This window comes from Dendropsophus ebraccatus, chromosome 8 (genome assembly GCF_027789765.1).
Source record: "Dendropsophus ebraccatus isolate aDenEbr1 chromosome 8, aDenEbr1.pat, whole genome shotgun sequence".
Classification (NCBI taxonomy): Eukaryota; Metazoa; Chordata; class Amphibia; order Anura; family Hylidae; genus Dendropsophus; species Dendropsophus ebraccatus.
The window spans coordinates 31,361,897-31,861,896 of record NC_091461.1 but is presented as its reverse complement, the minus strand read 5'-3'; the positions used below and the strand labels follow the sequence as shown (position 1 = coordinate 31,861,896).

At 42.7% G+C, this 500,000-nt stretch overlaps 5 protein-coding genes, 1 long non-coding RNA gene and 1 pseudogene across 13 annotated transcripts in view; 5 read left to right on the top strand and 2 right to left on the bottom strand.

Moving 5' to 3' along the window:
* The first annotated feature begins 336 nt into the window (after window positions 1–336).
* On the top strand, window positions 337–19,208 carry HHEX (hematopoietically expressed homeobox). Its single transcript, XM_069978998.1, has 4 exons — window positions 337–858; window positions 12,468–12,646; window positions 14,081–14,131; window positions 17,625–19,208. Exons 1-4 carry the CDS (start codon window positions 471–473, stop codon window positions 17,856–17,858), a joined length of 852 nt encoding a protein of 283 aa, XP_069835099.1. The 5' UTR covers window positions 337–470; the 3' UTR covers window positions 17,859–19,208.
* Window positions 19,209–19,898: 690 nt separating this feature from the next.
* LOC138800226 (U2 spliceosomal RNA) lies at window positions 19,899–20,077 on the top strand (annotated as a pseudogene).
* Window positions 20,078–127,772: 107,695 nt separating this feature from the next.
* Window positions 127,773–340,922, top strand: EXOC6 (exocyst complex component 6). Of its 6 annotated transcripts, XM_069980107.1 has the most exons (24): window positions 127,773–127,918; window positions 144,236–144,355; window positions 215,476–215,647; window positions 220,851–220,898; window positions 221,000–221,090; window positions 223,332–223,377; window positions 232,629–232,833; window positions 233,065–233,220; window positions 233,851–233,919; window positions 241,170–241,253; window positions 241,351–241,397; window positions 242,222–242,342; window positions 246,269–246,340; window positions 249,135–249,232; window positions 251,321–251,426; window positions 254,063–254,172; window positions 262,124–262,235; window positions 264,408–264,542; window positions 268,684–268,863; window positions 278,648–278,677; window positions 295,367–295,508; window positions 310,693–310,766; window positions 339,119–339,231; window positions 340,302–340,922. In XM_069980107.1, exons 2-24 carry the CDS (start codon window positions 144,240–144,242, stop codon window positions 340,432–340,434), a joined length of 2,460 nt encoding a protein of 819 aa, XP_069836208.1. In that variant the 5' UTR covers window positions 127,773–127,918; window positions 144,236–144,239; the 3' UTR covers window positions 340,435–340,922. The 6 variants fall into 6 exon arrangements, with proteins under 6 accessions (XP_069836208.1, XP_069836213.1, XP_069836210.1 ...); XM_069980112.1 differs by lacking the exon at window positions 144,236–144,355 and having other exon boundaries at window positions 127,777–127,918; XM_069980111.1 differs by lacking the exons at window positions 127,773–127,918; window positions 144,236–144,355 and adding an exon at window positions 163,895–164,095.
* LOC138799221 (uncharacterized) lies at window positions 321,025–339,104 on the bottom strand. The gene is made up of 3 exons (XR_011364229.1): window positions 339,084–339,104; window positions 327,234–327,457; window positions 321,025–321,486 (listed from the first exon to the last, which is right to left on the bottom strand). It is a non-coding gene; the product is annotated as an uncharacterized lncRNA (long non-coding RNA).
* A 6,426-nt stretch (window positions 340,923–347,348) lies between the features above and the next one.
* CYP26C1 (cytochrome P450 family 26 subfamily C member 1) lies at window positions 347,349–361,739 on the top strand. Of its 3 annotated transcripts, XM_069978996.1 has the most exons (8): window positions 347,349–347,406; window positions 348,186–348,311; window positions 348,852–349,281; window positions 350,371–350,595; window positions 350,959–351,234; window positions 354,014–354,169; window positions 358,534–359,115; window positions 360,625–361,739. In XM_069978996.1, the coding sequence occupies exons 3-8, from the start codon at window positions 349,075–349,077 to the stop codon at window positions 360,994–360,996; spliced, it is 1,818 nt and encodes a 605-aa protein (XP_069835097.1). In that variant the 5' UTR covers window positions 347,349–347,406; window positions 348,186–348,311; window positions 348,852–349,074; the 3' UTR covers window positions 360,997–361,739. The 3 variants fall into 3 exon arrangements, with proteins under 3 accessions (XP_069835097.1, XP_069835098.1, XP_069835095.1); XM_069978997.1 differs by lacking the exon at window positions 348,186–348,311 and having other exon boundaries at window positions 347,387–347,406; XM_069978994.1 differs by lacking the exon at window positions 347,349–347,406 and having other exon boundaries at window positions 348,028–348,311.
* Window positions 361,740–383,376: 21,637 nt separating this feature from the next.
* On the top strand, window positions 383,377–386,885 carry CYP26A1 (cytochrome P450 family 26 subfamily A member 1). Its single transcript, XM_069978993.1, has 7 exons — window positions 383,377–383,582; window positions 383,831–384,055; window positions 384,509–384,793; window positions 384,892–385,038; window positions 385,220–385,354; window positions 385,467–385,622; window positions 386,252–386,885. Exons 1-7 carry the CDS (start codon window positions 383,394–383,396, stop codon window positions 386,591–386,593), a joined length of 1,479 nt encoding a protein of 492 aa, XP_069835094.1. The 5' UTR covers window positions 383,377–383,393; the 3' UTR covers window positions 386,594–386,885.
* Window positions 386,886–488,105: 101,220 nt separating this feature from the next.
* The window catches only part of MYOF (myoferlin), a 70,541-nt gene continuing 58,646 nt past the window's right edge, over window positions 488,106–500,000 (bottom strand). Inside the window, exons 43-51 of the mRNA XM_069980105.1 lie at window positions 498,940–499,079; window positions 497,728–497,816; window positions 496,990–497,085; window positions 495,297–495,438; window positions 494,094–494,193; window positions 491,282–491,457; window positions 489,413–489,522; window positions 488,972–489,119; window positions 488,106–488,618 (exon numbers count right to left, since the gene is read on the bottom strand). Coding sequence (XP_069836206.1) covers window positions 488,580–488,618; window positions 488,972–489,119; window positions 489,413–489,522; window positions 491,282–491,457; window positions 494,094–494,193; window positions 495,297–495,438; window positions 496,990–497,085; window positions 497,728–497,816; window positions 498,940–499,079 — 1,040 coding nt within the window. The 3' untranslated portion in view covers window positions 488,106–488,579. The remainder of the gene's footprint in view (window positions 488,619–488,971; window positions 489,120–489,412; window positions 489,523–491,281; window positions 491,458–494,093; window positions 494,194–495,296; window positions 495,439–496,989; window positions 497,086–497,727; window positions 497,817–498,939; window positions 499,080–500,000) is intronic.

The following is a 500,000-nucleotide window of genomic DNA, read 5'->3' as shown; positions in this document are numbered from 1 at the left end:
TCTCTTATACATAGCAGCTTATTACTAATATTGGCCTATACATATATACAGATCTATATCCATTGTATTAGAGTGCATGGTGGCTGTATACACTAGGTGAGCCAGGAGCATTGATGTCGCCTGCAGCCTGAGATTCTTACAGCTAGTTCCCAGCCTGTGATTGGCCCCCGGCCTGTGATTGGCCCCCCCATGGGGTCTCCTTACAGGGTGAGTATGTGTCAGGGCGGGGCGTCCTCCACTCTCTCCTCCAATCAGAAGCAGGAAGGGAGAGGGCAGGAAGTGTGAGGCCGCACACTGGCCCCGCCCTCTGCCATCAGTCTCCCGTGTTTGGCTGATATGGGGCCGGCTGGATGTCACTGTGCAGGACACTCGCGGACTGTGCCATTCCCACGCAGCCTGGCTTGCTAGGAGGGCAGCACCTCTGTGGATTAGCCCTCAGCCAGGGATTGTAGCAGCAGTGGGGAGCCGTCATGCAGTACCAGCAGCACTCAGCCTCCTCTGGCATGGGACTGGCCTCCTCTGGCATGGGGCTCAGTGTGCCCCTCTATGCCCCCACCCCACTGCAGCCCGTCCACCCGACACCTTTCTACATCGATGATATCCTGGGCAGGAATGCAGCTCCTCCGGGCACCCCAGCCGTGCCCACCCCGACTCTGCCATCTCCGAACTCCTCATTCACCAGCCTGGTGACCACTTACCGGACTCCGGTCTACGAGCCCACCCCGATCCACGCGGCATTTACCCACCCAGCAGCCCTGGCAGCCTCCTATGGCACTGGCAGCTTCCAGAGCCCCCTCTACCACTTCTCCAGACCGATGAGTGAATATGCCCATGCCCTGATCCGACACGACTCCCTGGGTAAGTTACTGGGTGGCAGCAGGCATGTGATTGTCATGGATCAGATGTTCTGGGCACTCTATTACTCTCTGTTATCAGCCAGACTGGTAAATAGAATGGGTAGACCTGTTCTTCGAGGTTGGTGCCAGGAATTCCATATATCTCTATCTAGTTGTGACTGGCACCTCCACCTCTGTGCATTGGTATTGGGAACCTCCACCTCTGTGCACTGGTATTGGGAACCTCCACCTCTGTGCACTGCTGTTGGGAACCTCCACCTCTGTGCACTGGTATTGGGAACCTCCACCTCTGTGCACTGGTATTAGGAACCTCCACCTCTGTGCACTGCTGTTGGGCACCTCCACCCCTGTGCACTGGTATTGGGAACCTCCACCTCTGTGCACTGGTATTAGGAACCTCCACCTCTGTGCATTGGTATTGGGAACCTCCACCTCTGTGCACTGGTATAGGGAACCTCCACCTCTGTGCACTGGTGTTGGGAACCTTTACCCCTGTGCACTGCTGTTGTGCACCTCCACCCTTGTACACTGGTATTGGGCACCTCCACCCCTGTGCACTGGTATTGAACACCTCCACCCCTGTGCACTGCTGTTGGGCACCTCCACCCCTGTGCACTGGTATTGGGCACCTCCACCCCTGTGCACTGGTATTGGGCACCTCCACCCCTGTACACTGATATTTGGCACCTCCACCCCTGTACACTAGTATTGGGCACCTCCACCCCTGTACACTGGTATTGGGCACCTCCACCCTTGTACAGTGGTATTGGGCACCACCCTTGTACAGTGGGCACCTCCACCCCTGTACACTGGTATTGGGCACCTCCACCCTTGTACACTAGTATTGGGCACCTCCACCCCTGTGCACTGGTATTGGGCACCTCCACCCCTGTGCACTGGTATTGGGCACCTCCACCCCTGTACACTGGTATTGGGCACCTCCACCCCTGTGCACTGGTATTGGGCACCTCCACCCCTGTACACTGGTATTGGGCACCTCCACCCCTGTACACTGGTATTGGGCACCTCCACCCCTGTACACTGGTATTGGGCACCTCCACCCTTGTACAGTGGTATTGGGCACCTCCACCCCTGTACACTGGTATTGGGCACCTCCACCCCTATAATACCATGCTTTGCACACAGCTACTGCTGCTCTGTTCTCTTCTTCCTCCTGATGTTTCTCCCTTGAAGCTTTGTTCTTGTATATCTGCAGTAGAAAGAATCGAAATCTTTTTGCGGCTGTCGTGATTGTCTGACTGTCTCAGACCTAGTTTGAAGTCAAAGTAACCGCAGAGCTTCACGGGAATAAGAGACAGCAAATAAACCAGATTCACCCTGAGAGGGAGGAAGACATCTGACATACTATTAAATGCAGCCGCTGCCCCTTTAAGTGACAGTTGGGCAATCGTTACCGATCATGATTGTGCGAATTTTACAACGGAAACGGCTGTTTAGAATTTAACGGTCTGTTTATTCAGAATTTATTTGAAAATACGTTAGATTCGTTATCGATCTGCGACAAATATCCTTAATCTATTATAATCGAAACAAAGAATATAACAATGGGCATTGTTCCGATTATTTCTGAATATTTTTGGCATCTTTCTCTTTTCCTGTAAATGAAACCGCTTGATAATCAAACATTATTACAGTGTCCCCCAACCCATAGCTCTCTAACGAGAGACAAGCTACTCCCATCATGCAGAGTGCAGGGTGCATGATGGGAGTTATAGTTTTGCAGCAGCTGAAAGTCGCAGGTCAGGTAACACTGGATGAGGGGAGGATTGTTATATTCTCATCTGGCTGCTGAGGAGATCTATCTAGATGATTATTGCTGATAATTAATGGATGATCGATGTGTATAGGTCAATGTCTTGCGATGTATGCCACATTAATGCCCATTCTGTGGGTGGCACACCTGACTCTTGTATAGCCGCTTTATAGGCTGGAAACTAATAGGCAGCTTGTCATATAATATCAGGTGGAGTTTTTATGCCGTTATTCAGACAAGATTTCCAGGAAAATGTACAAATCCTGATATTTCCCATTTATTTGGAATCTACTCCTGGATTTGGCTCAGAAACTGCTCTGTGCAATGAGGGATTCCAAACAGTGCACATTCTATCTATCTATCTATATCTCCTATCTATCTATCTATCTATCTATCTATCTATCTATCTATCTATCTATCTATACAATTATCTATCTATTATCTGTTTATTTATTTATTATCTATCTATTATATATATATATATATATATATATATATATATATATATATATATTATATATCTATTATCTGTCATTTATCTATCTCCTATCTTTGCTATCTATTTATTATCTATCTATCTATTATCTATTTATCCATTTATTTATTTATTTATTTATTTATCATCTATCTATCTATCTATCTATCATCTATCTATCTATCTATCTATCTATCTATCTATCTATCTCCTATCTATCTATCTATCTATCTATCTATCTATCTATCTATCTATCATCTATCTATCTATCTCCTATCTATCTATCTATCTATCTATCTATCTATCTATCTATGGCAATATGAGCAGCACCAATAGTAGAACTGAGAGGTGGGTGCCAGCAGACAAGTCCCAGACCAAGGACCAGAGTCAGCTATAGGAAAAATACTCTGCAGCACTCGAACGTATGTGAAAAAAACGTCAGGCAATTTATTACATAAAGTGATAATTCACAGCAACAAGGTGAAAAAAACACGACGTTTCGGCGTACCTTACGCCATTGCACTTAAAAATGGCGTAAGGTACGCCGAAACGTCGTGTTTTTTTCACCTTGTTGCTGTGAATTATCACTTTATGAAATAAATTTCCTCACGTTTTTTTCACATACGTTCGAGTGCTGCTGAGTATTTTTCCTATATCTATCTATGTCCTATCTATCTATCTATCTATCTATCTATCTATCTATCTATCTATCATCTATCTATCTATCTATCTATCTATCTATCTATCTATCTCCTATCTATCTATCTATCTATCTATCTATCTATCTATCTCCTATCTATCTCCTATCTATCTCCTATCTATCTATCTATCTATCTATCTATCTATCTATCTCCTATCTATCTATCTATCTATCTATCTATCTATCTATCTATCATCTATCTATCTATCTATCTATCTATCTATCTATCTCCTATCTATCTATCTATCTATCTATCTGTCTGTCTGTCTGTCTGTCTGTCTGTCTATCTATCTATCTCCTATCTATCTATCTCCTATCTATCTATCTATCTATCTATCTATCTATCTATCTATCTATCTATCTATCTATCTATCTCCTATCTATCTATCATCTATCTATCTCCTATCTATCTATCTATCTATCTATCTATCTATCTATCTATCTATCTATCTATCTCCTATCTATCTATCTATCTATCTATCTATCTCCTATCTATCTATCTATCTATCTATCTCCTATCTATCTATCTATCTATCTATCTATCTATCTATCTATCTATCTATCTATCTATCTATCTATCCATCCATCCATCCATCCATCCATCCATCCATCCATCCATCCATCCATCCATCTATCTATCTATCTATCTATCTATCTATCTGTCTATCGTTGTGTCTACCATTTTTTCATCTCTCCATCTATTTTTATATTTTCTATCTATTTCTTCCTCGTATGCACCATATAATTTCCCTATCATATGTACCAGATACTCCCAATAATCCGAATTACTGGAACAATCACTGATTCGTCTGTGGTGACAAACTGATTGTTACATCACAACCAGGCAGTATATCCCCAGGGCAAAGGTGTACCAGACCTGCTGCAGAGGGGTGTCCAGCCGTCACCCATACAGTCCTAGTATATAACAGTCCTAGTATATTACAGCCATAGTATATTACAGCCATAGTATATAACAGTCATAGTATATTACAGCCATAGTATATAACAGTCCTAGTATATAACAGTCATAGTATATTACAGTCATAGTATATTACAGTCATAGTATATAACAGTCCTAGTATATAACAGTCATAGTATATTACAGCCATAGTATATAACAGCCATAGTATATTACAGCCATAGTATATAACAGTCCTAGTATATAACAGTCATAGTATATTACAGCCATAGTATATAACAGCCATAGTATATTACAGCCATAGTATATAACAATCCTAGTATATAACAGTCCTAGTATATTACAGCCATAGTATATTACAGCCATAGTATATAACAGTCATAGTATATTACAGCCATAGTATATAACAGTCCTAGTATATAACAGTCATAGTATATTACAGCCATAGTATATAACAGCCATAGTATATTACAGCCATAGTATATTACAGCCATAGTATATAACAATCCTAGTATATAACAGTCCTAGTATATTACAGCCATAGTATATTACAGCCATAGTATATAACAGTCATAGTATATTACAGCCATAGTATATAACAGTCCTAGTATATAACAGTCATAGTATATTACAGCCATAGTATATAACAGTCCTAGTGTATAACAGCCATAGTATATTACAGCCATAGTATATTACAGCCATAGTATATAACAGTCCTAGTATATTACAGCCATAGTATATTACAGCCATAGTATATAACAGTCATAGTATATTACAGCCATAGTATATAACAGTCCTAGTATATAACAGTCATAGTATATTACAGCCATAGTATATAACAGTCCTAGTGTATAACAGCCATAGTATATTACAGCCATAGTATATTACAGCCATAGTATATAACAGTCCTAGTATATAACAGTCCTAGTATATTACAGCCATAGTATATTACAGCCATAGTATATAACAGTCATAGTATATTACAGCCATAGTATATAACAGTCCTAGTGTATAACAGCCATAGTATATAACAGTCCTAGTGTATAACAGCCATAGTATATTACAGCCATAGTATATAAGTCATAGTATATTACAGTAAAGTATATAACAGCCATAGTATATTACAGCCATAGTATATAAGTCATAGTATATTACAGTAAAGTATATAACAGCCATAGTATATAATAATAAGTCATAGTATATAAAGTTATAGTACAATACAGTAAAGTAGATAACAGCTATAGTATATAACAGAAAAGTATCTCATATTAATGAGTATTAATGCAGTGTCTGGCAGCGGTGGCAGGGGATGCTGGTGTATAGTGTCCGGTCCCTGGGGAGGAGGGGGTCCCTGCAGTGTCTGGCAGGGGTGCTGGTGTATAGTGTCCGGTCCCTGGGGAGGAGGGGGTCCCTGCAGTGTCTGGCAGGGGGTGCTGGTGTATAGTGTCCGGTCCCTGGGGGGGGTCCCTGCAGTGTCTGGCAGGGGTGCTGGTGTATAGTGTCCGGTCCCTGGGGGGGTCCCTGCAGTGTCTGGCAGGGGATGCTGGTGTATAGTGTCCGGTCCCTGGGGGGGTCCCTGCAGTGTCTGGCAGGGGGTGCTGGTGTATAGTGTCCGGTCCCTGGGGGGGTCCCTGCAGTGTCTGGCAGGGGGTGCTGGTGTATAGTGTCCGGTCCCTGGGGGGGTCCCTGCAGTGTCTGGCAGGGGATGCTGGTGTATAGTGTCCGGTCCCTGGGGGGGTCCCTGCAGTGTCTGGCAGGGGATGCTGGTGTATAGTGTCCGGTCCCTGGGGAGGAGGGGGTCCCTGCAGTGTCTGGCAGGGGTGCTGGTGTATAGTGTCCGGTCCCTGGGGGGGGTCCCTGCAGTGTCTGGCAGGGGTGCTGGTGTATAGTGTCCGGTCCCTGGGGGGGTCCCTGCAGTGTCTGGCAGCTGTGGCAGGGGATGCTGGTGTATAGTGTCCGGTCCCTGGGGGGGTCCCTGCAGTGTCTGGCAGGGGGTGCTGGTGTATAGTGTCCGGTCCCTGGGGGGGTCCCTGCAGTGTCTGGCAGGGGGTGCTGGTGTATAGTGTCCGGTCCCTGGGGGGTCCCTGCAGTGTCTGGCAGGGGGTTCTGGTGTATAGTGTCCGGTCCCTGGGGAGGAGGGGGTCCCTGCAGTGTCTGGCAGGGGTGCTGGTGTATAGTGTCCGGTCCCTGGGGGGGTCCCTGCAGTGTCTGGCAGGGGATGCTGGTGTATAGTGTCCGGTCCCTGGGGGGGTCCCTGCAGTGTCTGGCAGGGGGTGCTGGTGTATAGTGTCCGGTCCCTGGGGGGGTCCCTGCAGTGTCTGGCAGGGGGTGCTGGTGTATAGTGTCCGGTCCCTGGGGGGTCCCTGCAGTGTCTGGCAGGGGGTTCTGGTGTATAGTGTCCGGTCCCTGGGGAGGAGGGGGTCCCTGCAGTGTCTGGCAGGGGTGCTGGTGTATAGTGTCCGGTCCCTGGGGGGGTCCCTGCAGTGTCTGGCAGGGGGTGCTGGTGTATAGTGTCCGGTCCCTGGGGGGGTCCCTGCAGTGTCTGGCAGGGGTGCTGGTGTATAGTGTCCGGTCCCTGGGGAGGAGGGGGTCCCTGCAGTGTCTGGCAGGGGGTTCTGGTGTATAGTGTCCGGTCCCTGGGGAGGAGGGGGTCCCTGCAGTGTCTGGCAGGGGTGCTGGTGTATAGTGTCCGGTCCCCGGGGGGTCCCTGCAGTGTCTGGCAGGGGTGCTGGTGTATAGTGTCCGGTCCCCGGGGGGTCCCTGCAGTGTCTGGCAGGGGGTGCTGGTGTATAGTGTCCGGTCCCTGGGGAGGAGGGGGTCCCTGCAGTGTCTGGCAGGGGTGCTGGTGTATAGTGTCCGGTCCCTGGGGAGGAGGGGGTCCCTGCAGTGTCTGGCAGGGGGTGCTGGTGTATAGTGTCCGGTCCCTGGGGGGGTCCCTGCAGTGTCTGGCAGGGGTGCTGGTGTATAGTGTCCGGTCCCCGGGGGGTCCCTGCAGTGTCTGGCAGCTGCCCCTTCCTCCATACAGGAAGCCTTGAGCTCTGGATAGCAGTAAATCTGGCCCCGGAGCTGTTAGCGTTTTCCTGCCTCCTCTTCCTCGGAATTGTGCGCACTGGTGATTATTTTATCGACATCCTCAATACAGACGTATTCAGGAAACACTCGGCCTCTGATAACCAGGATCCGTTTTTCTGATATTGTTCATTTCCTCTGTGTGGGATGAGACTCTGCAGGGGCTAAAATAACCACCGGCTTCCTATTATTCTAAGGGCAGAGCACTAACTGACGCAAGCAGAGCATTGCACCACAGAGGGCAGGCTAGGGCTAGGCTGCAGAGCATCTCACCACAGAGGGCTGGCTGTGGGTTAGGCTGCAGAGCATTGCACCACAGAGGGCAGGCTAGGGCTAGGCTGCAGAGCCTTGCACCACAGAGGGAAGGCTAGGGGTACGCTGCAGAGCACTGCACTACAGAGGGCAGGCTAGGGCTAGGCTGCAGAGCATTGCATCACAGAGGGCTGGCTAGGGGTAGACTGCAGAGAATTGCACCATAGAGGGCAGGCTAGGGGTAGACTACAGAGCATTGCACCACAGAGGGCTGGCTAGAGGTAGACTGCAGAGCATTGCACCACATAGGGCTGGCTAGGGGTAGACTGCAGAGCATTGCATCACAGAGGGCAGGCTAGGGCTAGGCTGCAGAGCATTGCATCATAGAGGGCAGGCTAGGGGTAGACTGCAGAGCATTGCACCACATCGGGCTGGCTAGGGGTAGACTGCAGAGCATTGCATCACAGAGGGCAGGCTAGGGGTAGACTGCAGAGCATTGCACCACATCGGGCTGGCTAGGGGTAGACTTCAGAGCATTGCATCACAGAGGGCTGGCTAGGGGTAGACTGCAGAGCATTGCACCACATAGGGCTGGCTAGGGGTAGACTGCAGAGCATTGCATCACAGAGGGCAGGCTAGGGCTAGGCTGCAGAGCATTGCACCACAAAAGGCTGGCTAAAGGCCCTATTACACCAACAGATTATCTGACAGACATTTGTAAGCCAACGCCAGGAATGGACAAGGAATCTCAGTCTTTCCTTTGTTACCTGTTTATCTGTTTATTGTCGATTCCTGGCTTTGGCTCCAAAAAAATCTGTCAGATAATCTGTTGGTGTAATAGGGCCCTTAGGGTAAGCTGCAGAGCATTGCACCACAGAGGGCAGGCTAGGGCTAGGCTGCAGAGCATTGCACCACAGAGGGCAGTTTAGGGGTAGACTGCAGAGCATTGCCCCACAACAATAAACAGAGCCAAACAGAGCAAGCTAGGGATGTCCTTTTGAAAGACCATTGCATCAGGGCAGCTACAGCTCCACATGGTTCAAGCAAGGGTTATCCTGTAGGGATAGCATTACACCACTATAGTCACATTGTACATGAAAGACGTCTGGATAGAGCAGGGGTAGGGAACAATGGCCCTCCAGCTGTTGCAAAACTACAACTCCCATCATGCCTGAGCAGCCAAAGCTTTAGCCAAGGTTCCCTACCCCTGGGATAGAGCATTGCACTATAATACTGAGCAGTGCTACACAGTGCAAGCAATGGTTATCCTATGGGTAAAGCCTATATTATATAGTGTCACATAGGAAAGGAAACATATCACTTATGGAATACTAAACATAGGCACATAAGGAAGGCATGGGCTATTCTTTTCACACAGTCAATGGTTATCATATACACAGAACATTAAACAGTGCCACATAGTACATGCAATAGGTCACCTAGAGACAGAGCATTGCACCCCACCATTAATCAGTGCCATCCAGTACATGCAATAGGTCACCTAGAGACAGAGCATTGCACCCCACCATTGATCAGTGTTATCCAGTACATGCAATAGGTCACCTAGAGACAGAGCATTGCACCCCACCATTAATCAGTGCCATACAGTATATACAATAGGTCACCTAGAGACAGAGCATTACACCCCACCATTGATCAGTGCCATCCAGTACATACAATAGGTCACCTAGAGACAGAGCATTGCACCCCACCATTAATCAGTGCCATACAGTATATACAATAGGTCACCTAGAGACAGAGCATTGCACCCCACCATTAATCAGTGCCATACAGTATATACAATAGGTCACCTAGAGACAGAGCATTGCACCCCACCATTAATCAGTGCCATACAGTATATACAATAGGTCACCTAGAGACAGAGCATTGCACCCCACCATTAATCAGTGCCATCCAGTACATACAATAGGTCACCTATAGACAGAGCATCGCACCCCACCATTGATGGCCATGGTTTCAGGCATTAGATGTGCATGTATTTTGGAATGATGAAGGAAGCTGCGGTTATTGATGTGACCTGAATGCAGTCTGACATATTCATAGCTGTTCTCATCACTCCTCTTCTCATATGTAAGAGTGATGAAACATCTGCTTACTGCTGGTCTCTGTAGATGAGGAGGAGGAAGGCAGCAGAGCCTGGTATATAGAGATACAACCAAAGAGGAAGCACAGGAAGTGTGGACATCCCCATCATATACACTGACCTGCAGCTACTCAGGGTTACACACACTGTATACCCCCCACTAATACAGATAGGTTACATAGGGGACTGGGCACACACTGTATACACCCCAGTAATACAGATAGGTTACATAGGGGACTGGGCACACACTGTATACCCCCCACTAATACAGATAGGTTACATAGGGGACTGGGCACACACTGTATACCCCCCAGTAATACAGATAGGTTACATAGGGGACTGGGCACACACTGTATACCCCCCACTAATACAGATAGGTTACATAGGGGACTGGGCACACACTGTATACCCCTACTAATACAGATAGGTTACATAGGGGACTGGGCACACACTGTATACCCCCCAGTAATACAGATAGGTTACATAGGGGACTGGGCACACACTGTATACCCCCCACTAATACAGATAGGTTACATAGGGGACTGGGCACACACTGTAAACCCCCCACTAATACAGATAGGTTACATAGGGGACTGGGCACACACTGTATACCCCCCACTAATACAGATAGGTTACATAGGGGACTGGGCACACACTGTATACCCCCCACTAATACAGATAGGTTACATAGGGGACTGGGCACACACTGTATACCCCCTACTAATACAGATAGGTTACATAGGGGACTGGGCACACACTGTATACCCCCTACTAATACAGATAGGTTACATAGGGGACTGGGCACACACTGTATACCCCCCACTAATACAGATAGGTTACATAGGGGACTGGGCACACACTGTATACCCCCCACTAATACAGATAGGTTACATAGGGGACTGGGCACACACTGTATACCCCCCACTAATACAGATAGGTTACATAGGGGACTGGGCACACACTGTATACCCCCTACTAATACAGATAGGTTACATAGGGGACTGGGCACACACTGTATACCCCCTACTAATACAGATAGGTTACATAGGGGACTGGGCACACACTGTATACCACCTACTAATACAGATAGGTTACATAAGGGACTAGGCACACACTGTATACCCCCCACTAATACAGATAGGTTACATAGGGGACTGGGCACACACTGTATACCCCCTACTAATACAGATAGGTTACATAGGGGACTGGGCATACACTGTATATCCCCCACTAATAGAGATAGGTTACATAGGGGACTGGGCACACACTGTATACCCCTACTAATACAGATAGGTTACATAGGGGACTGGGCACACACTGTATACCCCCCACTAATAGAGATAGGTTACATAGGGGACTGGGCACACACTGTATACCCCTACTAATACAGATAGGTTACATAAGGGACTGGGCACACACTGTATACCCCCTACTAATACAGATAGGTTACATAAGGGACTGGGCACACACTGTATACCCCCCCCACTAATACAGATAGGTTACATAAGGGACTGGGCACACACTGTATACCCCCCCCACTAATACAGATAGGTTACATAAGGGACTGGGCACACACTGTATACCCCCCCCACTAATACAGATAGGTTACATAGGGGACTGGGCACACACTGTATACCCCCCACTAATACAGATAGGTTACATAGGGGACTGGGCACACACTGTATACCCCCCACTAATACAGATAGGTTACATAGGGGACTGGGCACACACTGTATACCCCCCCAGTAATACAGATAGGTTACATAGGGGACTGGGCACACACTATATACCCCTACTAATTCACAGACCCTGGGCTAGTCTGCAGGAAATAGGGGACAAGTTATATCCAGTATATATTCTATACAGAATCCCATCACTCATAGATGAAATATAACAATCACATCTTCATGCATCCAACTATCTATCTATCTCCTATCTATCTATCTCCTATCTATTATCTATCTCCTATCTATCTATCTATCTATCTATCTATCTATCTATCTATCTCCTATCTATCTATCTCCTATCTATCCTTCTATCTATCTATCTATCTATCTATCTATCTATCTATCTATCTATCTATCTATCTATCATCTATCTATCTCCTATCTATTATCTATCTATCTATCTATCTATCTATCTATCATCTACCTTTTCATATAATCTATCAGTATGTCTTTATATTAGAATTATCTATAAATCAACCAATAAATCAATCAATCAATCATCTATCTATCTATCTATCTATCTATCTATCTATCCATCTCTCTCCCTATCTCCTATATAATCTTTAGTATGTGTATTATGTGTCTTGCAGGGAAACCTCTCCTTTGGAGCCCATTCATACAGCGACCCCTTCACAAAAGGAAAGGGGGGCAAGTGCGGTTCTCGAACGATCAGACAATTGAGTTGGAGAAAAAGTTCGAGACGCAGAAATATTTATCTCCCCCAGAAAGGAAAAGACTGGCCAAGATGCTGCAGCTGAGCGAGAGACAGGTGAGTGCTCCAAGGGATCCTGTCCAGTCTTACTAACCTGACAAGCTGCAGGGATTACAGAACAATACAAAGTTATCACTGGAAACTATCGCAGAACATTCATGGTCAGCGATACTAGTACACATGCTGCGTTATCTGCAATAGGTCCTCATAATCATCATGTTACTATATTCATTATTACTATAATAAAGAATTTATCCTGAGAACCATCAATATTATATTATTAGTAGAAATTAAAATGTGTCACTTAAAAATGACAATGAAACTATTAACACCAATTACAAAGTAGGACAGAATACAAGAATGGTAATAGTAACCATAGAAGTAGATTTAATACTACTGATCCTATTCCTAAGAATAAGGATAATAAACATGAAAAACTGATAACTATAACACAATACTAACTAATAATAGCTAAAACAACTGATATACTACTTGTAGTAACAATAACAATAATAATAATAATAATAATAATAATAATAATAATAACTAAACAACTGATATACTACTTGTAGTAGTAGTAATAATAATAATAATAATACAATAATTCTTGTTGTTGTTATTATTATTATTATTATTATATCATCATCATTATCGTATAAATATTATTAAAATTACTATGTAATAATTTAGTATTACTAATGATACTAATATATAGGTAATAATAATAATAATAATAATAATAATACATTGCATATTGATAAATAAATAAACATGACATCATAATGGCCATTATATAAATAATAATAATCATAATAGAAATGATATACTACTTCTGATTAAATAAATCCTAATAATAATAATAATGATTGATGATGATGATGATGATGATGATGATGATGATGATAATAATAATAATAGAAATGGTATACTACTTCTGATGAAATAAATCCTAATAATAATAACAATAATAGAAATGATATACTACTTCTGATGAAATAAATCCTAATACTAATGATGATGATGATGATGATGATAATAACAATAATATTAAAAGAAATTATATACTACTTCTGAAATAATAATAATAATAATAATACATTGCATATTGATAAATAAATAAACATGACATCATAATGACCATTATATAAATAATAATATTCATAATAGAAATGATATACTACTTCTGATTAAATAAATCCTAATAATAATAATAATGATTGATGATGATGATGATGATGATGATGATGATAATAATAATAATAATAGAAATGGTATACTACTTCTGATTAAATAAATCCTAATACTAATGATGATGATGATGATGATGATATTAACAATAATATTAAAAGAAATCATATACTATTTCTGAAATAATAATAATAATAATAATAATAATAATAATAATAATAATAATAATAATAATAATAATAATAATAATAATAATGGTGTGTCTATGTGGTGAGTGACACTATGCTGCTTTCTCATGTACAGGTGAAAACTTGGTTTCAGAACAGAAGAGCCAAATGGCGCCGGCTGAAGCAGGTAAATGCTTGTGTCTCCATGGAGCGGCTGATGGTAATGCGGTTATCTGCTAATGTGATCAGGGCCATTTAGCTGCTGTGTGCCCAAGTCATTTGTGTGATGTGTAAGCTCTCCAGGATGATTAGGAAGGTAAATACAGGGGGCGCTCAGGCGGCTGCAATACTAGAAGCCTGGAGAGAGGAGCAGAGATAGCGCAGAGCACGGCCACAGCCTGTCATTGTTATGTACAGCTCCTGCCAGTCACCCCGTGCACGCTAATCCTCTATTACTGGCCTGCACAGGAACCCTGCTGGGACTGGCAACACTCAATATAGACTGTATATGTACTGTGCTAATAGCCTGTCTAGACCCTGGGGGATTACTCATGGCTATTGAACTAGAAGCCCCAGCATTCCCTATTTATCTCTCTCTCTCTCTCTCTCTCTCTGTCATATCTCAATATCTATCTATCTATCTATCTATCTATCTATCTCCCTCCTATCTATCTATCTATCTATCTATCTATCTATCTATCTATCTATCTATCTATCTCCCTCCTATCTATCTATCTATCTCCTATCTATCTATCTATCTATCTATCTATCTATCTATCTATCTTCTATCTATCAATCTATCAATCTATCTATCTATCTCCTATCTATCTATCTATCTATCTATCTATCTATCTCCTATCTATTATCTATCTATCTATCTTCTATCTATCTATCTATCTATCTATCTATCTATCTATCTATCTATCTATCTCCTATCTATTATCTATCTATCTTCTATCTATCTATCTATCTATCTATCTATCTATCTATCTTCTATCTATCTATCTATCTATCTATCTATCTATCTATCTTCTATCTATCTCCTATCTATCTATCTATCTATCTATCTATCTATCTATCTATCAATCAATCAATCAATTATCTATCTATCTCCTATCTATCTATCTATCTATCTATCTATCTATCTATTATCTATCTATCTATATATCTTCTATCTATCTATCTATCTATCTATCTATCTATCTATCTCCTATCTATCTATCTATCTATCTATCTATCTATCTATCTATCTATATATCTTCTATCTATCTATCTATCTATCTATCTATATATGGTTCGTTTATATCTTATCTGTCAATATGTCTACAAATTATTTATCAATATCTATCATCTATGTATCTATCTCCTATCTATCTATCTATCTATCTATCTATCTATCTATCTATCTATCTATCTATTATCTATCTATCTATCTATCTATCTATTATCTATCTATATATCTTCTATCTATCTATCTATCTATCTATCTATCTATCTATCTATCTCCTATCTATCTCCTATCTATCTATCTATCTATTTATCTATCTATCTATCTATCTATCTATCTATCTATCTATCTATCGTCTATCTATCTATCTATCTATCTATCTATCTATCTATCTATCTATTATCTATCTATATATCTTCTATCTATCTATCTATCTATCTCCTATCTATCTATCTATCTATTATCTATCTATCTATCTATCTATCTATCTATCTATCTATCTATCTATTATCTATCTATCTATCTATCTATATATCTTCTATCTATCTATCTATCTATCTATCGCTCTCTCTCTCTCTCCTTCTCTCTCTCTCTCTCTCTCTATCTTTCTCTCCTTCTCTCTCTCTCCTGCAGTCTACAAAAAGTATGATGATATTTTTGCTCATCCATTCAAACTAAACATAGTTCTTCAAAATGTGTTGAAACAATTACTGTATACTTCCGAGAATGGTTATAACTATATTTATTGACTCCAGAACCTTTTTATAATTACTTAGTACTTTTTACCTATATTCACATTGTGGGAAAAAAATCTTCAGTTTCTTACTAAAAAATAAGCATTTGTCTAGCTGAACATTCCCCTCTGTTGTATCCAATGTAGTAGGATTTGTTTTCCATTGTGGACTGTCTGGAGACTCATGTTTTGTGCATCAGATGATGGTTGTGATATCATGTGGATTGTAAATAGCAGCTGTATGTAATATATGACATGTACCCCTATAGAGCAAGGCTTCTAGGGGACTAGTCCTTTGTGCTAGGGAAAGCTATAATTTTTTTTTATTATGGGAAATCTAAAAAAAAACAAAAACCTAAATCAGATGATGGGAATTATTATGTCTATTATCTTACCTAGGGTGCGGTTTATAATCCAGTCCAAAAAAATAACATCCCAGTGTGTCATCCATTAGATTTCATTACCCTTCCCCTTCCTTCTTCAGTGTAGTAGAACAACATAATGGGCTCATATATAAGTATATTGTTACACCAGACAACACCATCAATGACAATAACATGATCCTCCTGGTGCACCCTATGTCACTGACCATGATAGTCACTGAGGATGCTTCCAACCTGTATGACAGTGCTCCTATATTGGTTGTGAACTATTCTCACACATAACAGGGTGTAGAACATCTGTTGCAAAACTACAATTCCCATCATGCCTAGACAACCAAAACCAGAGCCGTAGAGCGACTCTAACCAGTAAGAGTACAGGAACATTTATGCAGAAACTCCCTGCAAAATCTGTAGGGAAATCCGGGTGATACCTACCAGGGATCTAATCCTAATATGTTCTAGTACTGCTATGACATCCTTGGTGCCACTAGTGCCACTGGTGCCCAATAATTTCTCACCATGTTGAGAACCGTATGCAGAGGAGACATATGTGACTCCAGAGCCAGTGATTGGCATATATATATATATATATATATATATATATATATGGGGCACTATCATACTTGCCTTACTCACCTGGCTCTGGCATCCACCCGATTAGCAGGCACCTAGATGCGTAGAAGTATAAGCCAATAAGGTTTGTTCAGGTGGGGTAGATACACATCAGCTTTGTGTGCAGAAATCTTGTTGACATGCTGAATAGAATATTGTCACAAAGTCGACACGTAAATTGTCCCGTGATGCGGATTTTAAGTCTTCATGTTATATTATACAGTGGAACTGTTACTATGTAGCAAGTATTTTTCCAATTAACTTCAATAGGGAAGTTAATTGCAGAAACAGTCTGCAACTTTGGATATCAGTAGATGTGAGTGAACTTTGAGTATGTTCGGGTTCGCTTCTAAATTCGCTTCTTTTTAAATTAGTACTAAATAAAATGATGGTTGTATTGTCTTCTATATATACATTATACAAGTATGCAACATATTTATATTGGTGTGCCTTCAGACTTCTCCTATATAGCATTGCTGCTCCCATATGTGGCCCTAGAATCTGTAGGGGCCCGGTTCTCAGTGCCATCTCCCCATCCCCCATGACTCCTCTGGTACATAAATAACTATGATCTTCAGACAGTTGTGCAATGTGATGAATGACTGTGATAATAATATGGCTACAGCATGTTCCACTATCACAACACTGCTGTTCGGGGGCTTGTATGGTTTCAGGTAGTGGAAGCTGCAGTTTAGTAAAATACTAACTGACTTTTCTATTTTAGGAGAACCCCCAGGGAAATAAGAAAGAAGAAACCGAAAGTCTAGAAAACGACTGCGAGGAGGGTCAGGAAAACTGCTTAAGTCTTGAGCAGAAAAATAAAGACTCTTCTCTGGACGGGTCTCAGTGTTCGCCCTCCCCCAATTCCCAGGAGAATATGGACACGGACATCTCAGATGATTCTGACGAAGAAGTGGACATCGAAGGGGACAAAGGGTTCTACAAGTGTTCCCATTGACGTCCCGTAAGGAAGGACCTTGTTCTGCTCAGCTTGCACTTTAACAGAAGCCGGACTCTGTAGGCTCAAGTCTTACCATAGTGTAAGAACCAGGGTGCAGTGCCATAGACGGTGCCTTAGCTGCAGTGTACAGACTGATTTCTTATGTTACGGACGCTGTTCCTGGACAGATTGAGCCTTTAACTAAAGATTGTAATATATATGATCTGTAAATATCCATCAAGTGCCTACAGACTCCTGCATAATAGTAAAACAAAGGAACTGATGCCATGACTAATCCTATTGTTCTCACTACCAGTTGACATGTTGAACTGGTCCAGGACCCAGATGGGGGAACACGTCCATTTTTCTATCTGGCTCAAAACTTTTTTGCATTACTTGCAGCATCGGTTAAAGGAGAAGTTCAGCGTTTTTTAAAATGTGGCAGCCGGCAGGGGGTAAATTGATTACAAGTACTAACTTACCTCTCCCCGTGCCCGCAGGGGCTGTGAGCAGCGGGGCCGGCTGTGGAACCCTTGCCCAGGCCTGTCTGGCCAATCACCGTGGGCCCCTGCCGAATTTTAAAAATGACTTCTCTTTTAAGGTCAGTTTTTGCATTAAAAACTTATCATTATGAAACTTATATATATGAACCCAGCCTTAGGCCTCCTGCATGGGGCCACATAACTTGTACAGATGCAGCCATAACAACTGCACATGATCCAGTATCTCCATATGCTTCTGATTTCATATGGGAGTACCATAGAGTGCCTACAGCTCACATAGGGGCCTTGTGTGTATGAGGCCTTAGATAACTATACATAGTATAGAGCACAGGTGTCAAACTGCTAAAGCTTTGGCTACAGGCATGATGGGCATTGTACAGAGTGACACCCCTGCTATAGACCCTAGGTTCATCTCTTGTAAGAAACCTACAATAAACTTACAATAGTGTAACCAGGTAATACTATGCTATTGCCAGATATCAGGTAAGGGGCATGCTTTGGGTTGAGTGCTGGGAAACTATACGGCCCAGCATGCCCCAGCATACATTACTGCACAACTTCCCTGAGACCCTTTGTATTTCTATTCCCAAACATTTTCCGAAACTCTCATCGTTACTTGTACAAAGTTCTGATTCTAAAATGACGATGGAGCCGAGATGTTTACTGCTGTTTTGTATTGTATATAATGTATGTAATTTATATATATATATATGTTTTGTAAATGTTAAGAGACTGCATACCTCAGATTGTTTATACTGTATGACTTGTACATAGGTTTTTTTTCCCCTAAAACATCAAAAATATATTTAATTATTTTTGTGGATGAACCCGTGGAATAAAAAAAAATGAAATTGTGTAGAATAACGTGTCATTTTCGTGTACGTGTTCCTGTGCAGTTTTAATGTAATCGTGTCTCTGGTAAGGCCATTTGGAGGACTGCACCGCTCTCAGAGTGCCGATCCATATAGTTCACCTTTAAAACATTTTTTAAGGATTTCTGTGATTTTTATTTTTCATGTTTCTATTTAAAAAAAAATACTTAAAAGGGGTTATCCAGGATTAGTAAAAAAACACAGCTACTTTCTTGCAAAAACAGCGCCACCCCTGTCCTCAGCACTCCCACTATTACTGATGGCACATGTATTGTGAGAGCACAAAGTGAAAGTGCTAGAGCTTGGGCATCCTCCACCCTTCACTGTCAGTGACTGCTCACAATGCATTGAAGTCAATGGGAAGACGGACGTCCAATGCACACAATGTATTGAATAACGGATGTCTTTACCGCGGAAGTCAAAATAATGAACGTGATCATTATTTTCGGACGTCTTTTGCAAACAAAGGACGCTTTTTGTTAGTTGTTTACACAGTTTTTCTTTTGTCACCGTTCCTTCTCTGTTTTTACTATTAAATTCAATGAACTTTTCAATTAAGCCGCATCCAAAGTCCAATTAGTAACCAAACTAGAATAATGTGACAACAGCCGTCATTGCACATTGCAAGGGGAGGCCAGACAGCTAAATGACGTCCGTTATTTTAGACTCAAAATAACGGACGTATCGCTTCTCGGCCTTTTGGCTAAGATCAAGTGTATTATCTGTTCTTATCAGTTTAATATCTGATACGACCCCTATCTGGGGACCATATATTAAATGGATTTTGAGAACAGGGAGATGGAAAAAAAGCTTGCTCTGTCCTCTCCAGGCAGGGGCGTAGCTAACGTCTCCTGGGCCCTGGTGCAAGAGGTCAACTTGGCCCCCCCCCCCTTTCACGACCAAGTGATGCTACTGGTAGGTGTATGTGTGTGTATGTAAATATATATATATATATATATATATATACACACTCCAAGACAGATATTACCAATAACACCAGCATCTAGGAAGTGAAAATATTATCACCATATATATTACCGCCATACTGTTACTGTATACTGAGACCAATATTGCCAATAATACAAGTATACAAGGGACAAATATTAACGCCACACCACAACCATCACCACCATATTGTTACTGACCAAAACCAGTATACTGAGACCAATAAAACACAGTACCAGATAACAAGTAACAAATATTACCACCACATACCGACTAACACCGCCACATACCGACTAACACCGCCACATACTGACTAACACCACTGCTGCTACTGAATAAGATCCACTGTACACAGATCACTATCACCTCATCCAGTCATATAGAGGTGGAAGCAGCTCCACACAGGTTGTATACACCATATACATTACAGCGCAGATATATCAGGTGACTCACAGGGGACGTCTTCTCTGATCGGATTTCTTTCCTTTTCATCTTCTTCTCCATCTGCCCTGGGCCGTTATGAGAATTTCTCCGAGCCACAAATCCACAGAATCTGCCAGACAGACATATTAGTCTCCTCACTCTGACACCACCCTCATCTCTATACACACTGCACATCTGTATTGGCCCCTTTACACCCTCATTTAGTAGGTATAGTATATATAGATGGCCCCCACTGCATGTTGCACCCCCCTTCCCTTATAGATGGCCCCCTCTCCCCCTCCCCTTATAGATGACCCCCTCCCCTTATAGATGACCCCCTCTACCCCCATTATAGATGCCCCCTCTCCCCCCCATTATAGATGCCCCCCTCCCCTTATAGATGACCCCCTCTACCCCCATTATAGATGCCCCCCTCCCCTTATAGATGGCCCCCACTCCCCCCCCCTTGAAGATGGCCCCCTCTTCTCCCCCCTTTATAGATACCCCCTCCCCTTATAGATGGCCACCTCTCCCCCCCTTGAAGATGGCCCCTCTTCTCCCCCCCTTATAGATGCCCCCCTCTCCCCCCATTATAGATGCCCCCTCTCCCCCCATTATAGATGCCCCCCTCTCCCCCCCTTGAAGATGGCCCCTCTTCTCCCCCCATTATAGATGCCCCCCTCTCCCCCGTTATAGATGCCCCCTCTTCTCTTCCCCCCTTATAGATGCCCCCCTCTCCCCCATTATAGATACCCCCCTCCCCCATTATAGATGTCCCCCTGTTCTCTTTCCCCCCTTATAGATGCCCCCTCTCCCCCATTATAGATGCCCCCCTCTCCCCCATTATAGATGCCCCCCTGTTCTCTTTCCCTCCTTATAGATGTCCCCCTCTCCCCCATTATAGATGCCCCCCTCTCCCCCCATTATAGATGCCCCCCTGTTCTCTTTCCCCCATTATAGATGTCCCCCTCTCCCCCATTATAGATGCCCCCTCTCCCCCCATTATAGGTGCCCCCCTGTTCTCTTTCCCCCCTTAAAGATTTCCCCCTCTCCCCATTATAGATGCCCCCCTCTCCCCCCATTATAGATGCCCCCCTGTTCTCTTTCCCCCATTATAGATGCCCCCCTTCTCTTCCCCCCCATTACAGATGCCCCCCCTTCTCTTCCCCCCATTATAGATGCTCCCCCCATTATAGATGCCCCCTGTCCTCTTTCCCCCCTTATAGATGACCCCCCTCTCCCCCATTATAGATGCCCCCCCTCTCCCCCCATTATAGATGCCCCCCTGTTCTCTTTCCCCCATTATAGATGCCCCCCCTTCTCTCCCCCCCATTATAGATGCCCCCCCTTCTCTTCCCCCCATTATAGATGCCCCCCTTCTCTTCCCCCCATTATAGATGCCCCCCCTTCTCTTCCCCCCATTATAAATGCCCCCCCCCCTTTCCTCTATGCTAAGCAGTATTTAAAAACAAACAAACACACAAACTCACCTGACAATCCGCTCCCCCGGCGATCCTCTTCTTCTTCAGGCGCTGTCCCCAGCTGATGCGCGGCTGCCGGGGGTGTCCCGTCCTATCCCCGGCAGCGCGGCGCATCAGTGAGCTCCCTGTACGCCAGGGATGGGACTTCTGACACAGGAAGCGTCTCTGACGTGCGCTTCCTGTGCCGGAAGTCAGGGCCCCAAGCAGCTCACTGATGCGCCGCGCTGCTGGGGATAGGACGGGACACCCCCGGCAGCCGCGCATCAGCTGGGGGCCCGGACGAGCACGCTCTTGTGACTGCAAGCAAATGAATGCTTGCGGTCACAAGAGTAATTTAAGGGGTGAGCAGTGCAGTGGCAAGGGGGGGCCCTCGCGGGCCCCCCCTCGTAGCGGGCCGGGTCGCAGTGGCGACCGCTGCGACCCTGGTAGCTACGCCACTGTCTCCAGGCATTGACCTGGAATTGCAGTGCCTCCAGGTTCAGTGCACAAAAAAAAATAAAATAAAAAATAACGGACGTAATTTTAAATGGAGCTAAAAAAACGTGTGAACATAGCCTATTAAAGTATGAGTATTTAAAAATGTTTTTCTTTCAAATCAACTGGTGTCAGAAAGTGCCAGAGATTTGTAATTTACTTCTATTAAGAAATCTCTAGTCTTCTAGTACTTATCAGATGCTGTATGTCCTGCAAACCTATGTCTATGTCTATGACATACCGCCGCTGAAAAGTACTGAAAGACTTGAGATATTTTAATAAAGTAAATTACTAATCTCTGGCACCAGTTGATTTTAAAGAAAGAAAAAATTGCTGGAATTGCCCTTTAAATATGAAGAAGAACTCAAATTCTTCCAAAGAAAAGTACAAAAGTCATCTTAGGTATTCAGGCACATCGCAACACAGGAATAATTTCAGACTCTTTTGCCTGTTGGTCTCCTAAATAAAGTGGGATTTTATATTAACATTATACTGATCACTGATCATATTGGTTTTTTTTTCTTCATACGTGATCTTATATGAACTGTCTTTGGTTCAAATCCAAGTGAATGTATAAATTGCTTTAAGCTATGTCCACAAAATTAAAATACAACTGTAATTTGTGAAAACTCCAGCTCCATTTTTTTAAATGTTATAATGTGTTCCATTGAAGTTTATGGGGAATTAGCCATCAGTGTCCACACACTAGAGAAGAATGTCCTTAATTCAGTGTAGGCATTAAAACTATGAACATTCTCCTTATTTACGTCCTGTCTTGTTTTTTTTTTAACCTGTTCAAACATGCTTTTATTTTGTAAGCCGTAAAACAACAACAACAACAAAAAACAGCCGCATTTCTAACAGATCACAGTAACACAGTTACAGAAATAAATTGCTCCTTCACAAAGATGAATCACTGGATGGAAAGTAACAAACTAAAAATAAGGCAAAAATACATCCATAATTTAAAACCGACCGCTAAAATAGTTGAAAGAACTGCTGTAAAAAATCATAAATTACAGCTGTTTTTTTGCAGTTATATAATACTGCCATCATAACTGTATGTAAACATAGTGCAAAGTGTGAACTGGGCCCTTGTGGGCTTCTTTTTAGGATCATGATTTTAACTTAAAGGGAACAGCTGACTTTGTTAGATAGCTGTTGGGTTAAGGAGACACATGGTACCTTTCATATATCCATCTGTGCTTCCAGGATGTAGAATTTTTTTTCCCTGTCTGGTACAAGGAGACAATTGTATGTAAAATGCATGCTTTATATCAGGGATGGGGAACCTTCGCCACCCCAGCTTTTGCAAAACTACAATTCCCATATGCCTCGGCTGTCAAGGCACGATTGTAGAATTGTAGTTTTGCAACAGCTGGAGGGCCGAAGGTTTTGCCTGTTTTATATTAATTTTTACTACTTAAGAAAAGAAGCCAGTCTGTAATTGGATGTTCCATAAGAATAGACTAGACTGATCTGCCATTACCAGTTACCCTGATATAATTAAAAAAAAAAAAAAGTAATTTGCTACAAAGAAGATAAAAAAAGAAAAGAAAAACACATTAAACCATGACATGAAACACTAAATGGCCTTGTGAGTAGGAAATATTAGAAACAATAAACTGATGATGTCAACAGCCTCTGATGATACTGAAAATACCATAATGTGACAATAAGGTAACAATAAACTCAGAGTCACTGATGGATAAGGATGTGATGTATATTTAACATCCAAAACGTTCAGTCATTGACCTCTCTGTGGGTAATAGAGGTTATCTTATTTCCCTGAAATGACTCGTCTTCTGGGAACCAGGTAAAATACAGAATACAAAAAAACAAAAAAATCCCCTGCAAATGTTTCTCCTTTATAAATCCTGGATTATTAGTGGTGATGTTACACAATAATATACATGTACTGGTAGAGTAGCAGAATAAGGTTTATTTCTCCAAATGAGGAAGTGTATCGTCAGCTTATGTCTTATTAATCACTAATGTTCTTTCAAGATGATAAGTTCACTGCACAGTGCTCTTGTACATGACTACACGCAACAGTTATGTCTATAGGGCCCCCACTATTCCTCTAAATGTCTCCAATTCAGTATCGTAGCTACCATGATGGCAGACCACACAGCTGCTATGGGGCCCAGGCAGTAAGTTCTGCCCTAATAGTAAGCCACTCTCAGAGTCCCCTCCCGTTTGCAGCAGCACCACCTCTGGAGGTGACAACAACCCCCTGATCGACATAACACCTAACCGCCCCATCTGTCCGGAGGGGGGTATTGTCGGGGGCATTTCTGAACCCCATACTAACCTGCAGTGCGTTCCTGCATTCTCTTTACCTGTCAGAGCAATAGAATTTTGGGCCTAGTGAGCAGTGAGTATGGGCTTCAGGGATGGCACGTCACCGACAGCAATTCCCCCTTCCCGGGACGCACCAGATTCCTTGGGCCCTATCCATTATTTTTTGTTATGGGGCCCCATAATTTCTAGCTACGCCCCTGCTCCAATTTCATACAAAACCTTTGCATGCTTCATTGCATGCTGTATTATGGAGGTGTATCTGTCTAAAAGTATCTTCATAATATGGCATCATATGAAGCACCTTACACTAAATAGTCTTAGGCTATGTTCACACTGCGTATGAGTCCGGCCGTAGTGCGAACTGCGAATATACGCACATAGTTTTGAGGTTGATGCGTTCGCTTGAAAGTACGATATACGGCCGCACAATGCACACTACGTATGAGCTTACGTCCGGATCGTATGCGGCGCCGTGAAAATGAACAAGACAATTGTTTGAGGACGGAAATGTTCCAACTCACGGCCGTGGATTTCCATGCGGTCCCGTACGGAGTACTTATTTCAGCCAAATTAAACTTGATTTTTCGATCCAAAAGGTTCTGTGAGTTTTATTGGGCTGGGAGAAGATTTCCAAGTAAATGACCTGCCTCAGATCGCTTCGAAACAAGCTAGGGAAGCATAACTCTACTACGGGCGTATGTTCGCGGTTCGTACGCATCCGGCCGCATGTCGATTTTTCCCACGCCCGTAGTTTCAGCCGCACATGTACGGCGGCGTACGTAATGCGGCCGGACTCATACGCAGTGTGAACATAGCCTTAATATGTATTGCTCTGCTCCATGCATCACGCTTATAGCATATGTCTATGGGGCCTACTGTACCTCCATATGCCTCCAATTTCATATAAAATCTTATGGTGCTTTATTGAATGCTGTTCTATGGAGGTACCCCCATCTAGCAGTATTTCTATAATATGGTACATGGACACAAAGAGTGCATACAACTCAAAACAGTGTCCGAGCATGTTGCTCTTCTCCATGCATCTCCATGTGCTGCCATACTCAGTGGCCAGTGGTCTAGAATCGGCCATTTGTGGTTAGCATGGGGATAGTAGATAAGTCTTGAAGGGGTCATCTAGGATTAGAAAAAGACGGCTGTTTTCTTCTAAAAACAGCACCACTCTTGGTTGTGTGTGATATTACAACTCAGCTCCATTCACTTTAACGCTATGTTCACAGTAAGTAAAACTAAGAAAATAGGCGCCCGCTTTCTTTTCTTTTCCTTTAAAAATTTTTTAAATTATAATTGAAGTTAATGGAATGACTTTTATATTTTTTTTTCATTGTTCACACACTTCCCCCCCCCCCCCCCCACTGTCCTTTCACCAGCTTTACGACTAAACTTAATGGACCTTTAAAAAAGAAACTAACCCACAAGGGCCTGAACTAGAATAATGTACCAAAAGCCGTCATTGTGATGATGGGCGCCTAAAAAGCGAAAATGACGGGGGGGAACCCCCCCCCCCCCCAGAAAAAAGTCATGTGAACATAGCCTAAAAATGCTGTTCCATCTGGAAGAAGCTACCACTAACTATGGTTTATCCAGACATAACTTGATTGTAGGATGATAGAGTGGGCACCAATGAGAAGCTTGCTGCTTCTCCCACCAATGACCTAATACTTTGCACCTAGAAATTTAAAGGGGTTGATCAGGATTAAAAAAAGGATGAAAAAGAACCCCACTTGTCCATGGGCTTTGCCAAGCTTGGCCCTGTTTGAATGAAGTAGATGGACACACAATGTACAACCCCTTCTAGTTCTAGAAAACTCCTCGAATACGACAAGGTGACCCGCACTTCGATAAACAGGCCGTATTGTCTATTTCTTATTTATTTGCTAGCAGAATATTTCATGTCAAATCAACAGGTATAACCTTTTCCAGAACAACCCGGGTCTTGTTGATTCGCTCATTCATCGAGGGATTAAACTTGAACACGGTTATCATTTAGCAGAAAGACAAACAGAAAGACACATTTTTGTTAATGATTGGAAGAAGTTCACCAATTTCGACATAACATTGGGTGATCAATCTCCTGCTTTATGTACCTGTATTTTTAGTCATTGGGTTCACTGGCCTTTGAAGTGAAAAGGTCCAACGAAATAACACATCGATTTTCTGCTTTTCGCCATGTACTTTGACTTTTAAAATAACATTTTCCATCTGCAAGTTAAACAGTTTTGCAATAGATACCGACAATGATACACGTATAACATTGTTCTTTGTCTAAAAAAATTTTGTCTAAAAAAATTACAAGCCTGTCATTCAAGGTTAGTATTGGTTTATTATTATTATTAATTATTAACCCATTGAAATATTGTAATTGGGGCCAAATTTTACATTCACACAACGTTAAAAATATTAAAAAGGCAGCCGATTTTCATATTTAAAATAACGTCCATTTTTGCCGAGATTTAACTGACTGCAATCCAATGCATTGAAGTCAATGGGAAGACAGACGTCCAATGCACACAGACGTTTTTGTCGCGGGCGTCAAAATAATGAACATGATCATTATTTTCGGATGTCTTTTGAAAACAGCGGACGTTTTTTATTTGTAGTTCACACAGTTTTCCTTTTGTCACTGTTCTTTCTCCGTTTTTACTATTAAATTCAATAGACTTTTCAATTAATCCGCATCCAAAGTCCAATTAGTAACTAATACTAGTATAATGTACAAACACCCGTCAGTGCACCAAGGGGAGGTCAGGCTGCTAAATAACGTCCGTTATCTTAGACTCAAAATGACGGACGTCATTTTAAACAGAGATGAAAAGACCTTGTGTGAACATAGCCATATTGTTAGAATTTAGAATTTAGATCTGAACCTAAAATTATCGTTAATCGTTCGCTAATTATTCGCTTTAATTCCACGTTCATTCGCTCAAATTCCGCATTTTTTCACTAATCGTTCAGTGTAATTGCTCAATGTTTATTGTTTTGCTGAGATCAGAAGGAATAAACGATCATAGTAACAATCGCAATAACGATCATAGTAACGATCGTAACTACCGCCTATCGTTCTGTGTAATATAGTGAACGATTTCAGGTTAATGATAAACAATCTTGTTTGCGATCGTTGGTCGTTAATCGCTAAAAAATGCTCCGTGTAATAGGACCCTAAAATGCTGGGTTTACACGGAGCGATAATTCGCCCGATCGTACGATTAACTATTTTTAAGTAACGATTTTTCTTTTATAATGATCAGCGTTTAGATGGAACGATATATCGTACAGAAAATTCGTTTTGCGATAATCGCTTAATCCTATGTCGCACATAGGTAAAATCAGTGAACGACTGTTTACACGGAACGATCGGCGAATTTTTTGCGAACAGCGAACGACGATTTAAGAACAAGTTAAAAGATCAAAATGAACGATTTCTCGCTCGTCGTTCGATCGTTCGCTGCGTTTACATGTACGATTATCATTCGAATTCGATTGTTATCGTGCACATTCGCACGATAATCGTTCCGTGTAAACCCAGCATGAGACTCCCTATAGCTGCATCCAATTCTATAGCTACCGGCATTCAAATGCTGAATGACCGGACTCGAGCATGCTCAACTTGTGCTCATCTGTAATGCTGACGTGTACTGCGGTGTACTGTTAGACGGTCCATTGGGTTTAATGGACCGAACGCAATCAGTTAGAGACTATGTTCGGTCCATTTACTTTCTGAGACTCTAAGGGCCTTATTACATGGAGCGATAATCGGCCAAATCGGGATTATCACTCCGTGTAATAGAGACAACGATCAGCTGATGAAACGATAATCGGCTGATTGTTTCTTTAGGCCCGGATCTAAAATCATCGGCCACTGGGCCACTCTGAAGCTACAGCGTGCGGTGCCAGGACACATACAGAGCGCAGGAGAAGACCGGAAACGTGGACAGGTAAAGTATTAACTGTTTGGGCAAGAACTGCACGGACATCGCTAACAATGATAATAATGATTATCAAGCCGTGTAATAGGCCCAGTAAACGAGCACCGATCTAGCTTGTTTACAATATTAATTGGGCCTTTATTGGTCCATGTAATGGTGCGTTTACATGAAACGATAATTGGCCCGATCGTACGATTAACGATGTCGGAGTAACAATTTTTTTTCATAACGATCAGCGTTTATACGGTACGATATATCGTGCGGAAAATTCTTTTGTGATCGTTTTGCGAACGCTTAAGCCTATCTCACACATTGGTCAAATCGGCGAACGACTGTTCACACGGAACGATTTGCGAATTTTTTCCGAACGACGATTTGATAACATGTTGAAAGATCAAAATGAGCGATGTATCGTTCGTCGTTTGATCGTTCGCTGCGTTTACACATACGATTATTGTTCGAATTCGATCGTTATCGCGCAAATTCGCACTATAATCGTTACATGTAAACGCACCATAATAGTACCCTAAGGTTAGGTTCACTCCATGTAAAATTGTTGGCTGTATTTCATAATAACGGCCATCATTGTGCAAATAACGTGTTATTTAATAAATAACAGTTATTTGTGCAATAATGGTAGGTATTATGAAATACAGCCGTCAATTTTACATGGTGTGAACCTAACCTAAAAGGCCGCAGACCAAACTTTAGAGCCCTGCAAAGAAAAGATATACCTGCTGGAAATCTTTTTAAAACACTTTTTTGCCCTATGGATTTCTACACTAGTAGTGTTAGATTGTGCAAAATGTTACAAGTAATAAATGTTTTTCAAAGTTTACTTCAGCTAAAAAAGTTAATAAGAGCAAAATAGATCACAATGCTTAAAGAGGTGCTCCGGAGAAAGAAAATTGTAATCAATTGGTGTCAGAAAGTTATACAAATTTGTACATAACTCCTATTTAAAAAGATTAAGTCCAGTACTTATTAGCTGCTGTATGTCCTGCAGGAAGTGGTGTGTTCTTTGCTGTCAACTCTGTCCACGTCAGGAACTGTCCAGAACAGGAGACGCTTTCTATGGGGATTTTCTAGTGATCTGGATACTTCCTGACATGGACAGAGGTGGCAGCAGAGAGCACTGTGTCAGACTGGAAAGAAAACATTACTTCCTGCAGGACATACAGCAACTGATACGTACTGGAAGATTGTTTTTAAATAGAAGTCAAATAGAAGTAAATTACAAATGTGTACAACTTTTTGGCACTAGCTGATTTAAAAACAATTTTTTTTCTCCAGAGTACCCCTTTAGGGGAATCAAAAGAGTGCAAATAAATATTAAATATAGTCAGGAAAAAAATGGTGCAAGTTATGTTAAAATATAGGTCTAAGACCCACGCTGGTTTTACACAGTATAATAAAGGTATGTTCAGCATTGTTTGCAGTAAAAAAAACAAACAAACAAAAAAAACCAATATATAATTATAGCAAGATGTGTTTTTTTTTTTTTTTTATTTAGTTCTGTTCGCTATACCCTCACTCCTGATCCCCCTTTAAATGGGCACTCTCACAATAAAAAAAATTGATGTTATATAGACAGATTAAATATTTTCATCAGTTCGGGTCTGAGAGTTCAGACGAGGAGAACGAAATGTGAGAAATCTGTGCTGAACGTGTTCCCTATGTGTCATGTGACCAATGTAAGTTTATGGACACCAATTCCGCTGATCAGTCGCAGTGTGAACCCTCAGATCCTGACAGATAAAAACATTTGATGCCTTACTGTGACACGTCAAAAGTTTATTTTTTGGGTACTGTTTAAGCCCGTTTATAGAGCAGCATTAAAATAACTGACTTACACGCTTCCCAGGGATGTTCGATTTCTAGTTTCGGTCCTGCAACTGTACAGTCAAGTTCAGATTTGACAATTTTCGCCAACTGCTACAATCTGAAACCTCTGTGGTTATGTTCTGTTGCTCTCAATGAAAGACCAGCTGAGCGCTACGATTTGTGCAGAGTCCGTACCATTGGATGCTGTGTATTCTACGATAGAGGTCCTCCCCACATACGGCGTCTATTGGAATACGCCAGGATTGTTTCTCCTGCATAATCAGATAATTGTGGAGATACAGAAAGGGCCCAATCTCATCCCTATTATATGGCAGTGATACAACCATGTGTATTAGTTCACATTTGTAAGATTGCATATACTACTACTGCAGTGTTCCAAAGCGGGTGTCCACTACTTTACAGCATGTATAGGTCGGTACTATGTGTTATAGGTTCTAGGGGTGAAGGCCGTAGAAAGCTGCTCCTGCCACCAGGTGTCACTGTGATTTGCACCTTACGTTTGCACGGCTGAAGGAAAAACTACAAAAGGGTTAACTGATGTCGCCATTGTTTATATGACTTATGCCACTGTCTGCTGGTTCTTTGCCTTGACCAATCCCTGAGCTAGCTACCTTAGAGGATAATGACCTATCAACAGGGGTTGTCCGATCCCCTTGTCCAATTATAATTTCCCCGCTGAAAAGCCTTATACATATAATTAAATCCCACTGGGAGAATGCGGGGCTATAGACTCTAATGGTAAGTACAGCAGATTGGCTGCGATATGCACAGCGTGAAATCAGCTGCGAACTTGTTACATGTGAACATACTCTGACAGGGTAAAAAAACTATGATGGATGGATCTGTTTTTTTTTTCAGACAAATTTTTACAATTCCTCATGGGATTCAACTGACCTCTCTTGGATCTATCAAGGTTTAGATCAGGGATGTCAAACTGCGGCCCTCCAGCTGTTGCAAAACTAGCTTTAGCTTTGGCTGTCCAGGCATGATGGGAATTGTAGTTTTAAAACAGCAGGAGAGTAGAGTTTGACATGTCTGGTTTAGATCATGCTTAATTAATATTTTTTTTTTCTTTTTTTGACATAGGTACTGCTGTCAAAGATAACTGGAAGCCTGAGGGAAGTGAGGCTAGGAGCCCTGGGTGCCAGGGGAGGGCACCAGCAAGCATCTGGACCAGCTGGACCACTGATATGGCAGTATTGGTCAGGTCTGGTGTGGCGGTGTTATCCAGTCACAGTATGGTGGTATTGGTCAGGTCTGGTGTGGCGGTGTTATCAGTCACAGTATGGCGGTATTGGTCAGGTTTGGTATGGCAGTGTTATCAGTCACAGTATGGCAGTATTGGTAAGGTCTGGTGTGGCGGTGTTATCCAGTCACAGTAAGGTGGTATTGGTCAGGTCTAGTATGGTGGTGTTATCCAGTCACAGTATCGCGGTATTGTTCAGGTCTGGTATGGCGGTGTTATCCAGTCACAGTATGGAGGTATTGTTCAGGTCTGGTATGGCGGTGTTATCCAGTCACAGTATGGCGGTATTGTTCAGGTCTGATATGGCGGTGTTATCCAGTCACAGTGTGGCGGTGTTGTTCAGCTCTGGTGTGGCGTTGTTAAATTGACGCCTGGAGCTATTACCTACCAATCTCCCAATCCTGATGCTAATCGGTGAGTAAAGATGGGGCGTCTTCAGGTTTAGCGCCTAGGGCAGCAGCAGCTGTTAATACGGCTGCCCTGGATATCACCCAAGAAGAAGCAGTAAATATATGGCCTGCCTTTTGAAGCTTTTATGTTTTTTTTTGTTCTGTAAGTAAATTAAAGGATTGTTGGGTGCAATGTCTGCTTCCATTCTGCAGCACTATAGCCCCAGCGAGAGAGACCTGACAAGTTCACACCATGCAGTTTTTGAGTACAGAGGGACACAGTAGTGCCATCTATCCTCTTCTGTACAGAACATAGACAAGCTGTATTCTGACATCCTATAGTGCTCTGTGGCTGTATCCTATCAGGGACAGTGATTATAGAGCTTGATACGGTATACAGGGAGAGTGATCTCTATCCTTACCCAAGGTGAAGCCTAGCGACAACTCCGTCCTCTATGTAGCCGAGCATTCTGTTATTGGCCATTGAGGCAGAAAGATAACTAAAATTGTGGAAATGGTTTTCTGAACACATGTTATAAATCTAATTGGATTACAAATATTGAACTTGTGCAGGCGGCTGACCGGGAAGGCCATGTTCCCTAGCTGCTCCTGGAATGTGCATTACTACATACTTTCCTTATTTGACAATCACACCCGTGCAATTGACTAAATCATTTTTAAAGCAGCCTTGTGAGTGCTGCTGTGGAGGCACAGAAGTGGTTTCTTAGACAACTGCTTCCTGCTAATGACCCGGGGGTGCGGAGCGGCAGGCGCTGACAGCTCAGGCACAAAGCTGTCCATTGCTTAATTGAATGTAAATTTTGTTAGTCCGATGGTTAATTACCCGATCTTCCCCGTCCTGCCAAATCAATAATCTGTGATTGTCACAACAGCGCGGCCCTATCAATGGATATTGTCTCACCTATTAGGGAAGATAGATTTGTTCATGGGACGAATAGTCACTGCAAATATTTGGTTCTCTGCCCTGAGTTCCATTATGTTTAGTGTAATCGGCCTTTATTACATTACCGGTGATGGTAGCTAGTGTAATAGCCAACATATTGATAAACCACAATATATCAGGGATAAAGGACAGGTTATTTCTATGTTTTTTTTTTTTTACCAGGACCAAAATGGACCAGATGAAACAAACATTTATTATGGGGTACTTAGACTTTGTCATATATCAATGAAACATCAAGGGGGATATTTATCAAACTGGTGTAAAGTGGAACTGGCTCAGTTGCCCCTAGCAACCAATCAGATTCCACCTTTCATTCCTCACAGACTCTTTGGAAAATGAAAGGTGGAATCTGATTGGTTGCTAGGGGCAACTAAGACAATTTTACTTTACACCATGGAGGAGATTTATCAAACATGGTGTAAAGTGAAACTGGCTCAGTTGCCCCTAGCAACCAATCAGATTCCACCTTTCATTTTCCAAAGAGTCTGTGAGGAAGGAAAGGTGGGAATCTGATTGGTTGCCGGGGGCAAGTGAGCCAGTTTAACTTTACAACCAATGTTTGATAAATCTCCCCATAGTGTTCCGGAGCTATGATAAAGATTGTATAGGGTCCTACTACCTCTGTTCTTTGCATGGGGTCAACTCATGGCCAGTACAGAATATATTATTTAAACAATACTTAGCTTTTTACATAGATTAATTTTACACATACTATGTAAAAGAGAGTTCAAAGTTGAATATACCGTGTGTGCTTTATGGCTGTAATAAGATAGTTCATAGTCAAAAAGATAAAAAAAATGGCAACAATGGCAACAGACTTTAGGAGATATCAATTGGTGTTAGAAAGTTATACAACTTTGTAAATAACTTATATTTAAAAATCTCAAGTCTTTCAGTACTTATCAGCTTCTGTATGCCCTGCATGAAGTGGTGCATTCTTTCCAGTCTGACACAGTGCTCTCTGCTGGCCACCTCTGGTCATGTCAAAAACTGTCCAGAGAGCAGCAAATCCCCATAGAAAACCTCTCCTGCTCTGGACAGTTCCTGACATAGACAGTGTGTCAGAGTGGGAAGAACGCACCACTTCCTGCAGGACCTACAGCAGCTGATAAGTACTAAAAGACTTAAGGGTTTTTTTTTAACTAAAACTATATATAATATAGAAAGAGCATGCTATGGGTTTTGTTAAAACCTTATTTACTAGTATTATACATTACTTATTGCTGGATCTCTGCAGTTTGCAGTACAATAGAGCTGTCATTAAATCACTCACCCCCCCCCCCCCAAATAATAATGACATGAATGTCTCAGTCTACACAGCAAAGCTGCCAAATGAGCTTTAAACACAGGAAACGTCAGTGTGAAGCCAGAAACATCTAAATCTTGTTTAGTCACATAAGGACACCACCAAATTGTGTGAATCATATGTTTATAATAGAGATGGAATTATTTCCTAATAGCACATTCTCTTTACATTTAAACACATTAAAGGGATCAGGAAACAGGTTCTGCTTTATAGGCGGGAACTGTACCAGAGTTGTTCATAGAATTTTAGCTCATCCCCAATTTATTTACTTGATCTGCAATTCCAGACACATCCCTTGGAAAGATGTTGCCCTATTTCTAGGCATTTTACAGTACAGTACAGTACAGTACTGGACAATCCCTTTAAATTTTCATTGCTGTTTTTTCATTGCTCCTTTTGGCTCAGAATACTGTGGTAAGTAAGGCACAATAAGGCATTTACCAGGGGCGTAACTACGACTATAGCAGCCACATCAGGAGCGCCCCATTGCCCACTCCTGCAATACACTGGGGCCCTTGAACTGTCATCATTTACAGCACCAGGTGGACAGTTTGGGTCAGCCAGGAAGGAAGGGGGGCCCAATCAAAAGTTTGCTATGGGGCCCAGCCATTTCTATTTATGCCCCTGGCATGTATGGTGCCTTGAAAAAGTATTCTTACTGTTGTGTTCCAGTGTCACACTGGGGGATGAAGTTGCCTTTAGCACTTTTACCACTTGATGTCTCACTCTTCCCTATCCTTTCTTTACATGGCCCCACCAATAGGAGGTTAGCAGGGGCCGGCCTTTGGGGTGTGCGACCTGTGCGGTTGCACAGGGCGCATCACTCCCGGCCAGCAGGGGGGCGCTCAGGCAGAAGAGACAGCAGCACATATAGCTATAAAAATGTTTGCTGTTTCTGTCTGCAGGAGCGACGGAACACTATAGGAGGAGGGCGATCAACCATAGAGGCGCCCGGGCAGAGAGAGGCAGCTCTGTATACATACTTATCTTTGGTGTAGAGAGGAACGCTGTATGTCCTGCAGGAGCGCCGTTAGAAACCACTGTAGGAGCAGGGTGCCGGGCGGCCAGCTGGGGGAGCGATCGGGGCGGACAGACATACACAGCATGCATTATGTGACAGTGTCGTGCTGTGTATGTTTTTCCGCCCCGATCGCTCCCCCAGCTGGCCGCCCGACACCCTGCTCCTATAGTGGTTTCTAACGGCGCTCCTGCATACATACAGCGTTCCTCTCTACACCAAAGATAAGTATGTATGCAGAGCTGCCTCTATGGTTGATCGCCAGCGTCCCGACGGCCGAGTGACGTCACTGGAGCGACGTCCGCCGAGCTGAGGAGAGGAGACGCATGGCGGGGAGCCTGGTGAGTTAAAGTGTCTGTTTTTTTTGTATGTGTGTTTGTCAGTGACTACATCGGGGGAGGAGAGGGGAGGGGAGGGGGTGGCAACTACCTACCCACAGCTACCTACAATTATCTACAGATATCTACAACTACCTACCTACAGTATAAGTACCTTCGTACATCTACCCACAACTACCTACCTACAACTACCTACAGCTATCTACTTACACCTACCTACAGCTATCTACAGCTATTTACTTACAGCTACATATAACTACTTACCTACAGCTATCCACTTACACCTACCTATAACTACCTACAGCTACCTATAACTACCTTCCTACAGCTACCTACAGCTACCTACTTACACCTACCTATATCTACCTACAGCTACCTAAAACTACCTTCCTACAGCTATCTACTTACACCTACCTACAGCTACCTATAACTAACTTCCTACAGCTACCTACTTACACCTACCTATATCTACCTATATCTACCTATAACTACCTACCTACAGCTACCTACTTACACCTACCTATATCTACCTACAGCTACCTATAACTACCTTCCTACAGCTACCTACAGCTATCTACTTACACCTACCTACAGCTACCTACTTACACCTACCTACAGCTATCTACTTACACCTACCTATATCTACCTACAGCTACCTATAACTACCTTCCTACAGCTATCTACAGCTATTTACCTACAGCTACCTATAACTACCTACCTACAGCTATCTACTTACACTTACCTATAACTACCTACAGCTACCTATAAATACCTTCCTACAGTTATCTACTTACACCTACCTATAACTACCTTCCTACAGCTACCTACAGCTACCTACTTACACCTACCTATATCTACCTACAGCTACCTATAACTACCTTCCTACAGCTACCTACTTACACCTACCTATATCTACCTACAGCTACCTATAACTACCTTCCTACAGCTACCTACAGCTACCTACTTACACCTACCTATATCTACCTACAGCTACCTATAACTACCTTCCTACAGCTATCTACTTACACCTACCTATATCTACCTACAGCTACCTATAACTACCTTCCTACAGCTATCTACTTACACCTACCTACAGCTATCTACTTACACCTACCTATATCTACCTACAGCTACCTATAACTACCTTCCTACAGCTACCTACAGCTATCTACTTACACCTACCTACAGCTATCTACTTACACCTACCTATATCTACCTACAGCTACCTATAACTACCTTACTACAGCTACCTACAGCTATCTACTTACACCTACCTATATCTACCTACAGCTACCTATAACTACCTTCCTACAGCTATCTACTTACACCATACCTACAGCTATCTACAGCTATTTACTTACAGCTACCTATAACTACCTACCTACAGCTATCTACTTACACCTACCTATAACTACCCACAGCTACCTATAACTACCTTCCTACAGCTATCTACTTACACCTACCTACAGCTATCTACAGCTATTTACTTACAGCTACCTATACTAACCTACCTACAGCTATCTACTTACACCTACCTATAACTACCTACAGCTACCTATAACTACCTTCCTACAGCTATCTACTTACACCTACCTACAGCTACCTATAACTACCTTTCTACAGCTACCTATAACTACCTTATAGAGCCCTTGTAAGGGCCAAAGACACAGATTTTTTCCCCAAAGAAAAAGACTCTACATGAAGATGCAGTGCTAAACCCACAGGGGGGGGTTAACTGTCCTCTAGGGTAACCTTGTCTACGCCAGGGATTGCTTCACTTCTTAGTCAGGACAGTCTACAAGAGTCAAGAAACTGATCCCCAGTAGGACAAAGAGCCTAAGTTGATGTATCCTATTGATCTTCACATGGCTACCTTGAGTGGTCTCAAGGAGTTTGCTACACCCAGTTGTATAGGCCTGGGGCTTGTACTACCCAACCTGGCCTTCACTGATCTGGTTGGGCAACAGTCTTCTATGGATGGTGCTTTTTAACCGTTATAACGTGTATTCTCTTCAACACTAAGTATTGCTTTTAACAAAATCCCAACAGAGTACATTTTTTACATTAGACAAGGCCCCCAAGATGGTCCCTATACCTTCCTCTCAGTCAAGCTATACTTTTCCTAAGCTCAACCACACCTTTCCAAGCTAAGCTACACTTTTTCTACTTACTACCTCTTCAAGTATTTACAAAATGGACAACAACCCAGAACTTTAAAGATGGTCTAAGGTGAGAAGGAAGTCTTGATTTACCTTTAAAGGAACAATGTGGATCATCCTCAGGCAGACAAACTGGATTATATTGCAGGTACATTTAGAGCTCTCTCCCTCTCTCTCCTGCACATAGTACTTGGTAAACCCAATGTCCATATCCTGTAATTTGTCCCAATCTAGCTGTTACTGGAGACAGATATTCCCTGTCAACCGGAAGTGGACAGCAGATTGCACAGAAGTGAAACACCTAGTGTCCAAGAGCAATTTTTACCGAGCAAGGAATAATTTTTGCCTATGGCTATATCCATGTTTTCTAGGACTCCATAGGGCTGCATCCAACTTCTTCAGCCTCCAGTAATTAAATGCTGAATGATTTCACGAATGTTAAAAGAATCATGTAGCAGCTATAACGTGGTGACACACCATGGAAGAGCAACTGATGATCAGACATTAACAGTTTTGTGTCTGTCTAAAATTGCTACACCCAAAGTACCAAAAAACAACACAAAACAAAAAAACACCTGTCAATTTAAGTACTTTTACTAAAATTACCCAAAATATGCAACAGAATGTTATTAAGCGTCATATTATAAGCAATAAAAGCCCTCTCATTATATGAGACACTTAAGGCGAGTTACCCCACTTAGCGGCAGTAATCACCTCTTCCTGAATCTAATCAGACTGTTTACGTAAAATTTCACGGATCCTATCATTTCCCTGGGAGGACAATTAGCCGCTAACAGCCGCGGCTGTAAAAGAAATAAATGAGCGGCTACTGCAAATGGACTAAATGGAAAGGGCACACAGGTTTGTGTGTCGTCTGTGTCTGTTTGCTGATACATTTACCATGTTAAACACGGATCTCCTAGCTGAGCATCCATTATGGCTGAGCGCTGGGGCGTGAAATCTAGCCGATATTTAGAGGCTTTTAACAAACGGAAACTTCACGAGCGCCCGCTTCATGCCGTTTTAATGCACTGCTAAATGTTTGAACCTATTGCACACTATTAAGTTAGGAAGTGTTTGTCATCTTTTTTTAAAAGTGGTTATTTTATGCTTCATTTAATAAAATGTCTGCAAATAAGAAGAGGCTGAAGTGCAAACTGTCCGCTCATCGCTTTATGATTTGTTCTCGGCTTAAAAGGGATGGGTGATCTGAGCAAACGTGGTATAAGGTATACACTATAGTGTAAAAGGACAATCTATAGGATTGCTGTTGTCTGGGAGAGATCACGGGCTTCGTATACTCGCATGGCCACTAAATGTAGTGGCACGGGATAAAATTATACTGACCATATTCAATTACTGAATGAGGTCCTCTTAGAGGGGTACTCCAGAGAAAATACAATGGTACCTTGGTTTAAGAGTAACTTGGTTTAAGAGCGTTTTGGTTTAAGAGATCACAGTTTTTCAAAATTGTGACTTGGTTTAAGAGCATTGCTTTGGTTTAAGAGCTCTCTGTACTGGGTGGGAGCGCGAGTGGAGGAGGGGTATGGCCTGTATAGCAGGGTCTACAGCATTGTACTCTGTTTTTATAGTAAAAAAAGAAGTTAAAAAATTTCTTATAATTGTGTTTCATTGTTGTCAAGATAAGAACGACCATTAGTGCAGACATGAGTCCATTTCCCTGAATTAATATTGCTAGAAATGCTGCAATATAATATGGCTAGAAAATTGGCAGCAAAGAGTGATGCATTATTTAACCCCTTGCCTCTTCAGCCTGTTTTGGCCTTAATGCCCAGGGCTTATTTTTCAAATCTGACCTGTCTCTTTTTATGTAGTATTAACTCTGCGATGCTTTTAACTATTGCGGTTATTCTGAGATTGTTTTTTCGTGACATATCCCTCTTTATGTGTGTGGTATACTTTGGTTGATACACTCAGTAGTTTTTTGTAAAATAAACCCAACAACATTCACGGAAAAAATTTAAAAAATTTAAATTTCTTTATATAGAAAATTCTCTTTTCCTAAGAAACTTATTATTACTGCAACATCTACAACATGTCTGCTTTATGGTGAGATCATTTAATGAACTTCCTTTTACTTGTTAGGATGTTAGAGGACTTCGAAATTTTGCAGCGATTTTTCAAATTTTCATGAAAATGTAAATTCTGATTTTATTAGGGACCAGTTCAGTTCTGAAGTGGATTTGTGGGGCCTGTATGTTAGTTATTAGAGATGAGCGAACTGGGTTCGGGTTCAAATCTATCCGAACCCTAACAATCGGCTTTTGATTAGCTGGGGCTGCTGAAGTTGGATAAAGCTCTAAGGTTGTCTGGAAAACATGGATACAGCCAATGACTATATCCATGTTTTCCACATAGCCTTAGGGCTTTATCCAAGTTCAGCAGCCACCGCTAATCAAATGCCGAACGTTCGGGTTCGGATGGACTCGAGCATGCTCCATGTTCGCTCATCTCTATTAGTTATCCCCATAAATCCCTCCACTATAAAAACTGCACCCCTCAAAGTATTCAAAGTAACATTTCATAAGTTTATTAACCCTTTAGGTGTTTTGCAGAAATTTAAGCAAGTTGGAGGGAAAATTTTAAAAATTCATTTTTTAATCTATGCTAATGTATGCACAGGCAAATTTCCACCGAAATTTCTATATTTTGGTGCAGATTTAAAGCTGTGAAAAATTCCAATAGATTCCCCTGCAAAATATGCAGTACTTCTGCCATGTGTGGCTGTACCCCAACGTGGTTTTCTTGGCTATAAGATAGGCCATCACTGTTGGCTTCTGACGCCCCTACCGATTACCTGAAGTGTGGTATGATAAAGGAATCCATGAGTGAGTTTGAGTCGAGAATTCACTCACCTGGTTGTGCTATTGTACACCAAAGACATACACAACCCGCAGCTCCTGGAGACACGCCAACATAAAGATCCGTGTAGGGACTTGAAGTCTAGCTAACCTGTACCAGTATCATTAATTCAGGTAGCATTAAGCAACAGCTGTTCACGGCAGAAGGGCCGTTGTTTGTACAGCATATGAACATAGCCTAATAATGTATGAAAAGTCTTCTTACTTATTTTAAAGGGGTTATCCAGCGCTACAAAAACATGGCCACTTCCTGTCTCCAGTTTGGGTGCAGGTTTTGTAACTCATTTCCATTGAAGTGAATGGAGCTTAATTGCAAACCGCACCTGAACGATAGACAAGAGTGGTGCTGTCTCTAGAAGAAAGCAGCCATGTTTTTGTAGCGCTGGAAAACCCATTTAACATAAATAAGTGTAGTGACTGAAGAGTGGGCCCTCCATTAATCCACTCTGACACTGACCACCACTATCATAAACAGATACACGAAATTCATTTGCATTGACACAGTATGATAGAAGAAGCTGTCTTGTTTTACAATGTATTTAGTAACCCGTCCACAAATACTTTGTTCAAGACACCTTATCAACACAGGTCGTTGTGCCGCACGTCAGTCATGTAGATCCATATGATACACAGTAGCCAGAAAAGTCTTAAGAAAGCCAGTTGGCCTTCAATATTGACAGGTAAACATTCCCTTTCAGTCATTTATCAAGCTAACTCGATAGAATGGCCATAGGTTACCCCGGGTCAACAACCTGCAAACTCACATTCCTTAGTTGTGTGAACTGGTCGGGTACATTAAGAAATGACGATCGGGAATCTGTTGATAAATTGCTCTAATATGTTTTCCCTTGTGATGCTTTGCACTGTAATAACCGTTTTATTCCTGGGGGTACAGTCTATAGTAACGGCCATAACCTATTTATCTTCATTCATCTATGGAGAAAATCCATCGAGGCTACTGTAACCAGGCACTTGACCATAGCCGATTAATCATTAACCGCATGCTTTCCTTTTATGCGTCTTGTTCTTGCCATTATATGGAGAGACGGCAGAATCAAAGCGGACTGGAGATGTTATCTGGGCAATTGTTTAAACTCAATTGTTTTCATTGATTTGGGGGAAATGCAGGTTTACTTAGTCTTTTTTAGTCTGTTATACCTTAGAAAAAATGTCTGTGCTGTTTTAACCGGCACGGTTTTGAGATGCGTAGAAAATTTACGGCTCTATTACATGGGACGATAAAAATTGCTTCATCTAATAGGGCCTTTAGGCTGCTGGTCTCCTGACCATGGTGGTCCAGCTGTTATAGGTGACTACTGGAAAACTGAGTCTGACTCTAAAAATGAGAACGCAAGCTGGAATATCTCATGAAGACTACCTCTAATCACAAAGAAGCCTGCCGGCACTGAGCTACTCACTGGAAAATTTTCCCCCAAACCAGACAAACTCATAATTTTTGTCCAAAAAGTGCGCGTGTTGTGGGTCTCACTTGGTTGCGAGTTTTGGAACATAAATAGGGAAATACCAGGGGGGCCCCTTTTGCATCAAAGTCTGAGGGATATCTGGCAATTCCCGTGTTTTGAGACTCGTTACTGAGGTTCCACGGACCCTTTTTTACATATTAAAATTTTTTAGGGGTGATGTATCAGTGGAGACTCTTGAGGGAGTACTCCATTGGATTTTTTGACGCTGATCTCCTTGAGTTCAGTGATTGTTGTGTTTTGTTGGTCTATTTTTCATTGCCCCTGGTAGCCAGAATCATGCTCCACACTGATGAGGGGCAAATACCCTCCCATGTTTTGAGACTTGTAACTGAAGCTCCACGGACCCTTTTTTGCATATTTAAATTTATAGGGGGCAATGTATCAGTGGAGACTCTTGAGGGAGTACTCCATTGGAGTTTTTGTTGCGGATCTCCTTGAGCTCAGTGATTGCTGTGTTTTGTTAGACACTGGGGGAGGCCTGAGGACACCAGGGAACAAGGTAACATGAGTTTATACTTTCTTATTTTACACTAAAGGCAAGGACTGCACGGACATTGTTAATGATGTCCGTGCAGCCCTTACTGCCCGATAGTCGGCCTGTGTAATTGCTCATTTACAGTTTATGATCGGGCAGTGTAATAGGACCCTTACTTGCTAACCATGCATTTGCTCTGTAGACACGAGTAACAAAAGGGGAGGCATAAACCAGGTCTTTATTTCACAGTCCTCATAGCAGCTGCATGGTCTGCACCAATAGTATAAATGGACTTGGTACAAAAGAATAATTACTTTTAAATGACCTTTGATCAATCTCCTAATAGTTGCTCATGACTAGCAGAATAACATTCATTCTATATTTAGGCCCCTGATGTAAATTCATGTTAAATAATTCCTTCTGAGCGGGGCGGACAGTTTCCCCTTTGGTTTCACAACCAGTAAAATAGCACACACAATGTGAATTCCTGACACTTGAAGACAATTGACAAATTAACACATTTTAAGGGCACGAAAAACTTGGTCAGCAAAACCTTGTTCCTTGTTCTTTCTAAACCGGCATAGTATTAGATTGTAGAGAAGAACATATTATGTGTCTTAAGATTAAATGAGGAAGTCATTTTCTGTAATAAGGCATGTTTCTCCTTTAGGTGATTAAAGGGGTTATCCAGGATCAGAGAAACATAGCTGCTTACTTCCAGATAAAAACAAGCACAAACTGAGGACAGGTGTGGTGCTGTTTTATTATCCAAGGCACTTTGTCTCCTCACTTATCTTCCAACCTAAGGATAGATCCTCAGCAGACAAGCTTGGGCCTACCAACTCTTTAAAGCGACTCTGTACCCACAACTGCCCCCTATAAACTGCTTGTACTGTCAGATAGCTGCTTTTAATCCAAGATCTGTCCTGAGGTCTGTTCGGCAGGTGATGCAATTATTGTGCTAAAAAACTACTTTTAAACTTGCAGCCCTGTGTCAAATTGGCGTGGCCTAGAGTGTCTGTGCCCTAGGCTTGCGACTCCTCTCCATCCCCCTCCCTGCCCTCTTCATCATTAGGAATGCTCCCAGGCAGGATTTCTCCTATTCATCACTTGTCTGAACACTGCACAAGTGCTGGATCATTAAGGCACATGTGCAGTGTTCAGACAGGCGATGAATAGGAGAAACGCTGCCCAGCTATCTGATGGTACGGTACATCAGTGTGAGGCTCCTCTTGGGTCTACACTGATGCAACGCTTCCTGATGCAAGATGGTGATTAAAAGAATTAAAGGAAGACATTTCTTGCAGGGCATTGTGGTGTTCCTGGGTCCCGTGGTCCAAGAGCCCATACTGCTTGGTACACAAGGGGCACCGAATTACACAGTACATGTATAACAATATATACATACTTGATATAAACAACTAGCAATATTTTTCTCAAAGTGCATGGGTGAGGGCGATATTGTTTACCATCTTAAAAAGATTGTAACATTCCCAGAGATATAGTCATTATGGTTTATAAAACAATAATCTAAATCAATCGGTTAATTTCGCAGCCCTCCAGCTGTTAACATAGTTAACAAGGTTGAAAAAAGACAAGAGTCCATCAACCTACGGAAACCCTACTGTGGTGAAGGCAAAACCCCCTATGAGGCAGATGACAATTGCCCCATTACAGGGAGAAAATTCCTTCCAGACTCCAATGGCGATCAGAATAAAATCAGAATAATTCCTGGATCAACGTATCATCGGAAATCTAATGCCCATAACTAGTAATATTATATTTTACAAGAAAAGCATCCAGGCCTCCCTTAAACATATTTTTGAATCGGCCATTACAACATCATGTGGCAGAGAGTTCCACAGTCTTACCGCTCGTACAGTAAAGAACCCACGTCGATGCTGGTGGTGAAATCTTCTTTCCTCTAGACGTAGAGGATGCCCCCTTGTCATGGTTACAGACCTAGGAGTAAAAAGACCACTACAAAGATCTCTGTACTGTCCATTCATATATTTGTACATTGTGATCAGATCGCCCCTAAGATGTCTTTTGTCTAGCGTAAATAACCCCAAGCTTGATAACCTGTCCTGGTACTGTAACCCACCCATTCCCTTAATGACCTTTGTCGCCCTCCTCTGCACCCGCTCCAGTTCAGCTGTGTCCTTCTTGTATACCGGTGCCCAAAACTGTACACAGTATTCCATGTGTGGTCTGACCAGTGATTTATAAAGAGGCAAAACTACAGTATGTTCTCATCTTTAGCATCTCGGCCTCTTTTGATGCATCCCATTATCTTATTAGCCTTGGCAGCTGCTGCCTGGCACTGATCACCAATACCCCCAGGTCCTTTTCGGAAGTAGTTTTACCCAGTGTTTTATTATTTAGCATTTAGCAGATAACTGTAATCAAGTGCATAACCTTACATTTATCCACATAAAAGTGAATATACCACAAGGTACTCTGCTTTGTGTTTTTTCCAATGCCTAGACCGGCGCGGGGATCCTGGTGCCATGGTCCTTTTTTTGAACCGCCACCCGGTTCCCATGCACAGTGCCGGTCTATTCAAGAGCACCGGCCTGGCATGCAGCAATGGGGACGGGTCCGCCGGCCCCCAGTGTGACGAAACCCCCTCCCCTCTGTGACCGACCACAATGGGAATTGTTTTAACAGCTGGAGGGTGGCGAATCTGAGGCCTGTGATCTAGATGTTATTGTTATTCTGTATTTTATAACAGTTACCTAATAGTATTATAATTTAATTTAAATTGTTAACTCCGCCTTTACAGCATTGTAATAAAATCCTGCCAGTGGAGAAAGTGCTTTGGGATTCCCATCTGAGCTTGGAAGTGACCAGGACTCAAAGTATTTCATGAAATATTTCAGGAAGTTATTCTTTTAGTATATTTCCACACACAAGCTATCAGAAGAAAGGGGCATTACAAATACAGCTATTCTCTTCGGTTTCCTCTCTACCAGTGCCCACGTCTGAAATAACAAAGATGAAAAAGGAGGCTGACGCCCTTAATAGCTACCTGAATGGCTTGATGCACAAAGTCAAAAGGAAACTCTCTATAAAGAACGATCTACAGGAAATAACACAGCTATAAATTATTATGATATGGAAGAGAAAAAAAAAACACTATTATTTTGGGAAAACTCTGGAGACCGCCAGGACTTTATTGAACGGTCTGAATATTTTACAGGATTATGAAGTCAGAAATAACAGGAACAAGGCTGAACTGCAATAGCAGACACAGTCCATGGAGAAGAGTGACGCTGTCTCTTATTCTTAGAGCATTTAAAGCGGGTGTACCATCAAGTGCATCAATTTTGTTTTTAACATTCTATATTGTACTTTTAAAAAAAAAATAAAAAATTACCCTGTCGGCAGCGGCACAGTGATCCCGGTGACAGATAGCATACTAGCAGCAAACTCATATGTGGATGCATGTGAGCACACAGGGCAGAGTAACACAGGAGACACCACGTTTTCTTATTGCACACTTTTTGTAATTCAGATCCAAGATATTTAAAGGACATTATAAAAAGGGAATCTGTCACTTGGTTTATACCGCCTTAAATGAGGGCAGCATAAACCAGTGACAAATGCTGAACAGATCGACGTATTACTTACTTCATTCGGTTCAGTCAATCTCCTTATATGCAGAAAAATAGGATTTTTGCCACACACACTCCCCTTGCTGTCCAGGTGCTGATTGACAGTTGGCTGCCTATACATAGCATGGATAGATAACAGCCAATCAGCAGCTAGAAGGTGGAGTTTGCCGTGACTCATGAATATCCAGGACTACTGGGCTCACACACAAAATGGAGAGGACTACTTATTTGATTCTAGGGGCCCACATACATACACTAGATATAACCAACACACCACCTTTCACATTACTGAAGTGATTTTGCACAGAGCTGTGTGTGTGACCAGCAAAGCTAGCTCACTGCTTCTCACCCCTGTCACTCCCTGTCTCTATATAATAAGATAGAACGCCAGGGTACTATATAGAGGCAGTGAATGACCAGTTGACAGACGTTATCCGCAATGCTGATGGATTAAATGTCATTCTAGAGCTGCTAAACAGGGCGGCCCACCTCCTGCTCAAGGGGTAGGGCCCAACAGGAGCAAGTCCGAGCCTGCACATGTATATATGTGGTTGATTTAAACCTTCTGATTTGATTGTACTTTATATTCATAGACTCCTAGATAAAGGTGTCACCACCGAAACGTCGGAACATTTTGTCTCGGAATGCACTTTACGGAATAAATTATGCACAAGAGCACTTGCATTTGAAAACCGTAGTCTCCATTCGTTTATTACTGGCAGAAAGTGGATTATCTACAAATATGTTTGCCACTAACTAAAAGTCAGAACAATTCTTACTAAATAATAAAACACAAACATATAATACAAGTAATAACCCCCACTCCCCCGAAATGCAGATACTGATAATACAAGAAAACAACCCAAATACAAATATTTATTGAATGATAATTTGTTATTTGTGAGTAGAACATTAAGACAATAAAAAATGTTGGATTCCGACCAGTTACATGAGTAGAATGAGTTCTCTGCTTTTATTTGATCTATTTCCGTCATGAATAGTCTTTTGATCTTACCCTGGCACGCTATTTTTGTCTCTATGTGAATCCATCCTAGGAGGGGGTGGGATTTATTTCTGCTAATAGCCTTATACCAAAACCCTCTTTTATTGTTTGATTTGTGTCATTACGTAGGTGTTCCCGATTGGCGCGTATTCCCAAGTGCCACTGGAGGATCAGGTAAGCATGGATACGTCCCTGCTGGGTGAGTTCTATGCCTAAGAGTCCTATTACACGCAACAATTTTTTTTTTTGTTATCGATTAACAACTAACGAAGATTTTTTTATCGTTAACCGGAAATCGTTCACCATATTACACAGAACGATGGTCGTTAGATACGATCGTTATTGCGATCGTTACTATGATCGTTTACTCCTTCTGATCCCAGAAAAACAATGAACAATGTGCAATTACACTGAACGATTAGGGAAAAAATGCGGAACTTGAGCGAACGAATGTGAAATTACAGCGATCGATTAACGATAATTTTAGGTCCAGATCTAAATCAATGATCAACGACATACGAACTATTTTTCGATCGTTGCCTGCAATTCCACAGAACTATTATCGTTTACATTCGAACGATATAACGATTTTTTGCACGATAAGCGACCCGTGTAATAGGGCCCTAACACACAATAACAGATTTATTAGCTGTCTACCTTTCAGATAAAGTATACCTAGGATAGACAAACAGGCTAAACATGGCAACTCTTTAGACTGGGATTAGGTTTGGAACAACTGTACTAGTTGGCCTACTTTGCAACAAAATATTCTACCATATTTAGTTTGCAATTTTTGGTGCACAATCTTGCCCCTAAGCCATACATACCCTTCGGCTCAAAAAGGCTCAAAAGTGTCTAAAACATGCCATAAACGCATAATAAATTAATGTCATTGTAAGACACTACCATCATTTTTCCTAGGATTCACAATATATTTTATGATTTTTAAGTACAATTGGCCCAACAAAAAACAAACCAAAACAAGGTTCTGTAGATGGAAAAATGAAAGAATTGTGGCAAGTCTTCAAGTACTTATCAGCTGCTGGATGTCCTGCAGGAAGTGGTGTAATCTTTCCAGTCTGACACAGTTCTCTCTGCTACCACCTCTGTCTGTGAAAGGAACTGTCCAGAGCAGGAACGTTTTTTTTTTTGTTTTTTTTAAGATATTTTATTAAAGGTTTTTTTGGGTTTTAACTGTACAAGCATCAATTCGGTACATTCTATGGGGATTTGCTTCTGCTCTGAACAGTTCCTGTCACGGACAGAGGTGGCAGGAGAGAGCACTGTGTCAGACAGGAAAGAGAACACCACTTTCTTGTAGGGCATACAAGTATGGGAAGACTTAATTATTTTTAAAATTAGAAGTAATTTACAAATGTGTATAACTTTCTGGAACCAGTTGAATTGGACACGTTTTTTTCTGGAGTACTCCTTTAAAGGGTTAAGATCTGTTTCCAGTTCAGGTGTGGTTTGCAATTAAGCTGCATTCGCTTCAATGGAACTGAGTTGCAAAACCCCATTAAAACTGGAGACAAGAGTGGTGCTGTCTCTGTAAGAAAGTGGCCATGCTTTTCCACTGCTAAATAGCCCCTTTAATGTGCAGTTCCCGATTAATATAGACTATCACTGATAAATTCTGGCTTTGGTATTATATATACTGCGCATACGCACCTGGTAAACCATGCTGGCAGGTCTTCACACAAATATGGGAAATATTGCCGTACAGTCAAAAATGACTGAATAGAATAATTTTATCTGTGAATACAATCAGTTCTATTCTTATTATTACTCTGTCATTGAGTAACATTTCATAGTTTCTGCTCATTCATGTGAATAACCTCTTATTGCTGTGTGCTTAAAAGGAAGCTGCACATTTATTTGATGTATTTCCTGTAACTTATATAGCACCAATATACTCTGCAGCATTGTACACATTCATATCAATGATCAGTGGGGCACTGAAGCCTATTTCTTTATCATTGTCCTTCGCAATGAATAGGGTCACCAGTGAGGCCATCAACCAATGGGTCCTTATTGTACTATTGAGTGGTGGTCTGTAGATTCTTGGTTTTAAAAGTAGACAACTTCAACCAATAAAATTTACAAATACATTTACATTACCGAACTTTGCAGCATAAAGTTAGAACAATCCAGACTATTACTATGCTTAACCCTTAGAGGACGGAGCCAATTTCAATTTTTGCGTTTTCGTTTTTTCCTCCTTGTGCTTAAAAGGCCATAGCAGTTCCATTTTTTCACCTAGAAACCCACATGAGCCCTTATTTTTTGCGCCACTAATTGTACTTTGCAATGACAGGATGAATTTTTGCATCAAGTACACTGCAAAACCAGAAAAAAAATCAATGTGTGGTGAAATTGAAAAAAAAACAACACATTTTTTGTTTTTGTTTTTACGCCATTCACCCTGGGGTAAAACTGTCTTGTTATATATGTTCCTCAAGCCGTTATGATTACAACGATATGTAACATGTATAACTTCTATTTTATTTGATGGCTTTTAAAAAACTTCAAACCATTGTTAACAAATATATGTTCCTATAAATCGCTCCATTCCCAGGCTTATAGCGCTTTTATCCTTTGGTCTATGGGGCTGTGTCAGGTGTCATTTTTTGCGCCATGATGTTTACTTACTATCGGTACCTTGATTGCGCATATGCAACTTTTTGATCGCTTTTTATTACAATTTTTCTGGATTTGATGCAATTAAAAATGCGCAATTTTGCACTTTGGGATTTTTTGGCGCTTACGCCGTTTACTGTGCGAGATCAGGAATGTGATTAATTAATAGTTTGGGCAATTACACACGCGGCGATACAAAACATGTATATTTATTTATTTTTATTTATAACATGGGAAAAGGGGGGGTGATTCAAACTTTTATTAGGGGAGGGGGTTTTTTATTAATTATAACACTTTTTTTTCTTTTACACTTGTACTAGAAGCCCCCCTGGGGTTAGGGTTATTCCCCCTGGGGTTAGGGTTATTCCCCTGAGGCTAGGGTTATTCCCCATGGGGGACTTCTAGTATAAGTACACTGATCTCTCATTGAGATCTATGCAGTATTGTAAAGCTGCAGCCGAAAGCAATAGAGTGCCGAGTCGTGATCAGCGCCATTACGTCGCAGACCCCGGCCCAGCTCAGAAGCAGGGATTGCCCCTCCGCGGTCACGTTGCGGGGGGGGGGGCGATCCACCCACTAGACACCAGGGAATAGGCTGCAGTTAGTATTCAGATGCAGCTGTCAACTTTGACAGCTGCATCTAAATACTCAATTAGTGGGCATGGCGATCGGACCGTGCCTGCTAATAGCCGCGGTCCCGGGCTACAAGTGGCACCCGGGAACGTGGTGGTTCTGCGTGGCGGCCCCGCTCTGAACTACCCTAGCGACGCCAGGACGTACGGGTACGCCCTGGGTCATCTAGGGGTTAAAGTGAATTTACCCACAAGATACATTGCTTTGTGTTTTTTACATGAACAGACCAGCACCAAACGGGGATGCCAGTGCCGCTGTCCTTTTGTTTGAAAAGCTGCCCAGTTTCGGCACCAGTGTATTCTGGTGCATGAAGCACCTGGGGGGGCGGGGGCGAGTGGTCGTCATATTTTTATTTTAGGTGGTTGCTACATGGGTGACACACTCACTCATGCTTCTTTGGCAGGACCAGCCGTCACTGCTCTATCTGTTTCTTTATAAGATGCTGTATGCATTTTTTTTTATAACCTCAGATGCCCTAAGTTCAGTGATGCTTTTGCTTTCTTGTCGTAACCCCTGTTCCTGAGATATAAAGGTTTTACCATCTGGTTGACCTCTGTACGTTTCACTTAACACAGATGGGTGGGAACCCTACTGCATGTGGTGTAAATGCTAGGCTGATGGACTGTGAATATGAGGCTAAGGGGTGTGAATTTCAGGTTTAGGGGATGTGATTATGAAACTCTTCTTTAGCCTAACAATTACACACGATCTCACGAGTTCCCTCCAATCTTACTATCCATTTAAAGTATGTTTTAGGGTGCCTTCACAGGGTGTTAAACTCGCCTGTAAAAATCATGTGCAAATCAAAACTCGCATGTAAAAATCGCACCAAACTTGCATGTAAAAATCGCACTAAACACGCATACATTGACTTGATAGCAATCAGTATCACTGTGGATTTATGTGCGAGAAACTCGCAGCGATAAAAACGCAGCGATATGGTACATGTGAAGGCACCCTAAAGGTGCTATCCAGTGATAGAAAAACATGGCGACAACAGTTCTATTGAAGTGAATAGAGCTTAATTGCAAACCACACCTGAACTGGAGATAACCCTTTAAAAACGTCTTCTTATGGTCCGTTTACACAAAGTGATAATTCGCCCAAACAATCATTTAACGATTTTGGAGCAACAATTTGGTTTTTATAACGATCAGCGTTTAGACGAATAAAAGACGTTAAAAAAACTTGTTTTTAAGATCACTTAAGCCCATCTCACACATAGGGTGAATCTTTGAAAGACTGTTTACCTGACGCAATCTGCGAATTTTTAGCGAACGACCAACAATGATTTGAGAACATGTTGAAAGATCATAGCGAACGATTTTTCGCTCGTCGCTTGAACGTTCGATGTGTTTACACGAGCCGATTATTGCTCAAATGCAATCGTTATTGTGAAAATTCGAACGTTAATTGTTCCGTGTAAACGCACTTCAAGGGGGCTAGGTTCACACTATGTAACTGTGCGGCTGTATTTTATGCGGCTGTAAATGTGCGGATGAAACTCCGGCCGTGGGAAAAAATAGACATGCGGCTCAAAACATACGGTCATTTACTTTGAAATCTGGTTCAACTAAAAATAACAAATAAAATCTTAAGAAAGTGATGCAAACACCTCTGGATGCAACTGGGAAAGCAGAGAAACAGTTTACATGAATTGCTATTACCAGGGTTTGCGATCCTCTGCAGTTTTCCGATGTCTCTCATGGTTAATCTATTAAAATAATAAAACACATTTTCGTTGTAATAAAGTGCCTTTCGTTGTTCAATAATTTAATTTAAACGAATCCATCATTTTGCAATTAAATATACTGTTAAAATAAATAGATATATAAATAAATGTATATTTATATATATATTTATTTTTTGACAGTATATTTAATTGCAAAATGATGGATTCGTTAGAATTAAATTATTGAACAACGAAACTGAATTTATTTAATGGAAAATGTGTTTTATTAATTAAATATTAATTAGTACAGGAAGCTCCATAAGCCGTTAATTCATATTGCCGGCAAAAGAGCATTCTGTACTAATCATCACTTTACTTTAATGAAAACATCAAATGTTTCTTCTAATTATGTTATCACAATAGCATTATTAGAAGAAACATTTAGAATTATATGTGCGCTCAGCTGATTGGCTGATCGGCTCAGCGCACATATAATGAGCCGGTCCGCAGTACAGTGACTTCATTGTGCTGCGGACCAGCGAAGAGGACACATCGGGGTGAGTATAGAGCTCTCCCCACCCCCTCCCCAGCACTGCACCCCTCCTAGCAAGGAAGGGGGGTCACTTAACCCATTCCTTGCTGGGATGGGTGCAGTCTGACATCAGTCTGGCCCCCAAGGGGTTAAGGGGGATGCAATACATCCTCCCTTAACCCCTTGGGGGCCAGACTGTAAGCAGCGATCTGTAAAGATGCTGCATACTGTAAGGTGCACAACACCGCTCACAATGCTGTTGAAAAAGGGGCCAAGAAGGCTCCGAAACGCGTCCAGCTGGAATAATGCATCTATGATCCACCTATTAATACTCACCGGATCCACCAAAACCCGCTACAAACTTTGAAAACAAGAAATTTGAAATTTAGCGCCATTTCAACACGTGGTCTCGCGGGCAACAACAGCTACCACGCATGCGCGGGGCCACAAATCCGCCTTACACTGAGTGGACCTCAGCGCCAAAGCGCCTGTCATCATCCCTGCCGGAGTGAGCCATACGCGGCAACCATCCCTACCTGTATTCACGGTCCAGCGCCACAGACCTGAGACTGCACGCTACACGGTGGAGCGGTGAGCGGTGTATTTACACCATTGAACTTATATATTACTACCAATACCAAATAGTGGATCAATAGACATTAATCTAAAGCGCCACACTCGTCACACTCAGCAGTGCTGCAAGCGCTACTTTGGCTGTTTACAGCAGAGATCGCTACAGTGTACCATACAAAATACACTGCAAGAGCGATCCACATAACAGCCAACAGAGAACACTATTAATTTCAACACGTTTGCCAATCCAGTGCATAACGCTATTTAAATCTGTGTATACCAATAACTTTATGATTATATGATGATTACTGCACAAAACATTTGATTATTTTCGAATTGAGCTTTTTATTTATCATTATTTATTATTTTTTATCCATATACCTTTTATCTATTTTTTTCATTTTTTTCATTTTCATTTACATATTTTTCCACTTTTTACTTTTGCATTTTTTTTTTTTTTGGATCCTTAGATGCATCTCTAATTTTAACTATATTTCCTAAAATATCGATTGTACGTATTTATTATTTATATTAAATCCTTTTTAACCTTATCCTTGTACATTTCTAACTCGAGGACCTATACATTCTTTCTCTGTTGTGCTCCTGTTTGTGTGTTTTTTGTGTGTTTCTCCCTTTTTGTTTTTCAGATATCGGTATCCTGGGGATTCCGTCGGATTCCGTGGACTACGTCGATGACCAGCGTTTTTTTATTTAATTTTTTTAATAAAATGGTCAATGAGGGGTGTGGGGGTGTTTTTATTTGAATAAAAATTTTTTTTAACTTGTGTCTTGTCTTTATTTCTTTACTTTATAGACTTAGTAGTGGAAGCCGTCTAATAGACGGAATCCATTACTAAGTTGGGGCCTAGTGTTAGCCGGTATAAAATGGCTAACACTAACCCCCTATTATTACCCCAGTACCCAATGCCACCAGGGGTACTGGGAAGAGCCGGGTGCCACTGGTCCCGGAGCGTCAAAATTGGCGCTCCTGGACCGGGCGGCAGCAGGCTGGTAAGATTTAGGCTGGGGAGGGCCTAAACCAATGGCTCTTCCCACCCTGGTGTTACCAGGCTGCTGTCGTTTGGTTTTTAACCCAGGTGGTTATAAAAATAGGGGGGACCCTATGCGTTTTTTTTAAATTCTTTATTTATTTAAAAAAAAACAACGCATAGGGTCCCCCCTATTTTTATAACCAGCCGGGTTAAAAACCAAACGACAGCAGCCTGGTAACACCAGGGTGGGAAGAGCCATTGGTTTAGGCCCTCCCCAACCTAAATCTTACCAGCCTGCTGCCGCCCGGTCCAGGAGCGCCAATTTTGACGCTCCGGGACCACTGGCACCCGGCTCTTCCCAGTACCCCTGGTGGCATTGGGTACTGGGGTAATAATAGGGGGTTAGTGTTAGCCATTTTATGCCGGCTAACACTAGGCCCCAACTTAGTAATGGATTCCGTCTATTAGACGGCTTCCACTACTAAGTCTATAAAGTAAAGAAATAAAGACAAGACACAAGTTAAAAATTTTTTTTATTAAAAAAATAAAATAAAAAAACGCTGGTCATCGACGTAGTCCACGGAATCCGACGTAATCCCCAGGATACCGATATCTGAAAAACAAAAAAGGAGAAACACACAAAAAACACACAAACAGGAGCACAACACCCATCATTGTAAGCGGTGTTGTGCTCCTTACAGTATGCAGCATCTTTACAGATCGCTGCTTACAGTCTGGCCCCCAAGGGGTTAAGGGAGGAAGTATTGCATTCCACTTAACCCCTTGGGGGCCAGACTGATGTCAGACTGCACCCATCCCAGCAAGGAAGGGGTTAACTGACCCCTCTTCCTTGCTGGGAGGGGTGCAGTGCTGGGGAGGGGGTGGGGAGAGCTCTATACTCACCCCGATGTGTCCTCTTCGCTGGTCCGCAGCACAATGAAGTCACTGTACTGCGGACCGGCTCATTATATGTGCGCTGAGCCGATCAGCCAATCAGCTGAGCGCACATATAATTCTAAATGTTTCTTCTAATAATGCTATTGTGATAACATAATTAGAAGAAACATTTGATGTTTTCATTAAAGTAAAGTGATGATTAGTACAGAATGCTCTATTGCCGCATATGAATTACCGGCTTATGGAGCTTCCTGTACTAATTAATATTTAATTAATAAAACACATTTTCCATGAAATAAATTCAGTTTCGTTGTTCAATAATTTAATTCTAACGAATCCATCATTGTGCAATTAAATATACTGTCAAAAAATAAATATAGATATAAATATACATTTATTTATATATATATATATATATATATATATATATATTTATTTTAACAGTATATTTAATTGCAAAATGATGGATTTGTTAGAATTAAATTATTGACCAACGAAAGGGACTTTATTACAAAGAAAATGTGTTTTATTAATTTAATATATTAACTATTAGAGGCATCGGCATTCGGCATCATTGCCGGCTATTTTTGAAGTACTCCATGACTGTGGGTCATATGTGACCCTGGTCATCTGTGAGTCCATCTAAGTGAGCCATTTTAAGTGTGAAAAATGAATTAATACCAGAATTGAAACCAGAATTAAACCAAAGGTAACACTCCGCCCTATTCTCATCTCCTCTCCCTCTCTTTGCTCAAAATGTTTATTTTGGCTTTCATCTTTGCTTCCGTTATCCTCAAACTCTGTGTTAACCCTCCTCTCCCCACACTAAGTAACAATCTCTTTATTTCTCCAGCTCTTTTACCCGCTGATCTCACACCTCCTTTTATCCTCTTTCCATACACTAAAACCTTTACCTACAAATGCTCTCAATGTCTGCGCCCTCTTACCTACTCACACCTACTGTCTCTGTCTCTGCTACTTCTCACTGCTGGAGACATTTCACCAAACCCTGGCCCTCCCCACCTGAACTCATATACTCCACTGCCCTCCTCTCGTCCACATTCTTCTAGATCACGGCGGCGCCCCTCTAACACCATACGCATCCGTCCTGACCCCCCTCCCCCTGTCCCTTTCTCTGCTGCTCTCTGGAACGCACGCTCTGTCTGCAATAAACCTACATTCATACACGATCTCTTTCTTTACCACAACTTCTTCTTCCTAGGCATAACTGAAACATGGCTGTCCCCTACTGACACTGCTTCCCCTGCTGCACTTTCCTACGGTGGGCTCCAGTTTACTCACACCCCTCGCCCTGGCAATAAGCCGGGTGGCGGGGTTGGCCTGCTGCTAATGGACAACTGCTCCTTTACGCCAAGCCCTCCTCTCCCTGCTCTGACCCTCAACTCCTTTGAAGTACACTCTATCCGTATCTATTCCCCCTCTAACCTCCAAGTGGCCGTCATCTACCGACCACCAGGCTCCGCAACCACCTTCCTTGACCAGTTCAACACTTGGCTGTTGCATTTCCTTTCAACAGATATTCCCACCATCATCATGGGCGACTTCAACATCCCCATCGACACAACCAAATCACCCGCCTCTAAACTCCTATCACTAGCCTCCTCCTTTGGCCTTACACAGTGGTCCTCCATGGCAACTCACAAAAAGGGCCACACACTGGACCTCATCTTCTCCCGCCTCTGCCCCATATTTGATCTCACCAGCACATCCCTCCACATCTCTGACCACAACCTCCTAACTTTCTCGTTTCTCCTCTCTTCATCTGCCCCCCCAGTCCAGAAACTTGCCCACCCTCGCAGGAACCTCAGAAACCTCAACACTCAAACACTCTCTGACTCCCTTCTGCCTCTCTCCACCATACACTCTCTGAACGACACTGACACAGACGCAACCTTCTACAATTCCACAATAACCTCAGCCCTCGACTCTGTTGCCCCTCTCACGAAAAAGAAAACACGAAGCACGAACAGACAGCCCTGGCACACCGACCTAACCAAACAACTAAGGCGAGTGTCCAGAGCTGCTGAACGGCGCTGGAGGAAGACTGACTCTGAGGAACACTTCCAAACATACAGGAGAGAACTCCTTGAGTTCAAATCTGCCCTCACCTCTGCTAAACAGGACTACTTTTCTTCCCTCATATCTTCCTTATCTCATAACCCTAGGCAACTGTTTAACACCTTCAACTCTCTTCTCCGCCCCCCCACTGCCACCCCCCACATCTCTCATCTCTGCTGAGGACTTCGCCACATTCTTCAAGCAGAAAATCGATGACATCAGAGGAAGCTTCAACTCACAGTCCCCTCAGCCCCCCCTAATGCCTGTCTACTGCCCGTCCCCACTAACTCACCTCTCCACCATCACAGAAGAACATCTCTCCAAACTACTCTCCACATCGCACCTCACCACCTGCGCACTTGACCCTATTCCATCCCACCTTATCCCCAACCTCTCCTCAGCACTTGTCCCAGCACTTACCCATCTCTTCAATCTATCACTAACTTCTGGCATCTTCCCATCTCCATATAAACATGCAACCATCACACCCATCCTCAAAAAGCCATCCCTTGACCCTACCTCCTTATCCAGCTACCGCCCCATCTCGCTTCTCCCCTTTGCCTCAAAACTCCTGGAACAACATGTCTACCATGAACTTTCCTCACATTTTTCATCCAACTCGTTTTTTGACTCCCTGCAATCCGGCTCCCGCCCCCACCACTCCACAGAAACTGCCCTCACCAAAGTGGCTAATGACCTGCTGACTGCCAAAACCTCGCGCCACTACTCTGTGCTCCTTCTCCTTGACCTATCTTCTGCCTTCGACACAGTTGACCATTTTCTCCTCTTACAAATCCTCTCATCCCTTGGTGTCACTAGCCTAGCTCTCTCCTGGATCTCCTCTTACCTCTCCAACCGCACTTTTAGTGTCTCCCACTCCCACACCACCTCCTCTCCTCGTCCCCCTTACTGTTGGTGTTCCCCAAGGCTCTGTACTCGGGCCTCTTCTCTTCTCCATCTACACCTCTGGCTTGGGACATATCATAGAATCCCATGGCTTCAGGTACCATCTTTATGCCGATGACACTCAGATCTACCTCTCTGGTCCGGATGTCACCTCTTTGCTATCCAGGATTCCAGAGTGTCTATCGGCCATATGCTCCTTCTTCTCCTCCCGCTTTCTAAAACTCAACATGGACAAAACAGAACTTATCATCTTTCCCCCATCTCGCTCCACCCCGCCTTCTAATCTGTCAATCACTATCAATGGCTGTACTCTGTCCCCTGTCCCCCAAGTCCGCTGCCTTGGCGTCACCTTTGACTCTGCCCTGTCCTTTAAACCACATATTCAGGCCCTGACCACCTCCTGCCGCCTTCACCTCAAAAACATTTCCAGAATCCGCTCTTTCCTCACCCCTGACTCCACCAAACTGCTGGTCCATGCTCTCATTATCTCCCGCTTGGACTACTGTAACATCCTCCTCTCTGGCCTTCCAACTAACTCCCTTGATCCCCTCCAGTCTATCCTTAACTCTGCTGCCCGACTAATCCACCTTTCCCCTCGCTTTGCCTCAGCCTCTCCCCTCTGCCAATCCCTCCACTGGCTCCCCATTGCCCAACGTATTGACTTTAAATTGTTGACCATGACATACAAGGCAATCCACAACCTGTCCCCTCCGTACATCTCTGACCTGATATCCCGCTACCGTCCCTCACGCAACTTTCGATCCTCCAGTGACCTCCGTCTCCGCTCCCCCCTTGTTCGTACCTCGCACAACCGCCTCCAAGACTTTGCCCGAGCCTCCCCCATACTCTGGAACTCGCTACCCCGACACATCCGTCTCTCATTTACCATCAAGTCCTTCAAAAGTAACCTGAAAACCCATCTCTTCAAACAAGGCTACAACCTACAATAACTCTGCATCACACTTGAATGGCTGCACTTTACCTCCTGTTTCTCTCCCTATACCCCATAGATTGTGAGCCCTCGCGGGCAGGGTCCTCTTCCCCATGTACCAGTCTGTCTTTTGCCTTCATGTAATGTTTTCTGATCTTGTATTGTTCCTGCCTGTTGCCTATCTATTGTATAGCGCTCTGGAACTAAGGGCGCTTTATAAATAAATAATAATAATAATAATAATACTCCGTACGGACCACCTGTCAATCCACGGCCGCATGTCCAGCCGCAAACAATGGTCTTGTTCATTTTTTACGGGTCCGTTTACGATCGGGCCGTAGATTCATACATAGTGTGCACTGTGCAGCCGTATATCCTATACTTTCCAGCGTACGCATGAACCACCAAAAATACCGCCGCACAATTACAGCCGCAAATACAGCCGCACAGTTACATAGTCTGAACCTGGCCTTACACTGCACTATTCTCAGTCGTGTACGGCTGCAAATAAGTGCTGATCAGCAAGATCAGCGCTCACATGGTGTAATTTTACAAGGCTAGATTAATTATGCTTCTGAGCCACACAAAGGTTTGCTGTGTTCAGCCCGTAACAATGACTTTTACGTCTGCACCAAAGATCCAATCAGCCAATGAGCGGACATATACTTGCTCATAGACTGATCTCTGCCTTTTTTTACACGGGCTGATTTTTGGCTAATTAAGCGTTTCCAGGAACACTCATTGCTGATAATTGGCCGTGTAAAAGGGTCAACCTAATAGTAAACCCCCCCTATATCTTGCAAAAGGGACAGCGGGAACAAACACGGTTGGAATCAGGACACCCAATGCTATAAAATCATACACAAAACAAAATTTTCACACTGACCACAGGTCCTCTTTAACAAGTCCATAATATATTATAGCCTCATAAATAAACTAATTTGACTATTTAAGCTTCCTTTGACTTATCTGTATTTGTTCAGAACTCTCTCAGCAATTGGGGACATCTGGAAGGAGGAAGTATTTTCTTACGACATCTATTATGTAAGGTAAAGTAAAAGTCAGTGTTTTGGAAAATTTTTAGTCCAATTCCCATCACTTCTGATGATTGGCAGTTATGTTCTGTGAAGCAGAGACATATGTTGCGGTTACTTCATGGGTGAGTAATTCCCCCAGAATTAAGTTTTGTTATTATATAAAAGTTTCATTTGAATTAAAGATTTTACATACATTTTGTGCTTCTTCAGTAGATAATCTTTGAAAGACTGTTTACACTAAGCGATCTGTGAATTTTTAGCGAATGATCAACAACCATTTGAGAACATGTTGAAAGATCACAATGAACGATTTCTCGCTTTTTGCTTGATCGTTCCCTGTGTTTACACAAGCCGATTATCGCGAAAATTCGAACGATAATCTGAGTGTAAACACACTATTTGTTCATTCAACTATGTCTGGTTTGTGCACAACATTGCATGTTTTAACTTAATTATGTCACTCACATGTACTTGTCATCAAGGTCATTAACATATGATGCTATTGTCTTTTGTCACTAATTTGGATTGTCAGTAATAAATTGTTATTCTATGTTATTTACAGCCATGACTAAGGGGGAATAAGCCCTTTTAGAACATTCTACAAATACAGAATTGAATTTTAGAGAGCTGGAGAGATTGGTTTGTTTATCTTCCCTATGGGATTACTCTTACGCACTCCTAGAGTGGCATACAGCAAGAAAAAAACTGTACTGTATCGAGTTCTGACCACCTACTGCTTCTTGGTTTAACAATGTGAGTAGGCTGCTGGCTTCTATATTTAATGTCATGTGCTAAACAGGCCATAGCCAGTGTGAATTGTGCAACAAGTGTGCAAGTAGCGTTTCATAAGAAAGCAAGAACAGTCAAAAATAGCCACTTGCAATAGAAAATGTATGGGGTAGGAACCAGCATTTAGAGTTGGTGCAACAACCTAAGGCGTGCCAAACATAAGCTACATATGAAGAAGAAGAGAACATTGCATGCCTATATAAACAGGGGTGCACGCAACCATTTAAAAAACAATGCTCTTTAGTTAGATACAGATTCAAAACATGAATATCACAAGTACACGAATAAAACAAGTAAAGTACCAACATATCCTACCTCCATGTCTCCAACACAGGAAAATCAAATCTTTAGCAGCACCTACAGTACTAAGAAAGAGTAATATACAAAGTAGAAACAGTTTTCTATTGTACAGTTCTAGACTAATGACTAATGATAAATATAAAGTGCAAAAAGTCCCCCATAGTATGAGGGTAGGAGGATGGGGTCTAACCCTATCTTTCTATACTCGTACTATGGGTGATATTTACAGCATTCCATATTCATTGTCACATTTCTGGAATTGCACTTTTGCACTTTATATCTACCAAACCCTTTGCAGAGTTGAACTTTCTTTGAATTATTTATATACTTTTAGGCTATGTTCACACTACGTAAAACTACGGCCGTAGTTCTCGCCGCAGAACTACGGCCGTAGTTTTGCGGGGTGGAACATAGCCTTATTGTCAGTGGGATCCCGGCCAGAGCGTACACACATCGTATACGCTCCGGCCAGGATCCTGGCAGTGAATTCCGGCCGCAGAAAGACCTGTCAGGGGGGGCGTGGTTTGGCTGCTGAGGAGAGCGGACGCATGCTGGCTGAGCTCCTGCTCTAACTACTTCCTACAGCAGTTCTACTTCACGGATTTTCTTCATTTGTGGATTCGGAGGTCCCCTTACCTGCTTACTACTAACAGGAATGAAGCAAACATCCAGGAGAGCGACGGCTGCGGCAAGAAGGAAGATGGAAGCTTCTCTCCCCTCGGCGCAAGCACAACAACATGGCGCAGCTGCCTCAGCAGCCCTTCCTTCCTCATGCTTACACACTGGCAACGGAGTGGGGTGGCAGACTCCTCCGTCACCTACTGCCGCATCGGGGGCTCTGAAAGGACCCCTCCGCAGCCCGCACTGCTCTCTCGCCGCGAAAAGGTAACGACCGGAGCAGGACAACAGGCACATATCGCTTCCCCCGGACCCTTGTCGGACGCGGATGAACGGCATCAATCACCCGCCTCTCCAGTATTGCCCTGGTCTCCTCATCCCCTCAGAGACCACACGAACGGCAGAGCCCCGGTTCCTTCCTCAGTCAAACGCACCACAGGGCCTGAGTGCTTGTGCCACCATCGTTTATTCCATTATCAACCACAACTACACGGCTATCTCAGAAAGACCCCTTTGATAGCCTTAACAATCCCAGAGACTCAGCTGACCACCACTCTGCTTAGAGAGATGATGTTTGCTTTCCGTGACTCTATTCAAAATGAGACTGGATTATACCATCGCGGCTCTTCGTGACTCAGTTCTAACAGCGGAAAACGGATAGTGGCAGTGGAAGAAAAAAATTGTCGACATGGTGAAAGTATTCAATGATCTCGTTGACTCTCACTGGCAACTTAGTGAGGAGGTAACTCAACTACGTGCAACGCTGACCACAGTGGATGATAAGTCCCGTGCCCACAACCTGAAGCTTCGGGGAATACCTGACTCTATACCATCTGCTGACCTGGCTAAATATACTTGTGAGTTCATTAAGGCTACGCTACCTGACTGCCACCCGAATGATATAGCGGTAGATTGGGCACACGCTGCCTGCCGCGGCCGATTCACCTGCCTTCAGACACCCCGAGGGACACATTGGTGCGTGTCCGTCACTTCCATGTCAAATCAGCTCCTGTAACAGCTGTATTACAAGCACACGGAATCCTGTATCGTTGGAGAGGCTCCTTAGGCGTGGTGGCTTTTAAAGGCTCGGACTGTGTAGTGATTCGGGAACCTGAGGAGGGAATACAGCAGCTGCAATGTTGGGATCTCCCCTGTCCTTTAATGAACAACCCTCAACGACGGCAATCTCTGTCCTCACCACCTTCTACAAGCTCCATTTCTGTTTGAGCGAGCCTTCATTGCGATAATCTGTGAGATAATAACGACTACCATGCTGTGTGATGGACCTTGCCAGTAGCGCATTCTTTCTTCTCTTCAGCTAATTCAAACTGGACTATGTGCCCCCCACCTAGCCCACAGACATGGGTCACTACCTGTTGACCTATGCCCTTAGCGGCTCCTGTGTTATTCTGTCCGCATCTCTGTATGTCTATCCTTGTTACCCCTGTTAGTCTTGTGTCTCTCCCTCCATGTTTGTCTGTCAGCCACATTTGGGTTAGCAGCTATGTCTACTTCAGGCGGACCCTTTCATGCTTCGCCTTCCACCCTCTCACGTTTGATAGACATTGTTGGACGATACTACTTACAAGAGGTTGTCGCGAACTGGTCATACTCATTTTGCATGCTCTATAACACCTATACTTCTACCTTAATGCTCCCTTCTTACATCTTAAGTTACTTTATTGCTACCAGTTATGTGTTACTATATGGATGTTCCTATGCTACTGTTACATGGTTATATTGCCACATATCTCACTACAATTATACGGATTGATCACATATACTACTTTGACTTAGGCGAATGTGTGTCACCCACCTTCTCGTTTTGTCCCCCCCCCTTATATGCTTCCTCCCTTTTCTTCCCCCCCCTCCCCTCCCCTCCCCCTTTTCTCCCTTCCCACAACGTCCTTCTTACCCCTTCCTCTCCCTTCCCCTTCCCCCCTTCTTTACCTGCTCTCTCCCTCACCTTCCTTTCTCCCCTCCTCCCCCCCCCTTTTTTTTCTTTCCCACCTCCCCCCCGCCTCTTTCTTCCCTCATCCCCAGACCCTCTTCCCCCATTAATATGGTAACTAGCCACTACATTCGTTGCCAATTGTTATTCCTACAACTGTTGTTCTGTGTAAAAATTGAAAAATCCTGTTAATAAAAAACTATTGAAACAGAAAGACCTGTCAGTTCACACAGTGAAGCAAGCGGCTCTGGCCGCTTGCTTCACTGTGGGCTATGGGAAGCTCTGATGCGGGGCGCGCGCTGATGCGGCCGGAAAGATCATCCGGGCTAAGACCGGCCGTTCTGTGACCCAGCTGGGGTCACGGAACGGCCGGGTGTTCACGTAATGTGAACATAGTCTTATACTCTATAGAACAAACTTATCTTCAGCTCTGCCAGGGTTATATTGGGTATATATGTTAAAGCATTTATTTTTTGGTTTTTCTGTTCTAATCCATTTAAAATAAAACATGAAGCAACTTTGCAGATAGTGTTGACTTGAAATCTTCTTGGTTTTAGAAATATGTATCGCCATGGTAACAGACTACAAAAACTGTGTAGTCTGATACTGTAGTCATACTTACTTCCATCTTTCTCCAACTTCTTGCTAACAAATTTTCAGTAGGTTAGAAGAATTACAGGGCAGACTAAGGAGAATATGTCTACAAGGCTTGTTTGTAGCCAAACAGTTTTACTTTCACATACAAGTATTCTTTGTAATGATTCCACTTGCATCTACAACATAGTGTCATCCTTCTGGCATCACATCCATACGGCCATTTGTGTCACATAACTACAGTGTCCAGTAGTTACAGCAGAAGAAAAGAAAAACTTACAATTTTGTTTGTGTGCTTGTTTTAGTTTTCTGCTCGGTAAACTATAGTAAACTGTGGCAGATATCTTCCAGATGTCCACTGCCCACGATGAGCAAACATTTCACAACATCTGTCTGAAAGAAGTGTCTTTTGAAATAATTTCTTAGTGTTTGAAAATCCTTTTGACCATCGCTGTTATGGTACATTTTTAGTCCATAGTCCATGGAGTAATAGTAATAGTCCATATTATAGTCTACAGCTACAGTCAGCATTAATCAGGCTTCAGAGCTGAAATCTCATAGTCAGAACATGCTCCAGTCCTTTACCAGTCACTGTATACCGTGTTTCACCGAAAGAAGACATACTCCTAAAATAAGACACTCCACTAGTCTACCTACTAGCTCAAAGTAAGGCATCCCCCCTAAAGTAAGGCACCACCACCCTAAACTAAGGCACCCCCCCAAAGTAAGGCCGCTCGCCACCACCTCACCTAATTTCCTCGTGGACCTTAACAGCCGGCAGGCTTGCTGGTCCATGGCCCCCATGTCCTGCTACTCATCCAGACGCACACGGGAGGTCACATGATCAGTGTCCCTTTGCATGCTGCTGGTCACACTGAGGACGTTGGTGAGTATTCGGGAAGGGGGGGGGGGTATTGGGGAGAGAGAAATTCCCCCGAAAATAAGACATAGTGCTTCTTTGGGTGCAAAAATTACTATAAGGCACTGTCTTATTTTCGGGGAAACACGGTAGTATAAAATACTGCTGCATTAGCCCAGGAAGTTCCCTGCTAGGGATGAGCAAACCTTGAGCACATTCTTCAAACATGGATACAGCCATAGACCATATCCATGTTTTCCAGGACTCCCTAGGGCTGTATCCAACTTCTCTAGCCCCCGTTTATCAAATGCCACATGCTCGAGGTTCCCTTATCTGTATTCCCGGCTATGTTTCTTGTAGAATCCCACTTTGGGTGAATCTGCACCTCTCGCATTTCCACCTGTTACCTGGTGCTTCCCATTGGAATAAGCATAGAGTAAATTTCCTCTCATTTGGGAAATTTCTGGAGAGATATGATATCCCTCGGCTGGTGTTCTTCCTATACTTGCAGCTTAGGCAAGCTACGAAAGCTCCATTCTGGACTCTGACTGTGCACCTTCATTTTACCACAGACCCACCTATACCACCACACAAGTCTACGTAGGTGAATTTCTTCATTTGACAAAGCTCCCCTATCCGGATGGCTTAAGTTGATTAATAAGTATATCCCATGTGACACAAAGTGGCTACTTATGCTGATTCTACTGTGGATGTATAAACTGCATATTCTCCTGTGCAGTACAGAGATCTGAGGAGGCAGGGTACTATGGGTATGAGTGTGTGGTGTGCAGGGATGATTCTAGGTTTTCTATTGCCTGAGGCAAAACCTGAAATGCCCCCCCCCTCGTGCCCACACAGCCCCATCATCCCCTACCCTAAGCTTATTAAAAATCATAAGTTAAGGCCCTATTACGCGAAGCAATTATTGGCCATACTTGGCCGATTACCGACCGTTCCAGACGATAATTGCTTGGTGTATTAGGGCTTGATGAAAGTCACGATCAGCTGACATACACGATGGTGGCTGATCGTGATCTTTGAACAAGCTAAAAAAAAAAAAAAGATCAGCACAGAGACCGCCACTCTCTGCTATAGGCCTCTCCTATGGGCTTATTGCGGCCCCCCGCTCTTCTCTGCTCAATGTCTGTGCCTGCAATAGCACAGACAGCAAGCGGGAAATAAGGAGGAAACTAACTCTGATCTGACAGGTCAGCACTCGCTTCCTTCTCAACACCGGTCCATGTAATAAGGCCTTAACCCTTTAAGGACATGGCCCATTTTCGTTTTTACGTTTTCGGTTTTTCCTCCTTGTGTTTAAAAGGTCATAGCACTTGCATTTTTCCACCTAGAAACCCACATGAGCCCTTATTTTTTGCGTCACTAATTGTACTTTGCAATGACAGGCTGAATTGTTGCATAAAGTACACTGCGAAACCAGAAAAAAATTCGAATTGTGGTGAAATTGAAAAAAAAAACGCATTTCTTTTATTTGGGGGAAATGTGTTTTTACGCCATTCACCCTGGGGTAAAACTGACTTGTTATGCATGTTCCTCAAGTCGTTACGATTAAAACGATATATAACATGTATAACTTATATTGTATCTGATGGCCTGTAAAAAATTCAAACCGTTGTTAACCAATATACGTTCCTTAAAATCGCTCCATTCCCAGGCTTATAGCGCTTTTATCCTTTGGTCTATGGGGCTGTGCGAGGTGTCATTTTTGCGCCATGATGTTTACTTTCTATCGGTACCTTGATTGCCCATATACGTCTTTTTGATCGCTTTTTATTACATTTTTTCTGGATTTGATGCGACCAAAAATGCGCAATTTTGCACTTTGGGATTTTTTTGCGCTGACGCCGTTTACCGTACGAGATCAGGAATGTGATTATTAATAGTTCGGGCGATTACGCACGCGGCAATAGCAAACATGTTTATTTATTTATTTATTTGTTTACTTTTATTTAAAACCTGGAAAAGGGGGGTGATTCTGACTTTTATTAGGGGAGGGGGCTTTTACTATTAACAACACTTTTTTTTTTTTTCACACATATACTAGAAGCCCCCATGGGGGACTTCTAGTATATACACTTGGATCTCTCATTGAGATCTCTGCAGCATAGATATGCTGCAGAGATCCATGAGATCGGCACTCGTTTGCTTTCGGCTGCTGCAGCCGGAAGTAAACGAGTGCCGAGCCGAGGACGGCGCCATCTTGGACGCATCCCCGGCCGCATCAGTAACGATCTCCCTCACTAGACAACCAGGGAAACGTTGCCTCCGGTAATCGGAGGCAGCTGTCAACTTTGACAGCTGCCTCCGATTAGCTAATTAGCGGGCACGGCGATCAGACCGTGCCCGCTAATAGCGGCGGTCCCGGGCTACACGCGGCACCCGGGATCGCGGCACTTCAAAGCGGGGCCGCCGCGCGGCCCCGCTTTGAAGTGCAAGTGAGGACATAGGACGTACCGGTACGTCCTATGTCCTTAGAGGTTAAAGGCGTTGTCCGGCGATTTTTTTTCTTCAAATCAACTGGTGTAAGAAAGTTATATAGATTGTAATTTACTTTTATAAAAAAAATCTCAAGTCTTCCCGTACGTATTAGCTGATGTATATCATGCAGGAAATGTTGTTTTATTTTCAGTCTGACACAGTGCTCTCTGCTGACATCTCTGGCCAAGACAGGAACTGTTCAGAGCAGGAGAGGGTTTTCTATGGGGATTCATAGAAAACCGAGACAGAGTTCCTGTCTCCGCCAGAGATGTCAGCAGAGAGCACTGTGTCAGACTGAAAATAAAACAACATTTCCTGCACGACATTTAGTAGCTAATAAGTACAGGAAGACTGGAGATTTTTTAATAGAAGTAAATTACAAATCTATATAACTTTCTGATATCAGTTGATTTGAAAGAAAAAGATTTTCGATGGACAACCCCTTTAATGTGTCTGTGCAGAATATATAATATATATAATAATAAGTGCATACACAATCCAGCTCCACCATGAATTGCCTGGTTCAAGCACTACCTTCCATCCTTGGTGAGGACAAGACAAAAAAAAATTCTAATTTCACGAGTGTGTAACCAATTCTTCTATCTTTATTTCTTCTCCAAGAATACAAGCACCTGACCTATACAAGAGGCAATGCATTGTGACTACTCCTGGTGATCTTATTTATGGTCATACTACCATTACACCTCGTGCTCCACATAAAGAGGTAGTGATCACTTTTTCTGTATGAAACATATAACAATATCTACAGGGTTTGCAGTCCTGACTTCCCTGCATTCTACGTCAGTGTACAGCTATCATCTGCAGGTCATGGGGTCAATGAAGCCAGTGGTGTGTAGCAGACAGTATAATTTATGGGCACTTCATAAAACATGCCGCCCCTCAGAGACTCTACGAATCTGCCCGCCTGAGCAATAAACTCATTTTGCCTCACAGCAGAAACGGCCCTGGTGGTGTGTGTTCAGGCACTTTTCATAGGTTCCTCAGCTTTATGGCTGGTGTATATGGTTGACAATACTGTTAGAGACACCCATTGAGATATAACTGGCAGGCCCATAGGTCTTGTTGTTGTACAGAATATGGAAATTATTGTGTGCAAAAAACTAATGTTGCCTGTCTGATGTTTTTGTGTTCTAAAATTAAAAAATGCAAAAAATAAAAATGTAAAAAATATAAATACTATTGAATTATAAGAATGTAGCTGAAGTGTGAAAGGAAATCTACTGGCATTATAAAGCCTGTTCTATGAACTACATTTAATTTTGAAGGCAGATTTTTTTCCCTTTCAGTTCTATAAACATTATGTCATTATATAAAAATAAAATCTTGATGTTTTGTATTTTTCATGGTAGAAAATGTGCTTTTATTAACAGCGTGGCTCGGGCCGTGTAATATGCCCTTTAGACAGTACAAATTTAGACTAAAAAAAATCACCAGATTTATCACAGTGGCTGGGATGTTGTTTGATATATCCGGCATGTCTTTAGACTGTCTAGAGTAACTATTAGTGGGCAATAATGCCATAATAAATTTGTGTCCCTATGCTTTCTTATTTCAATTTCTTATTAATTAAAATGTCCATCTCTCAATGATATGGTATTACATAGTCAAAGGCATAGCTAGGATTCATGGGGCCCCATAGCAAGAAATTGTACAGGGCCCCATGAATCCTGTACGTCCCCTCCCCCCCCAATGCACATACTCACATGACCTGGCAGCCAGGGACGACCAGGGACTGCGACGGCCTCCAGGTCATGTGAGTGTGCATCAGGGGAAGGAGGGAGGATGGGCTCTTGTTACTGGATGTGCAATGTTGCCATCTGACCACAAGAGAGGCTGTCCAGGGCTTCCCCATCGGCTACACCGGCACCATAGCAGTTGCGTGGTCTGCCTCCATGGTAGCTACACCAATGAATGAAGTGTTTAAAAATATAGGTGGCCCATTCAGTATTTCTCCTGCTCAGTGGGCTCTCATATCTGAGGATTGTGAGGACCCCAGCAGTCAGACGCCCCCTATAAATAGGCATTTTTGCTTCAATCAACTTCTCTACATTTTGTAGCCAATGTGATTTCTAATAAATTTGTAAAATCGCTTTATTTAACAAAAATGCTTGCTTACCCCATAAAGAAAAATTCTCTACAGTCCATTCTACAAATCAGTACAGAACACAGGAAGTGTGGTGAGGCTGTGCAGGAGAGAACAGGAGACAGCCTGAGAACACCTGGGCTGTGGAGCTGCAAGCTGAGCCGTCTGCCTGCTAAAGATGATCCACACTGTGTCTGAAAAGTAAATCAAGAAGAGCTCGCACAAGTGGAGGCCCACCTGTACTATGGTATATGGGGAGTGATACAGCTTCTATAGAGTAGAGGTAGAGCTCAAACTTATCATGCTTCCAACCTCTTGGGGTCAGGTTCAATTCTGCTGCAACTTTGAATCTTTTATTGAATTTTAAGCGATCCTACTGCTTATAGCTTAATATTTACAGTACTATTTGTTGTATTGTATAAAATATCTGTAATTTAATTGTTGCAATTACTGAATGAGATAGTGTCGGTCAGTGAGAAGGCCTCCTGGGTACTTTCAAATCTTAATTGATGATCCCACGGTCTTCTTATTTTTACTATAAATGTATTCATGATATGGTTCTTTTGTATGTACTTTATAAAGAGAGAACACCCTCGAAACTTGTTGTCCGAATAAACCCTTGTTTGCTGGTACTACATCTCACATCATTGCTGAAGCTACAATAGGCAATCCTGCAGATCAGCGCCTATCACTCCCCTTATCATAGCACAGGTGGACCTCCACTTACGCGATTTCTTCTTGGATCCTTTACCGGCAACCCATGAAAGGGCAGCAAGTGGCTGAGTTACTCCCCTTATGCAACATGCGCTGTGCTCAAAGCATGACCACCTAAGGTAAACAGTATAATATTCAACACATTTTTGAGTTTCAGCTGCAGTATTGCGCTATGTATGCCATCTGGTGCTTTTGTAATCTGTTTTAGTGTATTAAAAGGTAAATCAAGGCTTTCTTCTCATGTCTCGCCACCTATAAGGCTCATGTAGCTGTGCATTGTGTAAATACCAGGGGATTACCTATATGGGAGTAGCTAAATTGGGGCATACTATCTACTGGGGGGCTAACTACCAGGAGAATTACCTACAGTCGGATGCTATAGGAAGTGGAATGGCTATGGGGCATGGCACATTTAATTAATCTCAGTAAAAGTTGGGAGGTATGACGACCTGTCCAGCCCAGTGTACTTTCGCAAGTATTTTGACATAGCACAGAAAAAAAAAGTATGTGCTGGAATGTGATAGGTCAGAGAAGTAAGGGAAAGGAAAACCCTGTATGTGTAGCTACTGAAACCAGCCCAGCTCTTGGTGTAACAGGATCACCAAATATAATGCTTCATTTATGGTACTGGTCATCTCCTTAAGTGAACCCTCTGTGCCCCCTATAGTTATGCCCATGCTCTGAATGGTTCAATTGACAAAACCATGCAGGTTTTTAGATTTTTTTTAAATCACAGGCTCTCTTTAGGGAAGGAAAGGTGTATCTGTGCAGTGTTTCCTCACTTCCTTGAGTGGAAAACCCCTACTTGCTAACTATTGCTATTACTTCCATGGTTATAATTATGACAATAAGAATAACTATTTATTCCCACTGGTCTGTCCATATGCTGAATGTCACACAATTTAACAAACCTATGTTAAAGTCTTTCTGAATATCTGGAACAATGTATTGTTCTTGAAATCATTGAAATTACAATAGAAAAGTCCCCGTGAGTCATTTTGTTTATTATCCAGACCTTGTGGTGTGTCATTTAGCATTTTAACGTTAAGATTACTGTAGGGTGTGACCAACTCCTGCCAACAAGATGCACATCCTGACCTCAGATACTGTAACTTGTGGCAATTATAACACTTTCCTGTTTATTGTTTCAGTTTATTTCAGGCCCATTGAGCTTAGGCACAGAGACTCTTCAAATAACACGATTTCGGATATTAAAGAGGATGTACCATCAGGTACATCCTTTTTAATCTGACCCAGGGATAGAACGCTGGTGCCTTGGTCCATTTTTTGAACTGCGACCCGGTTCCAGTGTACAGCGCCGTTCTATCCACGGGCACCTGGCCGGGGCTGAAGCACGGGAGGCAGGCCAGCCCGCCCCCAGTGGGCGGAATCCCCCACCCCTGTATGACGCGGCTCCATTGATTCCATTGATTGCACTGGGGGCGGGCTGGCCCGCCTCCTGTGCTTCAGCCCCGGCCCGATACCCGTGGATAGAACGGCGCCGTACACGGGAACCGGACCACAGTTTCAAAAAACGGACAGTGCCACCGGCTTGCCCATGACGGTGCCGTTCTATCCCTGGGTCAGATTAAAGAGGATGTACCTGATGGTACATTCTCTTTAAGAATTGGCTATATGAACCTGGTCAAACACCAGCTGACAGCTGTCTCTTTGATTCCCCTTACATTTCATTGAAAAGATGGGGTAAACCACTGCCAGACACCTCTGACCACAGCTTATACCTCTGAGAACAAAAGGGTGGGGCACATTAAAATTCATCCGCCCAATCACTCTTTCATTGATATATTTTGTTGGGGAACAACAACAATGTCCAATTTAATTCTGGCCTTAAAGGGGAACTCCGTTGAAAATAATTTTCTTTAAAATCAACTGGATTCAGAAAGTTACATACATTTGTAAATTAATTCTAACTAACTTGTAACTATATTTGGTCCATTTCCCAAACCTATACTTATTTTTTGTGGTCTTAACTGGTTTCAGAAAGTTATATAGATTTGTACTTTACTTCTATTTGAAAATCTCAAGTCTTCCCATCCATATCAGCTGCTATATGTCCTGCAGGAAGTGGTGTATTCTTTCCAGTCTGACACAGTGCTCTTTGCTGACCTCTCTGACCGAGACAGAAACTGTCCACAGCAGTGGCAAATCACCATAGAAAACCTCTCCTGCTCCAGACAGTTCATGTCTTGGACAGAGATGTCAGCAGAGAGCACTGTGTCAGACAGGAAAGAATACACCACTTCCTGCAGGACATACGGCAGCTAATAAGGATTAGAAGACTTGAGATTTTTAAATAGAAGTAAATTACAAATCTATATAACTTTCTGAAACCAGTTGATTTAAAAGAAAAATATTTTTGTCGCAGTACCTCTTTAAGACAATCATTTTACTGTAGTTACAGTCAAATGGTATTTGTATGGCTAGTACTTGAAAGCACAGAAGATCACAAAAAATAAGTATAGGTTTGGGAAATGGACCAAATATAGTTATCCTTTGTAGTTTCATGATCTTGGAATGGTCTACTGCACATTGTTTTTTTTATTTAGCTTTCCCCCCTTTTATTTCCCTAATATTTAATTTTTAGTACTCTTGTACTGTTAAAAAAAAAAGAATTTTATTATAGATTCAACAGATGACGTCTGCTAAAATGTATTTAACCGATAACCCCTGTGCACTCTATAGGGGAGATTTATCAAACATGGTGTAAAGTGAAACTGGCCCAGTCACCCCTAGCAACCAATCAGATTCCACCTTTCATTCCTTACAGACTCTTTGGAAAATAAAAGGTGGAATCTGATTGGTTGCTAGGGGCAACTGAGCCAGTTTCACTTTACACCATGTTTGATAAATTTCCCCCTATATTCTTATATATACAAGGCTACCCGGCTATCACCACACGAACTCAGCGATCATATAAAGCAGCCTCTTCTCCCATGTACTGTATTTAAATATATACAGTACATGGGGAAATCTGGACCTCTGCTTTCTTATTTTTCCATTGACATAGCTGCATCAGGGGTTGTCTTTTGTATTTTTAATGGTCTCATTTTTTTAACCCCTTAATGAACACAATACGTCTTATCTCATTGCGGCAAAAGTAGCCTGGCACTCATGCAGAATATCACAGGAACTTGAAAGTTGCATGACAGCAGGGGCACTGATCTAACTATCAAGAGCAGAGAAACCTTTGATCTTTGTCGTTTAACCCCTTAGATGTTGGAGTCAAATTGTGATTGTGGCATTTCAGCTGTTTCTGGACTTTTGATACTCCATCAGCACCAATATGAATTTCTATAGCAGCAGGGGACTAATGAATTCTCCCAAAATTTCTGCTTACAAAATACATTTTATATAAAACATAAAAAATAAAAAATATACATGTTTCATAACAGAGCATCTGTAATGACCTAAACTACAATATTATGTGGCTGCTATAAAAATAAAAACAAACAAAATACAGCAAGTCTGGTGTCGTTTTTTTCATTTGCTTCTGAAAAAAGGGAAAAGAAAGCAATTAAAATGTCATATACGTAATTGATGGAGCCAATAGAAAAAAAAAACTTGTCCCTCAAAAGCCCTCATATAGGTATGTGGACTGAAAAAAATAAAAAGGTTATGGCACTTTTTGGGGATTTGATTCAGAGTATTCAATGTGTGAAAAATACACTTCATTACTTTTGAATTTTTAACATAATTAGTTTTTATGTTTCCACATTTCCCAACGCCATAACATTTAATTTTAGCACTGACACAGCTATGTGGGTTGTAGTCTTCATTGGTTCCCTTTTGGGGTACATAAAACTTTTTGATCAACTTCTCTTCCATTTTGGTAGGTGGGATAGAAAAAAAACTACAGATCTGCCATATTTGGTATTTTTGATGATGTTTTTTTAACTTTCCATTTTATCTATACCTTTAAATAATCAGAAGTCATGCAGTGGTCGTTGTGCCCACCAAGCCTGATATTAGGATGACAACTCCTGTTCTGTTTACAAAATTGTAAAGCTATCCCCTGACTATCATCGCAGACAGGATTACAGTGAAAGGTAACACCAGTATAGAAATAAGACAGGAACATGGCATTCACAATATGGTACAAAAAATGAATTAAAAAAATTTACAAACAGAAAAAAGAAAGAGATTAGAAAAAAGATCACGTTCCAGTATCAAACTCTAGTCAGTAAAAATTTACTTAAAGGGGAAGTCCGGCAAAATAATTTTAAGATATGTTATTGCCCAACAAAAGTAATGAAAATTGCTTTCAGACACTTATAATGTGAAATGCTTCTGTAGTGCATTTTCCCTTCACTTCATAACTTTTGTTGGGCAATAACATAGCTTAAAATAATTTTACCTGGACTCCCCCTTTAATATATTTATATATATATTAATGTCAATGTGTTACCTAAATATGCATGAGATCAATGAACCTTGAGCACGGCTGGGTACATCCAAACCCAAGTGTGCAACATTTCATTACCGGTGGCTAAAGAAGTTGGATGCAGCCCTGATGCTGCCTGGAAAACATGGATACAACCATAGGCCATAGACTGTATCCATGTTTTCCAGGACTCCCTAGGGCTGCATCCAACTTCTGCAGCCACTGCTAATCAAATACTGCACACTTGGGTTTGGACGAACCCAACCGTGCTTGAGATTCGCTCATCTCTGGCAAATATCTTTCTGTTTTCTGATTGTATTTTTTTTCTATCATTGTTACTACATTATTATAGGGATTAATCATCTGTTTTCAACAGCATTTAAAGATATTCACTAGCATGGAAGCATTCTCTAGGCACGCTCTGTAAAGAGGTTCTTCCACAGGAGTGGTAGACTGAACTCTGAACATCACCTATTGTGAACAGTGTCTTATTTATGAATTGGTGTATACATTTACAGTACTCCTGCCTGTGATGATAAGGAGCGAGCTGGAAACTGATCTGTATAGAACATTAAGTTTTAGCTATTTATTAGGGATAGTTGCCATGGGGATAGTTGATTTTAGAATTAGGTTATACTTCGGATAGTAAAATGGAAAATAAAAATAAAAAAAACACCAATAATCTTAAAAAAAGTTTAATATAAAATCATCCAAATTTTGCTAATTATGTGTCGGTTCGGCCTCCTCAATATAGCAATGCCCTATGCAATGTAACAGTATAATAGACACATCATGTACATCCATGGCAGCCCTTACCAGCTCCACACAAAGCAGAGCCATCTTATAACTGCGGGAAAGAGCCCTTAGGGGTCATTCACATGTTCTGTGATTATAGTCCGTGCATGGAAGTAGTGTCACGGACCGCAATCATGGAACTCGGATTTGTCAGTACTGTAGCAAGAAGATTTACACTGACGCAATGTCAGGAGCCGGCCATCACGTTTGACTCCTGGCACTGCTGCCTCCTGCAGGTTGCAGGGAGTGCGCCAGCGGCATCTCTGATGACCGCTCCGGCAAGTTGCTGGGGGCACTGGCAAAGGCATTCTTTGTTCTTGCCGCGGTGGGGGCTTCACTGTTCCTGGCCGATCGACACGGGTGTCCAGTATAATGTTATGCTGACTGGTGGCCGACACTGCCAGTCAGCTCTATGTATTGTTGGGGGCTGGAGTCTCTTCCCCAATCACGCCCTGGGGCTGGAACTCCAGCCTCAATAAAACTATCATCCCTATTATGTCTCATTGCCTGCAACAGAGACTGTTTAGAGTGTGGCTAAGCTAGCGTTGTATCCTGATTGCTCATTCCCTGGTTTCCTCATTTTGGCTTGACTTTCTGACTACTCCTCCCAACTTCTGGTTCTGTACATCGACGACCGATAGTTACCGACCGGCTAGTTAACCCTGCAATTATTGTGTTTGTTTTGTCTTGTCTTTGTCTAGTATTTTCACTTATAGTAGCATAGCGGTCACTCTGGTTGGGGCCAGCCTGCTAAAGAGCCAGCGTTAAGGCATCACATGTCCTCTGTCCTTGGGTCCCAGCCTGACACATGATGTCGGAAACTCCAAAATGTTTTTTTGTAGTACATAGACCGTGCGCAGAATGTGGAAATGAGGCCTTATTCTTTACTTGGCCATCAAACCAAAAAAGGTGACCGCCTTTGCCGCTTGATTTCATGAACAAACAATTCTATATACCAACCCTACACATTTTTCTTTTGCAAGCTTAGTAAATCTATTTTTATAATGCAATAAACACAAACCATACAGTAAATAGCAAAGAAAACAAGAAGTGAAACTTTCCAAGCTACACAAGGCAATAGAAGCAATTACTGTCATGTGAACAGCTTCAACTCTGGATAAACTTTCCAGAACTGAAGGGGTAAAAAGCATCAGAACCGCTTGGCCATAGACTTTATTTTACTCCATGACTGCACATGCAGTCAAGTGATACCAGGTCCTTAGGGTCCACTCCTTTGATGCGCTATATACACAAGAACCTACTGTTTTGATGCAATCTGAACTCTTATGTTGAAGTTCTAGACGCACTGTGACTGAGGGGAAGTGATAAACATAACTTCCTGCCCCAAAAAGCTGCTTGAGATAACACTTTCCACAGGCTGGAAAAGGGCACATGATGGTTTGTAGAGTACTAAAAGGGAACTGCTTGTGGTTGACAAATATGCTTTTTGATTTTCTTTTTGCAAGCATGGCGAAACTCTCCAGGACTACTGTGTGATAATGGTTATTAAGGGCCATTGTAAAGACTCCTACTTCCCTATATTTGCATCTTCTTAGTAAGAGACATAGTACGTTCTGCTTGGATTTCCACATACCGGTCTAACAAGACGTTATGCTGATAGAAGGGATATAGGTGCGGTATATAGCTCAGTCTACGGGCACAGGTTTTTGCCCCTCTTTAAGGTGGTAGTCAACTTTTACAATTTAATGATGCTAATAGAGTTCTTTGATAATAAGACGATCACAAGGTGCCCTGTGGCTCAGACCTGAAGTCATCAGATAGGATGGGGAAACCAGCAACAAGTGCTCAGTTCCTCTGTAATAATACCACAGGGGAAATGAAGAATTACACAGTGCACATTGAAATAAATAGGCTTTCATTTAATGTATTAACATGGCAACCCTTTAACTCCACATTGGAGCCACATAACAGAGCAGCGGGTAAGATTTTACATTCCTACAAGAAATAAGTGAATCTTAAGTCCATCAGGTTTGTCCAAACCGGAGTGGCAGCACTTGATTGCCGATGACTGCAGAAGTTGGATGAAGTCCTAGGGAGTCCTGGAAACATGGATATAGCCATGGGCCTGTGCCTGTATCCATGTTTTCAAAGCAGCTACAGGGCTGCATCCAACTTCTTCAGCCATCGGTAATCAAATGCTGCACATTTGGGTTTGGACGAACCCGAGTGTGCTAGAGATTCGCCTATCTTAAATTCCCACAAGAGTAAAAGTGAGTGTATCACCTAACTTTTTTTTTTAAAGTGATTCTGTCACCCCCTTACTCTACGTGCAGTTCTGAGCACCACAAGCTTAGATGCTGCACATTCAATATATACCTGTATAACACTTGTCTGTGTCTTCTTTCTGCCCTAAGATAACTTAGTTTCATTGGTGGACAGGGTCACCTAGGCGGGGGCTTCAAGGCAGTTGGGCCTCCTCTCCCCAGCAGATTTAACAATCGAAAAACATGATGGAAAACTGTACAAGTTGGGTACCCTTGTAATCATACGAACCTAAGAAATATAGATAACATCAATTTTAGAAGTGAATGGTATAGAAACTAAACCCACCTAAATTTGCAAATAAATTAGGCCATCAGCCTGTACTTGTACATGTACTTCAGCATGTCTGAAGATAAATTCTTACCCTCCCTACCATCAAGATTCTACAAACAAGGTGACATTTTTCCAATCATGGTCTGTCCATTTTGGGAAACCTACGCTCAGTGTAGCCAAAGTGTCCCCCTCTTATGCTGCATTTACACGGAACGATTATCGTTCAAATTTTCACAATAACGATTGCATTTGAGCAATAATCGTTCCGTGTAAACACAGCAAATGATCAAGCGACGAGCAAAACATCGTTCATTTTGATCTTTCAACATGTTCTTAAATCGTTGTTGGTCGTTCGCTAAAAATTCCCAGATCGCTTTGTGTAAACAGTCTTTCAACGATTAACCCAATGTAAAATATGGGCTAAGGGCCCTATTCCACTGGGCGATTATCGTTCGCATAATCGTTAATGATTACCGATCTCAAACGACCGCTATGGCGAAATACCTGAAAACGTTAACTCATTTCCATGGAACGATAATCGTTACTTATGATCGTATTTGCGATCGTTTTCTTCTTCGCTATTGCGTTCGTATCTACTGCGAATGACCGAACGATGTCTTGTTCAATGCGAACGATTTGCGAACGTTTTGCGAACGAGCAACGATAAAAATAGGTCCAGGTCTTATAAAGCGATCAACGATTTCTCGTTCAGTTGATAATCGTTAACTGCTATTCAAACGAACGATTATCATTTAGATTCGAACTATTTAACGATAATCTGAACGATAATCGTCCAGTTGAATAGGGCCCTAAAGCGATCTTAAAAACGATCGCAATAACGATTTTTCTTACAAATTTTCTAATGATTTTTCTAACGATTTATTTGTCTAAATGCTGATCGTTATAAAAACCAAATCGTTGCTTCAAAATCGTTAAACGATCGATTGGGCAAATTATCGCTCCGTGTAAACGCAGCATTAGGGTCCTATTACACAGAGCGATTTTTAACGATTAACGATAAAGGATCGCAAACGAGATTGTTTATCGTTAACCTGAAATCGTTCACCATATTACACAGAACAATAGTCGTTAGATACGATTGTTACTACGATCGTTATTGCGATCGTTGCTATGATCGTTTATTCCTTCTGATCCCAGCAAAACAATAGACAATGTGCAATTACACTGAACGATTAGTGGAAAAATGCAGAACTTGAGCGAACAAATGTGGAATTACAGCGAACGATTAACGATAATTTTAGGTTCAGATCTAAATCAAAGTTCAACGACATACGAACGATTTTTCGATTGTTGCCTGTAATTACACTGAACGATTGTCGATTAAATTTGAACGATATAATGATTTTTCGCACGATAATCGTCCCGTGTAATAGGGCCCTTAGTAGACATGAGTTTAACTTGTTGTGCTGTGCATGTTGTATAACAACGCAGTTAACAAACTGTTCTCATATTAGTGCAATAGTGTAGCATGGGTGCAAAAACACATTCATCCGACACGCTTCCAGTTCTTTTAACCTATGTGAGATCAAAAGATAAGTTTTAACGTTGGACACTACTTGAGAGTGCTGGACTTTCTATTTCTTCTTCATCAACTTATGCTACATTTGCCAGCTTCTCAGCTTTATTCATTATGGTCATTGTGTCATGAATAGAGATGAGCGTGCTCAAGTCCGAATATTCAGCATTTGATTACCCGTGGCTGAAGAAGTTAGATGCAGCCCTAGGGAGTCTGGGAAAACATGGATATAGCCTATGGCATTCAAGTTCAAATGCCAAACCATTGGAATCGAGTATACTTGAGTTACGCGCATCTCTAGTCACGAATTAGACATTCGGGCCATAGGAAAGGCATTAGAAATTTAGATAATACTTTGGCATGAAGATTCTACAAGAGCAAGAGCTTCTGACGCCTTATGAGGAGATAGGTCTCCTGGACAACAATGTTCCTCCACCTATCATTTTATACAGTTCAGAATTTCAGCAATACTGCCATATCATCATCATCATATAGTGCCAAGATACTGCTGTCATATACAACCTATATACAATCCATTATATGTGCCGAATAATACTCCATCAAAGAGCCTAATGCTGCGTTTACACGTAACGATTATCGTGCGAATTTGCGCGATAACGGTCGAATTCGAACGATAATCGTACGTGTAAACGCAGCGAACGATCGAACGACGCACGATAAATCGTACATTTTGATCTTTTATCAGGTCATCAAATCGTCGTTCATCGTACGCAAAAAATTCGCAAATCGTTCCGTGTGAACAGTCGTTCGCCGATTTAACCAATGTGTGAGATAGGCTTAAACGATCGCAAAACGATCGCAGTGCGAATTTTCGTACGATATATCGTACCATCTAAACGCTGATCGTTATAAAAAAAAAAATCGTAAATCCGACATCGCTAATCGTACGATCGGGCCAATAATCGTTACGTGTAAACGCAGCATAAGTCATGCTGCCATATATATCTCTGAGTAATATGACTATATACAACTAAACAATACTGGTTAGTTCTAGTTCAGTAATTTGTAATCTCTACATGACCCTACTGGATATAATAGAGTCTACTAAATGAATATATACATCATATCTAAACTTGATACAGTCGGATAGGAGTTTTGATATCAGATGTTATAATCCTAATGTCACTTTCATTATGTTTACAGACAGCTACAAATTGATATTAAGGAGTAGTTCACCCCCCCCAAAAAATTGTTCTTTCAAAGCGACTGTTGACAGAAAGTGACAGAGATTTGTAATTAACTTCTAAAAAAAAAACAAAAAAAAATCTCAAGTCTTTCAGTACTTATCGGCTGCTGTATATGCTGCAGGAAGTGGTGTATTTTGTCCAGTCTGACACAGTGCTCTCTGCTGCCACCTCTGTCCATGTCAGGAACTGTTGAGAGCAGTAGCAAATTCCCATAGAAAACCTCCCCTGGAAAAACTGGAAAGAATACAGCACATCCTGCATGACATACAGCAACTGAGTTTTTTTTAAAATAAAAGTAAATTACAAATCTCTAGCACTTTCTGGCACCAGATGATTTGAAATAATTTTTTTTTTGTGAACTTTCCCTTTAACCTATTGTCTGCAGGAAATTGGCGCCTCTCGGCCATCTCGGCTGAGCTGATGATGATGCGGCAGAGGGGGGCCGGCATGAGGGACGGATGGAGCAGTTTGGTCGGCCTCCCGAAGACGACGTCATTGTCCAAAGATGGCGGACGGGGGTCGACACGAGATGCGGTAACTTTGAGATAACTTTTAGAGTATCGAAAAAGGAATTGAGACTTGTTGTGTAATTCCATCTCAGACCCCACTGATCTGACCGAGAAGGAAATAACATGAAGTTACTATAAGCGATAAGACTTCAACAAGAAATGTGTGCACTGGACTGAACCTCAAGCATCTCAAGTGAAGAAGAGAGGGGCTCTTCTGCATGCTTCTGACCACCATACTCTGATCAGGATGCAAACCCGCCAACTTGGCCACAGTTGGCTGCTCAGATGTCAGAAGACACTTGTAATTGTTTCCAGTCTTGTTAGACTGGCGACTCAGATGTGGCATTTGCAGCTTGTAGATCACGGGTGAAGACACGTCTCAGAATGGTGACAATGTTCAGACATGGAAAAGCAGATTTGGTTCTCTAAAGTAAAAATAGAAAATGTTTTTCGCATTGAGCCTGCGGCAGATAAACTCTTTGATTCTGAAGCAGGAGCGTTGACCACAGTATGACCAATGGTTTTAACTTCTTCCTGACGAGCTTGAATTTCTTCTTATTCCATCCTCATGGTTTCCTGTGTATCTGGTCAGTTACCTCACTGTGATCTATTGAGAATTACAGTGCGAACCAACCTTCTATGCTTCTACATGGGAGGTTTGTGCATACAGTTGAATTACGTTTGGGGTAGGCCCCTGGAGAAAATTATGTTGGTAAGTCCATCCCAAGTCTCCGACCAAGAACCATCCTTACCCCCTCTTCACCCACTGACAATAAAAACCAGGATAATAAGCACCCTAAAATTTGTTACGTCATTTTAGTGTGGTGGTACCCAAAATGTGACCATAAACTGGCCATTACCATTGCCTGTAAATGGGGGTGTCAATACACAGTTTGACACTGTCCATCTGATACTGGGAATGCTAACACCCAGTTGTCAATTTATTCATGTATGGCCTGAAGGAATAACACAACGCAGGGTTCTAAGTAACATAGGGTATTGAAATGTGCTAATCCATAGGAGTAGTATTTGCTAAAACACCATCAGCGCTTCCAATACTAGTAGCTGTGCCATTCTTAAAGGGACTTTGTCATCTCCAAAACACCCCCTAAACTGAATCTGCCATTTTATTCTATCTACGTACTTGCATTCCTTTGCTATAAGCCCACAAAAGAAGGAGTCTAAGTAGTCCTCTCTAAAAATGAGCGAACCTTGCGCACGCTTGGATTATTCCGATCCCAAGCATGTGGCATTTTATTACCGTCGGTTGAAGAAGTTGGATGCAGCCCTAGGGAGTCCTGGAAAACTTGGATACAGCCTATGGCCTATGGCTCTTTCCATGCTTTCCAAGCAGCCTTGGGGTGCATCCAACTTCTTCAGCCGCTGGTAATCAAATACCACATGCTTGGGATCGGAATAATCCCAGAGTGCGCAAGGTTTGCTCATTTCAATATATTCTTGAGCGAAGTAGTCCCCTCTATGCAGTAACATGCTCAGTTTGTAGGTTTACAGGGGAAAAATACAAAAGAGTAGAAAGTTAAAAATGTTATCCTCTTTACAGATGGTTTTAATTTAGGGGTGGAGTCGGGTGAGGAAGAAGTCCCTTTAAGCTCTGTTCACATGTACACTGGAGGCTTCAGGGCACATTTTCGCATTCTACCTGCCAAGTTAACAAATATCACAATGGAACCCATCAGATCTCAATATAAGTTACTGTGGTCCATTGGGCACCATTGGTGATTGATGGAAGATAAGTGGAAAGCACTAATTCTAGTATCTAGAGCAGAACCAGAGTCTAGACACAATTTGGAGGAGATTTGTCAAACATGGTATAAAGTGAAACTGGCTCAGTTGCCCCTAGCAACCAATCAGATTCCACCTTTCATTCCTCACAGACCCTTTGGAAAATGAAAGGTGGAATCTGATTGGTTGCTAGGGGCAACTGAGCCAGTTTCACTTTACACCATATTTGATAAATCGAGCTGAGATACATCGTAATTTGGCAATACATTTAAGGTATACGTCTAGTCAAAAGGCATTCTGGCATATACCATGGCATACTGGTATCAGGTCCATTAGGTTTAATGTACTGAACTTAGTCACCTGTTGACCACTTTCCATTAATTTCACACCCGTGTACATTTCCCATGTTTCTGTGCCCCCCAAAGTGTACATGTGTGAGAAATGTAGTCACTAGATACCTACTGCATAGTCACATGGACAAAGGTATATGCTCTAGCCCTCCATATAACGCAGTCAGGTTGTACAGTTGGTTGATGATGGGGAGGGTGGTGCTCTTGTAGAGAAAACCATTTGAGGTTGAATGTTACTCGTGTGGGTAATGCCCACGCTGCCAATAGCAGAATGAGCTGTGAATTTAATATTAGCCTTACTTTTTTTTTTTCTTCTGAACCCACATTATATGTTTCCGCCACTTAAATATTAACACTGACAAGAAACAAAATTGTTATGATCACTGTATACCACATCAAAGACTGACACTTATCAAAAGCATATAGCGAATTAATGTATGCCAACCGCACAATACATGTTCCTCACATTTCTTAAAGGGGAAATCAAGCATTGGGCTTTTTTTTTTTTTTTAAAGAGCTGGCTGAACATAATTGCATGTACCTACCTCCCCGGCTCCAACACAGGGGCCCGCGGTCTCCCACTCCGGTTTCTGGCCCCTGGCCACTTCCTGGTCTGGCAAAATTTCGTTTAGTTAAAGTATTGTACACTTATTACGGGAAATGCTTATAAGGTGCTTTTTTCCCCTGCACTTACTACTGCATCAAGGCTTCACTTCCTAGATAAAATGGTGATGTCACTCAGTAGCGGTCTTTGGCACCAAGCACCCCAAGCAATCGCTTGGGGCCCCCAACATCCAGGGGGCCCCCATGCCCCGCTCTTCTCTTGTGCTCAAGACTGCTAGACAGGGCCGCTGCCCCGCTCGCTGCTGTGATCTGAACTGTAACTATGAGCACTCGTAATGAGCACTCACAGTTACATGTAGCAGCAGCACTGACAGGGCGGGAGCCATTGGCTCCCTTCCTGTCAGTCACTCTTGTGGCCGCAGGAAGTGTCCGCTCTGTCCTTGTGGTGTCGGTGCTCCAGTGACATCACTGGAGCATCTGCACCAGGACAAGGGGAGCGCAGCCTCTTGTGATCGCAGGGAAAACCCTTGCGGCCACAAGAGTGAAGAGAAGAGGCGACGCCCGGACCCAGGTGAGTATAAGCGTTTTATTGTGTTATATACTATATGGAGGGGGAGCACACAGGGGCCTGTGTAACTGGGGGAGCGCACAGGGGGGTCTATATAAATGGGGGGAGCACACAGTGGGGCTATATAACGGGGAAGAGACAGGGGGGCTATATATAACTGGGGGAGCACAGAAGGGGGCTATAGACTACTGGGGCTTCACAGAGGGGTCTATATACTACTTGGGTTAGCACACAGGGGTCTATATACTACTTGGTGCAGCAGAATGGGGTCTATATACAACTGGGGAGCACACAGGGGGGCTATATACTACTGGGGGAGCACACAGGGGGTCTATATACTATTGGGGTAGCACACAGGGGGTCTATATACTACTGGGGTAGCACACAGGGGTCTAACTACTACTGGTGGGGCACACAGGGGGTCTATATACTACTGGGGGAACACACAGGGGTCTATATACTACTGGTCGGGCACACAGGGGGTCTATATAGTACTGGGGGAACACACAGGAGTCTATATACTACTGGTGGGGCACACAGGGGGTCTATATATTGCTGAGGCAGCAGACAGGGGGTCTATATACTACTGGAGGAGCACACAGAGGTCTATATACTACTGGTGGGGCACACAGGTGGTCTATATACTACTGGGGGCAGCACACAGGGGGTCTATGTATAACGGGGAGCACACAGGGGGTCTATATATAAATGGGGGAGCACACAGGAGGTCTATATCCAAGTGGAGGAGCACACAGGGGGTCTATATAACTGGGGGCAGCACACAAGGGGTCTATATACTGCTGGAGGAGCACACAGTGGTCTATATACTACTGGGGGAGCACACAGGGATCTATATAATACTGGTGGAGCACACAGGGGGTCTATATACTACTGGGGGAACCACACAGGGGGTTTATATACTACTGGAGGAGCACACAGGGGTCTTTATCCAAGTGGGGGAGCACACAGGAGGTCTATATGCAAGTGGGGGAGCACAAAGAGGGGCTATATACCACTGATGGAGCACACAGGGGAGCTATATACAAATGGGGGTGCACACAGGGGGTCTATATACTAGTAGGGGAGCACACAGGGGGTATATGTAACTGGGGGCAGCAACCAGGGTATATACGACTGGGGGCAGCACACAGGGGGTCTATATATTGCTGAGACAGCACACAGGGGGTCTATATACTTTTGGTGGAGCACACGGGGGGGCTATATATAACTAGGGGAACACACAGGTGTCTATACACTACTGGGGGAAGCACACAAGGGGTATATACTACTGAGGGGAAGCACACAAGGGGTATATACTCCTGGCGGCTGCGCACAAGGGGTATATACGACTGGGGGCAGCACACAGCGGTCTATTGTTGTGGAGTGCGTGTCGAGGGGGTGCCCAGACATAACTTTGCTTGGGGCCCCAGAAATGCCAAGACCGCCCCTGATGTCACTTCCTGGATAACATGGTGATGTCACTCCCTGGATAACATGGTGATGTCACGACCCGACTCCCAGAGCTGTGCGGGCTGTGGCTGCTGGAGAGGATTATGGCAGGGGGACACTGATGGACACAGGGCACTGGGGGGACACTGAGCATCCCTTTGTCATCATCCTCTCCAGCAGCCACAGCCCGCACAGCTCTGGGAGTCGGGTCGTGACATCACCCTGTTATCCAGGAAGTGACATCACCATGTTATCCAGGAAGTGGCATCACCATTTTATCTAGGAAGTGACATCACCATGTTATCCAGGAAGTGACATCACCATGTTATCCAGAACGTGAAGCCTTGATGCAGTTTTTAAGTGCAGGGAAAAAAGCACTTTAAGCAATATAATACTTTAATGAAAATTTTCACCAGACTTCTCCTTTAATATGCAGTACACTGTGCCAAAATATTGGTGTGCATGATTAGTCTAAAGAGAGAAAACCAACAGGTTGTATAAAGTGGCAATTGTTTTATGAAAAAAAATGCATTTTCCTGTCTCTTGACTGTTACTCAAATATTAACACCTACAAAACACAAAAGTGTTATGAACACGATATACCACATTAAACACACGAAGAAAAAAACGCATTCAGACCACACAATCTGTGCAACATAATGTATTCTTTCAGAAAGGAAAATAAATGAACTTCCTCCTGTCCCTCCAGGACCAGTAATACTGGGAGGGTTAATCAGAGATCAAGTTGCTTATGAACTTAATGTGATTAATCCTCCCAGCATTACAAAGTTGCAGATACAGCCTGCAATGGACTTGTTTACATCAGCCGTCTCAGAAGGGAGGGGGGAGGAGGGGGAGACGGAGGGAAAAGCTCACACACAGATTTTAGGCAATCATGTTGTGACGTTGCAGCTAGCAGAGCTGCATGACCCCGGCACGGTGGATGGATGAGTTAACTTGTTAGTTACTTTCTCACCCACCCCTGCAGATTTCAAAGTTGGTGGGAGTTCTCCTTTAAGACTAATACTTATATAACACATGCCAATGGAGAAGGTGCGAGTACATCAGTAATCACCAATAACAGAATATGCTCCATCTCTAGAGACATAGATTCAATCAAAGTCGATGGGAAAGGGAGGGATCAGTTTCTGAGATTGACTTCCAGGAAGAATAGAGGGACAGAGAGGAAGGACCTGGTGCGTGACCACATGACAGTAAAGTAAGCCCCAGGAGAACCGATATGACTGAACGCCTGTGACTTTGTGCTTCCTGTATCAGAAATGGAAGACATGAGAAGGTGGGGCAAAAACAACTTCTATTTACTTAAGTAACTTTTTCTCTATTTTAACCCTTTTAAGACCAGGCCCAAAATGACCCAGTGGACCGCACAAATTTTCATTTTTGTGTTTTCGTTTTTTCCTCCTCCCCTTCTAAGAGCTCTAGCACTTTCAGTTTTCTATCTACAGGGCCATGTAGGGGCTTGCTTTTTTCAGGAATAGTTGTACTTTGTAATGGCGTCTTTCATTTTACCATAACATGTATGATGGAACCCCAAAAATATAATTTATGAAAATATAAATTGGTAAAATCGTAAAAAAGAATGCAACATGGTAACTTTTGGGGGGTTCCTGTGTTTACGTAATACACTATATGGTAAAAGCGACATGATACCATTATTCTATAGGTCAGTCTGAACACAACCATATGCAAGTTTACACAGATTCTCTCATGTTACATATATTTTTTTTTTAGTTAAATTCTTTTTTTTTGCAATTAATTATTAATAAAATGGGCCTATTGTGACGCTTATAACGGTTTTAGTTTTTCACCTACAGGGCTGTATGGGGTGTCATTTTTTGCGCCATGATCTCTTCTTTTTTTAATACAATATTTGTGTAGCTCGGACATTTTAATCACTTTTTATTATTATTTTTTTTAATATATAATGTAACAAAAAAAAGGTCAATCCTGGCACTTTTCCCCCTCTTTCCGTTTATGCCGTTCGCAACGACGATTGTTATATTTTAAAAGATCGGACAATTACGCACGCTACAATATATAATATGTTTATTTATTTTTATATGTTTTATTTATATAATGGGAAAGGGAGGCGATTTTAACTTTTATTGGGGGAGGGGCTTTGGGGTGTTTTTAAAAACCTTTTTATTTTTTTTTTACACATTTTAAGTCCCCCTGGGAGACTTTTACCTGCAATCAATAGATTGCTGCACTGTACAATAGGCATAGCATTTATCAGTGTTATAAATGCTCTGCTGATTGAGCCTGCCTGTGGCAGATTTAAGCAACAAAGCGCTGATCGGACCGCACGGAGGAAGGTAAGAGACCTCCGGCGGTCCATTAAAATGAGCGGGACCCCCGTTCGGTAGGTGACAGGGAACTGCCGGAGCGCGCTGCATAGCGGGATAAACACCCTGGACGTACAGTTACGCCCAGAGTTGTCTGGTAAAATACTCCCTGGGTGTAACTGTACATCAAGGGTCGTCTAGGGGTTAAATGTTTGGGTACAAATATTTTTAAAAAATGTTAAATATTTTTTTTTTCCACGGACACTAGGAAAAGGTTTGCTTATTTTTATGGCCCGTTCAGGAATGGTTGTCAGGCTTAAAACATGTCCGTTTCAACATACGTCATGCCTTGCAATGTATTACACCTTTAAGTAAAGTGATATCTTATTACTTTGCTGTTGTAATACGATTACAGAGGGATGTTCTGAAATGTTCTTGGTAATATGTCTCATGTGCTCCAGGCTTCCTGATTCTATACATTTACCATGTAAGCTTACAGTTCTGTTATAGACGGTGTCAGGCTTTTCCTGTTGACTTTGTGACCTGTAATGTTCCACAATATTAAAGATCAAGGAAGCAAACTGTGCTGACCTCACACACCATGGCAATCCAGGGTCCTGTCCTGGTAGTAGGTGTCAGGCAATCTTCAAGCACCACTTTTTTACTTTTTTTTTGAGTCACAAAGAATGGACCTTCTTCAGGCAAATAAATGCCAAAAAATACCATAAGTTTTTAGCCTTCTTTTTGCATTTGGAGCTTCTTAAGTCCATTTAAAGCTTTCATTTTGGCAGCAACTTTAGCTGTTTGTTCATAGCTCCCAACTGTCCCGGATTCCGCGGGACAGTCCCGTTTTCGGGGGGCTGTCCTGCGGTCCCGGAACGGCACCCAGTGTCCCGCATTATATGTGGCCCCACCGAAAAAAACAATAAACCAGTAACTCACCTATCCGCCGGTCCCAGCAGCTTCTCTCCCGGCAGAGCGTGCACTCCCGTCATCCTCCAGGGCGGGCAGCGGGAGCGGAGCTGCTGGGACCGGCGGACAGGTGAGTTACTGGTTTATTGTTTTTCTGGTCGGGCCACACAAATGGGAGGATTGGCTACTATGTGGGGCGCTATATGGGGGATTGGCTACTATATGGGGGATTGGCTACTATATGGGGGGATTGGCTACTATGTGGGCACTATATGGGGGATTGGATAATATGTGGGGCACTATATGGGGGATTGGCTACTATGTGGGGCGCTATATGGGGATTGGCTACTATATGGGGGGATTGGCTACTATGTGGGCACTATATGGGGGATTGGATACTATGTGGGCACTATATGGGGGATTGGCTACTATGTGGGGCACTATATGGGGGCATTGGATAGTATGTGGGTACTATATGGGGGATTGGCTACTATGTGGGGCACTATATGGGGGCATTGGCTACTATGTGGGGCACTATATGGGGGCATAGGCTACTATATGGGGCACTATATGGGGCATTGGATACTATGTGGGGCACTATATGGGGGCATTGGATACTATGTGGGGCACTATGTGGGGGATTGGATACTATATAGGGCATTTTGGGGGGGATTGGATACTGTATAGGGCACTATTCAATCAGCAGCATGTGGTGACTGTAGGGGAGTGGCTATGGAGGGTTGCTATGGGGATGTGGCTATGGAGGGTCGCTATGGGGGCGTGGCTATGGGGACCGCGGTGCACATGTCCCTCTTTGCAAAAGTTGGGAGGTATGGTTTGTTGGCTACAGCAAAAACTATGTTGTGTTCCAAATACATCCCAAATTAAAGGGATATTAAAACATTTCAAGTCTTCCAGTACCTATCAGATGCTGTATGTCCTGCAGTAAGTGTTTTCTTTTCAGTGTGACACAGCGCTCTCTGCTGCCACCTTTGTCAGTGACAGCAACTGTCCAGAGCAAGAGAGGTTTTCTATGGGGATTTTCTCCTGCTCTGGACAGTTCCTGTCTCAAACAGAGGTGGCAGCAGAGAACACTGTGTCAGACTAAAAGGAAACAGCACTTCCTGCAGCACATATAGCAGCTGATAAGTACTGAAGGGCTTGTGATTTTTAAATCGAATGTCAAATCTATCTAATTTTCTGAAACCAGAATACCCACTAATATACTTGCCAAAATAAGGCTTGACGCTTAAGGCCCTATTACACCAAAAGATGTCTGACTGATTATCTTACAGATTTTTTCAGCCAAAGACAGGAATGGATTTGAAAAGAGGAGCTTTGGCTGAAAAAATCTGTTAGACATCTTTTGGTGTAATAGGGCCCTTAATCAGCCAAAAAAAAAATCTTAGATGTGTAAAGAAGACCTATAGCCAACCGCCTCCCCCGCCAAAAAAAAAAAGGGTGTTACTATAATAAAAGGATGATATGTCCTTCTGTTCTTCAGATATGTGGGTTTATAATTTGTCTGACAAGTCAGTTGATAGTCAGATGGGCGTGAACTTAATTTTATTAATGAGAGTGGCTATCAGGTGATGGGAGGGATTATACAGTCAGGGTGTGTGTATATTTTTCTAATATACACCCCTTGACTGTAAAACCCTGCCCATCACCTGATAGCCACTCCCATTATTAAAATTAAGTTCATGCCCCTCTGACTATTAAACTATGAAACTATAAACTCACATATCTAGAGAACGGAATGTCGTATCAAGAAACTGTAAAAGGTTGTGTGATCAAGACATCCTATGCTATTTAATGATTACATTACCATGTTACATTGCTTTTTTTTCCGGTTGACTACTGGTCCTCTTTAACTACAGTTGTAAATTTAAATGTGCCTGAAGAGAGAGCCATTTTTTACTTTGGATTCAATAGATTCCAAAGAGTAAAATACAGCTCGTTTGAGGGTGTATTTTAAATCAGAACATGACAGAACATGTCTTTGGGTTCTTTTACAACCAAAAAAGTCCCCAAAACTGTGTTAAAGAGTGTCTAAAACACATAATAAATTTGCCACATGCCATATCCTCAATTTTTGCTGCAATTTTTGACTAACTTAAAGGGAACCTGTCACCAAAGCAATGCCATCTAATCTATCACCATCATGTTATAGAGCAGGAAGAACTGAGCAGATTGATATATATCTTTGTGGGAAAAGATTTTGTATAACTTGTAACATGCTGATTGAAATCCCTGATCATTCTGTGATAAAGAGTCTCGTGGGTGGTGTCACTCAGTGGACTGGACTCTTTAGCATGGAAACATCAGAAATTTCAATTAATATATTATAAGTTATAATGAATCTTTTCCCATAAAGATATATATCAATCTGATCAGTTCTTCCTGTTCTATAACCTGATGCTGATAGCTTTTTTTTTTTTTTAATTTCAATAATTTTTTATTTAGCAAATATACACAATTAACAAAGGTATATAAGACAATAATAAAAAAAAAACACACAAAAAGAAAAAAAGAGTTAAGAACATTGTGACACTGATTAAATAGAAATGAACATATCATTTTGAGTATACATTTAAGTTGTATATTAGAGACACCTGACAAATCCAAAAGCATATCCCCTATTCTATATCATAGAACTACAGTGCATTCCTAGCTTAGATATGAACTTTATATCCAACAATATATCTTTCCTAAGACAAAAGAAGCCCCCACCCTCCCCAATCCCACCCTCACCCACCCTACCCTGGAGCCGGGCCGATGCCACGAGAGAAAAAAGAAGAAGAGGGAAAAAAAAAGGAAATATAATAAATATAAAAAAATAAAAAAATTCAATAATTTTAACTCTAATCCAGGATTCGTAAAATGTCAAGCATTAATCTCTTTTACTCCATCTTCCCCAAGTCCTATGATGGTTCTTCTTCCCTTTACTTGTCTGAGAATAGTAGATCCTATCAAACCATTCTTCTATCCTCGGTCTATCCTCAGATATCCAGTGTCTCATTACCACTACCCGGGCAGCCAATTACAACTTAAGAAGAGTAAATTGCTGAGAGATAATCTCCAAAGTACATCCCAAAGTTATGCAAGCTGGCGTATAGGGAATGCTTAGGGTACTATTACACGGAACGATAATCAGCCGAATCGGCCCGATTCGACCGATTATCGCTCCATGTAATAAATACAACGATCAGCCGATGACAACGATCATCGACTGATCATTGATATAGGTTTGGATCTATTTTCGTCGGGCGCCGGCCGGTGACTGATGACATACATTACCTATCCACGTTCCAGGGCTGCTGCTGCGGTCTTCTTCTCCCCGGGTTCCGCTGCGCTCTAGCTTCAGAGTGGCTCTAGCTTCTCCCTGGGGCCTGCGACGGTCCCGGCCTGTGATTGGCTGAGCGGCCTGTCAGCTGACAGGCCACTGTGAAGTTAGAGCGCGGGACCCGTGGAGAAGCGGACCGCAGCAGCAGCCCTGGAGCGTGGATAGGTAATGTATATAGTTAAGCAAGGGCTGCAAGGACATCAGTAATGATGTCCCTGCAGCCCTTGTTTAACGATTATCAGGCGGTGTAATCGGTCCAGTTAACGAGCGACGATCTAGCAGATCGCTGCTCGTTTACAGGTATTATTGGGCCCCCATCGGCCCGTGTAATACCACCTTTACTCTCAGTCTCCCTTTGATGTAAGTTACCACTTCATCCCAAAATAACTGACTTCCTCTACCTATTTTCACAATTACCCGATACATCATCCCAACTTCCCCCCATTTATTCCCACTCAAACCCTCCATATAGTCCAAAAGTGCATGTTCTTGTATATCAAAAATTTCTTTATTAGGGGTAGACCCTACCACGTGAGCTAATTTCATATAATGAAAAAATTGTCGCCCCTGTACTGCAAAGGTACGACTGATTATGTAGAAACTATCAAGCTTTCCCGATGTGAATATTTGTGCAAGTTGCCTAATATTCTTCCTTACCCAGAATTCCCTATCATCTAGTTTATTTAACTTTGTTAAATTCGTACTAGCCCATAATGGAGTGTATCGTGTACTTTTATCTATATTACACAGTTGTTTAACCTTCTTCCATACCCTAACGCATAAACCATAAAAAGAAATATTCCCCACCTCTAGTCTTCCTGACTCTAGGACACTAATAAGATTTCCAAAGAGGAGACCTTCCTGACCCCCTCTGACTGTGTGTCCCAGTCCAGTTTGCTGGTTCCTCTGTATGTTCTGAAGTTGCAAAGTAGAAATAAAATGTAAAATCTGGGATAGAAAAGACATTCCTGAACAGTAAAGTATCTATATTTTATCCGGACACGACCCCTGCCCCAGATTAGCCTATTAAGTTCAGATTAAATTGCACGGAACCATTTATCTGGGATCCACATCGGAGTTACCTGCGGCTGTATAATCATACGAATTAATGCGATCCGATCAGCTTGTGAAAGCGGGAGTCTCATCCATATATCTATCTTTTGTCGGACCTTATTTACCAGTGGTCTAAAATTTAGCTGATAGCTTAGGTAATATTTCTCACGGTGACGGGTTCCCTTTAATTTTCCCAAATGGCAATAAAGATTTAGAGGTGCATTTTATTATTAAAGTATATTGGGAAAACTGATTAACCCCTTAGTGACCAGGACAATTTGGCCTTTACACCCCATGGCTTTATAAGTACATTGAGTAAGTGCAGGAAGTCAATGGAGGGTCACTGGGACACTAAGGGCCCTATTCCACCGGACGATTATCGTTCAGATTATCGTTAAATCGTTCGAATCTAAACGATAATCGTTCGGTTGAAATGCAGTTAACGACTGACGACCGAACGAGAAATCGTTGATCGTTTTATAAGACCTGGACCTATTTTTATCGTTGCTCATTCGCAAAACATTCGCAAATCGCTCGCATTGAATAAGACATCGTTCGGTCGTTCGCAATAGATACAAACGCAATAGCGAATAAATAGCGAAGAAAAAACTATCGCAATTACGATGATAAGTAACGATTATCATTCCATGGAAATGAGTGAACGTTTTCAGGTCTTTCGCAATAGCGGTCGTTTGAGATCGTTAAGCGTTAACGATTATGCAAATGATAACCGTCCGTTGGAATAGGGCCCTAACTCCAGTATGTAGAAAGTGTATTTAAGCTAATAGCGGGGCTGGGCGGCTGTAATAGCAGTCGCTTTGGCACACTAAGGGTGCCTTCACACCTACCGGATCCACAGCGGATCTCACTTCTGCGGATTCGAAGCGAGAACCGCTGCGGATCCGGTACCATTTACCCCTATGATAGCACATATTCGCAGCGGGATTAACATCCCGCTGTGAATATGTGCTTTAACCCCTCGCTGTCCGCAGCCCCGCCGCCGCATTAGCCCATTCTCGGCCGCATCCCCAATCTCCGGACACATCCCCCCATCCCCCGCCGCATCCAGCAGCCCGCATCCCCTATCCCCGGCCGCATCCTGCAGACCGCCGCCGAAAGCATAAAGTACCTGCTCGGCGGCGCGGCTGCAGTGAGGCTCCCGGCTCCAGTCCCGCTCATTAGCGGGACCGGAGCCGGGAGCCTCACTGCAGCCGTGCCGCCGAGCAGGTGCTTTATGCTCTCGGCGGCGGGCTGCAGGATGCGGTCGGGGATGCGGGCTGCTGGATGCGGCCGGAGATGGGGGATGCGGCCGAGGATGGGCTAATGCGGCGGCGGGGCTGCGGACAGCGAGGGGTTAAAGCACATATTCACAGCGGGATGTTAATCCCGCTGCGAATATGTGCTATCATAGGGGTGAATGGTACCGGATCCGCAGCGGTTCTCGCTTCGAATCCGCAGAAGTGAGATCCGCTGTGGATCCGGTAGGTGTGAAGGCACCCTAAACCTGAGATCTGTAAACACATGCTGGTAGTTTAGAGTCCCAAAACTAGCTGACAGATTTTTTTAAAGTATAGCAGACCCTTCAGGTGACTCAAGGATGTGCAGCACTGTTTCTGGCCTTTCTATCATTAGTATATGGCATTAAACCAAGATGAGAATATCCTGTTAGTACAGCAATATCTGGTATTGTGATATGATGAACTAGTCACTTCGGTGGAAGGTGTGAGCCAACCAGGCATTGTCCTCTGTACGACTGTCACAGAAGGGAATATCGATCGGCTCCTCTGGTATGAAAGTCAGACAAAGTTTACTTTTAGATTATAATGAGTCATTTTACTGTGCTAATGTTTAAGCTGGGGAGTCAGATGTTAAAGTGAGCTGTCTCCAGATAACAAGGGTGGACCTTTAACTTTTTACATGCTGGAACCAAATTGGGTAAATGTTCTATTATGAGAAGCAACACTTCCCGTTTTCTTGTGTAAGTGACATCTTCAGATCTTACAGAGCAATGGAGGATCCACAAGCCTCATCACTACTTCCGTTCCCTCTTTCCGCCAGTACTATTACACGGGCCGATGAAGGCCTGATCAATATTGTAAACGAGTGCCGATCTGGCAGATTGGTGGTTGTTTACTGGGTCCAGGGGCGGATTAACTTTACTATGGGCCCCGGGCTGTTCACAAAGCTTTGGCCCCCAACCCATTGTAACTATGGCGGCACTAGCTATAGTCTTTTACCTCCATAATGCAGCCTGTAAAGGACCTGTGGTGACATCATTGTCACATGATAAGGCCCTTCAGTATGTTCTCTAATGTTACTGCATTGTCTCCTGGCTGCAGCTTTGCCCTGATTGGTGTAAAATTGCGGTAAAAAGCAGCGATTTTTATGCAAATCATGAAAGAACTGTAGCCTGGAGATAACACACCACTGAAAGTATAAGTCTGTTTGGGTGGCCATGGGCCCCCCTGGAGCTCAGGGCCCTGGGCTACCACCCGAAATGGGCCTATTATAATCCGCTACTGACTGGGTCTATTACACGGTTGATTCGCAAACTGTATCTAAAATGGAACATAGAAGGGTTCTTTTTAAACAATCTAGATCGGAGTTCATTTGCAGAGCCTTTAAAAGGCCGTATCAATCATGCTGCATGAACGATTGCTGGATTGTTTACTGTCAGCTAATATAGCTATACTTGTAGAGCTCATCATGTTCAATATTTTTGCAAATACATTAATTTACCAAACTTGTCTCTTTCTTCTGATAGGCTGCTCTTTCCCTCTTATAGTTGACAGCTCGTTTTCTAGGTTACAGACCACCACTCTGCTCTAAAAACAGTGGTCTGGCTGGTGTACATAGATTTACTTAGTGATAATGTATATGTATACAGATATTCTGTATATACAGTGTATAATATATATAAGTACATATGCTATAGCAATGTATATGCCAGCCTGCTTTTAGAGCAGAGTGGTGGTCGGAACATAGAAAGCGAGTTGTCAATGGGAGCAAAAGAGCAGCACATCAGAAGTAGGCAAGTTTGCTATATGAATGTTCCTGCAAAAAAATTTAACTGTTTTAGTAAAGTTAATTTATATTTGAATATTCGATCACATATTTGATCGAACTCAAATCTTTCGAATATTGCAGTATTCGATCGAATAGCTATTTGATTGAATACTATTCGCTCATCTCTATTTGTAAACAGAAGTAAATTACAATTCTATATAGCTTTCTGAAACCAGTTGATTTGAAAGAAAGATATTCCCGCTGGAGTATCCCTTTAACAGTTAGAAGTTCAATGTCTTTCTTCAACAAGAAAAGAAAATACATTCACATTGATGGAGAGATGTAAAAACATAATTTGCCAAATCATCTAAGTTGATGTTATGTTTCATGCACTGAGTATTTTTGGGCCTGTTTTGTGCAATCTCAGTGGTGTATATCATGTGGTTACCATGCTGGCACGTGGCAGCTAAAGTGATGAGCTCCTCATTACACACAGCTGGAGATGGGAACAGTGTAAATAGCTTTTTACAATTGTTTTTGCACTAATATTACTCAATAGTGCTTGTCTGTAATGTCCAGTTGCCCAATACATTATAGTTACCCGGCCTTATCATAAGCAAGGAATACAATCTGAATGTGTATATTGCTGAAATTATATCTGGCTATGAATATGCTATAAAGAAAAGCTTAAAGGGAATGTGTATCGTACTTTTTTTTACTGGTTAGAGCCAGATACTGAAACATGTTTTTTGTCATCTATTTTTATTTTCTGACTATAATTTTTTTTATTTCATTTTTTTGAAGTCATATTGCCTGAATTTTTTTCTCTGCTCTGTTTCACCGTTAAGATATACGCTTAACAGCAGCTACATGTACATAGGAAGCAATAGACTGGAAGGGGCTCACTGACTTTAATGGAGTGGTTTCTAGGCATGACCTGTGCAGAGGTCATTTTTGGGTGCGGGGTGGAGCTGTGACCACTGTGAGTGGGGGGAGGAGCTGTGACCATCACTTACATACAGCAGCTGATAAGTACTGGAAGACTTGAGTTTCTTTATTTTTTAACACAAGTAATTTACAAACCTGTATAACATTCTGACACCAGTTGATTTGTATTTTTCCCACTGGAGTGCTCATTTAGGTTGTGTGCTCAATACCATAATATAAAACACTAAACCTCTCTAAATCCACAAAATAAATACATTTTATTATTAAGGGTGCCTTCACACGTAACGGATCTGCAGTGGATTTCTCGCTGCAAATTCGCAGCGAGATCCACTGCGGATCCCTGCCTTGTAATCCCTATGGGCAGATAGATCTCTATGGGCAGAAAGATCTCTATGGATATCCCGCTGTATGTCAGCAGCCCGCCCCGTTAACCCCCTGCTGTCGGAGCGTATACTTCACCTTCTTTCCACTCCAGCTTGCTTTGGGGCTCCCTGCACGTCCCGTTCGGCCAATCAGAGCACTGCCCTGCCACAGCACACTGATTGGCTGAGCAGGACGTGAAGACGCCGGGAGCCCCGAAGCAAGCCAGAGTGGGAAGAAGGTCATGTATTTGCTCCGGCGGCTGTGGGTTATTGGGGCGGGCTGCTGACATACTCACAGCGGGATGTCTACAGGGCAGGGATCTGCAGCAGATCCCGCTGTGAATTTGCAGCGAGAAATCCACTGCGGATCCCTAACTTGTGAAGGCACCCTAAAAGCACATTATTATAACAACTCATATGAAACAATCAATCACAACTGAAAAAAAAAGGTTTAAAAAAGCGAACATACAAGAGGTGAAGATGTGTGTTCGACTGACTTGTTTCCGGACAGGTGCTAGACTCTGTGGAACTGTGTCGGGAAGGACTGTGTGGGTTAACCTGCTGTTCTTTGCATTTGGCAAGCTGCATTGTGAAGTAGATTTCTAGGCTATGTTCACACATAGAAATCATAGTTAGAAATTGGCTTGGTATCTGGCTGGGCCCTGAGTCACCAGAGCTCTCCCAGCCCCTGCTAGGCTTGACCGATACATCTATCACTATAGGTAAATCCATCAATCAAGCTCAACATGGCAGTAAAAGCTGGTGGGGAATGTGTCAGTGACTCAAAGCATGGTTGTATTATGGTTAAAGGAGAATTCTGGCCATAACAAACTTATGTCAGGCGGCAGCGGAGATGATGACAATCATGGATTGCCTTCTTCTACAGGCCTGCGATGTGCCTCCTCGGGACCCTCACAAGAAGGCATTTTCCTTCGAGTTGTGATGTCATCACAACACAAATGCCTGGTACAGCTGATGCACAGCCCGCTCAGCCAATCAGTGACTGCAGCTGTGTCCCGCTCCCTCACTGACAGGATGAGCCGTCTGGCAATCAGATGGGTTGTGATGTCGTCTGAGAAGAAGATCCCGCAGCCTGGTAGGGGTCCTGGAGCCATGATCCATTGCTGGAGAGGCATGGGGAAAGGTGAGTTACCATTGTTTATTATGTTCCCATGCCCTTCTGTTTAGGAAAAATGCTTGTGGCCAAGCATTTCATATATCGAACCATAGACACTTATAAAAAAGCCAGCCTCGCCCTGTTTCACACTGTCCATAGATCGGGCAGCATATAACCGATGATCAGTTCTCTTTAAACTGGAATTCGACTCACATTGACCATGACATTACCGGCCATTGTCTCTTTTTGTTCCATCTGTGACATGAACAGCTGCCTTCCCTCCCTGTACATATGTATAGTAATGTCGTAACATAAATCATATGATAAGACTTTGCTCGATGTCAACAATTCCTGTACTTGTGAACATGTTATTGAGGTGTTTAGCAGTACAGCCCGACTTTACAAGCTCACTATATGTCTGATATTTACTATACTGCAGGCGCCAGACACTGTACAGACTATTGATTTGGCCCCTTAGAAACCAGCACTGATCTATGTGATATAATAAGAAAGCTAGATAATATTCTATAGTAGAAATGGTCATACAATTGACTCCATCTTTTATTACATGAACACAGGTTCAAAACCATTGAAAACAATAAATCTTTTAATAGAGTGGCGGTCGGCACGTGTGCTGACTCTCCATTCAATGTCTATGGAGATAGCCATGTATAATACTCAGTTACTTTTGGCGGCTCCCATACATTATACTTGTATCGGAGAGTACTAATATCCTTATGATATATGATGTCATTTGATTACTTGTGTAAACCAGAGTGCTTTTCCTTTTGAGAACAAATAGAGGTGACTTCTCAGTTGACAGTCAAGGAATCACTATATTCATGAACATATTAGACACTGAAGCTATTGCTACCTATAGCTAAACTAAGGCCCATTTTACACAGGCCGATTATCAATAATGAGCAATGCTAGAAACACTTATTTGGCAGATAATTGGCCCGTGTAAAAGTACCAGCGATCATCCAAGGAGCGGGAAAATGTCTGATCCGCGGCTGATCGCATCTTTTGTGCCACCCTCAGTAGCGAAATTTGGTGGGGGGCAAGGGGGGCGGTTGCCCCCGGGCCCACTCAGACAGGGGCCCACTGAGGTCTTAGACAGTTAATGCTGTCTGCAAAAGCTTTAACTTTTCAGTAGTGGCCGGAACTGTATGCGCTCGCACTCCTAATGAGCGCATACAGTTCCGACTGGGCCAGGATGTGATTGACACAGCATCAGGAGCCATTGGCTCCTGGCTGTGTCAATCATTCTTGTGGCCGGAGGCAGCGTTATGCCTCCAGCCACAAGAGGCTGCGCTCCGCATCCGCACACGCCCCCCGAACCGCCGAGCCCACCCCCTCCTTTATGCCTCTCTTGCGACCGCAAGCACGGTCTTGCTTGCGGCCGCAAGAGGCAATCTTGCCCCTGTCTGATGCGTCGCTCCCTGGGGGATTCCCAGGGAGCGCACGTATCAGGAACCTTAGTGCGCGTCGCTGGGACTTCCTGTACCAGAAGTCCCGGCCTGGGCGCACACTCAGCTTCCGGATGTGTGCGCTGCCCGGGAATCCCCCAGGGAGGGACGCATCAGCTGGGGGCAGAAGAGAGGACAGCAGCGACGGGGGAGCGCTTGTTAGGTGAGTTGTGTGTTTGTTTTTTTTAATCTGCTGTGCAGGGGGCAAACTATAAGGGGGGATACAGGGGGGGGAGCCATCTACAAGGGGGGAATACAGGGGAGGGAAGCCATCTATAAGGGGGGATACAGGGGGGGAGCCATCTATAAGGGGGGGATACAGGGGAGGGGAGCCATCTATAAGGGGGGATACAGGGGGGGAGCCATCTATAAGGGAGGGATACAGGGGAGGGGAGCCATCTATAAGGGAGGGATACAGGGGAGGGGAGCCATCTATAAGGGGGGGGGATACAGGGGGGGAGCCATCTATAAGGGGGTAATACAGGGGGGACATCTATAAGGGGGCAATACAGGGGGGGAGCCATCTATAAGGGGGGAATACAGGGGGGGCATCTATAAGGGGGCAATACAGGGGGGAGCCATCTATAAGAGTCAGCCTACCCACTAAACAAGGGTGTAAAGGGGCCAATACAGATGTGCAGTGTGTATATAGATGAGGATGGTGCCAGAGTGTGGAGCCTAATATGTCTGTCTGGCAGATTCTGTGGATTCGTGGCTCGGAGAAGTTCTCATAACGGCCCAGGACAGATGGAGAAGAAGATGAAAAGGGAAGAACTCTGATCAGAGAAGACGTCACCTGTGAGTCACTAAATATATCTGCACTGTAATGTATATGGTGTATAGAGCCTGTGTAGAGCTGGGGCTACTGCTAAATGACTTGAAGAGGTGATATTGCTCTGTGTACAGTGGATTATTCAGTTGCAGCAGTGGTGTTAGTCAGTATGTGCTGGTATTAGTCGGTATGTGGTGGTATTAGTCAGTATGTGCTGGTATTAGTCGGTATGTGCTGGTATTAGTCGGTATGTGCTGGTATTAGTCGGTATGTGCTGGTATTAGTCGGTATGTGCTGGTATTAGTCGGTATGTGCTGGTATTAGTCAGTAAGTAGTGGTGTTATTTGTTACTTGTAATCTGGTACTGTGTTTTATTGGATTTAGTATAGAGGATTTAGTCAGTAACAATATGGTGGTGATGGTAGTGGTTGTGGCGATATTTCCCCCTTGTATACTGGTATTATTGGTAATACCATATATATATACCAGTAGCATGCACTTGGTCGAGGAAGGGGGGCTCCAGGTTGACAGTCTGCAGCCCTCAGGGTATGCTGGGAGTTGTAGTACAGTAGTACAATCCTCCGATACCTGCCGCTGTAGACAGATGTATTGCTGGAACTTCAGGGCTGATGGTTGTCACCCACAGGTTGCAGCCACCAGGAGAATCAAACTGAGGACAAGAGTGGTGCTGTCTGTGGAAGAAGGCAGCTATATTTTTCTAATGTTAAGCCCTTTTACTTTTTTTGTGGTTCTATATTCCAGATGTAGAAGCCTCTTACACGGCTCTGTATCCTTATTCACTATAAGAAAAATGTAGAAGAATATTCCCTTTATTATTCAAAAAAATCCTTGTCACCTGCTGGAGTTCCCTATGGGTAACGTTGGTTGGGGGCCCACTCAGCCTCACTCGCCCCCCCTAGGCTGAACCCCTAGCTACGCCCCTGGCCACCCTATAAATCATTGCTTAGCAATGTATCTAAATGGCCGCACAAATAATACAGAGATAGTTTGTGCGGCCTGTCTGCTCCATTAAATGCGTGGTGTAAAAGGTAAGTAGCTAGGTAAACGTGGGGTGGGGGGGAAATATTTCTGGAAAGTGCAGGACACAGGTTGGACTTTGGCTGAGAAGTCCTTGTTCCACGACAAGTTGAGAGATTTTTCTGGGCTTAAAGAGGTTGTCCGGTAAAAATGAACTTTTCCCATATCTGACCTCCATATCCCCCCGCTGGGCCCCCAACTTCTTTGTTATGAATAGGGTACAGCACATGACCCGCGGCTCAATTCATTCCTATGGAGGTGCCAGAAAGAGCCGAGTAAGTTCACTTCACTCTCACACTCTAGAGGTCTGGGGCTGGGACTCCTCCCTTGCCTGCGATAGAGCCTCAGTACCTGACTGTCCCTTGACATAGCATTTATCCTGATTGGATTCCTGGTTCCCCGTTTTTTTGGCTTCCCGATGATCCCTCTGACTTGAGACTTTGTACCGCACCAACCATCTGTTTACTGACCTTGCTTCCTGACCCTGAGTTATTGTGTTTGTTCGTCCGCGTTTTGTGTTACACCTGTTCAGGCTTGGGACTGTTGTACAGTTATCCACTACCACTTAGGGCAGTTGCAGTAAGCTGGCAGGGACAGTGGGCGGGTGCCAGTGCTAGGGCCACACCTATCTCGTGTCCTCCAGTGTTCTATACCTGACATATAGTATTTAAAGATAGGCCATCAATATCCAAGAACCCTGTAACATTATAAATGAATGTGGGACACAGGCTTTTATTTTATTTAATCAGAAAATATTGTCCATTAAACCAATTATTGCCATTACTGTAAAAATTTTCTTTGGTAGCCACAACAAAGTATCTTTATCTGGTGTACGGTATCAGCAGTGCAACTTTTTGTAACAAAGAACGCACATATCAAGCAATTGTACAAGGCCGCCTTCCTGTTTAATTCCATGTCACACCAATCTATCTCTGTTTAGATGATTACATCCTTCCTCACTCCACTACGACACCGTACGGGGGGTTTTGCGAGGCCGTCTCAATTGTTCATTGAGCTCAGTGATAACATTTCTCCAAAAAATTAACCAACGGTGACAAATCTTGGCAGCTACTCAAGAATGGTTTCAGGCTGGTGATTCATTAGTTTGTGTAAAAATAGCTAACCGTGTTTATAGGTAAATCTCCCAGCCTCAAAGAGACGACTTTTAGCTGGAGCGTAGATGAAACAGCTTTACCAGGACATTGAGCTAATCATCTATATAGCGTATCTGTCAGATGTGGAGCAATTGGCAATAAAATGCAATTGTAGAGCCCATAACCCAGGATATTCACTGAAAGGAGACATTTAAGAAGCCAATAAATTTCCTTTTGATGGCCGAAGTAAAAACCACAGTTAAATATTTGTGTTAGTAGCTCCCGTGTTTAACAGACTGATTAAAAAGACGGAATTTGTCTGATTGTATCTCTAAAAGGGCAGTTGGCTTAATCCCTTTATGACGGTGGAAAGAAAAGCATTTTTCCCTCAATAAGGGCTTCTTGGGCTTTCCATAAATCGCTGGGCTGAAGACGTAAATGTGGCTCAAGTGCTCTTCATAATTCTCTTTATGTGTATTGTCAAGGCGAGGTTCCATTAACTTCTTTGTGATGTAGGGATCTGTACTTGTGTCGCTATCAATGTTTTTAAAAGTGAAGGTCAAGGTGAGATCAATGTTTCCATTTTTCCTTATATCCTATAGACCAGTGATGACGAACCTTTTAGAGACTGAGCGACCAAACTGCAACCCAAAACTAGATAATTTATTGCAAAGTGCCAACACGGCAATATAACCTTAATGGTGCGTTCACACCTACAGGATCTGCAGCTGATTTTCTGCAGCAGATTTCAGTTAAATAACTGAACACAGCATCAGATTTGATGCTGTGTTCAGTTATTTAACTGAAATCTGCTGCAGAAAATCAGCTGCAGATCCTGTAGGTGTGAACGCACCCTGAGGCTGGGTTCACACTACGTATATTTGAGGCTGTATGTTTGAGGCTGTATAGCAACCAAAACAAGGAGTGGATTGAAAACACAGAAAGGCTATGTTCACATAATGTTGTAATTGAGTGGATGGCCGTCATTTAATGGCAAATATTTGCTGTTATTTTAAAACAACGGCTGTGGTATTGAAATAATGGAAGTTATTTACCGTTATATGGCGGCCATCCACTCAATTTCAACATTGTGTGAACAGATCCTTTCTGGGTTTTCAATCCACTCCTGGTTTTGGTTGCTATGAGGACCTGACATGAGGACCAAATACAGCCTGAAATATACATAGTGTGAACCCAGCCTTAGGGTATATTCACACGAACGGACTCGCAGCGAGATTCTCGCTGCGAGTCCGGAAGGTCCTGGCAGTTCCCACACACTATATACTCGCTGCGGTCGTTCAGTATGTAATTCTACCGCCCTTAACCCCTTCTGCTCCCGCCCGGCTCCCCCGCTGTAAGCATACATTACCTCTCCTCGCTGCACGGATCTGGTGTCCTGCTCTCCCGTCCGGCCAATCAGTGTGTTGCCCAGCCGCAGCCACTGATTGGCCGGAAGGGAGAGCAGGACACTAGATCCGTGCAGCGAGGAGAGGTAATGTATGCTTACAGCGGGGGAGCCGGGCGGGAGCAGAAGGGGTCAAGGGCGGTAGAATTACATACTCGCTGCGGTCGTTCAGACCTTTTTGTACCATTTTGTTGCTGTATACCTGACTTAAGGCCCTATTACACTGATCATTTATCGGGCTTACTTGGCCGATAACTGACCGTTCAGGCTGATTATTGTTCAGTGTAATAGCACGTGTTGAAAGGTAACAATCAGCCAACATGCACAATGTCAGCTGAACATGGTCTTTCAGCATGTTGAATGATCAGCGATAGTCTGCAGTGCGTCGCTCCGCATAATAGGAGCAGTGACAGCAGACAGCCGCTGACTTCAGTGGGCCACCCGGACGATCTATGGATTGTTCAGGCAGCCCCTCCTGCTGCTTCCTGCTTGTTGTCAGTGCGTGTAATAGCACAGGTAAAATATTGGTGAAATATTGGGAGGTGTAGGGCCCTTAAGGTACATGCACACTTTTGCAGGCCTAATCCACCACTCACTATAGGATCGCTTGTCAGTACAGAGTGTATGGGGCTCTCGTGACCTGCACCGAAACTTGGTGTTGGTGGAGATAGGGATTGGGCAGTCAGATTCAGTCTGACTGCAGCTTAAGGGCAGTATTTACTGAGAAGCAAGTGAACGCCGACCTGTCCGATCAGCATTGGCTTGCGCCTCATTTCACGCTCACTGTCTGTGCTTTTACACACACAGACATTGCATAGACAGAGCGAGCGAGGGTCATGGGGAACTGCGTGAGGGGCAGCCTGTATGATCTGGCTGGCCCATAGATCTGCTGCTCCTATTACACAGAGTGACCGCCTGCAGACTGTTGCGATCATTGTGATAGGTCATGTTTTAAGACAACGATCAGCCGACATTGTGCATGATTGTTGCCTTTTAACATGACCTAACGATTATCATCCAGAATAGCAGGTAATCAGCCAAGAACGGCCGCCTATCGTTTGGTGTAATAGAGCCCAACCTTCCGACCCTCATAGAAAACACTGGAGCACTCGTCCATGCCAAACGTTCCTGTGAATGGGGATGAAGGAGATAACACTCAGCCGTTGTTAATAGTGTATTGCCACCTATAGCGTCCTTTTACACAGGCCAATTATTGTCAGGCAATAACCCACACTGCTGATAATAGGCCTGTGTAAAAGTGATCAGCCAACCAATGAGAACTCTCTAAAATCATCAGTAGTCCATGAGCATCTTCCTGTGCAAGCATGAATGAACAATGCAGCAATGATGCACACATCAGAGGGACCTTAAAGGGGTCCTTAAAGGGGTATTCCCTTATCAACATTAACATAAATATTTGATTGCAATGGCTGGAATGGCTACATTTTACTTAAAGGGGTTGTCCGGCGATAAAAAATTATTCACAGAATAACACACATTACAAAGTTATACAACTTTGTAATGTATGTTATGTCTGTGAATGGCCCCCTTCCCCGTGTCCCACCACCCCCACCCGTGTACCCGGAAGTGTGGTGCATTATACTCACCGCATCTCGTGTCGTCCACGGTCTCCGATCGTCAGCAGTGACGTCTTCTTCGGGAGGCCGGCGGATCTTCCCGAGTGCCGGCCACCCTCTGCAGCGTCATCCGAAGCTCAGCCGCGATTGGCTGAGCATAACTGTGCTCAGCCGCGATTGGCTGAGCACAGTTATGCTCAGCCAATCGCGGCTGAGCTTCGGATGACGCTGCAGAGGGCGGCCAGCACTCGGGAAGATCCGCTGGCCTCCCGAAGAAGACGTCACTGCTGAGGATCGGAGACCGTGGTCGGCACGTGACAGGTAATGTATAGCGCACCACACTTCCGGGTACACGGGTGGGGGTGGTGGGACACGGGGAAGGGGGCCATTCACAGACATAACATACATTACAAAGTTGTATAACTTTGTAATGTGTGTTATTCTGTGAATAATTTTTTATCGCCGGACAACCCCTTTAACTTCCATAGAGATTAATGGACATTACATTAACAATATAGACCTGAGTTATGGAAACACTGTACATGTATTTATCTAATTCTCAATAACTTCTATAGGAGTTACATAAAGTGGGTGAAGGCCAGGCTGGTCTGGGGGCCCTCATTCTTCAGATAGGTGCTGGTCCCAAAGGAGGACATATGGTAGTCATGTGATAAATGGTGAGATGGGAATACTGTGTATATGTGGATAGAATAAGCAGTTGTGTTTCCATCGGTAACAATACAGGGGATACTATTATACAATAATATTATAATAATATTATACAATATACAGTGGTGCCTTGGATTACGAGCATAATTCGTTCCAGTACTGTGCTTGTAATCCAAATCCACTCTTAAACCAAAGCAAATTTTCCCATAAGAAATCATTGAAATGCAGGCAATTGGTTTCACACCCCAAAAATAATGATTTATTATTCTGAATAACATGTAAAACAAATGAAACAAACATTAAGAAACAGCAGAATATGTGATGATATAAGTTACTGTACAGTAATGGAGAGGATGGGAAACACAAGGGCGGCCAGAGACTGCAGGGAGCATGAAGAAATGAGCAGGGCAGATGTGGGCACATACATGCAGCGCTCTCTGTCCAGGGAGAGAGGGTTTACAGCTATGAAGAGATTACCTCCACAGTCCTGTCCCCTGATGTAAGCCCCAGCCTGAAGTGGATCTGCTATGATTTGGAAGGTGAGGGAGACTTTCTTGGTAACAGTACAGGACTGTAGACCCCGCTATGCAGACCATGCCCCTCCTCCACTCACGCTCCCACCCAATAAAGGGAGCTCTTAAACCAAAGCAATGCTCTTAAACCAAGTAAACATTTTGAAAAACTGTGATCTCTTAAACCAAAACGCTCTTAAACCAAGTTACTCTTAAACCAAGGCACCAATGTATTATATAATACATGTTGGTGAGGGAAGTCAATCAATGAATCATTTGCATTATGGAAGTATAATAGAAAGGCATAAATGTGGCCTAAAGTGAAAAAGCTAAAGTTGAAAGCTTATATAAAACATGGTGGCGTAACCCTATTCACCCTATTCTAAGAATATTGCAGCTAGCCTCTCCCAGTCTGAAATAGCTGATAACAGGGAAGAATAGTCTGCTTAGAGGTGCACATCATATAGAGATAAGATAAACCTTGTGCTCAGTCCTTTGGGTATTGATGAGACCTATTGATTTGCATTGAATTTAAGTGCATGGTATATAGTAAACCACAACATCTAATCAGCATTTAGTTTCTTAAAGTGTAACTGTCATTTTAATGTCACTTTTCAGAAATTAATAAATATCAATAGTACAAGCGATTTTAAGAAACTCTGTAATAGGTTTTATTAAGCAAAAGAGTTTCCTTCTGTACTGAGAAAGCTGTTTTGCAGCCTCCCCCTCACTTTAGAAGAAGAAGCATTTGTGTCCATTATGCTCTATGGAAAGGGGAGGGGTCGAGGGGGTGAGTGTGGATAGAGAGGAGAAAAGGCAGCCCTACAAAACAACATCCTGCAATCTTCTCTCACCAAGTTCCCAGATAAGCACTGACCTTTCTGACCCGTGAATGCAGCATTTTATGTGCCAAACGTCAGGGCTGTTTCTCTCCTCTCCCTTCTCACTCATCCCCCTTAGTCCTTCCCTCCTCCGTAGGTTATAATGGACTCAGCTAACCCATCTTCACTTTGCTTCCCTGTAATAAACACGGCTTTGCCTAATAATGCACCGACAAGAGGGGGGCGCTGTAAAACAGCTTTTTGAGTTTTTTGCCTAATAAAACCTATTATAGAGTTTCCTAATATCGCTTGTACTATTGATTTCTGCAAAATAATTTTTAATAAACACTTTAAGTTAAGCTGCCTATACACCTTCAATGACTGTCGACCAAAGGATCGTTCAGCTGACAGTTGTCTCTCCAATCCTTCCTATACACAAGGACATTTGGCATGGATGAACATGCACAATTTCCATATAGGGAGGGGAAAGCCAGACAGCTTAGCTCTAGCAATGGCTTATCTCTCAAAGAACAAAGGGGTCTGGCACTAAAAAATCCATGGCCAGCCCCTCTCTCCACATAAATCATCTGCAGGTTGAAACTTAGCCTTAAAGGGGTAGTGCGGCGGTAAACAATTATTGACAGAATAACACACATTACAAAGTTATACAACTTTGTAATGTATGTTATGTCTGTGAATGGCCCCCTTCCCCGTGTCCCACCACCCCCACCCGTGTACCTGGAAGTGTGGAGCGCTATACTCACCTGTGAGGTGCCGACTCGTCTCCGATCTTCAGTCTGCGATGTCGTCTTCGGGCCTCCGAGCGTCCTGAGTGCCGGCCGCCCTCTTCAGCGTCATCAGATGCTCAGTCGCAATTGGCTGAGCACAGTTATGCCGATGACGCGGCAGAGGGCGGCCGGCACTCAGGACGCTCGGAGGGATTCGGCCCGGCCGCCCGAAGACGTCATCGCAGACTGAAGATCGGAGACGAGTCGGCATGTGACAGGTATGTATAGCGCACCACACTTCCGGGTACACGGGTGGGGGTGGTGGGACACTTTGTAATGTGTGTTATTCTGTCAATAATTCTTTACCGCCGCACTACCCCTTTAAGTGTATATAAAAGCTCATGCACACGGCTGTATTATGGCTTTATTTTGTATGGAGCCATAATAAGGCGTCCATACAGATGCACAACCCTCGACTATACCTCCACATCCCTCCAATTTTATATGTTGCTATACTGCTATATTACATGCCATATCATGAGATATTCTTAGAGATTTGTAATTTACTTCTATTAAAAAATCTCAAGTCTTCCAGTACTTATCAGCTGTTGTATGTCCTGCAGGAAGTGGTGTATTCTTTCCAATCTGACACAGTGCTCCCTGCTGCCATCTTTGTCCACGAGAAGAACTGTCCAGAGCAGAAGCAAATCCCCATAGAAATATCTTTCCTGTTGTTCTTATATGTATGTATCTGCCCTGTTTTTCATGTTTTGTTGAATGGGGAGGTTTGATGGGCATGTTGCTGTTTCACCTCCATTTGTCCAAAATAAAAGAATTAAAAAAAAAATCCCCATAGAAAACCTCTCCTGCTCTTTAGACTGTAAAGAATACTGCTCCCTGCAGGGCATACAGCAGCTGATAAGTACTGAAAGACTTGAGATTTTTTAACAGAAGTAAATTACAAATTTCTGTCATTTTATTTTTTTTTTCTCCTTGAACTACCCCTTTAATCCTTATATCCTTTGTCATTTTTAGGTACAAATAACTGTTCCTAATTTCTTAGTGTATTTTTAAAATGATGTAGCATCAGATTTTCTGATACAGAGCACCAAATCCTCTGCATCAGCATTGATTCCAGCCATTCTGAATGATTTAACTGATGGGAAACTACAACTCCCAGCATATCACGAGCCGGAGAGTCATAGGTTGGAGACTACTTCTATTTACAAGACTGTTCTTTTTGGACATGCACATTGTAAGCTGGTGACAAAGGGAGTGAGACTGGATAAAGAAGTCATCATTACATTGTTCAATTACCTCCCCCCAGTGATAATGTGTTAATATCGCCTCGCTTTGTTTTAGGAGGGATTATACCATTATCACAATTCTTCGGACATTAGAAACTGTGGGAGGTTATATACATTATCTGGAGATAAAGCTGTAAAGATAAGGGGAGAACATGTATTATGACAACAGGGCGTTTGCACTTGGGGAAATAACATTTACTTTAACAATTACTGACATGTAGGGGGCGCTATAGAGAGAGAATACCTCTGGCTTTAGGGAACCTTAGGGGATGCTTACTAGTAGCAGATTTGATATATACATGTCAGGGGCTAAAATCATCACCTGAATTGGTTTGATTCTGTAACATAGAGATGAGCACAAATCAAGCATGCTCCAGTCCGATAGTTCAGCATTTGAATACCGGTGGCTGAAGAAGTTGGATGCAGCCCTAGGGAGTCCTGGAAAACATTGATACAGCCATAGGCTGTGTGTGATATTGCAATTCAGCGCCATTGAAGTCAATTTGGCTAAGCCTTTGTTCACACTACATTTAACAGTGTCCGTTGTATAGCAACGGATGCCATTAGACTGACCGGCTGCATTTGGAATGTTTACAGAGGTATGGACTGCAGGAACGTTCTATTTTTACAATTGACTTGCGGCACCATCGAATGCGCCTGCAAGTCAATTAGCCATTCACTTCAATGTACAGTGCGGCCGCCGCTGCACTTTACATTGTGTGAACAGCTATTATTTCCAGATGCTGTTTACTGAATGGATTGGATTGCAAATGGATTGCAAAAAAGTAGTGTGAACCTAGCCTAAGCTGTAATACCGCACAAAAAAATGGGTCTGTTCCTGTGATAGGGCCCGTTCACACTACAGATTCCGCCGGGAACCTCCACCCGCAGACTCTGCGCCAAATCCCTCCTGCTATATCTTTGAATGGGAGGGCTCGTGCACCTCCGCTCTCCACACCTCTCTTCTCAAAGAATTGACATTTCAATTCTTTGAGCGGAGAGCGGAGGCACGCGAGCCCTCCCATTCAAAGACATAGCAGGAGGGATTTGGCGCAGAGTCTGCGGACTGAGGTTCCTGACGGAATCTGTGCACCGAATTCGTAGTGTGAACGGGTCCTTAAATGTAAGAAATGAGATGCTATTGCTTGGGAAACATGGACATAACAGAACCAATAAAAAAGGTGAGAAATATTTATTCTAAACATTCAGGCTGTGTTCACATGATGCCGTTTTAGTTGCGGTACCATCACGGTACTGTGTGCTGTTAAAATGGTGCAGTTTACTGTGATCATGCAATATACATAAAAGCCATACAGTTTTTACACCAATTTTGGTCATTTACAGAAACAAACCAGACAGTACTGAGACAGTACCACAAGGCCGCCCACTTTCCATGTCTGAATTCCAACAATCCCAATGGCCTTCAATGGCCGTGTTGATTTCCTCATTAATCCTCATTACCAATTGTTTATCCAGCCACAATTATCCTCTGTCTATCTAAATCAATGCAAAAAGATTGTCTTGTTTAGTGAATGTTTCCACAATGATCAGAATGCTTTCCACTGTACTAAACCCTTTAACTGCTTAATCAATCGTCCCCGAGATACACGTCCCATGTAAATCTTATCAAACGGCAGATATAATGGGCTTTTTGTTTGCAGGGTGTCGATTGAGCTTACAGGCTTTGATAATTCTCCTAGACGGTCAATAAATAGAGAGTCACTTACATGGCCAGTAGGAGCCTAACTAAACTATTTAATCTCCAAAATGACAGGCAAAACAATGAACTCTGAACTTAATCCTCTCTAGAAAATCAAGGCTCGGAGTGCTGCTCAAACAGCTTCTTAGTGCACACTCCTCGTATCTTGCTGACATCTCCAATACTACCAATGTGCAAGATTCCTAGTTGTCCGAGTCCTTCAAAGGCTTTTTACAGCAAAACAAGAATATGGAGATAACCTCCTTCCATATGCTTAGAAGGCCGATCGCTGGGAATTACCTTTATGAGTCACACAGTCTTAGAATAATCACCGGCACTACTCCCACAGTTACCATAAGACTTGGGACTCGGTCGAGGGCTTGCAATCAAACCGTGCCGGGGTGCACCTCGTAAATCAGACGCAATTCATACACATGGGTAAAGTAGAAAGCTGAGGGCACTCACCGGATCGTTGCGGTATTCCTTTATTTCAACACAAATAAAACTTGATGTAGATACATTTCATGGGACGTCAGACGCCAGGTCCTACTTGCTCAACACACACATGACGGCCATTTTGTGCGCATGCGCTCTTCAACTGATCTGATCTGATGAAGCGTGCATCAGATGAAGCGCAAATATTTTTTTGTATGGGAATGCCGGGAGACATAATGGTCAGCCGAACAAACCGTTGCTCGTGTATGACCTTTGAAAGTGTATGACCACCATTACTCTCGTGGCCCAAATCCCTTTAAATGGGGGTATTCCCACCTGGGGTAGTTAGGTTATGTCCACAGTATGCACAGGATAGGGCGTAACTAAAGGCCCTACTACACAAAGCAATTATCGGCAATAATAGGCCAATATCGGCTGTTACGGCCAACAATCGATTTGTGTAATAGAAGACAACAATCAGCCAACATGCACAATGTCGGCTGATCGTTGTCTTTCAAAAGGCTGAAACACAAACGATCAGCCTTGCAATGATCTGCTGCCATTGCTCCGTGTAATACAAGCGGCGGCAGGAGACTGCTGCTATCTTCGCCTGGGCAGCCCCCCCTGCTCTTACCTGCTTGCTGTTGACGTGTGTAATAGCGCTGGCATTGAGGGGGGGGGGGGGGGGGGGGGAGAAGCAAGCGAGTGCTGACCTTACAGGTTGACACTTACTTGCTCCTCTGAATCGCCCCATATAGTAGCTGCTTTTGTAGGTGAGGTCAACAGAACTGGACACAGTATTCCAGATGTGGCCTCACGAGAGCTCTATACAGCGGGATCACAATCTCCCTCTTCCCACTGGTTATACCTCTAGCTATACACCCCAGCATACGATTGCTTTCTCCACCGCCTGGTTGCATTGGTGACTTATTTTAAGGCTGTCAGAAATCACTGCCCCTAAATCCTTCTCTTCTGAAGTCTTTTGCCAACACAGAACTGCCTATTTGATACTTGGCTAGAGGATTCCTCCTTCCCAGCTAGATTTTTTTTATGACTGTACTTGGGCCTTACTGAAACATTGCATAAGGAACCACAACTATAGACACAGATTAGCTGTAGCCACCAACTATGCCTCATGAGGCTTCCCCCATAAACATTCATACATGGATCGGCTAAACATATTCCAGAAAAGAGAGGGAAATAATTTGCTATGTAGAAAAAAACCTTGACTCAGAAAGTCCAACAGATCCAATCCTTGCTTGTTTGTATGACAACTACAGTATATCTTCTGGTACCCCCTGAACAAGCACTCTTTGGTTGGCCATGATGGCACATTTTTTGTTAAGGAGAATAGGTCGTCAACATTTCTGACAGTGTATTATCTCTTAAAAACCAGTGGATTTGTCTTAGGGTCCTTTTATGTGGGTCGAAAGGAGTCTGTGAGGAATGAAAAGTGGAATCTGATTGGTTGCTAGGGGCAACTAAGACAGTTCTACCTCACACAGTTTGATAAATCTCCCCCTATGTGACTTATCTAATGTGCTACATCTTGCGTTAACCTTGCTTCACGGCCCACGCCACCAGTGAAGTAATACTCCCACTACCTGGGACCATTCAACCATGCAAAAGTAGCAACCTATAAGAACTATATAGGATCTTTATATGTGGGGTCATCACCTTTCCTGTGATATTTCCAGCTCTTCCTCAGAGGATCGCTTCAAGCATACACGTTATTCCACGTACTGGACCCCGCATTAATTCCTTCCCAATTCTTTCGAGACATGACTTTTATCATTGATCTTCTCCTTCATTATGGCGACTCGGTGAATCATGACAATAATTGGCCAATGGATAGTCCTTTAAATGACTAATTAACCATTATGAAAGTAACATTTATAAAGATTTCCAGATAAAAGTCTCACCACAGTGACAGAACTATCACATCGGATGAGGCACACTGATGTACACTCTGTCTACCCTGTCATAGCCCATGGCACCATGTTGTAGATTAAGAAGGGGTGACTTGTACTATCACATCATGTACTACGCTTATTCTTTGAAAGAGCTGATTATTCTAAGACCTAGAATTAATGCGGAGTTCTCCCTGCCCGCTTGTAGGTCAAAGATTGTAAAGATATTCGTCACTTAACAAAGAGAAAACCTTGTGTTACGTCAATTGGTTGGGTGATGGGGATGATAATGTAACTGCTGGCATAATCTTATCCTGCTAATTGAAATTTCCACATTCTGATTATTATCAAGCGTAAAAGGTAGACTGTTCATAGGCTCGGACTGGTGTATAGAGTACATGTGTAATGGCTAGTGTATAGAGTACATGTGTAATGGCTAGTGTATAGAGTACATGTGTAATGAATAGTGTATGCAGTACATGTGTAATGACTGGTGTATAGAGTACATGTGTAATGACTAGTATATAGAGTACATGTGTAATGACTAGTGTATAGAGTACATGTGTAATGACTAGTGTATAGAGTACACATGTAATGGCTAGTGTATAGAGTATATGTGTAATGAATAGTGTATAGAGTACATGTATAATGACTAGTGTATAGAGTACATGTGTAATGACTAGTGTATACAGTACATGTGTAATGACTAGTGTATAGAGTACATGTGTAATGACTAGTGTATAGAGTATATGTGTAATGAATAGTGTATAGAGTACATGTGTAATGACTAGTGTATAGAGTACATGTGTAATGGCTAGTGTATAGAGTATATGTGTAATGAATAGTGTATAGAGTACATGTGTAATGGCTAGTGTATAGAGTATATGTGTAATGAATAGTGTATAGAGTACATGTGTAATGACTAGTGTATAGAGTATATGTGTAATGAATAGTGTATGCAGTACATGTGTAATGACTAGTATATAGAGTATACCTACAAAAAAATACTGTACCCAGATATAATATAATCACGAATGAATTTTTATTGATAACACAGACATATAACAATATATATCATAAAAACACAAACTGAATCAGAACGGATGATGACTAAAAACATTGTTTTGCTGTCATAGCACCCAGTAGATTATCCCCACATATTTTATAGTCTGCACTTGCTTGTTATACCTCTGGGGTAGAGTATCAGCTTGTACATTTTTGTTTAGTATATAGAGTATATGTGTAATGACTAGTGTATAGAGTACATGGGTAATGACTAGTGTATAGAGTATATGTGTAATGAATAGTGTATGCAGTACATGTGTAATGACTAGTGTATAGAGTATATGTGTAATGAATAGTGTATGCAGTACATGTGTAATGACTAGTGTATAGAGTACATGTGTAATGACTAGTATATAAAGTATATGTGTAATGAATAGTGTATGCAGTACATGTGTAATGACTAGTGTATAGAGTACATGTGTAATGACTAGTGTATAGAGTACATGGGTAATGACTAGTATATAGAGTATATGTGTAATGAATAGTGTATGCAGTACATGTGTAATGACTAGAGTATAGAGTATATGTGTAATGAATAGTGTATGCAGTACATGTGTAATGACTAGAGTATAGAGTATATGTGTAATGAATAGTGTATGCAGTACATGTGTAATGACTAGTATATAGAGTATATGTGTAATGAATAGTGTATGCAGTACATGTGTAATGACTAGTATATAGAGTATATGTGTAATGAATAGTGTATGCAGTACATGTGTAATGACTAGTGTATAGAGTACATGTGTAATGGCTAGTGTATAGAGTACATGTGTAATGGCTAGTGTATAGAGTATATGTGTAATGAATAGTGTATAGAGTACATGTGTAATGGCTAGTGTATAGAGTACATGTGTAATGGCTAGTGTATAGAGTATATGTGTAATGAATAGTGTATAGAGTACATGTATAATGACTAGTGTATAGAGTATATGTGTAATGACTAGTATATGCAGTACATGTGTAATGACTAGTATATAGAGTATATGTTTAATGAATAGTGTATGCAGTACATGTGTAATGACTGGTGTATAGAGTACATGTGTAATGACTAGTATATAGAGTACATGTGTAATGACTAGTGTATAGAGTACATGTGTAATGACTAGTGTGTAGAGTACATGTGTAATGGCTAGTGTATAGAGTATATATGTAATGAATAGTGTATGCAGTACATGTGTAATGACTGGTGTATAGAGTACATGTGTAATGACTAGTATATAGAGTACATGTGTAATGACTAGTGTATAGAGTACATGTGTAATGGCTAGTGTATAGAGTACATGTGTAATGGCTAGTGTATAGAGTATATGTGTAATGAATAGTGTATAGAGTACATGTGTAATGGCTAGTGTATAGAGTACATGTGTAATGGCTAGTGTATAGAGTATATGTGTAATGAATAGTGTATAGAGTACATGTATAATGACTAGTGTATAGAGTATATGTGTAATGAATAGTGTATGCAGTACATGTGTAATGACTAGTATATAGAGTATATGTTTAATGAATAGTGTATGCAGTACATGTGTAATGACTGGTGTATAGAGTACATGTGTAATGACTAGTATATAGAGTACATGTGTAATGACTAGTGTATAGAGTACATGTGTAATGACTAGTGTGTAGAGTACATGTGTAATGGCTAGTGTATAGAGTATATATGTAATGAATAGTGTATGCAGTACATGTGTAATGACTGGTGTATAGAGTACATGTGTAATGACTAGTATATAGAGTACATGTGTAATGACTAGTGTATAGAGTACATGTGTAATGGCTAGTGTATAGAGTACATGTGTAATGGCTAGTGTATAGAGTATATGTGTAATGAATAGTGTATAGAGTACATGTATAATGACTAGTGTATAGAGTATATGTGTAATGACTAGTGTATAGAGTATATGTGTAATGAATAGTGTATGCAGTACATGTGTAATGACTAGTGTATAGAGTATATGTGTAATGAATAGTGTATAGAGTATATGTGCAATGACTAGTGTATAGAGTATATGTGTAATGAATAGTGTACAGAGTACATGTGTAATTGCACTGGAAGGACTCTACAGTCTTACAATTAACAGTGGACACAAGTTGCAATAAGGTATTATGTAACACCATCGTCATAGCTGTCCTGTATGTAGGCTGTAATTACATTACATTACATTAATAGGTAGTACATGACTTATCATACCAGATAATTACTTTGCAGTGAGGACTATTAGATATGGAGTGCTTTATATATATTTACATATAGAGCACATACAATGGCCTCAGACCAAGGTAGTGGTCAAAAAGTATCCTTTTTTAAAGGAGAAGTCTGGGCAAAACCTATTTGTAATTATGTTATAGCCCAACAAATATACAATAATTATGGGAAAGGCACATATAATGCTTTTCTCCCCCTTTTTAATAAAGTATTAATTTCCTACCAAAAATTACCAAAAGTGATGTTTTTTTTTTTAACCAATATTTTTATTCGATTTTCACAAAAGAAAAATTAACAATACAATGTAAAAAAGGACGCAATAGTAAATAGCAACAATACAAAGGATATACAGGGGAGATATGATAAGAGACACCTCCATCATACAGGGAGTACGCGCACAGCTTCCAAAGACTAAGACAAACATAGTAACAAGAAAAAGGTACTTTCAGAGAGCATCAGGGGACAAAGAAGTCCTGTAATGAGATGACTATTGAGGTAACTGTAAGGCACCCAACGTGCCTTTCAAAGATTCAACACAATACCACTTGGTTAATTGAAATGGTCGGACAATGTCATATATTGCCGCCGCATCATAATGTGTCAGAATAAAAGGTCGCCATTTCTTAAAGAACCTCTTTGTTCCCGCGTCCTTGTGTCTCTCTGTATCCAGTCTATCTACTCCAAGAAAAATTTTTAACTGCGCAATTATCATGTCGATATCTGGCACATCTGGTAACAACCAGTTAGTAAATAGGCACCGTAAAGCTACTAATAAGGTGATGTGTACCAACTGGGGTATGGATCTAACCTCATCCACCAATTCAGGGGGCCGCAACTGGTGGAATAAGATCACCTTTGGAGACAGTGTTAGTTTAAGTTTGTATCGGGAATGGATATAGGATATGATCATATTCCAATAGGAAATCGTAGCTCGACAAGTCCAAATCCCATGCCATAAGTTAGTAAGGGGGGTCTGACACTTGGGGCATGCTGTAATCCTATCTGGGAAGGCCGGAGAAGGAAGAATGTTAAATCCATACAGTGCAAAGTGTGAGAGTTTAAAGTATGTCTCCCTCCACCTCTCATTGATGACACATTTTCTGACTGTCGCCCACCCCGATAATATCACTTCTGTGATGTCGTCGTCCCCCGTCAAAGCTGCCCATCTATGGAAGAGTTTCTTGGGGTCTATTTTAAGGAAATCATTGCGTAAGGCACTGTATAAGATGGAAATGGATGCTCTATTATTATCATCTCCAATTATGCCATCGAGTGTGTGGTGTTGAGACTCCTTCTTAACATCTTTGAGCCGAGAGGTACAAAAAGCATGCACCTGATTAATGTAAATGTTGTGAGATTGCGGCAGGTGAAATTTTTGTTGTATTTCAGAGGGTGTGAGCCAGCGGCGTGAACTGGAATCCATTAAGTCCCCCACCCGTCTAAATCCATTTTCCACCCACAATTTTAACCATTCCCTATTGTGGCCATTTAAAAACTCCGGATGCCGATCCAGTGGCATGTGCTTAGATATCAAGAAGGGAAGCCCTAACATCTTACGAATTATTTTCCAAGAGACTATGGTGTCACGCAGGAGACAGGATTGCTTTATGTCTGCCGGTAGTTTGGAATAGTTTGTGTGTAAAAGGCATTTGGGATCCCATGGGTAAGCTAAAGCTCGTTCCAAAAGTAAGTTGGAGAAATTGGAAGAATTATGTAGCCAGTCCATAATGTGGCGAAAGATGCTCACCAAATTGTATCCCCGCAGGTTAGGGAAATTCACTCCCCCCTCCGCTTTGCAGAGCATTAATTTAGTTAACGATATTCTGGGGCGCTTGCCATTCCAGATAAATTTAGAGAAAGCCGACTGTACCGTCGTAATGTCCGTATGCTTTATCAGAAGTGGCAGGGTTTGTAGGGGGTATAGTAGACGGGCAAAGCTTATCATTTTTATGAGGTGACACCTCCCCATCAATGATAGTGGGAGATTCCTCCAGGAGTGCAATTCAGTGATTATCTTCCGAATGATTGGTGTATAGTTAAGAGAGTATAATAAATTGGTCGACCTTCCTATTTTAATTCCTAAGTAGGTTATGAAGGAGGAGGCTACAACCAAGCCCAGAGAACCCGCCACCAACTGCAACTGCCGGGTAGACGTTCCCAAGGGTAGTATTACCAAAAGTGATGTTAAGACCCACTGTCTAACATACAGAGGTGCGGGCTGTGCTGCAGCGGGGACGGGAGTGTGAAGCAGGGTAAGCGTCGGTGCAGAATGGGAGAGAGATCACTGGGGTGATGTGACATGTGAATTATCTTCCCGGTGGTCTGTCTCCTCTCCCTGCAGCGGAGCTGTCATCATCCGGTAAGGGGATATAAGGGGCTGCGCTGAGCTGGGCACATTGTGCAGGACACTGGTGAGCAGAGACTGGGTACCAACTGGGCTGCACTCACTTCAGTGGGACTAAACTGCAATACCACACATGCAGGTGTTCCCTGTTTCTGGATAAAAACAGTCATGTTTTTCTAATCCTGGAAAATCCCTTTCACTATGCAATATGTAATACTAAATTTGCCCTGAAGGGGTGCTGCAGTAAATTTAAATGCTTAGGGACAAATTTACAGATTATAACTGATCACAGGGTTTTTAATCAGCAGGACACTCTGTGACCCTACCAACAATACTAAAATGTTGAAAGTGAACACTCCAATAAAGGAGAAGTCCGCCAAAAATTTTATATAAGTATTGTATTGCCCCAAAAGTTATACAAATCACCAATATACACTTAAAAAAATAGTTTTTAAAATCATTCTTCAATCAACTGTTGTTAGTAATTTATACAGATTTGTAAATTACTTCTATTTAAGAACCTCAAGTTTTCAAGTACTTATCAGCTGCTGTATGTCCTATAGGAATCCTGTTTTCTTCCCAGTCTGACACAGTGCTCTCTGCTGACACCTCTGTCCGTGTCAGGAACTGTCCAGAGTAGCAGCAAATCCCCATAGAAATCCTCTCCTGTTCTGGACAGTTCCTGTTACAGACAGTGGTGGCAGCAGAGAGCACTGTGTCAGACTGGAGAGAATACACCACTTCCTGCAGGACATACAGCAGCTTATAAGTACCGGATGACTTTTAAATAGAAGTACATTATACATTTGTACATTTTTTTTTTTTACTCCCCTTTAAATCTTGGTTTCAGCTTATTAGAAAGTGATTTATTTGAACAGCCATGAACATGTCAGGGGGCAGAGTTATGAGAATGCAGACAATGAAACATATCTGTTTTTTTCTTTTACTCGAATCGCTTACGTAATGACAGCGCCTTCCCGTATTATATTTTTTCCTGATTAATTTAGGATGTTGTTATTGTATAAAATAAAAATGAATGCAGCTGAATTTTCTGGCTGGATTGTCCCACTTGTTACATTTCCTTTGCATTCATATATTTCCATAGTTACATCCTGATTACTTCCTGAATAACAAAGAAGTTAAAAATGTATTCTTTAAAAAAGGAAACATACAGGTGAACTGCTGAACCCTGGTCGCACTGTGATCATTCTCCACCAGAATTGTTCATTTTCCTTAATCTTTCAGACTTGGAAAATGAAAAGACGGAAATGACTAAAATCTATCAGTAACAGCCACACATCCATAAAGCTAGCTCTCATTAGATGTCTGTCTATTATTCCCAGGCACTATTATGTGTGCCTGTGTCACCTCTTAAAAGGCACCAAATAGCCACACCCAAGACGAGCAGCAATAATGGGATTCAAGATGGAATTCCTAAAGGGAATCCCCTGTTACAGCACCAAAATCTGTGCTGATTTTTTTTAATATATATCTTTATAGGGCTTCAAATCTACTGCATAAACATAGATATAAAAAATAAGAGTCTGGTTTCCTGTAGCCACCTCTAGAGGGAGCTGCAGTTGTCATTTAGGCACTTACAATAGCCTACTGTTATACTAGCTTTATTCTTCCTTTGAGCTTATTATGGCAAAAAAAAAAACATTTTCCATAGGTCTTTATTAAACATTTTGTTTACTTTTGCCTTTATACGCTCCACAGTTTGCTGTGTAAACTCTATCTTCTCTGTATACTGTACCCAACCTATATCACTGTCCCCTTCAGGCTATGTTCACAAGGAAAATTACGGCTGCAATTTTGGGATAAAAATACGTTCATGTTTTAAATACAATAAATTGAACTCAATGGAAAATTGGCCGTCACTGCGCACACTCTATAGAATAATGGCTATAATTTATTTAGACCGTCCAAATAATGAACATGCTTATTATTTACAACCTGCTTTTGCAAAACATTTCTATTCAAAATACATTTGTATTTAGCTTTTATTTTATTGAACCTAGCCCTAAACTGCTTTTGTGTGCTTCTCTCTCTTCTTCAGCCTGTGTGAGCTGCCCTCCAAGGATTCTCTTACCTCCATCCACTCTTTGAGCTGGTGTGTAAGCCGGCTCCCCATTCCAATTGCCATCTTCAACTATGAGGGCGTAGATAATCTGTCTGATGAATTTAAGTTGCAACTAAATGGTTAGAATTTTTTTTTTAAAATAAAGACTAATTAGAAATTGCTTTAGTTTGTATTTGGGAAACAAATCAACAATAAAAAATCAGTTCAAAGGTGAAATAAAAAGAAGGTATTAAATACTTTTAAAACTTTTTTTTATTATAAAATGAATTTAATTAATTAATGTTAACTCCTGGGTGTAATTTATCAGTGTCTAGAGGTTACATGGTTGAAATCTGTGTTATCTCTGATCCTAGCCACTGCAGTTGGGAATATTGGGAAGTGGTTAATATACATCTTTTACATAAAAAGTATATGTCATGGTCGTAGACTGCTAGGATTACATAGCATATAAATGTGTTTTGTATAGTCTATTTTTACTACCTGGCCCAACACTCTCTGCAAACGAGCACTGATCTTGTAGGTTGGCGCTCATTTACTGAACCTACTGTAAGCTTCGACTATTGTGCTAGGAGGAGCACCCAATCATTAGTTGGTTGCACATATTCTACTACATGGGGAACTTCATAGCCAATGGATGGAAATTTTTAAGCATGGCAAAACCAAGTGATCAGCTGATGAATATTTGCTTGTCCATTGGCTGATCACTGCCTATATTACACAAGGTGATATTAGCCTTCCGGTTGGCAATCACTCCATGTAACTCTTTATATCTGTATTATTTCTACATATAGGCTACGTTCACACAGAGCAAAAGGAGCGGATTACGCAAGGAAATATTTCCGCCTGAAATCAACTGACGCTGAATTCCGAGCAGAATATAAGCAGAATGCAAGCAGAATCCCTGCGTATTCTGCTAGGAAAGTGTTCAGCTCGTAATCAGCTCTTGACAAATTCAGTGCGGAATACTCGAGGAATCCGCGCTGAATCCGCATGCATTCAGCGCTGAAATTCAGCGAGTATTTGGTGAGTAAACTAGACTATACCAGAACATATACTAGAATCCTCCTCCCCCCCTTTTCCCCATTTCCGCGCTGATTCAGCGAGTAATTTCCGCTTGTATTACGCTTGTATTCCGCGCTGAATCCGCGCTGAATTCGCGCTGAAACAGAAAATCAGAGCCCCATTGACTTGTATAGGCTTCCGCTAGCGGAAGAATGAACATGTTCATTCTTCTGGCGGAAAGCGGATTAGTTCAGTGCGGAAATTCCACTGTGTGAACTGCAGAGCAGAATTTCCATTCAACACAATGGAAATTAGCTCTGCACCTATTTTAACGGCTGAAATTTCAGCGCTGATTCAGCGCAGAAATTCAGCTGCTTTTGCTCAGTGGGAACGAGCCCATAGACGGTGCCATCTAGAATCCGTTATGTATCTCTGGATGTATCTAGCCTGGTTTAGCATGCCGTAATATGAAACCCTAGATAACCAGCTGCAGCCCAGATAATGTTTATTGTTACATATCACTTACGCAGGAGCATATCCTGTACGTTGTTTCATAAGGTTAATGCGTAAAGTCACACCAAACTCTACAAAAAAAGAAATCACAATATATATTCTCCAAAATAGAGATGAACGAATTAGCTTCCAGTACAATCGGATACATTCTGGTTTATCCGAACCACCACACCTGACAACCACCTAAAAAATCCAACATGGCAGCTCCACTTTTCCACAGATATCTGCTGTTGTCCAATGTCCGACAAAAAAAAACAAACGTTGTGTTTATGGCCAAAGTTAGTAAAATATTGTCTAAAATCTCCTTAACACCCTAGAATAGGGTCAACTTTAGATTCAACGTGAAGAATCGTAGAAACTCCCCTTAATCTCTCCACCATAGCTTTGTCAATATAAGATAACAAGGACTGCAGGCAGATAAAATATCTTTAGGAAATGGAGCCTCTTCTTCTTTCTTTATCTCGGCTTATCCAGATAGTATTCTATGTTATAAATGGAATCTATTTCTATGTGTTTGTCTGTGATATGCTGCTTACATAGGCAGTGATGTGTTCAGTGATACCAGCCAATTGACATGTTATCGTATGTGTGTCTTCCCAAATTCACCCTCATTCCTTAGTAAGTCAATCACAATTATACAAGGAGACAAGGAGGCGACTACAGGTGACCGGTATTGTCCTGGCATCTTGGTTCTAAAGATCTCCATACTTTTTATACTTTTTACTACTTTTAGCCGAACTATTATAATAACTAGAGATGAGCGAACCTCAAGCATGCTCAAGTCGATCCAAACCCGAACTTTCGGCATTTGATTAGCGGTGGCTGCTGAAGTTGGATAAAGCCCTAAGGCTATGTGGAAAACATGGATATAGTCATTGGCTGTATCCATGTTTTCCAGACAACCTTAGAGCTTTATCCAAGTTCAGCAGACCCCGCTAATCAAATGCCAAACGTTCGGGTTCGGATGGTCTCGAACCCGAACCCGGTTCGCTCATCTCTAATAATAAACTGTTGTCTCTTCTTACTTGGTGTAGATGTGAGACTGTAAGTTGGGTATCGGTGTGATTGTACTGACCCACAAAATAAAGATAACTTGTCGATTTTACCGTAAAGTGCACTATTTAGTAACAATTTCACTGAACAATTTATAGTAAAATGTCAATACTAAGTACAATTAACCCTGCAAAAAACAAGCCCTCATATGGCTTCATTGATGGGAAAATAAAAGAGTAATAGCTTTTTAGAAAACAAGGAGGAAAAAACTAAAATTTAAATAAATACATAAAATAAAGTGAATTACAGTCATGAAAGGGTTAAAGAAAAAAAATGGTGAAAAGTAGGAGGTCGTGGGAAAGAGCCAAGTACAGTGCTCTTCCAGAGTACTCAGCTCTTTCCATCGCTCCATAGGAATGAATGGCTCTATTCGTAATAGAGGCGGCAGGGCCCTATATAGAGATTGGTGGGGGTTAAGAGGTCGGACCTTCCCCCTCTGATCTCCTTTTTCCCTATCCTGTGGATAAGGGAAAACAATTTTTTTTTCCTCTTTAAAGGGAAACTATCAGCAGTTTAGAAAAATCTATAGTCCCTATAGTGCTGAGGATAAAGGTAAATTTATTCCTTATGCTAATGATGTGTTTTGGTGCACTGGGGGCGGGACCCCGGCAAGCCCCGCCTAATGATCATCAGCAGAGTGCCATGGCCGCCACCAGTGCACCAAGACACTTCATTAACATAGGGAATAAACTGTTAATATCATGGAAACAGCACCGAGGATGGAAGTAAGAAACTTACCTTCATCTTAAGCGTCCCGTGCGCTATAGGGACATAGGGACTGGTTAGTTCTTTTCAACCTGCTGACAGTTTCCCTTTAAGTATATCATATGTTTCCATACACCACTGTTTCTGTCATCCTCAGTAACTCCGTTTCCTAATAGCATAACAGAAGATGGTCATTTATGTGAATTATATCCCTTTCCACAATCAATCTCAGACCACGTAAAATTTAAAGGGGTATTCCATCCTCACTTAAGAAAGCACATTCATTGGACAATGAACAGTAATTCCATAAAATAAAATAAAATAAAAAGACTTCACAAAATATGTAGGATCTCTGCCTGCTCTCATTGAATGTGAACCAACCCTTAAAGTCCTGGTCATGTGATGTTCACACAGGTGCACAGTTTACACACTCTATTGCAGAGCTTGGCACCTGTGTGTCCATCACGACCCAGGCCGATTTTAATATTCCAGACATAAACAATGAAGGGTCCATTAAACGCCCTCAGGCAGAAGTCTTTATAGCCATGAGGAATCGATAGAGAAAGTATATTATAAATTGCATAATTTTTTTAAAGATATACAATGAATAAACTTTATTTACTGGAAGGGGAAATCCCCTTTTAGAAGACTAATATATAATATCGTATAACTTGTTGGTGTATCAGAACATTTTTAGACCTTTTTGCAGAATTTTACTGATGTCCGCATAGACTCTTCCTTCCTGTGAGTGTTTCAGACCTCGTCCACTACGATATACAAGAAGCTGAAAGTGTTTGCCACTAGTCGGTTATTAAATAACATTGTATGGAGGAAATTAGCCTATAAATAAAAGTATAATAAAGATATTAACTGTGACCTCTCAGTTTGGGCCAAGTTACACCTGCTGCGCTGCATTGCCGAGCACCTGGAGTAAAACATGAAGGCAAGATGGAATTTCCATTATTTCAGCCTTGTCCTTTTACTTTTTTCTACTTTTTAAGTCTTTGTGCATTGATCCCGGATACATGGTATCTAAGCAGCAGAATAATAGTGTGAGATGGAAGCTGGTTGTACACTAGGGATACTAGATGGCTGTTTTCTGGGAAACTTGTCATTCATGGTTGGTCAAAGATGGATCATCTGCCTTTGCAAAATATTGGTTTATCTCTGATAGTAGACTCACAATTAGAGATGAACAAACTTACAGTAAGTTTAGCCAAACCCGAATCGGATGGGATGTCCATTAATTGCTTTAGTCTGCCGCCTGAAAAAGTCCAGAATGAGAGTAATAGGCCTCCGAGGGCTGTATCATCTATCTTTCCAGGCAGCAATAATCGACGGCCTCGCCATCCAGTTCCGGTTCAGCCAAACTTACTGTTCACTCTTCTCTACTCATGTGAACATAACGTTTTTTGTGATAGGGCTGTTTTTTTTTTCTGGACAGTGGGACCCTTTTGTATCTATTCTTGTGCCAGAGCCTATGTCCACTACTCCAGTCTGGCATGATCACAGGGCAGCTGTCAATCCAGTGCATCAGACCCACCATCGGACTGAGACAGTAATATCAATGGAAAAATGCAGCTGTATTATGCTCATTATTATTACTATTATTATTGCCCTGATATGGGTGGTACCTTGGCAAATAAATTATATCAACCAAAATAGCTGAAACTGTGTAATAACTGCTTACAGTGGTTGCCTGGGAATCTAAAAAAATGTATATATAGCTTGGGGGGGGGGGGGGTTGGGGGAGTTTAAAAATAAAAAACCTATACTCACCTCTCTCTGTCCCCTGCAGTTGCCTTGCTGATGCTCCCGGTCCCCACAGCAAGAAGTGTTCTCTCAGCTAATCAGAAGTTCCTGCTGAAACACCACATCATCTGGGACAAGGAACAGTGAGGACTAAGGACCGAAAATGTTGGTGTGGCGACTGTGGGGTAGACCAGGAGAGGTGAGTATAATCTGTTAATTTATTTTTTACCTGGTCATATATATATATTTTTAAATTCTAAGACAAAAATGCAGCTTCTCAGAAAAAAATGCAGTTGTATTAGGCCTGTTATTATTACATTATTGCCGGGATATGGGTGGTACCTTTGCAAATAAATGATGTCAACCTAAATTACTGAAACAGTCTAATAACTGCTTAAAGTGGTTGTCTGAGAATTTTTAAAAATTGTATATATAGCTGGGGGGGGGGGGGCTGTTTAAAAAAAAAAATCTATACTCACCTATCCCTGCCTGCAGTTGCCTTGCTGATGCTCCTGGTCCCCAAGGCAAGAAGTGTCCCCTCAGCTAATCAAAAGTTCCTTCTGAAACACCACATCATCAGAAACAAGGAACAGTGAGGACTAAAGACCAAAAGTGTTGGTGTGGCAACTGCAGGGTGGACCAGGAGAGGTGAGTATAACCTGTTCAATTATTTTTTACCTGGTCATATACTTTTTCTTTCTCTCAGACAACCCCTTTAAGTGTAAACTTACAATAAGCAGTATAAAGCTGCCTACACACCTTCAATAACTGTCAGTCGAAATTTATCTCATCCATCTTCTGGTGTGCTGTGCCATATTTTATACGCTACTCCTTTTCTGCCAAATGCCTTATGGCGCAAAAAACCTACACGTCTAAAAATTGTCCATGTCATGGCATGTACACCGCGATTCTGGCACATTTGCAGTAGTATTCTCAGCCTACAGTGTGCACTTTTTTTTTTTTATTATTAAAACATCTATCCCTTGTAATGTGCTTGGAAAAAAAAAAAGTTTACGGAAACAGGTGATCAGAGGCGAGACACAAAAATATCTATTCTTCTGTAGTTCAGCGCACAGACGTGTGTTCCAGGCCACGCAGCCCTTGTGATTTATTGTGTTCACTAAACAGGAAAATGTTCATTATCAAATTCTGTGAGAACAGTGAAGTAATTGGCCTTTATTTCATATGAAAAACTGTTGATTGTTGCTTTCCTGGCAATCTCCCTCAACACAGCACTTCCTGCTAAAATGAATCAGCAAATGTCGCAAAGGGGACTGATTGTTACCGCTGGGCAATACAATGCATGTAACCAGCATCTTATCTCCTGAAACCTGCTTGTTACCCCTGATCTTTCCAATCCTCTATGTACAGTGCTACAACTCCAATATATTATCTCTGGCAGACGGCTTACCAGCCTAGCAGGAAACAGTACAATCTAAATCTGGTAACATGACACTAATAATTCCCATATGGTAATGGATAACCTTACATAATGTCAGGCAAATATAAAGGAATTTCTGACACTTCTGGTCGACCTTATCATGTTTTTGGAAAATTGGGCATTGAAGCCCACTGTATTGAGTACGTCATCCCTAATCACCCCATTAACACCAATGTTGGCCCTGGTTGAGAGTGATTGAGCTGAGGTTAACTGAGAATAGATAATGGTGACTAGGAGGTTCCACCAATATCTCATTGGGGGCCGATCTAATTAATAATTACAATTACTACATTGAAGTGGTAGCAATCCCCAGAGACCACCATGACACAAAGGTGTATTGCAGGTATGTAATGCTCTTACCTATGGGGGTTGTGCAAATCTAGTCCCAACCCTGGTGCCCTGAATGTAGGGCTGCAGTCTGGGCTGCAGTCTCTGTAGTGCTTGGAACAGTCACAGGGAAATACATTTTTTTTTAAATATATATCTATGAAGGAAGAGCTGAAACAACTGGATGAAAAAAAAAATGTTATTATGGACAACGTATTTTGAGGGATAACATCAATCTTCATCAGGTTGGAACCAGAGAAATTCTCCCTCAAAACCTGTTGTCTATAATAAAATTTTAATACTCCTATGAAGAAAGTGCTGCCCTTGCTGGATATCCTAGGAAAATGTTATTATGGACAACACATTTCGAGGATGTACATCTCTCTTCATCAGGTTAGAACCAGAGAAAGATAGAAATTCTCCCTCAAAACCTGTTGTCTATAATAACATTTTAATACTCCTATGAAGAAAGCACTGCCCTTGCTGGATATCCTCAGAAAATTTTATTATGGACAACAGGTTTTGAGGAAGAACTTCTGTCTTGCTCTGGTTCCAACCTGAAAAAGAGACATGTTCTCCCTCGAAATGCGTTGTCCATAAGAACAGTTTTTGAAGATATCCAGTTGGTGCAGCTCTCCCTTCATAGTTATATTTTTCTGTGAGATCTCTATTTCCCTGTGACTGTTCGAGCACTACAGAGGAAGCAACCCTTCATTTAGTGCATACTTACACCGAAAGTTAACAGTTAACAGGGAGAACTTCTGTCTTTCTCAGATTCAGACCTGATGAAGAGGGAGGTTTTTCCTCAAAATGCGTTGGTATGACTTCCTTTATAGGTGTATGTCCCCACATCCATAATTTAGATGCATTGTACTGACCATACAAAGAGACAGACCAAGGAGCCCTTAAAGCCCTGGTTGCTCACAATTTATTTTTTTTTGCTCCTAATAAAAAAAAACCCTCACCCCAAGAAACTGCTTTGTCAGCAAATGTAATATTTAAAAAAAAATAAAAAAAATGCATGTATTGACCTAAAAGCCCCCATATACTTTATACTAAAGTAGGCCTAACCCACGGCTTCGCCATAGTGACAATACTATGGCTGCAATACCTGCATTTGTACTGAACCGAACTATGACCCAGTTGAGTAGAAACATGGAAGAGTTAATTGGTTAATTGCACCTATATCCTGGTCACATCCAATTGGGTCATAAGCAGGGGCTATACTACAATGTCACTTGTACAATTATGGCAAAGAGATGGAATCCTAGAACACTTCTAGGACATGGGCAGGAGTGGATGAGGTTGTATATTCTGCAGCAGGGAGATGCACACATGCAACAGTACAAGTAAATGACAGAACAACAACAACTCTTGTGCAACCTTTTCCTTTCAATTTCTGTTGAAGCAGAAAATAAGTTGCGGTGCGGAGTCACACAACACTTGCGTCACCACATCTCTACTGCGTAACTTGCCTGCAGCAGGTGCTGCACGACTATGGCTTCCTCCGCACACTGTTGTATCTGGTATTATAAATGGCATAAAAAAAAAGAATATAATGATGGCTGCAAAAAGAAGTTTAATAAAATTTTTAAAAAATAGAACAAAAAGACTTTTCTGCTTAAATACAAAAATGATTGATATCACATTGTTTAACCCACATGGTAAAGTCTTGGAAAAAGACATCATAAAAATAAACAGCTCAAAACGGATGTTTTTTTTTAGCATACACAAAAATGTAGTTGACCACATTTGTTTTGATTCTTTTTTTTTTATAATGGAAAAACGGATCTAAACGGATGGACACAATTGCATCCCTTTTTTAATCCGTTTTTTCCATTAAACAAATACGTTAAACGGACTGCAAAAACGCAGTGTGAACCCAGCCTAAAAAGAAAAATTGTACATACTTGTATTGACTACATTTTTGGCATGTTTCTTTCTGAATTTTTTTTTCTGCACAATGTTTTTAAATAGAAAACATCTCAGGTTTTTTTTATACATTAAAAATGAATACAGTAAGTGTGCACAAAAAAGTGTCCATCAAACACACTGCAAGTGTGAAACTAGGACTACACAGAAAGATGTTCTCATGTTTTTTAAAATGTTTTCTTGTAGGTAGAAATGACAAAAACCCGTAGAAAAGAATAAAATAAAAATAAAATGCCATGTTCATACGCTGTACAAACAACGGCCGTTCCGTGTGAACGGTCCTTGTTGAACACTATCTGCGGCCATAGGTAGTGTTAAACAACAGTCGTTTGTGGGGATCGCCCGTTGTTTTACAGTGTGTGAACATAGCCCTAGGGTTTGCTCACACATAGTAAAATAGAAGTAGAAAATATACATTTATTTCCAGGCAACAGCTCTATATGGGTGATTTACAGGTGTTTTTAGGAGCATTTTTTTCAATTGCAAGTTTTTTGGGGTTTTTTTTTTGGGGGGGGGGGGGGGTCTTTTTATGAAACCCAATATAATATGCACAGAAATATACATAGAAAGAAGTAACATGCAACTTATTGTTATGGTTGTAGAAATTATCAGTATAAGATAAAAAAAAAAACATGCAAAGTGTGCAGCCTAAAATTCTGTATCATTTAATGGGAAACACAATACAGATGTGCAATGGGTGGACTCTGAACCATAATGCAAGCACTCCAATATATGCCTATAAATTCTCAGTGAACATAGCCTTAGGCTATATACACACTGTGCTGTAACAATCAGCAGCACAATTTTTGTTTGCTGGTGAATAGATATTTTTCTGAGTGATATATGACTTGTCTGATTTCTGCCAGCTATATACATACACACACACACACACACACACACATATATATATATATAAATAAACAAAGGTTTTATATTGTTAAATATTTTTCCTTTATGTCAGTGAAGCTTCAGAGAACAAAAAAATTGTTCTGTATATACTGGTACTGATATATTGTGACAAAACAGCACCACCTAGAGGTGACATAATCCAAACTGCAGAGAAGATACGAGGAATGTATCTCCCTGGTGTCATATAAGATTATACCATTTGCTTTAAGGATCCACTCCAATAATATAAGATAAGGAATTTCTATGGATATTGGCATTTTAGACTCTTAGGGCCACATGCACATTGCTGTATTTCAGATCCTTGTAAAGATGTATATTGCAGTATTATGAAGAATGTTATTCATTGTTAGTTTTAGTACAATACCCTATTGCAGGGTGTAAGGTAGTAAAGGTCGTAGTGTGTAAGTCGTGCAGCGCTGACCCTGGCCAGAGACCCACTAGGAGTTCAGAAGAAATATATGAGTACTTTCTCAGGTTTAAGCCATCCACCTGGGGTGAGAAGATTGGGCTTTCAGATCCTCCTCACAAATTTTTCTAGTAGCTTTAAGGCCGAGACCAAGAAGAAGAAAGGTAATGTGACCTGCTTCTCATACATACTTAGGGGCATATGTATCATTCTTTTTGCACCAATATATTGGCACAGTGTATATTTGCTTGCGCCATTTTTGGTCAGTTTACGCCGGCTGCACCATATATTTATTTATTTTTTTGCTCTAAAATATTGCCAAAAATGAAAGGTTTTCATGTTGACAGGCTACAAATACAGTAAAGACATGATGTTCCTATGTATGTCATCTCCTAATATCATTATGTGTCTCCTAAGATGATCACAAGTTTCTTTAAAACATATATGAAAAGAATAATGTAACAGCCTTATACACTGTTCAGTATAGATTATCGCATTAAAACAATAGAATTAGATTGTCTTTAGTTATCTACTAGTTTCCACTTGACGGTAGCAATAAATGTGACTGAGGTCATGTGGCAGCTACACGTAACTAGTTATGTTTTAAAGGCATACATCTGTATTACAATTTAGGTTCAGGACATGTCCATGTCATCTTATTGCACTTACTGCATTCCCCTGTGTCCTGACGCCATCTAGTGGTTGATTTCAGTCACAGCAATTACAATCCTACATAAAAGCTTCAGAAAATACAAGTTTGTAGTGAGGCTGTTTATTAGATTTAACCTCAATAAAGTTTTATTGAGTTTCCAGCAAACACTATGTATAAAGAAGACTAGACACAACTATGCCAAGTACATCACAATACATGTAGCATACAATAAATGGCTGTATTTGTACAGTACTATATATAGCAACAGATAGTGTCGTAGCTATGTTAGCCAGCAACATCCAAGTGATAGTAAAGATTTTTGTGTCCAAAACAGAAAAGTATTTAGGTGTGGTACCTTTATTGTCTAAATAGAAAAAAAAATCATTGTTTGTTAGCTTTCAATGTGCAAGGACATCCTCATCAGACGAGTTACAGATGAAATGACTGAAGAAACAGCAATTTTAAAGGGATTATCCAGCCAAAATCTTTTTCTTTTAAATCAACTGGTTTCAGAAAGTTAAATAGATTTGTAATTTACTATTATTTAAAAATCTCAAGTCTTCCCATACTTATCAGCTGCTGTATGTCCTGCAGGAAATGTTTTTTCAGCCTGATACAGTGCTCTCTGCTGACATCTCTGTCCGAGACAGGAACTGCTGACAATGTGCTGCAGTTAGCAGTCCCCCACTGAGCATGTTTCCTTTTGGTAATTTTCCCATGGAGTGGATTATGCGCAATCTTGGGTATCCTACTGTAAAGAAGAGTCAATGAGGAGTCAATGAGGCTCAGTATTTCTGCTGCACTCATGCACACTTCACCCCTGCTTCCTCCCCCCTCTTCTTCATGAATAATCTCTGCTGCCTGACCTCCTGCCATTGTCTCCGAGTTTTTATTTCGCACAAAACCTGACTATAAAGGACTGATCTGCAGTATGTGGTCTAATGGTAAATCGTCGTCTAAAGTCCACTAACAGTTTTTTTCCTGAGTTCCATTCCTCTGTATTTTTCTTTTTTCTCATCATTGGATACAATACTGAATTTTAAAACTAATTTGGACCTGATTGGGAATTATTTGCACTTTTAAAAATAATACAATAGTGAAAAAAAAAACTATATTTCAGCTCCATCAGGGGAATAGAACCCACGAAAAAAACTGTTAGTGGGCTGGTGCTTTATCCCTATACCACAGCTCCAACACAGTTGGATTGCAGATCAGTTCTGTAGCTTTAGACTGAAATAAACACTGAGAGACACTGACTGACAGCACGAGGGAGCAGGAGGCGGGGCTGCAGAGATTATTCATGAAGAAGAAGGAGGAGAAAGCAGTGGTGAGGTGTGCCAGAGTGCAGCACAAATGCTGAGCCACAACTCCTCTTTGACTCTCCATTACAGTAGGAGACCCGAGATTGCACATAATAAACTCCACGAAGAAATTTCCAAAAGGTAACATGCTCTCAAGGGGACTGCTAACAACAGCACACTGCCAGGGGGGCCCACAAGGGCCCCCACTTGCCACCTCACTACCCCTTATTACCTTATAACCCCCCAACTTCACCCAGCAGTGTTTCAGAGGCTGGGACGTGATCTCTTCCCCCAGCAGGTGAAATGATGTGATGTCATCGTGCCTGCTGGAGGATCTGTCCTCGCAGCTCAGGCTGGAGGCCAGAAGAGAGGCCAGCTCCCTGCTCGTATAAGGCGAGTATAATGTTTTTTGTGTGTGTGTGTTGAGGCAATGCAGGGGGGCATTATTACTATATGAGGGGCACAGGGGACATTAAAACTACATGGGGGCACAGCAGTAGGCATTATTAGAAACATAGAAGATTGTTGGCATAAAGACCACTGGGTCCATCTAGTCTGCCCTTTTAGTATTTCCTTTCTTATTATCTTAGGATAGATATATGTTTATCCCAGGCATATGTGTTTCCCAGATATATGTTTTTCCCAAGTTCTGTTATTGTAGATTTACCAACCACATCTGCTGGAAGTTTGTTGCAAACATCAACTACTCTTTCAGTAAAGAAATATTTTCTCACGTTGCTTCTGATCTTTCCCCCCAGATAACCTCTCACTGTGTCCTCTTGTTCTTCAGTTCAGTTTTTTTTTCTAAAAACACTTCCCTCCTGAACCTTTTTTTAGTCCCTTAAGATACTTAAAGGTTTCGATCGTGTTCCCCCTTTCTCTTCTTTCCTCCAGACTTTACTGCCGTGCTCCACTCATAATCATTTAAAGGGGCGGGCCATCTGGGGCAGATTGATGCTCTGGGTGCGGGCAGTGCTCCAAACAGCCTTACTGGACACAGGATTATGTTAAAAGTGCACAGGAACAGTGGCGAGGAGGAAGGTAAGAGACATACCGTCATCCTGTGTGTCTTCTGCACAGTAGGGGGCTATGAGCAGGTTAGATTCGTCTAACCTGCTATTAGCTTCCCTTCCCTTTAACTTTATTTACAGGTAAGGGACAGTCGGATGCTCTGTTGTAAAGCTGTCGCTCTGTGACATCATCAGAACAGGATTGATGTCATGTAAGTGTGAGCAGGAGCGGGTAACAAATATATTGCATAATGTGGTCTCCGCCCGTGTTTTCTATGTTAACCGCAAGTAATCCAGCCGGGGAATCCCTTCATCACGCTCCAGATGCAAGCACACTAGCATATATTCATCTTGTTTAATTCCATGAAGTTTCCAGGCTGCATCTAGGCCGAGCTTTGCCTAATACAGCTAATCTGCTTTCCAATTCAATTACCATACTAACACAGTTATTCTATATATTGTACATGTTCTCACAAAAGTAATATGTTTTCAAATTAGTAAAGGGGAAAATCGAAAGATGAGAATCTTTCTGAGAAATGGAAACGTTCCAAGAAAAGCCGACTGTGTGATGAAGAGAGCGCTGGAGCAAAGGGCCCATTACTAGTAATCATTTGCTGCCCGCCCCCCCCAACCCCAGCGAAACACTGCAGCAACTAAAGGGAACCTATCATCAGTTTCAGGTTATCCGAAACAGAAATAAAAACGCCAATGCAACAATTTTCCCGTTTTTCACAGATTTTTTTTTATTTTACTTGTTTGGTATTTATGTATTTATCATTTATGCCATTGAGCGTGCACGAAGGTGCCAACCCCCTCCCCCATGCATGCAGTAATAGGAGACCTAATCTAAACTGCTTATGTGCTGGTATTACAACCAATAAAATTAACCCTCTGCCTTTTCTGACACCTGTTGGACATGCACTGTGGCCCCCTGGGACATTGCTTCATATTTTCTGGGAGTGTTCCTTATTCATGCCATATTGGGTCTCAGTCCAGTTAAGGAGGTCCTAGATAGCCAAATTCCACTTCTTACTGAATGTCCTTAGAATGCTGCCAGTATGCTCCTCCTTATCCTAGGTAGGTAATTGTATCCTATTGGGTAGATGCCCCAATAAGGTTATTTTTCTAATTAGGTAGAGGCCCCCAGTAGTAAATAATTTACCCCACTAGATAGATGCCCCAGTAGATAGGTATTTTACCCCATTAGGTAGATCCCCACCTCTCCCAAAGACAAAATATAATAATACAACAAGTAGTCCTAAAATGGTCTATGTCCCTCCTGCGCCACATCCCTTAAATATGGTTCTGAGTATGTGGATCCATCTGCCACAAGAACAAAATGTGGAACGCACACAAAAGTGAAAAAAAGGTGTCATTATAGCATACAGTATATACTGGCATCTATAAGTGCCTGTGTGGTGTGTGCTCGACTGGTCACCTATGGAGTTGTTCCGGGTGACGCCATTTCTATGGTGATTGGTCGGTGGGATATAGCCCAAACAGATGGTATGTTGTCGTGACGCCAGTGCTGACTTAGCACACAGGTATGGAGGCACACCTGCTTTTAGTCTTTGAGGCCGGCTATATTCTTTCCCCTGTGGTCATTGACCTGCTGAGTTGGATGGGTCCCTTGGGCGCTTATCACGGTGATCCGGAGTGGAGTTATGACCCACCCGGACTATCGGTACCGCCACCCACAGAAAGGGGAGATGACCAAAGGATGGTGTAACTACTGTGTAGGTGCTTGAACAATAACCACTGAGTCCCGTTATAATAAATAAACTCTTCTTTACTGAAGCAATGTTTCGGCATACAGGTTGACAATAGACCTTTAACTTGACTGGATAAATCTGTGCTAAGAGCTTTAGAGGTAGAATAGCAGTGTTGTCTTGGTAGTGTGCTGAGAAGTAGAGTGAGTTCAGAGTAGTGAAGAGGAGTAGGTCGTGAGTAGAGATGAGCGAATTGCTCGGCCTTTTGGTCCGAAAGCAGTTCTCTCTCTCATCATTCCTTTGATCCCGGCCGCATACTTGCGCTTACGGGAATAAGCGGCCAGGATATTCCAGGGAATCACTGTTGAAATCCCTGGAATATCCTGGCCGCATATTCGCGGGAGCGCAAGTATGCGGCCGGGATCAAAGGCATGATGAGAGAGCGCTGATGCCGTTGGACCAAAAGTCCGACGGTCCGCTCATCTCTAGTCGTGAGAGTTCAGAGTAGTAGAGAGGAGTTTGTCTTGAGAGTCCCAACACAATTTAGTACTGTGCTCTGCCGGGACTTTAGAAGAAGAAGTAGTAGAACACTTGAGAGTACTTGAGAATAGAAGAATACTTGTGCCTGTTATGACCTTTGTCGTGATATCACCTTTATCCCTGCAGTGTTGGGTGACCTGTCCTAACAAGGTGAAACAAGCTCCAGTCCTTGTTACCTGAGTTGAGCAAGGTGGCCAAGATTACCTGGTTACACCTGCGCTGCGAAATAGAGTACGTAGGCTTGTAGCAACTTTGCTCTATCCGGATCAGTTCTTCTAGCTTTAGGATACTGTCCTGCACCTTTAGAGACGTTCTCGGTGTGGGTTGGGGTGATCCCTGACTCTCTGTTGTTGTGATTGCAAGTGTTGCTTGGAAGTGGGGGGCGATCTGTGGAATTCGCAACGGGTGATCCGCCAAGATTCCTTAGTGTGCACATACCCTTAGCCGGAGACTAGAACATGAAATGATCTATATTAAGAACAGTTATTGAAGATTATTCTCACCATTATCATCACTATTATATATGTTACATATACAGACGTCACTCATGTTCAGCCAGTGTGATAACTGCAACCAAGTAAAATACATTAGGCAGATTGCCATAATTGTGAGTAGAGAGCTCGTGGCCAGCTGATCCGCTCTTATTCATGTGTACTTGTGTGTAACATTATACAAGAACATCACAATTAGTACCAAACAGCGTACTTGCGGACATGTAACATAAGCATGACTAATTTAATCACTCCATTTTTTTTCTGAAGAAGCACATGTTCTACATAGATACATAACATGAATCACACCGAAAAATATCTGAGACATTGAAACTCCAAGAAGAGATGTACAGGGTGGTGTGTCCCCAAAACTAGGGACTTTAATCAAGCAAATGACCCTCTCCTTAATGAATAAAAAACATAGACATATGGACCCCAGACCCCTTTAATAAAATTCAGAACCCAGATTTTGTAGATCTTAAAGGGGTACTCTGTAGAGACAAAGTGGTTTTTAAATCAAATGGTGTCAGAAAGGTATACAGATTTGTAAATTACTCCTAAAAACCTCAAGTCTTCCAGTACTTATCAGCTGCTGTTTGTTCTGCAGGAAGAGATATATTGCTACCATTTTGACAAAGGGCTCTCTGCTGCTACCTCTGTCTATGTCAGGAACTTTCCAGAATAGCAGCAAATCCCCATAGGAAACCTCTTCTGCTCTGGACAGTTCCTGACACAAACAGAGGTGGCAGCAGAAAGCACTGTGTCAGACTGGAGAGAATAAACCACTTCCTGCAGGACATACAGCAGCTGGTAAGTACTGGAAGACTTCTGTTTTTAAAATAAAGTAAAGCTACACTCACATGTCCAATAGTTTTTGAGGAATGCATATGATGTCTGCAATCTTTGTCCGCAATCTGCACAAAATTAGTCCGTAATGCATCCGTAATCTGTATTTTTTGCGGATCAGCAAAAGAGGGGAAAGTGATAGTTAAATAAGTGGGAATGGTTTAAAATGGTTACTCATCTGTATTCTTTATGGATTTGCAGATGTTATGGACGTTTCATCCATAAAAATGACAGACACTCCCATAGACTTCTATGGGACAATCTGTGCAGCAAATTTGCGGATCCGTAATTATAGAGAAAACTACGGAAAATGTGAATGTAGCCCAATTTATAAATCTGTTTAACGTTCTGATCGTTTCTGCAGCTTACTGTCCTCTTCACTCCCTGGCACTGCCACAGACAACTGATGGAGAGAATGTAGGCAGGACACAGGGCAAATGGAAAGTTTTTCTGCTCTTCGGGAAGTCAGAGGTTGGTCCTTTAAAGAGTTGTTAAATCTGATGGTACTCTGTGGTATGCCCCCGCGGTGCTATGGTGGAGGTACGGCTGGTAACTTGTCAGATGGTAAAGCGTGACACCACTTCTGTGGCGGTTGGCCTAGATGTAGCCGGACCCTAGGGTGTTGTGTTGTGTCGCGACGCCAGTGCCGGTTGGCCATACAGGTATGATGGCACACCTGCTTTTATTTTATAGGGCTGTATACACCTTGTTCCCCTGTGGTCAGTGACCTGCCGAGCGGCTGAGGGGTCCCATGAGCTGTTGTCACGGTGGTCCAGAGTAAAGTAGTAACCCACCCAGACTATTGGTACTGCCACCCACAAAAAGGGTAAATGTCCCAAGGATTCTGTGTATACTGTGTCGGTGCAAGGTGAAGGATAACATAGTCTCTTTATCATAAATAAGATCTTGTTTACTCTGCAGATACTTGTGTGCAGCACATACAGCTTTGCCTTGACAGAATACTTTACACTTGATAATACACTTAATAGTACAGGATCCAGATCTGTGATGAGAGCGTAGAGAGTGGTATAGTCGTGCCGACTGGGTTGTGTGTTGGGAGGTATACAGAAGAATCAGAGGAGCAGACAGGAGGATGTCTTGAGAGTTCCAACCCAAGTAGTACTGTGCTCTGCCGGGATGTTGGAGGATGAGGTAAAAATAGAAGTATACTTGAGAGAGAATACTTGTGCCTGTGCATCGACTCTTGTCGGAATGAACCACTTATTGCCCTACCAGTGTCTGGGGGCCCGTCCTAGTGGGTGACACAAGCCCCAGTCCTTGTTACCTGGGATGAGCGGAATGCTAAGGGTTCCCTGCTGACAACCACACTGCGAGATAGAGTTCATAGGCTTCTAGAAACTTTGCTCTACCCAGATCAGTTCCTAGCTTTCTGCCTTTGTGGATACTGTCCTGTACTGTGACTCTCTTAGTCCACGGCGTGGGTTGAGATGATCTCTAACTTGTCTTCTCCTGTGAAGGGTTTAACACTACATAGTGTTGGGTAAAGCTACTTGAAGAGAAACTGTTAGTTTCGTCCTGTCTCTACAGAGTCCAACACCAAAAGAACACTACACTTCCTCTACCCATGTGACTTCCTAACTACAGCCCCTGTAAGGTGTGCTGTGTATGGGTGAAGAGTGCATATAGAAGATACAAAGAAAGAGATGATAGGAGAGAAGAAGAAGATGCTCTCTTTGGTCCACAGATCCATGTGACATACAAGCAAACAATAACCCTTTCCTTTTTTCAGCTGTGCAGCAACTAAGTGCACAATAGTGACCTCATGTGGCGAAACTTTATCATTACTACATCACCACTTGCTTACAAAATGTATAGGCTTTTGCGAAAGCTGTAACTAATGGCAACACCTGTGTTGGGACACCACAACTGTGTATGCTGTCACCCTACTTGAAGGGTTTAGGCTTTATTAATAGAGACAAGGGGTTTGCCACCTACATTTTACGTGGCAGTTAGAGATGAAGAATTGTATACTTTGATCCCTATTTTATTGTCCATAATTCTGCTATACAATTCTACACACTTATTGCAGGCACAAGATGTTTAAGAACACATGTGTCAAACTCAGGCCCTCAAGCTGTTACAAAACTACAATTCCCATCATGCCTGGACAGCCAAAGCCAAAGCTTTGGTTGTCCAGGCATGATGGTATTTGTAGTTTTGCAACAGCTGGAGGGCTTGAGTTTGACGCTCCTGTTCTAGCACGAAAGTGAATCTTCTCTAACTATCTTATGGTCAATACATGATAACACTCTGTGTGCATCTCTCTGTATTATACCCTGTTTCCCCTGAAAATAAGAACTTGCAGGGGTTTTACTGAATTGCTTATTATAAGGCCTCCATCGAAATTAAAGTGTTACTGTTGTTTAAATTTTTTTGCAGAAATGCCGATTTTAAGAAACTTTGTAATTGGGTTTATAAGCAAAAAATGCATTTCATTTTTGTCATGAAAAAGCAGTTTGAAGCTCTCCCGCCCCCCCCCCCCCCCCCCTGTCTTCATGGTTTTCTATGGAGAGGGGAGGGGTGGAGGAAGATGAGGCACCAAAACAGGACAACAAATAGTTTATTTACAGCTACATCACCAGCTATCTCCTCTGAAGTCAGCACTGACCTCTCTGGCTTCTGAATACCGTCTTTCACACAGGTCCCACTGTGTAAACCTTTGTTCTCTGCTCTCTGCTGCTGACTAATCTCCCTCCTGCCCCGGGACCTGGGAAAAGTCTTTTTTTGAATGCAGATAATGGCATATTTGCCAAATAAACTCAATTACAAAGTTTCTTAAAATCGCCTGTACTATTGATTTCTGCAAGAAAAAAAAACAACAGTGACACTTTAAGACCTAGCAACACCAGGGCATGCAGCTGTGAATCTCTTTAGCCCACCGCCATTGTCCCCTACCTTTACTGTCCGTTGCAGAGCAGCTGCATGCAGGACATGAAGACCGTCACTTGCTGCCAACCCCAATGTTCACTTCTGCAGCCGTCACTTGTAGATGTGTTGGCAAGGCATCAAGAGGCCCATCGCCTGCCGTCATCCCTGTTGTCCCCTACCGCCAGATTTAGAGCTGCACATAGTCTTCCATTATTCCATCGCCTGCAGCCATACAGTACACTGTCCCTGCTGTGCTGTATGAGAAGCTGAAATACTGTCCCTGCTGTGCTGTATGAGAAGCTGAAATACTGTCCCTGCTGTACAAGTGGTCCCGGAACTGCTGTGGGAGATTGTTTATTATTTTCGGAAAAAAAGGGTATATGTACAGCTCACATTAAATTTAGGTATCAAACACAAGATATTTTGTTGTTTCTGGAGAGTCACATGCAGACCTGGTGAAGTGAAGTCAGCCTATTGGATGACCCAGATACTGGCATTAGTCATATACTGTATATACAACAGCTATGAGCTTAGGCTTTAAAATAATAAGCAAGATGCCCTGCCACTGCTATTCTGATGGTGCCGGGTCATGTTGATCAATGCTTCTTATGGTGTGTTTACACAGATTTATCTGACAGATTTTTAAAACCAAAGCCAGGAACAGACAATAAACAGGGAACATGTCATAAAGGAAAGACCTGAGATTTTTCCTCTTTTCAAATCCATTCCCGGCTTTGGATTCCAAAATCTGCCAGCTAAATCTGTCTGTGTAAACACACCATAATGATGCGTTTACACAGGCAGATTTATCTGACAAATTTTTGAAGCCAAAGCCAGGAACGGACTATAAACAGGGAACCGGTCATAAGGAAAAGACTCAGATTTCTCCTCTTTTCAAATCCATTCCTGGTTTTGGCTTCCAAAATCTCTCAGACAAATCTGCCTGTGTAAACGCACCATTAGGGTCCATTTACTCAGAAAGATTATCTGACAGATTATCTGCAAAAGATTTGAAGCCAAAGCCAGGAATGGATTTGAAAAGAGGAGAAATCTCAGGCTTTTCTTTATGACTGGGCTGGCTACAATACAAGTATATGTATTATTGCGAGCACACAACACAGCAATGATTTCCTAGTACTGTAATATTCCAAGGTGTCTGAAACCACCAGGGCCTCATGTTCCTTTAGTATTCTACCCCTTGAACCAGGACATCAGAAGTATTATAGTGAGAAAGGGGTGTTTTCAATTATTTTTTTATTATTCTTTTTTATATTGCTCTCTATTGTGATATATTTTGGATGTGAGGTTTTATTGTTGCCTTTAAACTGGTTCCATTGAGTTTACAGACTATGTATTTTATGAGATGTTTGAGATGGGTACAGGAACCATCCAGGGCACCCAACCCCTTGGCCATTGCATTACTCTTCTGGGAAGCTGCCCTTCTTGTAGACTGAAACATGTTGATGTTCACTGCATATCCAGAATGGAAAAGTTCTGTGATAATTTCTGTATGTTGCTCAAGACATTAGCCTTAAAGGGGTACTCCAGCAAAAAAAAAAAGTTCTTTCAATTAAACTGGTTCAAGAAAGTGACAGAGATTTGTAATTTACTTCTATTAAAAATCTCAACCCTTCTAGTACTTATCAGCTGCTGTTTGTCCTGCAGGAAGTGGTATTTGGGGATTTGTTACTGTTCTGGAAAGTTACTGACATGGACAGAGATGGCAGCAGAGAGAACTGGGTCAGACTGGAAATAATACAGCACTTTCTGCAGGACATACAGTAGCTGATAAGTACTGGAAGACTTGAGATTTTTTAATAGAAGTAAATTACAAATCTCTTTTTTTCTCCGCTGGAGTACCTCGTCCAATGTATTTATCAGCTTTCTCTGCCTGTACTTTGTTATCTAAAACCAGGTTTCCTTGTTTGTTCCTATAAATCCGTATTCAGCTATTTTGGGGTCAGGTTAGGGCACGGAATTCTTCTGCATTTTATGCTGAGTATACATTACTTTTCTGTAAAAACAAAATACCAATCTGCAAATGAGGATATTTCATGATCCAGGACTATGGCGGCAGTCGGAAGAGCTGAAATGCTGTTGGAGGATCAGAATGGGGAGAAAATATATGAGAAAGTGTGTGCTGAGATAGAGACCCTGGAGCTGCCATTGGGATCTACATTAAGGTAAAAGTTCTATTTCACTATAAGGGATGATAGATATGTATGTAACTTAGGGATCTGCTTATCATCTTCTCTTCTAAGAATATCCCTTACAAGTATTATATACTGCTCCATTCACTGGTATATAACTGTAGATGCAGTAGGGAACAGCTAAGATGTCAGTCTTATGTCATGGATAGCAAACATCCATAAGTTAATGTATAGGGTGTAATAGGGACATTGTAACAGACTGGCATTATAGACCATAGACTTGCATAGGTACTCTGTCCAGATTATAGGAGGATTAATCACAGTGAGTTCATCAGCAACTTGACCTCAAATTAAAAAGAAGCTACAAAGTTGCAGATACAGCCTACCAGGGACTTGATTATATTAGCCGTCTTGCAAAGGAGGGTGGAGGAGGGGGAGACGGAGAGAGAAGCTCACACAGTTTTGTGTCTTGAGCAGAAAGCAGCAGCTCAGAACTGGGGGAAGGAGACTGAACAGATAATTTGTATGGAATATGGATAATAAGTATGGAATGAATGGCTTAATTTGCTGATTTCAGGCAGGACTGGCTAATCATCTAATATCTATGGGGGTCTCGAAACTCACCCCTCCCTCCTTCCCTAGTGGAACAGTTGTTGGAGGTTAGGATTTGGACATGACTGCCATTATACAAAAAAAAAGGATCAAAATGCATGGTCAACACGGTCAACACGGTCAATTGCATTTTTGTGTATGCTAAAAAGAACAAAAAACAGATGTGTTTTAATTCCTTTTTTTATAATGGAAGTCAATGGAATAACGGATCGAAACAGATGCACACAAATGCATTTGCTTTTTCATCCATTTTTTCATCTGTCTTTTGAAAAAGCCCTATATGGTGGGGTCGGGAGATCTTGGAGCTCAAAACTGCTCCCCTACAGATTTCACACTGTGGATTCATGTTTCAGATTTGAGCTATTTATTTATGTTGATGGAATCCAGGCCATAGTAGTGTGCAATCCACACCATAGTTGTGTGCAATCCACACCATAGTAGTGTGCAATCCACACCATAGTAGTGTGCAATCCACACCATAGCAGTATGCAATCCACACCATAGTAGTGTCCAATCCACACCATAGTAGTGTCCAATCCACACCATAGTAGTGTGCAATCCACACCATAGTAGTGTGCAATCCACACCATAGTAGTGTGCAATCCACACCATAGTAGTGTGCAATCCACACCATAGCAGTATGCAATCCACACCATAGCAGTGTGCAATCCACACCATAGTAGTGTGCAATCCACACCATAGCAGTATGCAATCCACACCATAGTAGTGTCCAATCCACACCATAGTAGTGTCCAATCCACACCATAGTAGTGTGCAATCCACACCATAGTAGTGTGCAATCCACACCATAATAGTGTGCAATCCACGCCATAGTAGTGTGCAATCCACACCATAGCAGTGTGCAATTCACACCATAGCAGTATGCAATCCACACCATAGCAGTATGCAATCCACACCATAGTAGTGTCCAATCCACACCATAGTAGTGTGCAATCCACGCCATAGTAGTGTGCAATCCACACCATAGTAGTGTGCAATCCACACCATAGCAGTGTCCAATCCACACCATAGTAGTGTCCAATCCACACCATAGTAGTGTGCAATCCACACCATAGCAGTATACAATCCACAACATAGCAGTATGCAATCCACGCCATAGCAGTATGCAATCCACATCATAGTAGTGTGCAATCCACACCATAGTAGTGTGCAATCCACACCATAGTAGTATGCAATCCACACCATAGTAGTGTGCAATCCACACCATAGCAGTGTGCAATCCACGCCATAGCAGTATGCAATCCACATCATAGTAGTGTGCAATCCCCACCATAGTAGTGTGCAATCCACACCATAGCAGTATGCAATCCACACCATAGTAGTGTGCAATCCACACCATAGCAGTATGCAATCCACACCATAGTAGTATGCAATCCACACCATAGTAATGTGCAATACACACCATAGCAGTATGCAATCCACACCATAGCAGTATGCAATCCACACCATAGCAGTATGCAATCCACACCATAGTAGTGTGCAATCCACACCATAGTAGTGTGCAATCCACACCATAGTAGTGTGCAATCCACACCATAGTAGTGTGCAATCTACAGCAGATTAAAGGGGTTGTCCCGCGAAAATATTTTTCGTTAAACTCAACAGGGGTCAGAAAATTATATAGATTTGCAATTTACTTCTATTTAAAAATCTCCAGTCTTCCCATACTTATCAGCTGCTGTATGTCCTGCAGGAAGTGGTGTATTCTTTCCAGTCTGAGACTGTGCTCTCTGCTGCCTCCTCTGTCCATGTCAGGAACTGTCCAGAGCAGCAGCAAATTCCCATAGAAAACCTCAGGACAGTTCCTGTCTCGGACAGAGATGTCAGCAGATGTCACAGTGTCAGACTGAAAAGAAAACATTTCCTGCAGGACATGCAGCAGCTGATACGTATGGGAAAACTGGAGACTTTTACATAGAAGCAAAGTACAAATCAGCACAGAATCCTGGACTTACGGTATCAGCATTTTCCTTTGTATAAAAGCAAAAATAAATGGTTGCAAATGAAACCACAGGCAGCATGAAGCAAGGGACGGTTTCACTTTAAATATGTTGTACACCAAAAAATGTTCACAAACTTTAGTGTTGATGAAAAAGAATAAAAACAAACTCCTCCTGGTTATATAGCAGGGCAGGTGATAGTTCTGTTAGTTTTGGCATTTTCCAATAATCTGGGTTTATTTTCTCACAGGCTTCTGTCATATTTGGCAGCAACTTCTTGTAGCTTGTTATTCTAGATGGTTACACTTTGCTGGCAAAACTTCATTATTATTTCATTTAAGTATATTACATAAGTGTAAGGACAGCATGGTTGCCAAATACAGATACGGTAGTCATACAACGCCATATGTTGACAGTCCAAGAGAGTGTTTTTTGGGGCCCCCACTGTATAGGAAAGTGCAGTCTGTTCTGCTTTCCTACAAAACAATACTGGGGGCGTATGATTATATTCATGCATGGAAGCCTTCCCACTACTGTCAGCTTTATATCTTTGTCTAAATGCAGAGGGAACATATCCATAAAGGGGTTTTCTGGCAAGGTAAAAGTTGTTATATAGCGTTGCAAGTATATGGAAAACAATAAAGAAGCTATTCCTACCTCTCTGTTCCCCTTACTGTACTCCTACAGGTCTCTGTGTCCCCCCCCTCGCCGCTGAATGATCCCTCCTCCACTTTTGAGATGTACTCGTCTTGGCAGTGATAACCCGCTCAGCCAATCACTGACCAGGGCGAGTTGACACCACTGAGGCGAGTTTATCTCAGAAGTGGAGGCGGGATCATTCAGTGGGGGACCCAGGTTCCCTTAGGAGAACACTGGGGGGGGGACACTGAGAGGGAGGATTAGCTTCTTTATTGTCTTCTATCTACTTCTCTCACTGGACATCCCCTTTAAATGTACCTCGGACACTTAGCTTCGGCCAGGTAACCATGACTGGGGCTTGTGTCACCCTAATAGGACAGGTCCCCCAACACTGTAGGGCAGAAGGCGGTCAGGCAAGACATAGTCAAAACACGGGCACAAGTATCTCTCTCTCTCTCAAGTATTCTTATCTCTAAAAGTTCCGGGCAGAGCACACAACTACCTTGGGTTGGGACTCCTCTCCTCTCCACTGCTCAACTCTAAACTATACAAGTACCGCTACATCTACCTCTTATATCCACACTTAAAAGTATCTCCCAGCACAAGTGAACACAAGTCTGTATCAAGAGAAGCTATTTACTGCCAAAGTGTTCTGTATTCCAAGAGACTGTTCAGTAAATGGGGAACAAATCGGCCATACACAAAACAGGTACCAACATCACACCTGTGTGCTGGACTAGCACTGGCATCACGACAATCACCACCTCTGGTATGAACTCAGGGACGTTCCACCACACTGCATGGACATAGCTAACGATGTCCATGCAGCCCTTGCTAAACAATTATTGGGCCGTGTAATAGGCCCAGTAAACGAGCACCGATCTAGCAGATCAGCACTGTTTACAGTTTAATAGGGCCGTCATAACAGGACCCTTACACTGCTATTCTCAAAGGGCTATCATGGTGTAAAGCAAGATAGACAGGAGGATAGACTCCATTGCCATTACATGCTCAAGTCTCTAACAAGGTATATAGACTAAGATGGTCCTCATATGACATCTCAAACATTTATGGAATATCCAAAGAATACGCCATTTATGTAAGACAGTTGCAGGTCTTAGCGGTGGGATGTATCTCAACAACAAAAGCCTCCCAAGCCCCATCTGACCTGCTTGCAGTGGATGGCATCACAGTCAAGGGGGCTGTTTAACACTATGCTTTTGCAATCTGTTTTCTTCATCCGTTTAAAAAAAAAAACAAAAAAAAACGGATGGGAAAACTGTTGACTTCTGTTAATAAAAAAATGGGTGAAGATGGGTCAGTTTTTTTTAGCATACACAAAAATGTGGTTGACCTCTTTTTTGTGTCCGTTTTCATCTGTGTTTTTTTTTAATGGAAGTCAATGGAAAAACAGATCAAAACGGATGCACAAAATTGCATCGTTTTTTTTTCATCAGTTTTTCATGTGGTTTTTGCAAAAAACGGATTGCAAAAACATAGTGTGAACCAGGTGTGGGCTGGAATGTGAGGTGGTGGTGGCCCCTGAGGAGCCCCGCACGGGTACTGGGAGCCGCTGGTGGCCGCGGGGTGCAGGGGGGTCTTCGCGAACGGGTCCAGGGGTTGTGGTGTTGGCCGGCGGGAAGGGTGGACTTGCCGCTCTCCAGCCAGGGCAGCCTGGGGCTGGTGTGAACCCAGCCTTATTCCCATAATTTAATGAGAGTTGCAAAAACAACATATGGTAGGACCTTGTGCTATACTGTATCCATGACTTTTAAGTGTTATACAACCAGTCAAGATGAAATCAGGATGTCACAGGTCATACAGTTGGGATCTGCATCCATCAAACATTTATGGCATATCCACTATATACTATTTATATGCATGAGGGTATGTTCACACAGAGCAAAAGATGTGGAATTCCGTGGAGGATCACACAGTGTCTCTATGGGAAGGCTTGAGCGAAAAGTGACGGAAAAGGAGGCTCGCAAGCCCTCCCATAGAGACACTGTGAGAGATCCGACGCTTTTGCTCTGTGTGAACATACCCTAAGCAAGGAAAAATAGCTGCAAGGGTTCTCAGGTTCTTTTCTGTAAAATCTAACCTGCATAGGAGACATGGGTTCATACCTTACAATTGTTTATTAATGCGTATATATTTATATGTAGGCATCTATAATTTTATCGAGCTACATTAATCCCTATGGTCTTTTCACATATGTGCATTTAAAAGGAAACTAACAACCCCTCAGTGACTTTGTCCAGCGAAAAACTTTTTCTTTCAAATTAACTGATATCAGAAAGTTACATAGATTTGTATTTTACTTCTATTAAAAAATCTCAACTCTTCCCATACTTATTAGCTACTGTATATCATGAAGGAAGTGTTGTTTTATTTTCAGTCTGACACTGCTCTCTGCTGACATCTCTGGCCGAGACAGGAACTCTGTCTCGGTTTTCATAGAAAACCTCTCCTGCTCTGGACAGTTCCTGTCTCGGCCAAAGATGTCAGCAGAGAGCACTGTGTCAGACTGAAAATAAAACATTTCCTGCATGACATATGGGAGCTAATAAGTATGGGAAGACTTGAGATTTTTTAATTGTAGTAAATTTGAAAGAAAAAGTTTTTTGCTGGACAACCCCTTTAAGTCTCAAGACCACTTGCTTTTATGGGCTAAATAAAGTCGCCAAATTGAAAGCCCTAATATTTTAGGATTTTCCATTGGGAGGTAGAAAGTCTTGTTACAGAGAGCTCTTCTTCTTCTCTGAGCTCTCCCGCTGTGATCTCAATGTGATACAGACACGTGCCGCAGAGTCTAATGAGGCCACTGCCAATAATAGGGACGGAAGGATTCCTGCATTACAGAGCTCTGCACAATGTCATACCTGCTCCGATGATAAATGGCAAAGGGTGAGGCCATGTGCACCGGCCAAGGGAGGCTCCACAGGTGCTCTTACTGTCAATTAGTAGTTCAGCAAAGCAGGTTTCTGGGATGCCGTCACTCAGGAGATCAGTTCTATGGTTGGTCAAGAACAGAAACAATAATGCCGCGTTTACACGGAGCGATAATTCGCCCAATCGATCGTTTAACGTTTTGAAGCAACGATTTGTTTTGTTATAACGATCAGCGTTTAGACGAATAAATCGTTAGAAAAAATTCGTTAGTAAAATCGTTATTGCGATCGTTTTTAAGTTCGCTTAAGCCCATCTCACACTTAGGGTACAAACCCACTTGACGTATTTGCTGCGTGAATCAGTCTTAAAAATAAGCAGGCAAAACGCAGGTTGGCTTTATACAATTGTTCTGCGTTAAAATACGCAATTGCGTATTTTGAATGCGTTAAAATACGCAATTGCGTATTTTGAAGCGTGAAGCTTGTTGTTAGCAAAGCATCAGTTGTTAACAACCTGTGCGAAAAACGCATGTAGCTTCACGCTTCAAAAATACGCAATTGCGTATTTTAACGCAGAACAATTGTATAAAGCCAACCTGCGTTTTGCCTGCTTATTTTTAAAACTGATTCACGCAGCAAATACGTCAAGTGGGTTTGTACCCTTAGGGTGAATCTTTGAAAGACTGTTTACACGAAGCGATCTGCGAATATTTAGCGAACGACCAACACCGTTTTGAGAACATGTTGAAAGATCACAATGAACGGTTTTTCGCTCGTCCCTTGATCGTTCGTTGTGTTTACACGAGCCGACTATCGTTCAAATGCGATCGTTATTGTGAAAATTCGAACGATTAACGTTACGTGTAAATGCACCATTACACAGGAAGATTATTTGACAGATTATCTGCCAAAGATTTGAAGCCAAAGCCAGGAGTACACTATAAACAAAGATCAGGTCATAAAGGAAAGCCTAAATTTCTCCATTTTTTCAAATCCATTTCTGGCTTTGGCTTCAAATCTTTGGCAGATAATCTGTCAGATAATCTTTCTGTGTAAATGGACCCTTATGCTACGTTTACACGGAACGATTATAGGGTGAATTTTCGCGATAACTATCGAATTCGAACGATAATCATACGTGTAAACGCGGCGAACGATCGATAAATCGTTCATTTTGATCTTTTAACATGTTCTTAAATCGCCGTTCGTCGTTCGAAAGACATTCGCTGATCGTTCAGTGTACACAGTCGTCGCGCAATAGTCCGGCCGCCCGCCGCCTTGCACGCCGCCCGGCCCCCCGCAGCCCCCTGCGCCGGCTCGATCGCCACCCCCGCCTCTCTGATCGCCACCCTCGCCGCCCCGATCGCCACACCCACCGCCGCTACGATTGCCACCGCCGCTCTGATCGCCCCCCGCTGCCGCCGCTCCGATCGTCCCCGCCGCCCCGGCCACGAGCATACGTTACCTGCTCCGCGTAGCAGGTCTTCGAAGTACCCGACTCCCCTCTTCAGTGCATTTATTGGCTGAAGAGGGGAGCCGGGAATTTCAAACGGCTCTTCTTCAGCCAATCAGTGCTCCTCTTCAGCACTGATTGGCTGAAGAGAAGCCTTTTGAAATTCCCGACTCCCCTCTTCAGCCAATCAATGCAAGGCAGCACTGATTGGCTGAAGAGGAGCCGTTTGAAATTCCCGGCTCATCTCTTCAGCCAATCAATGCACTGAAGAGGGGAGCCGGGGATTTCGAAGACCTGCTACGCGGAGCAGGTAACATGTGCTCGTGGCCGGGGCGTCGGGGGCGATCAGATCGGCAGCGGGGGGGGGGGGGGGGGCGATCGGACCGGCGGGGGTGGCGATTGGAGCGGCAGTGGCGGGGGTGGCGTTCGGAGCGGTGGGGGTGGCAATCGGAGCGGCGGCGATCGGAACGACGGGGGTGGCGATCGGGGCGGCGCCGGGTGGCTGCGGTTGAGCGGGAGGCCGGGCTGCGAGCGGGGGGGGGGGGGGCGGGCTGCGGGCGGGCTGGGCTGCGGGCGCGCGATTGCAAAACGATCGCAAAACAATTTTTCCGTATGATATATCGTGCCGTCTAAATGCTGATCGTTATAAATAAAAAAATTGTTACTTCGAAATCGCTAATCACACGATCGGGCCAATTATCGCTCTGTGTAAACTTAGCATTATGGTGCGTTTGCACAGACAGATCTATCTGACAGATTTGTGAATCCAAAGCCAGGAACAGACTATTAACAGAGAACAGCTCATACAGGAAAGACTGATATGTCTCCTCTTTTGCAATCCATTCCTGGGTTTGGCTTAAAAAATCTGTCAGATAAATCTCTCTGTGTAAATGCACCATCAGGCTGCGTTCACACTACGTATATTTCAGTCAGTATATGTACATTTCAGTCAGTATATTTCAGTCAGTATTGCAACCAAAACCAGGAGTGGATTAAAAACATAGAAAGGATCTGTTCACACAATGGTGAAATTCAGTGGATGGACGCCATTTAATGGCAAATATTTGCTGGTATTTTAAAACAACGGCTGTTATATTGAAATAATGGCCGTTATTTACTGTTATATGGCGGCCATCCACTCAATTTCATCATTGTGTGAACAGATCCTTTCTGTGTTTTTAATCCACTCCTGGTTTTGGTTGCAATACTGACTGAAATATACGTAGTGTGAACGTAGTTAGGGTGTGTTTACACAGAGAGATTTATATACCTTCAATGTCGGCACTCCGTCACGTGGTGCTCGTGGATATAGCAGTACTATATCAATAAAAATTCCCGGCACTTCACCACAGCTTAAGCTTGCAAAAAGTGCATTTATTTACAGGACATAGTGCACACACATAGTCGGGCAGGACACGTTTCGGCAAAGAGCCTTTATCAAACTGCCACAGGCAGTTTGATAAAGGCTCTTTGCCGAAACGCGTCCTGCCCGACTATGTGTGTGCACTATGTCCTGTAAATAAATGCACTTTTTGCAAGCTTAAGCTGTGGTGAAGTGCCGGGAATTTTTATTGATATACACAGAGAGATTTATCTGACAGATTTTGGAAGCCAAAGCCAGGAATGGATTTGAAAAGAGGTTAGATCCCAGTCTTTCCTTTATGACCTGATCCTTGTTTATAGTCTGTTCCTGGTTTTGGCTTCAAAGATCTGTCAGATAAATCTGTCTGTGTAAACGCACCATGAGGGTCCATTTACACAGAAAGATTATCTGACAGATTATCTGCCAAAGATTTGAAGCCAAAGCCAGGAATGGATTTAAAAAGAGGATAAATCTCAGTCTTTCCTTTATGACCTGATCTCTGTTTACTGTCTGTTCCTGGATTTGGCTTTAAATCTTTGGCAGATAATCTTTCTGTGTAAATAGACCCTAATGCTGCGTTTACACGGCGCGATCATTCACCCAATCGTACAATTAACGATTTCGAAGTAACAATTTTTTTTATAACGATCAGCGTTTAGATGCAACGATATATCGTACAGAAAATTCGTTTTCCGATCGCTTAAGCCTATCTCGCACATAGGTAAAATCAGTGAACGACTGTTTACACGTAACGATCGACGACGATTTATTAACATGTTCAAAGATCAAAATGAACGATTTTTAGCTAATCGCTTGATCGCAAAATCGCATAATGCTACGTTTACACAAAACGATTATCGGCGAATTTTCACGATAACGATCGCATTGAGCGATAATTGTTCAGTGTAAACGCAGCGAACGATCAAGCGATTAGCTAAAAATCGTTCTTTTTGATCTTTAAATATGTTAATAAAACTTCGTTGATCGTTCGCAAAAAATTCGCAGATCGTTCCGTGTAAACAGTCTTTCACTGATTTTACCTATGTGCGAGATAGGCTTAAGCGATCGCAAAACGAATTTTCTGTATGATATATCGTTGCATCTAAACGCTGATCGTTATAAAAAAAAAATCGTTACTTCGAAATCGTTAATTTACAATCGGGCGAATTATCGCTCCGTGTAAACGTAGCATTACACTGAGCGATTAGTGAACGAATGTGGAATTACAGTGAACGATTAGTGAATAATTAACAATTATTTTAGGGTCAGATCTAAATGAAAGATCAAGGACACACAAGCGATCTTTCGATTGTTGCCTGCAATTACACAGGACAATTATAATTTAAACTAAAACAATATAACGATTTTCCGCACAATAATTGTCCTGTGTAATAGAGCCCTTATGGTTATCTATACTTACCCTACTTGGACCATGGAAGCGCTGGTCCTATACTGCTATAGGGCAGTATATTACAGGCACAGTAATTTTCCTGCTCGCTGTAATAACCCTGTTTTTAATACTGTACATTCAATGATGTAAGCGCCACCTGCCTGACATATGTAATTCTGAAATCATACATTGACTAGATGACTAGATGCACACTGGACACACCTTCATTTTAAACAAACTATATGAATGACACAATGTTTTATATAGTAGTAGCAGTATACTGATTTTCCACTTTATATCATTCCATTTTGTTGGATGGGCCCCCTGACAATAACAGGATCACAGGCTCATGGGCCCCGATATAGAAGTTTAGTTTAGATTCAGTACCTCCCATGCGCTTATTTTTTCACAGAGCTGGACTTCCATAACTTTCAAATGTATCGGTTCCCCTGACAGTTGTATTCTCATCTCAACTGATATAGTTAAAGGGGTATTCCGCTCAAACATAACTTTCCATATGTTGCTGCCTATGGTGAGAAAAATAATTACTTTCATACTTGTTATTATTTATTTAGACTCCTTCCCCCAGTTCTGAAAGCTGCTGTTTTCTGCTGAAGATAAAAAAAAAACTTGTGTGAGTTTTTCTCTCTGTCTCCCCCCTCCCTTTTGAGACGCCTGATAATAACAAGTCCCTTTGTAATTCCGGGAGGATTAATCACAATAAATCAACCTCAGATAAAACCTCCCAGCATTACAAAGAAGTTACAATGTTGCAGATAATGCCAGGGCTGTATTTACCACTAGGCACCCGCGGTCCGGTGCCTAGGGCAGCACCAGGAAGCAGGGGGAAGGAAACTACTTTTTAAATTAATTAATTTACTCTTCCATCTCCCGTTCAGACTTTCTAGTACATCTGGTGTCTTTTCGAGGGGGGGGGGGTAGTATTGGTCAGGTCTGGTATGGCAGTGTCATCCCAGTCACAGCATAGCGGTGTTGTTCAGGTCTTGTATGATGTTGTTATCCAGTCACAGTATGGCGGTATTGGTCAGGTCTGGTGTGGCAGTGTTATCCAATCACAGTATGGCGGTATTGGTCAGGTCTGGTGTGGCGGTGTTATCCAGTCACAGTATGGTGGTATTGGTCAGGTCTGGTATGACAGTGTTATCCAGTCACAGTATGGTGGTATTGGTCAGGTCTGGTATGGCAGTGTTATCCAGTCACAGTATGGTGGTATTGGTCAGGTCTGGTATGACAGTGTTATCCAGTCATAGTATGGTGGTATTGGTCAGGTCTGGTATGGCGGTGTTATCCAGTCACAGTATAGCGGTATTGGTCAGGTCTGGTATGGCTGTGTTATCCAGTCACAGTGTGTCGGTATTGGTCAGGTCTGGTATGGCTGTGTTATCCAGTCATAGTATGGCGGTATTGGTCAGGTCTGGTGAGGCGGTGTTATCCAGTCACAGTATGGTGGTATTGGTCAGGTCTGGTATAACAGTGTTATCCAGCACAGTATGGTGGTATTGCTCAGGTGTGGTATGACAGTGTTATCCAGCACAGTATGGTGGTATTGGTCAGGTCTGGTATAGCGGTGTTATCCAGTCACAGTATGGTGGTATTGGTCAGGTCTGGTATGGCGGTGTTATCCAGTCACAGTATGGTGGTATTGGTCAGGTCTGGTGTGGCGGTGTTATCCAGTTACAGTATGGCGGTATTGATTAGGTCTGGTATGGCAGTGTTATCCAGTCACAGTGTGGTGGTATTGGTCAGGTCTGGTGGTGTTAAATGTGACGCCTGGAGTATACTAATCCTGTGGTGAGAATTCCATCAGATAATATGCGGACGGCTCTTATCATTGATTCAATGTGGAAATTTGTTTATGTTTGAAGCAGCTAAAAACCATTAAAAACACGATTCAGACAATGTTTCTACAAGTAGAGAAATGCATGTGGCCGAAACCAGGCTCCCAAATCTTCCTCAGTAGTCATGTGCTGTTACAAGGATTATTGGCCGTACGCCTATTGGTTACCACATTAGGGTCTGGCATCTGCTGCATGTGGTCACGTACAGTAAATGTGGAAACGCGGCCTAAGACTGATCAGATATCAATATGATGTTCAGAAACTAGAAAAACCTGATGCTACTTTGTGAGTGAAGATGGAACATCTGCAGGTGTAGCACCTGGGGCAGCAGCAGCTGGTAATACGGCCCTGGATAAGGCCTGCCAGGCAGGCCCGGATTGGTAATCTGACAGGCTGGGCAAATGCCCGCAAATGCCCACTTGCCAGGCTGGACTAAAGTGTCAGTCTGAGGGGGCCCGGGCACTGCTTGGTGATCAGACAGGACCCTTCTCCCCACCAAGCTACAGCCCGAGCCTGTCAACTCCCCCTGCTGTGCTGTGTGAGGACCCAACCAAGTCTCCCTCCCCCTCACAGTGTTTTCATCATCTCCTTCCTGCTCTGCAGTCGGAGGGGCAGGGGAGCTCCATGCTGGCTGTGAGGGAGGAGGGCCTGTCAGGACCAGAGAACTAAGGAGCTTAGTTCTGAGAAGTAAGTGATTGTATCATGTGTAAGTGTGTTACTATATGCAGTGTGTTCAAGTGTGTAATGTACACAGTATGTGTATAGTGTATGCATGCCTCTAGTATGTGTGTGTACAGTATATAGTGTATGCATGCCTCTAGTATGTGTGTGATGTATGCATATATGTATGTAAAGTGTGTGTGGGTTTGTATGTGATGTATGTACAGTATATATGTGTGTATACATGATATATGATATATGTGTGTGTGTATATATATATATGTATGTACAGTATGTGTGTGTGTGTGTGTGTGTGTGTATATATATATATATATATATATATATGTGTGTGTATGTACAGTATATAGTGTATACATGCCTCTATAGTATGTTTATGATGTATGAATATATGTATAGTGTGTGTGTATATATGTATGTACAGTTTATAGTGTATACATGCTTCTGTAGTATGCTTATGATATATGCATGTATGTATGTATGTATGTATGTATGTATGTGCAGTAGGCATATGTGTATATAATGTATGTTTGTACAGAATGTGCTCATATATGATATGCATGTGTTAAATAAGATCCAGAGGACCGCATCTACTTCATGCAAAAATTGTGCCTTCTTATTCTGACATATTGCACATACAGTATTACATATATTTTGTATATGCAATATGGCAGAATATGAAAACACATGTTTTGTATGAAGGAGATGTTGTCCTAGTTTATAGTCTCCATTGTGTGACAGGGACGCCATGGGTTGGTTGTAGTGTGACCATCTCAGGGTATCGGCAGTACACAGCACTACAGAAAGTGTATACTGCTGGTGTTAGACACATTGCGCTGACATGTGACCATACCTGAACTGTAGCGTCAGCACAATCTGTTTAATGGCGGCTACTTGTGTACATAAGTATGCGTATATATATATATATATATATGTATATATATATATATGCACAGTGTGTGCTGGGTGTTTACACCACTGGAATAATCTGTAATAATCTGGAGTTAAATGTGACTGTAAATATATGTAGGATTCCATAGACAAAAGTCCAGCACTTTCTTCCTATGTAATTATATTCACATCTTTATTGTAAATCCCTGATACAAGACGCCATCACCATCACATGATGCAGTTGTTGGTAACAATGGTGTCTTACATTATGGATCTACACCAGAACGAGGTGCTGGACTTTTTTCTGTCAGGCTATGTTCACACACACTTTTTTTAGCCATAGGCTGCATTCACATGTTCCGTGTTCTGCACAGAACACAGACGTGAAATGCCTGTAACGGAGTTTCCCCCGCCCGGACAGCATCTGTAATTAGATGCTGGGAGCGGGCAGGGGCGGTCTTGGCATTTCTGGGGCCCCAAGCGAAGCTATGTCTGCCCCCCTGACACACACTCCACAACAATAGACCGCTGTGTGCTACCCCCAGTAGTATATACCCCTTGTGCACAGCCGCCAGTAGTATATACCCCTTGTGTGCTTCCCCTCAGTAGTATATACCCCTTGTGTGCTTCCCCCAGTAGTGTATAGACGCCTGTGTGTTCTCCTAGTTATATATAGCCCCCCCGTGTGCTCCACCAAAAGTATATAGACCCCTTGTGTGCTGTCCCAGTTGTATATAAACCCCCTGTGTGCTGCCCCCAGTCGTATATACCCTGTGTGTTGCCCCCAGTTGCATATACCCCCTGTGTGCTCCCCCACTAGTATATAGACCCCCTGTGTGCTCCCCCACTTGTATATAGCTCTTCTGTGTGCTCCTTCAGTGGTATATAACCCCCCTGTGTGCTCCCCCACTTGGATATAGACCTCCTGTGTGCTCCCCCACTTGGATATAGAACCCTGTGTGCCCCAGTAGTCTATAGCCCCCCTGTGTGCTCCCCCATTTATATATAGCCCCCCTGTGTCTTCCCCGTTATATAGCCCCACTGTGTGCTCCCTCCATTTATTTTGACCCCCGCTGTGCGCTCCCCCAGTTACACGGGCCCCTGTGTGCTCCCCCTCCCATATAGTATATAACACAATAAAACAAACACTTATACTCACCTGGGTCCGGGCGTCTCCTCTTCTCTTCACTCTTGTGGCCGCGCTCCCCTTGTCCTGGCGCCGATGCTCCAGTGATGTCACTGGAGCACCGACACCACAAGGACAGAGCGGCCACTTCCTATGGCCACAAGAGTGACTGACAGGAAGGGAGCCAATGGCTCAGATCACAGCAGTGAGCGGGGCAGCGGCCCTGTCTAGCGGTCTTGAGCACAAGAGAAGAGCGGGGCGTGGGGGCCCCAAGCGATTGCTTGGGGTGCTTGGTGTCAAAGACCGCTACTGTACACAACTATAGGCTTCACTATAAAAATAAAAAAAACATCAGTATTATGTACAATGGAGTTGTGTCTTTATTTAAGAGGAAAGAGCTCGCGTTGGTGCATAAATCACAAAGAACAATAACCCCTTGAATACTACAGCTTTGAAATACACAGGTTTATGATATACATACTAGCGATATCTAGTGGCAAAACTTAGGTACGACTGCATCACCACATTTACTTAGAGTACAGGCTTTTGCGAAGGGTGTGTAGTGTGTATACCAGCAACACCGTGGTGGGACATCACACCTTGCATATGCTGACCCCCTATGTTTGACCCACATGGCTGACCCTGAACTTGTGCCACTTGTCAGAGTCTGGACCTGACTCCACTACCTTGCTGGCAGGCCACTACTTATACTCAGGCCACTCTTGAAAAGCGACCTAGCCAAACCGATTGGGTAGCACAGTGGGCCCCCACACCAATTGATGTGTTACAAACCCTGTGTAGTTGCCTCCTACGTATTCAAAACATTGGGTAAGGGTCCTATCAGACATAACAATTCATACCTCCCAACTTTGGCTGAGTGTAAAGAGGGCTATAGACATGCCCCAACCACACCCACGTCCCAAGACACCCCCCAACCATGCCCAAACACTTCTCCCACAATCATAGGGCAGCACAACACTAATTTTATTACAGTATTTTATTCCATCTTTGCCAGCCCTACCCTCTCTGTGTAAGCCCTCACCTCTCTGTGCCAGCCTTTCCATCTCTGCCCCCTCTCTGTGCCAGCCCTCCCCTTTCAGTGTCCCCTCTCAGATCAGTCCTCCCCTTTCTGTGCCCCTCTCTGTGTCAGTCCTCCCCTCTCTGTGACAGCCCTCCCCTCTGTCAGTCCTCCCCTTTCTGTGCCCCTCTCTGTGCCAGTCCTCCCCTCTCTGTGACAGCCCTCCCCTCTGTCAGTCCTCTCCTTTCTGTACCCCTTCTTGGTGCCATCCCTTCCCTCTGTGCCAGCCCTCCCCTCTGTGTCCCTTCTGTGTGGCAGCCATCCCAATCACTGACAGCTGGGACCCCCCGCAGAAGACACAGGCACAGCTTCTCTGTGCCTGTGTCATCCAAAAAACGGTAATTAACGTTGCATAGGATTGTCGGGCATAGGATGCAGCAACATTAATTAACACAGGGCAGCAGTGGAGGTGGTGGGTATTGTGGGACACTGTGTGTGTTCTGGGACAGCACCCCAAAAATGGGAATGTCCTGCCGCATCTGGGCTGTTTGGTAACTTTAATAATCTTCGGCCATCTGTGGCCACAAATGAGTGACACTCATCAGCGCTCTTTGCAATGCCCTAAGACAGCACAACTTATTGAGCGGCAGGAACTCCTGAACGATCCCTGTATAGTTTGTGCGGCCATTTAACAACATTGTTATTGGACACACATCACCTGTTTACACAAGGATTAGATCTTCTTGATTTTCATGCTAGTCCATACACTCGCAAGAAGTTATAAAATCATAAATATAGATTACAGAGCCTAATAATTTATGATAAGATGGGACTGTCATCACTATACAAACAGTGCTGCATGCTTTCCATGGGTCTCAAACATTAAAGGATGTGCCCCCCCCCCCATTTATAATATAGCGCCACATATGAGCATTGATCGCTGCTCCCTCCCCTTCTTTTCTGATCACACCTTCCCCTAGGCTAAAGGCCCTATTCCACGGAACGATTATCGGCCGTTACGGCCGATAATCGTCCCGTGAAATAGAAGGCAACGATCAGCCGAAATCGTTCATGTCGGCTGATCGTTGAAGTCGCTTGTCTTTCAACATGTTGAAAAACAAACGACTGATACAGCAACGATCTGCTGCCGTCGCTCTGTGGAATAGGAGCGTCGGCAGTAGACGCTGCTGTATGCTATGGGCTGCCTAGACGATCTAGCGATCACCCGGGCAGCCCCCCCCCCCCCCCCCCCCGCAGCTCCCCCCGGCCTCCCCGGACTCACCCGCTCGCTGCTGCCGCGTGGAATAGCTGAGAGCGCTCGTTTGCTACTTAAGTCGGCCCGTGGAATAGGGCCTTAAGTTCACACATCGTAAATTGCCAATTAAGCAAATTGCAACAACGGGCGTGCTTAATTTAGAATTTACATTGTGTTGTACACAATGGAATCCCGACCAGAGTTTATACTCATAGTATACGCTCCAGCCGGGATTGCAAGCGGCCACAACGAAAACTGACATGTCAGTTCACACAATGGAGAGTGCAGATCCAGCCACACTATTCCATTGTGTGCAATGGTGAATTAGGATGCAGGCACACACGGATGCACCCCAATGCATCCCAATTCAATAGAAATTAAGGTTGTCTTACCAGTACTGCAGTAGCGGCCAGGCTAAAGTTCACTGACACCGGCCGTTCTGTGACACGGCCGGTGTCATACGCTGTGTGAACCCAGACTTAAAAGTGCATGGCTGCAAAAGATCAGGAGGAGTGGTTACTGCTCTGCGGTCTCTAGGTATTTTAGGAACAGGATAGACCCTAAAGTGTCCCTATCCTGTACAATGTATGGGGAAAGCATTTTATACACACACACTTACAATATAGCGCCACATATTTGCATTTATTGATAGGCACCACCCTATGTTTGTAATATGGCGTCACATATGAACGTTAATAGGCTCCACCCCCCCCACACACAAACACATTTATAATATGGCGCCACATATGAGGGGTGAGTGGCCTCTGCAGCCACAGAACATATGAGGCAGCTGCAGGTTGGTGCCGCTATGTGTAAGATCTCCTCTAAGGGTAGTTTCACATGTACCGTATCGCTGCGTATTTATCGCTGCGTGTTTGGTGCGATTTTTACATGCGAGTTTTGATTTTCACATGAAAATCATGCGAAAATCAAAACTTGCAAGTAAAAATCGCACAAAAAAAGCAGCGATAAATACGCAGCGTTAAATACACAGCGATACGGTACGTGTGAAGGCACCCTATCTTATGTTTTTAATGCATTTTTGCCACAATTTTCCTGCAATTTGCAATAACATTGTGTTATTTTCTGCCAATTTCACCAAAATCAAGGCAAAAAATGCTGCTATTTTAAAGAAGTTTCGCAATTTTCAGAAAAATAGCCAGAAAATGAAAAAATGGAACAAAAACAGCAAGTGTGAACACAACTTTTTACTAGGAATGGGGGTTATTTGTTAGGCTTCGTTCCCACCGAGCAAAACTAGCGGAATTCCGCGGCGGAGCCCGCTCCTGCTTTGTCCGCGCTGAAGAATGAACATGTTCATTCTTCGGCGCGGACAGAGCAGGAGCGCGCGCCTCCCATAGACTCCCCTTATGAGAGGGAGGCAACGGAATTCGGCTAGTTTTGCTCAGTGGGAACGAAGCCTTAAAGAGAACCAATCATGGACGAAAGTTAAAAAAAATGTTTTCCCTAATTAGATGTAAATCATCATTGTATTGACATTTGTAAATATAATTCATTATTTTTATTGCCACATTTTTTAATTATTCACTTTTTACTTTCCTGTCTCAAAACGGCTCTTTTTAAAAGAGCCGGCGCGAGACAGGAAACTCCTGTCATGAAGAGCGGCAGGAAAGTTTCCCATGATCCCTTGCCCGCCGCTCCGTTAATACACAGCTGATCTCGCGCTATACAGCGCAAGATCGCTGTGTATTATCTAAAGTCCTTCTTCTCTAATCTATTTATGAAGATACAGACTGCCTCTGCAGTCTGTATCTTTATACTTTACCTATCCTCTTCTTCGGTGCAGCAAGGCTGGCGCCGCCATCTTGATTACGTCACTTGTGTTCCAGCGGTGGAACGCAAGGCCCGTAATCAAGATGGCGGCGCCCTGCCTTGCGGCACTGAATCAGAGGATAGGTAAAGTATAAAGATACAGACTGCAAATGCAGTCTATCTATGAAGATACAGACTGTTCCCTACCCGATCCTCTGTTCCCTGGCTGTTCTGGCGGCGGCGCCATCTTGATGACGTCACGCTGGAACGCACCGCTGGAACGCAAGTGACGTCATCAAGATGGCGGCGCCCACCGCCAGGGAACAGAGGATCAGGTAAAGTATAAAGATACAGACTGCAAATGCAGTCTGTATCTTCATGAATAGACTTAGGGAGAGATATACTTTCATAATAGGGACAGTTACATTTAGGTGATTGGTTCTCTTTAAGCTTTCTAATGGTAAGAGTCTCTTTGTTGCCCATAGCAACCAATCACAGCTCAGCTTTCATAGTTCCCAGAGCAATGTGAGAAATGAAAGCTGAGCTGTGATTGGTTGCTATGGGTCTCTTGCTATAAAACAGCACAATACATTTCCCTTAGTAGCCCATAGCAACCAATCAGAGCTCCCCTTTCACTTTACCAGGGCAAATAATATGTGAAAGCTGAGCTGTGATTGGTTACTATCTGAAAACAAGGATAAATCCACTGAGACCCCACCGGGTGTTTTTGTTTGGGCAGCGTATACTCCTACAGCCAATGGCAGAGGGAAGAGCTGGAGAAGGAGAGTGACCAGCAGGGGGCGCTCCTGTGTGCCGTCCACCATGGTTGTAGTTCCCCTTTCCTCCTCACCTCACACAATAACGGTGAGTACGGCAGAGCGGCCATCTTTGGGGGGGGGGGGAGAGCTGACAGGTACAGTGTAAGAGAGGTGGTGTATGGTGTTTTTAGTGTCCCACATTATCATTATTACACACTTACACCCACACACTTACTTACTACAATGTAAAGTGACATAAAAAGTACACATTTTTGGCAACAAGAAAAACTTTTATTAAAGTTATTAAATTATTCGCTGTTCGCTGTAGGGATGTCCCTCGGAGCGTGCTGTGGTGGTGGCGGCGGGGAAGCCGCTGAGCACTTTCTTGGAGATGATGGCCAGGCATTTCCTCAGCTCCTCGGTACTGGTGAAACATCGCAGGATCAGTCTGATGCTCTGTAGGAAGCCGATCAGCATCCTGCTGGTGGTTATAGTCCAGGACAATGTCGCACTCGCTGTGATTGCTTGCAGATCGCTGGTGCTGATGGTGGAAATCCACGTGATCCGCTCACCGGCAGTAGTAGTGGTGGTGATCTAGGTGGCTGTGGTCATCCAGATCTCCAGGAAGCTGGTGAGGGTGGTGGTCCAGATGATTAGATCTCTTGTGCTGCAGATCCAGGTGATGAAATCACAGGCGGTGGTGATCACACTCACTCGCTCTACAGCAGCTGTGATTCAGGTCAGCAGGTCACTATTAGTGAAAGTTCAGCTCAGCAGGCGGCTGGTGGAGGATGTCCAGCTAAGCAGGTCACTGAAGGCGGTTGCTGCACTTTGGAGATGGCTGCTGATGGAAATGAGGTCACAGGTGGTCATATTCCAGTTGGGCAGGTCTCCAATGGTGTTATTTGGACTCTGCATTTTGATGGTGCTGGAGTTGCTACGCTGCAGGTTGGTGGTGGTGGAATTGGGCCTCTGCAGGTTGGTGGTAATCTTCCAGCTGGGCTGCTCTCTGATGGAACTGCAGGCCCCTGGTGATGTTGTCCCATCATTTTAAATCATTCGCTGTCGGCGGTAGGGATGTCTCTCGGAGCGTGCTATGGTGGTGGTGGCGGGGAAGCCGCTGAGCACTTCTTCGGATATGATGGCCAGGCATTTCCTCAGCTCCTCGGTACTGGAGATACATCGCACGATAAGTCTGATGCCCTGTAAGGCGCCGATCAGCATCCTGCTGGTGGTGTTCATCCAGGACAATGCCTCACCCGCAGTCATGAGCCAAGCGCACCTGTTGCAGCAACTGGTCAGCCAAGTGAGAAGCTGGAGGGTTGTGGCAATCCACACCAGCTTCTCACTTATGCTGCTTAGTGCGGCCTGCAGATCTCTGGTGGTGACTGTGGAAATAAACGTTATCAGCTCACCGGTGGTAGTGTTGGTAATCCAGGTGGCTGTGGTCCATCCAGATCTCCAGGAAGCTGCTGCGGGTGAGGGTGGTTGTCCAGACGATCAGGTCTCTGGTGCTGCAGATCCAATTGATGTAATCACAGGTGGTGGTGATCACACTCGCTCTCTCTACAGCAGCCGTGAGCCAGGTCAGCAGGGCGCTATTACTGAAAGTCCAGCTCAGCAGGCGACTGGTAGTGGATGTCCAGCTGAGCACATCACTAACAGCAGTCAGCCAGCTAAGCAGGTCAGTTAAGGCGGTTGCTGCACTCTGGACATGACTGGTGATGGACATCAGGTCACAGTCGGGCAGGTCTCCAATGGTGGTGTTTGGACGCTGCAGGTTTCTGGTGGTGTAATTGCGCCTCTGCAGGTTCGGGGTAATCTTACAGCTGGTCTGGTCTGTGATGGTACTGTTTGGCCACTGCAGGCCCGAGGTGATATTGTCCCAGCTGAGCGGGTCGCTGATGGAATTGCCCCAGCTCAGCGGGTTGATGAAGGGTTCAATCATGCTGAGTGGTTGTCTGGTGGAAAGACAGCCCACTAGGATTGGAACCAAATAGCAAAGGAGGTTGCCAAAAATGGCAAGCTCCCTGTCAATCCTCTCCTCTCTCTCCATGGACTGACGAAAATCGAAAACACTAGAAATGACTATCAGTATACACAGGCAGAAAGCAAGGTAGTACCAACAGTGTAATCGCTAGTGAGTCCCTAAGAACAGAGATTCTGGGGCTCGGCACCTTCTTTTATAGGGCCCTTGGATGACATCACCAATTATGTCACTTATGTGATGTCACTGCTTGTCGTAGTGATGTCATGAGCATGCCCGGGCACGTTGTCAGGTTGTTGTTTTAAGTTGTTGTTGTTGTTGTTTACAAGTCAATGGAAAAACTGGATCCAACCGGTTTCAACCGGTTCCAACCGGATCCAACCGGATGGCACACAATTGCATCTGTAGTTGCATCCGTTTTTTCCATAAAATGTATACGTTAAACGTATAGGATAAAACGCCTTGTGAACCTATCCTTAGCCATGTCACCCACTATACAATGTCAGATGTGAAATAGGCTTTTATGGCCTCCCAGAATGATGTAGGGTGAGTTCAGACATGGAGGATATGTTGCAGATTTTTACAGCCCAATACATGGTGGCATAGAGCTCCCAAACAGTAACAGGACCCTCTTTGTGCCCCCCATCTGTAGGTGAGCTGCACCTTGTGCTTCAGTCTGTAGTTAGCCCCTCTCTTGGTGCAATAAAACCTTTGCACTTATGAACTGTGACAATGCCCCCTGTCACTGCACCCCTAGATAAATTGTGCCACTGTCCTCCTAAATCATTGTTTCCCAACCACTGGCTCTTCAGCTGTTGCCAAAATACAACTCCCATCATGCCCTGCCAGTAGTGCATGATGGAAGTTGTAGTTTTGCAGCAACTGGAGAGTGAGTCACTTGTTGGAGAACACTGGATTAAATAAACAGTTTTCCTAAATCTTTCCCAGTCAGTGACTTCAGCTGTTGCCAAACTATACCTGCCATTATACCTTGCCAGCAGTCCATATTGGGGGTTGTAGTGTTGCAGCAACTGGAAAGTCACATGTTAGAGAGCGCTGCACTAAAGAAACCTTCCCACAAGTGACTGTTTCCTAACAAGCAACTGTTAAGCTGTTGCCAAAATACACCTGCCATCACGTTCTGCTAGCTGCTAACGGGGCCCCGTCATGTGCCCAGGTAAGCCGGGTCTGACGCCGGTCCTGTGACTAGCGGTTGTACAACTTGTCCACATGCTTGTGTATGCAGCTCTCTACCTGCTACGGACCAGACAGATTTCCTTGATCTTGGCATCCTGTATATCCACCCTCGTTGAGTATACATTACAAGGTGTATGCAACCCTGAGGACCCCAGGGCAATAGGAAAAATGACATTTATAATGTTTAGTCCTTGCTTCACATCTTTAAAAAAGAGTTTTTAAATCACCTGGTGTCAATAAGTTAAACTTTTTTGTAACCTATTTTAGTATAAAAAAAAAGTCCAGTACTTATCAGCTGCTGTATGTCCTGCAAGAAGCGTTAGCAGATTAAATGTAACTTGTGCCCAACCTGGGCCCCCAGTGCGGCTGAACCACCCCGCTAGCAGTGGCGCAAGCTCAATATTCTCCCGGTAAAGGAGGACACAATCCAGCCCTGGACCGTTACTGAAATGCAGAGAGGTGGGAACAAGCACAGAGAGGCATTACAGACCTAGGCCCTGCTAGTGATGTCACGATATCAGCTTTTTTATTTTGATACTCAGATACCAGTGCGATACCTCAAAAAAAATACAAATATACCTCCTTGTGCACAACAACTATCATAGCCGCAGTCCGGGGGGAGGGCCCCCAGACTGCGGCTATGATAGTTGTTGTGCACAAGTAGGTATGCTGGGACTTGTAGTGCACAATGAGGTATGCTGGGAGTTGCAGTGTTGCAGCAGCAGCCTTCCAATATAACAACAACTCTCAGCAGCAGCGTTCTTGAGACTTGTAGTCCTGACAGCCCCACACTGTGCATGTTGACATGGCTGCAGCTGCACGCAATGACAGCACCCTCCTCTCCTGACATCCTCTTTGCTGCTGTGACCTCCCCTATAAAATCAGCACACTCCTCTCCTGACATCATCTGTGCTGCTGTGAACCTCTGCCTATAAGATCAGCACCCACCTCTCCTGACATCCTCTGTGCTGCTGGGACCTCCCCTATAAGATCACCACCCACCTCTCCTGAGATCCTCTGTGCTGATGTGATCTCCCCTATAAGATCACCACCCACCTCTCCTGACATCCTCTGTACTGCTGTGACCTCCCCTATAACATCAGCGCACTGCTCTCATGACATCCTCTGTGCTGCTGTGACCTCCCCTATAACATCAGCACTCTCCTCTCCTGACATCCTCTGTGCTGCTGTGAGGCCTCTATAAGATCAGCACCCTCCTCTCCTGACATCCTCTGTGCTACTGTGACCTCTCCTATAAGATCAGCACCCTCTTCTGACATCCTCTGTGCTGCTGGGACCCTGTGACCTTCCCTATACGATCACCACCCTCCCCTCCTGACAACCTCTGTGCTGCTGTGACCTCCCCTATAAAATCAGCAAACTCCTCTCTTGACATCCTCTGTGCTGCTGTGACCCCTTTATAAGATCAGCACCCTCCTCTCCTGACATCCTCTGTGCTGCTGTGACCTCTCCTATAAGATCAGCAACCTCTTCTCCCGACATACTCTGTGCTGCTGGGACCCTGTGACCTTCCCTATACGATCAGCACCCTCCACTCCTGACATCCTCTGTGCTGCTGGGACCTCCCCTATAAGATCAGCACTCTCCTCTCCTGACATCCTCTGTGCTGCTGTGTCCTCTCCCATAAGATCAGCACCCTCCTCTTCTGACATCCTCTGTGCTGCTGTGCCCTCTCCTATAAGATCAGCACCCTCCTCTCCTGACATCCTTTGTGCTGCTGGGACCCTGTGTCCTCTCCTATAAGATCAGCACCCTCCTCTCCTGACATCCTCTGTGCTGCTGGGACCCTGTGACCTCCCCTATAAATTCAGCACCCTCCTCTCCTGACAACCTCTGTGCTGCTGTGACCCTGTGACCTCCCCTATAAGATGAGCCCCCTCCTCTTCCGGCAGGCCATGCAGCCACTGTCTAAGGTTTGGGGGCAGTACAAATGTGTGTGCGCTCCCCCTCTCTATGCCTCCTGTGTGTGCGCTGCGTCTCTCTATGCCTCCTGTGTGTGCACTCTGTCTCTCTATGCCTCCTATGTGTGCGCTCCGTCCCTCTGTGCCTCCTGTGTGTGCGCTCCGTCCCTCTGTGCCTCCTGTGTGTGCGCTCCGTCCCTCTGTGCCTCCTGTGTGTGCGCTCTGTCCCTCTGTGCCTCCTGTGTGAGCGCTCCGTCCCTCGGTGCCTCCTGTGTGTTTGCTCCGTCTCTCTATGACTCCTGTGTGTGCGCTCCGTCTCTCTGTGCCTCCTGTTTGTGCGCTCAGTCTCTCTGTGCCTCCTGTGTGTGCGCTCCGTCACTCTGTGCCTCCTGTGTGTGCGCTCCGTCCCTCTGTGCCTCCTGTGTGTGCGCTCCGTCCCTCGGTGCCTCCTGTGTGTTTGCTCCGTCTCTCTATGACTCCTGTGTGTGCGCTCCGTCTCTCTGTGCCTCCTGTTTGTGCGCTCCGTCTCTCTGTGCGTGCACTCCGTCTCTCTGTGCCCTCTGTGTGTGCGCTCCGTCTCTCTGTGCGTGCGCTACGTCTCTCTGTGCCCTCTGTGTGTGCGCTCCGTCTCTCTGTGCGTGCGCTCCGTCTCTCTATGCCTCCTGTGTGTGCGCTCCGTCTCTCTGTGCCTCCTGTGTGTGCGCTCCGTCTCTCTGTGCGTGCGCTTCATCTCTCTGTGCCCTCTGTGTGTGCGCTCCGTCTCTCTGTGCGTGCGCTCCGTCTCTCTGTGCCCTCTGTGTGTGACACCAGGGGGCGACACAGAGAACATGGCCGGAGCTCAAATAGGTAATTAAAAAATAACACTTTTTGCACTTTACTTTATTGCACGTTTGCTGCTTCCTGGATGTACATATTAAAGGGGGACTCTGGAGAAAAATGTTTTTAAATAATCTGGTATCAGAAAGTTATACAGATTTGTAAATTACTTCAATTTAAAAATCTCAAGAACTCTTTCAGTACTTATCAGCTGCTGTATGCCCTGCAGAAAGTGGTGTATTCTGTCCAGTCTGACACAGTGATCTCTGCTGCCACCTCTGTCCATGTCAGGAACTGTCAGAGCAGCAGCAAATCCCCATAGAAAACCTCTTCTGCTCTGGACAGTTCCTGACATGGACAGAGGTGGCAGCAGAGAGCACTGTGTCAGACTGGAAAGAATACACATAGAGGAAAGTTAACAATACATCAGTCTGTGAGTGCCGTCTATGGAAATTATAAGAAGAAAAGATCAAGGAAATAAGGAACATGGCAGTTTTATTTGGGATAGAAACAAATAAAGAAAAGGTTTAATAAATATTTTGACCTTTTTTTCTGCATTTTCCTTCTGGTTCTAATAGCCACAAATCTGTAGTTTTATATCAGCGCAAATAATAGGGACGTTCATTTCTAGCCCAGATCTCAGTGATGTCCTAGAAAAAGGAAAACTGGATCCACCTCTGCGGAGCGCCTCCATCAGGTTATAATGATGAATGACACTTACTGCGTCTAATGAGGAGGCGAAGCCGGGTAACCCCCATAATATTATCAATGCCCAAAGACAGAAGCTCCTGTACCATCAGTGCAAGGTGGCTGAGAGCTTGTACCTGCTATATTACAGCCCATAGGGAAAGAGACCTGATAAACTGCAGACCTGTGTTACTAATCTATAACTATACAGTGGTACCTTGGTTTAAGAGTAACTTGGTTTAAGAGCATTGCTTTGGTGTAAGAGCTCCCTGTACTGGGTGAGAGGGCGAGTTGGGGAGGGGTATGGTCTGCATAGCGGGGTCTACAGCACTGTACTCTGACCCAGGAAGTCTCCCTCACCTTCCAAATCATAGCAGATCCACTTCAGGCTGGGGCTTACATCAGGGGACAGGACTGTGGGGGGTAATCTCTTCATAGCAGTAACCCTTCTCTCCTCGGACAGAGAGTGCTGCATGTATGTGCCCACATCTGCCCTGCTCATTCCTTCATGCTCCCTGCAGTCTCTGTCAGTCCTGATTGGTCCGTGCTGAACACACACCCCTTCCCCATTGCTGTCATGTGACCACACAGACCTCTGACAGCAGCACTTACTATACATTATACACCACATGCTGATTGCTATACTGTACAGTAACTTATAATATCACATATTCAGCTGCTTATAAATGTTTGTTTCATTTGTTCTACATGTTGTTCAGAATATAAAATCATTATTTTTGGGGTGTGGAACCAATTGTTTGCATTTTTATGATTTCTTATGGGAAATTTTGCTTTGGTTTAAAAGCGGATTTGGATTACAAGCAGTCCCAGAACGAATTATGCTCATAATCCAAGGCACCACTGTAATTACATCTTATTAGAATAAAATTACTTCACAATTACAAAATAAATCTGAATGTAACAGTTTTGGGTCTTTGATAGATAATATTTCCGCCCATATTCTGGGAAGAACATAGTGATACATGGTCCATAGGTGGATACAATGTGTTGCCTCGCTTTCCAGCTATTTGCGGTGATGATAGCGTGCGGCGTCTGCTGATAGTTCCCAGGCTCCGGATACTACATGGAGCAGACGCTGATGGTTCCCGGACTCCGGATACTACATGGAGCAGATGCAGCTGATGGTTCCCGGGCTCCGGATACTACATGGAGCAGATGCAGCTGATGGTTCCCGGGCTCCGGATACTACATGGAGCAGATGCTGCTGATGGTTCCCGGACTCCGGATACTACATGGAGCAGATGCAGCTGATGGTTCCCGGACTCCGGATACTACATGGAGCAGATGCAGCTGATGGTTCCCGGACTCCGGATACTACATGGAGCAGATGCTGTTGATGGTTCCCAGACTCCGCATACTGCATGGAGCAGATGCTGCTGATGGTTCCCGGACTCCGGATACTACATGGAGCAGATGCAGCTGATGGTTCCCGGACTCCGGATACTACATGGAGCAGATGTTGCTGATGGTTCCCAGACTCTGGATACTACATGGAGCAGATGCTGCTGATGGTTCCCGGACTCCGGATACTACATGGAGCAGATGTTGCTGATGGTTCCAGGACTCCGGATACTACATGGAGCAGATGCAGCTGATTGTTCCCGGACTCCGGATACTACATGGAGCAGATGCTGCTGATGGTTCCCGGACTCCGGATACTACATGGAGCAGATGCTGCTGATGGTTCCCGGACTCCGGATACTACATGGAGCAGATGCTGCTGATGGTTCCCGGACTCCGGATACTACATGGAGCAGATGATGCTGATGGTTCCCGGACTCCGGATACTACATGGAGCAGATGCAGCTGATGGTTCCCGGACTCCGGATACTGCATGGAGCAGATGCAGCTGATGGTTCCCGGACTCCGGATACTACATGGAGCAGATGCTGCTGATGGTTCCCGGACTCCGGATACTACATGGAGCAGATGCTGCTGATGGTTTTGTGGCTGATATTCCTGTGTTGTAGACTTGTCCCTCCACAGCTGGACATGAGGTTTAGATGACAATGAGGGTGGAGCGTCGTGTCTGCAACCTGAGGAAATGTATTGTGTAAAATTATATCACTTCCATCATCTTATCTAAAGGGGTACTCCGGGGCGGGAAGCCTTTTTTCAGTATAGCCGTAGAGGGAGTGGATGAAAACAATGACGTCCACTCATCTACCCAATTCCAACGCTCCAGCGGGGAGGTGAATGGACTTCATTGTTTTCATCCCCCCACCCAGCGATATTGAATAAAAACCTCCTGCCCGGAGTGCCCCTTTACCAGTACAAGGGTAGGGAGCCAACAGGACACATAGTTAGTAAGGTTAAAAAAAAAACATGTCAACAAAGGCCCATCAGGTTCAACCAGGAGAGGTGAGAAGAGGGATATAGAGAAGGGGTATGGATAGAAGAAGGAGAGGAGACGGAATTCTATACTTTCACATAGGCATGTATGGTATTTTGCTCCTAGAATTATTATTTATCCACTGAAAGGGGTTACCCAGACTTAAAAAAACATGGCCTCTTTCTTATAGAAACAGCACTGCTCCTGTCCTCAGTTTGGGTGTGGGGTTTTATAGCTCAGCTCCATTGAAATGAATGGAGCTAAAATGCCATACCACACACAACCTAAGGACAGGGGTGGCGCTGTTTTTGCCAATAAAGACGCTGTGTTTTCTTGAGCTTGGAAAACCCTTTTAGGGTGCGTTCACACCTACAGGATCTGCAGCAGATCTGCAGCAGATTTGATGCTGTGTTCAGTTATTTAAATGAAATCTGCTGCAGAAAATCAGCTGCAGATCCTGTAGGTGTGAACGCACCATTAAAGGGAACAATTCACCACCTTTTTGAGTTCTAAATCCCCCAAAACAGCATAATAAAGCAAGCTGCAATAGTTCCCATAATATATTGTGATGGTCATCTGTATTTTCAAAACGCCCAAAGTCACTGTTTTATCTTTTCCGGCATTGTATGTGATTTAGTTTTTATCTAGGTATCTGGGCAGTGTCTTTCTCCAAACCAGTCACAGTTCCTGGGCTGTAATCGCACCTCTTGGGGAATGATTGACAGTCAGGGAACCTGCTGGGTCACCGGTCTGTTGGCGTATCCGCAAGATGTCATCCAGCTTCCCTGTGACCCAGCAGGTTCCCTGACTGTCAATCAAGCCCCAAGAGGTGTGATTACCGCCCAGGACTGTGACTGGTTTGGTTAAACTACCAAAAAGAGAAGATGCACAGCTTTTGGGTAAAAAGCGGGTGCTACAAAGCCAACCTACAAGAAGACAACTAGAACCAACTATATATAAAGCAAGTATGTAATTAAGGCAATGGCACACCAATGTGTAGAAAATATCTTTATTCATAATTCATCAAATATACAGAAAAAAACACCTAAAAAAGTTTTTTTTTCAAAAAACAAATAAAAACCACTAAACGGAGAGACATGACAGGTCATCATGTTCTCATGGCCAATAAAGGAGAAGGGAAACTCCGAAGAATGTCTCATTCCTTATAACACCATCATCATCATATATGTAAACGCCAAAAGAACCGTGTGCAGGCCATCCCTATGAAGTAGCTGCTCCTCCCCCTTACTGTATATCACAACTAAATAATAGCCAAAGTGCCTGTGCAATGTAACAAAAATGTCCCACGCGTTACGTCCTGCTCCCAGGACTTCCTCAGGGATTGAGCAGGACATAACGCGTGGGACGTTAGTGGGCCGTAGTTATATGTTGTTTGCCTCTTCCCCTCTGTCCATGTCTTTGCCTTCATCCTGTTCTCATCTAGCCTAATAATTCTTTCTTTTTTCTATTTTGTTTTTGTGCCTTCTACCTGCATTGCGCTACTCCTGTGTTTGTTATTACATTGCAGATACCGTTGCATGCACTTGTACTGTGGGGAGTGCAAGCTGTGGTAGAGATTGGTGCGCTTTTTGATGCATTTATCATCTATATTATTTTTTTTGTTTCTACATTTTGACACATTGGTGTGCCATTGCCTTAATTACTTACTTGCTTTATATATAGTTGGTTCTAGTTTGGAGAAAGACACCACCCAGATGCCTAGGTAGAGCTAATGCACATATCGTGCAGGAAAAAATAAGAGTGGTATTACACGGCCCGATACACCTGATTAGTGAGCGCCGATCTGCTAGATTATCATACAGCAAGGGCTGAACGGACATCATTGACGTCAGTGACAGGCCTCTCAGCCAATCACTGGCCAAGATGATTGGCCAGTAATTGGCTTAGCGGTCTGTCACTTTAACCCCTTAAGGTCAAAGCCAATTTTCGTTTTTGCGCTTTTGCTTTTTCCATTTTATGTTTAAAAGTCCATAGCGCTTGCATTTTTTTCACCGAGAGACTTATATGAGCGCTTATTTTTTGCGAAACCAATTGTACTTTGCAATGACCGCATTATTTTTCCATAAAATATGCTGCGAAACCGGAAAAAAATCATTTGCGCTGTCAAATTAAAAACAAAAACGAATTTGTTTTGATTTCGGGGAGTTTTGCATTTACGCTGTTCGCCCTATGGTAAAACTGACTTGTTATGCATGTTCCTCAAGTCGTTACGATTACAACGATATATAACATGTATAACTTTTATTGTATCTGATGGCTTTTAAAAAAATCAAAACTTTAACAAATATACGTTCCTTAAAATCGCTCCATTCCCAGGCTTATAGCGCTTTTATCCTTTGGTCTATGGGGCTGTGTGAGGTGTCATTTTTTGCGCCATGATGTGTTCTTTCTATCGGTACCTTGATTGCGCATATACGACTTTTTGATCACTTTTTATTACAATTTTTCTGGATTTGATGCGACCAAAATGCGCAATTTTGCACTTTGGAATTTTTTTTGCGCTGACGCCGTTTACAGTGCGAGATCAGGAATGTGATTAATTAATAGTTCGGGCGATTACGCGCGCAGCGATACTAAATATGTTTATTTATTTGTTTATTATTAATTTATATTTATAAAATGGGAAAAGGGGGGTGATTTGGACTTTTATTAGGGGAGGGGATTTTTTATTAATAAAAAACACTTTTTTACTTTTTTTTTTACATGTACTAGAAGCCCCCCTGGGGGGCTTGTATATACATAGCACTGATCTCTCATAGAGATCAATGCTGTGTATATACATAGCAAAGATCCATGAGATCGGTCATAGATTGCTATGGCCTGCTGCAGGCCATAGCAATCTACTGCCGAGCCGGGATCAGCGTCATTCCGACGCTGAGGCCCGGCACGGGCAGAAGAACGGATCTCCCCCCCGCGATCGCATCGCGGGGGGGAGATCCGACCCACTAGACACCAGGGATGTGATGTCTGAAGCCCTTCAATGCAGCTGTCAGGTTTGACAGCTGCATTGAAGTGCTTAATTAGCCGGCGCGGCAACGGGACCCGCGCCGGCTAATAGAGGCACTGCCCGGCTGCACGTGTCAGCCGGGATCAGCGGGACCCCGCTCTGAACACCCCCCGCGGCGCCATGACGTATCAGATACGTCATGGGTCGCTAAGGGGTTAAAGACAGGTTAGGAAGTATCAGCAGTGGCTCTGGTAAGTGCGGGAACATGGACAGGTCCGAGCAGGGGAACTGTACAGATATGCACCATGCTGTAATGACAGAGCCGCACAGCTGCTTCATTACAGCGCGGCGCATATCTGTACAGTTCCCCCACTCCCAGCATCTTATCACAGATGCTGTCCGGGCGGGGAAGAGTCCGTTATAGGCATTTCACGTCCGTGTTCTTTGCAGAACACGGAACATGTGAATGTAACCATACAGTAGCTGCTCATAAAGTCCTAAAAGGTCCATAATAGTTTATTATGTTCAATTAAACTTGATATTAAAATGGCTGTTTGCGCACACATATAGTGACTTTATGGTCATAATCATTACTTCAGAATTTTTTTTTTTTTCTTAATGTAGGCATAGGCCACATTTTTTTTTATTACTACAGAATTTAAAAGGATTATCCAGAATTAGAAAAAGATGGTTGTTTTCTTCCAAAAACAGCGGGGGTGGCGATTGGGGCGGCGCAGGGGGCTGCGGTTGACCGTGGGGCCGGGCTGCGGATAAGCAGGGGCCGGGCTGCGGGCGGGCCAGGCTGCGGGCGCGCGATCGCAAAACGATCGCAAAACGATTTTCCGTACGATATATTGTATGGTCTAAACCAGGGGTGGGGAACCTTTTCCATGTCGAGGGCCGGTCGGGCATTAATAAAATCATTCGAGGGCTGCATACCGTGTGCGGCAGTTAGTAGCGTGGGTTTGCAGCGCCCGGGGCAAGGCAAAGTATTGTTCCCCTGCTATTGTAGTTAACCCCCCCAGTGATGCCCCTTGTAGTCTAGTTAACCCCCAAGTCATGTCCCTGGTGGCCTAGTTAACCCCCCCAGTGATGCCTCTGGTAGGCCTAGTTAACCCCCATCAGTCATGTCCCAGGTGGCCTAGTTAACCCCCATCAGTCATGTCCCAGGTGGCCTAGTTAACCCCCATCAGTCATGTCCCAGGGGCCTAGTTAACCCCCATCAGTCATGTCCCAGGTGGCCTAGTTAACCCCCATCAGTCATGTCCAGGTGGCCTAGTTAACCCCCATCAGTCATGTCCCAGGTGGCCTAGTTAACCCCCATCAGTCATGTCCCAGGTGGCCTAGTTAACCCCCATCAGGCATGTCCCTGGTGGCCTAGTTAACCCCCATCAGGCATGTCGCTGGTGGCCTAGTTAACCCCCATCAGTCATGTCCCAGGTGGCCTAGTTAACCCCCATCAGTCATGTCCCAGGTGGCCTAGTTAACCCCCATCAGGCATGTCCCTGGTGGCCTAGTTAACCCCCATCAGGCATGTCCCTGGTGGCCTAGTTAACCCCCATCAGGCATGTCCCTGGTGGCCTAGTTAACCCCCATCAGGCATGTCCCTGGTGGCCTAATTAACCCCCATCAGTCATGTCCCTGGTGAGCCTAGTTAACCCCCATCAGTCATGTCCTAGGTGGCCTAGTTAACCCCCATCAGGCATGTCCCTGGTGGCCTAATTAACCCCCCATCAGGCATGTCCCTGGTGGCCTAATTAACCCCCATCCGGCATGTTCCTGGTAGCCTAGTTAACCCCCATCAGTCATGTCCCAGGTGGCCTAGTTAACCCCCATCAGGCATGTCCCTGGTGGCCTAGTTAACCCCCATCAGGCATGTCCCTGGTGGCCTAGTTAACCCCCATCAGGCATGTCCCTGGTGGCCTAATTAACCCCCATCAGTCATGTCCCTGGTAGCCTAGTTAACCCCCATCAGTCATGTCCCAGGTGGCCTAGTTAACCCCCATCAGGCATGTCCCTGGTGGCCTAGTTAACCCCCATCAGGCATGTCCCTGGTGGCCTAGTTAACCCCCATCAGGCATGTCCCTGGTGGCCTAGTTAACCTCCATCAGGCATGTCCCTGGTGGCCTAGTTAACCCCCAAATAAAAAAAATAAACATCCTACTCACCTTACCTCCGCTCCCACGCTGCCCATGTCCTCTTCTGTCCCAGGTCCTCTGTGCCGGTCTTTCTCCTGCAGGCGGCGCGCGATGAAATGACGTCATTGTGCGCGGCCCGCAGGAGACTGAAGACACGCGCGCTCTGCTGTGGAAGAAGCCGGCATAGACAGCATCCTCCTGTGTCCGGCAGCTGTCACAGACACCGGAGGATGCTGTGTATGCCGGCTCCTTCCTCCTCCAGAGCAGCGCGCATCACAGGGGAGCTGCGGGCCGCGGGCCGCATCGGGAGGTCTCAGGGGCCGGATGCGGCCCGCGGGCCGGAGGTTCCCCACCCCTGGTCTAAACGCTGATCGTTATGAAAAAAAATTGTTACTCCGACATCGTTAATCGTACGATCGGGCCAATTATCGTTTCGTGTAAACGAAGCATAAGGCTTCCAATAATCTAAAGGTCTGGATTAATGGGGGGAGTCTGGTCTGTGGTCAGAATTAAAGGGGTAATGCCATCTGTGATATAGGGGTATGCCATGAATGTCTGATACATACACATATGGCACCTGCGCTGCATTCTAGCCTTGGTGGCCGCTTACCTTGTCTCCTATAAATATTGGGGAGAAAATGGGGTGGGGGTCCCTAATAGGTGGCCATTATGCCATTGCTTGCTCCATTGCTGGCTGTTGAATTAATTTGGGTTGCTACAGTGCAGGGTTCCCCAATCAGTGGCTCTCTAGCTGTTGCAGAACTACAACTCCCAGCATGCCCTGGCAGCCTGTCTATATTAATGGTTTCCAGGAGCCATCCCCATCCCTGTACACTATCCCGGCCCAGCTCCATGTACCGGCAGCAGCTCCTCTACCTGTCCGGGCCGGCTTCCTCAGTGGACAGCAGCTGCTCTGGCGCCCCTAGCGGCCGCTCTCCTATAGTGCACGGTGCTCTCTGCTCTTATCACCGGCAGCCCAGGCCCCCTAGCGGCCGCTCTCCTATAGTGCACAGTGCTCTCTGCACTGTCACCGGCAGCCCGCGCCCCCTAGTGGCCGCTGTCCGCACCGCTCCACCTTGTGTCCGCCCGTCACCGCAGCCTGACACCGGGCACCGGATAATCCCTGCAAGATGGCGGAGGGCGAGAGCCTGGAGAGCGTCACCGAGCATGAACGGATCCTGCAGGAGATAGAGAGCACGGACACGGCCTGCGTGGGGCCTACGCTCCGGTAAGAGGCCGGGGAGGAGGGAGGGAGGGCTCCAGGTGATCGGGGATCATTGATTCGTTGCGGGATCGGATTTCCTCCTTTGTCTCTCCCCCTCCCACCCCGGCCTGTAGTGGTCCTGTGCCCCATCCTCATCCTGCCCCGGACCGGGCATCTCCTCCATTGTCACCGCTGCCAGCCTGGTGTGACCTGTGCCCACACTGCCCTGCGGTATTATCAGCCCGGTGTGACCTGTGCCCACACTGCCCTGCGGTATTATCAGCCCGGTGTGTCCTGTGCCCACACTGCCCTGCGGTATTATCAGCCTGATGTGACCTGTGCCCACACTGCCCTGCGGTATTATCAGCCTCGTGTGACCTGTGCCCACACTGCCCTGCGGTATTATCAGCCTGGTGTGACCTGTGCCCACACTGCCCTGCGGTATTATTAGCCTGGTGTGACCTGTGCCCACACTGCCCTGCGGTATTATCAGCCCGGTGTGACCTGTGCCCACACTGCCAGGCGGTATTATTAGCCTGGTGTGACCTGTGCCCACACTGCCCTGCGGTATTATCAGCCTGGTGTGACCTGTGCCCACACTGCCAGGCGGTATTATCAGCCCGGTGTGTCCTGTGCCCACACTGCCCTGCGGTATTATCAGCCTGATGTGACCTGTGCCCACACTGCCAGGCGGTATTATCAGCCTGATGTGACCTGTGCCCACACTGCCAGGCGGTATTATCAGCCTGATGTGACCTGTGCCCACACTGCCAGGCGGTATTATCAGCCTGATGTGACCTGTGCCCACACTGCCAGGCGGTATTATCAGCCTGATGTGACCTGTGCCCACACTGCCAGGCGGTATTATCAGCCTGATGTGACCTGTGCCCACACTGCCAGGCGGTATTATCAGCCTGATGTGACCTGTGCCCACACTGCCCTGCGGTATTATCAGCCTGATGTGACCTGTGCCCACACTGCCAGGCGGTATTATCAGCCTGATGTGACCTGTGCCCACACTGCCAGGCGGTATTATCAGCCTGATGTGACCTGTGCCCACACTGCCCTGCGGTATTATCAGCCTGGTGTGACCTGTGCCCACACTGCCCTGCGGTATTATCAGCCCGGTGTGACCTGTGCCCACACTGCCAGGCGGTATTATCAGCCTGATGTGACCTGTGCCCACACTCACAGGCGGTATTATCAGCCTGATGTGACCTGTGCCCACACTGCCAGGCGGTATTATCAGCCTGATGTGACCTGTGCCCACACTGCCAGGCGGTATTATCAGCCTGATGTGACCTGTGCCCACACTGCCCTGCGGTATTATCAGCCTGATGTGACCTGTGCCCACACTGCCCTGCGGTATTATCAGCCCGGTGTGACCTGTGCCCACACTGCCAGGCGGTATTATCAGCCTGATGTGACCTGTGCCCACACTGCCAGGCGGTATTATCAGCCTGATGTGACCTGTGCCCACACTGCCAGGCGGTATTATCAGCCTGATGTGCCCTTTGCCCACACTGCCAGGCGGTATTATCAGCCTGATGTGACCTGTGCCCACACTGCCCTGCGGTATTATCAGCCTGATGTGACCTGTGCCCACACTGCCAGGCGGTATTATCAGCCTGATGGAGGATATAGTGTGTATGGTGTATATAGTGTGAACAGTGTGTATAGTGTATGCAGTATACCGATCAGTGATGCTACTATAGTGTATATAGTGTGTATGGGGGATATAGTGTATACAGTGTGTATGGGGGATATAGTGTATACAGTGTGTATGGGGGATATAGTGTAGCGATCAGTGATACAACTATTGTGTTTACACAGTCTATATGGTGGATATAGTGTGTATAGTGTATAAGGGATATAGTATATATGCTGTATACAGTGTGTATAGGGGATATAGTATGTATGCTGTATACAGTGTGTATAGGGGATATAGTATGTATGCGGTATACAGTGTGTATGGGGGATATAGTATGTATGCTGTATACAGTGTGTATGGGGGATATAGAGTGTATGCTGTATACAGTGTGTATGGGGGATATAGTGTGTATGCTGTATACAGTGTGTATAAGGGATATAGTATGTATGCTGTATACAGTGTGTATGGGGGATATAGTGTGTATGCTGTATACAGTGTGTATGGTGGTACAGTATGTATGGTATATACAGTGTGTATGGGGGATATAGTGTGTATGGTATATACAGTGTGTATGGGGGATATAGTGTGTATGCTGTATACAGTGTGTATGGGGGTACAGTATGTATGGTATATACAGTGTGTATGGGGGATATAGTGTGTATGGTATATACAGTGTGTATGGGGGATATAGTGTGTATGCTGTATACTGTGTGTATGGGGGATATAGTGTGTATGCTGTATACAGTGTGTATGGGGGTACAGTATGTATGGTATATACAGTGTGTATGGGGGATATAGTGTGTATGGTATATACAGTGTGTATGGGGGATATAGTGTGTATGCTGTATACAGTGTGTATGGGGGATATAGTGTGTATGCTGTATACAGTGTGTATGGGGGTACAGTATGTATGGTATATACAGTGTGTATGGGGGATATAGTGTGTATGGTATATACAGTGTGTATGGGGGATATAGTGTGTATGCTGTATACAGTGTGTATAGGGGATATAGTATGTATGCGGTATACAGTGTGTATGGGGGATATAGTGTGTATGCTGTATACAGTGTATGGGGGATATAGTGTGTATGCTGTATACAGTGTGTATGGGGGTACAGTATGTATGCTGTATACAGTGTGTATGGGGGATATAGTGTGTATGCGGTATACAGTGTGTATGGGGGATATAGAGTGTATGCTGTATACAGTGTGTATGGGGGATATAGTGTGTATGCTGTATACAGTGTGTATGGGGGTACAGTATGTATGGTATATACAGTGTGTATGGGGGTATAGTGTGTATGGACATGTATGGCAGATATATAGACAGATTTATTTTGCAGTCTTTGGGTAGCTTCACACACACCACAGCAAAATTTATGCTGCGGATCCGCAGCAGATTTGATCTAAACAACTGAACACAGCATCAAATCTTCTGCGGATCCTGTAGGTGTGAATGCAGCCTTTATAAGAGTCTCTTGTTGCCCATAGCAACCAATCACAGCTCAAGTTACATTTTACCAGAGAGATGTAAGAACTGAAAGCTGAGCTGTGATTGGTTGCTATGGGTAACGAGAAGGCAGGGTGATCTCCCCCCATAGTGTGGATACTGTATATACGATGCATTGGGATTTTTTTTTAGACCCTTTCACTTTTTCCATGTTTTGTTATGCTGCCGTCTTCTGCACCCCATAATGACAGTGATAACAATGTCAGAAATCTCTAATAATGTATTCTGAAAATGGCCGCCTGGATTACACCTGGATTTGGGGATATTCTGCCCTTCTTCTTTGCAGATCCTATCAAGCCCTGTCAGGTTGTATGGCGGCCATCGGTGGACACCATTGTCACGTCTCTCCAGAGATTGGGTCAGGGCTCTGTTCAGCAAGGTCAGCGTGAGGCCCAGAACACTCTGAATCCAGTTTTTATTAGGAATATCTCTGCACTTTGCTCAGTACAGCTTTTCCCTAAAGAGGAGTAATCCAGGATTAGTAAAAGCACAGCTACTTTTTATAAAAACAGCGCTACCCCTGTCCTCAGGTTGTATGTGGTATTACAATTCAGCTTCAGTCACTTCAGTAGAGCTACAAAACCCACACCCAAACTGAGGACAGGAGTGCTGCAGTTTCTGGAAGCATGGATAGCCTATTAAACCCTGACCAGTCTCCTTGCCCCTTGAAATCCCCCCAAGATCATGATGCTGCCCCCTCCATGCTTCACTGTAGGGATGGTATTGGGCAGGTGATGAGAGGTCCCTGACATGATACAAAAAACACAGCAGTGAGTGTAGAAAAACAGGCTGCACCTCAATGTAGAATACACCTCAATGTTTATTATACATTGAGGTGCAGCCTGTTTTTCTACACTCACTGCTGTGTTTTTTGTATCATGTTTTTTGGAGTTTAGTGGCTAGCACTCAGCTAGATTGCATTGGTGGTGCCCGCAGAGGAGGTTTTTAAGGTCCCTGACATGATGCTTAGAATTAAGGCCACAAAGTCCAGTCTTGGCTTCATCAGACCACAGAATCTTAAAGGGGTAGTTTGGCGGTAAAGAATTATTGACAGAATAACACACATTACAAAGTTATACAACTTTGTAATGTATGTTATGTCTGTGAATGGCCCCCTTCCCCGTGTCCCACCACCCCCACCCGTGTACCCGGAAGTGTGGTGCGCTATACATACCTGTCACGTGCCGACTCGTCTCCGATCTTCAGTCTGCGATGTCGTCTTCGGACGGCCGGGCCTAATCCCTCCAAGCGTCCTGAGTGCCGGCCGCCCTCTTCAGCGTCATAAGATGCTCAGCCGCGATTGGCTGAGCACAGTTATGCTCAGCCAATGATGCTGAAAAGGACGGCCGGCACTCAGGACGCTCGGAGGGATTCGGCCCGGTCTATGGTTTCACAGCATAAATTACGTATGCCATTGCAAAGTACAATTAGTAGCGCAAAAAATATGGGCTCATCTGGGTATCTAGGTGGGAAAATGCAAGCGCTATGGCCTTATATATACAAGGAGGAAAAAATTAAAGCGCAAAAATAATAACTGGCTCTGTTTTTTTTTGGTGAACTACCCCTTTAAGTTTCTCTTAGAAGGGAGTGTTATAAAGATGTGTGGAGATGCACCATCCATGCCCCACTGGGAACTTTGGGAATAACAAATATGCAAAGCAACTCTCTCACCAGCTTTTGAAGGTAGCTTTCCCCAGGGCCGGCCTTAGGCTTCATGGTGTCTGTGTAAAATTGTCCTTTGGTGTCCCTAGCTTTTCAAGATTGCATAGCTATATAGTGATAAATCCCCCCCATATACAGCAAGACAGACTTTCCATTTAGGCTGCTGGGAAAGCTGAATGTTAACACTATGATACCACAATGGTGACCTTACATGATAGATACACATAGTAAATTGCTGGGTGCTTTACATGATTGTTTTATCCTTCATCACAGCTCCATAGAGGTTGTTACCCAGCTTTCCCAGGCCTCAATATCTGCCTAGGTCCCCAATTCTTATATTATAGAATAACTAGTCAGATTTGTTATCAGGTAAAGCTCCAGGAGGAATTCAGGAACTCAGGAAAGCTAGGTACCGTGAATGCTGGCTAACACTATACAGAGACTGTGTATGACTTTACAAGACTTGAAATCCATTCTGTATGTCCCATTTGCTTAGACCATTGGTGAAAAATCTCATTTGGTGGGAACATGTCGGGCTTTACAATAAGTGATGGACCTCCTAAGCAAATTTAATGAAATTTAAATCAACTCCTAAGCAAATGTAATGAAACCAAAGGACACAAAGACTCCACCCATTGTAATCGGGTGTCAAATGGTCACAATTTTATTTAAAATCACATGACACTGAAAAAAATGGCAGATCCCTGACTCACGTAAAGTTATCCTCCAGCAATCAGGCGAGGAAAACCCCCCTGTGGAGGAAACCTCGAGCAAGCCATGGCTGGAGATGTTCCCCTCCCCTGGACTTTGAGGGTATAGTAATATAACATAGTTTAGGAATTTATACTTTTCATATGATTTGCAGACAACAGTATAACTATAAATTATAAACTATAAACTATAAATATACTACATATGAGAGCGGTCTGGCTGTCATATCTGTCTTATTAATGGTTAGGTGGAAGTATCCCTTTTCCTTTACAGATCCAGCACCACCTCTCAAAAAGGTGGAGAGTCAATTAAAGGGGTAGTCTAAATTGATGTTAAAATCTTAAAGCGATTTACCTGCTGGTTCATTCGCTTCAAGTCAAAAATAAACATTTTTATTCCCCTTTTCACATCATGTGGTGGGGAAGCTGACACAATGTAATGTGAATGGTGGCTTACATGTTAACCAAGAAAAAGGCATACCCTAGGCTGTGCATGACTGTCATCACATTATAAGGCTCTGTGCACACGTTGCTTTGAGTGGCAAAACAACGACTGCTGTATTACGTGTTCCACCGGCCGATAATTCTTTTCCACGGATAGATATCTGCTGGCCGTATGGGCGTCAATGAAAATCAATTAACCATTGTCTCTCATTCACACTACGGACAGCAGAACGGCCACACAGTGTGTGAACTGTATATTTTCCAATACGGCCATTGTTCGCGAACTGGAGCCATAGGGAAATAGACATGTTTATTATTTAATACAGCCACAGTAAACAACGGCCGTAGAGGATGTTCTGTGCTCACAACAACGGACGCTGTTCTATTGAAAGCAAACCTACGCCCGCTGTGTTCATAGGCCACTACGACCATAGGTTTCCGAATACATTACACTGTGTGAACATAGGCTAAAAGAATATATGAACAGATCACACCTCCAGCACTATATATATACATGTACCCGATGTATTCTGTATGGAAGCTGTCGATGCAAAGATAAATCTGACCACAGTAGAAGTTCACAGTAATCTCTCCATCTGCGGGGCTCTCCATCTTATTGCTTCTCAAAAAATATTCTTTAATCCGCTCCTTAATACAATTGGACTGGTAAATCTGCTGAGAATTTCTCATGTGACTCAATGCAATATTTATTTATGTTGTATTTTTATTTATTTTATGTATTTATTTTGTAGTTTTTGTGCTACGCGGTGTTCATGCCCAGACTTCCTCTGCCTGTACAATATCTTTTGCATGAATTGTGTGTACACAGAAATAGTCTGATACTGAATGTTAGGTACGTCATCAGGAAATCGATGCGGGGTCCATTCTAGTTTGGTTTTATCCCCAGTTTATTGGTGGTGAGAACCTGCACAGCGATGTGGTCTCCCCAGCTGTAGAACAGAGCAACACAAAAGGTGTCTGTGCTTGGACAGGTGCCAGTCTGCACGGTGTGTCCGTATTGTCAGACCTGTTGTTGCCAATAGCTGATTGTATTGGTCAGAGTTGCCTACTTCTTCACCATCGGTTATGTGTTAATTGCCACCTTACTTCTCTTGGTATTTCTGAGAAGGTTTAAACTTAAAGGGGTTGTCCAGCGAAAATCTTTTTCTTTCAAATCAACTGGTGTCAGAAAGTTATATAGATTTGTAATTTACTTTTATTAAAAAATCGCCAGTCTTCCCATACTTATCAGCTGCTGTATGTCCTGCAGTAAATGTTATTTTATTTTCAGTCTGACACAGTGCTCTCTGCTGACATCTCTGGGTGAGACAGGAACTGTCCAGAGCAGGAGAGGTTTACTATAGGGATTCATAGAAAACCGAGACAGAGTTCCTGTCTCGGCCAGAGATGGCAGCAGAGAGCACTGTGTCAGGGTGGGTTTATACTAAGGAATTCTCACAGATAATGTCAGCGGAATTCCGCAGTATCTCCGCGCGCACGGGTGCACGCCTTTCCAGCCGGATCCATAGACACCATTCTATGGGCCGGCATATTCCGCTATCCGCCGAAATAAGTGACATGTCAGTTCTTTCGGCGGATAGTGGAATACGCCGGCCCATAGAATGGTGTCTATGGATCCGGCGGAAAGGCGCGCGGCCATGCGTGCAGACATACTGCGGAATTCCGCTGACATTATCCGCGAGAATTCCTCAGTATGAACCCACCCTCAGACTGAAAATAAAACAACATTTCCTGCAGGACATACAGTAGCTAATAAGTATGGGAAGACATGAGATTTTTTTATGGAACTAAATTACAAATCTATATAACTTTCTGACACCAGTTGATTTGAAAGAAAAAGATTTTCGCTGGACAACCCCTTTAATTGTCAGACCTGTAGTTGTCAATAACTGATTGTATTGGTCAGAGTTTCCTACTTCTTCACCATCGGTTATGTGTTAATAGCCACGTTACTTCTCTTGGTATTTCTGAGTAGGTTTGAACTTAAAGGGGTACTTTGCAGATTTTTTTTCTTTCAAATCAACTGGTGTCAGAAAGTTATACAGATTTGTAATTTACTTCTGTTAAAAAACAAACAAACAACTAAAGTCCAGTACTTGCTGTATGCCCTGCAAAAAGTGATGCATTCTTTCCCATATGACACAGCGCTCTATGTTGCCACCTCTGTCCATGACTGAAATTGTCCAAAGCAGATCAGGTTTTCTATGGGGATTTGCTACTGCTCTGGACAGTTCCTGACATGGACAGAGGTGGCAGCAGAGAACAGTGTCAGATGGGAAGAATACATCACTTCTTGCAGGACATACAGCAGCTGATAAGTACTGGAAGACTTGAGTATGGGAGGGGACCATGTGTGCTGTTTCAGTGGAAAGCAGTCAAGTTGAAGAAAATAGCCAAGTCTCTGTACATATGCTTCAGTATAGTATAAATAGTATAATTCAGTTATGGTAATACAATTTAGTCATCGTCCCGGCTCAGTGTATGTGACCGTGACGACTCCTTTAGCACAGACACTCTCTGTTACTCTGTGTACAGCAAACACCATCATGAAGATCTCATTTAAGTGATGATGTGAAACCACATAAAGATAGATTTATGTCAGCAGAAAGGATTTCACTCATGTGACGCTCCATATACATCCTCCTCAGGCCCCAGTGCTCCCAGTACAGTACTGGGACAATGGATCTGTAGTATTTTAGCCACTATGAAAACTCTTGTTCTAGAGAATAGTCCTTTATCTGTGTGAGGGATGTAACAGCACTGTCATTAGAGTGTGGGGAAGAATTGTTTTATTACAATTCAGGAAAGACTGCTGTCATCTGATTGCTACAGAGAGTGATGGAGAGAATGCTGCACAGAGTGCTGTCATTAGAGTGCTGGAGAGAATGCTGCAGAGAGTGCTGTCATTAGAGTGCTGGAGAGAATGCTGCAGAGATTGCTGTCAGAGTGCTGGAGAGAATACTGGAGGGTGCTGTCATTAGAATGCTGAGAGAGTGATGTCATTAGAGTGCTGGAAAGAGTGCTGTCATTAGAGTGGAGTGCTGGAGAGAATACTGGAGAGTGCTGTCAATCGTGTGCTGGAGTGAGTGCTTTCATTAGAGTGCTGGAGAGAGTGCTGTCATTAGAGTGCTGGAGAGTGCTGTCATTAGAGTACTGGAGTGAGTTCTTTCATTAAAGTGCTGGAGAGAGTGCTATTATTGGAGTGCGGGAGAGAGTACTGTCATTAGTGTGCTGGAGTGAGTGCTTTCATTAGAGTGCTGGAGAGAGTGCTATTATTGGAGTGCTGGAGAGAGTGCTGTCATTAGTGTGCTGGAGTGAGTGCTTTCATTAGAGTGCTGGAGAGAGTGCTGTCATTAGAGTGCTGAAGTGAGTTCTTTCATTAGAGTGCTGTCATTAGAGTGCGGGAGAGAGTACTGTCATTAGAGTGCTGGAGGTATTGTCATTCGAATATTGGAGCTTCTATTAAGAGTGCTGACAAGTGCTGCAATAGGAATGCTGGGGAGAATGCTTCCGATAAAGTGGCGATCTCTGTCATTAGACTGCTGGAAGGAATGCTTTCATTAGAGTGCTGTATGTAGGGTCCCTATTGTCTGCAAAATGGGTAATTTTTATGAGACAATCTATCAGACATTTATGGCCTGTTGTATGGATGGTACATGCAGTTCACTAGATCCCCTGATTGGGTCTTCAATTGCCGATTCCACCAGATTGACTTTCAACCGTTTGTGTTCTTTCTAGTGTACCTTGCTCTAGTCTAGTTTGCTACAGATTGTTTAGTTTTCGGTTCACCCTTGTTTTGTCCGGTCTGTATTTTATAGCTGCTACTTTTATCAGTTACTTAGTTCCTTGATTTAGTTTCTATTCTGTCTTGCTCTTTCACCCTGGTCCTAGTGCCTGCTCTTTGTTCAGTTAGTTTACTAATAAGGTTTATCATAGGAGAATTAGGGCCCTATTACATGGAAAGATTCTTATATCGTTTCAATTTAACCCCTTCCCACCCCATCACATACTGGTATGTCCTGGGGACGGTGGGGTCATGCCGTGACCCTGCTCTTACCGCGTGGCTCCAGCCTGCTATGGGCATCTGGGGACCATGGCTATAAGCCAGCACGGCTGACCGCCATTTAATACTGACATCGTTATTTAAATGGCTATAAAAAATCCTTAGCGATCCCTGCTTCTGCCTGGGCCGGGCCTCAGCACCACAATGACGTTGATCCTGTCTTGGCACTTGATTACTATGGGCTCCAGCAGCCCTTATTGATCGAGCACTGATCTCATTGGTCAATTCATTACATATGTACTGCATTGATCTCTATGAGAGATCAGTGTAGTTATAATAGAAGTCCCCCATCACGTAATAAAATCTGAAATCACCCCCATTTTCCCATTTTATAAATGAAAATAAAAAATAAACATATTTGCTATCGACACATGCAGAATCACCCAAACTATCAAATTATCACATTCCTGATCTTGCACATGAAACAGCGTAAAACAGTGTAAAAACCCGTCAAAGGGCTCTGGGCAGCCCATAGGCGAAAGCGGCGGTCTGTTGCCACCGCTCCTATTACAGAGGGATAGATCAAGGGTTAGGGGCCTATTCCATGGAGCGATAATCGGCCCGATTCGGCCGATTACTGCTCCGTGCAATAGAGACACTGATCAGCCGATGATCGTGTCATCGGCTGATCATTTATTTAGGTTCAAACCTAAAATCATCGGGCACTAACCGCGCATCACTGCGTGGAATAGCGGTGTGCGGCGGGCGACCAACGATTTCACAAGCACCATGCTTTACCTAAGCATGTTGCAAGTCTTCTCCTGCGTTCCTTCTTCCTCCCGGTCCCGCACGCAGCAACAGCTTTAGTGCGGCCTGTCTGAGCTGATAGACCACTCAGCCAATCAGTGGCCAGGACCGCCGCTCCGAAGCTGCTGTTGCGCACGGGGCCGGGAGGAAGAAGGAGCACAGGAGGCCTGCAACATGCTTAGGTAATGTATGGTGTTTAAACAAGGGCTGCAAGGACATCGGTAATGATGTCCCTGCAGCCCTCGCTAAACGATTATCGGGCCATGGAATAGTCCCAGTAAACGAGTGCCTATCTAGACCTGAGTACTGGGAGCCACCATTAGGACACAGGATTGTCGTAGGTGAAGCCCAGTTCTGCTGTATGACTGGGCAGTCTCTTTACAGTACTTCTTCCCCTCATATTAGACCATTGGACAGATGTCCAGTCTTCATGTTCAGTCTTTATTTTTGTCACAGTCTCCATGTGGGTTTTCCCTGCTGTGTATAAGAGAAAGCGAGCGTGAGCCGGTGTGCGCTCACTTGGAAGGATTCCACATTGCAATAAATATTCTGCATCTGCTGTGCTGGGATACAGGCTGTGTAGGAGGGGAGGTGGAAACAGTCCCAACATGTTCCCTCATCTAATAGCAGCCATTACACTACTAGCGTGCGCTGTCATAATGTGGCCTGGCATCGTACACCATGTCATTACTATAGGTCACTGGTTTGGGTTGAGGTACTCCGCCCATGGATGGTGACAGCTGCTTGTCCTCAGCGGTGGACTAGTTCCTGGAGAATTGACAGCTTGTATCATATCTGTACTATGGTTCATTTACTAACATACTGCAAACATGAAGGAAGCGCACAGCAACCACTTCTCTTTTCTGTAACCTGAATGTGACTAGATAGGACTGAGGACTGCAGTTTTATAACATGGTTCCCTAGAGGCAGCAATCTAGGGGAGATGCAGATCCATTGTCATTGGTTAAAGGGGTCATCCAAGATAGGAAAAAGATACCTGTTATTTTTCCTCAAGAGCTCCACCACTCTTGTCCATGGGTTGGGCCTGGTACTGTTGGGTCTTCCTCATGAGTGACACTGTTTTCAGGTAAAACGCTGATCTATGAACTCCATTATGAGGGTCCCTCGATCCTGTCCAGCAAGATCGTGGGAACAACCAAGAAGGAAGTGATAATGGTTTCTAGAAACAGTATAGGACATGAGCGTTGCTGTTTCCATAATCTCCTGCACTTCTCAGTGTACTCATTGCATGAGTGGCCAATGGTCATTTCCATCCAGGATGGGGTCAGGTGCCCTCAGTCTAGGAAGAAAAGTGGGTCTCAGATGATCTGTTAAACATTTATGGCATATTCTGTGGATGGGATGGGAATAACCCTTTAAAGAGATTATCTTGTGTTTAAGGGGTGTTACTAATCTCCCAAAATCATAACTTCTTAGCCCTTTGGCCTGTTTGTGGTGGCCCGAGGTGGCCAGAAAGCTGAAAACAGTTATGCCGTAACGTCAAAGGGAGACGCATAAACTACGTAGCTGTGCTGTTTAAGTAATTTGCGAGTCCTTAGTTGGTGACCCCCTCATCTCCATAACATCTCTATGCTGTAGTCTAATGGACAGGGGTTGTGTGTATCGAGTTAGGACAAAGTATTTCCCCTACCGGTCCTTGTGTCCCTTTGGACTTTAATTAGAGATGAGCGAACCGGGTTCGGGTTCGAGTCGATCCGAACCCGAACGTTTGGCATTTGTTTAGCGGGGGCTGCTGAAGTTGGATAAAGCTCTAAGGGCCCTATTTCACCGGACGATTATCGTTTGCATAATCGTTAACGATTAACGATCTCAAATGACCTCTATTGCGAAAGACCTGAAAACGTTCACTCATTTCCATGGAACAATAATCGTTACTTATCATTGTAATTGCGACCGTTTCTTCTTCGCTATTTCTTCGCTATTGTGTTCGTATCTATTGCGATCGACCAAACGATGTCTTATTCAATGGGAACGTTTTGCGAACGAGCAACGATAAAAATAGGTCCAGGTCTTATAAAGCGATCAACGATTTCTCGTTCGGTTAACTGCATTTCAACCGAACGATTATCGTTTAGATTCGAGCGATTTAACGATAATCTGAACGATAATCGTCCGGTGGAATAGGGCCCTAAGGTTGTCTGGAAAACATGGATACAGCCAATGACTATATCCATGATTTCCACATTGCCTTAGGCAGTAGTGGATTATGATAGGGGTGTTTTGGGCGGCAGCCCGGGGCCCTGAGCTCCTGGGGGGCCCATGACCACCCAAAAAGACTTATACTTTGAGTGGTGTACTGTCTCCTGGCTACACTTCCGCCATGATTTGCAAAATAAATCAGTTTTTTTATGCCAATTTTGCACAAATCAGGATATCATGACATTATCTACCATGTACTATGAACACCGAGCTAGTGCTGCCACAGTTACAGTGGGCTGGGGGGGCCCAGGCTTGGTGAACAGCCCGGGGCCTATGGTAAAGTTAATCCGCCCCTGTCCTTAGGGCTTTATCCAACTTCAGCAGCCACCGCTAATCAAATGCCGAATGTTCGGGTTCGGATCGACTCAAGCATGCTCGAGGTTCGCTCATCTCTAACTTTAATGGGTTAATATTCTGAAAATGTACTTATAATACTTTCTTATTAAATCCTGCATGTGTGAGGTGGGGGTATATAAAAAGTGCAAAGTAACCACATTGAAATAGAGCATAAAGATTCACCTAAAAACAGCCGAAAGCTCCACTTTTAGGTTACCCAATATGTATATAGGATGTCATAAATCTTTTGACTTGCCATCCATCAGCATGGCACATAGAACTGGGGCAGTGTAATACTGAACCGGAAAAATCAGCCATTGAAACCCAGCCTCGGGGTTAATCGTACTTTACCCAAAGAGTCGAGCGAGGAGGAAGCCGGTTATATCAGGAGCGTTTCCGCCCTCTGACTATTGGGCAGTATTTGACCACTGATTGACTCCCAACGCTTTCTTAGCTTGGCCTCTGTGCACCAGATAAAGACCTTCTCACAGGACCTGGCTCTGATACCATCTTTACCCAAGCATATACATGTAATATATAGCACGATAAGCCACATCTCTGCCCCCTTACTGTTACAGTACAAGTCATTTTCGGTGCGATTAAATCTTACTAAGGAAGTCAGTTATACAAGGGATGGGGCCGTGCAAGGTTACAAAACTTCTCGTGAGGAAGTGATGTGTCTCAGATTATACCGTCATTGACCCATCGCTGTAAACGGCACAAACCACACTGATAAATATATACAGATAGAAGATACCCGATGGGGTAATACACAGTGCCCAGGGGTAGATGGTAATACCAACATGTAGCCGGCCAAATAGTGATTTTACTGACTTTTTTCTTTTTTTTTTTTTTTACTATTTTATCTGAACTTAGATTTTTTTAGTATAGATAACTGCATGCTTTTTTTTTTCCTAAGAAAACTATTTTTCACTGTTTTAATACCAACCTTCTAAGTTTTTCTCTTCTTGTGTCTTTTTTTTTTTTTTTTTACCTAGAGTATGATTTACATGTGTTTTTTATGTTTTTTTTTTTTCTATGATTTACAGACATGTTTTAATGTTTCACATTTAGCTGATATGCAGTATGCCGTATGAGCTTACATTAGAGCCAAATATCACACCCAAACATCAGAGAACATGATCAGATAAAGAGGTGACATATGCGTTTAACTCCTTTAGATGAGTGCCACAGAGAAATTTTGGCTGCAACAAGGATCACATGACCGATTATAGCCATGCTGCTCTATGTGGCTTCCACAGTAACGCAGCTTAGGTAAATAAATGGAGTCACACAGTGACCTGGCAGTGGCAAGAGATCAATCCGAGATGGATTACTTATGACTGTTGGGTTGCAGTCATGGCCACTTGTCTGTTAAAGCATGACCCCATGCACTGACTTTGGGATCTTGGATCACACAAATCCTGTTATGGCCAAAGTCCTATGTAGCCCTACCTTTAAAGGGGTATTCCACTCAAACATAACATTTCATATGTTGCTGGCCATGATGAGGCTAACAATTCCTTCCATACTTGTTATTATCTATTCAGTCTCCTCTCTCCAGTTCTTATCTGCTGCTTTCTGTTGAAAACAAAATCTGTGTGGGAGCTTTTCTCTCTGTCTCCCCCTCCTCCTCCCCCCCCCTCCCTTCTGAGACAGCTGATGTAAACAAGTCCCTGGCAGGCTGTATCTGGAACTTTGTTGATTCTTTGTAATGCTGGGAGTGTTGCTGATGAACTCACTGAGATTAGTCCTCTCAGCATTACAAAGTTGCAGATAGGGACATGTTTACCCTAGCTGTCATGGAAGGGGAGGGGGTGGAGACGGAGAAAAAGCCCACACCTAGTTTTTTGTGTCTTAAGCAGAAAGCAACAGCTCATAACTGGGGGAAGGAGACTGAATAGATAATAACTAGTATGCAGTGGCGGTCTTTGGCACCAAGCACCCCAAGCGATCGCTTGGGGCCCCCAACATCCAGGGGGGCCCCCACGCCCCGCTCTTGTGCTCAAGACCGCTGGACAGGGCCGCTGCCCCGCTCGCTGCTGCCATCTGAACTGTAACTATGAGCACTCGTAATGAGCGCTTATAGTTACATGCAGCAGCACTGACAGGGTGGGAGACATTGGCTCCCTTCCTGTCAGTCACTCTTGTGGCCGCACAGGAAGGGTTTTCCCTGCAGTCACAAGTGGCAGCTTTGTCCTTGTGGTGCCGGCGCTCCAGTGACATCACTGGAGCATCGGCGCCAGGGCAAGGGGACTGCGGCCTCTTGTGATCGCAGGAAAAACCCTTCCTGCGGCCACAAGAGTAAAGAGAAGAGGAGACGCCTGGACCCAGGTGAATATAAGTGTTTGTTTTATTGTGTTATATACTATATGGGAGGGGGAGCACACAGGGGTCTGTTTAACTGGGGGAGCGCACATCGGGGGTCTATATAAATGGGGGGAGCACACAGGGGGGCTATATAACAGGGGGAACACACAGGGGGGCTATAGACTACTGGGGCTTCAAAGAGGGGTCTATATACTACTTGGGGCAGCAGAATGGTGTCTATATACAACTTGGAGAGAACACAGGAGGTCTATATCCAAGTGGGGGAGCACACAGGGGGGGCTATATACTACTGGGGGAGCACACAGGGGTCTATATACTACTGGTGGGGCACACAGGGGCCTGTATACTACTGGGGCAGCACACAAGGAGTCTATATAATACTGGTGGGGCACACAGGGGTCTATATACTACTGGGGGAACCACACAGGGGGTTTATATACTACTTGAGGAGCACACAGGGGTCTATATCCAAGTGGCGGAGCACACAGGAGGTCTATATCCAAGTGGGGGAGCACACAGGGGGGCTAAATACCCCTGAGGGAGCACACAGGGGGCCTATATACTATTGGGGGAGCACACAGGTGGTATATACAACTGGGGGCAGCACACAGGGGGTCTATATACAACTGGGGCAGCACACAGGAGGTCTATATACTTCTGGGGGAGCACACGGGGGGCTATATATAACTGGGGGAACACACAGGGGTCTATATACTACTGGGGGAAGCAAACAAGGGGTATATACTACTGGGGGCAGGACACAAGGGGTATACACTATTGGGGGCAGCACACAAGGAGTATATATTACTAGCTGTAGCGCACAAGGGGTATATACTACTGGGGGCAACACACAGCGGTCTATTGTTTTGGAACACGTGTCGAGGGGGGGCCCCAGACATACCTTCGCTTGGGGCCCCAGAAATGCCAAGACCGCCCCTGCTAGTATGAAATGAATGGCTTAATTTGCTGATTTCAGGCAGGACTGGCTAATCATCTAATATCTATGGGGGCCTCGAAGCTCACCCCTCCCTCTTTCCCTAGTGGAGTAGTTGTTGAAGGTTAGGATTTGGACATTACTGCCATTATTAAAAAAAAAAAAAAAAAGATTAAAAGGCATCCAGTTTTTTTTTAACGCACACAAAAACATGGTTAACTGCATTTTTGTGTACGCTAAAAAAAAAAAAACAGATGTGTTTTAATTACTTTTTTTTTTTTATAATGGAAGTCAATGGAATAACGGATCAAAACGGCTGCACACAAATGCATCAGTTTTTTTGGGGAAAAAAAACTGATGAAAAAAACGTAGTGTGAATCCAGCCTCAGTTAGATAAAAAAAAAAAAAAAATTAAGATGTCTGATATAGCAGTCCCCTCTCATATCCATACCAGGGCCCGGCCTCCATCATGAGTTCTCCTTGTTTCTTTTTTGATGACCCCTTCCAATAAGGAGGTGTGAGTGACGTCTGTAAGTGATTAGTTCCATGAGCTTTCCATCTGGGCTGCAGCATATTAGGTTATTATCACCCTTGAACCGGTCTAAATATTCTTTAGCAGCTTATAATAATAATACAGGATTCTCATACCGATTAGTCACTCAATCCTGTTGATAATATGGTTTGGATTTGCGGTACGCTCCAGAATCTTGGCACCGCGTCCGCACATTTGGATGTTAATAAAGCATTCCATTGCCGCATCTGGAAACACCTGTTTCCCACCCCAGAGAGTCGGCGTTATCTGGAGAACACTAAAGATTGCAGCTAGACCTGTGCAATAACTTACAAAGGCTTTTATATTTTCTTTTATTTAACACGTCATAAATCCGGCTGCCAGGATGTCCACTTGCTATTGGTATTCGTGTCTGCGGACACATTGTACAATCGCTTGATACTTTAGTGATGGTTCAGACATTGACTGATAGGCCTTTTACATGTGGCGACTATCAGGACAGTGCCCTGTGTAAAAGACCCAGCGATCAGCTGATCACCAAGCAAATGTTCATCCATCAGCTGATCGCCGGGATCAGCCATAAAAATCATCCCTGATCAGCCCTGTGTAAAGAGGGGTGTACTGACAACAGTCATGTGAGTAAAGGGCTGTGATCCTTTCTGAACACTAATTCAGCCATGTAGAAGTCTTCTTAAAGGGGTGATCCCATAAAAAAATTTAATGCACAAAAAGCATATAGGTCGGTGATTCCCCACCAATTGTTTGACACCTTTTCCAATTGTCTACCCTGCTCCTAGCCCTCGATTCAAACTTTTACAAATGATCCCAGTTTTCCATCATGGCAGCCAGGAACTACATCTCCCAACATGCATTGCACCTCAGAACCAACTGCCTTGTGTCCGCCAACCACTGGCTCATTCTGGGTCTTCTTTAGTCTGGTGATCATTGATTGGTGTGAATCAGTGGTGGCCGGGGTAACAGAAGACATATTAGGGTCCTTTTACACAGAGAGATTATCTATCTGATAGATTTTTGAAGCCAAAGCCAGGAATGTATTTGAAAAGAGAAGAAATCTCAGTCTTTCCTTTATGACCTGTTCTCTGTTCATAGTCTGTTCCTTTGGTTTAAAAAATCTGTCAGATAATCTCTCTGCGTAAAAGGACCCTTACAGCTTGCCTCATAGAAGCGACAGAGATTGTATGACCTATGTCTCAGAAGGGAGGGGGAGGACAGAGGAGTGGAGACAGAGTGGACCAGGAAGTGAGGATTTTCAACAGCTTCAGTATGTCCTACAGACCTACGGCCCAATTCATGAAATAGAAACCTATTACAAACAAGCTTAGGTTATCGGTGGCGATTGAACAGGGTTAACTCTTTCCTATTCGGAGTATCTCTTTAAAGGAGAAGTCTGGTGAAAATTTTTATTAAAGTATTGTATGGCCCCCCTAAAGTTATACAAATCACCAATATACACTTATTACGGGAAATGCTTATAAAGTGCTTTTTTCCCTGCACTTACTACTGCATCAAGGCTTCACTTCCTGGATAACATGGTGATGTCACTTACTGGATAAAATGGTGATGTCACGACCCAACTCCCATAGCTGTGCGGGCTGTGGCTGCTGGAGAGAATGATGGCAGGGAGATGCTCAGTGTCCCTCCAGTGCCCTGTGTCCCTCAGTGTCCCCCTGCCATTATCCTATCCAGCAGCCACAGCCGCACAGCTCTGGGAGTCGGGTCATGACATCACCATTTTATCCAGGAAGTGAAGCCTTGATGTAGTAGTAAGTGCAGGGAAAAAAGCACTTTTTTAAGCATTTCCCGTAATAAGTGTATATTGGTGAATTGTATAACTTTTGGGGGGCAATACAATACTTTAATAAAAATTTTTGCCGGACTTCTCCTTTAAGTGCTGATCCATTAGAATGGCATACATATCAGGTCTGTACATGGCCTACATCACTTCCTGGATAACATGGTGATGTCACGACCTGACTCCCACAGCTGTGTGGGCTGTGGCTGCTGGAGAGAATGATGGCAGAGGGATGCTCAGTGTCCCTCCAGTGCCCTGTGTCCCTCTGCCATCATCCTCTCCAGCAGCCACAGCCCGCACAGCTCTGGGAGTCGGGTCGTGACATCACCATGTTATCCAGGAAGTGACGTCACCATGTTATCCAGGAAGTGAAGCCTTGATGCAGTAGTAAGTGCAGGGAAAAAAGCACTTTATAAGCATTTCCCGTAATAAGTGTATATAGGTGACTTGTATATCTTTTGGGGGTTAATACAATACTTTAATAAAAATTATGTCTGGACTTCTCCTTTAATAACTTGTTGCATGATCAGCCAGTGTAAAAGGTCCTACAGAGTAATCTCCTCCAGGCTTATTCTAGCAATGGATTGAGGGCCTAAATACTCAGACTCTTATCTCTGAAACATTTTGACGCATTAAAAAGTTTTTTTTAAAGTGACAGTTCCCATTTAAAGCTTCATCTCACGTGTGGAGTAAAGTCATAGGGAAAGGATTAGTGAGCTGGTAGGGTTCACCAACTTGTGTTAGAGATTTTTACACATGTTACCCTCCAACAGAGCCCTTACATTTAGCAATCTAAGTTATTAGATCCTCTTCAATGGCACCTATCTATCTCTATCTCTGTCTGTCTATGACTCTAAATTATATTATTACTATGAAACCGAAGTTGTGGCATTAATAGCACCAAATGACTGGCAATACATTTATTACATGTTTTGGCCCCTTTTTCTGCCGCTTCTGGTGGAGGGGCAGGGCTTAAAGGGGTATTCCACTCAAATATAACTTTTGATATGTTGCTGCCCATGGTGGGACTACCAATTCCTTGCATACTGAGACAGCTGATGTAAACATGTCCCTGGCAGGCTTTAACTGCAAATTTTTTTTCGATTTTTCCAATTTCCGATAAATACCATATTATAAGGTGTTTTCATTACATTAATTTCACGGATATCTCCATGATGGTCAGTCTGTTCCTCCGGTGGAGCTGAGCACCTATTAGATTTGCCTCCAGTCTTACTGATGCTGGTGAAGGGCAGAGTGATGTATTAGGGTGATGGAAGGAATCTGCTTACCTTGCCTGTATAACTGCCTGTACTCAGCCGTTCTCTGGAATGTGCTTATGCCTTATGTACACTCATGTGTGAAGCCGGTCACAGGGCACGCAGCTTCTTTTTACATGGGACTGATGTTCTTCTAGGAATCAGACAGATCCACTCTTCTTCCCTTATGTGTAAGAAAGCAACCATTTTCCTGATCCTGACCCCTTAAACGGCCACTATGAGACGTTACAGTGTCCCCATGATGACATTTCCTGGCACCGTGTTCATGTATAATCACAGGATTACGAGGCCTCATAGCGACCAATCAGAAACCATCTTTATTTTGTGGCAGGACAAGGTTGAAAATAAAATTAAAGAGCTCCTAAATGAAAGTGGGAGAAGTGTTGTCGTAGGGAAACAAGTAGCAGGGGGTCCGGGAACATCAACCTCTAAGAAGGTAGTTTACTGACAATCATTCCCCATATGAGTGTCTTCTCGCCAATGCTTATAGCGGCCATGGCTCCTTGTAAGGTTTATGATGGGTAAGCAGCTGATCGAAGAAGGCAGATCTGCAGGGGAGGAGAGAGGAGCAGCCTGAACCAATGGGAAGGCAGGAGGCGTGTCTCAGACTCCCTGTAGGCGCTTTACCCAAATTGTATCAACAGATTGAGTCCAACAGTATGCAAGAAGACAATGGCGGCCTATGCCTGAGGTATACAGAATTATAAGCATATATTACACAGGCCTGTCTGTTCATTTAGTAAACAGTGAAATGATGTTACGGTTACTTATTAATGAACATTTCCTGTGAATCATTATTTGCAGATGTACTATAAGACAGCAGAGATTGAACCAATAACTTCTGTGTGTCCTGTTTATACTGTTGACTGACCTTAAAGGAGTTATCCAGTGAAAATCTTTTTCTTTCAAATCAACTGATATCAGAAAATTACATAGATTTGTAATTTACTTCTATTAAAAATCTCAAGTCTTCCTGTACTTATTAGCTGCTGTATGTCCTGCAGGAAATGTTGTTTTATTTTCAGTCTGACACAGTGCTCTCTTCTGACATCTCTGGCCGAGACAGGAACTCTGTTTCAGTTTTCTATGAATCCCCATAGAAAACCTCTCCTGCTATGGACAGTTCCTGTCTCGGCCAGAGAGCACTGTGTCAGACTGAAAATAAAACAACATTTCCTGCATGACATACAGCAGCTGATAAGTACTGGAAGACTTGAGATTTTTTAAATAGAAGTAAACTACAAATCTATATAACTTTCTGACACCAGTTGATGTAAAAGAGGGACAACCCCTTTAAAGGACTATTGTACACAATGTAGTTCATGTTTATCACCTAGACAGAAGGATCTTATGTGCTATCTTATGCTGCTGAGCAGATTTCATACACAGCAGCTGGTATAATATATTTTCATGTAAAATGTTTGAAGTTTGGTAGATATTATCCGAGTATGATTGATGTGTGGTTATAACAATTAGACTACTGTTGTCCATGAAGCTCTTGTGCAGAGCTGTGTGTTTCCATGGTTACAGACTACAAACACACCCTGTGTAGTCTGATCCTGCAGTCAGGTGTTATTTCACTTCCTCTACTGTCTTCCCCAACATTATCAGTTAAGGGAGAGTCGGGAGACCTCCATATATTTTACACTTGTCCACTCTCTCCTAAATTGATGTTTTTTGCCATCATACCTAGCGTGTATGAAGACCTTAAAGGGGAACACCAGCAAAAAAAGTTTTCTTTCAAATAAACTGGTGCCAGAAAGTTAGACATTGTAATTTACTTCTATTTAAAAATCTAAAGTCTTATCTCAGTACTTATCAGCTGCTGTATGTCCTGCAGGAAGGGGTGTTTCTTTTTCCAGTCTGACACAGTGCTCTCTGCTGCCACCTCTGTCCATGACAGGAACTGTCCCAAACAGGAGAGGTTTTCTATGGGGATTTGCAGTCATGGACAGAGGTGACCGCAGAGAGCACAGAGTCATACTGGAAAGAATACACCATTCCCTGCAAGGCATACAGCAGCTACTGGAAGACTTGAGATTAAATAGTTGTAAAATACAAATCTGTATAACTTTCTCACACCAGTTTATTTGAAAGAAAGAAAAAAATCCCCGGAGTACCCCTTTTAAGACATGATCTAGTTATTATAGAATAATCCTGCGTTCGCCAGAGGTTTTTTTATTATTAGAATAAAAATCTTAATTATCAATACCAAGTTTACATGTTTCAGATTTGTGAGATCTTTGCACATTGTCACTAGTTAGTTTTGCCACCCAGGAGCTCCTATATTTATCATTGTTCTCCCTTTCTCTCCGTTTCATGGGAAGCACGGTCATACAATTTCCCATAACCCCCTAGAAGAGAACACTTATATTTAGAATTTTTTCTCCGTTCTCACAATCTCCTATTAAACTGGACTAAACCACTGAGGTTTTATATTACATTACATTTTATTATGTAATCCAGATACAGTTGGGTCCAGATGGAGGGGGACACAAGTCTTATTATTTTTCCTTTGCACGCCCCCTCAGTTCTCTCACCGATGTGTTGCAGGGAATATAGAAAGAATTATCACCTAAGGATTATATAAGATCTCTAGAAGATCATGCTCACACGCTGTATAAACATGGCTACCATATCACGGCCATAGATTACATATTTCAAAGATTATCATTAAAGACTCTGTAAACAACGTCCGTTGGTGCACATAGTGTATTTAATAACGCCGCTGTTTGCATCAGCCACCAAATTAATGTTGGTGCCATTATTTTGCGTCCGTTATCTTGCGTTTTTCACACACAGTACAGGGAAATTACTGTTCTTTTCACTGTCCTTTCTATGAAACTCAATGGACTTTTTAGTTAAAGGGGTTGGCCACTTTAAATGGGCGCACTGCACTTACTGACAGCAGCTCCCTGTGGACCTCATAGAGCTAAAAAAAAAAAAGCCTCCCATCCTCCAGGCTGTGCTGCTCTGCGGTCCATAAGATGGCCGACATGGAGGAGCATGTGACCATGCCCCGCCCCCAGGGTCCACTACTGAGCCTGTATAAGCCTATGGAGGACACCTTTGGGGGGGGGGCATGGTCACATGTTCCTCCATGTCGGCCATCTTAAGGACAGCCTCACCACAGAGCAGGGCAGTCCAGCATGGAGCAGGGGAGTCTGATTTTAGGTCTATGAGGTACACAGGGAGCTGTTGTTTTGAGAATTAAATAACGACCCTCGAAAAAGCAGCGTGTCAACATAGCCTGATCATGATTGATTACAAATCCTTGCTGGTCATGTGATGGACATAGGTGTGCCACTGATTACTGTAACCAGAGTGCTGTCCTGTAACGAGTCGCCCAGCTTAGTGACCATCACATGACCAGGACAGATTTTTGCTCTGTGTGAAGGAGCTCTGATCCTGGATAACCCCTTTAAGTGGTGCATCAGTGTAGCAGTCAGTCAGTTGTTTGGGCAGACAACGGATTGAGCTTCAGAATAGCATTGAGTCAAGGGACAGGTGGAACTTCAAGCGAAGACCTCTACGCAAACTCTGCTTGCAATTTCCACCCCAATTCCATAGTGTGCACATACCCTTACTCATTGGAACATGCCCCCTTAGCTGATGGCTATTTGCAGAGTTATAAACTTCATGCTTTACTGCTAAACTCAAGAGTGGCTTGTATGCCTCCTCCCTCCCCCACCCCTCCCTGCTCTGTGTGAGTGATGTACAGGAGCTCATACAGAACAAGGAGGGGTGGGGGAGGGAGGAGGCATGCATTCTGCAGCTCAGGCTATCCTCTATGACTCCTCTATGGAAAACATGATTTTATACCTTTGTAAACAGACATTAGCTGAGAGACAGGTAGCACTTTTATTCCCCTCTTCCCCTTTTTGCAGCCCTGAGCATTATGTTGTGATCGGGATCGGTCATCGTAAAAATAGAGAGTTTACCTCTTACCAGTCCATTCCTGGCTTTGGCTTCAAAAATTGCATCAAAAACCAGACTTGGGGCATCTCTATGGTAAATGGGTCATGTATGATTTAGTGCTTGGTGTGATATTGTGTAATATATACTGCAATAGTATACGCCTCAGCCCGTCTGACAATACACCTCTTGGGTGGAGATAGCTTTTCGGGAAGGTTCGGGGATTGCACTCATTTTTCAGGTTTTACAGGAAAAGGCTCATGTGTAAATGACATTATTGGTGGAAGCTTTTGTAAAATAAGTGACCCCCATAGAAAAAGCAAACAGGCTTTATTTTATTGTTTTGTCATTTCAACAGCCAAGTGCATGAGATAAAGGAAAGGAGCCTATCTGGGGCCAACACAATGGACAGGAAAGAGGAAGTCAATTACAAATCTGGAGCTGTAGATTATCAGCCGCAGCCTTTCAAGCCGACGCGTCCGTTACCAGCCGGCATTACAGGGCTCCCTGCCTGAACAATGACTCCCCTCATATAGATCATACAGAGCACTGACCCCGGCTATAGGAAGCAATGTTAACAGGCAAACTATGCTCTAGCCCTTCCTGCTCCCACAAACAGGATGCTATTAGCCAGAAAAAAAACACTCTAAAAATGCACATTTAGGGAAACCCAGCCAGGAGATTACGAAGCTTACGTTCCATAAAGAAAACAGTGTCTTATGTGCGCCACAGACACCAGTGAGAGTGTTTGTTATTCTTACACCGCTCTCCATGTTTTCACATTATATCACCTTTTTTTTTTTTTTTTTTTTACAGTTTATCGGAATCTGCGCCTCCAAATGTGGGTCATTTCCTGGATTGCATGAAAGTGACAGAGAGTGGTTAAAGGGGTTGTCTGATTGTTCAAGAAGAACCAAAAAAAAAAAAAAGAAATGGTTTAAAAATGAAAACAAAACAAACAAACAAAAACAACAATCCCCTAACCAATCCAGCACAGATCCTCTGGAGGCTGCCTATCTTATATTTTTATTTGAAGGCGGTGTGCCGTAATTACTGGAATAATTGCTCAGCATTGGCTGTAAACCTAGACTGACAGGCGGCCTAGCGTCTGCACTGGATCGGTAGAGGGGGGCGCAGATATTTGCTATTTTCTAGTTTAGTTTTTGAACATTCGGACAAGCTGTTTAGTTACATAGTCGATAAGGTTTGAAAAAAAAAAGACAAGAGTCTATCAAGTTCAGCCTATATCCCTACTGTGTATATTCCAGAGTAAAACCCTTAGGCCTTATTCACACGTCCCATAAAGTTGTCCGTAATTGCGGATCTGTAATCACAGTTCAACTTAGAGCACATTGATTTCTATTGGGCTATTCACACAGTCCGTTATAAATTTGATCCGTAATCCCTTCTGTAAAAAATTAAAGGACATGTCCTAGTGTGGATTGTGAATGTGGTACTAATTACCAATAGAAGTTTATGGGATTCATATTTTTTACGGACGTCATGGATGTGACATCCGTAAAAAATAAGAATCCCATAAACTTATATTGGTAATTAGTACCACAATCACAATCCGCACTAGGACGTACTTTTTTTTTTTTTTACAGAAGGGATTACGGATCAAATTTAAAACAGACTGTGTGAATAGCCTAAAACAAGTATCAGATCTAAGCAAACTAGTACTGTTTACAATTTTACGAAAACGGATGAAATTACAGAAGCAAATACGGATGATTTTCCACGCATCATGGAGAAAAATAGCGGGAGGATTTGCAGACCAGAAAAATGACTGAACGTGTGAATGAGGCCTTATGAGGCAGATGGTAATGGCCCCCAGAGCAGGGAGAAAAATCCCTTCCCGACTCCAAACCACAACCTAAGCACTTCTCTCCCTGTCTCTCTCCTCGCTGCAGGAGATGGAATCATAGACTCATTATATAGAATCCATCTCATGCAGAGACATGGAGAGAGAAGTGCTTAGCTCAGTGCTTCTCCCCTCTGATTCTAGCGATCAGTAGGGGTCTCAGCAACAAAATTCTGACCAGTCATAACTCTTGATGTCTCTATGACACGTCAAAACTTTTTTTTTTTTTTTAAAGACTGCAACACTTTGTCTACCATAGTCTTTAATGAAATGACTCTTCAGAAAGCGGAGTAGGGTTACCATTTGGGTCTGTAGGACCAGGCCATACCTTAGTTATCATATTTAAGTCTTCTTTTCCCCCCTGGAATCTTTTTTTTTTGTATCCACCTGTAATTATAGTATACAGACCCTTTCAAGTCTACAGGGCCGGTGTACACAAGCATGGATGCCATTTGGTGTGACTGTAGACTGTCCCTATGTGTCATGTGGTAACCCAGGGGGCCAGGGGTTGTTTAGCTGGGCAAGATATTGTGTGCTACTGAGGCATTTATCATGGTGGCCAGAAGTGGTATGTGCCCACTAGAGATGAGCAAACCGGGTTCGAGTCGATCAGAACCCGAACGATCGGCATTTGATTAGCTGGGGCTGCTGAACTTGGATAAAGCTCTAAGGTTGTCTGGAAAACATGGATACAGCCAATGACTATATAATGTCAGATCTGATATTACACAATAACCATTTTGGCTTTATAAGTTACTAGATATGTGCAAACACTCTATGCTACCATACACAGCAAGGCCCACACTGCCATCTACAGGCCCTTCCAGACACTGCATCCTGTTAAAAAGTTGATAAGTTGGAAAACTTCTTGTTAGTCTGTGCTCTTTAAATGGAGCTTATAACCAGCTATGGAGCTGTGTCTTATACTCAGTATGATGTCTCTAGCTTATCAGCATAATGTGAAATAATCATGTACACCCTATAGAAGGATTTTATGGCTTCTTAGCGGAGCGTTTTATTGCCCGGTGTAACGTGCATTGTTCTGCGGTGACTAATTTTCCAACGAAGCCGCAGTCGCTTCTAGTGTCTCCTACTGGCCGGGTAATGTCTGCTCGGCTGTTACATATTAACAATGGAGAGACTGCTGCTCAGTGACAGGAAGCACCTGATATAATGGAAGAGACGCAGGGCTGGATTTAATAGCACATCATGGAACTGGACAAAATCATAGAAATAAGCTTTATTCTCAGTGGATGTCAGTATGTAGTCACACAATGACAGGTACACCGGGGCATCAGGCTCCTAAGGTATATCTGATCCTGGGAAAGCTGGCTTATATATTACTGCTATTACCGGTATACAGGGACTGTCACTAGTGCTGTACTGTACAACATAATATAGATCCTCAGTATGCGCTATATTGGTCAGACCCCCAGAATTAAAGGGAACCCCTGATGATGTCTGATCCGCAATAGAGCGAGCAAATTCATATATAGTTATGTAGAGAACACTTCATATAACATACTTTATTCTTTTAAAATTTATTATTTAGATTTTTTTTTTTTTACAGATTATAGCCAGATACTAAATCATTTTCTAATTGTTCTAATTTGTACATTATTATTCTTCCCATGTCTCTTTAGCTTTCTATGCAGGAAGGAGAGAGAAGTGCTCAGCTGAGTGTTTCTCCCCACTCGTTCTGGCAATCAGTGGGGGGGCACCCAGACCCCGGCTAATCCAAAAATTTGACGTGTCTCTATAACACTGGAGAAGTATTTTTTTTATGATGGTAAAAGCTATGAGTCCAGTGGGTGGAGCTGACAAGTAGTGGGAGGTACCTCTCACTGAACTCCTGAGCTATGGCTCCTCCTTTGGTGGAATTGTTGCCATGCAGAGGGGCGATAAGCCATAACATTAAAGGGGTTGTCCAGCGAAAATCTTTTTCCTTCAAATCAACTGATATCAGAAAGTTATATAGATTTGTAATTTACTTGTATTAAAAAAATCTCAAGTCTTCCCATACTTATCAGCTGCTGTATGTCCTGCAGGAAATGTTGTTTTATTTTTTTAGTCTGACACAGTGCTCTCTGCTGCCACCTCTGGCCAAGACAGGAACTCTGTCTCGGTTTTCTATGAATCCCGTATAGAAAACCTCTCCTGCTCTGGGCAGTTCCTGTCTCGGCCAGAGATGTCAGCAGAGAGCACTGTGTGAGACTGAAAATAAAACAACCTTTCCTGCAGGACATACAGCAGCTGATAAGTACGGGAAGACGAGATTTTTTTTTAATACAAGTAAATTACAAATCTATATACCTTTCTTGCAGGATGTAGGAGTAGCTTCATCCACATGTGGCTGTAACATTAGAGCAAACCCAAAGTGGTCTACAAAAGGAGAACTGGTGAACTAGTGACAGGGTCATGGGTACCATGGGCTCATTGCTGCGGGGAGTGGAGGTTAGCCTCCTCTGGTCCGATCCCACAGAAAAGCTACTGCTGCACAATGTTGAGAAAGATAATGCGGACAACCTTGTATGGGCCGCCATAGCTGCATGCTGCACTGTATTGGGCAGGTAGATTTATTGTTATGGCTCTATGTTGGTGACTACATGTACAGTGTATGCATGCAGTCATAGTCTTTCTCTTACCCAAGAACAGAATCTCTTTAACCCGAGCCTATTAGTTTATAATTTGCTGTATTAGAGCGCCCTCTAGTGTTTACTTGATTGTAAGCATCTATCTATCTATATACCGTTTTCCCAAAAATAAGGCATAGTGCAGGTTTTACAGCATAGCTTAAAATAAGGCATCCCCCTGAAAAAGAGGCATCCCCCAAAAGTGAGACCCTAGCCGCCATGTCGCAAAGGAGAGAGGGCGCAGGTAGGGCAGAGGTGGTTGGTTTTTGTCTGGTTATGCTGGTTTGCCATGACAACTACTATACAGTATATAATAAATGTTCTCAATTCTTGTTTAACAATAAGTGTTAATTCTTCCTAATGGAAAAATAAGACATCCCCTGAAAATTGGACTTAATCCCTGGATAGTTCAGTGGATTTGTGGTTGGCTGAAGGATAGATATCAGAGGGTTGTTGGTAATGGTGTATATTCCGAGCAGAGACTGGTTACACGTGGTGTGCCACAAGGGTCTGTTCTGGGTCCTATTCTTTTTAATATGTTTGTAAGTGACATAGGAGAAGGGTTGGTAGGTAAAGTTTGTCTGTTTGCTGACACCACAAAAGTGTGCAATAGGGTTGATATTCCTAAAGGTGTCAGTAATATGGAAAATGATTTAGCTTTGCTAGATAAGTGGTCCAAACTGTGGAAATTGAAGTTCAACGTTTCCAAATGTAAAATAATGCACTTGGGGAGGAGGAATCCTCTATCCGAGTATCACATCAGCAGTACTGTGTTGGCAAAGACTTCAGAAGAGAAGGATTTAGGGGTAATGATTTCTGACAGCCTTAAAATGAGTCACCAGTGCAACCAGGCGGTGGGGAGAGCAAATCGTATGCTGGGGTGTATAGCTAGAGGTATAACCAGTAGGAAGAGAGAGATTGTGATCCCGCTGTATAGAGCTCTGGTGAGGCCACATCTGGAATACTGTGTACAGTTCTGGAGACCTCACCTAAAAAAGGACATTGATAAAATAGAACAGGTCCAAAGACGGGCTACAAAATTGGTGGAGGGTGTGAGGAAAGACTTAAAAGATTTGAATCTGTATAGTCTGGAGGAAAGACAGGAAAGGGGGGACATGATTGAAACCTTTAAGTATGTTAAAGGACTAAATAAGGTTCAGGAGGGAAGTGTTTTTAGTAAAAAACTGAGCTCAAGAACAAGAGGACACAGTGAGAGGTTAGTTGGTGGAAAGATCAGAAGCAATGTGAGAAAATATTATTTTACTGAAAGAGTAGTAGATACCTGGAACAAACTTCTAGCAGATGTGGTTGGTAAATCTACAATAACAGAATTTAAACACGCCTGGGATAGACATATATCTATCCTAAGGTAATAAGAAAGAAAATACTAAAAGGGCAGACTAGATCGGCCCAGTGGTCTTTTTCTGCCGACAATCTTCTATGTATCTATGTAAAATAAGACATAGCGCGTCTTTGGAAGCAAAAATTAATATAGGACACTATCTTATTTTTGGGGAAACACAGTAGTGTTTACTTGATAGTAAGGTTCTAGATAGATATATAGGGGGAGATTTATCAAACATGGTGTAAAGTGAAACTGGCCCAGGGGCCCCTAGCAAACAATCAGATTCCACCTTTTATTTTCAAAAGAGTCTGTGAGGAATGAAAAGTGGAATCTGATTGGTTGCTAGGGGCAACTGAGCCAGTTTCACTTTACACCATGTTTGATAAATCTCCCCCATGGTGTAATGTGAAACAGGCTCAGTTGCCCCTAGCAGATTCCACCTTTCATTTCTCACAGACTCTTTGGAAAATGAAAGGTGGAATCTGATTGGTTGCTAGGGGCAACTGAGCCAGTTTCACTTTACAACATGTTTGATAAATCTCCCCATAGTGAGATATATTTATAATTTCATCTACTTATTAAAAAAAATACAACTATGATCTTTTTAATGTTGACTTTTCCCCATATCCTCAGTTGGATCTCCTCTGTGCTTACACTAATTTTTTTTGATGTTTAAGGCCCTATGCACATGTCCTTAGAAAACAGTGCACATACTGTCCGCAATTATGGACAGGGTTGGACCCAATGTATTTTATGGCCCAATGAACATGACCATGGATTCCATGTGCTCTACATTATCTGCTATTTCCAACAACTCCTCGCTCCCAGTAAGGTGACCCCTTATTTGTCATAGAGTAAAGCAAAGCTCTATATGACTTCAGACTAGTGAGGATTACTCTTCGCAGTCCTGACTAGTCCTTAGACGTAAGAAGGGTCTTGGTCATAAATGTAAGATTTTTCTTGGCCAATGCAGCCAGTTTTGGGGGTAATGCAGTGTTGTGCCCATTGGTGAACTAGGGAGGCCAGTGTCCTTACTTATCTCCACGCCTGCGCCACTCTGCGAGACACTGGACTTCAGGAAAGCTCCACACTGCAAGCCGATCCCTGTCTGTGTCTACAAGTGCAGGGATTAGCGGCATAAAGGCGTTGTGGTCCTAGGGCACAGCATACCCCAGGCCACACCTCAATGACTCGTTTACTGCCCAGAAGACAGCATTTTTCTCTAATATAAAGCACATTATTTACTATATCCTTTACTTACAATGCATATAACAGTTCTTTTTATACACTACACACACTCTGAAGATGTTATTCTGCTCACCTATATCTTTATAGTACACATGCAGACGCGTAGAGAACATTATAGAACAGTACTGAGCAGTGTAACCTGTGAGCGGAGCCGTGGGGTAAGATCTATTACTCACAGTAAGCTCTTTATTAGTCTCTCTTCAGTCTCTGTTTTCTTCTGTCTCTTTCTAATAATTTTTCCCTCCCATCTCCCTCCTTGTTTCCCCTGTCTCCATAGACTTGTATGGGCAACATGTAAACTGATCCCTCAGTGAGTCACTAACAATTTTGTAAATATAAGAGTGAAATTACCTCTTTTTCACAGTACATGAAGGTTGGGAGAGGCAGGAAAGGGGCCTGATAAAAAGAGAAAAAGGCATTTTTCTCTGGTAAGATATATTACAAAGTTTCTAACTTCACTTGTATTATAGATTTATGGAAAGTTTGTTGAAACCAAAATATACTTTTAAGTTGGTAGTGGATCTCCTTCTCACTGCATACAGGGGCAGGCAGACAGTGACTGTTCGTAGCCGGCCCCGTGTGTGTATTTTAGACCTCATTGGTTTTATGTGACACGTCAGCGGGATGAAATAAAGGCATATCTCCAAATGATTTTCTTTAATTAAATTTCATAAGGGTTTATAACATTAAGGACATGAATGGAGAGAGTAAACATACTAAACAAACACAGGAGATGGGTGTTTATGGGCCGCCACGTGCTCTCATGTGATGCTGATCTCTATATTATTAGTGGTTTGTGTACAACAACTGGATGAGAACTTCCTACAATAAAGCGTATGGGATTTTATTGCTTGCTGAAGCCTTGATTTTCCAGACAGGTTTACAGCTTCTTCTGCGGAGGTTCAGGAAGCAGTTTGCTACCTTATTACACCAGGTTGTGTACACCAAGGAACAATAGCTTTTTGTATAAATAATTTCTCGCACAATTAATACCTATTATAGCAGGGTCCTTAACCCCTTCCTCTACCAAAGATGTATGTGTTACGTCTAGAGATGAGCGAACCTGGAGCATGCTCGAGTCCATCCGAACCCGATCTTTCGGCATTTGATTAGCGGTGGCTGCTGAACTTGGATAAAGGCCTAAGGCTATGTGGAAAACATGGATATAGTCATTGGCTGTATCCATGCTTTCCAGACAACCTTAGAGCTTTATCCAAGTTCAGCAGCCCCAGCTAATCAAATACTGAACGTTTGGGTTCAGATCAACTCAAACCCGAACCCGGTTCGCTCATCTCTAGTTACGTCCTTTCTACTGAAGGCTCTAAGTTCAAACAAGCTCTTTAGATGTAGCCACAATCTTGTTTGAACTTAGAGCCTTCAGCTTTAAAGGGATACTCCGAAGAAAAATCTTATCAGTAGGCCCCTCAGACAGGAACGTATATATACATTCCTACTGCACGGGGTATGTGTAGTAGGAACGTATATATACGTATTACTGACAGGAAGGGGTTAATTTGCTAAACTCCAATGCTGCTCTTTCCCTTCTATCATTGACAGCTCATTGTCTAGGTTGCCGACCTATATAAATTATATAATATATATACACTATGGGGGAGATTTATCAAACAGGGTGTAAAGTGAAACTGGCTCAGTCGCCCCTAACAACCAATCGGATTCCACCTTTCATTTTCCAAAGAGTCTGTGAGGAATGAAAAGTGGAATCTGGTTTCTTGGGGCAACTGAGCCAGTTTCACTTTATAAATCTCCCACTATATTGCTATGCATCAACATTATAGCTATACATACACCAGCCAGACCACTGCTTTCAGAGTAGAGAGGTGGTCTGTAACCTAGACAAAGAGGTTTCAACAATAGTAGGGAAAGGAGACAGGTTTTTAAATGAAAGTACTTTCAAAAATCTTTAACTTGATGAGTCCTACAAGTATAACTATATTAGTGGAGATGAGAAAACCCTTTTAACAGGCTAATGCCAAATTACATGTACTGTATACATGAAGGTCGCTATTCCAATTGAAGACCAGGAGATTATTGACCAGTAAGTGTTGGCATGGGATCATGAGAGCAGAGAAGCTGCAGGCAACTAGATAGTAATTTCAGGCACCTTTTGGTAAAATGCTATGTTATAACAATTCAGGTCGCACTCTTGGCATAACAAGAACTCATAGGACCCCATAGCAACATATATCATAAATCTGGAAAATATTCATAACATGAATTGACATGTTGCAGGAATAAAACATGGGTTTTCTGCATGCTATTCTACTGCAAAAAAATGCAAAGCTCATCTACTTAGTGTAAACGTTCCCTTAGAACTATAGATAAGTCAAATAAAGACACTAAGTAGTGTAATCCCTCTGAAGTCCACTAGGTGGCACACAATGCATGGATTATAAATTCTATAGCTCAGCTAATACACGTACTGTGGCTCTTAGATGGAATACCATCTAAATAATAGTTTTCCAATGACGTTATTTCTTCATTGTTGTATGTAATATTAAATCTTGTACATTATCCTGTAAAACATGGATCACTGGAAATATCAGCCTCTTTAATGCATCTACATTTTGTTAGTGACGATTTATTATAAGACATGATTGTACCTCTTGACATGGAATATTTCCTTCCAGAATTTTTTCGTCATGGGGCATATCACTTGGTGAGCTCCTATATATTGTATAGATTGTACCATAAAGCTTATAGAGTAGCGTATGTGTATTGTGGACTCCATAACCTCACAATCCTTTGTATGTGTTTGAATGGGACTTTTAAAGCCCCAATACATCTAATACACAGAACAGTGTACTGTTTTGTGCCTAAATCTCATATATGGACCTATATGTCTCCATGGTTGCAGACTACAAACTAACCCTGTGTAGTCTGATGCTGCAGATTTCTCTTTTTTCTGCTTATTACTAACATACACTACCGTTCAAAAGTTTGGGGTCACCCAAACAATTTAGTGTTTTCCATGAAAAGTCACACTTATTCACCACCATACATTGTGAAATGAATAGAGAATAGAGTCAAGACATTGATAAGGTTAGAAATAATGATTTGTATTTGAAATAACATCAAACTTTGCTTTCGCCAAAGAATCCTCTTTTTGCAGCAATTCCAGCATTGCACACCTTTGGCATTCTAGCTATTAATCTGTTGAGGTAAGCTGGAGAAATTGCCCCCCACTCTTCTAGAAGCAGCTCCCACAAGTTGGATTGGTTGGATGGGCACTTCTGGCGTACCATACGGTCAAGCTGCTCCCACAGCAGCTCAATGGGGTTCAGATCTGGTGACTGTGCTGGCCACTCCATTACCGATAGAATACCAGCTGCCTGCTTCTGCTGTACATAGTTCTTGCACAATTTGGAGGTGTGTTTAGGGTCATTGTCCTGTTGTAGGATGAAATTGGCTCCAATCCAGCGCTGTCCACTGGGTATGGCATGGCGGTGCAAAATTGAGTGATAGCCTTCCTTATTCAGAATCCCTTTTACCCTGTACAAATCTCCCACCTTACCAGCACCAAAGCAACCCCAGACCATCACATTACCTCCACCATGCTTAACAGATGGCGTCAGGTATTCTTCCAGCATCTTTTCATTTGTTCTGCGTCTCACAAACATTCTTCTTTGTGATCCAAACACCTCAAACTTGGATTCATCCGTCCACAACACTTTTTTCCAGTCTCCCTCTGTCCAAGGTCTGTGTTCTTTTGCCCATCTTAATCTTTTTCTTTTATTGGCCAGTCTCAGATATGGCTTTTTCTTTGCCACTCTGCCCTGAAGGCCCAAATCCCGCAGCCGCCTCTTCACTGTAGATGTTGACACTGGTGTTTTGCGGGTACTATTTAATGAAGATGCCAGTTGGGGACCTGTGAGGCGTCTGTTTCTCAAACTAGAGACTCTAATGTGCTTATCTTCTTGCTTAGTTGTGCAACGCGGCCTCCCACTTCTTTTTCTACTCTGGTTAGAGCCTGTTTGTGCTGTCCTCTGAAGGGAGTAGTACACACCGTTGTAGGAAATCTTCAATTTCTTAGCAATTTCTCGCATGGAATAGCCTTCATTTCTAAGAACAAGAATAGACTATCAAGTTTTAGATGAAAGTTCTCTTTTTCTGGCCATTTTGAGCGTTTAATAGACCCCACAAATATGATGCTCCAGAAACACAATCTGCTCAAAGGAAGGTCAGTTTTGTAGCTTCTGTAACGAGCTAGACTGTTTTCAGATGTGTGAACATGATTGCACAAGGGTTTTCTAATCATCAATTAGCCTTCTGAGCCAATGAGCAAACACATTGTACCATTAGAACACTGGAGTGATAGTTGCTGGAAATGGGCCTCTATACACCTATGTAGATATTGCACCAAAAACCAGACATTTGCAGCTAGAATAGTCATTTTCCACATTAGCAATGTATAGAGTGTATTTGTTTAAAGTTAGGACTAGTTTAAAGTTATCCTCATTAAAAAGTACAGTGCTTTTACTTAAAAAATAAGGACATTTCAATGTGACCCCAAACTTTTGAACGGTAGTGTACATTTGATGCAATCGACAAAGTTGCTTAAAGGGGTTGTTCGCCAAAAACTTTTTCTTTCAAATTAACTGGTCTCAGCAAGTCTTTAATACCCCCATGTGAAAGCAACTTTAGGTAAGTAAATTGGGTCACGACCACAACCTGAAAGTCTCAAGAAATCCATCTTAAATCTGATTTCTCGCGTTGCAGGTGAAGCCACTTGTGGGTCGCAGTCTGTTTCCATTCATTAACCTTAGATGAGACTTGGCGTTCTTTGGTCATGCAACCCCTGTTGCCATGTAGCCCTGGCCATATGGTTACAGAACTCCTCAGTGACTCCTGACATTCTTAGAATTTACAGTAGGGGGTGTTATTCCTTAGATTATTTTCTGTCTTATATAGTCTGCACTGGCGATTCAGTAAACCTAACCCTGCCTATCTTGTTTCTCCAGCTCGGTGTACGATGACCAGCCAAACGCCCACCAAAGGTTCATGGAAAAGCTTGACACCCGGATCCGAAATCATGACCGGGAAATTGAGAAAATGTGCAACTTCCACCATCAAGGTTTTGTAGATGCAATAAATGAGCTCCTAAAAGTGAGGGCGGATGCCGAAAAGCTGAAGGTAAGGAGTCTATGGGTCCTTTTACACCACACGACATGTTGCCATTCAAGGATGCAATCCCGCAGACCATTTGCGGTGACTTTATTCAGCACAATTAAGAGACCGGGCCGCACAAACGTTCCTTCTATCATTCGTGCACCCATGGATATGGATATATCTGTGCTGTCAGTTTCCAGATTATAAGCAGTGCATACTTACCTTCTGCGCTGCTGTGTCATCCAGCATCCCATTTTCCGGCTCTCCCGTCCTGTATCTTCAGGCTGTGTTCACCTCCTCCAGCTGTCAGTTATTTTAGAGCAGGCAGCTGCCTGAAGATACAGCAGTGGCGGAGCAGGTCAGGAGAGCCAATGGGCAGAAGGTAAGTATGCACTGCTTGTGACCTAAAAACTGACTGTATGGATATATACGTATCTATGCTGTCACTTTCCCCCTGCTTCAGCCTCACATCTCCTGTTTACACAGAATGATGTGTGGCTGATAACGTTACATTTTGAAAACCTATCCAAAAGATGCGATCAGCCGGGGATCAGACGTTTTCCTGCTCCTCCGCTGATCGCTGTCACTTTTACATGGGCCGATTATTGGCTGAAGGAGCATTTCTAGCACTGCTCCTGGTCAATAATCGACCTGCCTGAACGGCCCTTTAGGGATCCCACCAGCGGACTATAAAACCAATAACATACTGCCCTGTTGGTAATAAAGTGCTGCTCTACATGTAGACAATGGAGACCTATGGCCACCATGTGTAGGCTAGAACGTTACATTTCTTCATACTATATGGTCTGAGATTGGGTCTTCGGTGCTAGACTGGGGTTTGTAGCATTGAGATATGTAATATTGGGCCGTCACTTAGTATCAGGCGTGCAGGAAGCCATGACATGTATCTGTTACATTGGGGATTCAGAGTCTAATATTCTCAGATATTTCACCAGGAATCGCTCTAATTAAACAGTGAACATTTGCGTGTCAGTTTATTGGCAGTAAATCCTGCAGGACTTAGCGTAAGCCGCTCCTGGCAAATCTCTGGTATAGGTTATGTACTCGGTGTTTGGGCAATTATAGCTGCCACAGGTCTGACGGACATGTAGGAAATATTGTTAGCTAGTCTTTTGTTTTGTTTTTTTCAGAAGAAAAATCCACTGAAAAGCCATATATACCATATTATTTTGCTTTATAAGGCCACCTGAGTATAAGAGGCACCCCTGGTTTATACAACTGAAAACAGGGGGAAAAACTATTTCATTTAATTAAATTTCCCTGGCGGTGTAAGGCAGGGAAGGGGTCACAGTTTATTGAAATGACACTCTCCATGACAGTACATTATGCCCACACATACACAGCTCTCCATGATGCATCATATACACCCAGCTCTGCTAAATACATACATACATACATACATACATACATACATAAAGACAAATTATAAAGATACCCACAGGCAGACACAGTGCTGTACCAATACACAGACACATACATTGCTAAATCACTATACACAAACAGCTTTTCTACATAAACTCAGAGACACAGACAAATTCTAATACTGATTGTCCCTTCCTGCAGTATCTGTATCTGTAGTACACACTCCTCACCATCATGTGGCTAATCACATGACTGTTACATCACTTAAGGCCTTTAGTTCTGTTCTGGTATTGCCCTCCAAAAGCTATACAAATCCCCAATATACACTTATTACGGGAAATGCTTATAAAGTGCTTGTTCACTGCACTTACTACTGCATCAAGGCTTCACTTCCTGGATAACATGGTGATGTCACTTCCTGGATAACATGGTGATGCCACTTCCTGGATAACATGGTGATGTCACTTCCTGGATAACATGGGGATGTCATGACCCGACTCCCAGAGCTGTGCGGGCTGTGGCTGCTGGAGAGGATGATGGCAGAGGGATGCTCAGTGTCCCATGTCCCTCCGTGTCCCCCTGCCATCATTCTAGAATGGTTTTCTAACATAGGTGCCGAGCCCTTGTTAGCTTCTTTTCCTTCACTCTATGGTCCATCTCATTCCAAACCGTCTCAGTTAGGTTTAGGTGGTGTGATTGTGGAGACCATGTCATCTGACGCAGCACTTCTTCACTCCTTGGTCAGATCGGTCTTTTAAAGCCTGGAGGTGTATGTGGGGTCATTGTTAAAAAAACATATGGCAGTCTCCTCACATGGGGTTGCATATCGTTGTAGATGCTGTGGTTGCCATACTGGTTAAGTAGGCCATGAATTTTGTATAAATCACCACCATTGTCACCAGCACATCATCCCGACACCATCACACCTCCATGTCTCGCAGTAGGAACCACACATGTATAAACTATCTGCTTACATTTTCATGGTGCTTGGAACCAAAAATCTCAAGTATTGACTCCTCAGACCAAAGTTTTATTCTTCAGTAATGGCTTCTTTGCAGCAATTAGACCATAAAGTCCTGTCTCTTCCAGCGGCCACTTATGTTGAGATCTTGAGCTCTGAAAAGGCTGTAACCTAAGGTCTTGGTAGTTAGTGTTTTCTGAGGCTGGTAGTGAACTTATGCTCTGCAGCAGGGGTAGCTCTTGGTCCCCCTTTCCCAGAGTGGTCCTCATGAGAGCCAGTTTTTTCATTGCGTTTGATGGTTGTCATGACTGTACCTAAAAGGAAACTAACAGCATGTTAGATACATTGGGTGCTGAGGATGGAGGTAATTTTCTTTATCTCGATCCTCAGTGCTGTTTTCTTCAAATTTTTTATTTAACTCATATGCTGATGAGACAGTTTGGTGCCTTGGCGGCGGGGCTACCACCAATGTGCAACAATCCGCCTTGTCCAGCCATCCCACCCCTTCCACTAAATATTTATCTGGTGCTGTGCATTAATGAGCACTGGAAGGACGTTAGAGCGCCGCCCCAATATTCATGAGAAGGAGCGGGCCAGCTGGGGTGGATCGGTGCACTGAGAGTGGTAATCCCGGCCCCAGTGCCCCAGACTGCCGCATTATCATATTAATTACACCACAAACATAGCGAAAACAGCGCTGAGAATCAAGGAAAGAAAACTATCTTCATCCTTCACGCCCCATGCGCTATAGGGACATATCAGCAGGTTTGATGCGTCTAACCTGCTGTTAGTTTCCCTTTAAGGATCACAATTATCTGGACTGACTGATATTCACATCTTAAAGTAATGATGAACTGTCGTTCTCTAATAGTTGAGTGGTTCTTACCATAACATAAATTAAACCACTAGCTAAATAGGGCTAAACACTGTATAGAACTGTGTGTCCGTCCTACCTCTGTAGAACACAACTGTTTCAAATATGTAATGAAGACAAGAAATTCCACAAATTTAGGCTACATTCACACGTCTGTAGGGCTCTCTGTAGCCACGGACAGGACCACCAATGTGCATCGGTAGCTGTCCGCGATGGCACAGACCGATTAATTAGTTAATGATGATCATGTTAGTATTCTTGGCGCACAGATCACGGCCCCGTAACACCTATGGGCATGTGAACAAGGCCATTCAAATGAATGGGTCCTTAGTCCACATTACGGACGTGTGTATGTAGCCTAACTCTTGACACGCCATACCTGTTAATTAAAACCCATTCCAGTTGACTATCTCACGGAGATAAAAGAATGCCAAGAGTGTGCAAAGCTGTGATCAAAGCAAAGGGGGCCACTTTGAAGAATCTAAAATATAAAAAAAATCTTGTTTGTTTAGCAATTTTTTGTCTTTTAAATAAATTTATAATAATTATTAGATGGAACACTTAAAGGGATTTTGACAGCCTGGGCTCTTCTCCCAAGATTATTATAGTGGTTTTGGAAGTTGCTTGATGAGAACATTTAGTACCCACAGGCTTAACCCTTTGATGACCTTCTCTAAAGAACGAGGTGCTTTAAAAATGTTGTCACGCAACCGAAACCCTGTTGGCGGCATTCACCCTGTGGGCTAAAAAAAAGCTTTGGGTACATTTTCTCAGCTCGCATGCCTCCAAATAATCAGCCCTGGTACGGGCCAAAGAAAGCGGTCTTCCTTCTCATGCGTTTTGTCCATTAATATTATGATTTTCATTAGCTCACTATCTTATCCGCATTGCCAAAACCATACAGTGTTTCTGGTCCGTACGTGCACTTGACTCCTGCGTCAGAAAATGCCTCGACAGTACGTTGGCACCTGCACATCAATAGCTAATAGTCTCCCGTATTTCTCTTGGAAAGCGGCTTCGTGTTGCAGGTGCACAGACGCCCTTTAGCAAGTTTTATGCCAAACACAAAAACATTCTTTCCCTTTTAATTCCTCTCCAGCATCCCCTGCCAAATTACCCTCGTACCCCTTGGGATGGAGCTAGAATTTTCAATTACGTGTGGGATATCACTTGTAATTGTGCTTAGTGTTTAGCTTTGGGAAGATTACGCTTCATCTTCCAGAGAAGTGTCAGGATTTTAGGCAGAGGTCACACTGTACCAACCCTTTTAGCTCCCTTTACACTTCTGCAAACAAAAATCTGCACAACCAGACGGGTCAAGTGTAGTTCAGCAGAGCCTATGATTGGAAGACCATTATATAAATGATATTCAGATAACAGGGGACAAAACGCGGCATCAATGAGGTCATTGAACATCTTTGTTCTGAAATTAATGAGATTTTCAATCAAGCCGAATGTGCTTCCTTATTATGATGACCTAATGAGTCCGCTCAATATGTGGGAAAATATGAGGTCGCACTCTTCCTGCACCTGCAGCATGGAAATCTTGCTGGGGTTTGTAGATTTCCACTTTTGATGTGAATCAACCACCCAGTGTTTGCATTCAGCAAAGTATGAATGTTTAATTACAAGAAAAATGCCATTGCCATCTCATGTGGACAATGAATGGAGCATAGACCTCATTGAGGTTATCAAAAAGGGACCAGTGGCCAATTGGGTCAATGATTTGAATTGTTTGACAGACCCACATGAACAAATAGAGTTCAAAAATCCCAAGTAAATTTGAGAAGTTTGCCACAGAATCTGTTAGTACGGACTGTCATAAGTAATTAAAGTTAACAAAAGCCCTTTATGATCGAAAGTTCAAGTTCAAACTGTAGAGTTAATTTGTATTTGCCCGGTTTTGTTCGGAGTCTCTCATGAATCATGATCTGATTACAAGGGTGAGCAGTTGCATTAGGGCACTATTTGCGTATTCCTTATAACAAAGGCAAAATCATTTCTTTAAGGTCCAAGTTACTGATACCAACCGAAGATTTCAGGAAGCAGGGAAAGAGGTAAGAAGACTTCTTGTTCGTACCCAAAAAATTTAATTTGGTAAAAATTTCTTTACATTTGACCAAATTTGATTCAATTCTCTTTTAAAATAAAATCCTAGGTCATTGCCAAGGCGGAAGAGACCATTCGGTGCAGGACACAACAAAGAAATATCGCCACTGTAGTTGACAAATTGCAATTGTGCCTTCCGGGTAAGTTCCGTTAAAAATATAGAAATTTTTGTTTTGTCTTTTGGCTTGGTCATCTTAATCCGTTAAGGTAAGACGGAGCTTACTATGTTGTGTGTGAAATAGTCTAGCATGTGAACCTGCTTCAATCACCGATATAGCACTTTGTTGTGAGTCACGATCCCATGGTGCTTCTCAGCCAGTCCTCCTTGGCGCAGTTGGCTGCTTAAAGCTCTGGCCATTGACATAAAATAATTGTTGGCTGGAAGAGCTTTTGAGAAACAATTATAGTCAATTACGACAATTCCCCCATTAACTTGCTTGTTTGCCTTGGCCGAATGTGCATGTTAACGCTATAGAGTGCAGTCGGGTAAGTGGCTTCCAGAATCCTCTATCACCTTTTATCTTCTATGAAGAAACAGAAATAGATTGGAAAAATCTTTTCCGTTTAGTCAGTAGTTAAATATGTCCTCCCACATAAACAGTCCAGTCAAGGTCTACTAGAAGATTCTACCAATGAGCCGAAATGTTATGCCCTTACAAATAATTAAGCTTGTCTTGTGTCCAAGGATTGGTCCCCCACCATACTCTGTCCCAGTAATTTTCAAACAGGCCATTGTTCTGGGCCATTGCAATTTATGTATCTGAGGATAGATTGTAAATAGAGATGAGCGAACCTTGGGCATGCTCGAGTCCATCCAAACCCGGTCGTTCGGCATTTGATTAGCGGTGGCTGCTGAAGTTGGATAAAGCTCTAAGGTTGCCTGGAGAACATGGATACAGCCAATGACTATATCCATGTTTTCTACATAGCCTTAGAGCTTTATCCAACTTCAGCAGCCACCGCTAATCAAATGCCGAATGATTGGGTTCGGATGGACTCGAGCATGCTCCAGGTTCGCTCATCTCTAATTGTAAATTATTATGGGTTCATTGAGGTCTACCAAAATATATCAAATCCCTATAGGCCCTATAGATAGGTGCTGGATTGGCTGAGATCTAAGATGTATGAAATGAAGGGCACCCTGATAGTATACAGGGGATAGAGGAAATGGGTATGTTGGATGCTCACGGCTAGAGACGAGCGAACTTCAAGTTTAAGTCCGCCTCGGCAACTTCTCTGAACCCAAACACTCAGTATTAAACTGTATTTGGAAAAGTTGGTTGCTGCCCCCGAGAGTCCTGAAAAACATGGATACACATATGCTATAACCATGTTTTCCTGGCAGAACTAGGGCAACCAAGTTTTCCAGATGCTGGGAGTGAAGTGCCGAGTGTTTGGGTTCAGAGAAGTTGCCGAAGTAGTCTTAAAGTTTGAATGATAAAAATCTTTGACACTCGACCCCTATCTTCACCAACGTCATCTGTCAGTGGAGTCTTGGGAAGTCTCTATACACTTTAGTATAAAGAGTATAGGAAACCTTAAGACCACCACAAAACATTGGAAGGTCCGCAGCCTCCTTAACTGGTAATTGACCCCTTTGTCTTGGTCAGATGTAAATTTTATCTTTTCTATTCTATAGAATACATATATGTTCAGCCAGATTAATAAGGGGGTGGCTGTGAGGATCCAGGAACAATCACCTAAACATTTTTACTGCATCAACAACACAGAGATGCTTACATTGGACTTTGCTCTAAAACTTCAGGCAACTCCAGTGTAGCCCCAATAAATGGCTGGTTACCTTTGGCTTGTCTCTGAGATCCTGTGTTTTGAACCTTCCAACTGAACCCCTAATTTCCTTATAGAATAGAGCCCTTTTTTTGAAGGATACAACAAGATTCTCAGGATAGCGAATGGTGAAGCAGGACGTGATACTACAATGTATACACCGGATGAACGTTAAACTTTAAAGAAAAAAAAAAAGTTGCTGCCCGAGCAGTTTACCATGGGCGCCTTATCTCATGGGCAGAGCTGGTTTTGTGCTCCAGAGGCCAGGAAGGGGCATTTGTTAATAAAGAAACAAAAGTAAGAATCTGAGCTTTGTTCGTGCCAGCGTCAGGCATCTCAGGGTTTGTGGACCAGAGGATTCCTGCCTCGCACCCTTTGGAGAGAAACTGAATGACACTCGCCCATAGGTCCTATTAGTAGTTATAGTAGATGCTGAAGGACTGTAGGAAGGGGTGATGGTCAGATGGTACATGAAACTTTTTTGTTAGCAGGTTTTATTATGACTATATATATATATATATATATATATATATATATATATATATACAGTTTAAGCTTTACTATAAATTGTTTTTATGTTTTTTTTTCTTTAGCCTTAGAAATGTACAGCAAATTAAAAGAACAAATGAGCGGCAAAAGGTAAGTTTAATGTCTGCAAAACAAAAACGTAATACTGCAATACTGCACTACATACTATTAGACACAGTCCGACAGCAGAACACTGGTGGTCTTTAGGCTTAGCACTTGTATCTGAAGCTGGAGATAGCACTATGACCCCTTACACACAATTAAGTGTTTGCTCTATTGCACACACTTCATTATGGTGTGTGGTCCATGTTTCACACTCTGTGAGCCACCCGCATTCCCAGACCATGTACTTGTGAAGGGGCCTAAAATCTATGGAGTCCAGCACCGTGACTCCCACACTTGTGTGCATCGGCCCATAGACTTTCCCATACTGTCTAATTGCAGATCTGACATATGCATAAGGGGCCATTGTCCTTCTTTAGTCATCTTTTTATGTCTCCTCTAGTCTCTTGGACTGTATAGACATAACTAGCATGCTGGTTACCTACAGCCTTTGCTAAAAGGGCCTTAGGGTGAAGACTGCTAAAGGGGTCTTCCCTTCTTATAAAGTAATGGCGTTTCTCACCTCACTTTATGGTTAGCAGGAGTTTGGGACTGCAACCCCTTTACTGTTAAGCCCCTATATTACACAGGGCGATGAGAGAGAGCAAGCCAGCACCTGGCCGTAGTTCCATTGTCCATTGATAGAGAATAGTAGGGAACAATTCCTCTAGTCAGAACTCCCATCATCTTGAACTGTCTGCAAGTGCAACCAGGAGCCTCGCTAAAGCGGGTGGAGTTGTATCCAGGTCCTGATGCCTGAGGCTCATTGTTACATAAGACGTCTCCATTATTATAAATGGATCATGATAGGTCAACGTCCAGCTACAGGTTTTGTACATATACCCAAGTTACCCCTCTGTATAGAGCCTAGAACTTGTTCCTATAGAAGGGGGGTCATCCTGACTTACCCCAATAAGGAGCAGATAGTTTGCGTCTCTCTACCCCTAGATAGATACTGGCCCCGAGCCATGTACATTTACTCTCTCCCCCCATAGATCCGGTTTTGACAGGGAACAGATGTTGCACATAAATAGCGCAATTTGTCAAAAGTGTAATGAAGGGTTCGGAAAAAAACAATTTTTGGTTAAACAGCATGAAATGTAATGAAAATATAATCATAAGAGAGAGAATATTATCCCTTAATATTTTATACCATCTAAAACAATTTAAGGAGCGACAATAAATGAGATCCTTGGGGAGCGCAGTCGGAGGAGAGGAATAATGATCTCTTCCTAGTTCATTACTATCTCCCTCATCTATCATAACACATTAGAAATGAATTTACAGTTTACACAGCGAGACTATTGACCTTCAGTGTGTCCTTTCCAGATACAGACACCAGCAGTACTTCTCCCATCTACCCTGCCACTTCCATAGACTTGTCTTCTCCTCTTTATGTCATTTCTTTATAATAGCAAAGAATTTTTATAGGATTTTCATTCATCTTTTTTTCCTTATTATTCCATGTACAGTACAATTCCTTAATCTGCGAAGGTGCTGAATTACCTGAAATGTTTGATGGTCAAATGGTCATGGAAAAGTATATGTAGTTAATGATCTAAGGATTTTCCTTACTGTCTCTGTCATGAAGAGAGGTGTCAGAGCTTTTAATTGGTCAGGCTGGACCCCCACCAATTGCTAGATCAAGCAGGGTGAAGTGTTCGGCAGGTGCTTCTCTCCCAATCTACAGGTGGACTGTAGAAAATCTGTGGAGCTTGCCTTCTGCAGTGAGGAGAATGACATGAAGAAAAGCGCACAGCCAAGTGCTTCTCCCCACTCATTTAAGCATTTGATCTGAACGCTCAGACCCTGATCGATCAAAACTTTTGACAGGTCACCAAAAGACTTGAGATTATATATATATATATATATATATATATATATATATATATATATATAATCAGGAAAGTCCACGGCACACTTAAGATCAAAGTTCAACGGTGATTTATTGTATCATAGCAAACAGCAATCCAAGTGACACAACGTTTCTACGGCTTCACGCCGTCATTTTCAAGTGACTGCGTGAAGCCGTAGAAACGTCGTGTCACTTGGATTGCTGTTTGTAATGATACAATAAATCACCGTTGAACTTTGATCTTAAGTGTGCCGTGGACTTTCCTGATTATATATACCGTGAGCTGTGGTCGACGCTCATCCACTGGCACCTGCTTACCTGTACTCCAGTGCCGCTTCACTATCCTGCTATATATATATATATATATATATATATATATATATATATATATACATATATACACTCACCGGCCACTTTATTAGGTACACCTGTCCAACTGCACGTTACCACTTAATTTCTAATCAGCCAATCACATGGTGGCAACTCAGTGCATTTAGGCATGTAGACATGGTCAAGACAATCTCCTGCAGTTCAAACCGAGCATCAGTATGGGGAAGAAAGGTGATTTGAGTGCCTTTGAACGTGGCATGGTTGTTGGTGCCAGAAGGGCTGGTCTGAGTATTTCAGAAACTGCTGATCTACTGGGATTTTCACCCACAACCATCTCTAGGGTTTACAGAGAATGGTCCGAAAAGGAAAAAACATCCAGTGAGCGGCAGTTCTGTGGGCGGAAATGCCTTGTTGATGCCAGAGGTCAGAGGAGAATGGGCAGACTGGTTCGAGCTGATAGAAAGGCAACAGTGACTCAAATAGCCAAGCGTTACAACCAAGGTAGGCAGAAGAGCATCTCTGAACGCACAGTACCTCGAACTTTGAGGCAGATGGGCTACAGCAGCAGAAGACCACACCGGGTGCCACTCCTTTCAGCTAAGAACAGGAAACTGAGGCTACAATTTGCACAAGCTCATCGAAATTGGACAGTAGAAGATTGGAAAAAACGTTGCCTGGTCGGATGAGTCTCGATTTCTGCTGCGACATTCGGATGGTAGGGTCAGAATTTGGCGTCAACAACATGAAAGCATGGATCCATCCTGCCTTGTATCAACGGTTCAGGCTGGTGGTGGTGGTGTCATGGTGTGGCGAATATTTTCTTGGCACTCTTTGGGCCCCTTGGTACCAATTGAGCATCGTTGCAACGCCACAGCCTACCTGAGTATTGTTGCTGACCATGTCCATCCCTTTATGACCACAATGTACCCAACATCTGATGGCTACTTTCAGCAGGATAATGTGCCATGTCATAAAGCTAGAATCATCTCAGACTGGTTTCTGGAACATGACAATGAGTTCACTGTACTCAAATGGCCTCCAAAGTCACCAGATCCCAATCCAATAGAGCATCTTTGGGATGTGGTGGAACGGGAGATTCGCATCATGGATGTGCAGCCGACAAATCTACGGCAACTGAACTGTGTGATGCCATCATGTCAATATGGACCAAAATCTCTGAGGAATGCTTCCAGCGTATATACACAAATATATACACAAATATATATATATATATATATATATATATATATATATATATATATATTATAGTTTTTTTTTCTGGAATACCTCTTTAATACCATTTTCTTTTTAGATCTGTATTACAGCTACACATCCTAGGAAGACCAGATTCACTATTTAGACCCATTTCTGGTCCACGATACAGTCCCAAAAATGCAACTGTATTGCACTCTCCTGGAACCAGTCCACAAAAAACTGTGAAACCACATTCACTCTATATATATATATATATATATATATATAAATAACTGTCCACTAAAAATGATTCTTATGTAATAACAATTGGATCCCTTCATCCCTTCAAGCCGTTCACCATTTATCCATCCAAAAGTGGCTGCAAATCCGATCCAATACAAGATTTAGCAGGAAAAATATAAGAAGTATTTGCATGCTTGAGAAAATAAAAAAAAAAAAATTACCAAAAAAAGTCAGGGAGGAATTTATGTATCCAACAAAAGCGGATGAACAATATACGACAGTGACTAATGGTATTAAATGTCAAATGCGAGCAATACAACATAAATCTTGACCTGCAAATGACCTACAAATTAAAAAAGACTCAAAGCTCCCATCCGAGCAGATGTTGAAAGGGCAAGGCCTTGAGCTGGAGATATATATAATTAGCAAGGGGCTCAAGAATGGGTTTAAGTTGGATTATGCTAATTCTGATTTGAGTAACAGCACTGAAAACCCTTCCAGATGAACCAACAGTGTTGTGATAAGCTGATTTGTATAATTTGAATAAAACCGTTTATATGATTTTAATGCCGTTATGGAATTATCTCCCGAGAGGTCACGCCATGTGGAGCTGCTCTTTTGAAAATTGGATGAAAGAGTCTTGAAACTCATCTGTGGCATTCTAATTTACGGCTTACACCGACCTACGGATTCACACGTTCACTGACCACGTTATTTATTTTAACGTCTTGCCAGTTTGATCCTATTAACCGCAACCACGGCTCCGTGCCCAAGGAAAATAGCATTTGCATTGAAATATTTGTTTTTGTTTTTAGCTCTTTTTTAGCCTTATGTTTGAAGTAACATGGGGACCGATGTACGGTTTAATTGGTAAGCTTTAGGATTTACCAAGTTTGGAGGAATCACAATAAAATATGAAGTTCTTAGAGTTTGGGATTTTTGTAAACTAGACTACTAGTGGCCAAATGGTAGATTGTGATCCAGTAGTGGACGTCATACTGTTAAACTTCAGAGCTCACATACAAGGTGGTCATGGACTTTCAGTAACTGTTGGCTGAATGCTATACCAATGCTCCCATACACATGCTTTAAATGTGGAGAAGAGAGGAAACTCTGACGGCTTAGCTTAAAGGGACTCTTCCGGTACGTTTATGCAGCCTTTTGTAAGGATAGCATAAACTAGTGACAGAGAAGCTGAACAGAATCATGTATCACTTACATTGTCCTTCACAGCTGATCCAGAGATATCTTCCTGAATAACATGGACAATAAATAGTCCTCTCCATTATGTGCATGAGCCCAATAGTCCTCAATATTCAAATGAAGCATAAAACTCCGCCCACCAGCTGCTGATTGGCAGTTATCTATCCCTGCTGTATAAAGGCAGTCAACTGTCAATCAGCAGCCGATGGGCGGGGGGGAGGGGTGTGGCCTGAATCCTGTTCTCCTGCATATTAGGAGAACGGCTGAACAGAATTATGTAAGTAATACACCGATCTGTTCAGCATTTGTCACTTTTTTATACTAAGGTGGAATAAAACTAGTGACAGATTCCCTTTAAGGGGGACAAACGGACCAGGTATTAAAATTCAGCATTCTTCTCTTCTTTCCTCTGATTTCTCCTATAAGAGAGACTTGGGAGGCCTCCGTACATATTATAAAATCAGCAAGGCCTGCTGACATTAGCAAGTTTTGCTGACTTTCAGTTCCTCTTAGGGAAAGGTACCCCTTCATAGTATTTTGTTCCTGGCTCTTTTTAGTAAAAGACTTTAAGGGATTTTCCAAGTAAATACTATTGATGGCCTGTCCACAGGGAAGGCCATTGAGAGTAGATGAGTGGGCTACCCCTGCCAATCAGCTGTTTGCACCTAGACTGTACAGAGAATGGGGCTCCTTACTCCGTGTAGTGGCTGCACTGCGCTGCTGCAGCCTTAGCTCTTATAAATGAACAGCAGCTGTGGCTGCAGTAACATGGCAGATATGCCATCAATAGTATTTCCCTGGACAACTCATACTCTCGGAGGGCTGCAGCTTGGTCTATATGAAAAAAATTTGGATGCAACTATCACTGTTATGGAGTAAGGGTATGTGCACGCTATGGAATATCAGTGGACAACTTCAAACGGATTCCCCTGCACGCCCCAGCTTGAAGTCCCGTCCATCACATAGGCTCTATTTTATACTCAGACATGTCAAATCTTTGGGCGGATGGTGGAATCTGCATGGGAATACGATGGAGCCTATGGGACAGGCAGAATGGGGGCGTATCTACCATAGAGACAGGGCAGGTAGCTGCTATGGGGCCCGTACAGGAGGGAGACCCGGGGATGCACATGGAAGATAAGAGCCGTCCTGTGTCTTTCTGCTTAACCCCTTATGTACTGCAGTGTGTAAGTGACCCAGTGTTCACTTACATGCTGCTACATAAAAATGGGTTGATAAGCAGAGGACAAGGAGATCTCTGCTTCACTGCTCTGATAACCCCTGACCTCTGTTCTCTGGCTGCTGCAACCAAGTAGGAAAATGTGGGACGCTCCTTGCAGAGGTCAGAGGTTATCAGTACATGAGCAGTGAAGCAGAGATCTCCTTGTCTTTTTTTTTTTTTTGTGTTGCATCATGTAAGTGAAGATTGGGTCACTTACACACTGCAGTACATAAGGGGTTAAGTAGAAGGTAGTCCGCTCCTGCACCAATGTATTTAATCATAAGGGCGCTTAATGGGCCCTTAAAGTTAAATACAGTGGACTGACAGAGTTAGCAGCCATTCTGCTGCTCCGCCAGTCACTTTTGTAGCTGCTTCTGCCTCTGGCCACAAGAGAGTTAAAGCGTAACTGTCATTTCAGGGTCATTTTTCTGAAAACATTAAATATCAACAGTACAAGCGATTTTAAGAAACTCTGTAATAGGTTTTATGTACTAAAAGAGTTTCCTTCTGTAGTGAAAGAGCAATCTCCCAGCCTCCCCCCTCACATCAGATGCAGCAGGATTTCTGTCTCCATTATGTGGCTATGGAGAGGGGAGGGGCTGCTAGGAGTGACTGAGCACGGAGGATTTCTGCACAGCACAACACCCTGCAATCTTCTCTCAGTAAGTTCATAGAAAAGCACTGACCTTTCTGACACCTGAATTTAGCGTTTTAGGTGCCCAGAGAGTCTACAAGCAGCTGACCTTCATGTCACCTCTTCCTGCTCCCTCATCTACCTCAGCCCCTCCCTTCTTCATAGGCTTACAATGGAGAGAGCAGAACCCGTCTTCACTGGCTTCTCTGTAATGAAGACGTGTTTGCCTGATAATGCACAGATAAGAAGTCAGGGGGGGAGGCTGGGAGATTGCTTCTTGAGTACAGAAGGAGGCTTTTTTGGCTGATAAAACCTATTACAGAGTTTCTTAAAATCGCTTATACTACTGATTTCTGCAATAAAAAACAACATGACAGTTACGCTTTAAGTTTTTGGCCACATCACCGAGTATATATATATATATATATATAGTACTTTGTGTTGTGCGTAGGGGAGGGGGGGTCTCGTAGAGTTTTTTGCTATGGGGCCCCATGAATCCTAGCTATGCCTCTGCATGCAGCGGAATCCTCTTAAAGTTCTCCACCTCTTTTCCGTAGTGTGCACATACTCTTACTTAGAAACCTCAAAAAGGGGCATGACAGAAGATTACGATAATGCTCACGTCTATACTTATTCTGTTACAATAAGTTTGGCTACTCCTCACCTGGGTTATGACCATTGGACCTCACTTAAAGGGGTAGTGCGGCATTTAACATTTATTCACTAAATAACACACATTACAAAGTTATGCAACTTTGTAATGTGTGTTATTTAAGTGAATGGCCCCAACCCCGGAAGTGTGGTGCAGTATACTTACTGAATCGCTGTCGACCCCAGCCGCCAATAGCGGCTGAGCAGCTGATGACGCGGCAGAGGGAGGCCGGCATGAGAGACGTCTGGAGCGGTCCGACCGGCCTCCTGAAGATAGCGTGTTCAACCCAAGATGGTGGCCAGGGTCGACAGTGATTCAGTAAGTATACTGCACCACACTTCTGGGGTGGGGGAACACGGAGAATGTGGCCATTCATTTAAATAACACACATTACAAAGTTGTATAATTTTGTAATGTGTGTTATTTAGTGAATAAATGTTAAACACCGCACTACCCCTTTAATTCTAGTTCAGTTAAAACTCTTATCTTAAAACTTTTAGAAAAAACCTTGTTACACGAGTCATTCAGTAGAATGGGGAGAAGATATTGTCTTTGGCAATCTTTTGCCTATGTACATCAGACTTCTCAGCTAGGGACTGGTTCCTATTCGGCCTGCTGGCCACTATAAGTGCGGCTTTCTGCATGTGACCTGCTGATACTGTACCTCTTTATTACCAGTTGCTTATTTCATAATCCTCTTCTCTTTACATGGGATTTATGAAATGTTCTTTATGTATTTATAATTCCAATTATACCGATCAAAACATTGCAATAATGCCGGTCATATGGGCTGTAAATCTGGAATATGGCCGTCTTCACACAGAGGTAGAGAGGGGAAGGCCTTCGGGTTGCTTTGCAGAGTATATTACCCAATCCTGTGAAGCTGAACGCAGAGCTGAGAGGTACTAAAAGGCTATCAGACCCTAATATTGATAGGAATAGACTCCCGTCACATTGCTGTCTATAAGATGCCTGTACCCTGTATATGTATATAACACTCCATAATGTTCTCCTGTTATGTATGTACATAATCTATTACAAACATAATAGTGACCAGTGCCAATGATCTGATCAGTCAAGTGTAGTCTTGTATGTTGGCTGATCTCTGGCCTTCCTACACATGGCAGTGATAGAATGCGTTAGAAGGGACTAAGATGCACAGGGCAGTAACATAGCACTTACATCACACATAGATTACTGAGGATAGTTTGGGATCCTAGTGGTTGCATTGAGTTTTCCTTGCAGGATAATAGGTTTACAAGGGGTCTTCTTGCTGCCTTACAGTTACAGGTGAGATAACCCCCAGAGCTGTCGTAAGAATTCATATCCAGACTATAAGATGTGTAGGACAGTGACGACTTGGATTGGATGCCGTCTTTTGCCAAAAATGAGATGCCCCAAGTCCTTATCTTTGTCCAGAGAGCAGAATGAGCATGTGCTGTCTTGAATTTGGCAACACTTCCATTCTCCTCTGTAGAGACAGACAATGCCTGCTTATCCTGGGTGTTTGGTTGGACAGGATGGACCAGTGTGGGCAGGGGGTGGGGAGAACATAATAAAGAATCCCCGTACCGCCAAGTCAGCAGGCTCCCAGCCCCCCACTGGATCATTTTCTTCTGGCTTCCTGCTATAACCCATCCACTCAGTGTTATGTCTGCTAGAAACACAGGTAAATAGGGTGATACGGTTTGCATACACCAGCTTACTGCCTACCTTGATGGTGCAATTGTTATAACTTTTATATATACTTTATCACATAGCTTGTAATTGTCTTGTGTAAATTCTTGCTGCTGATATAAAACAGTTTCTTTTCTGTGAAGAAGGAAAAAAGTAACCTGAGCTTCCACCAGTCATCCCTGGTCCCCAATGCCTGTTCCTTGCACTCATGGAGAACGCCCATTAACGTTGGGCCTCTTCTCATTTACAGGTATTATTCTGCTCTAAAGACAATGGAACAACTTGAACACGTTTATCTCCCCAAAGTGTGCCAGTACCGTTTCTGCCAGATCATGGCGGAGAATCTTCCCAAGTTACGAGAAGAGATCAAGGAGATCTCCATGTCTGGCCTCAAAGACTTCCTTGAAAGTATCAGGAAACATTCAGACAAAATAGGGGAGACCGCAATGAAGCAGGTAACTTTTACAACTTATGTCATTTTGCTCTTATATTGTTGTTTTTTGTTTTTTTTTTTACTTTTCTTGTCCCTGCAAAATCATGGTTTGCCAGGCAAGATCATGGTTTGTGAAGAGCGTATAACCTGGAGGCTATTGCCATCATAGTTAGCAGTTTCCTCTGCCGTCATGTTACGCAGTGGTAGACATCACCTTCTATAGTAGTAATGGATCTTTCTCTTTCTATAACAGGCCCAGCAGCAGAAAACCTTCCATGCTGCTTTGCACCGACAGACCAATGTTTCGTACAAAAAGCCCATGTACATAATAAATGGTCATTCTGCGGGAGGGGAGGATGGGGTGACACCAAAAAGTCCAGTGCTGGAAGATGAAGATGCAGAGGAGGAGGTATTACTGTTTACGATGGCGCTTGGTTTAGGGTTAGCTGTAATTGTAGAGAAAAACATTAACATATGTATATATTGCACAAAGTACCAGCCACAAAAAAAAAAAATCTGTGTAATGTAAGTCATCAGTTGTTGCAAAACTACAATTCCCAGCATGGCTGGACATAAGCTGACAGACCGTTCAGCCAATCACTGGCCAGGACCGATGCGGCCAGTGATTGGCTGAGCGGTCTGTCAGCTTAGACAGGCCGCTCCAAAGCTGCTGCTACACGCGGGACCTGGGGGGAAGAAGTGCAGGAGAGCACCTGCAGCCTGGTGAGGTAATGTATGGCTTGTTAAATTGTAGGTCGCTCGCTGCGCACTGCTATTCCACGTAGCGATGCGCTGTCGGTGACCGATGATTTTAGGTTTGCGCCTTAATGAACGGCTGATCGTATTCCCTATTCCACGGAGAGATAATCGGTCGAATCAGGACGATTCAGGACGATTATCGCTCTATGGAATAGGCCCCTTACATTGGTCATTTCTTAAAGTGGCAGGTACGCTGTATGTAGGCACAGTACGGAAACTTGGGAAGATGTTGTGAATACTTAGCGTCTATAATGATATGTAAATGCCATACTCTCTGCAGGTCCTTAGTGTCCAGGATTTGGTAGATTTTACTCCTGTATATCGGTGTCTGCACATCTATACGGTTTTGGTAAGTGAAGCTTTCTATATCTTATACAGTATATATATATTAAGATGGAATTGATTTACTGTCTGACCAATAGTAATTTTGGACATGTTACCCAGTCTTCATGTGTTTTCATGGTGTTAAATTCTAAAACCCACCTCATCGGTATCTTCTAAAGTTATTGTTGTCAAACATAAATTAGTCACGTTATGTCTGGCAATAGTAGTATCAGTAGTAGTGGTGGTTGTTCAGCCAGCTCTGCTGCATCGTGCACTGATACAACTCCACACAGCTCTGCAGATGGTAAATGGTTAAACTCATAGGTCCTTTTAGTAGAAAGCTGATTTGTGTTTTGGCGCACCTTACTAGGCTCTTCATATGTAAGTCCTTGTCACTGGAGATGGAGCACAGCTCTGAAGTATGATTGAGGTAAGTGGAGTACATTAAATGGGCATTATAATTGGTTATATGTGCACCATCGGTATTATAGGGTCACTGGGCTAATGTTTTTCTCTTGGCACCATTGGTGATACCACGATAAACAAGTAATCGTTTTGACTATTGCTATTATATAGACACTGTAGATATTACCAATATATAGAACACAAGGTGAACTGTTAAAGGGAATGGGTCATCAGAAAAGGACCTGTTTGAGTTATATATTTTAAGAATTTTTTTGGTGATTTTTTTTTTTTTCTCTAATTTTCCATTTTATCATCTATATCATAAAATAATCTTGAAATCTTGCAGTTTTTAATCTTCTCACAAGGCCTAATGATCAGCGTGAATGTTGTGTTCTGTAATACAGACTCCTCCTTATTATCGGAGGCAGGAGTACAGTAAAGGGTCACACCAGTGTGTATAGATAACACAGGATCCACCACAGATCCCCTCCTCCTCCCCCTTCTTGCACAGTGACCCCCTGCAAAGGTCACAGAGCATGCCTAGAAAATGCTCCCATGGAAATACCCTTTTCCTATTGTTTCCTGTGTCCATATAGCTTCTGTAAAACATAACCCTAAATGATGGGAATCAGAAGCTAAGCAATGGCTGTCCCATACCAAAGTAGGAAAAAAATAAACAGAAAGAAATGCAATTGAAAAATAAAAACACATGAGGAAAAAACGTACTTCCGTATCTCATAACTGTAAAAAGAAATTCTAGATGACACATTCCCTTTAAGGAATTATCCCTTTAAGAAATAATCTGGCTTCCCTTTAAGGAATTATCTGGTTTATACTATTATATGTACAGTGCGGCTGGTGATATTGTTTGGTCATAGATATAAGCCACGGTATAATGTGTTAATACCATGGCACCATATGGCGCTTTTATGTGGGTACAGTATGGCTTAAACACATATATTCATCTGAAAAGACAAGTATTCTTCATTCTAATCTGAAGATTTCTTCTACAAGTTTTTAGGTAAGATATAAACTGGTGTCGTTCACACAAAGTTGGAAATTTTGTAGAATTTTTTTTTTTTTTGTCGACTTTCTCCTTGTAACGTATGGCCCGGTGAAGAGGTTAACCTCCAGTGCAGGTCAGCCCGGCCTGTTATTAAGCCCTCACCTTTATGGCAAACTCTTAACCATCATAAATTCCCATTTATTATGGAGAATGCCCTTCAGTAATTTTCTCCATTTGTTTCTCTCGGTTTTTGGATTAACTCATTAAAATCGGGTGACAATTTTATCCCTCGCTGTTCGGTGGTAAATAACAAAACTGACCTTTTTAGTTGTCTTTTTATTGTACTTCCACCCCATGAAAAGCGCCATCTTCCCTCATAATAGTCTCCCCACGCTCCTCGATTGAGATTCTCGTGATTAGTCCCGTATCTTCCCGAGCGCTATAAATCTTCTCCGACCTGTTTTCCTGTAATAAAAATTTTATAGTTGTGTCATAACGATAAAGAATTCCAGGTTTAGGAGGGAAATGCGAATTTCTAATGCAGAACCTGCAGGATGTGACTGCTGTGATATACTGTACTGTGGCTGAGGAAAGGGAACATTATGCAGTGAAATTGTACAAATCAAGTCGGTGTCCGTGAAGATGTACAAGGCGTAAATCTCCCACCTGTCAAGTTACTTTGTTGAGGAAGGCAAACGTAGGATAAGGGAAAGGAGCACAAGGAGCATAGTACTAAAACCATGGTAAGAAAGTTAGATAAAGCCTTTTGAGTGTTTTTTTTCCCGTCCCTTAAAGGGGTTCTCCAGAGAAAAATAATAGTTTTAACTTAAACTCAAGGGAAAATCTTTTTCTTTCAAATCAACTGATATGAGAAAGTTATGTAGATTTGTAATTTATTGCTATTAAAAAATCTCAAGTCTTCCTATACTTATTAGCTGCTGTATGTCCTGCAGGAAATGTTGTTTTATTTTCAATCTGACACAGTGCTCTCTGCTGACATCTCTGGCCAAGGCAGGAACTGTCCAGAGCAGGAGAGGTTTTCTATGGGGATTCATAGAAAACCAAGACAGAGTTCCTGTCTCAGCCAGAGATGTCAGCAGAGAGCACTGTGTCAGACTGAAAATAAAACAGCATTTCCTGCAGGACATACAGCAGCTAATAAGTATGGGAAGACTTGAGATATTTTAATAGCAATAAATTACAAATCTACATAACTTTCTCATATCAGTTGATTTGAAAGAAAAAGATTTTCGATAGACAACCCCTTTAAGGCTGCATTTACACATACAGGATCCACAGCAGATTTAATGCTGTGTTCAGTTATTTAGATCAAATCTGCTGCGGATCCGCACCATCAAATCCGCTGCGCTACGTGTGAAGCTACCTGAGAATTCCAGCCAAATTAATAATTAGACTATGGGCAGGGGGTGGGTGGAAGGAACATAATAAACAACCTATACTTACCAGGCTCTGTACTCTTGCAGTGCCGCATCACAGAGCTGCCAGGCCCACCGGATGTCATCTTTTCTCCATTTCTTTGTACGTCATGACCTGGTGGGAAAGGATGGAAGATAGCCGGCTAAGCCAGTCAGTGACTGCAGCGGTGTCCCATCCCAGTCACTAACTGGCTGAGTGGGGCACTTGTCAGCCGAGTCGTGATGTAGCAGGGGGGAAGAGATGGGGAATCCTGGTGGGGGTCCAGGATTGGGATGCGGTGCTGCAAAGGCACAGAGACCCGTAAGTATAGATTGTTTAGTATGTTCCACCCACATCCTGCCCGTTGTGATTTTTTTTTTAAATTTGCCTGGACTTCTTCTTTAACTGGTGTCAGAAAGTTATACAGATTTGTAAATTACTTTTATTTAAAAAAAAAAGCTGTTGTATGTCCTGCAGGAAGTAGTGTATTCTTTTCAGTCTGACACAGTGCTCTCTGCTGCCACCTCTTTCCATGACAGGAACTGACCAGAGCAGCAGCAAATTCCCATAGAAAACCTCTCCTGCTCTAATTAGTTCCTGTCTATAACAGAGGTGGCAGCAGAGAGCGCTGTGTCAGATTGAAAAGAAGACACCAATTTCTCTAAGTAGAATAAATTTACAAATCTGTACAGCTTTCTGACCAGTTCACTTTTCACTGGATGTATAAAATATTTCCTCTTTTTGCCATCAGGGTTTATTATCCCATCCATATTATCAAGAGACACCCTGTAAAGTAGCCCAGCGTGTTTCGACTGTACGTAAACGATCTTAATCAGGGTTGCAACCATAATTAAAATTAAGTGCAGTTGAAATGCATGGTGGCTGCTGTCAGTGATGACACCATGTGTTTAATACCAATGTGTTTAAAGCCTGATCAGCAATAAAGAGGAAATATTTAATACTTTTAAGCCAATTGTTTGTTATCACACATCACTATAGTCTGGAGAGGTAAGTAAACCACCAGGTCATTTGTCTTACACTGGACCACCAGGGAACAAATTAACTTGCCCAATGTACCCTAGATCACCAAATCTCACCCCTATTTTACACTAGACCACCAGGATACAAAATATTTAACCCTCTGATACACCCTAGACTACAAGGTAACTGTCTGTTGTATACTAGACTACCAGGAAATGATATATTAACCTCCAGCTATGAACCCCCAATTTCACACTAAGCCACCAGGAACAAATTCTAATATACTTTATGCCCCCCAGTATTAATTCAAATTTTATGTAAGCCCACCAGTGTTCATTTGTCCTAAATGGAGAAGGTAAGCCTCTATCAGGCTCCTCAGGCAGCTTAGGATTCGGCAGTGGAACCCCAACATGCCTGATCCTTCGCTAACCCAACGTCTTCCATAGGGGAGTGTTGGGAGGCCCCCATACATGTTAAGCAGTGAGCTGAAAATCCTCAGGTTTGGATTGATTTTTCTAATGTGTATGGAGGTCCTAAGACCACCTTGAGGATATAGGGTCCTCCTCTGCATTTTGATCCCTTGTACCATTAGAACGTATGTGACCCCATTGGTCCAGCACCTTGAGATGTTAGGCTGTGTTCACACTACGTAAAATAACGGCCGTTGATTTCACCGTCCGGACTTTTGCAGCCAAAACTACGGCCGTAGAATTACGATCGTACGGGCTAGTCGTGGAACTATGGCCGTTGTTTAATTTTGATTCCTAGCATGATTATAAACGGGATGAAACAGGTCATTTACTTTAAATACTGCGCCCAGCCCGAGAAACCACTCAGAAATTTTTTTTACATTAAAATCAAGTTTAATTCGGCAGATATAAGTTTTGCGTTCGCGGCCGCATTGAAATCCACGGCCATTGTTGCAGTGTGTTTTGGCATCCCTTGCCCCCCCCCCTTTTGGTGTATTGCCATCTATGGGAGTAAAGTACACAGGAATAGACTGAGTAACATAATTCTTCCTGTGATATTAGTAAGAAATGTATTGTGCTACAGTAGAATGCTCCAGCAGTCATGATGGGGCATTGTACTTAGGTTTTCCACCATCAGGCTCTCTGTGAGTTACTCTTTGCTGCTGCTTTACCTCTTCCGCGTGCCTCTTATTGTGTTCCTGGCTCGGAAGGGGGGAGTGCTGGTATCAAGTAATGGAATGTTAAGTAACTGTGACCCAGCGATAACCTCGTGCCCCTAAAAAAATCAAAATGCTAAGCTGCTTTATTCTTCTTGCATACAAATGATGCTGTATTCAGTAGGTAGATGAGACGCTCGTGGGGCACTGGTTTCAGGCGCACAGATGGTGCTTTCTGAATGGTTCTTCTTAATGAGATCACCAGGATGTCACTGACAAAGAAAGGAGAGGGTCTTCTGTAATAAGGGGAGACGAGAAAACCCCCTGAAGCTGAGATGTATTAGTTGGTAAACTTGTTTGTTTTATTTTGTGTGTTTTTTTTTTTTTTAGGCATTTATATTATTTTTTAATAAATTTTATAGTATCTTCTTGGTTGACAACTTTATAAGGAAGCATGAGATAAAGAATGGTCAGGTTTGTGGTCACACAAGTTAATTAGGTCAGAGGGCTATCACCCGGGATGCCCTTATTATGGCTGCAACATTGCCGAGAGATGTTTCAACAGGTCAGCGTCTATTAACAGGCTTATTCATCATGGTGGTTGGGCACATTTGATTACAGCACCCATGTGATCAGGAGCTGGGGAGGGGCTGTAAAACATAGCTGCGCCAACAGCTCCAACGCTAATCCTGAGGGGTGTGGGGGGGACCCCTGTGACATGACTGGGGCTCTAGCTTTGAAAAGGTGAAAAGTCTAGTGTGAGGGCTATGTAGCCAAGTTCCCTCATTTTCTTACAGCTATGCCTTGTGCTATTTATTAGATGTGTCTTGTGTAATGTAGATAAATGCCATTATACAAAATCAATATAAAAAATATTATGGGAATTGAAAAAAAATGTCTATTATTCCTACTTAAAGTGACACTGTCACCCCCTTTTTGCATTATGATTTCTCTACACAGGTGTAAAGGGTAAATTTAGCAGTTTTCATACCTTATTTTATGTCATACATTATGGCACTTGTTCCAGTAAAAAGTGATCTTTTAGCATCTGTGGACTGTGCTACCTGGGCAGGGCTTCACGGCTGAAGAGCCACTTAGCCACGCCCACATCATCACTGTAGGCCCCACCCCTGTGATGTCATCTGTCTATAGACCACTCAGCAGCCATTGGTATAGGCTGGCCTAGAGGGGTTGGGACCCAGACCTTTAGGCTGGCCTGTTCCAATGGCTGCTGAGGGGGCGGGACCTATACGCAAATGACATCACAGGGTGCAGGACCTATAGTGGTCGGGGCTAAGTGATGTGGGCGGGGTTAAGTGACACTTCAGCCATGAAGCCCCACCCAGGTAGCACAATCCACAGATGATAAAAGATCACTTTTTAGTGGAACAAGCACCATGACGTATGATATAAAATAAGGTATTAAAACTGCAAAATTTACCCTTTACACCTGTGTAGAGGAGTCAGAATGCAAAAAGGGGGTGACAGTGTCACTTTAAATTTCATGAATAAAACTGACAACTAGGTGGTGCTAAATGGGGGCGTGTCCCTATACTCTAAGGGTGGGTTCACACTAAGGAATGCTCGCGGATAAACTCTGTGGAATTCCGCCGGCTGTACGCGCTCACGGATGCGCGCCTTTCCGCCGGCTCCATAGACACCATTCTATTGGCCACCTGAATCCGCATTCCGCCGAAAGAATTGACATGTCAGCTCTTTCGGCATAATGCGGAATCAGCCGACCCATAAAATGGTGTCTATGGAGCCGGCGGAAAGGCGCACGTCCGTGAGTGCATATAGCCGTCGGAGTTTATCCGTGAGAATTCCTCAGTGTGAACTCACCCTAATATTGTCCAGTCAAAGCTGTTAGTATCAGACTGTGTAGGGACACACCCCTAAGTGTGCTGATCAGTGGAAGTGCTACAATGTTTATAGGGACACACCCCTTTGACAAAGGGAATAGTAGTGTTCAGATGTCAATTTATTCATTCATTGTTAGGAAGAATAACAGAGCAATGTTACAACACAGTCCAAAAATATCAAATAAAAGTAAAAAATATGCCAGAATAGTTGTTTTGTGGGAAATACAGATCCTCTCGGTCTGTGTAATTCTGTTCATCCTGACCTTCCTGATGCTCAAATACAGTGCACTCCCAGGTGCGGCATTTATGATAATGACAGATTAGATTGTTACAAATGTTACCTACAATCTATGACCTGTCCTCCGACAAATCCTTACAGTGCATTGAATACTCTGTTCTCACTGATGTCAGTGATTATGCCGTGTCAGAATCCCCACGGTCCACAGATCATCTCTATGGTTTGTGCTTTCTTACTTTAGGGCGATAAAGAAGTCTTTGAAAACTACTATAGAAAACAACGAAAGAAACAGGCGCGCTTAGTCCTGCAACCCCAAGCGAACATGGTGAGTGCAGCTCGCTCTTATGGTACAGTGAGATAGTCTGAGCCTCCAGATGGAGACACTGATAGCTCTACTGTCTGTTTTCTTCCTTCTGTTAAAGCACGAGACAGTGGAAGGATATCGGAAATACTTCAGCCAGATTGTAGGGTAAGTAGTCATGTGGAGGAGGAGACGAGCTACACCCGGCCAGACTGGGAAATGAGGGAAATATTATGACAAGGCTTTATATAGTCACATACAATTCTGTTACATAGTCTTCAGTGAAATTCCAGTCTATCTATCTATCTATCTATCTATCTGTCTGTCTGTCTGTCTATCTATCTATCTATCTATCTATCTATCTATCTATCTATCTATCTATCTATCTATCTCTCTCTCTCTCATATCTATCTATCTATCTATCTATCTATCTAGAGCAGAGTAACAGCCGCACGTCCAGATCCAGAGCGGTGGGTGCTGTGCAGTGAAAGTCCTATGGCATAGGATCCCCAATGTAGAAACGGCAAGAGACCGCAGCACACCGAAGTAAAGGTGAATAGTGTTTATTCCATCATCAAGGTACATACAACGTTTCGATTCAATCCAGAATCATTATCAAGCATGCTTGATAATGATTCTGGATTGAATCGAAACGTTGTATGTACCTTGATGATGGAATAAACACTATTCACCTTTACTTCGGTGTGCTGCGGTCTCTTGCTGTTTCTATCTATCTATCTATCTATCTATCTATCTCCTATCTATCCATCCATCTCTCTCGGCATCCTTCCTGACAGTGTAGTATACATGGTTCATGTTTCCTTCTAGTAAATCTCTGTCTTTTATAATAAATAATGTTATCCTTGGTGATTCTGCAGTGTTTGCCCCTTCCCTGTACATTGTCGGCTGCAGTGATAGAAGACTTCTTGCACCCCGACTCATCCTTTCTCCCTCCTCCTCATGTGATCATTATGGTTTTCCTCTTACTTTAGTTTTTTTGTGGTGGAAGATCACATTTTACATGTAACACAAGGGCTGGTAACAGGAACCTACACGACGGAGCTGTGGACCATGGCGCAGTCTAAGATCATCGCTGCCCTCCGCACACACTCGGTAAGTAAGAAGGATCGCCAGCTTCTGTGCTCGTAGCAAAGAAAAGACCAGTGTACGCTGAAAAGCCGGGAATGTCAAAGTGAGAAATCACTCTTCCATCATTGTGCTTTTTTTGTAATTAGATGTTGTTCAGATTTAGAAGGAGACCTGCCAGGCTATTGTTTCTTTCTAGAAGACTCAGGCTGTGAGCCACATCCATGGGCTATTTGCATAATCCTTCTCTGATTTACAACTGACTGGGCCCTTAAAACGCACTCATAGTCCTGCACTTTAGAATATGCAAAGTTAATCTGCTGTTATTATTGCAATCTGTCCTCATTAGTCTCCTCTGACCTCTTCATTAGATCAGACTGAATAGTTCAGTGCGAAGAGTCCCACCAAGAAGTAGTCCCCAGCCTCATCCCCAATACCCGGCCTCTGACATCAACCTGGCCAAGACATTTTTACTGTGAACCTTAGCTCTTCATGATGTTGGCACTGTCTTAAACACTGACAATAAAGGGGTTGGCCATTGGGATGGATACCTAAGCCACTTGTCTTAAAGTGTACTGGTTGCTTCAAAAGACTTTTCCTAGAGACATATCAAAAGTTTTGATCAGTTGGGAGTGAATGGCGGGGGCCCAATCCTGTGCCCGACGCAACAAATCTCCCAGCAGGTGTAGATTTATATCATAATTTATGCCTGCAAGCATGCGTAAATCATGATGAATGAGGATTAGGAGAAGGCCATACCTCCTTCCCGCCTTGCTGTGCCCACTGACCCACCCATTGGGCGAGAGGGGCAGGCATACGCCGGGGAGAAGGGGCGGATCTAAGCCTTTTCCCTGGCGTACACCTCGGCTGTAACCTTCATAAAAGCCCCCTTAAGCGTTTAGACAGAGATGGTCTGATTGTAGATTTGCCTTAGTCGCATGACACTGAGTCGGGAGTCATCACACTGTGCTGTTCTCCTGCTGTTTGCTGCCACTTACATGCTTAACAGTCTCAGCTGTTTACCACTTCCTCATCCCACCTTGGCACACAGGAAATGCCTGCTCATCCAATCACTGGCTTAGGCAGGTCACTGCTGCAAACACTCATTGGCTGAGCAGGGCATTCATCCCATCGGACAACCCCTTAAATCCTACAATGCTAGCCATGGATACCAACTACTGCAAAGTCCTGTGGTTATCGTGTTGGTAGCTAAGGACATAATAGTTTCCATCTTGCTTTGCTTTACTAGAAATTAAGAGAATGGTTTGCTTTACTTTCTGTGTTTTTTTTTTAACAATAGATTTTTCTTAGATTGGTGTACATAGGTGGTGTACACACCATACGTCAAGAAGGTACATTGAAAAAAATTTAAACTTTGCAGAATTCAGACATACATTGAGGAGAAGTGCAAGCTGCAAATGATAGATTCTCCCAATGTATCAATTTCTCCCTGTTTAGCAAGGTAACCACCTGTAGGTGGCACTAGAGGGACATTTTTCTCCCTTCTGGAAGAGAGCTTATTTGCATCACAAAGAGTTTGCAGGCAGTGAATGGAACATTGATAGTTTTAGAGGGTGAAAACCTGTCCTGTCTATATGGGTACCTAACATTTTATAGTGCATTGGTGTTAGATGGACATGATTACCATCGCAGGCTCACAGCTTCTTAATGCAAGCAACAAAATGGGAAATTAAGAAGAAAGGTATTTACAACCAATATTTCCCATCATGCAAACTTATCATCAGACCTAGAAAATAGCCTTAAAACATGATTATACATGAGTCGCCCATATAAAGACAGCTGTTCTTGCCCTTCATGAATACATAGCAGGGGGCTGGATGGCTAGAGCTATTATGCTTACATTTTCTTATGGATCATTGTTTGTATATCCCCATACAGCAGTCAGGTCTCTCCAATGGGAGAAAAAAGTACTGTCTAGCCTACCTTGAGAAAGGATTATCTAGATCTAGAACATGTTGGTTTCCTTCTCCAGTTTTTGCATGTGCCTGTGCTAGTGTAACCAGGAAATATTAAAGAAGTTCCATTGAACTCAATAATACATCTGTCTTCACTAAGCTCCTAAGATCCCCCTGGTGGCAGCTAGTAGTAGCCAGAATCAGTAAATGTTGCGGAATAGGAATAGTTTGACATTTGCACCTGAAATGCGGCACTCCGAACCTTGTGAACTTAGAAATATATTTTATTCAATGATTCTTAGTCCCTTTCTTTTTTTGGGGGGGGGGGGGGGGGTGGTGGGGGTCATTAGATTAGAGTTACGTGACGACACATATTGTCCGCAAAGATCTATCTAAAGGTCAGTCTTGAAAGGTTTCTTCTTATCGTTTTTCCAGCTCTGATAATCGAGGAAGCTTACATTCACATTGCTTCTTGGCAGAAGCGAGTGCAATTACAAGTAGCGCTGACAGTATTATTACTTTGAGTACATCTGTGTGACATGAAGGTTTCAATACCCAGGATACTCGGCAGGTCTCAGCAGAGAGCATTGTTCGGCTTTAACCCAGTGCCAGTTGCTTTTGTCTGTGCAATTTTACACCTCTTTGAAGAAGATGGAATTGAGCCAAGCAATAAATTGTCTGAAATAGGAGAGATAAGCCTCCGCTGCTGTCTAATTCATGCTATGAAACTCCGATTGCTCCTTGTTGTTATTTTATTGCGTGATACTCTTAAAGCGCACTCGCTGCCTACAGACGGAGCTGGCTATGGTGGGCACGGACTGGGATTTCTCTATTACTTAGCCTTTGATGATACAAACCTGATTGTTAATGGTTGAGGAGCCCCTCTCATTTCTGGCTTAAAGGGGTACTTCAGCAAAAACAATTTTCTTTCAAATCAACTGGTTTCAGAAAGGTATATAGATTTGTAGTTTACTTCAATGTAAAAATCTCAAGTCTTCCCATATTTATCAGCTGCTGTATGTCCTGCAGGAAGTATTCTTTCCAGTCTGACACAGTGCTCTCTGCTGCCACCTCTGTCCGAGTCAGGAACTGTCCAGAGCAGCAGCAAATCCCCATAGTAAACCTCTCCTGCTCTGGACAGAGTCTGACATGGACAGAGGTGACAGCAGAGAGCACTGTGTCAGACTGAAAAGACAACACCACTTCCTACAGAACAGACAGCAGCTGATAAGTACTGAAAGACTAGACATTTTTAAATAGAAGTAAATTACAAATCTATATAACTTTCTGAAACTTTTTTAAAAAAGAAGCTAGATTCTCACAGAGGCTTCAACCTCTATAACCTATAGCATTATCTTAGCCTACACTGACCGTCAATGTAAAACATGGATGGGTCAGGCTCTTTGTCCATATTTAAGGGGTTATCTAGTGCTACAAAAAGATGGCCACTTTTTTCCAGAGACTGCCCCACTCTTGTCTGCAGTTCAGGTGCGGTGTGCAATTAAGCTCCATTCACTTCAATGATACTGAGCAGAAAAAAAACACGCCCAAGCTGGAGACAAGAGAGGGGTTGTCTCTGGAAGAAAGTGGCCATGTTTTTGTAGCGCTGGATAACCCCTTTAACATCATAGACTTGAATGGGAAATAATACATAGGTGAAGATGGTAGCTGATCAGAGGTCACATATTCCATGTGCAGTAATGAAATGTATGGCTGCGGCAGAGCTGGGACGAAACAGATTACACTTTAACAGTGATGGTGAGGGTGTGTTTTATGGGCATTTTTTTTCTCTTCTAACATCCTGACTGTTTACTGCTGCAACTAATGTTGTCTGTTTCACTTGTCAGTGTTTCACTTTTACTGTTCTAGTTGAACGGTTGATGTTTCCAGTAATTAAAGAGTTAAACTTAAAACCAGAACATTAATCCTATGGTATCTATGACTGTGTCTTTCTTCGCCCTGTTATTTACTGCACCTCTAAGCTCTGTGTGAGTGTGATAACCAGTAAGACTCTTAACAAATCTCATTTCTTTGCAGTCGTACTGCACGGACCCCGATCTGGTGCTGGAGCTGAAGAATCTGATTGTTGTGTTTGCTGATACTCTGCAGGTCAGTGTCTGGGGATCCATCTACTCACAGTTCTAGACCTACTACCGCATGACAGATAGACATGGATGCCAATAAAGGGACTTGCAGTGTTTCATATGTTCAAGAAGACACTTGACTCCTGTTGGTGTGGTGCTTCTTCACTTAGTTTATACCCTTAGAGAATAAGAATTAAGATTTTTTTTTATTATTTAAATAAAAAAAAAAAACCTGAAATCATTCAGTTTTTACGTGGGCCGCTCAGTGTAAGCTGGCACTTAGTGTTCTGAAGAGAAAACTTTCAGTCTTCTGTCCATCATCACAGGCAATGTCACAGTAAAGGTAACAGCAGTATATAAATGAGCATCAGGCCATTCATAATAGGTTCATTTCCTCCCTGTACAGGTCACAGAGCATGCCTAGAAAACTCCCATAGAAGTCAGTGAGTCAGCTCCAGACTATTGTTTCCTATAGTGCATGTTTTTGCAGTGATGGGAAACCAGTGGACCAGCAGTTGAAAAACTACAGTTCCCATCAGGCCTGGACAGCCAAGGCTTTGTCTCTGGCTGTCAAGGCATGATGGGAATTGTAGTTTTCTGACATGTTGAGGGCCACAGGTTCTCCATCCCTACTTCCCCTATATCTGCAAATGCTGGTAAAAGCAGCTCAAGCAGGATGGCCACTCTCATAATCATATACAGAGTATAAATAAATATATATATATATATATATATATATATATATATATATATATATATGTAGAAAGTAGTAACGTTACGTTTTATATATATATATATATATATATATATATATATACGTAGAAAGTCGTAACGTAACGTAGTAACGTAGAAAGGGAAGAGACAGGAAGAGTGCCGTCTCTTTCCTTTCTACGTTACTACTCTGAAGGTACCTGGGGTCGGATACCTGAGTCGTGCACCCTCAAGCTGGAAGCTTATTAACTGTAAGTCAACACAGTGCCGTTCTACCCCTTTATCCGTATATATATATATATAATCAGCTTAGAGGTATCTTACCTGATATCTCCCTAAAACGCCCAAGTTTCGTACCTTTATCCAATGGCGCAGTTTACTTTATAATAGGGGTTAAATTCCTATGGTTAGGAGTTGTTTTGGTGTACTGGGGGCAGGACTACCACCCCTAGTGCACCAGTCCGCCCTCAGCGTCTCACACCTTCTCATGAATATGAGCAGAGTCAGCTGGCCGGGGGCAGATGGGTGCATTGCAGGCCGTAGTCCCATCCTTAGTGCTCCAAAACAACTTATAAGCATAGGGATTAAACCCCTAATATCACAGAAACTGCACCGAGGATGAAGGTACGAAACTTCCCTTGATCCTCAGTGCCCCATGCGCTATAGGGACATATCAGCAGGTTAGATACTTCTAACCTGCTCATAGTTTCCCTTTAAGTAGTTGAAAAATAGGAGGTGATACATTTCTTTACAAGCCATGAGTTGCAAGTTCTTGTCCTCATAAGTCTTTTAATGTAACAAAAACTACATAATGAAAATCAGCAAAAAATTCTGCTGCAATTTTTTGTGTGTATGAGTGAGAAGGAGGCCTCCCCCCTGCACTACAGATATAATGCACAGTAGCTAGAGGGCGCTGTTATCCTGCTAGTGTACTGTACTATAACATGGTGTACTGTGTGGAAACCTCTTATTGGAAATCAGACAGTTTTTCTATTAGAAAACAAAACAGACAAATAGAAATACAATCTGTCCAATGTTTTATCAATGCACAATCACACTGTTCACCGTGTTGTTATTGCTTCATACATTTTAATCAATGAACAATAATCCTTTCATGGCTTCACGGGGCAAATGTGAATTTTTTTGCTTTCCAACAGCTGCAAACTGTCAAGAAGTATAGCTGTTTGTCCAAATAGATATTCCTTCATTAGACTACTAGGAAATTATTTAATAGTCCTTTACAGGTTTAAAGGGGTTGTCCAGCGAAAATTATTTTTCTTTCAGATCAACTGGTATCAGAAAGTTATATAGATTAGTAATTTACTTCTATTTAAAAAAATCTCAAGTCTTCCAGTACTTATCAGCTGCTGTGTGTCCTACAGGAAATGTTGTTTTCTTTTCAGTCTGACACAGTGCTCTCTGCTGCCACCCTTGTCCGAGACAGGAACTGTCCAGAGCAGTGAAGGTTCTCTATGGGGATTTGCTACTGCTCTGGACAGTTCCTTTCTCGGACAGAGTTTGCAGCAGAGAGCACTGTGTCAGACTGAAAAGAAAACAACATTTACTGCAGGACATACAGCAGCTGATAAGTATGGGAAAACTTGAGAATAATAAATAGAAGTAAATTACAAATCTGTATAACCTTCTGAAACCAGTTCACTTGAAAGAAAAATATTTTCGCTGGACAACCCCTCTAAAGAGCCACTACCATGTGACATCTGTAAGATGGCCATGGATGAGCTGCTGTGCAGGCATAGGACTCCATAGGAATGAATAGAATTGCTCGAAAGAGCCAAGTAAGCTGGAAGAGCGCTGTACTCTGCGTTCTCCGGCACCTTAATAGAAATGAATGGCGCCACGGGTCTCGTGCTGTACCTGCGGCTCTATTCATAACACAAAAGTCGGGGGCCGATACGGGGGTCGGCAGGGGGTTCAGTGGTCGGGCCTGCCATAATCTTGCTTTTTGCCTATTCAAGTTAATTTTTCTTGGAATACCCCTTTAAATTATCAAAAATTCTGTAATAGTAATAAAAAAGATATTTTCCAGACTTGGAGTACATGAATAGCACTGACATTGTGCTCTTATATGTTTCTCTTTGCTCTCTTAGGGATATGGATTTCCAGTGAATAGACTCTTTGACCTACTATATGAAGTCCGAGATAAATATAATGAAACTCTGCTCAAGAAATGGGCTGGACTATTCAGGTAAGGGTCCTCAATGGATTGCCATTTTCTTTCTACTACTTAATAATATTCCTTACCCCATTCCTCAGTTACAGACATCATAATGAACCCATAACTACATAGGCCCAGATGCATCAATCCGTGTAAAACAAAAACTAGTGTCATTTGCCCACAGCGGCCATTCACAGCTCAACTTTCATATCTTAGCAAGCTCTGGTAAAATAAAAGCTGAGCTGTGATTGGTTGCTGTAGGCAAATGACCCCAGTTTTTGTTTTACACAAATTGATAAATATATATCCAAAAACCACTCATTGTCATGTTGAGTATACTCAGGGGAGGGGAGGGGATTAGTTTAGTATAGTATTGACTTCCATTGAGTATCCAGCACAGTACTTTTTACATTCGATCATGGTCTCAGCACCTCAAAACAAGTACTCTTTAAGATGCTCTTTTTTACAAGAAAAAACAATAGCTGTAAAGCTCTCTCTGTACCTTACATGCGCTGATGCAATGTGTTAGCTCAGTGCAAGGTATAACAGGAAGCTGAGTGCTATGTGCTAACAGCATCCAGCTTCCTTTCATAGAACTGTGCTGCCGTTCAAGAGCCAAACAGTTTTCTCTCTCCCTGATCAGTTCTGAACAGAAAGGGAAGCTAATGCTGCAGGACAGATTGCTAGAACCTGGGAAGGTGAGTAAATCACCAGACCACTCAGCATTCAACCCCTCTTTTGCCCCTAACCAGCAGGAGATATTGTATTAGAGATGAGCGAACTTACTCTTAATTTGGTCGAGCCAGAACCTTCGGCCGTTAATTGAAGGGATTATCCGGCAAGGGAAATGTTTTTATATATTGTTGCAAGTTTATAGAAAACAATAAAATATCAATTCTTCCCTTTCCGCACTACCCGGGTCCTACGGGTCTCCAGATCCCCCGCTGAATGATCTTGCCCTTACTTCTGTGACAGACTCACCTTAGCAGTGACCGCTCGCTCAGCCAATCACTGGCTGCTGAGCTTTCCCAACCCAGTCAGTCATTGGCTGAGCAAGCTGTCACTGCTGAGGCGAGTCAGTCTCAGAATTGAGGGCAGGATCATTTAGCAGGGCACCCGGAGACCTGTAGGAGGACATGAGGAGAGCGCGGAGAGGAGGGCATTGATTCTTTATTGTTTTCTATATATACTTGCAACTATCAACGAAAACTTTTCCCTTGCCGGATAACCCCTTTAACAATGCCTGGAAAAGATGGATACAGCCCTAGGTCTGACTGGAAAAGATGGATACAGTCCTAGGTCTGACTGGAAAACATGGATACAACCCTAGGAGACCTATGACTGCCATCCTATTCCAGGCTGCAGACTAAAACTATCAATGGCTAAGCCATCAGTCACCACTCCTTTCCCCAGGTTGTTTGTGGTATTGCAGTTCAGCTCCATTTACTTGAGTAGAGCTGAGCTGCTAAAACAGGACCCAAACTGAGGGCATAAGTGGTGCTGTTTCTAGAAAAAAGCGGCCATGTTTTTCTAAGCCTGGATAACCCTTTTAACCCCCTTATACCTTAGTCTTCTCAGTATTAACGCGGTGTATTTACAGAACTTTTACAAAGTTGCTCATTCACAATAAAATTTTTGACTTTTTGGGCAGGTTGCCATTGGCCAGTGGCTAAATAATACCATTGTGGTGTAAATAAATAATACCACCATACTGTTACTAAGGAATACCATCATAGTGTTACCAAACTGATAGTGAATAATACCACCCTACCGTAACTAAATAATACCGCTATACTGTCACAGTGTTATATACAACCAAACCATTACTGGCTAATGCCATCATACAATAACTAAATGTCACCACCATACAATGGCCAAAAAAAACGACATACCGTTAATCAATAATACCCATAACAAGATTAGATAAATGGATAAAATATTCGAGGACCAGTATTTAGAATTTTCTTGTAGGGAATTTGAAAATAAGTTCCTAAACTAGAAGTTCCTTTAAAAGTGCCCAGGTATTTGCTTAGTTTACAGATTAGTGGCATCCGGGGGGGATAATGCCGAGGATATACATTAACCTGGATCTTTAACCCATTGGTTTTGTAACTTCAGGGATATTTTTGAAGCTGATAACTACAGCCCAATCCCTGTAGCAAATGAAGAGGAGTACATGGCTGTAATTAGCAAATTTCCTTTCCAAGATCCAGAAGGTGACAAGGTAAGTAAGCCTGATAGGGGTTTGTTTGACATGCTGTTGCATAAGCTAGTACTATACAGTAAGTCACTTTAAGGTGAAGAGTTGGAGAGATTGTATCAGTCGGCCTGGGGTCTTTATCTGGCCTTTATGGAAATCCAGTGTATTTGTCATGCAATTAGATGTGTATTGGCCTCTACGTGTGAAGATGATGTCTGATGGAGTGAATGCGATGAAATTACAGCTATGATGACTTCATGTTTGCCCATTGACACCATTTGTTTTCCTTTCAACAAACTGTAAATGTCGGCGTACAAGTCTAAAGTATGTGAGGTGCAAATATTTGGTGTTGCAGCATTGCATTGTTTTTTTGTTTTTTTTCTTTATACAATCTTTTGTTTTCTGGCATTTGTAATGCTGTATAGAGTGCTTACATAGTGTTATTACAGAGAAAGTAGAGTGTCTGTATTGTTCAGGGTGACTGACAGATGGGGTCTCCTCTGTTATGTGGCACACTTTCTTCACAATCTCTTATTTAGCGTGTCTGGAGGATACATTTTCATGAGGAGTAGTAACTAGCATTGGCTTAGAACAAGGATGATGCTTGAGTAGGTATGATACATGTATGATCAGCTACACCAAGGCTAGGCGTGATACATGGGAGATCAGCTACACCAAGGCTAGGTGTGATATGTGTAAGATCAGATACACTAAGACTAGGTATGATATATGGGAGATCAGCTACAATAAGACTAGACGTGATACATGTATGATCAGCTACACCAAGGCTAGGAGTGATACATGCAAGATCAGCTACATTAAGACTAGGCATGACACATGTAAGATCTGCTACACTAAGACTAGGCGTGATACATGGGAGATCAGCTACACTGAGACTAGGCGTGATACATGGGAGATCAGCTACACTGAGACTAGGCGTGATACATGGGAGATCAGCTACACTGAGACTAGGCGTGATACATGGGAGATCAGCTACACTGAGACTAGGCGAGATGCATGGGAGATCAGCTACACTGAGACTAGGCGTGATACATGGGAGATCAGCTACACTGAGACTAGGCGTGATACATGGGAGATCTGCTACACTGAGACTAGGCGTGATGCATGGGAGATCAGCTACACTGAGACTAGGCGTGATGCATGGGAGATCAGCTACACTGAGACTAGGCGTGATACATGGGAGATCAGCTACACTGAGACTATGCGTGATACATGGGAGATCTGCTACACTGAGACTAGGCGTGATACATGGGAGATCTGCTACACTGAGACTAGGCGTGATGCATGGGAGATCTGCTACACTAAGACTAGGCATGATACATGGGAGATCAGCTACACTGAGACTAGGCGTGATGCATGGGAGATCAGCTACACTGAGACTATGCGTGATACATGGCAGATCAGCTACACTAATGGTGTTTTTAGACGGAGCGATAATTCGCCCAATCGCACGATTAACGATGTTGAATGAACAATGTGTTTTTTATAACAATCAGCATTTAGACGTAACGATACATCATACAGAAAAATCTTTTGCGATCGCTTAAGGCTATCTCACACAATAAATCAGTGAACGACTGTTTAGACGGAACGATCTGCGAATTTTTTGCGAACGACAATTTAAGAACATGTTGAAAGATCAAAATGAACGATTTATCTCTCGTCGCTTGATCGTTCGCAGTGTTTACACGTACGATTATCGTTCGAATCCGATCGTTATCGTGCAAGTTCGAACGATAATCGTTCCGTCTAAAAGCACCATAAGACTAGGTGTGATGCATGGGAGATCAGCTACACTAAGACTAGGTGTGATGCACATGACATCAGGTACATGAAGATTGGGCATGAAACATGTGACATTATTTACAAGGAGATTGACCGTGGTCAGTTACCTGGAGATTGGCCATGATACCGTACGAATGTGATCGGTTACATGAAGATTGGCCGTGATACCGTACGTGTGTGATCGGTTACATGAAGATTGCCCGTAATACCGTACGTGTATGATCGGTAACATTAGGTCATTATATGTGATACATCTGTGATCGGTTAAATTAGATTGGTCATTATACATGTGATACATCTGTGATCGGTTACTTGAAGATTGGCCGTGATACATGTGATACATCTGTGATCGGTTACTTGAAGATTGGCCGTGATACATGTGATACATCTGTGATCGGTTACTTGAAGATTGGCCGTGATACATGTGACATGTTAAATGAACAGTACATAGAGATGAGCGAACCTGGAGCATGCTCGAGTCCATCTGAAACCGAACTTTCGGCATTTGATTAGCGGTGGCTACTGAAGTTGGATAAAGCCCTAAGGCTATGTGGAAAACATGGATATAGTCATTGGCTGTATCCATGTTTTCCAGACAACCTTAGTGCTTTATCCAACTTCAGCAGCCCCAGCTAATCAAATGCCGAATGATAGGGTTCGGATGGACTCAAACCCAAACCCATTTCGCTCATCTCTAACAGTACAGTTAGTTGTAGATTCCTGTGCTGTCGCCTTTTTAGATTGATAGAACTTTGGTAGGAGTCTAGAAGAAGCGATTAGACATGACAATAATAATGCATCGAGCTTGATGTTATATATTTGCTTTTTGAGCATATTTTTCCCTTTTCTTCTAGGTATCTTTTCCAAAGAAACTTCCAATGTCTCAGTCCGTCCCACAGATTTATATGCAGGTCAAAGAATTCATTTATGCAAGCCTTAAATTTTCGGAATCACTTCATCGAAGGTAAATGCCTATATCTGGTGGGGGTCATTTTTTAGGTATTCATGTCATGTTGTGAATTCAGGTGGACGTATCCATATATACATGAAATGGCCAGGCAATGGATCCAGTGAGCCGACAAACAAGTTTCAGTTCTGATACTCATGCAAGTGGAACTGTGTACACACTGGGTACCCAGACCTGATGGTTGCTATGCAGCCCCATTTGCAGCAAGCTGTAAAGTGCTATAAGTAGGGATGGTCCGAACCCGCCGAGGTTCGGGTTCGGATGAACCCGAACGCTCGGCATCTGATTCCCGCTGTCTGCCCGCTCCGTGCAGCGGGCGGATCCAGTGGGTGGACCGCCTGGAAAAATGGGATACAGCCTATGGCTATGGCTGTATCCCAGTTTTCCAGGCGGTCCTCTCGCTTGATCCGCCCGCCCAACGGAGCGGGCAGACAGCGGGAATCATTACCGACGGTTCCGGTTCGCACGAACCCGAACCAAACTCGGTTCGGACCATCCCTAGCTATAAGTTCTGACATCATAGTCAGCATTGATTTTTTTTTTTAAGCAGTTTGTGCTACAGCCGACTGATCCTTTATACACCCTATTAATGGGGTCACGGGGAGCTTCAGATTGTTTGGCCAGGCCATAGGAGATATCAGCAGTCTGCTGCCGCGCTCCTATTACAACAGCAGATTGTTGCTATCGTTGTCTTTCAACATATTGAAAGACCTTAAAAGACAACGATCAGCCAACATTGTGCATATCGGCTGATCGTTGCCTTTTATTACACAAAGTTATTATCGTCTGTAATGGTCAATAACCGTCCAAATACGGACGACAATCGCTTTGTGTAATAGGGGCGTTAGCCTTAAAACACTGTTGGCCATCAGATAGGGGTGCAACTCCTGGGATCCCATGACAATCGACTGTTTTAAAGGGAAACAAACTTTCACCTCCTCAATGTTTACCAGCGCTCATTCCTGCACTGCTATACTTTTTAGTAGCCACAGTGCAATGTACTGCAGCCTTGCCCTGTTCACTTGAATGGGTGATGCACTATGGCAGTGTCCCCCAAACTGTGGCTCTCCAGACTTGGTGTAAGATGTAGTTTGAGGGGACACTGCACTATATCACTGCAGCAACGAGCACAACTAGTATTGATTCGGCAGCAATTTTATTAATTTGGTAACCCCCTTAAAACAATTGAGCCAAGTAATTTACAGGCGGCCATTTTTTTCATATTTAGTAGGAAAGTGTTAGGGTCCTATTACACGGAGCGATTTTTAACGATTAACGACTAACCATAAACAATCGCAAACAAGATTGTTTATCGTTAATCTGAAATCGTTCACCATATTACCCAGAACGATAATCGTTACTACAATAGTTATTATGATTGTTTACTACATATTATCCCAACAAAAGAATATACAATGTGAATTACACTGAACGATTAGTGAAAAAATGCGGAACTTGAGCGAACGAATGTGTAATTACAGCGAACGATTAGCGATAATTTTAGCTTCAGATCTAAATCAACAATCAACGACATACGAACGATTTTTCGATCGTTGCCTGCTATTACACAGAACGATTATTGTTTAAATTCGAACGATTTACCGATTTTTTTTTGCACGATAATCTCCAGTGTAATAGGGCCCTTAGCCTATCCAGCCAGCCTGCGTCACTCGGCCGGTTAATAGATGGCGTTTGTTTAGTCTGAGCAGATTAACCTGTTCCATTGTGATACGCATTTTCTGTAATTGTCTTTCTATACCTGGCTCGGTTTAAATCAGTTAGAATAACATTTGAGAGCCCAGCGTGAAAACAGAGCGGCCAGAAGCCTCCTTGCAGCTTATCTGCCAGCTCTTATCTCTTAATGAATGTAAATGAGAGGAGTTCACACATCCTTAATTGATCCCGGGGACAATTTACACATAGTAACGAGTCACCTTTTGACCTAACCTGTAAATATTTACTCACAGGACACCAGCCGAGAGTCCACTGGCTAACAGGTTGTCACAACCAGACGAGGGGCGCGCCAGTGTTTAGAGTCCAAGTGAAAAAAGCTACGCACAGCCATTATGAAGCGTTACCAGCCTAATGGTGTGACGTGTGCCCACCACAACCACCACACGCCACTGTAAAGATGGGGCTGCTATGTGATGAAGTGAAGGTCCAGGCCATGGTGACCCGTCACATTCCAGCTGTCACTATCCTTAGAGAGGTTGAAGTCAGTTCACACTTGTTATAGGCCGTATATTTGCTCTGTATGTTGGCACACCAGTGTCGCATATCCAAACCATGCCCACCTTCAGTGGACAAGAAGGTAGCCTACTAGTGATTACATAGGGCCCATTTCTGAATGTGAACTATTATTTAATGGGACTTAAAAGCATCTAAAATTCCTCAAAATGACAGTATATGCTCAGAATTGGATCCACCATAGTCACTAGTAGGGTAGTTTTAGGCCGTTAATATAGATGGGTAAGGCGATTAACATGGACCGTAAGGGCAGCACCCAGCACCCCCAATAGTGTTTAGAACAGACACTGCCCTGTTTTATAAGATGCACAACATGGTGAGAAACCCCAATCTCATAACAGACTGGGTACTTGCCATGTTAGACCACAGTTCAGTGTATGCAGAGAACAGCTAATGTTTCTGTCTGCTATGTACCCCACAGAATGAAGAAGGACTAACATTATTATCTTTCAAAACTGATGTAACCCGAAAGGTGTCCAGGATTGGAAAAAAGAAAAAAAAAAGTCACTTTGAAAAAAATAAAATTTAGATTACATTTTTTTTTACTTTCCCAGAAGCCCCTGCAGCTTGTTTTATGTGGAGCATGGAAAAGTTACCATGCTGCAACTCTCTAAGTACAGGAGCAGTGGTTAGATTGACATCTATAATACACTTGAAGTTTTTGCAGACATACACATTAAAATGTCATTACAAAGGTCAGTCTAAGGCTATGTTCACACAACGTATATTTTCGTAAAACCACGGTCGTTGTACAATGGCCGTGATTTATACAAAAAAATACTTGTCATTGCTGCTTATGGGATCCCGGCCGGAGCCTATACACATAGTATACGCTCTGGCCGGGATGCCTAGCGGTGCTGCAAACAACTGACATGTCAGTTTTCTGCACCCGCTATTTATTGAATAGCTGCCGCAGAAAACCCTCCGGCCGCTAGCTCCATAGTGTGCTGTGGGGAGTTCTGATGCGGGTGCGCACGGATGAGCCCACATCAGAACCCTGCGGCCCTAAAGATCATCCGGCCAGTACTGGATGAATCCTACAAATATAACTATATTAGCTGAGATAGGAGTACCCCTGTAAGGTTGGAAACACACATGCAGGGTAGATACAGTCAGGGGAAGTATTGCTGAATGTTTTGAGCAAAAGCCAGAAGCTGATCTAGTGTGCAGTATGAAGGTAACCACACATCTTCTATAGCTATCGTCAGACAGTTCCTCCCCTACGCATAGATGCTTTGGCTTGACTTCACTTCACGTGTTCACGTGTTTCCAATGGGAAGAGGAGAGAAAACTACTCCTGGCAGTGACTTAGGAAAACAGGAGTTGCCCATTCCTTCTCTGCTCTGATAGTTCTTTTTAGGGGGAAGGGGAGAGTTGGAAGGACTCCATACATACAGAAAAATACTAATAATATTAAAAATAATAATTTTTATTTATAGGGCACCAACAGATTCCTTAGCACTTTACAATTCTATAATAAGCAGGCTTAGCTGACTTTTATGTTTAACGTATTTTCCGGCGTATTAGACGACCCCCAACTTTTCCAGTTAAAATAGAGAGTTTGGAATACCCCTCTTCCAACGCACACCATACAAAAATTAGTAAAAAAAAAAAAAAAAGCAGAGAGATCTAAGAGGCAGAGAAGGAGGTACAGTAATGCCGGTAGGATACAAGCGTGGGCCAGATGGGTGAAAGAGATGTGTTTTTCTGGGCACAGCGCCACTCTATCGTATGTCTTTTTTCCATACCCCGGACGCCTGCAACTTGCTCTGCCCTTCATACGATTGTCACATACAGTGGGAATGCGGCTGTTTTTGATCTCCCCACCCAATGTGGCAACTGCAGATTCTCCAGAACGGTTCTGAAGTTCTTCAGCACCCACCCTTTAAGACGACACCCGGCATATAAGATGACCCCTTACTTTAGTAAAGATTTTCCTGGGTTAAAAAGTAGTGTTAGACGGAGGAAAATTTAGCTCATTCGTTGTCTGAGTGTTCAGACCCACCCACTTCCGCCCCTTCCCCACTAATCTATAGATGGGAGAAGTGCCCAGTTAAGTGCTTCACTCCTTGGTTCACTGCTCTTCCTTTGAAGTTGCAGGAGATTGTAATGTAAGTTTATGGAGCCCATGTAACGCAGCAAGACAGAGAGCACAATCTCTTACACCCCTTAAACTGCCCCCCCAACATTGCATTGAAGAACTACACAAGGCCGTGTATGAACTGTCACATGTAGACTCTCCATTATATTTTTCCTACCCCTTAATACTTACTATTGACCACCTACAGCTACACTAACCATTGCAACTGTTTGTATGGAAGATATTTGTGTTAAGGCCCTATTCCACGGAACGATTATCGGCCATATTCGGCCGATAACAGCCATATTCGTCCGATAATCGTCCCGTGGAATAGAAGGCAACGATCAGCCGAAATCATTCATGTCGGCTGATCGTTGCAGTCGTTTGTCTTTCAACCGTGTTGAAAAACAAACGACTGTGATAGCAGCGATCTGCTGCCATTGCTCAGCGGAATAGGAGCAGCAGCAGCAGACCACCACTATCCTCTATGGGCTGCCCGGATGATCTATCGATAACCCGGGCAGCTCCCCCCCCCCCCCCCCCCCCACACACTCACACGCTGGCTCCTGCCGCGCGTAATAGCGGAGGCAGCGAGCGGAGAACAAGGAGCAAAGAGCGCAGACAGCGCTCGTTTGCTCCTCACAGTCGGCCTGTGGAATAGGGGCTTTACTTTGTCTTGTATCAACATAAAATCCATATATTGCCGCTATCTAACCCTTTAACAAGCCCCCAGCTGCAGTACTCCATATATACACTTGATGGCAGCACTTACATGCAGCCTTTCGGGGCAGATGATTCCTTGTTTGCATGGGTCTTTCATTGAATGACCTTTAGGAGAGATCTGAAAGTAGCGTCAGATTGTCAGAAAGCACAAAACTATGTAAAATACTGAAAACTTTATTGTGAAATGTTACAGCAAGACCTCAACCTGGACTAGCAAGTAGCTTAGACTGGGTTCACGCTACCTTTTTCCTATCTGTTCAACGTATCCGTTTTTATTTGGTTACTTTTAACTTTTAATATCTGTTTCAATCCGTTTTTTTTTATAATGGAAGTCAATGGAAAATCGGATCCCAACGGATGGCACACAATTGCATCCGTTTTTTTCATAAAACGTATACATTAAACGGATAGGAAAAACGCAGTGTGAACCCAACCCTAGGAAGATGGTGCACCAAGGGTGCAGTCATAGTATAATACTGTATTTATTTAGACAGGGTCAGGTATACTGGTTATCAGCAAACCAAACATTGGCGCTCAATACCAAGCAGCAGCAGCTAAAGCAAATCAGCTCTTTGGGTTCGTGGAGAGATCATGAACTTTTAAATGGATATAGTTACTTAACTACCAATTTGCGTGGGTACTGTTAATACCTGTGCAGAATATACAGCAAGGTGGCTGGGAAATTCCAGATTCCTGCAGCTTTGAAGTCAGCCGGCCATAAGCTTTTTTATGAAGGGCTACAATTATATACTGCTCCTAAAGTATGAACTGGACACCCCACTATGTGCAGATTTACATGGAGACTCCCCTATTTATAACCCTTGTGTTCACACGCTGCAGGTTTGTTTTTTGTTTTTTTTTTGCAGCACTTAAAAAAATGCAGGAAAGTAATGCAAAGTTACCATATTAGGGCTATGTGTCCACACAGTATTTTGTGCTCAGTATTTTGCTATTAATTTAACCCCTTAAGGTCAAAGCCAATTTTCGTTTTTCCACTTTATGTTTAAAAGTCCATAGCGCTTGCATTTTTTCACCTCGAGACGTATATGAGCGCTTATTTTTTGCAAAACCAATTGTACTTTGCAATGACAGGCATTATTTTTCCATAACATATGCTGCGAAACCGGAAAAAAAATAATTTGCGCTGTCAAATTGAAAAAAAAAAAAGGAATTTGTTTTGATTTCGGGGAGTTTTGCATTTACGCCGCTTGCCCTATGGTAAAACTGACTTGTTATGCATGTTCCTCAAGTAGTTACGATTACAACGATATGTAACATGTATAACTTATATTGTATCTGATGGCCTGTAAAAAATTCAAACCATTGTTAACAAATATATGTTCCTTAAAATCGCTCCATTCCCAGGCTTATAGCGCTTTTATCCTTTGGTCTATGGGGCTGTGTCAGGTGTAATTTTTTGCGCCATGATGTGTTCTTTCTATCGGTACCTTGATTGCGCATATACGACTTTTTGATCACTTTTTATTAAATTTTTTCTAGATTTGATGTGACCAAAAATGCGCAATTTTGCACTTTGGAATTTTTTTGCGCTGACGCCGTTTACCGTGCGAGATCAGGAATGTGATAAATTAATAGTTTGGGCGATTACGCGCGCGGCGATACTAAATATGTTTATTTATTTGTTTATTTATTTATATTTATAAAATGGGAAAAGGGGGGTGATTTGGACTTTTAATGGGGGAGGGGATTTTTTATTAATAAAAAAACATTTTTAATTTTATTTTTTCTTTAACTAGAAGCCCCCCTGGGGGACTTGTATATAAACAGCACTGATCTCTCATAGAGATCAATGCTGTGTATATACACAGCGAAGATCGATTAGTTCGGTCACAGATTGCTATGGCCTTCTGCAGGCCATAGCAATCTATTGCCGAGCTGGGATCAGCGTCATTCCGACGCTGAGGCCCGGTACGGGCAGAAGAACGGATTTTCCCCCCCACTAGATCCGTCCCACTAGACACCAGGGATGCACGGAGGAAAGCCTCTAAGTGCAGCTGTCAGGTTTGACAGCTGCACTTAGAGGCCTAATTAGCCGGAGCGGCAACGGGACCCGCGCCAGCTAATAGAGGCACTGCCCGACTGCACATGTCAGCCGGGATCAGCGCCGTTCAGAGCGGGGTCCCAGCGGGACCCCTCTCTAAACACCCCGCGCGGCACCATGACGTATCAGATACATCATGGGTCGCTAAGGGGTTAAAAGAATGGCCGTTGTTTTAGAATAATGGCCGTTATTTGCCATTAAATGGCGGCCATCCACTCAATTTCAACAGTGTGTGAACAGAGCCTTTCTATGTTTTCAATCCACTCCTGGTTTGGGTTGCAAAATGACTGTGTGTATAATATAGCTACATTGTATTATATATATTTTATTTTAAGTTGACTGTATGGCTTGCGCAGTTATATACTTATATTAGCGTATTCTATTCACACAGTAATGACGTATAGTAGATGTTTTCTCATGTTTTCCCGCCATATAAGGCAGCAGATATACTTATTGTATTGAAATGGTATATGATGGTATATGTATAATAATTTCTCTACCCAAGTGCCAAGTGAAGGTTATTTCCTTCCGCTGTTGATAGAGTCACAGATAAGTCATCATACAAAGAAACACTTTCATTCGTATTCTGGGATTTTTGCATATTTTGTCCTTGTAATAATTCCCATGTGAGACCGGCTGGGAGTGTAAGTGTCAAAGGTTTGTTCTTAGTGGCGCCTAAGGTGGAAGGAAATGTCCTGATTGACACTTGGGGCGGCAGACAGAGGACGTCTTGTAGAAACCTATACCACTGGATTCTCCGGGTTCACACTTCACCTTAGTTCACTTCTGACGCTCGTCTATGAGAGGTCTGATTTTTTTTTTATGATTGATTTCAGCTCGACGGAGATTGATGATCTGCTCCGGAAATCCACCAACTTACTTCTCACAAGAACCTTAAGCAGCGGTTTGCAAAACCTCATCAAAAAGCCTCATATAGGGCTGACTGAAGTAAGTATTGACGCGGAGGCCAGGAGGTAGCAGATTGGCATTATGTCGCTTTGGGCAACAAGCGTGTTTTACTTCCACTAATCCCTTCTTCTTCAGGTCTGGGGTTGGCATTTTCACCCATTTGTAAATGCAGGCCCTGCGGCTCTGGCAAACAGCTGATCAGTAGGGGTGCTGGGTGCTTACACCAATCTGACATCCTGAGAATAGACCATGAATTTTAATTTAATTTTTATTAACCATACTTCTAAAAGGGTTTGTCTGGTCTTGATAACCCTTTTCCATATTCTCTGTATCCCCCCAATAAGCCAGGACTGAGCACCTATAACAAGCAGCAGGTTGTACTGTGGCAGACCCAGTCTGTCAATTTTAACAGCCATTCATATAAATGGCCCCATGCAATACTACATTTCCCCTGTAGTGGCCGCTATGGGGAAATAAGCATTTCATGTCATATTATTTCTTGTCGAGCAGCTGATCGTAGCCATTCTTATATGTCTATTTTCCTATACCTTTGATGTATAGCTATGACAGATGGCACTTAGTGCCAGCCATTCAATTAAATGGCCCCATGCAATACTACATTTCCCCAGTAGTGGCCGCTATGGAGAAACGAGCATTTCATGTCATATTCATTTCTTGTCGAGCAGCTGATCGTAGCCGTTCTTAGGCCCCGTTCCCACTGAGCAAAACTAGCGGAATTCCACGGCGGAATGCCGTTAGCCTCCCGCTCATAATGGGAGTCTATGGGAGGTGCGCGCTCCTGCTCTGTCCGCGCTGAAGAATGAACATGTTCATTCTTCAGCGCGGACAGGGCAGGAGCTTGCACCTCCCATAGACTCCCATTAAGAGCGGGATGCTAACGGCATTCCGCCGCGGACAATTCCACTAGTTTTGCTCAGTGGGAACGGGGCCTAATATGTCTATTTTCCTATAACTTTGATGTAGCTATGACAGATGGCAATTAGTCATCAATATAAGGTATAAAGGCGCTGGAGTGCCGTATTAGTACGTAAAATACTGTTTACAATTCCTTGTCTTTTCAAAGTAGAAGAGAGGTAGACTCACTTTTCAGTTGCTGAAGTTTATCAGTTTTATTTCAAGAGTATTTGCATGATGGATTCGTACCGGTAGCTTGTGGGCTCTCTCGGGTGTGCATAGAACGGAGTGGGCGTTCCTTACTGCCGTGAGGTGACGTTTCGGGGCGGACCCCTTACTCCTTCTATGCACACCCGAGAGAGCCCACAAGCTACCGGTACGAATCCATCATGCGAATACTCTTGAAATAAAACTGATAAACTTCAGCAACTGAAACGTGAGTCTACCTCTCTTCTACTTTGAAAAGACAAGGAATTGTAAACAGTATTTTAGGTACTAATACGGCACTCCAGCACCTTTATACCTTATATTGATGCATATGTACGGGCTAGTGGCAGCCTGAGAGACTGAGAGTGCACATCACCTGTGCGGTTGATTGAGATGCACATGGGATAGAGGACTTAGTTCACACAGACATTTTTGTATTTGTGAGATGGCAATTAGTGCCAGCCATTCATATAAATGGCCCCATGCAATACTACATTTCCCCAGTAGTGGCCGCTTTTGATGCATTTGATGTCACATTACTGTAGTTCTTATCGAGCAGCTGATCGTATCCATGTTTATATTTATATTTTCCTATACCTCTGATGGATATCTAGAATTTTGCCGCCATACACCTAAAATTCTAAAGCTTTTAGAGCAAGTTTTGAAGCTGTTCCTATAGACTTTAATGGGACTGTGATGTGATTTGGGGGGCCCTTTTATTCTAGCGATCAGCAGGGGTCCCAGCTCGCATAGCGCCACCAATAAAAGCTTTACGACTCCAGTGTTCCCAGCATCTACTGGGAGGTTGCATTCTGTTTAATGTGGGTCAAGAACAAACTCTGCGGAAACACCTGTCTGAACAAGCCCATACACTGATTATCAACCTGCTGAGGTCTTGGTGTTTTCCCTCCAGTGAAGGAAGCTATGTATGTCTGCCAGCATTGCTCTGAGCTATATATATATAGCTGGGCCGTTTCCTGTAATACAGCAATTGCCATATATTTCTGTACTGTCTGAAAGAACAATACCGCCTTAAAAATCAGGTGGGACGACAGCGCGCTACATACCTGTTACCTCTCTGCTTTGTAGCTTGTACAGATCATCATAAACACCACACACCTGGAACAAGCCTGTAAATACCTGGAGGATTTTATTACGAATATCACAAATATTTCACCCGAGACTGTGCACACCACAAGACTTTACGGCCTGTCCACCTTCAAGGTAAGGTTTATGGTAATACACAACCTTGACTAGAAAGTGACTGTCCCACAGTGTTTTATGCCACACATTCATCTCATATCCTCTCTGACACATCAAAGCAAGGCTTAAAGGCGTATTTCCATCTTAGCTTGTCATCCCCGTCCACTCAACCTCTATGGGGACGATGAACAATATGGAGTTCAGCGCTCGGAAACGTGGTGGCCCCATAGAGAATTAATGGAGTGTAGGCCATGGTGGCCAAGCAGCACTCCATTTATTCTGAGGTTGGTTTTGTCCCTGTTCTCTGGATCGGTAGATTCTGGAGCTCTGACCCTCACAATAAGCTGAGAATACCCTTTTAGGGTGCGTGCACACTACGGAATTGCCGCGTATAACCTGGCTATGGCACGGGCGGAAATGCACACCGCCGTGTGCGGGGACGAGCGACAGGATACGCCGCAGGTTATACGCGGCAATTGCGTAGTGTGCACGCACCCTTAGGGTACGTTCACACTTACCGGATCCGCAGCTGATTTTCTGCTGCGGATCTGCAGCGGATCCGCAGCAGATCCGCAGCAGATTTCATTTAAATAACTGAACACAGCATCAAATCTGCACCATCAAATCTGCTGCAGATCCTGTAGGTGTGAACGCACCCTTAAAGAGGTTCTTTACTCTCAACACCCCTTGGCCAAAGGTATTATCTAAAAGGATATTGATAAGGATAGTGATAAAATAGAACAGATCTAAAGACGGGCTACAAAATAGGTGGAGGATGTCAGGTATAAAACATATCAGGAAAGACTTAAGGATGTGAACCTGTATAGTCTGGAGGAAAGAAGGGAAAGGGGGGACATGATTGAACCCTTTAAATATGTTAAAGGACTAAATAAGGTTCAGGAGGGAAGTGTTTTTAATAATAAAAACTGAGCTCAAGAAGAAGAGGACACAGTGAGAGGTTAGTTGGGGAAAGAACAGAAGCAACGTGAGAAAATATTACTTTACTGAAAGAGTAGTAGATGCAAACTTCCAGCAGATGTGGTAGGTAAATCTACAGTAACTGAGTGTAAACCTGCCTGGTGTATACATATATCTATCCTGAGATAATAAGAAGGGAAATACTAAAAGGGCAGACTAGATGGACCAGGGGGCTTTTTCTGTCGACAATCTTCTTTTTCTATTAGACAAAAATGAGTAAATTGTAGCACTCTCCATAACAGTTTTGGGCCTGACCATGTCTTATATGGGCACCTTCTATAAAATTTTAAATGTAAAAAAAACTCAAAAGAACCTCTGCCAGTCACTCGAACAAGAGGGAAGGAGCACACCACTGACTGCTTCACTCCCTGTCTCTGTCCTTGCTGCAGGAGACTTGTTCATAGACTTCCCATAGAATCAGTCTCTGGCAGCGAGAAGAGAGCCAGGGAGAAGCACTTAGCTGGGGGCTTCTCCTTGCTTGGTGGGGGGGGTCTCAGATCCCAGACCCCAGCCAATCAAAGCTTTTGACATGTCTGTAACTCAGTAGTATGGAGGATCAGTTTCCATCAGCCATGAATGATCCTGTTATTGGTCACTTTGCGCTTTCTCATTGGCCAAAAGGACTTGTGGTCATGACTTCTCCATGTACTGTATGCCGGCCTTCATCCATATCACACAGCTGCCTGTAAGCTGCAGTCCTAGGCAGAGCAGATGAGTAATGGGGTGACAGCAGCACTTTAGGCTTTGTTTAGTTTCCTGTGCATTAGCGGATGTCAGGAGGAGATGGCACAATGCAGTCAATAGTTCTGTTTGTATACAAAATACAATGGGCCTGCGCTCTGCAGTTTAGCACTAGTCACCTTTAGGGTAAGGTCACATGGCACATAGTCATATGAGCAGGTAAAATCTGCCATGGATCACAGTATAGTGGATGCAGATGATACTTTATAAATCTCAGATTTGCAGATTTTGCTGTGATTTACCTGCAGATTACCTGTGGATTTTAAAATGTATTTATTCATTTACTTACACATACACAGTTGGCCCAATTTGATGTGGATTTGTCATGCAGATTCCTCTGATTGGTTACAGATTTTCATCTAAAGTGTTACAGTATGTGGCCAGCAGGTGCTCTATACCTGTGAACTATTAGGCCAATCTGGTTTATTTACTTTTCTAAAGTTAGAATTAGCCTGAATTCTATTAGTTATCATTATCCTTAATGATTAAATCAACTGGTACCAGAAAGTGCCAGAGATTTGTAATTTACTTCCATTAAAAAATGTCAAGTCTTCCGGTACTTATGAGCTGCTGTATGCGCTGCAGGAAGTGGTGTATTCTTTCCTGTGTGACAGTGCTCTTTGCTTCCACCTCTGGCGATCTCAGGAACTGTCCAGAGCAGCAGCAAATCCCCATAGAAAACACCTTCTGCTTTCTAAATGGGAAAGAATGCCACTTCCTGAAGGACATACAGCAGCTGATAAGTACTGAAAGAATGGAGATATTTGTAATAGAAGTAAACTACAAATCTCTGGCACCAGTTGATTTGAAAGAATTTATTTTTTGGTCAACCACTCCTTTTAAAGGTGCACTCCAGCTGAGAAAAATAAATATTTTCAAATCAACTGGTGCCAGAAAGTTATACTGATTTGTAAATGACTTCTGTTTAAAAAAAAAAGCCTTCCAGTACTTATCAGCTGCTTTATGTCCTGCAGGAAGTGGAGCTTTCTTTCCAGCCTGAGACAGTGCTCTCTGCTGCTATCTCTGCCCGTTTGAAGAACTGTCCAGAGCAGAAGATGTTTGCAGAAGATGCTATGGGGATTTGCCACTGCTTTGGACAGTTCTTCTCACGTACTGTACACAGGTGGCAGCAGAGAGCACACATTGGACACTTCCTGCAGAACAAACAGCAGCTGAATAAGTACTGGAAGATTTAAATTTTATTTTAAATAGATGCAATTCACAAATCTGTATGAAGGTCCGTTAACACAAAGAGATTTACCAGACAGATTTTTGAAGCCAAAGCCAGGAATGGATTTGAAAAGAAGAGAAATCTCAGCCTTTCCTTTATGACCTGTTTATAGTCTGTTCCTGGCTTTGGCTTAAAAAATCGGTCAGATAAATCTCTCTGTGTAAACGCACCATAACGTTCTGGTATCAGTTGATTTTAAAATATTTTCTCTCAGCTGGAGTTTACAAAAAATTCTTACAAATCCACTGGTGCCAGAAAGTGCTAGAGATTAGTAATTTACAAATCTGTATAACTTTCTTGGTTATGTTGATTTGAAAATATGTTTTTCTCTGGAGTACCCCTTTAAGATATCACAACTTCCAGCCAGGCTGTATCTGTCATAAGTCCCTATGGTCCTGTGACTGGACTGGGACAGCAGTGCTGAGTAAGATGATGCATTAGCACCCAATTAGGGTACTGATGTATCTGTGCATATAAAGGAAGCCTGTCTTACATATACCACTTGTCATATCTCAAGGTCAGCGATTTAGAAGAGGTTGTATACGGATAAGGGGGGGGGGGGGAATTTATCAAACATGGTGTAAAGTGAAACTGGCTCAGTTGCCCCTAGCAACCAATCAGATTCCACTTTTCATTCCTCACAGACTCTTTGGAAAATGAAAGGTGGAATCTGATTGGTTGCTAGGGGCAACTGAGCCAGTTTCACTTTACAACATGTCTGATAAATCTCCCCCTATAACTTTTTGCGGGTATGTAATTTGGGTTCAGACTGTAAAATTAGAGCCGACCTGACCCCTTATGTATTCCGGCTGTATAAGTAACTAGAGGTATACACGTCCCCTATGACTGCCGGCCTGCACACAGCCTTACGTAACTCTTCCCACCTCAAGGAGATGTCACCTGCATGCAGAGAACTCTGTCTCTCTGATTAATAAGCTTTTATAAATGATCTATAACCCGCTGGGTAATTTGGGCGTTTTGCTCCCCAGTAAAGGATGGACGGGAGACTGGGCTGTAAGTGAGTTACTGCTGGAACGGTGACACTTTGATGGATTATCCTCGAGGCATCACTAATGACTTACAAGATTGTAGATCTAAATTTAAAAGCAAATTTCTATTTGTCATCTCGGGGAAGCTCCGGAGTGTAGCAGAAAAGCCGACTTGATTTATTGTAATGGACAAGACTGTAACCCGTGTTGTTGTTCTGTTCAGGATGCCAGGCATGCGGCCGAGGAGGAAATCTACACCAAACTCAACCAAAAAATTGATGAATTTGTCCAGCTGGCGGACTACGACTGGACAATGGCCGAGCCGGATGGCAGAGCCAGCGGGTACCTAATGGATCTGATTAATTTTTTAAGAAGCACATTTCAAGTTTTTACTAACTTGCCCGTAAGTTTATAGAAGTTGCTGATGAACAAATGATGTTGAATGGCTTACTTAAAGGGGAACTATCAGCAGGGCCCCCTATTGCCCACTGGGTGCTGAAGATGAAGGTATGTCTCATACCTTTATCCTCGGCGCCGTTCCTGTGCAGTTTGTAGTGTAATCCTGTTTCCAGTAAGGCCATTTGGAGCACTGGGTGCAGGGCTACTGCCCCTGAGCCCTTCTGATATTTATCACTGGAGCAGGACGCTCGGGGTCGCGCCGGATCGGTGTTCTGGGGGCGGTAACCCCGCCTTCAGTGCTCCAAAAAGCCTTACTGGACACAAGATTAGACTGGGTTTACACTACGTTTTTGCAATCCGTTTTCAGACCGAAAAACTGCTGTAATTGTGTGCATCCGTTTTTGATGCATTTTTCCATTGACTAACATTATAAAAAAAAAAAAAGATCAAAACCCATCCGTTTTTTTTAACATACACACAAATGTAATTGACCTTATTTTGTGTATGTAAAAAAAACTGATGCGTTTTGATTTATTTTTCTTATAATGAAAGTCAATGGAAAAATAGATGCTCACAAGTACATCCGGTTTTCCATCCGTTTTTTTGCACATATAAAGAAAAAAAACGGATTGCAAAAACGTAGTGTGAACCCAGCCTAATACTACTAACTGCATGGGAAGGGTGCAGAAGATGAAGGTAGGACACTTACCCTAATCCTCAGCACCCTGTGCACAAAAGGGACATTGGAACAGGTTAGATTAGTTTAGATTAACTTTTCCTTCTACTTTTGTTATGTGATTTAAATGATGTGATAGTGTGATGCTCAATATTACTTTAATTAACCTTTTTTTAATACATTTTTGCATAAAAAAGAAAATTTTAATTTAAAATAATATAGGATAAAGAGGGATACCATTGAGTTATTCCAAACATCGTAAGCACTGATCTTCTGTGGATGTCGGCTTCTTCATGTTCTTTTAACTCTACATGTAATCCCACACAGACTGGATGATGAGAGACCAGGGATCTGTGAGGGCCATATCATCGCTTCCTGGACTACTTGTTCTGTATAACACTGAAAATAGTTCTTAAAGATACTCTGTCAGTAGGTTTATGCTGCCCTCTCTAAGGTAACATAACCTAGTAACAGAGAAGCTAAACAGAATGATCTATCCCTTACATTGTTCTGTGCAGATAATTCAGAAATATCCCCCTGAATAACAAGGACAATAACTAGTCCTCTGCATTATGTGCATGTGCTCAATAGTCCTCGTTATTCATGAGCACCAGCTTCTTCTGACCATCAGCCGAATAAATTTAGAGCCAGGCAAACACCTTCCTGATGATATTGCTTGAGGAATAAGTATCTTCCTGCATTTCTCAGCATTGACGACACCATTAATCCTTACAAAATCTCCAACAACTTAGTTTGCTGAAATTCAGACCCAAATGCATCTTCCGATTTTGAGGGAAAGTAGGCATGATGGCCCCGATTTATCAAAGGGTGCAAACTGCCCACAGAAACCAATTACAGCTCACTTGTCTTTGCAGCAGAGTTTGGCCAGTTCTTTGCCCAGCTTTAAAGGGAACCTGTCACCCCCCGTGCCGGGGTGACAGGCTCCTGGCCCCCCGCTGGAGCACCCTATACTCACCTGATCCCGCCGGGTCCCGCTTCTTGAGCCGGTCGGGTGACTGAGATATCAGCGCCCGAAGCCCGGCGTGCGCGCTCCTCAGATGAGTCCAACGCTCATAGAGAATGACAGAGCATCGGACTCACCTGTCATTCTCTATGAGTGATGGATTCATCTGAGGAGCACGCGCGCTAGGCTTCGGGCACGGATATCTCAGTCACCCGACCGGTTTAAGAAGCGGGACCCGGCGGGATCAGGTGAGTATAGGGTGCTCCAGCGGGGGGTCGGGAGCCTGTCACCCCGGCAACGGGGGTGACAGGTCCTCTTTAAGCTACCTGCGCAACGCTTTTTCAGTTAATGACCACGTTTCATCAAGCATATAATAAAAGATGATCATTATCATTTGTTTATGGTATAATTGTTTAATCATACACCTGACTATACTTCTACAAAATCCCTGACTTGTGCAAGTGTACTTAGAAGAATTGACGCTGTTTTGAAGGCAGAGCGCCATCACGCCAAATAGTAAATGGTAAAGAAAAACTATTAAAGGGATTTTGCAGCCAAAGTATACAGATAAGCTGTTTGCGCCAAACAGCTACCCCAACGATCAGCGAGTTGGATATCTCATCAGTATACTTTGGCAGGAAAACCCCTTTAACACTTCCATTATTGTTAGCATCCTACTTTGCAGCGTTTTTTCCACATCTGCCTAAAACCTTTGCATTTTTTTCTTTGTTACTTCCTGTCGAATCACCTCTGAAACTGTGATTGGGATATGATCCTGGAATATGCTTTCAGACATCATTTTTTACTTTGCCTTCACACTAAGAACATTTTGCCAGGATGGGAAGCAGAACTGTTCCTATCCTAGTAAAGTAACATCCTGCTATACACCAAGCGGGATTCCCATTCTTTACTATTTGCAGGTTATGGTGTTTTACTAAAAAATGTTATTGTTGCTATTAAACAGTACTAGGCGAGATTGAAATCACGTTTAGGCTCCACAGCACCAGCAAAAAATGGGATCCAAGACTTTCAAAGAGATTGTAGCTTTATTGTCATCCACAAGATGACAAAAGGATAGATTAAAAGGGGTATTCTGCTCAGACTAAATATTTTATATTTTGCTGCCCTTGGGTAGAACATAACAAACAGCCTTACCTTTCCGCGCTCACCTGGTATCCTCCGACATCATTTTCAGGCCCCGGCTGAACGATCCCGCCTCCACTTCCAAGACGGACTCGTCTTGGCAGTGACAGCTTACTCAGCCATTCACTGACTGAGCGGTACATCAATGCGGCCGGTGATTAGGTTACTAGTCTTTTTCAGGAGAGAAGGTGGAGTAGTTCAGCTGGGACCTGAAGATGACGTTGGAGGACACCAGGGGAGCGTGGAAAGGTAAGGCTGTATGTTACATTCTCCCCAGGGGCAGCAACATATCAAAAGTACCCCTTTAAATACTTACAGTAAGGGCCCTATTCCACCGGACGATTATCGTTCAGATTATCGTTAAATCGTTCGAATCTAAATGATAATCCTTCGGTTGAAATGCAGTTAACGATTAACGACCGAACGAGAAATCGTTGATCGCTTTATAAGACCTGGACCTATTTTTATCGTTGCTCAAACGCAAAACGTTCGCAAATCGTTCGCATTGAATAAGACATCGTTCGGTCGTTCGCAATAGATACGAACGCAATAGAGAATAAATAGCGAAGAAAGACGATCGCAATTACGATCATAAGTAACGATTATCGTTCCATGGAAATGAGTGAACGTTTTCAGGTCTTTCGCAATAGCGGTCGTTTGAGATCGTTAATCGTTAACGATTATGCAAACGATAATCGTCCCGTGGAATAGGGCCCTAAGAATGTTCTTTGTTTCCAAAATTAACCAATAACAGATCAACTTTTATATGTTTATGAGTCCTGGTAGAATTAAAGTTGAGCTGTGATTGGTTGCTTGGGACCATAAAGAGAATCCTACTGTAAAACTGTTTACAAAGTTTTAAAACTTACATCAGGGTAGCAGTTCCTAAGCCTGACATATTTCAGGCTCATGTGCACCCTTAAAGGGGTGCCTAATAGAAACATTACACAGAAGCACATAGGGGGAGATTTATGAGGCCTTCATATAGTAAATTTTTGTTTGTTGCCTATAGTATCCAATCACAGCTCAGCTTTCATTTTACCAGAACAACATAGGAAATGAAAGCTAAGCTCTAATTTGTTGCTATGGGCAAAAAAGAAAATCTTACTATAGAGCATGGGTGTCAAACTCGCGGCCTTCCAGCTGTTGCAAAACTACAATTTCCATCATGCCTGGACAGAAAGCTTTGGCCGTCCAGGCATGATGGGAATTGTAGTTTTGCAACATCTGGAGGGCTGTGAGTTTAACAAGCGTGCTATAGAGACTCTTACTATACAACAGCATGATCCATTTTCCCCATAGTGCCTTTCATATAGAGCTCTAGTGTGGCAGTTTTATGAAATAAGGTTTTTATTACTATATTAATCAGGTTGTTTAGCGCTTTGAAGCTGGTACTTTATCCCTCGGTGCACCGTTGCTGAGAGGCGACCCCAGTATTCATTAAGTGTGTGGTAGGATTGGGCGAGTGGCCATATCTGCGCACCGAAGAAGTACTGCCACTAAACTACATGGGAGCTCCATATTAAAGACACTGTGTGCCTCTGTGTAATGTTCCTGTTAGCATGCTCTAACCTGCTCATAGGGATGATGTACTGATCAAGTCTTAAACCTCAGTTTTCTGTGATGTATATTATGCTAGTATAAAATCACAGATCTATATAAAGTACATCATTAATAACATCAAACTGCAGAAATGAATGTGGCCACCATATTGGGCAGGGTCTCCACACCAGGTTTTCCTGCCTTATTTTGGCTTTTAACCCTTTTTTTTTTATTTTAGGATGGAACCCATATTGCAATTTTCATATAAAAAGTCTATACTAGAGATAAGCGCAGCTAGAGCATGCTTGAGTCTGATCGTTCGTCCTATGTATTCGTGTGCATGTAGGGGTTCATCCAAGTTCTTCAGCCGCTAATACTCAATTGCCAAACGATCTGACTCGAATTGCGCTCATCTCTTATCTTTATTTTTGATTGATGTAAGCTGAACCTCTAGCATAGAAGCAACACCAGCGCGTTTCAAACAATATGGCAACCAAACGATACTTAAATTAAGACTTCAATAGTAGAACCTAATTTTATTGGATCAGAGCTGGATCTAATTCCTTCTGAATTCCAGGTGTAGGCCTATGGGAAATCCATGCACGGTCCAAAGATCCAACATGACTGAATAGCCACGTGACTTGGTGTCAATCCATGTATTGTATTGGTGGGCTTTATCTACTGATGTTATATTGATAGCTACTGTTTATGTGATAGTGACATTTACCGTATTTTATTTATTTATTTTATTTTATGTTCCTATTAAACTATTTACTACACTTTCAGTATGTGAGACCTAAAATGTACTTCATTTACGTGTTCTCATCACAATGGTCGGAGCCATCTATGACCTGTTAATGATCATTCAGGACCTGTTCACATATGACCTCTAGATTAAGACCCAGTAAAGTGCAGCACGGTGTCTGTAATCAGAGCCAATGCAAATGGCAGCCTTCCATGGTAACATATGCGAGTGGGCGCATTCAGCCAGAACATAGCTATGAACTCCACAAACATATCTAGAACGTATGACTAGTTGGAAGACTGAATGGAAGTTTAGTTGGGGACTGTGGGTGGCAGCTCTATTAGATGTGAGCAAGTGCCCGCAGTTATCGGAGGACCGCAGTTATCTTGGACCCGGTGATTGGAAAATATTCTGATGCAAAGGAACAAACAGAATTTATGGTAGATTTTTGCAAAGCAAAGTTCAGCACTCCTAATCCAACTCTTAGACAGCACAAAACCCCACAAGTTAACGGCTCTTGGTGCTGCCATCACGAGGCCCCCGTCCTTCGTAAACTTGGCTTTATAGGTAATATACAGTATTTTTCTGGTAATAGCTGGTGCATCTGATTAGTGCGTTATTTAGACAAAAAATATTACTCTTAGCCATGTTCACCCATATACAGTTAATATAGATGAGCATGGCTAAGAGGCCTAATCTATAGACACTGATAGGCTGCAGGGTCCTCAGTAGGGGGGCAAATTATCAATGAGCCTGTGGCAGAAATCATGTGACGGCTCCTGAGCTGAGCCTGCAAACATCCCTCTGGTCACTTATCCATCATGCTCATTTACATTATGTGCCGCCCCTTATTAATTTATCTTCCTGTCAATTACTACCCATTATTCATCTATCTACCTGTCATGTGACATTTGAACACTAAGACTAATAATAAGGTTGGATAGGTAAAATACATTAGAGTTTTTTTGTTAGTTGACAGATGTTTTTAACCAGCTCATTGACATTATTAGTCCATGGGGGCTGCAGGGAAGGTCCCCAATGTCTGTCAGGACAAATTTGGATCAGGTATGATGTTATTTATGTTACTGATCCTGTTGTATCCTTCTTAAAGGGTACCTTTTAAGATTTTTTTAAACCTGCAGAGTTTTGTTATATTAACCCTTCATAATGGTAATACATCAATTCTAGTGCTCTCATTGCTGTTACTGACTAGCTCAGAGCCCCCTGCTTTGGTGTACAGCTATTTCATATTCTCTCCATTTGAGTGGATGGCCGCCATATAATGGTAAATAACGGCCATTATTTCAATATAACAGCCGTTGTTCTAAAATAACAGCAAATATTTGCCATTAAATGGCGGCCATCCACTCAATTTCAACATTGTGTGAACAGAGCCTTTCTGTGTTTTTAATCCACTCCTGGTTTTGGTTGCAATACTGACTGAAATATACATATACTGACTGAAATATACGTAGTGTGAACGCAGCCTAAGGCTGGGTTCACACACTGTATACTTCAGGCAGTATTTGGTCCTCAAGTCAGGTCCTCATAGCAACCAAAACCAGGAGTGGATTGAAAACACAGAAAGGCTCTGTTCACACAATGTTGAAATTGAGTGGATGGCCGTCATATAACGGTAAATAACTGCCATTATTTCAATATAACAGCCGTTGTTTTAAAATAACAGCAAAAATTTGCCATTAAATGACGGCCATCCACTCAATTACAACATTATGTGAACATAGCCTTTCTGTGTTTTCAATCCACTCCTGGTTTTGGTTGCTATACAGCCTCACAAATACAGCCTCAAATATACATAGTGTGAACCCAGCCTAAAACTGTATTGGGGGGGGGGGCTTATTGATGCACTGGCTTTGCATGTTACATGAGCAGAAAGCTAAAAACATTAGGAGCACAGCAATGAAAGGGTTACACTAAAAATTGAGAGAAAGAGTGAGATTATACTGCACCACGGTGGGTGCTGGTAGTTAATAAGAGACAACTGTCCAGAACTTTAAGGACCGTTAGAAATAAGATGGAAGCCTTGATTTCACCTTTCAAGAATTGCATGGATCATATTCAGCGGGCAAACAGGCTCACAGGTTGCAGGGAGACAACTCAGGCTCTTTCAAGCTCTCTCTCCCGCACATAACGCATGTTAAGGCCCAGTTCCTGTGTTCTGTCCTGATCTAGCTACTACAACAGACAAACTTAGCCTAACAACAGGCAGTGGACAGCCTGGCCAAGACTCCCGCCGAATTATGGCCAGCCTTGATTAAATCTTTTTTAATTTTCAGTTAGTAAGCTTATGCCCAAAAAGTACATGCAGGTACCCATCAGGAATAGCTTGTTCTAGGCTTTACATGTTCCCTGTTAGCACATTCTTAGTTATTAAAGTGGGTGTCCTCTGTTTGTAGTCCTCAGCTCTTGCCCACAGTGAAGATTTAGCTATCGATCAATCCAAAAAGCCAGTGTTGCCTCCTTTTTGGTTCGCTACATTTGTGCACCAATGAACCCTAAATTCCTACACCCTACATTCATGTGGACTTTTTGTTATATATATATCTGTGGACTTTTTGTTTTATCTAGATCTATCTAGCAATCTATCTCTTTCATATATCTATCTTATTCCGGAACAGATGTATTTTCCTTTGGTTTCGCTACTCCCAGTGGTTCTTAGTCTCCCCAGTCAAGTGCCTCAATCATCTTTGCGACTCCATAAACTTAGTATAATTAATACTGATCCCGTCTGACTAGTTCTAATACTAAGTAGTAATCCTTAAAGTGACGGCATGCGCCGAGCTAGGAAACATGTTTTGTACTTTGAGTTAAAGATTACAGGTCATTAGTTTAGTTTTCAGTAATCTCTACAGGTCCTGTATACGAGCAGGCACAAAAATGTATATCTATAATTAACCTCTACAAAACTACCTGAATCCATAAAGCATGGCCGCTTACAGAAGTAAATTCCTCTACTATAATCACTTATGTATTATGTGCATTGTTATTATGGCCAATGACGTCACAAGTTCTTATTGAATCCATTGGCTGAACCTTCATGAATAATAATGTGCCTCTCCCAGCCGCTCTCTACATCAGATGAGACAAGTCTAAAGTGAAAATCTAAGAAGTTGTAATACGAGAAGGACTGAACCAGTGGCAGATTTCCTACTACAGAGCCATAAATCCAACATTAGACACATTTCAACCTTCATTGTCTTTTATGCATGAAATATGGAGATTAACCTGTCAACGGGATTCAGATTTTCTCTAGTTCAGCAAAGCATAAAAATTATATTTAGAATTGAGGGAACAATTTTGCCCTTGGAATTTCAGATTGGTCTAGGTGTCTAAGGATGTATTCCCCTTAAAGGGAACCTGTCACATTAAAAATGTAGTCTAGTCTACAGGCATCATGTCATAGAGCGGGAGGAGCTGAGCAGATTCATATATAGTTATGCGGGAAAAGTTGCAGGGTAACTTGTCATTTATTTATGGAAATCTCTGCTCATTCTGGGCTAAGTAGTCAAGTGGGTGGTCCTATTCAGTGATTAGCAGCTATCTGTATAAATGTTCAAGATGTCAGTTATTGATTTGAGAGTTGTCAGTTATTGATTTGTCAACACAGATTTTCAACTTGGCAGGTTCCCTTTAGGGTGCGTTCACACCTACCGCATCCGCAGCATATTTTTCCGCGGAAATCCGCAGGTCTGGTAGTGCAGATTTCAACCTGCGAGAAATCCGCGTATGTGTGCGTTTTGCGGTTTTTCTGCAGCAAGTTTATCGCAACTGAAATGTCCGTTTAGAATGAGAGACATTTTAAACTGACATTTCAGTTGCGATAAACTTGCTGCAGAAAAAATGCAAAACGCACACATATGCGGATTTCTCGCAGGTTGAAATCTGCACTACCAGACCTGCGGATTTCCGCAGAAAAATAAGCTGCGGATGCGGTAGGTGTGAACGCACCCTTAAGGAGGTATCCCTACCTAAGAGCTTAAGAAGGTGACTGTGTATACATTGAACACAATGTCTGCACAGTATGCAGTAATCTGCTGGGTCTAATCATTTGCTCCATTTCAGTATAGGAGTAGATTAAGTGGTCGAAAGACTTTGTGGTTCAACATAAAGACCTTATATATCCAGACATTAAAGTCCAAGTCCCCAACACTTCCTGCAGTATTAATTGCATTTTTGTGTGTGTTGTGGGAAAAAATACATAGCTGTCAAGTAACCTATTGTATGTGGTTAGTCATTGTTTTTAAAAAAAAAAAAAAGTAAAAAATATATATATAAATATATATTTATATATGAAAAATTATATATATTTAAAAAAAAAACTATATATAAAATCTTTTTTTCTTTTCTTCATTATAATGCCCGGACTAATATCAGTCACTCAGTAAATACAAATGTGGTGGAGGTGACCATCTTAGTGCATCTCCTATGCAACTTTATAATTATATGATTTACCATAATGCACAAAGTCGGTCTGAATTCCTATGTAAAACTATGAGCCAAATAGCAAACTCTGCCCTGCTATTTCAATGAATTTAGGTCTGCTATATCTATAAACCCCGGCCGCCTCTGGCATAGACTAATATTGACGAATAACCTGCTCTGTTGCTTTTCTATTTCTGCTCTCCGCTTCTAACATTTCTTTGCTATTTACATTTCTTCCTTTTTGTGTTTTCATTGCTCTGCCGCTTTGCCTTCAGAATAACAGCAATGACCATGGAGCTATGTCGGTAAGTAGCTACCAGCTGTCAAATTGTACATTACTGTGTCTGCTAAACATGCAAATTGGCCTTGATAGGTCTGGTAGGCGAAAGGTAGTGAGCCCCTTATAATAAAAATAGGTAAAATAAACTGCCGTAAGTTATAGCTGTCTGTTTATCTAATTGTATAAACTTGAGATTTTGCCATTTATTATACGAGTTATCCAGCACTACAAAAACATGGCCACTTTCTTCCAGAAACAGCACCACTATTTTCTCTAGTTCAGGTGTCATTTGCAATCAAGCTCTATTCACTTCAATGGGACTGGGGTACAAAACCTGCACCCAAACTAGAGACAAGAGTGGTGCTTACTCTGAAAGAAAGAGGCCATGTTTTTGTAGCGCTGGATAACCCCTTTAAGTGTTTCCATATTTTTTGTAATTTACGATTCCCCGCGTAACACGACAGCCAGCAGTTCATGAAAGCCATTCATGAACAGCCAGCAGATCATGACCGCCATTCACGGACAGCAAGCAGATCAAGACAGCCCTTCATGGACAGCCAGCAGATCATGATAGCTATTCATGGACAGCCAGCAGATCATGATAGCCACTCATGGACAGCCAGCAGATCATGATAGCTATTCATGGACAGCCAGCAGATCATGATAGCCACTCATGGACAGCCAGCAGATCATGATAGCTATTCATGGACAGCCAGCAGATCATGATAGCCACTCATGGACAGCTAGCAGATCATGACAACCCTTCACGGCCAGCCAGCAGATCGTGAAAAATGTAAAGGTGCCCATAGACCTGAAACTAAAGTTGGGCAACTGTGTAAGGTCTTTAGCAGCTTCCCGAATCTCCACCATGATGCTGATGGAGAGAAGAGCTGGGTGTGTTGGGATTTCATCCCCAAGCTTATTGTCTGGTCATTACCTGGCTCTCTTTTACCTGGAGCAAAGGTAAACCCTATCCCCAGTATCTAAGTACCCTGCCTCAGCAGCAATGCCATGCTAGTCTGTGCTTACATTGCACTGCAGGTATTGGAAACATTGGAGTTGGGCTAACATGGGATTTGACAGAGAAGTGTTGACCAGCTTTGGGCAAATTTCTCAAAATTTGTTTTCTGGAGGATTTAGATTCACTTAAACTGACTATCGGATTAGTTTGGGATTTTGTAGTCCATTGGGTTTCCTTCAGGAAAAGGGACTCCTGTCAAAAGTGAAGAGTCCATGCATCTTTACACCAAGCAGTAAGGCATTCACTATGCCTCGCCACTCTGTTATCATTCGTTGGGTTGGCCCCCAATGGAATACATGAGGATAAATGGCTGGGCTTAGCTCTCTTTGCCTGGTCCAGCAATGTTAACTAAGCACCAAGTCATACAGTGTATGCCTTGTCGTCCAATGCAGAGAAGGGATTTCTGCTTTTTCATAGGTCTCTCTACACCTGTTGATATTTTCCGTATTGCCCGACACAATGAGCTTTTGGGCATAAAAGCTTACAGTCCTAACTCCTGTATTTAAAATTTGGGTAACTCTGATTTTGTAGAGGAAGTCACAGCAAAACAATATCCAGTTGCTTATCTATTGGATACTTAATAGTAGGGATGGTCCGAACCTGCCGAGGTTCGGGTTCGTACGAACCCGGACTCTCGGCAGGTTCGGACCATCCCTACTTAATAGCATACATCTTTTTTGCCAATCTGGAAAATCCCTTTAAGACATCTGACTAGAGATGAGCGAACCTGGAGCATGTTGGAGTCCATCCAAACCCGATCGCTCAGCATCTGAGTAGCGGTAGCTGCTGAAGTTGGATAAAGCCCTAAGGCTATGTAGAAAACATGAATATAGTCATTGGTTGTATCCATATTTTCCAGACAACCTTAGAGCTTTATCCAACTTCAGCAGCCCCCGCTAATCAAATGCCGAACGATCGGGTTTGGATGGACTCGAGCATGCTTGAGGTTCGCTCATCTCTACATCTGACTGATCTTTGTGCAGCTTTTAATATCTCTGAATTCTGGACCCCTGTGATTACGGTGATGGTAAAGCGCACTGTAACTCAATCACAACTAACCAGTAGCATCACTGCCGAATAATAACGTGTATGTAAAGGTCCGACCACTATATAAACTGTATACAGTGCTGCATAGTGTACACTGCCTAGTATCATAGCTGACAATATCAATAGTATTGAGCTGCCCAAAAGCATTTTATAGCAATATTAGCTGTAATGTATGTGTACGCCCCTTTAAATAAGAATTGTTTTCAAGCTAGGCGCTAGGCACAAATGGCCCAGATGACAGCATAGATTTGCTGCCAGGAGATCATATCTAATATATCATGTGTCTGTTATTTGACAGTGCAAATAGGGCTCATGGGTTTCTATAGCTTACAAGACACCGCATTACTAAGTGCTAAAGCCTACCGTATGTTTATGGCGCAAATACCCTAGAGTCACTCTAATGTTACTTGTTTCTTCAAGATATGTGGTGTTGCTTTTGTTTGTTTTATAACGCTTTGCTCTTATACTTTCATAATTTATAAAATTTCTACCTTAAATTTAAAAGTTGACTTTAAAGGGGTTATTCTAAGAAAAATTTACTTTTCCCCTATCCACAGAAAAGGGGAAAAGTAAGAGATTGCAGGGGTCTGACCTCTATGGAGCTGATGGAAAGAGCCAAGTACAGTGCTCTTCCGGCATACTCGGCTCTTTCCATCGCTCCATAGGAATCAATAGAGCCACGGGTCACCTGCCATACCCCCGGCTCTATTCATAATACAGAAGTCAGGGCCCGATATGGAGATCATCAGAGAGGGAGGGGGCTTTACAGAGGTTGGAACCCTGCAGTCTCCTACTTTTTTTTCTATCCTGTGTATGGGGAAAAAGTTTATTTTCCTGGAATGTCCCTTTAAGTCCATTTTCACATTCCCGATTTTTAGGCAGATTTTTGGTGTCCCAACTACAAATTGCTTCCCTTTATTTGCAACAGGGAAATGTTTAGATTTAAATTTTGTAAAAAAAAAAAAATTGACAAATAATGAAGCCTCATTGAAATTGGGATTGAATCTGAACCTACAGCATACAAAGTAAAAATCCAAGGGTGATCCTATAGGTTTTGCTGTGGATTTATATGATTGAAAAATCTACTTACAATTATTTGATAAGCATGTCGATATCTCCCTATGTAATAGGGCCAGCAATAAGCAGGCAACTGGGGAAATGCTTGTCCAACAGCTGATCATTTAAAAAATATATATATATATTTCATTGGCGTGTAATAGGGGATGTGCGGCCAACAAATTATGTAAGCAGAGGAGGTCATAAATAGTCCAGGTCTCATTGGTATAGCCCTGACTGCACAATAGTCAAGCTTTCTGATGGGCCCTTTAAACGTATGCTGATCTACCAGATCAACGCTTGTTTACAGGATCATGTAATAATAGCCCTCTAAGATTAATTTTTTTTTTGTAGGCCTCCAAGACGTGATTTACTTTGTGTTTAAGTGTTATGTTCAGCACTAAATATGGAAATAAATCTATAGTCTAAAAGCAGTGGTCTTGAGATGGCTGCAACTCGGGCATGCTCAAGTCCGATTGTTCGGCATTTGAGTACCAGTGGTTGAAGAAATTGGATGCAAGCTAGAAAACATGGATACTGCCATAGGTTATATCCATATTTTCATGGGTTTCCTAGCACTGCATCCAACTTCTTCATCCACTAGTAATCAAGTGGCAAACAATCAGACTTGAGCATGCTTTAGTATGTAGTATGTATGTAGTATGCTGTAGTTTTGCTCATCTCTAGTGGTCTCCATCCAGTGGCCCTAGAGTTGTCATTAAAACTACAACTCCCTGTTGGCTAGAACAGGTTGGAGACCACTGCTCTAGATGTATACAGCTCCATACATCTTCCCATGTATACATTTTCAACAGAATCCACTTAAATTGAATGCTAATGTATATTTCCCATATGTATGCCACTTTTTGCCATATGGTTGGCTGGTAAACAAATGGGAAGGTACAACCATCACAGACCAGAGCTTTACTTGGACATGTCTTTAATGGCAGTAGACATTCAATCTATTCTATAGGGAACATTATATAATTTTTGCAAATCTTGTGCATATATATATATATATATATATATATATATATATATATATACGTAATATCTTCTATATTGTGCAGCCTTCCACCAGACATGAATATGGAAGCGTAGCATTTTCTCCGGGATGGGATTAATTTGCTGGGAATACAGTAAATGTCACCAGAGTAGAGAATGAATTATGAGGAATACAATGACCTTTCCCTCGCCAGGCTCGGAGTGGGGTGTTTGCTTGTGCTTCAGCTCAGGTTTAATATTATGTGCTGATGAGAATGTGATAAAGCCGCCCGTACATATTTTAAGCATGAGCAGAATGAATTACTGGCACAGGGAATCCTGTCATTACAAATCTCCACTTGCCTCTCTATGGTCTGTCTAATCTTTCCGAGCCTCACACCAGAACCTTACAGATACTCTAACCTAATTAAAAGGCTTTTTTTTTTTTTTTTTTTGTGGAGCACAACATTCTGTAGATGGGAATATGACCGCCGGGGGAACCGGGAGACTGCTGAGTCTTAAGATTTTAAGATCTTCCTCAATCTTGTTGCCATCTTGGAGAAGGGTTAAAATTTTTAAGGGACAACCTCCCCATCAGTCCTTAGATTGAGAATGTAAATCCACGTATGAGTAAGATTGAGAATTTTTTGCTACTTGCTTTTTTTTAGGGCGTAGTACCTGGACATGTTGGCTCCTCCAGAGAGGAATGACTTTTGTCCCATTGGGACACACCCTGTCTGTATGACCTATATACCATATGGACATCATAAGAGGGGAGGGAGTTGTCAGGCCATCTACATATTACATTAATAGACATTTATCCATAATACTACATTTCCCCAACTTTTTTCCATGGCTGACTGTGGTTATCACTTGCAAACATCTCTACTGTATTTGGTTACCATTTGCAAACAGTGTAAACCACCCCACCACGATAAGGTAGCCTAATGCTCGGGGCGGACCCTACACTGTACTATGGCCTCTTCATGGCGTACAATACGCCTATGCTCTGGGCATACAAGATCCGTCTTATACCTGCAAAAATGATTGCACCACCTAGGTGGGATGGGTCGAGTGCATGACCAAGTAGAAGCAGCCACTCCCCCCATCTGGAACACAGAAAAAAAGACAAATTTGGTCAGCTCTCCTAGAACACCAATCACACTAGGCAGGAGCGCGTTGCAACGCGCTCCTGCCTAGTGTGAATGGTGTTCTAGGAGAGCTGATTTCAATCAGTAAAAGTTACACATAATCTTTTTCCATACAGTATATAGATATGGACTATTTGACCTATAGATAAAACTGAAATATAACCATTATCAGTTAAAAAGACCCTCAGGTCTAGATGCCTCCAAACTAAAATTTGTGCACAGACAACATCAACTCAATACAACAAATAAGGAACAAATAGAGAAATAAGTACAGGGGAAGGAGTAGTGTGTACTACGCTGGTAGCTGTTAGCTAACCCTGCCTTTTAGGGTGACCCGCCTCCTTAACAGGGTGGACCCAGCCACGATGACGGTCCCTGTTCTCCACTTAACAAAATACATACAGACATGTGACAGATAGAACAATGATAATAAGTAATAGGATCCCCCTGAAATATCCATAAAATTGGGGAGAAGAAACAACTGCGAGCAGGATTAGCATAAAAATCCATTAGTTGCATATACATCAGGAATATAAAAGCATGCAGGTATCTATTAGGGCTGCACAGGTTCTATATAGTACTCACACTAGAGCAGTGTATTATTGGTAACAATAAAGGCCATAGCCCCAAGAGCGAGCATTTGTCTGTAAATGTTATTGTTCCTACGTTACCCCTGCTGTAAAGTCCTGTTTTGTTGACGTTCACATACAATACACAAAATACATTAAAGATTTTGAACTTTATCAATTTCATTATTGTGTGAAATTTTCCTAAAATAGTCTCCCTGTGATGTACTGTATGCAGATTCAGTGGCCTTAGGGTAACCTTTCCCTCAAAATAACATTGCCATTGTTATGTTAAAATAAAGTTTTAAGAAAGGTCCAAACTTTCAATCACAACCCTGGAAAGGTTGATACAAAAAGTCCTGCGTAGCAAAGATTCTCTGTTTTGTTTTTTGTTTGTTTTGTTTTGTTTTATTTTACTTTATCCTCATCATTTTTATATTTTATATTATATATTTTTATATAAATTATATAGACAAGATTTAAAAGATTTTATTGAAAATATTTTGGGGGTTTAGGACTTCTGTTAAGCTTATTCCTTAGTCTGAATAATTAACAAACAGAAAGGTCAGATGTTATATGTAGAGAACATTCAATTTTTTTTTATACTTTTATACCGTCAGTTCAGTTGTTTCCAAAAATTAATGGGTGGCATTTACTCCCAACGTACAGGTAAAATCATATACAGGTCCTAATGCTACCGTTCTTGCCAGTTTTTTTTATTTATTTTTTTTTATTTATTTATTTATTTTTTTTAACCTTACATTGGCCGTAGATTATATTTTAGTATAACCTGATAAATATATATATTTTTTTTTTTAAGATTTGTGTTCTGGTTCCCAGTAAGTTCTGATACCTTGTGTTTATTAAATTTAAAGAAACAGAAGTGCAATTGATATATCGATTGTAATTGTATATTGCTATATTTCTTAGAACGTTTATGTCCGCTTTCAGTGTCTTATTATTTTGGGATGCTCTTTAAGCCCCTGTGTTATTTTTCCTTAAGGGTGGGGGGTTGGTTATTTGTGTTGGCTCATTGTTTCTTTGATTGGCAGTAAGAGCCTTATTTCACAGCTTGTAGTAAAAAGCCAGTGGGTAAAGGATGACCCACCTCAAGAAGCTAAATTCAGAAGCTGTCAATCAGCAAAAAAAGTTAAAGAATAGGGCCCCTTACTGTTCTCCCCAAATGTCGCCTCCTGCTGTCCTTGATTGGCACAGTCTGGCAGGTAGGATGGATGAATCTGTCACCGGCTGGTTAATTGTGTTGCCGATTTCAGTCGGACATCGAGTCTTTGAGCAGTAAGTAGCTCAATGCAAAACAAATTAGCAGATTGTAGTCATATTTCTCATCCTATGTGCCTTGCCTTTCCTGAATGCAGTCCATAAATCATACTGACTGACACACTTGTGAATGATGAAAGACGCTTTTCAGGCCGCGAGCGTGAATCTAGAGAGCGTGGAGACCAGTAACGTGAAGGTGGCATGGAAGGATGCATATGGCTGACCTTTTGGGAATTTTCTAAAAGCTTAAGTCTCCTGACCACAATGGTTCTGGGAATGAAAGCTTTCTGGCCACTATAGAAAGGAGCGGGGATGTCAGCAGATTCCCTTTTTCCAAATTCCTTTGAAATATTAGAACCCATTCGAAGGGAGTTTCTTTCTAAACAACAACAAGAGGAACTTTTAGGAAACAGGTGTCATCCTTCATTGAATGACAGTAAAAATTAGGTCTATGTAATTGGTAACATATTATTGGCAAAGTCATTTATATATTTTATTTTTATTTTTTTTTGCCTTAATGCTATTAACTACTTTTTATAACTTATATACACTAGGTTCCAATAACAGGCTGGCCATCTATATATTAGGTCGCATAAGTTTGTATTCTATATATGCTACAATATCCGGGGTGTAGGCCAGTGTACAATAATGTATGTAGATCGCTATGTTTCTAGTCTCTTATGTAGCCTGATTTTTTTTATACCTTATTTTTACTAGATTTATGCATTTATAACATCAGTTATGATAAAATATAATATAGTCTCTACTGTATTGAGTTTTTCCGGTAAGTACCTAATATCTTGCCCTTGTGCCTACAGCTGTTAAAATAATTCCTATATTTATATAGCACCAACTTATTCCGCAGCACTTTATATAGCTTTTCATCCCTCAGATCGGTCTCTATCCCCATTAGGGCTTACAATCTGAATTCCAAATTTAAATCTGTATGTTTTTGGAGCGTTGGAGGAAATCAGAGGAAACCCGCAGAAAAATCGGAAGAACATACAAACTCCTTGCAGATAATGTCCTTGATGGGATGTGAACCCAGGATCCCAGTGCTGCAATTGTTTTATTTTATAGGGGGTCACAAGTTTTTTTTATTTTTCATCCTACTGCGTGACAAGTTATGACAGTAGACAATTCCCTTTTCAAGACCCCTTCCTTGTTGTCAAAAATGACCAAACGCAGTCATTAGTAGATAACATTGGGCTTATTAAAGTCAATGGCTCGCTGGTGATACACCAGCATACCTTTTTGTTGGAATCCCAATGTAAACCATTACTTTAAAATGCTGATGTAAATGGGTCCATACTATTACTGACTTGGTTGGTTCTGGGTTCAATAGCAGTATATAGGATTTGTTATCTGGTTTTCTACAATTAGAGACGAGCAAACCTCCAGCATATTCAGGTTGTCCGAACCCAAGTGTGTGGCATTTGATTACCGGTGGCTAAAGAAGTTGCATTCCGCCCTAAGGCTGCCTTAAAAACATGGATACACCAATAGGCTGCGTTCACACTACGTATATTTCAGTCAGTATTGTGGTCCTCATATTGCAACCAAAACCAGGAGTGGATTAAAAACACAGAAAGGATCTGTTCACACAATATTGAAATTGAGTGGATGGCCGCCATATAACAGTAAATAACGGCCATTATTTCAATATAACAGCCGTTGTTTTAAAATAACAGCAAATATTTGCCATTAAATGGCGGCCATCCACTCAATTTCAACATTGTGTGAACAGATCCTTTCTGTGTTTTTAATCCACTCCTGGTTTTGGTTGCAATACTGACTGAAATATACTGACTGAAATATACGTAGTGTGAACCCAGCCATAGGCTGTATCCATGTTTTCCAGGACTCCCTAGGACTGCATCCAACTTCTTTAGCCATTGGTAATCACATGCCACACACTTGGGTTCAGGTGAACCTGAACATGCATCTCTACTAGAGATGAGCAAACCGGGTTCGGGTTCGAGTCGATCCGAACCCGAACGTTCGGTATTTGATTAGCGGTGGCTGCTGAACTTGGATAAAGCTCTAAGGTTGTCTGGAAAACCTGGATACAGCCAATGACTATATCCATGTTTTCCACATAGCCTTAGGGCTTTATCCAAGTTCAGCAGCCACCGCTAATCAAATGCTGAAAGTTCGGGTTCGTATCGACTCGAGCATGCTCCAGGTTCGCTCATCTCTAATCTCTACCCACAATCCTTTGCTTTCTGATAACATGAATCCAGGAAAATACTGATACTTTGTGAACAGAGCCTATGTTAATATTTTCGATAAACCATGGCCTGTTTGTGAAAAGTGGAGATGTCCTTTAACCTGTAGTCTGATGAATGCTGGGACCGTGAATTATTACTCCTCCTCTCACCAAGCTGTAATGAACTTGTGTTTGGGTAGAGGTTATGGCTGCTCTTATGGGAAGGGTTCCTGAACACGTGGTGTGTCATCGTAATAATAATTGTTCACAACTCCTTTGAGTTAGAGTAGAAGCTCAGGGCCTAGATGTGATTAATAGTGCAGAGGACGGAAGGGAGCGGTGCTGAAATACCACCATCAATCACCGACATAGGAGTTGGAGTCATAGAACAATACTATTGTTCATGCATTAAAAAAGAAAATACACTATACGAGGGGGACAAGGAGAACAAAGACTTCATATGAGTTTGTAATGAGACTGATGACATTGTGAATTACAATGTATACCTCCCAGACTGCAGTATATTGGAGAAACCATTATAAGTTCATTTCACTTTGCTTAGAAATGATCACTGCAGTTGTGAATGTTTAAGGGATTGTAGGAACCATCATTGACCACGGGCTATATCTGGGGTTGAAATTCAGCTCCATTCACTTGAATACGGTTGTTCTGCAAAATCAGATGTAACCCATGTAAAAGACAGATTAAATTAATCAAATCTTAATTTAGCAGTACAGGAGTCCCTAAAGTTACAATAATCACTGGTTCCAGGACGACCATTGTGTGTTGAAAATATTGCACCTCAAGACCAGAACTGGAAAACTGGTAAGGCTGGGTTCACACTACGTTTTTAAAATCTGTTCTTTTTTTTCCATACATTTTTGTAAAAAAAAATGGACGGAAAAACGGATGCATTTCTGTGCATCCATCTTGATCCATTTTCCCATTGACTTCCATTATAAGAAAATCCTTCTTTTTAAGGTACACAAAAATAAGGTCAGCTACGTTTTTGTGTACGTTACAAAGAAAGGATGTGTTTTGACCCTTTTTTTTTTTTTTTACAATGGAAGTCAACGGAAAAACGGATGAAAAAAATCGGATTGCAAGAATGTAGTGTGAACCCAGCCTAATTGGTTAAAGCGACTCTGTACCCACAATCTGTCCCCCCCAAACTGCTTGTACCTTCGGATAGCTGCTTTTAATCCAAGATCTGTCCTGGGGTCCGTTCGGCAGGTGATGCAGTTATTGTTCTAAAAAAATACTTTTAAACTTGCAGCCCGTGCCAAACTGGCGTGGGCTAGAGTACTCATGCCCTAACATTGCACCACCCCTCCGTCCCTCCTCCCCACCCTCTTCATCATTAGGAATGCCACTGACAGGATGTGCAATGTTCAAACAGCTGTTGAATAGGAGAATACCTGCCTGGGGCATTCCTAGTGATGAGGAGGGCGGGGAGGAGGGACAGAGAGGTTGTGCCAGTTTAATGCACACACACTCTACGCCGCGGCAGTTTGGCACAGGACTGCAAGTTTAAAAGTTGTTTTTTAGGACAATTACTGCATCACCTGCCGAACGGACCCCAGGACAGATCTTGGATTAAATGCAGCTATCTGAAGATACAAGCAGTTTAGAGAGGGCAGATTGTGGGTACAGAGTCACTTTAAGAAGCCCCCAAAATGTCATCCCTAAATGAGAAAAATAAAGATTTAAAGAAAAATAAAATAAATAATAGGGATAAAGCAAGTTCTTTCATGCAACAGTCAGATAGAGGTACTGGAAACAAAACTACTTTCTATATAGAGGACCGGAGCGTTTTTAGGGTCCTGTACAGATCACACAGGGTCCTAGAAAAAATAAAATTAAGCCGCCCTCACCTAGTGCCCAAAGGAGCAACTTATCCTAGCACAGGTGAAGAGCAGCACAGAACATATAGTATCAAACTGTACAGTAAAGCAGCGCTACTAGACAGCCAACCAGTGCATGAACTTCACTAATACTGGGATATTACCTTCAAAACTTTATTGGTTGATCATGTAGTTATTCACATGTGCCGCACATACGGACTGTCTGTAGCATTGTATGTTGAGCCTGATCTCAAGTTACAATGGTTCAGAAAAGACCATTGTATGTTGAAAATATTGTAACCTGAGGCCATTGTATGTTGACTGACCACTTTCCCTTATATGAAAAAGAAACTTTTCAGCACGCATTTAGCCTGAGTGAGGGCACAGGGAAACTTTTTTTTACATCACCTGTATTGACCTAATGGACTTTTTTATGCCTTTTTAGTCGCATGAAGCTTCTTAACCTTTGAGCAGCACCTAGACCACATAGATCTTCTTAGGCCAGGTGTTCATATGGCCAGAGATCTGGTGTAGTTGTCACCCAGTGTGGTTACAGCAATTCAAATGTTGTATGGAGCATTTTGCTATCATACTGGATCAATCATAGTTTTGGCACTGTACCCCTTCACCCTTCAGAACACCAATTCCAATGGATCCAGCTTGTTGGATGTGGTGTTTCCAGCCATTGTTTCCATATGGGGGAGGGGCTCCAGGTTGCCAGGCATATGTAAACTCAGCCCTACATCTTAGGGCCCTATTTCGCGGAGCAATAATTGGCTGAATTGGCCGGTTGTAGCTCTGTGTCATAGAGACAATGAACAGCCGATGAAATGATCAGCGGCTGATCGTTTCTTTTGGCCTAGACCTAATAGCAATGTACGGCTGACTGCTGATGATTGTCTAAACTATTAATACTTTACCTGTCCATGTCCTCGGTTTTCTCCTGTGCTGTGCGCTCCACTGTGGTCCCAGCCAGTGATTGGCTGAGCAGCCTGTCAGCTCAGAAAGGCCGCTCTGAAGCTGCAGCCCGCAGTGCCGGGATGCGTACAGAGCACAGGAGAAGACCGGGAGCATGCACAGGTAAATTATTAACTTTTTGGGCAAGGGCTGCACGGATGCTAACGAGGTGAGTGCAGACCTTGCTAAATGATAATCACGCCGTGTAATAGGTCCAGTAAACGAGCGTCAATCTAGCAGATCGGTGATCGTTTACAATATTGATTGGGCTGCCATTGGCCCCGTATCTGAATCCTACTTCAGCAACAACCGATAATAAAATACCCCACTAGTTAGTCCAAACCCAAGCGCGCTCGAAGTTCGCTCGACTCTCGTGAACACTCTTAGTTGTGTATTATTGTTAAAAATGAGATTCTGTATCATAGTTACTTTCCCAAAAAGTTATTTTTTTTTCCTCCTTTCACAACTTCAAATTTTCCTCTGTCTGGGAAACAAGAAAAACAAAGTGTTTGTTAGAATTTCTCTTGACAAGCTATTTGTCAGGCTATACATTTATTTCATTATCATTGCCGAGCAAATAGGAGCCAGAGCTTATTTAATGGAGCAGTACATTAAACTAAAATGCACTAGTTGTTCCATTAAATCAAGATGACATCGCCATTAGGTATCTCAGAGAAATTACATTGTAATTAAATCAACTGTGGACCATTGATTTTCCTCTTTTTGGAGGTTTTTGTTCTCCGCATGCAACGATACTGTATTGCTGGGGGGATTGGTAGCACGTCGTCTCTCTGTACTAACCACTTTGCCTTTGCCTTGTTGCTGTCCCTACATGCCTTATGCTGGGGATCCAATGAGCTGGAGATGTGTGATTCTAGCAGGAAATCTTGATTCTCATGGTAGATTAGCTAGGCTTGTTTAACCATGGGAGCTGTGACAGCTAGTAAATTTCCAAAGAGTAACAAGGACCTGTAGAAAAATTGCATTGCCACCAGTGTTTCTCTAAGACAAATGTAGCATGCAAGCAATGTAGCTATTGTTATCATATCATATATTCTTTTGTATTACAGGCTGTGTTGGCTTCATGACTTTTTACAGGAGCCATGATGTATATATGACAGATTCATCGTACAATATATTCTGATTAGAGATGAGAGAACCTCGAGCATGCTAGAGTCCATCCAGAGACGATTGTTCGCCATTTGATTAGCGGTGGCTGCTGAAGTTGGATAAAGCTCTAAGGCTATGTGGAAAACATGGATATAGTTATTCGCTGTATCCATGTTTTGCCAGACAGCCTTAGAGCTTTATCCAAGTTCAGCAGCCACCGCTAATTAAATAGCGAACGATCGGGTTTGGATGGACTCGAGCATGCTCGTGGTTCGCTCATCTCTAATTCTGATGGATCCAACTCATTGTTATGGGTTGCTTAGGATTGTTTAAAGGCCCTTTTACATGGGCCAATAATTGCTAATGCGCTTTCCCAGGAAGGCTCATTCAGATGATAATGGGCCCATTGGGTCAGTGATCACCTGGCGACCAAGCAAACACCCTGCTTGAATTCCAGGCCAGGAAGGGATATATGGACCCACAGCTATGTTGACAACAGTGGTGCACGGCCTTATATTGGGAGCTGGCCTATAAGGCAGAGATTAAATAGAGAGTTCTCCTTCCTGCATGCATTTGCTAAGGGCCACCCCACCAGATGGTGCAGAATTCGGGGGACCCCTTTTCTCGAGATATATGCAGGCCTTGCATCTATCATGTCATTCTTTTCTGTAGGATTTAATAGGAGCACTGCTTTAATTCCACATTTCCTCTGGAGAAATCGAATAATTAAGAGAACATGTCTGTAGCAAATAAGCTATAAGCCTTAGGAAAATTCTCAGTATTACATTCACACCATGTTGTACTTGATTGTCAAAAAAAGGCAATATACTTGTATCAGTTTCACCAGGTAATCCTATGAAAACGCTTCTTCGATCCCCGCTGCTCTCGCACATGCGCCCCTCCGGTGATAATGTGTCAGCCTATGTGACCAGTGCAGCAATCATGTTTCGATGTGACATGTTATCGGTGCAGATCAGAGAAATGTCACCACAGAAGCACCAGAGGATTAGTAAGGGGAGTATCCTAAATAGTCATTGCTCATTTATTCTTCCTCTTTAAATTCAGTAGGAAAAATCACCAAAAAATCCATGTTCTTCCTGACACAATCCCCTAGTGAGCATGGCACCTTTTGGTAATTTGTCCATAATTTTTTCTCATCATTGCTTAATTTTTAAGGCTATGTTCACACTAAGTAAAACTACGGCCGTTGTTAACAACAGCCGTAGTTTTTGCGGGGTGGAACAATGCCTTAGTTTTAATGGGATCGCGGCCGGAGCGTATACACTCCGGCCGGGATCCCGTGCGGCCCCGCAAATAACTGACATGAATTGCGGCAGTAGGAAACCCTGTCAGTTCACACTATGAAGCGAGCGGCTCCGGCCGCTCGCTTTACAGTGTGCAGGGGGAAGCTCTGATGCGGGCGCACGCTGATGCACCCGCATCAGAGTTCTGCGGCCGGACAGATCATCCAGCCAGTACTTAAGTACCGGCCGCGATGATCCGCACAGAGATCGGCCGTTCCGTGAGAGACGGAACAGCCAGTCTAATACGTTGTGTGAACATAGCCTAAAAGTGCAAAGAATTCCCAATCAGGTCCAAATTAGTTTTAAAATTCTTAAATTTTTTTTTTGTTGTTTTTTTATACAATAATGCGAAAAAAAAAAAAATAATGTGATTTATTTATTTATTTTTTTCATCATTTTTTTTTTTAATTAAACTAATTTGGACCTGATTGGGAATTCTTTGCACTGTTTAAAATGAAAATAAAAGTAATAAGTAATAAAAGTAATGAGTAATAAAAAAAAAAAGTAAAGACTTATTTCCATATGGAGATTTGGTGGTCTCTAGACAGGTGATTTACCCCTAGACCACAGCTCCAACACAGCTATATCTGATTGTAGATCAGTTCTCTGTTGGCAAATACTGACTGACCGCTGAGAGAGCAGGAGGTCGGGCAGCATTGATTATTCATAAAGGAGAGAAAGAGTGGTGAGGTGTGCCAGAGTGTGGCACAAACACTGAGCTTCAACTCCTCTTTGACGCTTCAGTACAGTAGCTGACGTGTGAATAATCCACTGCACCGACACATTACCAAAAGCTACCATGCTCACTATGGTACTGCCAGCTACAGCACACTGTCAGCATCAGTCGTAGGGCCCGGGAGCTGACGGGTGGCTTTTAATAGTCAACACCACCAGTCAACATCCATACAGAAAATTCCTACAATTTGTCGATTGGATTGATAAAATGTATTCACTTGCCTACTACAGCAATCTGCCCCTGATTTACCATGTTAATGAAAATCCCACCAATGGGGCATGATTGGCCCAGACGTGTGTGCCTGTTTATTTCTGTGAAAAGAGGAGAATAGGTCACTTATCTCCCCTGAAAACAAAGGATCAGAACATATTGGCTTCTAATATCCGCCTTTAGGAGGCCACTATGTATGTAACATCATTCGTCCTGTCATAATGGTGTGTGGATGGCCGGCTAGTTTAAGACGGATTGATAAGAAACCTTTAACATGGCAGAAGTGTTCTTTAAGGGTACTCAGATTTACTTGTACTTGATTAGGTCCCACTACTTTAGTTATATGTTGTGTGAACCTCTGTTTTTTTCTCAAATATTAGAAAGAAAAATGTAGAAGAAAGAAACATTATTGATATGTTCCATTTTTGGTGGTGGTGGTGGGTGGGAGGGTTATAATATTTCAGTTTCAAGATAAGTTACCATGGAGTTACCCTGGCACCCCTGATGAAGTTAGCAGGACGCTAACAGAACACATTGGGTAGGACTAGGTGCTGGGACCGCCACTCCTTGCTGCATGGGGTACTTGTTTATATTCCCCTACCCCGCCATGTCATATATAGTGGCCACTGACTTCATGTTTACAACTATTCAATCTTATGAGTGTTTCCATATTTTATAGTATAGCAGTTTTCTCTGTAATAGGGGGTGTAGCTTATCATGGGGACTAGAGATGAGCGAATTTACACTACAAACGAAGCAAATGACTTCACTAACTCAGCAAATTACTTATCAAATTACTTATCAGGATGACTTTGAAGTCCGCGCTATTCCGCCCCGGGTGCCTAGAAAATCTGCATCCAATCCTGGGAGAAGTTTCCCAGGACTTGAGCCATCTTTTCCAGGCACCCACAGTGGAGCAGCACAGACTTCAAAGGCAGCCGGCTGATAAGTCGATTGCTGAGTAAGTGAAGCGATTTGCTTCGTTTGTACTGTAAATTTGCTCATCTCATATTATTTTAAATATCATTTAGAGTGCCTGGCTATTCTTTTGGGCATTGGATGTATTAACTCATATTTGTCCTTTTCTGTGTATTATGCCACTATATATATATATATATATATATATATATATATATATATATATATTATGTGATCTGTTACTATATAAATAGAAATCAGTAAAGGATTGAAATAACATAAAGATATTTTGAGATTTATTGTTTTTGTTTGTTTTGATCCAGGGGAAAGTTGCACAAACTGCGTGTATGTCGGCCTGTAAGCATCTGTCAACGTCGCTGACACAAATGCTACTAGACAGCGAGCTGAAGCAGATCAGTATGGGAGCCATCCAGCAATTCAACCTCGATGTTATTCAGTGTGAATGTGAGTATAACCACAAGTGTCAGTGCTCTGATCTTTGCATTTACACTTTTTCAAAGTGATAAATAATAAAAGTTCAGCTCCAGAACAGCTCCATGCAATAGGACATAGAAGAACTCTAGTAATGTATTGTGTGGATGACTGGGCGGCCCAGTGACTTTTCTATATAAATGTCTATTCATTAGAGATGAGCGTACCTCGAGATGCTCGGATTTGTCCAAACCTGAGCAATCGGGATTTGATTACCGGTAATTGAAGAAGTTGTATGCAGGCCTAGGGAGTCCTGGGAAATATGGAATCAGCTTATGGCCTATGGCTGTATCTTTTGGGGCTTTGGGGCTGCATCTAACTTTTCCGAATTTCTCCAAAACCGTAAGTCCAAACCAAAAGTGGTTTAAGTGAAAACAACAAATGGCTCCATAATAAGTGCTAGTCCATTTGGACTGATAGCAAACTACTGTAGCACAAACCGTAAGTTATTGCTGGCTTCAACACAAATGTAGAAAAAAACATGGGGGTTGCAGCTTGCTGTGTGAGTGGCCACCTAGCCACAAACCACTCACAGCGTGCATGATGACCCCTGTGCCCTGCGGAAAGTGCCTACAGTGGACATAACCACGGAGGAATAGGAGAAGGTCCCCTTGGCTGATGTATCACATTTCCTTTTACATGACGGCCTGTGTTGTGCCCATCACAGCTAATATAGTTATACTTGTAGGTCTCGTCAAGATGAAAATTTTGGCAAATACAATCATTCAGCAAATTTGTCTTCTGATATGCTGCTTTTTGCCTCCTATTGTTGACAGATCGTTGTCTAGGTTACTAATCACCACTCTGCTCTAAAAGATAGTCTGCTCTAAAAGCAGTGGTCTGGCTGGTTTGTATATATATATATATATATATATATATATATATATAATGAATAATAAGTAGAAGATGGACGGCACTGTGTTGGCTTGAAGTCAAAAATTAGCTTAAAGCTGGTGGGTGCACGTCCCATAAAAGTCGACCCCCGACTCCTCTGGATAGCAAAATAGAACACGAGGACGGCACTCCAGTAGTGTATAGTGAAGATTTATTCACCCAATCACAAACAGCGACGTTTCGACTCTAACATGAGTCTTTCTCAAGCAAGTACAAAGTGGTATCATGGTGATATTTATACGAGGGGGTACACCCCCAAGGTGTGTATCTTAATTAGTGACATCATAATGTAAACATAGGTATAGATGTGTTTATCTACTCATCAGTGCCAAAATATCCAATATTCATGTAACATGCATATTACATAGTGTATATACATTTTAGTGCATGACAAGTGCATATAAAATTCCTCCCAAAGTCCATATATAATCACTAGAACATATTCTTCCTTCTAATCAAGGGTTAAGATGGAGGTCGGACCTGACTCACCCTCCGTCCGTTCAGCCAATCCCACTGTATTGGAGGCATGCCGCACACCGCTTGTAAACAAAAGATCTGCCCATATCCGTATGTAGGCATGTCATGTGGCTTGTCATCTGCTCAAAGTCCGGTAACGATCACATGATTGATTGTGCGCATGCGCAAACAGTCCGTGTGATACAACGGGCGCCATCTTGGGAAAGGTAACATCACCTCTCATCACGAGCATGTGCAGAATGTCCGTGTGATACATCGGGCGCCATCTTGGGAAAGGTAAAAACACCTTCCATCGCCCATACCTCTTACAAATGTCAAAGAGGTGTATTGCAGGACTAGTAGGAAAAGGGGGGAAGAAAAATTGCTCACAACATGGAGTTTGTCATAAACGAGGTGTCTAAAGCAGTCACAGCAGTGCCCTACTCTTCATGGTGAATTCATCACTCTCCTGAGCGCACGGGCTCTGCCAGATTCAAGGACTGCCAAATTACCTTATATGACTACTCTTCTTAGGGCGACCTCCCCTCGATTCCTACAAATTTTGTCCCACATTAGTTTCACACAGACCGGATAGTGGTTTAGATAAAGACCGGATAATGGTTCGGACAAGGATTGAAGGAGATTCAGTCGGAAAGGTGAGTATAAGGTCCTTGCTCCATCTGTACAGATAAACAGAAGAGAAAACATAATTAAACACAAGTGTCAGTGTATATATTACATAGTGTTAGTACACGTGAAAAATACAAATAAAAAATAATAAATAATAAATATCTATGTACTCTTTCCTTCAGCAAGAGCATGTAAATAATTGCACAGTGGTCAAGCTCCAAATCATAGAAATGCTTTCAATGAAAAGTCCACATTTAACCCATGCGGTTGAAGGGCATTGAGACGTGTAATCCATTGGGCCTCTCTTTGTTTTAACATTTTTTGTCTGTTTCCACCCCGGCGTGGTAACGGAATATGATCAATTATAGTAAACCGCAACTGTTGAAGGCTATGGCCTGCTTCTAAAAAATGTCTGGAAACAGGGAAATCAAGTCTACCTTTGCGAATAGAAGACTTATGATTATTCAAACGTATACGGCACTCATTAGTTGTTTCTCCTACATAAATATATGGACACGGACACTGTAGGACATAAATGACATGATCCGTCTTACAATTTGTATGAAACTGCAACTTATAACTGTAATTAGTGTTAGGGTGACAAAAGACATATAGCCATAGTATGTGTGTATATGTGTATATATATGTGTGTGATATATATATATTTATTTATTTATTTATTTATTAAGTGTCCAGCAACTTGGTGGGATTCCAATCGATAACGTCTTTATTGAATAAAAAGGACACACTACACGTCAGGCTCACAGACCCTTAGTGGTGGATGAACATATAACATCAGAATTTGTTCAAAACCATTCGGAGTGAGGTCACATGACTCTTATACCCCTCCCCTCTAGGGACATAGTTTAAACCTTATAGTTTAAATATACAATATATTACTATAAATCTACATTATAGCTTTATATCCACCAGCCAGACCACTGCTTTTAAAGCAGAGTGGTGGTCGGTAAGCTGTCAATAATGGGAGGAAAAGAGACTTATTTAAGGAGGAGGAGACGGCAAGTTCGCTAAATAAATGCGAATGCAAAAATATAAAACTTGACAAGTCCTGTTGGTTTAGCTATGATAGTTGAGATGGGAAAACCCCTTTAACTAGGGGAAAAAGGCAAACTGGTGGAGGCAATGGGATACTGGGAGCAATATTCTACTGGCAAACCTTAGGTCCTGGCATTCGTGTTATGTTGAGACACACCACTTACCTACACATTGTAAGGATGAAGTCCATCCCTTCATGGCAGTGGAGTTTTCCAATTGTCAGTGGTAATTCACCCTGGCCCCACTGTAAAAATGACTCTGCAATGGTTTCAGGAACATGGCCTTCAAGTGCCCCGTATCATGATTTGTAGAATGTGCTGGCAAAACAAGTCCGATCCATATAGAGTCCATGTCTAGATGAGTCTGAGCTATTTTGGTTGTATAGGGGAAACCTACACAATACTAAGCAGGTGGTTTTAATATTTAATATTTTGGCTTAATGGCATGGTACATACTATTTTTTTGCTCACTCACCCAGTCTTTTTTGTTATACTGGGTATCTGCTTTGCTTTAGCATGTTGTCCCTGTATGTAAATGGCTTTTCTTTTAGTGATGCAGATTCCTAGGTACTCACTCAGCTTTCTAATAAAACTGGCCCTAGTGCGTTGAGGTAGATGTTGCAGCTAGTGGGAACATTTCCGGAGCTCACCTCAGATCCAGTGAATGTGACATAGATATATTATTTATGCTGCCGCCCATGCTACAGATCTGTTGTGTACTAACAATACATGAAACACTGTGTCATTGTGTCTATTCTCCAAGGGAACGTTCCCCGGTCATTCTAATCCACAGTAGACGGGTCAGGTTTTCTGCAGGCATCACACTAATGAATTGTGCCACTAAGGAAATGTAGATATAGTATATGGGACAGCCTAGGGAGTATCGTCCTCTATAAGCTCCAAAGTTTTCCCGACAGTGCCATCGGCCTGTCATGATACAATATGTTGTGTGCCCTCACCAGACGTGCTTCCAGACAAACTGGCGACTCTTGTGGTCAACGATTGGGGTTAGAGGCCACCGGGAGTGGGTGGACTAGGTATTTACTCAACATTCAACAAATATTTAGGATTTTTTTTTCCTTTATGGTTTCCTATTAACGTCAGCACATTTGCTCCTTGACTAATGACCATAATTAAATATATTTAAAACTATTTGAAAAATGTATAGAATTTTTTTTTAAGAATTCACCAAATGTGTATATACAGATAGATAGATACAAGAGGTATCCTTCCTTCCTTACTGCTTTTTAGTTGCAAAAAATCTCATGTGGTTTACATTTTAGTTTAGCTATGGGACCTTTGGAGAATGATGTCCATGTCAGACTAGACCCTTCTCTTCCAAGGTTCTGCAGCATCAAGAAACAAGGAATGGGTTGGCCGAGAGATCCAGTAAGGCAACATTTATTTGGCAGCATAGTAGCACAGTGGTTAGCGCGGTTGCCTTGTAGCGTTGAATTCTGTGCTTACATCTGACCAAGGGTAACGTCTCCATGTTCTCCTCATTCTTGCTTGAGTTTCCTCTTCATACTGCAGTTTTTATCCTACCTCCAAAAATATTGATAGGTTAAAGAAAGTCTGTTACTAGGTTTATGCTGCCTTAAATGAGGGCAGCTGAAACTAGTAACAGAAATGTATATTACTTCTATCATTCTGTTCAGCCGTTCTCCTAATATGCAGGAGAATAGGCTTTGTGCTCTACCACTCCCTCCACCCTCCAGATGCTGATTGACAGCCTATAGACAACATAGATATGCCTGTGGGCAGAGGGAGCTGGTGCTCATAAATACCCAGAACTACTGAGCTCACGCACATAATGGAGAGGACTAGTTATTGTCCATGTTATATATCCGAATCAGCTGCACAGAATAGCTGCTTTTAATCCAAGATCTCTCCTGGGGTCCGTTCGGCAGGTGATGCAGTTATTGTCCTAAAGAACAACTTTTAAGCCTGCAGCCCTGTGCCAAATGGCCGGGGCTTAGATTGTGTATGCATTAGGCTGGCACACCCTCTCTGTGCCTCCTCCCCTCCCTCCTCAGCATTAGGGATGCTCCAGGCAGATTGTCTCCTATTCCTCAGCTGTGTAAATACTGAACATGGGCTGGATCGTTACGACACCTGTGCAAATGTTCAGCATGGAGAAAATGTTTTAGGGGCATTCCTAATGATGAAGACGGTAGGGGAGGAGGGATGGAGGGGTGGTGCAAAGTTAGGGCACAGAAATTACAAGCCCTGGCCATTGGGCACAGAGCTGCAAGTTTAAAAGTTGTTTTTTAAAACAATAACTGCATAACCTGCCGAATGGACCCCAGGACAAATCTTGGATTAAAAGCAGCTATCTGAAGGTACAAGTGGTTGGGGGGGGGGGCAGATTGTGGGTACAGAGTCACTTTAAAAGGGGACAAAGTGATTTTTGTTAACTTTCCTCAAACCTATCCCCGAATAAGCTGAGTGTCCCACTGCGAGGAGCAATCCTCAGTGATCAGCACTGGACAGTTTAAAGAAGCTGATCAGCAAGTGTTTATTCTCCCTGCAGTGCCTCCTCAGAGCAAATAAAACATTACATGATGGCCATGGAAAACAATGGACTGTCTATTTAACGCCTGGTCCTCCAAAGGATACTCTCCAGCTGTCGTGATCCTGTCTGATAGTAGAGGATCCTGAACAAAAGGGCAACGCTCTATTAGTGAATGCCCTAGTCATGTATATATTTATTTATATATTTTAGTAGATGGATAGATTTTTTATTTATTATTTATTTTTTTACATTTTTACAAAAACCAGACAACCACTTTTAAAGTGTCACTGTCATGTTTTTTTTTTGTTTTGTTTTTTTGCAGAAATCAATAGTACAGGCGATTTTAAGAAACGTTGTACTTGGGTTTATTAGGCAAATATGCCATTATCTGCATTCAAAAAGCCTTTCCCCAGATCCCCCCCTCCCCTCTCTCATCCACTGCTCATCATCAGGAAATCTCGACTAGTTTACATCAGTCGAGCCCTGTCTGTTCTATGGAGAGGGGAGGGGGGAGGAGGGAGATTAGTCGCCAGCATAGAATAAAGGATTACACAGCGGGACCTGTGTTAAAGCCAGTATTTAGAGGTCAAAGAGGTCAGTGCTGACTTCTGAGGAGATAGCCCGGTGATGTAGCTGTAAATTAACTCGTTGTTGCCCTGTTTCGGTACCTCATCTCCCTCCACCCTCCCCTCTTCATAGAAAATCATGAACATAGGGGGAGAGCTTCAAACTGCTTTTTCATGATACAAATGCATTTTTGGGCTAATAAACTCAATTACAACGTTTCTTAAAATCACATGTACTATTGATTTCTGCAAAAAAAAAAAAAAAAAGGAATAATTAAACGACAGTGACACTTTAAGATTCGCATACTATTTTAATGAGGGAAAAAAGCAGCTTAGTGCTTACTACTAACAAAGTACTTCTTTGCGGTGTATTCCTAGTCAACATGTGACGGCTTTATACTGCTGCTTCATTAAAACATAGGAAATCTATCTTCCCAAGCGCTAATTGACACATGACTGATTCTAGATGGCCATATGGACCGTTCCGAAGCACCGAGACAAATAACATCTCTCAAAGTCGGCAATATGTTTCAATAATTGCTGTTAGTTGAGAATAGCGAGGCCCCTGCTGATGTACGCACCACGAGGGGACTTCACCAGAGTGGATATGGCACCTTATCCTGCAGTATTAGTCCACAAATGCAACAACAATGCATTAACAAAACGCAACGAAGAGCGGCCTATTGTTCTAATGACAGTTCATTGTACAGCACCGAGACTGTCACAGTTTAAAGAAGCTGATCAGCAAGTGTTTATTCTCCCTGCAGTGCCTCCTCAGAGCAAATAAAACATTACATGATGGCCATGGAAAACAATGGACTGTCTATTTAACGCCTGGTCCTCCAAAGGATACTCTCCAGCTGTCGTGATCCTGTCTGATAGTAGAGGATCCTGAACAAAAGGGCAACGCTCTATTAGTGAATGCCCTAGTCATGTATATATTTATTTATATATTTTAGTAGATGGATAGATTTTTTATTTATTATTTATTTTTTTACATTTTTACAAAAACCAGACAACCACTTTTAAAGTGTCACTGTCATGTTTTTTTTTTGTTTTGTTTTTTTGCAGAAATCAATAGTACAGGCGATTTTAAGAAACGTTGTACTTGGGTTTATTAGGCAAATATGCCATTATCTGCATTCAAAAAGCCTTTCCCCAGATCCCCCCCTCCCCTCTCTCATCCACTGCTCATCATCAGGAAATCTCGACTAGTTTACATCAGTCGAGCCCTGTCTGTTCTATGGAGAGGGGAGGGGGGAGGAGGGAGATTAGTCGCCAGCATAGAATAAAGGATTACACAGCGGGACCTGTGTTAAAGCCAGTATTTAGAGGTCAAAGAGGTCAGTGCTGACTTCTGAGGAGATAGCCCGGTGATGTAGCTGTAAATTAACTCGTTGTTGCCCTGTTTCGGTACCTCATCTCCCTCCACCCTCCCCTCTTCATAGAAAATCATGAACATAGGGGGAGAGCTTCAAACTGCTTTTTCATGATACAAATGCATTTTTGGGCTAATAAACTCAATTACAACGTTTCTTAAAATCACATGTACTATTGATTTCTGCAAAAAAAAAAAAAAAGGAATAATTAAACGACAGTGACACTTTAAGATTCGCATACTATTTTAATGAGGGAAAAAAGCAGCTTAGTGCTTACTACTAACAAAGTACTTCTACAGTGAGCCAAAATGAAGACTTTTAATAGGATGCAGCCAATAAATGTGAGCTAGCAGGCAGTCAACATTTGTGCGGTGTATTCCTAGTCAACATGTGACGGCTTTATACTGCTGCTTCATTAAAACATAGGAAATCTATCTTCCCAAGCGCTAATTGACACATGACTGATTCTAGATGGCCATATGGACCGTTCCGAAGCACCGAGACAAATAACATCTCTCAAAGTCGGCAATATGTTTCAATAATTGCTGTTAGTTGAGAATAGCGAGGCCCCTGCTGATGTACGCACCACGAGGGGACTTCACCAGAGTGGATATGGCACCTTATCCTGCAGTATTAGTCCACAAATGCAACAACAATGCATTAACAAAACGCAACGAAGAGCGGCCTATTGTTCTAATGACAGTTCATTGTACAGCACCGAGACTGTCACATAGCAGCAAAGCTGGATCTAAAAGCTGCTTTTATTGTTGGACTTCATTCATAAGGTCTGTCAGGCACATTCTGTGCATCCCTGTGTTCCTGGTGATTTATAACCTTTCTCATCGGCCTCCTCCAGCTTTTCTCCTTTGACATTTTGGGATTAATGGCTACAATGGTGACAGTTCCATTAGCACTCAGAGTGTGCAAATAACTCACAAATGGCAGGTAGCTTCCTACTGTATTGATAAATGGCTTTTTAGGTTTTACAGACGCGGGAGGGGAGGTGCGTTCTACAACATCCTACGTTCTAATGTGCAGGCTCTAATGACGGCTCAACTGGTTTGGGTAACTGTTATAGGAGAAGGTAATATGGGATTATACGCCTTATAGCAGTAGATATTAGTGTGCGGTGTGGTCACATACCTGTGTACTATGTGGTCACATACCTGTAATCAGCCAAGGTATTATAGAAGCCTTCAGTAAGATGTTACACAATGTCATGTATTATCTTAGGCTAGGTTCATGTCACAATGTTGCTATTCATCTCACTTTGTCCAGTTTGGAATATTTCATTTAACCCTACAGAAAAATGTTGTCAACCACGTTTTGTGCACGCTACAAAAAACAAAAACGGATACGTTTTAATCATTGGAAAATGGATCAAAAAGGATGTCATACGACAGCATCCGTTTTCACCAGTGTCGAACTGGCCAACCAGAGGACCGGAGAATCCTCCGGTGGGCCCCCAGCCTCAGAACACTGACTGACAAGTTGTTTCTCACCGGTTCTTTATTGGTGGGCCCCCAGGATCATTTCCTCTGGTGGGCCCTAGATACCTCAGTCCGACACTGGTTTTCACCGTTTCTGTTTTTTCTTCTAATGTAAGTCAATGGAAAAGGCATCAAATCGGATGGCATACAACAGCATCTGTTTTTACCATCGTTTTTTGCATCAGTTTTTTTTTTTTTTTTTAATAGAACCAATACATTAAATAGATAGTAAAATCGTGGGATAAACATATATCTACCCTAAGATAATAAGAAGGGAAATACTAAAAGGGCAGACTAGATGGACCAGGGGGGATTTTTCTGCCAACAGTTTTCCAGTACTTATCAGCTACTGTATGTCCTGCTCTATTCTTTTCAGTCTGACACCGTGCTCCCTGCTGCCACCTCTGTCCATGTCAGGAATTGTCCAGAGAAGGAGAGGTTTTCTAGTTCAATGTTTTTATTAGGTTTTTTAAGAACATATTACAAAAGAGAAAATCTATAAGCACTGACGTTAGTGCCAACAGTAAAGTTAACATGTTTGTACAACAAGTTAACAAAGAATATAGAAACAACAGTAATAACATTCGGTATATTATATAGATATAAAATTGTGGTAACATACATTCAGCATGGTAGAATTACATTAGGTGTAGCACCTCCTGAGCATATTAGTGTAGGGATTTGCTACAGCTCTGGACAGTTCCTGACATGGACAGTGGTGGCAGCAGAGAGGACTGTGTCAGAGTGGAAAGAGGTTTGTCAGTCGATTGCTGGCCCTTATACACAGGCGGCATATTTGGAATTGAGTAGTCTCACAAAGGCTCATTTGCCCAATAATTGAGCTTTAAACCAGCATGGCCACCACAAACTGTACAGAGCCCCCCAAAAAACATTTAAATTCAGCATACTCTGGCTGTACTTTTTATTGGCTGCTATAAGCTAAACAGCACAATATTGTGTGAGCACTATAGTTTGATGACATGACAATAATCATACCTTCCATTATATTCTTATTTTCTTTATTGCTTGACCACAGGGACCGACTCAGGTCCAAGCTGTTGTGAACCGACAAGGGTCCGTGGGCTAGCTACTAGTGGGGGGGATTGAGGGTCCATAGTAGTATTTATTATTGTGAACTCATCTAGATTCAGATTATTGCTTCTTTAGAAGAGGAAAGCCTCTTCAGTCCTTTTTCTTACTTGCCTGTAATATAGAAGCCATGGCCTTCTCTCCCCATCTCTATATTTCTAATGATTTTAAAGAGGCAAAGTGCAATGCTTTAGAGCCGTATACATTATAAGTCACAGCACGGCGAGGAAATATGACATTCCAAACCGGAGGCCGTGATATATGATGTGTTGTGATGGCATTCATAAGGGCAGGTCTGTAATGTGAAGAATAAATTAGGCCCGGCCATCTGTATAGGAGCGATCACTTGATTAGTCCCTCCCCAGGGAAGGATATAAGGCAGATAGGATGCACTTTCGTCTTTCTGGTGTCCCGTAAAACTTGGTTCCTTTGTTTACTACTGCTGTGCTCCTCTGCAGTGGTTTATTATTGCCGGCCAGGACTGATCTGACAGCTCCGCAGTACAGAGGTAGCGGCTGCCGCACGTCCCATTTGTTTTTCATTCATAAACTTGGAAGCAGTCAAGGGGCATTGATTGTTATAAGGCACTATCAATACACAGTAGTGTCCTGTAGGCAGCACCTGTTCCTGTTGGCCGATGGTTGTTCGTATTCTGCAAACAGAGACATAACTTGAAGCTGTTGGGCCCCAGTGCAAAATCTGTCTCGCGGACCCTCAACTTTATAGCACTTGCCTCGTCATATTGGGGAGACTGACTTTGAGTCCTCCATTAGAAGAGACCGTGAACGAGACGTGCACATGTCCAGACGTGCACATGCATAATCCTAGAAAGTTGACCAAGCCAACTAGTATGGAGGATCTGACAAACATAGTCTACCAGCAGGATGGCAAACCTCCACACTTCCATTTGGATGCCTAAAGATACCTGAATATATCAAAGAACACCAGATTGGCCATGTAAGAAGGAATTCGCCATTGTCCCCTGGCCTTCACGATCTTCATATCTATCAACATTTGACTTTTTTCTGGGGTCTCTTTAAAGGCCGCAATGTTTCTGTTCTTTTGGCCACAGGATCTAAGTAACTTGGAATAACACTTTATTGTAAAGGCCCTTTTTATTATCGGCCAGGAGCGTTGCTAGACACCCTCCTTCAGCCAATATTTGGCTCATGTAAAAGTAACAGTGATCAGCCGACGAGCAGGAAAACGTCCAGTCCTCAGCCAATCACATCTTTTGTACTGCAGCAAAACATATCGCTATCAGCTGCACATCATAGTAACGATCGCAATAACGATCGTAGTCACAATGGTATCTAAAGATTAACGTTCTGTGTAATATGGTGAATGATTTCAGGTTAACGATAAACAATCTTGTTAGTCGTTAATCGTTAAAAATCCCTCCTTGTAATAGGACCCTAACAATAGAGTCTGCAGCTGAAGATATGGCACATGTGCAGACAGCATATCCTGGCCTTACTCAACCACATGGACGTCTACCATGTCACCATTGGAAATCACTTTGAACATTTGTAATGTATAGATAAAACTTGGACAGATAGGGCCTCATCTACTTATAATGCGTGCGTTTTAAGCTGTTATGCTGACGTTTGTGTCTGTCTTTTTCCCCACAAATTCATTACTATGGCGCACATCTTATGTAAATCTGGAAGGTTTTTCACAGAACAAAACTAAAACCCGACCATCCCACCCACTAGAAGTGGCTGTTTAAGCTGTGTGGTAGGTGAAATTTACCAGTCTATAGCCAGCTGAGTCCCAAGACTAAGGCCTTATTTACACATTAAGCTATTTTCAAGGTCCATGGATGAAGTCCGCTATCTACCTCCGTGATCCATGAAAAACCATCCGTGGTTGCATCCACTTTGCATACTGTTTAACGCTTATTAAATTACACTTATTATATCACTTCCGTGTTTTTCACAGGTTGCATGGATTTAAACAAATGTGAGATCTGTGAAATCCTTGAAAAACACAGATCTCATAGACCTGTATGGGGAATTTGTGTCGTGATCTTGTCCAAAATATGACATGTCCTATTTTCTCATGGAGCAGATTGGGGAACAAAATGAAACGTGTGAATAGCTCAATAGAAAGCAATGGGCTATACAATTGTCTGTGTGAATAAGGCCTAATAGACTGCTTTAAAGTGTAACTGTCATCTATCGCTGGCGGCAGGATATGCTGTCAAAATCTAGAATTCATCCAGCAGTGCCGTTGGTTGCATTGTATACAATGGCGCTGCTGTAAGAATTCCGTCACCAGCTCAAGCCTGCACATGGAGCGCGGTGGCAGAATTTTGACAGCATATCCTGCCGCCAGCGAAAAATAATAGTGACACTTTAATCTAGCCATATGATGAAGTCAGCCATACATTTCAGATAGCTAACAGCTATCCTGATCCCCATACACACGTACATTCTCAACTCAACATGTATTGTGAATGCAGAGAGAGGAGAAAATTGCTGCCTGACACCTCTGGCAGTAGCTTATTTCCACCAGAACAAACATGTTGGGAATGTTGAAGACCATTATGTCTGACCCTTCTCTTTCTTGGCTTAAAATCCAGCTTACCTGACCTGTCTCTCCCCTGACATCTGTCATTGGGGTAGAGTTAGGAATCCACAATAACATTAGATGGTGGTCCGATGCTATAAACATTGAACGCTTTGGATGACTGATCAATTTTGTTATGGATCTCCTTGTTTTGTAATGGAGATGGTCACACCGGGCTGTTCTTCCCGCAAAAACACCAAATGAATGGAACACAGCATCATTGAGAAAGACTTATCCACAGTAGAGACAGGCGTGAGGTGGACTAGGTGGAAGTCAAGATATTATCAAGGCTTTTACCGAATGACTGTATTGTATGGTTATGACACTCAATGATATGGAAACAATGTGGTGCAATTTAAACCACCCAGCCCGAATGTTATGGACAATTCCATATTTGACAGATGCTACAATTTGGGTAATCTTAGCGTTTAACTTCCCTTTAAGGTTCTTTTCCCTAAAGACTTCCAATGAAAAGTCACTCTCTCCAGACATCTCTATGGTGACAACCACTTTAGAGGTAGAGAATAGCATTCCAGGCCGGTGCTTAGGGGCTTACACTTGATGTGTGCACGTTAAGCTCACTCCCACCTCTAAAAGTTTCTTTTTTTAATGGCTGTCTCACCAGGAGTAGATTTTTCCACGGAGCAGACGCTAGAACAAAAGCCGATGTTTAAAATATGTTGACAGCTTGAGAATTAGTATCATTGAGAAGCGTCCTATAATCGTTCCCCTCGGGGCGTCAGTAAGCCCTCTCCATGATCATAGCATGTTGCATGTTTTGAACTTAAGGCAGAGAAGCTCTTGAAAATGTAAAGTAATTGAGAGAAGAAAGGTGCGGGACTGACACGTTAAGAATACAGATTTAAGGCTCTTGCAGTAAATGATGGGAATTTTACAAGCGGCTCATAACAAATGAAGTAATAAAGACTTGCATGTAAAGTGCTTTTTATGAAATATTGTAAATACCAATTACAATGATTGTCAATGATTTTATACCTTTAAGGATTTACAGCAATACCACCTTAAGTCATCTCACCTTTGCTCTATAGACTTGACTTGACTTGCTGTTACAGACATAGCTGGTTGCATGCTCTTGGCCTCATTCACAAAAATGTATTTGCTTCCCGTAGTAAAAAGGCTCTGGATTTTATGTGGTATGCCAGCATATTCTTCATTCTATATAAGATGAGTTCCAGAAGAAGACAATAGGCTACCCCATTACAAAATATTACCTTGGATGGCTGCCCCTAATGGATGTCATCTGTCACCCAAAAGCTCCCATGGCTAAAAATGATAATAACAATACATTTAATATGTATATTTATATAGGCGTTATCCAGGCTGTACACATTGTTGGCTTCTCCCTTAGGTCATCGATATTAGATTGATGAGGGTCTAACTCAGCTGTGTGAGGTGGTTGAGCAAGCACCGCAGTGTCTTCTATGTCTACCCCCATTTTGCTGAGCACCGGTTATTGATGAATAGGCTGTAGTGCTTCCATTACCCCTTCAACCAATCTAATTTTTACATTTTGTTTTGTGTTTTGTCTGTATGATACATAAATCTGTCGATTTTGTAGCCTAAAAGATTGACAAAATCGTGTTTTTAGATTTGTCAGTAAATATCCCCCTATGTGCACTAATACATGTCCTGTTTGTACAATGATCATAGAAAGAATTGGACTGAAATACTGAGACAACATGCCAGGATGACTCCTGTCTTTATACACTGTTAGGGCATATGGATGTAATAAAGGGAACCGTGCAATCAGGAAAAGCCCTGCCCATATACCCCATTGGGCATATGGCCTAAAAGGGACTCTCCACTCAGAACCCTCTGTTGGCAAGAGCACAGAGCTAGTGCAAAGTAGATTTTGCTTAACCACGCTACGATTGGTTGGTCATTGACTTAATTGAAATAATATATTTTGGAACTGTTTTCAGTAATAGACTTGGTAGAGCTGCTTCACAGTGTTGGTTGTCCTGTGTTAATAGCCATTTCTCATTTAAAAAAACAAACAAACAAAAAAAAACTTTCTGGTGCTCAGTCAACTTGTAATTGGACATTACCTTATGATCATGGTGACTTTTTGTCCATATAATGCACAGTCACCACCAGTATTCCTACAGTGTCATCTGTTTCATCCCAGATCAGCTGCCCCCATTCATTTTATTATTGCAGCTGGATCATGTGGTTGTAACTCAGCCCACATCTTCATTTATGTATATTGGGTGACCAGCTACATAGTGAAAAAGGTTTAGCTGAAAAGGTTTAACTAACACTGTGACTATTTTTCTGTAGGGAGAAATGTAAGGTCATGTAATATTAATACAGTCTAACAGGTTCTATGTGAATCAGTTGTACTAGAAGGTTTATATGGGGTTTCCTTCAGCCAGATCTTTGGAACTGGTGTGCAGCTGAGTCATGGGTGTACAAGTGGCATCTAATATTGTACCAATGTTTTCATATTACCAGATACCAGTGTAATCAGTATACCATTTGCTTTTTTCAGTGTTTGCCAGTTCTGACCCTGTCCCTGGATTCCAGGAAGATACACTGCAGTTAGCATTCATTGACCTCCGACAAGTAAGACGTCTTATTTATCTATATTTCTTACAGTATATTGCTCATAACCATGCATCTGTAACTTAAAATTTTACATTAGAACTAATCCAGAGTGGCAAGAAGATCAATCTCAAGTAACTACATCTACTTTGTGGAACTCAGTGTTACTTCAAAGAGACCTTTCACTTCAGTTAAAGTGACTCTGTACCCACAATCTGACCCCCCAAACCACTTGTACCTTCGGATAGCTGCTTTTAATCCAAGATCTGTCCTGTGGTCCGTTGGGCAGGTGATGCAGTTATTGTCATAAAACATTACTTTTAAAATTGCAGCTTAGTGCCCTACGGGCGTATCTGTGCCCTAACTTTGCACCACCCCTCCGTCCCTCCTCCTCCCCGCCCTCCTCATTATTAGGAATGCTCCAGGCAGATTGCTTCCTAATCCCCACCTGTGGCAGCCCGGAACATGGGCTGGATCGTTAAGACACCTGTGCAATGTTCAAACAGAAGTAAATGTTCCATTGGCATTCCTAATGATGAAGAGGTTGGGGAGGAGGGACGGAGGGGTGGTGCAAAGTTAGGGCACAGATACGCCCGTAGGACACGGGGCTGCAATTTTAAAATACATTTTTTATGACAATAACTGCATCACCTGCCGAACGGACTGCAGGACAGATCTTGGATTAAAAGCAGCTATCTGACGGTACAAGTGGTTTGGGGGGGTCAGATTGTGGGTACAGAGTCGCTTTAAGCCTCTCCTAGGAGGTTACCCTCTGAAACAAATTTGTCACCTATCTACATGATAGGAGAGAAATGTATGAACACCAAGAACTACATAGGTCAGTAGAAGGAGGGACCCAAGCCTTCTTCCAGGCAGTAGTGGATTATAATAGGTCCTTTTTGGGTGGTAGCCCGGGGCCCTGAGCTCCTGGGGGGCCCATGGCCACCCAAAAAGACTTATACTTTCAGTGGTGTATTATCTCCTGGCTACAGTTCTACCATGATTTGCAAAAAAATGCTACTTCTTCCCCCCGCAATTTTGCACAAATCAGGGCATCATAACATTATCTAACCTGTACTATGGACACCACCCTAGTGCTGCCAAAGTTACAGTGGGGTGGGGGCTGCCAAGGTTGGTCAACAGCTCAGGCCCTATGGTAAAGTTAACCCGCCCCTGCTTCTAGGGGAGTGGTGATCAAGCATTCAGCCTCCATTCACTGTTCATACTATAGAACAGCAAACTATGGAACTGCCCCCCCCCCCCCCCCATTCTAACATTCCACATTCCACATTCCAATGAGGTTTCCAGAAGCCATGCATTCAAACACACTTTATTCTATTGTCAAAAGGGTTGTCCCACACTATAAAATTGTGAGAGGAAAAAAAACTATACTTGCCTGCCCTGATCCCTTGCCTCTTTCCAGTGGTTCCTGGTTTAATAATGTTTTCCACTTTCCTATCGAAACACCGGAAGCACCTGCTCAGCCAATCGTTATCCAAGGGAAAAACATCACTACAGCCTGTAAGTGAGTGTCTCCTGTGTGTCAATAGGAACTTCTCATCCAGACTGGGGACCATTGTGACACAAGCAGCAGGGGATTTAGGGCAGGTGAGTATCTTTTTTTTTTTTTTTTTTTTTTTTTTTTATATCTTCACACAAACTCCTTTAAGGATTACAGTCCCGGTGACTATCAACAGTGTGTAATGAACATGTTTCCAGTTTGGCAACAATCTTATGCATACAAAGAGAACATATCCTATCTGACTTAATTTAAAAATCATTCACAAGGTGGAGGCACATGTAGTAGTCACAACACGGCCAGGGTGCAGCCGAAACCCGCACCGACATGCACTTATGACACAGAATTGGCGTAGGTGTCCTACCGATTGTCAGTATCTACATTTCTGTTTAACCTGCAAAACCATATGGACGTTGACAATTAATTTGAGAAACCACATGATGACGAGTTTTTTGCTCAGATATCCCAGCCACCACATATGTCTCCACCTATACTTGTATCAGACATTACTTACATGGATTGCATAGTCTTGTCTAGAATGGACCCACTTGGCTCATGTGCCCCTCATTATTATAGCAAATGACAGTAACAGTGAACTGCAGCAGTGTTATCTAGGTATAAGTGAGTGAATTAGGTCTATCTGTTAAAGGGCTTGTAAAAGCTGCTTTTAGCCGTTCAGCAAGATGAAAGTGTTCGACTCTGATAACCTATAAATACCTTTTCTGATCAGAAATGGCAAGTGCTTATTCCTGTCAGTCATACTTCAATGTAACCTTCGGAGTAATAAGGTAATTGCTGGCCGCTTATTGTTGTGGTGGATGATAACCACCCTGAGGAAGTTTCCACAGCTGCATACTCCTAGACAGATCGGGCTGTGTTCAGACAACTGACTGGCTGCAAGTAACTCGGCTTCTCATTGGTGCCTTCTATATTGCTGGGAGTTCCTGTGTGGGCGAGGCTGGTGGAGCTGCTGCATTGTACACCACTTACTGAGGGAAATACTAGTGTCATATACTGATCAGACAGAAATGTTACACATATGGGTTTAGTGACTATAATTGCGTGTTAGGTTATTTAGATGGGTTTCTTTCACTTAAAGGGAAATTCTGCAGATTTTTTTTTTATTAACTGGTTTCAGAAAGTTCATATTTGTAAATTTATTTCTTTTGAATAAATCTCAGGTCTTTCAGTACTTATCATCTGCTGTGTGCTCTTCAGGAAATGGTGTATTCTTTCCAGTCTGACATATTACTCTCTGCTGCCACCTCTATCCATGTCAGGAACTGTTAGAGCAGGAGGGGTTTTCTGTGGGGATTTGCTGCTGCTCTATACAGTTCTTGATACCACGGATCTTGTATTTTTTGCGTGCTAAATCCCTCCAAATGTTCCGTTAAGAGAGCAGCTTGGTATAGAAAGATGATATATGGTCGTGAAATCATTTACTGGAGTTTTTGCTTTACAATGTACAGTATATAAATAAATTTATATATATATAGATATATATATATATATATATATATATATTATATATATATATATATATATATATATATATATATATGTGTGTGTGTGTAATTTTTTTAAATATATTTTTGTTTTATTTATTGTTTTTTCCATAACTTACAACAATGAATATAGAGAGCTGATTGTCCATTATTATTATGTTTCTAAAGCATACAGTTTGTGGCTGGCTTCACACTACATATATTTCAGTCAGTATTGTGGTCCTCATATTGCAACCAAAACCAGGAGTGGATTAAAAACACAGAAAGGATCTGTTCACACAATGGTGAAATTGAGTGGATGTCCGCCATATAACAGTAAATAACGGCCATTATTTCAATATAACAGCCGTTGTTTTAAAATAACAGCAAATATTTGCCATTAAATGGCGGCCATCCACTCAATTACAACATTGTATGAACAGATCCTTTCTGTGTTTTTAATCCACTCCTGGTTTTGGTTGCAATATGAGGACCACAATACTGACTGAAATATACGTAGTGTGAACCCAGCCTGTAAGTGTAATGAAATAATGTATGATGTTAAAGCCAGAAAAAAGACTGTAAGAAGTACATCGATATGTAGGTATGGATGATATTGGTAATATTCTTCAGTGAATAGCGGTTATCGCCGATCCTTCTTCTGGTGGGTGAAATTGATACCACATCTCAGAAGAAAACATGGTTTTGCAAACACTTAAGTTACATCATTAGGAGCCCCCTGGGCTTCAGCGGGTCTTGTGTCAGGGTTAGTGGAATTATTCTTCTCCCCTGAGCTTGTAGCCCAAAACAAGAACCTCTGTGTAGCGGAAAACCTTGCAGAAAGGTTACAGTTCCCAAAGTGGATCGTGAATGAGGAATAATGGACAAGTAACACTAGAGCTTAAGATCTGACATGACATCTGTCCTGTATGTACATACCTGAATGTTCCTCAATCTCTAATTCCATGGGTTGTCTGGTAGGAAGGCCACTCATAAATTATATTTTAGCCCAGTTTCTGTTATGGTCTTACTCTTTCCATTCAAGATTTTTTTTTTCTCTTTTTTTGTATTGTTCTTTTACCATTAGACCTACCCTAATATATATGTTAGTTTTGGAATTTGTAAGTTCCTATGTTCGTGTGCAGTTTCGGTGGATACTCCAATTGGCTTGCACAGTCCAGAAACATATAGTTGTCTTACATCTAATCTAAGTGCATACATCATTGCCATATACAGTATGTTATCGCTATACCAGTACTAGGACATTAATGTATACCACTGAGGTTTTAGAGGGTTGTCAAATCTCACATTTGAAAGTCATTTGCAGTGTTTCTTCAAGAAAAAAAAGTTTTCATAATTTTATTTTCTCCCGTTGGTGCTAATCTGCTGTGAAAAGAATTGGTGCCCTTACCCCTCTGGCAGCTGACAGTATACTGTAGTCCATTCTTACTTCCCCAGAAGTCTCTCAATAACTAATGGCAGAACGATCAGTTCTCTCTCCCATCTGGCCCCTACCAGAGAGCTCTGGCTGCGGCTTATCTCTCCCAGAACAAAGAGGCTGGACAGTGATTTTCCATCATCTGTTGGACAGTCAGGAGAGATTCATACACCTTATACCGACAGCTAAACCCATGGAACGTGTGAATGCCGCCTAAGGGTCCATTCACATGTACCTTATCGCAGCAGATTTCCCCCGCTCACTGACAGCCTGCTCAGCCAGTTGCTGACCCACCCTGCGAGAGCTTAAAAACCATAAGCACCTCATACAGAAATGATGTTGGAAAATCATATAATGTATCCTAATAATGGCTCTCTAAACTCCCACAATGCACTGCTCCCGCTACCAGGAGACAAGTAGAATTCTGAATTTCCGCTGTGGAATGTTCCCAAAGTCTCCCTGTATAGAAATGTCTGTCGGCCGTAGAAATGGAATGTCGTGTTGTTGTTAGGATCATCGCTGTGGACATTACATTGATAAGATCTCCATATCATTCTGCTATTCCACTGCACAGCCGCTCTCTGTTTGTTTTCGCGTGACGCTCTCCGAGTAATACGCTGAATGACAGCTTTTTCTTCGAGTGTTTGTTGGAAAGTAACTGAGCCTTTTCCTTTTGTGGAATTCCTTGGAAAGGTCAGGCTTCTGTTTTTTTGGCTAAAATATGATACTCTTGCATGGTTCTAGCATATGAAAGATAAGGAAGTTGGTCCAGTAGCTGAGGGTTTACCTGCCCACCCGGACAGTGGCCCCAGGTCAGGCCCCTGATGTGTCCTGGCTCAGAGGAGCTGATGACAGGTAGAGTCTAATGCCAATGAGCGTCTGAACATCCCGGCTGCAGAGCAGGAGGTGTGGGACTGGAGCAGACAGCACAGCTCAACCTCACATCAGCAGGATAGGATTGCCCTTCATTTTCTAAAGAATACTTGACCTGTAAATGAAACAGTTTGATCTCCCTGCCAATCACCAGCTACTTAATAGAAGCCAGTTATCTCAACAACACGCCTCATGTCCATACTGGTAACGTGGTCTCCATAAAGTGTTTTTTAGTTTTGGAATTCCATTTTTTTATAGGCTGTGAAAGCAATGCCTTATGCCATGCCTAATGTTATTCCAAAACCTACCAGCCAGTCATAATGTAATATGAGGAATAGTATTGGCAATACTTTGCCTTGCAGGGTTACTTCACCAACTCTGTTATCATGTCTTATCATACCTCTGTGTGGTCTCCTATGGAGTTTTTGGGTCAGGCTCTGTAGTGAATGGACGCACATGAGATATATAAGCACTCTTTTCTTGACTGCAGCACTTCCACACACTATTCAGTACTGTACTCACACTTAGAGAGGGCAAGTCAGGGATCATCCCAACCCATGCCGAGAACCAGTCTAAAAGTGCAGGACAGTATCCTGATGAAAGAGGAACTGATCCGGATAGAGCAAAGTTGCTAGAAGCCTATGTACTCTCTCGCAGCGTGGGTGTCATCTGAGAACTCTTACCACTCTGCTCATCCCAGGTAACAAGGTCTGGGGCTTTTGTCAGCCTCTAGGACGGGTCACCCGACACTGGTGGGCAATAGGTGGTGTAAAGACAAAAGAGTAAAAACACGGGCACAAGTATTCTCTCTACTCTCAAGTATTCTACTTATTCTCCTTCTAAAGTTTCGGCAGAGCACACTTTTACCCTGGGTTGGGACTCTCTTGACATCCTCCTCTCTACTTCTTCAAACTTCTTCTGGACAAAATAACTAGAACACCCATGTCTTTATATAATCAAGCTAAACTGTTCCTGACACACCCACCATCACCGCTATTATCCCCTTTTTCTCAGTCACACAGCTTATATCGTTGATGGATGTGGTGAGGACTGCCAAAACACCTGCAGACAGAAGTAGCTGTGGTCAGAAGTCAAAGCCCGATTTAACAGCACAGAAGAGAACTTTGTCAACATATCACCATAAAACACAACGACGGCCCCTTAAATCACTGCAGAGATTAATGCAAGCTTTTAAGGACACCAGTATCGGTAATAGAGTAGCAGTTTCTGTGTGTTTCTTGGCTACAATCAGACAAAGTCCTGGTCCATACCTCACATCAAGCTTCTGTCTGCAAATGTTGTGCTTGTCTGTCCATATTGAGATGAGAGAACAGTAGAGCTTAATATATCCATCAACTTAGCAGCTCAGGTCACAGAATCCTCCTGTTAGGTGTGCCCCAACGATCATTCTCCTTTAGAACCCTGTTAGGGCCCTATTACATGGAGCAGGTTGAATCGGGCAGACATCATTCCCTTTAATAATGAAAAGCCAAAGAGTAAATCGTTCACTTATCGGCTCATTGTTGTCGGCTCATTGTTGTTTAAAATCATCAGTTGTGCATTACTCCATGTACTAGCTGATGCATGGCTGATGGCTAATTAAAGGGGTACTCCAAGGTCAATATATAGAAAATAAAACGGTTACGCTTACCTCTTTGGGTTTTTCTGGAGCCCTCCTGATCGCCGTCACTGCCACAGACAAACCTGCTGTCTCTCCAGTGACAGCCTGCTTAGACAAGCACTGATGGAGATGAGACAGCGTCGCACCTAGTGTTTGTCTGGGCAGGCTGTCACTGCAGAAACGGGTTCATCTGTGGAGGGGTCAGTAATGGCTCCGAGACACGGTAAGAAGACACCAGGAGAGGTAAATATAACACCTTAATTATTTTCTATATACCAACACCAGAGTACCTCTTCAAAGCAAGGGCTGCACAGACATCGCTAACTATGTCCATGCAGCCATGTAATAGATCTAGCAGATCGGGGCTCGCTTACCCCATATGTTGGGCCGTCTAATATGGCTCCTAGGTCTGACCTATCATACCCCTAAAACAAACAGATTTCTATAACAGCACAGACTGAAAAAAAGGAGTTCTTAAAGGTGATTGCAAATGGGTCAGGAAATGTTCAACTTGACTATATAAAAATAAGGGGGTTCTAGTTATTTCGTCTAACTCAAGGTCCTATTCCACGGAACTTTTTCGAACGATTATCGTTCATAAAATCGTTCAAACGACCGCTCGTTAACGATATTCGTTCTGTGGAATAGCTGTAAACGAGCGAACGACAACAGCGAAATCGCCGTTGAGTCGTTCACTATTTTTTTTCAACATGTCGAAAAAAAATCGTTGGTCTTTCAACAATAATTTGCTAATCTTTTCGTTGAATAAAAAAATCTTTCAGTCGTTCTTGAAATGTCTACCTACATTTCCCCAAGTTTTAAACGACCATGTAACAATTTAACGACCGCAAAAAAAAATCGTTACACTACAGATATCGTTCACGTTCCCACACGTATTATGTGTTATTGTTCGCTTAAAAAAATCGTTAAGTGCTCGTTAACGAGCGGCCGTTGGAGCGAGTCTATGAACGATAATCGTTACGTGAAATAGGGCTATCAGATAAATGGATAGATGTGAGATCATAGATAAACGCCTGGTTACTTCTGAAGTGTATAAAGTAGATGGAAAGATAGATGGATCCTAGATAAACGCCTCTTTAGTTCAGAGATATATAAAATAGACGAAGAAGAATGTTTGGTAAGGAAATGACCGGGCTACTAGAACATAATCCTTTGTGCCATTCCAGCAGGTTATCAGCGGCAGGATGGAATTGCCAGGAAAGCCATATGATCTCTCTGTATAATGTCTCGTCACCTCCAGAAATTGTATATTGCTGCATCGAATTCTGAAATTCCACCCGACCACTTTGTTTCCCTAAATAAATCATCTGAATATATTCCCTTTTGAAAGTGACTTTTCAGCGTATCTGAGGAGCTGAGCGAGGAAATCCTTTTTTTTTTTTTTTTTTTTTTTTTTATTTATCAGAGCCCAGACTATCCGAGAGTTTTCTTTTGCTCTAATCTCTACATTTGGAAGTAATCCCCACCATTCCGAGCTTCCAGCTGCTGCACTCGGAAAATGAGTATTTGTTCTGGGGAGCCTTTCACATCTTCTGGTGTTAAGGTCAATGGACCAACCTTAACACATTTGAGAAGTTGTAATTGATCTCAGGAGATGGATTGAGCTCCGAAGAATGTGTGCCGCTCACCGCTCCACTTGGATTCCCTTCCCAATTAGTGCTCGCTCTTCTCACCTTCTTGGAGAGACCAAGAAATTGTAGTAGCCTTTGGAATTTTTTTTCTTCCCTGTTCCTGACTGACTTAATAGGTGTGATTCTGCCCCACATGTTTACTGTCCTCGTAGTATGTGCCGCTCCGCAGTTACTCATACACCCCAAGTGTGCCGGCTTTGGCAGTGGAGCTGGAATGAAGGTAAATCGAGCCAAAAACTGTCTTTTTATAGAATTGCAGTCCTCAAAGACTTATTGCCACACATGAAAAAAATAAAAATAATTGTTAGATTGTTCAGATTTGAACAATAATAGTTTTGTGTAATAGCAGGAAACGATTAAACGACCAACGAGAAATCGCTCATCGTTTGATAGAATCTGGACCTATTTTCATCATTCACAATACGTTCAAACATTGTTCGGAGTAATAACCCGTCATTCGGTTGCTCCCTGGTCTATCAACCAGGAAAGGGCAAGCACAAAAACAACCGTAAGTAATGATCATCGCCCTGTGTAATAGGGTGAATGATTAAGATCGTTCATCATAACGGTCGTTTGAGATCGTTTATCGTTTAAACGTAGAAAAATCATGTGTAATACTGCCCTAAGTGAAATTTGTTACGTGACTAAAATACACCTGAATAAAACCCCCATGCTGTAATGGCAGGGTATCTAACTTGTGAGGACACAGCCACTAGTGATATCACAACAGCTTAGCTGACTTTGTCGCAGACTGAAACCCACTTGTGATGTAGCTGTAGATCATTTGACTGAAACTCACCTGTGCTTAGGGTTGAGCGGACCTGTCAAATTGTTCGGGTTTGGCGACGTTAACTGAACCCGAAAGCTCAGAGTTTGATTCCCCGTGCCTGCAGAAGTTGGATGCCGCCCTAGGGTTGCCGGGGAAAATCTGGATACCAGCCTATGGCTATATCCATATTTTCCAGTACTTTCTATGGTGGCATCCAACTTTTGCAGTCACAGGAAATCAAATGCTGAGCGTTAAGTTTGGATAACGTTGCTGAACCCGAAAAGTCTGACAGATCCGCTCAACACTACCTGTGATGTCACAACAGGCTACCTGACTGTAAACCACTTGCAAGGTCACAGCGCAGCAACTCATCTGACTGGGCTGCAACCAACTTGAGATGTCACAGCAGCTAAATTGACTGAAACTCTCAGGGGATTCCGCATTTGAGTCTGCCTTACAGGCGCATTGGTATGGACTACAGCGTGGCTCGCTTCTCACTCAGATCTGTTCCATGGAAGAAAAGAGGTGACTTTTCCTTTTTGATGCAGAACCCACATTGGGTAGCCTCAACAGAGATTACTCCACAGCCAGATCCACAGTAGAACTCTAGGGAGAGTCCACTATGGCTGTTTCTGATGGAGTCCACTATGGCTGTTTCTGATGGAGTCCACTATGGCTGTTTCTGATGGAGTCCACTATGGCTGTTTCAGATGGAACAGTCTATCTTGTATACGTACAGTACCCTAACAGCACAGAACCCCTCTAATGTATAAGGCTAGACTGGAAAATTAGATTTCCGTATAAGCAATGGGGTAACTTACATATAGGCAGCGTTAGCCATATGGAAAACCACCACATTGCGCAGCTACTGTGTTGAAGGGTAAGGTATAGGTGTAAATCCTTAAAGTAAAATCTCTTCCTTTGTTTATTCTACATGAAAAGTTGACAGCGGAGATCAGATTTCCCCGTGGAGCAGACAGCTTAATGATTTCCTGCTGGACAGTTTCTTGACATGTGGAGTTTGAAGGGATTGGAACATGTAACAGTTTCTTTGATATGAAGAGTATAATGTTCGAGACTTGTCCAGCAGTTGTCACTTCACAAGTAGGGAGCACTCAACTTCAAGGCGTCCTGTCTGGTCGTGGCTTGGCACCATCATCTCTTCGGGGCAGGTTTGTAACATCTGGACATTTTTCAATGATTCAGATACCTTTTCTGGAAGACGATCTTGTTTTCCTTTTTTCTTTTTAAGAAATATTGTCACATGACATCCCATAAGGGTCTTATTGCAGGTACCTTGGAAGGTTTCTCCATGCGTCATTCATTTGAAAGATAAGGCAACATTTGGCAATGATGCGACTGGATTTGTTTTTTAGGATGGGATTCTATAAAATAAAAAGAGCTTGTTAATATGTTCATATCTGATGTTTGCCGTGTATGCCTGGAAAGGCTCCTGATGTATATGGCGAATGTGTCCATATCCTATATAATGAGCCTGACCTATGCCAGTCTCCTTTTTGCATACATTCAGGTGGTAGGCACCACAGTAGCACCCAGCACCATATAGCCATGATGTCACTGATGTCACTGCAGCGTATCTAAACCCCAGTCAGCTTACCTGACTGACACTTACTAGTGATTTCACAGCGCCATACCTGACTGTAACTTCTTTGTGACAACACAGCACCATACCTGACCAAAACCCACTTGTGAGGTCACAGGACCACCTCAGACTGAAACTCACTTTTCTCACCGAAACCTCAGTATACCCGACTGACATCTACTTGTGAGGTCACAACAGCATACCCGACTGACATCTACTTGTGAGGTCACAACAGCATACCCGACTGACATCTACTTGTGAGGTCACAACAGCATACCCGACTGACATCTACTTGTCAGGTCACAACAGCATACCCGACTGACATCTACTTGTCAGGTCACAACAGCATACCCGACTGACATCTACTTGTCAGGTCACAACAGCATACCCGACTGACATCTACTTGTCAGGTCACAACAGCATACCCGACTGACATCTACTTGTGAGGTCACAGCAGCATACCTGACTGACATGTACTTGTGAGGTCACAGCAGCATACCCAACTGACATCTACTTGTGAGGTTACAGCAGCATACCCGACTGACATCTACCTGTGAGGTTACAGCAGCATACCCGACTGACATCTACTTGTGAGGTCACAGCAGCATACCCGACTGACATCTACTTGTGAGGTCACAACAGCATACCCGACTGACATCTACTTGTCAGGTCACAACAGCATACCCGACTGACATCTACTTGTCAGGTCACAACAGCATACCCGACTGACATCTACTTGTCAGGTCACAACAGCATACCCGACTGACATCTACTTGTGAGGTCACAACAGCATACCCGACTGACATCTACTTGTGAGGTCACAGCAGCATACCTGACTGACATGTACTTGTGAGGTCACAGCAGCATACCCAACTGACATCTACTTGTGAGGTTACAGCAGCATACCCGACTGACATCTACCTGTGAGGTTACAGCAGCATACCCGACTGACATCTACTTGTGAGGTCACAGCAGCATACCCGACTGACATCTACTTGTCAGGTCTTAACAGCATACCCGACTGACATCTACTTGTGAGGTCACAACAGCATACCCGACTAGCATCTACTTGTGAGGTCACAGCAGCGTTCCCGACTGACATCTACTTGTGAGGTCACAGCAGCATACCTGACTGACATGTACTTGTGAGGTCACAGCAGCATACCCAACTGACATCTACTTGTGAGGTTACAGCAGCATACCCGACTGACATCTACCTGTGAGGTTACAACAGCATACCCGACTGACATCTACTTGTGAGGTTACAGCAGCATACCTGACTGACATGTACTTGTGAGGTCACAGCAGCATACCCAACTGACATCTACTTGTGAGGTTACAGCAGCATACCCGACTGACATCTACCTGTGAGGTTACAGCAGCATACCCGACTGACATCTACTTGTGAGGTCACAGCAGCATACCCGACTGACATCTACTTGTGAGGTCACAGCAGCATACCCGACTGACATGTACTTGTGAGGTCACAACAGCATACCCGACTGACATCTACTTGTCAGGTCACAACAGCATACCCGACTGACATCTACTTGTCAGGTCTTAACAGCATACCCGACTGACATCTACTTGTGAGGTCACAACAGCATACCCGACCGACATCTATTTGTGAGGTCACAGCAGCATACCCGACTGACATCTACTTGTGAGGTCACAGCAGCATACCCGACTGACATCTACTTGTCAGGTCTTAACAGCATACCCGACTGACATCTACTTGTGAGGTCACAGCAGCATACCCGACTGACATCTACTTGTGAGGTCACAACAGCATACCCGACTAGCATCTACTTGTGAGGTCACAGCAGCGTTCCCAACTGACATCTACTTGTGAGGTCACAGCAGCATACCCGACTGACATCTACTTGTGAGGTCACAGCAGCATACCTGACCGACATGTACTTGTGAGGTCACAGCAGCATACCCGACTGACATCTACTTGTGAGGTTACAGCAGCATACCCGACTGACATCTACTTGTGAGGTCACAACAACATACCTGACTGAAATCTACTTGTCAGGTCATAACAGCATACCCGACTGACATGTACTTGTGAGGTCACAACAGCATATTCCCATCTCAGCTAGTATACTATAGTTAACCTTGTAGGGCTCATGAAATGAAATACTTTTACAAGTACAGTCATTCAGCAAAAGTGTCTCCTCTAGATTTTCTGCTCTGTTCTCTCCATTGTTGACAACTCGTTGTCTAGGTTACTGACCATCACTCTGCTCTAAAAGCAGTCTGGCTGGTCTATATTTAGCTATAGTATACTTATTTATATAAATTATACAGTATATATGCACTATGGGGGAAATTTATCAAACATGGTGTAAAGTGAAACAGGCTCAGTTGCCCCTAGCAACCAATCAGATTCCACTTTTCATTCCTCACAGACTCTTTGGAAAATGAAAGGTGGAATCTAATTGGTTGCTAGGGGCAACTGAGCCAGTTTCACTTTACACAATGTTTGATAAATCTCCCCCTATATCTCTATACATCTACATTATAGCTATATACTGTATACACTAGCCAGGCCACTGCTTTTAGAGCAGAGTGGTGGTCAGTAGACCTAGACAATGAGCCATCAACAATGGTAGGCAATGTATCTGCAAAAATATAAGTTTAAGTATGTTAGTTGAGATGGGAATACCCCATTAAATCAGTTAATACATGTCCATATAATTTCTATGGACTGGTTTGTCTAAACACAAATACAGGTCCTTGAGTTCTCCGCTTGTGGAGTATAATAAAAAAAACAAAGGGCGACAGCGCTCCATGGCGAGGATCAGAAGGGCAAGGTGAAAAAGGGATAGGGGTGCACGGCAACCCTCACCTGATGTGGTTGTGCAAAGGGAGGCACAACACTCTGCAGCGTATATATCAAGGACCGCAGCCACTCCCGATATCCAACAGGAAACAATGATGCAAACAACCTCCAACTCCAGACTACACGGATTATGGGGCGCAGGTCCAACTTGAGATCGAGGCACAGTGAGTAATAAAAATATATTTTATTGTGGAGACTCAACGCGTTTCGGAACCGCACCGGTTCCTTTCTCAAGAGTCATGATACTGATAAAACAGAACAGCACTATATATCACAAACCAAGATGACATCAAAAGGGGAGGAGGACTCAGAACCTCCCACTTCAATCAACACAGACACCTGTAACACCAATAAAGAAAGGCATATAGCTATAAACTACATTGCATTGAAATACAATAATATATAAGAAGAGTATATAAAACGAATATGTATATAAATAAAAATAATATGTGTAGAAAATGTATTAAAAAAAAAAAAAAAAACTTTAAAAAATTTTTTATTTTAAAAAAAAAAAATTTTTTTTTTTTTTTTTTTTTTTATTTATTTTTGGTGTTTATTTATTTTTGGTGTTACAGGTGTCTGTGTTGATTGAAGTGGGAGGTTCTGAGTCCTCCTCCCCTTTTGATGTCATCTTGGTTTGTGATATATAGTGCTGTTCTGTTTTATCAGTATCATGACTCTTGAGAAAGGAACCGGTGCGGTTCCGAAACGCGTTGAGTCTCCACAATAAAATATATTTTTATTACTCACTGTGCCTCGATCTCAAGTTGGACCTGCGCCCCATAATCCGTGTAGTCTGGAGTTGGAGGTTGTTTGCATCATTGTGGAGTATAATGACACAGAAGGCACATCACAAAGTTTTTCCACATTGCAAGGAATTATTCATAATCTTAATCTCAATTACTGCTGTTTAATCTGACGATAGATAGAATGGGACTTTTAATTTGTAAATAGATAATTTGTAAATAAATCATCAACCATGTAGTGTCTCCAGCTCCTGTGCAGACTAATGTGTATTTATGGAACAGATTACATACTCTTTTTCCGTCAGTTCCTATTTCTTGCTAAATGACATCAATAGGCTACTAGACTAATGGGAAGATGGGTGGAAGTATGGCTGCATTATCTGACTACATACTGTTTGTTGTCTGTTGGTGATTTTAAAGGAAACCTATGGAAAGTTTCTTTATTTTTCAAAGTTTTCCTTTGTACAAAAAAAGCTATTAACATCCCAAACCCTAACCCAGTGTGCTGGCTATCAGCAGATTACACATATTTAGAGTCACAATAGAACTGCGGAGCAATTGGGTCAGTCTGACAGATGCATGCGGGTCAGTAGTGAGAGCAGAGAACCCTACATTATAAGAGTAAATTACATGTCACCGCTATGAATGCGCTTGTAACTAGCTGGGGATGGATATTGTAGAGCTGATTAAATATTCACCGTATGTTACACCAATGGAGAGCAATAAAACTGTGTTCTCAGTAATAAATAATCACGCTGAGGAGCGGTATTAAATCACTATGAAACACGTGTTCCTTGTAAACTGATAGAATTAATGACAGAGCTAGAAGGAGCTTGGTGGGGGAAATATATAGAGGCTAGTATCCTAAGTTATCAGATTATCCCCACCTTAACAGTGCTGTACAGATTCACTCTTTGCAGGTTCTTGTGATTGAGGCGTGCTGTACCTCAAACCTCACAGCTTTCCGGGTATAAGCCTCAACCTTTTTACATTATATTCAGATTGGTATGTTAATAGCACACTTGCTATTCTCCCCAGTCATTGACTTTGACTAGGGATGAGCGCAACTCAAGCATACTCAAGCCCGATTGTTCGGCATTTGAATACCGGTTAATAAAAAAGTTGGATGCAGCACTAGGGAGTCCTGTAAAACATCTATACAGCCATAGGCCATGAGCTGTATCCTGTTTTCCTGGACTCCCTAGGGCTGCATCCAATTTCTTTAGCAAGGGGTATTCAAATGTCGAACGATCAGACTTAAGGATACTCAAGTTGCGCTCATCTTTAGATATAACTTTAATTTTTCCTTGGAACTGGTGTCAAATTTGACACATGTGAAAAGACCCTAATGGTGCCCCCCTTTATCATGGTCATAAAGTGATGGCATACCCTAGCATAAGTTGGAAATAACCTAAGCTGGCTTAACATTAGGAATTTTCGGCGGCCTTATTCCGAAAGGCTTGACCGTGGTTGGTCGGTAAGGGTTGAAATTTTGGGGGACAAAGTTATCACAAGACTCTGATGGATCTGTTCCATTGTTTGTCGCCTGGTCAGAGCTTTCATTCATGGCATGCAGATTTATCATTAGTTGAGATAAGCAAAGGCCGAGCACTCTCTGGTTCCTGAACCCAAGCGCTCGCCATTTGATTATGTAGCATTGAGCATTTGATTAACGGTGGCTGAAGAATTCAGATACTCCCCTAGGGTGGCTATGGCTGTACTCTTGTTTTCCAGGCAGCCTTGGGGCTGTATCCAACTTCTTCAGCCACAGGTAATCAAATGCTCTACGTTCAGGTTCAGCCCAACACAGCAGATAACGCTTGTTCTTTTCCCAAAAAAGGTGCGTTATGTTGCCAGAAAATGCTCTATATCCACCATACAAGATCTCTATTGGGTTCTCGGTTTCAGAATTGCAGTAGTAATTATTATGCAGACCTGCTTGTAGCTCTAGTATTTCCTGACAGACACAATTCAGTGTTTTTCAGTAGAGGTCAGGACCTAGGTAACGGAAGCCTGGAACCAGTTAACTTCTTGGTCCGCAGAGCCGTCAGTGATCGGTGCTGGGTGTGAATTCCCATCTCAGCAGGTAGGGTATTTTCCTCACACATCTCTCCAACAGAACAAAGTATTTTCGAGACTTCCTTGTAAACACAGTGTAACTATGGGGGCAGATACAGAAAGGTTTTTGTAAGTAAAGGTACTGGCTATGTCCTTCGTCTATTTTTCATTTTTATCTTGCTTTAAATTTTCTTCTCTATCTGTTATACCAATATTTGACTTCTGGGTTCATATCCATCAACAAAGTGTCAAAAAAGTCTCTGTTCCTCCTGAGTTATGATTAATGGGAGAAGTCGACAACTTGATGGTCAACTGAGACTTACCTTAATATCATCACACTGCTGCTCACCAACATTGGCCACGCACAGTGTACATACAGATGAGAATAGTGAGTCAGGTTAGTATTCACATGTCTAATTCACTGAATTATTATCAATCTTGGTGATACTTTTGGGAAAAGATGGCATTAAAGTAGAGTCCGGCAAAATTTTTTATTAAAGTATTGTATTGCCCCCAAAAGTTATACAAATCACCAATATACACTTATTACAGGAAATGCACATAATGTGCTTTTTTCCCCGCACTTACTACTGCACAGCTCTGGGAGTCGGGTCGTGACATCACCATTTTATAGAGGAAGTGAAGCCTTGATGCAGTAGTAAGTGCAGGGAAAAAGCACTTTAAAAGCATTTCCGTAATAAGTCTATATTGGTGATTTGTATAACTTTTGGGGGGCAATACAATACTTTAATAAAAATTTTCGCCGGACTTCTCCTTTAAGGTGTTTAGGGCAAGGCTGCACAGACATTGCTAACAATGTTTGTACAGCCCTTGCTAAATGAATGTAGAGCTGTGTAATAGGCACTAGTAGATCGGCACTCATTTATATTATTGTTCGGCCCGTCTAATAGAACCCTTACTCTTCTCTTCATTTGTATGAACATGTAGGTGCACATCCACTTAGGATATTCTACTTACTATTAATACGGTCTAAATGGTTATTTGTGAACCATCTCATTAAGACCTTAATGGCAAAATATTGACTCCAAAATAATTTTTTTTATTTTGTCTGCTCCACCTTATGGCTCTCTTATAATGGACGTCCACTATTCTCTCACAGTACATTCAAGTGGGCAAGTCCAAACATTGAATAAGCAGTAAATCCTATGAAAGTTCCAAAAGGACCTATGTTTCTGCTAGATGTGTGAACAAAGATGGCCATACACATTAGATTAAAGACGGCAGAACCTAATGGCTGTAGCACGATCGGCTGATAAGATTTATGTATTTGGCAACAGCCAAACAGTCTCTGAATAGCACACATCAGAGAAAAGAAGGATGGGGCATGGTAATTTCAACCAGTCCTAACATTTTCTGATGGATTTTATTAGGGATATCGGGAAAGTTGATCTAATTTCAGGTCACCCTCATTACACTGTACCATGGCACTGCCATATACATTGCTGAGCCTTTAAGTCATGTTATATTCAGACACAAACAGCTCTAGCTGGATGATATTAGGCTGTGGCTAAAGAAATATGCAGAAATAGGTCTGCGAGATGAAGGAAGCCGTGTACAAACCAATCAATGTAAATGTCAACTTGGAAAAGCCCTGTGATCAGTTCGGACTGCAGGGACGAATCGTATTACTAATGATTGATGATAAATTTGCTTTGTACAAGAACAGAGGCTCTGGACCGATCATTTTTTGCATTTCATTTTCTCGTAAAGCTCCTCCATCTAGTCTGAAAGTATAATTACGCAAGAAAAAAATTGAAGTATTTTTTTATGCTTGATTTTACCCATTAGGTTAAAGGTGACTAAACCTTCAGATTATTTCCAGAGTGGTGGACCATCTAATATGTACTGGGGCAGCGTAAGGGCTCTATTTCATGGGGCGACTATCTGCCATGTTACATAGTTAAAGGAGAAGTCTTGTGAAAATTTTTATTAAAGTATTGTATTGCCCCCCAAAACTTATACAAATCCCCAACATACACTTATTACAGGGAATGCTTATAAAGTGCTTTTTTTCCCTGCACTTACTACTGCATCAAGGCTTCACTTCCTGGATAACATGGTGATGTCACTTCCTGGATAAAATGGTGATGTCACGACCCGGCTCACAGAGCTGTGCGGGCTGTGGCTGCTGGAGAGGATGATGGCAGGGGGACACAGGGCACTGGAGGGACACTGAGCATCCCTCTGCCATCATCCTCTCCAGCAGCCACAGCCCGCACAGCTCTGGGAGTCGGGTCGTGACATCACCATTTTATCCAGGAAGTGACATCACCATGTTATCCAGGAAGTGACATCACCATGTTATCCAGGAAGTGAAGCCTTGATGCAGTAGTAAGTGCAGGGAAAAAAGCACTTTATAAGCATTTCCCGTAATAAGTGTATATTTCCGTAATTAATAATTAATTAATAATTAATAAGCATTTCCGTAATTAATGAATATTGGTGATTTGTATAACTTTTTGGGGGGCAATACAATACTTTAATAAATATTTCCACTGGACTTCTCCTTTAAGGTGTTTAGGGCGAGGGCTGCACAGACATCGCTAACAATGTTTGTGCAGCCCTTGCTAAATGATTATAAGTCTGTCAAGTTCAATCTCTAACCCTACTGTGTTTATCCAAAGGAAGACAAAAACCCTTCTGGCCAATCGCCACGTCACTGGGAGAAAAATTCAATCGTTCGCCTGTTGGATAACTGTTGTCTTCCAACAAATTTAAAAATCATTGACCACCGGCAGCACATTGCTTTGTGTAATAGGTGATGCACGGCCAACAGAGGATTTAAGGGGTACTTCAGAGACAGTATGTAGAAAATGTTTTATGTTTACCTCTCCATGCAACCCTGATGTCCTCCTGCCATGTTTCTGGATCCCCTGCTGACTGCTGCCACCACTCCCATGTCCGCAGTGACAGCCCTCACAGCCAATCACTGACCGGCGCTGTCCTGTCTTGGTCAGTGACACTTTTATTTTGGATGCCACGGATTTCACCATGGTATTGGACATGGATTAGCCGTATACAATGCAGCACATCCTATCTACCGTACCTGCGTGTGGATTTCCTAATTCCCACTAGCAAAATCAGTGCCATAGCTTATACCCATTGAAAATCATGGGGGCAAATTTCAGTGTTCAGGTTCCGCAGCATGATATTTCTCTGTGTGAATGGGCCGTAAGTGTATAAGACCCTATTATAGTGTAAAAGAATCTGTGTGCAGTAAACTAAAAGAGACTTTCAACTTGTTAGAGTTGTCATGGGGACGACTTTATTCGCCTTCACAGCCGAGATCATTGTTGAAAATAATGCCCTTCTCTAATAAGCGCCCGTGTAGTAATCTGAGGTTAGCCATGCCTGATAGCCATCAAACAAGAATGTAGATGTGTCTATCAGGGCGATTAGCTCCGTCCATGGTGAAGTTGTAGTCTGGATTCCTACGGTGCGATCTTAGCTCTGAGAATCTTATTGACTTAGTTTTTAATCCGAATGCATGAAACTTGAGCATCAGAGATTTGTTGCCCATAGAACATGTTCCAGTTTAATAAAGCAGGGCTCATGCGGTTGTATTGTCGCCACGTATTCAGGTCATGATCCTTGAAGACTTCATTTTGTGAGCCGCAAACATTTTAGAGTGAAACCGGGATTGTCCATTATCCCTTATACACAGTTCACGGCAGGGGCTCCAAATCCTAAATACCAGGGAAAAAGAAGGGGTTTGCATCAATGATCAAAGTATCTAAGCAGAGAAGTCAGTGGCTGTCAGTGGGAACTCCAGAAATCACCTACTAGCCTGGGAGGAAGTCATTCTGGGACATCACTGATGTGTTGCAATGGTTGGATCAAGATCTTAAGGATTATGAAGTTATAACCAGGACAGACTGAGAAGAAAAGGCTGAGTCTCCAAGAGCCAACCGCTCGTCCCATAGACGTCCATAGAAATCTTTTTTGTAATTTGTCTAGAACGTTTATATTAGGTATATCTGTATGTATACATGAATATTTGTATACAATTACATCTGATCCCTGTATAATCTGCTGTGAAAGAACATGCAGGATCCTAATAGGATCAGGTTAAGCTGACATTAAAGTGGAGTCCAAATTTTTTAACTTTTTTTATGTAGCCTCAGGTGCTCCAATTCTAATGGTGTTTTATGCTTCCCAGTTCATGACATATAGGGGGGGGGTTACTATATGGTTGACTATATGCCCTTTATACTGAATAGTCAGATGGGTGGGAACTTCATTGAAAGATAGGGTGTGAATACTAGGTTAAGGGGGTGGGTTTAGGAGCTTCATAATCATACCCCCTCTAAACGTGGTTATGTCCCCTCAGCTCCGTAATCACACCCCTGATCCCATTTTGCAATCTAGGTCCCACCCATCTGACTACTACACTATGCTGAAAACTACAAAGTGTCAAATAGTTCAACCTTTATATCTCAGGAACCAAAACTTAGTTTCTGGATTGACTTAGGTGCTCAGGTTGTCTTGACACAGACAACTGCTTGTTTTGTTACCTGGTCCAGCTTCTACAGCTTCTGACCCCTCAGCCTTACCCTTTTCTTGCAGTGGGCACTAAGGGCAAATGAAAAATTATATAGTGGCCATACAGATTAATGGGCATTAAAGGGGTTGGAGATAAATGTATAATTGATGGGGAGGGTGATCATTCGGACACCCACCAATCATAAGAAAATGTGTCAGAGCCCATCATTTTTGTAACACAGTGGTCGAAAGGGCACTCTGCCACTCAGTTCTAAGGGACTGGCAGAGATGGCTAAGCTTTGTTTCTAGTTATTCTTCTGTAAACCTATAGACTTTGGATAGAGCCATAGGGCACCAGCTGCATGTTTAACCACTGCTTCATTAAATAGGGGGACTCAGGTCCCCGTTTTTTGAATCAGTGGGCTTCCTGTAGTTGGACCCTCAGCACTCATACCTTTAAAGTGTTAGTGTTTTAGAACAAATTGACATGTCAAAAGTTTTAAACAATTGGGGTCTGGGTGCAGAGACCCTTGCCAAAAGCAAGGAGATGGCAGGGAGAACTAGCACTCAGCTGAGGGCTTCACTCTACGTGTTCTGGCTAGAGATGAGCAAACCTCGAGCACGCTATGGTTTATCCAACCCCAATAGTGCAGCATTTGATTACCAGTGGCTACAGAAGTTGGATACAGGCCTAAGGCCGCCTGGAAAACATGGATACGGCCATAGGTTATATCCATGTTTTCCAGGACCCGCTAGGGCTGCAGAAGTCCACTTAGACTGATAGTGGAGGTTCCAAGCTGCCTCCTATAATGTCCATATCCCCTAACAGGACCTAAAAATTGGGCTGTTTTTACTTGAAGATTATTTTTATCTAATATACAAAGGTGTCTTTAGAAACATTTATACTAGGGATAGTCCGAACCTGCCGAGGTTCGGGTTCGTATGAACCCGAACGCTCGGCAGCAGATTCCCGCTGTCTGCCTGCTCCGTGGAGCGGGCGGATACAGCGGGAGGAACGCCTGGAAAACTGGGATACAGCCTATGGCTATGGCTGTATCCCAGTTTTCCAGGAGGTCCTCCCGCTGGATACGCCCGCTCCACGGAGCGGGCAGACAGCGGGAGTCCTTACCGAGGGTTCGTACGAACCCGAACCGAACTCTGTTCGGAGCATCCCTAATTTATACACATGGCTGAATGATACTCGCAGCTTGTTTTATCAGGCGATACTTTTCTAAGTCTTTAGGAGTAAGTAGAGGCAGAATTCCCCTGGTGTCTTTTCCCATGTAGACTGTAGATGTATGTATCCTCGTGCCTCGATAGATCTGTGATATCTGTCGAGCACCGTGCATGACTTGTTCCACAAATGTATTGACCTTTTCAACTTGCGGCGGCTCCCCGGCTCCCTTTTATTCATTTAAATCCAGTGGCATAAAAATAATAGTGAGTTAATGGCACGCCAGTTCTGTGTAAGCGCCTGGTTAAGGTGCTTATGCAAAGTGTCAATACTAGCAATTGGCCTAACAGTATGACAACATACTTGCTTGGAAATGGACTAATCTCTTGCTTGGGTTATTCAGAGGTCAGAAAGGGATTTTATGTTTTTTTTCTCTTGCACCCCTATTCAGCTTTCTATGTGTTTTTATAGCGGCTTTTCAGTAGTAATGATGTCCCCAGGCTGGAGAACCATGGTATTTATCCACAGCTACAGATCAGCAGCAAGTGTTCTGACATGCCTAGCAAGTACCCTGCATTGTACTTACTTATACAGTCCAAAGGAGAGGTCACTGGGGATGAGGATTTGAAGGGGTTGTCTGAAGACTTACTCGCATTTCTATAGATACCCCTACATTCTGCAAAAAAAATAAAAAATATAGCCCATACTCATAGACTCCAATCCCATACAACGTATGTTCTGACAATGCATGGTTCCTGGTCCCATTTTGTTTCTTCCTGCGTCTGATGGCATCATGAACCTATAGGAACTGAATGCTCATCCAAGAAGTCAAAATGCAGTGGGGAATGGAAAGATTCCATGTACACATTTATATATCATGCAAAGAGTCTGAGAGTTTTACTTTTACACCTGTAGAACCATAAGTTTGAGATCATTAAACTCCTGCCTGTTTGGACACAGAACAATGTAGACTTACATTTGGTGGTTCAGTTGCAGAGGCTATCATATAGCATCTAGAAAAAGTAAGTGTCCTATTAATTAGAAATGGACTTTGTCCATGGAACTTGCCTCAGCAACCTGACTGCCCAGGTGGACTTTGTGGTTGGCTGAAGGATAGATATCAGAGGGTTGTTGCTAATGTTGAGTATTCTGAGCAGAGAGAATGGAGGTGTCTGTAGTATGGAAATGATTTAGCTTTATTGGATATGTGGTCAAAACAATGAAAACTGCAGTTCAATGTTTCCCAATGTAAAATAATGCAATTGGAGAGAAGGAATCCTCTATCCGAGTATTTTATCGGCAGTTCTGTGTTAGCAAAGACTTCAGAAGAGAAGGCTTTAGGGGTAATGATTTCTGATAGGAGTCACCAGAACAAGCAGGAGATGGAGAAAGCTAATTGTATGCTGGGCTGTATAGCTAGAGGTATAACCATTAGGAAGAGGGAGATTGTGATCTCGCTGTATTGAGCTCTAGTGACATCACAACTGGAATAGCTGTGTCCAGTTCTGGAGACTTCACCTACAGAACCTCCTACTGTTACGATACATAACTTGTAAAAGTCTTCTGAACAACCCCTAGCTTTTAAGATTTATAAATTTATTTCTAGTAAAACTAGGTGATATCCACCATGTCTGCCGTGACATATCTAACTACAGTTCTACAGCAGTGTCGGGTGCTGGGTGCATTTTTGTATAACTTGGTGACTACCATATCGGCAGCTGTGACAGCGGACACCTCCTGTTATCATTCCCGGAAAACAGAAAAGAAACAAGACTAAGAAGCAGCCGTGTAGAATTTTTAACAACTGGAAGCTGAAGGAACTTTATTTACGGGGGATTTGTTTTTGTTTTTTACATTAGGTAGAACTGCGATACCTTCACAGCAAGACCTTCTCCCGCCTCCTTGGAAGTGATAGAAAACCCAGTACTTATTATAAATGGAATCTCAGATACAGAAATTAAATGGGGTTTAAAATGTACAGACGGCTTTAGCTGCAATCTAGGATAACCAAGATAAAATCTGTCTCCTAGTGAAGCATTAGCCCTTCTTCATTCCTACAGCAAAACAAACAAAGCATTTAGGAGAGAAACTTGTAATGAATTTTAGGCACCGTGGTGACATAACACAATCGTCCTGCCATTAATGGATCGCCCTCAGCTCGTGAGCACCAAGTGCCTAAAGATATCCGCTCAAGTAAGATAGATGGGCCCGGCCAGGTACAGACAGATCACTTTCAGTTTTGAGAATGAAGAGAACAGATTATCCCCCTGTAGAAAGACATCCATTGGCAATTTCACTTCCAGGGGGGTCTGCTGTGTATTGTCGCTGAAGCTTTGGGTGTAGATTTTAACCCTTTCATTATATAGGTGTGCACATAAAGCCAGTGGCGTGGACATGGCTGGGTATCTCATGGTATTGCTATGATGTTATAATCCATAAGGATTCATGGAGGTGCTGAATGTATATCAGCAGCACTACAGCCAGTTGTAACTTTTTACATTAACTTGTATACCTGGACTCACAGTTTAGTGACTGGACATTGTATCCTTAGAATTGCTGTTAAAATCATTATGGAGATTGACCGTGTAGAAAAAATGTCTTCCCAACACCCTGATAAGCCACATTGGTTGTATAGCTGCAGTGCTTCTTGTAGGACTTATGATGTAAATGGGTACCACAAGAGAAATCTTAGTACCCACACACATGCAATAGATGACGGCCAACAGCTATCTTCCCCGATCCTCCCCATACACATAGACAATCAGCTCCCCAAGCGTTCATGTTTTCTGAATGGAAAGAGAAGGGGTAAGCCGCTGCCAGATTCCTAGGCTGTTGGCTTATCTATACTAGACCAAACGGATGGGTAATTTTAAACCAAACATGGCTGACCCTTCTGTTCCCCAACATCATCTCTTCCTAGAGAGTCGGTAGGCCCCCATACACATTAGACAACCTTTTTCTAATGTCTGTCAGGGCCTTTAGATTTTTTTCCCTACTTCCCCATATACACAAATGGTCTATACAGCTGTGTGATATAGATGAGCACAACTCAAGCATGCACGGGTCTGTCCAAACCTGAACATGCAGCATTCAATTAGCGGTTGGTGCAGAATTTGGATGCAGCCCTAGGGAGTCCTAGATAGCATGGATATAGCCTATGGAATGTGGCTGTATCTATGTTACCAGGCAGCCCTATGCCTTCATCCAGCTTCTTCAGCCACCACTAATCAAATGCCGCACGCTTGAGCATTCTCGAGTTGCGTTCATCTCTATGCATGCATGTATTCTCATGGGATAGGGGGACAGGACACCACCAGAATCTCCCCTAAGAAGAGAAGGATCCGACATGTTGAAGTCCAACTGCTTGATCTTACTACCCCCAGCATCATCTGTCAGTGTAAAGTAATGCGGCCCCAATACAGATTGGATGACAGTAGTCTTCGCCAAAACTTTGTACTATATAGATTTGCCTATTAATAGAATTGAAGGGAATAGACATTGTTGGTATACTCACATAGTTTACGCTGCTGAGCAGCTGGATGTGGGCGGGACTGCAGTGTGATTGACAGCTCTGCACGGTTACACCACAGTCTTGTGTTGAGAGATGAATGTACACGGTCGAAATATCGTCACATGCTGGAGGAAGGATTAAAAAAGACATATCCGATGGAGGTCTCCATTGGATACTAGAAAACAGCCTCTGAAGCAGCCCCTCGGGTGACTAAACGCTGCTGACTCAGCACACAGCGTCAAGATTTAGTACAAAGAAAAAAAAAATAGGAGTTGATAATAGAAACTAATCATTTTCCAAATGGCCTTAGGGTCCTCTGTTGGGGGTGCTATAGCTATTGACTGCAAGAATAGCACAGCATGCTGCTCTATATGTGCCGTCAGGACCCGACAGGACCCCATTATATATGTGTAGATGGCGAGGATAGCTATCATAGCAGCCACCCTTCTGGATCTTATAGGGCAGAGGCCCTGACACCAGTGTGAAGAGACCCTTCATAATCCCCAATGATCAGGTTTTTTTACCAAATTAATTTTTTGTACCATTTAAGTTAGTAGGTCATTTTTATTCTGTGTTTCTTGATCACTTATGCAGAAAAAATAACCATACAGTGAGCCGGGTCGTATGTATAACAGGAATGTCAATGATTACATGTGCTTTAGGGATACAGACGGCTCTCCCTGCCCCTGATCACCCTTTCCTATAGGGCACGGCTGTGGTTTTTGTTCTGTTTGTGCAGCAACTTTAGAGCCGTCAGTATGAGTAAAGATTTCAGGAAATAATAAAATTGTTCGGTTTGATTGACAGTGAAAGACAGCTAACTGTTTTATGGAGAAAGCTAACATATGCCAGAGGGGGGTCCATTGTGTAAATGGAAGGATTGATCACATAGTCACAGCGGGAGCCTGTGCATTCAGGCCCAGCTCTCTTTCTATAGCGGACCCTGTAGAGGTGAAGAGAGCAGATGCACCCCTCACCCTTCAGCCATAGACCGCTTACTGAATGCCTCAATGTACTTCAATGAGACCCGTCTCCAGCGCGCCCCCAGAGTTAAATATTACTTCCCGCACTGTCTGATATACACAGGGAAAGGCATGCGAGCCATTCTGCTAACAGTCTCTTAAATTAGATGGGTATTAGAGTTTACATTAAGGTCACTATATAACCAAAAACCAGGCGGCCACCATTTCATCCAGTGGCCGAAAGTCTATAAATCTCCGTTTTATGGCTTTCTTGACCTTGTGACTCCTTCCTGATTTTTTTTCTTTTATTTCACGGATACAACCGATATATTAGAAGATGTCAATTCCTTTAACGCCACAGTAGGACTAACATACAGCTTGGCTCCTTGAAAGATCCTGGTCAACCAGAGATGATGTTACCTATATTTCACATCTACCATAGTCCATACAGCTCGCCAAAGAGGGCCAAGCGGCAGCTCCATAGAGAATTCATGGAAGGGTTTGGAGCATGTCAACCCTTTCAAAACAAAGGAATTGGGTTCCATTGTGGAGATCATGGGGGGTCAGTAGTAGGACCCCCAATAAATTCACCCCTATCCCCTATGGCATGGTGAATTTAGGCAGGAACACGCCTTTCAAAACTAGCCAACAGTGAAGAAGAAGGCGTTAAAAGATGGTAGAATCAAGGTGCTTGTACACATTCATTAGCTATTGCCTAAAAGTTTACTAATCCAACAGCCTTCTCCCTCTTTATAGAGGCGAGTCCCCTCTGTAGGACACAACTAGAGCGTCTCTCCTTCTGGAGGACCTGGGACATCAGTGCATTACACTGTTTTAATTAAAATCAATTGGCTGCCTGTGTAATTCTTTATTTCCCCAGTGGGGGCGCTACAGGGAAATTGAAAATTAGTTTTTAGATTCACCACAGATTACAACTGATCTCTCTGGATCTCAGAAATAATCAGATGATCATCTTGTTATCAGGGGACCCTAAATGGATTGTGCAAAGTGGAAAACCAATACGATCACATGTATTAGTGAATAACATATTGGATGATTGTATAAGAATGAGTATAGGAGATCCCAGGAAGCTATAGCGGGGTCAGTAAAGTTTACAAGCGTGGAACTTGCGTGCTGCAAACAATTATAAACTGGATAGGAAGTGGGTTTGAAATGGCTTAAAGGGATTATGGGTTTAAAGCTGAATAAATGGTTCGCTGTTTCAGTTTAGACACATTAGCTTTTAAAAGATTACTCGAGTATTGACCAACAACCTCTGCAGCAGATCTTAAAATAATGATCTGTGCTCTGGGGGTATCGTTTTAGTTGTGTTTGGGAAGGAGGTATTCCCTGGAGTTGGGAGTCTTCTTCTGAGCCGGGGATTCCCCGCTGAGGATAATCTAGTAGGGGAAGTATAATGCACTTAATTATAGCTAGGGAAAGAATCTGCTTTAAATTAGCCTGGAATTCCACATACCCCACCCTGTCACTAACAATACCAGAGGAAGCGGAAGTCTTACACACCACTATCTCTGCTGGACCTCTTACCTTGTGTTTAGTCATTAAAGTGATCCTACCTTGGTGGATGATGATGATGATCTTTGTCTTTTAGCTCCTAGACCTGTTCATGATTTGGGATTGGTCTACGTATCTCGCTGATTATGGTCAATCCAACTCCAAGTACCTAAGAGTGAACCCGAACACCGCTCTCATTCTTCTCGAGAAGTAAGTATCATGACTTATTCCAAACGCTGTAGGACGATGGAAATCTACCATAATGACTAATGGGAAGTCATTAACTGATTATGTTAGACCCCTTGGGTTGTAGTCACCAGCTGATTATGTTAGACCCCTTGGGTTGTAGTCACCAGCTGATTATGTTAGACCCCTTGGGTTGTAGTCACCAGCTGATTATGTTAGACCCCTTGGGTTGTAGTCACCAGCTGATTATGTTAGACCTTGGGTTGTAGTAATTTTATCTGTCATATAGTCATTTGATCTATCTAACAAGTGATCATGATTTCATCTATCTGGTGATCAGTAGAGATGAGCGAATCTCAGGCACGCTTGGGTCCATCTGAAACTGATCATGGGGCATTTGATTACCGGAAAATGTTGGATGCAGCTCTAAGGAGTCCTGGAAAACATGGATCAAATGCTGCATGCTCTAGTTCAGACGGAACCAGGTGTGCTTGAGGTTTGCTCATCTCTAGTGATCAACCATCATGTGATCTAACAATCAGTAGGTCATTTGATCTATTTAGTGATAGATCATTCAATCCATCTAAATCAGGGATGGGGAACCTTTGGCCCTCCAGTTTGTTGCAAAACTACAATTCGCATTATGATTGGACAGCCAAAGCAAAGCTTTGGCTGTCCAGGCATGATGGGAATTGTGGTTTTGCAACAAGCTGGAGGGCTGAAGATTCCCTATCCCTGATCTAGAAGTTGATCAATCATTCGATCTGTTTATTGATTAGTCTAATAGAAGTGAGTGATCTATTAGAAGAGGATTGTCAAACTCGCATCCCTCCAGCTGTTGCAAAACTACAATTTCCATCATACCTGGACAACTAAAGCCTTAGCTTTGGCTATCCGGGCATAGTGAAAATTGTAGTTTTGCAACAACCAGAGGACCGCGAGTTTGACAGCTGTGTATTAGAACTATGTCCAAATCTTGCTTCCCGATAATAAATATAGACTTGCCTATACCTCCTAAGCTTCTGTGGTGCAGGCGGTCATGTTGTGTCATTGTTGTAGATTACAGGCTGTCACTTTTCTCTTCCTCTCCCCAGGATGAAAGACATGAACAAGAAGAATAATATCTTCGCTCAGTTCAGGAAAAACGACCGGGACAGACAGAAGTTAATAGACACGGTAGTGAAGCAGCTTAGAAGTCTGGTGAATGGGATGTCCCAGCACTCCTAGTGGTGGCCATACTACAAAGTGTACAGAAGCCTATAATCAGGACATTGCCTTCCTGCAGAATAAAGCACGCGCCTCACACGGCCCATGGGACAGGACTAAAAAAATGTTTTATGGTTGCTTTTTGTAACTATAGGGTTTTTATATATCGCACACAATTGGCGTCAGGAGCAGAACCAGTTATTGGAGTGTACAGCAGATGAATGGACTATAAATATTGTATTTTACTTATTGCTGCTAAAGCCTGCCACTTTTTCTGATTTTAGGGCATTTTAAGCTGGGTTTTGTATGTTGTGTGAAGTCATTGAGATAAGTGAGTCAGTTATTGAGATGAAGGGTCTGCATGCGATCACATGACCCTGCGGACCCCGATCATTGCCTGCTGAATGGACATGTCTTCCTATGTGAGTGTATGAGCAGCCACTTTTACTATAGATTTGGTTCTCAGGGGTTGTGATTTTGAACTATACTTTGTAAATATTTGCTTTTAATCTCCTTCGGGAATAAAAGGAATGTTAAGAAAAATCCGGAGTACTGTGGTTTTATTACCGACAATAGTGGTGCTTTTATATCCGAATGAGATAATATTTTGGGAAACAGTTATAAAGTGCCAAAGAGTAGTCACTGGGGGTGATGCAAGGGGGGGGGGTAACAGGTGACAATGGGAAAATACTGGGGGGAAAACACAAGTGACCAAAGTAACCATATTCTACTTGGCTACTAGAGGTGGTCATGGTGAAGTGGCACCCATGTGATGATTTACATTGAGGCCCTATGGCTCCTTTACTTCTGCCATACATTTCATACAACTGTCTCTGGCAGTGGCCCTGGGAGCAAACCTTCCCAAACATTTGCCATTGGGGAAAAGTCCTCCATACACATTCGAGAATTGGCCAATCCTGCCAAAATCTGCAGGTCTTGCCGGCTTAAGTATGCAAAACACCTTGCATGTTTTTTTTGTTCTTTTTGGTTTGTCCTTATTGTGAGGGCCCAGTCACACTACAGAATCCGCACGGATAACCTCCAGCAGATTCCGTGCACGCTCCTGTTTGAACATCTGGCTGTCCCATAGGCTCCATTCTATGGTCATGCAGATTCTTGTGGTTCGCCCAAAGAACTGACACATCAATTCTTTTTTGGGCAGACGACAGAAACTGCCTGAATAGAATTGGAGCCTATAGGACGGGCAGATATGTAAGCAGGGGGGCGAGCGCACAGAATTAGCCGGAGTTTATTTGCACGGATTCCGTAGTGTGACCAGGCCCTAAGAAAAAGGGTCAGTGTTCCCTATAATAACGAATAATAGCAGGACATTTTTTGATGAAACCTTAATCCCAGACAATCGTAATTGTAACTGGAAAATGGCTAAAGGGAATGGGGATGGGGGGGGGAATGGCTAAAGGGAGCCAAAAAAAAGCAGTAGTGTCCAGTATTCCTTAACAGTTGCACCCTCAGATACCCCAAACTTCAGACATCTTACAACACAAATGATAGATCTCTTCCATTGTGTTGCATTCTTCTCATCATTGCTAGAGACGAGCGAATCTTGAGCATGCGCTGGCTCATCCAAACTTGATCGTGCATCATTTCCAGTGGCAGCAAGAGTTGGATGCAGCCCTAAAGCCCCTATTCCACGGGGCGACTATGAGGAGCAAGCGAGCGCTGTTAACGCTCATTTGGTCCTCGTTCCCTGCTCCCTGTCGCCGCTACTCCACGCGGTGGCAGCGAGCAGGTGAGTGTGGGAGGGGCTGTGTTGAGCTGCGGGGGGGCTGCCCAGCTGATCGCTAGATCGTTTGGGCAGCCCATAGAGGACAGTGGCGGTCTGCTGCCCAAGCTCCTGCTGCAACGACTGCAGATTGCTGCTATCCCAGTCGTTTGTTTTTCATCATGCTTGAAAGACAAATGACATGAACGATGTCGGCTGATCGTTGCCTTCTATTCCACTGGACAATTATTGGCCATAACGGACGATAATCGTTCTGTGGAATAGGGCCTTAAGACTGCCTGGAAAACATGGGTTCAGCCATAGGCTTTACCCATGTTTTCCAGGACTTCCATTGGGCTGCATCCAACTTCCTCAGCCACCAGTAATCAGATACTGCACGCTCAAGTTTGGATGAGCCAGCGCATGCTTAAGATTCACTCATCTCTGATCACTACTGATTGCACACACACACACACACACATATATATATTTTCCATATGGTAATGTAATATGTGCAACTTACAAACAGAACTATTTAATCAGTTTAATCACTTGTCCTATTAGGGAATTATATATATATGTGTATATATATATATATATATATATATATATATATATATATATATATGGGATACAATATGAGCAATGTCTAACTAAAAGGGAACAATATTACACATCGACATACGTTCTTTTACAACCAGTAACATCACAATAATGGTAGACACAAAGGCATCTATACAACTGGTGTAAACACAGTTTGATTAATCCAGGCCATAGTCTATAGTCTGCCATACAACAAGAGTGTACATGTAAAGTCTTTACCTTCTACTAAGCCAAACCGAAATCACGTAGGACCCTAGTGTAATATGGACACTAAACTGCAGCTGTACTACACCCATCCAGAATGTGGCCGTTAAGCTGGAGGGAAAATTTATTTTAATTAGAGATGAGCGAACCGGGTTCGGGTTAGAGTCCATCCGAACCCGAACGTTCGGTATTTGATTAGCTGGGGCTGCTGAACTTGGATAAAGCTCTAAGGTTGTCTGGAAAACATGGATATAGCCAATGACTATATCCATGATTTCCACATAGCCTTATGGTACTTTTACACGGGACGATTGATCGTTCGTTTTTGCGCGATAACGGTCAAATGCGAACGATAATCGTACGTGTAAACGCAGCGAACGATCAAACGACAAGCAAAAATACGTTCATTTCAAATCATCGTTGATCGTTCGCAAAAAATTCGCAGATTGTTCAGTGTAAACATTCTTTCAACGATTTCCCCTATGTGTGAGATAGGCTTAAACAATCGCAAAACGATCGCATAGCGAATTTTCCGTACGATGTATCGTTCCGTCTAAATGCTGATCGTTATAAGAAAACCATCGTTCATTCAAAATCATTAATCGTGCGATCGGGCGAATTATCGCACTGTGTAAAAGTACCATTAGGGCTTCATCCAACTTCAGCAGCCCCGCTAATCAAATGCTGAAAGTTCGGGTTTGGATGGACTCGAGCATGCTCCAGGTTCGCTCATCTCTAATTTTAATGTGACGGCTAGAGATAAGCGCGACTCAAGCATGTTCGGGTCTGTCCAAACCTGAGCATGCGGAATTTGATTAGCGGTGGCTGAAGAAGTTGGATGCATCCCGAGGGAGCGTGCTCAAGTTGTGTTCATCTCTAGTGATGACAATTTAGATGATTGGCCATCCTTACATGGGGTAACATATTTAGATTTAAACAGGACCTGTAGCCTTTGCTGGCCTGTTTTATGAAATGCTTGTATTCTTGGTTAAAGGGAACAATTGAGCTGATATGGTTCCATGAACCACTGTATACAGCTCCTGCGTGCCGCCGCTGCAGCAGTCGCTGTATAACCGAAAAGAAGCAGTTTAATCCCCCGCGCGCGTGACAGGCAGCGGCAGGGAAGAGGTCATCTAGGCGGCTCCCCACCCACAGCGGTTCTGGAACATTTTCTTATAGCTTTGTGATGTGCCCTTCCTCTGTTATTCTTACTAGACATATATGACTAAATGGCCAACTGGGTGTTACTAGTTGGGGGCGTGGCCCTACATTGTCTGACACTGTCAGCTCTGATTGGATTGTGCCAGCCAGTGTAGAGGCACGCCCCCCCACTAGTAAGGGTAGAACCACAATGCATTTTTGCAGTCTAACATATCCGTTTAATGGGGAAAAAAAACGAACGCATTTGTTTGGATCAGTTTTTCCATTGACTTCCATTATAACAACAACAACAAAAAAGGATCAAAGTGGATTCGTTTTTTTTTCTTTTAGTTTTTAGTGGTCGACAACGTTTTTGTGTACATTAAAAAAAAAAACATTTAAAAAACGGATCAGATAAACAGACCGGAAAAAGTGCAGTGTGAACCTACCCTAACACCCAGTTGGTTATTTAGTCAAAGCTAGGAATAAAGCTATCCCAGAATTATTTTATTGGGAATAGAAGTATTTACTATTCATGTTAGGGAGATGACAGGTTCTCTTTAAGTCTATGGCTTTGTTAAAGGAGAAGTCCGGTGAACATTTTTATTAAAGTATTGTATTGCCCCCCAAAAGTTATACAAATCACCAATATACACTTATTATGGGAAATGCTTATAAAGTGCTTTTTTCCCTGCACTTACTACTGCATCAAGGCTTCACTTCCTGGATAACATGGTGATGTCACTTCCTGGATAACATGGTGATGTCACTTCCTGAATAACATGGTGATGTCACGACCCGACTCCCAGAGCTGTGCGGGCTGTGGCTACTGGAGGGACACTGAGCATCCCCCTGCCATCATCCTCTCCAGCAGCCACAGCCCGCACAGCTCTGGGAGTCGGGTCATGACATCACCTTTAAGCAAATAATTTGGTAAATTTATTAGTACTGATGCATAAAGCCTAAAAAGGCATAACAAAACATTCAGAAGTGTAACCAGTAGTTTGGGCTCCATCTCCTGGTGCAAAATGTGCTACAAATCTGCTAAATATTACTTCATCATTTTGCCCTACAAGCTCACAGGACCATCATTGGTGTTGCTGGGACTTGCAGTTCCACACAGCTGCGGTAAGTGTGCTGCCCCTGCTCAGGTATTGGGATATGATGCCCCTGCTCAGTTATTGGGATATGATGCCCCCATCCCTGGGGTAAGTGTGCTGCCCCTGCTCAGTTATTGGGATATGATGCCCCCATCCCTGGGGTAAGTGTGCTCCCCTGCTCAGTTATTGGGATATGATGCCCCCATCCCCTTTGTTCTCCAGGAAATCCCCTCCAATCACACATATTGGCTTTGGTGGGTTTCCAGCTCGCTCCTGGCAGATGTGGGAGTGCAGCTCCTGGGCCATGGGCGGCCTCACTACTGCTCGGCTTTTATTACAGTTTGGGATCTGGGGAATTGGCCTTCATGGGAGATCTCCACCCGAGGACATAAATTACCGCCGAGATTTATACTGATGGCGCTGGGAATTATTACCGGGTGTATTTCATGTGTGCACGGCCACCGAGAATGCTGGGAGGACAGGGCGATCGATCCAGCTCACAAGCCCCGGTCTCCGGCTCCTGCAGCCCGACCACTGCCTCCTGCTTACCGGGGACTGTTAACCCTTCTCCCGACCATTCCCGGGGACTGTTAACCCTTCTCCCGACCACTGCCTCCTGCTTCCCGGGGACTGTTAACCCTTCTCCCGACCACTGCCTCCTGCTTCCCGGGGACTGTTAACCCTTCTCCCGACCACTGCCCCGCGCGGCCGCATCCAACTCTGTTGCCGTTACACGGACGGTTTTTACTAATAAATATGAAATTTATCTGCGGATCCGAATAACGGCTGCGGAAGCCTGTCAGTGTATGTGGGCTACTACCCGGGCAGCCACATAGCCGTGCCCCAACTCCATCATAAGCCTAGATAGATGAGAGAGTGATGATAGATAGATAGATAGATAGATAGATAGATAGATAGATAGATAGATAGGAGATAGATAGATAGATAGGAGATAGATAGATAGATAGATAAATAGATAGATAGACGATAGATAGATAGATAGATAGATAGATAGATAGGAGATAGATAGATAGATAGATGATATATAGGAGATAGATAGATAGATAGATAGATAGATAGATAGATAGATAGATAGATAGATAGATAGGAGATAGATAGATAGATAGATAGATAGATAGATAGATAGATAGATAGGAGATAGATAGGAGATAGATAGATAGATAGATGATATATAGGAGATAGATAGATAGATAGATAAATAGATAGACGATAGATAGATAGATAGATAGATAGATAGATAGATAGGAGATAGATAGATAGATAAATAGATAAATAGATAGATAGACGATAGATAGATAGATAGATAGATAGATAGGAGATAGATAGATAGATAGATGATATATAGGAGATAGATAGATAGATAGATAGATAGGAGATAGATAGATAGATAGATAAATAGATAGATAGATAGATAGATGATATATAGGAGATAGATAGATAGATAGATAGATAGATAGGAGATGGATAGATAGATAGGAGATAGATAGATAGATAGATAGATAGGAGATAGATAGATAGGAGATAGATAGATAGATAGGAGATAGATAGATAGATAGATAGATAGATAGATAGGAGATAGATAGATAGGAGATAGATAGATAGATAGATAGATAGATAGATAGATAGATAGATAGGAGATAGATAAATAGATAGATAGGAGATAGATAGATAGATAGATGATAGATAGATAGATAGATAGATAGATAGATAGATAGGAGTTAGATAGATATTAGATAGATAGATAGATAGATAGATAGATAGATAGATAGGAGATAGATATGAGATAGATAGATAGATAGATAGGAGATAGATAGATATTAGATAGATAGATAAGAGAGTGATCACGATAGATAGATAGATAGATAGATATGAGATAGATAGGAGATAGATAGATAGATAGATAGATAGATAGATAGATATGAGATAGATAGGAGATAGATAGATAGATAGATAGATAGATAGATAGATAGATAGGTAGGAGATAGATATTAGATAGATAGATAGATAGATAGATAGATAGGAGATAGATAGATAGATAGGAGATAGATAGATAGATAGATAGATAGATAGATAGATAGATAGATAGATAGATAAGAGAGTGATCACGATAGATAGATAGATAGATAGATAGATAGATAGATAGATAGATAGATAGATAGATGGCAGACCATAACAATGTAGGATTTGACAGTATTCGTCCAGGTAAGTAAGCATTCCCATTGTTACAGACGTATCCAACACACAGCTGACAAACAACGAGCTGCCCCAGTGGGGTATATAGCATGTATCCAGCTCTCTATAATCTCAGCCTCCACCAGCTCATTGTGCAGACAGACCCCAGGCTGGCCAGTCTATCCCTAGGTGCTGGGCTTGTCCTTTATGGTGCTAAGTAAATGGCTTTATTCCTCCTTAATAGCCCCATTTTATAACTCATTGATCACCAGCTCCCTCTACAACAGGTGTTTCCAGTACAGCCAGCACCATGGAGCTCCCAGCCCAGTAGAACAAGCCCCAGTTTATATGACACCTGGGCACAGTATAGCAGCTAGGGTTATTATATACAGTCTTCCTTTATCTGGGATGAGGTGTGAGCACTAATCGAGTTCAATAGAAAGACTAGGAAGCTATCAGTCATCTTTCTACTCCAACAGCCTAAAAGTGAAATGCTAGGTAGGTGCTGTTATCTAGAATAAACAGTGGCTGATAACCTGCCCTGTGTCCCTGTCCCCAGGAGATGAATGGCTTGGTTTACCAGAAATATCCTCCATTTGTATCTCATTATGATAGTGTAGAACAGGAGCTGGTACCCTGGTGCTCCTCAGTGTCCACACAGTTGTCTATGGCCAAGTCCTACACATTGCTTCACTCCATATCCTCAAGTGCCCAATCCTAGCAAGGTTCCCAGCTACTTACATATGCAGGGAGGCACTTCAGCCCCTGAAGGTGGAACATATTATAAGCCAATATGTATATAAATCTAGCTAGGAGGCAGGCTCAGCTCTGTCCTAAGGAGTAATAGACTAGACCCCCTTCAAGACATCAATTACTTCCTCCACTACTCCTGCTGCTGCTTCTGCTGCTGTTACTGCTGCTGCACAGACCTGCTGGTGAGTAGTTCCCATCTCCTGGACAAGAAGCTTTCTAGCTTTTCTCTAACACCTGTTAGCAAAGTTTTATGAAGTGTCTTCTCCATTTTTCTTCTTCTTGGATTATAAGGAAGCAGCAGGGTGGATATTAAGGTGGAAATTGCACTATAGATGTGTAGCCTGCAGCTATGCCCCTTCTTATCTTTCAGAAATAAATCTTCTTGGTTTAAGCTTTTTTTGGGATGGGGAAGAAGGAAGGAGGGGGGGGGGGGACCTAAATATATCACCTTCCATAGCATGCCAAATATATAATAAAAAAGGTGAAAGCTGCAATTTTAGCCTTATAATCAGCATAGCTGGGTCTCCAGTGCTCACTATTTATTCCTTTCAAGACTAAGAATAACTCCTTAAAAGAAGAAGGGGGATCTTAAATCACCTAGAGAACATCTTTTTTTATGCTTTGTTTGTTGTTTTAGGGTGTTTTTTTTTTTTTTTTTTTTTAGAATGAACAGATGAGGTTTTTCTTGGTGTTTACTGAGTTGTTTCTTCTCTTGCATTCAGGAGCTGAGGAGATCTTCATGGATTAAATCAAAGTGTTAAACATCTCAGAGGAAAAAAAAAAGTAACACGCCTCCCCCAGTGTCAATTCCAGCATTGTGAGTGAGGGAGCTGAGGCTGGGGCTCTCCAGGGCTTGGTAGTCACTGTACACAAGGAGGTGACACTAATTCTATTAGAAGCAAGAACCAAGCTGAAGCCTCCTACTACCTCCTGGAGACAGCAGAGATGTTCCTCACCACAGACCTCAATTACATGTCATTCCTGGAGGCAGCTGCTACATCAGTCCTGTCTCTGGTCTTACTCCTGGCTGTATCTCACCAGCTATGGTCCCTGAGATGGCACAGTACTAGAGACAGGAGCAGCACTTTACCCCTACCCAAGGGCTCTATGGGATGGCCATTTTTTGGAGAAACTCTTCACTGGCTTGTACAGGTAAGACTACAACTTTGCATTTTCTACTACTGATTCCATGACTAAGGAAATATATTGAGAGTTGTATTGATAGAATGGATACAATGTTGCTCTAAGAAGTGTAGAACCACAAGTACCAGAATTACAACAATGGACTCTCTTCCAGTTGAATTTAGTAGTAGATTCTCTCTGCCATCATTTACAGTCTAGCGACTCAGAAGCTGGGGCAAAACTACAACTCCCATTATGCCTGGACGTCCAATCCTGATGGGAGTTGTAGTTTTGTTAGGGAATACTGATCATCTTATATTAACAAACTCTCTTCTTTTTTAGCAATTGCATTGACACAAGTTCTTCCTGTAGGAGAGCTACAACTTGCTTCTCCACTTCCAGTGAATAGGTTTATACTACTACAACCAGTCATGCCTATATGTTCATTTCAGCCTTGTAGAACCACAAGTACCAGGAGAGCTTTTCTAGTTTGCACTTTCATTAAATGTATGCCTTTTTTTACAGCTAGTGAACACATGGCTTTACACTTCCATAACTTGTCATTTCTATCTAGTCAATGTTCTGTAATCTGTATCTCTCCAACTATTGCAAAATTACAATTCCCGTCATGTATAATGGGGTTTGTAGTTCTGCACCAGTTTTGGTATAATGGGAGTTGTAGTTTTGCTATGGTTGGAAAGGCGCAGGCTACGGAACACTGTGTAACTTTTTAGCAATTGCAGAAGCACAAGTTGTTCCCAGCTGCTGGATAGCTGCAGACTGGCACTGAGATTTCTTTGACTATAATTGCTAAGATATCCATATTATACATCACTGTTCTTTTCTATAACCACAAGTAACATAATGACCTTTGCTTTGTTATAATTCAGTGGTAACATGATAAAAATAAGGCTTTTTCTTAGGCGAATGATAGGAGTTGTAGTTCCTAAAATCCATTTATGTTTTTCTATAACAAATGTAAATATATCTTTTTTTTTTTTTTTACATCCATATAGATATTATTAAGGTATCCTAAGGTTTTAAGATCTGATTTGTAAGAGTTTCTAGCTAGAACTTGGTATTCTCTTTGCTGATCATCACTTATTGTGGCCACTTCAGGGCTCAAACTTTCACAGTTCCAGAAGGGAAAAGTATGGGAACATATTTAAAACTCATCTGCTGGGGAAGCCATTGATCCGTGTGACCGGAGCAGAGAATGTTCGCAAGATCTTGTTAGGAGAACACCACCTGGTTAGTACGCAGTGGCCACAGAGCACCCAGATCATCCTGGGCTCCAATACCTTGGTCAACACCATTGGAGAACTCCATAGACACAAGAGAAAAGTGAGTGCCAACCGAGTTCCATCATTGTTACACCAGTTTGTATATAATTCCTGTCTGATCTAATGTAATGTGTAATGTTCTATAGTCATGCACTGGTTTCTTCACCTTCATCTATTGAATTCATTACAATAGATAATTGATCAGTATACATATATATATATATATATATATATATATATATATATATATATTATGGCAACCCATATGCCAAACTTAAGAAAATTTTGAATGGACTTTGTAAAGTGTAGGACAGATCTTGGTTTTTGTAAAATAATTTTTAATGCATTGATCATTTTATAAAAAAATTTGCACTTTTCTATATTGATATGGATGTTCTTTCATGGTTACCATCTTTGCTTTTAGATCATGGCCAAGGTGTTCAGCCACCCGGCCCTGGAGAGCTACATCCCTCGTATCCAGGAGGCTGTGAGCTGGGAGCTACATGGCTGGTGCAGGGAGCCCGGCTCCATCTCCATGTTTCCTTCTGCCAAAGCTCTAACCTTCCGGATTGCTGCTCGCATCTTGCTGGGACTTAGCGTGGGGGAGAAGCAGTTTAAGGAGCTGGCCCGAGTCTTTGAGCAACTGGTGGAGAATCTTTTCTCTCTCCCACTGGATATCCCTTTCAGTGGTCTCCGCAAGGTATGAACCACTTATCACATCCCCATCTAAACCATGCTTGTTGTTCCTCACCTCTTTGCAAGGTCCTAATTTGTGTCTTGTTTCTATACACTGCATCTATTCTACTACTCACTTACAGCCATCCTCTTCTGCAAAGGGTATCCCCCTTCATAGGCGACATAGAAAGTAAGAGGGAATAGATATGCAATGAAGGCGAGGTGTATATGACTTCCAGCTACTGAGGACTGCTGCCTCTCAACATGTGCTGCAATAAATGTCACCTCGCCACAAGCCAGTGATGCCCCATGAATGGACCATACATAATGACCGGCACACTATATTGTACAGAAATAATTTATGGACATAAACAGCCCGGATCAAGGTCTATAAATCATATGCTGAATGGGACAGGCCGTGTGCCCCATAGTAATTCGAGTGTCCGGAATAGGCTGTTCTAGTGCTGTTGTACAGCTGCTCATTTAGTGAACAGGCATGCTGTGTAATTGTTCAGTAGGATCAGCGGTGAGGGAGAGAACACAGAAGAGGGAAAACATTGTCTTGCAGCGATCTGTCCAGCTGAGTGTAAGACAATGCGCATCTCCGGGGACTCCTCCGAGCAGACTAATGACTCCCTCCTAACTGTGACCCATTCTGGGATGTTTACAGGACTCGCAGAAGTAGCAATATTTCCTGAATCCAATAAACAAGTCGTAGTCACCTCATTAGATCCGGACGCGCTGGATCATCCCATGGAGATCCACAACCAGGAATTTCTGCAACGAGTCTGTCGCGTGCGAACATGCGCTCAGAAAGTTGTTGGCCGAAAACTCATTTGGCTGAGAGCAATTCCTCCAGACCTCCCTCCCCATCAAACGCATGGGCACTCAGCCGAGCATGCATGTCTTCTGAATAGGGATGGGGGACTAAGCCGCTGCCAGACACTTATGCTCTGATCCTTCTTTCGCCCAACATCTTCTCTCTAGTTGAGACACAAGATGGTCATCCAATCCCACCAAAATCAGCAGGTTTGACTGACATTAATCTCATGTGTATGGCCACCTTTAGATTTAAGCTTACTCTTAGGCCTTTTGTCGACACATTTTTTTAGCACCAAAATAGGTGTCGAGAAATTGTGCAATGTTCGACAAGAATGCACACCAGTTGTGTCATGTACGGCTCAACAATGAGTGTCGAAGATTTGGGTAATGGGGGCTAATCTGCAGCCAAAATACAGTCGGAAGCGTCACAATGCTGCAGGAATTTCTGTTGTCTGTTTTGCAGACATTGAGGAAAAATACATCATGTGAACGTATTCACCAACACTGCATTGAAAAAAATTACACAGAGGTGCCTATAAACTCAATAGAGTCAATAGTGACTCTAGTGCATGAGCTGTAACACTGCCTCAATAACCTATAATATACTTCTACAAAAATGTTGAGCGTTAAGCAGTCAAAAATAGAAAATCTTTATTTAAACAATCAATTTACATAAAAATACCTAATAATAGAACCACCCATTAACAAATCCCGGAGGTAGAGTAATACAGCAATTTGTATATCTGTTACAGTAAGTAGCATGCCCACAAAACTCAAAAATACAGTGCAAAAGCTAATATCAAAAGGATTTTCTCAACAACATATATTAAAGTTCTGTGCATTGTCCTCTCTATGTTTCCAATAAAGATAAAGTGCCAGCGCAATATCACATGAATGTGAGCGGAACACACATAAAGTAAATCCCTTTTACTGTTTATCAAACATGGTGTAAAGTGAAACAGGCTCAGTTGCCCCTGGCAACCAATCAGATTCCACCTTTCATTCCTCACAGACTCTTTGGAAAATGAAAGGTGGAATCTGATTGGTTGCTAGGGGCAACTGGGCCAGTTTCACTTTACACCATGTTTGATAAATCTCCCCCATAGAGCGGACAATGCCGAGCACTTTAATATATGTTGTTGATAAAAATCCTTTTTGATACTAGCGCTTGCACTTTATTTTTGAGTTTTGTAGGCATGCTGCTTTCTGTGACAGATATATGAGTTACTCTACCTCCGGGATTGCCACCATTTGTTGATGTGTGGTTTTATTATTAAGTGTTTTTATGTAAATTGATTGTTTAAATAAAGATTTTCTATTTTTGACTGCTAAACGCTCAACGTTTTTTCTAGGAGTAAATAGAAGCCTCAGATTTTCCAGCTGTAGAACTACAAATCCAATGTGAACAGAAACTTGCTTGACTGGTGTACAGTGGATGAGTCTCAGTAGAGAGTGGCCACGGGGAAATCCACTTCCCGCAGCAGCCCCCATGGCACGGCCAGTAACTTCCTTCTAACCCAGGGCAGCTGAGGTTGTCCCATACATTACATACAGTAGAAAGAGACAGGGCACTCACCGCTATAAAGTTGTTTTTCTTTATTTTTCTATTTTCATGCTTGGTGTGCAGCTAGGGAGGGAGGATGGGTGGAATAGGGGCACGCACTCTCCAGGACAGCTGTTTCGCTATAATTTTTATTGAAACAGCTGGCCCAGAGAGTGGGCGCCCCCTATTCCACCCGTCCTTCCTCCCTAGCTGCATACCATGAAAGAAAAACAGCTTCATAGCGGTGAGTGCCCTGTCTCTTTCTACTGTATGTATTGGATTGTCGTGCTGTTCACAGTGGCACCCCGCGAAGTGGACTTTTTCCGTTCCATATCAGCGTATCCTGTTATTGTGGTTGTGGTGCTGACTTACCTCTACTGGTGTGCATTGTCCCATACATTGTTCTTGCTGAGTGCTGACAAGTTCTGTATCTCCATAGGGGATAAAAGCTCGGGACACTCTGCACCAATACATGGAAGACGCTATCAGAGATAAAATCTCAAGGAGGGATCCTGAAGTGTGTGAAGATGCTCTGGACTATTTAATAGACAGTGCAAAAGAGAACGGCAAAGAGCTGAACATGCAAGAGTTAAAGGTACAGCAATGACAATACTAGACCGTATAGTCGTGTTGTTCATATAAACATAAAAAATAACATGAAATAACACATCACATCAGCTACTAAGCAGCAACTTACATGGAGGTGACTCATTCATTTATACAGAGTTCATGCAAGACTGAAATGTGATTGTATGGAGTTCCCCTTTAAATGCAGTTGTAATATCATTTATGGCAAATTGGTCTTAATTTCATTCAAATACAGATCGGCAACTGGGAGACACTAGAATAGAATAGATCTGGTAATGGATTGCAATAGGGGAGGTGGTTTCCTCCTATACTCTGACTGGTCCTAGTATGTGTGTACGTACGAAGAATTAGATAGCAAGCCATGCTGCCATCAGGTACAATGATGACTATTAGATACTATGTAGAACATACAGATCTTTCTAATACATTCAGTTTTGAGGCGTAGTTGGTCTTCCCTTCAGTTGTTGCCCTAGTTATGGCAAAATGGATTTCTGGTGACCCTTTGCCCCCTTGACATCCCGCACCTGGGACACCAATCTCTTAGATACACCTTTGGTTTCACATTTTCTAATATATTTCTAGTTGCTTAAAGTGTAAAAAAATATGTTAAACATATTTCTTAAATTTCTTTGGAGAAGTAAATAACAGATGCAGAGGGAGTTTTGGGTGTAAAGCTTAAAATATATTCAAGCGACATTAACGTGTATAAATTATAGCGACGTGTGCAAATGTCGGAGTCATGACATTTACAGTCTCATTGTTCCTGACACCTAGTTTTTATAAGGGCTTTTATCTAGCAGAAAATAGTCAACCTGTAAAAGTGAGAGCTGCAGCGATATAGGGTTAGGGCTCCTTCACAATGTGCTTTTTAGCCTGTCACAGTACAGGTATAATACACATAGTGATGTCACAGTACAGGTATAATACACACAGTGATGTCACAGTACAGGGGGATAATACACACAGTGATGTCACAGTACAGGGATAATACACACAGTGATGTCACAGTACAGGGGGATAATAAACACACAGTGATGTCACAGTACAGGGATAACACACACAGTGATGTCACAGTACAGGGATAATACACACAGTGATGTCACAGTACAGGGATAATACATACAGTGATGTCACAGTACAAGGATAATACACACAGTAATGTCACAGTACAGGGATAACACACAGTGATGTCACAGTACAGGGATAATACACACAGTGATGTCACAGTACAGAGATAATACACACAGTGATGTCACAGTACAGGGATAATACACAGTGATGTCACAGTGCAGGGATAACACACAGTGATGTCACAGTACAGGGATAACACACACAGTGATGTCACAGTACAGGGATAATACACACAGTGATGTCACAGTACAGGGATAATACACATAGTGATGTCACAGTACAGGGATTATAGACACAGTGATGTCACAGTAAAGGGATAATACACACAGTGATGTCACAGTGAAGGGATAATACACACAGTTATGTCACAGTACAGGGATAATACACACAGTGATGTCAGAGTACAGTTATAATACACACAGTGATGTCACAGTACAAGGATAATACACACAGTGATGTCACAGTACAAGGATAATACACACAGTGATGTCACAGTACAGGGATAATACATACAGTGATGTCACAGTACAAGGATAATACACACAGTGATGTCACAGTACAGGGATAACACACAGTGATGTCACAGTACAGGGATAATACACACAGTGATGTCACAGTACAGAGATAATACACACAGTGATGTCACAGTACAGGGATAATACACAGTGATGTCACAGTGCAGGGATAATACACAGTGATGTCACAGTACAGGGATAATACACACAGTGATGTCACAGTACAGGGATAATACACATAGTGATGTCACAGTACATGGATAATACACACAGTGATGTCACAGTAAAGGGATAATACACACAGTGATGTCACAGTGAAGGGATAATAAACACAGTTATGTCACAGTACAGGGATAATACACACAGTAATGTCAGAGTACAGTTATAATACACACAGGGATGTCACAGTACAAGGATAATACACACAGTGATGTCACAGTACAAGGATAATACACACAGTGATGTCACAGTACAGGGATAATACACACAGTGATGTCACAGTACAAGGATAATACACACAGTGATGTCACAGTACAGGGATAATACACACAGTGATGTCACAGTAAAGGGATAATACACACAGTGATGTCACAGTGAAGGGATAATACACACAGTTATGTCACAGTACAGGGATAATACACACAGTGATGTCAGAGTACAGTTATAATACACACAGTGATGTGACAGTACAAGGATAATACACACAGTGATGTCACAGTACAAGGATAATACACACAGTGATGTCACAGTACAAGGATAATACACACAGTGATGTCACAGTACAGGTATAATACACAAAGTGATGTCACAGTACAAGAATAATACACACAGTGATGTCACAGTACATGGATAATACACACAGTGATGTCACAGTACAGGGATAACACACACAGTGATGTCACAGTAAAGGGATAATACACACAGTGATGTCACAGTGAAGGGATAATACACACAGTTATGTCACAGTACAGGTATAATACACAAAGTGATGTCACAGTACAGGTATAATACACAAAGTGATGTCACAGTACAAGAATAATACACACAGTGATGTCACAGTACATGGATAATACACACAGTGATGTCACAGTACAGGTATAATACACATAGTGATGTCACAGTGAAGGGATAATACACACAGGGATGTCACAGTACAGGGATTATATACATAGTAATGTCACAGTACAGGTTTAATACACACAGTCATGTCACAGTAAAGGGATTCTATACATAGTGATGTCACAGTACAGGGATAATACATAAAGTGATGTCACAGTACAGGGATTATATACATAGTGATGTCACAGTACAGGGATAATACACACAGTGATGTCACAGTACAGGTATAATACACACAGTGATGTCACAGTACATGGATAATACACACAGTGATGTCACAGTACAGGGGGATAATACACACAGTGATGTCACAGTACAGGTATAATACACAAGGTGATGTTACAGTACAGGGATAATACGCACAGTGATGTCACAGTGCAGGTACAATACACACAGTGATGTCACAGTACAGGTATAATACACACAGTGATGTCACAGTACAGGGATAATACACACAGTGATGTCACAGTACAGGGATAATACACACAGTGATGTCACAGTACAGGGATAATACACACAGTGATGTCACAGTACAGGGATGATAAACACAGGGATGTCACAGTACAGGGATAATACGCATAGTGATTACACAGTACAGGTATAATACACACAGTGATGTCACAGTATAGGGATAGTGTCAGAGTGTATTACTAGCACAGGAATAATGGTTATAGTGATATCACAGTGCAGTGTTGATGCACTCAGTTATGTTATATTGTGATCATATATCAATCCTGAAGACAAAATGTCACCTTTTTTTAATCCCACTAGAAGACTTGACCATGTGATCGCTTTATTGCTGATATAATACACTGTAATACTTCTGATTGGCAGTGTATGTTGTCTGTCAGTGTAACACCGACAAGCACCCTATTATGCCCTATCACTGGCTGGGCCTAACAGGAGTATTAAAGGAATAGTCCGGGGTCAGATAGAGGAGATGCTGAACATAACAACATGCACCTACCTCCCTGGCTCCAGCACTGGGGTCCGCTGTCCTCCGCTCCGGTTCCCGGTCCCCTGCTGCTTCCTGGTTTGAGCAGAGACTCGGGTCATGTCCCTGTTATGGCTGCTGACTGGCTAAGCGGGCCTGACACGTCACAACCCAGGTCCCTGCTCAGACCAGGAAACAGACGGGGGACAGAGAAGTGGAGCAGAGGACAGCAGACCCCAGTGCTGGAGCCGGGGAGGTAAGTACATGTTGTTGTGGTCCACCACCTCCTCCTCTTTTGGAAAAAAAAGTCTGACCCCAAACTTCTCCTTTAAAATGTCAAACCTATAAGCCTTGATTTGGCCCCTGGCTGCCATGGAAAACCATTGATACCCTAGGATTGTGTTATGGGGCAGCAAAGAGGTCATTAAGACCACCCTCTCTCTGAATAATAACCTGGTTGCCATATGCCATGGTGACTACTGTGTCATGTAGACCATGTAAATACTACAGTCCTATGAATATATGACACCAGATAGCAACAGTGTGGTGGTTGTCACCTTTCCCCGGCCTTCTTACTCATATTATATCTACAGTATATTCAGAAGTCTTGTAAAGAGTTGAATGCTGTGAATGTCAGGATGACATGAATTGTTCTCGTCTCTTGCTTCACAGGAATCGGCCATAGAGCTCATGTTTGCCGCCTTCTTCACAACCGCCAGTGCCAGCACCTCCCTCGTACTTCTCTTACTCAAACACCCATCGTCCACATACAAGCTCAGGCAGGAACTGGCATCACACGGGTTAACAAAGCAATGCCAGTGTCTCCATTCTTCAGACAACCCCAATAACAATGGCGCTGAAGAGCAATGCGCTACCTCCGGCTGCCAATCGTCTGCCCTGCTAGGTTCAGAAGGACACGTGAAACAGATCTGGGAGCAGACGAAACTCATCTTGGCGGACAGGAAGGAAAGAGAACACATTCTAAGGAGAAGAACCCAAGATGGCATCCAGTGGGAGCACCGCTGCAACAACGAACTATACAAGCAGGACTCATGTAACCAGTTGGGTTCTACCAAGTTTCCAGAAGGAGAAGAAGATGAGGGCAGGACGTGTGAATGTCGATGTCAGCTGAACCTGAGTCTGGAGAAGTTGAAGGGGCTTCACTATCTGGATTGTGTAGTGAAGGAAGTTCTGAGGCTGCTCCCACCTGTCTCCGGAGGCTACAGGACGGCTCTGCAGACCTTTGAACTGGATGTAAGTATGAACTTTTACTTTCCAGGGTAGATCTCCGGGGACGCTGAGCACAAGCTGGTTCTCTATGGGCATGTTAAGTGCCTTATTGTATGTAGCATGCTTGTATGAAAGGGATATTCAGGAAGTGTGGGTTAATGTAGGGTTATGTGTGAGCTAGAGCTCTATAAACATATAAGCCCACTCCCTAAAAGCATCAAGCGTGGTGAAAGTATGAACCCTTTGAAAAGTCTTACGTTTCCCCATGGACATGTTCACAGTATAGCCCATATTGGAGCAGTTCACTTAAAGGGGTTATCCAGAATTCGGAAAAACATAGCTGCTTTCTTTCAAAAACAGCCCCACCCCTGTCCTCAGGTTGTCTGTGGCATTGTGACTTTACTCCATTCAATTCCATTACCACACACAAGCTGAGGACAGGTGATTGTGATTCTAGATAGCAAAAAGAAATCAGCCATGTTCTTTCTTACTTTAATGTAAGCATTTAGAAACATCTTGTATACCAAGATAGGCCATCAGTATCTGACAGTTTGGGGCCTGAGACTATTGCGGATTGGTTGTTTTCCACAACGATGGCATCCACATATATAAGGTGAACGGATATGGAAGCAGACAGCTCCATACATAGTGTAGTGGCCATACTAAGTTACTGCAGCTAATCCCCCAATGATGTGAACGGGGGCTGAGCTGCAGTTACCCAGTGTGGCCACTACACAATGTATGGAGCTGCCTGCTTTACTGTGTATGTGGGTGCTGTGGCTCTGGTAAACAGCTGATGCTCAGTGTAGGAGCCTGACCAATTGGATATTGATGGCCCATTTGTTCTGATATATTAACAGGTGGCAGATTTAAAAATCGATATTAAAGGTCAATTGACACACGAGAAATTTCTTACTGTATTCAGGTCCGTTCACACTATGGAAAGAACTTCAGACTGAAGTTCTGTCCTTCCTATTGATTCAATAGGACGTCTCCCGTGCACTTTGCCATCCGCCCAAAGAATTGACATGTCATGACATGTGAAATTCCACCAAAGTTTCATAGTGTGAACAGATCCTTATTCCACTGCAAATTTTCTGTTCCCAAATCCAGATATAAAATCTGGGATCCCAATTATATGTCGTATTCCTTGCTCTACCCCCGCACCATACGTGATACTGTATACTTTTGTGATGTGGCATTGACAAGAGTTTGGGATTTGCTAAACACACAGTCACAACCAAGAATCCAGCTGTACTGACATTAACCTCACTTCTTGGAATCCCTCAATGAATCTTAAGGAATGTCTACATCACAAAGGTGTTCCTTCATTGCCCCCTGTTGGTTAAAAAGAGAACTGAAGCTTCTTTTCAGTCGGAGAGACTGCCGTAGATTGAATAAAAGGAACCATACCCATACGACACAAATATTTACTTACTTGTTAAACATTGTTTCTTTTTTCAGGAAATATTGTGTTTTTCTTTTTGGTTTGTTTTGACTGTATTGAAAAAAACATCTATTGTTTTCTTGTAGGGTTACCAAATCCCCAAAGGCTGGAGTGTCATGTACAGCATAAGAGATACTCACGAAACGGCAGCCATTTATCAGAACGCTGACTCTTTTGACCCCGATCGGTTCCATACAGAAAGAGATGAAGGAAAAGCCAGCAGGTTTAATTACATCCCCTTTGGAGGCGGCGTTCGTAGCTGTATTGGCAAAGAACTTGCACAGATCATCCTGAAAATTCTCGCCATAGAGCTGGTGGGCACTGCCAAATGGGAATTAGCTACGCCAAGTTTTCCCAAAATGCAGACTGTCCCTATAGTGCACCCCGTAGATGGACTGCAGCTCTTCTTCCAATTTTTAAGTTCTAGTGATGATGACACGGCGTCCGAGAAAGTATGATCTCTCAGCAGTCCCCAACACCCATCACTGATCCTAACACTTATCCTAAATTATTCTGTTGTGGATTCTCGGCAGGGGGTCTGTACTATCTGTAATGTAGGTTAAAGAGATTTTATTATTTATAATGTAATATTTATATGTAATTAGCTATTAAAAGAGATGTGGGTGAGGTTGAGCAGTGCAGAGAAGAAACGCGTCGCTGACATGAGTTCTGTGGATTTTGGTAGGTAAAGAGATAGCTTTATATAACACACTCATCTGAACTTGTAAGAGACCTCTATAATGTTTGCCTTAGAAGACCCTGGAATGCCCCAATAAGTGTCATATTCTCAACCCAATAGGTAAAAGAACATATCTAGAACATCTAATAAGTAACCATGTTGGTCGCCCACTGGGTTCCATAAGGCTTGCAATGGAGGGTGATGGGTTACAAGCACACCTACACATACTGAGATATTCCTGATTCATAGTCCTGATGATGCACAACAAATAGTCCATCCAGCTCATAGTCCTGATGATGCCAGGGGTGCTGCCAGCATTGCAGACGGGTGAACCTTCCCATTTCCCAATGTTAGACAAACTAGATCAATGGTGTGGGTCAGAAGTGGTCAGCAACAGAAAGTACAGTGCTTAATTCTTGTACCAGGGGCTGTATGAGATTAGGCAGTAATTAGGATTGAGCAAACATGCTCAACTGTTCGGGTTTGGCATTGTTCTGTGAACCCGGTATATGATTCCCGGTGACTGGAAAAGTTGGATGCCACCCTAGGGAGCCCTAAAAACATGGATAAAGCCATAGGCTGCATCCATGTTTTCCTAGCAGCCCTAAGGCAGAATCCAACTTCTCCAGCCACCGGGAATCAAATCCAGACCATTCGTGTTCGGAGAATGTTGCCGAAACCAAACAGTATGGCAAGTCCACCTTACACTAACAGTAATGGCTGCTCTCTTCCAGAAACGGCACCAGTGTTGTCCATGGGCTGTGTCTGGTGATACGTATTATGATGGACACATACATTAAAGTTGTCCAAAAAAGAACAATTCTGGAAGGATCGGCCAACCATCAGGTTCGGACAATAATCAATCTGTATAATAGCTATAATAGTGTTATTTATTAAATAGATGTATTGAAATAACAATCAATATATCACAATTGAACAATACTTTGATGGGCTAATAGGTGCCTCCATATGACCATACATACGATATAACGTTGGCCTGGCAGTGTCTGACAACAGTCCGCCATTTTTTTTGCCATGTATTTCCTCCCTTTCTTCCTAACAAATATTTTTTTAGTTTATACTTAGTCTAAATTTTTTGAAGTTTAGGGTATGGATGGCTATTGGCAGACAATCAGATCATATAATAGAACTTGGTTTCAACTTGGCCAAGGAATCAGGGGAAAGGGTATGAGGGAGAAACAACACCAGGCCCTGAGCAAAATCCGGCACTATAATAGGGGCGAACATTCTTTGCCATGGGGCGCCGTCTCTTCTATGACACCAGTGCATATCTTATACAGTAGTCCATACCACCTAGGGGGTGATCCTCATAATAACATGATATTCTATAGCTCTGTCTCTGACCTCTATAATAAACCCCTTCCCCCATTGTATATAGCCAATGTGCTTGCTGAGCAGGGGTTTAGTGCATGCACATACACTCTACTACTTATATATGTGAATACTTTTTTGTACATACACCTAATGAATCCATTGGTTCCCATGATTAAATAACTTTGTATAAAAAAAAAAGTTTTAAAGGCTTGTTCGGAAATGTAGTATATGACTCGGCATGGGGATATAGAGTACTATATACAACTGTATATTTTGGTGGTACTGGGTGACTTGCATGGCACCAAAGTAGAGAATGTCTTACTGCTGGCATGTACGCTGACCCTCAGCAACAGCAATGGTTCAGGACAGTGGTGGTAATAATTCTATATTGTATCTAGGATGTGTCCTTAATGTTCAGAACTACCTATGGATAATAATCATTCATTCCTATGTTCTATGTCAGTACCTCGATGAGAGAAATGCTGTCGGCCGGGGGCTGCCGCAATGGTGTCTGGCTAATGCTGCCCATAGATATTAGATAGGAGACTCACAACTGGGTAAAAGTTGGCATGGGGCACCTTACATAAAAGATAGCCGGCCAATTGGGCGTTAGGCCAACAAATATCTTTCTTATCCCCCCATATGCATAAAACCCAACATGCCTGATCCTTCTCTTCCCCAATGTCATCTGTCAAGGGAAGAGTTGGAGGCCGCCATACACATTGAGTAAACGTGTATGGGGGTCTATAGACCAGGGATGGGGAATCTTCAGCACTCCAGCTGTTGCAAAACTACAATTCCCATCATGCCCGGACAGCCAAAGCTAAAGCTTTGGCTGTCCGGGCATGATGGGAATTGTAGTTTTGCAACAGCTGGAGGGCCGAAGGTTTCCCATCCCTGCTGTAGACTAATATCTAGAGATTAGCAGACATGACGAAAGTTCGAGTTTGCACAAACCTGAATGATCAAGATTGGAATCCTGCTGCCTGGAGAAGGTGAATGCAGCCTGAGGAGTGTTTCCAGGCAGTCATTGGGTTGTATCCACCTTCTCCAGGCAGCGGGATTCAAATGTCAATCGTTCAGGTTCATGCGAACCCAAACTTTGAGAAAGTTCGCTTATCTGCACTGATATCCCCAGAATATATACGCTGGTAAATCCTGGGTGTTACCACCATTATAAGTGGTCTTCCATACCCCACTGCTCTCTAATGTCTATGGCCAGCTATATGGAACAGACACAATGTAAGAAAACCATGGGGATGATGATGCATGCCAACTATTGTGCCTTGAATTGCTGGAAATGCACTGATTTTAGATGGAAATAAAAGTTCTGGCAGTGTCTGCAGCGTGTGGCTCTAGATGCAGCATCATTTGTAAGATACCCCGCACCTGTAGATGCCTGCGCCATGGTTATTGTGCATAGTCTGTATATCACTATATCGCCATGATGTCCAGGCGGTAAGAATATGCCATCTGTACAACCAGACTCATAAGGAGTATGCATGCTGCATGCCGGACTGAAGTAACTATAACCCTCCTGCAATTGTTACCATGCAGCACTGTACATAATAAATGTATTCCATAGCAGTATGAGTCCTTATATGTCTGGTTAGCCGCAATGTAACCCATGGGGATTAAAAAAAAACATCTGACTAGCTTCAGTTTTGCTAAGGAAGGACAGGTGGATAAAAGTGGGCACAGTTAAGCAATAGTGAGGAGAAGCAATACCAGATACAGCCCATGGACAAGGGTGGCGCTGTTTTTAAAAAAAATGCTTTTTTTCTATTAATCCCAGACTACCCCTTTAACACACATGGAATTAAAGGCCTCAATACACAGCAGAACCAGCCACCTATCTAATGTGTATGGGGGTCTCCTGTTGTCAGGGTACAGATTTTTGTTCTTAGGAATATAAGCCACTGCCACAGTAATCCATCATCCTAGATTTTACCAAGAGAAATAAGCAGTGAGAATTAAAAAAAATTGTAAAAATAGTCAGTTTGGGTGGAGACTCTGGTTAAGATTGATCAAACATAGTGTAATGCCGCTAGCAACCAATCAGCTTCCACTTTTCATTCCTCACATGCTCCTTGGGAAATGAAAGGTGAAATCTGATTGGTTGCTAGGGGAAACTGAGCCAGTTTTACTTTACACCATGTTTGATAAATCTCCTCCTGGTGTAAAGTGAAACTGGTTCAGTTGCCCCTAGCAACCAATCAGATTCCACTTTTCATTCCTTACAGGCTGTTTGGAAAATGAAAGATGGAATCTGATTGGTTGCTAGCAGCAACAGAGTCAGTTTCACTTTACACCAGGTTTGATAAATCTCCCCCTCTATGTGTAGGTTAGAAAAATGTTAAAGAGGGTTTCTATTATATAATTCTATATTTCCCCCAATGCACATAGAAACATAGAAGATTGTCAGCAGAAAAAGACCACTGGGTCCATCTAGTGCCCATCACTTATACATTGACCAATTTTTTTTAAATATGCCCTTTGAACCCCAGTTTCAGTAGTGGTCATGTGATGCTTTTGCCATTCTTCTCTGTGACTGTGATGTCATGCACATTCTTCCCATTGGGGGGGTATTATCTACTGGAGTAACCACATACGTGCCACAGTAGCTCCAGCATATATGCCATACATTGGCAGGTATCCGTACCAACCAATATGGTAGAGTGGGCAAGTATTGGAAGAAATGGGCAAATGTGGGCATGATGGAATCTGCTATTCTTCCATGTCCAGGACCAGGGAGAGACAAATGAACCATGTGATGTGTACAGGGGAGACTAGAGTCTAAAGCGGCATGGCTCACAGATCTCCTGTCTATTGAACACTTGGCCAAGCCGAACGTTTATGTATATAGAAGGCTCAGGGGAGCTGTTTGCCAAACATGTATGCGGGTAGCTTTAAGTTACTTAAATTTTGGCCTAAAATTTGTAACTGCTCATCTATGGCCATTCTAAACAAGGAAATATATACAGCTGTGTCCGTGCATTATTTGAATGTTGGATGTTCAATGATTCTATCTAATGTGTATGGCCACCTAGAGGTGGCTTCTCTGACATTGGAGCCTTTATTCATTATTCTAAGAAGCCCCTTCCCCCGGATAGAAGGTTTAATCCCCATCCATTTGAAAGGGACAGCTTCACCCTGGGAAACGGCCTCACAGCAGATTGAAAGGGGATTTAGAAGTTGCTGTGTGCAATGATGTCCTATAATCCTACTTACCTTACATCTAATTACCCATTCACCAAAAAGTAACCAAAGGACAATGTAAACTACAGTCTAATACACTGGTCGCATAGCTGTAATGTTATATGGAGCCATAAGGCCAGGGGTCACAGTTTGGAGATTTTCTTCAAGTAGGAACAATAAAATCTCATATAAGGAATACAGGACGCTGCACCTTGTGTCCCTGTTTTCTTATAATGGGGTGAAACTTTCTTGTCGTTTATAGGTGGCCATACACATTGGAAAAAAGTCGAGCAAACCTGATGATTTTGGTAGGATCAGCTGTCTAATATGTATGGTAGCCTCTGGACTCTGCCCTGATTATGTTCTTGGGGATATAAGCCATCACCAAAGGAGGCACATGTTCATGTATATGGAGGATCGGAGGAGATACAAACACTGGCCGTCTCCTTATATGTCCCATTTGCATTAAGAAGCACAATAGCCTGTATGTAGTTGACCATTTTCCCCTTACCGCTCACCCGGATTATTATGGGAGACAAATGGTCTTTCACACGAGGGACATTTTGTAGACTCAGAAACACAACACCTGCTTTTTTAAGTGTTGCCATTTGCCATGGATGTTAGTAGAATATATTTAAAGCCGAAGCTATTGCATAATGTGTTTCCAAGAAGAATGTACTGTTGACTTTTACAGTTCCCATTGGACCTCTTCTCCTTTCTGCCTGGAAATTCAAGCCGTAAGGTTCAATGTAGGAAAACAGGTCAAGGTAAGTACAAGAGTGCAAATGGGACTGGAGTGCATTGGGTGGTCTGGTTGTAACTTCTGAGGAGAAGAGGAACAAGCATTTAAAGAAAAGGAAAATGTAAGAAATTATAAAATTTTACCAGATTGTTGTGTGGTGGCCTGTATTGCTCGGTGTGCCGGGAGTTGGGACGGTAATATGGAGGATGGAAAAGCAAGACAAAGACTGTAGAAGACAAACGTAAATCTGAACAATGAGCAAAACCAAAGAGTAAATATTTGGTGAGGGGACCAAGAATGTGTCTCGGTGTAATATCAACTATAGCAGAAGAGCTAAATATGGTGCATTATAACTAATAACTAATATCGGGAACAGATAGGGGCAAAGTCCGGTGATATATAAAATGCGGCACCAGGCAAAGGGGGAATTGATTACAAGTACTTACTTACCTCTCCCCGGGCCTTGGGACCCCCACCAGGCTCAAGGATCTCTGGTACGGACACAACATGACTCGGCTGATGGATTAGCTGCTCAGCCAGTCAGTAACTGGGGTGGGACATCGCTCCAGTCACTGATTGGCTGAGCGGCCAGTTCATTAGCTGATACGTCATCACAAAATTCCTTCTGGCGGGGGTCCTGAGGCCAATCCCGACACTCACCACAGGTAGGGGGAGAGGTAAGTTCCTACTTGTAATCAACTTCCCTTCTGCCCCTGCCGGCTGACGCATTTTAGAAATCACCAGACTAATTTAAAGTGTACCTGTCATTATAAAAACTTTTAACGTCATAGAGACATGTAAAAAGTTTTTATCGGTCTGGATCTGAGTGTTCGCCGAGTGGGAGATAGAGCAGGGAGAGGACCAGTTAAAAAAAAGAGTCAGGCACCATGGGAGCCCATTATAAGTCTGACTCTTTTTCTCCCGATCGGTACTGGTCTGAACACCGAGACCCAGACCGGTCAAATTTTTTTTTACAGCGACAGGCACACTTTAAGGAGCGGATAATGGTAAACTGAATAGAACTGGGCCTACAGTAACTCACTTCTTAAAGTAAAGGTGCATTTTACATTGTACATGTACTAGCAAAAATGGTCATCAATAATAAAGGTGTAATAAGCACATGAGCCATATCAGCAGGCACAAAGCTAAACTAGACAGAAGAGTACTTTGTAAGCAGCATGTAATCGCAGTAGTGAGAAAGTCCAATGTGAGCTGAAGTAAACAAAATACTATCCGAGGGCCTAGACCGGTGGTGGAGTCATCTCCAGGATCTGACTGTCTGCCAGTGTGTCTCCATTCGTAGGTGCGAGGTAGACATCAAAGAGGCAGAAGAGTCCCAGTCTGATAAATTCTGGATCCAAAGCATCTGGTTAAGGTCTATTGATGGATTTGGAGGGGCTGTGCAGCCGTCCTTTTGTACAGACAAGTCATTTTTGGGCATTTGATGCCATTGTGCCGTAAAGCGGGGAGTGGAGATTACAGCATTGCTGCAATTCAAGAAAAATGTGGAAGCACTTAGAATTTTTCACAATGATTAGTTCTTTATTTTATCCTCCAATCACTGGGTTTAGATGATTTTTCCTGATGTGTATGGGGTCCTTAAAGGGTATTGCAGGGATTTTCATGATGCAATCATTACAGGTGAGTGAACCCGAGCATGGCCCTTTTGATAAGTGGTGCCTGAAGAAGTTGGACGCAGCCTATGGCTGTATCAGTGTTTCCAAGCTTAGGGCTGCATCCAACTTCTTTTGTCACCGGTAATCAAATACCCTAAATCTTGTAGCAAGGTATAAGAAGATGCGGCACTCACCATTAGTCCTTTACTCATGCATGAGACAAATCCCGGTGCTCATTGGGTTGCAACCTAGATGTGGGTGTGCTCCACTAAAGCGAAGGCCGATTCGCACGCATGTGCATCAATGGGCCTAGTGGTAATAGGACCCTCAGTCTTGGAATCCCCAAAGGGTATATTTACAGGCTGCAGAATTGTTACGGAACTAGAAATCAGTTCCACTTATCTAAATAAGGGTTGTTTGATGGCAAGCGTGTGGATTTCTGCAGCCTTTAATCACATGACCAGGATAGATGCCGAAATTTCTGATGTCCTGAAAATTTACAGCCATCTGCTATTGAGCCATAACGCCTTGCCTAGCTTACCCCCCACCCCACCCAATAAATAAATAAATGTTGTAATAAATAAATAACTACAAACAATACATGAACGAATAAATAAAAAACAAAAAGTAAATAAATAAGAAAAATACAGAAAATGAATAAACAGATAAATAAATACTAAAAGTAAATAAATAAATAAAAAGAAAATGAATAAACAGATAAATACTAAAAGTAAATAAATAAAAAAGAGAAAATGAATAAACAGAAAAATACTAAAAGTAAATAAATAAATAAAAAGAAAATGAATAAACAGATAAAAAATACTAAAAGTAAATAAATAAAAAAGAGAAAATGAATAAACAGAAAAATAAATACTAAAAGTAAATAAAGAAAAAAAAGAAAATGAATAAACAGATAAATACTAAAAGTAAATAAATAAATAAATGAATAAATAAATAAATGCAGAAAATGAATGAACGAATAAATCAATAATAAATAAATAGTATTAATTAATTAATATTAAAAGTAAATAAATAAATGAATAAATAGAAAAAAAATGAATGAATATAAAAATAAATACCAAAAGTAAATATACAGAAAGTAAATAATTAAATGTAAAGGGGTTCGGTGCTGCACCGCTGGGAAGAGCCGCTCTACTCTATAGTGATGGGGTCCCGGACAGACTTCCATTGACTTGATAGAAAATAAAGATATTGGAAACCCCAACAAACCAGCTGACTCCAACCCATGGCTCTCCAGTGGTCTGGGCCTGCTGGGAGTTGTAGTTGTGCACACTGGAGAGCCACAGGCTGGAGTTTACTGTGATAAAGTCTGTTGCAAAAGTGAATCTACTGCCACCATAGATAAAGGTGAAAGTGATCAGTGATTCCTGACTAGATTCCTCCCATTGGTAGATCCCCTATGTTACCAAGCCGCTGCCCTGTGCAGTCATATAGTACAGGTAGAATTGGGAATTCCTGCGATGACGTCACCAGCCGCACTCCCACAACACGTGACATCATCTTCACCAAATTCTCCTGTCTGTAGGTTCCACCTATTGTGAGATCCCTGAAAGCATCCATTGATGTGACAGGGCTCTGCAGTAGGTTGCACACACAGTTGTTGGCAGGTTGACCCCTATGTGAACCAGGAGCTTGTGCCCTGCTGACCTTGTCTTTAAGGTGAATCTTTGTGCTGACACCAGTGGGCGGTGGGTGCAGGCGTCAATGACTAACTGGAATGAGCTACTGGAGGCTCCTGTGTCTATTGTCCTCCCCCATCCCAAACAAGGCATTAACCCTTCCATGCAGAACATTGCACAACTATGTCCTGCAAACATGTTCTGTGTGAGATGCTCTGCAGAACAATTTATTACCAGGGGATGGTAGACATATACATTGTAGTATATAGCAGATTATCTGCAGGACAGTAGTAGATTATGTGATCATATTAGATCTGTATGGCGGTATTATAGGGTGTACAAATGTGACGATTAAATGCGTAAAATGGGTATATTACTATTGGAATATGCAGTACTATATTATGGGGTATTTACCAGGCTCTCTGTATGACGAAATAACATGGGATTATAGGAATAAATAGAGTTCTATGAGATTTTGCAGGATGGAATATGAGAGATGATCTGCAGATAGAATAATAAGGGATTATGTGAGATGACCTACAGATAAAATAATACTGGTTTGTTTGAGAGATGATCTGCAGATAGAATATTATGGGATTATGTGAGATGATCTGCGGATAGAATAATGAGGGATTATGTTAGCGATGATCTGCAGTTAGAATATTAGGGGTTAAATTAGAGATGATCTGCAGATAGAATAATACAAGATTATGTGAGCAATGATCTGCAGATAGAATATTAGGGGATTAAATTATAGATGATCTAAACAGTATTATATGAGATGCTCTGCGGGACAGTTTTTGTGGTATTTAACACTACCACAGGATTATACATGAGATGCTCTGCAGTACTATATAACACTATAGGAATAGATGATCAGTGCTCTCCAGTATATTATATTTATATAGTGCTTTGCAGGGCAGATTATGCAGGATAGGATATATTGGGATTATGAGAGATGCTCTGCAGGGCAGTACAGGATTACAATTTCTTTATATGATAGATTATATATGTTCTGCATTCAGAATATATGAGAGATGCTCTGCAAGATAGATTAAAATTGGATTCTATGAGATGCACTGCAGGATAGATTATGATAGGATTCTATCAAATGCTCTGCGGGACAGATTATGATAGGATTCTATGCGATGTTCTGCATGATAGATTATGATAAAACTATATGAGATGCTCTGCAGGATAGATTATGATAGGATTCTATGAGATGCTCTGCAGGATAGATTATGATAGGATTATATGAGATGCTCTGCAGGTTAGATTATGATAGGATTCTATGAGATGCTCTGCAGGATAGATTATGACAGGATTCTTTGAGATGCTCTGCAGAATAGATTATGATAGGATTCTATGAGATGCTCTGCAGGATAGATTATGATAGGATTCTATGAGATGCTCTGCAGGGCAGTGAGAAGTTAACCCTCCCGCTCCCGGGCACATGGCTCCCCCCTGCTGAGGTAAGTCGCTGTATTGCCCCCCTCCTCGTACACCCGGTGCCAGGCTCGCCCAGTGCCAGCCTGAGAGGAGAACTAATTGCTTCTCCTTCCACGTTACAGCCGCTTTGCTGCAGCCAAGAGAGAAGACAAAGAGTTACCAGCAATTAATTCGCTTTTTTTTTTATCTTCTGAAGCCATGAAAAGGCGCTAATTTCTTGCCCCCTCTGGCGGCCGGCGGTGGGCGGGAGGTGAGTGGGCGGCTGCGCTGATAACGAGGCTTCCTGCGCTAATTATCCCTATTTGAGGAGCAGTGAACTTGGCGCGCGGGCCGCTGCAGGGTTCACCCAGATGTCACGGTCCGCGCGGTGCAGGTCAGCGGCAGGTCAGCTCCTGGGAATGGGAGAGCAGCCCGGGGTCACCAGGCCATGCGCGGCCACAGCAGCCAAAGCCGCCGCCGCCGGCACGCTCCCCAGCCCGGCTCTATGTAATGTGTATAATGTGTGTGCGGGGGGGAGGCTGCTGCACACGGTATAAGCCACACATGTGCCATCACCGGCTAGAGGTGGGGGTCAGTATCTGTGCTGGGCAGCTCGGGCTCAGAAGTCACAGGACTGAGTGACACCATTTTACACAATCTCCAGTTTACTTAGAATTTTGTTACAGAAATCTTAAGAGCTGATTTCCTCTCCTCCCACTGGGGAAATTGCATCATCAGCCAAGTATACGGGAAGCCGCGCACAAGTATACGGGAGGCCGAGCACAAGTATACGGGAAGCCGCGCACAAGTATACGGGAGGCCGAGCACAAGTATACGGGAAGCCGAGCACAAGTATACGGGAAGCCGCGCACAAGTATACGGGAAGCCGCGCACAAGTATACGGGAAGCCGCGCACAAGTATACGGGAAGCCGAGCACCAGTATACGGGAAGCCGAGCACCAGTATACGGGAAGCCGAGCACCAGTATACGGGAAGCCGAGCACCAGTATACGGGAAGCCGAGCACCAGTATACGGGAAGCCGAGCACCAGTATACGGGAAGCCGAGCACCAGTATACGGGAAGCCGAGCACAAGTATACGGGAAGCCGAGCACAAGTATACAGGAAGCCAAGCACAAGTATACCAGTCCTGGCTGTGCAAAGGGGCAACTATTCCCACATCAAATACTGGACCAATCCCCCCACACACACACACTACTATTCCCACATCAAATACTGGACCAATCCCCCCACACACACACACACACACACTACTATTCCCACATCACATACTGGACCAATTCCCCCCACCACTACTATTCCCGCATAACATACTAGACCAGTGCCCCCTCACTACTACTATTCCCACATCACATATTAGACCAGTGCCCCCCCACTACTATTCCCACATCACATACTGGACCAGTGCCCCCCCCCCCCGCTACTATTCCCACATCACATACTGGACCAGTGCCCCCCCCCCCACTACTATTCCCACGTCACATATTAGACCAGTGCCCCACCACTACTATTCCCACATCACATACTAGACCAGCCCCCCCCCTACACACACACTACTATTCCCACATCACATACTAGACCAGCCCCCCCCCCCTCCCTCCAACCAGAGACCCTCCAGGTACTTGCCACCATCTGGAGAGTCATGGGTTGGGGAACACTGTATTAGAGAATCCCCAATGTAAAAAAATTGAGTTGTCCTCTAAAATGTGACCCCCTCCCCAAAAAGTGTAACATACCCCAGGCTGCAATCAGAATTGCAAAATGGAGGCGTTACAGGGAATGGGATGTTATTTAGCTCAAATAAAAACAAATTGTTATAAATAAATTCTAAATAAAAAATATTATAAATTCTTCTCTATTAAAATCATCTGGTGCCAGAAAGTGCCAGAGATTTGTAATGTACTTCTATTAAAAAAAAAAAAAATCCCAAGTCTTCAGCTGCTGTATGTCCTGCAGGAAAGTATTCTTTCCAGGTTGAAACAGTGCTCTGTACTGCCACCATCTCGTTTTTTTGTGAACTACCCCTTTAATAAATAACTGGTATGATTTTAGACTATTTCTGCATGCAGCGATGCAGCTTTACCGCATGGTCCATAGATCCAGCACCGTGGCCCCTGCATCCAGCTTGTTGCATTTCTTGGTCCTATCCAGGACAGCACATATGTGGCTGTTATGTTCCCTTGTACCAAGTATCTGAATAGTCTCCTATCCCCCCTATGTCTATATATATCCCCGCAGATCCAGTCTAATGGGATGGGTCTAGTATGTTGCATTTCCATAGCTGCCCTAATCTGCCAGTAACGGCCCAAGCCATCATTTAGATATGAGTCAAAGTGATGCAGTAGCAGCCTATGCCCCACCTTGCTGTCATCATCCTGGCATCATTCCTATGGCATTTCTGACTCACTGATCAGATGGTTTCCATATAATTCTCTTTATAGGACTCCGAGGACGCCGCACATGGGTGAAGCGCAATTATGCTATCAACATTTCCCTGTACAGTTGCTACATGTTCAGCGTGTTAGACGCTTCCATGCCAGCTTCGCACACCACCAAGCCTATGAGATTACTGTAAGAAGAAATACATCTGAATGGGTGCAGATGGAGCAGAATTTGTGTCAGCCACCTCTGCAGGAGAGGATGGGGGCAGGGTTAGGAACACAGTGGTTGTCACTTTTAATCCTTCCCCCTCCCCCTCTTAGTACTGATAGATATGGTGCCCCCCTGACCGGGGTAGAAGACCCATCCAGCCTGGGAGAATTCATCTAAAATAGACACTTTGCCAAGATGCACATTTCAGGACCATGGAAAGGTCTCCGGTGCCAGATATATGTACAGTATGAGCGCTCAGTACATGAGTGTATAATGTATAAGGGTATGATCACACGTGGGGGATAGACTGGACATTAGCTGAAGGGCTGGAGACGATTTTCAGCAATTAAACTCAATAGGGAAGTCAAAATCTGCAACAAATGGCAACATCTGCCAGGAACTTAAGTGCAATGGGAACTTAACATTGCGCATATTACCTCGAATGGATACAACACTATGCTATTTGTGGAGGTTACCCCCATTTTCTTTATGCATAGACTTCCTTATACAGTAGGACACCCATAGCCAAGGAGGGGGGTTTCCTGTAACCATGGATAATAGCAAACTCTATAGGCTAAAACTCTTCCGATAATGATGATGCCTACCTGATGAGATGAAGTAAGGGGGCAATGTACTATCAGGGCCCTATTCCACGGGACGGTTATCATTTAGATAATCGTTAAATCATTCGGAACAAAGCGATAATCGTTCGGTTGAATAGCAGTTAACGATTAAACAACAAACGAGAAATCGTTGATCGCTTAATAAGACCTGGACCTATTTTTATCGTTGCTCATTTGCAAATCGTTCGTATGGAATAAGACGTCGTTTGTTCGTTCCCAGTAGCAACCGCAAGAACGATCATAAGTAACGATCATCGTTCTGTGTAAATAGGTGAACGATTTCAGGTCGTTCGAGATCGTTTATCGTTAATGATTATGCGAAGGATAATCGGCCGGTGGAATAGGGCCCTTAGTGGTGTGATGTAGTGGTAAGATGGCCATATACAGTAGATGAAAGTCGGCAGAACCTGCTGATTTCAGCAGGAATGGCCAATATTTTGTATGAAGGCCTCCTGACCTCACAGACAGTGGATGTTGGGGAGAAGAGGATTGCGCAGTTGGAATTTAGTTGCTCAATCCTTTTGTTCTCAGGGAGTTAAGTTGCCACCACTGAAAATGGATACGTTATACGCCCTGTGTGCACCACCTTTTATGAGTGTTTTCTGTACTGCGGAGACGGTGGTCCTCCTGTACTTTCTTAGAATGTGCCCCCTATATATTATGCTGAACTCTTAAGACTTGAGAATATTTCACCTCTCGGGGCTCGTTGTGGCAGGCCCATTTATAGCAGTGAGTAAAACCTTCTCACGTGATGTTCCAGACGGAGCTGGGATTGAACAAGCTGCTCGTCCAGGCAATGAGATCATTACCTACAATGCTTGCATGCCTCAGCTGTTCACATGAGCTGTATTACCGGAGTTACACAAGCTCTTTCTATAGAAAATATGAAGCTTCAAGCTACGGAGTCATTCCCAAAGCAGTCATATCCATCTCTGGCCCCGCAAAGGGGGGAGGTTTTATTAAGTGAATGAACCATGACACCCCCGGACTGGTATTAGCCTAGGAACCTCCATTCACGGGATGGCAAACCTCATTTATATCACATCCCTAATTGACCAAGAAGAATAATTGCTCCATCGGGTGATGTCTGCAACAAAGTACAGTACAATGCTTGTGAATGGGGGGTTCCTGGACCTCATTCTCATGCTGCTGAGTAAATCTGTGCGAAAATCTTTCTTCTCCTTCAGATGCCATGCCAAGGATGTCACTCATTGTATGGAAACTGGGGGAAATCCATAGCATGATTTACATGATTGAGTATAGGGACCCAGACACGTTGGGGGAGAGTCACGAAAACTTGTGAAGGGGAACAGTGGAGCAGTCATCCATACCAACCAATCGGATTCCAGCTTTCATGTCCAAATGACAGACTTTTTTTGGACGTCCGATTACAAATCTGCCAACTTTGTTAGGACTGGCCAATATGTATAGGAGTCTTCCATCTATCCCTTGATGTCGAAGAAGATACGGTCAGCATGTTGGATTTTAGTGTTTCCAACCCTTTTCTTCTCAAGTCGCTGACAGAAGTTTATGGCTGCAACTTTCTCCCCTCTCACTGTTCATAACACAAGCCTGCATCTATATGGGGGGGACCAGGAGACGTAGTTGTCAGCCAACATCTATGTATGGCATGGGGGATAACTAGGGGATCTGACCGCTGGGTCCCGAAAATGGGGCCAATATTGTCCTTGGAATATATATAGCAATCCATTCTCAATGGGACCATCATCTATGAAATGTTCGGCATTTGATTACCGGTGGCTAAAGAAGTTGGATGCAGCCCTTGGAATTCCTGGAGACCCTTACGGCCTTTGGCTTTATCCATGTTTCCAGGCAGCCTTAAGGCTGCATCCAACTTCTTCAGCCATTGGTAATCAAATGCTGCACACTTGGGTTTGGATGAACCTAAGCGTGCCCAAAATTTGCTAATCTCCGCACACTATTAATTCCAGTGACAATTTTCTTCCAGTTTTCAGGATTGGTGGGATCCCTATAATGAATTTATTTTTCCCTATCCCACAATCTGTCACTGTATCTTCACCCAATATTAGGCCAGGTGGCAGCACAAAAGCCAACAGAAATCCATCCAGAATGGTACATTTGTTTGCCCCTATTCCCCTTCATTATGCAGCCAGGCTGGCACTACCATCTTTGGCAGCCATAGATGCCACATAGCCTGCCTTAGGGTACTGTATGTAATAAACAAAACGGTCAGCCGATGATCGCTGATATAGGTTTGGACCTATAATTGTCGGCCACCGACTGTGCACCGCTACATGTAATAGCGGTGCGTGGCCGGTGGTTGACGATTTGCAAAGTGCATACATTACCTATCCATGGTCCAGGGCTCCTCCTGCACTCTGCTTCTCCCCAGGTCCCGCACGCTGCAGCTTCAGAGCGTCTGTCTTAGCTGACACACCGCTCAGCCAATCACTGGCCGGGACCGCCGCAGCCAGTGATTGGCTGAGCGGCCTGTCAGTTAAGACAGGCCACTCTGAAGCTGCAGCGCACCGGACTTGGGAAGGAGCCCTGGACCATGGATAGGTAATGTATGCTAGTTTAGCAAGAGCCGCAAGGACATCTGTAACGATGTCCATGCAGCTCTTGTTAAACAATTATCAATCCGTGTAATAGGCCCAGTAAACGAGCGCCGATCGTTTACAGTTATTATCGAGCCCGTGTAATAACACCTTTAGCCTCAACCTCAATGATTCATATTCACAGGAGATAGTTTTTCTTACTATAGTTCCCCAGGATTATTTTTCTGGCATTCTTCATATCTCTTTGGACTCTATAGTTTCCTAGCTGCACATTTGTTTCCAATAATACAAACCTTTCTTCCTCCTCTTCCCAGGAAACCAACCATCCAAGCAGAGTATTAGTGAAGCCATTGAATGGGAGAATAGTAACAACACTCTGACTTGTATGGAAAGAGCAAAGAAGTTTGTTTTGCCAAAACATGACCTCTGCGGGTAATGCAGGGCGCCACGTCCAGCGTCATTATCCCACCGATGAATTCTAATTGCACATTCACAGTCGTCCCGGATACATTGTTCTCGGTGTTTTCACCTCCGTGTATGGAAATGACAGTAATCCCACCTGGAGTCAGGTGTGAGGGGCGCATTACCACAACAATGCCCGCCATAGCACACCCAGGTAGGGTAACACAGGTTGGTATTAAATTACTTCATTCATTAGAACACAGCAGAAGGTCTGAATTCCAAATTGCTGCCACTGAGATACATATGGCTTATTCTTACACCCTGCAGGGAGAGCAGCATGGAGCTGGATTCCTAAGCCCAGTCCTATTACAGGGGTCATTTTAGGGTAATCAGATTCCCATCAATATCATTATATCTCTCATGACACTAGGGTCTATGACACGCATATGAACCCAGTCTGATGGTATTAGCGGAGATTGCACCCCAGGGCCCTGTAGCAAGCACCCCAGGAGAAGGCTGCCCATGCAATGTTGACCTGTTCACGTTATAAATCCAGTCCCAGGGATAGTGGCGGCATGTCTGTGTAAGGACTGGGGAAGAAATTCCTTCACAGCAAAGGAATCTGCATTGATGCTGACTCCTTTATTTGGGTACTACGATATGGACATATTTGGGGGGGTACAGAGCAATAGACAGATTGATATATTGCAATATAAATGAAAAAAAACAGCTAGTGTGCATTTACCCTTAAAGTTGTTATATCAATCCTGTAGCTTTTAATTTTTTTTTCTTAAAGGACAACTCCAGCAGAATTTTTTTTCAACTTGGCTGTCAGAAAGTGCTAGAGATTTCTATTAAAAAAATCTCCAGTCTTCCAATATTTATCGGCTGCTGTATGCCCTAGACATAGATATGTAGGACATGCAGCAGCTAATAAGTACTGGAACACTTGAGATTTTTTTTTTTTTAAATAGAAGTAAATTACAAATCTCTGGCACTTTCTGACATCAGCTCAGTTAAAAGAAGAAAAAAAAAAAAAAGAATTCCGCTGGAGATGCCCTTTAACTATATCCTTCCCATGGTGCTGCTGAGACCATGCTGTGGTTCTACAAAAGTTAGTTAGTGCAGCTTTCTACCTGTCTGACTAAAAATTCTAGAAATTCTTACTAGGGACAGAAAATTTTATAGAGTATACCCTGTTTTCCAGTCATTGCTGGACGTTGTAGTTCTACACAAGCTGCCTAGCTGCAATGTTACACGCTGCATTCAGTATAACAGTATAAGTCCTGGCAATGGCTTTGATTGACAGCGATGCTGCAATGAACTTTGTTGGATTCCACGTGATGTACGCTCAGCATTACAATCAATGATATAATGCATTGCAGGGTGATTTCCAGGGGCAATGCACTTTCCTCCCTGCTCCGAGCATCATCTGATGTCCCGCAGGACGCAGCATTACAGTGAGGATGTGATCTATTTGTGGGAGGCGATGGCTGGGTGTTTACCTATTAATATAACCTTGCTTTCCCTGCTGACCTGAGTTTGAACCAGCGATTAGCCCTGCATCATAAGTTTAAGAACTTGCTCCTCTTCCTTGCTTATTCCTCTCAGGACCCTGAACGTAAATACAATCTGAGAACAGGGGTGAAATGCAGGCCAGGCTAATGGTATAACATAGGAGGAATGTCTCTGGCTGTACACAGTGTTTGATGTTCCACATCTAAGCACCTCATTATGCTCCATAAGCTCCTGCAATCAGCCCAAATCCGGCCCCAGTCCTCCGACTGTCAATCAATATCCCCATAGAACTTTATCGTTATTGTTATGGTCTATTCCTGAAGTAATATTCCTCATATAAAGAGGCTACTAAATACCCCGACATCAGCCATGCTTCATATTGGTGGCACCATAAAAAGTTCAGCCAAGATATCGGACATGGGGTCAAGCCCTGACCTAAATCCGCTAAGAGACGGGAGGATTTTCCCTCAGTCCGAGGGAAGCTTAGAGGGGAAAACATCATATCTGGAACATGGAGAAATGTAATTGACCCTAAAAACACCATCAAAACACTAAAAAAGTTGCGAATCATATGTCAAAACTTTTGATTAGTCAGGATGTCAGAGCAGAGACCTTCACAATATCTAGATACAGTCAGACGGAGCATGCAGCAGCAGACTTCATTCCCGGCTCGCTGCTCAGTCCATCTCAGTGCATGAGACTTTATTATAATTAGTGTTGAGCGGACTTGTTAAAGTGTTCGGGTCTAACAACATTCTCTGAACCCAAATTCTCGACGTTTGATTCCTTGTGGCTGCAGAAGTTGGATGCTCCTCTAGGAAGTCCTGCAAAATATGGGTACAGCCATTGGCCGTACGCTGTATAATGTCTTCCTGGCAGCCCTAGGGCAGCATCCAAATTCTGCAGCTGGTGGGAATCAAATGTCGAGCATTCGGGTTCGGAGAATGTTGCGGAACTTGAACACTTTGACAGGTCCGCTCAATATTAATTATAAGTCTAACTAGCCTAACTACTGCAACGTTCCGTGCACAGTCTATAGACAATGTGCTGCGGGATGGTATGCAGAGCTCCCGGCATCATAATTCATTATGATATTGGGAGCTCCAAATCAGTTTAAATCTTCCCTCTACTGTACTGACACAGCCACGCGGCTGTGTCAGTGCTGTAGTTTGAACATTCAAACTGATTCGGAGCTCCCGGTATCATAATGAATCATGCTGCCGGGAGTTCCCTCATTACATTCTGCTGCACATTGTCCGTAATTACAGACTGCGCACGGAATGTGTGATGGCCCCCAAATTTCAGTGTTCTGACTCCCAAAAATGTATTTTTGATGAGACCCAATGCAAAACTGTATTAGGTCCTGCTATCTATACTCTTATGTGCCACTTTTTGGACCCCTCGGGCACCAGGGTATAACCGCTGTACTCTCTACTACTAGGTTCACGCTAACGACGTCTGCCTTTCATAACAATGCCCGTCTTTGTGCAAATAATGTCCGTTATTTAAAAAATAATGTACGTTATTTGCGCTGTGACTGCCGTTATTATGAAAGACAGATGTATTACTATATATTTGGGATGCAGGTCACAGGATATAGGGTAAAGCCTGAAACTACAACCAGCAATTTAGATTGATAAATACATTGTAGTGACAAAGCAGATCTTCGCTAAATAATGACACCTTACAGTGTGATGGGTGCAAGGTGTTTATTCTACCATTTGCAATATGTCACTTGTATACACACAGTAAAATAACAGCTAAATACCACAGTAAAATAGGTATAAAACACAGCCGTATTTTGAAATGTTCTACATTGAAGTCACTGTCATTACAAAAAACTTTTGACGTGTCATAGGGACGTGGCAAAAGTTTTGATCAGGCCAAGTCTGAGTGTTACCACCCATACTGATCAGGAGAACAAGCGGGGAGAAGACCCCACTGCAGCACACCAGCTCCCTGCTCTGAGTTAGAAAAAAAAGAGTTGGACTTATAATGGATCTCTATGGAGCCCCATATAGAGCGGTCCTCTCCCCGCTCATAATCCTGATCAGTATGGGTCCTCTCCCCACTTGTTCCCCTGATCAGTACGGGTCCTCTCCCCACTCGTTCTCCTGATCAGTATGGGTCCTCTCCCCACTCGTTCCCCTGATCAGTACGGGTCCTCTCACCACTCATTATCCTGATCAGTTAGGGTTCTCTCCCCACTCGTTCTCCTGATCAGTACAGGTCCTCTCCCAGCTCGTTCTCCTGATTAGTAAGGGTCCTCTCCCCGCTCGTTCTCCTGATCAATACGGGGCTGAACACTCAGACACGGACCGATCAAAACTTTTGCTGTGTCTTATGTAACCTTTTTCTACCTATTTTACTGTCATATTTACTGTATGTGAACTTGAAATAGTACAGAACTGAAATATATCACCCACTCAGCAGAAGTCTGGTCTGGATAAGGGATAGTTCTCTACAAGAGATATTAAGTCACATACACAGATCCCTCTGCCATCATCCTCTCCAGCAGCCACAGCCCGCACAGCTCTGGGAGTCGGGTCGTGACATCTCCATGTTATCCAGGAAGTGACATCACCATGTTATCCAGGAAGTGACATCACCATGTTATCCAGGAAGTGACATCTCCATGTTATCCAGGAAGTGACATCTCCATGTTATCCAGGAAGTGACATCACCATGTTATCCAGGAAGTGAGACCTTGATTGCAGTAGTAAGTGCGGGGGGAAAAAGCACTTTATGAATATTTCCTGTGTATATTGTGTGTATATAGTGTATATTGGGGATTTGTAAACTTTTGGCGGGTAATACAATAATAAACATTTTCACTGGACTTCTCCTTTAAGTATGTTCTAATAACAAGGTTCAAAATGCATCACCATTGGATTTATAGTAGTTTGGCAAACATTTTACACTGACCATGTTTTTTTGGAGATGATATACAAAAAGTTTGGATTTTGATGGGAGGGGGTGATAAGAATTTGTATGTAAGAATTGGTGTGATTTCCAAGTCAAAAATGTTTCTATGCACTCCTGTGATCATCACTATTTATCTGAACTATTTCAATTTGTTTTTTTCTCTCACCTCATCTGTCATATTTAGCTTTTTAACCTAAAGAGGGGGGCGTGGTTTAAAGTGTCATGACCCATTTATTGCATGCAACTTTTTAGATAGTTTTTTTCGAAACTCCACTCAGTAGGTGGTGTAAAAACCCACACAACAAAATGGAAATAGTGATCAAATTCATCATAAATCATGTGATAATATAAGAAATTTTCAACACGTTAAAGTGAAATAGGGAGGAAGTGCAAGGTCGTAAAAAAAAAAGGAAGAAAAGCTGCAAATTATAAATCCCCCCCTCCCCCCTTATGTGTGAACCCAGCTTTTAGGCAGTGCAGTTGTGCACCACATACATTTTTACCACAAATTGCCTGGAGCTAGAACAGTGTGGAAAAAAAATACACACACACATATATATATATATATATATATATATATATGTGTATATTTTTCCCCCACACTATTCTATATATATATATATATATATATATATATATATATATATATATATATATAGTGTGTGTCATTGGATTATGCAAAGTAGATAAATTTGGGGTCCTGCTGGGAGCTGGTCCATTTACACCTATTATTATTATTTATTATTATTTATTAAGATATAATATCACACTCTGGACTTCCTGTCCTCTTTTCCATCTGCAATTCTCCATATAAAATGCATAAAACTACTAAAGTGTAAAAAGGATAAATCACCCAATGAAAAATGACCAAAATGATTCTCATTGACTGAGTGACCTCCGGCACGTCAGGGCAGCCATTGTCCTTCTCATTAGCTATAAACAAGAGGTTCTAACAAATTGACTAATATTGCAAATGACTGGTCACTGATTGGCAATTGCTTTCCCTAAACAGGCCTAGAGCAAGTTCATTCACTCCTTAGGAAATATATTGCTCCAATCTGTATCACTACAACTTCCATTATACCCTGACAGCTATGATGAGAGTTGTAGGTTGCAGCAGCTTTAGAGCCACAGGTTGCAGAACATTGCTGTAATGTAACCTATAAGGTAAGCAGTGCTGGGCATCTTCTCCCATCTCTCTCTCTTTCTATTGGGATTAAGCCCCAGTCCAGGATGAATTAGAAAAGTAAATAGCACACACCCTTCTATTAAATGGACCATTGAGTTGCATAGCTCTGAGGGACTGGACATTGTGCTGGGGAAATTAACACCTTTTCAAAGCAAAAGCTGCCGATTGTGTGAAGCTCTGGAGGTGGGAAAAGAGAATCCAAATGGTTAAAGATTTTGGTGCGCCCTGTCCCCGGGGGAGGAGTTCTGCTCTGATGCTACAATCTGCAATTAAAGATGAACTTTGTGTGAACTAATTTATCTGAGCAAGGTAAGAAAAAAAAGGGGGCAGACCTGGAGCTGCTATATAAGGGCGACAGTGGGGGCTGAGAGCAGTATGTAGGGGCGCCCAGCACTGACCACCACCATCATGGAGCTCTATACCCTGGTGATCAGTGCCCTGTGCACCCTGGTGCTTCCAGTCCTTCTGCTTCTAAGCGCAGTCAAGTTGTGGCAACTGTACTGTTACAGTTGTAGGGACACCGGCTGCCAGAACCCGCTGCCCCCTGGCACTATGGGGTTGCCATTCTTTGGAGAAACCCTGCAGATGGTGCTCCAGGTAAGTGCAGGCTTGCGTTAACGCATGCTGGACACTGCTAGAGTGTGGATGCTGCACAGACTGTGCACCTGCGTGGCGCTCAGCTCCTGTGCAGATGCAGGCAGCACAGTTTGCAGTTTCATATTCTTGATCAGCTGTTTACATCAATATTAGTTTGAAACAAAACAAAAATCGACCGTTAAACTGTCGGGCAGACTTGTTTACTTGTTTACAGTTAACAGTTTAACGGTTATTCGTTTTCCCTGCAGAGACGTAAATTCCTCCAGCTGAAGCGCAGAAAGTACGGCTACATCTACAAGACGCATCTGTTTGGAACTCCGACAGTCCGCATCATGGGAGCGGATAACGTGCGGCAAATCCTCCTCGGGGAGCACAAGCTGGTGTCGGTGCACTGGCCGGCTTCGGTCCGTACCATCCTGGGATCCGGTTGCCTGTCCAACCTGCATGACAGCCAGCACAAGCACATGAAGAAGGTGAGGAGGAGCGGATGGGGGCTGATGGGGATGCGTTTCACCTGCGTAAAGGCGCTTGTGAGTGCAGCTGCGATTCCGGATCGGTTAATTAGTTTACTGTATAGCATCTAATGAGTGAGGGAGCAGCGCCATCCATTGTCCAGTTTGCGATCTGCAAATAACCTGCTCCTCCTGGGTCAGCATGTTAATGGTGCTAGAGATTTGTATGGGATGTCAGTGGGGTCTTAGTGCTGCTCTCTGGGTGGTTCTGATTAATCCATTTAGTGCATTAGGCTTGGGACAGGGAGGGGGTGCTAATCCCTTCCCCAGGGGGGGGTAACTCATTTACCAACAAGGATTACTTAGATATGCAGCAACCTTTTAACCTCATATCCATGAAATCTATTAACCTACTGTAATGTTGTCATATGAAGACAAGTTGGGTAGTAACCGAAGCCCCTTCCTCTGTCTTAGGTCATCATGCAAGCCTTCTCCAGGGATGCCCTCGAGAACTACCTACCAGTCATGGAGGAGGAGATGCGCAGTGCCATCCGTCTGTGGATGCAGAATGAATCCTGTGTGTTGGTGTATCCTGCCGTCAAGCGCCTCATGTTCCGTATAGCCATGAGGCTACTTCTGGGCTTTGAGCCTGAACAAATGGACCCGGCACATGAGCAGCCATTGGTGGAAGCTTTTGAGGAAATGATCCGGAATCTCTTCTCCCTTCCCATTGATGTCCCATTTAGTGGCCTCTACAAGGTAGGTGTTATCCCGTCTCTTGCTATGTATAAGTTTGATCATGTCCTTGTAACAATGTCTTAACATTTTTAATGTAACTTTCGCTTTGCTTTGTTTAGGGTCTCCGGGCGAGAAATATAATTCATGCTAAAATTGAAGAAAACATCAAGGAAAAGTTGCAGAAGGAACCAGAAGATTCTTGCAAAGACGCCTTACAGTTGCTGATCAACCATAGTCGGAAGGCTGGAGAACCTGTGAACTTGCAGGTATGTACCTAAATCCTTGGACACCTAAGGCTACACAGACTGTGTGTGGTGTAGTCTTTCCACTATTGCCTATCACTACAAATGCTGCCCAGAGGAGAGCGCTGTGTCTGGTGTCCTCCTGTGGGCTGAAGCTGCCACATCATTAAAATCCCAGCCTAAAACTTTACCATTGTTTCCTTAGGCGTTGAAAGAATCCGCAACTGAACTGCTGTTTGGTGGCCATGGAACCACGGCGAGTGCTGCCACCTCGCTCATAACATTTCTCGGCCTTCATAAGGAGGTTGTGCAGAAAGTCCGTGAAGAGCTTGACTCTAAGGTAAGATATTTCTTGACCTTGCTCCCACGTTCTACTGTTGGACTCTGGAAATGGACTCCCAAAGAATATTCCATGTGCTTATTTACTAAGCGTTCTATCCTTCTTCCTTTAGGGTCTATTATCTAGCAATCCTGAAGAAAAGAAGTCTTTGACCCTGGACGTATTACAGCAACTTACATACACTGGCTGTGTCTTAAAGGAAACCCTTCGTCTTGTCCCTCCAGTTCCTGGAGGATTTCGAGTGGCTTTGAAGACCTTTGTCTTAAATGTAAGTCTATATACATGTGAATTGGGTTAATACAAATGTTTTCTTTAGCCTCCATATAAAAGCGATTGTGGTCACTTCTCCAAACTATATAGACTTCTAAAACTTTCTCCTCAATGAATTTATATTAAAAGAAAAAGCTTCTGAAATTGGGCAAATGCTTTATAAAGCGTAGCCGCTGGCCTGCCTGTTGCATAGTGAACACTTAGGCTGGATGCAAGGTTCCTATGAATTGAGAGGGCATGTGTCTCCTGCCTGCATACTTGTTTCTTTGACATTCCTACAAAGGGAACCTGGATTTATTTGAGGTCTAGTATTTACTACAGCTATTGTAGGAGGTGGCTGTTAGCTTTATTTTATTGTATGTTCTCCTGAATGTAGAGGGTGCAGGACCCTTTGATCTAACCCTGGTAAGTTCACAAGGTCCTTTACAGCAGTGAGCAGAACATCTGACAACTTGCAGGCAATTTCATGCCTGTCACTTGGCTCATGGTGACCCTAATTGCAGACCTCTTTTACTGTTTTATAGCATCCTGTAAGACTAGCCAGTGCTGCATGTCACACCTACACAGTGCTATTACCTGCATTACCTTGCCTTGGTATTTATGCATCTCTTTTCTTCCTTTTTCAAGGGCTATCAGATCCCAAAGGGCTGGAACGTCATATACAGCATCGCCGACACTCATGACGTTGCTGACGTTTTCCCAAACAAAGAAGAGTTCAACCCTGACCGTTTCTTAACTCCGTTCCCCGAAGACTCCTCCAGATTCAACTTCATTCCGTTTGGAGGAGGCGTACGGAACTGCGTGGGGAAAGAGTTTGCCAAGATCCTCCTGAAGACTTTCATCGTCGAGCTGTGCCGAAACTGTGACTGGGAACTCCTCAATGGGGCACCGACCATGAAGACTGGTCCCATTGTCTATCCAGTGGACAATCTCCCCACACAGTTCAAACCCTACACCAGCACAGTTTAGTAGACGATTCATTCGTGTAAAGACCCAAAACTATATCTAGCATCTTACTGTATATAGCTGCTTTTATAAATTCACTTATTTTATATTTAATTTGTACAGTCCCGTAGTTATTTATATCATGTCTGTAAAGACTTCTAAGCACTCCAAGTGGGTGTCTGCCCATGCTTTATTGTAGATACATAAATTGTATGAAAAGCCCTTGTGCATTTATCATTGGGCAGTATGGCACCTTTGTAAATTTCTGTACATATAAATTCCATATGGTTCAATAAAGCTGTGATCACCATGAAAAGTTCTGTGTGTGCTTCCCTTACTTTTTTTACACCAGGGGGGAGATTTATCAAACGTGGTGTAAAGTAAAACTAACTCAGTTACCCCTAGCAACCAATCAGATCCCACCTTTCATTCCTCACAGACTCTTTGGAAAATGAAAGGTGGAATCTGATTGGTTGCTAGGGGCAACTGAGCCTGTTTCACTTTACTCCATGTTTGATAAATCTCCCCCCAGATGGGTATTGACAATGGGTAGAAGCAAGTGAGCATTGTGGCTGTAAATTCCCATAACCTTTATATCAGGGATGGGGAACCTTCGGCCCTCCAGCTGTTGCAAAACTACAATTCCCATCATGCCTTGACAGCCAAAGCGAAGCTTAGGCTGTCCAGGCATGATGGGAATTGTAGTTTTGCAACAGCTTGAGGACTGAAGGTTCCCCATCCCTGTTTTATATTATAAGATATCTAACTTCATTAGATTTCACATCTCATTTTAGTGCAAACAACCTGAACGTTGGGTGTGCCCACCTAACAGATGCAAATGGCCATCTAGGAACTGTGATTTAAAAAAAAAATATATATATATATATATATGCATCCATTGCAGCCAAACTATCTCCATCTTGACTCATAATCCTAAAATGAATGAACTGAATCATCCCGGGGAGGAAAATTGAATGACTTATCTGCATCAACACGGCCTGGGCCTGACATGACTGATAAAATGGCCTTGTCCTGACCTGCTGAACCTTTGTTAACCTTCGTGAAGGCTTAGTCCTGTCACTCCTACTATCTCTATGAGCCCATCGCAGTGAAGGCTAGACATTAACCTCACTAGTTAAACTTGCTCGTGTTTTTTTTTTTTTTTTTTACACTGGCTCCTTATATAGTCCTGACTATCCCCAGTATAACTCCTCAATCTGCATTATGTCATAATACCTTAAGGACACAAAGTTAATAGGATGATGGTGATCACATGGTGCAACATTTGGCAACTAATACAGGATTCTAGATATCCTCTTTTTATACTTCAAGAACTGCACAACATTGCACAGTGTGAACATGGCACATTACTGGACAGTTTGTTGGCTATATATATATATATATATATAATTTTTATTTATTTTTTTACAAAAATTATGGCTTTGATAAAAAGTTTTAACACAAAACGGTCACCCTTTACATCAGTATGTCTATGCAATATTGTCTCGGATGGCACGTGACATAATGACAGGCCGTCCGTCACTGCAATGCTCACCAGGGAGTCATTTTTGTCACACTCATCAGTACAGACAGCATGCCATAACTTTTAGGTGGATATCCCAGAATGAAATGTCGTCCTCTATCCACAGGATAGGAGAGAACTGCCTAATCAGAGGGGGGTCTGACCAATGGCCAATCATGAGACTTGACGTCCAATGTTCCCCCAAGTGAATGGAGTATTATAATATAATGATAATACTTTCATTTAGCATGTTCATTTCCTATGGCATGTCCCAGCACTGCCAAGTAATGGACTCTGTTAGTATTCAAAAGTCTCACAGATGGTGAATGGAGCAGTGGCTGAATGTGCACGTTGATGCGCCGTTCACTTGGTTGACAGTTGACCCCAATTCTCATGATCGGTGAATGTCCCAGCGATAAGATAGTTATCCCCTATCCTATCCTCTGGATTGAGAAGACATATAATCTTGGGATAACCCCTTTAGGTGGCCATATACAATAGATAAAAATAGGCTGATGGTTGAACAGTAGAGATGGGAAGTGATTGTTCAATAGAGATGAGCGAACCTCAAGCACCTGCTAGTTCTTCCGGACCAGGACTCTCAACATTGGATTACCAAAGAAATTGGATGCAGGCCTAGGGAGTCCTGGAAAACATGTATAAAGTCTAAGGCTGTATCCATGTTTTACAGGTAGCCTTAGGTCTGCATGCAACTTCTTCAGCCACGGTAATCAAATGCTGAGAGTCCTGGTGCGGAAGAACTAGAACATGCTCGAGGTTCGCTCATCTTTATTGAACAGCTGTTGAACAATCACTTCCCAGACATTTTACTTTATTTTAGCAATTAAGATGGTTATAAACTTTCTATAGCTGTCTGCCGATAGCTATCTCTCTCAACCTCCTCATATACATTATTATTCAACATGGCTGAACGTTCTTGTATTCTCCATGGAGAGAGGAGAGATAAGCTCCTGCCACATAGCTCTGGCAGCGGCTTATAACTCTGAAAAAGGATTGGGTGCATTGTAATCCAACATGCCCATTTGTTGGGGAGAGTCAGAGAGAACTCGAGATGACCATGCTCGAGTCTGATTGTCAGCATTTGATTACCGGTGGCTGAAGAAGTTGGATGTGGCTTTAGGGAGTCAAGGAAAACATGGATAAAGCTTATGGCCTATGATTGCACCATTGTTATCCCGGACTCCTTAGGGCTGCATCCAACTTCTTCAGCCACCGGTATTTAAATACCGAACAATAATACTCAAGCATGCTTGTGTTGTGCTCATCTATATACTTTAGACAGTCAGCCAGTCCTGGAGGGTTTGACTAAAGTGTATGGAAACCTTTAGAGTTGTTTAAACTGGCCGTACATGATCAATAACATTGGGCGAAGGATGAACAATCTTACTGGGACTATTATGAGAGCATTTTTACTTGAAAGTTCGTTCTTGAGCAAAAATACCTATCCTGAACTAAAGATCTACCTTCCTTGAAAATATCAAACACATGTGACCTCTTTCCAGATGATGGCGGCCTACCATTGCATGGTTGTTAAATTTTCCCCCAATAAATTATCATCTCGCAACTAGGGATGATCAAACATCAGGAAATCTTAGGTTCGATCGAACTCGAACCTTGTTGAACCTTCCGCATTCCCGATTCCCGATGCCTTCCCGGTCCGTGGGGAAGGAGTACCGCCTGGAATTCTGGGATACAGCCTATTACCTAGGTTGATTCCCAGAATTCCAGGCGGTGCCCGGGTTGTCTCCTCCTTCCCCACAGGCCGGGAAGGCATCGGAAATCAAATGCAGAAAGTTTGACAAAGTTCGAGTTCGATCGAACCTAAGATTTCCCGATGTTCGATTATCTCTACTCGCAACTTATAACAAGTCTGTCTTTAGACTGAGAATTGACCACTCCATTGACAACTTGTACCATAGACAATAATGATTGTATGCAAATTGCATTGTGTTCATAATAATTTCCCAGTGTTTGCATTGCATGTTGTTCTATATTTTAGTCTTTTTATGTACACTTACATATACAGTACTATAGCTAAAGGTGTATTCCTGAAAATACTGATGCCTTGGGGGGATGTGTATGTCTTCTTAACCCAGTTAAAATATTTGATTCATGTTCTCTACTTGCAAAATACCAGCATCTGATTGGCCGGCTGATCTGTAGCACCTTTGTCCTTTCAACCAGTTCTTCATAAGTGTGCAATGGCCGGAGGTCTGTGAAAATGGGCGCTCTGTTTTAGATTAATTCCCCTTTTCATCGCACTAGTTTACAAATGAAGCTCTGAGTTCACAGAGGAGGTGGCGGCTGACATTATTAATTTGAAAGTGATGTTGTCGGCCAGTGATCAGTCAGTACAGCTGGACACATGAGGCTGACCTCTGTGTAAAAGTGATCCGTCAAATCTGGAGGAAACCACAGAATGTGATTCATGAATTGAGGTCCCCTCGGTTACATGTGATATATCCCACATCAAAGCAGCGTCTCCCTATCCGCTATCTCTTTGTGTGATCTGGGGACATGGTTAATAAGTGGACAATTGCTTAAAAATAAAGAATTGACTCATTCTGGGCAATTATGACTTTTATTCCATGGAACGTTTTAGACTTGTATGTCAAGTTATCTTGATGTTTTTTTTAACCAGACTTCTATATATTATGTTGGCTATATTATAACAATTATATGTGATCTATAACCCCGAAATACACATTCTTAGTACGGTTAAGATGGAGTTTACATGGACAACTTTAGTTTTTCTGTATTTTTTATTCAGCCATTTTTTTTAAACATGTGAAACTTACATTTTTTATACAGCATAAACGGCTTTTTGGTCCAGTTTGTTAGTATACATCCTATGGGGATTCTGATTTAAAGTGTACCTGTGAACATGCCGACATGATCGCCGGTCAATTCCTCTCTGCACCCAGAAATCTGAGTATCCATGCCTACAAATAAGTTGAGCTCATAATGTTCGAGACCCCAATTGGATCAGAGTTGGGGTTCACACACATTATGGTCTTGGGGTGTTCATATCCATGGATACCTGAACTTCCAGGGTATCACAACCGATCAAGCCAGTGGACATGCTGACATAGACAAGCAGTTACTCTCTCTGGACCTGTCCTGTCTAGTATTACATTCACAAGCAGTTACTCCCTCTGGGCCTGTCCTGTCCAGTATTACATAGACAAGCAGTTACTCTCTCTGGACCTGTCCTGTCCAGTATTACATAGACAAGCAGTTACTCTTTTTTGGTTTGTCCAGTATTACATAGACGAGCAGTTACTCTCTCTGGGCCTGTCCTGTCCAGTATTACATAGACAACGGATTGATTTACATAGACACGGTGTAAGGTTTTATATCCCCTGTAGTGGCGCCGAAGGGAATATGAACACCTGTCATTAGGCAGCTTTTCTCTATTGGCATGCAGTCACTTCTGATACCAGAAGATTAGGTAACATGGTATACATCCACACCGGGTTCCATGCACAAGCCTTATTTTGATCCAATAGGACTTGCACACAGAACTCACCTGGCATGGATGTATCCATAGTTACCTGAATTCAAGTCGGCAGGAGAGTCGGGAACCCCCGTCCACCTTATACGGCCCCTTACAACATGACATAGAATGATATGTAGGTACAACAGGTATAACAGTACAACAATAAATAACAGTGTCCCTCCCCAAAAAGCCCAAGATTAGATCAATAACCAAAGAACAACATAGAAGCACATATGGCTCCCACATTACCTTGTAGATATACCCTCTAATGGGGGATCTCATTGACAAACACATCACTAAAATGTTTTCATATTGTGATTTCATGCAAGTGTCAAAAACATGTCCCACAATTATCGCAACTAGAGCATAGCATATGATATACACAGTTCTGTCACACCGGCTACTAATATCCAGAGTAAAAGCACAGACAGCAGCTAAACGGCTGGGAATGACTCTATAAGATCCTGTTGGGTGTCACAGGTAGCTGGAGGCATGGTGACTGCAGTGCATCCCAGAGCATGGGGGAGGATCCACAGAGCGATCACAATGATCGAGGTGGTCCCATAGATACTCAATTGGGTTAAAGTCTAGGGAATTAAGGAGCCAGGGCACTTGGATGTCTTAGTCATGCTTTTCCGTCTTGGTCCAAGCTCTTGGAAACCGACTTAAACGTTTTGTCACTGGAATCATACAAGGGCAAGTATATGGTTGTTTATGACTTGACAACCATAGCTACTGGGCACTGCATAACCTTGGCATTACCATGATCTTCTGGCTTCAGTTGGATTTTCTTAATCCAGATCTGTTCATCTTAGTTCCATATGATTTCATACAGTATCTTGATGTGACTGCCTAGACTGGACAAATACTGTCACCATAAGTTATTGGGAGAATTGTCTTCTTCATTCTTTCACTGGGTGTAAGGAAGAATATTTTCATTCAATGACAGAAAGCGAAGGTCTTCAAAATGTCAATGAATTGAAATTAGAGATGAGTAAATTTACATTTAGTGAAGCGCTTCGTTTGCTCGACAGTCGGCTTATACGTCGGCTGGTTTTGAACTCTGTGCCGTTCTTCCACGACTGCCTGGAAAAAGCTGGATCCAGTCTTGGGAAACTGAGAGAAGTTTCCTCCCAGGACTGGATCTAGCTTCTCCAGGCACCTGGGGAGGAGCGGCACGGAGATCAAAGGCTTTGCCTCGCTGATCTCTAATTGAAATACAAACCATGGGCAACTTGCATATTGTTATATTACTTTATCACCTGACGCATGTATACAGTATATGCTTCTCTAGTCAAGGGGAGAACACTATATATACTTGGTCTTTTGTGCCAATAAGTACAAAAAATAATAAACTTTTTTTTTTCTTTTTTTTAAACTAGCTGCATCTCTATTTGTGTCCGGCATTGACCTCAGCTTCAACTTGACCATTGCTTGCCTATTTTGTACCTGTGTTTCCAGACACAATATTGACCTTAGAGTGCATGGCTATGAGATTCATTGTATCACAGCTCCTTGTCTAAATATTTCTCTGCTTGCTCAAGTCCCTAGCAACCAACTTGTGGTAAGCGTGGTAAGGTGCATCACGATTATTGTATAGGGGTGATATGCATTGTTTCCTACATGACACAACCTTGCAGGCAAATGTAAAGGCTGGGAAGCTTAATCATAGTATATTACAAAGTCCCTTTACTTGTAATATAACAAGAGCTCAAACCAGCTCGATTTTCAATGTCTTGGTTTGCTGTCAGTGAATAGAATCAATGTGTTTTTTTATATCCATTGTAGACAATAGTCTATGAGCACATCTAGCTTGGAGAACTTCTCATTCAGAAACTTTATTACCAGTTTGTGTTTCCAGTGCCAGAATCTCCACTAACACAGGCACATTTGGTATCACCCCCGCCGCTTGTCACCAGACCACATAAACTCATGATCAATGTTAATCAACCTTTCTTTAGATCGACAATTGCATGGGAAAACACAACAAGATTTGAGCCCTGAGATCTGTTTCCCATATCCAGCTATTTTCTTCTTACTTGGAAGCAATGTACTGTATTTATTACGGCAGCGTGAAAGAATTTTTAAACTTTTGTCTCTCTGTCCCACTCATTGAACTGAACACTGTCCAGAGTAAATCAATATAATGGCTCTCGGGCTTACATTGATACACAAAGCTTTTATATTTTATAGTGTATGTCTTCAAGCCAAACAGGATTCAATGAGAACATTGAGGATGATGGGTCTAATATAGTTTTCTATTAGGTTTTAAAAAAACAAAACTGACATTTGTCCTATCAAGGTGATGTACATTGTATGCGTCAAACCGGATAATGGTACTTATTAGACCTCAGCTGTCATCGTCTAGTGCAGGGGTGTCAAACTCAAATAAACAGTGGGCAAAACTGGAAAATTAGACAAAGTCACGGGACAACCTTGATATTTATTAAAACGTGCATGGCACTGTCGGAGCAGCCCTCCCAATAGTGTCCCACATAGTAGCCAGCTCCCCCAATAGTGACCCATATAGTATTCAGCGCCCCAAGAGTGTTCCATATAGTAGTCAGCCCTCCCAATAGTGTCCCATATAGTAGCGAACCCTCCTAATAGTGCTCGATATAGTAGCCAGCCCTTACAATAGTTTCCCATATAGTAGTCAGCCCTCACAATAGTTCCCCATAGTAGCCAACCCTCAAAATGGTTTCCCATATAGTAGCTAGTTCCCCCTATAGTTCCCCCCATTAGTGCCCTCACTGGGAGACTGGGCTGGACTTACATTTTTGATTCCCACACTGCATCTCTCCCGGCGGCAGGATGCACCTGACGCAGGACATGTGTGATGATGTCACCATGCTGCCTGCAACGGGATACAACGCAGATAAAACTGCTAGCAGCTAGAAGATTATAATATGGGTCGTCCAACCGGCCATTAGGATTAATTATATTATAATCCACTGCAACTTTGGAGAGCCAACTCTAGGAAATCATTTAATTTCCTTGGTGGGCCAAAAATAATGGCACTTCGGGCCAGAGTTTGAGATGCCTGGTCTAGTGTATAAGTGAACAGCTGCTATGGTCATGAAAAAATAGGACATGCGCTTATACGCTCTATATTTGCAGACTGGACTCATAGACCTCAATGGGTCCATAAAAAATACAGATGGAATACATATTGCGACCCATTTGCATCCCATGCCATCTCTCGTTTGAGTCTGTTTTATTTGGACCGATCTTAAGGCTTGTGTGGTATAGACCCATAATGCAACACTACTAGCCGTCCTGTATCACCACCAGCCTTCAGCCGGATCCAAACTTTATAATGAAAGGAATAGCGATCCAGCCTTCAAGAGCGATGGCATGAAGCATACCAGCTGACAGAGGAGGAATGTTCTAGATGGAATTGGGCTTCTCATGTTGAAAAAGAGAAACGAAATCTCAGCCACAGTTTAGATTTTACTGGAAATGAGTTTACAGCAACAAGTACAGTTTAAACTTGTGGGATCGTAGCCCCTGTCTAATAGCAGCCTTGGCTCTCTGTACAGTCTGCTGTACTTTTTCTGGCCTCTTACCGAAACACATGAAACCTTAAGATCAACAGTCGTCCTGTATCTCGTTCAGCACTCATTAGAACTGGCGATTCACCTGTGTAGACTTCTGTTTTAAAGAGCAAGACGCTTTTTATAATCCTTGAGCCTAAGGGCTTATGCTGACAAGTATATGGGGTCTCCTTGTGCCTCTGCATGCTTTGCATTTCATACATAGTCATACTAAAGTTTCCATAAAAATCTGACAGTAAGCAGTACTGGCATGTTCCATCAGACTTGTATGTACAGGGATAGAAGCATCCGACACAGCACACAAAGGCCATGCGCTGTAGCCAGCCATACACATTAGATAAATGCTGGCCTAACTCATTGATTCTGATGGAACCAGTTGACTATCCAATGTTTATTAGGGGGTTCAGACTCTCCCCATGGATAAGTATTGGGCATGTTAGATTTCAACTATGTAAGGTCCCCATACACTTTAAACCCTGATCATCCATTCCTGCTGCTTACGGCAGGTTCCGTTGTCATTCTTAGGGGTGTGGGGCTCTCCCGACTGTCCACCAACAGACTATGTAGGAGTTGGGCGAGATGAAAATCACCGCCCAATCACTTTTTTTGAGGATAGATAAGCACAGGGAAAGCTTACCCCCCACCTCCCATAGAGAACACAGAAATACTCGGCTGTGCAGAACGCTCCTGTGCACAGGGAGTTTAGGGGCTGGTTGGGAGAGATGACTAGTGATGATCGAACATACAGATGTTTGGAACATAGAAAAAAAAATTATCATGATCGGTTTGTGTTTGCCGAACATTCACAAACAAATAACGAACATACGATTGCATACGCATTTCACTTGCACTTATTTGCGTACAGATTGCTTGCGTTTCGGTCTAGTGTTAGGCACATGCGTACAGATTATGAGACACAAATTGTTAATTACGCAGTTGCGTACGTTCGCAAGTCCAAATATGTCCGGAAATCATTGTTATAACCATTCCGATTCCGATCTGACACATTATTCGTGATCGGCGAACACAAACAATTAGCGTCATGTTTGTACGAACATACGAACATTTACCAACATGTTCGCGCATCACTAGAGATGACTGATGATATATGGCCACCTTGAGTTGTTTTGTTCTCAGGGATAAGCTGCCACCAGAGTGGTCATGAATGGTGATGAGTGAACTTGATGAACGTTCGGCTTTGGCCAAACCTGCATGATCATCATTTGACACCCGGTAGCTCCAGAAGTTAAGCCCCTATTATACGGGGCGACTATGAGTAGCAAACGAACAGTGTTAGCGCTCGTTTGCTCCATGTTCCCCGCTTGCTACTGCCGCTATTACACGTGGCTGCAGTGAGTGGGTGAGAGACGGGGGGGGGGGGGGGGGCACGGAGAGGTGTGGGGGGGCTGCCCGGGTGATCGTTTGATCGTCCAGGCAGCCCATAGCATACAGCAGCGGTCTGCTAAGACAAGCTGAGTGAGAGAAGGGCTGGGCATTTTGAGTTTCAAGTGTTCCACCATTTTGTGGTGTGTATGTAGTCCTTATAGACAAAGACTACCGGTATTTAAACAACCAATCCACCTAGCTGGAGCCGTAGCCTCCAAACAGCCCTCAAAGGCAAATTCTCAATAGCTAATACATTTGTGAATGTGGGCCCTATATAAGAATATTTTTAATATTATTTAGAACCTACAAAGCCCCCCATATACTTTATTAGTTCTGAAAAGGAGTTTAGAATATACCATAGCCCCCTACCCCCTTCCATGTTATCTGTTGCTTCTCTCTATACACTAGACCAAAGCCTGATGTTTACAGCTTCCAATTTGATTTAGATGTCTCGTAAAGATGTTTTTTCCCCTGTGCTTTTTCTTGGCCTTTGTTATGTAATTCAGCTGATGAAAGGGAAAGCCCTCGTCTCTATGTTTTTGTCAGTGTCTGGCCAGGTACTATCAGCATATCTTTCACTGGGGCATAAACCACAGTGTCAGAGGCGGCTTTTATCATGGAAGCATCAATAAAGGAAAAATGAGACAAGCCAGGATGATTTGTCTCTACAAAAGATGCATTTGCTTCTGTAAACAGACCAATCACTGCCTGGGACTAATTGTCCTGGAACTGCCAGATTACAAGATTATTGGCCAGATTACCAAATCCATTGGTGACAGATTAAGTTTTCCTAACTTGTTTCAGGTTTGCCCTCTTATGGTTTTTTCACACTTTAGATTGCAGCTAGGGATAATCGATATACAGTATATTTACATTGATTATCAGTGATATTGGAAAAAACCTTCAGTATCATAAGGCTAAATTGTAGTGACCATTATACAAGAAGGGCAGCCTTTCCTACCTTTCCCACTCACCCCATACACATGAACTTACGACTCAACCAAACATTCATATGTTGTGACTGGGGAGATGGGAGATATGCCATTGGCAGGCAGCATCGGTGGTGGATTATCTCGCAGAAAACAAAAGTCGTGTAGTTGAAATCCAACATATATCTATCCTAAGATAATAAGAAGGGAAATACTAAAAGGGCAGACTAGATGGACCAGGGGGGATTTTTTCTGCCAACAATTTTCTATGTTTCATCATCTTCTGGGGTAGATTTAGGAGGCCCCCATGCACATTAGAGAGTTGGCTATTCCCGAAAAATCGGGTTGGTAAACCTTTTACTAAAGCGTATTGAGACCCATAGCTATGCAATTAAACAACTAATGTAATATATATTGGACACCACACGGAGAAAAGAGTATGTTAGGTTTTAACATGTCATGTGGTACTACTAGTGGATTCTTCTTCTCTCCTACTTGTAAACTGAGCCGAGCATGCATATATATGAACATTTAGCTGACAGCTGAGGGGTGCCCATTCACATTAGATATAAGTCATATTTGGATGACTATCTAATGGTGACCTGTTTAAACTAGGCAAGAACTTTCTGAACCTTTGCCTGAGGATCAGCTGCTATTTTCTGGTTCCTGCCTCTAGCTGCTATGTCTGTCTAGTTTGATCAAGTTTGTATTTAGTTTTTTATCATGCTCCGTCACATTACTCATCAATATGCGGGTTCTAAGATGGCAATAAAGTGGACTCTATGTGCAACTGTACAGGGTCTGTGCACATGGTCCTCCATCGGTGGGTGTGCATAAGGTTCTGTTTCCTCTGATGCTTTTGCCACTTCATCAGGGGTTATTTTTAAACTCAGGAATAGTGTAGAGTGCACACGCAAAAGTTAAAAAACCTGATGGACGCCATCATAGCCAGTGCGAATATGAACAGCTCTGGTCAATTAAACTTATTAGGTATAACAGGTGGACATGGTTGGTCTCAGCGTAGACAGTGTTTTAAGTAAGTGAAGCCTATGTCTGGCCTACATCATTGACTTTACTGTACGGTCCATATTTTTCATAGTTCAGCACTTTGCATATCTCCTAAATACATTGCAGACCTTAGTTTTGGAAAGGTCAGTGACTATAAAGCCATTACATATCTGCCTGGGTAAAACTATAAGGACAGGGGAAATATCAGAATGCTGCCAGCTCATCTGTATGGCGCAGAGCGAGTCCCTGGATCAAATGTTTTCCTTTAGTCATAGTTACTGTACACGGGGCTACAGGGGAGATAGATTTCTCGGGATAGACATTTATGTTGGAAGGTTTTTAATATTCCAGTAACTGATCTGGAAACTTCATAGATAGTTGCAATCCACATAGTAAAGCACACTGGATTTTCGAGGATTATTATTATGTTGGAAGAAAGGTATACAAACTAGGACGAGAGGAAAGTGAAGCTGTTGTCCTTGGCAGCTGATTAGATCACTTGTTTAATTTTCCAATGAGCCTATAAAAATTCAAGCTGTAATCTGATTGGTCATTATGAACAATTACTTTACTTTTCCTTATACTAATGTTAATAACTTTCCCTCTGTGTGATGATAATTAATTTGGCATCTTAATGATGTTACATATCTTTCTTTGCCCCAGTGCAGTCTTCCTACCAGTGCAACCAGTGTGCATCAGTGATGTCATCAATCAGGACATCTAGTTGCCATGCAAACAGATCCAAGTCTTACCTGGTGGCCTATTTAAACCAGACAAGGACCTTCAGAACCATTGCCTGAGTATCAGTTTCTACTTTCTAGTTCCTGCCTCTAGTTTGACCCATCTTGTATTTAATTTCTTTTACCTATGATAAGTCATCTTTTCCGTTGTCTCTTGTTTTTGACCCTAGCCATTGCATTTCTGGACCTTGTCAGGATTTGTTATTTTAGATTGATCTTTGCCTGACTACCCTGGGTACCATCACTTTTTTGTTAGACCTCCCACCAACTTCTTTGCAGTGGTCCTACATGAAGAATGGTAGGATATACCCATTGCTCTGCTGGTGGATGATTATAACCTTACTGATGAAGTCCCTCAACCAGAGAACAGTCAACAAGACATCCAGTTCCTGCCATACTTACTGTAATGGGGTCATCTTTGCAACATTACAGTAGAGATACCAAGTCTTATTGGCTCTTTTTGAATTAGTGTTGCATTCATTTAGTCATAAATTATTCCTCCGAACACACCTCCCCATACAGTCCTCACTAACAATGAGGCCAATTGTCATTTGTGGCCAAAATTGCTGTCCATGCCTTTGAGCAACTCAAGACATGATTCATGTCTGCCCTTTCACATCTACAGGTCCTTTGTCCATCCTTCATCTAGGTGTCTTCTGCACCCGTGTAAGTAGGCACTGTCCTGTTCCAGGGAATTGTCTATTGGGAAGCTCTGTCCTTCTTTTGCAAGAAAAGTTTCTGCTGCACAGTAAAATGACCTCACTGGATACTGAGACCTTTTGGATAACAAGAGTTGGATAAATTATGGCAATTAGTGTTAGGCGAACTTCAAGCATGCTTCACTTGGTCCAAACCTGAGTGGCTTATGGCTCTATCTATGTTTTCTAGGCAGTCTTAGGGCATTAGCCAACTTCAGCAGCCTCCGCTTACAAAATGCTGCACGATCACGTTCGGAAAAACTCAAGCATGCTCGAAGTTTGCTCAACTCTAATGACAATTCTTTGGTCGGACTAAAGATAGATATCTTATCACCATCAATATCTTCAAACCACCTAAACAGGGAATCACCAGCAATCCAATTGGGTCCTGTTCTTTAAACACTGTGAGGCTATGTTCACACTACGTAAAACTACGGCCGTAGTTCTCGCCGCAGAACTACGGACGTAATTTTGAGGGGTGGAACATAGCCTTATTTTCAATGGGATCCCGGCCGGAGCGTACACACATTGTATACGCTCCGGCCGGGATCCCATGCGGCGCCGGAAAAAAACTGACATGCCAGTTTTCTGCGGCCAGAATTCAGTGAATTCCGGCCAGCAGAAAGACCTGTCAGTTCACACAGTGAAGCAAGCGGCTCCGGCTGCTCGCTTCACTGTGTGCTAAGGGAAGCTCTGATGCGGGCGCGCGCTGATGCGCCCGCATCAGAGCTCCGCGGCCGGAAAGATCGTCCGGCCGGTACTTAAGGTACTTAAGGGGTCACGGAACGGCAGGGTATTCACGTTGTGTGAACATAGGCTGACATTGTACTCAAATTTTTCTCCTCTGCAAGGTTTATCTACTGCTCCTTACTAGAGATGAGCGGATTTCCCGAAGTTCGGGTTCCTATGAACCTGAACTATCGGCATCTGACTCCTGCTGTCTGCCGACTCCGCAGCGGGTGGATAAAGCCAAAGGAATGTCTAGAAAACTGGGATACAGCCTATTGGGAAATCCGCTCATCTCTACTCCTTACTAGTCTAAAATGTTCTCCCACCAAATCGCATTTATGGCTCCCCTTAGTATATAGTTTTGAACTGAGGAGCTCAGTTTTTATTCTCATTCTGGCTGTTATCTATAAGGGTTCTCAATATCTTGCTTTTTTTTTGCAAGCCAAGTCCCCAAGATAATGGGTAAAGAGTGGACCAGTCAATCCCTGAAACAGGGTTTTGCACTCCTACATCAGCACACATCAGAGTAACTGACCAGTCCTCCTGGCAACCATGACTCCTTGGCTTCAAGCATGTCACCTTTTGAGATGGCTTTTGGCCTAGAACATGGCTTTCTTCTTCCTTTAACCTGTCAGTCTGTGGTATCTTCTGTTAATCATTACATAGATTTAAGCCTTATTTAGAACTATGTACACTAAAGTTTGCAACACGCCTTGTCTTTAAGAGAATGATGGTTGACCTCAGGGAGATAAAGCAAAACTGCAGAGACACCAACATGTTTATCAATGTCAGTGAATCTAGGAAATTAAGTATGCAAAAATACTGCAGAGACACCATCACAGGTTTCTCAGTGTCAGTGAGCTAGCCAGACCTTCTACCGGGAAGGAACCACCAAGCCAAGGAGGGTCTCCAGTCAAGAAAACCCACCTTTCAACAAGCCACAGTCAAAAGTGACAGGACTTGGGAAATACCTAAGCAAGGTATCCATCCTCAGACAGCTGTTTTGGGGCATTTGCCCCTCACCAGTGTGGAGTAGGATTCTAGCTAGTGGGAGCAAAGCCTAGTAAGTGCATTCAAATGAAAGCTGGTTGACCTCAGGGAGATCAACCAAAACACTGCAGAAACACCATCACATGTTTCTCAACATCAGTGAATCTAGGAACATTTACCCCTGGAAAATCAAATATGCAAAAATTCTGCAGAGGCACCATGACTTGTTTCTCAATGTCAGTGAACTAGCTAGATCTTCTACGGGGAAGGAACAACCTATAGAATGCACTTACTAGACTTTGCTCCCATTAGCCAGAATCCTCCTACTGAGTATTAATTGCTGTTTTCTAATTACTGCCTCTAGCTGATATATCTGTTTAGTCAGCCTGTGATTGACACCTCTTGTATTTGGATTCTGTCTCTTGTCATATCCTTTGTTGCCTTCTCAGTTGTCTGTCTAGTATTATTCCCTGACCAGGACATGTGTCTCTGCCTCTGTGATCTCCTCTGGACTTGTTGGCTCCATCTGACTAAACTCCTGACAATGCTGTGGAGACTGTGACCTGGAGATCTATCCTACTATCCTACTAAGACCAAACTTCCTTGAGATGATCCCTTCAGGCCCTTTAGTGCACGACACATCTGTTTACCATTCACTAATAGTCTACAGGTTTGTAACTTTGTGCTCTATAAAGTGTATATGTGCATGAAAATCAAGTATTTATTTCTATAGTGGGCTTTATATAGACTGATTATGTCATATATAATTCTGTACATATCAAAGGAAGCCTCTGTCTGTCACAGTAGGTGGACCGCCCACCACGTCCATGTTAAGGCACCGGTGCCGTACTCCTAGCAGGTGGCCGGATCCTTCTATTTTCTAATGAGAAAAAGGAAGGCTAGTTGTCTCATTTCTTTGCATGTGATACTGAATGTTCTTTATTATAGGCTTTTGAACATTCTTTATTATTGAATAGTGAATGTTCTTTATTATAGGATAGTGAACACTATTATAGGATAGTGAACATTCTTTATTATGGGATACTGAACATTCTTTTTATAGGATACTGAACATTCTTCATTGATCGATTCTTAATCTGTTTACTTCCCCAATTTTAGTTTTACAATGTGTTTTTCTCGCCTTAGTTATTATTTGTAATTACCTAACCTATTAGATTTCTTTTGCCGGAAAAGAGCAAAGTTAAATTAGTAAAGAGTCCATGGATTAGAGGAACGAAAGTATTGGACGGTAATTAGAATAGAGGTTATAGCGACACTGGAAGGATAGGATCTTAATTTCAATACAGCATCCTGCCATTGGCAGCTGCCCATGCTAGGATACCCAAGTCTTTGGTGAAGTTGGTATGTTAGAGACGGCAGCTTGTTTTTAGCATGTACCTGTCCTGTGCAATGTAAATGACCGTATTCTACATTACAGGAAGGAAGTTCTAGCCTATGAATGGAGAAGTTTCGAGGCCCTTGTCCAAAGGTCAAATGAAGGCTCAGTGCAAATGACCCCTTATCCAGACATGTTGGTAATAGTTCCCCTCAGACTAGTGCTCTACAAAGGAATGAATAAGTGTCAATTGCTCACAGCAAGTGTTATACTATACGGCTATTAAGGGATAGGTATACACCTAATTCCTGTCAATGGCAGGAAATCAAGTCTTCTAGAGCTCTTTTCTTTTTGAAAGAAACCGAACTGTTGCATACGCTGTATACACACATAAACCTTGTCTTCTTATTCTTAAAGAACATAGCTTAAAGGGCAAGCGAAGCATTACAAAGTCATCGGTGGAAAAGGTCATCATTGAGAAACAGTGGAATAGCCCAAATGTAGAGTAATCACAAGTTTACAGAATGGTGTGGATTAGTAAGCTGTACTGTAACGGTACATGAAGTGCATAAAAAAAACAACTTTTCTGCAATTGTTTAATGTGCTCAACTGTGTTCACTTCCCTGCCAAGTACATTTTAATATGCACTTTGCAGCTTTGTAGACACCTGATCCTTGTGCAGGTCAATAGAAACAGCCAAAACTTTGCATAAAATCCAGCCTCTGCATTGTCTACTATGCTTATGTCATTGATTTAGGTCTTAGGTTTGTATTGTTTAGTCTAGTTTCCTCTATTGTTTAAAGAAGTTGTATAGCGTGGCTGAAAAAGATACAAGTTCATCAAGTTCAACCTATTATATCAGTCCGCAGGAAGACAAAAACGAAACCTCCTTGAGACAATTGCCAATTCATCCTCATATAATGCTGGCCATAGAAAATTGTTCTTTACTTCTCCATAAACATGCCTACTATGTCAGTGGAACGGAGATAAATGGTTGCTAGTCACCACTGATCTAGATCGATGGTAAAAGTAATTTGCTATTGGCAAAACGGTGACACATATAATTTTTACCCAAAATGTATGATTCTGTAGTGTATGGACATGAGTGGGTCCCCAAATTAATATTTAAGGACCATGGTATGTTTGCGTACACATACACATATGGACAAGTAATGTATATTGTTAGATGACAATAGCTTTCTTCTTTATATGAAAACACAACACCCTGAAAAATCTTGGTTTGGAAGTCAAAAAACAAAGAAAAGTTGAGGTGTAAACTTTTATATACAAGGCAGTTGACCAATTTGCTACAGAGGGAACATGAACTGTTTACTTAACCTGTACATGGTCTCTTTACACATGCCAAGTAGGTCCTAACAACAAGTGCCGATCTCATTGATTATGAGACAACCTTCCTCCACTCCAATATAGGTCATCGGGCGCAGGTCCAAAGGCAATACGGGAATTAATATATATAATTAATTAAGACGAACTCTTAAGTGTGAAACTGTTCTGGTTCGGCAACATTCTCTGAACGGCTACAGAAGTTGGATCCCACCCTAGGGAGTACTGGAAATCATAGATACAGCCATAGATTGTATCCATGCTTTTCTGGCAGCCCTAGGGATGCATCCAACTTCTGCAGCCGAGGGAAATCAAATGAAGAGTGTTTCAGGTTAAGAGAACATTGTTGAACCTGGACAGTTTGACAAATCAACTCAACACTAGCTAGGATATCAAACTGGGTGCAGGAAAGTCTAGCTACAAGTCTACATACCACCTCTTATGTCTCAGGTAACTATACACTCTTGTAAGGATTAGTGGACTAATTTTTCAGGTCATAGTCTTGGCAAACCACACTATGCTTTGGATAAATGCCCATATTCCACCTCTACAAAGTGTAAAGAGAAGACTTTGTAGAAAGGTAGAAAGGTCAACCTTTCAACTTCACAGGATCAGGGGAAGACAGTGTCCTCCTCGCCAGTTCCACACCCCATTAACAAGTGTTGCCTGCTTCAAATGCTCCTTTAACCTTCCTTGACTCTTTTTTTTTTTCTTTCTTGCCCTTGGAAGCTATTTCCTTGAAAGGCAAGCAGGTTCATACTTTTTTATATAAGGATGTGAAAATGACCCATCTGAATAGGGGCCAGGGGATAAAATTCACACGCTCCCGTTTTTCTTTGTTGGACTCTCGCACCTTTTTTGAAAAGATTTCAAGGCAACTTTTTGTGCTCATGAAAAACCCTGTACAGTGGTAGAGTGTGATTTCCTTAATAAAATCATTCAGCTTTAGCCGGGGAAAGACAAACAAACCACTGGCCCACGCAGCAGATACAGGGAAAACTATTTGATCCACCACAAATATGTGGATGCAGAGTTTTTCCATCCATATCCTCACCTCACGGTAGAGCCTCAGCACTTTCCACGTTGGGTTGATGTTTAACTGATCTATAATTCTGCTGATAAAGTAAAACTCTAAAAGGCTGAAAGCAAATGACTGGTATCACAGAAGTAACGTTTATGGGCAAGAAAAATATAGCCAGTTTGTCAACGAGACTATGTTGGTGCCTGATATGAAGATCATTGATTTGTTAGAGTTTACTCCATTCAGTCTAAGGGCTGTATTACACGGGAGGATTATCGTTCAAAAAATTGTTAGATCGCTCAGATTTAAGCAATAATTGTTTTGTGTAATAGCAGGCAACGATTTAACGTCCAACTAAAAATCGTTGATCGTTTGATACAGTCTGGACCTATTTTCATCTTTGATCATTCACAAATTGTTCAAACATCGTTTCAGTGTAGTAACCCATCGTTCGGTCATTCCCTGGTCTATCAGCCAGGAAAGGATGAGCGCAAGAACGACCGTAAGTAAAGATCATCGTCCTGTATAATAGGGTCAACGATAGTGGTCATTTGAGATTGTTTATCATTAATCGCTGAAAAGTCGTCCCATGTAATATTAGCCTAAGGGCCCTATTCCACCGGACGATTATCGTTTGCATAATCGTTAACAATCTCAAACGACCGCTATTGCGAAAGACCTGAAAACGTTCACTCATTTCCATGGAACGATAATCGTTACTTATGATCGTAATTGCGATCGTTTTTCTTCGCTAATTATTCGCTATTGCGTTCGTATCTATTGCGAACGACCGAACGATGTCTTATTCAATGCGAACGTTTTGCGAACGAGGAACGATAAAAATAGGTCCAGGTCTTATAAAGCGATCAACGATTTCTCGTTCGGTCGTTAATTGTTAACTGCATTTCAACCGAACGATTATCGTTTAGATTCGAACGATTTAACGATAATCTGAACGATAATCGTCCGGTGGAATAGGGCCCTAAGATTGGTGTTGTTGCTCCAGTGTGCCAAGGAAAGTTTGGTGTACAAGTGTCCTCTTTTGTGGCAAAGGGGTCTTCTGGTCCCCCTTATTCATAAAGCTTTATGTAAAAAATTAGTTATTTGCACAAAAATTTCACATCATGCAAATACTGACAGCATTACACAAAAATGTAAAAAAAAAATAAAATTTTTTTTACATAGATTTAAATTTTTCTTTTATAAACAAATAAACATATGTGATCATCTGACAATAAAAATAAAGTAATAAACTAAAGTAAATGTGTAAAACAATGACGTTTAGGCACCTTAAGAGTAAGTTCATAGGGAATCCACATCAGAATCTGTGTAATATCCACATCTAATTCATCTCTCATTAACTTCAGTGGGAATGTGTGCCATAGTTAAAGGGGCATTCCGCTCAGAATTACCTTTTAAAGGGGTACTCCAGTGGGGAAAAAGTCTTTTCACACCAGCTAGTATCAGTAAGTTATTCAAAATTGTAATTTACTTCTATTTAAAAACCTCCCATCTTCCAGTACTTATCAGCTGGACTTATTTCCAGTCAGACACAGTGCTCTCTGCTGCCACCTCTGTCCATGTCAGGAACTATCCAGAGCAGGAGAGGTTTTCTGTTTCAATATATTTTATTGAATTTTTGTCAATAAATTTTTTTTTTGCAAACAAAAGTAAAGTTTGGCAAACAAAAGTATAACAAGAGTACATCGAAAGTACAACAGATAAAACAGTTTTCACAAATGATTTGCTGCAACTTTGGGCAGCTCCTGAAATGGACAGAGGTGGCAGCAGAGAGCACTGTGTCAGACTGGAATGAATACACCACTTCCTGCAGGACATACAGTAGCTGATAATTACTGGAAGACTAGAGATTTTTAATTAGAAGTAATTTACGAATTTGTATAACTTTCTAATACCAGCTAATTTGAAAACCTTTTTTTTCTGTGGAGTACCCCTTCAATATATTGCTGCCCAGATGCAGAACATACCAAACAGCCTATACGTCATCTTCAATCCTTGGTTGAACAATCCCGTCTCCACTTCCGAGATGCACCTTTCTGGCAGTGAAAGCACGCTCAGCCAATCACTGGCAGTGGCACTGTTCCATCCCTTTCTATGATTGGCTGAGCGGGATGTCACTGCCAGGCGAGTCCATCTTGGAAGTGGAGGTGGGATTGTTTAGCCGGGGACCAAAGATGAAGTAGTAGGACACCGGGGCCATCCACAAAAGATTTTTCTGATGGAAGCATTTCATGTAGTGCCTGGTGAATATAATACATGGGCCACACAGTGAATTATGTCTGGTGACCAGGGGCGCATTAACTTTACCATAGGCCCCAAGCTGTTCACCAAGCCTGGGCCCCCCTACCCCACTGTAACTATGGCAGCACTAGGCATGGTGTTCATAGTATAGGATAGATAATGTCAAAATGCCCTGATTTGTGAAAAATTGCTGTTCAAAAACATTGATTTTTTGCAAATGATGGCAGAACTGTAGCCCGGAGACAATACACCACTAAAAGTATAAGTCTTTTTAGGTGGCCATGGGCCCCGGGCTACCGCCCAAAAAGGACCAGTTATAATCCGCTACTGCTGGTGACATGTCAAGGATCACAATTGTAACTAATTTAATTAATGGTTATGAAGCATGGTGTAAAGTGAAACTGGCTCAGTTGCCCCTAGCAACCAATCAGATTCCACCTTTCATTTTCCAAAGAGTCTATGAGGAATTAAAGGTGGAATCTGATTGGTTGCTAGGGGCAACTGTGCCAGTTTCACTTTACACCATGTTTGATAAATCACCCCCATAGTATTCTATACTTTTCACATTGATATGTTTAAATCTATGTTCACACTACGTAAAAGTATGGCCGTTGGCATCGGCAACAACGGACGTACTTTTTGCGCGGTGAAACAATACCTTATTTTCAATGGGATCCCGGCCGGAGCGTATACACATCGTATACGCTCCGTCCGGGATCCGTGCAGCGCTGCATACGTTGTGTGAACATAGCCTAAAGGGTTTATCCAGGCTTAAAAAAACATGGCTGCTTTCTTCCAGAAACAGTACTTCTCCTGTTCTCAATTTGAGTGTGGGTTTTGCAGCTCAATTTCATTAAATAATTGGAAGTCAATTGTAATACCACACACAACCTGAAGACAGCGGTGTGCTTTTTGTTCACCAAAACATCTAGTACTACAAAGTACCAGAGATTTGTAATTTACTTCTATTAACAAAAAAAAAAATCCATTCTTCCAGTACTTATCAGCTGTTGTATGTCCTGCAGGAAGTGGTGTATTCTTTCTGATACAGTGCTCTCTGCTGCCACCTGTGTCCATGTCAGGAACTGTCCAGAGCAGCTGCAAATCCCCATAAAAAATCTCTCCTGCTCTCTGGACTGGAAAGAATACACCACTTCCTGCAGGACATACAGCAGCTGATAAGTACTGGAAGACTTGAGATTTTTTAATAGAAGTAAATTATAAATCTCTGGCACTTTATGACACCAGTTGATTTGGAAAAAAAAGTATTTTAGTGAACAACCCCTTAAATATCCTATTCAAAAGTATATAATAGCTCCTTCCAATGCTGAAGATTTGCAAATCCTTCTGGTCACACAATACTCTAAATGCATCTTCACTTGACAGTTCAGAATACTGAGTGATAAAACAGGAAAATTAAAAGTTGTTTTAGTGGCAGAAATATACAGCCGAGCATTCCTGTATTCTCTATGGGGTGGGCGGAACATCATCATGGGTTGAGTGCATATCAATGGCCAAACCACTGCAAAACCAAAGTATAAATGTATGGGGACCTTTAGAGTCAATAGCAGCCGAAATAGATTGTCAGTCTGCATGTGCTTTGAGGTTTGACCACAAAATATGCCCTTTATGTACAATTTAACAGCTCTCGATCTTCCTTTATGCTAATTGACGTCAGGTGGCGTCTTGCAATCCCTTGCGCTCGCTGTTTGCTGTTGGCGTCAAGCTGGTAACACTGCTATGGTTGAGCATTGTGCCAACGTGTTACATCTTTATTTTGCATGACTTAAGGCCCTATTACACGGGATGATTATCGCGGGAAAATCGTTATATCGTAGGAATTTAAACGATAAATCATTTGTGTTGTTGATTATTGATTTAGATCTGACCCTAAAATCATTGTTAGCCGTTTGCTAATCGTTCGCTGTAATACCACGTTTGTTTGCTGTAGTTCCGCATTCGTTCACTAATCGTTCAGTGTAATTTCCATCCGTTCCTTCATTTGCTGGGATCACATGGAGCAAACGATCGTAGTAACGATCATAGAAACGATCGTAACTAAAGACTATCATTCTGTGTAATATGGTGAACGATTTTAGGTTAATGATAAACAATCTCGTTTGTGATCGTTTATCGTTAAAAAACACTGTCTAAAGCCCGTATTACACGTAACGATTATCGTTTAAAGATTCGCTATAACGATCGAGCGTTAGTGAAAACTAGCGATTTTGTAGCGAATGATTCTGAGGTTATTACATTTACAGATTACTGTTATGAACGATTGTTAAACGACAGTCGCTAAATGCTCCTCCGGACGACCCACACAACATGTTTTATCGGTGAGCGACTTATTACACGAACAGATATGTGAACGATCTGCAAACTACCAAAGATAATTTTTCAACAAAATCAACAATTTTTTAGTTGTTGTTTGATCATTGGGTGTTATTACGCGGACAGATAATCGTTAATTTTTGATCGTTATATAGAATTTTTAAGTGATAATGGCTCCATATAATAGGGCCTTAATAGGACCCTTATCCTTCTGCCTGATTATTTATAGGAGATGCATGAGTGCTATAAATCAGTATTCCGCATCCATCATATACTACGTATAGCCAATGGTACTTTTACAACACTCCGCCCATTTCATAGTTCACAGATAAAGATAAGTTTACCAAGTAGGGTCAAGAAGCCTGGGAGCAGAAGTATAACGGATTGCATGTGAATTGACACCTATTTCATTATAATCCATAACTGTGAACACCATGATGGCAGCCCATTGAACTTAATGGTTTTGAACTTTCAGTCCCTGGCCAAGTGTTTACAAAATTATTCATCTAATCCTTGGAGTTCACCACATCAACCTAATGTGCTTCATCTATCTGGAGACAACGGGAGAACAAATTTAGGAGTGATTAATGTCACCCAATCTCCATGCTCAGTGTCTCGCATGCTGCTTTTGGCATTAGTTTAGATACCATGTAAGAAGCGGCTTAAACTAACATCCATCAAGGTGAAAAATAATTATTGTTTTTGTCATACAACACCTGTTTTTACAGCATTCTTTAGCTTGGTTAAACTGAAGACATGCTGAAACTCTCCACTGAAGTTCCTTGTCTGACAGTCGCCCCGGGGCTGATTTTCGATGAACACCTTCACCTTCGTCTTTTGTTTACTTTGTTAGCTTTGTGTTTTCTAGATTATGTAACATCGACAAAATGATGATCTGAATTTTTTTCCTACCCAACTAAACAGGCATTTACAAAGCAAACAGCTCTGAGGTCGAAATGCCTGGTGCATAGATACAGTTCCTTTGATGGTATCTTCTTCCATACCAACAAGGTCAACAATACGGCAATGACCTAGTGTTGACATACCAGTCAATGTTTTAGCATGTGTGCATGACACACTGGGACATTATGGGGGCAGGATTATAGTGTTCTCTAGAGAATACATGGCAGGTGTTATTGGTGGGGCCGGATTTTCTGACCTAGAAGACACCATCCATTGGATCTTCCAACTTTTAGGACCATAAATTTGCTATACAGTTGCAAACAGCTGCACGTTTAGTGTTTATTGGGATAGATTTTGGTGCAGGTCAATGGGTCAGGTGGCCATTGGTTAAGACAGTTTACAGTCAAGTATTATTTACATTGGTGGTGGTCCAAATTCTATTCTGGCCAGGGCACCATTATGTAGTTTGTACATTTTGCACTGGTTTTCATGTTTCCAGTTTTCATGTGCAGATTTACTAGAATTTTGATAGATTTTTTTTAAAATGTCCCCATTTATGTCTTGGCATGCGTTATCTTAAGATAGTCAGACTGAACTTGTAAGCTCTATGAAGCTACCTTCTAAGGTTTGCCATGGATCAGAGATTTCAGATGGCAGAAAAAGCAAATTTAAAAATTTTTCTGCCAAATCCAGTGCCGTTCGGGACATGAACAATTATGCTAGTTGTCAACCAATGGCAGATGTCTTTGGATAAGCTAATCTGCTGTGCATGTAGGCATTGGAAATACCAAACAATAGATGAGCCCACCACCAATAAATGTCTAGCCTAGGTCATAGTTCAAGAAAAAAATTGAATCTTTACCTAAATCTGGCCATAAAAATAAGATTTTGGTTTTCAGCTAAAAGCTCATCAGGACAAGAGCTATCTCTCCGGATCCCACCATCTACATACATACTGTGTCCATGTGTTCTTAATGGACAGATAGGATGAAGCTGCTCTCAGATTCCACTGGAAGTAGCTCTTTGAGAACATCCAACAAATAGTTCTTTCTCCAGACCTCCTCATACACATAAACTTTTTTCATTGCTGAATGTTCATGTGTTCCTTATGGGAAGAAAGGGGTAGGATGCACCAAAACTACCCTGGCCCTGGCTTATCCCTCCAAGAACAAAAGGGCTAGGAGGCAAAGGTCCAGCATGACTGACCCTTCGATGACGTTGGTGAAGAGTTGGGATGCCACAAAACACTTTAGAGAATCGTATAGACCTGCTAAACGTTAATACAAGGCAATCACTGGCTACAAGGCACTTAAGGGTATCAGATGTGGTCTACCATGTATAATGTGAGTGCGGCCATCCTAAGCCAAGTCTCATGATAACTAGAGATGATCGAACATCAGAAAATCTTAGGTTCTATCGAACTCGAACCATGTCGAACCTTCCGCATTTGATTGCCGATGCCTTCCTGGTCCATGGGGAAGGAGAAGACAGCCCGGGTACCGCTTGGAATTCTGGAATTCAGCCTATTACCTAGGCTGAATCCCAGAATTCCAGGCAGTACCTCCTTGTCTCCTCCTTCCCCAAGGACCAGGAAGGCATCGGGAATCAAATGCGGAAGGTTTGAGTTTGATAGAACCTAAGATTTTCCGATGTTCGATCATCTCTAATGATAACAAGCAGAGCAGGGGAGTAACTATAAAAATATTGTACACCAGTCTGTCAAATGATAGTTGGGGGGTCCTGTTACAAATTTTAAATCAGGGGCCACAAGCTTCAAGTTATGTTACTGGATACAGGCCCATTTCCTTAAAGGACCCATGAGTTGGGTGTCTTTTTAGGTGGCAAGATTGGGATAGAGTAGTTAAAGCTTAGATATGTTTGGCCCTACTTAGTCATCTGGCTGCACCCAAGAAGCTAAAAGAAGCATGTCTTAATATGAGGTGTCATACTAGCGTCTCTTAGAAGTGTAACAGCTGAATAACCTCATGGTCATTTTTTAGACAGTTCACATTATTGGGACAGAACCCGCCAATATTGCTGTTACACGGAGTCCCTAAGGCATGTCTTCATGTCTGGCATGTATAGTAGACAATTCTGAGGATCACGTAAGATAATGTTTAATTGATCTTTTTTATCCCCCAGCAGGTAACATACCGCTCCGACATGAATGGTGACTTTGAACTCAGTCTCTTAGTCAGTGTTTATTACTTGAATGATTATTATTGAGTATGCCTTATGGGCTAGGGATGAAAAGAAAGGGAATCGTATCGAATATCGTAGGCAGATGACACTGGGGGAATCCATTTACAACTATGACAGCGGCACTTTCTTTATAAACTAAAGAATCTGTGAGAGCAAAGAACTAGCCATCCAAAAACGAATGGAGTGTCTAAGAGTGTGATCATGGTAAGATAGCATTGGAGATTGTATTCAATTGAATCTTATAATTTAACTTTATAGAAACATAGTAGAAAGTGTAAGCTACACCTTATATTGGTTATTGGTAGACAAATCACATGTCCCGGAAGAAGAAGTAATGGAGCTCACATTAAATTGAATCTGAACTTTTTTTACCTGTCCTTTTTGGGGGGTTTTTAGGTCCGACATATTATACAAATTCATTTCCTAATATATATTTAATGCAGTTGTAGCCTCCTAATGGTCCGTTTACACGAAACAATAGTTCGCCCAATCGATCGTTTAACGATTTTGAAGCAACAATTTGGTTTTTATAAAGATCAGCGTTTAGACAAATAAATTGTTCGAAAAATTGATAGAAAATTTGTTATTGCGACATGTTGAAAGATCAAAATGAACGATTTCTCGCTCGTCGCTTGATCGTTTGCTGTGTTTACACGAGCCGACTATCGCTCAAATGCAATTGTTATTGCGAAAATTCAAATGATAATCATTCTGTGTAAACGCACCATAAGGGTCCTAGTAGATGAAGCAATTTTAACAACTAGTGATTAACCATAAATGATCACAAACAAGATTGTTTATGGTTAACCTGAAATCACTATATTACACAGATTGATAGTTGTTAGTTGTCACAACAATTGTCACAACAATTGTTACTACGATCGTTTACTCCATCCGATCCCAGCAAAAGAAGCAACAATTTGGAATTACACTAAACAATTGGTGAACGAATGCGGAATTACAGTGAACGATTAGCGAACGATTAACAATGATTTTAGGGTCAGAATTAAATCAACGTTGAACAACACATGAATGATTTTTTGATCATTGCCTGCAATTACACAGGACGAATATTGTTTAAATTTGAACGATATAATGATTTTCCGCATGATAATCATCCTGCGTAATAGGGCCCTAAAGCTAGGTTCACATCACGTTTTGCTATCCGTCTCATTGTATCCGTTTTGAAATGTTTTATTAAGTGTACAGAAAAACGTGGTTAACCATGTTTTTTGTACGCTACAAAATAAAAAAAAAAAGATCTGTTTAGATGGAAACAGTCAATGAAAAACGGTCAATGGAAAACGGTCAATGGAAAACGGATCAAAATGGATGCCATACAACTGCATCCATTTTTACCACCTTTTTTTTTCATACAATGGATACATTAAACGGATAGCAAAATCGTGATGTCAACCAGGCCTTATTCTTATACAAGGCTCTGAATTTTATAGTGTAATTGATAATCTTCCGTCTAGCCAAAAACACTACTAGAGGAGCCTAGGAGGCAACTACATACAGTTTATGTATTGAACCCAATAATATAACATTATGCAGTTAGCCCACATAAGTGGCAAAAAAAAAGTTGGCAATGAGCTTGCCAAGGTTGCTTTAAAATGTTCTGCATCAGCACTCTCCAGAGCTCCTGTTGGGTGACAAATGTACAACTGATGTACAACTGAAACGGAATCCATCTTGCATGTTAGTCTGTGTCATATGGTTATTATGTGTCACCATGGTAAAAGTGTCACCAATATATTTGAGAAAAAAGTCCAGTGGGCAGGAATTCATGGAGATGTAGGCGCTGATCGGCAGATCAGGGACTCTCATCAAGGTCAAGAGTCGTAGTACTGTATAAAATAGTGTTTATTGTAGATAACGCATTTTGAGGGGGTTCCTCTTTGTCAGATTAGGGGAGGGACCGCCCCAAAATGTGTTATCTCTAATTAACACTATTTTATACAGTACTCTGACTCGCATCTTGACCTTGATGAGAGTTTGTGATCTGCCGATCAGTGCCTGCATCTCCACAATTTCCTGCCCATTGGACCTCCGATGCGCACACTCTTCTTTGATTCCTGCACCGAATATGTTCGGGTCTGTGGAAGGGCTGCAGACGGTATACATTGTGGGGACATCCCTTGCAACTGACGGTGTTGGGCTCGCAGCACGACCGCCTGAGGTGAATGACACCGATAACGTTCTCCTCTGCCTCTTATCCAGCTGCAGTATTACACTATGTGCAGTCAGCAAGGTAGAATGTTTGAATAAGCACCAATCAGGAGTGAAACAGCTCCATCTGTCCTCCCTCCTCGCTGTGAACTGTGCCCGAATAAAGTTTCCAGTTTGCCGGTGAGTGCCCGTACCTTTTTCTACCATCTTCATTACACTATGTGCTCCGCATAATGTTTCTACTTTTTTCTAGTACTAAAATATTTGAAAACTTGTGTCTTAAAAGTTCAAGGTCTACCTGTCACTTTTATAAAAAATTTCACATGTCTTAGAGACATATCAAAAGTTACGATTAGTTATATCCTGTGTTGAGACTCCACAAATCATTAGATAGAGCCAGAAGAAGTGCTCAGCTGAGGGCTTTTCTCCCCATCCTGCTGCCATCTCTGCCGCAAACACGAACCTGCAAACAGACAAGGTCAGAAAACCTACCAACTCAAGAATGGGAACAACTATGCTCAATTCAGGAACTAAGGAGCTTTACTGCTCAGGAGGAAAATCATGGGGAAAAGGTTATTGGTGGAAGGATCAGAACTATAGCTGTGCACTGGTCCTTTAAAGGGGCATTCCAGCTTAAAAGAACCCTGTCCACAGAATAGGGGATATGTTTATGATCATGATCGTTCGAGTCCCCGTTCCCGCGATCATGGAAAGCCCCTGGTGATCAGACAGTTATCTCCTTTTCTGTCAACGGAGGGTAAGTGTTTTAAATTGGAATGCCCCTTTAAGGCCCCAGGAGCCAGTGTGTTGGCACTATAGATGAAGATGTTGGCATGGAGGACTAGAGGCAAGAAGCAGAAGAAGGAGAGCAGCAGTAGGGGTAGTAGTACTAAGGCATGAGAGAGCATGACAGTCGCAAGAGAAGGACCAAGTGTACCCTAAGAAAGGCCATTATTCTGACAAGGAGTAAAGATCAATCCTTGGATCTCTGTTCCACAACTGTACCCAAGAGCCACATAGACTTGGGGCTAGTGCTGGCCATAGATATTTGACTGCCATTAGGTCCCACAAATATCTGTGACCACCTTATCCTGGCAGATTTATGTTCATTAGAGATGAGCGCAATTCGAGCATGCCCGAGTCCGATGGTTCAGATACCAAACCATCAGACTTGAGCATGCTCAAGATGCACTCATCTCTAATCTTCGTCTCTTAAAATTTTTTTAATAAAAAAACAAACTTTTTAAAGATTATTTTTCCAACCTTTTAGTTTAGTTGTTTCTTAATTATTATCTTATCATTTTTTTTAGCATTAACTTTTATATTGGAATACGTGTGCCTAAGCCGGATGACACTGAGCCCTCTCATCGATGAGAATGTATGAACAAGTGTGCATTGTAAGGGACATCCCTATCTTTGACCTCCCAGCCCTTGAGCATTTGAAACGAGATAGGAAGCTTGAGTCTTGTCACAGATGCTGTAACAACTTGTCCCGGGGAAGCCTCCATGGTGGGGTCAGGTAGAGTTCAATGAACTAGCACATCAACACTATTTGAGAAATTCTAAGGTGTTTGAGCCCTGCTCACCCCTCCACTCCCATCTGCCTGTTATTAAACCGGTAGGTTTTACAACATCAATAAAGAACTTTGCTACCAATTCGCATAGACAAAAGCCCAAAAGCTAGCTTTAAACTATGAAAACTTTGTGTTTCATCCATTTAGGTTGTTTTGCTGTGTCAAATACTCCCCTGGGTTCAAAAGTTCACTTGAACCATGAACTTTGTCATCTCACAGCAGGCATCTGAGCAAATATAAGATTAAAGCAAGCAAAAAAGGAGAATAAAAAGGCGTAATATTGTCAATTTTTCTTTCTTTTTTCTTTTTTTGTATCTAAAACCTGAGCAGAGTAGAAAGAAAGCGTGGCCAAGTAGGAAGAATTCTCAGAAATATTCCCCATTCTCTGGCGTTGACACAAACACATATTCAGCCACTAATCATTAGTGCACAAACTAAACGAAACTAATCTACTTAATAAATTGTGAAGTCTCGTATGCCGTATGGTTTCTGTAAGGGGGGGCGGTTCTCCCTGTCTGGAACAACCAGAATATGAAAACAAATGGGTCATGACTTTATGTATTTGTTTAGTTAGAATACTTGTCATCTTGTGATACAGACTCTTGACCAGGTTATACAAGCGTGTACTGATCCCCAAATTTGCAGGAATGAAAACAAACATCTGCTGTTTTTTTATGCCTGTGCAGCTAATGCAATAAGGGCACAAATCCCATTGTTGTAGTGTTTTGGTTCTTTGGACGTGTGGAAAATTACAATCCGTTTGTAGTCGGTTGGAGGCTCGATGTTGTACATGGTGTTTAATTTTTTATTTTTTTTACTGTTAATTTTTTTTTTTTAAGTAATATTTTCAGGTGATATTTGCAGTATTACAAACTGGCTATGAGAAAATGCATACAGCACATGTTTAATGGGACTTTCTAGGGAACACCAACTCCGCCACACTCTTATCTCAGTTTGTTATTCCCTATTCATAGAATAAGTGATAACAAGCTGGTCATGGGGGGGGGGGGTCCAACTATCAGGATTCCCACACATCATGAGAATGGGGACGCAAGAGATATAAAGAACCAAACGCTCACTGCACCTGTCTGGCCACCGTTGCTTACACTCTGTTCATTCTCTATGGGGCCACCAAATGCTCCTGAATACAGTGCAGTTCCATTATGGCTGCTCAGGCTTTGTGACCATTCATTGTGTCAAACGAGTCATTGCATTCCTGTTTTTGGGATCGGTCAAGGTTCCTGATGGTTGGACCCTCCGTGATCAGCTGATTTTCTCAAGTCCCATGGATCCCAAGCTGAGATGGTAATATCCCTTTAATTGCTTGGGACAGGATGACTCAGTTTAAATGGAGTCTTTGTTCGGAAGCTTTTCCAACAGACAATTATATAAAATTAGTGTTCTTGTGTTCTGAACAGAGAGAAGACACTGCCAGAATCTTCTAGAGGTCACTTATCTTCCCCAGAACAAACGATCAAGCTGTTAAAACTCAATTTGCCTGGTAATTCTCTCCACCAACATCATCTTGTAAGGGTAGAGTTAAGAAGTCTCCCGTACACATTAGATGGTTGACGGATGCCATGGGTTTAATGGGTAGTAGGAGTAGAGATGAGCGAACCTCGAGCATGCTCGAGTCCATCCGAACCCAATCAATCGGCATTTGATTAGCGGTGGTTGCTGAAGTTGGATAAAGCTCTAAGGTTGTCTGGAAAACATGGATACAGCCAATGACTATATCCATGTTTTCCACATAGCCTTAGGGCTTTATCCAACTTCAGCAGCCACTGCTAATCAAATGCCGAAAGTTCGGGTTCGGATGGACTCGAGCATGCTCCAGGTTCGCGCATCTCTAGTAAGGAGGTCTTAAAGAGTGCCTGTCATTAAAACTATAAGTTTTGACATGTCATCAGGTATGTGAAAAGTCATCGATCACAGGTGGTCTCACTGCAAAGACCCGCTGTGATCGGGAGACATAGCTGGGGGAGATCGTGGCCGCAGCGTGATCCACTCCCCAACCGGCCACTAATTCTGACATGTCAGGAACTGTCCAGAGCAAGAGAGGTTATCTGAGGGGATTTGCTACTGATTTTTCAAATAAAAGTAAATTACAAATCCATATTACTTTCTGACACCAGTTGATTTGAAAAAAAAAAAAAAAAAAAAATCCACTGGAGTCCTCCTTTTAAATAACTTAAGTCTTGCACCATTGGTCTATGCCCAACAGGTGAACCAATAGTTATAACCCATGAGACCAAAGACCCCTTCTTGCTTACATCCTCCTCTTCTATATGCATGTACAATACAAAAACTAACATCGTCATCATCATCATCAATCAATCAATCAAGTAATCATGCAACCCACGGTTAATGGTCCCAAATTTGTTTCTATAAAATGTATGGCTACTTATATGTCCCTCTTCCTCAAATCATCTCCTCGCCCGCACTATAACATTTGTGTTGGCTGAACTGGCTATGTACCAGACACTGCGATCCCAGTAGGGAAGGGTATTGAATTTAAGAGTAAAAATATCGGGGGAAGAAGAACTTCCCCTTTAACAAATTAGTACCACCTGCTAACTGCTTGAATAGATTAACATTCTGGAATAACCCTTTAAGATTCATTTCAAAAATAGACTTCAGCAATTATAATATCCTTATCCTGCAATCACTTAGGTTGAAAGGAGAGAGGTGGCGTCTCCTGCCAAGACTTTATTTTACAATGAGGTACATTTTAGGGTAATTTATAAAGATAACATCATATTCTGCTGTAATAAGCAGCTCGGAGAAATTACACCTCATGTGGATGTAACCTATATGTTTTCCTAGCCAGATGCGGGACTGGTGAGCAGGAGTCTCTTATATAAGGTGTATCTAATAACATCCATTATCATGATCCCGCTTATTCTGCGTCCAGAGACTTCACTAATGACAACAGGAAAATTGCTTCTCCTGAGTTTTTAAAGATTTATCAAAGGGTTTACAGATTTGCACAGAGGATTATTTTAGAAAGGCTTCACTCATAGGGTTTCCCGGTCTTTACTTTTCGGTCTTGGTCTCTCCTCCCCTAGACGAGAAAACGTTTTGAGATGAATCCAAGGTTTGTAATAAGACAGAAAAAAAAAATACAAAATGCATCATGTCCAGCCTCACAATCTCTAAAACAAGCTGGGAGAAGAGCACAGTTATGTGCTTCAGTCTCTGGCTTGCTGTGATCTCTATGCTCAAGCTCTGTTGTAAGTCTGAGGAGCTCGTGCAGTGAGATGGAAAGGGAAGGAGTCAGGGAGTGAAGCATTAACCACATGCTTCTCCAACTTTGTTCTAAAAAGATTTGAACACTCACTCACATAGTTTGTAAAGGGCCTGTTTATCGGCCTGGAGCGTTGCTAGAAAAGCTCCTTCAGCTAATAATCGGTCCATGTAAAAGTGACAGTGATCAGTTGAGGACTGGGAAACACCCTCACACATCCTTTTTGTGTGATATATTTCAGACCTCCCCAAAAAAAACCCCAGAAAAACTGCCAATGCAGTTTAGCCCGTACAGTTGCAGGGTTTTTTTTGCCATTTTTTTTTTGGAGTTTATGACTTTGTGTGTATTAACTTTTTTGTGGTTTAGGCGTTTTTTTGTGTGTGGAATTTTTTTCTTTCCACTGCCATCACATGACCTAGCTGCAGGACCACAAAAGGTGACAAAAATGCCATAATATTGTATTGTATAATAATTATACAGCAATGGCGTTTTTGAGGCAACTAGAAGATTCCCATTGAAGTCTATGGTAGAAAAAACGCCATAGTTTGCAAAAAAAAAAAGATAATGATAGGGAAACTGACAGCACGGATATGGATATATCCAAGCTATCAGTTTCCAGATCACTAGAAGTGCATACTTACCATCAGTGCTGCTCATGATCCAGCATCAGGTTCTCCCATCCTACAGGCACTACTGTATCTTTAGGCTGCCGCCTCCACCCAGAATAGACAGGGCCTGAAGATACAGGCCTGGAGAGCCAGTGGAGCTGGATGCCAAATCACAAGCAGCATTCATGGTAAGTATACACTGCTGCTTGTGATTTGCAGTTTATGGCTGGCTTCACACACAGTATTTTTGCTCAGTATTTTGGTCCTCATATTGCAACCAAAACCAGGAGAGGATTGAAAACACAGAAAGGCTATGTTCACATACTGTGGAAATTTAGAGGATGGCCATCATTTTATGACAAATAATGGCCGTTACTTCATAACAACGGCCAGTGTTTTAAAATAACAGCAATTATTTGCAATTAAATGATTGCCATCCACTAAATTTCAACTGTGTGTGAACAGAGCCTTTCTGTGTTTTCAATCCACTTCTGGATTTGAACCCAATTTAGTCCAAGGTAAATAGGATCCTAATATAGATGTAGTCAGCTCACCTCTATAATGGTATAACAATCCCAGTTCATGAAGCGGGTGCACGGGTCCAGCAATAGCCGCAAGTCCAAAACAGAAGAGACAGGTGATGGCCCCAGCACTTCAAATTTAGGCTAATGTTCACACAACATATGTTTTCGTAAAAGTACGGCCATTGTTGCAATCTGCAGTACCGGCCGAATGATCTTTAGGGCCGCAGTGTTCTGATACGGGCGCATCCTTGCGTGCCCGCATCAGAGCTCCCCACAGCACACTATGCAGGGAGTGGCCACAACCGCTCGCTCCATAGTGTGCACTGACAGACCTTTCTGCGGCCGCTATTCAGTGAATAGTGGCCGCAGAAAACTGACATGTCAGTTTTTTACGGCGCCGCTAGGGGTCCCGGATGGAGTGTGTACGGAGTGTGTATACACTCCAGCCAGGATTCCATAGGCGGCAATGTTACGTATATTTTCGTAATAAATACGGCTGTAGTTTTACAAAAATATACGTAGTGTGAACATAGCCTAAACCAACACGTTTGGGGTTTGGGGAGTGATTTTATGCATATTTTTGATATGAAATAAAGAAAATACCAATTTATTGTGGAGTGCTGGGACCATCACCTATCTCTAAAGAGGATCCTAACTACAGTTCTGAGTTACCACATAAACAAGAACAGGGCGCACTTGGCGCTGTTGGCACATATGGCACGTACGGGGTAGCTTCTGTTCAGTATATAATTAATATCCTACCAGGCAGATTACTTTAATTAAACCCTTCTGATTTCTTCTTGTTTTCCATTGCGACCCTATTCTAAGTTAGCGGTGGAAATCTGGCGGCTGGCAATCCTGTTGTCAGTGACTTTTAACATGGAAAGTTTTCATTCTTTTGAAGCAGAAGGCAACCGCCAGATTAACATACAGTTAATTACATTTTTTTTCGTTCCGCATGTGACAAAGACAGATTGTGAGTAGGTATCACATTTTAAAAATATGTAAAAGGGCTGGATTTCGTAGGCTTAACTTCCTATGCAAACTATCTGCCAAAGTCTTCAACTCTTGTGTAAACTGCATGAGAGAGTTTACACAGGAATCTAAGCCGAAAAAATCTGTCCCTTTTACACATTCTCGGCATTTGAAACCCGTCCAATATTTTTTATAGTATTCTTTGACTAAAATGCATAGTTATTTCCCAGAGTCAGCATTGCCCTGTCTGTCTGGTTGAACTTTGTATAACCCATACTATTTCTTCTCCTATCACCTACACATCAGATATAATATCCAGATTGCCTTCCTTCGGCTCCATAAGTGTTTTATAATTGTGGAACAAGCAAGAGACTATTACAACGGAGAGCAGTAGTGAGAGAATAAAATGGCACAAGTGTCAGCGCTGGATGTGGAAGGAGATGAATTTTTATAATACGAGGATATTGCTAATGTTTGCTTTCTTGTTTAAGCATCTGCTCTCGAAGTAAGGGCTAAGCACTTTATTCTTTATTGTTTTACACCCTCAGAGGCAACATGATGCATCTTCCGGAATGCATGTGGATTTGCACATATTGTTTGGTCAACTTAGTTAAAGTGGGGGAAAAACACTCAAACTATTGCTCCTTAAGGGTAGCTTCACACGTACCGGATCCGCAGCGGATTTCATGCCGCGAGTTTGCAGCGAAATCCGCTGCGGATCCTGTAGTGTGAAGCTGAATGGGTCCCATACACGCAGCGGATGTGTATGGAACCCAGCCCCTTTTCCCCCCCCGCCGCTGGCCACCCTCCCGCAGCCCCGGCTCCTAGCATACATTACCTGCTTGGCGCCGAGGCTGTGTGGGACGCTCCCGGCTCCCCTCGCTCCCCATCAATCAGGCAGCACTGATTAGCTGATGAGGAGCCGGGAGCGTCACACACAGCCGCGGCGCTAAGCAGGTAATGTATGCTCGGGGCCGGGGCTGCAGGCTGGGGGCAGGCGACATCAGAGGGGTTAAAGGGGCCGGGAGCATCACAGCAGCGGCGCCAAGCAGGTAATGTATTCTCGGGGCCAGGGCTGTGGGAGGGCGGCCGGCGGCGGGTATGGGACCCATGGGTGTATGGGACCCATTCAGCTTCACACTACAGGATCTGCAGCGGATTTCGCTGCAAACTCGCAGCATGAAATCCGCTACGGATCCGGTACATGTGAAGCTACCCTAAAGGGGTTATCTCGAGATTACAAGTTATCCCCCACAGGATAACCAGTTGATCGGTGGGGGTCCAACTGCGGTGGCCCGGGTTGCTGGAACTGGTGTTGGGCCTGCTGGTGGGTTCTGGTGTTTTGGGGGCTACTCAGGAGTGCCAACACCAACCTAAGGACACATGGCAACCGGACCTTGGTTAGGACAGATGTGAGGTGCGGAGTGTAGGTGCAGGTAGGGCGGCAGAGAGTTCGACTTTAAACAAAGACCAAATTTTACTTATAGAAAGTATCTAAATAGTGCAATAATAACAGTAACAGTGCTTAGGTATTTAGTGCAAAAAATAACAGTAGCATGGGGAACCAGTAACCAGGTGAGTTCATAGAAGAAGTAAACAGTAAAAGGTGTCAGGGACTGGATAGGTGAGCCTCTTGCCTAATTTAGTAAGTATTCTGCCAGGATGTGGTGATGTGTCTTTAGGGTACAAACACACACACCGTATACGCAGCAGATACGAAGCAAATACGCAGCAGATTTGATGTTGAAGACTTGTTTAGTTATTTAGACCTAATCTGCTGCGTATCTGCTGTAGTAATCCTCGTACTCATGTATATATATGATCTCTGCATATATGACCGTCTTCTGCCCCTCAGTATCGGGTTTCCGTCCTAGCGGTAGTACGATTCCCAGTTCTCCTGTCACTGGGCTTAATAGCAGTATCCTTCCTACTCATCCGAGCGTAAGTCAGTAGAGAGCGGCTAAACTTGCACTGTGCTCTACTGGGGTACAGTATTTATACTCCTCTCCTTTCTTTAGGTGGTGAAAAATCCACGGCGCAGGCAAGAGGTGAGACTCCCTTGACTCTGGCTTCCCTGGAGAGGTTTGTCTAGCAATCCATTAAGGTTGGGTAACTAGCTGGTCTGGAAAAGCTCTTCTCTCCTCTCTGTCTTGAACTAGACTGATTAACCCAAGGAAGTGTAGACTATGGATGGAAGGGGTGTGTGTAGCTAAGCCTAGTTTATTTGCAGCTGTGCTGTGAAGGAGAGTGACCCCTAGTGGTTGGAGTGAGGTACAGCAGCTTACTAAGTCAAGAAAAGAAGTTGATGATCTCCAGCTTCATAAAACGTGTTCTTTATTTTAATTCGGCAACATCATAAAATAGACATACATTTAAAAACACGCCGTGTTTTTAAATGTATGTCTATTTTATGATGTTGCCGAATTAAAATAAAGAACACGTTTTATGAAGCTGGAGATCATCAACTTCTTTTCTTGACTTATGGACTAACGGGGGACGGCCCGCAATAAGGATCTCACCTGCTTCTGATACGGAGAGCCTCAACATAAAAAAGTGTACCATATGGTGAGCTGATACTTTTCTCTTTTGTGAAACAGCAGCTTACTGTCCTAACTGTGACTGTGAAGGAGAGGGAACCCTAGTGGTTGGAGTGAGGTACAGCAGCTTACTGTCCTAACTGTGACACTGCAGAGAAACGCTTCTGCCTAGGTGTAAGAAAAAAGAAAAAGAAACATGTAGTTGGACACTATACAACCACGGGCCCTGCGCTGGACAGCATTTTTAGCCAATCAGTGACTGGAGCGACATCCCTCCCCAGTCACTGATTGGCTGTGTGCCCAGTCAATCATCCAGGTCATGATGTGTCAGTTCTGGTGATCCTGGAGGCGGCTGGGGTCCTGTGGTCGGTCCTGCCACTCTCCGTGGGCACTGGGAGAGGTAAGTTATTATTCCCCCCTTCTCCTGCCTGCTGCTGGCTTTTATTATCCGCGGGACTTCTCCTTTAATAGAGTGGGAGAATGTATGCTCAGCCTCTGCGCCATTTATTATGGGACATCCAAACATAGCTTGGAGTTCAGTGCTTAGCTTTGTTTAGAAGTCCTATAGAGAATAAATGGAGTGACGATGGAAAATGTTTGCTGCCACTACATTAAATCAGGGGGCCATTGACCTTTGTTCACCTGATTGGTGGGGGTCCCAGCAGTTTGTATAATCTATTTGGTAAACCCATGTATAACTTATAAAGGGTAAAACAGAATTCAAATTCCCATTCCCATGCTGAAGATCCTGTGGCCCCTTGCTATGTTAAGTTGGCCAATGTACTTGATTTGTCCTTGACATGTGATAATGAAAGTCAACTGACATCATCAAGGCATTCAATTGATTGGGTATATCCTGTTGTTAGTAGAAGCCTAAGTTGTAAGTATGGTTTCCTTGCTTTTTAGTGTCCTTATTACTGGTTGCATAAAGAGGTGGTCGGGGGGGGGGGGGGGGGGGGGGGGGGGGGGAAGGGGGATTTCATTAAAAAACACTGCTCGTTTTTCCAATGTAAAAGTGGCAGCCAGCAGCCAAGGACGTGCCCTGATTCTCGGCTGATCGGATCTTTAGAGTAGGCATTCAAATTTATCGCTATCGGCATCACATTATCCTGTATAGGCAGAAGGTTAGAGCCCAACAAAGATAAAAGAAAACTGACAGCACAGACATGTAAATATGTATATATCTGTGCTGTCAGTTAAAAAATCACAAGTTGCAGTGTATACTTACACCCGCTCTGCTTGTGATACGGAACATCTCCTCTGCCAGCTGTATTGCCAGGCCCGGCCTCTGCCAAAATGATTTACAGCCGGAGGAGATGGGGCCTGAAGATACAGTCAGTGGCTGAACTGGAGGAGTGGAGGAGACGTCCTGGATCCCAAGCAGCACTAATGGTAAGTATACACTGCTGCTTGCGATCTTTAAACTGACTCACAGTTATACACATATGTGTGTTGTAAGTTTCCCGGGCTGCACAAACAATACAAGGTAGTGTCCCAAGTCCAGATCTCCTCATTGAGCCAGAACAGAGAGCCATTCAATACACTTCAGTAAGCCCAGACCTTCAGATGTTACATCGGCAGCCATGTCATGTCTAACCAGATGCAGCATTTCCAGGCAAGAACAGCTGTGGGTTAAAGAAAACCAGATGTACCACAGCAGACCGAGCAGTGGACAAGTAAGACAAATTTCCACATTATCAAGGCAGTGTACAGTACCTTGTGTCATCTGAGGTTCAACACCCTTAAACCAGCAAGGGTATCCCTTTTCACCCAACATCGATGGAAACAGTGCCTCGAATAAACCAAGGAAAGATTTGAACTGAACTTTGACACAGGCAGAAGGTTGTCCGGAGTGACGAGTCCTGGCTTCTTCTGAACCATATGGATGGCCAGCTCCAAAACTGTTGTATTACAGCATAAAGCTATGAGTGCACCATTGGGGTTCCAAAGGCTCTTGGTGGAGGTGTCATGGTCTGGGGAGTATTTTCTGGTACTCTTTAGGAATGTTGGCCATCATACCACAATCCTTCAATGGTAAACACTGTAGTGACCTATTAGCTGGCCATCTGCACCCATATCTTCAGGGCATCTTTCCTGACCATTGTCCCAAGTAGAGATGAGCGAACCTCGAGCATGCTCGAGTCCATCCGAACCCGAACTTTCGGCATTTGATTAGCGGTGGCTGCTGAACTTGGATAAAGCCCTAAGGCTATGTGGAAATCATGGATATAGTCATTGTCTGTATCCATGTTTTCCAGACAACATTAGAGCTTTATCCAAGTTCAGCAGCCCCCACTAATCAAATACCGAACGTTCGGGTTCGGATCGACTCGAATCCGGTTTGCTCATCTCTAGTCCCAAGTGATCCATGCCATTAGGATTGGATCACTAGGGAGTTGTTGGAAGAGCATTACATCAAGAGCATGGATCAAGTGGAGTATGGTCACCACCTGACCACTCATCAAGTGAATGGGTCCTTATGGATATGGTCAGCCTTTTCATTGGAAACTTTTCTAGATTATGCACCAAATCGACATTGCAATCCCAAAAACTAGGGCCTAGGACCTGATTGCATGGGGTGATTATGGACAGAACAGGTCTCTAATGGAAGATAATGCTTTTTGAAGTCTATATAAATGGCTGAGAGTTTGTTTGTCTATGTTTAGTAGCTGGTAGGACAATCTGCCCCCTGGGACGTTTAAATATATGGTGTATTTTATGGAAAGCACTGAGCAAAAAACAACCCCATTAAGTGAAGCATCTCGCACTGCAGCCTTGCGTGGCTCTATAGTTCTGAATGGCCCAATATTAGCATCATTATTTTTAGACAGTTGTACTTTGTATGAACTCTTCACATCTTCTTTTATATACTTCATTGGAAAAAACATTGTTGTGATTAACTGACTTTCCATAATGTTTGTACGTCTCTTCTTCTCCTTCCGTGTCCTGTCTGTTCTTCTGGCACTCAATGTATATAGAGAGAGATGAATAATAACAAGAATTCAGCTCTGCAGACATGTTGCACGTATAAAAGTTAGGATATCTGCTGGAAAAGTAATACCACGGGAGATACATATGTAGATACATGCTAAATTCCATACACACGGCATGACACCGAGTTGATGAACTACGTGTTGACTTTACAGTAATAACATCATACATCTTTTTTATGACCCATATCTTATTAGTTCAAAGCCGATGCAAACTGCGCTCCATCCAGCTGGATGATCACTTTTTAGTGAAGCGGTTACAGGTGGTATTACTGAACGCGGTCACTGTAATTTCTCATCTGTGTTATTTTAACAGAAATATAGGCCCTTAGTCTATACTAATGTGCAAAGGATGATGAGAAATCCAGATATCGGCTTACATAGTATTTTAATACTGTCTATTTCCCTAACCTATTACGGTATATCATGTAGTCATCTGCTGCTTTCAAGGTCCGACTGGCCGAACCGAATAGCAGAGGAGGCTCTGGGGGGCCAAGACTCTGACATATTAATAATGGGCCCTAGGAATTCAAAAAAAGATCATCTTATCGGACCCATCATCTCATTCCAGGGTCTATTTCCTAGGGTTTGATTCACAAACAACCCTCAGATCTTCAACAGTTCTCCCCAGCCCCCAGCCCCACCTCACCGTCCTTCTTTTTTCATCTCCACCCTCCAAGAGCCATAACTTTTTTTTTTATTTGAGATGGTCAGGTACAGTCTATTATTCTGTGCTGCCCTTCAATGGCAAACCAGACTTACCAGTTAGTTGTCGACAGGACAATGTGCATTAACTTAATTCTTCCTCTTGCTACTAAGTTGGTAAACTACTAGAGATGAGCGAACCTTGAGCATGCTCGAGTTCATCCAAAACCGATCGTTCGGCATTTGATTAGCGGTGGCTGCTGAAGTTGGATAAAGCCCTAAGGCTATGTGGAAAACTTGGATATAGTCATTGGCTGTATCCATGTTTTCCACACAACCTTAGAGCTTTATCCAACTTCAGCAGCCCCCGCTAATCAAATGCCAAAAGATCGTGTTCGTATGGACTCGAGCATGCTCGAGGTTCGCTCATCTCTATAGACTACCAATGAGGTGGCCTGATTCCTTTGGCCATTGATGATTGAATTACTTCCTCCACTATTATGTAGATGCCACAGTAAGTAGGAACTTGCCCCCTATTAGATAGATTTCCCCAATAGGTAGATAATTCCCCCCAATTAGGTAGATGTCTCTAGTTGGTAGGGAGATGCCCCCAGTTGGTAGATAATCACTCCAGACCTCTAGGTAGAAGTCCCCAGTAGATAATTTCCTTCCACAATGGAAGATTCCATTAGTAAATAGATAATTCTTCCCAGTAGGTAGAAACCCCCAAAAGGCAGCTAGTCCCTCCATTAAGTATATGGGTAGATAGGTAATCCCACAAGTATGTCATTGTGTACAGCCCACAGCAGAAGCAGAAGCTAGGCTGCACAGTACAGAAGCGGGAGTTCAGACAGGGTCCCCTACATTATGTAGCGACCATGGAATGTACATACAGGAGTGGGAACCCCAATTTACATCTGGACTCTCTGCTCCTGGACTATAGTTTACTTATCATGGTTTTCAGTAAAGGTGCTTTATTGTAAGCACTTAAATAAGATTTTGATTTGTCACTGTGTGTGGGAAAGAAAGTGATCGGCATTCTCCGTCCCTTACCAGGTTTTATTTCATCATCATTTATATCATATTACAGTTACAGTTACATTTAGAGAGTACAAGTGCAAAACTACCATTGGTCATATTAAACTACCATTTTCTCTCCATTTGTTACATATATTATTAAAAAATTAAGGCCGGGTTCACACTATGTTTTTTTTTTATTGTTTTTTTTCATCCATTTTTGCAAAAAAATGATGGGAAAATGGATGCGTTTTTCCATTGACGTTCATTATAAAAAAAAAATGAATCAAAACCCATCTGTTTTTTTTACATACACAAAAACATCATTGACCACATTTTTGTGTACACTAAAAAAACAACATGCATATTGATCCCACTTTTTTTTTAAAGAATGGAAGTCAATGGAAAAATCCGTTTTTCCGTACTTTTTTTTGTAAAAATGGATGAAAAAAATAGATGAAAAGTAGAGTCATAACCCTTACCCGGGACCTGAAACATCAGTTGGTTAACTTGGTGGAAGTCCAATTACTGAGCCCCCACGAATCCCAAAAACTTAGACAAAATTGTCCCTAGAATGAATGGAGTGGTCCACACGGAACTCAGCAATGTCTAGCGTCCTCATAGAGACATAGAGAATGAACGGAGCAATGACCGTGCATGCACAGTGCGCTTTGTACATTTCTGGTTCTTAGGATCATCTTAAGGTAGTTATCCCTTACCTTACGGACTTATGAAGAGAGGATAACTTACTCAGATTGGAATACCCCTTTAACGTCAGCGCAATATTTCAACTGCCAACTTTGGAAACTCTTGAATATTTTACATAGTCTATTCTATATATTGTAGCTAGCTTTTATCTAACGTCAGAGAATCACTTATTTTAAAGGGAAACTAAAATAATAATAAGAAAGATGTATAAAGGAGCATAAGCATTATATTAATGTTAATGACAAAGAATAAAAATATGGAAACAACTTTTTCAACGTGTGAGCCATGTTCCACTAATAAATAGACATAGAGAAACACCAACTCTCTGAATCACATTCAAATATTATTGTACAATCCCACCCAGCACTGTCCTTGGGTCATGATGATCAATGTGGGTGTCATATTGTAGCCAGGGTACATGGTCGTCTAGTGCTTCTATGGCAATGAGTCACATCTGGCTCCTAATACGCTGGTTAGGGACCTCTGCTGTGGATGCTATAAAGATTCTAAACAAGGAGAGTATCATTGTAGAGGTCAATTCAAAAGGGACATCTCCTAGAAGTAAATTACAAATCTCCGGCACTTTTTGACACCAGTTGATTTGAAATAAAAAGATTTTCCAGCTTCTGCAATCAAATGCGGCAAACTTGGGCTCGGACAAACCTGATCATGATCCCGATTCGTTCATCTCTAGTGTAGACCCAGTACATGGTTAACATGTAATAATAATAATAATAATAATAATAATAATTTTTATAGATAGCACTAACAAATTCCACAGCACTTTACAATTTGGGGGTACATACATAAAACAAAATGAGACATTACAGAAAAACACGTGTATTTATAAAACCATATATGAGGAGTGAGGACCCTGCTCGAAAGAGCTGACAGACTATGAGGAGAGAACATGTATCATGTACTAGAGAGACTAACATGTGCCACCCTCTTAAAGGAGAAGTCTGGCAGTTTCTTATTTTAAAATCCATCAGGGGTGGGGGGAACATCATAAGGAACAACTACTTACCTCTCCTGTGCCTGCGAATGGCCGTGCCAGAAGGTCCGGGACCTGGGAGGCATTTTCCACCAAGTTATGACTACGTCACCACTCGGAGGAAAATGCCTGACCGGCTGATGGATACCCCATCAGCTAATCAGTGACTGCAGCAGTGTCCAGCTGAGTGGCTGAGTGGGGCATCCATCAGCCGAGTCATGACATGGAAGAGGGGAGAGCTGGAGAGTGCCGATGGACTCTTCTGGGCAGCGTGGGCAAGCGGAGCCGTAAATATATGTTCTTTATTATGTTCCCCCACCCCCTGCCCAAAGTGAATATTTGTTGCCTCGCTGGACTTCTCCTTTAATACACATGTGTCCATATATATTGTACAATACGTATTTTACCGTACCTTGAAATATATGTCTTGATTTGGTAGAAAACATCGAGCCCCATTCATGCTGATGAGATCCATAGACAAGATGGGGACTTGGCTTTCAAGCAATGGTTCTTACCATTGACCTGTTCACCCATGACACCATTATACATTTATTTCGAGTTTAGAATTTACTTATATTCTGTGTTTTGCACTCGTCCTGTTTGTAGTCCACTTTTGGTCCTCGGGATGGACAGCTTTATGTTTCTTGCACAAAGTTGTTAACAACCTCTCAAAGACCTCCTGTAGGACAATTCTGGGGGCCTGACCGAAGAGCTGACATCCTAACCCTATCAGCTGCAATAAGACACTCCAGGACATGTTTTATTGGTCACTTAGACATGCCTTGGGCACATTGTAGGGCAGGAAAGAAAAACAACTGACTTAACAGGGCAATAACATAATAAAACGGTCTTCAAATATGTGTAAAGGTATGTGTGAACCTTAGTGCAACATTGTTGAAACCTGTTTTCGGCGTGTTGTGTTATGGATACCATAAGGAATATGTTTCTAACATTTCAAAGTGTATATATATCCTAAATAAATAGCTCCACTGTCTGGAGTCGACGTTTTGACATTGAGCCATTTGTATATATTGTACTTTCATCTATCTCTGACCGGGATTGTTTATAAGGCTGAAGATTCCGATTTCAAATATGTGAGCCAATATATTATTCATCCTTCAGAGGTCATGGTAATGTGATTTTCACCTGTATATCTGAACTTCTGACTTCCTCCATATTGCAGAAGTTGCCACAGGGGTATTTGAGTTTCAGTGCTACAAATCTTTCAACATATCATTAGTAACAGGTGGTGCTCAGAATACCACCCCCTCCCCTGGGTTCTTAGTGTCCAAATCATGAACTCTATTTTACGGTTCCTGTTTTACATTTTACTCGAGCATTGTTATATCTATGGTTTCGCGTCATATTTGGGTTCCGTAAATATTTATGGCATTCAAAATTAAAAAAAATAGATTTGGTGTTGACTTGACCCACATAAGGCTAAACATGAAATAGACCAATCCCCTCTCCTGTTATTATCTACCGAGGAATTAAGGAGGCGTTCATATACATCAGATGGTTGGCCAGTCCTTTCAAAATTGGTCAGTTGATCGAAATTGGTCCGTTTTGGCCAACACATGTCTAATGTGTATGGAGAGCCCAATTTGTAAATTGGGAAAGTCAAAGTTAAAGAACACATTAGGTCTCACTCTGGATCCTGAAATATAGCTAAGCAAAGTGTACGGCATTATGCTTCACTCCCCAACTGTCAATCAAATCCAAATTATTCACTCGGTTTTAGTCTATGGAGAGAATGAGTAAAATCTTCCTGCCGGTTGAGTGGAATGCATTGCCACATTCACCCAGCTAAAGCTCAGGATTGCAGAGGGTCTTAAAAGTGAGACCTGATGTGTTCTTTAACTTTTTACAACATGATAAAAGTTAGTTTATCTAAGTGAGCTGTATACAGAACTGCTGGAAGCCCCATAGACTTGTATTCTACACTATTAATGCAAGTCTATGGGGCTTCCGGCAGTATACTGCTCAATTTAGGAGAAGACTATGAACCTGCTGGGAGTTTTAAAGGCTATCCTGCCACGCAATCTAAATGAGAGGTATCCTTTAAATAAAGCCAAAACCCCTTCAAGTTCGACATATATCCATACAGTGTAGGGAAAAGAAACATTCCCTATGATGTAGATGCCAATAGTCTCATATCTAGGGGTAAAAATGTAATCCAATTTTTTTTTTTTTTGGGAGGGGAATTTTTAATAAGAAAAAGTGACCCATTTCAGAAATTTCGTACCGCAAACTTCGAAAGTATCTAGGCCTATCAAGTTGCATAGTCTCTCTGGTCTTAGGGCCCTACTACTTCGAGCGATAATTGGCCAAATTGTCCCGATTTGGCCAATTTTCACTCTGTGTAATAGAGAAAACAATCACTGGCTGATCGTTTCTTTAGGCCCGGACCTAAAATCATCGGGCGCCGTCCACGCTGTAATAGTGATGCATGGTTGGCGGCTAACTATTTAACAAACAGTTTTCCCTGGTCCCACGTCTCGGCCAATGATTGGCTGAACGGCCTGTCAGAGCTCTGAAGCTGCAGCGCACGGGACCAGGGAGAAAGCATGTAAAAGGCAGGAGGAGACCGGGAAAGTGGATAGGTTCATGCAGCCCTTGCTAAACGATTATCAGGTTGTGTGATAGGCCCAGTAAACAAACGCCGATCTAGCAGATCGGTGCTCATTTACAGTAGTGATTGGGTCGCCATGTAATAGGACCTTTACAGTACAGAACCCCATCTCTGATTATGTCGAAATCTCTTTCCCACCCCCTTGTCATGGATAAAGGGCCAGTTTTATGAAAAAACTCGATCCCTCCCGGTAGCGCAATCCATCCATTCACCTAATAGTCCGAGGATCTCTAGTGACTATACAATCCCACTTATAGCACCGATTGGATATTCCAGAATGTGCACAATGAGCTCATACATAGAATCGAGGAAACTCTTGACTCCTATGTGGACGTTCAGTGTAGGAGTGTTGAGTGGTGAGCAGGCAAACCTCTATTGCTGCGTCATTTACATAGCCGCCCTGCACAGGGCTTTCGGCTCCCCCCGTTTCTCAGCTGGCAAGGATACCAAAACAAGTAGCAGATTATTTAAAACAAATGTGTACAGGGTGAAACCAGCTGCCAGATTACAAGTGAAAATAAACTAAGTGAAAGGAAACTGTCCAGTTCACAGAGAGGGCAATAAGGATATAGTGCAGCCAGTACTTGACACTTCTGCTTGCACATGCTGATAGACGTCTCTCTGACTGTCCTACCGCTACAAATCTCCCTATAATTCATTAAGGAGAAATGTTCCTTGCAACATTTAACTCCAATTTTAGCACCCTTTGTTTTACTTTCCGTACTCATTGGGTTCATCCTTATGTCACACAAGCCTCGCTCGTTCCGATGAATCGCAGTGCTTCATTCCGAAATAGTACAGCAACGTCCCTGATGGAAAACTGAATGCTTGACTTCACTGCAGGTGTTATGGCCGTCTCCAGGAAGTGAACATAAAGCAATATAAACTAGAAAAAACATATATAACCAGGGGTAACTGTACGCCACAAAATGTAAGGCTTGGGGATATGAGATCGGAATTATAGTCAGGGTAGCTGGTACAGTACATTTCCATGTATGTTGTATTCTATTATATTTAGGTTTCATACTGAAAGTGTATAATCCTATAGGTGCTGGGGGTATATAACATTTATTTGTAGTGCTGGGCCATTACATTCAGTCATCCCCTCCCCAGTCTTAAAGGGGTATTCTGGCTATTATTGTATTTTTTTCCGTTAAATTCTTTGACTTTATAATATAAAGATAATGAAATTTTTTTCTACAGTAAGGCTGCAATAAGGGGCTACAAAATTATATAAATTTTACTAATTAAAAAATAAAATAAAAAAATAAAAATAAAAAAGAATATATATATATATATATATATATATATATATATATTTATTTATTTATTTTTACTGCAATACCCCTTTAAAGGTGTACTCTGGAGAATAAAAATTGTTTCAAATTAACCAGTGTCAGAAAGGTATAAATATTTATAAAACTTCCTGTCACCGAAAGAGGTGGCAGCAGAGAGCACCCTGTCAAACTGGAAAGAATGCACCACTTCCTGCAGGACACACAGCAACTGATAAGTACTGGAAGACAGTTTTTTTTTTTTTTTTACAAAATAATTTACAAATCTGTATAACTTTCTGACACCAGTTGAATTGTGGAAATTGTTTTCTTGGGAGTACCCTTTTAGGGTTGCGTTCACACGTACAGGATCTGCAGCAGATTTGATGGCACAGATTTAAAGTTGCAGATTCAAAGCAAATCCAATCTGGGCCATCAAATCTGCTGCAGATCTGCTGCGGATCCTGTACCCTTAAAGACTTTTTTTTTTCAACTTCATTTTCCAAGAGCCACACCTTTTGTACTTTCCCCTCAGCAGAACTGTATGAAGGCTTGTAGGTGGAAGTTGTACATTTAATGGTACCCTTTATTTTACCATATAATGCATTGAGAAAGCAATATATATATTTATATAAATCACATTGAGAAAACAATATATTTTTGGGGTGTTTACCCTAAACATGAAATGTTAAGTTTTATTCTGGAATAAAGAGGTTACAGTAGTTCTGTCATTTTTTTTTGTTATGTATGTATTGCACTGTGTTATTACTGATCTTATATCATCTGCTTGGGAGTGTAATAGGAGCACAATCCTGGCAGGCCTGGAGGCTTTCACTTGACAGCCCAATGGCACCCACACCACAAACAATTAGGTTTAGCCAACAATTAGGTTTAGTTTAACCACTTAGATGCTGCAGTCATTATTGCCTGATTGCAGCATCTAGAGGGTTAAATAATAAAGATTGGAGGTATCCTTTTAAATGATGATTAGATTTGGCATTTGATTGCACTCATCTCTAATAATGATTTTCTAGTTGATAGCTGTCACCACCAGGGGGAGTTTGGGAGCTTGCTCTGAATTAAAAACCCATAGTCCCTAGTTGCGGCTGTGATAAATTATCGTTATTGCTTTTATACATATACCAAAAAATCAATTAAACATTTAGGGTGGAAATGACCATTCTTCACACTAGTGCAGATTAGCAGGATTACATTCATCGGGTGCAGAACCCCAAGCACAAAAACAGATGAGGTGATCTGGTATCTGTAGTATCTACTATTGTAACATCTGAGCACATTTACCTTCTTGAAACCTGGTTTTATAGCAATTTAAGTCATCCAGACACTTTCTTTTACACCGTAGTGAACCTCTATTACATGGGCCGATGACAGCCTAATCAATAATGTAATGCTGCTAGATTGGCGCTCCTTTACTGAGCCTATTACATGGCTCGATTATCGTTTAGCAAGGGCTGCAGGAATATCGTCAGTGATGTCCGTGCAGCCCTTGCCCTAAACTGTTATACATCACCTCTCCACACTCCCAGTCTTCTCCTTTTCTCTGCCCTCTCCCCCTGCGCCGCAGCTGTAGCTTCAGAGCGGCCTGTCTGAGCTGACAGGCCACTCAGCCAATCACTGGCTGGGACAGCCATGACCAGTGATTGGCTGAACGAGCTGTCAGCGAAGTTGCAGCCACGGCGGCAGGGAGGAAGCAAACAGGAGAAGACTGGGAGCGTGGACAGGTGATGTATAACAGTTTATTCAACCGTTAGCCATCCATTTAGGTCTGGACCTAAAGACATGATCAGCTGATGACACGATCTTCACCTGATCGTTGTCTCTATTGCAAGGAGCGATAATTGGCCGAATCGGCCTGATTCAGCAGATTATCGCTCCCTGTAATAGGGCTCTTACTTTATGTCTCTTTCCTCTACCACCAAAACGGCTCCACCAAACTAACAAACAATCATGAAGTCCCAAACTATGTTTGACTATTGATCATTATTATAACTTGTATCAATGATATTTTACATTATATTATATATTATATTATATATTATATAAATAAATAATATTATATAAATAAATAATAAGATAAATATATAATAATAAATAATAAATAAATAAATAATAATATATTATATACATAAATAAATAGTACGGAAGATGTCATAAGCCGCAAAGAGTCGTCGTTATGTGGTTTTCTGTGAATAAGGCCTCATTCACACGTTCAGTAATTTTTCTGGACCACAAAACCTCCCGCTATTTACTCCGTGGTCTGTATAAATTCATCCATATTTGCATCCGTATTGCATTCGTTTCCATAAAATTTGAATAGTACTAGTTGTTTTTCAAGGACGTCACGGATGTCACATCTGTGACGTCTGTGAAAAATACGGATCCCACAGACTTCTATTGTTAATCTGTACCGTATTGACAATCCGCACTAGAACATGTCCCTTTTTTTACAGAACGGAATACGGATCAGAATTAAAACGGACTGTGTGAATAGCTCAATAGAAATCAATGTGCTCTAAGTTAAACCGTGAACCGTGATCCGCAATTACGGACAACTTTACTGAACGTGTGAATAAGGCATATGGGTTTGAACGACTACCCATCCTTTTTCTATGTAGGAATCTAATCTTGAAGTCTAACGGGACATCAAGGCCCCATTTCAAGATGGCGACATCCACAGTCATTTAGGCCCTATTCCACAGAACGATTATCATCCGTATTCGGCCGATATAGGCCGCTACGGACGATAATCATCCCGTGGAATAGAGTGCAATGATCAGCCGACATCGTTCATGTCGGCTGATCGTTGCAGTCGCTTGTTTTTCAACATGTTGAAAAACAAGTGACTGATATAGCAGCGATCTGCTGCAGTTGCTCCGTTGAATAGGAGCGTCTGCAGCAGACGCTGCTATATCCTATGGGCTGCCCGGACGATCAGCGATCACCCGGGCAGCCCCCCCCCCCGCAGCTCCCCTCCGCCCCTCCCGCACTCACCTGCTCGCTGCTGCCGCATCGAATAGCGGCGGCAGCGAGCGGTGAACGAGGAGCAAAGGCGGCCCGTGGAATAGGGCCTTTAGTCAGATAATAAGGTGCCCCAATGGTCTGAAGAAGAAGGTTACCTCAGCTTTTGATAGAGCAAAAGAGTCTCTAATAGGACACACTCTTTGGGCTAGGAACAGCTGAATGACAGCACTTGGATTATTCCCTGACCCTGATAAAGCTGTGTGGGGTGGTAACTCCCACACAGGCTCATTTGGGGCAAGATCACCATTAGATATGAGCGAACCTCAAACATGCTCGAGTCGATCCGAACCCGAACTTTCGGCATTTGATTAGCGGTGGCTGCTGAAGTTGGATAAAGCCCTAAGGCTATGTGGAAAACATGGATATAGTCATTGGCTGTATCCATGTTTTCCAGACAACCTTAGAGCTTTATCCAAGTTCAGCAGCCCCAGCTAATCAAATACCGAACGTTCGGGTTCGGATCGACTCGAACCCGAACCCGGTACGCTCATCTCTAATCACCATCCATTTAAAGGTGTGGTTTAGTTTACCAAACACATTTATGAACACCAAGTTAGGGATTTCGCAGTTAGTAGAAAAGGGTCCATTGTACAGGATCCTCACCTCTTGGTGAGGATAAGCCGTCAGCTTACCTCTCTCCTGCCTACAGAGAACACCTTGAGATCAGTTATGTGTCAAGAGATCCTCCTTACAAGTTGGGATTGTCCATAGTAGAGAACCCCTTTAACATTTTTTCCATTGATGAACCTCTTTAAGAACTTTTGCTTGTGTCCCTTTAAGGACTGTCTTTTAGAAGCAGAAGGTATAGATGAAGGGGGAGATTTATCAAACATGGTGTAAAGTGAAACTGGCTCAGTTGCCCCTAGCAACCAATTAGATTCCACCTTTCATTTTCCAAAGTGTCTGTAAGAAATAAAAGGTGGAATCTGATTGGTTGCTAGGGGCAACTGAGCCAGTATCACTTTACACCATGCTTGATAAATCTCCCCCAAAATGTTTATTTCATTAGATATAAAGAGAATTCTTAACAGCCTAGGGTTCTGATACTTTGTGTAGGACGTTAATTGATTACATGTTGTTGATTGGTTTGAGCATATTAAGCTTTAGCCATATGGAAGAGAAGGATGGTCGGCACCGACCACCGGCCTATAAATAGGAAAAGGTATAATTTATCAGAACAAAATACTTCACGACAAGTTGATGTTATATTTAGACTTTATCTTGAGAACCTGTTCCTTTGAAGGTTTTAAGTGACCTTACAGCCATATATATTCCCTGCTACTGTATATCAGTATATAGGGCCCTAAACGGGAGTAACCCTATTTTCTAAAGAGCTTCCCATTTATTGCAGCAATCACAAAGTTAACTATGGGGGCAAAAGGTCAATACAGGGTTATCACATGCTAGAAAGCAGTGAATGTTTGGGTGTTCCAAGAGTGTATGTACATGTATAGTTATGTGAATTTGCTGGATAAAATTTACTGTAGGATTTATTTTTTTTAAATTATTGCTATTATCACCGCTTGAAGTTAGTAAAAAGTAACATAAAAAACTTTCATGTAGAGCTCTTATATATCTAAACAAGATCAGGTGACCAACAAACAAATTTATATCAGGTTCACCCATCTCTAGTAAAGATGTGCAGCCGAAGGCAAGTCATTTTAATGGCTGCATAAAAGATCTGATCCGTGGATGTTCGATAATTTAGTTTTTTTTTTCAGCAGCTGATTGCAGAACATAATCTGACCACTGAATTTATGCAATATAGGACGCATTCACTGACGGAAAGCCGAGACCTTAAAAACTTTAAAGGGGTATTCTGCTCACAATTAAGAATATAAGCACAATATAACAGACTATTCTTACCTCTCAACACCCCCCTGGTGTCTTTCTGTGTCATCTTTGGTCCAAGACTGAACAATCCCACCTCCATTTTCAAGACAGACTCATCTAACAGTGACAGCTTGCTCAGCCAATCACTGGCCATGGCACTGTCCCACCTCAGTCAGTGATTGGCTAAATGGGCTGTCACTGAGTCTGTCTTGGAAGTGAAGGTGGGATTTTTCAGTCAGGGACCAAAGATAGCATAGAAGGGCACCGAGGGAGCGTGGAGAGTTAAGAACAGGCTGTTATTTTCTGCATCTGGTCAGAAACATGTTAAAAATTTATTCTGAGCAGAATACCTCTTTAAGTAAATCAAACACAAAATATATTATAAGGCTATGTTCACATACTGTAACAGACCGGCCATTCCATGACCCGGCCAGGTCACAGAACGACCGGTCTCTAAAAAAGATCTTTAGCGCTGCTTAGTTCTGATGCAGGCGCCACTAGGGATCCCGGATGGAGTGTATACTATGGGGGACATTTATTAAGTCCGACATTTTTTACGCCGGACTTAAAAATGTCCCCGCATCTCCGGCGCTACGGAGATTTATGTAGAGGCCGACTGCCTCTACATAAATCCCGTGCGCTCCGGTGCGCACGGCCGAAAAGCTACACCAGCTAAGGACTGGAGTAGGTTTTCGGTGTATCTTTTAGAGAAAAAAATAGTGAATAGCGTGAGTCCGCACCCCCCGTTCTGCCCCAACCACACCCCCTCCCGGCCCCCTGACGTACCCGGCGTAAAGAGCCGGCTTGCGAATATTTTATTCGCAAAGCGGCCATTTTGTGAATAAAATATTCGCAAATCGTCTCTTTACGCCGAAAAAAACCATATGTACGCCACTTGATACATGTCCCCCTATGTGTATACACTCTGGCCGGGATTCTCTCAAAAGGCAGCACTACGTAAGTTCCATGGGAATCATGGCCGCTGTAACAACTTACACTGTGTGAACATAGCCTGAAGCTGCATAAATTTACATTATATGCTTATAATCTTTATATGTGAAAAACTGTAAAACCACTTGTATCATTTGTCATCTATTGATTGATGACTTCCTGTGGTGGTTTTCACTTTTGTTGCACTATGGTGGTTTATGACATTCGGAGAAATGTAAAGCTTTTGTGAGTCTAAAATATGTCTCTGGAACATTACCCCTAATTGTAGATAGACTGCTATTTTCAATTTTTTTGCTAAAATGAATCTCATAAGAGCAAAAAAAAAAAATGGCAGGAAAAACTGGGAACACAAAAATGGTTAAAAGAGAGGCTTAAAAAAAGGCCAGGAGGGTCTGGTATCTGAGGCTTGTGACTACCATAATGCTTAAAATGTACCTGAATGCACGCTGACCCAACAGTGTGAAATCCATTCTTTGGCTGGAAGTTTGGGTATCCATGGATAGTATCTATTCTGACTGAGTTGGGCTTGTGCATGGGACCAACCATCGGGTCAGCATACTTCATAGCAAACGCACACTTTTATTTAAAGCATAACTATTGATTTTCTTTAAATACATCAGTAGTAGTATAAGAAATGTTTTAACATATCTTATTAGAGAAAAATGCCTCTTCATCCGCTTCAGTAAAGCAATCACTGATCTCAGGGAGACCAGCTAAAGAACACACTGCAGGCTGTTAGTAAAAGGGCTCAACACAGTGAAAGCCTAAGTGCATTGCCCACTGGGAAATATAAATATGCAATGATATCTGGATAGTCCCGTGTTTCGAGACTCCTACGGAGTCTTTTTTAATATTTGCCTTTGCTTATCAGACTCCTCAGCTCTCTCTACTTCCTGCACTTACTTAATAGCCCTTACTATTAATTTAGAGTTAAAATCCTATTCAGAGTTTAAGATGGATCAGTTCAATGAGTTCATGGAGGGAGGCAGGGACCCATACAGAGTTGCTGCTGCTTCTAGTAAGGATTGCTAACTGAATCCACAGATAAACTGCTCAGTACTGCTCTATAATGTCCTCTATGCTGCTGCTCCTTCTGAGAGTACAAAAGATAGATGGGGGAGCAGGATTTCATCTCCTGTGTGTGTGCAATGTACTGGAGACATCATCGCAAAGTAAAGTTAGTGATAAGTTCTTCAAGTTCTTCAACCAGTCAGATTCTAGATACTGTGTTTGCTGGGGAAAAAAAAGTGCGTGTTGGATTTTAACCAATAAAAAATCCTATCTTGGTATATTCTCCAGCCTGTTACAACCAGAATTTATGAACTGGGGAAATAAATAATTCATAATTCATAATTAATAGAAATAAAATGTGAAACTGAAAAGTCTTACATAATCCATAGTTCGGCGGACTTTGTGTACTCCTGGCCACGTCGTCGCAAATCTGCACACTGTGTAAAATACCTTGGTGTGCTTTTATCTTCTGCAGAAACCTAGTCCCCTGCAGCACTGAACTATGGCAGAAAGTGAAGTGGTAAAATTACAGTATCAGAGAGGTGACCCAGACTTCACCTTAAAACTGTCAGCATACTTTACCACACAGACACTGCTTGCTTTTCAATGACTGCACATGAAATATGGGAGAGAAAAATTCCCTGAAAAGATGCCGTACTAACTACAATGTTATAGCCCTTTAAGGCTGCATTGCACAGGCGGGATTACGTTTCAGGATTATTATTTTTTGTTACAGGCGCTATATATTCTTATAATATACTGTACTCAGATATGTAATAATGTTATACCATGGCTGTAGAACTACGTGTGGATCTAATTATGGTGCTAAGAAAGTGACAGGTAAAAAGAGATGAATAGGTTCCTGTATTATTTCCAGAGGAGAATCAGTAATCTTTGGTAAAATAGTGCGATCCCTACTAGGATAGGGTGACACCGCTTTGGTCAGTCAACTGAAATTTATTGTGATTTTTAAGTAAACAAAGATGATATATCACAAAATGAGTTCTAATGTTTTCTAATTATATGTTAGAAAAAAAGACTTAAAATTATTTAAATACACAATTATTTAGAAAAACCTCACAAACTTTGGTCTATCACACGAAAACTTTCTATGGCGTGTAGCCACGTAGCACTTACTCTAACATGAAACTCCTTCGTGGAGCAGAGGACTTGGAGCAGAACACTGACTTGTTTGAAGCAGGCATCATTTAGACTGGGTTGGGTTCAAAGGCACCAAAGAGGCAGGAACTTCTCTTTTTATTTTGTCTTCAATCTCTGATCCTAGGAGAAACACTTTTGACTATTAACAAATACTTTTTACAGACTAAGGCCACGTTCACACAGCGTAAATTTTCTATTAATCATGGCTGTTGTTGCTGATTTGCAACAACGGCCGTGATTAATAGAAAATTTACATTGTGCTGCAGTCTATGGAATCACGGCCGGAGTGTATACACATAGTATACGCTCAAGCCAGGATCCCTAGCGGCTGCAAAAAAAACTGACATGTCAGTTTTCTGCGGCCGCTATTCATTGAATAGTGGCCGCACAACCCTGACAGTGCACACTATGGAGAGTGCGGCTCCGGCTGCACTTTCCATTGTGTGCAATGGTGAATTGGGATGCTGGCACACATTGATGCGCCCGCATCCCAATTCAATAGAAATTAAGTTTATCCCGACCGGTAGTGCCAGGTCACAGAACGTTTGGTGTCATATGTTGTGTGAACGTGGCCTAAGAGGTCATTAACATGTTCCGTGATTATGGTCTGTGCACAGAAGATGTGCTGCATACCGGAATTTGGGACTCCTGGCATCATCATTCATAATGATGCTGGGAGCCCTGAAACTGTTACAATATTCACGCTTACTGTCCTGACACGCTTTGTCAGTAGCATGAAGATATAAATTGTTTCAGAGCTCCTGACATCATAATAAATTACAATGCCAGGAGTTCTGAATTCTGGTCTGTATCTTTTGTGCATGGAGCGTGTGAATGCCCCCTTACTGTTCAACCCAGCAAGAAGATGAACTGTCAAACGTGACCCTGACAATAGCCTGCCTAAAAGCTCTAGATGTTTACACATTGCTGGTTCAAGGCAGACTAACAGTTTTTTGGGTCTACCTCTTCTGTACTAAGGGGTTGGGCTAGGGACTCCTCCCACAGCTGTTCTAGAAACTTCTGCATAGAAAGAATATCTGTAACCATGTGACCAAGGCATCATTCCTTACAAGGCACATGCAAGTATTTATCCTTACATTACTATTTAAACCTATAGTACCACATACATGTTAAGGCTGGGTTCACACTACGTATATTTCAGTCAGTATTGTGGTCCTCATATTGCAACCAAAACCAGGAGTGGATTAAAAACACAGAAAGGATCTGTTCACACAATGTTGAAATTGAGTGGATGGCCGCCATATAACAGTAAATAAGCCATTATTTCAATATAACAGCCGTTGTTTTAAAATAACAGCAAATATTTGCCATTAAATGGCGGCCATCCACTCAATTTCAACATTGTGTGGACAGAGCCTTTCTGTGTTTTTAATCCACTCCTGGTTTTGGTTGCTATATACCACAATACTGACTGAAATATACGTAGTGTGAACCCAGCCTTAAAAGGGATGTTTACAGACACATGACTTCTGATGATGAATGACAGCTTGAACACAGGTACTGGGACACTGCACCTTGATCTGTTCTGCACAAATTTTTGACTGCTTATAAGTACAGATACTACACTTAATCTTTGCTAAAAGGCTGAGAAGGAGGTTCCATATTATTATTTGCTATGGGTTTAGTTACCTTTATGGACACCATTGAATCACATCACAAAGATCATGGCTTCAAAAATGAATCCCAACCAAATCTCAAATGTTTGTGTGACTTATATTACATTACGATTCTATTGGTTTGTGTGGCATTCATTATTCATAAAAAATTTATGACCCTAAAAAATGTAGAAGTGACATAAAAAAACCCCCCAAAAAAACAACAACATAAAAAAAAGACAAAAAACACTTGTGTACAATATAACCACAGGGTTCTCCACTTTCTATGACCTTCCCATTCGGGCCATTGTTGTTTTCATTTATAACGCCGTAAAGCAAATGGTTGTCTGCATTTATTCTCGACCAAAAATATGAGTCGGCTCTCGTTGCACGCCACGTTTCGATGGAGTCATTGGGCACCTAGTGAAATAAAATAAAATGGCTGTAATGCAATCATATCCCACATCTTCTGCTTTATTTATTCCGTGCATGATCATTTGTGAGTGTGATAATTCACAGTAAGTGCGGACAGCTCAGCCACGGGCAGTCAGATGACAGAAAGTTTGTAACCTAGACTCACAAATAAGGAGAGAGGAAGGTGCATCCTCGTTCCTTAAATTATTATGTTACACTGAACTGTACATGAACCCGTTTTGCTTATAAAAGAAGCAGCTGTTCGTGCGATTGAATCCATGGTTCATTAAAAGGGTGACCCCTAGTACAGGAGGAAAACACTTCCTCAATTTAACAGCAACTATTCAGACCTTGATATTTAGAGGTGCACATTGTCCCCAGCAGGTGGGAACTTTACTGGTTCACTCAGCGCTACCCTGCCAGTACTGGCGGAGCTCTCCTTCTACCCGGACACTTCTCCTGGCACATACAGAAGTATACAAGTAACAAATCTTCCTGTGTAGACGGCACTGTGCCGCAATAACTCAGGTGGGTGCACAGCCTCAAAGAAGTCAGACCCTGACTCCACTTGATCCACAAAGCAATAGCGATAAGGTGGCACTCCGAAAATAGTGGCTAAAGTAGTGAATTTATCCATCTATCATGTGCAATACAACGCTTTAGTTTCTCAATGAAACCTTTTTCAGGCTATGTTCACACTACGTAAAAGTACGGCCGTACTTTTTGCAGAGCGCAACATAACCTTATCTGATATGGGATCCCGGCCGGAGCGTATACACATCGTATGCGCTCCGGCCGGGATCCCATACGGGTCCGCAAATAAATGACAGGTCAGTTTTCTGCAGCCAGAATTCAGTGAATTCCGGACGCAGAAAGACCTGTCAGTTCACACAGTAAAGCGAGCGGCTCCGGCCACTCGCTTCACTGTGCGCTATTGGAAGCTCTGATGCGGGCGCACGCTGATGCGCCCGCATCAGAGCTCTGCGGCCGGCCGAATCATCCGGCCGGTACCTAAGTACCGGCCACGATGATCCGGGCACAGACCGGCCGTTCCGTGACCCGGCCGGGGACACGGAACGGCCGGTCTGATACGTTTTGTGAACATAGCCTCAAGCAACACACGTTATATTGCACATGATGGCTGAATAAATTCACTATTGTATTCACTGGTTTCGGAGTGCCACCTTATCACTATTGCTTTGTGGATGCAGTAGTATAAATATAGTAATAAACAAATCTTCCCCACATCAGTGGTATTCTTCCTGCAGCCTCTGACCCCTTATGTGTATCCCCCACCACCCTTCAGGTAGAGAGACTGTTCATTTGTAGAAAATACAGTTCACTTAAAATGCTCTTATGCTCATATATATATATATATATATTCCAAGTAGCCATAACATTAAAACCACCTGCCTAAGAAACTTTTTACAGACTAAGGCATTAGACCGGCCGTTCAGTTACCCGGCCGAGTCACGGAATGGTCGGTCTCCGAAAAGATCATCTTTTTAGCCGCAGGGTACTGATGCGGGCGCATCCGTGCGCGCCCGCATTAGAACTCTCCACTGCATGCTATGGAACGAGCCGCACGCTTCACAGTGTGCACTGACATGGGTTTCTGCAGTCGCTATTCAATGAATAGCGGCCGCAGAAAACAGACATGTCAGTTGTTTGCGGCGCCACTAGGGATCCCAACCGGAGCGTCTACTATGTGTATACGCTCAGGCCGGGATCCCATAGACGGAGAGGTAACATATGTTTTCGTAATAAGGATTTTACGAAAATATACATTGTGTGAACATAGCCTAAGAGGGCATTCACATATTCTGTGATTACAGTTTGTTTATGGAATTGGTGCTACGGACCAAAATTCGGAACTCCGGACATCACCAATTATTATGGTACTGTAAGCTCCGAAACAGTTTAAGTAATTGCACTACACAATTGTTCCCTCTTTTGTTGGGATCAGATGGAGCAAACAATCGTAGTAACAATCGTAGTACCAATCGTAACTAACGACTATCGTTCTGTGTAATATCGGGAACGATTTCAGGTAAATGATGAACAATCTTTGTGATCGTTGTGATTTCAGGTAATGATGAACCTAGTTTGTGATCGTTTATTAATAATCGTCCTGTGTAATAGGGCCCTTAGATTACCTATAAGTCTATACCTATTTTTTGTAGTTTTGGTGGTAAGTCTGACCAGTCTGTGGCTCTGAATAACCCCATTTGGAGCAGCTCAGCTAAGGACTGTGTTCAGGTCACTTTCTGCATGTATAGGTTTGTTCTGCATGTATAGGTTTGTTTGTCTGATGAAATAAATGTATATGTTTAGTAAGTGGCCCAAACATAGCCAGTAGCCGATTATGTTCACTTTATGAATGGGAATTGGTTTGCTGCAATATATATTGCCATCTCTGGTTTGATGGGATGCCAGTGCATCAGTCATCCCACTCTTACACCTTCTTTTCTTGTTAAGCAGTGTTGTGTTACAATGTCTGTAGTGGTCACTAGATGTCACTTTTACAGCAGAGATCAGGAGACATCAAAGGGGTTATCTAGGCTTTGGAAAACAGGGCACTTCTGTCCTCAGTTTGGGTGTGGTTTTGCAGCTCAGTTCCATTAAAATTAATGGAGCTGAATTGCAATACCGCAAACCACCTGGGGACAGGGGTGGTGCTGCCTCTGCAAAAAAAAAGTAGTAATGCTTTTTCTAATTCTAGATAACTTCTTTAGGCTATGTTCCCACACAGTATTTTTGCTTATTTGCTTATTTTGGTTAAAATTTGCAACCAAAACCAGGAGTGGATTCAACACACAGAAAGCCTATGTTCATACACTTTTGAAATTGAGTGGATGGCTGCCATTTAATGGCAACAACCAACTGCCGTTGGTTTAAAATAACGGCAGTTATTTGCCATTTAATGACGGTCATCCACTCAATTTCAACAGTGTGTGAACATAGCCTTTCAATCCACTCCTGGTTTTGGTTGCAAAATACTGAGCAAAAATACTGTGTGGGAACAAAGTGGATCTGTCAGCAGGAAAACAGGGGCCTAAATAGGTTCATGGCTAAATAGGGCTAGTCATCAGGATACTTAAAATCTTTTAAGTAATTTTTAGTGCCAGAGAAACCTTTTTGTTAATATGTAAATGAGGCTCAAAAGCGGGGCCTTAGCAGTCTGTACTGTATATCAACTGTACTTTAAGGGTAAGCTAGAGCCTGTCTGAGCAGTGTCCTACTGGGATCCCTGAGAGGCCAGTGGTTGGGTGTCACCTGATGGGCCATGTTTAACACATTCATTAATATTAGTGATGTTTTCCATTTACACCTCTACTCTTGTAACCTGTAACTTTCATGCTTAGTGTAAGCGTGTTTAGCGGGGAACAACAACTTCTGGCACATCCTTAGTATAGAAAGGTAACAGAGGGTGTTTAGAGGTATGTAGTATAATATTTAGTCTTCTGTATATTGATTATGGTTTGCCATCTCTCTTTATCTTAACATATAAAATAATAAAAGAGTTTTCCCGCTACATGCAATTGTCTGTACATCTGGACCAGAAGTAGCCAACACAGGAGCTGTAGAGGACCAGGGTAGGTAAGTATCGCTTTTTTCTTTTTAACAGTAGCCCATTCTGTCTGCTGATAGGTTGATTTTTTGTTCTCTCGCTCATGTTGAGAGTACCATCAAGCTGCACAGCTAGGCACAGCATGGACTCTCTTGAACAGTCAGAAAACTTGATATTCATTCCCACAGTCCACAGTCTCTTTGTCAGACTCGGTAGGGAAACATACAAGACAGTGAGCCCTGAAGCTAGACCCACCCTCTGACCCTACCTACTTGCCGCAAACGACCCTAAGCGGTCGTGGACAACCACGATGCCGATCCCTGTACTGATGTAAGTGAAACACAAAACGCAGACAGATGAACAAACACAATAGAGCGGAGTCAAACGAGCCAAGTCAGCACGGGCGGCGAAGTACAAAATCAGGAAGATAGCGGATAGTCGGTGACAGGCAGGAGGTCAGGTAACAGAGTAACAACAGCAGGTAGCTAGGACAGGGTATGCAGGACAGGGATAAGGTGAGCTGGGACTAGATTACTCTAAAGCCAGCAGGGAAGTGAGCAACTGACTGCTTTTTATCCAGGCTCAGAGCCAAAGTCCAGCAGCTGATTGGAGCAGCCCTGATTCCAGCACCAAGTTCAGCTGAACAGACCTAGCAGTGCAGTAACCCCTGCACTGCCAGAAGTCTGACAGGCAAGGCAGGTGTGGCTGGAAAGTAAGACACAATTCAGACACAATTCCTTCAGTGCAAACACAGACAGAAATTCAGCACTTCCTCGGCCGCCCGGCACGGACCGAGGAGCGCAAAGTCACATTCCTAACACTCTTCCTCTCTTTTGCACATACCACAAGCTAAGCCCCATCCTCACTTCTTGTTTCATTCTGATCTTTACACCTACAGATGGAATTCCCCTAACAACAGGCAGTGGGCAGCAGTTTGCAGGGAAGTGAGACATCTAGTGGTCAAGATTTTTCTTTTTTTTTTTAAGTCATAAGATAAAAGCTATTTGAAAATATGTTGCTCATCATCAAACTGGATCAAATGAAGGAAAGTTCATAAATGGCAACTAAGTAGAGATGAGCAAATTTACAGTAAGTTAGACTTCGCGAAACCCCATGCATGAAGCATTTGACTCCCGGTGGCTGGAGAAAATGGATGCAGCCCTAGGGCTGTCTGGAGAACATGGATACAGACTATTGATATGTTTTCATGAACCCAAACTCACAGTAGATTTGCTTATCTCTACTACTTATCTTCCAACAAACTTTTTAGGATAAGCTGTCATGGGTATGGACATGAGCATTACACCTGCCCATTATATAATTGTACCCAGTAGGTTTCACCCCTTTTCCTCTCTACAGATTCCATCTTTCTATTTTATTTTTTTTTTGCCCCCTGAGCTAATGGTTTGAGGCCATCTCAAAAATGCACCGTACACGTTGATTGATATGCTTTTTGTTCTTAGCATTGTAGTCACCCGAGAAGTACTGATGTATTGATGTTACATATTGATGACAATCCTCCACTACATCCAAATATAGTTTTTTCCTTGTAAGTTTCCAGTCACCAGTTTCCAGCACTTAAACAGTTAAAGGTGGAAGATGAGAGAAGCACTAAGAGGAGATTTTCCAGTTGACTACAGACAATTGATTTTTTGCAGTGTATATTGACAATTTCAATGGGATCTTCTAACAAACTAATAATGTCTAAAGGGCTGGATGATGGTCCTACAACAGCAGATATTCGACCGATACTGTACTGTTGCCAGCACAATTACCTATAATATACATAATTTATAATAGCATATATAAGTATTACGATATAGGGAACCTGCAATTCCCGACTGGCTCCACAGAATAATATGGCCATCGTTTTGCATAGATGTGGAATGGGTTGCTTACCGCTGCTTAAATGACTAAATATAGACTGGAACTGCACGTTCTGAGGATTTTCCTGGAACATATCTTATCCTAGACCATGCACATCCCTGGAGACCTGTAGGAGCCTTCATTAATGGTGGTGTCTGGTCAATGAGCACTAACTTGTCAAAATGGAAGAGGAATTATCTCCTTAGGCTTTGGTGGTTTAGACTCCTGCTGCCTCTACAATTATGATGGGGATTTTTTTTGGTCTTTGTCTTCAACTAATTGACGTACGTGAAGATCTAATGGCCAAGTTTACATTCTCCATAAAGCCTTCCTTATCTATAGGACTAACATTCTTAACAAATAATTCCAGACTCCCAGATACTACTAGCGTATTGGTATCCATATGATGAGTATATGTGTGATGGCATCTAGAGTCACTGTCATGTACTTCTGATTATTCTTGCAGTAACTCACATTATATGATCTTGAGAATCTGAGATGTTTTTACTATATCGCGACCTTTATACTGCATAGAATGCCCTCTAGTGGACGCAATTGACCATTCATGAGTTGCACCTCCCAAGAGCAAGATAAAAGCAAGATAAAATTATATTTAATATGAAGCCTTAAATTCATTCTGATTTGGCTAGTATTAAAGGGGATTTCCAGGGACCATCAATAAGGTTTCATTGGAAGAAATTATTTAATGTCACTGTGTTTCCAGTCCTAGTGACTAAACAACAATTTGTCGGTCATGACTTCTGTCACTTCCATCTTGATATTGGTTGTCCTCCCACCTATTTCCCTTCAACTTTTCCAAGTATGATAGTCTTTGCAAGTGAACTAGGTCTTCTAGTTCTATTACATGGGCTGATGCTTCCTCTAAATGAACCCTAACCTTGTAGATCAGTGCTTGTTGGGCCAGCCTATTTCAAGGCTCAGCTTTGCTGTGGGCACAGTTGCCTGGACAGCCGCTGGCACTTTGTTGCCATAATTCGTCTGATGCACATTATGTGTGGCCAATAAAACATAGGAAACACATGCCCAGCCAATCACTGGCTGAGATAGGTCACCAACGCCTTCAATGATTGGCTGAGTAGGCACTTCCCACGTGTCAGGATGGTCGACGAGGAGTTATGTGCAATAGAGATCGCACTGTCAGAACAGCATCACTAAGAGATCGGCGGAGGATGAATATACATGAATACGTATGAGTATGTATTAAAGCGGCCATGTTCTTCTAAGCATATGATATCCCTGTAGTTTCACATTATTTATGGATTGTAGGTTGTAGCAAATTTACAGTAAGAGCAAAGTGAAGCTGGCAGCTTGTCAGACTGCTGGCTTCGAAGTACTCGAACCCGGTGAGGAGCGGTACCAAGTGGCATGGACTTCAAAGCTAGCAGCCTGACAAGCTGCTGGCTGATCTTAACGAACTGCTTTGCTTTGTTCTTAGGGTATGTGCACACTATGGAATCCCAACGGAACACCTACCGTGGATTTCGCAGCTCGGCAGCTTCTTTGCCAGATTCCGCCGTCTGCCTGAAGAATGAGCGGGTTCATTCTCCGAGCAGACGGCAGAGTCTGGGAAACCAAAGAATGAAGCCTATGGGACCAGCGGAGATGTGCGCGTCTGCCAGCCTCTGAGAGCGGGGGTGAGCTGTGGAATCTGCCGGCGGGGATTCCATTGTGGGCCCTTACTGCAAATTCGCTCATCCCTAGTTGAAACCACACTGCCAAGAAGGAACCATATACACTATGGAAAATACGTAACAGAGGCAAATGGTGGTCTGGTGAACAGTTATACTAAGGGCATTGTCCTGCAGATCACATCACATTCATCATTTGTGACTCTCCATTCATAACAATGAGCTTACATTAAATGTCAGTAATTCAGCTGCACCACTTGCCGCCTGTCAGGAATAAGCAGCCATTGATTGTGTAGTGAAATGAATGAAGAAAAGTGACAGTCCTCAACTTAAAGGCACACTTAGAGAGTTCAACATCTGCAGATTCTACATAACTGGAAATTCTTCACTCTTAGAAGCTCCTGACACCTGCAATGTTTTTTTTTTCTTCTTTTTGCACAATTAGTGATTTATAGCTTCGGTTTACTATGTGAGGATACCGCAGGTCAAGGAGCTTTCTGTCTGAGGATGATGAAGGAGATCTGCTGCCACTAAAAACTGATCAGTGAAACTTTATGCGTTTCTGATTTTACGTCCTCTGGGGCCAGTTTAACATAAAGTGTGGCCCTGGGCAAAATGAAGAGTAGGGCCACTAATGCTGAACATTGTACAAAGTCACCTTCTATATATACTATATATGGTATCTACTGTATATACATACACAGAATATCTACAGAATATAGCCTGTAAATTGAACTTGATAGATTTTTTTCAACCGTACCAACTATGTAACTATGTAATTCAGTTGTTCCTTTATGTTTCCCATCTTTTCCATTTGGCCCAGACCACCATGAAGACTTTCAGCCATAACTTACATCTGAAGAGTTTACTGCTTTGATATTTACTGCCGCAGTTACTCCATGTTCAATGTGTATAGGGACCACTAAATACTGTACTTCAGAATTGATGGTGTCTTAGCCCTAGTTATCCACCAAAACTAGAGCCAACACAAAAACACCAACAAACAATAGTGGCATATAGCACCCCATTTAGCCAAAAATAATAGTTCCCCATATAGCACCCCAGACAGTAGTGGTGTCCCAGATGGTAATAGGATAACACACTGAAATAGTACCTCTGACGAGGTGATTTTTAACGATTAGTGATTAACGATAAACAATCGCAAACGAGATTGCTTAAAGTTAACCTGAAATCATTCACCATATTACACAGAACGATAGTCATTAGTTATGATAGTTACAACAATCTCTGCTACAATTGTTTACTCCATCTGATCCCAACAATAGAAGGAACTATTTGGAATTACACTGAGCAATTATTGAACAAATATGGAATTACGGCATATGAATGTGGAATTACAGCGAACGATTAGTGAACGATTAACGATGATTTTAGGGTTAGATCTAAATGAACGATCAACAACATACGAACGACTTTTCGATCGTTGCCTGCAATTACACAGGACGAATATCGTTTAAATTTGAAAAATATAACGATTTTCCGCACGATAATCGTCCCGTGTAATAGGGCCCTTATAGTACCCACCTTTGTACCCCCTACATATAAATAACGTTCCTTCTGTGTCCCCACCTAGTAGAAATTCCCCAGGTATGTCTCCTACAAAGTTAACCCCTGAGGAAGTACCCAGTGAGGAACCAAATGCGTGGGGAGCAGTGGAGCCCGACATGGACCTTCTGACAATTTGGTGATATTTGGTAATTTTTTTGGTTATACCTGCCCTTGCTTGTTTTGCACATCTTTTGGTAGTTTTTCTACCTCATCATCATTGTTTACAGTAGTGGGGCATAGTTATCACATTAGATTCATTGGGTAGATATGGCCCTTGCTACTTTTGCTTGTCGGAGTGTCCTGGGGGCTTTTCCCTATATGTAGTGGGGCCCCACTTTAAATGTTTTTAAATGTTTATTTCCCAGTGTGATGTGACTTTGATTTATGTGAAATTAAGATACATATTTTCTTCATTTGTTCGGTGTGCCAGTGAGTATATATGACGGGCCTTCCCTTTTTGTTTTGTTGGTCTCCTACAAAGTAACAATGCTTCATTTGTGGCCCCAAGACATAATAATAATGAAAATTTAATTAAATTCTAATAAAAAATAATAATAAAAAGGTATTTACAAAAATGATAGTTGAATTGAAATGCATTTAAATGGGCAGTGTCATAAAACATTTTTTGATGTGTCGTAGGGACAGGTTTGATCAGTTGATCAGTTGGGGTCTCTTCATCGATCAGGAGGACAACCCGGGAAAAGTGTGAACTAGGGCATTTTACTCATTGGCTCCCAACAATCTCCGTCCCAGCTGCTCCCGACTCATTCTCCTGATTGTTGGGGGTCTCAGCTTGTCACGGCCGCGGCGGCTTCCCGCGTCCCGGGTTGCCGCCGCGACCGCCTCCTGTCCCGTGCAGCCGCCGGGGTCCTTGTGTTGGGACCCGGCGCTGCTGCTGCTTCGGCCCCTGGGGCGCCTCACCTCTCCTCCGTGCATGTCGCGGTCTGTGCCGGCCGGCGCGCGCGTCCCCGCCTCCTAGGGCGCGCGCGCGCCGGCTGTCTCAGATTTAAAGGGGCAGTGCGCTCCTAATTGGTTAGTGGCACCAATCACTCCCCTATAAATCCCAGCATGCCCTGTCCTTAGTGTTGGAGCCTCTACATGCTTCCCATAGCGTTGGCCCAGCCCCCGGTTGTTCCTGTGTCCTATTCCGCTACCTGGTCCCAAGTCCCTGTTCCTGAGTCCTATCCGTTACCTGGTCCCTAGTCCCTGTTCCTGGTTCCTGTTCCCCTGTCACTCCATCTGTTCCCGTGTTCAGCCTGTCACGTGCGCTCTCACCTGCAGACCATTGCCTGTGCCATCTCCTGCCACGCCTCGCCTGCCGACACCAGCAACCAAGCCAGGGGTAGCGACCTGGGGGTCGCCTGCCGCAGCAAGTCCATCCCTCCTTGCGGCGGGCTCTGGTGAAAACCAGCGGCCCCTTAGACTCCGCCCCCTGGTGAGGTTAGTGCCATCGCTGGTGTCGGTCCAGTGGATCCACTACTCCAGGCGTTACACAGCTGAGTCTCACAGATCAAAACATTCGACATGTCCCTGCAACAAGCTTGTGTTGGCCGAAACTTTGCACTGTACTCCGTCATGCAATAAAGATTCTAATATGAATTTCACCTACTGAATGCTGTTGGACCTCGTCAAAAGTTTTTCTTTTTAGTAGGACAGATATTCTTTAAATATGATATTCCACTGGTTTCTGGACCTGGTCACTAGTATATACTTGTGTCCAGGGAAAGACCTCCTAAGTTCTTCTTCTGAGTGACTACAAAGCCTATGATGAGAAGAATGCAGATGTGCTCATGTGTGTCGCACATTTAAATAATCCATAGGAGCGAGGGAGCAGAACAATAGTCATCACCTAAGTGCAGGAGGCTTTCATTGAGCGCTCACCTGCCCAATCCTTTCTGCTATATGACACCTGCTGAGCCCCTCTTGCCTTTGGCTCTCTCTTTCTCCTTGCAGATCTGCCTCCAGCTTTTTGACCTCTCATTTGTTTGAAGAAAAACACCTCTTTTCTCTTTTTGTTTTTCACTAAATATTTTGCAAAGTGTCAGTTGTCTTCTGAGGACCCTTTAATCCACTTCTTTTTCAACTTAACCTCCCAGGAAGAGTGAGAGGTATCCTTATATCATTATGACCCCAATGGGCACAGGTTTACAACATTTCTTTTAGGCATCATATTTCTTCTAGTAGATATTCTGCTAATAACACATTGGCGTACAGTCAAAAAGATTGATCACCTATGTTAAAATGGATCTCCTATGCCTAGGACCCCCACTTATCACTAAGGAAGAAGACTGTGCCTCATTACTCCATTTATCTCCTCTTTGGCACTGTAGTACAACTGGTGGTGGAGTGGCAAGTTGACATGGTCCCCTGATCTAGAAATGGGTTTGCAATTGGACTCCCAGCAGTTCTCTATTTTTCAGGATAGGTGGAAAAATTATTTAGTAACAAAATGGTTAAAAGAGAACTCCAGGGAAAACAAAAGAATATATACTTACCTATCCCCATGACCCCACAGTGCCACGCACCACCTTGCTCTCACTCGTCTCCATTTTCTCCTGTGTTCTGGTGTTGTCATGACCCGAAGGGGAAAGCCTGCTTAGCCAGAATCCTGCTCCACATTGACGAGGGGCAAATACCCTGAAACAGCTGTCTGTAGAAGGATGCCTGGCTTTGGTAAACCCTTGTCATGTCTCAATACTCACAACTGAGTTAGACTTTGACGCAAAAGTGGTCACCTTGGTATTTTCCTATTTGTGTCCCAATACTTGCAACCGAGTGGGACTTAAGGGGTTACATATCAGGGTGTTTTGGTGATCTCCCCACTGGGAGGCACCCCCTTGGCAACAGGTTTTCCTTCCCTGGAGGGATATCTGGCTATTCCTGTGTTTTGAGACTCGCAACTAAGGCTTTAAGGATTTAAATTTATAGAGGGCAATGTATAAATGGAGGCTCTTGAATGAGTACCTCGCTGGATTTTCTTCACTCGGGGAGATTGCTGTACTTTGTTGGTCTGCTTAGCCAGTCAGCTAGCTCAGTGGGCATTTCTCAGCCAGGTCTTAATATTACGTTAGCTGAGGGGGGCAACGGGGTCCAAGAGCAGTAATGCAATGCTATGGTGCATGGGAACGGGTAAGTATACCTTCTTTATTATATTCCCGCCCCCCCACCCTGCACTGTATTTTTCATTATCCCCAGAGTGACATCATACTGTTGTGTGCTGCCCTTCAAAACCATCAGAATACAGGCTGCCATTTATTATAAGCAGCATTATACCTATCTATCATAGTCAGAGTCTGCTATTGCTTTTGGTGGCCACCTTGCTAGAAGAACCAGCACAGATAGGACAACAGCTGATAACAGTTATGGAATCCCCGTGGTTAGAGGATGGTCTAATACACAAATTATAGACAGGACACATAACATTTGATGTTTAATAGCCAAACATTCTGGCTTCAAAAAATTACTGGCAACCCCACAAAATACATGAGTAAGGAAATGTGATTCTTTGCGTCAGCTATCATCTTTATAAATTCATACGGAAGTCCCAGCATCATCTCCTTGGCCGATGCACATTGGTGATTCATGCCAGAATACCGCTTTCATCCAATCCTTAACACTCTATGATCATTTTCTTTAGTCCACTCTAAGGCCGCGACAACACAACCTTGTTTTTATTTTTAGGTGTTTTTGCAGTTTTTTCTTTTGAAATTTTCTGACTTTAAATCTTTCAAATACTTCCAGTTCTGTAAAAACAAAAGCAAAAAAAAAAAACGAAAAACAAACAAACAAACAAACAACTGGACCTACTTCTGCCCAGTTGTTTTTGCACCTCTCTTGGTGTACCTGTACGTTTTACTTTTATAAGCTTCCCATTTTGTTTATACTAGCACCAAATTTTACACACACAGCTGACTGGGAACAACCAACATCTTTTGCCAAACTCCATGTTGGATTTTTATCTTGAATGCCTTTTATAATCTTTATAATATTTACAATTGATGAGCTCAGTAAGGTTTAAGCACATTTCCTTATTTGTAGACTTTCAGTATTTTTAGAAGTGTGATAATATTTATTTTAGAATTGGAAATTACAAAGCAGTTATTTTTTCCTATATATATATATATATATTAGTTATATTATTGAGGCCTGCACATTCAGTTTCTGTATTAAGCAAACATTGCTTGTAGCATGTTTGTGATCTTTGTATTTGCTATAAAGTAAAAAAAAAGTTGAGTGACTATCTTCTTAAGGCCATATTACCCTGCACAATAATCCAGGGAAAGCAAGCGCTGACCTGTAAGTTCAGCGCTCGCTTCCCCCTTGTTCCCCGCTCTCTGCCTGTGCTATTACAGACAGTAATCTGTGAGCAGTAGGAGGGGCTGTAGGGAGCAGTGGCAGAGGCTTCCCGAACGATCTTTAGATTGTTCGGGCGGCCCATTAAAGTCCTATTACACGGAGTGGTGTGCAGAAAACTGCACAAATCGATTCTTTCAGCATGTTGAAAGGCCACGATCAGTCGACATTGTGCATGTCAGCTGATTGTTGCCTTTCAACATGCGCTATTACACTAAACAATTATTGGTCTTTTGTAATGGTCTGCGAATCTGGAACTAGAGATGAGCAAACTTTTTAAATTTGAAACTTTGCTTCAAAGTTTGGGTTAGTTTGAGCCGAACCTTAAACAAACTTCAATAAAACAACTAAGCGATTATAGGCGTTTAGCTGTTTAGTGCAGTTCGGCAAGTTTGCTCTTCACTACTCGCCTGTCCACGTTCCCCCGGTGTCTTTCTATGGATTGGCTCCCAACTTGTCTTAAGAGGGGCAGCCCGCTCAGCCGATCACTGACTGAGATGGGACAGCACCGCTGCCACTGACTGGTTGAGCAGGCTGAGATAAATTTGTCAAGTGGAGGTGGATGTGTTGAGCGGGAACATTGGAGACCCATAGAATGAGACCGGTGCAGGGCAGACAGGTAAGATAGGCCCTTTTTTGTTTTCTATATAACAGCAGAAGTGTATTAAAATGTGTGTCTGCCATCATTTCAAAGTTCACAACAAATCTGGGTTCATCAAGTTCAAATAGGTCACCTCTATCTGGAGCCCATCACGTGTCCTTTTTAAGTGGTTCTCAAAATGTGAGGTGGGTCTCAGTAGTAGTAGTAGGAATAAACTAGCTACAAAGATACAGACACATAGATTTAGGGATTAACAAAACTTTTGCTTGGACAAGCATTGCTAACACCTAGTCATTATCATTTAAAGTCCTGGTCTAAAATGATAATGAAGAAAGGAAGAATTGCTCAACTGTCACAATTGTAGGGTTATTATCATTTACTTGATTCTCAAGACCACACAACCTTTTGTACTTCATCTCTTTTGGACCCTTGGTGATCAGTCAGTGCTCACCATTGACGGGCTTATGATAACATATGATCAAGGTGTGTTTTAGGTTAAAGTGGAGATACTTACACAGAGGCCTTAAAGGGGTACTCCATCAAAAAGCTTTTTCCCAGAAATTGAAACACATTACAAAATTATATAACGTTGTAATATGCTTCAATCACCTATCTGCTCCTCTTCCCTATCTTTTCCTCCCTCAATCCCCCACCAGGAAGTGAAGTAAACTCATTCTTATCTAATGACTGTTGACCCCAGGAAGCCATTTTGTGACAATGACATCATCAAGAGGGAGGCGGGTCTAAGCCCTGTTAGGCCAACCTCCCTTTGTCAGATGACACAGGTTGTTCAGCTCTGATTGGCTGAATAAGATGTAAGCCATCTAACAGTTTTACAGAGTCAGTTAGACATCACAGGAGACAAAGTGCATCATGGGAAAGCCCAAATTTAGGAAGTGAAGAAAAAATTAGGACACCAACTGGAGCTTAAGGGACCTGCAAACAGCAGGAAATTCAAACGGAGACAGACTCAGGAGGGATGGTAAGTGGGAAAACTATGTTTATGATTGACTGTTTTTTTCATCAGCACTGGAGTACCTGTTTAAGCCCCTATTACACGGGGTGATCTCCGGGGAGCAAGTGAGCACCAACCTGTCAGGTCAGCCCTCGCTTGCTCTTCATTCCCCATTCGCTGCTGGAGCTATTATAGGGGCAGTCTCCACATGTTAAAAGACAATGAAAGAAAACAGCCAACATTGTTAATGTCGGCTGATCATTGCCTTTTATGACACAAAGCGATTATCGGCTGTTAATGGCCGATAATTGGACAAATACGTCGGATAATTGCTTTGTGCAATAAGGCTTTTATTCTTTCCTCAGTGGTTCTGTGTGCAGTTAACAACCTTAATCTTGAAATCAATCCATCTACAGAAACTTCAAAATATCTGAGCCTTCTTCTATATTTCCCGGTGCCATCTTTGGAAAGACCAACGTTGGACTCAATATCATCATCACTTTATTACGCTTTGACTTACGACGTTAGTTATTCTTGGTATTTTGGTTGGATTCTGCATTTCGTAAATGGTGGAGTCCTTTCGTATCGATGCCTGTCTCCTCCCACCTACTGTCTGTTTTCTATCCTCACCAACAAGTCTTCTGACTGGAGTGTCTACTCCTTAATATGTTCTTAATATGATTATCTTAAGAGAATCCCAACATGTAAGCTATTTTAAAAGGATGCTTCTTAAATGGGGTAATTACAACCAGAAGCTGCACTGAGTGGGAAAGCAACAGATAAGATCAGGTCACCCAGCGAGCAGAAGTTCACAAAGAGCATCAGGGTAAATCATAGTTCATTGACATACTAGTGCCTCAGCCATGTATCCCATTTATCTGTTTTAGCTACCGTATGCTTTCTTGCATGCAGTTAAATCTGGAAAGATAACCTGCTGGATCCCCTGGGCATTGGCGGGCATGTAAGAGACCCCAACCCCGCCAGTGAAGTCTAAGATCCCTGTCGTTCTATGCAAACAAATCAGAGGTAAAATTACTTTTCTTCAAAACAAACTTCACCTTATCCTCACTTGTCCTGGCAGGGGATTGAGAGGCCGAGTACAGGAAGCCAGCAAGGAAGCTCATTCACTGGTTCCATTCAGCCTCGCAAGAGACACTTTCAGAAACAAAGATGTAGTAATTAGATTTCACTGGCGTACTTAAAGGTCGTGACCATTTGCTTAAAGGAATTTGAACTTTTTTTATTCATGGTCATTACACTGTAAATCTAAATTGAGAATGCAGCTTTTTTTACTTTTAAATATTTACTCAGTTTACACGCGGAACGTGTTCTAATTTGTCCTGCGCTCCACTTTAAGGGTCACATCTGCAGCACTAAGTGAGGAGGCGTTCATTATGGAAGCCTTTACTTGCATCAGTTTGCATCTTCTGGTTTGGATACAGTTAAGGTTGTATGAAGTTTTTCAAGGGGAATAAAATATTTTTATCCCGAAATGCAAGGGTTCATGGAAATTTATTTTGATGTTTTGGAGGCATTCTGAGATTTTTTATTTAAAGGGAATATAGCAGCGAGTTTGGCGGTCTTAAGCTGATGACATAGTCTCATGGGGCAGGAAATAGAGAGACTGCAAGTAGAGATTATCAAACATTGGAAAATCTTAGGTTCTATAGAACTGGAACCATGTCGAACCTTCCGCATTTGATTCCCGATGCCTTCCCGGTCCGTGGGGAAGGAGGAGACAGCCCGGGTACCGCCTGGAATCTCCTCCTCCCCCACAGACCGGGAAGGCATCGGGAATCAAATGCGTAAGGTTCGACAAGGTTCAAGTATAGAACCTAAGATTTTCTGATGTTCGATCATCTCTAACTGCAAGCACCTTTATTATATCAGTGTGCTCTGGTGTTATTAAGAAACTTTAACTTTTAATGATATGTAAATTAGGTTGTTTAGTGCACGGTGGGCGTTCTTTTAGCCCTCGGTCCGCCTGCCCGACAGCTCCTGCAGAACGCCTACTAATAAATATTCAACTTGTCATGCTAGGCTGCTCTTCACCGCTGAGCACCAGATAAATACTCATCAGTAGGGATTCTGCAGAAGTCAGCTGGTGGATCAATGCACTTACGACTAAAGAACCACCCCCAGTGCACTGAATTACCTAATTTACATATTCAAAAAAGTTAAAGAGGTTGTCCAGGTGACCTTTCTTAGAGGTGGTCTTCATAGTTATATCCTGCCTGACCTATAAACTAGCGGAGCCAGACAGGGATTACGCCTCTCAAGTCCTTAACCCAATGACTAGCTATAAATTATGTATAAAATAATTGTTAGTAACGCTACAGCTTTTTAGAAGAAACATAAAAAGAAAAATAAAGTTGCCAATAGTTAAAGGAGAAGTCATGCGATTTTTAGAAGCCGGCAGCCAGAAGGGGGAAGGGGGAAATTGGCTACAAGTAGGGACTTACCTCTCCTGTGCCTGCAGTGAGTGGCTGGAGCGGTGTTGGGTCCCCTGTCGGAAATAATTTTCCCCTGAGTGAGTGATGACGTCTCCAGGGAAAATGTCTGTCCTGGCAGATTAACTGTCCGTTTAGCCAATCAGTGACTGGAGTGACGTCCCCCCCCAGCCACTGACTGGCTGAATGGCCAGTACATCAGCCAGGTCATGACCTGGACACCCCGGAGATCCAGGAGCCCAGCAGGGGTCCCGCGGCCGTTCACGCTGCTCACTGCGGGCAATGGAAGAAGTAAATTGTTACTTGTAATCAATTACCCCGCCCCTGATGGCTTTTAGAAATCACCTGACTTCTTCTTTAAGGTTATGATTGAGTTCTCAGTCTAATACACAGTATATAAATCACTAAGCTGAGAGCTCCCTCTAGCTGTCGCAGCAGTCAGATTCAATTTGATCATGTAACTAGTTGGTTTGGATAGTGGTAGGTATGAGACCTCTTTAAGGCTTTGTTCACACAGCGTAAGAGACCGGCCGTTCCATGACCCCGGCCGGGTCACGGAACGGCCGGTCTCTGCACGGATCATCCCAGCCGGTACTTAAGTACCGTCCAGATGATCTTTCCGGCCGCGGAGCTCTGATGCGGGCGCATCGGCGTGCGCCCGCATCAGAGCTTCCCACAGTACACAGTGAAGCAAGCGGCCAGAGCCGCTCGCTTCACTGTGTGAACTGACAGGGCTTTCTGCGGCTGGAATTCACTGAATTCCGGCCGCAGAAAACTGACATGTCAGTTATTTCCGGCGCCGCACGGGATCCCGGCCCGAGCGCATACGATGTGTGTACACTCGGGCCGGGATCCCATTGAAAATAAGGCATTGTTCCACTGCGGCAAAAGTACGGCCGTTGTTGCCGATGGTACTTTTACGTAGTGTGAACATAGCCTAAGGCTATACGTATGAAACTCCGGCCGGGACTTTACGCAAGTTGCGGCCGGATACGTACGGACCGCGAACTTACGCCCGTAGCGTACTTACGCTTCCCGAGCGCTCTTCGTAGCGATCTAACAGCGGTCTTTTACTTGGAAATCTTCGCCTAGCCCCGGACACCCCACAGAACCTTTTGGTTTGGAACAAAAAGCTGGCAAAATGAAGAAATTACCACTACGTACGGGACCGCATGTTACGCTACGGGCGTAAGTTACGGCATTTCCGTCCCGAAACAATGGTCTGGTTCATTTTTTACGGCGCCGCATACGATCCGGGCGTAAGTTCGTACGTAGTGTGAACTGTGCGCCCGTAGATCGTATACTTTCCATTGTACGCAAACTACGTAAGTTTCCGTCCGCTTATTCACGGAACGCGCTACGGCCGGAAACTTACGTAGTGTGAATGTAGCCTAAAGGTGTACTGACCCCTGTGTAGTATATATTGAAGGTTTGGAAACTGCATTTAATCATTACTTTCTCAAAATGTAATTTAGTTTCCTGTCTAGAAGACGCCCATCAGTAATTACTGTACAGAAATAACCCATGTTCGCAGGATGCTTTTTCTCGTTCCGTTTGTCTGTTGTTTGCAAGAAAAGTCCGCAAATAATTGTCACAAACAATTATTTGACGTCCATGCAAAAAATTTCCCCCTATTCAATACACTATGTATTGGACGGTCGCCATTCCACTGACTTCAATTATAATTTGGCAATAACGGACCTTTTTAATTTTTTTTGCTTAATGTGAAAATCCATACAGATACAATACAGATGGTATTTCATATGTAGATGTATGGATCTGTATCAGAGATATTGAGTGCTGTACCCATTTGTATTTAATAAGCATTCCTTGGAAATTTGGGTGGGCAGTTAACAGATTCAACAAAAGTCTGTGAGGTCTACCTCAGTATTATAAATACAAAGTCAAAGGTAACTGGATCCCAAGAATTTCACCTGTAATGGAAGACATTGCTTCTTCTCTTTACATGGATGTCACACACTGGCTTCTATGGTCAGGGATATGACACGAGGTTACCTGAGATGTCACCTGTTTTTACACTGCAAAGAGTCAGGAAGTGACAACTAGAACACCTTTCATTGGGTGTCTCCAGTTTCTCTGTTTATGATCAGTGGGTTCTTGATGCTCCTGACAGTCACTTCTGAGGCTACATAGGGTCAGGGGGACAGTCAGGATGCTTGGCTGGTTTGAAGAGTGAAAACCTTCTGATACCATCAGCTCCACTTCCTCTTTGTGAGTGACAACTACATGAGGGACACTAGATAAAAGGAAGGCGATGCATCAGTCCTTTGCAGTGATCTTTGCACCTGCTCGAGCACATGCAGTCATTCCCTGTTCAGGGCAGGAACGTTTTCCAATGGGGGTTTGGTGACTTGGACAAAGGTGGTAGCATGGAGCACCATGGAAAGAAGGGATATTAGGGGCAGTAGTACATGGCCCGATCTTAAATGGAAGCGAGCACAATTTTGCTAGATTGGCGCTCGCTTACATTAGTGATCGGGCCGTGTAATACAACCCTTAGTATGTGCTCCCTGCTACCACCTCTGTCCAAGTCTGACGCTTACTAAGCCTATTACACCGCTCGATAATCGAGCAGCTGCACGGACATTGTTCAGAGCCGGTATCTGAAGTGACAGGCTGCTCAGCCAATCACTGGCCGAGACGGCACTGCTGCGGTCAGTGATTGGCTCAGCGGCCTGTCACTTCAGAGACCGACTCAGAAGTTCCAGTGGTGGCTGCGGGCAGCAAGCAGAAGCAAGGAGGACACCAGGGAATATGGAAATGTATGTTTATGATTTTTCTTTTTTTTACACATTCATCAGCTGTCGGCTACGCATTGCTATTACATGTAGCGGTCGATGATTTGTAGACTAGAATGAACTACAACGGTCAGCCGATGATCGTTTCATCAGCTGATTGTTGTCTTTATTACTCGGAACGATAATCTGACGTATCAGCCTGATTTGGCAGATTATCAGTCTGTGTATTAGGGCCCTAACTCTCCTTGAGGAGAGCATCATAAAATACGTGGAAACCATAGTCTTCTTTATACAAACGGCCTTTTTAAAACATTGTGCAAAACACTGTTCTATCACCATAAGTTACCCAGGTTTCGGCTAGGCCTTGGATGTGGTTTCCCCCCATGTCAATCCCTTTGATACTCAGTATATTTGGCTGCGTCTACCCTTGAGGCTGGAGTTAACTATCAGTTCTGCCAAGTTATCTTTTGCACTTTTATAGGAAGTGGAGCAAGGGAGAGCAGGTGGTTATATCCAGCCTCCAGGGCAGCAACAGCCTGATATGCTAAAGAGACTTTCAATGAAAATATAAGATATGAAAGATGATACACAGATAGGTGACATGAGTGCTATGAGTTCTGTTAAATTTATATAAGCCACCAAGTACATTTTAAATATAAATTCTGGTATACTTAATATCACACTATCTGCACACTAACAAAGTGTCGTCCACCTGGAATCCTCAGAAATCTGTTGTTATGTGTCTGGAAACTTGTCAGTAAGTGTTCATTTATCCTGCAGCACCACAACAGGCGAAATGAAGTACTACACCATGTCCATTTGAATCAGTAGGTTGTCTGTGTAATGGATATGGCAGGTCCTCCAGAGCGAGAGAAAATCTTTGTATCTTCTCCACTGTGGCCCAGAGATGAGGATGAGTGGACCCCCTTCTATTAACAATTCTCTAGTAAGCTATATGAAAATGTTATTTTTTTGGTCTTGACAACCCCTTTAAATGTACTGATCAGTAGCAGGGGTGCAGAGTAAAGGCCCTATTACACGGGCCGATCAGCTGGAGTGCGGGGGAAGCCGAAGATCGTTCAGGAAGCCTATAGAAGATAGTGGCGGTCTGCTGCCGCCGCTCCTATTACACTAAAGGCCTTATTCCACGGAACGATTATTGGCTGTATTTGGCCGATATCTTCCGTTACGGCCGATAATCATCCTGTGGATTAGGAGGCAACGATCAGCTGACATCGTTCATGTTGGCTGATCGATGAACTTGTTTGTCTTTCAACATGTTGAAAGACAAACGACTTATATAGCAACGATCTGCTGCCGTCACTCTGCAGAATAGGAGCGGCAGCAGCAGACCGCCACTATATCCTATGAGCGGGGAACGAGGAACAAACGAGCGCTCACATCGCTCGTCTGCTCCTCACTGTCGGCCCGTGGAATAGGGCCTTAAGTGACGGCAGTAGATCGTTGTCGTTAGTCTTTCAACATGTTGACAACGATTGTTGCCTTTTATTATGCTGCATTTACACGAAGCGATAATTCGCCCAATCGATCGTTTAACGATTGTGAAGCAACGATTTGGTTTTTATAATAATCAGCGTTTAGATGAATAGATCGTTAGAAAAATCGTAAGAAAATTCGTAAGAAATATTGTTATTGCGATTGTTTTTAAGATTGCTTAAGCCCATCTTTTACATAGGGTGAATCTTTGAAAGGCTGTTTACACGAAGCGATCTGCGAATTTTTAGGCAACGATGAATGATGATTTGTTGAAAGATCAAAATGAGCGATTTTTCGCTCGTCGCTTGATCGTTTGCTGTGTTTACACGGAACGATTATTGCTCAAATGCGATCATTATAGCGAAAATTCGAACTCGAAAATCGTTCCGTGTAAATGCAGCATTACACAAAGCGATTATCTGCCGTAATCACAGATAATCGGCCAAATACGGACGATAATTGCTTAGTGTAATAGGGCCTTTAGCGATTGCCTCTGGGTTATAGTACCTAATGGGACCCATATTCTTCCCTTACACAAGAAGACATCAGGTAGGTGAAGACCCTGTTCAGATTTTGCGCCGGGTCTAGTTTTTTTTTTTTTTTTTAAAGAAAGCATATTATATTAAAGCATTGCCCCTCAATAGGAATACGTCTTAAACTAAAAGCTGCTAAAAACCCAGGTGTAATTACACGCGGTGTCAGCTCCAGGATTAATCCCTGGTAATTGAAGCGACACGAGCACGTATCCGCAGGTGATTATCAGCACAGCCACATTAGTCACATGGCTGACTCTTGTTAGAGCTTCACTCTCCAGCCACCTGGATAGGAATTGCCTGATGTTTCACCCTGTTAATAATTTGCAGTTGATTAGTACAGATATTACATGAGCTAAGTAGCCTAGAACACACACAGCTTAGCTATGTTTTCCGCCAAGAAATGGAACCTGTAGGACATATTTTCACACTAGAGAATTAAGGATAGTCTGGTTTCTCATTCACTGTAAATCATTAATGGACAAAAACACTAGTTGTATTACTTCTAGAGTGGAAAATCTCTCTACTTATAGTAGCCAGAAGGTCCTGTATGGCAGTGGACAATTGTAGTGTCTAGTTGTTGTGCCCCCATTGAATGCGTAGAGGTGCACAGCCTTTGTGGCTCCCAAAAAACATATGGCTGCATTTCATTTATAATACAGATATTGTGGTACTCTGAAAATAAGACTTAGGCCATGTTCACACGGCGTATTGTACCGGTCGCTCCGTGATCTGGCCGGGTCACGGAGTGGCCGGTCTCTGCAAAGATCATCCCTGCAGTACCAGCCGGATGCCCTTTATGGGTAGCTTCACACGTACCGACTCGCAGCATTAATAACACTGCGAGTCGGCTAGGTCCTGGCTGATCATTTTCACTACATACACACAGCGGTCTGAACAACCACTGCGTGTATGTAATTCTGCTGGCCGCTTAACCCCTTCTGTTGCCGTCCGGCTCCCGCTCCCGCTCTGTATACATTACCTGTCCTCGCTGCACGGGGACCCGGTGTACTGCTCTCCCGCCCGGCCAATCAGTGGCTGCAGCAGGGCAACAAACTGATTGGCCGGGCGGGAGAGCAGTACGCCGGGTCCCCGTGCAGCGAGGAGAGGTAATGTATACAGAGCGGGAGCCGCGCAGCAACAGAAGGGGTTAAGCTGCCAGCAGAATTACATACACGCAGCGTAGATTTGTAATTTGGTGTATGGCAGGTATAGCTAGCCCGCACTGCTACGAAAGTAATCCCCTAGTAGATGAGGTAGTGGAACATAGGATATATCCTAGGTGGAGACAACGGGGTGCTTGGATGAACAGGTAGATGTAGTATAATGTAACAGAAGAAATTCCAGCACTCACCGGTAAGTGTCTTCCAAACTTTATTTCATAGAAGGTATTGCAGGGAGGGGATGGTGGATAGGTTGAGGTGCAGGCGCATCACCTGGGATAGCTATTTCGGGACTCCTCCCTTCCTCTAGCCAGGTCGAATATGTCACACCCAGAGAGGTGCTTTATACACACAGTGAACAGTGACAAAATGTGAAATAAAAAGTAACGCCAAATTACTACATAACATTACAGAAACACACTTAAGTTGTTGCGTTCATTAAGGCCTCCAGAACCTGTGGCATCCAGCCTTGATATCCACAGTGATTCTCTCTGTAGCAAAAGCCAGTGGAGATCGCCGCCACCTGGCGGCTGATTAACTCTTTCCAGACCAAGGAAGCAAAGGGCCCCTGTGTCGCCGGCATGGACAGATTTGACATGCTCAATAAGCCTAGGAACATCTTTGTTGGACCTTATTGAGTAGCTGTTAGGAATCGGACAGCAGGACAAGACAAACAGTGAGCCCTAAGCTCAGCCCCGCCCACTGTCCTCTACCTATTTGCCACAATCCGCCCTAAAATGGCGGCGAGCAACTGGGCGGCAGTCCCTGCGCTGGCTAGGTGGGACACAAGGACAAGACAGACAGACAAAACACAATAACGAATGGTCAACAGTCCGGGTCACAACAAACGGGCAGCAAAAGTACAAAATCACAATCCGAAGGCAAAGTCAATATACAGGCAGTATGGTCAGGGGCAGGCAGCAAACAAGAATGGTCAGAAAGGCAAAGCAGGGTCAGAATCAACAGAGCAAGAATAGAAACACAGAACCAGGCAGAGACAAGCTCAATATCCGGCAATGAGAGCACAGACTGGGTTAGTTATATAGGAGGCCAGGATTCTGGTCCAGAATGTAATTGGACCATCCCCCTGATCTCCAAGCACAGACACCTGAGAACAAGACAGATCCACTGGCAAGATGACCTGTCAGTCACAGCAGAACCCAAACACAGATTAACCATGACTTGGCCAGACAGAATTCAGCAGGTGAAGTCGGGTGTGTCTCCCAACAAAGGTGAGCATATAAACCAGTGTTCACACACTGCAAACAAAACACAGAAACAGGATACAAGAAAATCAGTGCCTTCTCGGCCGAACAGCACGAGCCGAGGGGCGCATAATGCTCTGCAGAGATACCATCCTGACAGTACCCCCCCTTTTACGAGGGGCCTCAGGACCCTCACAGGACTCAACTTCACTTAGAAGATTGCCATCTGACTCCCATTCATCAGAAGAAGAGTCCATGGCATGGAAAACAGGCTTACTGACAGGACGAGCAGAAGAACATGATAAATTGGCATCAGATACAGGCAAATCAGTTACAGTAGAACTAGCAATGTTTATTTCGCCAGAGGGTACCTGTGCGCCCAAGTGACCTTCCTGGGAGTCACCTGGACGCCGATGATCTGGGTGCAGGTTTTCTTGCCGCTTGGGACGCTTGTGGCAGAAACTGATGAAGTGGCTACTGTCACCACAGTAATAACACAGACCGTTGTGTCTACGATGTTCTCGCCTGGTCCTGGCGTCCAATTGTCCCAGCTGCATGGGCTCGTCCTCATGTATATCAGGGATAACAACAGAGTGTTTGACAGAGCAGGGGACAGAGGTCTTAGAAGGGTCAGAGCCTACTTTCTCCCTATGTCTGTCACGGAGCCTACGGTCTATGCGAATAGCCAAATTCATGGCCTGCTTTAGGGTGGAAGGATCTGGGTGTCCTGTCCAGGCATCTTTAATGTCATCAGATAACCCCTGCTTAAATTTGCATCTAAGCGCAGGATCGTTCCATCCGGATGGAACGCACCACTGGCGGAACTCAGCACAATACTCCTCCACCGGTCGCTTGCCCTGTCTCAAAACTGTCAACTGCCTCTCAGCTGCTGCTGCCCTGTCAGGGTCATCATACAGTAGTTCCAATGCGGAGAAAAACTGATCCACAGAAGACAATTCAGTGGCATCTGGAGGCAAAGAAAAGGCCCACTCCTGCGGAGGTCCTTGTAAGAGTGACATAATAATGCCCACTCTCTGGCTCTCATCCCCAGAGGACCGGGGACAAAGTCTGAAAAACAACTTACATCCCTCTCTGAAGATCCGAAAGGCCCTTCTCTCGCCCTTGAACCTATCAGGAAGCTGCACTGGAGGTTCTGGGGGAACAGCAGCAGATAGCATGGCATTTTGGCCCAGGAAAGACTCTACCTGCTGCACCCGTTGCGTAAGGTCCAGAACAAGCTGGTTGAGACTTTGCATTTGCTCAACCAGAGCTTTCATGGGGTCCATAGCAAGGTGGAGAGAGAGAAGAGAAAGAAAAAAAAAAAAGTAAGGCCGGATATTCTGTTAGGAACCGGACAGCAGGACAAGACAAACAGTGAGCCCTAAGCTCAGCCCCGCCCACTGTCCTCTACCTATTTGCCACAATCCGCCCTAAAATGGCGTCGAGCAACTGGGCGGCAGTCCCTGCACTGGCTAGGTGGGACACAAGGACAAGACAGACAGACAAAACACAATAACGAATGGTCAACAGTCCGGGTCACAACAAACGGGCAGCAAAAGTACAAAATCACAATCCGAAGGCAAAGTCAATATACAGGCAGTATGGTCAGGGGCAGGCAGCAAACAAGAAAGGTCAGAAAGGCAAAGCAGGGTCAGAATCAACAGAGCAAGAATAGAACCACAGAACCAGGCAGAGACAAGCTCAATATCCGGCAATGAGAGCACAGACTGGGTTAGTTATATAGGAGGCCAGGATTCTGGTCCAGAATGTAATTGGACCATCCCCCTGATCTCCAAGCACAGACACCTGAGAACAAGACAGATCCACTGGCAGGATGACCTGTCAGTCACAGCAGAACCCAAACACAGATTAACCATGACATGGCCAGACAGAATTCAGCAGGTGAAGTCGGGTGTGTCTCCCAACAAAGGTGAGCATATAAACCAGTGTTCACACACTGCAAACAAAACACAGAAACAGGATACAAGAAAATCAGTGCCTTCTCGGCCGAACAGCACGAGCCGAGGGGCTCATAATGCTCTGCAGAGATACCATCCTGACAGTAGCAATGTTCCTTGTACCGGGTCCACAGGGGCCGCTTCGTCTTCCCAATATAGAACCGTTTGCAGGTGCATACACCACCAAGATCTTTTATCCTGCACTCCTTGCCATTGAGATTAATGTAGGACACATTTAAGATTTTAACGAAGTACACTGACCGCACCGTCTATTTCCAGTGATAGGTGCTTGGGTCAGCCAGGTGCCGGGGGAGTTGCTTCTACCAGTAGTACTGAGTGCATCTCCGATTGTACCACTCTTGCGAAATGTAACAACTGGTTGTTGAGTGGCGAACTTAGCAAGATCAGGATCTTGTTGTAGCAAGTGCCAGAATTTATATATGGCTTTCTTCATCACATTATTTTGTGGGGAATTCTGAAAGGCAAAAGAAAAAATGGGCTGTTCTATCTGTCTGTCCTTTCTACTATCATAGATCAGTTGTCTTCTGTTTAATTTAAGGGCCCGTCGGTACGCTGCCTGAACTAAGGGTCTTGGATATGCACGAGCTACTAATCTTTCCTCGAGCTCCTGGGCTTGGGAGCTAAAGGAAGTGTCGGTGCTTATGAACAACATTTTTAGTCGAACTAAAACTCTCAGAATACCCTACATTTATACAGCTCTCAGGGTATGCTGGGAGTTGTAGTTTCTGAGTGGACAACCCTATAATAAATCACTGTGTGCAGAGTCTCCTAGTGGCTGCAATCTGTGGGTCACAACCATCAGCCCTGAAGGTCCATACATCTGCAGCAACAGTTATAGATGGCCCCCCTGTGCAAAGCGGATTTTAAAAAACACAACTCACCTTACAACACGCTCCCCTGTCGCTGTCTTCTCCACTGGCTGCTGTCCCGTTCTATCCCATCCCCGGCAGAACACGCACCAGCGAGCTCAGTGTGCGCCGGGACTGGTACTTCCGGCAGCTCTAACATGCGCTCCCTGTGCCAGAGGTCCAGGCCCCCGGCGCACGCTGAGGTATGCTATCCGGCCGGGACACCCCTAGGGAGCCACGGGGGGGGGGGGGGGGGTGGTTTTTGAAGCTGATAACTTATGGCTTCAGCCAAAAGGAGGGAGGACTTCATGTTTATACACATCAGCTCATTCTCATAGATCTACAAATCATCAGCTGAAGAGATGTAACAATAGTTTAATGAGAAAAGATTCCATCAGATTCCATAGTTTAATGAGAAAGAGTCCTAAAGACAAAGTATAAAAGATATAAATGAGGGTAGACTACCCCATGGTAAAGAAGATTGTAAATTAAATGTAAGCCTAAAGAAGTTAAAATGTTGCAGATAAAGCTTGCCAGGGACTTGTTTACATCAGCAGTCTTAGAAGGGAAGGGGAGGAGGGGGAGACAGAGAGAGAAGCTCACACACAGATTCTTTTGTCTTCAGCAGAAAGCAGCAGCTAAGAACAAGGGGATGGAGACTGAATAAATAATAACACGTACGGAAGGAATTGTTAGTCTCACGTCTCACCATGGAGAGCAACATATCGAAAGGTATGTTTGATAAGCCCATAGATAAGGCTTCATATTTGCATTCAGGTTTTTAATGAAAAGTTAATGGTGCAATTGCTTTATTTCTGCATACAACGTAAAATAACACTAATGCTCACTTATGTGTATGGTAAAATTGAGTTTAAAAACAACCTCAACCTCATGCAGTTATATTGATGTAAAAACAGGTTCTGGCCATGAACGTGGTAAGGCAAAAACAAAAAAAGAAAAAATCTTTTGGCTATCTGAATAGGTACAGTACAGCACCCAGATTTCCATCAGTAAAAGGATTCAGTTACCCACTTTGTGGCTCACAGCTGCCTCTCTCTCTCCTTTTAGGGTATGTTCACACTTAGTGGATTTTTTTGGCTCTCTTTCATAGAAATGAGAGAGACATATGTTTATGCCAGTCTGGAATACCAAGAAACAACAACACACAAATAAATCACAGCTAAAACATTGACAAAAACATCACTGGCGCCATTACTGGCATAGAGTATAGTTGGTTAATAAAAAAATAAAAAAATGTTGAGGTAACCAAGACTTTTAAAACATTTCTGCTCAAGACCTTAATAAATATAGACAAGTTTAAACACACACACAAAAGGAAAAAAAAATAGATTTTTTTTTTTTTACACTGAACCACCATCACAGAATTTCTTATCCCCACCCAGACTGTCTAAGTGCACATGGCCCAATTTTATACACAATAACAGTATGGCCCAAGACCACCAAGTGGTAAAACATCTTCCGTCCTGGTCCCTGTTACTAATGGGCACTTCTTCTCAAAGAATTGCCTACTTTTAATTTGCAATGACAAGAACACATTAGCACATCTATAACAGTACTCAGATCAACTTTATAAAGGTTCCCAGAAACAATAATTCAGTCGATAAGCCCGTGAAAAAGTGAGATCAGCACATTTTGAAAGACAAATGACTGTGATACCAGCGATCTGCTGCCATTGCTCCGCTATTCTCTATGGGCTGCCCAGATGATCTAGCGATCACGTATAAGTGGCGGCAGCGAGCGGAGAACGAGGAGCAAAAGAGCTCTGACAGCGCTCATTTGCTCCTCCAGTCGCCCTGTGTAATAGGGGCTTTACAAGTCAATGTTATCTTTAGAGAGATAACTTACCATAAGTTAACGTCAATCTGTAATGCAACACTGTAAGGTTTCTCGTTACACAGAAGGAAAAACTCTCAAACACTCAAAAACCCACTATCTGACTCTTCACAGGGCTGAAGACTCACGGTCCACAGGGTTTCTAAGAATGGGCTCCTCAGAAGCCTACTTGAGGTACACAACACTGGCTTTGCTACATAGTTCCTTTTGCTATTTGTGAACCTCTGGAACTGTTTCACCTTCATAACCCACTCAAATTTTACTAAGGCGCGCCATCCCTTGCTCCAGTTTGAAGACCATGGGTGCACCCCTTGGTGGACAAGTTCAGGCCTAGTTTCTCCTCAGGCCAATGACAGATTCCCCTACCACCCCATGCAGGTTCACAGGACACTTCATCTTGCACCAAAACTGCTCCTATACATATATTCTTGTTGTGATAAAGTGTCGCCATCAGGATCTTCCTGGGTAAATATTGGTACCACCTTCTGTAAGCTGGCAGCCAGGCAACTTTTGTTTCTGCTGCCAAGTTACTCTGATTAGACATGACAGCACTGGGTATCATGGTCTGCCAGCCACATATAATACAATCAGGGACGGATTAAAGGGAAGGCACCTGGGGGACATGCCCAGGGGCCTCCACCACTTGGGGGCCCCCACCAGCCTAAACCTGGAAGCAGGGTTCCGGGTTCAGGCTGGTGGATCTATAACAACCCCCAGCAGAGCCCAAGCGGTGGGGGTGCGTGGGGGCCATGGGGCTGGTGGTCAGGTAGGGGCTGGGGGGGTGGAGTTAATGATCGCGGCACCCCACATCCATGCTGTGCCACACAGGAAAGCCCCAGAGATCAGAGCTCCCTCACCTGCTTCTTCAGGATGTGACTGAACTCATCCCTCCAAAAGAAACCTGCTGTAATGCTTTTGAAGGGACGAGTTCAGCCACATCCAGCAGAAGCAGGTGCAGGAGCTCTGATCTCTGGGGCTCTCCTGTGTGGCAGGGCGGCACACATCGTCTCCTGCGGGCCGCGCGATGATGTAATTTCATCGTGCCCCGCCTGAAGGAGAAGACCTGCACACTCCACCAGGGACTGCAGGAAGATGAAGAGGCCAGGCAACATCGGAACGCAGGACAGGTGAGTGGGACTTTTATTATTTTTAATTAGCACAGACCAGGGGCATTTATTTGGGGGTCCCCTGGAGGGAAGGGGGTAACTACAATACTAGGGGCATCCTGGAGGGGGGTTATATACATTACTAGGGGCATTCTCAAAGGGGGGTTAACTACAGTACTAGGATCATTCTGGGGGGGTTAACTACAAAACTAGGGGGCATCCTGGCAGGAGAGAGTAATAATGCCCCTTGCTGTACCCTCCATATAGTAATAGTGTCCCCTGCTGTGCCCTCCATATAGGAATTATGTCCCCTGCTGTGCCTCCATATAGTAATAATGCCCCTAGTAGTGTAGTTAATGCCTCTACTGCCAGGATTCCCCTGTAGGGGTTAACTACAAGACTAGAAGCATCCTGGCAGGAGACAGGTTAGCTACAATACTAGGGGGAATCCTGGCAATTGAGAGGTTAACTACAGTACTAGGGGCATCCAGACAGTGGAGTGGGATAACACCCCCCTCCCAGGATGCCCCTTGTATTGTAGTTAACCCCTCCACTGCCAGAATGCCCCCTAGTATTGCAATTAACCTGTCTCCTGCCAGGATGCCTCTAGTCTTGTAGTTAACCCCTACAGGGGCATCCTGGCAGTAGAGGCATTAACTACACTACTAGGGGCATTATTACTACATGGAGGCACAGCAGGGGACATTATTCCTATATGGAGGGCACAGCAGGGTACATTATTACTATATGGAGGGTACAGCAAGGGGCATTATTACTATATGGAGGCACAGAAGGGGACATTAATACTATATGGGGGCACAGCAGGATACATTATTACTATATGGAGACACAGCAGGAGACATTATTACTATATGGAGGCACAGCAGGGGACATTATTACCATATGGAGGACACAGCAGGGACATTATTACTATATGGGGGCACAGCAGGAACATTATTACTATATGGAGACACAGCAGGAGACATTATTACTATATGGAGGGCACAGCAGGGGACATTATTACTATATGGGGGCACAGCAGGGGACATTATTACTATATGGAGGCACAGCAGGAGATATTATTACCATATAGGGCACTGCACTGACATTATAATTATTCGGGGACACAGCATGGGACATTATAATTATTTGGGGACACAATACACAATACAGGGGACAGCCCACATACCTTCTGACATCTCTAGGCCTGACATCTTCCTCAAGTGACCATCACATGCACAACAGAGGAGGATGCTGAGCCTTACAGCCAGGAGCGAGGAGGGGTACATGCTAAGTCCCCAACAGTAAGCAGCCATCTGTATAGTTTATTTTCGGAGGGGAAAAAATGGGGGGCCCCAAACAAAATAGTCGCCCAGGGCCTCCACCAACCTTAATCCCTCAATACAATACAATACATAACATATATCATATATGTAGTATATACATGACAGCAACAATATGCTACCCATAAACAGTGTTAAAGTGGTATATATATATATATATATATATATATATATTCTGATGATTAGTCTCTTGCATATTGTGCAAAAAATTAATTCTTACTGTACTGTCTAGTCGTGACCTGGGTATAACGTTCATTTAAATTCTTGAGTTTGAACGCTGACCTTTAGTCTAGATGATAATGGATGCATATGATACAATCTATGATAAACCCTAGGTTTTCCTGACCCTCAAAGATTAATTAAATATATATTAGTTGCTCATTTGACGCTCTAGAGATTTGCTTCTGAGAAATGGATGGTATTTGGGGTCAAAAGGTCCCTAGTAATATTTACAGAGATAGCATTCTACGACTAGTCAATTACCTGCACATACCAAGCATAACTCATAACTTGGCTCTCTGGAATGAAATGTTGGGGAGTTCTGAGGTTTTGTGGGTGACTAACATTGAAAAAAAAAATTCTGATGTCGAAAATTTTTGGGGCCTTAATGATTGTTGGGATAAAATTGCTGAATTGCTCAGCTGAGAACCAGGACCCTTCAGCTGTGTTCAACTTCACAGGACTCAAATTTGGAAGCAGAGTGGTGGTTGGATCCATGGAGAGTATGTCACCCCTCATCAGTGAAAGATGTGGCATAAAGGACTACCACCATCTCTTCTCCTATAACCTACTTCTACAACATTACTGATAAAAAACACTCCCAACCACACCCCACATTGCACCTCACCATCTCTACACACAATCCCATCTCACCACATGGCCAACATTATTATTGTGATTACCCCAGCCCTAACCCGTCTTTTTAATCTAGTACTAACCAGCCACTCCTCTTTAAAACATTCACCACCCCCTACCATGCTATTTTACCTTCCTATTTGCCTCAAAACTCCCTAAATACCATGATTACCTTGATCTATCTAGTCAGCTTTCATCCAACTTAAGGCCCTATTACACAAGATGATTATCGGCCTTACTTGGCCAATAACCAGGCGTTTAGGACAATAATTATTTTGCTCCCACCTAGCCAGAATCCTGCTCCACACTGATGAAGGGCAACACCCCGAAACAGCTGTATGTGGATGGTTACCTGGCCTTGGTTTTTCCCTTGTCATTACATTGACTTATAGGGACACTTAATATGGTGTTTTTAGTGGTTTCCTTACAGGAGCCGCCCCGTGGCTGGGTCCTTCCCGGAGGGATATCTGGCTAGTCCTGCGTTTTGAGACTCTTTGGTGCGGCTCCACGGGCTCTTCTTTTGCATATTCCTGTTTCCCAGGGGGCAATGCGCCTAGGACTTCACTGCTTTGAGCGCTTTCACTAGCAGTCGGCAGTGTTATCGTTTGGCTGGTCTCCCTGAGATCAGCCATCTGTTTCTCTTAGGGCTCTACTAGGCATTGCTCCCACTTAGCCAGAATCCTGCTCCACACCGACGAAGGGCAACACCCCGAAACAGCTGTATGTGGATTGTTACCTGGCCTTGGTTTTTCCCTTGTCATTACATTGACTTATAGGGCCACTTAATATGGTGGTTTTGGTGGTTTCCTTACAGGAGCCCCCCCTTGGCGGGGGTCCTTCCCGGAGGGATATCTGGCTAGTCCTGTTTTTCGAGACTCTTTGGTGAGGCTCCACGGGCTCTTCTTTTGCATATTCATGTTTCCCAGGGGGCAATGCGCCTAGGACTTCACTGCTTTGAGCGCTTTCACTAGTAGCCGGCAGTGTTGTCGTTTAGCTGGTCTCCCTGAGATCAGCCATCTGTTTCTCCTATAATAATTGTTTTGTGTAATAGGACATGTTAAAAGGCCATGATCAGCCGACATGCATGATCTTGAAACAGCATGATTTATGCACTGACTTCAATAGGCAGCCCGAATGATCTAAGGAACATTTGGACTGCTCCTCCCTCCTCACTGTCTGTGCATGTAATAGCACAGGCAGCTAGCGTGGAAGGTGGGGGAAGCGAGCGCTGATCTGACGCTTATCGTGCTGTATAATACAGCCTTTACTTTGCGAATAAAAAAGAAGGATACAATGGCGCTGCATATGCAGGTCAATAAAACAATAACATATAGATGAAAACTGTGCTTATGCACACTCACCTGGAGGGGTCGTACACAGTTAGGCCTGACTCTAATGTGCGCATGTAGTTATATATAGCAGGGTTGCTGCCGGCCACCTTTCAATCCCCAGATGGGTAATCGTTGCAATGTAGAACTTCAGCAAGTGAAAGAAAAAAAATGGTGGATTCCTATTGGCGCCAAATCCTCATTCGAAAACCAGCCAGGTGTCTCCAACGTCCCAGAGAAATGGCTCATGGCTTCTGAAGTCAAGTCAAACTTTATTGAAATGATGAAACAATAAAAAAAAGAAATAGTTTGAGCAATAAGGGATTAAAATAAATAACAAGAAGCAATAACCCGTTAGCCTGTAATCTTTACGCACATTATTGAAAATTGAAAAACTATGTGAAGTGCTGTGGAATCAGTTGGCGCTATACAAATAATATCAGGAGCAGGGATGAACTAGATTGTCTGGTTTTATAAATGTCCACGTAGTTGTAGACTTAGAACACAGTGAATGAGTCCTTTATGTATGGTGACATCTAGTGGAAGCTGCATGAGAGCATCTTTGTCCTTCAATACAATAAGCGGTTCAGGGTAGAAAAAGAGCGCTGCACCTCACACCTATGGCTGATACTAGTGCCCCTAGGCTAAAATAAAAAACACATCAGAATTTTGTGTATGAATTGATCAAGCCATACTGCCCCATGTACCATCGTGCAGGTATCTGATACACATAGGTCCCTACACTGTCCACACCGTGCCAGTCAGTGGCCACCAACCCCGCAGGCGCGCACAGTCAGGGAACGGGGGCCATGGGACGGCCCTGCGACCCCCATGCCACAGGACCAGACCCAAAAACACCACACCAGAGGTGCAGCGCTCTTTTTCTTCCCTGAACCGCATTTTGTTTCTCTCTTTTCTCCGTGTTTTGCACTCCTCCTGGTGAGACCCACATGACCGCAATTAGCAGGAGACACCTGAGTGCACATGGTTTTAATCCCTCTTGTCTTTTCCCATTCTGTCTGCAGCAGCAGCTATGGTGAGCGCAATACCTCATCCAGACTTGTGCTGTTTGGGGGGCGACCTTCTCCGCCGGCGGTGCTGGCCGGGTTCTGGTGTGGTGTTTTTGGGTCTGGTCCTGTGGCATGGGGGTCGCAGGGCCGTCCCATGGCCCCCGTTCCCTGACTGTGCACGCCTGCGGGGTTGGTAGCCACTGACTGGCACGGTGTGGACTTAGTGTAGGGACCCATGTGTATCAGATACCTGCACGAGGTACATGGGGCAGTATGGCTTGATCAATTCATACACAAAATTCTGATGTGTTTTTTATTTAGCCTAGGGGCACTAGTATCAGCCATAGGTGTAAGGTGCAGCGCTCTTATTCTTCCCTGAACCGCTTCAATACAATAAGCTGTCACAATGTCACTGTAATGCTGGATTCACTAAACTTACTAAAAAAAAAAAAAAGAGAGCAAAAAACTTTTTTTAAATCAACTTTTGCTTCCATGTGTTTTTTTAGTCAGTATGTCACTACTTATTAACCCCTTCACGTCAGTAACATGTATATATACATTCCTACACTGACGGGGGCTTTCTGATGTGAGCAGGAGCGCTGCAGTGAGAGCGATCGCGCTCACATCTGTGTCCGGGCCGGAGGTAATGAGAGTCAGCTGTGATCCCGCGGCGTTTAAGGTGCTCAGTGACAGATCAAGCATCTGTCACTGACTGATCGGGACCCCCGCAGCCATGCTTTGCATGTGCCGACAGGTAGGGGTAAGTTCCTTACCTCCATCCTGTCGGATCCGCGATCGATGTGTAGAGTCTACTCTCAGGCAGGCTCTATACACAGATCGCCGGTAACACTGATCTATTCTATGCTATGGCATAGCATAGATCAGTATATGCAATCTAATAATTGCATATTTTACAGTGAATAAAAGCGTAAAAAAAAGTGTAATAAAAAAGTTTTTAAAAGTATTAAAAAACCCCATATAAACCCCCTTCCAATAAAAGTTTAAAAGACCCCCTTGCCCATTATAAAAATAAAAATATAAATAAACGAACATATTACATATCGTAGCGTGTGGAATTGTCCGATCTATTAAAATATAACATTATTGTTCCCGCACGGTGAACAGCGTAAACGGAAACAAACAAACAAAAAAACGCACCAGGATTGCTAATTTTATTAAATTATATATCACAAAAAAATTAATAAAGAGCAATCAAAATGTTTCTGTTACACCAATATGATATATATAAAAAAAAAAAAAAACTAGAGATCATGGCGCAAAAAATTACACCCCAACCAGCCCTCTAGGTGGAAAAATAAAAGTGTTATGGCTCTTAGAAGGCGGGGAGGAACATTGCATTAACTTGACCCGGTCTTTTGTGCATCAAAGGGCTCTGTCTAGACCAGTGCTTCTCAAACTGTGAGGCGGGCCTCACCAGTGAGGCGCCCCCTAGTTGTTGGTGAGGCCCAGCTGAGGAGCCAGTTTTCACAAATTAACTATGATCTGCACTGTCCTTTTGCTTTTTGCAGAAATCTCTATTTTAGCAACATTATTAATATATTTTCTACTAATTTATTAGTATATAGAGCTTGGGAGATGGGTGAAAGGAGCCCTAGCATTATTTTCAGCTTTTAAATAGACTTTCACCACAGATAGTGAGGCCCAGGCACCCTCTTGGTCAGTCTGGTGAGGCCCAGGCATTGCCTTGGTCTGTTGGGTGAGGCTCCAGTAGAAAAAGTTTGAGAAGCACTGGTCTTGAAGGGGATAAAAAACAAAAACCTGAAATTTTGAAGGACTCCTGTGATGGTGATCCCTGTGGAATGAATACAGCCAGCATAATGCTTTATAGCAAAGGGGCTGTAAAATATGGAATTTCATAAATGTATGATCCCCTGGGGTCCGACAGTTCCAGCCCCCTCCCCAAGTGCCCAGTGGATCCTCCATTCTTGTAATCAGGGACACCAGATATGTATAGCATTTGTTTATTTACCTTTTTTGTACAATAAAAACGTGCTGATATATGGCAGATTTTTTTATTTGCATTTATTTATTGGGAGGAAGGAACCGAATCCTCAGCTTGCTAGCACCCAGTTCAGACTTGGAAACTGCAGTGCGGCTCCTCTGTGATATATATATATATATATATATATATATTTAAACATGGATATGATAAAAGGGGTTATCCAGCGCTACAAAAACATGGCCACTTTTCCCCCTCTCTTGTCTCCAGTTCAGGTGCAGTTTGCAATTAAAGGGGAACTCCAGATAAGAAAAACTTGTTTTCTATTAAAAGTACATTAAAAGTTATATAGATGTCTATACAATGTATTACCATATCTGTACGGTTCTGCCACACTGGTAGCTGATAGAAATCCAGGAAGTGAAGAAAAATGTCCTCTTTGCCAATTCACATTGTCTCCTGCTCCCACTGCTCTCCCACCTTAGGAGACAAATCTTCCATGTCTCTGTCTCACATTGTGTGTGTTTGCTGAGCACAGGCTGATGATGCAGACAGGAGGCTTAGCTGGATCCCTCAATCCCCTGAGTGATTCACCATCCCCGACCGGCCAGAAGCAGGTGTAGCACTGATTTCTCTGATTGTGCAGAAATGTGCAGTGAAATTAGGGCTGTGTTCACACAAGTTGGAGTGTCATTGCAGTACTGCCGCGTATTCACAAAAATGATGCAGTAAAACAAGTAAATGATGCTATACGGTAGAGAGGATCAGAGCCTTATTGTGGGGCTCAACTTCAAAGATAACAGATGCTTGATCATAATATGTGCGTGGAAATGAAAAGAAGAAAAAATTCAAAAAGTTCTTTACTTTATTCCAATATCAGCGTTACAGGTAGAGAATACAGTGTGGTGTTACAGGTAGAGAATACAGCGTGCTGTGTGGTGTTACAGGTAGAGAATACAGTGTGCTGTGTGATGTTATAGGTAGAGAATACAGCGTGCTGTGTGGTGTTACAGGTAGAGAATACAGCGAGCTGTGTGGTGTTACAGGTAGAGAATACAGCGTGCTGTGTGGTGTTACAGGTAGAGAATACAGCGATCTGTGTGGTGTTACAGGTAGAGAATACAGCGAGCTGTGTGGTGTTACAGGTAGAGAATACAGTGTGCTGTGTGGTGTTACAGGTAGAGAATACAGCGTGCTGTGTGGTGTTACAGGTAGAGAATACAGCGTGCTGTGTGGTGTTACAGGTAGAGAATACAGCGAGCTGTGTGGTGTTAAAGGTAGAGAATACAGCACACTGTGTGGTGTTACAGGTAGAGAATACAGCGTGCTGTGTGGTGTTACAGGTAGAGAATACAGGGTGCTGTGTGGTGTTACAGGTAGAGAATACAGCGTGCTGTGTGGTGTTACAGGTAGAGAGTACAGCGTGCTGTGTGGTGTTACAGGTAGAGAATACAGTGTGCTGTGTGGTGTTACAGGTAGAGAATACAGCGTGCTGTGTGGCGTTACAGGTAGAGAATACAGCGTGCTGTGTGGCGTTACAGGTAGAGAACACAGCGTGCTGTGTGGTGTTACAGGTAGAGAATACAGCGTGCTGTGTGGTGTTACAGGTAGAGAATACAGTGTGCTGTGTGGTGTTACAGGTAGAGAATACAGCGAGCTGTGTGGTGTTACAGGTAGAGAATACAGTGTGCTGTGTGGTTTTACAGGTAGAGAATACAGTGTGCTGTGTGGTGTTACAGGTAGAGAATACAGTGCCTGTGTGGTGTTACAGGTAGAGAATACAGTGTGGTGTGTGGTGTTACAGGTAGAGAATACAGCGTGCTGTGTGGTGTTACAGGTAGAGAATACAGCGTGCTGTGTGGTGTTACAGGTAGAGAATACAGTGTGCTGTGTGGTGTAACAGGTAGAGAATACAGCGTGCTGTGTGGTTTTACAGGTAGAGAATACAGTGTGCTGTGTGGTGTTACAGGTAGAGAGTACAGCGTGCTGTGTGGTATTAAAGGTAGAGAATACAGTGCTGTGTGGTGTTACAGGTAGAGAATACAGTATGCTGTGTGGTGTTACAGGTAGAGAATACAGTGTGGTGTTACAGGTAAAGAATACAACGTGCTGTGTGGTGTTACAGGTAGAGAATACAGTGTGCTGTGTGGTGTTACAGGTAGAGAATACAGTGTGCTGTGTGGTGTTACAGGTAGAGAATACAGCGCTGTGTGGTGTTACAGGTAGAGAATACAGTGTGCTGTGTGATGTTATAGGTAGAGAATACAGCGTGCTGTGTGGTGTTATAGGTAGAGAATACAGTGTGCTGTGTGGTGTTACAGGTAGAGAATACAGCGTGCTGTGTGGTGTTACAGGTAGAGAGTACAGCGTGCTGTGTGGTGTTACAGGTAGAGAATACAGTGTGCTGTTATAGGTAGAGAATACAGCGTGCTGTGTGGTGTTACAGGTAGAGAATACAGCGAGCTGTGTGGTGTTACAGGTAGAGAATACAGCGAGCTGTGTGGTGTTACAGGTAGAGAATACAGCGAGCTGTGTGGTGTTACAGGTAGTGAATACAGTGCTGTGTGGTGTTACAGGTAGAGAATACAGCGTGCTGTGTGGTGTTACAGGTAGAGAATACAGTGTGCTGTGTGGTGTTACAGGTAGAGAATACAGCGTGCTGTGTGGTGTTACAGGTAGAGAATACAGCGCTGTGTGGTGTTACAGGTAGAGAATACAGCGTAGAGGACTGTGATGAACAGCTGAGGGAAAGCATTGCATTCTGGAACCTGTAGTACTGTGTACAACTGCTCAACCAGGAAGTGCAGAAACACAAAACAGAACGACACTTCCCCTTTAAGCTCCATTTACTTCAATGGAACTGAATCCAATCTGGAGACAAGAGAGGGGGAAAAGGGGCCATGTTTTTGTAGTGCTGGATAACCCCTTTAAGTATGATCGCAGAAGGGGACTCTGCTGTTGGAATGGAGCAGCGGTCATTCCATTCACTGTCTAGCAGATGCTGAGAGCCGCTGTACTTTGCAATCTGTGGTATCTCCCACAAACAGTGCATAGGGCAGTCTTTATAGTGGGGAAAGCCCTGTAGGACTCCTATAAAGGTGTCTGGAATATGGTTTCATTTATTGCACCATACTAACACCCATAATATTAGATCACACAGGCTATCTAATACTGGGACACTACTGACGGACACTCCACTCTCCCATAACCATGTGGCTAGACTGTAAAAAGAATAAAGATAGGGTACTATATGACAAAGTATGCCAGCTCACAACCCTTCCCTGCACCCTCAGTGCAAGGAGGCAACAGGAAGCTGAACTATGAATGTTCAGCTTCCAGTTATAGCCTGGACAATGCTGAAGCCAGTAGAGATGTATAACCTACTGGACAACAGGTAAGGATTAACCCCTTCTTTGCTGAACCAAGGATACTGGTATTAATCTCTTGTTTGCTGTGTAGAAATGGAAATTTTCTAAATTTGGATTTTTGTATATACACACACATATTTTTTATTTATATATATATATATATATATATATACACACTCTATCTCCAAAGTAAACTTCCTAACTTTTTCTGATACAGAGCTAGAATAGAAAAATGACCCTTTGTCCAGGTGAAGCAAATCCTAGCTACAACTCCCGTAAATCTTATATAGAAATTTAGTATTTATTTAACCCACAGAAACAGGGTAACACTGAAAGGATCCAGAAAGAAATATAAAAGACCTCATCTTTTCGCTAACTATTTTTAATGGAACATTTCTGTAATATATGAAATTCATGGAGATATTTTGCAGCACTGTAGAGGATATATAAAACCCGTAGCAGATTCAGTTTTCTGATTTATGCCCCGTCTATAGCATAAAGTTTATTTTTTACACTTCAACTTTTCAGATTCCCCCGTTCCAAGAGAGGTCACACTTCATGAATTTTCCCCTGCTAACTAGAACGGTTTATTTTATAAATGCTACGGCCTCAGCCTTTGAGTCAATAGGACACCCTACATTTGAATAAAACTAAAATATTTATTTGCCATAAATTCCCTATTGTTATATGTCTTCGTCAATGCCATAAATATCAGCTGCATCGATGGCTAATTGCCTGCCAGTATAATTTTGTCAATAATACGGTGACAATCCATCTGGATTACATTTGATTCTAAGATTTACCTTTCATTTATAGGTCAAAAGGCAGTGGAGTAATAAGAGTAACCCTCACAATTCTTCCATTAGCTCCCAGAAATGATAGGCTGTGAAGGCAGAAAAGCCTTAAATTCCATAAAAGAAATGAGAAGCCTTAGGGTGTGTATAAAAAATAAAACTATTACGTGTAATGATGGGTCAATATTCTACAACAGATCTAAACTGGATAGTATCAGTATTTAGAGGAGACATTACACAGCTCCACTCAAGGAGGCCTCCCCGACTATTGTGCTAGGTCCAATATTTCCCATTAGGAACAATTGGGTTAAATGGATAGTCCAGGACTAGAAAAATATGGCTGCTTTCTTCCAGAAACAGCACCACTAGAGATGAACAACTCCAGGATGCCTGATTGTTCAGCATTTAAAGGGATTATACAGCGCTACAAAAACATGGCCACTTTTCCCCCTCTCTTGTCTCCAGTTCAGATGTGGTTTGCAATTAAGCTCCATTTACCTCAATGGAACTAAGTTTTAACCCCCACCCAATCTGGAGACAAGAGAGGGGGGAAAAGTGGCCATGTTTTTGTAGCACTAGATAACCCTTTTAAATAATGGAGGCTGAAGTTGGATGCATCCCTAAGGCTGCCTGAAAAACATAGATGCAGCCCTAGGGAGCCTAGGCTTATCCAACTTCTTCACCCACTGGTATTCAAATGCCGATCGATTGGATTCGAGCATGCTCACGTTGTGGTCATCTCTAAGCACCACTGTTCTCTCCAGTTTGGGTGCGGTTTTGCAATTAAGCTCCATTCACTTCAATGGGAATGAGCTGCCACACCCAAATTGGAAACAAGAGGGGTGCTGTTTCTAGAAGAAAGTGGCCATTTTTTTTATCCTAGATAACCCATTTAATACAAGTCTTTACAATCTCCTTGTGAAATATTAAGCAGCTCTGATCATCACAATTCAGTATCCATACACTTCTCAATCCTATTGTACAAGGCTGTTTAGGGAAAACTGCACTGTGCACCACTATCTTTAGAAGAGGATTCAAGTTCATGACTTTACTAGTAAAAGAGTTATACCAAGATTAAAATTTAATTCTCATACACAGGATAGAGGATAACTACCAGATGAGAGGGGGTCCGACTAGTGGGATTTCCCCCAATTATGAGAACAGATGTCAATTTTTGCAGTAGTGTTCAGTGGACTTGAGAAAGCTGTCCGGGCTCAGCAATGTCTCCAGACGCCAAAAATCAAATGCCGAGCGTTTGGGCTTAGAGAAGTTAGATGCCACCCTAGAGAAATCTGGAGATCACAAAAACAGCCATTTCTGGTAGCCCTAAGACACCATCCAACTTCTCCAGACACTGGGAGTCCAATGTTGAGTGTTCAGGTAAGTTTCCACACCTGTACAGTTCCCTAAGCTCCACCACCATTCCATTCACAGTCTATGGATTCACAGTGTCAATGTTAGGAAGTCCCATAGAGAATATTTTGACCTTGGATTTCTATTTTTAACCCCAGAAGCTGATTGTTTGGTCAAGAAAAATAGCAATTCTTGTGTTTTTTTTTTTTTTTTTTTTACAGAGATTTGAATATATTCTGTAGTCTTTCTATGGCTGGATTAATTTCTGGGCTACCAACGTAACTTTTTCCTTTTGTGCTTTAAAAATTTGTCGGAACCTCATAGAACAATAAGATATTCTGTCATGGACTTCAAAAATTGGAGATCTATGCATTATCACATTCAAAAGATTGAGAAGAAATGCTCTAGCAATTCTGCCACCTTATAGATCAGAATACATCAGGGTTTAAAGGATTTGTCCATCGCCAGAAATTGTTTACTTGAGTGCAGGCTACCCTAAAAATAGGCAAATAAGTTATACTCACCTGCTGCCATCCTGACCTTGCCCAGGCCAACTGATCTGTGCTTACCGCTTACATCTAGACATGCAGGAAATTCTCATTCAATCACTGGCCGATGCTGTTCATCACCATGGCTAGTGATTGGATAAGGGGGTATTCCCTATGTGTGAAGGTAAAAGGATGGTCAATCAGTGGGGAACGGGACACGGTCAGGATGGTGATTTCAGGGAATTGAGGTGGTGAGTATATAGACTAAGCCCATGAGGATTTTTTTCCCCCCTAATTATGGACAATCCTTTTAAATCCCATAAAATCATTAATATAGTCCCATAGACAGTAGGAGAAACACTAGTGGTTGAATCCTTTGCCTATAGGGCTCTCCTAGGCAGCTGCACCTATGGTATGTAAACCCCGGGATAGTTGAGTCTGCATACCGTTAGGCATTGCAAAAGTAGGAATAGCTGATGGCAACAAAAAGTGTTCAGGCTTGTCATGTCAAAAACATGCCGGAATGTGCAAAACTAGGTCATGGTTTACTTTATTTTGGTATGGAAATCTTATTGTGAGTGCCATATCTTCTGTCTGGGAAAGCCTTGCATGTGGAAGCTTCAATACGGTGTAGACGCCAAGAAAATCAGTCAGGAAAAGTGAAAATAGTGCTATTTATTTAGCGTGTACAGCAGTTTATTACAATTGAAAAAATACTATATAAAAAGTACACAAATATAACGGTGCTTTGTAGTTGACCTCTATACATGTATAGTTGTAATAATATTATTGCACTTTTACACATTCCATAAAACAGGATTTTTTTTGGTCTCTAAGAACTTCCCGCTCCTTAGTAAAAATGAAATGGATTGACATACGTCATGTGGAGGAGAAAGCAATAAGTACAGAGATTGGGAATCTACACCTGAGGTGGACTTGTGAAAAGTGTTTGGTTAAAAAAAAAAAGAGTTTGGACAAGTCACGACCCCATGAACCTTCTCTAACCTTGGTTATAAGTCGCACCCATTTATTATATTTAACAGACAAGTGAACAAGGTTACATCTATTAAGAAGGTGTTCCAAGACTCAGGCCACCAATGGGAGCCAAACACTGATATCAAGATTGTTCATCTGAAGTTTGTATTGTCTATGAAAATGGTCTCACGATCTTCATGGAAATGTAGTTCTGTGATAAAAAGAATAAAAAAGTATTTTAAAAAGTATTAAAAGAGATTAAAAATAAAATTGGAAACAAATTTTTTTTAATAATAATAATAATAATAATAATAATAATAATAATAATAATAATAAGATATAAATCTCAAAAACTAATAACAAACAAAATTTATATATATTACACAACACATACACACAACAAGATTAATATGAAAAAAAAACAAAAAACATGAAATTCAAAATTTTGCACTTTTTGAATTTGAAAATTCTATAAATCATGTGTCCCTTTACACTGGGATTTTGTATCTGTCTGATATTACAGACTGCGATTTTACTCGCATATATACGTTGAGTATGACCTACCGGCAAGGAATACAAGAAGATTCCGATAAACAGCAGCACTAAGAGCAGGACGATGATACCAATGAAGATCCATTTGAATCTGCGCCACACAATGAATCTCATTGTCTTGCATGGGTTTGTGAACCAAAGGAAGGAGGTTTCTGGTCGGCTGCATTTTGAAAGAAACAATATTAATCACAGGAACAAACAGCGAGAAAAAGAGTTTGGTACTTTACTTAATGCAACTCAATTAATAATTAACTCTGCGAGGAAGAAAAGGGACAAAATATCAGCTGTCAAACAGGAAGACAGATAAAAAAGATAGAGGAATGAGAAAAAGATGGGGAACAAGAGAGCAAGAACGAGGGGAGAGATGACACTGTGTTATCACATCAGAACTGGGTTCTGGGTAAAGGATCCGAATGCAGAGACGTTATTCCAGGAATACGAAAAAGTTCTCACTTTGGTGGGTCTAACTTGGGGTTCATGTTGGGTTCATCCCGTCCCTTGCCAGCTGGCCTTTCATCTGCCTCTTTCTCATTCAGCACTTCCAGCGTCAGCTCAATTTTTCCCTTTTGGCAAATGAAAACAGATTCATGACATCTCACTAAACATCATGTTCTGGTTGTTTAGAGAAAATAATGCATTTTAGCTTTTAAGTAAAGATCTCTGTTGGAGACTCTGGAGGTCAGTGTGCGTGCGAGCAGCAATGGTCAGGATAATGGCCACAATACTGATACCAACCGGCCGGCGAGTTATTCAGATGGCTCTATTCAATCTTTTTAGGTGGACAGAAAAATATAAACAACTATGCTCTTCTGCAGGCTTCATCTAATGTTCAGACAGTATTTATACCAATTCACAAGGTAATGCAACTCACTTTTATAGGTTTTAAACAGATTCAGAGTTGTCTTTAAATTTAAGATAAATATTAGAATTTTGCAATGTCCATTTATGCATTAAGGAAACTTCTATATCTCACTATAAATAATTTCACTTCTTGAGACACTTCTATTATATACATTAAAGAAGAAGTCCAGCGAGGGGTGAAAATTGATATTGGGCAGGGGGTGAAGGAAAATAACAAAGAACATATGCTTACTGGACCCTGTGCTCGTGCTGCGCCGCATCGTCGGCCTCCCTTACCCCATCGGAAGCCATTTTCTCCCGGTAGTGAGGTTCGGCACGACCCGGCTGCCACTTCACTGAATTTTGTCTGCTCAGCCAATTAGTGACTGCAGCAGTATCCTGCCCCAGTCACTGACTGGCGAAGCGAGGCATCCCTCAACCGGGTCATGATGTAGCAGCAGTAGATGATGTTCAGGCTGTCGGCGGGGTTCAGGAGCAGGACGCGTGCTGTACGGGCACAGGGACAGGTAAGTATACCTTCTTTATTGTGTTCCCCCCACTCCAAACAGAAATTAATTTTTTGTCCCCCCGTCCAAATTTTCCTTTAATAGATTGGCACACATGGAATACTTTTCTGTTGGAAACCAAAGACCAGGATAGGACAGAGATTGGTTTTGTCTCAGCATTTGTGGAAGATCCACCTACCAAACTAACAAGCCTAAGGACTCTATAACACAAGGTAATTATCGGCCAATCGCATATTTTGCCCTGTGTTCTACAGTACATATGTCAGAATTAAAGGGTTGCACAAACATACGGCCATGTCCTCTCAATACCAAAACTGTGGAAAAGGCTGAGTAAAGGAGTGCCGATCTAGGAGGCTGGTGCATGTATCGATGTATCGAGCAGGAGGCAAATGTAATACAGCCCAAACTTTTTTTTAAAGTTTGTTTTAGTGTTTTACTTTAGGACATTTTTTCCAAGGCTGCCATAGATAGGTAGTCATCTCCCAAATATAGATGCTTTCAATGAGATCAGTACTTAATCTCAGACCCATATGTTTAAAAGGGTCATCAGCAGACAGATATCCATTGGTTTAGGAATATAATACTAAAACAACATTCTAGACTGCTTCCAAGCATGGAAAGTTCTCAGTATCTAGTGCCCCTAAACCAAATACTTGAGATCATATATGTAAAGACTAGAGATGAGCGCGACTTGAACATGCTCAAGTCAGATCACTAGGCATTTAAATACCTCTGGCTCATGAAGTTGGATGCAGCCCTAGAGAGTCCTGGATAACATGGATACAGCCATAGATCATAGGCTGTATCATGTTTTCCAGGACTCCATAGGGCTGCATCCCACTTCATGAGCTACCGGTATTTAAAAGCAGAATGATCAGACTTGTGCGCGCTCGAGTTACGCTAATCTCTAGTCCCTACTAAACGGAGATCCAAAATGACCAAGATGATTTCTTACAGCCAAGATACGTTTTCCATCCTGTTCAGCGTAGCATGGCCACCACCCTTTCATGGACTTCTGTTCAAAAAGAGAGGAAACCTTGGAAGGATGACTGAGATCAACCATATCCAAAGAACATTTCTGAGAGGTTTTTGCTGGTATTATTGTGCGGTGTAAATCAAGTTCAACAAAGCCTATAAAAAAGGAGAGAAAAAGAAGGATATAGTAACTTATATTGTGAGATTTCATTAAAAGTATGTTCATGCTTTGCCATATACTGTATGCTATAATTATGCTTTTCTTATCATGAGGATTGTGTACGTCATATAACCATTTATATAGTTTGCCCAAATTCAAACAAAATATTTTTTCGCATAATAACCTTTCCATGTAATAGGGCCCATACTTATAGGAGTAAGGAGGTAACATAACTTTCAGCGTATTTTCTGCTGTGATACGCAGCAGATACTGAGCAGATTAGATCTAAATGACTGAACACAGAATTAAATCTGCACCATCAAATCTGCTGCAGATCTGCTGCGTATATGGTGTGTGTTTGTACCCTAAGGGTGCGTTCACACCTACAGGATCCGCAGCAGATTTGATGGCGCAGATTTGATGCTGTGTTCAGTTATTTAAATGAAATCTGCTGCAGATCTGCTGCGGATCCGGTAAGTGTGAACACACCCTAAAGTAAAGTTTGTATTTTAGTAAAAAGATTCTCTGCTTAAGGGTGAATTCACATGGGCGGATCCGCCGGGAGTCTCACACAAGAAATCTGCAGCTAAACCACAGCTAATCCGCAATACACGTATTACTTATTATTATTAATACATGTATTGCGGATTAGCTGCGGATTTCGTGCGTGAGACTCCCGGCGGATCCATCCGTGTGAATTTACCCTTAAATAATAATTTATATAGTGATGGACACGGATATGCTTTAAATCAAGGATCCTAATAGATGAAGCAATTTTTTATTTTCTTTTTTTCATTTATTGCAAACAACCTGAAATTGTTGACCATAATACTCAGAAGAATAGTTGTTTTGACCCTAATCACAATCATTCCTATAAGAATGTTCGTAAAAATGAACGAATGATGGAGGAGATTTATCAAACATGGTGTTAAGTGAAACTGGCTCAGTTGCCCCTAGCAACCAATCAGATTCCACCGTTCATTTTCCAAAGAGCCTGTGAGGAATGAAAGGTGGAATCTGATTGGTTGCTAGGGGCAACTGAGCTAGTTTCACTTTACACCATGTTTGATAAATCTCCCCCGATGTGTACATACACCAAAATATTTACAAACGTTAAACAATGATTTTAGGGTCAGCTCAGAAGATGCATTTAACGACATACGGACAAATTTGCGTTAGTCCTTTGATCGTTGCCTGCATACACACGGGAAGATTATTGCCCAAATTCAAACCAAATATTTTTTCTCATAATAACCTTTCCATGTAATAGGGCCCATACTTATAGGAGTAAGGAGGTAACATAACTTTCAGATAACATTTAATCTTGTAACGCTTCAAATTACAGGAAATCCTTAAAATTTTTTAAGAAATACTATACTATAGGTAGTGTATACTATATTATAGGTAGTAAATCAGCAATATTGTGTTATTGTGTGCCTCCAATACCCATGACCATATTGTCCCTCAGCCTTTCTAGACGTTTTAATTGATATCTTTCTGATTAATGCTATCTGCACCTCTCCGAGATGGACCAGGTCAAACATCGACATACTAAACAGGTTACTGTTGAAATAATCATTTTGGTAAAAGCTTTCTATGACTCAGTGCTACACTAGTAAAAGTGTCTTTTCTAATTTACAACCTGTCCCTGGAGAACCTCAGCCTGCCTTCTATAACATATGGTGGGCCATACATGTATTTTAGTGGAGCAAATGATCAGGATCAAGGCCAGTGGGGTCTCCCTAATGGCAACCACAAGCCTCACCTGGTTGGCTGTCGACAAATTAAAAGCAGACGCTGATCTTCATGAAGATTGAGCGAAGTCTTTTGTTTCATGAATAAGAAATGAGGATGAAAATGATGACATATGGAAACCTTCTCAACATGACAACATTGATGCATTATACTTATAAAAGCTGCTCGCCAAGGACTACCATATGCAAGCTTTGTAGTATACGCTATGTATTAACATGCTCTTAAAGACCCGGATTAAGAGACCAAGTTGACACCAAGAGCTCCCACCATATAGCTCTAAGAACCAGAATATAAGGGGTGACATTCATGCCCTTGCAGCCATATGAAAAGCACATTAAAATGGATATTCCCACGTCATGTATCATAGTTAATATTCTAGGGCACAAGTGAAATGTTTTGTATGGATAGAAATAGTATATCCAGTGTGTGTGCATATATTATAATTTATATATATATACACACACACACACACACACACACACACATATTACATAATATATATATATATATATATATATATATATATATATATATATATATATATATATATATATATATATATATATATATATAAAATCTCCCAAGTACCTGAGATACTTGGGATACAATTTACTCATTTATTAAAGACAAAAAAAAAAATAAAATAAAAAAGTGACATACACCACTATGACATGCATGACACAATCAGACCCCGTCAGTTTGGGTGATTTATAGCTGATATGGTCGTAAGTAAATCTCCTTGTTAGTCAGATGCCAGGCACTATATAGAGCACCCAAACACTGTTCTCTTTTGGAAGCTTCTACTATTCACTAATAGAACTCAAAAAGATTTGCCTAAAGCAAAGAAGTCAGACATAACACTCCTGGAAATCCATACCTAAGTAGTCATCCAAGGAGAATTTGTCATTATCCCAGATTTGAAGCAATAACTTTGGAGGCAACTTAAATTCTGTTTTATCGAGGCTCCAAAAATGTTCCTGAAATGGACAGATAAAAATTACTTAGCACAACCACATCTAAACAAACAGCATAAATTCATATGTAAAAGGTCAAAGAAAAGAACAGCAAATAGTTTTTGATACTTATGTTTAGGACTATGTTCACACTGGACCTGTTGTATAACTTGGTATAATATTGGCACTTGATGGATCCTACTGATTAGTCATCTGGGCGGGAAGCTGCCCATGACTAGTCACAGTTCTCTGCTTGTCAGCACACTCTGCGGGATGACTGACAGGTAGAGAGACCGGTCAGTGGTCAAAGGTGGCTCCCTGCCCAGATGACTAGTTGCTGTCCCTCTCCTGTCATTGCAGAGGCAAATAAAATCACTTTTTCCCCTGCTGTAATGCTACCGATCCAGGTAACTTCGAGGAGCTGCACAGGAGGGCTATGCTGTGCAGCAGGGAACCATATCAGTGCTGATTGGTTGCCTTTAACTATCGCGGTTAGACCTCCACTAATAAGGGTATGGTGATATTATCCATTTGTCCATCCAACTGTATATGTAACTTGAATGGAGCCATGCGGCAGTGCCCCTTTCTGCAGTAGCTGTGGGCATCATTGTATTTGCAAAAGACTGAAGGGACTTCTGGATCTTGTTCAGGTGACCGGTAGGGGTCCTAGAAGGGTGATCTTTCCCTAATTTCAAAACAATGATATACCCTGCACAGGTGTCAAACTTGCATCCCTACAGCAATAAAGTCTTGGCAGCCAAAGCTTTAGCTGCGAGTTTGACGCCCCTGGCCTACGATATGTATCAATTATGTATCCTTGAACACGTCTTCTACATTGTAAAGGCTACTTGAAGGAAATAGCAATTGCAGTCTGAATGAGATGATCACAGTATAGATCGGAATACTTCTATACATGTCATTTATGCCTTTCTCCCTTTCAGCTTTTTATTTGGCCTCAATCAGCTTCTCTAGGAAAATTGGCTAAGCTGAAAGTAACTTTTAGGAAGACTTGAAACCTGACTACGCTATCTCGGCCTCTACAGGAGTAAACGTCTACCGCACACAGAAATCCGGTGCTTTACGCTTAACATATTTAATACAGGCACGACAATGTTTCGCGGGCCCACCTTTTTAGAAATAACACAGAGCTGTTCCGCTGGAAGATATTCAAATGGGAAAACAAATCGCCAGTTAAAGTTTCCTTCACCGTCCAGTGACCGATAGTGCACATCTGTTTTCTGCTTATTTTCTTCATTGCCAGGAATCCAACTGAAAGTAATATGCAAACATATTTGGGTTTTATGTGACCTCGATAACTGGCGCTCTTGGTACCTTCCAAAAAGTCTGTACTGATTACGAGCTCGGAGTGTGTGTATAAAAGTGTCCAGCTCAGCCTTATTTCACATACTGATCTTTTCAGACCAGCCATGAAATCAAGTAACTAGTAAGGGAAGCTTAAGTCTCTAGACGCGGCACTGGCGTGGTCCCCGCTTGCCAGCGCTCATCTGGTGCTAATTTAGCCAAAGTAAACAGCAAACCCTGCAAGATTAAGAATTGGTGTCTGTCTTTTAGCTTGTCACCAGTTCATTTAGTCATTATACCGTATAGGACAGACTATTACCTTATATAATGAAACGTATTCACCCTCATATCATACTGCCGCAAGGATCACTGTGCTCATATCTATCACCGTTCCCCAGCAAGAGGAATAAAGTGATCTTAAAGTGAATCTGTCATCACTTTCATGCTGCCTGAACCATGAATCACTGGGACGGCTCCTGTTTGTTCCACCAGCCTTGATGGATAGATAGATCTATAACTGTTTGGGTATAGGAAGAAACCTATTAATCAAGGTTGATGGTGCAGGTAGAAGCCACCAGGGATGGCCTGGATGACTCAAGGTTCAGGCAGCATGAAAGTGATGACAGGTTCCCTTTAAAAAGCATGCCTCACTCTAGGTCTCTTCCACAAACGATTGGACATTCATTCATACATAAAATCCCTTTCACCCAAAGGATGCCAAAAGAATAACCTATACTATACGTTTTCCCACTGTCATGGAATAGCACATTTTACTATACTACTTATATACTATTATTAATGCAACTGAGTATTGTCATTATGGGGGCAAAGTAGTCTTATGTGACGTTTGCCACACCTACAATTATTTTTCGAGACTTAACACTTTTCCGCAGTGGCCTTGATAAAAAGGGGAGAGGTTTTAGGTGCATCAAATTCAGTTGGTCTATACTTAGGGTCCTATTAGACAAAGCGATTTTTAAAAATTAATGATAAGATTGTTTGTCGTTAACCTGAAATCGTTCACCATATTGCACAGAATGATAGTTGTTAGTTACGATCGTTACTATGATCATTTACTTTGATTCCAACAAAAGGAGGAACGATGTGCAATTACACTCAACGATTAGTGAACGAATGCGGAATTACAGCAAACGATTAGTGATGATTTTAGGTTCGGATCTAAATCACTGACGCACTATTTTATTGAACGTTTCCTGCAATTACACAGGACGATTATCTTTAAATTCAAACGATATAACGATTTTCCACACGATTATCGTCCCGTGTAATAGGGACCTTAGACTAGACAGCAAACATTCCCCCATGCAAGTATGGATGTGCCTGAATCTTGATGTACCCTGCTCTGTGGGCAAGAAGTCTGAAGGTCGGGAATCCCTTGACTCTTGTCTATTGGCAGCAAAACTTCATTTAGAAAGCACTTTTGGAAATTTAACTCCTATATTTTTCAGATACAACCCAATCCAACGGCTCCTTCCCATATACAAGGTAATAACTTACCCTTTGACATAAATATCACTCATTTCTTCTCCAGTAATACTCTTCTCATCAAGCACCACGTCTTTAGTATTCCAAACAATCACACGGAGCACGTAGCTATATAGAACACATACAGATTATATTATGCATCAATCAATACTAAATGCAAAAAAACACTCTAAATATGAACTCGACACAAGTGCTGAACACAGACTATATAAAAACGTACTGTAAGGGACTCCCAGTAAAAATAAGAAAAGGCAAATGCCTGGCAGAAATTATGAAAAACCAATAGGCTGTTTGTGAAATTATTTGACTCCTATGAATGGTATCAAATTCACTGGAATAAATTCCACGACTGCTGACGGCTTTTAGATAAAGACGGCCATAGACAAGATCATATATGATCAAACCTGTATGTTGTTTCTGTGTATGGAAGTAGGGGAAGTATTGTTATTATTTGTTGGGAAAGCAAAGCTGAAGAAGAAAACTGCACCCAATTCCAATTGTCCAACGTGATAGAATGATGATCAAGGTCTAGTGGTGCCAATAGAAGGGTCATCAGGATAAAAATGCACCAATATGTAAATTAACAAGGACAAATGGTACCAATACATGGGTTGATAAACATCTAAAGGCGTCAATTGAAGGGCCACCAAGGTCTAATGGACAGTTTCTGCATGGAATCTAGGTACTTGTGTTATGGTGGAAGATGATGTGTATATGCATTAGTAATAGAGAAGTTTTCCTACAACTTACTGTTTAGCTGTACGTGGTGCAATATTGAATGGCGCTCCTGGAGGCCCCAAGCTTTTTGGGAAAACATCTACCCACATTTCCAGCTTTCCCTGTAGAAGTAAAATAAACCCTTTAGAGACGAAAAAATTAATTCTACATCATTATAGATTTCCAGATCCAGCAGCACTAGAATGGAAATCCAGTAGCCGATGGCATCTTTTGTATATTAAAGATACTCTGTAAGTAGGTTTATGTTGTCCCATCTTAGGGTAGCATAAACTAGCGATACAAAAGCTGAACAGAATGATGTATCACTTACAGTGTTCTGTGCAGCTGATCCAGAGATCTCCTCCTGGATAACATGGACTATAAGTAGTCCTCTCCATTATGAGCATGAGCCCAATAGTCCTGAATATTCATGAGAAGCAGAAAACTCCACCTACCAGCTGCTGGTTGACAGTCATATATCCATGCTGTGTATAGGCAGTCACCTGTCAATCAGCAGCTGGAGGGGTGTGATAAGAATCCTATTCTCCTGCATATTAGGAGAACGGCTGAACAAAAAGAAGTTATACACCGATCTGTTCAGCATTTCTGTCACTAGTTTATACTGCCCTCATTTAAGGTAGAATAAACCTAGTGACAGATTCCCTTTAACTTCATGCAGAAAATGTAGGTTATGTTATGGATCAATGATTAGCGAGAAATTTGGCAGGAAGGTAGACCAATGATTGACTGGACATATTCAGCAGACAGGTAGACCAAAGATCAAAGATTTCAAACTCTACTAATGGTAATCTCCATACCTGCCTTTTCATGGTGGTTAGCACTGTTTTGCAGGTCCTGGTCTTGAAACCAATGACATACTTTGTATGGCATTTACAGGTTTTCCCTTTGTTTGCAAGAATTACCTTGCAATATCCCTGCACGTAGCGCCGACAGCAAGTGGGGAATGAAGAGCAAGCAAGCGATGACCTGACAGGTTGGCGCTTGCTTGCTCCTCTAGATCGGGTCGAGTAATAGGTTCCTTAGAATGATAATCCTATAAAAGCTAGCCATAAATGGCCAATTATAAGAGGTTCAACCAACTTTTCATTTTCTTAAGTGAAGGTTAAGTCTTATAATGGAAAACACATAGACATGATCTGTACATTACTATCTAATGCTACTGTCACAGAAAAAAAAATGCATATAGCCAGGAATAGCTAGTAAGAAAAAAAAAAACAGACTTACTTGTGAGAGGTTTGGTTGGAAGGTGCTATATAATGTCCGGGTTTCAACATGTTCTGGAACAAGACCCTGGCCTCGAAGAATATAAAGAGCGAGTCTCTCATTGGCAGGTCCAAGGTGCTCATGTATTTTCTTGTTCGCCTCTACATAAAACATTATGATAATCTGCTATTAATAAACAGGTTATTGAATTACACATGTTCTGTTCTCTGTTTGAGGGATTTTTTACAGTCCAGACCCTGTTGTTATTGTGAACAGCTTGGACCTGGGATATAACTTTTCGTGAACCTCTTCTTTCTGGGAATCAGGCTCAAGTTCTGGCATAGTATATACTGTTTTCTCTGTATTCCTGGTGTATTAGTTGTGTTACAGATCATGGATGTGTATACACAGATACCAGGCCCAGTACAGTAGATGGCTGTACGAATGTCTCAAAGAGTGTCACTTATACTTATAAGCAAATGTGGATTCTCCTCTCAGTACCAATCACTGTCTCAAGTTTAGGGGTTAAACTGCTGTCGCACCTACTAAAGGGCCAAAGCTAGTTATGGGCTTTAGAACCATGTGTGGTGTCCCACTAGGGGTGTTCCTGTTACATATACCCTTCGCAAAAGTCTGTACTTTTTGTGGTCTTATGATGATGAAAGTAGTATTAAGAGTTGTCCACTAGATGTCGCTGTATTGTGTATTAGTGTATGGAAGATGCACTGCTGAAGGATGCACTGCTAGGAACTCTGTCTCGCAGCGCGGGTGTCAACAGGGAACCCTCAGCATTCCGCTCAACCCAGGTAACAAGGTCTGGGACCTGTGTCACCCATTAGTACAGTTCGGCCAACGCTAGTGGGCATAAGGTGGTGTGAAAACAGAAGTATAAGAAGAACACCTGTGCCTGTGTATTGACTTTTGACTTCAAAGTATTCTACCTCATCCTCCAACATCCCACATTACTACATGGGTTGAGACTCTCACAACACCCTCCTCTCTGCTACTCTACTTCTTGCATTACTCAGCACAATTCAACCAACAAGACTATATTCTACACTTCACTTATCATACAGATCTGG

Bases quoted from the DNA above. Each gene is read 5' to 3' on its own strand.
- HHEX (XM_069978998.1), top strand. From the start codon at position 471: ATGCAGTACCAGCAGCACTCAGCCTCCTCTGGCATGGGACTGGCCTCC. The intron at 859-12,467 runs GTAAGTTACTGG...TGTGTCTTGCAG, and splicing joins GATCCGACACGACTCCCTGG to GGAAACCTCTCCTTTGGAGC. The intron at 14,132-17,624 runs GTAAATGCTTGT...TTTCTATTTTAG, and splicing joins AATGGCGCCGGCTGAAGCAG to GAGAACCCCCAGGGAAATAA.
- EXOC6 (XM_069980107.1), top strand. From the start codon at position 144,240: ATGGCGGCAGTCGGAAGAGCTGAAATGCTGTTGGAGGATCAGAATGGG. The intron at 232,834-233,064 runs GTAACTTTTACA...TTTCTATAACAG, and splicing joins GGGAGACCGCAATGAAGCAG to GCCCAGCAGCAGAAAACCTT. The intron at 241,254-241,350 runs GTGAGTGCAGCT...CTTCTGTTAAAG, and splicing joins TGCAACCCCAAGCGAACATG to CACGAGACAGTGGAAGGATA.
- CYP26C1 (XM_069978996.1), top strand. From the start codon at position 349,075: ATGTTCCTCACCACAGACCTCAATTACATGTCATTCCTGGAGGCAGCT. The intron at 349,282-350,370 runs GTAAGACTACAA...TGGCCACTTCAG, and splicing joins CTCTTCACTGGCTTGTACAG to GGCTCAAACTTTCACAGTTC. The intron at 350,596-350,958 runs GTGAGTGCCAAC...CTTTGCTTTTAG, and splicing joins TCCATAGACACAAGAGAAAA to ATCATGGCCAAGGTGTTCAG.
- CYP26A1 (XM_069978993.1), top strand. From the start codon at position 383,394: ATGGAGCTCTATACCCTGGTGATCAGTGCCCTGTGCACCCTGGTGCTT. The intron at 385,039-385,219 runs GTATGTACCTAA...TTGTTTCCTTAG, and splicing joins GAGAACCTGTGAACTTGCAG to GCGTTGAAAGAATCCGCAAC. The intron at 385,623-386,251 runs GTAAGTCTATAT...TCCTTTTTCAAG, and splicing joins TGAAGACCTTTGTCTTAAAT to GGCTATCAGATCCCAAAGGG.